General features: G+C 38.1%; 31 protein-coding genes, 11 long non-coding RNA genes and 2 pseudogenes across 85 annotated transcripts in view; 24 read left to right on the top strand and 20 right to left on the bottom strand.

Moving 5' to 3' along the window:
* Nucleotides 1-2,067: 2,067 nt before the first annotated feature.
* Nucleotides 2,068-8,130, bottom strand: LOC136266505 (uncharacterized). Its single transcript, XR_010706139.1, has 5 exons — nucleotides 7,841-8,130; nucleotides 4,953-4,999; nucleotides 2,810-2,848; nucleotides 2,259-2,359; nucleotides 2,068-2,208 (listed from the first exon to the last, which is right to left on the bottom strand). It is a non-coding gene; the product is annotated as an uncharacterized lncRNA (long non-coding RNA).
* Nucleotides 8,131-27,096: 18,966 nt separating this feature from the next.
* Nucleotides 27,097-37,188, top strand: LOC136266276 (uncharacterized). Of its 3 annotated transcripts, none has more exons than XM_066061285.1 (18): nucleotides 32,651-33,360; nucleotides 33,427-33,588; nucleotides 33,654-33,937; nucleotides 34,035-34,407; nucleotides 34,456-34,682; nucleotides 34,744-34,831; nucleotides 34,956-35,066; nucleotides 35,129-35,290; nucleotides 35,342-35,490; nucleotides 35,548-35,643; nucleotides 35,772-35,888; nucleotides 35,942-36,067; nucleotides 36,167-36,235; nucleotides 36,288-36,373; nucleotides 36,460-36,586; nucleotides 36,635-36,743; nucleotides 36,820-36,893; nucleotides 36,943-37,188. In XM_066061285.1, exons 3-18 carry the CDS (start codon nucleotides 33,884-33,886, stop codon nucleotides 37,075-37,077), a joined length of 2,103 nt encoding a protein of 700 aa, XP_065917357.1. In that variant the 5' UTR covers nucleotides 32,651-33,360; nucleotides 33,427-33,588; nucleotides 33,654-33,883; the 3' UTR covers nucleotides 37,078-37,188. The 3 variants fall into 3 exon arrangements, with proteins under 3 accessions (XP_065917356.1, XP_065917357.1, XP_065917355.1); XM_066061283.1 differs by having other exon boundaries at nucleotides 35,766-35,888; XM_066061284.1 differs by lacking the exons at nucleotides 32,651-33,360; nucleotides 33,427-33,588; nucleotides 33,654-33,937 and adding an exon at nucleotides 27,097-27,165 and having other exon boundaries at nucleotides 35,766-35,888.
* On the bottom strand, nucleotides 31,325-31,840 carry LOC136266084 (uncharacterized). Its single transcript, XR_010705904.1, has 3 exons — nucleotides 31,767-31,840; nucleotides 31,507-31,715; nucleotides 31,325-31,438 (listed from the first exon to the last, which is right to left on the bottom strand). It is a non-coding gene; the product is annotated as an uncharacterized lncRNA (long non-coding RNA).
* Nucleotides 37,189-42,153: 4,965 nt separating the features above from the next.
* On the top strand, nucleotides 42,154-55,206 carry LOC136267632 (3'-5' exoribonuclease HELZ2-like; annotated as a pseudogene).
* An 8,359-nt stretch (nucleotides 55,207-63,565) lies between these two features.
* LOC136266807 (3'-5' exoribonuclease HELZ2-like) lies at nucleotides 63,566-80,478 on the top strand. The gene is made up of 23 exons (XM_066061823.1): nucleotides 63,566-63,711; nucleotides 66,985-67,162; nucleotides 69,332-69,487; nucleotides 69,537-69,616; nucleotides 69,667-69,836; nucleotides 69,983-70,931; nucleotides 71,010-71,139; nucleotides 72,191-72,402; nucleotides 72,489-72,578; nucleotides 72,630-72,711; nucleotides 72,765-76,683; nucleotides 76,730-76,824; nucleotides 76,885-77,040; nucleotides 77,803-77,955; nucleotides 78,364-78,464; nucleotides 78,511-78,641; nucleotides 78,698-78,804; nucleotides 78,862-79,025; nucleotides 79,087-79,224; nucleotides 79,276-79,497; nucleotides 79,554-79,716; nucleotides 79,775-79,954; nucleotides 80,150-80,478. The coding sequence occupies exons 2-23, from the start codon at nucleotides 66,997-66,999 to the stop codon at nucleotides 80,251-80,253; spliced, it is 7,668 nt and encodes a 2,555-aa protein (XP_065917895.1). The 5' UTR covers nucleotides 63,566-63,711; nucleotides 66,985-66,996; the 3' UTR covers nucleotides 80,254-80,478.
* A 3,865-nt stretch (nucleotides 80,479-84,343) lies between these two features.
* Nucleotides 84,344-98,743, top strand: LOC136267631 (3'-5' exoribonuclease HELZ2-like; annotated as a pseudogene).
* A 3,691-nt stretch (nucleotides 98,744-102,434) lies between these two features.
* Nucleotides 102,435-103,677, bottom strand: LOC136266804 (ficolin-1-like). 2 transcript variants are annotated; one of them, XR_010706292.1, is made up of 2 exons: nucleotides 103,456-103,677; nucleotides 102,435-103,400 (listed from the first exon to the last, which is right to left on the bottom strand). XR_010706292.1 is itself a non-coding variant. In XM_066061822.1 (2 exons), the coding sequence occupies exons 1-2, from the start codon at nucleotides 103,464-103,466 to the stop codon at nucleotides 102,668-102,670; spliced, it is 741 nt and encodes a 246-aa protein (XP_065917894.1). In that variant the 5' UTR covers nucleotides 103,467-103,648; the 3' UTR covers nucleotides 102,435-102,667. The 2 variants fall into 2 exon arrangements, 1 of the variants encoding a protein (XP_065917894.1); XM_066061822.1 differs by having other exon boundaries at nucleotides 102,435-103,397; nucleotides 103,456-103,648.
* A 4,137-nt stretch (nucleotides 103,678-107,814) lies between these two features.
* Nucleotides 107,815-110,290, bottom strand: LOC136267630 (uncharacterized). The gene is made up of 3 exons (XM_066062789.1): nucleotides 110,046-110,290; nucleotides 108,394-109,631; nucleotides 107,815-107,912 (listed from the first exon to the last, which is right to left on the bottom strand). The coding sequence occupies exons 1-3, from the start codon at nucleotides 110,288-110,290 to the stop codon at nucleotides 107,815-107,817; spliced, it is 1,581 nt and encodes a 526-aa protein (XP_065918861.1).
* A 7,030-nt stretch (nucleotides 110,291-117,320) lies between these two features.
* On the top strand, nucleotides 117,321-119,227 carry LOC136267629 (fibrinogen-like protein 1). Its single transcript, XM_066062788.1, has 3 exons — nucleotides 117,321-117,766; nucleotides 117,811-118,102; nucleotides 119,078-119,227. Exons 1-3 carry the CDS (start codon nucleotides 117,321-117,323, stop codon nucleotides 119,225-119,227), a joined length of 888 nt encoding a protein of 295 aa, XP_065918860.1.
* Nucleotides 119,228-124,571: 5,344 nt separating this feature from the next.
* LOC136266805 (uncharacterized) lies at nucleotides 124,572-141,307 on the bottom strand. Of its 6 annotated transcripts, XR_010706294.1 has the most exons (9): nucleotides 141,151-141,307; nucleotides 139,029-139,458; nucleotides 125,806-126,615; nucleotides 125,607-125,753; nucleotides 125,414-125,553; nucleotides 125,268-125,368; nucleotides 125,126-125,213; nucleotides 124,978-125,073; nucleotides 124,572-124,924 (listed from the first exon to the last, which is right to left on the bottom strand). It is a non-coding gene; the product is annotated as an uncharacterized lncRNA (long non-coding RNA). The 6 variants fall into 6 exon arrangements; XR_010706295.1 differs by lacking the exons at nucleotides 139,029-139,458; nucleotides 141,151-141,307 and adding an exon at nucleotides 126,795-130,406; XR_010706296.1 differs by lacking the exons at nucleotides 139,029-139,458; nucleotides 141,151-141,307 and having other exon boundaries at nucleotides 125,806-126,407; nucleotides 126,465-128,790.
* Nucleotides 138,485-139,323, top strand: LOC136266806 (uncharacterized). Its single transcript, XR_010706299.1, has 3 exons — nucleotides 138,485-138,691; nucleotides 138,744-138,923; nucleotides 139,106-139,323. It is a non-coding gene; the product is annotated as an uncharacterized lncRNA (long non-coding RNA).
* Nucleotides 141,308-145,006: 3,699 nt separating the features above from the next.
* LOC136267628 (3'-5' exoribonuclease HELZ2-like) lies at nucleotides 145,007-200,906 on the top strand. Its single transcript, XM_066062787.1, has 18 exons — nucleotides 145,007-145,098; nucleotides 161,302-161,482; nucleotides 166,708-166,869; nucleotides 166,926-166,969; nucleotides 167,020-167,189; nucleotides 169,407-170,388; nucleotides 170,443-170,569; nucleotides 177,206-177,417; nucleotides 177,517-177,606; nucleotides 177,663-177,744; nucleotides 177,795-180,577; nucleotides 180,705-181,636; nucleotides 181,683-181,768; nucleotides 181,827-181,952; nucleotides 183,303-183,449; nucleotides 200,406-200,485; nucleotides 200,536-200,807; nucleotides 200,864-200,906. The coding sequence occupies exons 2-15, from the start codon at nucleotides 161,314-161,316 to the stop codon at nucleotides 183,416-183,418; spliced, it is 6,081 nt and encodes a 2,026-aa protein (XP_065918859.1). The 5' UTR covers nucleotides 145,007-145,098; nucleotides 161,302-161,313; the 3' UTR covers nucleotides 183,419-183,449; nucleotides 200,406-200,485; nucleotides 200,536-200,807; nucleotides 200,864-200,906.
* On the top strand, nucleotides 200,506-202,199 carry LOC136267627 (uncharacterized). The gene is made up of 8 exons (XM_066062786.1): nucleotides 200,506-200,645; nucleotides 200,701-200,807; nucleotides 200,864-201,027; nucleotides 201,086-201,169; nucleotides 201,248-201,469; nucleotides 201,528-201,696; nucleotides 201,759-201,938; nucleotides 202,087-202,199. The coding sequence occupies exons 1-8, from the start codon at nucleotides 200,506-200,508 to the stop codon at nucleotides 202,197-202,199; spliced, it is 1,179 nt and encodes a 392-aa protein (XP_065918858.1).
* Nucleotides 202,200-211,761: 9,562 nt separating this feature from the next.
* LOC136267005 (uncharacterized) lies at nucleotides 211,762-212,477 on the bottom strand. The gene is made up of 2 exons (XR_010706449.1): nucleotides 212,340-212,477; nucleotides 211,762-212,292 (listed from the first exon to the last, which is right to left on the bottom strand). It is a non-coding gene; the product is annotated as an uncharacterized lncRNA (long non-coding RNA).
* Nucleotides 212,478-212,626: 149 nt separating this feature from the next.
* LOC136266790 (3'-5' exoribonuclease HELZ2-like) lies at nucleotides 212,627-227,476 on the top strand. The gene is made up of 23 exons (XM_066061803.1): nucleotides 212,627-212,679; nucleotides 215,209-215,368; nucleotides 216,613-216,768; nucleotides 216,828-216,913; nucleotides 216,957-217,126; nucleotides 218,017-218,961; nucleotides 219,013-219,137; nucleotides 219,213-219,424; nucleotides 219,480-219,569; nucleotides 219,624-219,711; nucleotides 219,763-223,714; nucleotides 223,761-223,855; nucleotides 223,907-224,062; nucleotides 224,550-224,696; nucleotides 224,949-225,049; nucleotides 225,102-225,232; nucleotides 225,286-225,392; nucleotides 225,445-225,608; nucleotides 225,666-225,812; nucleotides 225,863-226,084; nucleotides 226,142-226,301; nucleotides 226,352-226,531; nucleotides 227,154-227,476. The coding sequence occupies exons 2-23, from the start codon at nucleotides 215,212-215,214 to the stop codon at nucleotides 227,261-227,263; spliced, it is 7,701 nt and encodes a 2,566-aa protein (XP_065917875.1). The 5' UTR covers nucleotides 212,627-212,679; nucleotides 215,209-215,211; the 3' UTR covers nucleotides 227,264-227,476.
* A 1,506-nt stretch (nucleotides 227,477-228,982) lies between these two features.
* On the bottom strand, nucleotides 228,983-229,614 carry LOC136266802 (prefoldin subunit 2-like). Its single transcript, XM_066061820.1, has 3 exons — nucleotides 229,431-229,614; nucleotides 229,258-229,381; nucleotides 228,983-229,211 (listed from the first exon to the last, which is right to left on the bottom strand). The coding sequence occupies exons 1-3, from the start codon at nucleotides 229,562-229,564 to the stop codon at nucleotides 229,047-229,049; spliced, it is 423 nt and encodes a 140-aa protein (XP_065917892.1). The 5' UTR covers nucleotides 229,565-229,614; the 3' UTR covers nucleotides 228,983-229,046.
* LOC136266799 (phenazine biosynthesis-like domain-containing protein 1) lies at nucleotides 229,588-230,517 on the top strand. The gene has a single exon (XM_066061817.1). The coding sequence runs from the start codon at nucleotides 229,625-229,627 to the stop codon at nucleotides 230,483-230,485; it is 861 nt and encodes a 286-aa protein (XP_065917889.1). The 5' UTR covers nucleotides 229,588-229,624; the 3' UTR covers nucleotides 230,486-230,517.
* Nucleotides 230,430-232,832, bottom strand: LOC136266797 (heme A synthase COX15-like). The gene is made up of 6 exons (XM_066061815.1): nucleotides 232,577-232,832; nucleotides 232,196-232,518; nucleotides 231,971-232,144; nucleotides 231,028-231,106; nucleotides 230,824-230,978; nucleotides 230,430-230,769 (listed from the first exon to the last, which is right to left on the bottom strand). Exons 1-6 carry the CDS (start codon nucleotides 232,794-232,796, stop codon nucleotides 230,527-230,529), a joined length of 1,194 nt encoding a protein of 397 aa, XP_065917887.1. The 5' UTR covers nucleotides 232,797-232,832; the 3' UTR covers nucleotides 230,430-230,526.
* LOC136266794 (cilia- and flagella-associated protein 91-like) lies at nucleotides 232,605-235,963 on the top strand. Its single transcript, XM_066061811.1, has 19 exons — nucleotides 232,605-232,928; nucleotides 233,011-233,087; nucleotides 233,142-233,299; nucleotides 233,353-233,505; nucleotides 233,555-233,788; nucleotides 233,841-233,951; nucleotides 233,999-234,094; nucleotides 234,145-234,206; nucleotides 234,257-234,348; nucleotides 234,395-234,534; nucleotides 234,582-234,780; nucleotides 234,830-234,901; nucleotides 234,952-235,017; nucleotides 235,064-235,237; nucleotides 235,287-235,415; nucleotides 235,465-235,548; nucleotides 235,593-235,657; nucleotides 235,703-235,794; nucleotides 235,847-235,963. Exons 1-19 carry the CDS (start codon nucleotides 232,859-232,861, stop codon nucleotides 235,915-235,917), a joined length of 2,145 nt encoding a protein of 714 aa, XP_065917883.1. The 5' UTR covers nucleotides 232,605-232,858; the 3' UTR covers nucleotides 235,918-235,963.
* On the bottom strand, nucleotides 235,919-237,728 carry LOC136266798 (mitochondrial import receptor subunit TOM40 homolog). Its single transcript, XM_066061816.1, has 6 exons — nucleotides 237,501-237,728; nucleotides 237,285-237,448; nucleotides 237,009-237,107; nucleotides 236,530-236,629; nucleotides 236,294-236,473; nucleotides 235,919-236,243 (listed from the first exon to the last, which is right to left on the bottom strand). The coding sequence occupies exons 1-6, from the start codon at nucleotides 237,658-237,660 to the stop codon at nucleotides 235,975-235,977; spliced, it is 972 nt and encodes a 323-aa protein (XP_065917888.1). The 5' UTR covers nucleotides 237,661-237,728; the 3' UTR covers nucleotides 235,919-235,974.
* LOC136266795 (uncharacterized) lies at nucleotides 237,682-254,481 on the top strand. 2 transcript variants are annotated; one of them, XM_066061813.1, is made up of 9 exons: nucleotides 237,682-237,965; nucleotides 238,014-238,331; nucleotides 238,389-238,599; nucleotides 249,041-249,159; nucleotides 250,815-251,022; nucleotides 251,380-251,502; nucleotides 252,237-252,354; nucleotides 253,347-253,459; nucleotides 254,350-254,481. In XM_066061813.1, the coding sequence occupies exons 1-9, from the start codon at nucleotides 237,805-237,807 to the stop codon at nucleotides 254,392-254,394; spliced, it is 1,416 nt and encodes a 471-aa protein (XP_065917885.1). In that variant the 5' UTR covers nucleotides 237,682-237,804; the 3' UTR covers nucleotides 254,395-254,481. The 2 variants fall into 2 exon arrangements, with proteins under 2 accessions (XP_065917885.1, XP_065917884.1); XM_066061812.1 differs by having other exon boundaries at nucleotides 238,011-238,331.
* LOC136266800 (multivesicular body subunit 12B-like) lies at nucleotides 254,419-257,492 on the top strand. The gene is made up of 7 exons (XM_066061818.1): nucleotides 254,419-254,584; nucleotides 254,793-254,906; nucleotides 254,958-255,048; nucleotides 255,099-255,237; nucleotides 256,605-256,824; nucleotides 256,874-256,924; nucleotides 257,344-257,492. The coding sequence occupies exons 1-7, from the start codon at nucleotides 254,483-254,485 to the stop codon at nucleotides 257,389-257,391; spliced, it is 765 nt and encodes a 254-aa protein (XP_065917890.1). The 5' UTR covers nucleotides 254,419-254,482; the 3' UTR covers nucleotides 257,392-257,492.
* LOC136266801 (uncharacterized) lies at nucleotides 257,400-258,789 on the bottom strand. Its single transcript, XM_066061819.1, has 3 exons — nucleotides 258,366-258,789; nucleotides 258,148-258,258; nucleotides 257,400-257,984 (listed from the first exon to the last, which is right to left on the bottom strand). The coding sequence occupies exons 1-3, from the start codon at nucleotides 258,568-258,570 to the stop codon at nucleotides 257,596-257,598; spliced, it is 705 nt and encodes a 234-aa protein (XP_065917891.1). The 5' UTR covers nucleotides 258,571-258,789; the 3' UTR covers nucleotides 257,400-257,595.
* A 52-nt stretch (nucleotides 258,790-258,841) lies between these two features.
* On the bottom strand, nucleotides 258,842-289,348 carry LOC136266791 (ATP-dependent RNA helicase A protein-like). 6 transcript variants are annotated; one of them, XM_066061804.1, is made up of 31 exons: nucleotides 289,211-289,348; nucleotides 289,029-289,157; nucleotides 288,896-288,980; nucleotides 282,875-283,011; nucleotides 282,500-282,630; nucleotides 282,400-282,446; nucleotides 281,868-282,004; nucleotides 279,700-279,789; nucleotides 278,534-278,707; nucleotides 277,839-277,919; nucleotides 276,774-276,893; nucleotides 276,028-276,099; nucleotides 275,836-275,977; nucleotides 275,658-275,740; nucleotides 275,452-275,608; nucleotides 268,710-268,810; nucleotides 268,329-268,430; nucleotides 266,148-266,262; nucleotides 265,996-266,090; nucleotides 264,222-264,295; nucleotides 263,836-263,988; nucleotides 263,236-263,396; nucleotides 262,315-262,426; nucleotides 260,927-261,094; nucleotides 260,797-260,881; nucleotides 260,704-260,746; nucleotides 260,599-260,654; nucleotides 260,067-260,234; nucleotides 259,725-259,840; nucleotides 259,166-259,393; nucleotides 258,842-259,114 (listed from the first exon to the last, which is right to left on the bottom strand). In XM_066061804.1, the coding sequence occupies exons 1-31, from the start codon at nucleotides 289,319-289,321 to the stop codon at nucleotides 258,925-258,927; spliced, it is 3,663 nt and encodes a 1,220-aa protein (XP_065917876.1). In that variant the 5' UTR covers nucleotides 289,322-289,348; the 3' UTR covers nucleotides 258,842-258,924. The 6 variants fall into 6 exon arrangements, with proteins under 6 accessions (XP_065917876.1, XP_065917877.1, XP_065917879.1 ...); XM_066061805.1 differs by having other exon boundaries at nucleotides 266,148-266,259; XM_066061807.1 differs by lacking the exons at nucleotides 265,996-266,090; nucleotides 266,148-266,262.
* Nucleotides 270,309-273,328, top strand: LOC136266792 (uncharacterized). The gene is made up of 6 exons (XM_066061810.1): nucleotides 270,309-270,462; nucleotides 270,511-270,642; nucleotides 271,063-271,739; nucleotides 271,791-271,893; nucleotides 271,947-272,252; nucleotides 272,298-273,328. The coding sequence occupies exons 1-6, from the start codon at nucleotides 270,403-270,405 to the stop codon at nucleotides 273,264-273,266; spliced, it is 2,247 nt and encodes a 748-aa protein (XP_065917882.1). The 5' UTR covers nucleotides 270,309-270,402; the 3' UTR covers nucleotides 273,267-273,328.
* On the bottom strand, nucleotides 273,317-275,034 carry LOC136266796 (ATP-dependent DNA helicase Q1-like). The gene is made up of 3 exons (XM_066061814.1): nucleotides 274,551-275,034; nucleotides 274,219-274,501; nucleotides 273,317-274,170 (listed from the first exon to the last, which is right to left on the bottom strand). The coding sequence occupies exons 1-3, from the start codon at nucleotides 274,759-274,761 to the stop codon at nucleotides 273,342-273,344; spliced, it is 1,323 nt and encodes a 440-aa protein (XP_065917886.1). The 5' UTR covers nucleotides 274,762-275,034; the 3' UTR covers nucleotides 273,317-273,341.
* Nucleotides 289,349-292,000: 2,652 nt separating the features above from the next.
* On the top strand, nucleotides 292,001-297,984 carry LOC136266356 (uncharacterized). Its single transcript, XR_010706071.1, has 5 exons — nucleotides 292,001-294,487; nucleotides 294,541-294,679; nucleotides 294,748-294,918; nucleotides 297,333-297,726; nucleotides 297,780-297,984. It is a non-coding gene; the product is annotated as an uncharacterized lncRNA (long non-coding RNA).
* A 3,781-nt stretch (nucleotides 297,985-301,765) lies between these two features.
* LOC136267174 (uncharacterized) lies at nucleotides 301,766-303,930 on the top strand. 9 transcript variants are annotated; one of them, XR_010706560.1, is made up of 10 exons: nucleotides 301,769-302,393; nucleotides 302,544-302,587; nucleotides 302,642-302,816; nucleotides 302,869-302,912; nucleotides 302,966-303,150; nucleotides 303,201-303,340; nucleotides 303,391-303,483; nucleotides 303,535-303,622; nucleotides 303,676-303,744; nucleotides 303,796-303,930. It is a non-coding gene; the product is annotated as an uncharacterized lncRNA (long non-coding RNA). The 9 variants fall into 9 exon arrangements; XR_010706558.1 differs by having other exon boundaries at nucleotides 302,869-302,916; XR_010706559.1 differs by having other exon boundaries at nucleotides 302,642-302,819.
* Nucleotides 303,931-305,661: 1,731 nt separating this feature from the next.
* Nucleotides 305,662-378,706, bottom strand: LOC136267810 (uncharacterized). The gene is made up of 7 exons (XM_066062990.1): nucleotides 378,272-378,706; nucleotides 344,377-344,705; nucleotides 309,362-311,430; nucleotides 308,171-308,408; nucleotides 306,977-307,021; nucleotides 306,085-306,345; nucleotides 305,662-306,034 (listed from the first exon to the last, which is right to left on the bottom strand). Coding segments are annotated over exons 2-7 (2,913 nt in total). The 5' UTR covers nucleotides 344,378-344,705; nucleotides 378,272-378,706; the 3' UTR covers nucleotides 305,662-305,735.
* LOC136267814 (uncharacterized) lies at nucleotides 336,179-338,474 on the bottom strand. The gene is made up of 3 exons (XR_010706786.1): nucleotides 337,469-338,474; nucleotides 337,147-337,419; nucleotides 336,179-337,091 (listed from the first exon to the last, which is right to left on the bottom strand). It is a non-coding gene; the product is annotated as an uncharacterized lncRNA (long non-coding RNA).
* Nucleotides 364,745-365,774, top strand: LOC136267811 (uncharacterized). The gene is made up of 2 exons (XM_066062991.1): nucleotides 364,745-364,873; nucleotides 364,928-365,774. Exons 1-2 carry the CDS (start codon nucleotides 364,808-364,810, stop codon nucleotides 365,675-365,677), a joined length of 816 nt encoding a protein of 271 aa, XP_065919063.1. The 5' UTR covers nucleotides 364,745-364,807; the 3' UTR covers nucleotides 365,678-365,774.
* Nucleotides 369,037-395,825, top strand: LOC136267812 (uncharacterized). Of its 15 annotated transcripts, none has more exons than XR_010706777.1 (11): nucleotides 381,168-381,418; nucleotides 382,769-382,880; nucleotides 383,260-383,477; nucleotides 383,535-384,362; nucleotides 384,412-386,588; nucleotides 386,641-386,722; nucleotides 386,936-387,047; nucleotides 389,850-393,157; nucleotides 393,798-394,843; nucleotides 394,890-394,976; nucleotides 395,268-395,825. It is a non-coding gene; the product is annotated as an uncharacterized lncRNA (long non-coding RNA). The 15 variants fall into 15 exon arrangements; XR_010706778.1 differs by having other exon boundaries at nucleotides 394,890-394,993; XR_010706772.1 differs by having other exon boundaries at nucleotides 393,798-394,427; nucleotides 394,491-395,825.
* Nucleotides 395,826-397,255: 1,430 nt separating this feature from the next.
* LOC136266339 (TNF receptor-associated factor 2-like) lies at nucleotides 397,256-398,791 on the bottom strand. Its single transcript, XM_066061356.1, has one exon. It carries the CDS (start codon nucleotides 398,784-398,786, stop codon nucleotides 397,311-397,313), a length of 1,476 nt encoding a protein of 491 aa, XP_065917428.1. The 5' UTR covers nucleotides 398,787-398,791; the 3' UTR covers nucleotides 397,256-397,310.
* Nucleotides 398,729-422,261, top strand: LOC136266337 (leucine-rich repeat-containing protein 74B-like). 3 transcript variants are annotated; one of them, XM_066061355.1, is made up of 7 exons: nucleotides 398,729-398,967; nucleotides 414,047-415,084; nucleotides 417,399-417,536; nucleotides 417,591-417,761; nucleotides 421,605-421,999; nucleotides 422,047-422,108; nucleotides 422,161-422,261. In XM_066061355.1, the coding sequence occupies exons 1-7, from the start codon at nucleotides 398,946-398,948 to the stop codon at nucleotides 422,174-422,176; spliced, it is 1,842 nt and encodes a 613-aa protein (XP_065917427.1). In that variant the 5' UTR covers nucleotides 398,729-398,945; the 3' UTR covers nucleotides 422,177-422,261. The 3 variants fall into 3 exon arrangements, with proteins under 3 accessions (XP_065917427.1, XP_065917426.1, XP_065917425.1); XM_066061354.1 differs by lacking the exon at nucleotides 398,729-398,967 and adding an exon at nucleotides 399,043-399,161; XM_066061353.1 differs by lacking the exon at nucleotides 398,729-398,967 and having other exon boundaries at nucleotides 413,930-415,084.
* A 3,328-nt stretch (nucleotides 422,262-425,589) lies between these two features.
* Nucleotides 425,590-428,796, bottom strand: LOC136266411 (uncharacterized). Its single transcript, XM_066061427.1, has 4 exons — nucleotides 427,532-428,796; nucleotides 426,352-426,510; nucleotides 426,148-426,306; nucleotides 425,590-426,090 (listed from the first exon to the last, which is right to left on the bottom strand). Exons 1-4 carry the CDS (start codon nucleotides 427,548-427,550, stop codon nucleotides 426,050-426,052), a joined length of 378 nt encoding a protein of 125 aa, XP_065917499.1. The 5' UTR covers nucleotides 427,551-428,796; the 3' UTR covers nucleotides 425,590-426,049.
* Nucleotides 428,349-428,774, bottom strand: LOC136267626 (zinc finger SWIM domain-containing protein 3-like). The gene has a single exon (XM_066062785.1). It carries the CDS (start codon nucleotides 428,772-428,774, stop codon nucleotides 428,349-428,351), a length of 426 nt encoding a protein of 141 aa, XP_065918857.1.
* A 2,688-nt stretch (nucleotides 428,797-431,484) lies between the features above and the next one.
* Nucleotides 431,485-432,120, bottom strand: LOC136265648 (uncharacterized). Its single transcript, XR_010705645.1, has 3 exons — nucleotides 431,825-432,120; nucleotides 431,667-431,775; nucleotides 431,485-431,606 (listed from the first exon to the last, which is right to left on the bottom strand). It is a non-coding gene; the product is annotated as an uncharacterized lncRNA (long non-coding RNA).
* A 5,636-nt stretch (nucleotides 432,121-437,756) lies between these two features.
* LOC136266278 (ribonuclease inhibitor-like) lies at nucleotides 437,757-448,643 on the top strand. 3 transcript variants are annotated; one of them, XM_066061287.1, is made up of 6 exons: nucleotides 437,757-438,111; nucleotides 441,108-442,163; nucleotides 446,286-446,423; nucleotides 446,532-446,702; nucleotides 448,164-448,543; nucleotides 448,595-448,643. In XM_066061287.1, exons 1-6 carry the CDS (start codon nucleotides 438,087-438,089, stop codon nucleotides 448,607-448,609), a joined length of 1,785 nt encoding a protein of 594 aa, XP_065917359.1. In that variant the 5' UTR covers nucleotides 437,757-438,086; the 3' UTR covers nucleotides 448,610-448,643. The 3 variants fall into 3 exon arrangements, with proteins under 3 accessions (XP_065917359.1, XP_065917360.1, XP_065917361.1); XM_066061288.1 differs by lacking the exon at nucleotides 437,757-438,111 and adding an exon at nucleotides 438,293-438,380; XM_066061289.1 differs by lacking the exon at nucleotides 437,757-438,111 and adding an exon at nucleotides 438,797-439,269.
* Nucleotides 448,644-457,760: 9,117 nt separating this feature from the next.
* Nucleotides 457,761-460,980, top strand: LOC136267139 (uncharacterized). Its single transcript, XR_010706538.1, has 4 exons — nucleotides 457,761-458,351; nucleotides 460,008-460,418; nucleotides 460,611-460,721; nucleotides 460,775-460,980. It is a non-coding gene; the product is annotated as an uncharacterized lncRNA (long non-coding RNA).
* Nucleotides 460,981-467,384: 6,404 nt separating this feature from the next.
* LOC136267134 (receptor-mediated endocytosis protein 6-like) lies at nucleotides 467,385-473,566 on the top strand. The gene is made up of 10 exons (XM_066062205.1): nucleotides 467,385-468,549; nucleotides 469,244-469,372; nucleotides 469,428-469,847; nucleotides 470,404-470,870; nucleotides 471,069-471,203; nucleotides 471,258-471,457; nucleotides 472,247-472,370; nucleotides 472,429-472,489; nucleotides 473,076-473,141; nucleotides 473,188-473,566. The coding sequence occupies exons 1-10, from the start codon at nucleotides 467,458-467,460 to the stop codon at nucleotides 473,458-473,460; spliced, it is 2,967 nt and encodes a 988-aa protein (XP_065918277.1). The 5' UTR covers nucleotides 467,385-467,457; the 3' UTR covers nucleotides 473,461-473,566.
* Nucleotides 473,461-479,197, bottom strand: LOC136267133 (regulator of G-protein signaling 3-like). Its single transcript, XM_066062204.1, has 25 exons — nucleotides 479,054-479,197; nucleotides 478,805-478,855; nucleotides 478,692-478,750; nucleotides 478,545-478,636; nucleotides 478,365-478,491; nucleotides 477,840-477,939; nucleotides 477,743-477,777; nucleotides 477,603-477,684; nucleotides 477,449-477,554; nucleotides 476,677-477,397; nucleotides 476,597-476,629; nucleotides 476,483-476,545; nucleotides 476,355-476,432; nucleotides 476,000-476,287; nucleotides 475,858-475,951; nucleotides 475,701-475,807; nucleotides 475,570-475,650; nucleotides 475,399-475,516; nucleotides 475,319-475,350; nucleotides 475,154-475,267; nucleotides 474,960-475,105; nucleotides 474,798-474,905; nucleotides 474,591-474,652; nucleotides 474,368-474,543; nucleotides 473,461-473,748 (listed from the first exon to the last, which is right to left on the bottom strand). Exons 1-25 carry the CDS (start codon nucleotides 479,109-479,111, stop codon nucleotides 473,578-473,580), a joined length of 3,102 nt encoding a protein of 1,033 aa, XP_065918276.1. The 5' UTR covers nucleotides 479,112-479,197; the 3' UTR covers nucleotides 473,461-473,577.
* Nucleotides 479,158-483,445, top strand: LOC136267135 (uncharacterized). The gene is made up of 8 exons (XM_066062206.1): nucleotides 479,158-479,307; nucleotides 479,471-479,541; nucleotides 479,599-479,769; nucleotides 479,825-479,933; nucleotides 480,305-480,500; nucleotides 480,795-481,087; nucleotides 481,831-482,081; nucleotides 482,276-483,445. The coding sequence occupies exons 2-8, from the start codon at nucleotides 479,473-479,475 to the stop codon at nucleotides 483,362-483,364; spliced, it is 2,178 nt and encodes a 725-aa protein (XP_065918278.1). The 5' UTR covers nucleotides 479,158-479,307; nucleotides 479,471-479,472; the 3' UTR covers nucleotides 483,365-483,445.
* On the bottom strand, nucleotides 483,391-493,171 carry LOC136267137 (thioredoxin-like protein 4B). Of its 3 annotated transcripts, none has more exons than XM_066062210.1 (7): nucleotides 492,822-493,171; nucleotides 490,535-490,714; nucleotides 487,902-488,144; nucleotides 487,779-487,853; nucleotides 486,712-487,097; nucleotides 485,290-485,441; nucleotides 483,391-483,668 (listed from the first exon to the last, which is right to left on the bottom strand). In XM_066062210.1, exons 5-7 carry the CDS (start codon nucleotides 486,841-486,843, stop codon nucleotides 483,503-483,505), a joined length of 450 nt encoding a protein of 149 aa, XP_065918282.1. In that variant the 5' UTR covers nucleotides 486,844-487,097; nucleotides 487,779-487,853; nucleotides 487,902-488,144; nucleotides 490,535-490,714; nucleotides 492,822-493,171; the 3' UTR covers nucleotides 483,391-483,502. The 3 variants fall into 3 exon arrangements, with proteins under 3 accessions (XP_065918282.1, XP_065918283.1, XP_065918281.1); XM_066062211.1 differs by having other exon boundaries at nucleotides 492,940-493,171; XM_066062209.1 differs by lacking the exons at nucleotides 483,391-483,668; nucleotides 485,290-485,441 and having other exon boundaries at nucleotides 486,888-487,097; nucleotides 492,822-492,887; nucleotides 492,940-493,165.
* LOC136267136 (endophilin-B1-like) overlaps nucleotides 492,770-526,708 on the top strand; it is a 43,956-nt gene continuing 10,017 nt past the window's right edge. The window contains exons 1-2 of one of the 2 annotated variants that reach the window (XM_066062208.1): nucleotides 492,770-493,168; nucleotides 493,736-493,783. In XM_066062208.1, the coding sequence (XP_065918280.1) occupies nucleotides 493,165-493,168; nucleotides 493,736-493,783 (52 nt within the window). In that variant the 5' untranslated portion in view covers nucleotides 492,770-493,164. Of the gene's footprint in view, nucleotides 493,169-493,735; nucleotides 493,784-526,119; nucleotides 526,259-526,708 lie in introns of those variants that run through there. The other variant, XM_066062207.1, reaches the window with a different exon arrangement.

Raw genomic sequence — 526,708 nt, 5'->3', positions numbered from 1 at the left:
ACAGTGTGTAACTAGTAGTGTCTTGTAGTGACATCATCAACCTACAGTGTGTAACTAGTAGTGTTATGCTACAGTGTGTAGCTAGTACTGTCTTGTAGTGACATCATCTCCCTACAGTGTGTAACTAGTAGTGTCATGTAGTGACATCATCACCCTACAGTGTGTAACTAGTAGTGTCATGTAGTGACATCATCACCCTACAGTGTGTAACTAGTAGTGTTATGCTACAGTGTGTAGCTAGTACTGTCTTGTAGTGACATCATCTCCCTACAGTGTGTAACTAGTAGTGTCATGTAGTGACATCATCACCCTACAGTGTGTAACTAGTAGTGTCATGTAGTGACATCATCACCCTACAGTGTGTAACTAGTAGTGTCATGCTACAGTGTGTAGCTAGTTGTGTCTTGTAGTGACATCATCACCCTACAATACAGTGTGTAAGTAGTAGTGTCATGTAGTGACACTATCACCCTACATAGTGTAACTAGTAGTGTCATGTAGTGGCATCATCACCCTACAATGTGTAACTAGTAATGTCATGTAGTGGCATCATCACCCTACAGTGTGTAACTAGTAGTGTCATGCTACAGTGTGTAACTAGTAGTGTCTTGTAGTGACATCATCAACCTACAGTGTGTAACTAGTAGTGTTATGCTACAGTGTGTAGCTAGTACTGTCTTGTAGTGATATCATCTCCCTACAGTGTGTAACTAGTAGTGTCATGTAGTGACATCATCACCCTACAGTGTGTAACTAGTAGTGTCATGTAGTGACATCATCACCCTACAGTGTGTAACTAGTAGTGGTATGCTACAGTGTGTAGCTAGTAGTGTCTTGTAGTGACATTATCACCCTACAGTGTGTAACTAGTAGTGTTATGCTACAGTGTGTAGCTAGTAGTGTCTTGTAGTGACATTATCACCCTACAGTGTGTAACTAGTAGTGTCATCGATTATGCTACAGTGTGTAGCTAGTAGTGTCTTGTAGTGACATTATCACCCTACAGTGTGTAAGTAGTAGTGTTATGCTACAGTGTGTAGCTAGTAGTGTCTTGTAGTGACATCATCACCCTTCAGTGTGTAGGTAGTAGTGTCACGTAGTGACATTATCACCCTACAGTGTGTAACTAGTAGTGTTATGCTACAGTGTGTAACTAGTAGTGTTATGCTACAGTGTGTAACTAGTAGTGTTATGCTACAGTGTGTAACTAGTAGTGTCTTGTAGTGACATTATCACCCTACAGTGTGTAAGTAGTAGTGTCATGTAGTGACATTATCACCCTACAGTGTGTAACTAGTAGTGTTATGGTACAGTGTGTAACTAGTATTGTCTTGTAGTGACATTATCACCCTACAGTGTGCGTGTAAGTAGTAGTGTCATGTAGTGACATTATTACCAAACAGTGCATAGCTAGTAGTGTCATGTTAGGTAACTATTGTTATAGTGACATTATCACACTACAGTGTGCAACTATAATAGTGTAACGTTGTCTAACTATATAGTGACATTATCATTCTACAGTGTGTAACTAGTGGTGTCATGTTTGGCAGCAATAGTGACATTACAGTATAACCTCTATATAATTAATATTATAATAATTTAACAGACACTTTGGGACCAACCAATTGCAAGTTTGTTGATATTTTACTGTCACAAGGAGGTTATCCGATCTGAGGTAATAGGGACCTAATACACTGATCAATAAGCACCTTCATAATACAGTTTAAGACTGTTTCCAAGGTAGCTACAGAGACACATAAACAAAGCTAAACACAACAATGATTATTTAGAGGCACTCAATACGGAAAAAGTTAACCTGAATTGCCATTATAAATAAACACCAAGTCGCATGTTTCTACCTTTTGTTTCATCAAGATTGAGTTTGCAATTTGTTTTTGCATAATTCAGCCAAAAGTGGTGTCCCACCTACTCCAACACCCTTATATCACCCTACATGGTGTACAGTAGCTAGTAGTGTCATCTTAGGTAGTAGTGTCATCATTGGGTACATTATCAAGAGTTTGAACGGTGTAGCTCCGTATTATGCAAAACCCCAGTAACAAACCATAAGTATAAATTGGAATTCTTAACAAAGCTCTGAATGAACTATACAACACTATTTCATAGCACACATTACACGTGAAAAGTCAAGTTTGTCACAATATCCTTTAACAGTATTAGGAAACAGTTCTCAAGAGTATTGATGACCTGCAGTACACATGATAATAAGCAGCAACACAGAACAGAATGTAGCTTACATTGAGAAACACTACGCTGTGTCTAGCATGGTTCGAATCGACCATCTTGTTCCTTGGTGTCTTCTCTATAACACATACTTCTCCAGATTCTTATAGCACACCTACAAAGTTAGAGTTGAACATGATATAACAAAACGGAAAATGGAGAAAGCACATGCACACACATACTTTTGGACTACATTATCCAACACGCACACACGCACATGCACACACTAACAAAGCAAAAAAAAAGCAGAGCCATGTGAAGCACAGCTACAATGCTTGCCACCCAGTAAACCAGAGCTGGGATGCCTGTGCACTACTCAGGAGCTTGAGCTTCAATAAACCACAGGAGAACTGTCCGAGTCTCATGGAGAGAGGTTGCAGAACTATACAGTATTATCATACTTTAGGATATACATTTTAAAATGCAATCCGTTACAGTGACTGCATATTGTTTCACTTCCACAGAGTTTCGAATGAGACCAAAAAGCTGCTAAAGACCAAATGGCCTTGCTTCATGTCGAATTTGTCAAACCCAATAAATGTGTATAGCATATAAGTACACTCACCAGCAGTAACATGTAATTCTTGGGTGTCCAGTAGCATGTCTGTAAAAAAGAGATGTAATGAAAATTAGACTCTGGGATGGGTGTGAAACTGCAGTATGCAAACTATAGACACTACTATAGTACATGACACTACACAGAGAAACATGTAGTGAGAGACACGTGTATCCATGTATCACATACACAGAGACACATGTAGCAGCATTACATTATAACTACATGTGTCTACTGTTGCTAAACTACATGACACTACTATAGCGTATGTGGTGTGTGCGTGTGTAGTGTGTGTGTGTAGCATGTATGTGTAGGGTATGTGTGTAATGTGTGTGTGTGTAGTGTGTGGTATGTGTGTAGTGTGCGTGTAGTGTTCGTGTGCATGCCTTAGTGTAGTGTGCGCGTGTGTGTCTCTGTGTAGTATGTAGAAAGTCTGTGTGTAAGGTATGTGTGTAGAGTGTGTGTGTGTGTGTGCAGTGTACGTGTGTGTGTAGTATGTGTGTGGTGAGTGCAGTGTGTGTGTGTGTGTGTGTGTGTGTGTGTGTGTGTAGTGTGTGCACCTGTATGTAGTGCAGTGTGTGTCTGTGTGTCTCTTTGTAGTGCGTAGCATTTGTGTGTAGTGTGTAGAACGTGTGTGGTGTAGTGTGTATTTGTGTAGTACGTGTGTATTTGTGTGTGTGTGTGTTTCTGTGTGTAGTGCAGTATGTGTGTATTAGTGTGTGTGTGTGTGTGTGTGTGTGCGTGTGCGTGTGTGTGTAGTGTGTAGCATGTGTATGTGTGTGTGTAGTGTGCATGAGTGTGTGTAGTTTGTGTGTGTGTGTGTGTGTGTGTGTGTGTGTGTGTGTGTGTGTGTGTGTGTGTGTGTGTGTGAGTGTGTGTGTGTGTGTGTGTGTGTGTGTGTGTGTGTGTGTGTGTGTGTGTGTGTGTGTGTGTGTGTGTAGTGCAGTGTGTGTGTGTGCGTGTGTGTGTAGTGCAGTGTGTGTGTGTGCAGTGTGTGTGTGGGTCACTGTGTGTGTGCGTGTGCGTGTGCATGCCTATCTACTTATCTATGCTGGTCCATACGCACTTACGTGAGCAAAATCGTTAAATGATAAAAGCAGCTTGTACGTAAGAAAAGCAAAATGAAGTTTGTAATAAACAGTTACGAGTAAACTTTGTGATTTCTTTCTGGCAGGCTGAAACATGGGTGACACGACTCTCCTTATACTTTTTGATTTACTTTCTCTTCAAGTTTTACAGGCATTTAATAACTGAAAAACATTGGTACAGGCCTTGTAGACTTCCAGGAATAGCTTATCCCTTTGAGTTGAAAGTGTGTATGTCCCTTACGAACGTGAATGAAAATGAAGAGCAGCTTTGAGGCTTTGTTGAGAGGATTGGCGAGAAAAAACATGATAGTTAAACTATAAAACAGTTTAGAAGATACTTCTGTGCATAACATGCCATCTAGCATTAATTTTACTCTTCCTGTTATACCACGTCATCACTAGCACAGTTAGGTGGGCTACATTTCAAAGGTCCCAAAAGAGTTTCATTCACAATTACAAGTGGGGGTACTTTGTACAGAGCCATTGGAAGGGATAAGCTTTTGAGATGTTTGCCATGAAGACAGCAGGAGAAAATTCTGTTGGGGAATGCATTTTCACACTTTTAGATACTTACCTAGCTCTGGTTTTATTTTTAAAACCAGATCTGGAGTGTTCGAGAAGAGCAACTGTGCATGCTTCTACATAGAAAGATAGTTAACAAACAAGTCTTACCAGAGATTTCTCTCACTTTCTTAACGAGGAAAATCTCAAAAGTTATCCCTTCTAATGGCTATCTGTACAAACAATCCCCACTCTTATTGCCATTTTTGTGCTATGATGTAATTGTGGATAAAGCTCATTAAATAACTGGACGGGACAGACTTGTACTGGAGCACACTGAGAGTGAACTTTAAACTTACAAGCATGCACTAAACATGTCACAATGCATGGCCAATCTTAGGGAAGAATAATTCACTACCATGAAACTTGACAATGATACAATATACAAATAGAATTTGTGACACAAAAGATCTAGAGTAGTAGAGAAGTCAAGGGCATTATGTAGTGTGGAGAACAACTATCAAATGAGTATATTCATACTTTCATTTAACAGTTAAACTTACACTTAGAATTTTCCTCGGGTATGTGATACCAGCGCTCTATCATCTGGCTACAAAAAAATAAATCAAGTGCATTACACTGCATATACCGTATAGCCTAAATATTTTAAGGGGAAACTTTTTTTTGCTGATTGTGCAGTGTTGGGGGGGGGGGGGGGGGGGGGGTATCAGCAAAATTTTATCCTTGAAATATTTAGACCTCCCATAGAGAGTAATACATTTGGGTAGTACAGTGGAACCTGTGTTACGGTCACCTGGATTAAGCGGTCACCTTTGTATAACGGCCATGGTCACGAGGTCCCAAATATTTTCCAATACAAATGTATGCATTGTGGTCTGCATTAAGCGGTCACCTGTCTAACGCGTATAACGGCCAACCAAGAATTTGCCCATGAATCACTGTATACATAACTTTCTTCTTCGTATAGCGGTCGCTACCTTTTATGGTGGCTTGTTAAGCAAATTGCCTGGCACCACGGCATCATTTCAATTAATGCGCCGGGAAATTATCCCACTTCCTACCTTTCAATAAATACTATATAATCTATCAGTCTTCATTGCTTAATCGTATTCAATAGCTATAACCAACATCCATAACAGGCTCACCTTGCTGTTTCTGTACTAAAATATTACTACATTGCGGTTGGCGCGAGCCTCTTTATAATAATTACTCATTTATAACAGTCATAGCCACTAAAATGTTGCTGACCACCTTATGCAGGTTTTCTCTATAACAGCCACCTGTATATAAAGGCCAGATATATCTGGTCCCAAGGTGACCATTATAGACAGGTTCCACTGTATTTGTGAAAATTTTACGTTTAGCAACACTTAACCCTTAAACCTGCATAATCAAGAAAACTGGATTTAAACTTAATAAATACACATGCCTTGCATAGAGCGCTGTAACTTTCGAAGCATCCATTCTATGGCTATGCGATTTGCATTATTCTACTTGTGATGGAACAAGGATTAAAATGATACCTAGAGTTTTACCCTAATGTTACATAGTGAGGCCATGAAAATAACTTTTTGGTAGGGAACATGCAAACTTTTTATTACATACCTCTATAAAATGGTCGATGACTCGATGGTAGTTGCTCCTATCACCTTGCAGTGACTTCCATAGGACTTGTCGTGAATTTTTGTATCAGGCAATATATGATTTACGTGAGTAATCCCACAATCAAAAGTAAGCATGTGGCAAGAATTATGAAACACGGAGACTTGACATGTCGATGTTCATCACTTCATAATAAGTAAGCCACTGTAGTCACAGTGCTCCTCCAAGTAGCCCAGTGGACACACTTTTTAAATCTATGTGTGTTTGTAAGGCTGTAAGAATTAAGTTATCTCACCTAGTGTCACCATGCGAGTCCATATTGTGTAAACATGCATTTTCGAAAAGCAGATTTAAGGGTTAACCTTGAAAAGAAATATTTAGGCTATACCTAGTAGTAATACCCCCACCTTTGATGTTGGCCATGAAAAACAAATTTATAAGGTGTCTGTATAAGGAATAAGGCGTCTGCTCTAGTACATTGCCTGCCTTATGATCTCAGGATGGTTGACGATCCACAAAAGTTGGATTTCTTACCAAGAGTGTACCTTGACCCTTGACTTCTACATACAGCAAAAACTTAAATGAAATTTCAACAATTTGTTTTGATAAAAGCAACTATTAAACTTTCGTGCTGTAAAGTTTCCCACCCAAAGCTTCTTTTTCCTAGGAGCTTCGGTGATTATATCAGACCATGTATGGAATTATTGGTAAACACCACTTGTCACCCTTAATCACTCACAAACCTTAATGCACTAGTTTGTAATGTACCGGACAGTAAACCAGCCACGTCTCAGGATATTAAACTAAAATTTTAACACAAGATAGATAAGCACCCAATACCTCATTTAACCTATTAAACAGAAAATAAACCAAAAAGGTAGGTTTCCAAGATCACGTTACAATTATTGAATGTAAAAGTGCTACTTGAAATGATGCTTGTACTGTCCTATGCCAAAATCCCTTGTTTAAAGGATGAAGATCGTACAATACAGGATACATTAGAGTGACACCTCCTTGACAGTAGGTAGTATAGGCATGCTGTCTACTTCTAATAATGATACAGTCGAGTCCTTTGTGGAGACTTAAACCCATATGCATGCCATACAATGGTGATGGGATAAGGTAGAGGTTTAACCAGTTTGTATACAATGCATTTATTGCTCTTTCTACTCCACAACCCACATTTAAAAAAAAGCTGGTAGCCAATACTACTGGATTAATTTATTTTTTGCGCGATTTTTTTTTTTTGAAATATAACAAGTAAATAAACAAGAAACAGCAATTGAAGTACATGCGATGGAAGCATGCACCTGACCCTCACACATTGCAAGGTCAAGTGCTGCGATAGTAACTGGACTGGCAGGGTTACAGTAAAGAAAAACTGGTGGAGCATCTAATCCAGGACACTACACTACTGGTCTTTCTAAGCAGCAGGCAGAAATGCTAACCTCTTGTAAGCAATACTAGCCGCACCTCCCATTCCCCCAAAAAGTAGGGAATACCAATGGGGTGAAGGAGCCCATTTCAACATCACTCACTATAATATAGCTAAGATCAGACCGACTTTCTTCTTTTGTGTGTGGGTGGGGAATAAGTGATCTAGTACACTTCCCATAGAATTTCTGTGTAACGTTTCACCAGCTCTATGGTGGGTGCTGATTGGCCACTTATTCCGCACTCACACACTAAGAAAAAATTCTGTCTGGTCTATGCAAGATTACCATAGCCACGCCAACTGGTGCATTTTATTTAGAGAAAGTAGTCTGGTACCACACTAGCCTTTCAAAACAATATAATCTCAACGTGTGTATCTACTTATTCTACTTACCTTTAGTCCGTTTGAGCAGTTTTCTCTGTGTGCTGACCACTCCTTGGGGGTAGACTTGAGTTCTGGACAGAGCCTAGTACCACTACACCACGTGCGTACTGAATGAACGCTAAAATTTTAATTATTTGCCATGTCAGGAACAGAGGAAATTAACGCCTCGACGTGTTAACAAACCAGGTCAGCAGTGTTTATAAATTCTTAAACTTTGAGCATTGAAACTTATGCAATTGGAATTTGCGAATTCCAATTGCCTAATGTCCTAGTGACCAAACGGTAAAGTAAATAGGCGCTTCGCGCGCGCAGCGCGCGAAGCGCCTATTTACTTTACCGTTTGTAATATTAGACTTATAATTGGCCCCAAAATACACGCATCCTATAAGACCCCTTTTCGCAGATCCGATAACAGTTATACATTTCTTACTGGAGTTGCATATGTTTTTCTGTTTTCAAATGTGACAAGATTTTACAAAACTGATCCAAATCACACATCAGACAAAATCAATCTAACACTAGCTATGCAGCAAAATCAATACTGAAAATGAATTCTGTCACTTCAGGTCACCTTTTGACCAAATTTACTGACCTTAGTAAGGAGGTGGTTACATTTAACAGATCATTTTGTACACAAGTGAGGCAGACATACATTAGTCTTATTATACAGTGATCTAATAAGACTTGTTTCACTGTATATAGTTGGATAGTAAAAGTATTGTGCAATCATACAGTGAAACACCTACAGTCGCTACATTAACATTATTGTTATTATTATTTAGAAGGCCTGTACACCAACTCATTATACAAAATAATTATACTGTCTGTCCAATGTGTATCCAGCAGTTTGAGGCAAGGCCTTGAAGTTGTAATGGAAGGAATCAAATGAAAGTTGGTGTATGACTTTATCTTGTGATGCAGTCATACAGTGTCAATTTGTGTCAAGTTTGAAGAAATTTTAAGAGAGAGTTAAATTTTGATTTCTCTGATAATTCAACATGAATTTGTCAAGTTAATATCCCAATATACCCAGAAGTTCAGCAGCTGATTTTGAGCAGTTCATTATAATTCCATGTACTGTTATGTCAAATGTAGTATACCACATTGAAAAGTTGCAAAAATAGCCTGGTCACCTGGTCAATTTTGTAGGACCAGCAACATATAGTTAGTTTTGCACTGCCTAAGGTTTAGCTCAAATTAGTCTTATTCTGCCGGGCTAACAACTATTTGAAGCATTTATATGTGCAGCACTAAATAAAATATAGTACTAATCATCCTAGTTATCTGTAGTGTTAATGTTAGTACAACATCTTATCTTACACCTGGAAGCAAGAGTGCATAATATATACTCTTACTGGAAGCCATTGTGGAATTTCTAAGTATTTGTGCAATTACACCAATAGTCTTGCACTTAGAATGTTATAAGGAGCAACGTTGAAACCGGGTCACTACTGCTGACCCGGATGACCCACTGACCCAGATTTGACCCGGATGTGACCCGGATTAAATAAAGCCGAGACGTGTTTCGGCTAGTCTCGAGCGAGCGAACGAGTCTACATTTTGAGCGTTCGATTCGTGTTGAGTAAATATTGCAACTTCAGCCTAGCTGTAGGTTGAAGACCAAAAAAAAAAAAAGGTCTTCACCTACTGACAATAGCTACCCCTCACCATAGATACCCTCAGTTTCGTGCTACATACTACACTTACTAACAAATGGGTGTGGCTGAGCGTATGTTGGTAATGCGATAAGTGGGCGTGGCTCACGAATGAGCTACGCGATAGCGTTTATAAGTTTCCACGTCGTCAAACGAACAATTTCGTTTCTCACGTGATCCAATCCGGGTCAGACCCGGATAAATTGTAAACCGGGTCAGACCCGGATGACCCGGAGAAAATGTGACCCGGATGACCCGACCCGGTTTCAACGCTGATAAGGAGGTTAAGTTCAGCAATGTTCTTGAAGACAAACAATAACAATTGTTGCTATGTAAAAAAATTGAAAGAAAGCTACTGAAAAGCTTTGCTATGCATGGTGTCAAAAAATAATATTTCACACCTAGTAACAGTTGCTTAGCAATGGTTACCAGGTAAAGATTATGTTACTAAGTAACATTGATCTGTTACTGTGATAACACTAGTTGACAAGATGGACATGCAAAACCAAAAATAAATTAGCAAATCAATGTTTATGACAAAACAAATAGGATTTTGTTGGCTAGTTTGCTGGAGTGTATCAAAAACATCATGGAGCTACTATATGAGAATTTGTACAGGAAATTATGACACTGTTGCTTTACTATAAATTATACCAGGCATTTAAGTAACTCCAGCATAATCTGCACCTCCAAATAGCCATGGAATCAGGTAATATGATTGTGTATGTAATTCACTACTACACCAGTCTATGATGAATTTACTGCTGATTCAAGATATATAGTGTGCTAGTATTATGACTATATCATGACTATTTATCATGACTATATCATGACTATTTAACTATGTACAACAATTGGCAGTAGCTCATGACTGTTTAAAGTGAGCTATTGCAATTGCATCATATGTGTAGTTGACTGGTGTCAAATGCTCCATGTGAATCCCACTGTGTTTTATTGAAATGGTGCATTCAACTGCTGCTCTCTTGCACCAAGCAGAGCCTGTATTATATTATGCATTTTAAAAGCAAGTTAAACGTTGTGAAATTATTGCAGATGCAGTATGACTTTATCAATAATTCATATATATGAATATTGTAGTGACCTGTCTGAAGTGTTCATCATGTCACACACAGTATGAAACTCAGAATCACCTTCAGCTAGTTGCAAAAGTACTAATTGTTTAATCAGCTGCTAACTAAAATACATATTACATATTATGTTTGATGCAATGTTAAGTTTTTAACAAATTCATGGTAATAGAAATATAATGTTCCTGATGTTATGCTGTATAAGGTGAACCTATAAACCTAGCTTGAATCAACACATTGAAATCATCACAAAACTTTGCAATAAACAGTATACACACAATTCATAATATAGGGGAGAAACAAATGCAAAACAACGGTAATACAAAATGCAAAGCACAAATAAGACCTACTATATATGATACGTATATGCATACATTCATTCTGATCAACATTATGGAGCAGATGTAGATCTAGAATTTCATAACATGAATGATCAAGAACTTGCCACTGTAGGCTAAAGATGTAGAAGATGCCATCAGACTCACAATGCAGGATGAAGTGACAACAAAGGACAATATGCTACATTGCAATAAGTTGGAGTTGAGTTATTTATAACATAATAATTGTGGTGTTATCATTGGACAGATGCAACACTCGCAGCCCCTGTAAGCTTCAATACAACTTTTCCACATTACCACAAGTATTGAATCTATTGATTCTTAATCTTAAAAGGCATATATTGTATATACTGGTTGTACATTTGGGTTCTATGCATGTGTACTGTTCTTCCAGGTTTACAATAAGTGGCCATCAGCCAAAAAAGGAGCAACAGATCACTCCAGTCAAACTTAACCTAACTCTACTAGAAAAGGTTTGAATAAGAACATGTATGACAGAATTGTATAAAATTAATATGATGTAGCTAAAAGTCACTGTTAAACATATAGGGTGGATGCAAACATTATCAGCTACGAGCAATCATTACCCACACAGGGAGTACAATGCAGAATGGTCACTATATGGCAATTGTTAGGTACAATAGTGACTGGTTTAGAATTGATGACAATCAGGTAGCAAGAGTTGGTACAATCACTGACATGACTATAATAAGTAGGTGCTTAAAGTCAGTGAGCATACTACAAAGACATCTCAAGCATATCTTCTATTTTATGAGGCAACTGGTATCACAGAGGTAAAATAATTAACAGATAATGGATGAATTTCATAATAACAAAAGTTACCCCTAGCAACCATGAAGTGCATGTTTGTAGGGGTGAGTATCTATAAAGTAATGTCTTCACGTTTTAACAGGATAATAGTGTAGATTATGAAGTGTAATTGTCCATGAGAGGGGACAACAACAGTTTCCCCTTTAGGGGCAATCATATATGTGAGGGGGCATAGGAAAAGGGACCTATAGAGAAGTCAGTAATTATTGTTAGGTAAGTATAGTAAATTACATACATTGGGAAATCACACTTGTGTTTAAAGTCTTCATAATTATGTGAAACAATTGAGTATTGAGTTACAATTGAGTATTGAGTTGAAATTTGAAATATAAATAGGTGGTGAGTCAGTTGTAAAATTTTTATATAGGGGTGAATGTCTAAGGTAAAGCATCCAGGTTATAGCTAAAAGTATTGCGTGTATTCATGAGATATGATATTTTAAAATTTGTAATTAAATTGTTTATGAGAAGGGGCATCAGTTGCCCGTTCTGGGCAATCACATTGGTAATGTATGAGTAAACCACAAATTTAAAATGTCACATATCATTATCTACCCCTGTCATGATAAAACTTAGAGAGATTAGTTTTGACATTCACACATACATACAAATAATTGAAGCGATGTGACGTTTTTTATTGATGAGATGTTTTCCCATAAACTTTTCTATATATGTGAGGGGGCATAGGAAAAGAGACCTATAGTGGTTAAACATGGAATTTGAGTTATGCTAATCAAAAAATTCTACAAAATTCAGGTTATTAGTGGCAACAGTTAAAAATTCCTTATTATCAAAAATTCATCTATTCTTTTAGTATAGCACATGCATGTTATATGTAGGTCAGTCCAATTGATTTGACGATCAAAGATGACAGCATCTCTGACAACCAAAATCATCAAACATCAACACTGCATTTAATTTTAAAGGGGCAGATAGATGTGGCTAGCAAACTGGTACAGCAAGCAGAAGTGCACCATTACAGCACAAGAAAAAGCACTGATGTGGATGCAATTTACCCAGAATGGCGGTCTTTTGAAACATTATCAACTGAAGGTTAATTGCAGTTTAGCAGACCATAATTATTATGATGGAACTTTTGTGATTAATGCAGAATTAATAAAAACTGCCATCGGTTGAGATTCTACAACAGTCAAAGCTATATACAAAGATGCTAAAACTAAGTATAAGTATTCAATAGAATGATGCAAAAGGTTAATAGCTAGAAACACTGGGCTGAACTGGAGGACTGAACAACTGGACTCATGCCTTATATAGTATTCAGGCTTGGAGAAACCATTGCATTGTTAGAGTTAATTCTTTCTTGTTTCTGAAGACAATTTTGGCTTTAAACTTTCATGCTTTTGGGATATTGAACTTAGTTATACTGCTATAAAAGAGCTACACATGTGTAGAATATGCAAATGAACCTATGAACTTTTCCCACCTGCATTGTTTGTTCATTTTTCTAGGGTTGTTTATAAATAACAACTTGTGTTAATGTTTTGAGCAGGAATTGTTTGGTAGTCAATCTTGAAGCACATGCAAAATAGCTGTTAAAAAGTAAAGTATTAAATACTCCATTTACAGCTAAACTCTTAGCTCTGTGTGTGTGTGCATCCACCATCCTTCTTGTTCTTAACATTTAATATTATAGTAGTGACATGCATCCTCTAACCCAAGCTATAGGCATTCGAATAAGCAAAATTAAGTAGCTGTAGTTTATCTGTCGATCTTGCTTTTCCATATACAAGCTGTAAGTTGACAGGTCCACCTACATGTATAGTCTAAATTTAGTGTTGCTGTGGAAGAATAATATAGTTACATACAACCAGTTTCCTAAATACTTGCAATAAAAAGAAAGAAACTTGTCCAGTCCATGGTCTATCCACTAGTCCAGTCCATTGCTTGTCCACTGGTCCAGTCCACGATCCAGTCCAGTGATTGTATACACCCAATGCAACACTGAAGTGAAACCAATAATTCTCACTACCTAGGTGTTTCCATCATTCCGAAATGTGTTTATATCTAGTTTAATGTTTGATAATTAACTTCAAATTACCCTATAATCAAAGCCTTGGAGCATCAATGCCTTGCATGTATAGTTAGTTTTGTAGTAGTTGCTCTGCCAAGATACATAACACATTTAAATCAAAACCCATAGTTTAGCGCACACTGTGCATTGTTTTAGAAATGGAGTACTAAATTAACTAAAAACAGAACTGTAATCTTAAAGGATGCAGTTCTAGAACTAGAACTGGAACTGTAATTCTAAAGGTTATGGTTCCACAACTGGAACTGTAATTCTAACAGTTATAGTTTTAAACTGGAACTGGAACTGTAATTCCAAAGGTTTATGATTCTAGAACTGGAACTGAAATAACAAGCTGGTACTGGAACAACACTAGTGCACTACCATAGACCGTATTCCAAATGACGCCATGAAATAAAATGGCTGTGGCTATTTGGGGTATTCTAACAACTTCAAGTGAGGGTTCCAATGTGGCTTAATAAGATTCAAATCACTATTCAATCCTGGAAGAAGATACTGACAACAGGTACAGTTATAAGGGTATAAAACCTATTCTCTAATGCCGGGTTAGAATTTTCAGCTGGTTTTCAAAGTTTAGAAGAAATACTATTATTTCTTTGCTGTAATAACCAAACCTGGTAGTTTCGTCTCAATATTTTGTTTGTTAGCCTTTATATCAAGCTTAGAAATCTCGATCACTATTGGTGATAATACTCGAAATTATAAGAGTCCCCCAAATAGAAAATTCGTGTGACATCCTTTGGAATATGATCTATTAGTATTGCATCATTTGCAGCTTTTATGTGTATATGTGACCGGATTTCACATAACCAGGCTTCCACACACACAAAATCAAACTTACGTTTTTACCAGAAATGGATTGCTGGTCTAATAGTAATACACTATCATATTCCACACTGTGCTTCCTTCAGGACTGGCAAGTCTGGTTTCTGTAGCAGCTTTCTTCCGACCCTGTCAAAGCCACGAGTGGGAGATTGGTGCCATTATATGGCCATGGCTTTGTGATAATGGTGTGTAGAGAGCTGGGACTTCACAGAGAGCTTGCCAATAGTGTTCTTAGTCAATTTGGAGTGATTTGAGGGCCAAGGAGAGCCCAAACTTGGCCTCTGGATTCCATTCGTCTTCTTACTTCATTTTATACTCCTATATTAAGCCCACCCACCCACCACCCACCCACCCTATTACTACCACCTGTGATATTATTACCCGCTTGAAGAAAGCTGCCCAAAACAGGGCAAATTTTGGGTATCAGAAGTTTATACACCCACTCACAGCGATAGCTAGTAAATAGATGAATAATTGGTGAAATTTTGTTTGCACAGCTGTAGGCACTGGGAGGTTATTACACAATGATAACTTAAAATCGCCATATCTCCTAACGAAGCTTTTTGCGTCGAAGCCTGGTTTTGTCAAATTCAGTCACATATACATTTGCAGTGTCAAAGCACACTTTTATACTTAAAATGTGGTTTCAACAAATTTCAGTCTTCTTCCAGAAACATATGCATTTTTTTGAAGTATGTGAAACTAGCAATATTTCAATGAAATCACAAAAATGGCTGTACCTCATTTAAAAAAAAATTTTTTTTAAATGGGCTACTAACTATGAATTGGGAGTTTTCATCTGCCACAAAACTCAAAAGTTATTAATTTTATTTATTTTATTTTTAATTTTTTTTGAAATTATAAGGCTTTACAACACAAGTGCTGAAGGTCTGCAGGACACCTGGTCGTACAGCCTGTTTAAAGTTGTTACATAACGTGTGTTTGAAAAGGTGGAGAAAGGAGAAAAAAATCCATGACTGGACCTAGGCGGCCTCAAACCTGCAGCTATCCGATTAACGCTCAAACACTTACAGGAGTCTGCCAGGTGGTCAGGATGTTTTCTCCTTGTCAATTTCAAGCATATATATATCCATAGGAACTCTAAAGAGTGACTTATTATCTCAAAGTAGCTATTATAAAACTAGATATGAAACCCATAACTTAATATACAAATCATGAGATAATTGTGGTTGTTATCATGGCAACCTGTGTACAAATAAGTACAGATAATGGGAATAATCATGTACAAAAATCAGAATTAAGATATGTGGTATACATATGGGAGTGTATAAACAGTGGAATGGACTACTGGAATGGTGGAATACTGAAATGGTGGAATACTGGAATGGTGGAATACTAGAATGGTGGAATACTGGAATGGGATTTTTTAAAGTTCAATATCAGTTTTTATATCCAAATAAATACAACCCCTCACCTTAAGTAAGCAAATAAATAGGATTCCCCTTGAAGTCAGTTCTTTTAACATAATTCACCTCACAAAGTTTACCAATGTAATGTACTGTAAAGTCAGTTGCATAAGCGGTTTATTGGGAATACTGATTATGACTTAACGCTTGTTCCCAAATGATAAAAAATTAGCTAGCTAGCTGATTACATGTATGTATTGTAAAAAGTACATTCACTGTATAATGAAGTATTCATTTATTTATTATCAACTTTACCAGTTAGGCACTTGAGGGCGAACACAGAAGTGTACAAAGTGTTTACCACTAACCTAGGAGCCTAAGCGTAAATCTTTGGGTAAAGTGAAACAGGACTATCTTGTAAACATTTACAATGAGCCTTTTCCACAATTAGCTATGTCAGAAAACAAAATTTAAGCCAAAATTTGTTGTGGTAGTGCCACATTGTACACTGAACTGAATCTTCATTAAGACAGTTAGTTGCAGACAAGTACTGAGTTATAAGTCATACAAGTGTTGTGGTGGGGAAAAGTATGCTAAAAGAACTGACTTCAAGGGGAATACTATTTATTTGCTTACTTAAAGGGAGGAGTTGCACTTATTTAGATGTAAAAAATGATATTAAACTTTAAAAAATTCCACTCCACCATTCCAGTATTCCACCATTCCAGTAGTCCATTCCACTGTTTATACACTTCCTGTACACATTGAGTTATAATCAGCAACACAAATTTTAAATTTTTGGAGGTTAATGCCTTGTTGCACTTCAAACATCCATAACTTTTTTCCTGAGGATTTTAGAAGATTTTGGATATGTTGTCCTCCAGAAAATTCTGCAACTAATGATATGAAATTTACCTTGGTACCATTATTTTCCAAGTATCACCCTTCAACATCCAGACTAATACCTACACTAATCAAAAAACAAGAAAGGAACCCGGCAGGAGATTACAGAAGAGTGGCTGTTTTGCTACCCCTCATGATCAATTACCTAAAAAAATATGCTCAAATGTGTAAACATATAACCATTTTCTGTTTTACTACTGCTTAGGGTATTGTCAACAAAGTCTCTGAAATTCAAGCAACTGTGAACTGTGATGAACATCAACATCAACTGAACATCAACTGTGATGTGTATAATATTGATGATGAAGTGTACCTCAAGAATTATGTTTTGTAATGGTTGGCCTTTTGGTGTTGAAGGTGGTGTGATATGCAGTTTACATCCACACCTATTTATATTACACTCTTTATACATGATTTCATTTGAAAAAACTTCACACAGCCTGATTACAATGTAACAATAAGCTCCTTATAGGATCCGGAGTCATACATATTGTGCTCCATTCTCAGCTGAACTATGCATGAGTCTGTTGAAATTTCATGTATTTTGGTAAGATGATTAAAAGTTTCCCATAGAGGCAGAAGTACCTGAAGGTCTTTTACTTCCTGAACATCACATTCAATAGCAACATGACATTGATGGCTTTATGCTGTAATTTATTTCAAAATCATACATATTTATTGTGTGGAGTGCTCATCGAAAGCCTTAAAGGACTAATATTTTTGAGATATCATTATTGGATACAGATACAATCAAAGGCCCAAGCCTAGTTAAACTTCAGTTTTGTTCCTGCTGGGGATCCTAACGTGATCATGTACTTCAAGTGAATCACTCAAGACTTTATGGTAATTGGCATCGTTGTAAAGCATTTTACCATGCATCGGTTTACATTTACTGTTAACTAAAGTTAACCACAATCACTTAGTCCCCTTTCTTTGAATAGCCTGTACGTATTTATTGCAAATAATAACTAGCTAATAAACATTTTTCATTTACATAGAGATGTCAACTTTAGAATACCCTAAAGGTGAATTTACATGTTATATCATTTATGTACAGGAGAAACATCAAGGGGCCAAGGACTGTCCCTTGAGGGACCCTAGATACTGAGTCAGAACAAGTACATCTAAAGCTACCCGTTGTGATCATCTGGTGAGCCAATTAAGTATTGACCCACCGACAGATGTGATTGCCGATACCACATAGTGTCGTAATTTAACTAATAATCTTTTATGTGGAACATGATTAAATGCATCTACTGTACCTTGCTGAGTGTAGATGAGTGCTGAATAGAATTACAAAGTTGACAAATGGAGCTGGCCAAAGTTGTAAATTCATTGGAGTCAGAAGAGTGTCAGAGGAGGCCTAGGCTAAGGATGGGTGGATGATAGTTGATGGTAGTTGGCCAGGATGAAGCCCAAGTAACAGCTGGTCTCAGTGTTTGATATTTCAAGGTGAAGCAGCATCTTGATGTACATAGTACACTAAGCTAACACCACTTGACATTTATTCTGCGTATAGTGAATTTTCTGTGAGGCTTACTAATGTACTAAATGAATGTGCTCCCTTTGAATCTGTTATTAAAGACAACATCCAGGAACACTTGCAGGCTAATAATGTAATACCACCCTAACAACACAGCTTCACTTCTGGAAAATCCTGCTCAACTCAACTACTACTGGCTATGAATGATTGGACGAAAGCATTAGACATCGGACACTCAGTTGATATCCTGTATTTTGACTTTGCTAAAGTTTTCGATTCTGCTAACACAAGCATTTAATCTCAAAGTTGCAAGACTGTGGCATATCCGGTAAACTTCTTAGATGGGTTAAGAACTTTCTCATGGGAAGGAAGCAGAAAGTTGTTCTGAACAACCACAAATCAGAATGGTCAGATGTACTTAGTGGAGTGCCTCAAGGCTCAGTCTTAGGCCCTATACTGTTCAATATCTATGTTAGTGACATGCCTTTAATTGTTAACAGCTCTGTTGTTCAATTTGCTGATGATGTTAAAATGCTTAGAACTATTAAGTCGATTTATTTCCATCAACTTATATTTATTTATTTTCCAAAAATGTGCAGCCTCAGTTTGAGGATTAACTGACATGAAACATACATACAAAATGTTTTACAATATGATTGATTATAGGATTACTGATTGGTAGGGGAAAGTAATAATAATTTCAGTTGGTACTTAAAAATTTGTAATGATTGTTGTTGGATTAGGTCAGGTGGGAGTGAATTCCACAGTCTAATTGATCTAGGGAAGAATGAATTACTGTACTGATTGGTCCTTGCATAGATATGATGAAATCTTTGATCATCTCCTCTGGTGTTAGAAGTGACAGGGATTAAATCAACTGGAGATATATCAATGAGATTATGAACAATTTTGTAGAGGAGGGTGATACTAGATACTTGTCTGCGGTGTTCTAAGCTGGGAATGTTAAGGTCAATGAGCATGTTAGTTTCGCTGCTGAAACGCGAGAAGTCAGCCATAATGAATCTGGCAGATTGCCTCTGTACCCGTTCAAGCTTATCAATGTCTCTTCTGATGTGAGGGGACCGGACAGGATTGGCGTATTCTAAGATTGGTCTTATCATGGCATTATAACATTTCAATTTGATTTGAGTTGGGCAGGACTTAAGATTTCTCTGTAGGAATGCTTTGACTGATAGAGCTTTGGATGTGATGTTAGTAATGTGTGTGGACCAAGACAAGTCATTGGTGATTGTAACTCCTAAATATTTAGTAGATGAAACTTCTTGGATAGAGATGTCATTAATGCATGGTGTAGTTGTACGTGATCGGATTGTGTTTACGAGTGATTCTCATGAATACACTTTTATCAGGATTAAAAAACACACCAGATCTATTGCCCCATTGTGATAAGGAGTTGAGATCATTTTGAAGTGATAAACAGTCGGATGTAGAGTGAATAACAGTATAAAATATGGTATCATCGGCATACAGACCAATGTTGGCATTGATTGATAATGGGAGGTCACTAATATAACATAAAAATAATAGAGGGGCTAAGATTGTTCCTTGGGGGACACCCGAGTTAACTGCATGTGACTCACTGGTTCAACCGTCAAGAGTTACTTGTTGATGCCTACCGATGAGAAGTTTTGTAGCCATGTTAGTAATTCCCCTCTAATACCATAGTAGGATAATTTGTTACATAAAACGGTGATGGGGGACTTTATCAAATGCCTTAGATAGATCTAGAAAAATGATATCAATTTGAAAGCCAGAGTCAAGAGATTTAGAAATGTTGTTTACGGTAGTAATAAGTTGTGATTCGCATGATCTTCTAGGTTGGAAACCATGTTGTTGGTCGCAGAGAATATTTATTGATTCTAGATGAGAGAAGAGATGAGTGTGAATTAGGTGCTCCATGATCTTGCAGCTGGTTAGCAATATTGGTCTGTAATTGGATGCAAGTGTTTTGTCTCCTTTTTTGAATACAGGTACAATATTAGCACGTTTCCAGTCCATGGGAAGTTCTCCTTGATGAAGTGATGAATTGATGATCAGAGTTAGTACTGGAGCAATTTCTTGAAAGGCTAACTGTAATAAGTGTGATGGGATTTTGTCTGGTCCTGGTGCTTTATGAACATCCAAAGTTGTTAGGAGCTGGGAGACGTCAGCGTAAGTAATGGAAATAGGTTGTATATCAAGATAAGGGCTTTCATCTGGTGTGAGAGTACACTGGGTGTCTTCGGTGGTAAACACTGAGCTAAAATAATCGTTGAGGATATTAGCTTTGTGGGTGGAATCAGTGATGGTATGACCATTATGTGACAGTGAGGGTATTCCAACGTGATCCAATTTTTGCTTTTTGATATATGACCATAGTTTTTTTGAATTAGCTGTGGAACTGGAGTCAATGAGCTTCGAAAAGTAGTCATTATAGGCTTGACGGCATTCTTTTTGAGCTAAATTTTTTAGAGTTTTATAATATTGCCAGGCAGCAGGTGAGCATGTTCGGCGATACTGAGCATAAGCTCGCTTCTTTCGTCTACAAATTCTTTTAATGTAGGTGGTGATCCATGGTCGGTTTGATGTCTTGTTCGAAGATAACTTGCTAGGAACCAAAGTGTCCAGACAGAAGTGACAAGCAGATTTAAAGTCAGTCCACAACTTGTTGATTGGTGTGTCAGTGGTGTTGGAATGCAGATATTCATTGCTAAAGTCATTAAAGAAGTTTCTTATTAAGCTAGAGTCTGCTCTATTCCACAGGTAAATTTTTCTTCTTGGTTGATTTTGCATAAAGATACTAATGTTGGATTCAGTCAGTACAGCTTCGTGGTCAGAAATGCCAGCTATAGGTGTACAATAATTAATTAAAGAGGGTCTATTGGTTAAAAAGATATCTAGCGTGTTGCTTAATCTGGTTGGAAAGTCAACAGTCTGAGTGAGTCCAAAAGTATTCACAAAATCCAGAAATGTGCTATTTACTGATAGAGGGTAGTTGGAACCAATTATATTAGAATCAGTCCAGTTTATATCAGGGAGGTTGAAGTCGCCGGCAATCCAGATGATATCATTCTGAGAGGATAAGATAATGCTTTCAAGTGTACTGCATATGGCTTCTATATAGTCAATAGATCGATTTGGAGGCCTATAGACACAGCAAGCAATTAGTGATTGTGTGTTAGATAACTTTATTTTACAGGTGATTACTTCCTGGGTGCCAGAGTAAGGAATTTCATGTGAAACTATGGTGTTATGACAGGCTATGAAGACACCACCATAACCATCCTCTCTATCACATCAATATATGTGACTGAATTTGACAAAACAAGGCTTCGACGCACAAAGCTTTGTTAGGAGATATGGCGATTTTAAGGAATCATTGTGTAATAACTTCCCAGTGCCTACAGCTGTGCAAACAAAATTTGCACCAATTGTTCATCTGTTCACTAGCTATCACTGAGTGGGTGTACAGTGGTCTTAATATACGGGTATAAAATGGAGTAAGAAGACGAATGGAGTCCAGAGGCCAAGTTTGGGCTCTCCATGGCCCTCAAATTACTCCAAATTGACTGAGAACACTATTGGCGAGCTCTCTGTGAAGTCCCAGCTCACTACACACCATTATCACAAAGCCATGGCCATTTAATGGTGCCAATCTCACACTCGTGGCTTTGACAGGGTCGGAAGAAAACTGCTACAGAAACCAGACTTGCCAGTGCTGAAGGAAGTACAGTGTGAAATATGATAGTGTATTAGACCAGCAATCCATTTCTGGTAAAATCGTAAGTTTGATTTTGTGTGTGTGGAAGCCTTGTTATATGAAATCCGGTCACATATATTGAAATTGGGAGGGGATACTTCAGCATTGTGTACAGCAGGAGATAGCCATGATTCACAACCAAAGATTAAGTCAGGATGAATTTGATTTACAAGGACAGCAAATAGATCTTTCTTGGGGTAAATACTTTGACAATTAATCGTGAGACACTTCAGGGAATTAGCCTTATGATTACATGATGCTGTTTAATGAGGTAGCCATTGAGAGGAAGACTGGTGCTCCATAGAATCAGGAGCAGTACTATTGGTAGGAGTGCTTGTAGGTAGGTTGCTAGAGGATTGAATGTATTTGAAATCAATAACTTTACCATGTAGGAGTTTGTTGACAAAGATTTGACTGTTGCAAATTTTTATGGCCTTGCGATCTACTCCCTGTTGGATCAGGTTCCAGTGTTCATGCAGCAATATTGCTTCAGTCTTCCTTTCTTCTGGAGTCATATCACTTTTAATTACAATAGGGTGTTTAACTTTGTCTCTGCTAGATAAAACAGTGTTTGTATCAAGCACACGTAAAAATTTAACTAGTAATGGTCTTGGACAGTTATTAGAGCTAGAAAATTTACCCAGTCGGTGAATATCATTGATTGAAGAGTCACGTATGCTGGAGTCAATAGTTGTAAGAACAGGAAGGACTTTTTCTAGTTCAAGTTTGGATCTATTAGCTCTTGGTGTTCTAGGAGGACACTCATCAATGCCGTAAATGACAACATTAAGGTTTCGATCAGTGGGTCTGGCTTTCATATTGGATAAATTTGCAGATTGGACTCTGGCTTCTGGTGGATTGTTTGATGTGTTAATTGTAGTCTGCTCTGAGGCAGTCTGTTGCATTATAGATGTTGTATTAGAAGAAGATTGTAATAAGGTGATTGTTTCCGTCAGTGAAATAATGCTGGCATTTAGATCTTTGATAATATTGGCTAATTTACATATTTCTCTATTTTGACTTGCCAACATACATTGAGAGCATAAATACTGCACATCAGACTCACCTAACTTGTCGAAAGCTGAGCAGGTGATGCCTGCACATTTCCTGTGAATCCACCCTTGGCAGTCACCCTCGCAGAAAACAGCTTCGTCGCCCTCACAGTTCTCACTAGGTTCTAGGATCGGTTCATCGCATACAATACAGTCAGCTTCACTGTTTTTGATGTTTTTCATTTTCCTTTTGGCGGGGAGGTTCCCGGTAGTTTTCTTTTAGGCTGTCGACCTGAAGCCATGTGGTAAATGGGTCACACTAGATAGACAAAGACACAAGAACAAATACAGATACGAAATTGGACTAGCCTGTTGGGGTACTATCATAAGCCACGGTACCACGGTTGTAGAGTTCAGCCAGTCTCGAAGCACCGGGCCTGGTGTGTCGTCCTCGTCGTCCAAGGCAAGACTGGCCTAGGAAACGTGATGATAGTAAGATCTGGTGGTTGCAGTAGTCCAAAACGAGGTGAGAATGCTGCTCCAGAGAAGCACAATTTTACAAAACAATCCCACAATCGAAAAGTCTTGTGTGCTTCAGCAAGACATAAATGTCTTTTCTGAGTGGGCTAAGAAATGGCAGTTGTATTTTAACATTAGTAAAGTAAATGTAACTGGTTACACCTGGGACAACCACATAAATTTTGTGAATATACAATTGACGGCATTACTATCACATCTTGTAATCTTGTTAAAGATTTGGGAGTACAAATAGATAGTCAACTGAAGTTTCATGATCACACCACCACAATTACTAAGAAGACCAATCGTCTTTTAGCAACTATTCAAAAACCTTCCAACATTTCAACAAAAAGTAAGTTGTAAACCTCTATAAATCTTATATTCGGCCTGTGTTGGAATATAGTAATATTGTCCGGGGACCTCAGTATATCCTTGAACAGCAAAATATAGAGAAAGTGCAGAGAAGAGCAACCAAGTTGATCCACAAACTTCAGGATTATGCATATGATGACTGTCATGTTGAATTAAACTTGCCATCACTAAAATACCAGAGGCGTCGTGGGGATATGATAATCTAATCCAAAACAGCCAAGCTGTAAAAAAAGTGTGCAGCCCTCAAAAAGGCTATGGTGAAAAAAGATGTGAAATCCAAGGTGGCGGCCAAGAAATGGCTGTGATGGTAGGTTAATGGTAAAAATTTTAATAATGACAATTCAGGGGAATTTTGTGGCAAAAATTTTAATAATGACAATTCACTTGAATTATCATTATTAAAATTTTTACCATTAACCTACCATCACAGCCATTTCTTGGCCGCCACCTTCGATTTCACATCTTTTTTCACCATAGCCTTTTTGAGGGCAGCACACTTTTTTTACAGCTTGGCTGTTTTGGATTAGATTTCATTTCTTTTTGTATTTGTATACCCCAAAGCCGGTCTATGGCCAGCTTTGGGACCTTTAAGCTTTTTAACCTATCTTTTTTTCTTTACCACATAAAGAAGAAAAGATGAAGTAGATGTACTTTAAATATTTTATCAGTAAATGTATAAATTATATATATATAATACATATTTTTATTACAGAAATCTCTATGGTGGTTTCTTTTTAACTGAACACTCTACAAGGTGACTTCTTCTAGATGCTCTCTCTACAGGGTGAACTGTTTGTAGCTGAACGATTTACAAGGTAACTTCTTCTAGCTGATCTCTCTACAGGGTGATTTGTTTGTAGCTGAATTCTGTACAGGTGATTTGTTTGCAGCTGAGCTCTTTACAGAATGGTTTCTTTGTAGCTGAGCTCTCTACAAGGTAACTTCTTCTAACTGATCTTTCTACAGGGCAATTTGTTTGTGGCTGAATTTTCTACAGGGTGATTTCTTTGCAGCTGAACTCTCTACGTGGTGGTTTCTTTGTAGCTAAACTCTCTACAAGGTAACTTCTTCTAACTGATCTTTCTACAAGGTGATATGTTTGTAGCTGAACTATCTACAAGGTAATGTCTTCTAGCTGATCTCTCTACAGGGTGATTTATTTGTAGCTGAATTCTGTACAGGTGATTTGTTTGCAGCTGAGCTCTTTACAAAATGGTTTCTCTGTAGCTGAACCCTCTACAAGGTAACTTCTCTAACTGATGTCTCTACAAGGTTACTAGTTTGTAGCTGAACTCTCTACATGGTGGTTTCTTTGTAACTGAACTTTCTACTAGACGACTTCTTCTAGCTGATCTTTCTACAGGGTAATTTGTTTGTTGTAGCTGAACTCTCTACAAGATAACTTCTTCTAGCTGATCTCTCTACAGGGTAGTTTGTTTGTAGCTGAACTATCTACAAGATAACTTCTTCTAGCTGATCTCTCTACAGGGTGATTTGTTTGTAGCTGAATTCTGTATAGGTGATTTGTTTGCAGCTGAGCTCTTTACAAAATGGTTTCTCTGTAGCTGAACCCTCTACAAGGTAACTTTTCTAACTGATGTCTCTACAAGGTTACTAGTTTGTAGCTGAACTCTCTACATGGTGGTTTCTTTGTAACTGAACTTTCTACTAGATGACTTCTTCTAGCTGATCTTTCTACAGGGTAATTTGTTTGTTGTAGCTGAACTCTCTACAAGATAACTTCTTCTAGCTGATCTCTCTACAGGGTAGTTAGTTTGTAGCTGAACTCTCTACAAGATAACTTCTTCTAGCTGATCTCTCTACAGGGTGATTTGTTTGTAGCTGAATTCTGTATAGGTGATTTGTTTGCAGCTGAGCTCTTTACAGAATGGTTTCTTTGTAGCTGAATTCTCTACAAGGTATCTTCTTCTAGCTGATGTCTCTACAAGGTCCCTAGTTTGTAGCTGAGTTCTCTACATGGTGGTTTCTTTGTGACTGAACTCTCTACAAGGTGATTTCTTCTAGCTGATCTTTCTACAGGGTGATTTGTTTGAAGCTGAACTCTCTACAAGGAAACTTCTTTTAGCTGATCTCTCTACAAGGAGATTTGATCGTAGCTGAACTCTCTACAGGTGATTTGTTTGCAGCTGAACTCTCTACATGATGGTTTCTTTGTAGCTGAACTCTCTACAAGGTAACTTCTTCTAGCTGATCTCTCTACAGGGAGATTTGTTTGTAGCTGAACTCTCTACATAATGGTTTCTTTGTAGCTGAACTCTCTGCAAGGTAACTTCTTCTGTTGATCTCTCTACAGGGCGACTTGATTGTAGCTGAACTCTCTACATGGTGGTTTCTTTGTAGCTGAACTCTACAAGGTGATTTCTTCTAGCTGAACTATCTCTTTCCATAGTTGCATGAACTCCCTACAAGGTAACTTCTTCTAGCTGATCTCTCTACAGGGAGAATTGTTTGTAGCTGATCTCTCTACAGGGTGAATTGTTTGTAGCTGATCTTTATACAGGTTACTTGTTTCTAACTGATCTCTTGAATTCTCTTCAAGATGACTGCTCTATTAGGATGACTGCTCTATTAGAGTATCTCGATCTCGCACTTGCTGCACCAAGTTGGATTTCGTGTTATAACTGCGTGCCTTTAAGTCTGATTCTTCTACACCATTGATGAGCCTTTCTAAGATGATTACTCCATCTGTACAACGATTTTCAAAGCATTACCCGAAGCGGTTTATCTGGTAGGCGTGGCAAGCATTTGTTTTTTTTATTACCTAATCTCGATTGCGTAATTGTTACACACTGTTGGTTTTTTCATTGTATCTTCCTGGCTTTCAGCTCGATTTCTTTCAAACCACAAAAGGTTTGAGGTTCAATAGTTAACCTATTCACCCACCACTTTTCAGCTTCTTCCCATACGCGGTTTACCCTGTAGGCGTGACAACATATTGGTGTTATTTTTCGTGAATAATCGCTCATAACTCTTTGCCTGTTTATGGTATTCCAGCCACAGTTGGTACAGAGATGCTCCTTTATACCCCCCTTATGTGTGCAAAATTTCAATATATTATTGGTGGCGAGCGTTGACCTATGCCTGGGAGCTTCACAGCTGAAACGCCTACATATCCATTTGCTATGAAAAAGGTAATTACTTTTTCTTGTGTTTGTGTACTTACAATAGGTGTGTAGACACAGGACGCACACAGAAATGAACCGGCCCCCTAAGTCCCAGCCCATTGTCTACCAGCTAGGCGATAGTCTACAACAAAGAACAACAGATCCATTAATGTTGTGCTGCTATTCAGAGTTTATCTGCATGCTTTAGGCCTGATTTGCTTAGTATTAGTATTAGGTGTACAGGTAAGGAGGCTGTAAAGCCTGATCTTTACAAAAATTATTGCCTATTCAAGTAATAATTACATCATAAAAACTATAAGATTATAAAACAAGAATTAAATTTAAGTTATCATACAAAAAAGTAGACCAGCTACAGTCAAGTAATTTAGTCGTTCAATGAGGGTGCGTTAAGTACGTGACGAGTAAGTAGGTTATTCCAATCATTTAATGGCTCTCACAGTAAAAAACATGAAGATCTCACTCTTGTAGATGATTGTGGCTTAAATAGTTTGTAATTATGACCACTAGTTATTGATGAACTCTTGCTGGTTAGTAATTCTGATGGATCTGTGTTAAGATTATTATGCAGGAGTTGATAAATTATCAAGACACGGTAGTGTGTCGTGCGGCCCAAGAAGTCGGCGCGTAACACCCGTGAGTATATTGACAGGAAGTAAGAAAACGCACTTTTCGCACCTCTGTAGCTCTGTGCTGCCTTGATGAAACAAGACGATTTTTGCTGTGGACACTACCTCCAACTTCAGTACTCCACATTCCAAATTTGAGCGAAATCGCTTCAGGTGTTCCCGAGATATGCGACTTCAAAAATTGGCTTAGTTTCTTCGGGTTTTTTTTTCTTATTTTTCTTCCTCTTTTCGCACACTTACAAAAACTGCTATAACACGCGAACGCCTTATCCGATTGCCTTGCACTATATTTATAAATACTTTTCTAATTACAATTACGATGCTTCCTTCCTGTTACTAACCTCCCTGTCATTTAGACAGGTGTAGCTGAAGTGTCTGATATTCATTGTTGAGTGGTGCAGCGCTATAATAGTCTTGGTTAGCTTAATTTATTGGCGAACGAGCGTGTGGTAGATTACCGGGCTCAGCCCAGCAGTTGTACTACTTCCCATTCATTGAGACGAGTGCAGTGTTGTGTGTTTATTCGTTCCAGAGCGATTTACCTCCTTGATGTGTTAGCCTTGCATTGTGACTTCCTGTGTTGCTCTGGTGTTTGGTTTTGTTTGAAGTCTTTGAACTAATTAGTGGCCAGACTGTATGGCCAAAAGGTACTTAGCCATGCTACAATTATTTGTAAACCAGCTTACAACTCATTGATACATCACTGTCATGGCATGGCAATGATACAGTTAACTCAAGGGTCACTGAAAAAAGAGGCATATAATATGGTTTATAGTATGGTGCGTGGGCAGATCAAAGGCTGCCGCCAGTGCTACAAATCAGCTAATGACAGCTGTCTTAAACAGCCCAGAAAGTAAGCTGACCATAAAATTGTTTTGGCATTGCTAACTTTCATTTGATGAATGTAGTAAACAACCACTGGTGAGATCACAGGTTACTAACTATTGAGTAACCCCACCACAGATTTCTATTGGATTGGTAACATCAAAGGAAATATTGTGTAAAATGGTCTAGCTTACAGAAAAACCTCAATAAACAGCCACCTCTTTTTTTTTGTGACTATACCTGATCACTAAGACTAGTTGGTCTCAAACAGGTGTACTTCATGATCTTATTATGCACCTATCAATGTTAAGCCCCACTACCCCCCTCCCGGGCTTACTAGGGGATTTTGATATGATTTGATCTGAAACTCTGCTCCACTAGTGGGGCATTTGACCGCTCGAAATTTTAGGCGTTTGTTTTAACTTGCAAGCTATAAGAATTGACTTGTTTCTTAAAGTACCTTACAGCCATACTACATGGAGATTTGACCACTAGTCGTTCCCCCATGGGTGGAGAATTTGATTTTTCAAAAAGTCTAATCCCCACCATTTCCCCCCACTACGCCTGGGAGGGGTAGGTGGGGGATAATATTAATAGGTGCATTAATAAGACCGCCTCAGGTGTACTTCACAATCTCATTAATAAGACCACCTAATTATAGTGACCAATGTCAAATAAGTCCCAAACATAGTTAAGGTGTACTTCACAACCTCATTAATAAGACCACCTAATTATAGTGACCAATGTCAAGTAATTCCCAAACACAGTTAAGGTGTACTTCATGACCTCATTAATAAGACGACCTCATTAATAAGACGACCTCATTAATAAGACGACCTCATTAATAAGACTACCTCATATATATATATATATATATATATATATATATTTGTTAATGTACAAACTCAATCATGAGTATTTAATATTAAATAAATCAAGAGTTGGAGGTTGGATAATATGATATAGTTGGTTCCATAATTTTATTGTAAAATGAAAGAAGTTCTTATAAGCATCTACCCTTGTTGGCAACTGCAGAAATCTTTGATGGTGGCCTCTAGTTATGGTGTTGCTTGGTCTAAACTGTTGGTGCACATTAATATCTACCATGTCATTAATTATTTTATACATTAGTGAGGCTCTCAAATTATTTCTTCGCTTCTCCAATGTGTGCATTATAAACTGTCCAACATTTCTGGAACACCAGCTGTTCTATTATAGTTATTCATCACAAACCTTGCTGCTCATGATTGGACAAGCCTGTGAGCCCCACTTTAATGACAAGTATGTGCCGCTAATATGTATGTATGTATGTATCCATCAGTATGTAAGATAAAATATGGCATGCTTGCCCCTCAATGCTGTTAGCATCTTACTAGTAGTGACCTCATTAATATGACCACCTCATTATAGTAAACATGTCAAGTAGGTCCCTAGCATAGCTAAGATGTACTTCATGACCTCATTATCTACATGACTGAAAGGTTATAATAAATAACTTCAAGGTCTGGTTGCTAACACTACAGATAGCCTCAGCTGGTAACTATTAAGACCACTATTCTCCATCAATAGTAGATCAGGTATAGTTGTAAGCCCACAATCATCTTGAAACAAGTTAAGTAAGCAAACTATATATCTGTGAAGACTTCTGTTCACAGTATTACAATGCACCCAGGAACAGACAAGTGAAACACGTGCAAGGGCTTAAAATTTGTGTCTGACCAGTTGGATCTGTAGCAAATTCGTTTTGTAAAACATTATCAAACGAGTTCCATAAGTAGCTACCTTTGATAAAGCACTGAGTAGCTAGTTGTGCTGACATTAAAATATGTAATAGCTACATACGTGCAAAATGCATGCATACATATTCAGTGCTATTAGCTACTGAAACAAAACAGTTCTGCTGCCAACTCAATACAGCTACTTACAATACACTGTTATAAGTTTATAGCTAGCTAGCTAGCTACACTTACATTGTTCATTGGATCCGCCCCACCATGTATGTGGTGGATACTGAATGTTCCATGGATATTTAAATCTGTATAAAACTTGGTCCTCGTCTTGCCTTGCTTGCACCACTGTGCTTTCTCCGGAACTATCTCTTGACGGTTTAAATCGAACATACACTTCATGCCCATCGCGTAATACTTTATTTATATTGTCTGCTTTGTGAGACCCACTGCGACAATACTCCATAATTCTATCGGTGAGATTACGACCTTCCCTACAAGTGTTCCCAATGTACACCACAGTTCTCTTTGGATCTGGATCACTTGCTCTCGTTCTCGGTTTTGTAATCATCAACTCGTAAATCCCACAACGCACATCGCCAATGAATTCCTCAAGTGTTGCTCTGCTAATGTGGTAGCCTGTGTTGCCATTATTCCGTTCCTCAGAGGTTGTATTATCACGATTAGGAGACAGAATACATTGATAGGCTGACCAATGGTTGGCCCATTTTGAGAACAAATAACCGTTTGGGACTACTGCATTTCGTAACTGCCTGTTCACGTTGTTGCCCTCGGCCATTTAACGTTTTAACCACATAGCCGCGAACGTGCATGCTCGGTTCCTAAAGACACTCAGATTTAGGACGATTGCGATCACATGGGTTTATTGCCTATGGTCAACCGAGTTCCGGTGTCACAGTGATTATGTGTTTCCCTTTCCCATTCGTATCGAATCATGTTACTGTGTACGCAGAAAATGTCCGACATTCCACTGGCTACAGTATTAGAACACAATTACCTTGGAATCCGTCTCCACCACAAACTATCATGGGATCCTCACATCAATTACATCTGTAACAAGGCAAATTGACTCCTTGGATTCTTAAAAAGAAATCTCCACAATGCGCTATCAGAAATTAAAGAACACATCTACAAATAATTGCTCTTACCATCATTAGAATACTGCTCAGCCATCTGGGACCCCTATCATCACACTAGTATTAGTAAACTAGAAATGATTTAACACCGCGCTGCTCGTTTCGTTTTAAACAAACCCTGGCACAGATCTAACCAAAACCATGATAGCATCACAGACATGTTAACCAGTCTTGAATGGCCTACACTTCAAAACAGAAGAACAATTGCTAGACTCACCTTCCTATTCAAGGTTGTCAGGAACTTACACTAGCAATACCTGATCATTGCTTACCGTCACCAACTCCAGTGTCCTACACCCGTGCTCAACATCCTCTCAAGCTAACTCAATTGCAAACAAGAGTTGATGTGTACAAATACGAGATATGCGACTTCAAAAATTGGCTTAGTTTCTTCGTTTTTTTCTTCCTCTTTTCGCACACTTACAAAAACTGCAATACAACGCGAATGCCATATCCGATTACCTTGAAATTTGGCACACAGAAGGGGGGTATAAAGGCGCATCTCGGTACCAACTTTGGCTGGAATACGATAAACAGGCAAATAGTTCTGAGTGAATATTCACGAAAAATAACACCAATATGTTGTCACGTCTACAGGGTAAACCGTGTATGGGAAGAAGCTGAAAATCGGTGGGTGAATAGGTTACTACATTTTATTGATAAGGACATCAATATCACAAGGTCACTGGTTCGACGGATGCTGGATGATGCCTCGAAGGTTTGTATGACTGCATCCCAGAGGATTTTTATGGCAAGGGACTGCCGAGAGTGGTTGTGATAATGTACTTGTAATTTAATATTTTTGTTTTGTTTTGTAATTGTTGTTTTTGTTTGTAATTGTAATTACTTTTCTCCCTTGCCATGCCCACGTTGGTATCACTTGATCACCAGCCTTGTGGTCGCATGTGACCGAGGGTTACTGAATTTGTAAATGTATATACATGTCTCATTTATCATGATGGTTTCAACAACTATTGAACCTCAAATCTTTTGTGGTTTGAAAGAAATCGAGCTTAAAACCAGGAAGATACAACGAAAAAACCAACGGTGTGTAACAGTTGTAACAAAATATTTGGTCCGGGTGCATAAACGGTCCGGCCGGACCAAATATGTTCGACATAAATGGTCCGGCCGGACCATCTATGACGACATATAAATGGTCCTACCCGAACATAAATGGTCCGGGTTACCAAACTAAACTGCAACGACTATTTGCCACCGTACAGTCGACAAGAATAGCTATATACACCAAATATAGGTTAGCCTCATCTCTTTGAAGCGGTGCCTTCAAAGAAATCTCGCAAAATCTCTCAGCATGCTGACATAAACTAAATCCAATAGATATCTCAGTACTGCTTAGTTAGCTCAAATAGCAGACAGAGTTGGAGTGTATAGACTGTATAACTGGTTGTTGCGGCCGTATCTTGTTGGTATAGGGAGTCTGGTAGTTAGCTTATACAGCATATCCGGCTAAGGAGCAAGATTCGATACGACGCAGTCGCGTGCCGGCGTTCAATTTACTGACTGAGGATCCGCGGCTATACTGCAGCTACAGCAGGACTATATACTAGCTCTAACGAACACGAAAGGCTCAGAGATCAAGTTTAGAGTGAATAATCTGCAACTTGAAGTGGCGCAAGTTGCTTGCTTCCAGTGATGGCTCATAATACTGATAAGGAGGATAACCATTTCGAGGACGAATTGGAAACTGACACACTAGAAGATGTTTATGTTTATGTGACAAGGAAGCAGTATAGAGAAGGCCTTACTCAAAATCAGAAGCGAATTGTAAGAAGAAAGGCAGCAAACTTTTGTGTGGTTGATGGAGAATTGGTGTTTAGAAAAAAACATAAAGGAAAGGATGAGGTGTGGCTATAGTGCACATACATGCATGTATATGTAGCCATATCATTTCTTAATTTGCATGTTCAGGTGCAACAAGTTCGATACATTAGAGAAAGAAAGGAACAGCTTAGGATTGTACAAGCTTGTCATGGAGATCAGACCTCTGGCCATCTTGGATACAGGAAGACACTGGCAAGAATTACTGAGAGGTTTATGTGGAAAGGGGTATCTAAGGATGCTAAAGAAATTGTAAGATGCACTCTGCATGAGCATGTAATACAAATGTGATGCCATATCTTGTACGGAATGCATAGGTGCAACGATGTGATATTTGCCAGCATGTGAACGGAAAGCTAGAAACTATTGCCCCTGCACTGAATCCTGTACCAGTCAAGGCTCCCTGGTATCATCTAGGCGTAGATTTTGTTGGCCCAATTGCATATCAGTCTCCAGCAGGTATGTATACAGTAAAAGCATGCAATGGCTCTGTAAAGATTAATGGTGAGATCTGTGGCAAACATATTATAACCACCTTGATAAACGAATGATGTCATTGCTCCAGATTGATCACAGATTAACAACTGCTTATCATCCGCAGGTATAATTTTCTTGCATTGGTGTCCGTAGCAATTATACAACTACATTGTTATTATATCATATACAGATTGTCGATTAAGTATATATATTTCCCTTAGGCCAATGGCTTGGTTGAACGATTTAACCAGACACTACAGAACATGATTGTGAAATTTATTAATCATAAGAAAGAGCAATGGGAAGACTTTTTGGATACATGTGTTTATAGCTATAATACCTCCAAACAAGAATCTACACAATACTCACCATTTGAACTCATGTTTGCACGAAAGCCAGTGCTACCGGTTGACATTAATACCGAAAAGAAAGATCCTGATGTATTGTTAACGGATTTTTGCAAAGCAGAAGATCCTTCTCTACTTAATGAGCTTCATCATGCTAAGCAAGCAACACTTAATGCTGCAAAGGCTAACATTCTGAAAGCACAACAAAGACAAAAAGAACAGTATGATAAGAGAAACTATAAGCCAGGTATGTAATATATATCTAAAGATACGCCAGTTCAATTTCTTTATGTAGGAGCTTATGCTGTAGGAGCCAAAATGCTTATTAGAGATAATAAAAGGAAGAAAAGGAAGGGAGGAAAACTGGATTACAGATGGCTTGGTCCTTATGAAATTGTAAAATCACTAGGAAAAGGTCTCTACAGTTTAAAAGGAGTTGAAAATCCTGAAAAGGTCATTGAAAGAGTGCATGGCACTCGTCTCAAGCCTTATATGTCTCCAATACAGCCAATACCTCCTAAAGTAAGTTAACTGAATATTTGACATTACTTCTACCTTGGTTACCTCTTCTGTTTATGTTTAGAGTCCAACTGCAGTAGATGCATCTACCAGTTCTGGTACATCATATTCCGATTCATCAAGCAAAAATCAAAAATTTAAGGATTGTGAAGGTATTTATTTATATAATACATTCAGTTAAGGATGTACACCCTGTCTTACTAATACTGTATGCATAATTGTGTGTATCTGCATAAATTATGTGCATAGATAAATTTATAAGTTATTTGTTTGTAGTAAACCGACTGCAAGATCAACAAATGGAATCTGACAGTACTGCAAGAAATTCTAATTCACCTGTGCCACTTCCTTCATTAAGCCAAGGAATAAGCAAGGAGCACTCTGATGGTATATGTGTATATTTATTGAATTATACTTCAAGGTGTGCACATCGTACTTATTTCATTTAGTTGTACAGGATAGCCAGGAAGTTAACAGTATAATTCAAGCTAGCACACCTCTTTGTATGGAAGAGTTTGTTCCTGAACTACTTCCAAGTGGCACTCGAATTTCACCAATTTGTGGGACTAAGAAAGGAGATACACAGCTTAGTGCTACACCTAAATCACCTGGTAGGTGTTTCAACAAATTTCTGTATTATTTTGATTCATCACAAATTACAGAGAATAGAATTGTAGATGCAATTTTTGATTCGCCTAAAGGAGTTACTAAATGTAAAAGATTACTGCAGTTTTCTAGTCCTGATAAGAATTGTCCTGATCTTGTGAAACCACAGAGGAAGCGCAAATTGCTGAAAGATGTTTTTAAAACTGTAAGTTTGGCATATTCATCTGCATAATGGTGCTGCTACATGTGGCACATTGTACAGAATGAGAGTGCTTGCAAGAAGGTAAAGAGTGATCCAGTGAAGGAGATTCATAAGAATGACTGTGAGATGGATACAGGATCCACTAATAATGCAGAGGTATAATAACAATGCTATACAGTAGTTATACAGCTATACATTATGCTACATGGAGCACATGTATAATGAATATATGTTATGTATGTATGCACAAAATATTATCATGTGTTTTATTCCTCAAGAAACAGCTTACTAAGATTTGGAATGGAAAACCATGTCATGTTGTTAAAGCAAGGATAGGTAGAAATGCAGTTCACCACGGAAGTTTCCACAGCCTAAAACCAAATCAAGATGTAAATGATGAAGTTCATTAATGTCTGACATGTATGTGCTTATTTAAATGTATTAAATTCCAAAGATAATCCATACATACCTTGAACTGTTATCAAATATCCAAGGAAATACTTTTGCCATGATTTCTCAGACACTATCTTGCATACTCAGCCATACCTCTGCTGGGAAGCATTCACACCTATTGTCTAAGGTACAGTTACAATGACGGTTAGTAACATTTTGCACACAATAACAAAGTAATTAAGCTATGTATAATTATTGCAATGAGAGTTGTTCCCTTGGTTGCTAGGAATCATTGAGCACGTATAAGTACATTGGAGGATGCTACAACCAAGGTAGTAACCATTGGATTCTCATTGTAAGTCTACTCATCAGTAACATTGTCATCTGTTACGCTATTATGTTTTTAGGCTATGGACTTGGAGCAGAAAAGCTTTTATTATCTTGATCCCTATGGACCTTCACGGTCAAGCCGTGGTGCATTTGCTGCTGTAAAGTTAGTTAGTTACATGGCAAATAAGTTTTTTGGCATACATGTTACTTGAAAATGTGACTTCAATTGCTGAACACCTGTTTATACAGGAATTACTTCAAGAGAAGGGGTGAAATATTAGGAAAGGACCATTTAGACATCACTAAGTTTGAGTTGAAGCAGCTGAAGAGAAAGATTCAGTATGATACCTCCAACTGTGGTGTATACTGCATGAAGGTATAATCATACAATCATTATAAGTATAGCATTATAGTTTTTTGTTAGATGGCTGAGCAGCTGTTTCTATCAGGAAGCATTGAAGAAAATAGCCTGTGCAGAATGAATACTACACAAGCACGGATTGATATAGGTGTTGCATTGCTTTCATACTCAGGTACTATAGTACATAATGACCTCTAGCTACAAACGAATGTGCCTGCATTATGGTATTTGATATACACATTCTATAGTTGATATGACCGAAAGGTGTATAATGTGTGGTGCAGGGGAACAAAGTATAAGTCATCCACAATATGTTGATTGGGTAAGACTAATACACAATAATATATGCACATTTTAATGTATTTTTACAGGTACGATGTGATAAATGTAAGCAATGGTCACACATCATCTGTACCAACCTGAAGCCTGAAGAGGCCAAGAATGTAAAAACTTTTTCATGCCACGAATGCTCCCAGGACATTCACCAGATTAATGACTTTGAATAATTGCAACCATGCCATGTATCTTTATAGCTACAGTGCTTTAGCATTATAATCTTATTTTAATAGCAAAATTCACCTGTGGAAAATTGTAACAGAATTAGCTACGTAGCAAGATATGAGTAACTATGCCTAACATAGCTACAGTTAATTATTATTAGCTGTGCCAGAATATAGCTACACTGCATGTTAATTCGAAAATATGAACTTCATACACTGTAGATAACACCTGTGGCAACTTGTATGAATCTCATACATGTAGCTATGATTTGTATGATCTTCATGCAAGTTGGCACAGGAGTCATCCACTCGAATTAACAGTGTAATTATTCTAATCACGAATTGTTCTGGAATAGAAACTACAGTATAGTACACCATAGTTGTTTATGCTAGCAAAGAGACGTTCTACTATAGGGTCGGCTATATTATGCTCAGTCCAGGTACTGGTATTGATATAGCTTTCTTGTAGCAAAGCCACGGCATCAGGCATGCGTTTGTGGACGCTTAGTTACGGTGGCAGAGGGATCCCTGGTGGCACAGTGGCGGAATACTTGAGGTAGGGAGTGCCGTTATGGCCGGCTAATGAAAGACTGGAGGCGGACCATTTATGTTCAGGCCGGACCATTTTTGCACAGACATGTATGGTCCGGGGGGACCAGTTATGCATGCACAAATGGTCCGGCCGGACCGTTTTTGCCCGGACCATCGGTGCGTTGACAGTAACAATTACGCAACCGAGATTAGCTATTAAAAAACGACTGCTTGCCACGTCTACCAGATAAACCGCTTGGAGTAATGCTTTGAAAATCGTTGTACAGATGGAGTAATCATCTTATAAAGGCTCTTCAATGGTGTAGAAGAATCAGACTTAAAGCCACGGAGTTATAACACGAAATCCAACTTGGTGCAGCAAGTGCGAGATCGAGATACTCTAATAGAGCAGTCATCCTAATAGAGCAGTCACCCTGAAGAGAATTCAAGAGATTAGCTAGAAACAAGTAACCTGTATAGAGAATAGCTACAAACAAGTCACCCTGTAGAGAGATCAGCTACAAACAATTCACCCTGTAGGGAGATCAGCTAGAAGAAGTTACCTTGTAGGGAGTTCATGCAACTATGGAAAGAGATAGTTCAGCTAGAAGAAATCACTTTGTAGAGTTCAGCTACAAAGAAACCACCATGTAGAGAGTTCAGCTACAAACAAATCGCCCTGTAGAGAGATCAGTAGAAGAAGTTGCCTTGCAGAGAGTTCAGCTACAAAGAAACCATCATGTAGAGAGTTCAGCTACAAACAAATCTCCCTGTAGAGAGATCAGCTAGAAGAAGTTACCTTGTAGATAGTTCAGCTACAAAGAAACCATCATGTAGAGAGTTCAGCTACAAACAAATCTCCCTTTAGAGAGATCAGCTAGAAGAAGTTCCTTGTAGAGAGTTCAGCTTCAAACAAATCACCCTGTAGAAAGATCAGCTAGAAGAAGTCACCTTGTAGAGAGTTCAGTTACAAAGAAACCACCATGTAGAGAGCTAAGCTATAAACTAGTGACCTTGTAGAGACATCAGCTAGAAGAAGTTACCTTGTAGAGAGTTCAGCTACAAAGAAACCATTCTGTAAAGAGCTCAGCTGCAAACAAATCACCTATACAGAATTCAGCTACAAACAAATCACCCTGTAGAGAGATCAGCTAGAAGAAGTTACCTTGTAGAGAGTTCAGCTACAAAGAAACCATCATTTAGAGAGTTCATCTTCAAACAAATCACCTGTACAGAGTTCAGCTACAAACAAATCTCCCTGTAGAGAGATCGCAGCTAGAAAAAGTTACCTTGTAGAGAGTTCAGCTACAAACAAATCACCCTGTAGAAAGATTAGCTAGAAGAAGTCACCTTGTAGAAAGTTCAGTTACAAAGAAACCATCATGTAGAGAGTTCAGCTACAAACTAGTGACCTTGTAGAGACATCAGCTAGAAAAATTACCTTGTAGAGAGTTCAGCTACAAAGAAACCATTCTGTAAACAGCTCAGCTGCAAACAAATCACCTGTACAGAATTCAGCTACAAACAAATCACCCTGTAGAGAGATCAGCTAGATGAAATTACCCTGTAGATAGTTCAGCTACAAACAAATCACCCTGTAGAAAGATCAGTTAGAAGAAGTTACCTTGTAGAGAGTTCAGCTACAAAGAAACCATTCTGTAAAGAGCTCAGCAGCAAACAAATCACCTGTACAGAATTCAGCTACAAACAAATCACCCTGTAGAGAGATCAGATAGAAGAAGTTACCTTGTAGATCGTTCAGCTACAAACAATTCACCCTGTAGAGAGAGCATCTAGAAGAAGTCACCTTGTAGAGTGTTCAGTTACAAAGAAACCACCAGGAGATTTCTGTAAGCAATATATGCATTATATATATAATTTGTACATTTACTGATAAAATATTTAAAGTACATCTACTTCATCTTTTCTTCTTCCTGAAGTAAAGAAAAAAAATCATACACAATCACTAGCTGTAACAAAACAGAAATTGAAGAAATTTTATGGAATCATTTCTTAGCTAACTTTGACAATTCACCTTGTTGTTTCCATTACCTTTGTCCCTGTTTCCATTGTTCCAAGAATCCTGCATCTAACAATTTAACCACTTGTAACTAAGTATGTAGATATTATAGTGTATAGTTATTATTTAATGTATGTTAGGCTATCAGTGTAAGTCACTGGTAGACCCTCAGAATTATTATTCTGTAAAGCATTAAAAAAATAAAAATAAATAAAGATAGGTTAAAAAGTCCCATAGGCCGGCTTTGGGGTATACAAATACAAAAAGAAATGAAATCTAATCCAAAACAGCCAAGCTGTAAAAAAAAGTGTGCGGCCCTCAAAAAGGCTATGGTGAAAAAAGATGTGAAATCGAAGGTGGCGGCCAAGAAATGGCTGTGATGGTAGGTTAATGGTAAAAAATTTAATAACGACAATTCAGGTGAATTTTGGTGCCGCTTGGTCTTGGCACAAAATTCACTGACCTGAATTGTCGTTATTAAATTTTTTACCATTAACCTACCATCACAGCCATTTCTTGGCCGCCACCTTCGATTTCACATCTTTTTTCACCATAGCCTTTTTGAGGGCCGCACACTTTTTTTTACAGCTTGGCTGTTTTGGATTAGATAAATTATAATGCCATGATTTTCAACAGAACATATCAAAGTCAAAATCGAATCAATTCAATCATGATCATTATGAATGATTAGCCAGCTTCACCAGCCGGTATCTGCCCCATGGTATGTAATTTTTTGGATTTCTCATTTTTCAATTTCCAAGAATTATGACTTTCTTGCTAAAATGATTAATTAAAGAGGGTGGGTCGGGTGTGATTATGTAACATTTTCCAGGAAACTCCCGGTTTCTCCGTACAATATTTCGGTTACGTCTTCTGCCGGCGCCGTTGGCTATAAAAGTGATTAAGTGAGGAAAATAATTGTATAAGTGTAACTTTTTGGATTTCTCATTTTTTTCTATCTCCAAGAAATGTAACTTTCTTGCTAAAATGATTAATTAAAGAGGGTGGGTCGGGTGTGAAAGGCAGTGGTTACTGAACCGAAAGTTGACTCGCTATTGAACCCACAGTAAAACGTTTTTAAATGTCAAAAATAATGGCTAGCAAACGCAAAAAAGCAAAATTAACTCTACACTACAATTACACACTACTACTACTGACTAAGGGAAATGGGGATTGTTATCATCAGACCCCTGCAAAGCCAATATCTGAGGATCATTCCAGCAATATATGAAAAGCTGGGCTTCAATATTTCAATCACTCTGAAAAGCTGGAATGCTTCAATATTTAGTTGGGTGTGGCTGCATACTATAAAGAGTGCATGTCGAGGTACATGTATATATAGTTGCCGACTGCATTTAATATAAGTGGTAGCTGCAAGTGAGGTTTGTAGAAATTTTCGGCTTGTGTTTAGCTAAATCTTCCAGTTCATGCATGGCAGATATAACTGACCAAGAACTGAACTGCGGCGCGCCGCACTGGGTAGATTTTAAAAACGTTCACACATAACCGGCTATATATGTAGCTGGCTACAAATGATTTGGAAAGTTCAATGTTTTTCTCACGAACAGGACAACTTTTGCACTGTATACCACTCTACTAGTAGACCTACACCTCCTGTGGATTAAACAATCACAGGAGGTTAGCTATTATAGCTATATATCTCAGATTCTCAGTTAAATTTCGTAGCATAAGGCACACGTGCACATACAGGCTCCATCTAAGCACTATAGTGAGACAGTACATTTAGAAGGGAACACATGCATGTATAACCAATTAAAGATACACGATAACTCTTAGAACTCCGGCCATTGCATCACTCTTATCTACAGTTCAGATATGAGTTATCTGATAGCTAAGCCTATATATCTACATAAAAATGTGCAGCTAGTTACTAGCTATATGCTACAATGCTACTGAGTTATACACAAGTGTGATACTCTTGAAAGGTTAATTCTTCTTGTCTTACTCAGAAGTTTGACTCTCTAGTTATAATTTAAGATACGCAAGCAGTGGTGGAGTGAAATTGTTATTGAGAAATAATATCAGTAAATAGGCCATACTCACCTAATGTTGTTAGTGTACATGATTATAGTACAGAAAAGATTTTAATAGGCTATCAAATATTATTGTGATGTTGAACACCCCATCATCCTTATAATGGGACTCACAAGGAACTACCAATGCATGGAGCAAACATGCAACACTATAATTACACAAAAGTTGAAATATTTAAGAAGATCACTTTCTTTATGAGATTTTTGTATATAAATTAACCATTAAATTACTTCATAATCCTAATCTGACTTTGTTACATGCCAAGATGAAAATTTTGACCTCCAATAAAATCAAACTAAAGTTATATACGTAGCTAGGAATGTGGCAATGCATCATTACTATATTGCATGCTGCACACCATTATCAGTGAAAGTCTAAAATGTCAGCATGCTAGCTATGTGTATATTCACAGCAAGACTAATCCAATTGTCATTACATAGGTGGCTGGTTAACAATATTATGCTGTTTTGCAGATCATGTCAGAGTCTGATCCTGAAGAATACAAGGAAGTGTGCTGGCAATGTTATCAGCAGCACAGTGATGATCCCAACTTGGCAAGCATGTTATGGCAGGATGGTTGCATGGATCCACAGTCTCATCAGTGGAACAATGGTGATCTATACGCAACCATTAAAATTCATAAATCAGGTACGCATGTGTATAGTGTGTTGATGGTATATTGACATCATTTCAACATGTGGCTGAATGTTCTCACTAGCCACAAATAGTGTCATAAATGTTTATCAATGTTATCCTACTTACTTACTATCTCAAGTTAGACAACTTTAGTGCAGACAATCACTGTATATATCCCTAGTATTACAGCATGACTTGACGTTGGGCATTGTAAGAATGAGATTGTAGAGTACCAGACAACCTGTGTTAATATTAAGGATGTAGAACCATTGATACTTTACCATCATTGCTCTATAAGTGTCCTACATACTGCCTGCTGCTACTTTTGCATTTTCTCCATGTCATTGGATCATCTTTGCCAATGCCAGCATTACTTTTATTTCTAAAGATCTTTGTGTTTGGTAAAAATATTTCAAGACCACTAAATGTGAAAAGCCTTCCATGCATGCACAAATAATGTTTAGCTTTGTAAATCACTGCTACTGTCTAGTTAGTGCCCTCACATAGAAAATTATTCCAGCAATAACAGGTTTAGGGTTAAGACCACCAACCACCTCCCAAATATGCCATCAACTTTTTTAGCAAATTTGTGCAGTCAAAATTTCCCAAGGACCTATACTGTACAGATGACCATAGTAATTTTGATTCAGAAGTAGAAATGTGGAACAGTGAAAAGCAAGAAATTTAAATGTAGGAATTTTACCAGCTATGTGGTAGAGATTATTACAATAAAACGTGTTTAAATATCACCCGAAGTGCAAATTTAATTCCTAGCAATAAACCAGTATGGCTAAGAGTAGGGATTAAATTTCACTTCAAGTGATCAGATGATACCCCCCTTTGTTTGAGCACTTTTAGTTGCAATAATTTTTCATTACACTAGTCTTGTTTGTTAACATTTTTGTAACGTAATTCAACATTAGTGAGCTTCTAAAACAATACACCAAAGAAAAGAATGATACCAGACATATTGTATACCACAAAATGCATCCATACACTATGTAATAATTAGGCATTGAAACACAGGGTTCCACAGAATCTAGTAACATAAAGGCCCTGTGTTGTAGCACAGAACAAAGCAAAGATATGTAGTACCTACAGTGGAAGTTATACAACAAAGGTAGTGCTACAGTGTCTGAGGGTTTCTAAATTCTGTGGAACCCTGCATTTCGATGCCTAACTTACTTAGACCAAAGCTTGTTGTTGTACCTTCACAGCTGTTAGTGGCATGAGAAATGTATAACGTTAACAAGCCCATTACACCTCCCTCTAATCAGCTGCTGTACAGCACTTGCTATTCTTTTAAACACCCATGCATTGCCAATGTTACAAGTGTACAAGTGCCATGTTTGCATTGTCCCAGAGACAGGAATCTATCGAGATTAAAATAAGGGATTTACAGGATTTAGATACTTGTAAGTAGCCATGAAGTATTGTATATCTAGTTACTAATAAACATTGTAGCTAGTTGTCAATAATGTTCTGCCCAATACACAGCCCTACACTCAGAGAATGGTAGCCTACTACAACTGATCTTCTTACTTTGAATAGTGATGTGATCAGATTTGAGATAACCAGGCTTCCATACGCACAAAAATCAAACTCATGTTTTTTACCACAAATGGATTGCTGGCCTAATACACTATCATATTCCACTCTATCTATCTTCAGAACTGGCAACTCTGGTTCTGCAGCAGCTTCTATCAGACCCTGTGAAAGCCACGAATGTAGGTTTGGTATTCTGTGGCCACAGCTTTGTTGTAATGGTGTGTAATGGTGTGTAGTGAGCTGGGAAGTCTCAGAGAACTCTCCATTTGTGTTCTCCTCCATTTGGAAGTGATTTCAGTGGGAGGAGGGTCCATGGATAGCCAAAATTGGACCTTTGCATTCCACTCATCTTCATGCTCCATTTTATACTCCTATATTAAGCCCACCCACCTCCCCCATCCTCCACCTTTATTGTGATATTATTACTATGACCTGCATGAAAAGCAGGGCATAGCTATAATTTTTGGGCATGAATTCAAAGCTAATAATTCTTTTACTGAGATTATCAATTGCAAGGAAATTTATTGCTGTATGATATACAGATAAACAACTACCTCCATCACAACTAGAACCTCAACATCAACTTTCTGAGCTTGTGAGTGACTTTTCCAGATATTGTTTTTGCACGGTTAGAGACCAATGTAAACTAAAATGTATTCTTAGAAATATGTTCCAATATAGGATGGAAGTCTGACCAAGCTCAAACATAAACCTGGCTATGGGTTACCACCTGAGAGTGAACTGGATGAAGACCTGTTGACCCAGCCACTTACTAGGGAGAACTATGTTGACAAGTTCCACACCTTGTTGTGTTATGAGGAGCATGAACATGAAAGAGTATTGAAGGAAAGGTAAATTGCCACTCAAGGAATGTAGAGCTGAGTGATGGTACAACTATCATAATAGTAACTCAAAGTTTTAAATCACGACAACAACAGTATCACAACAGTGATCAAAACATTCAACCTGTACAACATGTAAACAATTCGATTACACACTACATAATATCTGCTTCTCTAACACTCCATTAGTATCATTATATTGTTGTTATGTCATCACTGTATCACAATTGTCATCTTAGCTGTCCATGCTCTACCGGTCATTCACAGTTTCCTAATTATCAGCACTATCATATTTGCTTCTGTTATCTTTGCTTTTGACTAAGCACAGATATGTATGATTTATCTTGGAAGCATGATTGCACACTGTCATCATCACAACTGTTACTCACTATCATGATAATTGACACTATCACTCAACTCTAAATATATGTAACCTGTTTGTTCTAAGAGCACTAGATTCCTGAAATATATTATTTCCAAATGCAAAAAAACCAACAGTATACTGTGCTAGAAGTTTAAAACACCCCAGACATTTTCCTATAGTTTTAAACTGATTTAACTATGTACACAAGAAGAGTATTTCATATTATAAAAATGTGATTCTTAGAAGTACAACAATGCATGTGTATATTATGAGCTATCTAGTACTATCTATATCAAGTACTTTTATATATATTTGAGATGTATTCACAATTTTCTTCAGCCTGTTTATTACCACTCAAGATTTGGAACAATATACATGGAATTCAGTGAAAATTCTAGACCTGACATATTAGGGGGAGAAGGAGGGAATGACATGAATGTTGTTGTGGGGTGTAGTAGAAAGTACAATTTCAAGGGCTCAGAGATGCAACCCCTAAAAGCTGTTGAATTTTTGCAAATTTAAAGGCATTAATGAGGCTTAAAATTGACACAAAATGTTAATGCTGTAGAATTTTTGCAATTTAAAGACTTTAACAAGGCTTTAAATTGATACAAAAATGTCAATCCTAACAATGCCAAACTACACTGTAACCTTTCCCAAGATTTAAAAAAAATTATTTTTCACCAGGGAATAGGCCTGAGTCACACATAATGCTCAAATTTTTGCCCACAATGCTTTCAGGAATTTCCGAAAATTTTGCTCTTCAGTGTTCCCATTGTGCTTGCACTATGCTCCTAATTTAATAACATTTAACTATTACAATAATCTTGGAATATTTTAATCAGTGAATGCTCTATTAGAATAATCTGTTACAAAGTGACTGCTCTATTAGAGACACCCCATGACTAAACTATAATATGAACAAACAACTCTTTATCTCAGTATTTATTTGGTTTGTATAAAGTATTTTGTCCCTTTTAAATTTGCTTAGCTATAGTGTGATAAAATTATAAATTTCATTACCGTATGTGTTGTGTGTGTGTGTTGTGTGTGTGTGTGTAGTGTGTGTGTGGTGTGTGTGTGTGTGTGTGTGTGTGTGTGTGTATGTGTGTGTGTAGTGTGTGTGTGGTGTGTGTGTGTGTAGTGTGTGTGTGGTGTGTGTGTGTGTGTGGGTGTGTGTGTGTGTGTGTGTGTGTGTGTGTAGTGTAGTGTGTGTGTGTGTGTGTGTGTGGTGTGTGTGTGTAGTGTGCGTGTGTGTAGTGTGTATGTGGTGTGTGTGTGTGTGTGTGTGTGCGCGCGTGTGTGTGTAGTGTGTATGTGGTGTGTGTGTGTGTGTGTGTGTGTGTGTGTGTGTGTGTAGTGTGTGTGTAGTGTGTGTGTGGTGTGTGTGTGTAGTGTGTATGTGGTGTGTGTGTGTGTGTGTAGTGTGTGTGTGTGTGCGTGTGTGTGGTGTGTGTGTGTGTGTAGTGTGCGTGTGTGTAGTGTGTATGTGGTGTGTGTAGTGTGTATGTGGTGTGTGTGTGCGTGTGTGTGTGTAGTGTGTGTGTGAGTGTGCGCGTGTGTGTGTGTAGTGTGTATGTGGTGTGTGTGTGTGTGTGTGTGTGTGTGTGTGTGTGTGTGTGTGTGTAGTGTGTGTGCGGTGTGTGTGTGTGTGTGTGTGTGTGTGTGTGTGTGTGTGTGTGTGTGTGTGTGTGTGTGTGTGTGTGTGTGTGTGTGTGTGTGTGTGTGTGTGTGTGTGTGTGTGTGTGTGTGACACCATGTGCATACATGCATATACATATATAGGTGTGATGGTAAGGTACTCAGACTATCATTATTTAAACAAGATGATGACCCTTGTGGCAGTTTAACTGGTCTACACAGCAGTGACATTGCATATATCCAACAAGCTGCTACTCATGTTCTGATTAAAGTAGGTCAGATCAGTGCATCTGCAGAAATAATGCGCTATGGTGCCAGCAATAAAGGACTAGATGTAGTAAACATTAAGTTTGACAATGTGGAGGTGTTTCATCGTCTGCAGCCAAACTTCAGAGAGAAACATGAGTGTGATTCTGTCCACTTCATTTTGAAACACAAGTATTTTCGAAATCTTCACAGATCTTTGGATAGGGTGACTGCAGGAATCATTAAGCGCCTTATTCCAGAAGCCATTAATCTCTCTGATGAACGAAGAAAGCTTCAAACAAATTCCATGTCATTGCCAGACTATCTGTCTCTAGACAATGAGTATCAGCTGCCTGCATTAAAGAAAATGATGGCCTGTGACTCCAATGTTCCATTCTTAGTAACTGGTCCTTTTGGTACAGGCAAGACAAGACTACTGGCAGCTGCTACAGTCAAATTTCTTGAGGAGTGCAACAGTCGTATCCTGTTATGTACCAGTCACTTAAAATCAGCAGATGCTTATATTGATAACTATTTTGGACCATTGCAATGGGTGGATGGTAATTGTATTCCACAGAAAGTAGAGCCAATTAGACTTGTCAGCCCTTCATACGACAATTATCGAGGCAATTATCATGAGCTTTTTACAAGTATCTCTGATAAACACAAAGGAAATAAAATTAAAAAGTGTCGTTTGATCATTACCACATTCCTGACAGCCCCTCACCTCATCCACCTAAATGTTAAGCCATTTACTCACATCTTGATTGATGAAGGTGGTCAACTACGTGAACCAGAAGCCATAGCACCACTTGGTTTAGCTGATGATGATACTAAGATTGTTATTGCTGGAGATCACTTAGAAGTATAGTACAGGTATCAATGTTACTCTGTGTTAGTATATTTTTGTTCTAGATTGGACCTCAGATGTTGGTCTTGGGGAATGAGGCATGCTCCAATGGATTGGGTACGTCTTTGCTTAAACGACTTCATGGCCTTTACAATGGCATTTCGGGTACTTCAGAAAGTAACCCTTATACTGGTAAGAAATTTATGCTATGTATGGCCTTAAATTGTAGTATAATTGTAAAGTGTAGGAGAGACTAGAAAATGCAGTTTAGTATATTTATTACTTTGTTTAGCTCTGTTGCTGACTAATTATCGCTGTCATGATAGTATCTTGAGGCTACCATCAAACTTATTCTTTAACTCAACACTGCATGTGAGAACGAACAGTGAACTGCATCCTAAGACCTCCTCAGCTCTAATGTTTTTTTGTACATCCATGGACAGTTCAATTACTACTTCATCACAAGATTGCAGTAAAGAGGAGGCTATATCCACATTGGAACTGGTTAGTTGTATCTTTTTGAGTATCACAACATAGTTGTTGTGTATGTAGGCAAAATGTTATGTTGATGCATGGCCAACTATAGAATGGGGGAAAAAAGATGTTTCAACTATTTGTGTAATTGCATCTAGCAGAAGCCAGGTAAAACGAGTGCCAAATTTCTTTCTGTTCTATTATATGTGAATTAGGTACGAACAATGAGAGGACTTTTGAACCGTAACCATGACTTCAAGGCCATAAAGGGTATCGAATCTTTAACCACATATGAATTACAAGGTACTTACTTCATGTGATTGTAACTGACTGAGATATTTATCTTGCTTTTACAATAGGACAAGAGTTTAGAGCCATTTTCATTAGCACTCTGGAGATAACCAAACCAGATGGTTCTACACTGAATCCAGCAAAGTCAATCTGTGATCAGTATGTCTTTAATACTGTCATCTCTAGAGCAAAGTCACTTGTAGTTTGTGTTGGTAATCCTGGTTATAACATTCATTGTTGGAGAGAGTACATAAAAAGATGCCTGGAGACTTCTTCTCTACAGCTAATACCACAGTGCTATGAGGCTGGTGAATCAATTGTACAAAGACATATTGGTCGACTTTACTGTCAGGTGTTTGAAGATCTTCAGGATGTACTGGCTTCTCCTGGTAGTAAAGCTCATGAAGTAAGCGATAGCATTATAGAGGCTTACAAGAGAGCATTTCAGTCCAGCAAAGTTTGTCAGGATACAAGGGTGATCCTGAGAAGCATTGGTCATGGAAATCATGGTTACAGGGTGGTAAGAGTTGATGATATATGTGAATCTCCTGATAAGGCTCCTGAAGATGCTTATATGGATGCCACCCCAGTAGAGTGCTACTTAGAAAGCTTAACCTTCAGGAAATGTGCTGCAATTCCACTGAATGCTAAAGAGCTACCTATAACAATCCAGGGAATAAATAATCGACGTTGTGCTCTAGAAGGAGCACGGGTAATGGTACGTGTGTTCAAGGATAGTGATCGGTGTGGTCGTATATGTGAGGTAGTAGAGCAAGGACCGCAACAACAGTTTGTGTGTGGTGTGGACAATCACAATGCTATATATTTCTCTCCCATTGATAGTAAGAGTCCCAGGTTAGTCAATCTACCTGGCTTGTCCCGAGAAATATTTAAACATGCATCTGAAGAGTTTGTCATAGAAGAGGAGTTGAAATACAAGCAACGTGTAGTGACTATATTTGATCCAAAATCTTTCCACATTCCTAGCAAGGGTGATGGTAAAATAAATATTCCTCAAATAAAAGATGTTATTCCTCTTAGTATTGCACAAAAGTTGTTGTTTGTGGTGTGGTACTTGAGGTGGAGGCCAAAATATCGTTATCCACTTGGTGTAGTGGTTGCTGCTATACCAAAAGGATTAACACTGTATCATGGAGAACGACTGCTGTTAGCTTACCATCACATCAACACTGCTCCTGTGGATGATCTAGATGATGGTGTAGATTTAGTAGTGCCCTCCACCAAATCTTCCCTACCTCATTATGATCATGCCTTCACTATTGATCCTCCAGAAGCACAAGCATTTGATGATGCTCTTACACTGGAACCTGTTGCCAGTGATGATGGTAAGTGTTACCAGTTGGGAGTACACATCACCAATGTTGGAGGAGCTGTGAAGAAGGGTAGTGGAGTTCATGTTGGTGGTCTGGAGAGAGCCACTGCAGTATATGGCTCCAAGTTTAGTCCTAAGTATTATCCTTTGCTGTCTGAAAGAGTAAGAAATAGTCTCAGTCTCAACTGCAATAAAGAAACTGCTACGATATCATTTACCTGTCAAGTGTGTGTTGATGGCAAGAAAGTTATAATTACACCTGACACAATAAGTATCCATGAGAGTTGTGTACAGTCTAGAGCTAATCTGACCTATGATGAAGCACAGTATTTGCTAACTGAAATGAAGGATAGTTCACTGGATAGAAAAGTCACAGGTTACAATAAGGTCTTGTCCACAAATAGTACATTTGGATTAAAGCAAAGGCTTTCACTGCTACTACAGATCAGTGAATCATTTTTCAGGAACAGAATGCAGTTTGATGACATGCATTATTCCATTGAAGATGTTGATGAACTGTCTAGCCCACAAGCTTATTTCCTAGTCAAGCAACTAATGGTATGGGCCAACAGGATTGCAGCAGAACATATACTAACTGCCTTCCCTCAGCTAGCTTTGTTACGTAGACAGAAGTCACCAAACCAAGACCAACTGGAAAAGGCTTTTCAGAAATGTAAAGATATTGTAGCACATTCTCCAGTTCACAAAAGACTTGCTGACACCATGAAGATCACCACTGAACCTGGGCCTGTTGTTATCATGGAGACTATGAGAAGAAAGTTATATGATTCTTTGCAACATGGTGATTTGATACAAGCAAAAAACTTACTGAGGATTATCAATTACCATCCTCAACTTGCAGTTCTCTGCAAAGAAGTGAATACCACCAAATGTCGAGCTGAATATGTCTGTTCTTCAGTGCTTCAGAAACAAAAGCCACTCTCGTTAGGTAACAATAGTTATTTGGTAACACTGCCACAGGATGGAAATGAAGTGTATGGTCACAATGACTTGCATTGTTTGTACACTCATTCCACCTCTCCACTAAGAAGATACATCGATATTGTAGTACAACGACTGATCTTGCAGAGTTTGTCTCCAATTGCTTGTACTGGTTATTCGGCTGAGGAAATCAAAGAAATATGCAGAAACTGCAATACAAAAATGGTGAATGCTAGTAAGTTTGAAAGAGATTATAATTGCTTAAGTATTGCCTTGTCATTGTCAAAGTGCTCTCAAACATGTACAGTACATGTCACTAGCGCAGAGAAGACATTAAATTTTGTCATTCAAGAATTAGATTATCATTGTCTGTTGACAAATCAGTTTACCCTGAATCTCAGTAGCATAGCAAGAAATGCTAAGCCTTGGGATTTTATCTCAGCACGGGGTCCACGAGAGAGTAGTGAGCCTGAAGGTTGCAAGACATTTGTTTGGAAAGTGATGATTACATCATTTAGTGGTGAATTGGGGATAGATCACTCTTTTGCAAATGCTACTTACTGCAAATCTACTGCAGGGTTGACCAAAGATGCAATGCTTACATTTTACATAGATAACACAGAACATGAAAGTGTGACTGCAAATCGAAGTGCGGTTATCAAAGAAAAAGGAACTTTAATACAACACAGCTACATGGTACAATTTGGCAACATGTCTACATCATTAGGCATAGCAGATTGGAGGAAGGTAACAGATTTCATGAAGCTTCCCTCACCAAATACTGCAGCTCCACTGAAAGACATGCTGAGTTACTGCAACACCACTAATCACATGGATGCCTTGTTTCCCCAAATTCTTCCTTCTTCTTGTATGAAGCAAAACGGTTATTTAAGGTTTATGAAAGTTTCAAGGTTTCCTTTACAGCAACCTATAGTGACCACATCTTGTCACCTTGTATCCAGTTGTTTGAGGTAGCCCCAATGTTGAATGTGTGTGTACAACACAGTACTAAACCTGCTGATTGTTTTTCTAGTCCAATATTATCAAATGCTTCTAAAGTGGAATATAATGACATTCACGAGTACTTTGAACTGTGGGAGAGTGTGTTACTGGCTGAGGCTGCAGTACAAAGTGTTGGTGAGGCTGAGATACAACTAATTCAAAATGTGCCACTAAAATGGCCAAAGCTGCAACAACCAGGATCTTCTCTTGATGATGTCCATTATTCTCCTATTAAAGAAGGCACAGCTAAAGAAGAACTTGCTGATATTACACTAACTCTACCTGACAAGTTTGAGGAACGTTGTGGAGAATATTTTGATCTTCAAGTTGGTAACTTGGTGTGTGCTCGCTACAACATACCACTGGGTGAAGAAAAGGAAGTTGATGGAAGAAAAGTGACTACTGCAAGTGCAGTCTACCATTTTATCATTCATCAGATTAAAGATCAAGATGATGATGTTGATGATGACAACCATGATTATGATGATGATGACGATGATGTTGATGATAACAACCATGATATTGATAATGATGATGATTACACCAATAGTGATGATGACGATGATGATGATGATGATGATGATGATGATTATGACAACGGTGACAATAACAACAATGACAATGATGATGATGATGGAGGCCAAACAATGGTTATTACAAATAAAAGACCTCAAAAACAAAAAGTCAATATGTCAGATGACAAAAGCAGTAGAGTGATTTTCATGAAATTTGCCAGTAAAGATACTGCACGGGTGTCACCATTCATGCATGAAACAGTATTTGAAGGATAGTACTTGTGAGATTCAAGTAATCCCATTGGATCTCCCATACAGGTAATATACCATACTACAGACATGATGTAATGTGATGTCACACAGGAGAATGTACAGGTCCCTACTTGCTCTGCGGTACACTGAAAACATTCTGTGTGAAGATATTGCTGTGGGAGATGCATATGCAACTGAAAGATGTTGGTACTTTCACATAAACTTTTGTTTATGTGATATCATTTTAATTATACAGCAACCCATGCTGATTTTACAAGAAACACAGAAAGATGTTACCCACATGTACAGAAATTGTGGGTAGGTGGTCAACAAAGGTCAATTAATGATGATCAAAAGAGATCAATAGAAATTGCTTTAGAAAACAAGTTTCAACTGATACAGGGTCCACCTGGTAATATGCAGTTACAGTTGCACTCGTGTAACTATTATGTTGATACAATAAAAAAAATTTGTTTGAATTTGTCAAATAACTTCATGATGTTGTGCATGGTAGTAATTATATTATGTAGGTACTGGAAAATCAGTGACTGGAGCTTACCTAGCTTATACATCTGTTGCCTCTAATTCTTATGATGGCAATGAAAAGATGAGTTGTGTGATGTATTGTGGACCATCAAACAAATCAGTAGATGTTGTACTGGGTATGTGATGAGCACGGTATACATATACAGTCAATATGTTAGTAGTCTGTATGGTAGTGACATGGTTATTCCTTATGTAGACATGTTGTTGAAACTACCAAACATAAAGGATCTTCGTATATTGAGATTATATAGTAAAAGTATTGAGACCAAATCATATTATGGACCACACAGTAACAAGGTAGTTTCCATGATAGCAGTCGCAACGAGTGTCCGCTATATACACCACATACAGGTGCTCAACAAGCCCAGCTCTGAACAGGAATGTAGCAAGGTTCATGAGCCATATGCCTTGCATAAGAAGATCCGTAGCAGAGATTGCAAGTTTTCTGAGAAAATTTTAGCTATGGAAGAAAAGTTTGAAAGGTTGTTAAGTGTTACTTGTAGATATTGTAGATATACTGTGCTGTAGGTATGCAAAAGAAAATAAACTTCCATCTCCATCTGAAAGGATGGAGTTCTCTAAGATTATCAAAGATGCTGAAGAAATGGTCATACGTGAAGGAAAATACCAGATTGGTAAGCAGAACATTGAAATGTGTTAATATTACTATTCTCTCACCCATACAGTGTTTTGTACCTGTAGTGAGGCTGGTAGCTCCCGTGTGGTTAAGAATATTAAACCTACACATCTGATTATTGATGAGGCTGCCATGGCAACAGAGCCTGAGGCTATGGTCCCCATACAACTAACAGATCATGTGACCCTCATCGGAGATCATCAACAATTACAAGTAATTTAGACAAAAATAGTTTTTTGTTCTTATGTTTAATTCACTGCAGCCAGTTATTAAGTATGGTCCTGCTAGAGAGAATGGATTAGGATGCTCTCTGTTTGAACGTTATGCAACATTGTTAGAAATGAACCGACATCCTCTAATGATGTTAACAATCCAATACAGAATGGTGTGCAATATTTTATGTTGGTATAATGCTAACATCCTCCTTACCATACAGCACAAAGCAATTTGTGAGTTCCCTTCAAAAGAGTTTTACAATGGACGACTCAATACAGACCCGTCTGTGTCACAACAATTCTGTTCTGTCAAAAGATATTGGCCCAGTGGACCAAATTGTCCTATTGCTTTTTGTGATGTGGAAGGGAAGGAGGAAGATGGTAGTAGCCATCACAAAGTCCACCAGGAGTCAAAGAACAACAGAATGGAAGCAGAGAAAATTGTGAGTCGATTTATATACTGTATTCTTGTTGATGTTCAGATATACAAGTTTTACAACTCTTCATGCATACTAGATTGAAATTATTGCGGCTCTGAAAAAAGCTAAACAGGGCATCATAAAAGATTCAGGCATTGCCATCCTAACTCCGTACAAAGCTCAAAAGAAACTCATGGAAGATTTAGTAAAAGAAAACAAATTAAATGTCACTGTACGTACTATTAATGAAAGCCAAGGTGATCCCTGAGCAATACTATAACAGTGTAGTCAATCCAGTTTACTCTATAGGAAGTGAATTTGATTTTGTGATCTTCTCTACTGTACGGTCAATGCCTTGCCAGATGATTAAAAGCAAAGCAGCTGTTCAGGCAGACAGAACATGGATTAGAGAGCATTTGGGCTTCATCACTAACCGCCACCAAATCTGTGTAGGGATTACACGAGCCAAACATGGACTGGTCATTGTTGGTGAGTACACTGCATGGTGCTTGAAAGGTGAACATGTTATACAACAATGCGTCTATAAGTAATCAATTCACTCACTTTATAATTTAATAAGACAGGATCGCTTAATTACTTCAGTTCATTGCAACTGTTATAGATAAGATCTCTTGGACTTGATTATCATGATGCTGTTCCTTACTTTAGGAAATGCCATGCTTCTCAATTATGATGACACCTGGAGTAGATTGTTGGCTCACTACTACAACAGAAGATGTGTATTGAAGGCTTCATCTTTTCCTCCTCATCACTAAGATAGCTATATCCCAGCTTGTGCTGTAACACTTTCATAATATGGAGTGTGTTTGTTATTATAATACGGTGTGTTGCATATTTTTAAAAGTATTGTATCTATGAAAATTGTAGCTGAATTCCATGTAGAGTGCATCAACTGGAATGGAGAATATTAAACAGCAAACTTTATGACAGAATATCATGCAACCAGGAACCACCAACCTTGCAACTTCAGCTGTTAATTAGTATACTAGTATTTTAGAAAATTGTTAATTTAAAAATGAAGTAGGGATCTATGCAATAATAAGTAGTGAAACAAGAGATGAATGATGGTGTTACAGCATTATCAGCATAGCTCAGCTCAGTGGGAAGTCCTTACTTTGGCATTGAACAAAATAATAGTAGTCAATGTGCCAAATTCGGGGCTTTCCCACTAAGCTATGCTGTAACACCATCATTCCTCTCTTGTTTCACTACTTTTTATTGCATAGCTAGATCCCTACTTCATTTTTAAATTAGCAATTTTTAAAATACTAGTTTGTTTAGTGTTTTTTTGTGGCACAGCTAGCTACAATGTAACTTGTATTAGTCCACTTGTATTTAATTTTTCCATATCTGTAGGTATGGGAAAGGCAGATACCATCACTTATAAACATCGTTGCATCTTGCCCATTTGCTCAGTGAGAAGTGGAGCTCTCCATATACGTGGTTATGGGCAGGCTTTACTGTAGTTTGGGGTCCGCGCTCTTCAGTAATGTGTATCAGAGGATCGGGTTCTCGATCCAAGCGTCCCTGTGTGTCTCTCCATCTGTCCACCTTGCTGCTGCTGAGGGACACCTGTCTCCTTTAGAATAATGATGCTATACACTGTAAATACAGAAAGAAGAACATAATGAAGAAGAAACCAAAGCTGAACCCGAGCCGAACCCGAGCCGAACCCGAGCCTAACCCTAACACTAATGCTACTTTTAGCGTCCCCTAAAGTCGAATGTTCGGGGAAACTACTAGACGCAAAAATAAAAAAACCTTTCGGGCCTACCACTTCCTTAAATATAAGGCTGGATATAGAGATTTTTTATATTGCCAAAACTCGAATTTTAGTCTCACTGATTGCCTCTCACTGCCTCACTGCCTGACCGCAGTCGCAAGGCTAGAGGCCAAACGTAGCTGCGCGCGGCTACCATTTTACGCCACAATAACAAACTCACCAGTGGGATGTGCCTTTTGGGGTTCCGACGAGGTAGCTAGGCCCTCTGCGCCTTGTATTTTCTTTTTAAAAATGATTGGATAGTGAGACTACTACGTGTGTAGCATTTATAAGGTAGAAAAGTAGGGGTACACTGTTAAAATGAAGAGTAACCACAACTCTCAAGGAGTTCCCAGTGTAGGGAGGATTTAACACCCCTGGAGAGTAACCATTACTCTAAAGGAGTAACTTGGGAGTAACACATGCTCTGAAGGTGGTGTCACTTACTCTCCAGAGTAATGGTTATTCTCTTCAGAGTGTTGGTTACTCTCCATGGGGTGTTAAATCCTCCCTACACTGGGAACTCTTCAGACTGGTGGTTACTCTTTATTTTTAACAGTGTAGTGGGTAGCACAGTGGTTAGCCCACTGCCTACAGTTCCAGCAGTCCAGGGTTCGAACCCAAGTTGAGTTTTGTGTTTGTTTTTCATTTAGCCGCTAGTGATCCTTCTTTGTCTAAGTTTTACTGTTGGTTCAATAGTGAGTCCGGCTTATTGAACCAACTTTCGGTTCAGTAACCACTGCCTATATTTAATGTTGTATTAGCTATGTATTATATGGACTAGTACTATTCCGTAAAGGTGATTTTCGTCACGTAAAATGTTTCTAGGAGGATGATTTTTGAAGACGAGATTTCAGTGGGCGGCGTGCGAAATTTTCGAGGGGATCCCTACTTAAATACCGTTTGATTTTTTGATTTTTTTTTAAAATACCGTTTGATACAGACATTAATGTGGATTATTATCATGTTGACATGGTAATGCCACAATACCTGCTGTAGCTAGAAGGATATCTAATGTTTAATAGTCACTAACAGTCATGCAGAGGTGCATCTACGTATACATGCAGTACATGTCAAAGTCAATATGTAGGAGACTATTTTATAGGGCAGCTGGATTTTCAGCTTTGCGAAAGATTTTTCTGGCTAGAAGGCAGTAGAAACTGTTTGGAGTGGATGCATGATTAACTCTTTATAGCTAATTGTATTTTTATATGTATATAATTTCCTTGCGACACCCACTTTGACTTTTGCCAGGTTTATTTTATTTCATTTTATTTCATTTTATTTTTCATTTATTTATTAAGGCCGGATGCTCTATACAGTCCGCTTATATGGCTTCCCATGAAATTAAATCTGTTAAAACTGTAACACTTACAAATAATTTTAGCAAATGTTCTGTACCTTTTTATTGAATATAAGCTAACACTAGTACACAGTTTAGTCAAAGCCCAACTGCTAAATTTGCTTTAGAACATGAGTTACAGTTTTTTCCTTTATACTAGAACTAGTCCTACAGTTTACACACAAGAGCCTTGATACTTTTATGATAAACTATGCTAAACAGTACAAACCATTGTACATTTTTATTTTTGTCTTTTAACATCTCAATCATCACATATATTTATCTTTCGGGTTGACACTCCCAGAAATCCTTTTCTTTACTTCCACGTTATTCATCATCTGGACTTGCTATTTCAAAATGGCAAACACTCTTCTTTGGAAAAATTACTAAAGTAGCTTGTGTGAAAATTTCATGTCTGTTGGATTAAAAATGATGGAGTAGTTCTAATTTAAGTGAGAGGGTGTAGAATAGCAAGATGCGTGTGCTTGTTGCTATGGGATACCTAATTTACAGGTACTAAAATGCGTCAACATGTCACAGACTAATTAAGTGACCATAATATTTCTTTTAGTGCAAAACAGACTATGTCTTGGGAAGCCTTGTATGAACTGTACAGAGCACCCTTAAGACTTTACAGCACAAGTGCTGTGGTCATGTGTGCCTGAGGACACACCACATTTGTAAATAATTTTGTTCTTTTGATAAAAATGATGGTTTCTCTCTCAATCTCTTTTGATAATAAAAGTGCTACAAACACATGAATTCATTGGACAAATTAGGGGAATATATACTAGACATTAAACAGTATAATATATCCAGTGCTGATGGCAAGTAATCCTAGGTCAGGTGGAGTTGCAATTGATTGGTATGACCTGAACTACATGACAGTGACAAAGCACAATTGTGAAAAAATGAAGAGGAGAAGGCTGTAATAATATGACTGGAAGAAAGAAGGTTTAGCCTGTGCAATAGCATAGTATATTGATTCATAAAGTGTCACACATCATAACGTCTAGTTGTTGATGCATATAATATGTGATCAAGCATGTTGCACTTGATTCATTTTATAAGTTCATACAAATAACTGGATTTGTCTTCTCAACTATAAAACTTAGTATGTAATCAGTTTCCAGTATAGTGGAGAGTTGGTTCTGTCACTTCTGTGGAAACTCTCTTGTTGAGAAGAGTACTATACTTTTGACTGAAGTATTTTTAAATTGCAAAAGCATTTATTATAACCCCTATAAACCCGCAGAGAATCTTTGGGCAATATGTGTTTACATAATATGGGCAAACATGGTGACATTAGGTGCACGAATATAGCCTGAAACTACACATTGATGGAAAGTCTGCACTATACATGCACTGTAACTACATGCAACGGCTTACTTGTTATGAACCTATGAACTTAAAGTGGTTGTTTATTGCATTAAATTTAGTAAAACACTATACAAAACCACCTGAAGCTTTCTCCAGCCCCCAGCACCATCATACATTTCTATGGTGTTAAAGCCTTTGAATTGCTAGATTCAGCAGGCCTTGCAGAAGTTTTAAAGGCTTTTAAAACTTCTGCAAAGCCTGTTATATTCAACAGTGCAATTTCTTATGCTATTACATATGTCACAACTAGCTGGATGCAGCTGGGTGCTATAATTATTATTCCGAGTATTATTTCTTGGAGTGAAACCTATTTTAAATGTCAGGTCAGATCTGCCACTATAACAGTATACAGTGATTAAAAGCAAAGATCACAGAGTAGCAGTTGCTTTGTTTTTGTATAGATCTGAGCTACACATGTTTTAGTGAAACAGTATCAGCGAGTGGTAGCTAAGATGGAAATTATATAGCTAGCTATAGCAATAGACTATAATTATAGATTAATATGGTGATGTACAATTTTGTGTAAGTATAGCTACGGCTAACCTAATCTGTGAGAAAAAAGAAAGTTAACCTAATCTGTTAATGCATCTTGAGTAAACAACTATAGCTAAACTAGTAACTAGTTTGAAGTAACTATATACCCTAACTCTGATCGGTAAGGACGAATAGCCACTATTATTACTAGCCCGGGAAAAAAATAATAAAAATAAAATAATAAAATAAATAATAAAAATAAAAAATAAAAATAAAATAATTATTATCAGCCTGAGCATATATATTTATTTAGTTACAAAGATTACAGTTTAATTAATATTGAGTTCCACACAATGTTTGCAGTTCGGCCGAAAAAGAGTCAATATTGTTGCTCTCAATTATGGAAGCGGATGGTAAGTTTTTCCAATCCTTAATTGATCTGTAGTAAAAGCTCTGTTGGTGTGAATAGGTGGATGAGTTTGGTAGAATAAAACGTCACTATAGCTATAGTAATATAGTGTTTGTCTGTGGCGCCACAATGCCCACCAGACATTTTTACACCTTTTTGGCCTGGCAGTACCTGGCAGTCCTTTGTGGGAGTTGAACTCTGTTTCATGCTCCCACTCCTTGCAGTTTGGTCAGTAGTCTGCAGAGCTTTCTTCTTAAGGCCCCTAGCTGCATGTCTGGGGGTTGGCTGTGTGTAAGCTGGAGGACCGCCATGCGGTGTTTCGTACAGTAGTTCTGTGTATGCTCTGTAGGTTTAGCTGCCTTTTTCTGCTTTTTGTCTTTTATAACTTAGGTTTAACTTCTAGCTAGAGATCGGGGAGGATGGGAGTGCCATTAGGGCCGGAATATAAAAATAAATTTATAAATTAGCCCCCTAGCTAAGATAAGTATAAGGGGGTTTCCGGACAGCTGGGTATCCCGGACACTTCGTTTTTAACCTGCTACTAAAGGATGGAATTTTTTTTTTTTTTTTTACAAATTAATGACATAAGATAAAACAGTACATAATAAACAAAAACAAATTATCTTACATATGGGCCTCAGCGACCTGCACAGCAATCGGTGCCTCAGCAATGGGACAGCGCAAACTGGACCTGGCACCGCGAATGCACATAATTGCAGACCTCAACAAAGAGAAGCTCAATTTACATCTCAGCCATCCCATCACTATTCCATAGGAAAGACTGTGCTTTGCACTCAAAAGGTTGGCCAATCTCTTATAAAACTGAGTAGCAGCATCACCCATTCCGCCAGTAGTAGTAAAAATTAAGGGAGTAAATGAGGCATTCTCTACTTCATGAACCCGTTGTTGGTATTCACGTCTCTTTTCCTTGTCATGACGTCGGTATGCAGAGTGTAGGGGTTGATTTGAGGGTGCACTAGGGTTAAAAATTCTGACATCAAAGTATGGAATAGAAACCAATCAGGCTATGGTAGGGTCCGCAATGCGAAAAATCGATATCCTCCAATCAACTACCTAACTATTGTCATGTGTTAGGCTAAGTGTAACTTGAATAACACCAGCGTGGCAGCCAAGTTTGTCACTTTCTTCTGGTAGAAAACGATACAAATGTCTTGAAATCACGTGATTTTTCGTTGCAGCAGTTCGTAGGGTTCTTCGTATGCCACAATATTCACTCTCAACATTGTTCAAGTAGTCTATCATCAACTCAAAGTATTGGTGGTTTGATGTTATTGGACAGTTTCCGGTGGCAGCACGATCTGTGCAGCTTTTTGGCGACAGACAAAATGTTTCTTGCTCTGGAGCACAGGACAAGCAGAGCTGCAACTGCGCCGTGGGTCAGCAATGACCAGTACTAAGTAAAGTACCTGCATGCGGAGTATGGTTATAATTGAAGCTTGTTAGCCATCTGGCTGAGCCATCTATATGCTGAAATTCGGCCAAAATGACACGATTTTTGCAAACAAATACCAGAATGGTTGATACATCAGTGAGACAGTCTCCAACAGCAAGGATACGAAGCTTATAAACACCTAACAATACGGCTATCTCGCCCAGTAAACGCAAAGAGCAATCCAATGCATGAAATAGGCACTCACGTGATCGATATTCAAATCTCGGAAATACAACCATAATCTATTCCAATGACATTAAAATCACTTGGAATCAAGTGACAATCAGTTTGTGTGCATTAGGTTCAACATCTCAATTAGCCCAGTAGTCTGAGACTCTCCCTATGATGCCATCGCAGCATAAAACACACCTGCACTGGCCCAGACTACGCCTGAGTGAACAATTAACACAAATATTTACAAAAGGAGCACACTGCATGGTTCCTATTCAGAAATGAAAGTGATTTCATGGGCATTTCCGTGATTTGAATTTCAATCACGTGAGTGCCTACTTTTCATGCATTAGATTGCTCTATGCGTTTACTGGGCGAGATAGTCGTATTGTTAGGTGTTTATAAGCTTCGTATCCTTGCTGTTGGAGACTGTCTCACTGATGTATCAACCATTCTGGTATTTGTTTGCAAAAATCGCACCATTTTGGCCGAATTTCAGCATATAGATGGCTCAGCCAGATGGCTAACAAGCTTCAATTATAACCATACTCCGCATGCAGGTACTTTACCTAGTACTGGTCATTGCTGACCCGCGGCGCAGTTGCTGCTCTGCTTGTCCTGTGCTCCAGAGCAAGAAACATTTTGTCTGTCGCCAAAAAGCTGCACAGATCGTGCTGCCACCAGAAACTGACCAATAAAATCAAACCACCAATACTTTGAGTTGATGATAGACTACTTGAACAATGTTGAGAGTGAATATCGTGGCATACGAAGAACCCTACGAACTGCTGCAACGAAAAATCACGTGATTTTAAGACATTTGTATCGTTTTCTACCAGAAGAAAGTGACAAACTTGGCTGCCACGCTGGTGTTATTCAAGTTACACTTAGCCTAACACATGACAATAGTTAGGTAGTTGATTGGAGGATATCGATTTTTCGCATTGCGGACCCTAGCTATGGTTTAAGTACCTAAGTACCCTACTTGTGTACTATAAAATACTAAAGTTTTGTTTCGATAGCTTTAAGATACATCACAATTTGCTTGCGCGTGTAGAATATTTTTGTGTAAAGAACTTTTACTATACGCATGTTAACAGGAGATTGAGGGCACCGTTCGTAATTCTAAGCGACCATAGGCAGCACAAATGATCAGTCACACTATTCAGTGAACGGATATATGATTTAGAGATAGTCTAGTATACTATGAACAGGAATCCAAGTCCATTATCTACGACGTGCCGTTACTGACTGGCACGCGCAATGACAATCAGCATCCCGGAGAAGTCTCAAGCAATATATCCGCGGGGCTACACTACTTAACTATGCTGTTTCAGTGTTAAGGCAAGGACTGATACAGATTTCCAAGCAGTAGATCAAATGTCGCATCTTCGAAAGCTGTGCAAGACATACGCACGGTCCGAGCAAGGCGGCAGCAGCTCGGGCAGCAGTTATGCTACTTAAAAATCGCTGTCACCAACAAAGTAACCAGACAAACAGAATGCTATCAGTCTCTGCTGGGCCATGACACTCAATAGAATGCAGAATTTCCCATAACAATGGTAGGTACGCCTTTTTTTTAGTGGTGTCTGGAAACCCCAGCTACATAATATATACATTTTGTTTTACTATACGGAACTCAATTAATGACACAAGATAAAACAGTACATAATAAACAAAAATATATATATATATTTTTGACAATTTCTCAAACTGCAAATTTAAACTGCTCTTTCTCCTAGTACCCTATACTTTACCACCCACAATTTATACCACCGATAGCCTAGTTCATTAGCTACAATTCGGCACCAAGCATTTTAAAATTCGTTTTTCTTTCGAGGAGAAATTAACATGCAAATTTCTAATGCATGTGCAAACTTTGTCCGAAACGCCCGCCCCTATCTTATAGTAGTTAGCATCATGCGCCTAGCTCGCACTTCCCCGTTAACGGAAACCTCTTAAAAGCGAGAGTAAATGATTACATGGATTTGTGTTTGCAGGTCTCCGAGAAAACCAAAATTCTTGTTGTCATGACATAATGAAGTCGCGCATGTGCAATTATTGCGCAAACATTTCCAGGAAATCCTCGCTTCTCTGCTAACGGAAACCTCTGCCTACAAAAGCGAGCGATTTGTTTCAGACTGACACTTGCTCAGTGATGATGATGATGATGATGATCGTATGCTAGAGATGCAGACTATATAGTATAGCGACTAATACGATCGTCCCGTCCGAGTAGATCGACCGTTGCGTGGACCGTTTTGCCACAGTAAGTTTTGTAACTTGATCTGCAGATACCAGTTACATACAGTGAAACCTCTCTTCACTTAACAAACTCCCCAAATTAAGGACACAATAGAAAAAACCTCCATAACAAGGACAAAATTTTTGGTCCTAACAAATACTACATGACCTACAGCAAAATATGGACAAAAATTCTGGATCCCAAAATGTCTGTAATAGAGTTTCCACTGTATAACTATTATTATTATTATTATTATTATTGTTTACTGAGCAGTCAGCCCTGCTGGTGTCTCAGGAATCACATAAACAAATACATTAGGTACAATAATATGATTGGAGTCTAGCTGTAAATAGATCAGTATCTGCAATTTCAATTGTGTCAGTTGGTAGTATGTTCCACTCGTTTATTGTTCTTGAGAAATAGCTGTTTTGGTATGCCATGGTGGATGAGGTAGGTAAAATATAGTGAAGATGGTGGTATTGTCTTGTTGGTCGTGTTTTTGGTAAGTAATAATGAGGAATTTGGAGTGATAACTGTTGGTAGTGTATCTTATGCAATATTTGTAACCTAGATAATTTCCGACGAATTTGTAATGTAGGCCATTTCAGCTGATCCAACATTAGAGAAACTGAACTGAATCTGCCATAGTCATTCAACACCCAGCGCGCTGCTCTTCGTTGTACTTTCTCTAACTCTGAAATATCTCCAACGTGGTAGGGATCCCAGACAGCATACCAGAAGCCGCTTAGCTAGATAGCTTAGTAGCTACTAACTATATATCTAGCTAAGCAGAAACTTTTCGGAAGGTATGAAATCAGAAGTGCGCTTTCCTATTGGGTCAACTAGAGGGATCAACGAAAATATATTTTTAATTCCATGGCTATACATATAGTAAAAACAAACTAGCTAGTGCCGGAAGGTCACTACTATAAATGTATAGTGTCACTACTATAATGTCTACCACAAAACTCACTAGCTATTTTTATGTACGAAGTTGTTATTGTTCCGACAGCTGGAAATATTTTGTCAGGGCTATTGTTCTGGCAGTCACTAGATTTCTCTCACTATCAAGCACACTAGTTGTATGCTATGCCCCGAGTATTCAACTTTAATACGTCTAGTAGCTAGGTTTCCCCGGGTATTCGACTTTAGGGGACGCGCCAGTCTATAGTAGGCTGCCCCGAGCATTCAACTTTAGGGGATACGAAAAGTAGTATTAACGTTAGTGTTAGGGTCGGGTTCAGCTTTGGTTTCTTCTTCACCTTTGTCTTCAATAATATATCATGTAGAAGTTACTCCACTTGGAGACATATAAGGGAGTTGGGTAGCTGGGAGCCACGTAGTACAATGGGCATAGGCGGTACAGGGGGGCCATGGACCCCCACTTTTTTGGGACACTGTTTACAAGAAAAGATCGAGATACTCTAATAGAACAGTCAGGATCTGAATACTCTAATAGAGCAGTCACAGTATTCAGAGAAGCAGTGTAGCAAATTACTTAGCTACGTATGTGTAGTTATAAATAAGGAGATATAATTGGAGCAGCTATTGTTAGCAGGCTGTGACCTTTTTTTTCTTTTTTTGGTCTTCAATTCACAGCTGGCCTGGCCCCCTCACACTTTGGCCTGCTCCACCGCCCCTGACAATGGGTAAGACTCTGGGCTCAAGCACTGGAGGTCCCGGGTTCAATTCCGGATCAAGGATTTTTTTTTGTTCAAGGACCCTTTTTGTGTAAGTTTTATTTTTATTCTCGTGACTACCGGAACAATAGCAACATCTTTTTATGTATGGTGACATGGTGGCAGAAATTAGTGATGTTTTTTTTTTGCAGTGTATAGTTTTAGCTATACGTAGTTATCTACCAAGCATGTTGAGCATGCAGTTTGATAGCTATAGGCTATAAGTAAGGGGTAGACAACCGCCCACACAAGTTTCTAAATTGTGTACGAGAGTCCCAATATTTAAGTATTTCAAAACGTATTTCTGTATTATTTCAATAAATATTTCATGGATTTATATTTGGATTTCTCAGATAGAGCTAGTCCTTGGCTATAGTATAGGTTTGCCATGTTAAACTGTCAAACAAACAAATGGGCAATTCTCCTGATATTTCGCATGGCACAAAATCAAAACAATGCATGATGTAGATGAAAGAGTAAAAAGTTTTGCAGATCTCCACCATTTTTGGAGGGAATTTTTGCTTCTTAAGGATCTTTATACATGCACTATACATTATACAATGCCATTTCAAGTGAGTTCTGATTGGAGGGGGGAAAGTTTCAAGGATAACTTTGATATCTAAAAATTGCTAAAATTTCCAAACTATCATTAACTATATGCCATATATGGGTATATATATGTGTGTAGTCAGGACACACAGTAATGAGTCCTGCAGCCAAAGAGAGCCAATGCTTCCAGGCGTGCATGCAACATACAAGTGTGCAAAACGCCTGCCCATTATACGATTGTCTCTTCGTTCAACATGGATTGTATTCCCAGTGAGTGTGAAGCCTTGTAGGCATTGTAGTTTTCTCAAATTATTGTTTCATTATTTTATGATGTAAGCATTTCTTAGTACTTGGTTGTATAATTATTACTAGGACCGGATCACTCGCAACCAAGTACATAGCTACACTAACGTGACAACCCCCTGGTAAGGCTATGCACAACGAGGTGGTGATAGCATAATTAACATGTGGTCCCAAGTCAGTATGGCACAATAGTTAGTGACAGATACAACACAATAGTTCCACCATAACTAGAGGCCACCAGTAGCTAAGTACCAGTACAATGATATTATATTGTCACTTATTTTGTTATTGGCGGTGGTCAAGAAATGACTGCATGCAATGATAATAATTATAGCTATCATGATAGTGTAAGCTGTTGCCTAGCTAGTGACACAAATAGAGTGGTACATATGTGTGCATGCAAGAATTCTTACCATAATTCACTTTATTTTCTTGCAAAAAAATATTCATATAAAAGTATTTTCGTATGTATGATTTACCTGAATGACTGCTCCATTTGAGTATCTTGATCTTTTGCAAAAACATTCATGCTTAATTTCCTATATATATGAAAATTATTTTGCAATGAAGAAAAGTGAATTATGGTAGCTGCATAGCTAATCAGCATGCCACATAGCTACATTTCAGGAAAGTGTTTTATTTATAATGGAGACTCTGAAGACTTCATAAAACATGGCCATTGCAAGACTAGATATAGTCTTAAGACAATGGACTGTGGATGCAGTATACCAATACTTGACTAACTGTTGTTTATATTACTTTGCAGGCTTGATTAACTATGTCTAATCCCGCAAGTTACAAGAGAGTGTGCTGGTTGTGTTTTCAAGAGTGCAGTGACAACTACTCCTCAAGCACAAGATTATGGCAGAATGGTTGTAACCGGCCGCAGCTTCATCATCAACAAAATGGTAGTCAGTACACATGGGCTAGATGTCATGAATCAGGTAGTGTGCATCCAGAAGCAATACATACATATACACTTTATACCCAAGTTCTATACTGTGCAAGCGTGGGGACTTTACCATCAATCCTATACCCATATGCATATGGATAGAGTAAAATCTCTACTGTTTTCCTATTTTCTCATGCAGAAAATTGAAAATAGTTCTGATATGTGCATAATTGTTCCATGTAGCACATTATAACTGTGAAAGATTTAATGATTTTGAAATGCATATAAATTTAATTTGATGCAATTTCATTTTCCATACTGTGATTACAAGATTTACATAAAAGTTATTTTGACCCAGAATTCTAGGTAATCTTACCAGTAACTCAGTCAGCCCATGCAGCTTCAGTGTATGGTGATAGAAATGACAACAGATCACTTTAAATCTACCATACCAATGGACTAACCATTACAGCCTACCACCATTGAAGCAGGGTTGCTTGAGTTTTTACAGCATTTGATTTTGTACAATAATTGGAGAAATCAGGGCATCTCCAATGGAGTTTCTGAGTTTCCATACACTGGTCAAGCAATCTGTGTATAGTTTTGTTTTTGTATCTGCTTGTGCTGTACATATGTGTTTTAGCTCTGGTAAGGAAGAACAGCTCATGCTGCAGCTGATTACTAGGAGCACAGTCCATAAGCTCCACAAGGTGCAAAGGAGCGTTTAACATCTTTTAATAGTCTCTGCACACTGTTGGTGCCTTTTACTGTCACCAGCTTAATGCACAGTGCCTTATAAGGATGGTATTAATGTATTAGCATGGTTTCATTGGTTATAACACTTAGCTGGTGTTCAAGTATCATCTGTAAGTACAACTCCATACCATTGTCCCTAGTGGATTTGTTTTCACAAAATCATGCTCAATCGTTAAAATTAACTCACAGTCACAATTTTATCAAGAAACCATAACATTGGTCATTGAAGCCAATTAAAATACACCACAAATTAGATCCAATTATTGGTTTGCTGAATAAGGTAATGCTGGCTACAAAAAAAAATCACCTAAGGTGTGTTTTACTAGTTGAATGCTCCTTTGCACCATTGCGGCGCTTATGGGCTCCTGCAATTACCAAGAAGATAATAATAAATCAATCGATCAAATCAATCAATCAAGCACGATTGACATAGTCTAAGAGAGCAGTTGCCCTAATACAGTAGTGGTATTTGTTAAACTGCTGAAATTGCTCTTAAATAGAATCCAACATCCTGGAGCATGCTCTAGACTCCCTTGATCAGTGCTTGAATTGAGGGTATACAGGGGTATACAAAGTATGCCTTGTTAAATATTTTTCAGAAATAGTATACCTTGTTATATATCTGCTTGGCAAGTTGCAGCAGTTTAAAAATATCATGCAAAACTGATTTTTCTGCAGTTAATATTACAGGTGGAAAAGTGAGAGCTATCTCAAACCATCCCAACAGAATACTGGATGGTCCCAGATCAATTTACAATAATAGAACAGTCATATATACATTCTAATAGAACAGTCAGGTAAAGTACATGTATACTCTACTGTTATAGAACAGGAATCATTTTCAAGATAGTCTGTTGTCATGTTATCTACTAACCTCTGACATCCAAGAGCTAGAAGTGAGACTGCTAGTTGTGGCCAAAATACTGACTTTGGGCATAGGGAATGTATGATCATCGCTTTTGGTTTGTAAAATGCTGAGACAAACACCATATACATATGTACTTAATATTGCAAACTGATGACTTAAGACTAAAATTACAACCCTTGAAGTGTTAGCTACTCACCACCAAACCCCCACCCCCTTCCTGGTCTTCATACTGAGCAATTATTATACCTTCATGTTATTTTACAATTCAAGCACTGCTCTAGATTGGCATGCCTCACATGCTAGTATGTTTCTCATGTTAAGGTATGCCTTCCTCTTTACATAATTTAGCTATGTAGGTAGGCCCTGTCATTGACAAATAGACTTGATTGGAAACCAGTCACCAAACTTCCTAGAACTGCCCATGGTAGTATATTGCCATATGCAAATATTTGATATATTTCCCACTGTCCTTGTGCTTGGTAGGAGATTAAGGTAAGCTGTTGGAACACAAAATTTATCCACCTTCCTACCTACCTAGTACCTACCCACCCATGGTAGCCATGATAATTAATGTGAACATTTAATTACACCTTGCAGGATTGTTGCTAAGAAGACTTCCTAATAATGCCTTAAGATTCGATGGCAGGTTTATAAAATGTCAGAATGACCCGTGCCCAAGACCCTACTGCACTTTTGCTCACAATGATCTTGAGCTGCAAGTATGGAACAGTGAAAAACAAGCAGTGCTAAATTGTAAGTCACCCTATTGTGGCACAAGCCATATTATTATAAGTGTTTACAGATAAGCAACCACTTCCATCACCTCCAGTACTACAACCTCCTTCACTTGTGAGGGATTTTTCCAGGTCCTATTCTTATAGGGTTAGCAAACCATGATTTATACATAGTCTTAGAAGTATATAACTCTATAGGGTGGAGGTCTGACTAAACTCAAACACAAACCTGACTATGAGCTCCCACCTGAGAGTGAACTGGAGATAGACCTGTTGACCCAGCCACTTACTAGGGAGAACTATGTAGACAAGTTCCACACCTTGTTGTATTATGAAGAGCATGAACACAAAAGAGTGCTGGAAAAAAGGTAAACATGTCTATTTGAATGACTGTTAATTTTTAAGTGATTGATTGGTCACACATTTTAGTAGTAGCCTTAGCCATTTAGACATGTGCTACATGCATATATACATTTATACACACAAATAATGTAATTTACTGGAACACTTGTAGATGTGACCACTCTGCACTAAGAATCACCTTGTTTGAAAGATCTGATGGACTGTATGGATGTCTGTTGGGACTGAATAGTAATGACGTTGCATATGTTCAACAAGCTGCTACTCACGTTGAGATCACAATAAACCGTACCATAGTATCTGCTGAAATCACAAACTATAGTGTCAGCAAAAAAGGATCAGATGTGGTGAACATTCTGTTCCATGATAGGGAAAGGTTTTACCTGTTAAAGTCTAAACTCAGAGAGAAATCTCAAACAACCGTTCCTGTTCACTTCATTTTAAAGCATTCATACTTTCAGAATCTGCACAAATCTTTGGAAAGGGTTAATGCAAGGATTATTGAATGTATTTTTCCTGATGAGCTTGATGCTAGACAAAAACCACTTCCATACACTCCTATGCCTTTGTCAGACCGTATGCAGCTAGACAAGGAATATCAACTGCTAGCACTCAAGAAGATAATGGCCTGTGACTCCAGTGTTCCATTCCTAGTAACTGGTCCTTTTGGTACTGGGAAGACAAGATTGCTAGCAACTGCAGCAATCAACTTTCTCAGAAACCGCAACCACCGTGTTTTGGTTTGTACCAGTCATTTGCAATCAGCTGATGCTTATATTGATAGCTACTTTGGACCTCTAATGAAAGAACGCTGTATCCCATATGGAGTGGAACCAATTAGACTTGTCGGCTCTCCATCGTATAGATATTTTGGTGAATATCGTCATCTTTTTATAAGTGGCTTTGCTAAGCATAAAATTGAAAGAAGTCGTTTGATTATCACTACATTCTTGACAGCACCTCAGCTAATCAGGATGAAAGTCAGACCATTCACTCACATTTTGATTGATGAAGGAGCTCAAACACGTGAACCAGAAGCCATAGCACCGCTTGGTTTAGCTGATGATGATACTAAGATTGTCATTGCTGGAGATCATCTACAAGTATGTACTAATGCCCACTGCTTGTATACTGTAGTATTCTTTTTCATGTATGTATGTTGATTACTGTATTTCTTATAGATTGGGCCTCAGATGTTGGTTCTAGGAGAGAAGGCACAATCCAAGAATGGATTGGGAAAATCATTGCTTCTACGACTTCATGAACATTATCAAGACATCGTAGACAGCTCCAATGATAATCCCTACACAGGTAGTTTATTAGTAACGTCTCATAATTGGCTCAGTTAGTTACACAAGAATACTTTCATTGTTTGAATTGAATAGTGTTGCTGTTCCTAAAATTTCATTACATAGTTATATAATGTTACCAGTGTTCCTGCAAAAGATTACTACATTTATATGTAACTGTCAACTTATTGCTTGGTTGTTATAATAGTCATTACTTTTCAGCACCAAATGAGAGAATGTGATCACTAATAATAAGACTAACATGGACACTAAATGAAGGCAAACAATAAAGTTTAGTTGTGTAAACTCTGTACACTATAGGCAGGTACTGAAAGTTATGCAGTCAATTCCTTTCAAGGGTAGGACTATATAGTTTTCCACAGGGTTGTATGTACAATGCCTGACAAATGATGGTATAGATCTTTCTTCGCAAAAAAGACACACATATTTACTCCATGGAGTTCACTCAGTGCAGGGTGAAGTGGTCACAGCATTGGTCAAGGTACTGCAGACCTTCAATGCTGGACACTGTAAAGTCATAATTATAATAATAAAATACTTAAGTTAAAGGAAGAAAACCTATCCCTCCTGGAGGAAGACTGAATGTGGTGCCTAACTAGACAGTGGGTTGCCTGCAGTTCAAATCCTGGGGTTGGAGGGATTTTTTCCTTTTTGTAAGTTTCACTTTATTAGCTGTGTTAAGTACTGTCAAAGTTTAGAAGTCCTGTATATTCAGCTAAGACTGCAACACACATTACTGCAGACCTTAAGTGCTGGACATTGTAAAGCAATAATAGTAGTACGTTGCAGCATGTTGTTCTCTTGAGGAATAAAATTTACTCACATTACTATAGCTAAATTTAATCTACCTAGCTGTATTAATGTGGACCTTCAGAGACCTACCAACTGTCCATGTCATATGTACATGAATACACCATCTGTGGACTGTATTCTTTCCTTGTTCGTATACCATATTATATGTATCTCATACACTGATATTCTACTGTAGCATTTATCATGAGTTATATAGCATTACACTGTGTGCTTATATTACCTTGTTATCTGTTTATTAGCTCTACTACTCACCAACTATCGTTGTCATGATAGCATCTTGAGGCTACCGTCAAACTTGTTTTTCAAGTCCACGCTACAAGTACGTACTAACAGCAACCTACATCCCAAGACTGTGTCTGCTCTGGAGTTTGTCTGTACTTCAGTAGATAGTACAATTACTACTTCATCACAAGATTATAGTGAAGAAGAAGCCAGAGCTACACTAGAGCAAGTTAGTTTTACCTCACTACATTGTGGGACAACAATACTTATGTGTCAGTGTACAGTGTATTGACTACAATATGCTCTGTTATATAGGCACAACACTATGTTCTTCCCTGGCCAGTTGCACAGTGGGGGAAAAGGGACCTTTCAACTGTCTGTGTTATGGCATCCAGCAGGAACCAGGTATTTACAAGTATATCATCCTATTAATAGACTTCACATAATGATGTGTAGGTGAGACTGATGAGAAAGTTACTACAAAATGATTTCAGGAGTATAAAAGGCATTCAAACACTTACCACGTATGAACTACAAGGTCTGTCATAGATAGTACATAACATTAATATTTAAGATTTTGTCACACCTTAGGACGAGAATTCAGAGCTGTTTTCCTTAGCACTATGGAGATAACCAAATCAGATGGGTCTACATTGAATCCAACAAAGTCAATCTGTGATCAGTATGTTTTCAACACTGTCATCACTAGAGCACAGTCACTTGTAGTTTGCGTTGGTAACCCTTTCTTGCTTTTCTCCACTGAAAAATCCACTCCTAGATATAGCATTTATTGTTGGAGGGAGTATGTAAAAAGATGTTTGGAGACCTCCTCTCTGCAGCTAACACCACAATGCTGTCGAGCTGGTGAATCAGTTGTACAAGAACAAATTTGTCAGCTTTACAGTGAAGTATTTGAAGATCTTAAGAAATCACTTGATTCTCCTTGTACTAAAGCTCATGAAGTAACTGATAGCATTTTAGAGGCTTACAAAAGAGCATTTCAGGCTAGTAAGGCTTGTCAGAATGTGAAAGTGATGTTGGGAAATATTGGTGATGGTGATCGTGGTTATGTGCTGCAAAGGAATGACTGTATTAATGTTGAAAAAGCGCCCGAAGATGCTCAATTGGATGACACTTCAATAGAATGTTATTTGGAGAGTACAACCTTCAGGAAATGTACCGCAATTCCACTGAATCCAAAGGAAAAACCTATACCAATACAGGGAGTTAATAATCGGCGTTGTGCTCTAGAAGGAGCACAGGTGAAAGTACGTATGTACAAGGATATCAATCGGTGTGGTCGTGTGTTTGAGATAGTAGAGCAAGGTCCACAGCGACAGTTTGTGTGCCATGTGGACAGTCACAATTCTGTATTTTTCTTACCCATTGATCATAAGACTCCCAAATTGGTTAATCTGCCTGGCTTGTCCCGTGAGATGCTCATGCAAGCATCAAATGATCTTATCATTAAAGAGGAGTTGAAATACAAGCAACGTGCTGTGACGGTATTTGATCCAAAGTCCTTTTATATTCCTAACAAACCCAATGAGAAAATGGATATTCCTCAGATAAAGGATGTTATTCCTCTTAGCATTGCACAAAAGTTGTTGTTTGTGGTGTGGTACTTGAGGTGGACACCAAAATATTGTTATCCACTTGGTGTAGTGATTGCAGCCATACCAAAAGGATTAACATTTTATCATGGAGAACGACTGCTGTTAGCTCATCATCACATCAACACTGCTCCTGTTGATGAGGTTCCATACAGTGATAACATTTCAACAGTACCTACCACCTCATCTACCCTACCTCGCTATGATCATGCCTTCACAATTGATCCTCCAGAAGCAGAAGCATTTGATGATGCTCTTACACTGGAACCTGTTGCCAGTGGTGATGGTAAGTGTTACCAGTTGGGAGTACACATTACCAATGTTGGAGGTGCTGTAGAGAAGGGGAGTGGAGTTGATGACAATGCTCGACAGAGAGCCACTGTGGTGTATGGCTCCAAACTTAGTCAAAAGTTTTTACCTATACTTCCCAAAAAGGTAAGAGATGCACTTAGCCTTGCTTGTGGCAAGAATGCCTCAGTAATATCTTTTACCAGTCAAGTACATATCGATGGAAAACATGTTAGGGTAGTACCTAATACAATTAAGATTTGTGAAAGTTATGTACAATCCAGAGCTCGACTGACTTATGAAGAAGTGCAGCATTCACTAGCTGGAGTGAAGGATATACAACTAGATGGGAAGGTCACAAGTTACAACAAATCCTTATCTACTAATAAGACATTTGGTTTGGAGCAAAGACTTGCACTGCTACTACAGATCAGTGAGTCATTCTTCAGGGACAGAGTCAAATCTGATGATATGGATTACTTCATTGAAGGAATTGATCAAATACAAAGTCCACAAGCTTATTTTTTGGTCAAGGAACTGATGGTGTGGGCCAACAAGATTGCAGCAAAACATATAGTAAAAACTTTCCCTCAGGAAGCTTTGCTGCGTAGGCAGAAGCCACCAAACCAAGACCAACTAGTAAAAGCTCTTGAGAAATATAAGGAAAGTGTAGCACTTTCTCCCATTCACAAGACACTTGCTGATCACATGGGCATCACTGCTGAACCTGGATGTGTTATTATAATAGAGGCTCTCAGGAAGCAACTTTATGAAGCTTTGAAAAGTGGCAAATTAATGTGCACAAAAAATTTACTAAGGATCACCAATTATCATCCTCAACTTGCAGTCCTCTGTAAGGAAGTGAATAGCACCAATTGTCGAGCCGAATATGTCTGTTCTTCAGTGCTTCAGCAACAAAAGCCACTCTCACTAGATAATTCTAGTTATTTGGCATCACTACCACAGGATGTAAGTGAAGTGTATGGTCACAATGACTTATGTTGCTTATACACTCATTCCACCTCTCCTCTAAGAAGGTACATTGACATTGTAGTACAGAGGTTGATCTTGCAGAGCTTGTCTTCATCAACATCATCCACAGGTCTTGGATATTCAGACAGAGAGTTAAAAAATATTTGTGGAAATTGCAATACACAAACATGGAATATCAAAAATTTTGAAAGGGAATTTGACTGTTTTAACATTGCTTTATCTTTGGCACGATGTTCTCAGCCCTGTACAGTGTACGTCGCTAGTGTAGAGAAGAGTTTAAGCTTTGTAATTCAAGAATTAGAGTATGAATCTCTGTCAAAAGAGCAACGTAGTTTCCGTTTAAGCAGTATAACAAGTAATGCTACACCAATAGCTGCCACTGAACCAAATATTCCAGAAGAAGGTAACGAGCCACAAAGCTGTAAAACATATGTGTGGAAGGCAAAGATTACATCATTTAATGGTAAGCTAGCAGTAAACGAGTGTTTGGTGAATTCTAGAAAATTCCAGTCTGGTGATAAGTTGATCAAAGATGCAATGCTTACTTTCTGTTTAGCAGAAGCAAGTAGTGAGAGCATAAATGAAAGTAATCCTAAACGTCCAGGTTCTAGTGGTGACAATCAGTCAGCTTTGGTACAGCATTGCTACACGGTTGAGTTCCCTTCCAAATCAATATCGGTAGGTAAAGAAGATTGGAAGAAAGCAAAAGATTTTATGAAATTTCAATCACAAGACACCGCTGCTCCACTAAAAGTTCTGCTGGGTAGTCATCAGCGACATCCTGGTAATGATGTGTTTCCACCAAATGCTTCATTTGTTTTGTATGAAGTGAAGCAATCATTTAAAGTTTATGAAAGTTTCAAGGTCTATTTTACGGCAAGTTATAGTGATCACATCTTATCACCTTGTATCCAGTTGTTGGAGGTAGCTCCAATGTTAAATATGTGTGTACAACACAGTACTAAACCTGCTGGTTGCTTTTCTAGTCCAATATTGTCCCATGCCTCTAAAGTGGAATACAACGACACTCACGAGTACATTGAACTGTGGGAGAGTGTGTTACTAGCTGAAGCTGCAGTGCAAAGTGTTGCTAAGGCCGAGATACAACTAATTCAAAATGTTCCACTAAAATGGCCCACCTTGAACCAACCAGGATCTTCCCTTGATGATGTTTACTATTCTCCTTTTAAAGAAGGTGCAGCTAAAGAAGAACTTGCCGATATTACACTGACTATACCAGCCACGTTTGAGGAGTGTTGTGGAGAATATTTTGATCTTCAAGTTGGTAACTTGGTGTGTGCTCGCTACAACATACCACTGGATAAAGAAAAGGAAGTTAATGGCAGGAAGGTGACCACTGCAAGTGCAGTCTACCATTTTGTGATTCACCAGATTGAAGATCCAGATGACAGTGAAACTCAAACAATGGCCACCACAAAGAAAAGATCTAAAAAGCAAAATGCTAAAAAGTCAAAATCAGTCAAACAAGAAAGCGGTAAAGTAATTCACTTGAAATTTGCCAGTAAAGATACTGCACGAGTGTCACCATTCATGAGACAGTATTTGAAGGATAATACTTGTGAGATTCAAGTAATCCCATTGGATCTCCCATACAGGTAATGTACCATACTACAGACATGATGTAATGTGATGTCACTACAGGAGGATGTACAGGTCCCTACTTGCTCTGCGGTATACTGAAAATATTCTTTGTAAGGAGATTGCTGTGGGTAATGCAGCTAAGAGGATTAGATTTTGTAAGTGTCATGTGGGATAAACCAGATAAACAGAGCTATTAGTAGTAATGTGTTTAACAGCTCGTGACATTTATAAAAGGATGATTCAGATTCGACAACACCCTCTGGTATATGAATTGTGGTCAGGCAGACAACCAAAACAACTGAACAGGGAACAAAAAGACGCAGTGGAAACTGCGGTGAAGAGCAAATTTCAGCTGATACAGGGCCCACCTGGTAAAGAAATTTGTGTCTATACACACATTTATGCATTTTAAACCAGGTGCATGCCCACGGCTGCCTTCAGCTGGTTGGGAAAGCTGTGTATCTGTATGTTGGTCTACACATATACATAAGCAAAATAAACTTTTAACTGTGACTGCAAAAAAAACCCTTCTTTCAATGAATGAAAGCTGTTTTCATGCTGTATTGAAGACTGGCTTTCTGTTTTCATTGTGTTTACTTGAAGGGGGAGATGGATAGTCACTGAAACCACTTAACGAGGGGGGGGGGGGGGCATGCATATGCACTGCATGTAACAGTTAACAACTGAAAAACAATGTAGAAAGCCTTGTAAACTACCAGGAATGATGTATCCTTTTGGGTTGAAAGGGTTTCCTATGTACAGCAGCCATGAGGCTTTGCCTAGAGAATTTGCAATTGTGTTTCGTTTCAACATATGATAGCCAGATTATAAATCACTTGAGAATATACTTGATTTAAGTGGCTTGTTTGAGTTACGCTTCCTCAGCGATGCATAGCAATGCAATTGATGAATCATTAATTACATAAGTAATTTGCATGTATCATTACAAAACATAGCTATGTGTGTTATTTAATAAATTCAAGGGATATAGCTATAATAGTATTAACTGGGCACCTGATTTTTACAAGTATCCTGTAAAGAATGATATTCATATTCAGTCATCAACCATTATTATGAGTTTGAACAATGATTAAAGTAATTTTGCTGCACATATTTACTATTTAAACTTGCAGGAACTGGAAAGTCAGTGACTGGAGCTCACCTTGCATATGCATTCATAAAGTCCAGTCCCAGTGTTGAGACTAGTCAACAATCTGCTATTAACCAGAAGATAAGATGTGTAATGTATTGTGGACCATCTAACAAATCAGTAGATGTTGTACTGGGTACGTGCTTTGGTATAATAAGTTGTGAACCATGCATAACATAAAATGGTGAATCTGAGAAAATAAATTATAGTCCAGCTAATAATGCTTCCACTAGCCTTACAGCTTCTGCTAAATGGTGATAATTCTTCTATATAAATCTTCTTATGTTGTAATGTGTGTGTGTGTGTGTTTTGCTATTTCCGGTATCACATTACGTACCTGCTCGCTTTGTTCTGATATTAAAGCTTACACCTGTTTGTAGCTAACTATAATATTATAGCAAGTGTACTCTTAAGTTTACGCATACTGTCCTATTTTACTTAGGACATGGAATATATAGTACTTGTAAATGCTGTCACTACAGATCAGAGAGTACAATGTAATGAATGTATACATTGCTTACTATTATCTCTTTGCTATGTACAGACATGTTTTTGAAACATCCCAATACAAAAGATCTTCGTATATTGAGAATATACAGTAAAAGTATTGAGACTAAATCATATCATGGGCCACACAGCATCAAGGTAGCTTAATAGCAGTCATGATGTGTATCCACTACACAACATACAGGCATTCAACAAGCCCAGTTCTGAACAAGATTGTAGCAAAGCCCATGAACCATATGCCTTGCATAAGAAGATCCGTAGCAAAGAATGTTTGCTATCTGGAAAAATATCAGCAATGGAGAAAAAATTTGAATGGTTGTTAAATGATAATGAACTATTCACATACATGTGTTAGCATATTGCCTTTGCAGGTATTCAACAAAAGAAAAACTTCCATCTCCGTATGAAAGAATGGAATTCTCTAAGACTATCAAAGATGCTGAAGAAATGGTCATACGTGAAGGAAATTACCAGATTGGTAAATAGACATATGTATGTAGAATCTAATAACATCATCTTTTCTCAACCAAATCAGTGTTTTGTACCTGTAATGAGGCCAGTAGTGTTCGTGTGGTTGATAATATTATACCCACACATCTGATTATTGATGAAGCTGCCATGGCAACAGAGCCTGAGGCCATGATCCCCATACAACTAGCAGAACATGTGACACTCATTGGAGATCACCAGCAATTACAAGTATTGAAACATCCCTACACTGTGTTACTGATAACATCATTTTGGTTCATGTGTTCTGTAGCCAGTGATTAACTACACTCCAGCTAAAGAGAAAGGATTGGGATGCTCCCTGTTTGAGCGTTATGCAATTATGTCACAGAAAAATGCAGAGACGAAAGACAAAAGTTCACTATTGATGTTGAAAACCCAATACAGAATGGTAACCAAATAGTATGTAATCTTACCGTTATCATCTTGCGTTTCATTGCAGCATGAAGCAATTTGTGAGTTTCCATCAAAAGAGTTCTATGATGGAAAGCTCAAAACAGACTCATCTGTTTCACAACAGTTTTGTTCATTGGAAAAGTTTTGGCCAAAAGGACCAAATTGTCCTATTGTATTTTGTGATGTGGAAGGAAAGGAGGAAGATGGTAGTAGCCATCACAAAGTCCATCAAGAGTCAAAGAGCAACAGAATCGAGGCAGAGAAAACTGTGAGTGACTAAAAATGAGTCGAATATGTGTTGCAAAGTGTTGTATTACTATACAGGTGGAGATTATTGTGGCACTGAAAGAGAAGGCTAAAAAGAGCATAAAAGAGGATCCAGAAATTGCTGTCCTAACTCCTTACAAGGCTCAAAAGAAGCTCTTGGAGGATTTAGTAAAAGAGACGAACTTAAAGGTCACTGTATCTACTATCAATGAAAGCCAAGGTGATCACTCGGGAACAAATAATGTTATCATGGGCCATGCACTGTCACTATACTCTAGGAAGTGAATTTGATTTTGTGATCTTCTCTACTGTTCGGTCAATGCCTCACCGGATCATTAAGAGCAAAGCAGCTGTCCAGGCAGACAGAGTATGGATCAGAGAGCATTTGGGCTTCATCACTGACCATCACCAAATCTGTGTAGCGATCACACGAGCCAAATATGGACTGGTCATTGTTGGTGAGTAACAACACAAGCACACCAGTATTTGAAGGGTCCAAATAATTATTACAGTGCTTCTGTACTTATACTAGCAACAATAAAACGTGCAATTTCTAACATGAGTTACTTTAAATCAACTTTTAACTACTCATTGCTAAGTGACGGCTTGTTGTTACAGCTTACTTATCATGGTGTGTTCCTTGGTCACTCTAGGAAATACTAAGCTGCTTGACTATGACAAGACCTGGGAAAATCTATTGGCTCACTACTATGAAAGAGGATGTGTAGTAAAGGGCTCAACTTTTCCTTACAAATAACAATAAATATAACTCTGTACGGGTATAACTATAATCATAGTATTGTAAGGCTCTTAGTAAGGTGTTGTGCAGTTTGTTACTGTATACGGTTGTATATTTTCTCCTAGTATGGTGTTGTGCTGTTTGTTACTATATACGGTTGTATATTTTCTCTTAGTATGGTGTTATGCTGTTCAAATACGGTTGCATATTTTTAATGACAGTTTTATGAAAATTGTAAAAATAGTTAGTGTTGTTATTACAATATTATTCTACTTGGTTGTATAACTAGTGCACAGAAGGACCCACAAAATACCAAAAGGAGAACTTTTAAAATGTTCATAATAATTGCATGAATATAAAATTGCACTACAGCAACTAGAAGATGTTAATTTATATACGATGCATGGTTATTATGTTGCTGTGGCATTGTTACAATGTTACTGATAGCTAACTAGCTGTAATAGTGCATGCATTTAGGATGGAACATATCTTGAAAAACACTCTAAACAGCAGTGCATGAGGGAAACTCTATAACTAATTATAAGAGGGCATATAGCTAATATTGATTTGAGGAAAGTGGGTTCATACTTTGCAATAGCATTATAATGTGTATTTGGCTCATATGTGATATGTATAATGCAGCTACATGGTATTTAAGTTCATGTGTATGGTTTGTCTTTCTCTGATATATGCTTATCATACGGATATACAGTGTAGCCAACTAAATGTAAGTACAAACACATTAACAAGACATTAGAATCAGTGACCAACTCGTTGATATTAATTGCTGTTATTAACATTGGCTACTAAATGACTGGACACATACACAGTTCTTGAGGCCTGGACATTCCAATACACACCTTTCAGTCTTCCATTCAATATGAATGACATTATTTTCAAGAAATAGAATGTCCAATTTAAAAAGACATCAATACCAAGCTGAATAGTATGATATCTATTAAAGGTTTGTACTCCTCAGAAGCAATGTGAATAACAATTGCACTGACATAAATTTCACACTGTATATAACAAATGGTATTATAATGTTTGTTGGGGAATACTGAATTGCTGTTGTGAAGCTCACTGAAGCACACGCTTCAGAACGACACTGCAGCTGCCTAGCCTCTCTCACACACCTCTATGTAAAGACACATTGGAATTATTTGCCTAGCCTCTCTTACACACCTCTATGTAAAGACACATTGGAATTATTTGCCTAGCCTCTCTCACACACCTCTATGTAAAGACACATTGGAATTATTTGCCTAGCCTCTCTCACACACCTCTATATAAAGACACATTGGAATTATTTGCCTACACACCTCTATATAAAGACACATTGGAATTATTTGCCTAGCCTCTCTCACACACCTCTATGTAAAGACACATTGGAATTATTTGCCTAGCCTCTCTCACACACCTCTATGTAAAGACACATTGGAATTATTTGCCTAGCCTCTCTCACACAACTCTATATAAAGACACATTGGAATTATTTGCCTAGCCTCTCTCACACACCTCTATGTAAAGACACATTGGAATTATTTGCCTAGCCTCTCTCACACACCTCTATGTAAAGACACATTGGAATTATTTGCCTAGCCTCTCTCACACAACTCTATATAAAGACACATTGGAATTATTTGCCTAGCCTCTCTCACACACCTCTATGTAAAGACACATTGGAATTATTTGCCTAGCCTCTCTCACACACCTCTATGTAAAGACACATTGGAATTATTTGCCTAGCCTCTCTCACACAACTCTATATAAAGACACATTGGAATTATTTTTATTGTTGTCATTATAGGTCTGTGCCATTTTAAAAAAAACTGGTCTTAATGAGTTGTTAAGGGTAGGATACGGTACACTGTCATACCAATGCCTTTAATAATGTATTGAACACTACCTACCTCACTCCTATTTACCACTATGCAGCTGCATTGTTCATAAGGAGTCCACTAGTTATATTTCTGTATACAAGTGGTAACATATATCCCTTATAGGTAACACAACTAAAGCATGATTTAATTGCATGTGTGTACGTATATGTTGATATAAATATAAACGCTAAAGGAGTTTCCAGTAGCACACAGTATAATAGGATACAGCACAAATGTAGGGGTTGAGTATTATTGTGGCGTCTAGGATTTAACAGTAAACCCCTACAATAACAGTCATTGCCCATTGCCTGCAGGGATATACTGATATCTCAAATGTAAAAGGACTACCATTCACATTAAATCCCAGCATTTGGGTTTTCCATTGTAAATGCCAATTGCAGGTGGTTAGTGTTGTTGACTGTGCTTGATTTTGTGGCCTTATCAAATGTAATACAACCTATGCCACACGTGTATGGATCATTATGGGCAAACCAGCTGTCCAGGTAGGAGACATTAGCTACATGGATTAGAGACTTCATCACTGTAGGAATCACATGAGCCAAACATGAACTGGTCAACAAGAGTTGAATTAATGAGCTTGTTTGTTTCATGCCTATTAGTAAGTAATATTCTGGGACCATTTCAGGGATCTAAATGTAGCTAGTTGTGCATGTATTGTAATACAAATGAGACTATAGGCAAACGTACTGATTATCTAATCATCCATTTCAGGGAATCTTCTATGAGGAGTTCCACAATAGCATATTGTTCATACTATACATACATGCTATTTATACACAGTAAAAACAAACTACTGTGAAGGTCACTACTATAAATGTAGTGAAGGTCACTACTATAAATGTAGTGAAGGTCACTACTATAAATGTAGTGAAGGTCACTACTATAAATGTAGTGAAGGTCACTACTATAAATGTAGTGAAGGTCACTACTATAAATGTAGTGAAGGTCACTACTATAAATGTAGTGAAGGTCACTACTATAAATGTAGTGAAGGTCACTACTATAAATGTAGTGAAGGTCACTACTATAAATGTAGTGAAGGTCACTATACTAATGTCTGCTGCCAAACTACTTCACTACTATAATGTTGTAGCAGTGAACAGTCACTGCTATGTAAAGTGTAGGTCAAAAGAGTAGCGTATATAGGTCACTACAAAAGTAGTGAATGTCACTACACCAAAATAGCAAGTATTGTGGCAGATATCAAATTCACTATGATTTTTTTTACAGTGTAGGAACTGTCCTGCTTCTAGATTATGGTGACGCAGATAACCTTAGATGACCTGAGTCTGAGAATTACATGATACTTTAATCAATCAACATTTTATTTAGCTACTTATAATTAGGCACTTTGTAACATCAATTAGCCTAAAATTATATTGCATATTGCACAATACTATACAAGCTTATTATATCATAGATATTATCAACCAACTAGCTAGCTAGTTAGATGCTAGTAGAATTGACAGTTTTAAATTTTCATTTTTTCCAACAATTAAACTGTACAGCAAGAATTCAAAACAGCTGAACTAAGTTTGATTTAGCTGGTCACTCTTAAAATGTGACCAGGCCTGTGAAAATAGGACATATGGGCACAAACTTCACCCTGCCACGTAACATCTCATACCTCCATACTGGGATAGAATATCTGTAAAAGCCAACTAAATGTTTAATAAGTGCTGAAAATTTCATGGCTAAGCAATTATGAAATACAAAGTTATGACGCATCAAAGTTTGAAAAAGCAGGCAATTTTTATGTGTCCACATGCCCTATTTCCGTAGACCTGTCACAAATAATTATGTCCTATCACACATCAGTGGCAGCTTAAAATTTGCTGCATTATCTTAATGTCAGTTTTATAATTATTATTTTTACATGACAGATCACAAATCATGTGATAACTTGGCATTAATGGCTACAAATTAATTTTCTGCTAATCACGAGTAGACACTACCTTCTCACTGCCATCATAGCATTCTGGAACTGCATTAAATGGTCAACTTAATTCTTCTTGATTGCAATTAACTCCAGATTCATACATTAAACCAGGTGAAGCACTGCTTACACTAATGCGCTATGGAAATATAGCAGTCAGGTTTGGTCTCGAGCCAAATATAGCACTCAGCTTTGCTGTCTCTCAACATACTTTTCCATATTGCACTCACAGTATACACATAGTACTTTGTATCTTGTACTATGTACAATGGACCGGGTACAATATGGAGGTATTTATGGAATAGTCTATATATGGACATGGGGTTTTAGTTTGCAACACAATGTACATAGCTACTGATGTACATACTAATGTACAATGTTGAACAAGTATAATGTAACACTTTCACACCTCAGATCAAAGGAGCTGCCTGGGCTACATTTCATATGTAGCCCCTAAATACGAAATGTAGACTGGGCTACAACTTGGCAGTGATTATATAGACGTTGATGCCGAAATCGCACAGCATTTAGGTGCCTTGAGACTAAATAGACGAGGCGCATCTCTAATGGCTATAGACGGCTTGAAGACAAGCTTTAAAGATACAACATGTTTTGAAACCACTCAGTCTATCATTCTGACTAGTAGTGAAGTCTTAACAAGAATGTTTTCAGTGAGTTTTATCACTTTCCCAACCCAAGATTGAGAGGAAATCACCTTCTCTGTCATCCTTAACCTTATGCGCTGGATATGTTTTGACTTGAACCTAATACTATTACATACTTTCAGTTCTAAAAGCTGGCTATATAGTACTAACATGCTAACATTAACCGAAATGTTTGTTTCCCCCATTGGCTGTAATACATTTTTGACTTAGCAAACTCGGAAAGTATGCGGTAAGGTTACGGTAAAACAACCACAACTTTAAAAGGCAACCAGTCTATAGATACCTGTACAAACTGTCCATTACTCTAGTACACCTCCTCACTATCCTCAGTTGTTCTCCTCATCCTCCCATCCCACTATTAAGTGAATTCTGAATCTTAAATTCTGGAAGTGAATTCTGAATTCTGGATCCTACTTGTGATTAATTTTGTAGCCATTAATGCTGAGTTATCACATGATTTGTGAATACCAAATCCAATATCACAAATTATGTGATAACTCAGCACTGATGGCTACAAATTAATCACTAGTAGGCACTGGTTTTCTCACTGCCATCGCAGCATTCTGGGTCATTTTAAATGGTTAACTTCTTCTTGATGGCAACTCTGGCCAGATTCATACATTAAACCAGTTTAAACACTGCTTACACTCATGCACTTCAAATAAGTTACCACATAAAGACAGCTAATGTGCACATCATGTTGCTGCAGCATACAGCTTATGTTACCATATTAATTATATGTTACCATATTAATTAAGTACATAAAAGTCATTGTTGTAGATGGTTTCATGGCATATACATGCAGGTCTGCTGATAAGACCACTTCCCAAAAATGTCTTTACATTTTATGGCAAATTTGTGCGCTGTCAAAGTAACCCTTGCCTAAAACCCCGGTGCACATTTGGACACAGTAATCTTGAGGTTGAAGTATGGAACAGTGAAAAGCAAACATTGAGAATTAGTAAATTACAATTGCTCTTCAATACTATCAAAAGTACATAATATTTATATGTACTCTTGATACTATGGTTCATATATTTTATTTTGTAGACAGGAGACAACCTCCGTCACCACAAGTACCCATACTCCAATCCTCCAGGCCTGTAAAGAACCTTTCCAAGTCTAAAGTTAGCGAATTTACCCAATTCTCCTAGAAAAGATATACTTTGCTATACAGGAGGTATGCCTGACTAAACTCAAACACAAACGTGACTATGTACCACCTGAAAGTGAACTGGATGAAGACTTTTTGACCCAGCCACTTACTAGGGAGAACTATGTAGACAAGTTCCACACCTTGTCGTATTATGAGTAGCATGAACACAAAAGAGCACTGGAGGAAAGGTATAAATAGAATTGAAAAGATGCTTGGTAATGCCCTAAAAACTGTTTTCATTTACTTCAAACCACTTATGTTTGTTCCTTTTAACATTACGTTTATGCTATTGTTTGTTTGGAGTTAATTTTAAAGGAAGCAGCAGGATGATAGGCTAAGAGACACAGCCATGACATTCTTTCATGGATCATCGTTCTGCCTAATGTTACTTTGCTTCTGGCTTTATTTTAGCACATCAAATTGCATTGTTTGTTGTAAACATGGGTTTAAATAAGAACAAGTACATGAAAAAATGGAATTTTCAACTAGAGTAGGGACCATAGCACACCGATAAAAGTACTGAAACAAGTTGGAGTAGTCCATGATATTAAATCACAGTAAAACAATAAAAAGTGCTATATCCCTACTGTGTTCAAGATACCAGAATGGAAATGCACAGTAGAGATATAACACTTCTTATTGTTTTACTGTGATTTTTTATCATGGGTTACTCCAACTTGTTTCAGTACTTTTATCAATGTGCTATGATTCCTACTTTAGATAAAAATTCCAATATTTTACATGTACTTGTTTGTTAACTTTTTTTTTGTAAACAATCATTTTCTGGTAAACCCATGCATACCGCATCTGAAATGGCACCGTGCACCCCAGCTATATCAATTACCACTGAAAAGTGAACTATCCATTACGCTTCGTTGTCAGCTATGTTCAACCTGTTATGCAGCATTTTGAATCAAGAATCGTTTGAAAAGTACCTCTGCAATCCATGTATACCAAAAGAAAGAAATGGTGCCATGCACCCCAATTATATTAATTATCGTCTGAAAAGTGAAGTATCTATTACATTTCGCTGTCAGCTATGTTCAACCCGTTACACAGCAGTATAACTTGATAACTGTTTGAAAAGCACCTCTGCAATCAAAATAGCCACTATGACATTTCGAAGGGAAGCCATCATGTGCTACCACCAAACCGACACCTTTCACTGTCAGCAAAGATGAAAGGGACACAAAGGAGGACACTGGTAAGTCCATGAAGAATGCATTGTATGTATTGCGGTATGCCAAAAGGCACCTCTCAGGCCAAAGTGATGCTGAACAGTGAAAAAATCAAGCCCAAAGCCTTAGCCGTTATTGAGTTATGTTTGTCTGAAGGCATCAGTCAGTCAGGCAGGAAGTAGAAAATTCCGTTGAATAAAAATTATTTTTTTCAAAATTCTGTAGCAATTTGTTGAAAGCATTTCAGGTTGATCTGAAAGCTTTTTCGGGCTTAGTTTTATAAAAGCTACTGCCTCATTGTCATCTGGGAAAATTGAGGCTGGTTTTTGCATGGGTAATGTTATTTCATGGGCCATGCCTACTCCTTTGTGGTCCCTACTATACAATACTATCATACTGTATGATACTTGGATGTTATTGTAAGATTTAGTGTTACTTTTATACATACTTGTATATACATTTCAGTATGTGTATTATAACTTGCATTTACATAGGTATGACAGTAAGTCACTTAGGTTAACATTTGATAGAGATGGTAGTCCATTTGGAAGTTTAGCTGGCCTACTCAGCAGTGACATTGTATATATCCAACAAACTTCCACTCATGTTGAGATCAAAATAGATCAAATCATGGTTTCTGCAGAAATTGTCAATGACAGTGTCAACAATAAAGGATCTGATGTAATACATATCCAGTTTGTTAATGATGTGGCATTTAATCTTCTGAAGCCAAAACTCAGAGAGGAATATAAATGTGACTTTGTCCATTTCATTTTGAAGCATTTGTACTTTCGGAATCTTCACAGACATTTGGATAGGATATCTTCAAGGATGATTGAATGTATTATTCCAGAAATCCATGACCTTAATGCTCTTCCAAGAGAGCTTCAAAGAACCCCCATGCCTGTGTCAGACTGCTTGCTACTAGACAATTGCACGGAATATCAACTGTTGGCACTGAAGAAGTTGATGGCTTGTGATCCCAGTGTTCCATTTCTAGTCACTGGCCCATTTGGCACTGGGAAGACAAGACTCCTGACTGCAGTAGCGGTCAAATTTCTTGATGATCTCCATAACCATGTGCTAATTTGCACTAGTCATTTACAGTCAGCAGATGCTTATATTGATAACCACTTTGGACCAATGTTAGCCAAATGCTCTATAGCATACTCTGTTAAGAGATTCACTACCAAGGGTTACACAAATTATCGTGGTTATTATCATAATCTCTTTACAGATGGTACCGGTTATGATGAATTTAGAAATTGTCGTTTGATTATTACTACATTCCTAACAGCCCCTCATCTAAGCTTTTACAATGTTAAACCATTCACTCACATCTTGATTGATGAAGGAGCTCAAACACATGAACCAGAAGCCATAGCGCCACTTGGTTTAGCTAATGATAATGCTAAGATTGTTATTGCTGGAGATCACTTACAAGTACAATATTGTCAGTAGCAATTACTGTGTGTTAGTGTTTTTCTTGTTATATAGATTGGGCCTCAGATGCTAGTTTTGGGGGACAAAGCACATACTAATGGATTGGGCATATCATTACTCAAACGCCTACACTGTCTTTACAATGGTATTCTGGATGTCTTAGAAGATAACCCTTACACAGGTTAATAAGTATTGCAGTAAACTTTTGGACCACCTTGTAGTGTCCTATATTTAGGCACCATTATATTGCTGTTTTTGTCAAGGATAGCATTGTTAAGCTATTTCAATATTTCATTGTCACCAAAAGTTTTTTCAATGTTGATTCTTCAGATATCACTTATAAATACAAGTGCATGAATGAACAATAAATAATTGTAGTAAAGCATATGGTCTATTCATGATATTGTTGATTTAATAATAATGATAATAATAACTATGAAAGCAGCTAGTCTAGCAATTGGTTATTTTATTTTAATATCACCTAACAACCCCCTCTGATTTGCCCACACATTGGGACTGAAGGTATACACAAGCGGTTCATGTAATAAAGCTTATATTTTATCTGTACCAAGTTACAGCCCTCAATTTATTTTCGCTTTCTCTAAACAGGTTTAGCTTTTATGTAAACCCTCAACTAGAAAAATTATAGCTCTGTCAAAATTGTCATGAACTATACATAGCTACACCTACATTTAATTTTTTGAAAAATACAATACAAAACTACAATTCATGTACTGTACATGTTTTGTATTTGTTTAGTTTTACTGCTCACCAACTATTGTTGTCATGACAGTATCTTGCGGCTCCCATCAAATTTGATTTTTGATTCCACACTACATGTCAGAACAAACAGCAAACTCCATCCTAAGTCTTCCTCAGCTCATTTGTCTGCGCATCTATGAACAGCGAAATTACTAAATTAAATCCAGTACAAGATTGCAGTGAAGAGGAGGCTAGAGCCACATTGGAACAAGTTAGTTTAGCTGCATCAACTATAGCATACAATAATTACATATAACCCAGGTAAAATGCTATGTTGACTCTTGTCAGTGGGATAACAAGGATCTTTCAACCATATGTGTGATAACAAGGATCTTTCAACCATATGTGTGATGACATCTAGCAGACGTCAGGTACAGAATTTTATATCATTTCATAATATTACAGTTATATGTGGATTTACATAGGAGAAATTGATGAGAAGACTTCTTAGCTATGATTACTTTAAAACTATGGAGGATATTAAAACTTTAGTTACTTTTGAATTACAAGGTATGTGGTCTCTATTTCTATGTACAAAATCTGAGATAATTACTTTACTTATGCAACAGGACAAGAATTTAGAGCTATTTTTATCAGTACAGTGGAGGTAACTAAATCAGATGGATGTACAATTGATTCAACAAAGTCAATCTGTGATCAGTACGTATTCAATACTGTCATAACAAGAGCAAAATCACTTGTAGTTTGTGTTGGTAACCTCTTCTTACTTTTCTCCATTTAAAAGTCCACTCCAGGTTATAGTATTCATTGTTGGAGGGAGTACATCAAAAGATGATTGGAGACTTCCTCTGTGCAGCTAACATCACAATGCTATGAGGCTGGTGAGTCAGTTGTACAAGCACAAATTGGTCAACTTTACAATGAAGTGTTTGGTGATCTCCGGGATTCACTTGCTTCTCCTTGTAGCAAAGTTCATGATGCAAGTGATAGCATTTTAGAAGCTTACAGGAGTGCATTCCAGTCTAGTAGAGCTTGTCAGCATGCAAGGGTGATCTTAGGAAGCATTGAGAATGATGATTGTGGTTATAGAGTGCTAAAAGATGATGAGATATATGAATCTTCTGATAAGGCTCCTAAAGATGCTCCCATGGACAACACTCCAATAGAGTGTTACTTGGAAAGCATGACCTTTAGGAAGTCCATAGCAACTCCATTAGATCCGAGAAAGCAACCTATTACAGTGCAGGGAATTAATAATCGACATTGTGCTCTAGAAAGAGCACGGGTTAAAGTACAAGTGTACAAGGATAGTGATCGATGTGGTCGTGTGTGCGAAGTAGTAGAGCAAGGACCACAACGACAATTTGTGTGTCATGTGGACAATTACAATGCTATATTTCTCAGCCCCGTTGATCGTAAGAGTCCCAGATTAGTCAATCTACCTGGCTTATGTCGTGCAATACTTAAACGTGCATCTGAAGAGTACATCATTCAAGAGGAGTTGAGGTACAAACAATGTGCTGTGACAGTAATTGATCCAAAATCTTTACACATTTCTAGTAAAGGTGATAAGAAGATAGACATACCTCAAATAAAAGATGTTATTCCTCTTAGTATTGCACAAAAGTTGTTGTTTGTGGTGTGGTACTTGAGGTGGACACCAAAATATCATTATCCACTTGGTGTAGTGGTTGCTGCTATACCAAAAGGATTAACACTGTATCATGGATAACGACTGCTGTTAGCTCACCATCACATCACCACTGATCCTGTTGATAATCTAGATTATGGTGTAATTTTGTCAATATCCACCACCAAATCTTCCCTACCTCACTACGATCATGCCTTTACCATTGATCCTACTGGAGCACAAGCATTTGATGATGCACTTTCACTGGAACCTGTTGCCAGTACTGATGGTAAGTGTTGCCAGTAATGATGGTAAGTGTTGCCAGTTGGGAGTACACATTACCAATGTTGGAGGAGCTGTGATGAAGGGGAGTGAAGTAGATGTTGGTGCTCAAGAGAGGGGTACAGCAGTGTATGACTCTAAGCTTAGCCAGATATGTTATCCTCTACTTCCAAATAAGGTAAGGGATAGTCTAAGTCTTTGTTGCAGTAAAGAAATATCCACAATATCATACATCTGTCAAGTGTGCATTGACGATAAGAATGTTAGTATAGTACCTAACACAATAAGAATCCATGAGAGTCAAGTGCAATCTAGAGCTTGTTTAACTTATGATGAAGCACAGCATTTGTTAAATGAAGCAAAAGATGAATCAATGGACAAAAAAACAGCAGATTACAACAATCTCTTGTCCAGAAATTCAACATTTGGATTAAAGAAAAGACTTACTCTGTTGCTACAAATCAGTGAGTCATTCTTCAGGAAGAGGATGCAATCTGACAATATGGATTACCCCATTGAAGATGTTGATGAACTGATGAGCCCACAAGCTTACTTCTTAGTCAGGGAACTGATGATGTGGGCTAACAGAATTGCAGCAGAACATTTACTAACTGCTTTCCCTCACTTAGCATTGTTACGTAGACAGAAGCCACCAAACCAAGACCAATTGGAAAAGGCTCTTGAGAAATGTAAAGATATCGTAGCACATTCTCCAGTTCACAAGACGCTTGTTAATATCATGAAGATCACCACTGAACAACCTGGGCCTGTTTATCATGGAAAGTATGAGGAGGAAGCTATGCAATGCTTTGCAACATGGTGATATTATGCAAGCAAAAAATTTACTGAGGATTGCCAATTATCATCCTCAGTTTGCAGTTCTCTGTAAGGAAGTGAACAGCATTAAACGCCGAACTGAATATGTCTGCTCTTCCATGCTGCAGCAACAGAAGTCACTCTCACTAAACAATGGTAGTTATTTGGTATCACTACCACAGGATGGAAATGAAGTGTATGGTCACGACGACTTGTGTTGTTTGTAAACTCATTCCACCTCTCTACTAAGAAGGTACATTGATATTGTAGTACAACGGTTGCTATTGAAAAGCTTGCCTTCATCAACAACAGCTGAGCATTCATCTGAAGAGTTAAATTAAATTTGCAGGAATTGTAACACAAAAATGTCAAATGCCAGTAAGTTTGAGAGAGATTACAGCCGTGTGAGTATTGCGTTGTCACTAGCAAAGTGTTCTCAAGCATGCACAGTGTACATTTCTAGTGTGGAGAAGACCTTAAACCTTGTCATTCAGGAACTGGATTATCAATACCTGTCAATGGACCAATGCAACTTTCATCTAAGTAGCATAATGGGTAATGCTAAACCTTGGACAGCTAGCCCACAAGAGGATGGCAAGCCAGAAGACTGTAAGACATATGTATGGAAGGCAATGGTTACATCATTTAATGAAAAGTGGTTGTAGATAAATCTTTGGTGAACAGCATTAAATGCAAACCTACTACAGAGTTGGTTCAAGATGCAATGCTAACATTTTATGTTGATAATACAAAACGCAATAGTGCAACTGCAGGTGAAAGTTTAGTTACCAAAGAAGAAAAGGGTTTGATACAACATTGTTACATGGCTATGTTTGCCTGCAAAGCTGTCTCTCTTGATGTGGATGATTGGAAGAAGGTAACTGATTTCATGAAGCTTCTTTCAACAGTTACTGCAGCTCAACTTAAAAACTTGTTGGACACTCACAAACCCACTGATCAAAATGATGATATATTTTTTATTTGTATGAAGCAAAATGATCGTTTAAGGTTTATGAAAGTTTCAAGGTCTATTTTACAGCAAGATATAGTGACCACATTTTGTCACCTTGTATCCAGCTATTGGAGGTAGCACCAATGTTGAATATGTGTGTACAACACAGTACTAAACCTGCTGATTGCTTTTCTAGTCCAATTTTATCCCATGCCTCCTAAGAGAAGTACAATAACATTCACGAGCAGTCAATGACTCTATTAAAGCAGTCACACTCGCGACTTTTTTTAAATGTTGAATATGTGTGTACAACACAGTACTAAACCTGCTGATTGCTTTTCTAGTCCAATTTTATCCCATGCCTCCAATGAGAAGTACAATAACATTCACGAGTACATTGAACTGTGGGAGAGTGTGTTACTAGCTGAGGCTGCAGTACAAAGTGTTGGTGAGGCTGAGATACAACTATTTCAAAATGTGCCACTAAAATGGCCTAAACTGCAACAACCAGAATCTTCCCTTGATGATATTCATTATTCCCCATTTGAGGAGGTAGAAACAGCTAAAGAAGAACTTACTGACATTACACTACCCATACCTACCAAGTTTGAAGAGCGTTGTGGAGAATACTTTGATCTTCAAGTTGGTAACTTAGTGTGTTCTCGCTACAACATACCACTGGGTGAAGAAAAGGAAGTTGATGGAAGGAAGGTAACCACTGCAAGTGCAGTCTACCATTTTGTAATTCACCAGATTAAAGATCCAGATGGTACTGAAACAATGGAAACTATAAAGAAAAGATCTAAAAAGCAAAATTCCAAGAAGTTACAATCACACAATAAAGAAAGCAGTAAAGTAATTCATTTGAAATTTGCCGGTAAAAATACTGCACAAGTGTCAGCATTTATGAAACCGTAATTGAAGCATAGTGCTTGTGAGATTCAGGTAATACCATTAGATCTCCCATACAGGTAAAGATAATCTGTGTTGGCATGTTACACTTGAGACATGATGTAATGTGATGTCACTACAGGAGGATGTACCGGTCCTTACTTGCTCTTCGTTACACTGAAAACATCCTTTGTAAGGAGATTGCTGTGGAAGATGCAATTAGTAAAGGATAAATCTGTAAGTTATTAATTGCTGTGTCAGAACATTACACAATGCACTGCCTTTACATGTAGTGACAAGAAACACTCTGAGTAATAGTGACCCACTAGTGGTAAAGCTATGGACAGGTGGTCAACAGCAATCAATCAATAGGGAGCAGTATAGATCTGTAGAAACTGCAATGGGGAAAGAGTTCCAACTAATACAGGGTCCACCTGGTAATATATGACATTAATATTGTGTGTGTGTGTGTGTGTGTGTGTGTGTGTGTGTGTGTGTGTGTGTGTGTGTGTGTGTGTGTGTGTGTGTGTGTGTGTGTGTGTGTGTGTGTGTGTGTGTGTGTGTGTGTGTGTGTGTGTGTGTGTGTGTGTGTGTGTGTGTGAGTGTGTGACCAGATTTGTGAAAAGGGGTCTTCCACACACATCCAATTTACCAACTTCAATGACTCATAACTTCAGATTGGAGTAGGCTATTGACTTCCAAGTTGGTACCAACATAGCTTTTATAGTTGATGGAGAAAAGTTCAGCCCCATGTGGTACCTTTAGGGACCCGCCGATTATGCTGGCATAATTTTGAGCATAATAGGTACCTAAAAGCATTGAGCATAATGCCAGCATAATAGGTTAAATATTTGTACGATAGTGTAAATTCTTGCTGGAAAAATGACAATTGCAAAATAAGATCGATATACTCTAATAGAGCAGTCAGTAACTCTAATAGAACAATCATCAAACTGACTGCTCTATTAGAGTATATCGATCATGTCTCTTACATGCAGCAAGGATTTATTATTTGTGTTCCAGCCACTCATTTTTTCTTTCTATATAGTGTTAAACTAGTAGCAAAGCATATGAACTAAGGCATGAACATTGAGCATAATCGAGCATAATAGGTAAATATTGAGCATTAATTTAAGCATAATAGGTGAATTTTTGAGCAGTGCAGCATAGCATAATAGGTAAAATTATGAGCATAATCGGCGGGTCCCTAGGTACCTTGCACTGCAAAAAAACTTGGATTTACACACTAAATGGCATGTTAAGCACATGTGAAAAATAGGTCAAATTTGCAACATATGTGTTTGCGGAAATGTGTAGAATAGGTCAAATTTGTGACTATGCAAATCATGACCACATACTTATGATGGAAATGATGTTTCAACACATTTCCTCCAGTAGCACATACATGTTTGCAACTTCACTACATATGTGAACAGTGCACAAATGTATAGAAAAAAAGGTGACTATATGTGCTTCACCTGTGATAGGGTAGCTACCACATAAAAGGAAAATATATATTTTTTTGCTGTGCTGAACACTAAGTTATCATCTTTGAAGTGGATGTGTATGGAAGACTCCTTTTTGCATATCTAGTTACACATATCTGTGAAGCTGTTACACAATTTTATAATTTTATACATAAATTCTCTTGCTATATTGTTCAGAAAATGTGCCTGGCTTAATTAATGCACTGTATCTATAAGCACCTTTTTATTTTTTTATTTTTTTTGCAGGAACTGGGAAATCTGTAACTGGAGCTCACCTTGCTTATGCATTTATTATCTCCAATCCTGATAATCGTCTGTCTCCTCCAGATGAGAAGATAAGGTGTGTGATGTACTGTGGACCATCAAACACATCAGTAGATGTTGTACTGGGTAAGCATGTTGCATATAGTAGGCAGTGTATACAATGCAGGGGTGTAGGAAGCATGGATGCCATGGGTGCTTGGGCACCCATAAATATTTCCAGTTGCATAACTAATGGGTGTCAGCACACTGTACTGTATATTACTGAAAAGATCGATATACTTTAATAGAGCAGTCAATGACTCTATTAAAGCAGTCACACTCGCGACTTTTTTTAAATTCTATTTTTGTGTTCAGCTTTATCACTGGGCACCCATAAGTCAAACATCTTCCTATGCCCCTGCAAAGATGTATTTACAGGCACATCATATGAGTGCATGCAACATGCATATGTGTAAAATGATAGCTGTTTTACAATACCATGTAAAATAGTCAAACAGCGACCAACTGCAACACCATGATACCGTGATACTTAGTGCAGCCTAAGCCATTTATTATCAGAATTCAAACATTAGAACTTCTGTGTTAAACTCAGGACTGGTGCCCAGAGACTTTGGGTGGTCAGGCCATTTATGAGCTGCAATGAAGGTCATACTCATGCACACTACTTTCATTGATTTGACATGATATTTAATTAAACAGAGATTATCTGCTTTCATGAGATGTTCAACTGAATGTGATGTGTTAAGTAAATGCAACATGCATCAGCATTCCAAGCTAGGGTGGTCCGGGGTCATGCTCCCCCCATGGAATTAGATGCTCTGAAATGGCATCTGGAGGCTATTTTACTAACAAAATCTCTCCATTTTTTAACACCAATGAATTATATCCTGATAATTTTATGCTACATCACCAATTAATTCAATTTCATATTTAGTATTTAATTTTACTTGCATGATACAAAATTCTAAAAGTGAAAGTTTAGTTCTTTGAGATACAGAACCAATTTAGATTCTAATTGCTAATGGATGATCAATTTGCCCAATACAATGCCATACAGATGACTCACTGGAACTTTTTGAAAAGTAATTTGAAGACAATTAATGTAGATGTAATGACTTAGACCAAGTAGTGTATTTAGAACAGTGGCTATATTCTATACTGAGTGTTCTATTGGAGTATAGCGATGACTGCTTTATTAGAGTATCTCAATCTTAAATTCAAGTAGCTGAAAGGTGATGCCAGTGATCCAGACTGGCAAGACCATGAGCTCTGGCCTTGAAGTTAGACTCTCCAATCAAAAGGACTATCCACTTAGCTGCTTACCTTTTTATCAAGTGACAAGCCAACAATAATAATAATAATAATAATAATACAAATAAAAAAGGGCATTGCAATCCTTAATACAGAAAGCTACAAAGTATCCATTAGAGTTTGTTCATTCTTCACTCTTGTTTAACCACAGAATGGTTTAGATACTTTTTTGTCTGTACATAGGTATCAACTTAGACCAGGGGTGGTGGAGCAGGCCAAAGAGAGGGGGGGGGGGGGGGGGGGGTGTGCGGATGTGCAGGCCAGCTATAAGTTGAAGACAAAAGCTAGGTCATCACCTGCTGGTAATAACTGCTCTCCACCAACTATATCTCCTTATTACACATACATACCTAAGTAGCTTGCTACACTGCTTCTCTGAATACCATGACTGCTGTATTAGAGTATCTAGATCTTGACTGTTCTATTAGAGTGTCTCGATCTTTTCAGTCTTGCAAAGATTGTCTCATAAAAGTAGGGGGAGCATCCCCCCCCCCCACCCCCCCCCCCCCCCCCCCCCCCCGCCCCATCTTTACCACCTATGACCTAGACATCAGTCACTATGTACCTCACTGCCATGTGTACCTTGATGGTTATGTGATCAATTATTAACAGCCAAGTTATGGTGAAGTGGTTGACTGTGATACAGTACATTGTCACTAATCTAATAATAATGTATTTTTCTAGACATGTTTCTGAAGCATCCCATTGTTAAAGATCTTCGTATATTGAGAATATACAGTAAAAGTATTGAGACCAAATCCTATTATTGGACCACACAGCAGCAAGGTAGTGTGATAGTAACTGTTACAACAGTATGTATGTATCTATATTAACACACATATACAGGTGCTTAAGAAGCCCAACTCTGAACAGAATGTAGTAAAGCTCATGAACCATATGCCTTGCATAAGCCTTGCATAAGAAGATCCGCAGCAAAGAGTGTCCACTCTCTGAAAAAATATTGAAAATGGAGGAAAAATTTGAAAGGTAGTTAATTTGAAAGGTAGTTGCTAAAACCTCACTTGCAGATTTACTTCACCACCATTTCACAGGTATGCAAATGAAAATAAGCTTCCTTCTCCTTATGAAAGGATCAGGTTCAACACAACTATAAAAGATGCTGAAGAAATGGCCATACGTGAAGGCAAATTCCAGATTGGTAAATGGACCATCACAATCTACTGACATTACTATTCTCTTACACACAGTCTTTTGTACTTGTAATGAGGCCAGTAGTGTTCATGTGTTAATAATATTACACCTACCCAGTTGATTATTGATGAGGCTGCCATGGCAACAGAGCCTGAAGCCATGATCCCCCCATAAAACTAGCAAATCATGTGATCCTCATTGGAGATCATTTGCAACTACAAGCAATTGTGAAAAACATGTTATTCTGTTGCAAACACTTTTACTGCAGCCAGTGATTAACTACACTCCTGCTAAAGAGAAAGAATTAGGGCACTCCTTGTTCCAGCATTACACTGAAGCTCTAGAGAAAGAAAAAATTCCTGTTGGGTCAAATAAAGAAGATTCCTTGATAATGTTAAAAACCCAATACAGAATGGTATAGTTGGTTAATTTTACTGCAGTTCATTGTAACTTATTTCAACAATAGCATAAAACAATTTGTGAGTTTCCTTCAGAGAAATTCTATAATGAAAAGCTCAATACAGACCCCTCTGTGTCAAAACGGTTTTGTTCATTAGAAGGATGTTGGCCCAACAGACCAAATTGTCCTATTGCATTTTGCAATGTAGAAGGGAAGGAGGAAGATGGTAGTAGCCATGACAAAGTCCATCAGGATTCAAAGAGCAACAGACCTGAAGCAGAGAAGATTGTCAGTTGGACTGCAGCCCATGCTTTGTAAAATTTTACAATTATTCATATAAATTATATACGCAGATTCAAATCATTATAGCTTTGAGTAAACCAAGTGTGGTATCAAACAAGAACCAGGCATTGCTGTCCTGACTCCTTACAAAACTTAAAAGAAACTAATGGAGGTTTTAGTAAAGGAAAAGACACTAAAAGTAACAGTGCGTACTATCAACAAAAGCCAAGGTGAACATTTAATAAATACTGTATCTGTTGAATATCATCATTATTATACTGTAGGAAGTGAATTTGATTTTGTATTCTTCTCTACTGTACAGTCAATGCCTCACCGGATTATTAAGAGCAAAGCAGCTGTTCAAGCAGACAGGGCATGGACGTCATCACTGACCATCATCAAATCTGTGTAGGGATCACACATGCCAAACATGGACTGGTCATTGTTGGTGAGTGTAATTCTAGTGTAATCTGCCACAGTATTTTGGTAAAACCATATTTTCATGGAATCATGAGTGAGCAAAAAATTAAAGAACACTACTGCACTGCTGTAGTGCATGTGAATTTAAATTACCAGTAATGGAATAACCGATGCAAGCCCACTAAACTTCTACCACATTTTTCATACATGCATAATTTGGCAAGATATACATTGTGTTTTATATTTTGAGGGAATATTGAGTGGATCCGATAACAGAGACAGGAATTTTCATAGACCTACCATATTTGAACCCCTCTCAGAAGTTTGTATGCATATGACTGATGATTGTTCCATGCAGGCCTAGACAGAGAAACACTTACTAGTACGTATAAAATGCCAAACCATATACTGACTGTTTTTCTAATGAGTACAAGATAGATCTAGAACTAATCCACTAATTTGTTACAGATAATGCCATGTTGCTTCGATATGATAGCACTTGGAAAGCATTGTTGGATCACTATGACAACAGAAGAAGTGTAGTGGATGCTACATCATTTCCCAACCAGCACTAGTTAGTAATAGCTTGTACCATATGGATGTTAATATGGTGTATATAAGTGTATAGTAGGAGCTACGGTGTTGTATTGCAAGGTGTTATAAGTACAATGGTATACTATTGTTTTGCTATTCAGATTTTTAAACATAAATATAAGCTATCAACTCAACAAACATGCAACAGTAGTTCACATATAACCATAGTTGGTAGTAGTTTGGAGGGAAGCAAAGGATTCCTAGGGGCTCTAGCTAACAACTATAGTGTTATGAAAGAATTAAAATGTTTTGGTAACCTGAAATTGATAAAACCACGACATCTAGTATCAGCATATTACCTTACCAATGCTGTTTCAATGACATCTTTGTAAATGCTAACTAATTCTAAAGACCGATTCTTTATTATTTCACAGTTACTTTTAAAGTGTCTTTCTTTCATAATGGACTGAACTGAAAAAATATGTCATATTTTGCATAGCTGTATACTAGCTTTTTGAAAATATAACAGCTTAGAAATTTACCTCACTTTTGTGTGGGACTGATAATAAAAATACCGCTTAAAAGCATCACACATACCTAGTGCTGTATACATATATACTTAGAGTAAAGGCAGCTATAGTTTCCCTAGAGTTTACAGGGGTGTATCCAGGATTTTTTCAAGAGGGATTCCAGATTTGGTAGTGCATTATTAATGCATACTTGTGGACACTCCTCCATGTTATGTATAACATTGGAATTTCACTGTTGTCGTTACTGGCGTGTGTTGTTTAAAAAGAAACAGTTTTACTGGTTTTTGATGAAGGTTGCAATTTGTCGATGTGTCAAAGGGTAAGCCAACAGGATATATATATATATATAATACACTATCATATACCAGTGCCTTAAATAATGTATTGAACACTGCGTACCTCTTGACTAAATGAGTCCTATTTATCAAAGCAGCTGCATTGTACATAATTATAAGGAATCCACTATTCATCACACTGAGTTAATTTCTAAACACTGGTATATCTAATACGTAGAGGTATAACACAACTAAAGCATGATTTAAATGACACATGCATTGTGTGCACATGTGACTGGATTTTGGAAAATCAGTCTTAATGTCACATGTGAATACATGCACAGAAATCTATACTTTGCTATGTCATCATTAAAGCACCTGTTAAATTATTTCACAGAATTTGTTGTAACACAAGGTACTGATCATGACTAATGATTATAATCATTGTAAAGCTGATTGGTAGTTTGGAATGCTTCATTTTGATTACACAATTAAAATTTAAATTGTAAAATGTGACATTTTCCAAAATCCGGCCACATATGTTGATATAAATTCATAAAAAAACTAAAGGAGCTTTCTTTCTTTGCACACAGTATCATGCAGCAGTAGCAAATCCCAAATGCAGTGGGTGGTTTATTATTGCAGCTAGGGGTTTAACAATAAAACAGTAAACTCCTGAAATAACAGTCATAGCCTCCAGGGGATTACTGTTGTAAATGCCTTATTCATTCTGCTTGATTTTGTGGTCTTCTCTAATGCCATACGTGTACGGATCATTATGAGCAAAACCGAGCTGTCTAGGCAGGAGATAGTAACTACATGGCATTTAAGCTTCATCACTAATTGCCACATAATATCTGTAGGGATCACATGAGCCAAACATGAACTGGTCAACAAGAGTTGAATAAACAAGCTGGTTATATTTGGGGCAATACAATATTCTAGGACTATGCTGGAGAGGTGTCTTATTTCAGGGATCTAAATTTAGTTATGCACATCAGGAGCACATTTAGGGGGGGAGGGGGGGGGGTTTCCTGGGATTCCAGAAACCCCCTTCAAAATTTGAACTTGTGGGTTTGCAGCAAGAACACCAAAGTTTAGCTGCACAAATATTCAGAAAGATGGGAATAGAGCAGCTACAGTGCATGCAATAGGGAACTTGGTTTTAAGGAGAACAAGGATAAATCAATCAATTAATCATCCAAACAAAAGATAAAGATATAGATACCTACTCTAATAGAACTTTTATAGCGGGTAAATGTAAGACTAGCTCGAAACATTAAAATAGTAATTTGAGTTTTTAGCTGGAGAATTTTGATATAGTTATTTGGATCACTATGCGTGTTGATAGATATAGTTAACAAGTAAGAAGCCATACTATAGTCTCTGCATTTTGCTTTCCATTGTTGCAAGAAATAATAAATCCCCACTTACTTTGCAACAAGAGATATAACTGTCTATTTTCCATTTATTATAATTAGCAAACCCATCAAAGGTAAAATCAAGATTTCATAATATTTAAGGGGGGAGAGTGTCTAGCTGCTTGCATATCAAGAACTTCACTGACCTGACCATTCTTCTATCGTCACCAGAAAGTTTTAAAATAATTGCTACAAAGCACAGTGTGTTTAGCTTACAAACTGGAAGATTATCATTGCTAATCAACAATCCTGACATTAATGATCACATGTTAATTGAATCCAAGAATTTACTGGTGATATTGAATGCTATGGATTTGTATGTGGTATATTGAGTGTTAAAACACCCCCCTCACCGAAGTTCCCTTTCAAAGCTCCAGTATTACTTCAAACACTGCTTTTTATCCATATAGCTACCTACAGTCATTGTCTAAAAAAATCAAGTGCCATTCAGAGTTCTGGCCATGGCTGCATGCTATCAGCTTTCAGCACTTTCCGTGACAAGAGAAGTATGACTTACCCCATTTAGTGTATGCTCAATTAATTAGAATGGTGTTTTTGCAGCATTTCATGACAAAAGTAATAGTGTGGGATGCATACAACATATAGTGACTCAGAGTACAATTATAGTGTATGTGTATATGAAGTGTGCAATACAGCTAATAATAGTAACTGTTCCACACTCCAGTATAGCTACTGGTGTATAGCTAACTGATAGTAGAATGTTGTGTATTAAATGTTGCAATTGACCGGCCTGACCTTCATCTCAGCAAACAGAAGAGACTACCATTGGTTATTAAGATGAACTCCCTGTTCATGTTTGTAAAAGGTGTTAGGATTTACACGATGGCACTGGTTATACCACCATCCTCCACGTGGCTGCAGACCATACTGATGTATTGCACAGTTTCCGTTACTCCAATGATCATTGTCAATGTCTTTATTGGTAAAGTACATTGCATTGCTGTACGCCATTGGATCAGTAGTGGTCCCCTGGAATCCCCCAATGGTTAGTTTGTACTTGTCTTCAGCTGATGCAACTAGAAATTGTTTATATTGGAGAAATACTTTAGTACCATCAGCTAATTTGATGTCCATTCTCATTTCCCAACCACCTTTGCCAGTGAGACAATGGAGGGCTCTCAGTCCATACCAAAATTCCCCAGTCAAATTTCCAAATCCATCTTCGTACTCAACCCAGTTCCTGTTAAAGTCAGCAGATCCATCTTCCCTCCTCTGAACCACTAACCATCCTCCTCCTCCATTGATAGTGTCACAATAAACCTTAGCATTCACTTGGTCATCCCCACAAAAATTAGGCATAACATAGAGTCCAGATGGTTTGGGTTTATTGGAGAATGCAAAATAACGATATCCTAGATTGCAGCAGTTATTGATGCGGTGCAAATTATCTCCATTCTGATTACTGGATATGGTGGCATGAGAGAGTGGTAGTATTCCAGCAACCAGTAACAGTAGTGTTACAGTAATAGTAGTAATAGCCATTGTTGAGCTACTGATGAGCGAGTGACCAAATAATATACTCAAATTTTTACAGTTTTAAAACTCACCAGACAATCATGATAGTTATCTTGCTTTGCTTGCCCTTTTCAACAGTTTTTAGCCACAGTTAACGTGTCTGTTGGTATACCGTTTCCTGTGCACTAACTGCACTGTACGTTATGTCTATTTTATATACACACATCAGTACTATCCAATTAACATTTCATGGCTTCTGGGAATACCCACATACATACAGGATGTTTTGTGGTCATTTGTGTAGAAACTACGTATATAGTTTACATTCCAATGACATACATTGGCAGCTGCAATCAAAATTACAAAACACAATACAAAACACATTATGATTACGATTATGATAATTGGAAGGCAGCAAAATGCTGATTACATCCAATGCAAAAAAAAGAGATATAAAAATGGTTTGGGGATATTTACAGATCACATTCATTGGAATGTAAACTATATACGTAGTTTCTACACAAACGACCACAAAAACACCCTGTATGTGATTTGTAAATATCTCTAACCATTTTTATAACATTTTTTAGGCCAGCTGATCTGTTTGACCACTAATTGATAGCTACTAAGTTTAATTTTTTGCAGTATAGGACATAAACATACACTAAAAAAAGGATTACCACAACACCACAAAAATTAATGACAACACAGCATGCAAACACCTCTTTACTGAAGGGTTCTAAGGCTTTCCCTTATATAGCATATCCAATAGCTTTGTAGACACTCCTTCTCAGCTTCCACATGTATCAAGACAAGGGGTAGTCACTTCCATACTGCCAGTTGATTTTTTTTCCTCCGGCCCTAATGGCACTCCCTTCCTCCCACACATCTCTATAGAATGCTAAGAAAATATTAGAAAAAATAATTATAACCTACAGAAAAGAACCTACACAGAACCTATAATATGCCTAGGGTTCAATGGGCAGGCAGGTGCCCCTCAGCAACAGCAAGATCAACTGCTGGAGGCACACATGGACACTTGGATCTTGAGCGTGATCCCCTGATGCACATAACTGAAGAACGGAGCAAGGAAAACCCTACTGAAACTACAACGGAACCAGCCCATCACCACAAAATATGGGGAATTCTACTTCTCGCTCAGCAGGAAGGCAAAATGTTTATAAAGTGGTGGTAGCAGCCCTTCTCATGCCACCTGAAGTGGAAAAAACAAGGGGGGTAAAACTCACATGCTCCACCTCCCGAATCCGTTCCTCATAAGCACGACGTTTCTCTAGTTCATGTTTTCGAAAAGCAGTAGATAGCGTAGAGGAATGATTAGAAGCTGCAAAGTAGTTACAAACCCTCACATCAAAGAAGGTATGATGGTGTAGGCACCTCCAGAAGCCGGAGCCCTGATGTCTACCTTTGCGTCATCATCTTGAATGGAAGACTGATAATGTAAGGTCTCACCAGACAAAGGGTGCAGCTGTGGTTCAATCTGGACATTATGGCAGACTTCAGACATCAAATTAGCTGTCAGATTCCTAATTTCATTATGCCGAATAATCGAAAAGGCACCATGTGGGCAGCTAAGGGCGTGGGATAGGCTAAAATCCTTGCCGCACACACAATGAGATGGTAGTCGTGATGGCATTTAGCCATACCTTAAACAAATGGCACCAATGAACTCAGGAGAATAAACGTCTTAATGATTAAGACAAAATACATTACAAGCATACAGTGGGCCTAGACAAAGGGGTACCATTAGGGACCCGCCGATTATGCTGGCATAATTTTGAGCACAATAGGTACCTAAAAGCATTGAGCATAATGCCAGCATAATAGGTTAATTATTTGTACGATAGTATAAATTCTTGCTGGAAAATGACAATTGCAAAATAAGATCGATATACTCTAATAGAGCAGTCAGTAACTCTAATAGAACAATCATCAAACTGACGAGTATATCGATCTTTTATCTTACATATGCAGCAGGAATTTATTATTTATGCTCCAGCCACTCATTTTTTTTCTATACAGTGTTAAACTAGTAGCAAAGCATATGAACTAAGGTATGAACATTGAGCATAATCGAGCATAATAGGTAAATATCGAGCATTAATTTAAGCATAATAGGTGAATTTTTGAGCAGTGCAGCATAGCATAATAGGTAAAATTATGAGCATAATCGGCGGGTCCCTAGGTACCATGTGCTGATGGATCAGTACAGGAGCCCTGGCAAGACTTACATTAACTAAATGTAAATTAAATTACAATACACCAAAAAAGAGAGAAAAATCTATATCTACATACATGTAATACTTAAAGTTTACCTAAGGTGGTCTAAAAGATCCCAGCCCGGGGAGGCTCTAGAATTAAAAATTCTGTAAGAACAGGACACAGCAATGCGAGCTGCCTGCTCAAACAAGGATCTTACGGTTTTCTTTGGCACTTCACAAGCAGTAGCCATTTGAGCAATTGTTTCTGACAAAAAGTGGCCTAAACAACCAATTTCAATGGGAACAAGATTGACAGTTAACCCAGAAAGCTGGAGGTCATATTGCAAGGAGCTATATCGATCTTCCTTTCTAGCTCTAGCAGCAAGAAGATGTTGCTGGGTATTAGTTGGTACCAGCGTTGAAACCGGGTCACTACTGCTGACCCGGATGACCCACTGACCGGATTTGACCCGGATTAATTAAAGCCATTTCTCTCTTGCGGTCCTCCATACAATGCATCCGCGGAGCCCGCTCATCCATCGGTCACTATGTTAAGACTCCCCCAATTGTGGAGCTGATTCGGGCAGAGTCTCAGTTTGCCGTGGACTAAGAAAGTCCAGGTTTGTCCAGCACAGGCCATTTATGTGCTGGGGGTGGTAGGCAAGGGCAGTCCATCAAGCCCGGGTAAAAAAAAAAAAATTAAAGCCGAGGCGTGCGATAAGAGCTATGTTTCGGCTAGTCTCGAGCGAGACAGCCGAGACTATGTTTTGAGCGTTCGATTCGTGTTGAGTAAATATTGCAACTTCAGCCTAGCTGTAGGTTGAAGACCAAAAAAAAAAAAAAAAGGTCATCACCTACTGACAATAGCTACCCCTCACTATAGAGCGTATTCACGTGACGTCACAAATGCGGCGTTTATTTAAGACACTTGCGGCGTTTATTTGAGACGTGTGGATAAAGCCCCAATGATGCAATAGAAAATAATTGCGTCTTCGTTCTTTCTAACAGACCTTGTACAGGAGCAGCTAATTCGTGATTATTTGGTAACCACCTATGAATGGGTAACAATATACTAGAAGCATGAACTCGTAGCTGGTCTACTTTCTGATGTAGCAATTCAATTCAATTATTAGCTTTATAGTGCAATGTTACAGCTGTACATGGTTGTACAACAATAAAAGTGAGTTTATATACAATTGCACTAAAGGTAATCTGGTAAGTACCAGATCCCATAACTTAAATTAAGTACTTATCATTACTTATATAATTACAATTAGCTGCTGAATGCATTAAAGTTAGGTGGCTTGGGATGTTTGGAGCAGATGCTACAAGGACATGTAAAATGGAAACTATACTGGTTGTCTGGATCAAAGTTTCTTGTAAAATGCTGCCATAGGATTTTAGTTAGTTGAAATTTAATGGTAACAAAGGGTTGAGTTAGGTCAATTACTGGCAAGCTGTTGAAGGTTCGAGGAAGTCTGTTGAAGTAGAAGTTTTTTTGTTGATTAGATGATGTAAAAACATGTTCAAGTTTGTTACTGGAAGAAGACCTAGTAGAATGATGACAGAATTTGATGAAGGTCTGGATGTTGAAATGATCAGATGGATTTTGAATTGATTTTATGAAAAACAGAATGTCACACTGGTCATAAATATACATTAATGGTAGTAGGTTGAGCTTGATAAGGCGAGTTTTATAATCAGAAACATAATCGTTGAGGATGTATTTGGTAGCTCGGCGCTGTATTCTTTCAAGAGCAGAGATATCTTGGATAAGGTAGGGATGCCACAATGGGGAACAATACAGAAGCTGAGACCTTACTAGTGCTATGTACAGAGTTCTTTTAGTTGTAGTGTTAATAGAATGGCTGAATGTACGTCTAAGCAATCCTAGGGTTCGATAAGCTTTGGATGAAATGTGGTGATAGTGGTTTCTCCAGGACAGGTCAGTAGATAGAATGATACCAAGGTCACGATGGGTGTTACTAGATATTATTGAGGAATCGTCAATGTTGTAAGAAGTTGGGAACTTTGTATTAAAGGAGAGGTGAATAAATTTCTTAGTGTTAAAAGATAGGTTTGAGTCTTGAGACCAGTCAAATAAGGAGTTGAGGTCATCCTGGAGTTTGATGGAATCAAGTAGTTCAAAGATGAGTTTATAGCATTTAGTATCATCTGCAAAAGATAAAGCATTGGAGTGATGAATGGATAGATACAAATCGTTGATGAAAACTAAGAACAAAAGTGGGCCAAGGATGCTCCCCTGGGGCACACCTGATAAAACTGGAAGTAGAGTTGAGTAGGAACCATTGAGTCGTACACATTGGTATCTATTATAGAGATATGATTTGAACCACCACCACAAGTTGCCAGTAATGCCAATTTGCCACAATTTTAAGAGTAGTTCATTGTGAGGAACTCGGTCGAAAGCTTTGGAAAAATCTAAATAGATTACGTCTGTTTGGGTTTTGTGCTCATAAATATCTTTGAGGAAGATAAGAAGTTGTTGCAAAGTTGAGCGCCCTTTCATGAATCCAAATTGTGAGGTAGAGATACGACTAGAAATAGATTTTGTAACTTTTTCATGAATAATATGTTCGAGTACCTTGGACACAATGCAGAGTAGGGACATAGGTCTGTAATTAGTAACACAATTTTTGTTGCCAGCTTTGAAAATAGGGGTGATGCAATGTATCTGCCATTCGGAAGGAAGACAACAATGGTAAATGGCATATGAAAATAAATAGTGTAAAGGTTTGGTTAAAACAATGGCACAGTTTTTTAGGACAGCAGGACTAATTCCATCAATACCAGTCACCTTTGAAGAGTCAAGAGATAGTAAAGCAGTGTGGACTTCGTCTTCAGTGATATTGATGGAGTCAATGGTAGAATTTGTAGAAGGCATGTCCTCAAATAGAGGTAAGGAGTAGGTACTCTGAGAGAACACAGAGTAAAAGTACCTGTTGAACAAAGTAGCTTTATCAATGTCATTGGTGGCAGAACTATCATCAAAGAAGACTGTAGCAGGGATAGAAGCAGATTTAGTGATGTTTCTTACATGCTGATATATTTTTGAGTCATTACTGAAGGCAAAATTGTGGACTAGATTTGCTTCAAAGTTGGCCTTGGCTTGTTGGATGCTGTTTTGGAGGTTATCTTCTGCTGTTTTTATACGATTCAAATTGTGATCAGTAGGATGAGATTTGTATTTCTTTCGTAGAGTCCGAAGACACTTAATCTGATGACGTATATTTGAAGTGTACCATTTAGGAAACTGAGAAGAGCTGGCTCTAATTTTGGGAATAAACAGGTCCGTTCCCCTAGTGATATTGCTCTTGATAAAGAGCCAGATAGAGTCTATGTCAGATAGCTGTTCACAGGTAGTATAGTCAATATGAGATAGATAATTGATGAGGCCAGGATAATTGGCTTTAGAGTAATCAAAGATAACTGGTGGAGTGTGTGAGGGTATATGGTCTGCATGTGACTTAATACTTAAAGTGACAATAAAGTGATCAGATGATATCGGTTGGTAATGGGGATGAATAGATATGTTGTACACAATATCTTCATTGTTAGTGATTATTAAGTCCAGAGTATTTCCTTGATTGTGGGTTGGCTCATCAACCAGTTGAAAGAGATTTAGCTGAAACAGTAAGTCACAAAATTTGTTAGATTTTGGTGAGGAACCACTATAAGTGGCCCAGTTGACATCAGGGAGATTGAAGTCTCCCAAGAGAATAATTGGACTTGATTCGTTGACTAGGTCGGTAAGGTAACTATGCAGCAATTCATGGTAAGTATCAGAAGAGTTTGGAGGAATGTAAACAACACTGATTATAAATGGATTTGATGTAGAGATGAGAACAGTTAGAATTTCAACATGAGGTGGGGATGACAATTGACTACTAGTGATGTTATCCTTTACAGCAAGTAAAACACCCCCACCTCTAGAATCTCTATCTTTACGATAAATGGTATAGCCACTGGGTATTATTTCATTGTCAAATATATCTTTAGATAACCAAGTCTCGGTGATACACAAAATGCTAAAATCAGATGAACAAATAAAAGATTGGAAATTGGATAGTTTGTTGACAAGACTTCTGGTATTTATTAAGCAAATGTGCAGATCATTTGGTTGAGTGTCATGTGGGATAGAATGTTGATTGAAATCATGTAAGTTATTAATGCTGTTTCCAGTATTGACGTCACTAGAAATTATGTCAGAGTTATCATTGGTAAAAGCATTTGAATCATTTATTAAGTTAAGAGAAGTGTTGTAGGGTGTACCAGGAACTAGTCAATTGTTGGAGGACTCCATTGCAGTTTCAGTTTGTGGAGATTGGGAAAGGATGAATGAGGAGTTAATGATTTGGCCATGTAGTTTGTTCTGGACAAAGATCTTGTTATAACGAATTCTAATGACTTTACGCTCAATACCACTTTGGATTAGAGACCACCTCTCTTTTAGAAGAAGTGACTCAATTAGTCTTTCTTCTTGTGACATGTCTGGTTTGATTCTGATATCTTTAGAAAGTGATTTAGCTTTAGATAAGAGCAGTGATACATCAATGGTTCGGGTTAGTCTAACTAGTATTGGGCGTGGTTTTGTAGATTGGTCACGATACTTTCCCAGTCTCAGTACATCACGAATAGCAGTGGAACGCTTCATCTTGTGTAGCGACTTTGCGGGCTCCAAGGTCATTTTTTCAGAAACTATACTAATTACACTCATATCCTTGTAGTACTTTATTCTCCACTGATAGGCGACTACCAAACTGCCATTAAGTGACTGTTCAGTGCATTTGTGATGGTGAAAAGACGTGCGGAAAATCAATTGTTTCGTTTTGGCCCGTAGTTTGTTGACACCAGAGGTAGAGAGAAAACCAATTCGTGGCAGTATGGCAACGGTCTGTTAATGGATAATGACATTCTAGAAGCGCAATGGAGTAGCTGGTCTGCTTTTTGAAATATTCACCACAGTACCCGCCATATCGTGACGTGCGTGGGCGAGCAGATGGGGCGTTCTATTGCGATATCAGAAAGTAGACCAGCTACGAGGTTGTACTTTTAGTATGTTATTACCCATCTATTGGTGATTACCAGATAGCCACGAATTGGCTACTGCTGTACCGGGTCTGGTGGAAAGAACGAAAATGTGATATTTTTGTATTGTAGTATTGGGCTTCTTACCACACGTATTTTAAGCGCCTCGTCTGTAATTTCTTCGTAAATACGCTCTATAGATACCCTCAGTTTCGTGCTACATACTGCACTTACTAATAAATGGCCGTAGCTGAGCGTATGTTGGTAGCGCGATAAGTGGCCGTGGCTCACGAAAGAGCTACGCGATAGCGTTTATAAGCTCCACGTCGTCAAACGAACAATTTCGTTTTTCACGCGATCCAATCCGGATCAGACCCGGATAATTTGTAAACCGGGTCGGACCCGGATGACCCGGAGAAAGTGTGACAGGGTTGACCCGGATGACCCGACCCGGTTTCAACGCTGGTTGGTACTGTCAATTCGAACAAACAAATGGAATCATTAAAAACCAATACCAAGTCAGGCCTGCTGAGGGTGGAGGAAAGATTGGTTGGGATGGTACTAGGGGGGTTGGAACTAGCTAGATAACCTGGAAGGTCAGCGTAAAGTTTGAATGTTTCAGGTAAATGCTGTTGGAGCCCATGAACAAGGACCTGTAAAACTGAATCATGTCCCCTTATGAAGTGCAAAGCCATACTATAGAGGAAGAGCAGTAAGCCAAGAAGAGAAACCTTTCTTGGTGCAGCATTCAACAGCCTAATGCAAAGGTGGAGGGCAGCTGGAAAGCGTGGACTGTAATTGGTTAGATAAGGATCGCTCTTTGACAGAAGAAAGATGACGAAAAATCTCATGCTGATGATGAACTACATCTTCAGACAAAGCAGGGTTTTGGTGGCAAATCAAATCTATTAAGCCATGCAGCAGCTCCCTTGAAAAAGTGTACTGCTCATCAGATGTCAAGGTAGGATTACTGATGCCCAGACCTCCAAAACGCACAGGAAGGCCAAACAATTCTCGCTCAACGTCACCAACAGGATACAGTACCAACTTAGGAAGAAGATGGCTGTGAACAGCAGATTCAAGAGGTGAAAGCCGGTTGGAAATATTTGGAGTGGTACGAAAAAAAATAATTCCACTTGGAAAGGTAACCATGGGCAAAAGTGGCATAAGATGCGTGAGGCTGTGTCTTAGCAAAAGAAGATAGGCGAGAGACTCCTTGAATCTATTCATCAACATGCTGTTCAGTATGCAACCGGGATCAAGAATTTTGATCGTCAAAATTTTGTCTTGATCGCTTGATTTCACCTATAAAATAACCTTGATTCTTGATCGTCTACCGTAAAAGCCTAGTAAATCCTCGTGTCGCTAAAGATTAGCTTTCGAAGGTGCTTGATCGTCACTTTTCCGGACGTCTTGATCGCTTGATTCACTGTGCAAAAGACCCTTGATCGCTTGATTCACTGTGCAAAAGACCCTTGATCGCTTGATTCACTGTGCAAAAGACCCTTGATCGCTTGATTTTTTTTTTTTTTTGCTTGATCGCTTGATTGAATCTTAATCCCGGTCGTAAGTGTTTCAACAGACAATATTGAAGTGACTACTCCTTGCAAGACGCACGGTAGTGTGTCGTGCGGCCCAAGAAGCCGGCGCACAACACCCGTGAGTATATATATATAGGCCACACCAAGTCAAACCTTAGTTTCTGGTCACCCGCCCGCATGGTAAACCTGGAACCCTAGTTTATGAGGACTATTATTAATATTACAGGTGCTTAAGTGCATGTGACCCAGCAAGACACTTATTTTTTTTACTGTAAAAGATCGAGATACTCTAATAAAGCAGTCAGGGATTCCAATAGAGCAGTCACACTACTCTTACCTCTAATATTAGGTATATATGCCACACTAATAAAATGTTTCTAACTATAGCTAGTTTTGTCTTTGATTATATAGCTGTTCAGATTATAACTGTTACTAATGCTTAGTAATTTCAGTAACATTAACCACTAGCCCATGCAGATGGGCCATAGTTTTAACTTTATAATTCAAATGTAGTCCTCTAATGATTAGTCTAGTAACTTCAAATTCCTTATCACTGAACACTACAGGGGTATGGAAAGCCGGCAACATTCGGTGAGCTTAAACTTAAACTTTTCCATAACTAAAATTAGATTGGCAAGTAGAAACCCTTATAGTTTAAACATTCCCAGATCATCACTGAAAAACACTAGTCTGGAGCACTCAATGACTCAAAACTTTGACAGTTACTTTTCTCAAGGTTACTGAATAGAAGGCTGGAAACGCATAGCTAGTGGGCTAAGACTTCACATTTGAATGAAGAATTTCTGATGTGAAAATAGAAGTTAAATTTTATTTTGGATCATGATTATTTGAACAACTTAGCTATATAGTAATACTTTCCTGACATAGCTAATGAGACATTTATTTCACTTGGAAAGCATAAGTAGCTACATGAGCAAAACATTTCCTATAGTATATTCTAAATAAATAAATAAATATACTTAAATGCTATGCATCAGTGTACAGCTAGCCATGATCCATCAACAACTTTCCTAGTGCATTTTTTGCCGAAGCACAACTACTTATGTTGTTGGTTAAGTTTGACTAAAAACAAAATCAACATGAATTTGCTAAAGTGAGCAAATAATAATACCATACAGTATATTGTCACAGTAGAGTCTATAGTCCTGAAGTCCTGATCATCCGCCCGCCCGCATCCATTTGTAGGCTTGGGAGTGACCAGAAACTAAGGTATGACTTGGAGTGGCCATATATATATTTTTTTAATTTATTTATTTATTTTTTTTATTGACAGGAAGAAAGAAAACGCATTTTTCGCACCTCCGTAGCTCTGTGCTGCCTTGATGAAACAAGACGATTTTTTCGGTGGACACTCCCTCCAACTTCAGTACTCCAAATACCAAATTTGAGCGAAATCGCTTCAAGCGTTCCCGAGATATGCGACTTCAAAAATTGGCTTAGTTTCTTCGTTGTTTTTTTTTTCTTATTTTTCTTCCTCTTTTCGCACACGTGCAAAAACTGCTATAAAACGCGAACGCCATATCCGATTGCCTTGAAATTTAGCACACAGGGGGGTATAAAGCAGTATTAGGATGACTGTTGTATTAGAGTATATCTCGATCTTGTACTTGCTACACCAAGTTGGACTTCGTGTTATAACTTCGTGGCTTTAAGTCTGATTCTTCTATACCATTAAGGAGCCTTTCTAAGATGATTACTCCATCTGTACAGCGATTTTCAAAGCATTACTCCAAGTGGTTTATCTGGTAGGCGTGGCAAGTAGTCGTTTTCATTCGCTAATCTTGATTGCGTAATTGTTACACACTGTTGGCTTTTTCATTGTATCTTCCTGGTTTTTATCTCGATTTCTTTCAAACCACAAAAGGGTTGAGGTTCAATAGTTAGCCTATTCACCAGGGGCGGATCCAGGAGTTGGCAAGGGGAGGGGCACAAACAGGCTAAGTTGTAAGTGGTTGGGGAGAGCCAGATTCTCTAGTTCAGTGCTGCATTTTTGAAGTAGCAAATAATCACCTCTTAGTAGTGTCTCACTGTTGATTTTTACCATTTTGGCCTTTTCAGATAGTTGTAAAGCCTTACAAGTTGTTTTAAAGGCCCTGAATGTCTTAAACAACTGCGACGCGGTAATTATTTTTAGAGGCGCTTAGTACGTACGAAGGTGCTGAAAGACAATTTCACGGCTAGTTTGATTTCGGTTCGTTTTGGTTTCAGGTGAAATTGTAATAAATGCTAGTAAAATGTGCATATTTTCATGAGTTTCTTGGCCTGACAAAGTTTAGTTGCTATTTTAATCAGAAGTATGGCTGGCTCTTCCACTATAGGTTAGGGAGGGTGGGGGGGGGCATTTGCCCCAAATGCCCCATCCTGGATCCGCCATTGTATTCACCTACCGATTTTCAGCTTCTTCCCGTAAGCGGTTTACCCTGTAGGCGTGATAATATATTGATGTTATTTTCGTGAATAATCGCTAATAACTCTTTTCATATTCCAGCCAAAATTGGCACCAAGATGAGCCTTTAGTAATAGAGCAGTCACTCTGAAGAGAATTCAAGAGATCAGCTAGAAACAAGTAACCTGTATAGACATCAGCTACAAACAATTCACCCTGTAGAGAGATCAGTTAGAAGAAGTTACCTTGTAGGGAGTTCAACTATGGAAAGAGATAGTTCAGCTAAAAGAAGTAACCTTGTAGAAAGTTCAGCTAAAAAGAAACCAACATGTAGAGAGTTCAGCTACAAACAAATCTCCCTGTAGAGAGATCAGCTAGAAGAAGTTTCCTTGTAAAGAGTTCAGCTACAAAGAAACCATCATGTATAGAGTTAAGCTGCAAACAAATCATCTATAGAGAGTTCAGCTACAAACAAATCACCCTGTAGAGAGATCAGCTGGAAGAAGTTACCTTGTAGAGAGTTCAGCTACAAACAATTCATCCTGTACAGAGATCAACTAGAAGAAATTATCTTGTAGAGAGTTCAGCTACAAAGAATTTCCACAAACAGATAACCCTGTAGAGACATCAGTTAGAAGAAGTTACCTTGTAGAGAGTTCAGCTACAAAGAAACCACTATGTAGAGAGAGTTCAGCTACAAACAAATCACCCTGTAGAGAGTTCAGCTCCAAAAAAATCATCCTGTAGAAAGGTCAGCTAGAAGAAGTCACCTTGTAGAGAGTTCAGCTACTAACTAGTGACCCTATAGAGAGATCAGCTAGAAGGACTCACCTTGTAGAGTGTTCAGTTACAAAGAAACCACCATGTAGAGTTCTGTAATAAATATATGTATTATATATATAATTTGTACATTTATTGATAAAATCAGAAATATTTAAAGTATCCATCTGCTTCATCTTTTCTTCTTCCTGTGGAAAAGAATAAAAGATGGGTTTAAAAAGCCCCAAAGCTGGCCATAGGCTGGCTTTGGGGGTATACAAATACAAAAAGAAGTGAAATCTAATCCAAAACAGCCAAGCTGTAAAAAAAAAGAGTGCGGCCCTCAAAAAGGCTATATGGTGAAAAAAGATGCGAAATCCAAGGTGGCGGCCAAGAAATGGCTGTGATGGTAGGTTAATGGTAAAAATTTTAATGACAATTCAGGTGAATTTTGTGCCAAGACCAAGGAGCACCAAATTCACCTGAAGTTTCGTTATTAAAATTTTTACCATTAACCTACCATCACAGCCATTTCTTGGCCGCCACCTTGGATTTCACATCTTTTTTCACCATAGCCTTTTTGAGGGCCACACTCTTTTTTTACAGCTTGGCTGTTTTGGATTAGATTTATATAACACTAGACGAAATGAACAACCAGCCAGTTCACAACACTTCAAAATACTCCCAGGCATGTGTTTGTCACTGTCATTGCCAGGGTTAACCCAAGGCTTTAGGCCAGAGAGGGCAAAGTAAACCAATTAGGATTTGTTTTGGGGGGGGGGGGGAGGGGGGGTGCGTTTCTCTTTAGTGGTTTTATAGGGTTATCAGAGAGGATCATTTGCAGACTTTGAATTACAAAGCATGAGGTTTCTAGAATGTATGAGGGCATGCGACTTCCCAATGATGCTGCAAGAATTTGTCTAGAAACAATACAAGTAATTCATCTCTCCATCCTATAACCACAAGTGGCTTGTATTTTTCTCATGTAGCTCACCAACAACAAAATCTGTTGTAGTAACTTGGCCTGTACACTATAATACTGTAGTTCTCTTATATAGCATTTTGTTATTTTGTGACTGTCCTAATACTGTAGTTCTCTTATATAGCATTTTGTTTTGTGACTGTCGTACTGTCTTAACACTAAAATGTATATAAGTGCTACAAAACATGTGCACCAACTCACTGCTATCAACACGGAAAGCCCCACACTGAGTAATAAATTTGTACATTGTATGAGCATCGTGTTCCCGAAAACTTACCTTACATACATGGAAGGATACACTGGGAGAGATCACATGGTCACTGAATGACTTATTGATGAAGAAAAGAAATGAGAATTGTGCATACCTCAGCCAAGAACATGATATGAACGGCACACATAATTAGTAAATTGGCAAAATTAAGTGAGTGCGACAGAGAATCATAAGATGACAATAATCATTAGCTTATTTAACTAATGAAGAGACAAGCAAGGTTGAGCCGGATGACAATATTAAACTGATGAAGAGAGAATCAACATTGACAGTTGTTTCTGCTCCTGCTTTTGTTTTGTTAATTAGTACAAATGCAAGTTCCAGTGAGTTCCTAGCTATTTACAATTTTACTTGATGATAGGTTAGGTCTGCAATGTGATATCCTGCAATCAACTACCCATGTAGCTATTGTCATGTGTTAGGCTAAGAATAACACCCGTGTGGAAGCCAAGTTTGTCACTATCTTCTGGTAGAAAACAATAGAAATGTCTTAAAATCACGTGGTTTTTAAATGTGCATCAACTTATCTGTAGTACATTCATTACATACCAATATATAGTCATTCAATAGTTTAGGGTATAAATTGGAGCATTTTGCATTGCTAGGGTCTCCAATAGTGAGGTATGTTACTATTTTTAACTCAACTGACATCAGCAATATTGTTAGTATAAATAACATCAACTACTGCTAGTTCACATTAACTGATCAACTATACAGTGTTTAGTAGATATGAAAAGTCAACTAGTCATACTGCTCATACTAGTCAGCTCACTACTGGCTACTAATGCTAATCAACAATGTGATAACCTCCTCCAGCAGTATAACCAGCATTGTACAAAATGTATTGCTGGCATTAGAAGTTGCTGTGATCTTGCTGACCTGCCACATTATAAAGCTCCTTCTGGTGTCTATCAATTATTGTCTAATTGTAGTAGTGGATCATCACCCTTCACACTGGGTCTCCTTGTTGGTGTCTACTGTGACAGGGACTGTGATGAAGAATGGATGGTTGTACAGAGAAATGTTAAAGATGGAGTGAAATACTTTGGAGATAAGAAGTGGAAAGATTATGAAGAAGGATTTGGAAGTCTTAAAAGCAGCAAATTCTGGTATGGTCTTAAAGCGCTGCGCTGTTTTACACAGACAGATCAGTGGGAGTTGAGGATTGACTTGCAGTTTGAAACAAAACCTGGTCCCATCTCCACTACAACACTTGCAGTGTAGGAGCAGAGAATAAAGAATATCCTCTAACCATCGGAGGATTTACTGGCACTACTACTGATCCTTTTGTAACCAAACCTTTGAATGGAAGAAGATTTTCTACGTATGATAATGATAATGATGGAGATAGGGGTAACTGTGCACAGACCTTTAATAGTGGATGGTGGCACAATAACTGCTTCAATATCAACCCAAACTACCAACCACCATATGTACACCTCAACTCCAAAGGCTACTACCTGCTCTCAGTGGAGATGAAGATACGTCCTCGTGATTGTATATATCATTCAGTGACTATACTAACTGTTCATTGTGTCAATGTTTTCTACCTCAATAAGGATAATATGTATATACTATCAGTACAATGTGTGACACATCATGTCTTGTACAATTTGTTATTAATTTTATCAAATTTTATAATGTACACATACAATGAGTCATATGGTTATCACTGCACATAGTGTAGTTATACTGCATGCCCCGTTTGGTCAGAACACATTTGACTGCTTTGTGTTGTGAAGCCATACGCATGGTTACAAGTTCAGAATTAGATGAAAAATTTATTTCTACATTTTCCATAGTTTAGCTAACCTACAGTATATGTATAGTTATACCATGGGCACTCGTGCTTTAGCCATGGTATAACTATTACATATATATCTTTGTGTGTATGATGAAATGCATAAATTGGTACAGAAGAATGGGTTTAGACAAGTTAAGATCAATCACCATAGTGATATTAGTAGTGCTGTGAAGTACATCTATTGGTGAAAAATATATATGCTACTAAAGATAGAACATAAGTTTTAATTGAGCCATTACTCAGGGAAGCCAATTTAAACATACATACCATTGTATTTGCCTGCTCATGAAGAGTTTGAAAACCTTTGTTTCATTTTGGTAACATGTGCTTGTTTATGATGTGGTGTACGTCAACAATTTGTCGTCATTTCTTCAATGACACCACCTTCATAAATGACACCACCTTCATAAATGACACCACCTTCATAAATGACACCACCTTCATAAATGACACCACCTTCATAAATGACACCACCTTCATAAATGACACCACCTTCATAAATGACACCACCTTCATAAATGACATCACCTTCATAAATGACACCACCTACATAAATGACACCACCTTCATAAATAACACCACCTTCACATGTATTATGTGCAAGTAACTACAGGGCTAAACCATACCTTGATTGATTTGTAAATCCATAGTGAATATTTTAAGCTAAATCCCATTGCTGTAGATTAATGCAAATGGAAGATATGTCTGTGAACCTGTTTCAGTACAGTCACTACATGTACAAGTCAATTTCCTTGCTCCTCCTACTACAATTTCAGAACCACTCACTATCATAAGAAGAAACTTTGGTGACCCATTCCTTGGACACTGTTGATAATGTTGAGAAAATAAACACTAATTTGGAAGTTTTGCGAGCTAGGTAGGTTTTTGCTGAGATAGTCACATATAACATCAAGACACACGGTAGTGTGTCGTGCGGCCCAAGAAGCCGGCGCGCCACACCGTGAGTATATTGACAGGAAGAACGAAAACGTCATTTTCACACCTTTGTATCTCGGTGATCACTTATCTGATTGGAACCAAATTTGCTACACAGTTTCCCGCCAGCCAGGGGAGTCTACATTCCAAATTTGAAGGAAATTGCTCCAGCCATTTCCGAGATACGAGCTGCCAAAGTTTCGTTTTTTTTCTTCGTTTTTTTTTCTTCGTCTTTTCGCACACTTGCAAAAATTGCTATAACAAGCAAACCCGTACTCCGATCGCCTTGAAATTTGGCACACAGAAAGGGAGTCCAAAGGCGAATCCTAGCATCAAATTTGGTACAAATCCGATGAATGGTTCAGGAGTTATTACCGATTATTCGCGTAAAACAAGATCAATTTGTTGTCACGCCTACAGGGTAAACCGCTTCATGGAATGAGTTGAAAATTGCTATGTAGATGGAGTAACCATCGTAGGAGTGCCTTTTGGTGGTTTGAAAGGAATCGAGATAAAGACCACGGAGATATGACACAAAACCCAACCTGTGTCACAATTACGCGATCGATTTTTATGAGTAAAAAAGTATTAGTTTTCACGCCTACTAGGCAAACCGCTTAGAGCAATGAGCTGAAAATCGGTGTATAGCTGGAATAATCTTCATACAAAGTCCTTGCAGTAGTACAGAAGAATCGGATTACAAACCACTGAGTTATGATTCGAAAGCCAACTCCGTGTAGCAAATGCGAGATCGAGATACTCTAATAGAACAGTCACCCTAATAGAGCATTCGGCTAATTTATTTACTCCATTATAGAATTTTATTACATCACAAGTTATTCTGTAGGGAGTTCAGCTGCAAACAGTTAATCTTATAGACAGTTCAGCAAGAAGACAGTCACCATGTGGAGAGTTAAGCAAATATATCACTATATAGATTCAGAACATTACAAGTCACACCGAAGAAAGTTCAGCTATAAACAAGTCATGCACTGTGTAGAGAATTCAGCTACAATTAAGTCACTCTCTAGAGAATTCAGCTACACACAAGTCACTGTGGAGAGAGTTCAGCTACAAACAAATTACCCTTTAGAGTGATCAGCTACAAACAAAACACTTTGCAGGGTGTTCAACTGCAACAAATCAATTACCTTTAGAGCGATCAGCAATGAACAAATCAACACAAATCTACCTGCAGAGAGATCAGCTAGAAACAAATCACCCTGAAGAGAGTTCAGCTACAAAAAAATCACCCTGTAGAGACATCAGCTAGAAACTAGACACAATGTAAGGAGTTCAGCTACAAGCAATCACCCTGTAGAGAGTTCAGCTAAAACAAATCAATCTGCAGAGAGATCAGCTACAAACAAATCACCTTATAGAGAGTTCAGCTACAAACAGATTACCTGTAGAGAGATCGGCTACAAACAAATCAACCTGCAGAGAGATCAGCTATATACACACAAATTAACTTGTAGAGAGATCAGCTACAAACAAATCACCCTGTAGAGAGATCAGCTAGAAACTACACACAATGTAAGGAGTTCAGCTACAAACAAATCACCCTGTAGAGAGATCAGCTACAAACTAGACACAAAGTAAGGAGTTCAGCTACAAGCAAATTACCCTGTAGAGAGTTCATCTACAAACAAATCAACCTGTAGAGCAATCAGCTAGAAACAAATCACCCTGAAGAGAGGTCAGCTACAAAAAAATCACCCTGTAGAGAGATCAGGTAGAAACAAATCACCCTGAAGAGAGGTCAGCTACAAAAAATCACCCTGTAGAGAGATCAGCTACAAACAAATTGCCCTGTAGAGAGATTGGCTACAAACAAATCAACCTGCAGAGAGATCAGCTACACACAAATCAACTTGTAGAGAGTTCAGCTACAAACAAATTACCATGTAGCTACAAACAAATCAGCATGTAGAGAGTTCAGCTAAAACAATTCAACCTGCAGAAAGATCAACTACAAACAAATCACCTTATAGAGAGTTCAGCTACAAACAAATTACCCTTTAGAGAGATCGGCTACAAACAAATCAACCTGCAGAGAGATCAGCTACACACAAATCAACTTGTAGAGAGATCAATTACAAACAAATCACCCTGTAGAGAGATCAGCTAGAAACTACACACAATGTAAGGAGTTCAGCTACAAGCAAATCACCCTTTAGTGAGTTCAGCTACAAACAAATCAACCTGCAGTGAGATCACCTACAAAAAAGCACCTTGTACAGAGTTCAGTACAAACAAATTACCCTGTAGAGAGATCGGCTACAAACAAATCAACCAGTAGAAAGATCAGCTACACACAAATCAACTTGTAGAGAGATCAGCTACAAACAAATCACCCTGTAGAGAGATCAGCTAGAAACTAGTCACAATGTAAGGAGTTCAGCTACAAGTAAATCACCCTGTAGAGAGTTCAGCTAAAACAAATCAACCTGCAGAGAGATCAGCTACAAATAAATCACTTTATAGACAGTTCAGCTACAAACAAATTACCTTGTAGAGGGATCGGCTGCAAATTAATCAACCTGCAGAGAGATCAGCTACACACAAATCAACTTGTAGAGAGATCAGCTACAAATAAATCACCCTGTAGAGAGATCAGCTAGAAACTAGATACAATGCAAGGAGTTCAGCTACAAGCAAAATCACCCTTTAGTGAGTTCAGCTACAAACAAATCAACCTGCAGTGAGATCACCCACAAAAACGCACTTGTACAGAGTTCAGTTACAAACAAATCACCCTGTAGAGAGATCAGGTAGAAGAATTCACCTTGTAGAGAGTTCATTTACAAAGAAACCATCATATAGAGAGTTCAGCTACAAAGAAATTACCCCGTAGAGAGTTCAGCTAGAAGAAGTCACCTTGTAAAGAGTTTAGCTACAAAGAAACCATCATGTACAGAGTTCAGCTACAAAGAAACCAACTGTACAGAATTCAACTACAAACAAATCATCCTGTATAGAGATCAGCTAGAAGAAGTTACCTTGTAGATAGTTCAGCTACAACAATTCACCCTGTAGAAAGATCAGCTAGAAGAAGTCACCTTGTAGAGTGTTCAGTTACAAAGAAACCATCATGTAGAGAGTTCAGCTGCAAACAAATCACTCTGTAGAGAGTTCAGCTACAAAGAAACCGCCATGTAGAGAGTTCAGCCTCATACAAACCACCTTGTAGAGAATTCAACTACAACAAATCACCCTGTAGAGAAGAAGTTACCTTGTAGAGAGTTCAGCTACAAAGAAACCACCATGTAGAGAGTTTAGCTGCAAACAATTCACCTGTAGAGAGTTCAGCTAGAAACAAATCACCCCGTAGAGAGATCAACTGGACGAAGTCACCTTGTAGAGAGTTCAGCTACAAAGAAACCATCATGTAGAGAGTTCAGCTGCAAACAAATCACCCTGCAGAGAGTTCAGCTACAAAAAAATCACCCTGTAGAGAGTTCAGCTAGACGAAGTCACCTTATAGAGAGTTCAGCTACAAAGAAACCATCATGTAGAGAGTTCGGCTATAAAGACACCACCATGTAGAGAGTTTAGCTGCAAACAAATCACCTGTTACAGAGAGTTCAGCTACAAAGAAACCATCCTGTATATAGTTCAGCTACATTTCAAGTCACCCAGTAGAGAGATCAGCTGCAAAAAAAATCCTGTGGGGAATAATGAGCATGTAATAAATATATGTATATAATTTGTATAATTACTAATAAAATCAAAAATAATTGAAGTACTAATATTCTTCTTTAAGTTCTTTTCTTCTTCCTGTGGTAAAGAAAAAAAACACATGGGTTAAAAAAGCCCCAAAGCCAGCCATAGGCCGGCTTTGCAGTATACAAATACAAAAAGAAGTGATATCTAATCAAAAACAGCCAAGCTGTAAAAAAAGGTGCGGCCCCCATAAAGGCCATGGTGAAAAAAGATGTGAAATCCAAGGTGGCGGCCAAGAAATGGCTGTGATGGTAGGTTAATGGTTACATTTTAATAACGGCAATTCAGGTGAATTTTGTGCCTCTTGTTCACCATGGCCTTTATGGGGACTGCACCTTTTTTTACAGCTTGGCTGTTTTTGATTAGATTACTATAACTATCAAGACAACAGAAAATACCAAAACTATACTAGTGTGTATTTGTAGTGGTGTTGTGGTGTGTGTGGTCTCCAAGAGGAAGATTGGAGTGGCTAGCCCGTACTCATCTTTCGTGACCACTCCAAAATCCCAACTACGATAAATTACAATGTTTGGGGAAGCCTGAGGTGTCTAATTCAAACACTAAATGTGATGTTTTGATATTTTAACTTCATTTTGACCATGGAGAAAGCATAAGATGAGCATGATCAGCAGAACACATGCAATGAGTCAATCCGTACACTTTAATGAATACACATAATAGGGGGGATAAAATATTTCAGAGGGGTCCAAATATTTCAAGAAAAAGTGGACCCCCGGTCCACTTTTGGGGGGTCCAAATATATCATTACAAGCCATCATACGGTACGATAGTACTGTATAGTAGGGACATCAAAGGTGTGGAGGCGATCCGTAATATAACATAACCCAAAAACCTGCCACAATTTTTCCTCACAATGACATGACAGTATTGGTTGGGTAAAACCAAGCCCAAAAGTGTCTTCAGATCGACCCGAAACGTTTCCATCAAGTCACTACAGAATTTTTAAAAAATTTATTCAATGGAATTTTCTACTGCCTGCCTGCCTACTGTCTGTAGATATATGGTAGCCACGCCCATTCATCAGTGTGTAGGTATGCACGAATCCACTCCCACTTACATAAATTACTATAGTAGACATATGGTATAGACACGCCCTTTCATCAGTCTGTAGGTATGCACGAATCCACGTCCATTATTGTCTGCAGGCTTATGTAGAACCACGCCCACTGATCAGTTGTTATTGTATGAGTCATAATCTAGTATCACCAGAAAAAAACACATTTGGGCATGTCTGCAGTGCATATGTAGTGCATATTAAGCAAATATCACATTAACTTACGTGCTCATGATATTTTATTTAGAGTAAATGTGCAGTTTGCTTCACATGTGTTGTTGAGTGTAGGAGAAGATAAACAAGATTTGCAGCACATATGGACTGTACTTGTGCAATTTCACACGCATGGACAGATGTAGGATAGATGTTATGAATCTGAAGTGCATGTATAAGAAATATGTAGCATACACATGACAAATTTCACTTATAAGCTACATAATTTGATTTGACAATTAATTTGATGTGAAAATAAAACATGAAAACATTTATACAACTCCATCAACAGTTTATTTACTTTTAGTTCAAATGAGTTTGACACTAACTGAAAAGTTTACAAGGCTTTGGTCTTCTGATTCTCCAACATAGCTCTACTTCTTGTGCTACGGCATCTATTTTGTTGTTAAGAGACTTTCCACATCCTATAATTTTCTATAATGCCACTATGGTGCGGTGTGTATTCAGTAAACTTCTTTTTTTTCTGGTGGACGATTAGATGTCTTATCTCTGTCGGTGCACTAACTGCCACCAGAATAGTTGAAGAATAGTGACTATAGTGTTTTACGCACTTTCTTTCTACAAAAAGAATATCTGTAACATATTGTAATACAAGCCACAGTAATTCTTACAATGTGCCTTCTCTGTCTTCTCCTAGAATGGCAGCGCAAGCTGACTGTTGTCATGTTTCTCTCCTAGCATGAATGGCCTTTCTGAAGTCACTGCTCCTATCAGAAAATAGATACCTCTACACACAGAACACACATTTTTGGAACATACATTTAGTAGTAATAGCTTCAGTACTACTTCATTTGTCATTTTATCAATAACTGCTTGTATGTTTTCTTGGTTACCATCCAATGAAGTCCTTTGATTAAATCTGGCAATATTATGGGAGTAAACAATTAACATGTATTTATACTTGAGACTGAAATGCTTGTGTAGTTCTTCTACAATCTTATCATTATCATCATCATCATCATCGTCATCATCACCCAATACGATATGCCATGGACAAACTTCCTATGATCACTGAATGATCACTTTTAAGCAAAAAGTGCAACTTACACTATTAAAGTATCTTGGTATGTGAGCAGTCCTTGTCACATCTTTACCAGAGTTAGAACAAGCTTTTGGTCTATAGTCTGGATACTTTTTGCTGTACTAGATTCAACACAAGTTGGCCTTCTTGAGATGAAATATGAGCACTGAAATGTTATCATGCATTCCAGTAAGTGAATTGGTTACATTGTTAACTTACGACTCCCCTGTATGGCTGAATCCATCAGGTAATGGCTGCCCCAGTGCCAGTGTTGCTCTATCCGCTGGGCGTCTGTGACTTATAGAACATTACGGCTGCCCTAATGATGGGATCCAACCAGCAACAGTTTTTCTCAGCAAAGTTCCTCTGGAAGCATACTGGGAGTGACATCACTTACCTTACCATCCACATCACTTACCTTTCTGGGCATTGTCCTAGACACTGTGAGGATGGAAGCCAGACTCCCTACAGACAAACTATGCCGCATTTGCCACCAAGTGAAAGCCTGGTTAACCAGGAGGAAAGCCACCAGGAGACAGATTCTATCACTAGTGGGTCTCCTCCAGCATGTAACCAAAGTAGTACGTCCAGGGTGCACCTTTCTCTCAAGAATGTACAGTGTAGCTGCCAAGCTAAAACAGCCATCTCACTGGAAGAAACTATTTGCTGCCTTTCGTTCAGACATACACTGGTGGCATGTCTTTGTCCTTCACTGGAATGGGGTCAGCTTTCTCCACTTTACCCCAAGCGGCAGTGAACCAGACTGCTGCATAGAAACTGATACATCTGGCTCATGGGGGGTGTGGTGCATGGTTTGCTGGCCACTGGCTCCAGTACAAGTGGCCTGCTTATTGGGCTGAAATCGGCATTATGGCCAAAGAGCTCATACCCATCTTGTTCAGCTGTGTGGTGTGGGGTACCACACTTTCCAGGCAGAGGATAGAATTTAAATGTGACAATCTTGCCCTTATAGAGGCAATCAACAAAGGCTCATCCAAAGACAAGTTGGTGATGCACCTGCTGAGATGCCTCTGGTTCTTTGTGGCCTACTTCAACATACCCATCACTGCATCTCACCTTCCAGGAGTTCTGAATACTTCGACAGATGTGCTGTGAAGAAACCAGATGTACCAGTTCTTCCAACTACATCCAGAGGCATCCCATGCTCCAACATTTCTTCCTCCACCCCTCCTTCAACTGATCTCCCCACACCAGTTGGACTGGACATCTGCAACATTCATAAAACTTTTAAACAAACTGTTTGTATGTTCTGTACTCGCTAAGACCTTGCATAACCTCCAAAAACAAAATAAATTAATCATTTGCACATCATCTATCAATAAACTTACAAATACACACTTGTAAAATGGTTGTACATAATCTTAATGAAAGTAATACACACAGTACCATTGCCATCTGCTTGCAGGTCCGGGAAGGAGTGGGATGACTCTCAACCACCTCAGTAGCATCACTCATGGATATCTCACTGAGGGACTAGCTCCTACTACCAGACGCACTTACTCTGCTGGAGAGCAAAGCTTCACCTCCTTATGCAGTGCTTTAAGGAACCAAGTACTGCCAGCCAACGAGTCAGCCTTGCTACTATTTATTTCTCACCTGGCTTCAAAGAACATTTCCCATGCTACCATAAAGGTCTATCTTGCAGCTATTTGTCACATACATGTTATCGCTGGCATGCACAGTTCTTTCGAGGAGCAACTCACTCCTAGACCACAGCTGGCACTCAGAGGTATCAAAAGAACCCAGACCATTATGACATCTCAAAAGACCCGCTTACCCATTACCCTTCAGATTATGTGCAGCATTAAAGACTGCCTCTCCCAACATAATCCAGTTTCTTATGTCAAATTTTAGGCAATATTGTGATTTACCAGACCAAAGCTCAAAACTTGGTACAGTTATTCCTTAGGATGTACAAAGTGATTTTAGAAGGGGTACCACCATGAACTCACCTGCACCCCTTTGTACGACAGCTATTTTCAACAATCTGCAAAATTAAAACCCATCATATTTAATAACTTATGTTTTGCTAAACACATCTCTAAGTTTAATAATTCCTATTTGTGAGTGAGCACTCCATGACATCCCAGTATAGTTTCATTGAAATATCATGGCTCTTTATAAAAATAAAAGACTTACACACAAAAATTAAGTTTAGCGAAAATTAAAATCGCTAAAATTTAATTGTAGCTAATTTTGAGAATTTTCGATCAAAAACTATGTCTATAGTTCCACTACTTTGGCCAATCACTGTACATCTGTTTACTGAATATTTTATCTCCTTGGGGGGTCAACCTTATAGAATTAACAAAGTTTCAGAAAGCAATGATTGGGAAAATCTTTGGCTTTAATCTTTTGCCAGCTTATCTGTTTAGGTATGCTGTCTATTAATTATGTACAGTTGCTGATCATAGTTAGCTATTGATAAGCTGAATGTGTATATACAGTTTATTTATTAGCACTCTTATGTTTAGGAAATACAATTCTCTAGATTTAATGTTATGTTTAAAGCACAGATTTCAAATGATCTACAGTGTATACTGTATAAGTTACTACTTGATGAAGAGTGTTAAATGTAAGTATTACAATGCTTTCAATCCTACAACTATGTGTACTGTAACAGCTAGAGACTATAAGAGCAATAATTAATGATCATTAACAATATGGGACAATGAGAAGGTTACACAGCTCTGGATGGATACTTAATCAGAGAATCTGTGTAGGCTTTTAAAAATCATTAGCATTACAATAGACTCACCATAAGCTGATTTTGTGACCTCTTAGAATCTGAGTAATGGTTAGCTGTGTATAAGAGCTCTAAGCCTTAAAAACGCATCTTTGAACTGGTTAAAAACATGAACTTACAAAAAGTTTTGCATATGACAAAGATTATTTTCCGATATGGAGCCACCTCAGATTTGACCTTTGGGCTTCGGTGACCTTTACAGGAATTTAGCATTCAAACACTGTAACTAAATCACATTTACATAATCCAAATTCCACAAAATTGGTTTCAAATTGAAGCTATTGCCCCAAAGGAAAAATAATGGTTCATGATTGAAGTCGCTGTAACTTTAGAACAGAGTATAAGCTACGTACAGACTTTCTGTAAAAACAGATTACTATTCTTTCAATGCACAAGCTTGAAATATGTACAGAACATGTTTACATTTCTAATGGAGTGTACTTAGAAACTTAGCACTTAAATAGGCATTATACTTATTAATGAAAAATAGTATAATGGGGTACATATCTCTTACGATAGCAGCTTTATGTATGAGGTTCAATTTGTGTGAATTTTGGCTAAATTTTATACACATTTTGATTAAACCTTCTGGATTCTATTTTTTATTGAATAGCCAAGACAATTGCTTGAATTTTGTAGCTTGCAATTGTCGAATTTCTGATTTGCAAATGTTTACATGTACTCACAAGCATAGGTTCAGACAATATTATACACATATCACTGGAAAATATGTCACACCACCCTATAGAAATGCAATTATTTAGTGCAACTAAAAATCTTTTTCCTTATGTTACTATCAAAGCTACCACAATGAAATCTCTTGAATCCTACATGTCTAGCTCTAATACAGAATGACGATCTGCAATTTGCTGCACCAAGAAAATTTTGTATATGTGATATTACATTGATAAATTGACATCTTCACACAATTTTCTGCCCACATCAGAATTATGGAGGTTTCACTGCAGTTGTTCAACATAGGCAAACTCTCCGAGCGTCTACAATTTTTATGGTATCACAGCATAGCATGATCTTTTTCTCAATGCCATTTTTAAGTACATGTTTACAGGGTATTGTCTTACTGCTTTGTAATATATGATGGGTGATAACTACGTATATAAGTTATAATCCAGTACGTATGGAAGAAAAAGTATGTATATTCTACAGACCCAACTAGGTGCATGTAAATTGATACATTGCTCATATACCCTATTGCTACCAGTCATGGCGCATGCAGGTTTGAAACCAAAACATGTGCATGATGTGACTTACATATCTTAAAAATAATGCAGAAACTTGTAGTACAAGTTTTCTTATTCGGATTTAATATATGTGACCGGATTTGCAAAAAGGGGTCTTCCACACACATCTAATTTACCAACTTTGACGACTCATAACTTCAGAATAAAAAGGCTATTGACTAGAAATTAGGTCAGTAGAGAGCCCCCACAGCTTATAGTAGATAGAGAAAGTTTTTAAATAATATGTTTCTTTACCACTATGCTATGGTCTTCCAAGTTTATAGAATTTGATGTGTGTGGAACACCCCTTTTCGCAAATCCGCTCACATATAGTTACTTTGTACTATCAATAGGGCTGCATGACAGCTCTTTGTACTACTTAATCATGACACGCCAACATAATCCTTGACATACTATACAGCAACAATTAAGGGTGCACACAGAATGTGGTAATGTTACTGTGACAAGTCAACAGTTGAAGGAGAAGAGTAATAACTAAAATATTGCATGTTTGAGTGTATTGAGTATCCCATAGGCATTATCACCATTTTAGCAATGTGATTTGGACAAGCAGTGTTTTACTATATGATGTGCGTATGCTACTGTACATCTCTTGAAGGTATACAGAAGTGGTCTCCTAGTACAGGTAGCCATAGGTTCCACTGTACAGTTGTGAATAATACCACATATCCAACTCAGGCTCTAATAATAATTTCGGAAATGCAATCTGTACTATATTATGAGCGGGTGGAAATAGGGCTATTTTTGCTCTTATAACTTAGTGCAAACTATGGACTTTCTTTAAATGTTAATGTTCTCTTTAGAGCAAGAGTATTAAGTTGAAACTACAGTAAGTTAGTGTATACTGAATTGTGTATGGGTGAAAATCTGACCAATTTTAGGCATTAAATTGGATGTAAGGTCACCAAAGGTAAAATTAGAGGTGGTGTGGCTCTCTATTTTTTAAAAAAATAGCTTTTAAAGAAACAAACTATGTGGTAAGTTCATATTTTTTCCAAAAGTGCACAAAAAAATATTAGAATCCTAGCTAAAGTGCATTTTACTAGGAAGTAGAAATGAGTATTCTGCATGGAACCCAGCTGCAGGAGGTGAAGTATCCAGTAAACAGGTGGTACTCTGTGTGCAGAACTTAGCCATTGTAGTGGAAAAACGCGTAAATGGCTTTTAATGGAAATAAGTAACAAACTAATATTTGAAAGTTCTTCATGAATAACCGTGTTCAAATTTTAGCGATTTAATTTTCGCTAAATGTATAGTTTTGTTTAAGCTATGCATCTTTATACTGAGCCATAATATTTCAATGAAACTGATTATGAGATGTTATGGACTGCTTACTCACAAAAAGAAATTATTAAATTGGGAATGTGTTAAGGAAAAGACAACTTGTTTAATAGGGTAAATATATAGGTTTTAATTGCAGATTGTCCAACATAGCTGTTGTACAAAGGGGTGCAGGGCAAGTTCATGGTGGCACCCCTTCTGAAATCACTCTGTATACCCTAAGAAGTCACTGTACCAAATTTGGCACTTTAGTCCAATAAATCACGATCAAAACCATAAGAGACTAGACTATTTGGGCTGCATGCTGCTTGGCATTTTTTGGATTCCTTCGGGTCAGCGAGTTCACAGTCCCCTGCCAGAGTACCTATGACCTAGGGACTCACCTTTCACTAGCTGATATCTCCCTTGATAATAGGGACCATCTACGTCTAATTGTAGTAACCATTAAGCAGTCGAAGACCGACCCCTTTCGGAAGGGAATGACACCATACCTTGGGGCAACCAATCACCCAGTCTGCCCAGTCACTGGTATTCTACCATACCTAGCGTTAAGGGGCAACCAGCCAGGACCATTGTTCCTCACCAAAAAAGGACAAGGGCTAACCCGCCAAGCCCTCAGGGCTTCACTGGATGTTGTGCTTACCAAACTCCGACTGCAGACATGCAGCTACAACACGCACAACTTTTGCATTGGTGCAGCTACATTGCCAGCTCAAGCAGACATTCCAGACTGGTGCATTAAGATGCTGGGCCGCTGGAAAAGTGACACCTACGAACGATACATAAGGATGCCACCACATGAGTTAGCCAGGTTCTCCCAGCAACTGGTCACACCATCATGTAAAAATACAAACAAGTAACAGCTATTCTACTTGCTTGTAAACATCATATGTACTCTGTTGCACATATAAGCAATTACATAATTTTTCCAGTGTATAATAATGCTGTGATTAACTCTTTTAAAATATTGTGACTAGTTTTTTTGAAAAGCACGCTATTTAGTGGTCATGAGCTTGCAAAAAAAAATCACAAACAAGTATAAGGAATTTTAAATTAGAATAGGGACAGTGTATAGTGCTGCAATAAAAAGTACTGAAACAAGCTGGATCAGAGTGGTACGTAATGTCCAAATACTGTAAACAATAAGAAGTGAATATCCCTACTGTGACTCCTAATTTTTTCTTATACTTGTAATAACTGATATATAGCTGGGATATGCATTTTTATAGTGATTGGATTGATTGCAGTGTTACTTCTTATACTGTTATTTTTAATGGATGGATATGAAGCAGAATGGCAACATTGCTTTCCAGTAATTGGCACACATTAAGTTGCTCATTGACAATTGATTTTTATAATAGCTAGGTCTGACAGTATTTGTTACAGGTTCTCTAGTCATAAATTACATCACAAAAGAGTGAACAAAAGGTAGCTATAAGGAAAATTTATATATGAGTAGTGATGATAAAAATGAAAGCAATGAAACAAGGTGGGAGGTTACCTACACCTGCAGCTATATAGTGTGCAGTTAATATGTGGCATCTAGGTATGCTCCTGTAAAGAAAGTGTTGATAAGTATTTAATGTAACACCTGTGAGTTTGTTCGTATATAACATGTATGCATATTAATGTTAAAATGAATTAGGTTCCAGTGATAAAAAGTAGTGAAACAAGAGATGATGGTAACTATGAGGGAAATTCCCTACTCAGCATTGTAGCATTGTGTGAAAATTCCTAAATTGGCGTATTTTCATCATCTTTTGAATGGAAAAGTAGAGAGGGATTTTCCCTCATAGCTACCATCATCTTGTTTCACTACTTTTTATCACTGGAATCTACACCATGCTTAAATTGCTTATTGCACTACTTATTCGTTAAAGCATAGGTACAAAATATGGATACAAATGCATGAAAATAGTAAGAAGAAAATGTCCTGACCACCTGGCAGACTCCTGTAAACGTTCAAGCGTTAATCGGATGGCTACAGGTTCGAGGCTGCCCAGGTCCAGTCATGGATTTTTTCTTCTTTCTCCTACTTTTCAAACATACTTAGTGAAGTTAATTTAAACATCTTAGGCCTTTCTAAGGCCTTCTGGTATACAGGCTCTGCCTTTACCAAGTACTTTAATCAAAATATGTACACTGTTGCTGTGACTGCTGTATTAGAGTATCTTGCGTTACAAACAAAAACAGTATGAGAAGCACCTCACAATTGATCCAGTCACTACAGGAATTACCAATGATTCTCGTAACAGTCAGCTACATTGAAGCCACAGTACAGCGCCTGCAACATGTTTTGTTCTCCTTTGTGTCCTATTTCTTTCTCCACTACTGCATAGGTCTTGATACATGCTAGCACATGGTGGCTGCTGTGGTAGGTGAAAAGCCACATCTTTGACTGAAGTGACATTGAACAGTGAAGAAATCAAGCCCATGGCATGCTTGGCTGAAGGCAGGAGTTAGTCAGTCAGTAGAAACTACAGTTAATACTTAAACATTCTATAGAAGCTTGATGATATAGGGCTTGGAATTGCAAAGAAAACATTTATGGTATACCATAAAGCTGTTATGAATATGTGTGAGGCTGGTTTTGGATGAGCAAGAAAGCCCAAACCTATACTACACAGTACTATATCCTATTGTATGATCAACTTTTGTAAAAAATATCATTATAATAACATTTGGTAAAAATAAGAGTTCATAATATTATCAACTTATAATAATGTGGTAAAATTAAGAGTTTATCACTATAAAAATTATAAACTTAATTTTACCAAAGTTGATAATCTTACCAAAGTTGATAATCTTACCAAAGTTGATATAACTTAAGTTTATAATATTATCAACATTTAGAAAAATTAAGTGATAGCCAAAATGATAATATAAACCATATATCAACTTTGGTAAAGTTAACTTTTGTAAAAATATATTATCAACTTTAGTAAATTATAACTTTATCAACTTTGGTAAAATTCAGAGTTTAAAGTTATAAATTATCAACATTTAGTAAAATTAAGAGTTCATTAGCTAGTCAGTGGTAAATAAAAAATAAAGTACTATAGAAACTTGTTGAGAGTCAATCTGAGGATTGTAGCTAAAATATGTCACACACAGTTTTGTATGATCAAAAATCCCACCATGCTTGCCTACTAATCAAGGTATAGAAGCAGTTTTGCTACACTAAAACCTGTTTATTCCAGATGCCAAAATTTGTTACATACATTGAGCAAGTGGCTCATCACTTCGTACACAATCAGCTTAGAGAGATGACCTTGTTATATAGTGACTTAATCTGAACAGGTTTTACTGTTACAGTACTGCTGTTCCAAGATTCCAAGTCCACTGCTTGCCTTGCATCATCATCAGCAACAAAAGCTTTTATGGACCTTAAGCTGCAACACCATGACACATCAATTATATCTGATATCAAGTCCAAACTTAAAAGACTCTATAAATATATTAGACAGAAGCAAAATATCAAGCATACTATTAGCCAACTTGAGAAGCCAGATGGATCACTAACAGCAACAAGTGAGGAATCAGCTGAAGCTCTAGTTTGTTTTTTCAAGTCTGTTTTTTGTGAATGAAGATCTACAGAATTTACCAAGTTTCCTAAGTAGAATTGATGCCTTATTCTGATCTTGTAGTAACTGAAGAGATGGTTTATAACAAACTTCCAAAACTCAATGTCACTAAAGTCCAAGGCCCAGACAAGACACCCATACATACTTACTACTTTTTGCAGTCACCTGTACAAACCTCTCTGCCTAGTTTACAATCAATCATTGCAATGAGAACAACTTCCCCTGGACTGGTCATTAGCAAATGTTACCCCTATTTTTAAAAGTGGTCAAAGAAACCTATTTAGCAACAACCACCCTGTTAGCTTGACATCACAAGCTTGTAAAGTACTAGAATCAATTAATCGTGACCACATGATTACCTTTCTTAACAAACATAATGCTTTTTTCCTCAGCAACATGGCTTTACTTGTCAAAAATCCTGCTTCATCAACTTACTGGAAACTTTTGAAGATTGGACAACTTCAATTGATCAAGGTCATAGAGTTGATGTATTATTTCTTGACTTCACGAAAGGCTTTGACAGTGTACCCCACCAGAGGTTATTGATCAAATTGAAGGGATATGGAATAGGTGGAAGAATTTACAGCTGGATTAGTGAGTTAGTGAGTTTCTATGTGGTCGACATCAAAGAGCATTAGTTAAAGGTGAAACATTTACATGGTTCCCAGTAGACAGTGGGGTCCCCCAAGGCTCGGTACTAGGGCCCTATACTGTTTATTTTGTACATAAATGACATTCCTGACTTGATGGACTCGAAGATTAAAATGTTTGGTGATGGCATCAAAATCTATGCTCAGACAACAAGCTTTAGAGATGCACTCCACCTTCAGATTGATTTGGATAATCTTTGTAGCTGGTCGAAAGAATGGTTACTGCACTTTAATACCAGCAAGTGTAAACATTTGCAATATGGAAATGCTTCAACTTATGAATACTATATGGATGAAGAAGGATCAAGATCTAAGTTACTATTGTATCATCTGAAAAGGATCTAGGCGTGTGGATAACATCAAAACCTGGTTTTAGTCTGCAATGTGATAAAGCCTCTGCAAAAGTAATGCAGTCCCTTGGTCTAATTAAGATACCCTTTAATCATTTGACCAGTGAGTCCTTCCTGTTTCTATACAAAACTTATATTCATCCACATTTAGACTATTGTGTGTCAATTTGGAGTCTGTATCTGGCCAGAGACATCGATAAACTGGACAAAGAGCGACAAAACTAGTCCCAGAAATAGCTTACGAGTTGCAATTACACCATCTTAACTTATATTCATTGTACTGTCGTAGACAGAGAGGTGTACTAATTGATGTTTACAAGCTGGTGAACAATCTTAGCTGAGTCACACCACAACCATTTTTTGTTTTTACAAATAGCGTAACTAGAAGTCACAATCAACAAATTTTCAAACAGCAATGTAGACTCACATCCAGGCTCAACTTCTTTACCAACAGTGTGACTAATCAGTGGAACTCCCTACCTGATAATGCCATTGAGTCAGTTAATCTCAATAACTTTAAGAATAATTTAGACTATTTCTGGTCAACAACAGGATATGGACAGACTAAAAGGTCTCTGGCCTACTAACAATTATTTTTTTTGTCTGTTATATATACATGTCCATAATTTAATACTAATACTAACACAAGTGCCAGGAAGTCTTGCAGTGAACAATGGCAAAAATATATCACCAATTTATTTTATATGATTTTTTGTTTTAAAACACAGTTTCATTACTATCTAGTAGCTAGACTCCACATCATGATCACAGACGATTAAATGTGCTGACTATCCCATTTTTGCTGAAAGGGACTTTTCTGCTGAGAGCAATATCTCTTTTTTTTTTTCATTGGATGTAATCAGTATTTTGCTGCCTTCCAATAATCATAATCATAATCATGATCATAATGTGTGTTTTGTATTGTGTTTTGCATTGTTACCAAAATTAATTTAACTAAAAATTTACAATTGGTTTCTACTTGGCCATCTTTTTGCACTGTATATTAAAATAAAAAGATGGCCAAGTAGAAACCAATTGTAAATTTTTAGTTAAATTAATTTTGGTAATAATGCAGTGTAATATCTTTTATCATCTCAGTAGTATTGTTTATATTGCAAGCACACATGTACAGCTAGCTGGATGTGATAATGTGAAGCATATAGAAAATGAATGCACAAAAGTGCCTATACTGTAAATGCTTTCTTGGCCAGATTTTGATATCATGTCTTTTGGTTGTAGTTACTCCATGAACATGTACTTGTGCATTCTTGGCCTCGCCTTTATTTACAGCTGGGCTGTTTTTGGAACAGGTATCACTATACTTATGCAGTAAAATGAACATGTACTTTGCTCACACCACAACATATCTATGTATGCTTACTTTTTGGCACGCTCAGGTCTAAATACAGTAAGAGAGACATACCATAATTTTGCAAGCTGTGGTATTTCTATTTCACAGTAGATTCCTGCAACTTTCCTTTAATTCATGACTGTTTTGTGGCATTTGCAGGTTCATTGCTAAGACCACTTCCCAAAATACCACTACATTTTCTGGCAATTTTGTGCAATGTCGTAATGATGATTGTCCTAGACACTGGTGCACATTTGCTCATAGTAGACTTGAGCTGAAAATCTGGAACATGCAAAAGCAAGATATTTTAGATCGTAAGTTACTTAATTCTTAACTATACAGCTAAAACTTAGTGTGTTATGTAGATAACCGATTACCTCTATCACCATCTGTACCTGTACCCATACCTCAACCACAACCTCAACCAGTACGGAGTTTTTCCAGGTCCTATTCCTAATAGGTGAAAATGTCTTACATATATATACTAGTAAATTAAAATTTTAAAAGGAAGTAGGGATTGATTATACATGCTATAAAAAGTAAGGAAACAAGCTCGAAAATGTTACAGCTGAAATGAGAAACGATCCAGCAATAAAAAGTAAGGAAACAAGATTAGACGACTACTTGCTAAAATAAGACACACTTTAATGCCTACTTTTGGCTAGCATCTTGAAATAAGACCATCAAATTAGCCAAAAGTAGGGAGTGTTTCTCATTTTAGCAAGTAGTCGTCTAATCTTGTTTCCTTACTTTTTATTGCTGGATCGTTTCTCATTTCAGCTGTAACATTTTTGAGCTTGTTTCCTTACTTTTTGTAGCATGTACAAATCAATCCCTACTTCCTTTAAAAAAAAATTTTAATAGCTAGTTTGTTTACTTTTTATTTCTAGGTAGCTAGCTAGCTATATTATACTCTTTGTTTTCCACATAGCATAAAAAGCAGCTATCTTTTACCTTTGTATGCAATAAACACCTATAAAAATGATTAGGCCCCTATTTGGTGATTATTAGTTTCTCATCCAGCCTTTCTAATTATTATGATGCGGGCGGGAGGGTATTACCATTATGCCATTATTTTATAATATTAACACACTGACGTACAGACCTTGTCCAAATTGTCTTTATTTCTTACTACAAACATTTCCTTCACCAGCCATTTCAGTCTAGATACATCAGATTTGTTTACTACTGCAACTTCATCAACAACTAGGGGTCACAATTACAAGTTATTTAAACCTCAAGCAACGTCAAGAGTGAGATCTACTTTTTTCACTGTACGAGCCATCAATGACTGGAACAGTTTACCCAATCACATAGTTAATGCTCCCACACTTAATGATTTTAAAAATTTTCTTGACAGTGGCTGAGAATGGATTAGGAGAATGGATGGATTAGGATGAGAATGGATTAGGAGAATGGATGGATTAGGAGAGAATGGATTAGGAGAATGGATGGATTAGGAGAGAATGGATTAGGATGCTCTCTGTTTGAACGTTATGCAACATTGTTAGAAATGAACCGACATCCTCTAATGATGTTAACAATCCAATACAGAATGGTGCGCAATATTTTATGTTGGTATAATGCTAACATCCTCCTTACCATACAGCACAAAGCAATTTGTGAGTTCCCTTCAAAAGAGTTTTACAATGGACGACTCAATACAGACCCGTCTGTGTCACAACAGTTCTGTTCTGTCAAAAGATTTTGGCCCAGTGGACCAAATTGTCCTATTGCTTTTTGTGATGTGGAAGGGAAGGAGGAAGATGGTAGTAGCCATCACAAAGTCCACCAGGAGTCAAAGAACAACAGAATGGAAGCAGAGAAAATTTTGAGTCAATTTATATATTCTTGTTGATGTTCAGATATACAAGTTTTACAAGTCTTTATGCATACTAGATTGAAATCATTGCGGCTCTGAAAAAAGCTAAACAGGGCATTATAAAAGATTCAGGCATTGCCATCCTAACTCCTTACAAAGCTCAAAAGAAACTCATGGAAGATTTAGTAAAAGAAAACAAATTAAATGTCACTGTACGTACTATTAATGAAAGCCAAGGTGATCCCTGAGCAATACTATAACAGTGTAGTCAATCCAGTTTACTCTATAGGAAGTGAATTTGATTTTGTGATCTTCTCTACTGTACGGTCAATGCCTTGCCAGATGATTAAAAGCAAAGCAGCTGTTCAGGCAGACAGAACATGGATTAGAGAACATTTGGGCTTCATCACTAACCGCCACCAAATCTGTGTAGGAATCACATGAGCCAAACACATACTGGTTATTGTTGGTGAGTACACTGTACAGTGCTTGAAAGGTGTACATGTTATACGACAATGCTTCAATAAGTAATCAATTCACTCGCTTTATAATTGTACAAGACATGATTGCTCACTTAATTGATTCAGCTCTTCATTGCAACTGTGACAGATAAGATCTCTGATTATCATCATGCTGTTCATATTACTTTAGGAAATGCCATACTTCTTGATTATGATGACACCTGGAGTAGATGGTTGGTTCACTACTACAACAAAAGATGTGTAGTAAAGGCTTCATCTTTTCCTCCTCATCACTAAGATAGCTATATCCCAGCTTGTGTTATAACACTTTCATAATTATGGAGTGTGTTTGTTATTATAATACGGTACATTACATATTTTAAAAGCATCATATCTATGGAAATTGTAGCTATGCTTCAACTGACACAAGTATCAAACAGCAAACTTTCTTCATGTATCCAGGAACCACACATCAAACGCTTCATCCTTGCCATTTTAACTGACATCAATTATTATCATGTTGGCATGGTAATACCACAATACCTAGAAGGATAACTCATTAATGTTCAACTTCAGTTTAATAATACATCAGAGGTGTAACTATACATGCGGCATGTGGAGTCTCTTTTAATCTAGGTCAGGTGGAGTTGGTAAAACTTAATTGGTATGACTTGGACTGTCTGACAGTGACAATCTTTATATGAATCAATGTACAAAGTACAATTGTGAAAAATGAAGAGTAGAAGGCTGTAATTATAATATGGCTGGATCAAAGAGGGTTTAGCCTGTGCAATAGCATAAACCTCAAGTGTATTAATGCTTCACATAGTAATGCCACACATCATAATGATAATGCCTATAGTGGTACACAATCAAGCATGTTGCATCAGTTCAACTGACTTTATAAGTTCACATTAAATGACTGATAACACTTCTTATTGTTTAACTGTGATTTAATATTGTGCACTGCTCCAGCTTGTTTCATTACTTTTTATCGATGTGCTATACAGTCTCTACTCTAGTTGAAAATTCCATTTTGTGCACTTGTTTTTAAACTTTTTTGTAAAATTAAATTATTGTGACTGGTGAACCCATGAATGCATACCGCATCAAAAGAAAGTCAGTCACTAGAAAATTCTGTTAAATAATTGTTAAAAAAGAAATTCATAGCAACTTGTTAAAAGCATTTCGGGTCAATCTGATGACTTGTTTGGGCTTAGTTTTACCTAGTAACCAATACTGCTTAGTCATTGTTAGGGAAAAGTGAGGCTGCATGGTTTTTGGGTGACATTTTTTTTCATGGGCAACACCTACACCTTTGTGGTCCTTACTATATGCAGTACTATCACACTGTATTATGCATGCTTAATTAAAGTTTGAATACTATAGCAACACTCCACATACAGAGTCACTGCATGGTGGTTAATTGCCAAAATCAAGGCAAATAATAATTATAGCAACAAATATATTAGGGATTATACTCAGTGGAGGAAAAATAACATTATTTTGAGAATGTTAGCTACTGGTAACATTAACAAATATATGCTGTCAGTACAGCAAAAGCTATAAGGTTCAAATCCTGGTATTGGAAGGATTTTTTCCCCTTACTTTGGCCCTTTTCTGTTACACCTTATTTGCTATAAGTCATGCCACAAGTCATTTAAGTGTAAGTCCTTGCAATTAGGTTAGGTAATCCTAAGGCTGTAGCACAAGTTGCTGTCAGACCTTCAGTGCTGGTCACTGTGAAGTGTTAATAATAATAATAATAATAATAATGAACATGTTTGACTTTTGCCATGCATGCTTCATACTACAATGGTTTGTGTAAGAGGATCCCGTAAGAAGTGGAGATTATTGGGGATCATGGATGGAGCACCCTTGTTTGAAACTTTAATACTAAGTGAACTGTGTCATGTCATAGTTATTTTGTTGTTGTATAATAATAGTAATAATAATCCTATGAAATCATATCAAACAATTAAGCGACTTTAAAAACTTTTTTTTTCGTTTACAAGATAGCTACACGCGTCTACACTGGAAGCAGGTTTTCAAGGCTCTGTCATGGAGCGTCAGATAACTTTTAAACCTTTCCCCGGTTCTAGCAGGAATGGCCAGCATGACATCTACTTTCACGTAAAACGTAACAGCTTAATACGGCCTTTTTCATGGTACAAAGTAGGGGGTTTAACATTACACATAAAACCATGGCCATTGGCAATGAAAATATTGGCTCACCCCAATAATCCAAGCGCGAACTTTATAACGAATCCCCGTGATACAAGGCTAGATCGCTCCTTGCTTGAATACTTCAGCTAGTTATACCGTTCGTGACGAACGTTTTACATGATACAAAGAATTTTATAAAAATCACCATCTCAATCCAATAGTCGCATACCCCGGCTGAGCACTGATTATTAGTGACGCGCGCGCTATATTGCGTAGGCGAGTTGCAATGGAGAAGCATTCCTTTCGTGAATGTTTAATTCATCAACTTTTCAATGGTCAATAGCCCTTGTACATCATGCTAATAACACGTTAAACTATTTTGATCACATGATCCAACTTTGTAAATGTAATCAAACAAATATTAATTTTAAAAAAAAGGTCATTATAAAACTTTCAAGTTAGCTGTTTGCAGATCTCCAGCATGTAAACCTGTGGAACACACACACACACACACACACACGCACACACACACACACACACACACAAACACACACACACACTACACTACATATTCACATAAAAATAAAACACTACAAGGTATGGTAAGGGTTGTTTACATTAGTTAATTTTGTGGTCAACCACATATAGCAACAAGGGAAATGTGTATCTGTGATCAAGAATTTAATTTAGAGTCTAATATCATAATTAGATGGTCAGACTACCTTTGTCAACTAGAGATGAACTAACTTTTGGTAAAAAGCGAGGGGTAGCCAATGCCTTGGGACTCTTGTACACTATGTGAGAAATCCAATCAGAAATACACAAATATTTTAGAAACCAAATCCTAAATCCAAAATCACGTAAAAATAATGGAGAAAGTGAGTTTAACAAAGTAGACAATGATCGATCACGAATAGCTAAAACAAGATGTAGATCAACAACTGTACAGGTAGTTACTAGTTAGCAATCTCACTAAATTTAATGCTTTTAAAATACATAAAGATTGGGACTCTCGTACACACCATTTGGGTGCTTTGTGTGGGCGTTGGCAACCCCTCTGAATGACATTAAAATAGCTACATTGAATTGTCTGATATGATAATAATAATAATGTGTCACCAGTGTGGAGAATTTGATGAAACCATCCAACACCTTGTAAGTGAGTGCTCTGTGCTCACTGGTGGCTCATACAAGTTGCAACATGACAAAGTGGCATCAAATGTTCATTGGCAACTGTGTGGAAAGTATGATTTGGAGAGAACCATGAATTGGTGGGCCAGGGCTGTACTTGAAAACTAGGTGGTTAAAATTCTTTGGGATTACAACATCTACACAGACCATACTATACATGCCAGGTGTTGTTGACAAGTCTTTGCATAAAGTGTCTTTAATTAATATTTCAATTCCAGCAGATCCAAGAGTTGTCATAAAAGAGGATGAAAAGATAAATAAATACCAAGACCTTTGATTTGAGCTGGAACATCTGTGGAACATGAAAACATTTGTTATTCCAATTGTGATTGGCTCCCTTGGTTGTGTGTCTAAGCGGTTCCAGTCATTCTACAGGTCTGTTGGCGTTATAGTTCTGAACACGTATGTCTTGCAAAAGTCAGTGCTGCATGCTTCAAACTGTAAGAATTCTATGGCTGATCTCGAGTTGTCAATTCATCTTTACCAGCATGCATTGGTTTTGTTTGTATGCTGTGTTTTTCTTCATGATAATAATAAGGACTAAAAATTGCATGTAGCATGGATGCAAAAGTAACAACCCCAATTTTAATTCCTGCCAAAACAGCCAAGCTGTGAAAGGGTGTGGCCTTCAAAAGGTTTTAAATTATCAATTTCAATGATTATGGTGTAGGCATATCATTATTGTCATTACAGCTATGTTTTAGCTACTTCCATTTGAAAAAAAAAATTAATTAATTTTCTTGGCCATAAACCACCTTATAGATTTGTAACTTTTTAACTATCTGCTTTTAAAGGCTGCATGCACCCTTTATCATAGCTCATCTTTGATTCTTTTGTATTTGCAAGTGGCAGGATTTGGACTTGCCGTCTATTCTACACGCAGCATGCATAAAAGCATTCAATATTGCTAGCATCGTAACTAATTATTTAATTTTGGTACTTAAAATAGTGTACAGCGGTCAGAGAACATTCATGAATTGTCTAGAACTTATTCTGCTTTATAGTTTTTGTGCATGGAGAACTGAATGGAATGCAACCCCATGAAGGTATGTAATAGCTAAGTGATGATGGAATGCTTGATATAGCTAAGTGGTTCCATGGTAGCTAACACATGCAGGTATGATTGGCAAAAACCCGTAGCCTTAACCATTAGCTATGTACTCAAGTTATGCATGCATAAGTTAGTCAGTCAGTCAGTCAGGCATGCAACAATCATAATACCATTTGACACTTAATTTTACTGCCGGATATCTTATTGGTAATAGCATAGCGGCACAACCAAAAAATTGTGTACTTTCTCATAAAGCCATGAAAGTTTCCACATAAATAGTAGTCCTCAATACATGTATTTTTAGATATAGTGCCATTGCTGATTTGACCTTTGGTGACCTTTACTGCCATTTTTGTACAGAAAATTGATCATTTTTGTCTTTAACTCCCTGACGCAGTAATTAACTTGTTAAAGTGTGGTACCAAACAAAAGATCTTGCTGATAGAAACAACTTGGTTTGTATTTAAAGCCAATAGGAGATTTCATTCTTAAGTTATGAGTATTTTTATTAGCTGCAAAATTTGATAAATTTATATATAATTATCTGCCCACACCTCGAGGGCAGGTAAATTTATCAAATTTTGCAGCTAGTAAAAATGATCATAACTTTGTAATGAAATCACCTATTGACTTCAAATAAAAACCAAGTTGTTTCTATCAACAAGATATTTTGTTTGGGACCATGTTTTAACAAGTTAATTACTGCCTCAGGGAGTTAAAGACAAAAATGATCAATTTTCTGTACAAAAATGGCCATAAGTCACCAAAGGTCAACTCCGTGATGGCACTATATCTAAAATTACATGTCATGAGGAGTACTATTCAGGGCGGATCCAGACTTATGGAAAGGGGAGGGGGGGTCAAAAATGAACTGAGGCACTACATTGTCTCTGATTTGATAGGTGAGACCAAAAAAAAAAAAGATCACAGCCAGCTGAAAATAGCTGCCCACCTCACCAACCACGCATTTATAGCTGATAAAGCACATAAAATCCTTAAATAGCTCACTAAACACTGTTCTAATACTGTGACTGCTTTATTAGAGTGACTGCTCTATTAGAGTATCTCGATCTTAGTATACTGAAAATTTTTGGAGGGGGGGTCAAGAGCCCCCTTTGACCACCCCCACCCCCCCCCCCCCCCCCCCCTGTATCCGCCCCTGCTATTTATGTGGAAAGTTTCATGGTTTTATGAAAAAGTGCACAATATTGCCAATTTTGGGGGCTATGCCGCTATACTATAAGTACATGGATAGCAGCTCTTGATGTGCAGAAACACTCTAACTTTTCACCTGACTCCTTGACTAGCTAGTAGGCCAGTGCTACTGGGCTCTGTGGTCAAACTTCAGTCAAATTTTGCTTGGTCGGCACGTGCATGTATAGCGGTTTTACCGCTGGCGTTTATTGATACCGCTACATGGCCTGACGGGACGATGGGTGCAAACATTTCCAGGAAATTCTCACTTCTACATCAACGCGGCTGGAAACCTTAAATTAGAGAGCGAGCACGTAAATGTTTGCATGCAGGTTTCAGGGAAAACTAAATTTCTCATGAATCCCCTCATAATAACCCATGGCATCGCACAAACATTTCCAGGAAATCCTCGCCGACTTCTCCGTTAGCGGAAACCTCTAGCTGTACCTATAAAAGCAAGTGATTTGGTTCAAACTGACACTTGCTCAAGAATGATAATCATTTGCCATGCAAGCAGTGATGACGACTACTGTCTACCGATCGTCCCGTCTATAGACTATTAACTTACGCGAACTTAGTCAGTAAGTTTAGCTATATTTAATCTTAGACTTATCAAATCTACGTATATAGCCGCTAATGCCAGCAGCTGCTTACAGTTACTGGTAATTTAGCTAATTATAATACACTTGTCAATTTCATACCCCACCCCCGGAAGGGTGGGGGAATACAGGGGATTTGACAAATCGCGGTGTCAAATTCCCCACTAGTGGGGCAAAATCGGCTGTCAAATCCCCACTATGTCCCCAACCCCATAGTAGGGGATTTGACAATACCTCAAGGATGACTAAGCGCATATTTCATGCATACGACTAGTAATAAACCTGCCCTGTAGCTAGTAAAATTATAGCAAGTGCGATTTTATTGTTTAGAAATGCAGCTACCGAAAATCGGTCAGTGAATTGGACAACTGTCAATTGCCCCAGGGGTGGGGACAAGAAGCAATGTCAAATCCCCACCTGGGGTGTGGGGACGCCCGGGGGTGGGGGGGGGGGGGGGGGTGGGGTATAAAATTGACAAGTGCATAATATCTAGCAATCAAGGCGGAAACTTTCGTGTTAATTAGAAAGTTAGCTATTAGCTATGTAACTTGTGCGTACCAAGGCGTGGTCTGGCAAAAACCGGGAAAAAGTTGCTACGGCTTCAAGTTTCACGATAGTTTGCGAGAAAAGTGAGGGTAAAAGTATCGAGCGTTCTATTGCAAAAACCTTCCCTAGGCTAGGGTCCACAATGAAAAAATCGATAATCATGAAATTACCCCCCTACTATTTCAACCTGTAGGGCATATCAAAGTATTTTTCTATGTACCAATAAAACTTTTTTTTTTACAAATTAATGACATAAGGTAAAACAGTACATAATAAACAAAAACAAATAATCTTAAATATGGGCCTCAGCGACCTGCACAGCAATCGGTTCCTCAGAAATGGGACAGCGCAAACTGGACCTGGCACCGCGAATGCACATAATTGCAGACCTCAACAAAGAGAAGCTCAATTTACACTATGATCTCAGCCATCCCATCACTATTCCATAGGAAAGACTGTGCTTTGCACTCAAAAGGTTGGCCAATCTCTTATAAAACTGAGTAGCAGCATCACCCATTCCACCAGTAGTAGTAAAAAGTAAGAGAGTAAATGAGGCATTCTCTACTTCATGAACCCGTTGTTGGTATTCACGTCTCTTTTCCTTGTCATGACGTCGGTATGCAGAGTGTAGGGGTTGATTTGAGGGTGCACTAGGGTAAAAATTCTGACATCAAAGTATGACCTCTCAAATCGTCCTCCCCAAAAACCATTAGCTGCAATGTCAAGCCTTGCGTTATCATAACGATTAGCTGTTTTGTATTGAAGGGTCTCACCAGAAAGAAGCTGAAGGTGGGGCTTTATCTTTCTCCATACGAGGGGAATCGCGATTGTTTTGTGCTGGAAATCGTGAAAAATTGCGCGCTCTCTGGATGAAACATGGGTTCCTTCCCATACTTGGCATATTTTTGGATTCGGAGCAACCCAGCAATCAACAAAAGGAAAGCCCACAAACTTTCACTATACAGCAATATACTTTGGTTGTCACTTCATGCACAGTGCAGGTTTCATATGGATCTGAGCTTTCCTTCCATCAAACTAAGCGTCATGAAATTTCTTCCTAGCGTGTGTGAGACTAAAATGGGAGGCGTGGCTGCAATAACTCCAATTTCTCCAGCAAGTTATTTAGGCTTCAATATTATGTTGTGACCACCTAATGGTATTAGTTTCCAACCAGAAGTGGATCACGTGATTATGGATTGATTTTTCGTGATATAAGAGCATTTTCAACACGTGATCTTCATTACGTAATTTAAAGTTTCGCCTACGCGTCCACCATATTGGTGAACCACTGTACTGGTGAACCGTGTAATAGTTCGCTCAGTGTATCGTGTTTACAGAATTCTTTTGGCGGTGAAGTGAACTCATACTAGAAGTGGAAGAGAAGTACACCTCTGGTAGGGTCCGCAATCCGAAAAATCAACTTTCACAAATCGATCCCCCTACCATTGTGGGATGTTCATTGTAGTATCCCATTGCTAGATCCACCATGAAACCGGAGGCACGGTTGTTGTCTTCACAGAACTATCGATTTCAGTATTTCGTGAGATGCAAAAATTATTTTTAAAATTTCGGGCTCCACACAAAGAACAGGATAGAACTTGCTGCTTAGCTAGATATCATCTAGAGTTAATGTAGTTAAAAAGTATGCACAGTAATAAGCAAATGATTCACTGGGTTCCCAGCACAGGGTTGCTTTCTCTCAAAAAGCAGAAAACGAAACACGAATTTTCGAATTCAAACTGCCCTACCAGCCAAGACAAGAAAAGCCAACTCTTCCTCATAGTGATGTGTTAAGGTTGGATGCATAGTCTGTCTATGCTGTTAGTTTGGAAAGGATCTGAGACTTCTCACCATCTGGGTGAAGAACGTCAAAATTTTCGTGCGTCACTTCAAGGGATTCTCTCAATGGTACCAAAGTGCTTTCCGGTACTTCTGATGTCACACTGGTCACTTAATTTTGTTTAGAACAATGATAAATGATGGTTCAAAACGTTTGGTAGTAGTAGTAGTTGGTGTTTCTGTGATTTCATATGATGCAGTATACCAGCAGCTCCACCCAGTTTGAATAAAAAATGAAAGATTTTGTGCATTTTTCGGTTTGTTGTGGGATGTTTTGCAGCATAATGGTGATGTAGGGTGATCTAGTGAAGATTTGAAGCTGCTGTGGAGCGTTAGAGGTGAAGTCAAATTTGGACGATTTTGCTGCCTCCCTTGATGCATAGCTTAGAGCGAGGCGTGGAAGCTGTGGATGAAATAATAATTGACAACCGCTGTTACCAAACGTTCAGGGACATCTTTTGCCATAGTTGTAGTCCATAATTGATGACTGTTGTGGCTGCAGAAGCGCTGGAAATGGGTAGAATTCGCAACACAATTCAGTCTTTGATGCTGCAAAAAATTTTGACGCTCGTCACCCAGATGGTGAGAAGTCTCAGATCTTTTCCAAACTAACAGCGTAGACAGACTATATATACACCCAACCGTATTGAAATACTATGAGGAAGAGTTGGCTTCTCTTGCCCTGGGTGGTAGGGCAGTTTGAATTCGAAACTTTGCATTTCTTTGTCTGTTTTTTCAAAGAAAGCAACCCTGTGCCGGGCACCCAGCAAACCATTTACTCATTTCTGTACGTAGTTTTCAACTACAACAACTCTGGATACGATTTGGCTAAGTAGCAAGTTTCATCCGGTCCTTTGTGTTGAGCACGAAATTTTAAAATAAATCTTGCATCTTGTGAGATACTGAAAATGATATTTCTGTGAAGACAACAATCGTGCCTCCGGTTTCATGGTGGATCAAGCAATGAGATACTACAATGAACATCCCACAATGATAAGGGGATTGATTTGTAGAAGTTGATTTTTTCGGATTGTGGACCCTACCTCTGGTAATTCTTTACAAGGTTGATTCAGTAACGGCACGAAGGGGTGGACTAAAAATAGAGCCGTTCAACAAGTCGGAATTTCTCTTAAAGGCTTTTCCGGACAAGTTTCGTTACTCTGTTTGCTGTTGTTACTAAAGGTATTGGCTACTGGCTGGAGTAACGCCCGGGATTTAACTCAGCAGATCCACTGTAGCTGAGTTCGAGCTACTGAGTGTGCATGGTTCAGGCTCAGCCTGATTTTTAGTGAGAAAACTCTTTATGTCTTTGTAAATGTTATACTAATTGTTCTATGATAGAAAATGCTTAGCTATGATGTTCTATGATTCTTTGGTCCATTGTATATGTAGCCAGCTGTCACCTAGAAATACTCAGTGCACATATTGCAAATGGGATTGCTGAAAGGAAGACTCTGGGAGGTGTCTTTCACAGACCTTGCAATCAATGCTATACTTTTAAGTATTACTGCTGAGGTGATGAGACTGGATATGTTAAAGTGTCTTTATGTTTGATGACTTATTAGTGGTCCTACGGCCATACATGAACTGTAGAAATGATTGTTTTGTTAGAATAAGTGAGCATTCTATTAGACTAATTGAACAGTTCTGTACAGAAATCAACGTTGAAACCGGGTCACTACTGCTGACCCGGATGACCCACTGACCCGGATAGCAATCCGGGTCAGACCCGGATGTGACCCGATTGACCCGGATTAATTAAAGCCGAGACGTGTTTCGGGTAGTCTCGGGCGAGCGAACGAGTCTACATTTTGAGCGTTCGATTCGTGTTGAGCAACTTCAGCCTAGCTGTAGGTTGAAGACCAAAAAAAAAAAAAAAAGGTCTTCACCTACTGACAATAGCTACCCCTCACCATAGATACCCTCAGTTCCGTGCTACATACTGCACTTACTAACAAATAGGCGTGGCTGAGCATATGTTGGTAATGCGATAAATGGGCGTGGCTCACGAAAGAGCTACGCGATAGCGTTTATAAGTTCCACGTCGCCAAATGAACAATTTCGTTTCTCACGTGATCCAATCCGGGTCAGACCCGGATAAATTGTAAACCGGGTCAGACCCGGATGACCCGGAGAAAATGTGACCCGGATGACCCGGAGAAAATGTGACCCGGATGACTCGACCCGGTTTCAACGCTGACAGAAATGAATTAACTCCAATTTCAGTTCAATTATTAACTTCAATTTCAGTTCAATTATCTGAACACACTCTTGGTTCGGATAATAGATGGGTCACTATACTAATTGTCTCTGCCCCTCAGACGTATACAAATTCAAAAACTTACAAAACCAAGTATGTACAATAATCATTATACTAAATGCAAGAACTTCATGAAAATTATATAGTTTTGGGTGATCCACTTCACAACTGTAAAGTGGTGAGTCTCAGTGGTAGTTAATACAATAAACCTTTCTAACATGATTGTCATAACTGGCTTATCCAGTGTACGTAGATGTGAGAAGTTAAACTACTGTTGATGGGACACATGGACAGACATGACAACATTTAATCAGAAGTGATCGATTTCCCTGATGTGTGTACTGTTTATGTCATTAATTGCAGCAGATATTGGTTTTCTGGTAAACAGTGCATGGATGGAGTCCAAGAATATGGCTGTTCTTCTATAACAAAACAACAAATCTTACAAACGACACAAATGTGTGGACTGATGTATAAACATTTTCTGGACATCTACAATGGATCATGGAACCTCTCTATTATGGACATTTTGGGACCGAGAATTTTTGGGCACTTTTTGCTGTAATATAGAGGTTTTCCTATTTTAGAGATAAAAATGTATTGACCAGACCTGTTGGGACCAAAATTTTTGTCCTTATTATGGAGGTTTTTTCTATTGTGTCCTTAATTCAGGGAGTTTGTTAAGAGAGGTTCCACTGTACTATCTAGTCTATTGATCATGACACTTGGGTTTACATGCAGGTGTGCAGAAGATCTTCCCGCAACTCTGTTTGTGTGCAGCACTCGCCATGGAGAAACAACTACTATATTATTTGTAAATTGTCCAGTAAGACCAAGTGTCTAGTCATACCACCACAGCACAGCTACCAAGATCAGAACACACGTGGCACTCAGTAAAATCCAGCTTACTGAGATTTGCATTTGCTGGGTATATTTCAGCAGTCATAATTACAGTCGTCTCACTTTCATGTTAATTCTGACAACCCAAGCCTATCCAACACCTAGTAAGCCATACTAAGTGCTGTACCTGGGTGTTGTTATTGCTGGACAACAACCTAAAATGGGCACAGTATACAGGTATCAACATGATCACTGTAAAGGCAAATTCAGTAAGGGGCCTTTTACAATGTAACTGAACATAGCAAAATGTCTGGTTAAAGCAGTTAGCTAAATGCTATTGTTAGGCATTCCAGACCGATTTTAAAATTTTGGAAAAACTGGCTTTTTATATGCTCAATAGATAGAGTATTTATTGTCCATCTCAGAAATATATAGTTTGTTGGGTTGGAATTAGCTACTTTGGCATGCACAGTGCTTAAAAACTGAAAAAAGGTACAGTTTTTCTCCAGGGCTCCCCATACATTTTACAAGGAAAAATGGCACAATTGAATCAGGAAGCCATCTAGCAATCTGGACTATCTTGAAACTGAAGTTGCTCCTAGCTGCAAATTTGTACATGTAATGAGAGTAACTTCAGGTCTTATTGGATCTCAGCACTTTGTGGTGAGCAAACTGTATGTTTCACCTACTGCACACTTCTCAACACAGTGGTGTATACCCATAGGCAAGTGGCTATCTCAAGTTGGTAAAAACATCAAGTTAGCAACTTATAAAGTAAACAACTAAAGTGGAGGTGCCACAGTGATGCAACAATACCTAAGGTGGAATTGTGGTTTCAATTATGGCATTGTTATGCCGACTCTGAAGTGATTTATGCTTTTGAGCTGATGACACAGCCATCAGAAAATTGCTCTGGAGCTGAAAATCGCTAACCCGAGTGAAGTAACTACGCACTTTAAAGTAAGCACCAGTGACTACCTTTAACCCGACAGTACGTTTTTTAAAGTTTCAAAGTATTCTACATATATTACAAGGTTTGAAAAGATTACAAAACAACACAGAACTTACTTATATGTAACGCGCACGATAAAACTAAGATTTTCATGATGATCAGCGTGTGGACAAACTCCACAGCGATTTTCATCCTCATTGGAGCTCGGACGACGGAACAATCCCAAGTTAAACACGAGTTGTCATTTTGTGCCAGGGTTCTATTGGGGAATATACGGATAATTTTTTTATTAAAAAATCTCGGATACTGGAATGCCTACTATTGCTTTAATACATGTGTTCTTCCCATTCTTGAATTATGCCTGTATACAGTCTGGTCTCCATACCATGATCAAAACATTTACAAACTAGAGATGGAACAGAGAAGGCCAACAAGGTTGTTGCGAGTTGTTTCGCTGAACAACTACAATATAACAACTAGCTAGTGCCCTCCCTTACGCGGAAATGTTCAACAGCCTTCAAGTACCATCCCAGTCCTTTGACATTGAGCCACTATACACACTGGAATGATCACTCTTGTCAGGAATACCAAGAAACAGGTGTTTAACACGGAGAAATTTCCTCGAGATTCTTTATAAAGAACGGCTTCTTTCAGTTCAGTCCCGGCACCTTTCATGCTTATTAATCACCCTCCTAGCCTTCTAAAGCACTGCCAAAGATGCGATTCTCTTCCACAGCAACCATGAAATCTCTCCACTGCCAGAAGAATACTGTAAACACGCAATACTGAGCGAACTATTATACGGTTCACCAGTGCTTGGTTCACCAGTATGGCGGACGCGTAGGCGATATTTGAAGTTACGTAATGTAGATCACGTGTTGAAAATGCTCTATACACGGTTAGCCATGTAGTGCCAGGTAAAATTTCACTATTAATATAGTATTTTTATTAGCATTTGACTGAGACACCACTGGTGAAGCATAGAGTAAAACTCGGGTCCTACCAAAAATGGCAGGATTCTTTGTATGCAAGATCAAAATACTCTAATAGAGCATTCATGTAAACAGTCTCTAGTCTCTCTATTATATTCTGTTCTCTTTAAACGGGAAGAATTAAATATCAGGGCAAAAGTGCAATTGGAAAGAAACCTCAGAAGTATCAGATTACTGGTTGGGGGCACACCATAAACGAATCCACATTATGACTGCATGGCTATACACAGAGACAATATTTATAGACAAGATTAGGTAATAAGAATAAATATGCTGCTAGAGTTTCAATTCACTACAATAATGATTCTATATAGCTGCAGGGGCATTTCAAAATGAAATATTGGTATGAATTGGCCACCTTGCACTACTAAATGGCACAACACACACTTTTGATTAATTAGCTATACCCTACACTAACTGTAACTGTTAATTTTGTACATGTAATGATTTGAATAAGGTCCTTCTAGTATACTGCTAAGCAAAAATTCATTACACAAACCGGCTGTCAAATTTTAATGGTAGAAATATCTGCAAAATTGTAATTTTCCTGTGCCTTAATATACTCCCTGGTGGAGGCTCTGCACAGTAATAAATATAATACATTATAATTATAATTTTAATGGTACAAATGCATAACTATATAATTATATTTTAATTAATTTTGCAAGCTTTTAAATTTCTGTTTTGCTTGTAGGATGTGCATGTTGAACTATAGACTGTGTATATATATTTGGTAACATATTGCATGTATTAGATGTAGACATTTACTACAGATATCCTTTTTATTATGAGTCATAAGTTTAAGGACTTGTGATACTCTGTAGTTCCAATGGCCTATGTCTTCCCACTATGGATCTATTACCTTAAATGTGTGATTTCTAAAGTACATGTAAATGACTTATAAACCTCACATAAATTCAGGAATGACTATACAAATGCATAGACAGCTCTACAAAGTGCATGTTATACATATATTATAGAGCACTCAGTACATTGTGGCTGTTGGTATAACAGTTTTCCAACAGGCCTTTGGTGCGGTTTCTCACGATAAAGCCAAAAATAAGTAATACCCTAGAGCTATGGGTGAAAAACCTAAAATTTCTTGTTTGTTATTAAAGGCTCATATATATAATATAGCACAGAGTAACTGCCTGCATGCAGCCTGCTGTAAATAAGATTGAGGACATACGTACCTCCCTTACTTTTAAGAAGAAATGTACAGACTAGCTATTAAACTTATATACCGCTGATGTAAATGATTTTTGTTGGCTCTAAAAATATATATAGTATGCAATACTCTTTGTCAGCTGTCTGCTTCAAATCCGTTAAAATATCACGACTGTTTATATGACTGTTCTATTAGAAACAACCCTGCCATTTTTGGTAGAACCCAAGTTTTACTGTGCCTAGCTCTAGTAGTTTCATCAGTGGTGTTGCAGTCAGATGTTGATAAAAATACTAGTGAAATTTTCCTGGATTATACCACTACATAGCTGACCATGTATAGCTATAATGCACACGGAAAACCAATCCATAATCTCGTGATCCATTTCTGGTTGGAAACTAATACCATTAGGTGCATGGTCACAACATAATATTGAAGCCTAAATAACTTGCTGGAGAAATTGGAGTTATTGCAGCCACGCCTCCCATTTTAGTCTCACATGCACTAGGAAGAAATTTCATGCCGCTTAGTTTGATGGAAGGAAAGCTCAGATCCATATGAAACTTGCACTGTGCATGAAGTGATAACCAAACTATATTGCTGTATAGTGAAGGTTTGTCCTTTTGTTGATTGCTGGGTTGCTCCGAATCCAAAAATACGTGATTTTAGGCCGATTTTCGGCAAAGAGTAGCTCCGTACCAAATCCACAGTAGCAAATCAATTTATTTCTGCTGTGGGTTATAATCAGGTATAAACCTGGACTATATATGCCAAGTATGGGAAGGAACCCATGCTTCATGCGGAGAGCGCACAATTTTTCACAATTTCCAGCACAAAACAATTGCGATTCCTCTCGTATGGAGAAAGATAAATAGGTTTTATTGGTGCGTAGAAAAATACTGATATTCCCTACAGGTTGAAATAGTAGGGGAGTAATTTCATGATTAGGCCACACCAAGTCAAACCTTAGTTTCTGGTCACCCGCCCGCATGGTAAACCTGGAACCCTAGTTTATGAGGACTATTATTAATATTACAGGTGCTTAAGTGCATGTGACCCAGCAAGACACTTATTTTTTACTGCAAAAGATCGAGATACTCTAATAGAGCAGTCAGGGATTCCAATAGAGCAGTCACACTACTCTTAACTCTAATATTAGGTATATATGCCACACTAATAAAATGTTTCTAACTATAGTTAGTTTTGTCCTTGATTATATAGCTGTTCAGATTCTAACTGTTACTAATGTTTCTGTAACCAAAGTAATTTCAGTAGCATTAACTACTAGTCCATGCAGATGGGCCATAGCTTTAACTTTATAATTCAAATGTAGTCCTCTAATAATTAGTCTAGTAACTTCAAATTCTTTATCACTGAACACTGCAGGGGTATGGAAAGCCGGCAACATTCGGTGAGCTTAAACTTAAACTTTTCCATAACTAAAATTAGATTGGCAAGTAGAAACCCTTATAGTTTAAACATTCCCAGATGATCACTAAAAACACTAGTCTGGAGCACTCAATGACTCAAAACTTTGACAGTTACTTTTCTCAAGGTTTGCTGAATAGAAGGCTGGAAACACATAGCTAGTGGGCTAAGACTTCACATTTGAATGAAGAATTTCTGATGTGAAAATAGAAGTTAAATTTCATTTTGGATCATGACCATTTGAACAACTTAGCTATAAGTCATAGTAATACTTTCCTGACATAGCTAATGAGACATTTAATTCACTTGGAAAGCATAAGTACAGATGTAGCTACATGAGCAAAACATTTCCTATAGTATATTCTAAATAAATAAATAAATATACTTAAATGCTATACATCAGTGTATAGCTAGCCATGATCCATCAACAACTTTCCTAGTGCATTGTTTGCCGAAGCACAACTACTTATGTTGTTGGTTAAGTTTGACTAAAAACAAAATCAACATGAATTTGCTAAATTGAGCAAATAATAGTACCATACAGTATATTGTCACAGTAGAGTCTATAGTCCTGAAGTCCTGATCATCCGCCCGCCCGCCCGCATCCATTTGTAGGCTTGGGAGTGACCAGAAACTAAGGTATGACTTGGAGTGGCCTTATCGATTTTTTCATTGCGGACCCTACCTAGGCGGAATAACTCACCATGCAGCAAGTATGTTATATACTTTTACTCAGTAACTTACTTTATACCAGGGCTACTCTATCTTTTAGCACGATTCTTTCATATTAGCATTTAAAAAATTTCATAGGCATAGAATGCGTACATTTTTGCCCTCAAAAAATGGCGGATGCATTATTTTGATGATGTAATAAAGTGCCACGCCTTGGCGTGCACATGGTCTATAGATGTGCATACACTGCATTATTATTATTTTTAATTAGCTAAGGGGAGAATAATGATTATGATTAAATACGGGTAAAGGCATAGCCTGTATACCTGATCAATGCAAAGTAATAAATCTTGAATCTAGTAAATAACTGTCTAACAACGATTTAAAAGAATTAATTGAAGTACTATTTACAACAAAAGTAGGTAAGCTATTCCAATCATTGGTGATCCTATTAATAAAGTAATTTTATTTACACAACAATCTTGACCGTTCCTTAAACAACTTGAACTGATGCCCCCTGGTGCGGGTGGTATTTGAGAAAGTATATAAATTAGTAAAATCTGTGTTGAATAATAATAAAACAAAATCGCAATTGTTCTAATCAATAATGCTATGGCTCTCCACTAAACGCAGCTCAGTGGAGACAGCAGGGAGCTCTGATCCAGGAGCTGGAAAGGGGAGGGGCACAAACAAGCTAAGTTGGTAGGTGGTTGGGGAGAGCCAGATTCCCTTGTTAGTTGCTAGTCTGGAGCGGCCGCCCCTTTGCAAACAGGAAGGGTCTGGAGACTCTAGCATAGTGTACTTGTGCAAATGGAATGTAATTAGTGGGAGAGACGTGGTTTTCCGTAATTAGATTGCACCATTATGGTTAGTCATTGCGATATTCATATCCAGTGGAATGTTTAAAAAACTCACTGCTTCTAACTTTCAAAACTACTTAACGTACTCTTTGTACTTTTTAAAATATGCCTGCATCCTTATTCCTACACTATAAGTCTTTATAACTGGACGCAAGCAAACAGAAGCCATAGTTTTCCACATACCAAGTTAGCCAAAATGGATAATCCACATCACTAAATTAGCAGGCAAGTGTTTTGATTGGACACACCAGTTTTCGGTAAGTTCACACAAGTACTCAATGTTAGAGTCCCCAGACTCTTCCTGTTTGCGAAGGGGCGGCCGAGCCAGACTAGTTAGTTGCTGCATTTTTGAAGCAGCAAATAATCACCTCTTAGTAGTGCCTCACTGCCATTTTGGCCTTTGCAGATGGTTGCAAAATCTTAAAAGCTGTGTAAGAGGCTTTGAATGTCTTAAATAACAGCAACACAACAATTCTTTTTGGAGGCACTTAGTACTCACAAAGGTGCTGGTGACAATTTCACAGCTAGTTTGACTTTGGTTTGCTTTGGATTCAGGTGAATTTGTAATAAATGCACTGGTAAAATATGCATATTTTTAAAACTGATCTTGGCCTTAGTATTTACTAGAAGTATGGCTGGCTCCTCTACAAGGTCAGTGTGTGAGTGTGTGTGTGTGTGTGTGTGGGGGGGGGGGGGGGGGGGGGGGAGGCAATGTCCCATCCTGGATCCACCACTGCTCTGTTGACTACAGCTTTCTGCTCCCACAAATGGCCACTGCATGCATGCACCTTAATTGGGCTAGTAGCTATATATATAAAGGATCAAGATGATGATAACAACATAGCTAATTTGAAAATACCATTACATTACAAGGGGTTAGGAGTCTGTAGACTTATGCAGGATTACCAAGGATAAAAAATGTTGGGAAAGAGTTAAAACAAGGTAGTGGATACTGAACCAAATGTACTCGTTATTGAACCGACAGTAAAACTTGAACACAATTGAAGGGTCACTAAACATAACAAAACAAAAAAAAACCCACAAGACTCATCCAGGGATCGAAACCTGGACTACCGGTACAGTAGGCATGTGTGCTACCACTGTGCTACCACTGCTAGCTACAGACTACCCTTACTTTTCTATCTTATAAATGTTACTCACGTCACACGTAGCTGTAGTAGTCTCAATATAGGCCACTCCAAATAAGACAGTAGTTTGTCCTGATGTTTTCATTATTTGGTGCGGGCGGGAGGCTTATTATCATTATTCATTATTAAAGATGTGACTGCTCTATTAGAGTATCTCAATCTTGAAAGGATTTCAAGGTCATGAAAATGGCTTCTTTGCAAGCTAGCAACCACCAGAACTGTTCATTTTTAGGTTTCATTGTGCTTTTTAGCAATACAAAATAAAAGGCTCCATGAGAAGTTTTCACACAGGAAGTGGTTTTGGAAAAATAATGACAATAATGACATGCAATGTGGGTGCCCATATGTGGTGCAGGCAGAGGACGGAAAACTACACTCTCATTTTGGAGTGGCCATACATATATATTAGTAAGAGAACATAACCTAAAGGTGAAGAAGAAACAAAGGCTGAACTTGACCCAAACCCTAACACTAATGTTACTTTTCGCACCCCCTAAAGTCGAGTGCTTGGGGCAACTATCGGATGCGTCCCCTAAAGTCGAATGCTACTAGGCACGAAAATAAAAACCTTTCAGTTCAGTAACCACTTCCTTAAAATAAACTCTAATTTGTTCCATTGCATGCAGTTTGGCTATCATTATTTCAGGAATGCCATTTAGCAAGTAGTTCAGCACTGAACTGCTGGAAAGTTTTTTCGTGGATCAACACAAAACAGTTGACAGTCATCCATCTACACAAGTGTCAAGCAACTAGTTGTACAGGGATTTGCAGAGTTCTTGCAACATCAAAATTTAAGCACATGTGCACTTAGATCAAGAAAACAATCAATTTAATGTTCAAGTTTGTTTACTTTTTGAGAACTTCAAGTAGCTAATGAGACATCTATTTTGGATAGTGGTCGTCCTTCGGGACATCAGAAGAGACAAAAATTGGCAAGTTGTAGACTATTTAAAGTAGCCATTGTGACAAATGTACGCATGTGCTTAAATTTAAAGATTTCACGAACTCCGCAATTCCCTGTATATAGCTAGTTAGGGTTGGCATAGACCATAGCTATCAACTTTAGGGCATGCACGCACATCAGTTCAAAAGGGACCTACTGGTGGAACAATTTATTGTCTTTTATCTTTAGTTATTATGGCTTTAAGAAGCTATTCTCCACCTTTGACACCATACAAACCAAATTTAAGTAACATCACCCAATGCATTTATGAATACTATTCTTCAAAGTTAGTGTTATTTGTGTGTGTGGGGGGCTACACAAGTTTTCTTCATCTTTCCACATACTGCAATGCAAATGTCTCACTTGACTGCCTTGTAATTTAGTATGTATGTATATTTGTGTGGCAAAGAAAGTCAATGTAACAAGTGTATTAGTATGCATTAAGGACATATTAAGGTTACTTCGCTCACCAAAAGTGCAATCTTTGATATGCCTGCAAGGCAATAGCTTGAAAATTAGCCTGTATATAGGTTAACCATCACAGTTCAAACCTTTTGCAGTTTAAGGCACAGCTACAGAGTTTAAAAGTAGAAACCTAAGTTCATGGGGTCCAATTACTCTAATAAAACAGTCAATGAGGTGTATGGATAGCATTGAAAAAGGTTTCCATGCAGAATTGAATCAGAGGTTACTTCCCAAACCCTTTCACATTGACATCTGTTCAGCTCAATTAATTTCTATCTTATAAATGAAAATTTTAGTCTAAGAAATAGCTTATAATTTATTCAGTGATATTTTTATTTATTATTCATCAGCAAACCCCCAAGTTAATGAATATAGTTAATACCAGCAAGTTTAAACTCTGCAAGGGATAGGTTATTAATGTTATTGATTTGCAGATCTTCCAATTATGGAAAGCTGATTACTCTAGGTCTGTTATATTAGAAGTCCTCAAAATGTACACTCTATACTTGATAGTTACCCTATGTTTTGTGCAATGTATACAAAGCATTAGTCAATTAGTATAGGTAATCACACACATTTGAGTGCAATTAGGGAATAATTGTACGAGTAACAGTCAAAATTGCACGAGGCGAAGCCGAGTGCGATTTTGGCTGTTACGAGTACAATTATTCCATAATTGCACGAAAATGCGTGTGATTGCCTACTAATCACATAGTGGCCACCCTTCGTGGTTTGTAGTACACATCTATCCAGTTCTATGTGGCCATTAACTTCTACTAGGTGATTGCATCATCCTTCTTTGTATTACATCATTTGTTGTTGCACTTAAAAGGCTTCGCGTGTCAGCAATTCTGATTGGCTACTCAAAATGTCTACATATGTTGCACTTAAAAGGCTTCTATTGTCAGCTTATTTGATTGGCTATTCATTATATCACTTTCTTGTTGCACTTAAAAGGCTTCTATTATTCTGCTATTTTATTGGCTACTTTACAGTGCAATTACAGAAACAAGGCCATGCGATTTGGGATTAATTGCACTCCTACTATTGGGACTAATGTATGGCAAATTAAACCACTATGTGATTATGTATAAAAATAATATGTACACTTGTAACTTTGTGACATCTGTTTTCCATAATCATCACTGCATTTGTAGATAGATGAAATGTGGTTAAAATCCCAAAACGCAAGCATAAAGAAGTAAAATCCATGCAAAAAAAGCTAAGGATGCAGTCTTCAAAAGCTTAAAGTAGTATTTATATTGGCAAGTGTGAAGCATATTTGCTTACCACAAAGCATAATATAGGTTGCTGAGATCCAATAAAAAGTTACTCTCGTTACATGTACAAACTTAAATTGTAGCTAGAAGCAACAAGACAGTCCAGGTTACTAGATGGCTTCCTATGCCATTTTTTCCTTTAAATATATGGGAAGTCCCAGAGTAAAATATAACTTTTTTTCAATTCTAAAGCCCTGTGCATACATGCCAAATAGCCAACAAAATTTGTTTCTGAGATCAGCAAGCAATACTCTATCTATTGAGCATATAAGAAGTCAAAATTTTAAAATTGGGCTGGAATGCCTACTTAAAGGTAGTGGCCAAGAAATGATAATGCATGTTTGGCTGTTTCACATGAATATGCGAAAGTGCTTCTATAATTATGTTGATATATGCCTTTTACAAAATATTGGCCATGAACTGTATACACTATACCAATACACTGGAATTTGCAAGAAAAATTAACCGAATAACTGCGCTATACTATTATGTAATAAATTGAGCAATTGCATGTATGCTGCAGCTCATGATGCATTGTAATGTACACCATAAATATAACTGTATTGTTCTGGGTCTAGCTAATGAAAGAAGTAGAGTGGTATGTGCATGCTTATAGCTGTATACCACATAAATTGATTTCAGGAAAGTATTTTGTTTAAATGAAGACCTATATTACTTACATGAATACATTGCATGCAAGTGCAAGATTTGATAAAGTCTCAGGACAATGTACTGTGTATGCAATGCCTATTATTGCACTTGGGTAGCTGATAGTGGTATAATATTGTTTTATAGGCTTGATTAACTATGTCTAATCCTGCAAATTACAAGAGAGTGTGCTGGCAGTGTTATCAAGAGTGCAGTGGCAATTCTCTCTCAGCCAAACAATTATGGGAGAAGCCAGATGGCTGCAAGAACCCAAATCGTCATCCACTACGTAACCGGCAGTACACATCAGCTAGACTTCATGAATCAAGTAGGTGTAAGTCAAATATGTTCAAAATTTTGTCCAAAATGTTTTCAGAGATTTCCCAAATTTTCACCTATTATGCTTTTCAGTGTTCCCATTATATGCTCCTAAGCCAACAATGTTTCTTACAATTATCTTGGAACATTTTAATTAGTGAATGCTCTATTAGAGTATTTCACTACAAAGTGACTATTTTGTAGAGAGTACCAATCTAAGAAGCTATGCATTAAAGTGCTCCATTGCAGTTTTCAATTCTTTATTAGGAAGTATTGATCTGTTTTCATGGAATTAAACTCCATAGTTCAAAATATCTACCTAATATATAATGCTGGCATAGCACTCCAGCCTATTATCCTATTTATTATGCTGACGTATTTGGTGCAGGCGTAGAATCAAGTATTGTGCATAATATATGTAGCTAAATCACGACAAACTGATAAAACTATTACTTATGTATATGTACACTTTTTCCAAGGTCTGTTTTAACTATAGTGAAAGCATTGGGATCTGACTATCAATCTTACCCCTGGTAAAAAAGGTAAAATAGTTTTTACCTATTTTCTTTAAGGTGGAGATTGAAATGATACCGTACAGCAGGGAAGTTTGGTTGGCAAACTTGGTGAATCAAATTCTTCATCCAGTACAAATCTGTATTGGCTAATAACAAATCTGCCAAACTTCTTCTTACCAAAACCCTATTGCTACAAATTCATCAAAGTTTTCTCCCACCAAACTTTCCTGTTATGTGGTAGGTGCATGCATAAGTGTTTCAAGTAGCACATATAGCTGCTATTCAAGAGATTCTGCAGTACTTATTATGAAAGGTGTAAAGAAGAATTAGAATTTTACATTTAGGTAGAATTAAAAAGCAATAAAACAAATGAGGAGTCTGTTACTACCAGCTTATAAGGAGCAGAACTTCCAACCTGTGTTAATTTGTGCTGGTTATATCTGTGATGTATTACTTGTCCAGAGAGCTATAAAATTCTGATCATTGGGTAACTTAATGAGCTACCAATTGATTAAACAATAAGAGTTTCATGGTGTTCTATCACTTCACTGCTGCTTCTCCTACATGATAGGGTGCAGCTTTGGATGTGAGGAAGCTAAGCCTAATAATTTGCATTACAGCAAATCTTAAGTTGTAACCTTTGTTGCTGTTTTTTTCTTATATATAACAAAAATGCTGAACATGTATTATTATTATATCTGTACTAATTTGCATGTGCTCCAGTGTGGAAGAACGGCTAGTCTGAGCACTGGAGTTTAAACTTATAATCAATCAATCAATTATTACTAAGTCCCACAATTGATTGTAACCATCTTTCTGACTAATATCACAGGCCCGTAGCCAGGGGGGGGGGGGGGGTTCGGGGGGTTCGGAAGAACCGCCCTCTTGGAAAAAAGGTCCACAATTTTTGGTATACAAGTCCAAATTTTCAGGAGCAAAAGTCCATTAGCTACAGTTTACTATAGATACCACTAATAAGAAACTAAATTAAGCGCTTCGAGTAACTCATTCATTGCATGGATTAAATGCAATGCAAGATCGAGATACTCTAATAGAGCAGTCAACCACTCTAATAGAACAGTCACAATATTTGGACCTTTACTAAAGGTCCACTTTTGGTCAAAAAGAACCCCCCTTTCAAAATCCCTGGCCACGGGCCTGTATCATAGTAATGGATTACGTTTACAGTATGTAACAGAAGTTGCTTTTGAAAAAGTAGTTCGTTACTAAAGTAGTGAGTTACTGTAATACAAATTATTTTACTATAGTAATAAAGTAATCTAACTTGTCCTCTAGCTACAGTAAAGTGTAAGACTGCTGTAGTCTACTAGTAATACTGGAAATGCACGACAGTGACATGAGTAATAACAGCTACCAACCAGACCAGCACTATCCTTAATAATACACAATGCATGTTACTCCTGTTTTCCTGTAACAAGCCCCGTCAAGTTTGAGAGGTGGCCATTGTGCTGTGGATAATGTAGCGAGCTACATCCAATGTTTGTTTAATATTCCATTGGCAGTTGCAGTTGGTGGGAAACCATTGAGAAACAAAGCTTGTGTGTATGGAACAGATGCAGTTGGATTCGCAGTTGGAAAAAGTTGTAGTAGTATAGTAGGCTGGACTAGCTTGTTTGTAACTTACAGCCCTGGCCTTTTAGGAACGCTTGATATTAAAATCGGATGAGGTAACGAATAATATATTAAGTCTGAGGGTAATATGTAACCACTTTGCATTTAGTAATAAGTACTCTAATCCAAAACAAGCAAGCGGTATAATATCACTGCAGCCATTTTTGACCTCCACCATTGATATCACTTTTTTTGTATGTAAAGGCAAGAGTTCACAATTTTAGAAGAGGGAGAGTATCAAACGCTCAATATACCCTCTACAAACGCATTGCTACAAGTTCACCTTTTGATGAAATCAATGTCTCTCCTAGTATGGAAAGGCATTGATTGATGTTTAATACAACTCCACTGGTAAGAGAGAACTGTTGATAGGTGTTGAATATGGTGAAGCCTCTATTCTACAGAACAGAGTAAGGTGTTGATACTGTACTAGTGGCAGTGTATTTGATAAATGCATCTCAGTTAGATACTCTCTCTTACTACTTTATTATGAACTCTTGGTAAAGGTGTACCCTTTTTCACAGCTTGGATGTTTTATCATTTCTTTTTGTATTTGTATATGCTGGCTTTATCTATCTTTTTTATTTTCCTGCAGGTAAACAGTAGAACATTTTAAGATACATTTGTACAGTGGAACAAAACTCTTGGGACCAGGGGTGGTACATACATCTGAAAAGTCCATATCTCTGAAACTGTGTATAAATAACCATAAAGTAACACAAAGAACATTAAATTAGAACAGTCACTACTCTTATAGAGCAGTCACTTTTGTAGTTCGGTTAGCTGAGAATCTGGATAAGTGGAGTACGGATAACTGAGGTTCCACTGTATTTATTTTACTTCATATTAGTTGCTGAACATCACATGTATAATTTATGACTGCTCTATAAAGAGATCTCAATATGCACTTGGTACATGCATGCATGTATTATTGCATGGTTATCAAATTACAAATCATTGATATCAGGAGTGTACCGAGGGGGATTTCCAGGGCTTCAGGAACCCCTGGGTTTTACACAATACTTAAAACATTAAACTTCAGGGTTCCAGAATCTGGAATGTATCATGGAACAAGACACATTTTAAACTTTTATCTTAGCTAAATAATAGTTTCCCACATGATAGCAACACTTATAGCATTGTTCTGAATTATGATTTTGGTGAAAAGATAGATATAGTCTAATAAAGCAGTCAGGCAATACAAAATACTCTAATATAACAGTCACTTCACTGTAGTGGAAACCCCTTTCAAAATTCCTGTGTACATCCCTGGATATTATTTTGGTTTTCATTACATTACCAAAGGTATGTACCTTAATAGTTACTGACACATGAAAGACTGAAAATTCAATTAGTTTACATAAGTGGTTTAGCTGGTAGACATAACAACAAATTGCAGTGAGGCCAACTGCTCTATTGAGAATATCTTGATTGCGTGACTCTTATGTATGTTTGATGTATATAGCCTATTATTCTTGTCTAATAATATTGTTTGTAGTACTCTAATAGAGTGCACATTTTTTTCTGAGCAATACACATAGAATGTTCTAGAACAATCTAAAGTTTCTATGGATAGATCTATGAAAATATATTCTGGTGTATGTAGTACACTAGAACTGTTTATAAGTTAGAAATTAAGGGAGATGAGCAACTGACAGCAGTGGCAGAGTGGTAAAGGGTTTAAAGATCTAGGTGTGGAGGTCCCTGGTTTGAACTTTGAATAATTTCAAGGAGGTGAAACACAGACACAGATTTAAACTTAAGCCATAGGTCAATTGATTCCTAGTTAACGGTCAAGGGTCAAATTCCCAACTCACAATCGAAAAATACTGAAATATCGTCACTATAAGTCACATGTCAAAGATTGAAAAAGGCTCTTAGTCACAGGTCACAGTGAAATTTTGGTGAGTCAAGATTTTGAATACAGTCATAGATTTACCTACAGCACATAATTATAATTTTACATCTCCTTTCACTTTTTTCCATTGTTTTCACTCACCTTTTCCTCGTACATCTTGGTGACTATTCTATTCAATTGTGCTGTTTCACATGTTTGATTTTTCAGTAGGATAGGGGTGACAAGAATTGCACTTGTAATTTTTGAAAATTGCTCATAATTTTTAACCACTTTTACCACTTTACCAATCTGTAAACAGATTGGAAGATAGATGTACTATAATTAATATAACCTTTACATCTTCAAAATTCCAATAAAACTTGCACAAGCTATGGCAATTTTTGTAAAAAGAAAAAAGAAATATTAACAAGAAAAATATTAAGAAAATAAGAAGGAATGCATCTCAAAGATAACTGGACCAATTTAGTCTAAATTTGACATGGAAGATGTCCCTTCTTGAAGGATGTTGCACATAAATGGGCTGTTTCTGTTCAGCCGTTACTGAGGTATGGATGCATGAAAATTATGTTTTCTTCTTGGCTCCTGTAAAATACATGAGTTCCCAGATGCATTGGCTTTCCGACACACTATTGTGTGTCCTAATAATATGTACTATTGAAGAGTAACAACTTCCATCTCTGTCCATACCCTATTACATGCCAATAATTCTCCAGTATAGACTTAAAAGAGTTTATTGTGGACCGGTGCTAAGGTCACAATAACCGGTAAAATATGGTATGAAATCTGATATAGCTGTATTTCAACAGTGTCAAGCTAGAAGAGGTAGGACATACATTGCACACCGCAGATTTAAATACATATTACACTCCTGTGAGACTCAATAATTGCAGTACAGAAACAGCAAATTTCATGTAAGCTTAAGGAATTGTTTTTGAAATAGTCCCTTGATAAGCATGGGCATCAGCATATTTTGCTATTTTACCAAGAAATCCAAAAGCTCTTGCAAAACAAAGTAAGTACAGTAGTACCATACTGTATGATAACTTTCAGCAGCCAAGGAAGACATGATACTATATGTAGGGTGGCTACTATAATATAGGTAATAATAAGCCACACAATTAACCAGTAGAGTGCAGTGTATTACATAACATTGCTAAAGCTGATATCAATTGCACATAATACAATATGAATCCTTGTGTGGAGTAAATATCATGAATATGACACATACAGGACTGCTACTAAGACCATTTCCTGAGGATGAAAGGGTTACTGGCTACTTTCGACGATGTCATAACAATCCTTGTCCAAGGCCCAAGTGCACATTTGCTCACAATAAAACAGAGCTGAGAGAATGGAACCAATTGCAAGAAGAAAGATTGGCTAGATCAAATGGTAAGTTGCAAAAGTGCTTAATTTTATAATTAAGTTCATTATGAAATTTTACATAGATCACAGGTATGTTCTACAAACTCAACAACAATCCAGTGACAAGGTTAGTAGTATCACTTAAAACACAACAACTCTAGAAGCATGTTCTACCAGGGTGGAAGTCTTACTAAGCTCAAGCACAAGCAAAACTATGAGTTACCACCTGAGAGTGAATTAGATTCAGACTTGTTGACCCAGCAACTTACTAGGGAGAATTATGTAGACAAGTTCCACACCTTGTTGTATTATGAGGAGCATGAACATGAAAGAGTGTTGAAGGAAAGGTAAACATGATTGTCACTGGGTTATATAGCATGAAGTATACATACTAAATGACATTCTGCAATTTAAAGGGTAAACAGTTAAGAATTTATTGCAGAATGCAGTTTGCATGGTGAGGCTGAATAGTAATGCTGTTGCATGTACCCACCCTTTAGCAATTAAGTAAACCAGCCCACAGCTGGTTGCAGGTTGGTTGTGTACATGCGCATGATTTTCTCTCAGTGGTTTGGAGGAAAAGTGTCTGTATGTGTTTCTGTCCATAGATACAATAATGCTTACTGAGATTAGAAATAGAAGGGTGCACAAGCTCTTACTACAAGCAGAGCAGCTCTGCTGGCTAAATTGGACAGTGCTTAGTAGTTGTGGCTAGAATCACATGGTGAACATTACTCACTGTACAAACTCATGATCATGTTTTGTCAAATCCAACCTGTGTTTATGGCAGACAAAGTTTACAATGCACAGAAATGTTTTACCTCAGCCAAGCCACTACATTAGTGTGTAATACAATCTTGTAACAAACTAGTTTAAGTAACCTTTGTAGAGAAAGTGGGCAATGCTGCAAGGCAAAACACAGATAACATCAACAGATATGATTTAACGTCTGGGATTTTCTACACAAACGATGACATAGACCAATTCTATTTCCAATCCTGATAAGCATTATTGTATCTGTGGTCGTTTTGCACTTACATTGCTAAAAGTCATCAGTTTGTGAAAAATGAAGGGGACACTGTATTAAACTTTCATTGAAGCAAGCATTGATTTATTTGTGCTGATTTTAAAAATGAATAATAGGTAGCTATAAACAATTGAGAAGGTACTTAAAGACTTAAAGTTCGGGTGTATTCAGTTAAGCCTAACAACTGATGAATTAATAATGAATTACAAAGTGCATAAAAATTATGATTAATTTTGTTCTCTAAATGATAAAATTGCATGTGTATGTATATGTAGTACTCAATATAATGCCACAAAATTACATAAGCAACAATCCAGGTAAAAAATTGAAATATCAATATTAAAGGCAGTGGCCAAGGATGTAATGATGTGTTAATGTCAATCATTTATTATGGCACCATTGCCATATCATACCATACCATATAGTAGAAATCATGGAGGCTTGGACTTTCTTGCCCTAAAATGTTACACAAAACCAGCCTCACTTTTCTTTTATAACAAGCCCATAAATGTCTCCAAATCCTCCCAAAAGGTTTCTATGAAATTTTATTTAACTGAATTTTCTGCTCAACTAACTGCCTGCCTGCGTGCCTGCCTGCGTGCCTGCATGTGTGCGTGCGTGCGTGCGTGCGTGCGTGCCTGCTTGCCTGCCTAATCATGATACCTTCAGACAAGTGTAACGCAATAACAGTTAGAATATGAGCTTGATTTTTTCACTGTTTGACAGTGCTCAACAGGTGCCTTTTGGCATACTGCAGTACGCACAATGCATGCATCATGGGTTTACCTTTGTCCTCATTTGTGTCCCACTTCTTTTTGCTGACAGCCCAAGGTGTCAATTCACAGTAGTGCAATGGCTTCTCTAACTTTGTAAATGGGAACCATCTGTATTTTCCATGGTGACTGGATTGATTGCAGAGGCACTTCTCCTACTGTTCTTTGTTTGTAACACTGTGAAACAGGCTGAACATAGCTTAAAGCGAAGTGTAATGGCCACTTCACTTTTGAGTCAGTAATTAATATTTGGCGCACCAGTTCAGTTGAAAACATTTATATCTCTGGTGCAATCCTTTCTTTTGATGTGGTACACGCTGGTTCACCAGTGATAATAATGTTACAAAAATGTAAACAAACAAGTATACACTGAAGTAGGGTGTTTTCCTACTTTTTTCTGTGATCTGAACATTAAATTCAATTCATTATACTTGTATCTGTCACGCATGCCCACACTAGCTTCTTTGGCTGCACAGCATACTAAGAATCATGCGTCTTGATCCCATTTGGAGAAGTTGCATTAAGCTCTTATTGCTGTTTAATGTACCTGGACAGTCTGGTGTGACATGCCATCCTCTTGGCAAGCATGACGCTGCATTCTTCCACTGAATGTGGATATTAATAGCAGTTAATTACCTGCTATACAGTGTTTCCAATCTAAACTACATATTTCCCAACATACATGAACAAAGGTGTATATCTCACAGTAATAATAAAATCAGAACATCTGTGTTACTAGACATGTGCAATAATTGAATTAATAGGTGTGACAAACCACTAAATGTAACTTTGAAGCCACTAAATGTAACTTTGAAGCCACTAAATGTAACTTTGAAGGAAAAACATAATCCCTTACGTGGATGTTTGGTTGGGTTGAATAGTAATGATGTTGTATATGCCCAACAAGCTGCTACTGCTGTTGAGATCACAGTAGATAGTACTCTTATTGCAAAGGCTGACATTACAAATTATGGTGTTAACAATAAAGGAAAAGATGAAGTGAATATCACATTTAGAGACAAGCACCAGTTTCATCGTTTAAAGACCAAGAATGATACATCTCCATGTTTCCCTGTTCATTTCATTCTAAAGCATTCGTACTTTCAGAATATGCACAAATCTTTGGATAGCTTATCTCGAAGGACAATTGAATGTCTTATTCCTAATAGTGTGCATGAAGTATATCAAGATCAATTCTCAAGCATTGTAAGCAAGCCTAAATCAAAATATCTACTACTTGACAAGGAGTATCAGCTGCCTGCACTGGAGAAGATAATGGCCTGTGACTCCAGTGTTCCATTTCTTGTCACTGGTCCATTTGGTACTGGGAAGACAAGACTGCTTGCCACTGCAGCATACAACTTACTCAAGAACCCTAGCAATCGTGTTCTGATTTGTACCAGTCACTTGCAGTCAGCAGATGCTTATATTGACAGCTACTTTGGACCAATGAAGGATGATTCTATAACATACTCTGTTAAGAGACTGACCCAAAAAGATTACACTCAATACCATGGTAACTACAAAGATATGTTTACTGATGATATTGAAGATGCTGAACTCAGGAATTGTGATTTAGTTGTCACAACATTCCTGACAGCACCTCAACTTATAAGGATAAAGGGCAGACCATTCACTCACATCTTGATTGATGAAGGAGCTCAAACACGTGAACCAGAAGCCATAGCACCGCTTGGTTTAGCTGATGATAATACAAAGATTGTCATTGCTGGAGATCACTTACAAGTACAGCATTGTCAGTAACTATAACTGTGTGTTAGTGCTTTTCTTGTTATATAGATTGGGCCTCAGATGTTAGTTTTGGGAGAAAAAGCACGTACTAATGGATTGGGTACATCTTTGCTCCAGCGACTTCACAAACTTTATGAGAAAATTCTGGGTGACTCTGTAAATAATCCATATACAGGTTAGAATTTAGCATAAATATATTTAGTGAATATGATTAGTAGTATAATTATATAATGCACAATCCAGCTAGGTACATCCTTCAAAAAAGCTTATTGAAGATCTGAAAATAAAATGCATGCTGCTGCTTAGGAGTCAATTACTACTATACATACTATGACTGGAAATACAATGAGGAAGCCATTTAGCTTCAGTGGTGTGTTTTTATTCCATATTATAATGAGACCTGTGTACTAAGAACACCTTGGGACCGACCAACAGAATCCTGATCATCAAATTTCCCAGAATATTATACTTAAGTATCCATTTTCATGGCTGTAAAGTGCACTTTTCATATTGGTAACACACCTGATTGCACTAGTAGAGCTGTTACCAATGGTCATGTACACATATACAGTTACCATAATTATGACTTTCATTCTAATTATCCAGTGGACTGTCCATTACTGCACAGTCCTAGGTCTAGTATTATATAGTTGCACTTGCCTCACTGCTTTAACTAGTATGTCATTAATGCATTATATACCCTTACAACAGTAGTTATGATGCACTTACGAAGTATATGACTGAAATGGGCTAGCAGCATCCGAAGATTTATTTCAGTCATATCCCCAAAGTAATCATATACTACGGGGGCTTCGATTTCTTTTCGCACACTTTGCAAAAATTGCTATAAAATGCAAATGTGTAACTCGATTGCCTCGATCTATGGCATAAATGAAGAGCGTGTAACGGTGGATTCATGTACCAAGTTTGCTGTGAATCTGAGTAGTCTTCAAGGAGTTATGAGTGTTTATTCACATAAAAAAAGATCAAACTTTTGTCACGGCTACAGAGTAAACCAAGTATAGAAATAACTTGAAAATTGATGTGTAGATAGGCTGATCATCATAGCAGTGCCTTTTGATAGTTTGAATAGCAATAGAGTTACAGCGACAAAGTTATAAAGCAAAAACTAAGCAGTATAAATTGTGGGATCGAGATACTCTAATAGAGCAGTCACCACGGGGTAAAATAGGTGTACAAAAAATGTTGGAAAAAAGCTTACCAGAGTTCGAATCAGGGACCTCCATACCTAACACCTGCATCCTTAACCACTGAACCACTACTGCCTTGGTTGATCACCTCACTTAATTTCTGCTTTATAAATGAAATTTCTAGTTGAAATCTGCTTATAATCAAACGTTTGTAGCTTCATAGATCTACCAATAGAAGTACTAGATTGTTCTAGAACATTCTATGTATATTCTGTTAGAAGTCCTCAAAAAAATGTGCACTGTATTTGTCTAAGAGTATTACAATAATATTATCAAATATGGAATTAAATCATGCAATGAAATACATTTAAGTCTGTCTTCAATAATCATCATTGTATCTATATAGAAAAGAAGAAATATGAGTAAAAACTAGAGATGGACCGATACCACTTTTTACCGATATTTCCGATACGAGTATTTGTACTGAAATTATTTGCCGATACCGATGCCGATACCGATACTATACATTGAAGCCTAGACAAGTTTATTATAGAAATTTCATTGTTGTGATACATAGCTAGCTATTAAAATATCACAGTAATTGATTGATCTCAGTTCAATCAAGTTTTAAAATATTCATTGTATAACAGCTAAACATGATAAACATCATCGTGGATTACTAATTTCTGTAGTTTTCTTGTAAGCTTATTGATAAGGCAATTAATTGCGTGGGCGGCCGATAATTGTACAATGTTTGTTACATCTTTTCAACCAAACTTTTTCATGAAAAAGCAAGCCAAGTAGTCATAAACTTATTTCTTGCGGAACAACTGCACTACCATTTAATTACAAAGGATTCACGTGCTCTAATATATTAGAATACACACGGAGCAATTGCAGCAATACTTGGAAAAGAGTAACAAAGGCTTCGTTTTGCTACTTTGTTAAGTTACTGATTAGCTCAACTAAGTTATTAGCTACTGGAAACTTAGCTAGAGATGGTTTAATAAAAGTGGTGAGTGTCTACTGTGGTATCTGTACCTTGTATTACCGATACCGATCCGATACTGGTATCGGTATCAGTCCACCTTTAATAAAAACAAACCTCAGAGTCAGCCAAAGGCTGGTTTTGGGGCCTTATAAAGTACAAAAAGAAGTGAAATCCACACAAAAACAACCAAGCTGTAAAAAATGGTGCGGCCTTAAAATGCCTGGGTGAAAAAAGTTGTGAAATCAAAGGTGGTGGCCAAGAAATGGCTGCAATGATGTTAATGCTAAAAAAAATTTAATAATGGCTGTGTGCATTGTTAAAATTTATTATAGCATTGACATCATTGCAGCCATTTCTTGACCGCCACCTTTGATTTCACAACTTTTTTCACCCAGGCATTTTAAGGCCGCACCATTTTTTACAGCTTGGCTGTTTTTGTGTGGATTATAACTACTGTATACCAAACTTAACTATGGTAGAACAAGTGATCAGAGATGACATTAGGGAAACAGTACTAGCAGAAGAGCGACATAGTGCAAGAATGGGCATTTCGTGCACTTTGTGATACAAATAAATAAATTTTAAAAATTAAGAAATTTTTTGTACTCCTTATCACAGATATAGTGCCACTACAGGTTTGACCTTTGGTGACCTTTACTCCATTTTACATTGAAAATTCACCATTTCTGTATTTTTTCCATTCCCCTGAGGCATTATTTTACGCTGTTAAAACATGGTTTCAAATTAAAGGTGTTGACCAATGAAACAACTTTTGTTTGAAGTGATAGCCCATTCCACTCCAAAGTTATGACCATTTTATTAGTGACAAAATTCTTAGAATTTATTTGTCCTTGAGGTCTAAATTACCGAATGAACAGGCAACCTCATGACTAATATAAACAGTCATAACTTTAAAAAATGACTTCAAATAAAACCAATTTGTTACCTTAAGCAGATCATTTACAAGTAATATGTGACCCGGTCTGCGAAAAGGGCTCTTATAGCCTTTCCAATTGCATATATATGGTAACCCATAACTTGACTGGTGAATATGGTACAAGCCTACACTTTGGTCACTCAACAACCCTAACCTGGCAGTAGCTGTGGGTGTAATTACATGGTGATAGCTTTAGTAGATTAGGAGTTATGATTAGCCAAACATGGATAATTGGAAAGGCTATAAGAGCCCTTTTCGCAGACCGGGTCACATATACAGTAGGACTTAAGTATGTGATGATATTTTATTTGCTATAGATTGGGCCTCAGATATTGGTTTTCGGGGACAAAGCATGCACCAATGGATTGCGTACATCTTTGCTCCAGTCAATTCATCAGCTTTATGACCATGTGGATGAATATGTAGATCATCCGCATACAGGTTAATAAATACATCATAATTAGTACAGCAGATTTGTGCAAAAATTTTGCTTTTGTTGATAAAAGCATGGAACGTTGTACAGTAGTACATCATACATAGGTTACTTTATATTTTTGGATATAGGGCCATCCAAAATTTGACCTTTGGTGATCTTTACAGCCATTTTTCTACTGAAAATTGGTCTTTTTACCTTCATCTCCCTCAGACATCGGTAAATGGTTGAATCTGTCGTAGAAATAAAGATCTAATTCTAATAAACAACTTGGTTGTTGTTTGAAGTCGATAGCATGTTTTATTCATAAGTTACAATTGTTTTAAGTTGTTGTTATTTCAGCCACCCACGCACTTAATTGAATAAGAGTGTGAGGCTTGTTTTCAATGTTTTAATGCTAATAACATTACTATTTAGAGATGGTTATTGCTATAGGAACTCAGATGTTTATCTGTTGCTATGGAAACCTAATGACCTATTTGAATTTGAAATGCATCTTACAATATTACTTTACACTACATAGAAACTAGTACTGTGTGACAACTTTTTTGGACACGTTTCAACTTTAATACTAATGACCACATTCAACTATCTTTAGTCATGTCTCTGAAGCTGTTGTAATGTTAACTAAAGCCACACATTTTAAGACATAATTCATGTTAGCTACATGACAGCGCAGTGTTAGCTACATGTCAGTGCTGTTGCATGAGTTCAGTTCTAAATTACAACAGTCAAGTTTTGTTAAAACCACTTTAGACCTACAATTCTAAAAAACCTGCTCTGTACCTACTACCTAGTGTTGCAAAAAAAACACAACTATGTATATTGAACAAAACCCTGCCATATTTGTCCATAATATACATAGTTTGGACTGCTTCGGCTGACTGTGCCCGTGTGCTTCCATCATAGTTACTTGCTCACTCTGCTGTTCTAGACTAGGATTTATGATTACCTGTCTGAAAGCTTGCCATGTTTCAGTGACATAAAACTGTGTATCATTGCTTTCACTAAATTCCATGTCTTCTGTGTGCCCTTGTGGTTTCCATCCATCACAACATTTGATTGCTCTTTGTGCTATTAGTGAATATCACCACATAAAACTCTTTATTGCTGTAATAAATATTTTATTAATTAAATGCATAATCTTCTGGTCTTGAGAAGGACTTGTCATCATTTACAATAAGAAAACCTTTCTCAGAAAGTGGTAAGCCATAAGTATCCACTTTTTAGAGGGCTCTGATAATCCTTGTATTAATAGCTAGATAGTCTATTGCTACTTTGTTCTGTTGTTTTCTCACCCACATAAGCAAATCTTTTAATGTTAAAGCAGAGAAATACATACAGGCATGAACAGCAGAGCTTGTAGATATACTGGTAAGCTTGCCTCCTCACTTTTGGCCCAATGCTATCAAGCTGAACTGGATAAGAAGAGAATGTATGATGAGTGAGTATGTGAAGTGAGAGGAGCACCTTCTCTCCTTTGGTGTTTTCCTGCTCTGGTGGGATTGGTCCAGGTGCAACTGTTGTCTACAAAAGCTCGCAACGCTGATACCAGAGAATGTGGTCATCCTCAGTTTTGAATTTGAGTAATTTTATGATGTAATTTTTTGTGTCATGGTTATTAGGTAAGCTTCCCTGGCTTCCAGGCATGCACATTTACACAATAATAATTTGAGGAAATCATGATCAGGCTGACACCCATGCACAGGCAAATGTTATGCTGATCATTGTTGTATGCCCAATGATTAGGTTTCCATGGCAATAGATAAACATAGAAGGTACGTGGTATGTAGTAGACATCTTCCTCAGTGTTACCAGTTCTAAATAGTACCAGTAAGGTGTTGAAACCAACCTTGTATCATATTTCAATTGAGTGCATGGGCGGGTGAATTAAAGGTATTTTATGGTGTACAAAAGTGACTATAACTTAAATAAACTATGCTATTAACTTCAAATAAAACCAAGTTGTTTCTTAGAGTGAGATCTTCAATTTCATGGCAGATTTTAACAATTAAATTGAAGCTTAATGGAGATAAAGATAAAAATGATAATTTTTCAATTAAAAAGTAGCCATGAAGGTCACCAAAGGTCAAATCTGGGATGACCCTATATCCAAAAGTCTTTCTGAGGATATGTCCTAATATTTTGCCAAACTTCATGATTTTATCAAAAAAAAGGCACAATTTTGCCAAAAATTACTTGAAATTTGCTGTACTAAATGCTATTCACACACACACACACACACACACACACACACACACACACACACACACACACACACACACACACACACACACACACACACACACACACACACACACACACACAACGAATGCCTGTATTATAGTCATGCCATCCCATTGAAACTGAGAAACCACACATCCTATCAGTCAGCAGGCATACCCTTCTGGCAGCACTGCCACTACCATAGAAAAGTTGCATCGTATGTATTTTATAACTGGTAGTTATACATACCACATCTCAACAGACTATAATTTGATATCATCAGTTCATTTAAGGCCAACATTTATACTAATTTCTTGTTTCCTATCCACTATTTTTGGCCATTGCATCAGTACTTATTATGGATTTCATATTTATAAAAAACTTGAAATTCTCAATAATTTCATTGGTAAGGAAGGTTGTACAAGAATAATCATGTTTGGAAAATTTATTCTAGCAATTTGAAAAATGTATCAAATCTGAAGTCGGTACAGTTTGTAAATAAAATCTCTAATACTGACAGTCATCCAATATTCCAATAAAGCAGTCATTCTAATTTTACTGCATAAGGTTGATAAGAAAATCACTTATGAACACACATAGCTAACAATTTATGCAACATTGATGTTAAATCATAAGAAGAATAATACATAAGCTACTGCTTTGAAGCATAAGAGCTATTTACTGTGATTATAGAATCTACCAATGTATCAAGAATACAATGATTCTGGTGTAGCTAACATCTATTACATAGCCTACGTATATGTCTGGTCTCCAAGGACAGTAGCTTTATACAGTGTTGCTAACTAACAGATTAACAAACTCTTGCTGTCAACAATATCTCTTGTAATAGTTTTTATATACATTCACAAATATTTGTTATCTACAAAATTTCAAAATAATTAAATAATTTTCGTTCATACCATCAGAGGTGTCTAGGGGACATAACACAAGGTATTGGCCTAACAGACAGTTGTGATTTCATAATATATAATATTTCTGTGTACTATACCCTATGGACTAACTATCGTATCACAGTGTGTGCATTGTTTAATGACTGTTTGTTATCTGTTTAGGTCAACTACTCACCAACTATCGCTGTCATGACAGCCTGTTGAGGCTGCCATCAAACTTGTTCTTTGAGTCCACACTACAAGTACGCAGTGACAGTAAGCTACATCCCAAGACTGTGTCTGCTCTGGAGTTTGTCTGCACATCAGTGAATAGTACAATTACTACTTCAGAGGAGGACTACAGTGAAAATGAGGCTAAATTTATACTAGAACAGGTAGGTTACATATTCATTACTTGGAAGGGTATTATTGTTAATGTGTCAGTGACTCAGTATGCAGTGTTTTGAGCACAATATAATTTATGTAATATGTAGGTACGGCAATATGTTAAACCCTGGCCAGTTGCAGAATGGGAGGAAGAAGACCTTTCAACTATCTGTGTAATGGCATCTAGCAGAAACCAGGTTACCAAATTATGCTGCAAGTAGCATTCTTATAGTATGTTTTGACATAATTATAGGTGAGATTAATGATAAGCTTGTTGGAACATGACTTCTCAGATATAAAGGGTATTCAAATAATTGCCACATATGCGATCCAAGGTTTGCTACCGTGTATTTTTGGAAAATATTTCATTACAATCACTTTTCAGGACGAGAATTTAGAGCTATTTTCCTTAGCACTCTGGAGAAAACCGAACTAGATGGTTCTACATCAAATCCAACAAAGTCAATCTGTGATCAATATGTCTTCAATACTGTCATCACTAGAGCCAAGTCACTAGTAGTGTGTGTTGGTAACCCTTTCCTGCTTTTCTCCATTGAAACGTCCACTAAGGAGTATGAAATTCCTTGTTGGAGAGAATACATCAAAAGATGTTTGGAGACTTCTTCTCTGAGGCTATTACCACATTGTTACAAAGCTGATGAAACAGTTGTAAAACACTATGTTGATCAACTTTATAGTGAGGTATTTGAAGATATTCGGGGTGTAATGGCTCCTCCTTGCTGTGAAGCTCATAAGGTAAGAGATAGCATTTTAAAAGCTTACAAGAGAGCTTTTCAGAATTGTAATAATGAGGAAATTCTCAAATCGCTTGATTATGTGCTACCAAATGATACTGCTGCTGCTGCTGAAGCACCAGGAGATGTTCCTGAAGCACCAGAAGATGTTCCTACTGCACCTGGAGATACTCCAATGGAAGGGCCTCCAATAGAGTGTTATTTGGAGTGCAGGACATATAAAAAGTGTACAGCTGTTCCACTAGATCCAAAGGAACCACCAATAACAATCCAGGGAATTGATAATCGACGCCTTGCTTTAGATGGAGCACGGGTGAAAGTACGTGTGTATAAGGATAATAGTAATAGATTTGGTCGTGTGTGCAGGAGAGAGGAGCAAGGTCCTCAGCGACAGTTTGTGTGTTACGTGGACAATTACAATGCTACATTTCTCTGTCCAATTGACCATAAGAACCCTAAACTAGCCAACCTACCACGTTTATCTAGTAAGATACTTAAAGCATCTGAATTTTTAATCCAAGAGGAGCTGAAACACAAACACCTTGCTGTGACAGTATTTGATCCAAAATCCTTTGAGATTCCTATCAAGGATGATGGGATTCCTAAGATAAAGGATGTTATTCCTCTCAGTATTGCAAAAAGGTTGTTGTTTGTGGTGTGGTACTTGAAGTGGAGGCCAAAATATCGTTATCCACTTGGTGTAGTGGTTGCTGCTATACCAAAAGGATTAACACTGTATCATGGAGAACGACTGCTGTTAGCTCACCATCACATCAACACTGCTCCTGTTGATGATCTAGATGATGATGAGATTGCAACAATAGACACTGCTGGATCTTTCCTGCCTTACTATGATCATGCCTTTACTATTGACCCACCAGAAGCTATGGTGCTGGATGATGCTGTTACACTGGAACCTGTTGCCAGTGATGATGGTAAGTGTTACCAGTTGGGAGTACACATCACCAACGTTGGAGGAGCTGTGAAGATGGGGAAAAAAGTTGATAATGGTGCTCGAGAGAGGGGTACAGCAGTATATGGCTCCAAAGAGTTTCACACCATCCCCATACTTCCAGAGAAGGTAAGAAATACCCTTAGCCTTGAGTGTGACAAAAAGACTACTGCAATATCATATACTTGTGAAGTATGCATTGATGGTGAGGATATTAAGATGGTGCCTAATACAATTAGAATCTGTGAGAGCCATGTGCGCTCTACAGCTCGAATGACTCATGAAGAAGTGCAGCAGTCACTATTTAAAGTGAAGGGTGAATCACTACATAAGAAGATCCAGGATTATGACAAAGCCTTATCCACCAATTCTGCATTTGGATTAGAGCAAAGACTTGTGCTGCTACTAAAGATTAGCAAGTCATTATTCAGAAGCAGGATGCAATATGATAAGATGAATTACTCTACTGAAAATCCAGAAGCTTGTTTCCTAGTTGAGGAATTGATGATATGGGCAAACCGAATCACAGCAGAACATATATTTGCTGCTTTTCCTCAGCTAGCTTTACTACGTAAATTGAAGCCACCAAATCAAGACCAACTAAAAGATCTTCAAAATTATTCAGATATAGTGGCACATTCACCAGTTTACAAGACACTTGCTGATAACTTAAATATTACCACTGAACCTGGTCCTGTTGTTATCACTGAAGATGTGAGAAGGGAACTATATGATGCTTTGAAACATGATAAATTTCTGCAAGCAAAAAATTTACTGAAGGTTACCAATTTTCCACAGCTTGCAGTTCTCTGTAAGGAAGCATACAGCACTAAATGTCGAGCTGAATATGTCTGCTCTTCAATGCTTCAAAAGCCATTCTCAATAGAAAATGGTAACTATATGGTGTCACTGCCACAGGATGTAAGTGAAGTGTATGGTCACAATGACTTGTGTTGTTTGTACACTCACTCCACCTCTCCTTTAAGAAGGTACATGGACATTGTAGTTCAAAGGTTGATATTACAGAGTTTATCCACAGTCAATGGCCAATATTCACCTGAGGAGTTAAAAGAAATTAGCACAAAGTGTAATACGACAACTATGAATGCTAGCAAATTTGAAAAAGAATTCATTTGTTTGAGCATTGCTTTGTCATTAGCTAAATGCTCTCAAACATGCACAGTGCATGTCACTCGTGTAGAGAAGACATTGAACTTTGTCATTCAAGAATTAGATTATCATTGCTTGCCAGTGGACCAGTGCAGCTTTCATCTTAGTAGTATAACAAGTAATGCTAAACCTATTAAACCTCCAACAGAAGATATGCAAAACAACTGTAAGCCAGAAGGCTATGAATGGAAAGCAAAGATTACTTCATTCACAAATGAATCTGCGGTACATAAAGGTTTAGCAAATATTAAAAAATGTGCGCTTGATTCTGAACCAATAAAGATGCAATACTAACTTTTTATTTATTCGAAACAGCTGACAGGGATGTGACCACAACTACTGGTAGTGTAACTACCAATGACGACAGTCATGATTTGGCTTTGGTTAAACATTGCTATATGGCTGATTTTCACAAAAAAAAGCAACACAACTTGGTGTTAAGGATTGGAAGAAGGTAACAGATTTCATGAAACTTCCCTCGCCAGATACCGCTAATCAATTAAAAGATCTGCTACGTAGCCACAACCCCACCAATGAAGATAATGCTGAAATTCCACCTGGTGCTTCGTTTTTCTTGTACAAAGCAAAGCGGTCATTCAAGGTTTATGAAAGTTTCAAAGTTTCCTTTACAGCAAGTTATAGTGACCACATCTTGTCACCTTGTATCCAGTTGTTGGAGGTAGCTCCAATGTTGAATGTGTGTGTACAACACAGTACTAAACCAGCTGACTGCTTTTCTAGTCCAATATTGTCTCATGCCTCCAAAGAGAAGTACAATGACATTCATGAGTACACTGACCTGTGGGAGAGTGTGTTACTGGCTGAGACTGCAGTACAAAGTGTTGGTCAGGCTGAGATACAATTAATTCAAAATGTTCCACTAAAATGGTCAAAGCTGCAACGACCAGGATCTTCTCTTGATGATGTATATTATTCTCCCTTTAAAGAAGGTGCAGCTAAAGAAGAACTTGCTGATATTACACTGACCATACCAGCCAAGTTTGAGGAGCGTTGTGGAGAATATTTTGATCTAAGAGTTGGTAACTTGGTGTGTGCTCGCTACAACATACCACTGGGTGAAGAAAAGGAAGTTGATGGCAGGAAAGTGACCACTGCAAGTGCAGTCTACCATTTTATCATTCACCATATTGAAGATCAATATGGCAGTGGTAAAAGCCAAACAATGGCCGCTGTAATAAAGCAAAATGCCAAGATGTCAGTTGAAGGAAGTGATAAAGTGATTCACTTGAAATTTGCCAGTAAAGATACTGCACGAGTGTCGCCATTCATGAGGCAATATTTGCATAGTACTTGTGAGATTCAAGTAATCCCATTGGGTACCCCATACAGGTAAGTTAGCACACTACAGATAAGATGCAATGTTATATCACTACAGGAGGATGTACAAGTCTTTACATGATCTGCAATGCACTGAAAATAGTCTTTGTAGAGATATTGCTGTAGGAGATGTAACTAAAGAGAGTGAGTCTTGTGGGTATCATACATGTTGAAATACCAGCTTTTGTAATGTGCTTTGCAGCACCTGACATTCCTGGAGCAGTAGATAAATTTTGGTCTGGTGGACAACTCAAGATCAACAGTGAACAATCAAATTCTGTGAAGACTGCAATGCAGAAAAAATTTCAGTTGATACAGGGTCCACCTGGTAATGACGTATCCAACACACGCACACACACACACACACGCACGCACGCACGCACACACACACACACGCACAGGCACACACACACCCACAAAGCAAAGTCTAGCTAGTTTATTGTCGCCCAGTGAACCGGTATTGGGATTCCTGTGCACCAATAAGATGTTTGAGCCTTGCGCAAGCAATCCATTTGTGATAGAGCTAGTAAATTGCAGGAGGACTGTCCAGGTCTCACAGAGAGAGGTCACAGAACCTGAAGTTCCACAATGACCCAATAGCATTGCTAAGCGAGACAAGGCAATTGCTTCCCCAGTAAACACCAAGTACCCGTTGATGTTACAGCTGGGTGGGCTGCTTCCCCAGAGCACCAGGCCACCAGTTCCCCAATATACAGCTGGGTAGACTGGAATAATATGAGTAAAGTTTCTTGCTCAATGAACAACAACACAAAACTGACATAACTGGGAATCAAACCTGGAACCTTTCAATTACCAGGCTGTTGCTCTAGTCACTTGGCTATGCTGCCTCACACATGCATGCACACACACTACACACACTCTATTATCATAACTTAAACAGGATATCAGAGGAAAATATGAACTATATAGTCAATATTTAAAGAACTAAAATGGCTTTTAAATACTCATAACTGAACTTGGTTTTGATACTAACTGAATTACAAATGGCATCGAAAATAAGAAAAAGTGTATACCAACAACTCTGAAGTCATGAACAAATCATTTAATACCTTTGCAGATAATAAAAAATTATTTCACTAGCAAACACAAATAAAACAATCATTTCAACTTACACTTGCCTGACTGGGAAGCTTTATTACTAACCACTTTCTATTGTGTTGGTAAAAAGATGCAATAAATTTTGCTGTTATGGCATGATATGTACCACTGTTTAATTGTCAGTGAATAACTATGCAGCATCTCTTTATATACAAGTTAAGTCATGGATGGATAAAAAATACTATGAGTTAGAATCACTCTGCTGGCCTCAATTATATACTGGCAGGTTTCAAAAACATTAAATGCTTATAGTATCCTAATAACAACAGCACTTTTCATGCTTCTACAAACTTGAATAAACAAAACATTTTATATGTGAATGATTATGCATGAAATTGTAAAGCATTTATTTATTGGACTAGACTAGTATTCACTAGTTAGAAGTAGGGGACAATTATGTGTATTCCAGTACATACGGTGACATCTTGCAATTTGTTCTCTAAATTTTACACTAGAACCCGACACCATTGTTATTATTTACATTTTAGCTATGATATATGAATTTCAATTGTGTTTTTAAAACTATTTAAATGCACATTATGCAACCATTTTCCTGTAGGAACTGGAAAATCAGTGACTGGAGCTCACCTTGCATATGCACTGATCAAATCCAATTCTAATGGCCATCATTCATCTCCTCCAGATGGAAAGATAAGATGTGTGATGTATTGTTGACCATCCAATAAATCATTAGATACTGTATTGGGTAAGTACATACGCGACTTGTGATCTTTTAGTGTAAATTATATAGTAAACTGTTTTGGGCTCTACATTGGTAGTACGTATGCATCTGTTGGGCTATGAATGCATAGCAGGAAAAAGAGAAAATTGTTACAAGCATGTTAGCAGTGATTTTTCAACTTGTTTTTCAAATTTTCTATTATTATTTCTGACAATCCTTTTTTAAAACCAGGTGCGCGCCCACAGCTGGCAGCCGGCTGTGGGCGCGTGCCTGGTTTACTGAAATTGTTTTCATAAAAGTGTGTGTGTGTGTGTGTGTGTGTGTGTGTGTGTGTGTGTGTGTGTGTGTGTGTGTGTGTGTGTGTGTGTGTGTGTGTGTGTGTGTGTGTGTGTGTGTGTGTGTGTGTGTACCTATATCTATCTACCTATGTTTGTCCATACACACCCACATGAGCACAATCATTAAATAATGATAAAAGCAACTTTTACATATGAAGTAAAAGTGAAACAAAGTCTATATTAAACTTCTGCACAGGTGAACTTTGCTCTGAGGTGGTTTCTTTTCAGCGGATTGAAATACGGGTGTGGCAACTTTCCTCAGACTTTGCAAATTACCTTCCCTTTGAGGTTTTCAGGTGTTTAATAACTGAAAAACAATGGTGCAGGCTTCGTACACTACCAGGAATAGCCTATTTCTTTGAGTTGAAAGGGGGCATGTATCCCTTACATACGCAAATGAAAATGAAGAGCAGCTTTGAGGCTTTGTTGAGAGAATTTGTGGGAAAAACACGATAGTCAAACTATAAAACAATTTAGAAGATACTTTGCGTAATATGTTGGTAAAAGCAGTTTGTGTAACAAGTGCTTCCTTAGCAGAGTCGAGACCAGAGTAAATAGCAACATAATTGAACAAATTACAGAAATTTCATGAGTTACAAAATATGAGAGTTAGCTAATGATATTATTGCCCAACCCAAAACTACCCTATTGGTTAAAACAATAAATAATAATACATAGTTGGTTAATTCATAGTAGCATATACTATCTATGGTTAATTCCAGATGAGTTAGCTAGCTTCGTGTCGCCTGGTTTGTAGAGGTAGCACAACATCAACTTGTTTTCACCTACAGCACATCTCCTTAATAAAAATTTATGTAATTAGCTCATATGTCTAATAAAACACCTCATGTGAGTGTTTATGGATTTGCTCTCTTGGGGTGCTGTGATTTGCAATCTACTTGTAAAAATGTTTGGAGTCCAGTTACTATGCAAATATACTTTGTGTGGAGCATCAGTCTCATATTGCAAACAGTCATTTTGCTTGGTTGCACAAACTTCTAGCATTTATTCTCTTACATACTTGCACCTCATGTTGGAGCCTCAAATTTGTGCATGTGATTATGTGCTATATTATTAAGTACAAGAAAGGAGTAGTTAGCTATGTGCATAATAAATAGCAAGTAGAAGGGAAAATTAGACGTTTTAAGTTAGATTAGGGATCAAACAATAAAAATGTAGTTAAGCAAGGGAGGTTCCCTATAGTCTATACCTGCATATATACTAATGGACATTAACACTATACTTTAGTCTATAAACTGTAACTGAATTAGGGCCATTAGTACATCCTGCAGGTAGCTATAGGCAATTAACCTCAATATTTTCACTACTTTTTTTTGCTATTCCCTTGTTTCACCACTTTTTTATTCTTTGATCCCCAATCTCTAATATTATTTTCCTTTTTATAACATAGTTATAATGAACTTGCACATATAAAAACAGAATGGTGCCAGACATTCCATAAAATTATTTTTGTGTCTGAATGGGGACCTAATTACTAAAAAGTGTAGTGATATTATGCTTCATTTTCTGCTCAGTGATACAAATATAGAATAGTACAAGAAGTCACTTGCCAAGGAAGAAAAATGTAAGTATGTGGTGTGTACTGTACGTAATATGTTTGGTAAAAAGACGTGTCTTGGGATGAAGCAATGTCAAACAGTAAAAAAATCAAGTTTTATGCATTGTCAAATTAGCTATATATGCTTGGATGAAGCCATGCACTTTTGGGCTGCTTAAGGCTACGGAATACCAAATAGTAGAAAACATTAATGGTGAAAAACAATGGTAAATTTGGTGAATTAAACTACGATTCGCCAAAGATTTACCCTCCAAATTTTATCAAAGAATGTTTCACTGTCAAGTGACTATTGGTGCACATGATCAGTGCACACAAACAGTATTCATCACATGAAATGGCAGGTACTGTATCAGTATGATTATTTACTTAAGTATAGAGGTGACGTTTCTGCTTCATCTTCAGCAAGTCTGCCAGAGCAACTCGAGACAGCAGGTAAGTTATTCTCCTACAGCAGATGTTTCCCAATAAATTGATACTCATGATGTGTACACCATGTGAGATGCCATGCCATGACATGCTTGGTGACGCACCTACGTGTGGCACTTATAATTAAAGTTTTTTTGCCAATGCAGATTTTTAGCAATTCACCAAAGTTTTATGCTGCCAAAGTTTTGCACTATACAGTAGTCAAGGGCAATGATTCATAATTTTGAATGCCTCAATCTACAGTGCATGGTCCCTTGATTATCCAGCTATTGATTATCTAATCCAAAATAGCCAAGCTGTAAAAAAAGAGTGTGGCCCCAAAAAAGGCTATGGTGAAAAAAGATGTGAAATCCAAGGTGGTGGCCAAGAAATGGCTGTGATGGTAGGTTATAGGTTAATGGTAAAAATTTTAATAACAACAATTCAGGTGAATTTTGGTGCCACTTGGTCTTGGCACAAAATTCACCTGAATTGTCATTATTAAAATTTTCACCATTAACCTACCATCACAGCCATTTCTTGGCCGCCACCTTGGATTTCACATCTTTTTTCACCATAGCCTTTTTGGGGGCCGCACTATTTTTTTACAGCTTGGCTGTTTTGGATTAGATTTCACTTCTTTTTGTATTTGTATACCCCAAAGCCGGCCTATGGCCGGCTTTGAGGTTTTTTTAACCTATCTTTTTTTCTTTACCACAGGAAGAAGAAACAGATGAAACAAATGTTGAATACTTTCAATATTTCTGATTTTATCAGTAAATGTACATTTTATATATGTAATACATATATTTATTACAGAACTATCCATGGTGATTTCTTTGTAACTGAACACTCTACAAGGTAACTTCTTCTAGCTGACACAGGAGATACTAGCACTGTATACGGAATGGACGCTGTCCGCGAATCATTTCACTTGGCAGACCGAGGCGGACTGTATACGGGTGTAAACCCGTGCGGTGCCCGCCTAATGGCTTCCTCCATTACGCGGATACAACGCCTATACCCGCAAAGCAACTTATTCTACAACGCGGACAAGACGGAAGTAACGGGTAGATAATTATAGTAGCTACAGGCTCCCACAATGATGTATCTATAGGGCTAAAACCACAGATTCAGAATTATAGCCCATGCGCGTTATAGCTTGAGGCCTGCACTCACTACTGTCCACTTTACCAGTCAGGTACTGGAAGGTGAACATTGGATGTAAAACCTGTACGAAATGCTTATCACGAGCCTGGACACATAGAGGCCAATGAACGACTGATAAGAAAAATCGGGAGTATCGATGCCGGAGTTTAGGTATTAATGGTGAAACTGGCGCCTGGGCACTTGAAAGCAGGCGACCACTGTGTCTCGGTGCTGGAAACACTTTGCACATGATGCATCAGCTAGCATGAGACCCCTCCTCGCCACAGATTATACCCCAGCACTCGTGTTTAGTGGCAAGTACCGCGGGTGCGGTTACCATTAGCTGCAAGAGTGCCAGACCTGCAGTTCTGTGGCATATTATGGCACAATATACCTACATCAACTTTTTAAGCTAGCCCCACCCCCGGAATCCCGATACACCTACTGGGGATTTGACCATCTACATCCTGGAGCTTTTGATGGTGGCGGTCAAAAATCATTTTGATAAATTAATTCCCCTCAGAAACCCCCTTTTGAGGTGGGAATATAGTGGGGTTTTAGCTTCGGTACTGGGAAATTTGACACTAGACCTTCTCAAATCTGCTGTATTCCCCACCCTACCTGGAGTGGGACATGAATAGTACATTGAAGTTTGGTAGAACTCACCATAAAAGCTGTCATATTAACAAATACTTGAATTGGAGCTATGACATCATGGGAAGTGTGGCTTCATGGACCAAGTAACTAAACTAACTTCGTAACAGTATACTACATCCCCCCTTCTTCAATAAGACACTCAGAACATTGTTTGTCATGCATTAATCAATTATAATACTTCTTTCATTCGTGTTTCCCGTTTATGGTATGTACTGTCCAACTTGACAGCAGCTCATGGTTATAGGCTAGCTTCAATCATATGGCAAAGTTGTTAGCCCAGTTGCATACCTTTACCACGTCCAGTATGTGCATAGACAGGTGACATATATAATTATTATGACGATAACTTCACTGTGACAGTTCATTTAGCCTGCAAACAGAAACAAACAACTCAATATGTAGTAGTTTCAATAGCCGTATGTGTCCAACTCAGCAAAATCCTCGTATGTGTCCAACTCAGCAAAATCCTCGTATGTGTCCAACTCAGCAAAATCCTCGTATGTGTCCAACTCAGCAAAATCCTCGGCATATCACAAAGCACCACTGCTGGACCTGTATAAGTGTTGTATATGTACAATTCATTAATTATCGAACCTGACAAACACATAATGGACAAATCACATGCTGGAAGGAATGATGTGGCGGACACGGCTTTACAATACAATCATTGTTATACAATTGCTTTACTTTCAGCAGGTAGTACATATGAATAATAGTTAGCATATTATATAGTTACTGTGGGCTTGTCCCACCACCCCTGCATACCATCCCACAATTCAGCTCCATTTCACAGTTTTAACTATGCCACTAATACAAGCTTGGAGTTCCACATGCCAGACAAGTGGGCAGTTTAAATCTTGCTACATAGTCACAACATTAAAGAATACTTATAAGCATTTGATCTGATTAATGCACAGTAAAAAGGAAATTGTTCATTTTCAATATCAGTGGATATATAATTAACATCTTGCAGAGGAGGCTGGTCATGCTACATCAAACATCTTATGGTCTCCAAAATTGTTCAAACCATTCAACTGTGATGCTAAAAATTATTGAATTTAATTATTTTAAAAGGACTCTGGGAACCATAGATTATGGTTCCCAGAACCCTACTCAACACTTGTTTGGCTTTCGTAACTAATAAACAAATGCTACGAACATTATGCATACCCACTTAAAAGTGTCAAAGGACTCCATATGGACGATGATATTTTCAGTGCCCCGTTTGGTTCTGCAGGCAATGTCGTAGAGCTATGACACACGGCGAACCATGAGCTCCTCCGGTTTAGGGTAGTAAAGATCAATCACCCTATCTCATACACACTTATGTTAATCCAGTTTGGTAAATCAACTAAGTACTTACACACACACACAGACGCACACCCACACACCAGGAATATGGCAGGAAACACCAACAAAATAGTTATGAGAAATCTTGATAGCTGAGATTTCTGAAAACTTTCATGTTTTCAAAGCTGCAAACAGTGAGCTGCGTACCCACTGATTTTTCCTGTCTAAAGATGGGACATCTTGACAGGACATGCCAACAAAAGATGGGACATCTTGATGGCTGAAAATCATGAGTACAGAGCTAAAGCTTGTACCGTTTTGCAACTGCGAACATCGTAATAACATTGATATTGATAAACAGTTACGTACCCACTGATTTTTCCTGCCTAAAGATGGGACATCTTGACAGGACTTGCCAACAAAAGATGGGACATCTTGATGGCTGAAAATCATGAGTACAGAGCTAAAGCTTGTACGGCTTTGAAACTGCGAACACCGTAATAACATATTGATAAACAGCTACGTGCTCACTGATTTTTCCTGACTAAAGATGGGACATCTTGACAGGACTTTCCAACAAAAGATGGGACATCTTGATGGCTGAAATCATGAGTACAGAGCTATAGCTTGTACCGTTTTGCAACTGCGAACATTGTAATAACATTGACATCGATAAACAGCTACGTACCCACTGATTTTTCCTGCCTAAAGATGGGACATCTTGACAAGACTTGCCAACAAAAGATGGGACATCTTGATGGCTGAAAATCATGAGTACAGAGCTAAAGCTTGTACGGCTTTGAAACTGCGAACACCGTAATAACACTGATATTGATAAACAGCTATGTACCCACTGATTTTACCTGCCTAAAGATGGGACATCTTGACAATACTTGCCAACAAAAGATGGGACATCTTGATGGCTGAAAATCATGAGTACACAGCCAAAGCTTGTACAGCTTTGAAACTGAAAACACCGTAATAACACTGATATTGATAAACAGCTACGTGCTCACTGATTTTTCCTGCCTAAAGATGGGACATCTTGACAAGACTTGCCAACAAAAGATGGGACATCTTGATGGCTGAAAATCATGAGTACACAGCCAAAGCTTGTACGGCTTTGAAACTGAAAACACCGTAATAACACTGATATTGATAAACAGCTACGTGCTCACTGATTTTTCCTGCCTAAAGATGGGACATCTTGACAGGACTTGCCAACAAAAGATGGGACATCTTGATGGCTGAAAATCATGAGTACAGAGCTAAAGCTTGTACGGCTTTGAAACTGCGAACACCGTAATAACACTGATATTGATAAACAGCTATGTACCCACTGATTTTTCCTGACTAAAGATGGGACATCTTGACAGGACTTGCCAACAAAAGATGGGACATCTTGATGGCTGAAAATCATGAGTACACAGCCAAAGCTTGTACAGCTTTGAAACTGAAAACACCGTAATAACACTGATATTGATAAACAGCTACGTGCTCACTGATTTTACCTGCCTAAAGATGGGACATCTTGACAGGACTTGCCAACAAAAGATGGGACATCTTGATGGCTGAAAATCATGAGTACAGAGCTAAAGCTTGCAGTTTATAAAACTGTGAGCATTGTAATAACATAAAATGAGATATCTTGAAAGCTAAAAACCATGAGTACAAAGTTAATTTGTATATTATCAAACATAGAACGTTTTTGAAGTGGCCTATTTTCTTCATTGCTTTACAGATAAATATATGGAATTACGATGTGGGTTAGGTTTACACCTCTTGAGTTCACCAAAGACTTAAATACAGGTCGGCTCACCATTTTTTTGTTCTAGTGAGGGTACGGAGAGTATACTATCTAACAGGATATCTCGTCGGATGTGTCAGTCACTCTGAGGATAGCTACATGTTAGCCGCTAGCTCAGTACGTCGGTAACGAAGAGACGGTTGTTTCTTCCGTTTATCGTCCAATACTTGAACACAATACAGTAGCAGAATGATAGGTACCACACGAGGTCTAAAGATTGTTCTGGAATTATTTTAACAGATGCGCACCTTTTAACTGGTGGAGGCGTGCGCACAACAAACCATCTTTGATCATCAAAATCACGTGCGGTTTCTTTTTGACGGAAGTGATTGGATACTGACGCTAAGCAGTCTAACGCAGCCGGATTGTTGAAGAAAACTAGGGTTAAACATGGCACAACATTGGCGCTACTCAATACCAATGATTGCGACGATACTTTCATGGAATTTGGGGGGTTTTCGGATGCTTGGCAGCTGAGACGTAATGGCGCTTGACTGAGCAGATCTAGATGTGAAGGATACCATCGTGTCAAACACCTCAGATTGTTTTCGCCAATCGATACGGTGAAATACGTATTGTTTTTAATAACTGTTTTATGTATTATAACAGACATTCCAGGTAGAGAGAACTACCGTCCTAGTCTGCTTTCTTCTGTTAGAACACTAAGCTGTGTGATGGTATGTACTCTTTGGTAAGTATAGTTGTGTTTTGGTTGGTAAGCCATGGCTGTTTTGTAGTGTAGTCGCAGTTTATTGCACCGTGCCCTTAGTGGATGATTTCAGCCCAATATCTGCTATGTTGCTGGGATGCAATCGTACCATGGGCTGTTTGGCTGTCGTAAGGATTTTAGTTACCTACTATTCAAATTCATGGTAAGACTTGTTTTAGTGTAGCTTGATATAATTTAATGTGTTTCTCTGTGTACCAGTTGTCTAGCCAGCTTTCCAACAGTAGTTCAGTGCTATCAAATGATTTTGCCTTTATCTTTTAGGATTTCCTACAAGATATTTTACAGCATTAGCATCTCAATGGAATTTCCTTGCCACTACTTGCAATAAGCTGTCAAGTACTCAATAACTGAACACCAGAGACTGTTAACAGAATCCTATGGCATTAAGCCAGTCTTTGGAAGCCAGATTGTTGCAAGCTGATCGTAGCAGTATGATGACCCCTCTGGCACGTGATGGCAGACATCAACCACAAAACAAACTCTTTACCTTACCCAGAAACTTCTAATGGATATTCCACTTTCTGCTAACGTCAAAGTCAACTTGTAAACAGTGGTAGCTGATGGACACGTGACTATGGTACGTGCTGATAGTGTGTAACTATTTTCTTTCCATTATGTATAGGCTTTTTCCAGGTGTTGTCGTGTTTGCAACAAAGAACTATTCACACAAGTAGTGTTCACATCTGGTACTTTGGCATGTGCTAGGTTAGTGTATAGTAATGTGCAGTTTGTGATACACTGTAATGTATGTTTTTCTTCAGGTTGAACTTGCTTTGCTTCGAACAGTTATTCAAGGTACATGTGTAGTGTGTAGCTGCATCATCTTACTTTTGTTATTGACAAAACTGGAACGTTGGAGTGCATGGAGCTAAGAATGTTGTGTAAAAGAATGAACAAGACATTTTTATTTTTATTGTGGAATTTATGCATTTTAAATTATGCTCTCACGTGACAAAAACTGAATTCATTATCGGACACAGCGGCCCGCGCGTAGGATCCTGCGTGACCCTTTAGGCTCATTGGCGGACACCGGATAGGTGCTTACGGAGAACTAGGCGGTTTATTGATGGCACCGTACGGATTTCTTCGCGGGTGAGACGCGTACATCCGCGTACAAGTGGTCCCAAACGGGGTACTAACAGTAGTCCGCGTACGCCTACGCGGATAACCGCATCTCAACCGTCTGCTCCCACTATGCGGTGTCTAATCCCCTTGGTACGTTGTCCGCAATCAAGGTGCGTTATTCCTGTGTGATCTCTCTATAGGGTGATTTCTTTGTAGCTGAACTCTCTACAAGGAAACCTCTTCTAACTGAGCTCTGTACAGGGTGAATTGTTTGTAGCTGAACTATCTACAAGGTAACTTCTTCTAGCTGATCTCTCTACAGGGTGATTTGTTTGTAGCTGAATTCTGTATAGGTGATTTGTTTGCAGCTGAGCTCTTTACAGAATGGTTTCTTTGTAGCTGAACTCTCTACAAGGTAACTTCTTCCAGCTGATGTATCTACAGGGTCACTAGTTTGTAGCTGAATTCTCTACATGGTGGTTTCTTTGTAACTGAACTCCCTACAAGGTGACTTCTTCTAGCTGATCTCTCTACAGGGTGATTTGTTTGTAACTGAACTCTCTACAAGAAAACTTCTTCTAACTGGTCTCTGAACAGGGTGAATTGTTTGTAGCTGAACTCTCTCTACAAGGTAACTTCTTCCAGCTGATGTCTCTACAAGGTCACTAGTTTGTAGCTGAACTCTCTACATGGCGGTTTCTTTGTAACTGAACTCCCTACAAGGTGACTTCTTCTAGCTGATCTCTCTACAGGGAGATTTGTTTGTAGCTGAACTCTCTACAGGTGATTTGTTTCCAGCTGAACTCTCTACATGATGGTTTCTTTGTAGCTGAACTCTCTACAAGGTGATTTCTACTATAGCTGATCTTTCTACAGGGTGATTTGTTTGTAGCTGAACTCTCTACATGATGGTTTCTTTGTAGCTTAACTCGCTAAAAGGTAACTTCTTCTAGCTGATCTCTCTACAGGGCAATTTGTTTGTAGCTGAACTCTCACATGATTGTTTCTTTGAAGCTGAACTCTCTACAAGGTGATTTCTTCTAGCTGATCTTTCTACAGGGAGATTTGATTGTAGCTGAACTCTCTACAGGTGATTTGTTTGCGGCTGAATTCTCTACATGATGGTTTCTTTGTAGCTGAACTCTCTACAAGGTAACTTCTTCTAGCTGATCTCTCTACAGGGTGAATTGTTTGTAGCTGAACTCTTTACAGGGTGATTTGTTTGTAACTGATCTCTATACAGGTTACTTGTTTCTAACTGATCTCTTGAATTCTCTTCAGAGTGACTGCTCTATTAGGATGACTGCTCTATTAGAGTATCTTGATCTCACACTTGCTACACCAAGTTGGATTTCGTGTTATAACTCCGTGGCTTTAAGTCTGATTCTTCTACACCATTGATGAACCTTTCTAAGATGATTACTCCATCTGTACAGTGATTTTCAAAGCATTACCCTAAACGGTTTATCTGGTAGGCATGGCAAGTAGTCATTTTTTATTAGCTAATGTCGATTGCATAATTGTTACACACTGTTGGTTTTTTTGTTGTATCTTCCTGGTTTTTAACTCGATTTCTTTCAAACCACAAAAGGTTTGTGGTTCAATAGTTAACCTATTCACCCACCGATTTTCAGCTTCTTCCCATACGCGGTTTACCCTGTAGGCATGACAACACATTGGTGTTATTTTTGTGAATAATCGCTCATAACTCTTTGCCTGTTTATGGTATTCCAGCCAAAGTAGGTACCGAGATGCATCTTTATACTCCCCTTCTGTGCACCAAATTACAAGGCAATCGGATAAAGCGTTCGCGTTTTATAGCAGTTTTTGTAAGTGTGCGAAAAGAGGAAGAAAAATAAGAAAAAAATGAAGAAACTAAGCCAATTTGTGAAGTCGCATATCTCGGGAACGCCTGAAGCGATTTCACTCAAATTTGGAATGTGGAGTACTGAAGTTGGAGGGAATGTCCACAGCAAAAATCATCTCATTTCATGGAGGCAACACAGAGCTACGGAAGTGCGCAAATTGTGTTTTCTTTCTTCCTGTCAATATACTCATGGGTGTTGCGCGCCGGCTTCTTGGGCCGCATGACACACTACCATGTGTCTTGATCTGAATTTTCAGTTATCCAAACTGTGGAGGTGAGACTGTTCTATTAAAGTATTTTGCCTCAAGTGTGTGTTTTATTAGAGTAATTGAACAGGGCTCTGTATATAAATAAATGAGCCTCTATTATTCTGATTACTGAACACACTCAGAGCCCAATGAGTTCAGATGATGGCAGAATGAAAAATTTAAAGTGAACATGAAGTCCTTCATATTTATTGTTTTTGTGTAACTATAGTGTAGTCTGAGGCAGCTGGAACAGTTTAGCAATACAGGTACCAGTGTGCGAAATAATGTCTGGACACCAAAAAATTTCCAGTCAATTATATCAGGTGTCAGGCCATAATTGAATTTGACCGGAAATACTGTCCTTTCAAAGTTTATAGTGTTAGCATTGGGCCAGGATGGAGACATGATGGTATTGACATGTAATTAAGTTATGTTCTTTTGGTAGGGATGCGGCGATTTGGTATACAAATACAAAAAGAAGTGAAATCTAATCTAAAACAGCCAAGCTGTAAAAAAAGAGTGCGGCCCTGAGAAAGGCTATGGTGAAAAAAGATGTGAAATCCAAGGTGGCGGCCAAGAAATGGCTGTGATGGTAGGTTAATGGTAAAAATTTTAATAACGACAATTCAGGTGAATTTTGTGCCAAGACCAAGCGGCACCAAATTCACCTGAATTGTTGTTATTAAAATTTTTACCATTAACCTACCATCACAGCAAAAAGATGTGAAATCCAAGGTGGCGGCCAAGAAATGGCTGTGATGGTAGGTTAATGGTAAAAATTTTAATAACAACAATTCAGGTGAATTTGGTGCCGCTTGGTTCTTTTTTCACCATAGCCTTTCTCAGGGCCGCACTCTTTTTTTACAGCTTGGCTGTTTTGGATTAGATATTATTTACTCTAATAAAACTGAAATAAAATACTCTAATACAGCAACCAACTAAAGAATTCAAGACTATTAATTTTGAAGCTTAAACATCAATGAAAATTGCCAGATACAGCAGTAAACTGGCATTATTAGCCAACTATGGTGGCATAATTTTGGGAATAATGGGCAATTCTCAAAAGCATAATAGGTGATTTTTTGAGTACTGCTCAAAAGCATAATGCTCAATTTTTGGAGCGTAATAGCCCCATGCTTATCTTTTGGTTTGTACTGACCACAAAGGCATGCCCAAGTTAACCTCTGAGGTTAACAGTTTACTATGTTGTGCCAGCCTACTTGTATCAGTCACCTGTACTGTGGTAGTAAAATGTATTTATAACCCGATTGCAATTGGCAGCTTTTACTTGTGGTATTCATGATCACCTGTGCAACCAGTTTTTAAGAAGACATCAGTGCATCTATTCAAATTAGGGATGGAGCCACTATATATTCTAAGCCATGGTAGCATAAGCAAAGTTTGGCCATATAGCTATATCGGCAGTAGAATGCCTTGACTGAAGTCCTTATGACTCCTTTCCCAATTGATTCCATAGAAGCCCTTTCATGTGGCCAGTAGCTACCCTTTAAAATGCTGCACTATCAGTATCAGTGAGTGGTTGATAAATAATCAGCTCTACAGTACATTGGTGGCCCCAATGTTTGAAACAACATACAAGTGGTAGAAACACAGGAAAAGAGAAACAATAAAAGTTAAAATGCCCTGTCAAATTGCTTGATGCCCACTCAAGTTTCACAATGCCCTGACAGTACGACAGGACATGTCTGAAAAGTTATTTCACACACTGAGGTACACCAACCTGTAGTCCAGCTGCCACTATACCATGATCTTATGCTGCCAAATGCAGCAACATCTGTGAGCTCTATTGGCATTTTTGGGCACTGTGATATCCATTGATGGAGATAGACTCGAAGAAACTACAAAGCATTTAATAAAATGTAGTAACTTATAAAATTGCTTCCAGATATTGTAGTTTTCTTAGTCACTTGTATTGAAATTATAATGCATCTATCAATGTTAAGCCCCACTCCCCCATATGGGAAATGTCAGGCTTTAGGGAAGGATTTGAAGTTGAAAATGTGCCCAAGAGTGGGGAATTAGAACAAGTGGTGAAAAGTTCTATTTATGTAGCACCAAAACTCCCTGTGAAGTCCCATGTCATAGGCGTGAGAATTTGACCTAGCAATTTATCCCCAGGTTGGAGAATTAATTTTGACTTACTACCAGATTAGTAAAATCCTCACTATATCCCCACCCTTCCAATACTGGGGGGAGTGGCAAAGTGGGGCTTAACATTGATAGGTGCATAAGGATTCAGTGATTTGTTAGTCAAGTTTTTTGGTGGTGTGTTATTGCAAAACATTGATGGACCCCATGCATTTTAAAATATTCCATAACCTTTAATCCAACTTGAACACCTCGAACAGGCTCTGCCTTCTGTGTACACCCTCCAGTGCCTAACTGGTAAAGTAGATAATAATAACAATAACAACCACAGCAAGATGAAATGCTCAATTTTATTGTCTACTTACAAGAATCTAAATTCTGTAGATCCCGCTTGTTTTTGTCTAAATAGATCCCCATCTCTGAGGTGATACAAACCACAGCAATTATGCATATTCTGCAGTAAAAACAAACAGTTGTATTGCTACCACAACATAGTTGCTGAAATCATTTATCCATACTTTAGTAAAAGCAGGTTTTGTAATTGCCATGCCCACGCATTTTAAAATATGCACCATAACATTAACCAATACTGCCAAGCTGTTTTGAAGGAAAACTGAGGTTTTTTTGGATGATCTTGAAGGGTAAGAAAGCCCAAAATTCAGTATACTACTGTACTGTATGATATGCACTAGATACATTTTATTACTTTTATTATGGTAAGTGACTGCTCTATTAGAGGATCTCAATCTTCCATTCTGGTTTTATGTTTAATAAGTGTCTTCAAGATAATTAAAATGAGCAAATTAAAATTGCTTGATTATACCTCAATTATTCCAAAATTATTACTATTAATTCTTATTCTATCATTTATTTCCAAAATTGCTTGTTCCAGCAAGACTGCTCTAACAAGGTATCAAGTTTTAAAGGTGCTGGATGGCTGCACTCAGCCACCAGTGGTGCAAAAAATCCTTGATAAGGTAAGAAAAATGGCAATGTGGGTGGGGATGAGAAACTAATAATTAAGTTTATGCGGCCTAAATATATACTAATAACCTGACACGTGTATACTACGATAAATGTAATTTATTGCAACACAATAAATTGAAGTTAACATGCCTTGATGTGGGCGTAGAATGGATACAGGGCAAACCTACGTATTATACCATACTAAATGAAGCCAGCATCCTTTAGTGATAAACTAGCCTTTCAAGTAAAGTAATTTAATTCAGTAACGCAGAATCCATGAGATGACTGTCATGTCCATTAGAGAGGCATTGTATACTAGCAAAGTAGCCCAGTGCTAGCACCACAAACTGAAATCAATGCATTTTTCAGGTAAAACTTGAATCCAATCTTGTAGAATACATGAGATGTAATGACATCATAATGATTCATTGTAATAAACTACTGGCTTGACAGGTTTGAGATAGCGAGATCATGCCATAGTGCATGGCATGTTCGCGGACAGAAAAACTTTCCCTCCCTACCACCCAAAACCATGCATTAAGTATATATGTGCCAGTGCATACTCCAACATTTTCCTCAGTTGCCCTTTCCCCAAAGCACTTTTGTATAGATATCTGTATGAATGTTATTTATGTTTTGTGCTGTTATGTATATTTTATGGCAATTGTGCAAAGTTATGTGGTAGGTATTTGCATGAGTGTTGTTTGTTTGGTTTTGTTACGTACACTTTGTGGCTTTGTGGAAAATGTTATTGTGGTTAGAACTAGGAAAAAGTAGGCAATAGAGCTAGGTGCAGTGAAAGGGTGGTGTGTATAGCTAGGAAAACATTATACAGTCATGTCTATTTTGTATACACATAAATACATGGTAAGTGGTAATTGCACCCCAGGGGTGAGCACTGCTTGAATATGCTGAGTGCACACTGCCCCAGGGTGTTTCCACACCAATCAGCATGCTAACTACATCATTTTCACAATCAGATTTCTACAGTTTCTACCAGGTATCATGTGCACAATTGCTCATGTGATACACCCTATTGAATGGCTTCATTTCATCATTAATAATGATTTGATTTGATTCCCAATGGGCCGTGACAGCATGTGTATACCTACTGGAGAGTTCCAAGGCTGAAAGTTAATGTGTGTATGCATGCCTAGCGATATGCTGGACAGTCAAATTTTTTACATCCGTTTTTTCCTGTACATGCATGTGAGTCAAATATATTGGACTCTACTAAATTGCTAAAAAATAAAGTCTTGCATGGTTTTCTGCTCTGTAAAAAGGATCACTTCCCACCATTTAAATATTAAGTTGTTCATATCCTTCCTTTTCTTAGTTTTTCCTATACTCATTTCTATAATCAAAAGAAAATGGTACTCCAAATTAATGATGGGTGATATTGACATTTTGCTATACAATATTATGGTCATAACAAATATCATGGTTATCATGATTATTGTTCACTTGACTCTTGTAATGAAAAACACGTTAATTAAATGATAAAACTACATCAAAAATTTGCAAATATTTTTGGGACTATCACAATTATTACACAATAATTGCCTATCTCGGTTATCACTAGTCAACCAAAAGCGCACAATAGCCAATAAAATAATCATGATCACCATAAATAATTCCCATCCCTACTTCAAATGTCTGTAGCTGCTATTAAGAATCATCATAGAACTATTTTACATACACTGTAAATAGCACAGTTTTCCCTGGTGTGCAGGACACACCTCATGTTTTACAGTGCATGGCAAAAGTACCTTCATGAAGATTTTATAGTGTGTCTAACATCTAATTTAGCATTTAAAATAAGGAAAGGTCTCACACAAAATCAAAAATATTGTGTATTTTTTTTAAATAGTGTAATGCAAATTTTGGTTTGCTTGTATGCCTGACTACAATTGAAAGGCTGGAGGCTAATGACACATCACACTAATTTAATGTGAAGATAGCAAACTCATGCGCATAGTAATATTAATACCATACCTGTTTCTCTGCCCATACAAAAATCTCAATAGTAGCAGTGAAATTTATCCCGTATTTCACTGGTATCAGTGAAAAAGTTGTAATTTCAATTTCATTGGTTAGAATTTATGTTAACAATGTAGCGCCTGACACGTGTTTAGTACATAGTGACAAATAGTGTACATAGCAATACTAATGCACAGCATGCGTATATGCAGCAAGTATGGTATTAACTGGGAAAAGCATGGGTATAGCAGTGAAATTTGGGATAAATACCACTCTTGTTGCACTGAAAATGGAAATTTCAATGCAACACTCGTGGTATTTATCCCAAATTTCACTGCTACCCATGCTATTACTAGTGCGTATACATAATTAGCTATTAGGCAAATTAATGTCAGTTATATATAAACTGGAGGTGTGCTAGCATTTTGTGCTGCATATAATGAAGTAAATGTGGTGGTTATGGGCTACTTTGATCATACGTAATAGCATGAGCTCAGAGATGAAAGCAGTCTTAGTATATTAATTCCTTGACAAGTATTCTTTTCATGTGAAACTTCAATATGTTAAAATGGTGAGAGATTGATGCTGATGTCTTAACCAACTAATTCCACTCTCCTGTCTTCTGAATTCCTTATACAACTAATTAAAAATCTAGGTAAATTGTGCTGTGTAAGGTTGCAGTGCATGGGGTAACTTATTATCTATATCAACTGTAGGTATAGGAGCACATGCATGCAAGATGTGTTCAATACAGTAACCATTTTTCTTACAAACATTTCTTAACATCCAGACATGTTTTCGAAGCATCCAAACATCGAACATCATTGAATATACAGTAAAAAGATTGAGACTGAATTGAACAGCAACAAGGTAGATTGATGGTAGTTACAATGAGTATTATACCATTACACTGCATTCAGGAACCAGAGTATAAAAAAGCTCATGAACGATATGCCTTGCATAAGAAGATACGTAGCAGCGAGTGTCAACTTTCTGAACAAATAAAGGAAATGGAAGCAAGATTTGAAAAGTTGCTATAAACCACAAAATTATTTGTATGTATTGTATGTTGACTTTGTCTATAGTTATGAAGAGGAGAATAAACTTCCATCTTCACGTGAAAAAAAGCAGTTGCGTGCACTTATCAAAGAGGCTGAAACAACAGTTATACACAAAGGAGGCTACCAGATTGGTAAACAGAACATCATAATCCACTGACTGTCATTATATTTCTTTCCCTCCAAACAGTGTTTTGTACCTGCAGTGAGGCTGGTAGTGCTCGTGTGGTTGATAACATTAAACCCACACATCTAATTATTGATGAGGCTGCCATGATTACAGAGCCTGAGGCTATGATCCCCATACAACTAGCAGATCATGTGACCCTCATTGGAGATCACCAGCAACTGCAAGTAAATGAGACATCCCTACACCGTGTTACTGATAATATGATTAATTTTGCTTTTACAGCCAGTGATTAATTACAAGCATGCTAAAGAGAGAGGGTTAGGATGCTCTTTGTTTGAACGTTATGCACAGAGCAATAAAGATTCAGTATGTTTGTTGAAAATCCAATACAGAATGGTAGATAAGCACTATTTCATGCAATGTCATTGTTATATTTCATTTCAGCACGATGCAATTTGTAAGTTTCCTTCAGAACAATTCTATGATGGACAGCTCATAACAGACCAATCTGTATCTCAACAGTTTTGTTCATTAGAAGGATTTTGGCCCAATGGACCAAATTGTCCTATTGCATTTTGTGATGTGGAAGGTAAGGAGGAAGATGGTAGCATTGACCACAAAGTCTATCGCGAGTCAAAGAGAAACAGAATTGAGGCAGATAAGACTGTGAGTGAATTGTCTAAATACCATTGTGATGCATGGCATGTAATGTGGTGACTTTCAGGCTGAGATTATTGTGGCATTGAGAAAGAAGATTACACAGAACAACATAAATAATCCACTACGCATTGCTGTCTTGACTCCTTACAAAGCTCAAAAGAAACTGATGGAGGAAATTGTAAAAGAGAAGAACTTAAATGTTGACAGTGTATTAACTATCACTGAAAGCCAAGGTAATCACTGAACTATTGTATTATTTTGGTTATTAATTATTGACTATCACTATGCTCAATAGGGTGTGAATTTGAATTTGTAATCCTCTCTACTGTGCGGTCAATTCCTCGCACAAAACTTAAGAATAGAGCAGCTGTTCAGCCAGACAGAACATGGATCGGAGAGCATTTGGGCTCTCTCACTGACCGTCACCAAATCTGTGTAGGGATCACACGTGCCAAATATGGACTGGTCATTGTTGGTGAGTATATCAACAGAAGTATGCCAGTATTCGAAGGGTGTGAATATTACAGTGTTTGAGTCTGTAACTTGTATTATTAATAAATGCAACAGTTAGCACTTATTCTTATGCAGTGTAGTTATCATGATGTGTTTATTGGTAACTCTAGGAAATGCTGAGCTTCTTAAATATAATGAGACCTGGGAAAAACTGTTGAAGCACTATGAAGAAAGAGGATGCAAAGAGGAAGTTAAGGATTTTCTTACAAGGAACAACAATTAAGTCTTTATGGGTATAACATGTAAGGCTCTTAGTATGGTGTTGTACTTTTTGTTACTATATACGGTTGTATGTTTTCTTTTAGTATGGTGTTATGCTGTTTATATTTCAGTTGCATATTTTAATGACATTTTTACGGAAATCACATTATCAAAAATTCATTGTTAATATCAAGGCTATACTATACATATGCGCACACAAAGATTCAACCGGAAAATGTCTAAGAGGGAATTTTAAAATGTTCAAATATTGCATGCACTCATGTATAAACTGTACCACAGCAGATTCATCATCTCCACTAAAAGGCATTGATTGTGATTTATATGGTCACTACATTGTCACAACATAACCAAAGCTAGATATTGTATTTAACAAGTGGTCATGATGCTAATAACTGCATTGCATAAAGCATCCCATAATTGAAAATGCAGTATATACGTGTAATGCAATCTTCATGAACTTACCTGTGTCCTCCTTTGTGTCCCATTTATCTTTGCTGACAGCGTACATAAGGTGTCGATTCATGCATGGTAGTGCCATGCAATGGCTTCCCTACTTTTTTTAATGGGAAATGTCGATTGTAATGTTCAGATGAAAACAATAAGCTTAGAGCCACTTTCTTGTAATGTGGTATGTGCAGGTTCACCAGTCACAATAATAGTGAACAACCAAGTACATACAAGGATGAATTAAGAATCTTCAATTAGGGATCAAAGAAATAGAGAGCAGTGAAACAAGGGAGGTTGTCTATGCACAAGACCAACTACCACTCCTCATTTAAACTGTTTATTGATGCAGATTCAAGCAAAGAAAGTAGTGAAGACAATTAATATATTAACTTTAGCCTTAAATAATGTTGCTGTGTAAATCTTGCTGAATTGCTATTCATGTAAAATCTTATTACGAATTGTGAATTCTTGCTTCCATGTTGTGGCTTTTCTTGCAAATTAAGCTTTTGAATGTATGTGTCCCAAAATCATCCATGGTCTTACAAGTACTTGTAAGACCATGGATGTTTTTTTTGAAAAGTCTTGCAAGAATTTTTACTAGGTAATTGCATGCATGCATGCACCTGAAGATATACCAAAGGACTTTTAATCTCTATTCCTTACACGTATACCTGCATTAATACATATTATGAAGGTGCCATCCACAATGGTGTCTATTGTCATGGCAGGCAATTAAATCATGGTTAAATCATGGTTAGCAACAAGAGCAGATAAATGAGGATAAGTGCTTAATGAAAGGATTTTGGTTTATCAAAATTAAAAGTAATTAGTATAAGCTCTTTCTAAAAGAAGTTTCTATGAAGCCCTTGGAACACCCCCCTGGATCCACCGCTGACTGATTATTGGAGATCATCAACAGCAAGAAATTGGGACATTTTATATGATTCTCAAGTTCATGTGAATGCATACCATACTTGTTTTACTTTGTAGTTTCTACAACCCTCAGACTTTCAAAAAGGGAGGTTCCACTCTGTAATTGTAGCTTCAGCTTAGTTAGCTGTAAGTTGAAGACCAAAAAAAAAGTCATCACCTGCTCACAAATAGCTGCCCCTCACCATAGATGCCCTCACCAACTATATTTCCTATTTATACCTAGATACATAGCTTGCTACACGGGAACACTGCTCCTCAAAAGACTACTATGACTGCTCTATTAGAGTATCTCGATTTGACTGCTCTATTAGAGTATCTTGAGTAAGACAGGCTCTTTCAAAAGGGGGTTCCATGGAACCCTTTGAACCCCCCTGGATCCGCCCCTGGGTTATCTACTGCAAGGTTTTAGAAAAATCATTATCATGTCACAGCAGTAACTACATTAAAGATAAACATTCTGTTGCACGCAAACAATTTTTATTGATTGACTGCATGGTGTCATTATAGTTTTCAGACAATATACAGCAAAAAATTATAGTCTCAGGAGTACACATGCATATGCTTGTAAGATGACTGGAGCCTGGCAATGCACAACATATGTACAATCATATTACAGAGCTAAACAGCCAAGTATAACATATCAATGACAGGCCCGTAGCCAGGGGGGGTTCGGGGGGTTCGGAAGAACCGCCCTCTTAGAAAAAAGGTCCTCAATTTTTGGTATACAAGTCCAAATTTTCAGGAGCAAAAGTCCATTAGCTACAGTTTACTAGATACCACTAATAAGAAACTAAATTAAGCGCTTCGAGTAACTAATTCATTGCATGGATTAAATGCAATGCAAGATCGAGATACTCTAATAGAGCAGTCAACCACTCTAATAGAACAGTCACAATATTTGGACCATTACTAAAGGTCCACTTTTGGTCAAAAAGAACCCCCCTTTCAAAATCCCTGGCTACGGGCCTGAATGATATCCCATTACTCTAGCTGATGATTGAGCATTGAAGCAAGGGACGACAACCTTCAAAATTAACTTTACGATGTGTTTTGGTAGGTGGCATAATTGACTTGAGATATTTTTGTTAGCAAGAAATGGCCTTAGCCTGTGTCAAGTATGCCAGCATAATAGGCTATAGTGCTATGCTCACATAATGCTAGCATTTCAAACTATCATGACAATAGAGCAGTTAGCGGAAAATGCAAACTGCAACAGATGGTGCTCAAATGTATTGTACATAGCTCCTTATATTGATACTCTCTAATAGAACAGCCATGCATTTCATGCTGTAACGGAACATTCACTAATTAAAATCTTCCAAGAAAATATTAACCTAGTAACATAATGGGAACACTGATTAATAATAGGGGAAATTTTGGAAATTCCTGAAAGTAGATTGGGTAAAATTTTGAGCATATATTTGGCTCAGATCTAAATGGCATTTTTTTAACCTCTATAACTTCAACTGTGATGACACATAAGTCAGGAGCATAACCCTCTTCTTTTCTGTGTATAGCTGGTTGCTGAGAAATGATGTTCCGTATAATTATGTAACTACTTACAAATCTACAAGGATGATAGAGCTATTGGAAACCAATACCGAATAAGGTCTGCTCAAGGTGAGAGATTATAGGTGAAGCATGCAGTACTGGAAAGACTATAACACTTGTAAGATATCCAGGGAGACCAACATAAAGTTTGTAGCAAGGCGCATGGAATATCTATGTAGATACCTCCCTTGATCAAGAACAATAGAACATCCAGTTAAAACATGAATAGTGGTAGGCTGGATTGAATGACAAAGACCACAAACGCACTTGATGAACAATTAACTCACGCTAAATTCATGAGATTAGTAAAGTGTCCCGGCAACTCCCAACAGGAAAGATACAATTGTTTTTCCTGCAGCCCATACATACGCCACTTCCACAATGGCCCTTCCTACCCCAAATCATGAAATTTATCTTGTACATTTAATGATTCAAGTCTGAGCTGGAATGACACCTGATACGAACATTGTTCTTGAATGTTACTGTATGATCATAAAGATTTATCAGCAAACAACAACTTCTGATGGCTACACCCTGACAGTCAAGAGTCACAATCATTGGATCAACAGAGTGCTCAATTACCAAAATAATATGACAGTTTAGCAGTTTAAATGACTAATTAAAAATGAAGCAAAAAAGGTAGGTACAAAATATCTAGCTGATGTACACATACAAGTATAGCTATATACACAAAATTGAACATAGATGGTAGGGTTTCCATCAAAATATATATGAAGGTACCCCATTTTGTTGGTCTGCATGGTGATTTTCACATAGGATTACCTTTACAATAAAAATGAACAATTGCTATTTTATTATTGAACTGCTTTTAGAGTTTGATATCAACATAGTTTTAACATGCATAAATATCCAAAAAGTGTCACATGACCACAAAATCCCACAGTATATAGTAGCCATATTCAAAAATTCATTGTATAATATAGTTATTATATTTTTAAACCTTAATTGTAACATAACAGGATGCTTGAGCACATCCAATATATCTATTGTGGGATTTTAATCATGTGCCACTTTTTGGATATTTACAGGTGTTACTTAAAACTATGCTGACAATGAATGCTAAAACAGTTCAATTAGCACTTTCGTTTCTTTTATCTTAAAGGTCAGTCTGTGTGAAAATCATCAGAAGCAACAAAAAGAGGCACCTTTCTATTTCAAGTGGAAACCCTACAGATGGATTGAATGCATTGCAGAGCATTCAATCCATTTACATTGAAATTTGTGCAACAATAGCCACTTCCCTTGTCACTGTACATGTACATCATCAGGATGTTATCATGTCTAGCTTACAAATTTCTTGCTGACCTAACTTCCACAAATATTATAAGGCAGCAACAGGCTTATGGTCTCCTGGTCAGTGGCATAACTACACCAGGGCTGACCAGGGCTAGAGCCCTGGTAATCACAGCCAAAGTCCTGGTAATTTGAGCTTAACTTGTCAGTTTAAAGTGCTGTTAGCCCTGCATGGTAATGGCAGCTGAAATCCCTGGTAGCCCTGGTGATCATGAAAGGGTGGTTATTTTAACCACTGGGAAAGACTATTGTACATGTATATAGGCTGGTGTGAAATGAAGAACAGACCAGATGTTAGCTACAATTCTTAATCCACGTGCTATCACCTCTGATAGAACAGTCGTCAGTATGTTGGTCAACTCACATAGTCAGTGGCCAACCTATACATATAATATGGGTAATAGTATTACATTGAATTAACATAACCAGGAGACCATAAGCACTGCAAGGCCATAACTGATACATGTTTGTAAGTACCGGTATTTTCATTAGTCATCAAAACTTATGACATGCAACTAAAATAAAGAGACACAAATTTGGCAGGTTGGAATTCAAAATGATGTCTCCTCCCTTAGCTGCAAGAATCTGCATGCTGTTGTGAGTGAACATTATATGAAGACTACTTACTGTTGTTGAATGAGAGAGATTGGCACAGCTTACAGCTTCCTAGACAAATAGGATAATAAGCACTATAGCTGCAGTCAGTTGATTTTTTGGCAAACTTGGCAAGCACACGCTGTAAATTCAGAAGTACTTAAAGATGTGAGCACCCCTAAATATGAGCATGAACACCTGACATTTTATGCACTGCATACAACATTCAATTGGCCAACACCATGAAGATAAGAGTTTATATAAGCGGGCTACAAGTGACAATGTGGAAGGAGCTCAAAGACCACAAATTTGAAGTACATAGTGCATTAAAAACATACTTAAGTTTATAATATATTAGGACCATTTAAGGGTGCAGTATAAATTTAGAAGTAAATAATATAAAGCTCCTGAAGGTACATAGCTATATTCCTCCTGCAATCATTTGTAGCACACTTCAGAATACATACTACTCAGTAGTTATACTTTAAGTATGAACTCATACTACTGAATTTTAGCTACAGTTGGTGCTTGTTGTTTAGTAACAATTAAGTTGCCAAAAACATACACACAATTTACTGGAGTATATACACATCATCCTGTTTGTCTAGGAAGTGAAGCTGTGCTAATCCTTGTTTAGGGGAACACTTTAACGAACTAATTAGCAATCAAGGACAGTGTCCATAACAAACCCTAGAACTAACCAGTGCACTGGTGAAAACCCAAAAATCTTGCAGGTTCCTATAATAATCTAAGCCACGGCTAGACTATTTAGGGCAGCTTACCTTTATAACCAAGGACAAGGTAATTCAGTATGCTGAATAGTACTGTTTATCATACTATGTGGAATTACCTTGTCATGGTATTATTGAAATAATGAGACAAAATAAGCTACACAAATAAGTATTTGGCCAGTGGCCACATGCAGCCAGTTAAACAGGTTTAGTGCATGTGGGAATGGCAAGATGTGTTGAGGAGTATACAGTGGTAAGATAAAGGAATAAATATAAGTATGCATGCATGCTACTTACAATAAGTCTGGAGAGTAGGCACCAGCCTATTATGCTTTTAGTTTATTATGCTATACTGCAGTGCCAATTTTTTTTTTGCCTATTATGCTCATAATTATGCTCAAAATTTTTGCCACAGTTCCATGTTTTGTTACTTTCTAATGGATAATGATAAACTTTTGCTTATGAACAACTGGTTAAATGTAAAAAGTACTCTTGTGCATTAAGAATTTGGCTACATTGTAAACTATAATAACAGTTATGTCAATAACTTAATGCCAGGCATCGACTGTTCTATTATTGTAAGTCAACCTTTTTCTGTGGCATGCATTTTTACGTACAGTATGAAAATTATTCTACCTAGTATGCTAGCATTATGCTTGATGCTTTTAGGCACCTATTATGCTCAAAATTATGCCATCATAATAGGCTGGTGCCTACTCTGGGTCAGTGCCCACAAAATAATTTAGAGCACACTGAACTACTCTGATCATGATTGGTAAGTGGAATACTGCATCACAAGTGGAGAGGGAACTATTTGCAGTACATGCACCCTGTAATCCCTGAACCATTGTAAAGGTGTGATACACTGTTGTCAACTGAGGTGTCATCCAAAATTTTCCAAGTGATGCAATATAAAAGGTTTGTAGTTCTTTATACACAGAAACAGTGATAATGGCCCAAAACACTAACTTCAAGAGTTTATAAAAAGTTACCTGGAAATCTCCAAGCAATTTATTTCTGCTATAATTTCTTTGTTTGTTTACATGACCTGGCCAACTGAAGATGGTGGTCTGAATCCAACAGGCAGGTCAACTCATGCAAGCAAAACAATTGAGGTTGTGGCAGTGTTATGAATAACAAGATCTGCTCAATAAGGAGTCACCATCACAGCTGGTGGAATTGTGGATGTAGGTGCTCACTGGCTTATAAGCTTCTCAGGTCAGTATGCATAAACCCAAATAAATGGTAGATTATTAAAAATATTTAATCGGATGCCAAACACTTTAGCCCCAAATTTTGTCAGTCTATTTTTGGACAGAGCCATTCAAATCATGGACAGTTGTGGGGCGTGGGAATCACATATATACATAGAACACAATACAACATATGATGCACTACACTGGAATTTCCGTGTACACAAATTAACCCCAGTTGGTAAAGTGTTAGATGATACCCTTAAAAGAAAGTATAACTGCCCTGGATGGAATCTTGATAACAAACGTTCAAAGTTCTCCACAAGTAACTTCCAGCTTAATTAACCAAATCTTCAAATTTGCTCTGAACTGAAAGTAGATAAATTTAGTGCCACGTGATAACTGATGCTTGGCTTTTAAATAATAAGTTGAGCTAATGATAAATAAGTAGCTAGTTTCTTGACAAGCGATGGAGTCAGTAATCAATTCATGATCTTGCACTTGTAGAAAAACTTCTCTAACTGTAGATGTACACCTAAGTACACTGTCACAAGAAAGTCGGTTGAGTTTCACTTCCCTAGATATAATATTAACCGACTGAGGTGGTCATACACCCTTGGATTGCAGTACATGTACACTTTCAGGATATGGTGTGTAAAGTACATAAGGCAAGCGGTGTGACTGCATATATGTTGGTGTGCATAACACCTGATATAGCCATTGTATATATAGCTAATTCATAAATGAAAACTATTTTGTGCTATTATAGATGATTCTTTGTTATAAATTAGGTATTCTGTGGCATCCTTTATCATTTAGTGGTATAGTGAGATATCAAAGGATCAATTTATGTGCTTATATATAAATATAACAATAACTTTGTGCTAAGCCATCACATGACACTGACAGTGCAGATTGATGAACAAAGCTGGTATGTACATAACAACAAAATTAATATTCATTTATTCACAAGCAATATATGTAGCTACATTCATCAAAATTCAAAATATTGTGCACTGAGGGCAGTACATATTTAGCTTTAGTTGAGTGAACTGAAAACCACAACCAAACTTCATGCTTGGTAAAACACACTTTGATATAAAGTAAAGTAGAGACTTGAAAACAGGCTGAATAAAGTGTTGTGTGTACTGTTTGTAGATTGTTTACATTCCAGGAGTGTCGTTTCAGGAATGTACCACCAATTGCAAAACTAAAGCTAATGCAGACTTTTGTAATGTGATGAGTGGTTGACTTTGACAATATGCTAACCATCCACTCTTGAATGTTGGCCTCATGGGTCATAACTCTATGATGCACCACTACGTATGATTACACAATAAAACAAGGCACCTGAAATTAACATTGTTATTATGAAGTCCTTTGTCACATTCACAAGAAGTATGCATAATGTAGCATTTGTTTCTTAGTTATAAAAGTCACACAAAGTGTTGGGCAGCTGCTCTGGGAAACGTAGTTTATGATATAAATTCGTGCATTAAAATACTTCATATTGATACTGAGGTGTCGGAGTTAAATGGGTTGAACTTTTCTTCGAGATCAGGAGATGTTTGATGACACGTGAGTGATGTAACCAACCTCCTCTGATGTACACGAGTGTGCTTTTTATAATGATCAGTTGCACATGTTACACTATTAGTGTAGCTAATAATTATGCTCTGCATATTACTCTTGTATGCATGTGCCAATTTGGACAATATCACACCTGTGTTATATATGATCACTACTGTATTTACAGTGATATATGACACATTGGAACAGTAAACTCAGTAGAACCAGGAGATGTAGCCACTTTTTCAAGTATAGCGAGTCGCTGGTACAAAAAAGACTTTGTGTAGCTGGAATCAATGAACAAAACCTAGAATGAACTTGGCCTTTTAAAGTACTGCACAACTGAAGGTGACCACACGTGTAGGAAGAACAAAAGTACAATACAACTTGCCCAATAATTCATTAGATAGGGGACACAACAATGTAGCCTATAGACTGCACCATCTGATAAACAAAACATTGGAGTTGTACTATAACAAATTGTGATTGTATTCCCTTGGGCTGGTCCCCTGGACACACCAAACATCATCTGTCTGTCCAGTAAATTAAATAATAAATAAAGCACTTGAAAATTGTTCAGTATACTATATACGTATCCTTTCCCTACTGCATTTCCATCTGACTGTCGATGCAGTTACACAATCTACTATATCAAAAATGGAATCTACGTACTTCAGTGGCTAATGTATGGAAGATTCCATACTGCCATTATAAAACACTTTACTGGCTTATTTGAGAAAAACTTTTAATTACACTACAACTATTACCTCCCAAGTTGGAAGTAACACTAACAGTTATCACCTTTTTTTGTAAAACCACATATGGAAAGAACATCTATAAAGGTCAGTGCACAAATCTGGGACTCACTAAATGCCTCACTTTACGTTCGCAGCAGCTAGCTACTCTTGTAAACAGTAATTTTATATGCATATCAAAAAAGGCTATTGGAAATTGTTTCAATTCTTCAGTCCATTTCACAATCAGTGCTGACAGTAGACAAATTCCATAAGGCTTTATAGCATATAATAACTGTTTCCTCTAGCAACCTGAATTTCCCATTATTTTTAGACAATAATGTCTGAAGGTAACTTCTCCAAATTTTGAAAGGATCGCATATATATGTCATAAGATGACATTTTGAAATTTGTGGTTTTTCCAGTCATATCTATATGTGAGGGGGCAATATAGTTGCCCCTTCTGGGCAATCACATAAATGAGGTATTTCAACGTATATGGAAAAACCAAAAATTCTTAAGAATTTACATATCAATTTTACTTAGCTAATTTGTAGGTGTGAATGTCAACAATAATCTCTCCAAGTTTCAAATGGATAGTGTATATAGATCAAAAGATATGACATTCTTTGAATCCCATGATTTGTGTGATTACCAAGAAGGGGCAACTAGTGTCCCTCTCATAGACAATGTAACAACTTCAAAATGTCATATCTCGTGGCTTATACTCTCCGGCTCCTACGCTATCAGGGTTGCACTCCAAGACGGATGCACCAGTTCACCTGCAATGGGTCTATGCCAACCTGGTCTATACTGAGGCCGACCTCCGGCAACAGATGGGCCAGAAAAGGTCTGCCATACGCGGTTAGAGAACTGCCGGAACCGGCCGGGTGTGGCCACTGAACCGCATCTTGAACAGCCGACTCAGCAGATAGTAAAGCCCATGGGGAGTAAGTAGATAAGCAAATGATGAAGCCGGCCATCATAGACTGAGACTACCATCTCGCACGTCCAACCCAGCACACTACCTGTCGACCACGAAGAATTTGGAATTTCAAGCCCAAATGTGGCTAACCTGGCGACGTATAGAGTGATTGCCGAGTCTGAGTTTGTCACGCTATATTATTCACGGATTCTAGTACCATTCATTACCAAGAACTTGTCACACTCGATAGTACAATCCCTCCAAATTCTAATTTCTAAATCTCCTAGAAATAAGAAATTCTTGTTATAATTTTAAGGCGTGCCGTGAAGATTACGTAATGTCTTCCGGGAACTTCTTGCTTCTCCGTATAACGTCAGTGCTTCCTGTCGACTAGCTATATAAATACTGTAGTTGCTACAAAAAGACCATTTGTCCGGGAGATCGGTGCGGATATGTAACAGTGATGCCACCATATCTCACGACATAACCGGTGAGCTTTGCTGTTGTATACCACTCGGCGTACTATTATGTGCTGAGGCCGGTCTTAGGTCTGATAGCAGTAGCCAGTTCGCGTCCCCCCCTCCCCCTCCAAATACAGAAGTAAACATGGCAGTGGTTTTTTGTACCAAAGCGATTGGAACCATATATTTTCGAGAGAATATCTATGTTGGAACGGCATTCTTTCTCATGTCCAAAGGGGGAATGAAATCCGTGATTTGGCGTGCTCGGTAATCTTACCAGCTGATGTGGGGGCATACGAGCGGGGCCATAAGGTCACGATCTACAAGGAAATCTCATCATCTGATGATGTTAAATTGTTGCAGTTTGATCTCTCAAGTATAGCTCAGTGGGCGAAAAAGTGGCTCTTGCGTCTCAATCCAATTAAATGTGATAGCATAGTGATTTCCAACAAGCGTTCCCCAATTTTACCTTCATACCATCTAGATTCTTCTGTTATTCTACACCATCCTGTAATTCGATACCTAGGCATTATAGTTGACACAAAGCTGAACTGGAATGAACACTGTAAATATGTTTCAGCTAAAGCTACTAAAGCACTCAATTTTCTTCGCCACTGCCTGTTCAATGCTCCTTCATCCATTAAATCTACTGCTTACAAATGCATTGTCCGCCCCGTTATGGAATATGCCAGTCCAGTTTGGCATCCTCATACTGCTAAAAACATCAATGCTCTGGAATCTGTTCAGCGTAGAGCTGCCCGTTGGGCTTCCAATAGTAGGTGGATTCCTTCATCTCACTGTTGGAGTAAGTCTTCTGACGAATGCATCCAAGCATTAAAGTGGCCTACCATTCAACAGCGTCACAACTACTTTACTATTTGTTGCATTCATGATAGTCTCTACCACAGGAATTCCTTACCATTTAGTGAACATTTTCAGTTGTCCCAAGCTCCCACAAGGTGTCACCCTCTATCTCTCCGGCCTGTGACATCGTCTATCAATTCGTTTCGTTACTCTCTTTCTTTGCGAACAGCCCATTTCTGTGGAATACCATACCCCATACCATCCTGCGAATTAAACAGTCACCCTTGTTCCATTTAGCCCTCCGTCGTTTTCTTTTTTGAATCTTCTGTATACTTAATGTTCTTGTTTTGTTAGTATTTATTTTTGTTCTTGTAGTAGTTTTGTTCTACAGGTGTATTTGCTTATGTCATTGTTTTTGTAATTTCTGGTGTGTATGTGCTTTTTGTGGGAAGTACGCCCACAGGCTTGTCCTTTTGTACAACCCGGTCTTTTGACAAAATTGATAATAACATAACATAAGGTACACTGTGGAACCCGTGACCTGCTCTCCAACCTATCACAAGAGAGCAATTTCCTTTGGCCTCACAAATGTTGAAGATGGTGCACGTTTGCCACAGTGGACATTTCTGTTAGCTAATGGTTTCCGGGTCTGCCGGGGGAGGTAGTTGTGTGAGCCGGACTAGAGAACATTTCTGGATTTCAAGAGTTTTAATCCCTATGCCCCTAGCAATCGTTCAACAACTCTTAGCAATCCACAGAAATTTTTACCAACCACCTTGTCATCACACAATAAATAATTTTATGTATGCATGTATATGTTAAATGTTTTTTTTTTGTCTGTAATTACCTGGGTCAATTATCAGCTGTGCTGTCTCGACCCAGTATATAATCATAATCATAATCATAATTTACTGAAAATATGAAGAAGCGTACCTAGGAAGCAAGGGTACGTGCATGACGGGAGGTAGAACATGGCTCTTTCACCCCTTTAATTTTGTCTGCAACAGGTGGGATGGCTGATGAATCTTATGTGTTTTACAAATGCTTGGCTTCCTTGCTGAGTGAGAAATGGTCATGCAGAAAGTTATGCTACTGTGATGGGGTGGCTAATTCGTTGCTGTCTGCTGTCCTTCTCAGCTTGCTGTTGCGTTCTACCATCAGATGTGTGAGAGGCTCTCACTCTTCAGCAGTAAAGTTTGTAGACCAGTCTTAACAAAATTGGTTGAGCTGGTTCAGGTGGAAACTTCTTTAGTTTTGTGACTGATTATTGACTTTCTTTATTATGCTTGTTGTTAATTGCAGAGTTTCCCTAGCAAAATAAAGTAGAGCAGTAAATCTGTTAATTTGTTACCAACATCAAAGTCTTTGTTAATTATATATATGTATGTGACCGAATTTTGGAAAATCACCCTTATGGGTGCATTTCACACTTTAAATATTTAGCTCTAAAACACAGGATTATAAGTTAAATTCCTACCCATTTAAGAGTAGAATAAACTTGAATTACAAGAAAAATTTTAGAAATATTTAAAAAGTGTTTTCTGCTATTAACAGCACCATGCTAGCTTCAAAAATTCTAATTGTTTCAGATATTCATACCAGTCACCGTGCTATGCTGTACATGCATTGTTTTTACCATTCAGCCTTAAACTGATTCTGTAATTAGTTTTGAAGTAGGAATTTACTAATATTATAGCAATGCATGCAGTTTGCATTACAAATGTCAGTCACTACATAGGAACATTGTTTCACAGGACATGTCTGACCTCAAAAAAGTGTGCTGGGCATGCTACCAGCAGTACTGCAGTGTTCATCTCTCAGCCAGTTCATTATGGGAGAATGGATGCATGTATCGCCAGTCTCATGGGTGGAATAATGGTGGTATATACACAAAGGTTTACATTCATCAACCAGGTAAGTATTGCTGAAACACACACAACACACACACACACACACACACACACACACAAATTACACCACAATGAGGTCATCAAGCACATTCACAACATTCCTGGAATTTGGGACTAACTTGACAAGGTCACTATAATGATATTAACGAGGTTATGAAGTATACCTTAGTTATGTTTGAGACCTACTTGACATGGTCACTACAACATACATGGTGGCCTAATTAATGAAGCCATGAATACATTTTAACCATGATTAGGACATTGTGTACTGAGAAAACATATAGCTGAAAAATGAAGGTAATAGATTACTTCATTAACCGCTAAACTGCATTTTCAAGCAGCGAAACATTATTATTGCATCAATTCTTGAACTAAAGTGATAAATACTGTGGCATTTGACTAAGTATATATGGTATATCATAATGAGAAGGTAAAAGCTAGCCAAGTAATCAGAAATCAATTACTCTCTTGTCAGTGTACAGTCAAAGAACTTTCATTTCATAAGTTAGTGGTTGTGAATGGCACAGGCAAGTTAATGGTAATACCCCGTGGTAATATGAAAACTTGACATGTGCATGGTATTTGTAATGAAAGAAATCAGCACATACGGAAGGTAATACAAAAATGTAAAATGCTGCTCACTACAATATAGTACCAGGATGAATGAGAGCAAGGAAGGTGTATACTGAAAGATGTTAGATGCAGACGATGTATGCGCACTGGCCAAAATTGCTGTACCATCAGATTGCTCAACTATATTATGTACACATCTTTTTTCAATGTAGCATTCAAGTGCAGTTACTATTGAAGGTGTGATATTTAACCAAGTTGGACCTACATTCTACAGCCTTACATGATGTAGATTGTAGGTCCAACTTACTGCACAATGAGGTGCGAGGTGCCATTGGATAAGCCTTCACAGTGGGTCTAAGCTTCTTTTCTTCAGCAGCTATATATCAACACTATAACAAAACAGTGTTGGCAACATACAAAGGCACATCACTGTCGATGTCATACAGTGATGCAAAACATTTATAGTAGCGATATCCAAATTACTCACACCATAATACGGATCTCTATACTCTGGCTGGTAGTAGCTAACAGAGACACTTATTTTACCATTATCATTATAATGATTTTACATACAGCTGTGTTTCTATTGAACTATATGTACTCACCCCTATAGTAGATCCCCACAACTTACATATACTTACAACTATTAACAAGACTGTTTTATGGTATATACAGGTTTGCTACTGAGACAACTTCCCAAAAATGCTATTAAATTTTCTGGTGAATTTATACTATGTCATAATGACCCGTGCCCTAGATGCTGGTGCACATTTGCTCACAGTAGACTTGAATTAAAAGTTTGGAATGTTCAAAAGCAAGACATACTAGATCGTAAGTTATATGCTAAATATTTGACTACAGCTAATTTATAGTGTATGTATAATATGCAGATAATCGATTACCTCCATCACCACCAGTGCCCATACCTCAACCCCAACCACCAAGGATAGACTTTTCCAGGTCCCACTCCTACAAGGTGAGTAAATTTATATGTAATCCTAATGGTACAGATTTATTAGGGTGGAGATCTAACTAAGCTCAAACATAAACGTGACTATGAGTTACCACCTGAGAGTGAACTGGATAAAGACTTGTTTACCCAGCCACTTACTAGGGAGAATTATGTTGACAAGTTCCACACTTTGTTGTATTATGAGGAACATGAACATAAAAGAGTGTTGAAGGAAAGGTATAGCTATAATTACAATTTATAGCTGAATCTGTTTAACTAAGAATTGTTCCATCTTTATATGAATCATGTATGAAGATTCATATACTACTTTGAGAAGATCACTTTTCTGATGGCTCTCTTAAACAATAACAATTTGCTCAGTAAGTAACTTTGCTAAAACTTTGCTAAAAGAAATGGTTTGCTTTGCTTATCTAACACAAAATGCAATGACATACTTGTAGTTATCAACAAAGACGTATCCAGGGGGAGGGGGCACGTGCCCAAGAAAATTATACGAGATCAAGATACTCTAATAGAGCAGTCACAACATATAACACTATTGAAAATTGAGCATAGTTGCTGAGTATGAAAACTAGCATCTGCAGTACTATCCCATGTATGAGCACACTTATAGTCTGTTTGTATTCACCTGAGCCCTCGTTTCTTGTTAATAACTCCTGTTACATGGGCCAGCAGCCCAAACAGTTAGTAGCTGGGAGTGAACACATATTCACCTCTTTGATATTACTATATTTGGCAGGGGCTCAGGTGAACACGTACCAACTATAGTCTGCTAAGAATCTTATTTTTGCAAATGAAATGCACATGGCCCTTCGTCTGCCATAGTTAGTTGAACTATACTGACTGTCACTTATCTCTGTACAACTCTTGATCAACGAAAAGTCCACTTTAAAAGTAGTATGATTAGATTTTGAGCATAAACTGCTCTATATCAAAAATTTCAGTCCTAAAACATATGAAATAGCTGCAGCTTCAGGAGGACACAGTCCCCAAACCCCCCTACTCCATCCATAGATATACCTACTACCTTGGTGCATCCCCCTTGCCAAACCCTGGATCCACCCCTGCTATATTGTATTCAAGTACATCTTTTCATATATGCATAGATGTGACAGTAAGGTACTCAGACTATCATTATTTGAACAAGATGATGATCCTTGTGGAAGTTTAACTGGTCTACACAGCAGTAGCATTACATATATCCAGCAAGCTGCCACTCATGTTGAGATCAATGTAGGTCAGATTACTGCATCTGCACAAATTGTTGACTATGGTGTCAGCAATAAAGGATTAGATGTAGTAAATATCAAGTTTGACAATGTGGAGGTGTTTCATCGTTTGAGGCCAAAATTCAGAGACGAACATGAATGCGATTTTGTCCATTTCATTTTAAAGCATTCATATTTTCGAAATCTTCACAGATCTTTGGAAAGGGTGACTTCAAGAATGATTGAACGACTTTTTCCAGAAGCCAATGACTTTGATGGTGAGCAAAGAGTATTTCAAAGAATTGCTATGCCCAAATCAGACTGTCTGCTGCTTGACAAGGAGTATCAGCTGTTAGCACTGAAGAAAATAATGGCCTGTGACTCCAGTGTTCCATTTCTAGTAACTGGTCCTTTTGGTACTGGGAAGACGAGATTGCTTGCTACCACAGCAATCAACTTTCTCAAGAATCGTAACAGTCGTGTTCTGATTTGTACCAGTCACTTGCAGTCAGCAGATGCTTACATTGACAGCTACTTTGGACCAATGAAAGATGGTCCCATAACATACTCTGTTAAGAGACTGACCACAAAAGATTACACTCAATACCGTGGTATCTACCAACATCTGTTTACTGATGGTTATGAAGATGCTGAACTCAGGAACTGTCAATTAGTTGTCACAACATTCCTAACAGCACCTCAGCTTATAAGGATGAAGGGCAGACCATTCACTCACATTTTGATTGATGAAGGAGCTCAAACACGTGAACCAGAAGCCATAGCATCACTTGGTTTAGCTGATGATAATACTAAGATTATCATTGCTGGAGATCACTTACAAATACAATGTTGTCAATCAAACAATTGTGTGTTAGTGTGGTGTATTTTATAGATCGGACCTCAGACACTAGTCTTGGGAAAAGAAGTACGTGCAAATGGTCTAGGTACATCCTTACTCAAGAGACTTCATGGAGTTTACAATGACATTTTGGATACCTCAGAAGATAACCCTTACACAGGTAAGAAAATAATACATACTCAAGGTACCTTACATTGAAATGTATACAGATGAAAGTGTGTCCTATATTGTTTAGCTCTACTGCTCACCAATTATCGTTGCCATGACAGCATCTTAAGACTACCATCAAACTTGTTTTTTGATTCCACACTACATGTGAGAACAAACAGCAAACTCCATCCCAAGACCTCTTCAGCTTTGATATTTGTCTGCACATCCATGGACAGTACAATAACTACCTCATCACAAGATTTTAGCAATCAAGAGGCTAGAACCACATTGGAACAGGTTGGTTGGATTTTATCAGCTGTTACAAACCTCTATATGGTGCCCTGTCTTGTAGGTGCAATGCTACATTGACTCTTGGCCAACTGTAGAGTGGGGGGACAAAGATCTTTCAACAATCTGTGTAATGGCATCTAGTAGAAGCCAGGTATAACTGATGTCAAACATCATATTTGTTTAAAAAATATGATACACTGATTAGGTACGGACAATGAGAAGACTACTGAACTTTGACCGTGACTTTAGAACCATAAAGGGTATTGAAACTTTAACCACTTATGAACTACAAGGTACTGTCTTCATTATAAAAGTCTGAGAAATTAAATTTATTCATACAATAGGACGAGAGTTTAGAGCTGTTTTCATTAGCACCCTTGAGATGACTAATCCCGAAGATGGTTCTACATTTGATCCAACAAAGTCAGTCTGTGACCAGTATGTCTTCAATACTGTTATCACTAGAGCCAAGTCACTGGTAGTGTGTGTCGGTAACCCCTTTTTACTCTTCTCCATTGAAAAGTCCACTTCGGGTTATAGCATTCATTGTTGGAGGGAGTACATTAGAAGATGTCTGGAGACTTCTTCTCTCAAGCTAACACCGCAGTGTTATGAGGCTGATGAATCAGTTGTACAAGAAAATATCAGTCAACTATATAGCGAAGTGTTTGGAGACCTTCAGGGTTCGCTTACTTCTAGTAGTAAAATTGAAGATGCCAGTGACAGCATTTTAGATGCATACAGGAGTGCATTTCAGTCTAGTAAAGCTTGTCAGAGAGCAAGAGTAGTCTTAGGGAACATAGAGCATGGTGATCGTGGCTATAGGTTACTAAAAGATGATGAGACATACGAATCTCCTGATAAGGCTCCTGAAGATGCTCCATTGGTTGACACTCCAATAGAGTGCTATTTAGAAAGCATAACGTTTAGAAAGTGTACAGCAAATCCGCTAGATCCAAAAGAGCCACCTATAATAATTCAAGGAATTAATAATCGACGTTGTGCTCTAGATGGAGCACGGGTGAATGTACGCGTGTACAAAGAAAGCGATCGATTTGGTCGTGTATGTGAGGTAGTTGAGCAAGGTCCTAAGCAACAGTTTGTGTGTCGTGTGGACAATTACAATGCTATATTTCTCTACCCAATTGATCGTAAGAATCCCAAGCTGGTAAATCTACCAGGTTTATCCCGTGAGATACTCAAGCGAGCATCAGAGTTCTTTATCATAGAAGAAGAGTTAAGATACAAGCATCGTGCTGTAACAGTTTTTGATCCAAAGTCCTTTAACATTAATGATGAGAAGGTAGACATTCCTCAGATAAAGGATGTTATTCCTCTTAGTATTGCACAAAAATTGTTGTTTGTGGTGCGGTACTTGAGGTGGATGCCAAAATATTGTTATCCACTTGGTGTAGTGATTGCTGCTATACCAAAAGGGTTAACATTGTATCATGGAGAACGGCTGCTGTTAGCTCATCATCAGATCGACACTGCTCCTGTTGAAGACCTGGATGTTGATGAAGATCTAATGGTAGCCACTGTTGGATCTTCCCTACCTTGCTATGATCATGCCTTCACTATTGATCCTCTAGAAGCACAGGCATTTGATGATGCTCTTACACTGGAACCTGTTGATGGTAAGTGTTACCAGTTGGGAGTACACATTACCAATGTTGGGGGAGCTGTGAAGAAGGGGAGTGGAGATGATGAGGGTGCTCTGGAGCGAGCCACTGCAGTATATGGTTCCAAGCTATGTCCAAAATATTATCCACTACTTTCAGAGAAGATAAGAAAGAATCTAAGCCTCAATTGTGGTATAGAAAATTCTACGATATCATATACCTGTCGAGTGAGTATAGATGGTGATGAAGTTACGGTAGTACCTAACACAATTAAGATCCATGAGAGCCGTGTGCAGTCAAGAGCTCAATTGACCTATGAAGAAGTGCAACATTCTCTAGCTGGAGTGAAGGATATATCAATGGATAGGAAGGTCACAAATTACAACAAGGCATTGTCTACTAATAAGACATTTGAATTAAAGCAAAGACTCGCTACATTGCTGCAGATTAGTGAGTCATTCTTCAGGAACAGGGTGCGATTCGATGATGCAGAGTACCCCATTGACGATGTTGATGAACTGTTGAGCCCCCAAGCTTACTTCCTAGTCAGAGAGCTGATGATGTGGGCCAACAGGATTGCAGCAGAGCATGTACTAATGAATTTCCCTCAGTTAGCCTTGTTGCGCAGACAGAAGCCGCCAAATCAAGAACGACTGGTAAAAGCTCTTGAGAAATATGAAGATATTATAGCACATTCTCCAGTTCACAAGGCACTTGCTGCTACTGTGAGCATTACCACTAAACCAGGGTCTGTTGTTATTATAGAGGCAGTGAGAAGAAAGCTTTATGATGCTTTGCAACATGGTAAGTTGATGCAAGCAAAGAATTTACTAAGGATCACCAATTACCATCCTCAACTTGCAGTTCTCTGTAAAGAAGTGAATGGCACCAAATCTCGAGCTGAATATGTCTGTTCTTCAGTACTTCAGAAACAACAGCCACTCTCACTAGATAACAGTAGTTATTTGGCACCAAGGCCACAGGATGTAAGTGAAGTGTATGGTCACAATGACCTGTGTTGCTTGTACACTCATTCCACCTCTCCTCTGAGAAGATATGCCGATATTGTAGTACAGCGGTTGCTCTTGCAAACTTTGTCTTCATCAACAACAGTCGAATGCACTGAATATTCAGTTAAGGAATTGACAAAAATCTGCAGAAACTGCAATGCAAAAATATCAAATGCTAACAAGTTTCAAACAGAATACAATCGATTAAGTATTGCCTTGTCACTAGCAAAGTGTTCTCAATCCTGCACAGTATTTGTCACCAGTGTAGAGAAGACATTAAACTTTGTTATTCAAGAATTAGATTATCATTGTCTTTCAATGGACCAGCGTAGCTTTCGTCTCAGCAGCATAACAAGTAATGCTAAACCTTGGGCTGCTACTTTACAAAAGGTCCCACAAGTAAATGATGGTCAACCAGAGGATGGTAAGACATATGTGTGGAAGGCAATAGTTACATATTTCACTGGCAACTTAGTGGTCGATAAGTCTTTGGTGAATGCCACTGTTTGTAAATCTACCTCAGAGTTGGTCACTGCTAACTTAGTGGTCGATAAGTCTTTGGTGAATGCCACTGTTTGTAAATCTACCTCAGAGTTGGGTCAAGATGCACTGCTAACATTTTATGTTGATAACACAGAATGTGAGAGTGCAACTGTTGAAGAAAAGGCTTTGACACAACGCTGCTACATGGCTGAGTTTGCCAGCAATAAAACAACGCTGAATGTTGAGGATTGGAAGAAAGTAACAGATTTCATGAAACTTCCCTCACAAGACACTGCTGCTCCACTAAAAAATCTGCTGAACAGCCGTCACCTCAGTAGTCAGGACAATGACAAGTTTCCATCAAATGTTTCATTTTGTGTTTATGAAGTAAAACGATCATTCAAGATATATGAAACTTTTAAAGTTTATCTCACAGCAAATTACAGAGATCACATCTTGTCACCTTGTATCCAGTTGTTGGAGGTAGCACCAATGTTGAATGTGTGTGTACAACACAGTACTAAGCCTGCTGATTGCTTTTCTAGTCCAATATTATCACATGCTTCTAAAGTGGAATACAATGACATTCACGAATACATTGAACTGTGGGAGAGTGTGTTACTGGCTGAGGCTGCAGTACAAAGTGTTGGTGAGGCTGAAATACAATTGATTCAAAATGTTCCACTGAAATGGCCCAAACTGCGGCAACCAGGATCTTCCCTTGATGATGTTTACTATTCTCCCTTTAAAGAAGGTGCAGCTAAAGAAGAACTTGCTGATATTACACTGACCATACCAGCCAAGTTTGAGGAGCGTTGTGGAGAATATTTTGATCTGCAAGTTGGCAACTTGGTGTGTGCTCGCTACAAGATACCACTGGGTGAAGAAAAGGACGTTGATGGCAGAAAGGTGACCACTGCAAGTGCAGTCTACCATTTTGTTATCCATCACATCAAAGAACCAGATGATGATGAAGACAAAACCCAAATAGTTGCAACTAACAAAAAAAGAACTAAAAAGCGGAATGCTAAAAAGTTACGATCAGAAAAAGAAGAAAGCAGTAAAGTGATTCATTTGAAGTTTACCAGTAAAGATACTGCACGAGTGTCACCATTCATGAGACGGTATTTGAACAACAACACGTGCGAGATTCAAGTAATTCCATTGGATCTTCCATACAGGTAATATACAGCAGTACAGACATGATGTAATGTGATGTCATTACAGGAGAATGTACAGATCCTTACGTGCCGTGCGGTATACTGAAAATACATTGTGTCAGAACATTGCTGTGGGAGAAGCAACTATAAAGGGTAAAATATGTAAGTGTGTACAGATACTATACAGAAACATTATTGCAATACTTTTAATAGCAAACCATGACAGTTTAACAAGGAACACTTTAATAAAACATGACCCGTTAGTTGAGAAGTTGTGGACTGGTGGACAACAGCAAATTAATGACGAGCAGAAAAAATCAGTAAAAATTGCAGTGGAGAACAAGTTTCAACTGATACAGGGTCCACCTGGTAATAACTACTACATGCATACTCGTGTAATACGTGTGACCGCTATTTGAAATGACATCACAAATGTAAAATGGCTACCAATAGTGAGGGATTATTTTCTAGTACAGGTGGCTATGGAGAAAAATTTTTGATCAATCGTATTTTAGCAAAGATAGAATTCTAGTTAAAAATATTAAAAAGACAAACTTACACTATAGTCAAAATCTATATACAGTCAAAAAACTTTCCAAAATTATTTATTCAGTGTCTTATAACCATACCTGTTTCACATTTTTCTCAGCTGAGATATAATTTTTTCTCAATGTAGGAGGTGCCTGTACTGTCTGTATTGGAAGCCATTTATGTTTGTGATATCATTTCATATAGAGGTCATTCCAAGGTCATATTTATGGCTTTTGAAGATCAATAGCATCACATGAGCTGTAATCGTATACACTGCAGCAAGAGTAAATAATAAGAGAACTTTATTATTTACTATTGATTGCAGGAACTGGAAAATCAGTGACAGGAGCTCATCTTGCCTATGCATTGATGATTTCCAATCCCAACAGTAGTCACCTGTCTCCTCCAGATGAGCAGATACGATGTGTGATGTACTGCGGACCATCCAACAAATCAGTAGATGTTGTACTGGGTATGTTGATAATACAACATATGTATGAAGGATTTTGCTGAGTATTGTATGGTGTAGTATAGACTTGCACTATTATTATAAAGTTACACAGTGATATATACTGTAACATCATAGCTGTAGTTTAATTGGGTCAGCATGACTATTATACAGACAACAGCTATATACAAGATGTTGAGGCTGTTTGTGTGTATTTATGAACATGTGTTTACAAGTATGCAAACAAAAAAAATGTTATTTTTGATATCCATGTAGACATGTTTTTGAAACATCCAAACATTGAAGATCTTCGTATATTGAGAATATACAGTAAAAGTATTGAAACTAAATATTACTATGGACCACACAGCAACAAGGTAGCTTGATAGCAATAGTGGTCAAAAATGCATGACAGTATGTCCACTACAGGTACTCAACAAGCCCAGCTCTGAACAAAAGTGTAGTGAAGCTCATAAACCATATGCCTTGCATAATAAGATCCGGAACAAAGATTGTAAATTTTCTAAAGAAATATTGGAAATGGAAAACAGATTTGAAAGGTCTTTAAATGATTGCAATATTTGTCTGTAGATGTCATTTTCCATGAATGTAGATATGCAAAGGAGAATAAGCTTGCAACTCCACTTGAGAGAACAGAGTTTAACAATGCTATCAAACATGCTGAAGAAGTAGTTATACGACAAGGCAATTACCAGATTGGTAAACCACAAATCATATTGTACTGACATTATTTTTCTTCTCACCCAAACAGTGTTTTGTACCTGCAGTGAGGCCTGTAGTGTTCGTGTGGTTGATAATATTAAACCCACACATCTGATTATTGATGAAGCTGCCATGGCAACAGAACCTGAGGCCATGATCCCCATACAACTAGCAGATCATGTGATCCTCATTGGAGATCACATGCAACTACAAGTAATTGAGACGAATAGTCAGTAGTTTTATTGCTATACTACTACACTTCCATTGCAGCCAGTGATCAACTATACTCCTGCTAAAGATAAGGGATTAGGACGTTCCCTGTTTCAGCGCTATGCTGAAGTTTTAGAGAAAAGAGAAAAGTCTCTTGGGTTGTGTAAAAGAGATTCCCTAATAATGTTAAAAACGCAGTACAGAATGGTACGGTATATTTAGTGTTACCACAGTTCACTGCACTTTTTCTACAATAGCACACGGCAATTTGCAAGTTTCCGTCAGAAAAGTTTTATGATAATCAACTCATAACAGACCCATCTGTATCAAAACAGTTTTGTTCATTAGAAAGATTTTGGCCTAATGGACCAAACTGTCCCATTGCATTTTGTGATGTAGAAGGGAAGGAGGAAGATGGGAGCAGCCACGATAAAGTTCATCAGGATTCGAAGAACAATCAAGCTGAAGCAGAGAAGATTGTGAGTCTGACTTGAGCTTATACTCAGTTAAAATTTTTTTTGAATAATCAAATATAGATTCAAATCATTGTGGCACTAAAGAAAGCTAAGCGGAACGTCAGAAAAGATCCAGGCATTGCTGTCCTGACTCCTTACAAAGCTCAAAAGAAACTTGTGGAGGGTTTAGTGAAAAAAAATAGACTAGACGTAAACGTTTGCACTATCAATGAAAGCCAAGGTACCAAATATATAACTATAATTATAGGCTGTTATTTACAATTATTGTAGGAAGTGAATTTGATTTCGTTATTTTCTCTACTGTACGGTCAATGCCTCACAGGATTATTAAGAATAAAGCAGCTGTCCAGGCAGACAGAACATGGATCAGAGAGCATTTGGGCTTCATCACTGACCATCACCAAATTTGTGTAGCAATCACACGTGCCAAACATGGATTGGTCATTGTCGGTGAGTGCACTGTAGTGTTTCATGTAGCAGCCAGCGTGCCACACTATCAGAATTACAAAGCAAAACATGTGCAAGATAGCAGGTGGAGATACTCTAATAGAACAATCACCAATATAACGGGACAAAAGTTCATGGATAAATTGCTATCCACATCTAACACCCAAACCCTCAATAATTTGTTCAGATCCCTTCCCAACACTGCCTATACACCATCAACAAAAATACCACAATAACGAGTGCTCGATTGCATTAATAATTACAGGTTAACTTCCTGATCTGAAACATAATTGAATAAAAGTCTCTTGCTTATAATGTTACACAAAACCACTATGAATTAAGAGTATAATCATACAATGCAGGTGGAAAACTATTGTGTTCATCACATACTTTTCATTATTACAATCAGTGAATCATGTGATCACCAAAATAGTGTCTTTGACTGGATAATAGCCATGGCTCGTATAATAGCTGCCCCAGATAGTAGCTAATCCACAGTATAGTAGCTGTGGCTATTAACCAGTCAAATATGGTATTTCCACACTACGCAAACTGTGAGTATTTCACCATTACTATACAAACCAGCTTGGTGAGTTAAAACATATGCAATCTAAAATTGTTACAGGGAATTCCATACTCCTCCGATATGATAGCACCTGGAAAGCATTGCTGGATCACTATGGTGTTAGAGGGTGTGTGGTGCCTGCTACATCCTTTCCTCGCCAGCAAAAGTAGTTATGTAATAGTTTGTACCATACTGATATTAATACGGTGTATTACAGAGTGTATTATAGTAAGGTATATTATTATTAAGTGATATTACTATGGTGTTGTATGGTTTTATTAGTACGGTGTTGTATAGTTTTGTATAATTTTATTATTATTATTGAGCTGTAAGATTTTTAAACATATTAAGGAAGCAATTCATCATTAATACTTAACAAACAATGGTCACATAACACTATTTATAGCGTAAGTTTGTTGAGAGAAAAAGTTCCTAGTGGTTTCATTTGGCAAGAGCTTTACTAATTTTGCGTCACCGGAACCACTTTGCCATTCTTAGCAACATACAATGGAACCTCAGTTATCCAAACTTTCAGTTAACCGGATTCCAATAATGATTGTTCTAGTAGTGATACGAGTGTTCTATTAGAGTAGTCTCATGCAAAAGATAATTTTATACAAAACTAATTTTCAACACAGGTGGCCCCCAGGATAGTCTCATGCCCAGACCCCACCCACTGCTAGGTAGGGTCTGGTGACTTTCACTACATTTTGGGCTCTCTGACGTACTGTTTATGCATGACTTCAGTCAGCCATCTTCATCGTTCTACCATATCAAATTGTGTTGTATCTGAATCAGCATCTGATTGGTCAAAAAAATAGTGTAGGGCCCAAAACTTGCAGCAATATCACCAGGCCCCTAATGCAGTGGGTGGAGTCTAGACACGAAATTACCCCCAGATAACTGAGGTTCCACTGTATAGTGTCAAAATTCTTTTTTCTTCTCAATTTGATCACATCTTTGTTACATGCTAAGTGCTACTAGATATTATCATCACAAAATTAAGCATAGTTGAAAGTGTCTTGTTTGCAACGTATACTGCAGCAGCAATTTACCTTTGTAAGAACTTAGAGTGGAGTTGTTAAATGGCTAGATTTGTCATTACAATTAACATCATACAAACCTCTTGAACCTCATTAGTAAAGCCACTTACAAGACCAAAGTATGGTTACTATAATGAAGTGGTCTTATTAATGAGGTCATGAAGCACACCTTAGCTATGTTTGGGACTTACTTGGCACAGTCACTATAATAAGGCGGTCATATCAATAAGACCATGAAATACACCTTACCTTTTGGGACCAACTTGATGATGGCAGGTGGTCTTATTAATGAGGTATCAAAAGTACGCTTTAGCTATGTTTGGGACCTACTTGGCATGGTCACTATAGTGCGGTGATCTTATTAATGAGGTCATGATGAAGTGCATTTAGGACCAACCAAGATAGCACTATATAATTAGTAAAGTGAGGTGGCTGCTGAGGTTTCAATGTAGCTACACTGTATTATATGTAAGTTAGTATATCTGTCCAGCTAGAAGTTTTCCAAGAATAAATATTTCACTAAACCCACAAAATTCATTCCCACCACTTTATGCACTAAATGCTTCGTGTACCCTTGATGAATATGAAAATTTTGACATACTTACAATTTCACCCCCAAAAAATCATTTAGCCATACATATATTAGATAGAGACAAGATAAGCAGTCTCTTAATAGAGGTATCACACATGTACTATTGTACCTGGCTGAGCAAAAACAAATTATCAGCAGTTTCAAACACCTAAATATACTGGACATTTACAAATAGTGGTGGGCTATTGGCCACTTACTGTCAACCAGCTACAGTAGTACAGCATGGCAAAACTTAACCCTGTGATATGACAACATGTGATTACTTCCTCTATAGAAATTTGACATCAAACACTACATATTACATTGCAGTATTGTACATTACACTAATACTCCCTGTACAGTCTCTTTAGTGTCTTTTTTATTTGACTGCTCTTCTGTCATCCCCTCTCCTTGTATCTTTATATTGTGCTTTTCACGGAATTCGTTAACCTCTTTCCCTTTAACGGTTAACTGTGCCTTCAGTTTTGAAACCAAGCCACTAATCTACACCACACATGATATGATCCACTAACATCTCCACACCACTCACCTGTTCTCTGTTCTTTCTTAGAGCAGGTAAAACCTCTTTTACACTTCTTTCCACTAAAACGCCTCCTATCATGCGGAAACACTTTCTGTCGCCGTCAACATCTTTGATAGTTTCGATGACTGTCCTACGTGGATCAACAGATGGTGAGGGACCTGTACAGCAAAATAGCTTACTCGTGCTCGTTTACTTCTGACTCTAATTCAGAAATTTTAAGCGCAATGGCTCGCTGTTCTTGTCTTAGCTGCTGGAACTGAGCGACCACTTTCTCCTCGTTCTGTCCACTTTTGCCAGTAGAGTTAGTAGCCATATGCACTTTAGATGCGCATTAGATAGAATAATGTTCTAATTAGTGCCATCAACCTAATACATGGAGTTGGACATAACGACTGTCGATTCGTTTTCTAGTAAGCCATTTGGTGGTAATCCCGCAGCTGTGTGTGTGATTCCTGATGGAGTTGCTCTAAGTGACACAGAGATGCAGCAAATCGCTGCTGAAATGAATTTATCTGAGACAGCATTCCTTTCTTGCAGACCAGACTTAACCTTCCAGTCTGGGCAAGAGTTTAACCTCCGCTGGTTTACTCCAACTTGTGAGGTCCCTCTGTGTGGCCATGGCACCTTAGCCTCAGCAGCAGTATTGTTCAAGTGTCGCTCTAATTCCAACAAGGAGTTAGTGTTTCACACTCTGAGTGGAGAACTGAGTGCTGTATTAGATGGAGACTTTATTGGCATCAACCTACCCCTAGCAGTGGATGTGTGTGCTACCAATAGGGAAGAAATAGAAGAGTTGTTACTCTTAAGTGTTGGAGATCTGCCTGTACAAGAGGTCCAGTACTCCAGCAGTACTAAGAAGTTGTTGGTGAGGCTAAATGATAGTGTTACAATGGAACAATTGACATCAATACACCCGGACACTACTGCAATGTTAGCCAGCCATTCAGGGAAGGTTCGTGGTGTTATTGTAACTGTGAAAAGTAAAGATTGTTATGATTTTGTGTCACGCTACTTTGCTCCATGGAATGGTATTCCTGAAGATCCTGTCACAGGATCAGCACACACCGTACTGGCTGCATACTGGGGTAGGGTGTTGAAGAAAGATAAAATGTTTGCATGTCAGTGTTCCAAGAGAAGTGGTGAACTGAAGATTGAAGTTTGCGATAATAGAGTACACATTAGTGGACAAGCTAGTATTGTAATGACTGGTAAGATTTACCCTAGAGGAAAATAACATTCAATTATAAGAAAATTGTTTTCTATTTATACAGTGTGTCAGCGTTTTCTGCGTAATTCATGCATGAGCCATAGAGCAGAGCTCAGCACGGCAAGTGATCCAAACTGGTGGCTAGCAGCTACCGGTATAGGTACAAAGTACAACAGTGTGGTAATCCCTAGTGTGACTTGTGTTACACCAGCTGCTGCAAGACAGCTCGCAGCCAACCGAGCTCGTGGACTCACTGCCACACTTCTAGCCATCAACCATGTTGTTCCGATCAGTGATAGAGTTGTAATACCCTATCATTTAGAAAGGACCTTAAGACTGCAAGTAAATAAAAATCTTTGCATTACCAGGAGGCGATGATCAAATTGTACAGTGGTAGGATTTTCAGTAAAGTTGGTGATCCTTGGAGAGAATGCTAAGAGGTCCTCTGGGATCCATCGACCAGCCATCTTTGGGAAAGAGTTGTATACTAGCCCAGCATCTAACCCAGCCACAAATGCTCCTACATAACAAAATTACAACAGTACCACATATCACAATAACTTTATTACCTGATAGAGCAGTGAAGAAGGCAATCCCCAGAGAGCTATGAGCTAGTATACGAAGAGTCTTCATTCGTGGATGAGCAGGCTAGGGAATAACACAATGCACCTATCAAATGTTTAAGTCCCTATTTCCCTAATACTGGGAGGGTGGGAATGAAACTTCAAATGCTCTGCCGCTACCTGTAAATTGACATGAAATCATTGCCATTAGGTACAAATTGGAAAGATAACATTATTGTAGGTGTATTTTCTAGCATCTGAGCGAAGTAAAAGAGCAGGAAAATAAGATGGGGTGTGGTATTGTGTTACGTCTTCACGTGACGCAAGGGTATATAAGTGTTGTTAGTGTGCAATTATTCAATCTATGCCATGTGTACAACGTAAGTAGGTTGGCTCCCTCCCTCCCTTAATTTCCTTAACAGATTGTTTAGGTAGATGAGATGAACTGGATGGAAGCAAGTATGGACTTTATTATCGGATACAAACTCTTTTTAGATTTGTCACATGTTTTATGCACACATTAGGGTGGTGCTTTTGGGTTTTTCCCTGATGTTAAAAAAAAAAAAAATCATGTTTTTCCTAGAGTGGTCTTGGGCTGGGCTGCTCTGAATTTTTTGTTACTTTATTATTTGTGCTAGCCCCCACCACTAGCCCCCACCACTAGCCCCCACCACTAGCCCCCACCCTGTTTTTTCAAACAATTGTTATTGTATAGTAGGCTTGTCAATTGTGTGTGTGAGGTGTAATTGTTTTGAATCATTGAGGATAATATAATGACAGCCAACCCCAGTGGTGGCCACCACAAACCAAAATGTTATAGGGTAACTGCATGCGTTGGAGTGTAAGGGTATAATAATCGTTGTGGGAGTAGCAAAATGCACACTGGTAAATCCTCCCCTGTTTAATCCATATACTGGGAGTTATGCATGATATCAGGGATTTTACTGACCTGTGGTTGAACTGGCAGCAGTATTCCCAATGCTGTATACAACATGGATGAGTAGAGTAGAATAGCCATACCAAAATGAGCTGCCAGGCGGTATTGGCTAACACGTGGGATATCCGCCTCATGTTTGGCCTCAAATTTTAGCCCACTCTTAACCATCCACCAGCCAAGGAAACCCTGTAGTTTCAATTGACATGCAAACAACAGTACACCAGTACACTACTATACCTGGAAGCCTATTAGACCCCCATAAATTAGGGTACGGATTTTCAGCGGGCGAGATAGTGAACCTCTCATGAAGAAATAAGTTGCAGGTATTGCAAACACCAGCCCAATAGCACGTCCCCACATCCGGTGAAGATACTCCATGTAGTAAATGGTACGGTACTGGTCCAGGGTCATCTCCTTGTGTACATGCTCATACTCAGGGTACTGTTTGTATTTCTCAAATTCTGCCTCCCATTCTTGTTGAGTACGAGGTGGACGCATGTCTTTGAGCAAATGCCAGTTTACCATGGATAACCCAGACTCTGTGAGCCTAGTAAGACCTCCTGTGTGAGTGTTTGCATGCAGCACAGAGTAAAATTTGACGTTTAATCACCCACATACCAATTATTACTGATCCGGATACCATTCCGCAACATGCTAATAACCAGTATCCGACTTTCCGTTCTCCATTCCCGTTTGAGCTACTTGCTTGTCTTCTGATGACTGTGCCAAGCCACTTGGGAAGCTGGCGAGATCGCTGCAATACGTTTACATTACTAAACTGTCTGCAACAAGACTGCCTTAACACTATCCCAATCTTGTAGCTGCGCGTGAGCAACATGATGACGAAACAGCAATATCACGTGTGACCAGTGACTGTTGCTATAGCGACAAGATCAAGCAATGGCGACCAGGACACAAGTGGTTCAAAAGCCTTACTCCAAGCCGCAGCGAACCTATGATTATTTATACGGTATGTTTTTGTCTAGTGCTATATGGGTATTTCCAGCACATTTCTAAATTTCATTATTTCGTATCTTTCCCTCTCTTTCCAGACCCATTGCACACGTTATCCAGTTCCCGTGACCATGCCAAACAAGGATTCAAGGCTCAGTCGTCATTTGATAGACTGGTGAGTGTAAACTGACTGGTCTTCATGCTGACACTATATCCATCCATGTTGCAGCGGAAGATGCCAGATAGTAAGAACATGTTCAGTGAGTTGAGACACTATCCTCGACAGGGTTACCAGTTAGATAGTGCCAACCCTGTACCAGCCCATGTATCACATGCATGGACTGGCTATGCTACCCAGTATCGTGAAGCACTTGTCCGATATAAGACGTATGTGTTAACTAGCTACAAGTAGTTGAATGATTAGGTATTGTTATTGGCAGGTTTAACTATGCCCCTAATATCAAGGTGCCGTCAAAGAGTCACCCTCCTTGTGATGTGGAGGGAGCAGACCGTCATAAATTCTTTAGAAGACCGATTTTACCTTATTTGGAGCAGTTGAAAATAACTGGTTTAGTATTTGAGCCAAGCAAAACGTAAGTTGGGAACATTTTTAATGACTTGATGTACCATTGTATTGTTCAGTGAAGCAGTAGAGGATTCAGAACGTTCTGATGCACCAAAGACAAGATCAGTTCATGTCCAGACTGATTATCGTGATAGTGAAACACAAACTGACCCATACTCACCAGAATATGTGATACAACCTGGCACTGAGCCAGAGTTACTCACCCTAGCCACCTTATCATACAGTAATGGATTACCTGCTGGATTGGCCGAGGTTGAGCTGATTGAGCGAGCAAGAGCTAAACGAAAATGGTCGGTAGTTGTTGGATTACTGTATTGAAAGAGTATACATGTGGCATGACAGGGAAGCAACTCTGCCACCACTCAATGACCCTGAACAACTTGACAAGCGAAGGAGAATGATGGAACACCAGGAGAGGAGTGAGTGGGCATTTAGAGAGAGTGAAATTAAAAAGTAAGGCTACCATAAGATGGTAAAACATCTATTAAAAATAACAACAGGTTACAAGATGAACAGCTGGAATTGGTGAAGAGATTTCTACAGCAACGCGAGACTGACCATGCAGCATTGAACGACAGAAAGAATGAACAATTATGGTGTGTACATGTATTGAGTAGTACTATCTTGTTATATATTGCTACAATAGGAGCAAGAAACAACTGGAGAAGGAGAAACAGATAATGAGAATAAGGAATAATCACATCAGAGGTATATGCACACCAAAAAGATAGTAAATATCATCATGTCCATGTTAACAGCATTACGTAAACTAACTAATCGTCGTAAAGAAGTAGATGGTACTCTACAACGCAGGAACATTATTGATGACTACAACAACTACTCATCACAAGTTAGCTTAGTTGTAGTGTATTCTCACATGATGGTTGGGTGTGTAGGTTTATGCTCCTGAGATGAAAGTGGGTGTGTACTTAGACTATGGCTCAGAGCAGTTTCATGTTAAGAGCGGTTACACTAGTGATTATGAAGGTCTGATGGAGCTAGAGGCATCATTACCACACTATGTACTACACCCTCGGTATGTCATTGTTTGTCTCACCATGTTTGACTAGTTTTTATGTGCAGTATAAAGTTGCCTCAGAAGAAGGTAGTGGGGAGCAAGGCACGCCAGTTACAGCGTAGGGTACAGCAGTTAGACCAAGTGTATGAGGAGCTGAAGGCCCAGCAAAATCAAGATACCACTCCTAAGCCATTACGCCTACTGGAGAAAGTGGAGAAACCAATTCCACGTCCTCCCACACCAACAGTGCCAATCCCTGATGAGGTATACAACACAATACACTTGCAATAGCTAGTAGTAGCATAATGTGTAGGATACTGAGGAACAAGAGTTGATGGTGATTTTACTGCAACAAATGTTACGAGGAAGAACAGTCCAGACTAAGGTACTAGTCATGTTAGCGACAATCACTTCATCATATATGTACCGTCATAGATGTTTGAAGGAAAGAATCATCGTGTTGAATTGATCAGAGAATTGCAGACTACCCATGCCCTACAGGTATAGCTGATACTCCTAGTGGCTTTGTTAGACGTTAAATCTGTAGGGGCCACAAATTACAGCCAAACGTAAGGAGAAAGAAGCTGTGGAATCAAAACAACATCATAAACAGCGCGAAGAACACCAAGCTTCCGTGGTGTCATCTGTAGTGGGTCACGGAGCTTATACCCTAATTGGACAACAGTTAGACTACCTCAGCAAAGAGCTGGTTAGATTACAAGTCAGTAACTAGTTGTGTCCGACTGTTTGTATGTCAGCTCTGTACACAGGAGGAGCGTCGACTTCACGCATTTATGTTGTTAGCTGAACGAGATCGTCGTATGAGAGAAGCAGAGGAGAGTGGGCTACGACAAGTTGAGGAGCGAATACGTAGAACAGAAGACGAACTATTCAAACAAGTAAGACATTTAAAATAAATAGCAACAATTGTGAAATACTGACAATCAGGTTGTTAGTGTACACAATGAGACAGTTGACAGTTACTTAGAAGATGTCATCCTATCTGCAGTAAAGAGCACAGCAGACAAACAAGTAAGCCAGTTAAGGTTATATCCAGTAACATCACCTCGCAATAGGCTAGGGAAGAAATCAGGAAGAAGGCAGCAAGCATCAATAAAGTTGTACATGAGCTGGAAGAAAGGTGAGCTCGAATACAAACAGGATATACTTGACTTTAGTCTTGTAGTCAAACAACACTGGAGAAACATGAGACAATAGCAGAATTAGTCCACACTTTCCTTCTACCAGAAGTACAAAAGCAAACAATGAGAAACAAAGGTACATATATCACCCTCGTGATCTATCATAATACAATTATCACCTCATACAGTAAAACATCAACAAAGGAAGCACCTCCTTGCAGCACACCATGCTGTTCATAAGGATATTGAAAAACAGTGAATACAAGAAATGATTGATAATTATAAATAATCCACAATTCTACTAACTACTATCATTCTATCCTAAGCTAAATCCTATTCCAAACCGAGCTTTGTCACTGACATGATTAATAAGGCCACTAAGTGTAAGGGTAGCTGGTAATGGGTCCAGTCTCTTCTCTACAATACATGATACGTTCCACTGAGTGTCCACAACTCCTTTGAATGAAACGTTAGCTTTGCGTAAGTCATACTTGTAGCCAACTGACAGTATACTCTCTCCCTGCATTGGTACCCCCTCAAATTCAGCAACTAGAGTGAGATCGTCACTGGCATGATGAAGATAGCCTGATAGTACAACATTATTAACAAAGGGGATAATTCAATATTGTTCTTACACAAGCTCCACTGGTGCATGCCAATTTTGCCGATAGCCTCCCAATCAATTCCCCGATAGTTAGCACCAAGAGATAACACACTTAGCTCCATTCCTGGCATCTTCTGGAACAACACTTCAGCACCGAGACTGAGTCTGGCTGTTACGGACTGCAAATACTGCAGTACTAATACCCCAGTATCTGTACAGTGGTACACTACCATTACACACATTACAGGTATACTGATGATGACTCACTCTGGAACAAGTTGGGATTGCCTAGTGTCAATGATGCTGTATAGTCACTGCCTATGTAGTCCAGTGTTGATTGGTATACTACCCACTTGCTCTTATCAGTCTACACAGTAACATCAGTAATATGTGTATATCATCACATCTCCACCTTATACCCCAGCACTACCAATAATGTTCTTAGTGGATTACAGAGTCCCTTCTTGGACCACCCCCATAATGTAAGGCCTTCCTATAACAAGTACCAATAGAACATACAGTGGAAGCGACCTATGTGTCAATATCTTAGCCTCAATAGACAGGAGAATCAGGTGGATTACACTGCATCAAGTTCTCACCCGGGAATTAATTTGACTGGATAGTGACTGATTTTCACAGCAATACCACATATTAAGTTCAGTTGTGTAACAGCATTGTGCAGGGTTATGGCATGACCAGCCTCTCAACATGTACACAAAGACCCAATAGGGGAGGCCAGAGCTCACCTGCACATTACACTTCAGTCTCCAGTTGCCATACTGATGTATCAACATGCCTACCAGACTGCCATTAGATGACATGTCACCCATCATCACTGGACGATACTGGAAAGATACACAAATAGAACAATTTGAGCAGATAATGCAAGGGGAAGGGGATGTCACCACCCTTTTTCAATTTGAAAGTGTACTTGCTATAAATAATGATTTTTCAAAAGCTTCGTGTTTCAAATTGCAGTATACAGAGCTAGCGACAAGATTCCTCACGTCATACTGGCTTACCTCTCTGTCACTGATTTGTGAACTACCAACATAGGTGGCACCAAATTGGTATTGTGCTGGCTGGATATTGCTACCCAACTGAATTGTATGAGAGGTTTGGAAGAACTGGCTCAATCCCTTGTTCAACACTAGCTTGCAACCATCAAATGGTTGTGGTAGCATATCTAAATCCACATTACCCCATTTATAAGCCACTACCAGTTGCTAAATGGGTACCTTTTGCACGCTTAGTGAGCGTCTCCATGTCTCCAGGGTTCTCAATTTTATCCTCCTTCGCAGGCGGTTCGTCATCCTTAGCGGGACTAGAAGGTGCTGGCGGAGCTGTCTGCGGTGGAGGAGGGGGTGAATACAGCCCAGCTGCTTGCATCTGCCCCATGTCTGATTACCACGCGTCTTGCTACTGCTAATTAATGCGCACCGTCTTATTACTCTAATTAATGCTCGTAAAATGTTGTGACGATTACATAGAAAAGACCCTATTATTGGCTCCGTAAAGCTAACAATGGGCTGACAAGCTGGTATGAGTGCTCTTCCTGACCCGGATGCGTTGCTGGATGGAATTATAAGAGCACAAAGAAACAAGAGAAGCCCTAAATCACCCACAGCTCGATTGGTGCTCACTCCATCTCGAGTGGACCTGAGACAAAGACGGTATCCCGTGTTACCCAACATCTCCAACAGGTAACGGGGTATGATGTGAATTAACTGAATAACACACTACAATAGTAGCTCTGATGATGTGGAACCTAATAGTGACAGTGACATCATGCATGAAGAGGTCACCGATCAGCCATCAATGTCACCACCTGTCCAACAGCAACAGCAGAATTTTCAGCCAGTGTCCATGGCAACTGGTACAAACTTTGCATCCATGCCAGGACACATTGCAGTATTACCTGTGATGTTTCCATGGCAACAACCATCACAAGTGCCCTACCACACTCCATTTGAAGCACGCCACAATGCTATGTGGGTCGGACATGATCAAAATGCTCATGCAAAGAAAGCCAAGAAGCGAGAGCCATGGTATAAGAAGTTCAATTACAGGTATTCAAGATGCATACGTATGTAACGGATGTTATTCAATATTACTTGTTGCTTCAGGCCAATGTCAGAGAATAGGGCAGCTGTGGTAATACAAAGATGTTTCCGTGGCTACCTCACCAGAAGGAACCTAGAGTTCCAACAGTTCCTGTCCAACAGATGGTTGGCAGCCACTCTTGTGGACCGTATCATTGATGATGTGTTGCGTAGTGACCTGGTACCTGATATATTGATAGAACTACTGCAGGAAAGGATGAGACATGGAGGATGGGTAAGTGGGTACATGTACTAGTAGTGTGTGTGTGTTGTATGAAGTATACATGCTTTATGTATCCATGGAAGGATCTAAGTGTTGAATGTACTGAGCTCTATATCAAAAAAGGCCCATGGTAATGTACTGTGAAGTCCAAGAAGCCAGTGCACCACACCAGAGTGGATGAACAATTGCAGTTTTCATGTGAATGTAGTTCTTTGTTCCCTTTTCCTCCTTCAGTAGTTGAAATTGCCCCCAGACTTTTACAAGATGCGAGTCTTTAACTTTAGATCTGCACAATTACAAAAACTGTCATAAAATGTTATGCCTTATTTGATTTCCTTAAAATTTGAGGAGCCATCTAATGGCATATTTCAGTGCCAGTTTTGGGGTCTGAATCAATAAAAAATGCTGTTTGTTGTCATATGCATATATGGGAATAAGTCATATGTGAATTACGGGTAAACCATTATAGCTTAAAAATTTGTGATTGATTGGGATAATAACTGCAAAACCCAACGTGTTACAATCGTGAGATAATAGACTCATGTATTGTCACACCTACAGGACAAACTATGAGCACGAGCTGAAAATTGGTCAGTAGAAATTCTCCACCATAGAAAACTTTTGTCGTTGCAAAATGGATTGGGAATATCAGCAGTAAAGTTATAATATATAAGCCAATAGCCTAAACTTGTAAAAAATGTGCAATCTAGGTACTCTAATAGAACAGTCACATTCTAATAGAATGCTCAGTGAATGAGAGTGGTAGAAAGGAAGTTAATGTAAATGTACAAATAATAAAGTATTCCTCAAATCACTTTGTTATACTAGAAATATAAGCAAGCTTCATGTATAACGAGGTTTTGGGGCTTGCAAATAACAGAAGTCAATTACAGTAGATGTGTGCTCTATTAGAGTAACTGAACGCAAGCTTTGAATCCATATGAGTGGCTGTTTGGTTTTCAGTTATACAAATATCCTCCCCACTTCCACCTCCAGGATTTTTGCTGCATTCCACAGAGTTTTAGGTCTAAATCCCTGTATTAACAGGTTTTAGCCTTCTCATATGTACAGGCACAGTGGAGAATCTCCCAGAAATTTCAAGTCAATGGCCAGTCTACAGCTGATTCAAAATAGCCACTGTTGTAATTGAGGCTGTTTACTGCTATTCCAATGGAGATAGCTACTATCTAGCTGGCCAATGATGAGCCACTTGAGACTACCCAGTTTTTGTCCAGTACATAAAGGTTGAGATTATTTCATCAGTAAGTCAGTTTTGGGCAAGCATGCATGCATCCTTGTAATTTCTGACTTAAAATCTGTTTATTTGAAATTCCCCTGGACTTTGAAATATCCATTCTTCAAAACTTGAACAATATTTTGTCCCTCTGCAAAATTGTCTGCTTTGAAAATAGCTGCTATGTATAGTCTGGCGTTCACCTGAGCCCTCCTTTCTTGTTAATAACTCTTGTTACATGGGCCAGCTGCCCAAACATTTAGTAGAGCTGTGAATCCCTTTAAACGCCGGAACTGTAAGCCCTTTAAACTCCAGAACTGTTAATCAACAAAGTGCTTTGATACAAACAAGAGCAAGTGAGTTATGTGGCTTTAAAAATATCCCATACATTTAGTATGGACAGTTCAGGCACACAAACATGTTTATAACATGAAAACTTGCTTGTTCCAGTACAGCAGATTCCTAATAGAACAGTCAATTCTAATAGAACATTCAGTGAATGAGATAGAAGTGTAAATAAATATAATAACAATCTTTCTTCTCTCTTGTACTGTCTATACAAAAGGCAATCTCCAAAGCCAACCGTAAAGGTTGGTTTTGGGGATTGAATACAAAAAGAAGTGATATCTATACCAAAACATGTGGAAGAGTTATGATTTAGAAAGTGTGTGGCAGCCAAGAAATAATCACAATGATGCTAACATACTAATCTGCTGTGTTGATTATCCAACACCAAAATGGCTGCTCAATTAGAGTAGATGTATGCTGTATTAGAGTAACTAAATAATGCTCTGATAGATTTTGTGTACTTTTCAATTCCAAATGGACACTCTTCCCCATATTAGTTCAGGTTATCAACCCTCCACTGTACTGACCGTTGCTCTTTTTGTTTCATGTTTTCTGTTCAATCATCTTTTGCCAAAAATAATGTTATGTGTGAATTATATTGTATGCTAAAATATGTTGGCTGATAGTCGGAATAGTCAACAAAACAAATATTTTGAATAGGTAGTGTATAAACAGTGAATGGAATACTGGAATGGTGGAATGGAATTTTTTAAAGTTCAATATCATTTTTTTAAATCTGAATAAGTACAACTCCTTTCCTTAAGTAAGCAAATAAATAGGATTCCCCTTGAAGTCAGCTCTTTTAGTATACTTATCCTCACCACAATACTTGTATGACTTATAACTCAATACTTTATTATAGAGATGTACTGATCTACCGATCTAGTATCAGATTGGTGCTGATCTTGACAATTTGAGCAAAATCGGTAGAATTGATTTTTGGTTGAAGCCACCAATTCATGATGCCTATCTTTCTTATCACCATTTCTTCAAGCATACTAGACTTCTATCATTTCTCTGTTCCATTTATGAAATAAGCTAAAGTATAGTACCATTCATAGCCTGGTGCAACTACAAGAAACCATATAAATACACGTGAGTTAGCTGTTTTATATACTGAAACTTACCCTTGAACTTACCAGAGGTCCTTGGCAAAAGCAATGAATGGGGGGGTGCAGGCCATGACGCAATCATAATGCACACCCTTAAACAAATAACTTTGTGTTCTGTGCGCACGTGTTTTGAAAGCATGGCCCTGGCGAGCCACGTGGAGTCCAGCCTGGAGCCTGATCCTAATGCACCGTCAGACCCGCTCTATGACAGTGTTTATGCTACCTCAATATCTTGTCGCTATACGAAGGTCAGCATTATGTTGACGGAAGACAAAGAGATAGTCCATGTGTTGTCGACCGGAGCGAAGTTTCTTTATGTGATTCATGACTTCGATTTCCTCGCAGTAGAGTTACAACACATTCGAGTGAAGGGATTCACGAAGTTTGGCGATTTAGAGGAAGTCTTCGATCTGTTTATTAAAAACGATGTCTCCTTGTGTCGAACATATCCTGTGTTTATGATAATCAAAGACGTCACAATAATCAAGGTATGGGTGCTGCCACATCCCAGACTTCAAACAGAGTGTCATCACTGATCAGCTGGCACTCCCTACAGACGTTCAGCATCTACAACTGACTGTTTCCATGAGCCAATTAAGGCTGGATATGTCAGACCAGAACTAGAATCACAAAGTGTCTCTGTAAATTGCTCAAGTTTCAGATTTTCTGGTCCACCAGCTCTAGTATGGCTTGCAATACACTATAATTTGAGAATATGCCATTAACTCAGAACACACATTTCTAAAATACATACTTTTACTAAGTGCTCCTCATCTTCTCTTTCAAAGAATATTTCATTTGTGTCTGGATGATGCTCCAGTACATACATGTGCACGTTAAATGGTATCCCATGGCTTTCAAACTTCCTGATTTCATGTGCATAATGAAACTGTGCCATGACTGATCTTAACTTATCTCCAAAGCCCTCCTGTTTGCCTAAATTTGATCCATATAAATCATGAGTATTAGACATATACTGTTTACCTGTGTTACCTATGCATTTTCATACCAAAAAACATAATTATTGTATGTGTGTTGTTTACAAAATACTACTGTATATTGTACCTGTAATCCATCTATGATATTCATAACAGTCCTGGGACGCAAGCGATCCACAATATCTCTCATGTTGATGCCCTGCCTCATTCAATTCCTGATATCATGAAGGACTTGCTGTGGAACAATATATCTATTGCCCTCCGTTGTTATTGTGCCATCTGGTACAGTAGTTGTTCTGTTTGTAGCAGCAACTTTAGACACAATGTGTCATGAGCAGTGAAACTCACGTTTGGGTGTTATCATCTCCAACATTCTGTGCACAGACATCTTGCTATACTTATTACAGATCATATACCAGATCTGCAAAACTGAGAGTGGATGAGTGTACCCTTTGGCACATAAATATTTGAATTCTCCGTCACTAGCAAAGCCTATAAAAGTGTGCCAATAATGACAGGTTAACTCCACATGTTGATCACTCACCAGAAACTTTCATTCCCAATGAAACCATTTCTTTGCACAAATTGGATACCAACCTGCGAACATCTTTTTCTTTGAGACCAGCATAAGGAAGACATTGAATATGCAAAGCATATGGCTTTCTGTCACGAACATCAAACTGACCATTAAAATGAACACATGTGTTGCTGGCGTTCTTTGAAAGTGTGCCATTCATTTTATCAAGTCACACAGTGCTGACCTAATGTTGGTTGGTTTTCTGGGGATGTTTTGTTCTTGAAATAACTCATCGGTACAAGCACTCAAACAGTAGGTAAGTTCATGATGTATTTTCCTGCACTCTGAACTAGTATTTTTTAGTTCCTCAATATCCCATGAGATTCTGAACATCAATTGTTCAGGTGTATTGCCAGCTGCTAAACTGTCCTCATAAGGTTTGTTTGCTGCTTGTAATTCTATAATGTAAAATTGAATCACAAATTATACTTTGTTGGTACATGGTACAATACACAATGTACAGCACACACTGTTATACCACACATCATGTGTATATACACTATAGCAACACACCAGAAGTTACAAATGCTAAGTCAGCTGAGTTATCATCTAAAGCCTTTGTTAAATCTGTCTTGGAGTAGCATTATCCACGCTTCACCCATGCTATTCAATCTTGATAGTTCTTGTACAGTTCATTGAATTTTCCATTAGTCAGGTCAACATCACCTGACCACTACCCTGAAACCGATCCCTTTACAATTAATGTCGGCTACATCTTTTATAGCATTAGGATTCACTGCTGATAACTTCTTCAGCACTGATACCTTCAGTGGTTAATATATCATTTAAGAACAAAAGAAATAAACAAACCTGTATCTCCGGGCCAGCAGTGAAGTCACTGTTTGCTATATCTCATCTAAGAGTACGGTTTGGTAATGCTGGTACATTCACCAAGGCCTATTAAAGCACAGCATGTACAAACTGTGATGTTAAAAATACATGCTGATAGGAAACACGGGCTTAAGCATAAATAGTCAACATGTAAAAAAATGTTAAGCCGTATAGGTGATATGCAATAGACACAACTAGAGTATTTCACCTTAATGGGATTAGTAGAGTTTGAATGAATAACTCCTGTAGTTGCTTGTTCTACTGAAACATGACTCCACAATGGACCAGCAAATATTTTACACTATTTTGTCCCAAATAGAACGTACATGGTTTGCAGCCATGAACGATATTCAGGAGGGCAGGAGATCTACAGGCAGTAAAAATAGATAAGTATAATTGGCCTTATATATGTGGACAAACCTGATTTATAGAGATAGCACAGAAAAAGTTCACACAATGTCTGATTGATTTTGGTCTCATTGTTCCTAGTGACTTGACTAGTGAAAAATGACATTAGACCTCCCACACTTCTTAAGGTATGTAGTTCATACCACCGATAGCTAGTTGAATAAAGCCATCAGGAACATGTGGTAAGCCCGTGCTCTTCTTCAAGAACACATCAAATACCCCAGACAACAACATGTACTGTTTATCAGGAGGTAGCGTGACTAATAGATCCCAAACAGCTTTCTGTGTGTGTTCTAATGACAACTGATCTTCTCGACCAACACTATGAAAAGCTGATGAACTGAAACAAGCATGGGAAGATTCAGGCACAATGTGAGAGCGATGGAATAGTACTTGCTGGACAAATGACACTGACATAGAAGATGACTTGTGTAGACAATGAGAATACAGCTGGCAATGTGGTAGTTGTCGATGTTGATAATAATGGCAAAGACACAGTTGGCAATGTGGTAGTTGTCGATGTTGATAATAATGGCAAAGACACAGTTTGTAATGTGGTAGTTGTCGATGTTGATAATAATGGCAAAAACACAGTTTGTAATGTGGTAGTTGTTGATGTTGATAATAATGGCAAAGACACAGTTTGTAATGTGGTAGTTGTCGATGTTGATAGACACAGTTGGCAATGTGGTAGTTGTCGATGTTGATAATAATGGCAAAGACACAGTTTGTAATGTGGTAGTTGTCGATGTTGATAATAATGGCAAAGACACAGTTTGTAATGTGGTAGTTGTCGATGTTGATAGGCACAGTTGGCAATGTGGTAGTTGTCGATGTTGATAGTAATGGCAAAGACACGGCTGGCAATGTGGTAGTTGACAATGTTGAAAATAATGGTAAAGGCACAGTTGGGAAGGTAGTAGATGATGGCAATGCAACAGAAGACGTGGCAGCAGTGGAAACAGCAAACATGGATAGATAATACTTTTCTGCAACTGCAGGGGAAACGAACCTTTTTCCTAACACAAGAAGTCTTGGTCTACATGACACACCTGTGGCAACAAAAGGCACATAAATATCAAGTAAAATACAATGAAGTATTACCTGTATGACGATATGAAGTATGTAACCGCTGCTGAATAAATACTCCTGCATCGTTCCAAAATTTCTGGTCCTTGTGTGCTACCCATGTTTTACCATCAGTAAATGACATCATAAATAGAACCAAGGAATATGATTCATCATCAGACCAACTAACATTTTAACTAGCTTCATATGAAAAAGTACTCTCCCTTTTGCTCCTGCATTTAGTCTGGATTAATTTCCATCACCGCATATCATCCTTGATTTAGGGATATCCACTACATGTAGTCTGTTCAAGTTACCGGTTGCTTCTTAAATACTAACTGTAGAAATTAACTTCCCAGGAGTGCGGGTTTCCTTGTGACAAGTTCCCTGATGCTGTTCTTCAATGGCAACTAATCTACTACGCCGCGTACGTTACTCCTTTGGCTACTCCATACCATAGATAATATATCCCCCCTGGATTGGAAACTAGTAATCGCTACTGGTTACAGGCTAGTTTCGCGCCCCCTTCAATAACAAGACAAGTTTCTCTGGGCAAAACAAGACTCACCACTGGTAAAGGGTTCTTTCTCAAGAAGTGGAAGCCAACAGCAAGTTTCGAGGCAATTGCAAATTGGCCCTTTATTGTGTGAATGGTAGAAGCAAAACTGAATGCGAGATCAGATGGTTTGGACACATTCAAGGAAAACACTGAAACCCTGCATGCTACGCCCTTTGCACTCAGACCATACTATGGAGCATTATTTGATGACTTCGTAGTGTAAATTGTGTAGTGATACTGTTTAGAACCACAGAGAGAATGTGCTTCCCATTTTGCCAAAACATACCATCCCAAAAACCTGCCAAAGAAGTTATAGGAAGGCATATTATTTAGCCGAGGCAATTCTTTATAGCATAGTTAACCTTGTGATACTTTCTTTTTCTACCTACAGTACTTAGTTTAGCCAAGAATGTGCTTCCAACAAAGCATCTAATCCGCCATTGTAAGCCTTCCAACCAAAAGTGACGCAAAGTGGTCAAACTAACTAAAACAATTATCATAACAACACCACAAGTCATTCTCGTAAACAAAGTAAAGGTGTTAATGCCACTGTTCTGCTGTAATAGGATTGAATTTTTTGAGGCATGAAACCAGCCTAAGGACACTGGTTCTTGTACAAAGTCTATGGGCGCGGCGCAGTTTCCATTCCAGGGGGTATATTATCTATGTCCATACCTTATTCACTGTAATTATCGCGAACCTTTCAATATCCATGTGGAGACAATGGGATTAGCGGGGATCAATCATCAACTGCGATATTTAGCATCAAAATATACATGAATAAAAGAAACAAAACGTTTACTTCCCTAGAAAAGGTTTTTGTTATTCCATTGAGCAATTCAATGGGCTGCATCAACTGCGTCACGAACTATTGAGCGCACTTGTGCATGTCCTCCCCCCCACCAATGAATGGTGCTACACCATATCAAATAGAGTAAACTATTAGAATCTCTACTGCAACAGCCTACAAACCATTCCAGGCAAGGCATGCACTAAAATATTTGTGGGTGCTGTCACTGCTGATTGTCTGGGTGATGTAATTGAGGCCACACCACCATTGGTATTGACTCCAGTAACAATGTTGTGATCATCATTCAGCTAACAATGGACCAATTAGCTTAGTCTGAGATTATAAAATGCTATAAGAACTACCTGTACAAGATCAGTCATATCAGATACTGATGTCAGATCGGTACAATATCGGTAGGATTGGTAATAAATTTCCTAGATCAGATTGGTATCAGTAAAGCTCAGAAAAGTTGAATCGGTACATCTCTACTTTATTACTAGTCTGAAACTAGCTGTCTTAATGAAGGTTCAGTTCAGTGTGCAACGTGACACAACCACAATGAACTTTGACTTAAATTTTGCTTTCTGACATAATTGTGGAAAAGGCTCATTGTAAAATGTTTACAAGATAGTCCCGTTCACTTTTTCCAAAGATTTTTGCTTAGGCTCCTAGGTTAGTAGTGAACACCTCGTACAGGCTCTGCCCTCTGTGTTCACCCTACAGTGCCTAACTGGTAAAGTTGATAAATACTTCATTATACAGTGCATCTACTTTACATGTAATCAGCTAGCTAGCTAACTTTTAATCATTTGGGAACAAAGGTTAAGTCAGGAGTCTTCTTGGTATTCCTAATAAAATGCTATTGTGTATGTTCATAACTGACTTTACAGTACATTACATTGGTAAATTTTGTCTATGGTGAGGATAAGTATACTAAAAGAGCTGACTTCAAGGGGAATCCTATTTATTTGCTTACTTAAGGAAAGGAGTTGTACTAGGGCTGGGAGATTATATCGATTGTGGGATTAATCGTGATTGTCTCTGAACATCGTGATGTTGATATATTATATATATATATATATATATATATATATATATTAATACCATACCTGTTTCACTGCCCATACAAAAGTCTCAATAGTAGCAGTGAAATTTGTCCCGTATTTCACTGCTAGCAGTGAAAAAGTTGTAATTGCAATTTCATTGGCTAGAATTTATGTTAACAATGTAGCGCTGATTAGTGTTGACATGTGTTTAGTACATAGTGACAAATTGCGTGCATGTGTATATGCAGCGAGTGTGGTATTAACTGGGAATAGCATGGGTAGCAGTGAAATTTGGGATAAATACCACTCTTGTTGTATTGGAAATGGTAAATTTCCAATACAATTAATACTCGTGGTATTTATCCCAAATTTCACTGCTACCCATGCTATTACTAGTACTAATCGTGATGTTGTGACATCACATGCAAATGTGTATTAGTAAATTGTAAAATTCAAAATGGTGGCACATACTGTTGTGGAAGAACACCATCTGGGAAACAAGCTTGATATAGTTCATTTTGTGAATAAATCTTACTGTGTAGTTTAAAGCTTAGCTGTTAGAATTTTAAGGGTACTATTGTTCATTATGCTGTTTTGTATTAAACTGTAACTGTCATGGCCTTAATTGTGTTGAACAGTTGTACACAATTTCAATGTATATTAAATAATTCATACAAAGTTGTGCAGTTATAACATCGTGATAGTTATCACAATCGTGATATGTTGCATCTCACAATCGTGGAAGTAGCAAAATGTCACAATCGCTCAGCTCTAAGTTGTACATACTTATTTGGATGTAAAATCTGATATTGAACTTTTAAAAATTCCATTCCACCATTTCAGTATTCCATTCCACTGTTTATATATTCCCTTTTTGAATAAGGCTAGCCAGAAAAAAGCGTTATAAGAAAAATATGTCACTCATAGTTGAGATATCAGCACTCTGCTTTGGCTCATGTTGTGGTAGCTTACCACTATTGTGTCTGTTATTCCATGGCAGTCTTGAACCTGCAGCCTTGAACCTGTAGCCTTGAACCTGCAGCCATTCACTTTACGCTCGAATGCTTGTCTGTCAGGTGGCCAGGATGTTAATTTCATGTACTTGTATCCATAGAAACTCTAGAGAGTGACTTATGATCTCAAAGTATCCCATGTGGATCTAAATGGGCATTAGTTCATTTAAGGTTTTATAGCACAAGTGCTGAAGGTCTGTAGAACACCTGGTCCTGTGCAGCCTGCATGAGATGCTATATAGCTACTACATCTGTATAGCTATTTAATGTGCAAGTATTCCGTCTTTTATCCAGTGTTGTGGTCGTGTTGTATATTGTGTATCTGTAGGGTGATAAAATACCAGAAGCACATTTTGTATGTGAGTACATTTTGAAGTTTATTCACTAACTCCTTTTACCCCCAAGCCTTTGCTGTACATGTACGCATCATTGCTTTTGTTATAAAATATACTTTCAATTTTTAAGAGTATTTAATTGCCCTCCTAATCCAGCCCCTCATTTTCTTATTAATTTTTTGGTGTTGTTACAGTTTGAAAATGACCCGGAGCATCGGGCACACCAGATAGTGTGTAGCCGATTGATCGATGAAGTTGTACGTGATCTAGTACCAGTGTTTGTGAAGGAAGCCAACCATGAACTTGTGTTAGGGTAAGCAGCTATGAGCAACATCTAGTAATCTTCAGGGTTTTCCCTAGCAAAAGCAATAATGCTTGAGTTTTTTAGCTGCCACCATTAAAATTATTGTGTGATTTTAAATAAAAAGCAGTACTGTGTTACACTGCTGTAGTGAAATTTTGGGAAAATCATTCATATCCTGAAACCTGCTTATACCTGAAAATGTCAGTTCTCCATCCGGCAAGTTAGCAAAAAGTCATATGATAATACATAACATGACATTTGCCTGATGATTCTACTGATGTTCCTCATTCCATCACGGTCTCTAGACCACTTGTACATTGTCTGTTAAGCCATTGTGAACCTGCTGACCGTGTTTTGTGTGGTCACATACTTGTCCTGTCAACCATACAGTGTGTTTGTTGGTGGTATTGTGAAAGATATTATGCTTTTATTTTCTGCTGTGTTGATCCAGTTATAGACCTTAAAGGCTTTATTTATTTCAGTAAACAGAGTAGTGCTATAAATACACAAAGGAACAGCTGAATTGTGGGATAGCCCAAATTATATTACTGATACGTATTTATATCCTCAACAGTGTTCTGTAGTACAAGCTATAATTTCTAGAGGATGGGTACCTCTGATAATAAACTTCTGAGTTAAGTAATTCAGTAGTGTAACCTTCCATAACATGAACAAAGCCAACAGGTCTGAGAAGATTTTAGGACAGTTAAAAACTATCATGGATTTTTAGTACTCAATATTAAATATTGTTAATGGTGAAGTACTCACAAATACTAGTTACTTGTAGCCATACTCATTTGACAAGTTTTGCACCATATTATTAGCAGTTTGCAACCTTTTCAAGTAACAACGATGATACACACACTGTATTACAGTGCTGATGTTAATGTTCCTGACAAGCAAAGTGCATCAAATTCCACCAATTGAACTCCACAGCTCAGCTTTCGTAGTGTCACTTCTTGACGAAAAATGATGTGTCATGTGAGCTGAAAACAATTTGCCACATACATAATCTTAACGAGTACTTGAGTACCAATTTTACTATCCTAATATCAAAATCCTTGACAAGTATCTGAGTAAAAATGGGCTTGTCCTCTAGTGATGGGCGATATTGATATTTTGCTATACAATTATTGTCATGAACAAATATCACGATTATCACGATTATTGTCAACTCAATTCTTGTGATGACAAACACTAAACACATCATGAATTATTAATTGAATGGTTAAATTACATTGAAAATTTACAAATATTTCTCTGATTACCACGATTTTTACACGATAATTGCTGATATCGATTATCACTAGTCAGTGAAAAGTATACGATGTCGGTTATTGCGAATAAAATAATCACGATTATCACGATAATTGAATAAATGCCCATCCCTACTGTCCTCATAGGGAGGGTTCATTGTAGTTTTATGTATGACCTAGTAGTCCAGTCTTTATGAATATGTAGTTATTAAGTCAAGAAATGCATCAGGAAATAGAAGTTGAGTTATGTAGATGTATCCATGAATGGCAATTGTAATGCAGATAATACCACATGTGTACAGCATATCACAAATACTGGGAAAGAAAAGTAGTTTAGTGAACTGTTAAGTCTTTTATGAACTGATTTTTGTTCCAACGTTATTCTCTCTACCAAACTTCCCACTATAGTTACCTGCAGGAACATGGCATCCACCGGGAGCCACTGGTACATGTAGTGAAGAGACTTGTTGATGAAGTGATTGAGGGATTAGTGAAGGAGGAGGTTGAGATGTTCATTACTGACACACTACAAGGACACCTCAACGAGTCAAGAGCAACGTTGCTGACTGACCAACTGCTAGTCGACACCATTGATGAAGAATATCTCACCACTCTGGTAATATTTGTGAATTATATTGTGTACTGTGATACTGTGTGGTAGTGGTGGTGTATCGAGGTCATTCTATTGAGTACATATATTAAATGTTATGGTCTGTGACTTAAATATAATACCAGCATGTACTGGACTTTAATGGCTGATCAAATTACATGCATGCATGTACACACATACAACATATACAACATACGTGCATGCACTGCACACACATACACACACACGCACACACGCACACGCACACACACACACTACACACACCACACACACACATACATACACACACCACACACACACAACACACACATACATATTCTGCTCTCTGCTGTACTACTGGTAACTGCTGTTATTATGTTTCAGGTGTTGGAGGTTGTTGCAGAGCACCATTGTGAGGTGGTGTATAATGAGTGTATTGATGGTGAAGTGTTGATTGTGATAAGAGAGTGTTTACTGGCTGAATGGGCAGATGGTAGCTGGTCTCAGGTGTGTAGTGTAATGTGTTTGTGTTTGTGTGTGTGTGTGTGTGTGTGTGTGTGTGTGTGTGTGTGTGTGTGTGTGTGTGTGTGTGTGTGTGTGTGTGTGTGTGTTGTGTTGTGTTGTCAACTGGAGAAGTGTAAGCAACAAAAAAAAAAAAAAAAAATTCTCACTGGAGGAATGACAGGACACAGCTTACCACTGCTCCAGTCTTTATTAATTTATTGTTTATAATTTTTTTAATAGGGCATTTATATAATTAGTGTTAATCAGAGCAGTATATGCCAACTGTACAGGACTTGTTTTAATAGTAGGTGGCACTTACTGTAAGAGCCCTCCGGTGGGGGTATTACTAGTTATTGTGCAACACCAACAAAAAAAAAACAAATGAAGTCACGTCCACAAGATTTTGACTGCTTTTTTTGAGCTTCAAACTGTAAGTACGTAGTACGTACTGCATATGACTTCTGCTATTTGATGACATGCATTCAAGAACTATTAGAACCTACCTGCAGGAGGAGGTGTCTGTATGGCTTAGATCCTGAGATGTCTTGTCAATGGCATTGCTGTGTAGAAGTGCAAATAAAGGCTTAATAGAAGGCTTTACATGTGTGTTGTGTGTGTGTGTGTTGTGTGTGTGTGTGTATGTGTGTGTGTGTGTGTGTGTGTGTGTGTGTGTGTGTGTGTGTGTGTGTGTGTGTGTGTGTGTCATGTGTGTGTACAACTGACTGTTATCCTCCTAGGGCTCAGCGTTCATCACCCCAGTCATTGATCAACTAACACTAGACCTTCTGTTACGTCATATTGCTAGTCAGGGATCACTACTGGACATACAACACAGCAGTGATAACATTATGAGTGGTAAGGACCCCCCCTCAACATTTTGTTGTAGAGGTTTGGAGGAGTTTGGTTATCACGTGTTTGTGAACATGAAACCGCATTAGCTACACCCACGAGCAACTCACTTTGTTAACATCAATTCCTTCAAAACAAAGCTGCTACTGCACTGAGCATTACTGGTTTATTTGGCTTGAGACAGATGTACGTGTATAGCCCGCTAGGAATTTATTAGTAGCAGAATGTAAGCAGTAATACAATCTCACATACCCAGACCAATACACAGCAGGAGTTTTCCATTTACAGATTACAAGCGTCATCTGTAGTTTGTCTGGTGGCATGGAAAGTTCTTTTGGAATGAAATGCATGTACATTGTAACCAGCTGTGTTTCCATAGATATTGAATATGTTACTGCACCTAACAGCAGTGACACTTGATACACACGCGCATGCACATGTACACACAAAGTCATCCTTAACAACAGTACTGCTGCCACTTTGTCACTAAGATAAAATTAAACTGCGAACATTCACACACATACCCTTAACACATAATTGCTTGCCCACCATTTTATTGTACTATGAATCTCTCAATGGTAATGGAGTAGTGATGCACTGATAAGAGATTTAGTTTGCCGATTAGCCTATATTGAAATTTACATTACAAGTTATTCATAATAGCCAAGTGGGTGCAGCCTTCATAAAAAAATAAAAAATATAAAAATAAAAAAACTCCACTGCTAAAATAGTAACCTGTCAATCGTAAACTTTCCATGTATGTTGTTTGTAGTTGTGTGACAAGCCAAGCAGCCAAGCTGTGGGGAAAAGGGTGTAGCCTTCTGAGCTAATAAATGATTTGTCTATATCCAGTAAATATCATTTTGATACGAAATACTGTGGCTGTAGTAACCAGGCTGACCATTGTGGGTAGCACTGGTTCCACAATCACATCATACCCCCTCTAATGTGATCAGTGCCTCATGTGTACACTTATTAACAAGGTTGTGTTGTCATAGAGATGATGTTGAGGGTGACCATACAACAAATGATGGAAATTCATGAGAGGGTGGAGACCACACGAGGAAGCATCATACTACGTCACACTCACCAACAGTACTTTCAAGAAATGGTGTGTTTTGGGGTTGGGGGAAGGGAAACCAAGGTCATTCTAAATACTTCCTTAATAGTCTCTGCACCAAATCTTTGTCCCTTTATATGGAGGATTTTGCTGTGTCTATAATTTGTAGATCTATTTATGTAATGCTCATCCAGTCCTTGTAGAGTGTAAAATGTTTGCTGTACTTGAAAATTGTTGTAGTATTGGATGTTGTCCAAATGTGAAAATTTCCAGGCAATAAAAATTTTCAGATGTGTTTATTGTATATCTAACAGTGTTATACGTCATCCAGCTGTGTTTTGAACACTTGTTTCTATTGGTCTGAAACACGGCATGAATTAATAATGGTGTAACTGTTTCTTAGACCATCCCTTGTTTCCTGACATCTGTTTGCTGTCAACACTATCATATAGTTCCATCATTCCAGAGCTTTCTTGTGTACTATATGCATGTTCAGTGTCCTTGAAAACATGTCAATGAATAATGGACTACTTTCCTGCCCGCAAACATTCCCAGGGAATAGTAGTACATGCAGAACTAAAGTCTAGTTTGGTGTCTTGTCAGTCTTTTTGTTTTATTAAAAATTTTGTAATGGTAAAAAGTAATTATTTTGTGTTGTGTTATGATAACCAGTTCTCCTTGGGCCACATATCATAATTCAACTTGTGATCTCAAGGAAATGGAAAGATAGGCTATTCCAAATCTAATTTATAAAAATCAATTAGAAAAATTGACACCACTATACCGAATAGTCTATAAGATTTATAACCATGCAATGTGGATGTCATGGCCCTTACAAATCTTCTTACCCAAGGCATTAGTTTCCTAACTGTTATGTCTTGTTTGGGTGTGTCATAAGGTTATAATGTGTGTTGCTCTTAAACAATACTTGTTTGTTGCAGGCTTTTGATGTGCTGTTGGCTGCCTGGCGAGACTTATGGAATTAATAAATATGTTGTGTATTTGATATTTACTACATTATTTCGTGAAATATATTTTCTTCTGTACAAATTATAATTTCCGCCCTAAAAAAACATGTCCGATACAGGCTACGTACTGGTGGACGGAGGACCAGAGCCGATCACGGATGTCAAGATTCTATCGAAGAAGGAAAGCAAACCAACCGACTATGAATTGGTAGGTAAAGGTTTGGGTTTCATGGGGGCGTGGTTTATCGTCACTCAGCGAAATCTAACATGCTCAGTTTTCAATATTTCTACTGATCAGTGACTATTGAGAAACATGCACCCATAAAATACTTACGAGTTAAATACATTGCCCCCAAATGCTGGTGACAATACTATAGTGAGCGGAGTAGTATCCGATGAATAACTTTGTGTTTCAGCTGGAGAATACCTATCTTGACAAGCAGAAGGTGAACTTCTTGGAGTCCAGTGGGTTACTGAGCAAAGGGAAACGATATCTTGTATTCACCAGGAAGTATCCATCTCCTATGCAGGTATAATATCTGTAATGTGGTGTGTCTTATTAGAGGGCGACTTTATATTAGGGACATGCAGTGGTGACGGACTTGAAACTAAAATCAACTGGTGAGAAAGCAACGATTGGGTATTATGAGCTTGCTATAACTGACGATGATCGTAAGTATAAATTCTCCTTGTGATATTGTTTGACATGTTCTTGTCTCCAGACAAGGAGGCATTCAGTGGGGGAAAGAGTTTACTGATTAAGTTCACTCCGAGAGAGCAGGCTGATAAAGCTGTAATAGATCTAATCATTTTGAGCTCCCAGAAACTTCGTAATTTGCCTGAGGGCTACCAAAGACTTCCGTAAGTTGTCTTAATTATATGAAGAAGTATCGATGCAAAAATTTTTTTACAAACCCGCTAACTCCACAACCAGTGCATGTACATTCTTTCCTATGTAAGGAATTGCCATTCTTCTTGTGTCTGTGCCCAGCAGGTTATTACACTAAAGTGTAAATGTTGTCAGTACAAGAAACTACAAGGTGGGATGCGACAGTGATTTATCGTATTAAGTTCTAAAGACTTCTTTTCCTATTCTGTATACGTTCTCGTGTAGTTTGCCTTATCCATTACAGCAAGATACTGATCCTGTCTGTCTATTAATGGTGTCCTTGTAGCTTCAATTGTCTGAACAATTTTCTGTTTTAATAACATTACAATACTTGCTATATTTTAATTAGGTGGGATACTAGTAACTTCTTTGTCACATGGAATTGATCCAAGGGAGTTCAAACTCTGGTTTAGTAGCCCACTATATACCCCCTTTTTGTTCACATGTAATCACCATACTATGGTTTTTATTGGGTGATAATTGTCTCCAAAGCATAGTATGTGGGAGAATTCAGGTATAGCTGGGATGATATGGCTGCTAAATTGAATGTGGCTTCAATATTACGAAATGGGTTTAATTCTATGTATATGATAATTCACTGCTAGGAATAAGCATAAAAAAATCTGTAAAAAATTGTGTGGCTTCTCCCATTGGAAAAAATTGTCTGACTATAGTAGATTTTAATTGACCAAAGTTGACATTGGTTTGAAAAGATGGCCAATAGCTCCACTTGATATTTGTGGGTTTAACAATGAAATGAATCAAATAATGAAGTTGTGTACTGTACGACAGATGATTTAGATGAAAGAAAACAATGAATTCTAACTTCATTAGCTTTGACGAATTAAACATTGACGAAAAGTAATGTAGTTATGTTATACGTGATACAATAATACTAAATAATATTTTTCAGGCAGCACTTATTTGGAGAAAGAAAACAATGAATTCTCGCCTCATTAGTCATTAGCTTTGACGAATTAAACATTGACGAAAGTAATGTAGTTATGTTATACGTGATACAATAATACTTTTCAGGCAGCACTTATTTGGAGAAAGAAAACAATGAATTCTCGCCTCATTAGTCATTAGCTTTGACAAATTAAACATTGACGAAAGTAATGTAGTTATGTTATACGCAATACAATAATACTAAATAATTGTTTTCAGGCAGCACTTATTTGGAGAAAAACAAATTTGTTACCTTTTATTCAAAGTATCCTGTTACATAGACAGTTGTACATTGTTTGGGACCTACTTGACATGGTCACTATAATGAGGTGGTCTTATGAACGAGGTAGCCACAAGCAGTGACATTTACTGCAGGATATTCACTATGTAGGGAGATTAACAATTTCAGCCTTTGTTATAAGGTTGGCAATCTGTCTTCTGTAAAGTCCACCCAACCAACGACAAGTGAAGAGAAGAATAAACCTGCTGAACAAGCCTCACCTGGTGTACCTGCAGGACAGGAATCCACCCAGCCAGTTGAAGTGACCACTCTTGATAGTATACAATTCAAATTGAATGACAAGAATGATCCTCAGAAGTTACTGCAACAAGTAAGTCAAGTCACGTTTGTCTCCGTAGCACATTCCATGTTGTTCATAGTTTACCGTTCCAAGGATATCCACGTTGAGCACACAGGAAATAGAAGACAAGGTGAGGTGGTATGTGTGTGTCTTTTAAGTGTGGGAACTTTAGACAGTGACAGAAGAAGTGTGGCCACTTTGTGTTCTCTATCAGAAGTAAAAATATGTAATTTTGACACTAAACCTTTGTCTGTATATTGAGGGTACTATCAAGTCTTATCTAATTTGTGCCACCTACACTTAATTGTTACTTTTCCATCCATCAGTACTCACAAATGTGGGTGGTGGATTTATTTTTTTATTAACTAAATAAGATAGATCACACAACATACAACACAGCTCAGAATGAAAGCTAGTTGCTAACTTAGGCTGGCTGCATTCCAGCCACCAGCAGGGTACATAACAACAGTGACATGGAAACTAAAAATTTGTTTTGTGATATGAACTGTGTACTATAAACCATTTGTGTATTTTCGTCTTACACTGTAGTTTAAATTTGACTTCAGTCTTGAAGAGGAGATTGTAGCACGAACTTAATTACATAATTAAAATCAAATTTGCATTGTTTTACAACATTTACTGTACGTACACCTGTACAATTAATTATAATGTAACAATTAGAATCATTTATACTTGTACATGTTCAAAGTATCCTTAACATAGTAATAAGTACACGTACATACAACATACATAGTCCACAGGTCCAGTTATAGTTCATAATAAATAAACGTTGGTCAAAATCTACCAATAAACAAATAACATTCTGTACAGTTCCAAGGAGGGTACTAGTTTAAGATTAGGATAGTCTGACTTGTGTGCCACCATGTTATCCAAGATGCTCTCTTTCCATTGAGTAACTAAGCTGTTATGGTTCACTTCCAATAAATATTTTGAGGATTTATTGAATGATTTCTTAGTTAGGAACCCTGTGATCAAATAGGTTTCTTTTACTTCAAAGTTGCGTACACCGGGACAATCGCATTCCCAACCTGATCGTAGCGGTACAGCAACCACCATTCTCCCCGGTGTGAGTATCACACCAGTGCTCTTCATAACCAGCTGTACCATCAGTACCACTAGAACGTGAGTGACACCCATCAATCGAGTACGCAGTACTCTACCTCGAACAACTACATAAAAGAGAAGCAATTATATTGTAATTATCATGTGTGTCATTTCCTGTCATTATACCAACACAAACGCCTGAGGAATGTTGGCAATAATAACAAATACATTCCATGAACGTTTTCTATTATTTAATGTTAATAGCTGACATTCCGATGTACGTCATACCAAAATGTGCTGATGCAAATGCTTCTTTGATGGTTAGCTTCTTCAAGGAGCAGTCAGGACACACCTGGTTATCATCTAGATGATCAAAGGAACCGTGATGCCGCTTAACCACTGTGAGGTTACACACATAATGATAATCACTACATAATTGACCTCAAGCATTTGTTTATGCATGCACGAGATGAAGTGTTGCGTGCTATTATATTAGCTATGCTCACCTGAATTAAGCTGCTTCTCTTGTAAGCTGCTGTTCTTCCTGCATTGACCTTCGTTGCAGCCGTCGCTAGCAGTTGTGATCTCTTTGCAAGCGTAGCTCCCTTTCTTGCCGTCTGCTCCTCTGCACGGTTCAGCTAGCGGGCTAGCTACAGCAACCTCTATTACCAGAATGGCGCACACGAAACAGACTGCACTACTCGATTTCATGTTAATTGCAGCTACTCCAACTGGTGTAAATCTCTAACGTAAAATCCAAAATGATCAGCTGGATTTTATAGCTATAGCAGCCAGGAAATAGCTACTGCTGGAAGCCGTAAGAAGCACTTATGAACACGCTATCAGCGGATTCCGGATCGTGAATAACTTACACAACTAAACTCTTCGTACACTCCTCCTCGTCAGTTTGCACAGATCCCCCAAATGCGTGTTTGTATGTGTGTGTGTGGTGTGTCACCACTATTATACAAATATTCTATCCTTATATAAATCGGTGGTTTATTAGTCAGCAAATCGACAATAAAAACAATAATATACAGAGGTGTTAATACACATAAAAATCGTTCAATAGCGCCACCCCCAAGGCCTGCGGCCGCCAAAGCCGCCGCCACGAGGAAATGGCGCGCCTCTTGGATGGAATGAAGGACGCGGAGGACCTCCACCACGATATGGAGCAGCTCCACGATATGGTGGCCTCATCCTTCCTCTGCTTCTTGGGGGGTAAGCGTGAGGTACTCCTCTAAATGGCGGGGGTCTAAGGGGGGCAATTACACGTATAGTGATATCACCACACTGTCATATCTACCTGCTAGTGGTGCTAACAAATGGGTTAGCAGGAGTAGCACTAGTGGCTATTGCAGGTGTAGAATTACATGATACAAGAGCTTTGACAGCTTGAATAGTGGCTTGGTCTTGCGGTGATGGATCAAGCAGTTGTTCAGGAATAGATGACATCCTAAACATCATATCATCTATAGCTTGTCTCAATCCTCCCACTAAAGCTGCTGACTGATGAGCCATGTTTAATGGCAACCTGAAATGATTATCATAATTTGTTAGTACCTCAACTACAACATGTGTATAATGTGATGTGCAGAGTAAGCTATAACCTGAACTTGCTTGCGGCAATATTGGGAGGATAAAGCAATAATGTGGAGGATAAAGCAATAATGTAGAGAATGCCTTTGTTTTTAAGTATTTGTCACAATAACATGTCAGACGGCAGAAAAGCTTAGTGATGAATTTGGCAGACAAGCAATAACATTTTTGTCAAATTTAAAATGATGCATTAGTAATTAGTTACGAACTAATACAGATTGATCACAAACTTGACAAACTAATTCTTCCAACTACACAACACACACCAGTCATCCATCGTGATTGTGCCATTCTGGGATATCACCGAACTTGATCCAAACAGCAACAGATCAACAGCATTCACCATCGTCAACTGCTTGGCAGATACAGCTCTTGTCTTAATCTGCAGAAATCGTAAACAACACACACACACTGTGTACACGCCATACTGCCAGTGGACTTGTAACATGATAGCCTTTGGGTAAAATTTTGGCTACAATTTGTTTGCCGGTCATAAGACCACTACGTAAACAATACACACATTAATCAAAACATGACAAGCTGCCCACCCACAGAAATATGAACATAGTAAACTTATTGTAATTTATATCATATATTTTTTCTAATACCTTTTCGCCAAACACAAAATACGGTGAAGGAAAGTGTGGATCTTTTGAAACAATATTAATTGAGGACTTGTGGATCAACGCCCCTCGTCCGTCACTCGTCATCAACTGACGTTTATCCTTGTGGTAACACACGTTGGGATATAGTCCAAGACACAATAGGGATATCACCTGTAATATGATAGTGAACAATTTGTAAGTAACTAATACTCAACGTTTTTCTCAGCATGAGGTAACCCATATAGCAGCTCTACAATTATCCCATTAGTAACATTTTAATCTCATTAACAAGACATAATCACAAACATGTGTCATGATCATTTCTTTTTTATTGCTTTATAAAGAAAAAATTACCAAAATTGAGCATTAAATTATCACACAGCCATGGGATTCATAGAATTGTGAATGATACACTACTATTGTCATGCAATGATAAAAAAATTTAGTTAATTTAGCAACACTCTCAAACATTTCCAAATAAGGAAAAGCAGGAGCAATTACTGACAGATTTTGTGATATGTGTGAAAATATTTACCATGTCCATTCTTTCATCTGGACTAGACACACGAAGATTCTGCGCCATCAAACATTCTAGAAATATCATTCTCACAACTATACACTTCAATTAATTATTTAACACCTTCAGGAAACCCTGCTTGGAGTAACAGATCTTTCAGTTGTTGCTGCAATGGCATAATTATATCAATGTTAACATCACAGGTATGACATATACCTTAGCTTCAGCTGCCATTCCTAAGGTTGACAAGGACAACATGTGCTCATCGCAAAACTGTCTTTCTGCGATCTCTCCATTTAACCTAACAAGTTTATATAACAAGTGTATCCACAAAGAGATTGAATACCTGGTAAACTCCCACTGTTGGTATGCCTGCAACATAGCTATGTGATCACTGTGGCGGTGTCCTGCAAAATTGCGATGCTTGTATGAGAGCCGTTTTGCCCCCGGGGGCGAGATAAATGGTTCAGGGAAGCTGGTTGTTGCTGCTACTGCACACATTGCATCACCAACACTATGAGATAACATGTATGACCATATAAAGGCATGTATCTTACACAATGCAACAAGGCTATTCCTAGAAAGTGAACAATGTCAATAGAAAAACTAATAATTGGCCTACTCACTGTACAAAACATCTAATTAATGCAATTTGCTGGCACTATAAATGCTGTATGTTGGCGGCAGATAAAAGATCTGCCATAGAATTGCCGACAAGTTGTTCCTGACGTGTTCAAATCATGCATCAGTGAATAGAAACATCCTGTTGATCTTATAATGACTGGATAGGGAAACAGGTAACTCCCAGACATTATGGTTTCCTAATAGCAATGTGGCAAAGTGATTAACGGGTTCTAATGTACTGTTTGGTGCAAACACGTACATTATGTACAATGATATAAGAATTACATGATTGCCATACCAAAACACGTCAGCTTGTGTTCAATACAAGTTCAAACACTTAACTAGTATCCTGTTGATAGTATAGGATTACTCAACAGCTAAAAATGTAACACGATAACTCTACATGAACCAATGGAGCAGGCATATCTCCTGGATACCAAGCATGCCTAACTCTATTACTACTTCATGCAGGTACAATACACAAATGTGGATGAGTGATAACATGTACTAGAGAAGCCATCAGTAGTCTGTAGCTATTGCTGTCTTCACCATCCAATGGCTGGACCACACCCTATAATACTAGATTACAACATCACTTGAGGCTATTCACAGATTCAGTTGGTGAGCTATTCAGTGGGTGAGCTATTCAGTGTATGATAATGGTAGCTGGTTAGCCCACCATTACATTAACATGGAAGAAAGCCACACACAGTAAAGGTCTCGTACACAAAGGAGATGGCAAATGTATTGGCAAAACAGTACTCCCTTGTCTAAATCAATGACACAGTCATTCTAAAATAGGACAACTTAAGACATTAATGTATAAACTGTATCACTAGCTATAAATGGTGAATCGGATGAGTCTGATTTAAGTAGACTCCATGGCACGATAGTATATTTGTGGATACCATAACTGAAACATTGATAACCACACAATAGAAACTACCACACAACTTGTATTTCCTAAAGAGGCAAAATTATAAAACATTTTGACTACTAATTCCACTTGATTAACCTTACCAGTTTTCCAACAGACATACTCCATCTTTATACAACAGCTCAATGTGATGGTTACATGAAGCATATGATTGCAGTGTCTATAGTGCTTACCCAAAAATACATCCCAAAATGAGGAGACAGCCCATACGAGGCTCGATTGGCAGCCGTGCCAAAGTGGCTCCAAGATTGGTCAAATTGCTGTCAATATCTAATGCATTCATTTCTACAGGATAACAACATGCACACACGTACACACATTCCTGGTCTAATATCACATTACAAAATTACCACAATCAGCTATGATTATGAATAATAAATAAACGATATCTAGTAACAATGTGTGCATATGTTACAAGTACATAAGCACATTCCATTGGGAAGTGACTCAAGTGGTCTACACTGACACGTGCTGAGCAAATCATTGTGTAACACATTAAGTGAAATCACGCAAACACAAAACCCCATTATATAGTTGCTAGATACAGTACAAGGCCTAGCATCAGAATGTACAGCAAACACCATCTGATTATGAGCATGGACATATAGTAAGCTTCCATGCCAGTTCAAATTCTTCACAGAATTACTGTGGACAGATGTACGGCTAATAAGTGTATATACGTCATAAAGAGCAGCTTGTAGTTATAGCAGCAAGGATAAAGCCAAATAAATCAACATACCACAAGTCTGACCTGAAATGGCTAACTTAGTTCAAATTATAGCTGATTTAAAATTTAAACAGTTTTCGTACAGGAGCAAGTTGATTTAGTGAAGGAGCTGACAGCAAAAATGGACATTCCATACAACATTTATATCACCTAACTGAAGGGAGTGCTCGATCATCTCAGCTCCACATGAAGTAATAAAAGTAAGGTTTGATTCAGCTCTACGACACTGATCAAGCACACAGAATGATTGGGGGTACCAGTGAAGAAGGCTAAAAGTCCTTTTAAATTATGGGATTTTAAAACAAAGGTGAAGCTTACAAAACAACTTATTCCCCTTTGGAAAAGGAGTTGTTGCAGCTGTTGCTACCTTGTAAGGTGACAAGTGCTTCTGTGACTGATTCTTTTGAAGGGCACTCCATCGCTTTAGCCACAAATTGCTCCACATCCCCCAGTCTTAGTAGCTTAATGGCAAGGGCTAACTCATGAAGTGGTGTACGTAGTATCTCTGGAGTAATGTGATCGGGCAGCCTGCAACAGAAATAGTAACACGAGGTATTTGTAAATTTCAAATATTATAAGATTCCAATCATGTAGCAAGAAGACAGGAAACAACAAAGGCTAAAGATAGTATAAAATATTTTATTATAGACACTAATAGATTCATACACTTATCATAACAAGCTAAGAGGCTTTTGTAGGAGGCTAAGTGCCCCCCAGGTATGAATGTGACATTACCATGGCAACCACAATGGGTTTATACCACTTGAAAATATTTGCCTAAGGAAAGAAGTCTAACAAGTGCATAACATGATTACATAATTACGTAATGAAAGAGCTCTTACAGATTAACTTGCATATTATTCTTATAGGCAATAATAACAGGATCTGCCAGTACGATACTAGTGGAAGTAGACTTGTGATATAACTAGTCAAACCGGTTTAACAGGTCTCCATATGTACCACCTACCTGCTATAACGAGCTCGGCTACACAAGTGGAAGCACACTCCAGGTCTCACACGGCCAGCACGCCCTCTCCTCTGCTCCAAATTAGTCTTGGACGCCCAGACTGTTGCATAGTTGGTTAAGTTATTGTGTGATGTGAAGAGCTTTACTTTGGCCCTAACAACAAGTTCATAGTTACCATCTTACTAATATACAACAGTGAAATCATAAAGGTGCCCAACCCCCTGACTGATGATGGATAATTACAGCCCATTCACAAATACTTCACCTATTCATACAAAGGCACAAAGGGTGTTCACACGTATCAATTGACACTGTAGAAAACGTCTCTCATATTACAAACATACATATATACACACTTAACACAGTATCCTAGAGGCTAGCCTTACTTTGCTAAGTCAATCACGTAGACAATGTCATTTATTGTGATGCTGCTCTCAGCAATGTTTGTGGCCAGTATCACCTGGAAACATTTGAAGAATATATAAGGACACAAACCATACAACAAAGAGAAGCTAACTAGAAATAGGTAAGTGGTTATCATGCACCCCAGGCATGCACAATAATCTCATTACACCACACGTCGCTATAAAACAAAACATCTAACAGCCCACAACATACCCATATCATTTAGGGGATAATGTGATTGAACACAATAGCATCTAAGAGTCTAACAAGGTGGACTGGGATAGAGTGCAGTTGGCTGGATAAACAGGACGCTGGAATTGCTGTGCGACCCAAATATTTGACTGCCAAACAATAACACTGGCACAAAAACAATCAAATCAAACATAAAAGTGAATAGTTTAAATGTGTTAAGCGTGAGAAATTGCGGAAATGGGGAAGACAAATCTACCAACAATACGAGGAGCTCTCACAATGGTAGACAGTTTAGTGAAATTTGTTCTACCAAGCCATATGGTCTGTGTAGACCCAGTCACAACATGACGCATGCTGGGTGATCCTTATACAACTACCCATAGATGTGACAGCTGGGTAATCCTTTTGACAAAGACAATTGTATGGTCCATAATTGAGACTTAACTATTTCTATGGCATAGAATCTAATGTGGACATTTGAAAAATGAGGGACCTTGCATAATCCACACAATAGTGAAGGTCCCAAAAGTATCTCTTAATACATAAACCTCACAACACCTTGATAATCAGGAGACTGTTTGTTGGTCTCAAGCTGTCCGTATTATACAAGTTCCACACTCCACTGTACTTTCAAATTAGTATAAGCCAAGAATGAATAAATAAGGACTCTGTACTCTTCACAGGGATGTTCCCACAGTGGTCAGACCAGCCACCACTCGGGGACCAGCCAACACTCAAACAAAAAGCCACTACTACCACCACCAAGAGCTCATATACTGAGGAGAGTATCCTACCTTATATACCTCCCTATAGAAGGACGTATCATGAAGTTTCATGATACACCTTTCTAGTAGGATATTCTCCTCAATGTATATATATTATGAACTCTTGATACCACTCACTAACCCCATTTCTTTTAGCCATTGCTACTCTAAACCTGGCCACATTCCTGCCAGCATCATTTAGTTAACTAAAAAAACATTTCCTCACATAAGTAGCAGAAGCCAAGTACATTATAAGCAATTGTGTACATTAGCAAACACTGTAGTACTTTGCCCTACTTCCCTCCCAAACTAATGACTCTATTTAAGGTCACGTAAAACGGTCACTTCATGGTGGGCAGCTGTCTCCCTACATGAGTTAGTAGAGGGTAGCACATCATTTAAGGCCCATTAAAATATTATATAAAAATATTATATGTGAACACATCACAGGTAATGTAGTATGGCATCACCAACGCACACTTATGACAATGGTCACTACACAGAGGGGATTTTCTATACAGTGGAAAGTAAGACTGGTTTCACCGCATAAAAAAAAATTGGTTTAATCTGATATAAAGGCATGCACATGAGGCAAGTTTATCAATGTTTGCCAACAAACCGAATGGCTCTTTTACACACCATAGTATATACAGCCTGTAACTGTACAATTTAAAAGTAATGAAAGACCCCAGTAAATATCATTGTCCATTAAAGCTTACGTGAATTATAAAGCAAATTGCCTACAGCAATTAATTCATGTACTCGTACGTATCCTCTGCACACACAAAATTTCACTTACCTTTGTGACATTCTTAGGAAACACTGCGAAGACTCTCCTCTGTTCTTCTCTTGGAATCTGAGAGTGACATGGAAGAATGACATAGTCTCTGGAGCCTAAGGGGAAGGGAAGGGAAGGGAAGGGGTGAGCATTAATGGCTGCCATTCACTAACCCAGTACAGGATGTGCTTGAAGATGCTTCATCAAAGCAAATATTAAATTCCAGCCCGGCAGGAAGATGAGCACACCACCCTCAACATTGAATGTGCGGAAATACAACAACAGCTCCTGCGGAAGTTAACATACAATGTATACATTAAGATCCAAACATAAATTTCAAATATGAATAGTGTCTAGAGTCAGATAGTAGCAGGTTTGAATGAAAAATCCACTGCTTTTTTTGTAAACCTTTTCTGAAACGCTAATACAGAACTACTAATAGCACTGGGGAATCACTTCTGATATTGAAATTTATATAATGGCTGACACCAATAACAGATCTGATGTTTATGTTTACTAAAATTTCACATTGGAGTCCTGGGGAGCAGTGATGCTTCCTTGGGATTTTGAGAAGTTACTCAAACTGAACTCTTTAGAGGAAGTAAAAGTCATAACAAAGTTTCTATAGGTGAACTTTCAGAAGGATCATTAAAAATTGCCATTTTTAAACTTTATTTTTGTCATATTTTTATGAAAACAATAGCATCAGGGTATAAAAATTAATCGACTAAATAATCTGCTAATAAACCGATACTGATATTGTTGAAATTTGGCCAATCAACCGATTTCTGACTATTTACCAATTAATCGGTGCATCATTATGTGTTACAGTTACACTATCAAGGTGTGTCCAGGTATAGAGTAGTGACGGTTACAACAAACATAGTTAAGTACAGAAGATGTACAATAAAATTTGAGGGTTGTATAAGTTAAAAGTGAGTCTGTAGTGGTTGGTGAATAGTAGTGATGGCTATTTTATTTGAGTGGTGGCTGGTCTTGACCACTGCCGACCACTTGGGCACATCCCTGATGATAAAAGTAACCAGTAATATATTATATTACATACTATACAATGTATAAAGGTAAGTACAGCGCCACCGCTACCACTTCATTATATAACATCGTTATGGTAACGTGTTAATTATGTAATATTTATACTGCATAAAGTAATAATATTACATAATGTATTACATAAGTAATGCATTACGCCCCCAACACTGTCATCTACTACACATAAAACAAGCTTACTAAGCTTTGTAATATGACTAAGTTTATGAAACTGGTTTTACAAACTTGTAGCAACCATACATAATTGTACAAGTGTAAGGACTTTTAGTAGGGATAATGGAAATAAAAGGCAATGAAACAAGGGAGGTCATCTACACCTGCAGCCATACTACTTGACATTTTATTCCTCCGTTAGGCATATACATCCTCAATGGTATAACCATGACTGAAGTAGGGGTTAAATGTCAACTAGTAAAGCTGAGAACAAACTTGTAGCAATCATATTCAAATAATCCAAATATTCAAATAATGAGTCTTCAATTATCTGTCAGCAATTACAAAATCATAAAGTTCTGATGATAGTGGGGGGACTTCGTCATGCAGTAATCGAACTGACTTTTTTTTTGTGATTTAATAATGGTGAGAGACTGAATGCAAGTGTATATGTCTCACCTTCACTCTAGCATAAATGTTATAGTGAAACTCGATCTCTCCCAACGTACAAAGATCGCCCACTACAGCTGCCATTTTTATGCTGTGACATAATTGCAGATACTGCAGGTGCTAATTAAATCTACATACCATGAGGAGTTCTTAGAATATTAACAGGTTAGAACACAAGCCAACAATAAAATGTGTAATGAACCATTAATGTGCTTTCTGGGAAATACTCTAACCTAATAAACAAATTAAATAATGTACTGGTGGTATGAAGGTGTATACAAACTGGACAGGTAGTTAAGTGCATGTAAGTGACATGTACTAACATAAAAAAACAAAAAACCAAAACTATTTGCTAGCATCACGATCAAGCCAAACAGGTATGGCAGCTATATGTTGAAACTATTGGATGTAATTTGTTGCCACTGGAATCATGAATGTCCTACCTGTCCTTAACATTTGTTTTTAATCTAGAACTTGCATACTTCCAGATACTCTTGTTAATACTATTTTAATACTAAAAGTATCTACGAAGTTGTTTTGCTAGCGATCGCAGGCTGTTTCTTGCTTCATACGGAAAGTGAGTTTTACGACACACACACACACACACACACACACACACACACACACACACACACACACACACACACACACACACACACACACACACACACACACAAACATACCACAATCAGTTCAAATGGCATATCTTTCTCACTGAGCTGTGCCATAGCCTGCTGTGTAGTCAAGCTGTAGCTTGTTGTATCACAAACAGTGTTTAAGTTTTCCTAGGGGTTAACAATATCTGGTGAACAGTTGTCCTTAAATAGAAGCCACAAAGATTATCATTTATGGCTACACTTGAAATTCAATAAGTAATTTAGAAGCCTTTACTTATAATATTGAATAATTTTGGGAATCCCCTTTTCCCAAGAAAACAATGAATTTAGTAACAAATATGGCATCCAAATAGAAGCTTGATGGCTTACATTTCACAACACTATAGTAGAAGCAAGGTGGTTTACATTTCAAAGTCCACGAGCATGAAGGATAAGTCACATACGTACCTCTTCCTCCTCTACCACAACATCATATTTGGTCTTCTTCTTTTTGTCATTTGGAATGTACATGAAGTGTGTTAGTTCAATGGCATCCTCCAGGTAGTATTCTAATAAGTGAGCATCACCCAGTTAATGACACTTCTTTTTTTTAAATATATGCATAATTCCCTTGGATGAACACGAGGAAAAGGCAACTATATCTTCTCTATCAAAGGTAAGAACAGTCTATATGGAGCCACAACTGTTCATACCAAAACGTTTTACTTCTTTTAAAATGTGAGGTGAGAAGTTCTGGGACATGGACACAATTCACACATGGCATTAAAGTATTTTGGGATGAACTTTTCTTAAAGATAATGACATGACCAGGGTTGGTCTCAATAAGAAAGGTAGTTGTACTGTGGAGAGTCCATTATCTGGGAAGGGTACGTAAAATCAAACAGCCATTCATTACATAAAGAGCTTTGTTTAATTACTTTAATAGAGCATACACATTTATTGACAAAATACTCTAATAGAAGTCTAGTCTCGCGTTGCCAGACCCTAATTCTCCGCACGGCGCTTATCGATTGGAAATTATAAGCGCCTGCTCCGAAGGGTCTGGTGACTCTACAATAGACTATCCGTGTTCAGACTTCACCAGCGGCATGGTTGGTGTTGATTGGTTGTGGGTCCACACTGAAGAGGCGTTAATGGAGACTATGTGTCGTCATCGAATTGTAAGGGCTGCTTTCAACGTAGATTTGGCGCGCAATCCAGTCCCGGAATCAAAGGATGGAGCGTTGCTGCCTTTGTCTGTCGCTTGTGACGGACAGTACATCCAAAAGCAAGCGAAGAAAGCTTTACAATGTCAGCTGTGCCGAGTACAAGGTTGTACTTGAAAGACTGAGTCTACAATGTGCCAAGCGTCCATTTTCTTCCTACCAAGAAACTAGCAATCGTGATGCGTACCTATGCCATCGCTGCGTTGATGAAGTCAAGTCGATTGATAAGTTAGAGAGGGCTTTGCAAACGAAAACACAGAAGGTTTTGGACAAGCTAAACCGCTTGACTGTACTTCCTCAATCAACACAAGTGACAATAGGACACAAGAGGCCTATTGTAGCTTCTACAAGCAGCAATCCATCAATGCTTGAGCGACAAAAGAGACCAAGTGTAATTCCACCTCAACAAACTTCTAGTGCCACCAATCCTGGTCAGCCTAACCATCAATCAAGTTCACAAATTGATCTCTCTGTAAGTTACAGTTTAGTTCAATAGATTTTGATAAATAGTTTGTTAAATGCATTAATGATACTGATATTATGTACTGCAGGTAGTGATAGATTATCAATCTGGACCACGTCGCTACAAGATAACAGACCCTCTGCGTAAGAGCTATATTAGAAAGCTGACGTTTAAAAGATACAAGAAACTTGCTGGTCTCTTAGTCAATTCAAGCACTACAGCTAAATGCTTCCGTGATTCCTTTGGAAGAAAGGTCTGCAGTGAGCTGGCAGATATTTGCAGTAAGAAGGCCGATTCACTCTTACGAGATGTCAATGAAGCAGTGAAGCAGTTCAGCTGGGAGACAGTGTGGTTAGAGTTTGAGCGAAGACTACCTACATTGGTTGGCTTGCTCCAGTTAATATTGCCATCTTCTAGCAAAGCAGTTTTGTGCTTTATTATTGGAATTATTCTGAAGAATAGATCACCACACATGGCTCTCATCCAACGAGCAGTGTCAGTTATGTTGTATGCCCATGGTGCTGGCAAACAGGTACACAGGTACTTTTAATCAATTTTGTGGTAACGACTTCATACATAGGTTTACAAGAGCTTGCAGCCACTAATGGTATGTCTTTCTCACAAGAGAACAATTGCACTTGTCAATCGGCTATCAGAGGACCACGACGCAGATGTTTTATTTTGGGCAGAAGATTTGAAGAGGTTTATCGAGGTAAGTATGTATTGTTAAGGGCCAGACCATTCTTTTTTTTTATTTGGTTCGGTTTGAGTACCCACACTTGTTCTCAAGATCCCAGTTGTGGCCGGGATATTTTTTATACTCTGTTACTACAATCAATGTAAAAATTACAAAATCATAGCGTTCCTGTTTTTCATTGAAAGTTTGAAATCTGTCTCTTCAATTTAATACTCACGCATAGAATTAATCTCGACCACAACCAGGATCTTGAGAATGAATGTTGGTAATGAACTACTTTCCAAAAGAAGAAAATGGTTAGGTCATGTGAGACTGGTCGGTTTCCTTGATTAAATAACTTAAGTTTACCACATTGCTAATTTTTTTGTGTGAGCTCCTTATAACAACTATGTGTTTAAGGACACATCGTACTCTTTGTTATTCATTATCATTCAGGAGCAGCCAGTACACCATGACATTTTAATAGCTGGTGATGAGATTGACATGGATCAATTCGAATCTCCTGCCCAAGACGAGGATTTTGTGATTGATAGCAACCCAATAAACAGCAGCTCATCAACATCGAGCAGTGACGATGATGTGCCCACAGATGATAGTGAATCATCAGTCATGGGTTCACCAATTGATAGGTCATACACTGTACAAGAGACATCAATGAGTGAGCTGGAGGCTTCCTTTATACCACCACCGCACAGTCCAATCAGGCTTTCAGATGAAGACTGTACCTCTCCTCGACAAACCGAGGAAGTGTATCCTACTGCTGCGGAAAACAGTGTCGATCAACAGATGGTGACAAACTATACTCTTCGAGATGTCCCTGCAAACGATATCACTTGTACTCCCACTCTTAATCCGGGAAACCAGTCTCATTGGTCTGGGTTTAAAATAGTCATTGACAATGTGGATAAAAACTTTCGACCCAGATATCAACGAGTTGACCACCAAACTAAATCTTTGCACTGTGTCCACATGTATGCTTCCAAAGACCGAATTGACTTTTCATCGTTTTCTAACTCTAAGCCGGAACAAGTTAGTGTGACACCAGAGGACATTTTGCCAAATTACAGTGATTTTTCTGGTATAAAGGAGCACTTTAAAGTACTTGTTTCAAGGTTTGCGTCTTTGTATGTTACAAAAAATGTTTATGTTGCTTGAATCACTAGGGTGCTTGTGCAGCGTTTGGAACAATTTTCATCCCAGAAAAGAGATGTTCAGTGGCACTTACCTAGTGCATACAGCAACGAGATGTCAATGAAATCCACCGTAGTACGTTCATCCCAGTTTACTGTTACAGGGTGTTTATTGTCCATATCGTTCAGGTACCACTTGGCATAATTGATCAGAATGAAAACAGAGTTGACGAGATGGCTGAAATATTGGACCAGTTACACAAATACGTCCCTGCTAAGTCGTATGAAGTTACTACACACTTGATTGATGAGGGAGAAGAGTTAGTACACAGAGGATACAACTTTCATCAGATTGCGTGCACAGGTGATCAACTGACAGTAGCCCGTCAGCGTACTGCCAAAGCTGTACGGCACCATTCCGAAGATGAACTAGATCGATTAGAAGGATTGGTTCCATCTGTTGAAGATTGGCATACCAAGCAATTGCTCGTGAAGGTAAAGTTGTGAACACTTTTGTAAGACTTGTATAATTTTATGTAGGTGATATGGAAGTGGCTATATTCGAAGCAGTCATCGACTGAAATAGGAACTCTCTACCAGCTCAAAAACACAATAAACAGAACAAACGTCCCTTTAGATCCCAAAGACAACCTCAATGCTTGTGAAGACTTCTTGGGAGTGGTTTTAGAAGCACACATTGTGGCTGCTGCAAAAACCCTTTTATCATCTACCGAGTATGAGTCTGTCTTTGGTTTAGCCGCATCGATAGTTGATAGCTTTCTTCAGATTGATTTGCCCAATACACAGCCATCTCAAACACAGCAGCCGGGTAGATCAAGACGTCGTGGAACCAGACAACAACCTGTACCAGTTGATGGCGTTCACATTTACGGAACTGATGTCTTAACACTGGGACTCTTGTGGTTGGGATTTAGTGATGCAATTAAGGAAGGTGATGGGGATAAAGTCTTTGTATACTGGAAGTTTCTTCTGTTAGTCTTTAAGAGTGGAGGATGTCGCAACTACTCTATTGAGGCTGTTAAACTGCTTTATCAGACACACACCTTGTCTCCCAGGTTAGCAGCTCAATTGAAGTGGGGAAGGTTTATTAATACGCACGGAAGGAAGGGATGCAATATTTCAGGAGATTTATATTTGGAGCACCTGAATAATAGACTAAAAGGAACTTTGTGTAATCTTGGACCCAACAATAAAACTGATACTATTCAGCGGGCGGCTAAGACTGTTGGTGTGGTGAGCAAGGTGTGCCAACAATTTGAAAAGGAGACGTGTACTGTTAAAGACAGTGATAATCACAAACGCAAGCCATATACACAGGATTTTAACTTGATCTTAGCAATTCTCGAGGAAAAGGATGTGTTCTCAAACAAGCCAAACAGGGCACACAAGAGTTTTGCTCTGACACAAGGACACATGCAAGGTTTTAACGATGATAAGATTCATAAATGGCTACAAGATAAAATTGAAAGTGTCAAGAAATATTATTAAATTATATTGTTTGTAATTTTTTTTTTTACTCAATCAAATTTTACTCAAAGTATATTACTGTATGGCTATAAATTGTTATGATTGATAACGATGCACACAGTCTATACAATCACAATTCTTTGCACAGTTGTCACAGCACTGACATTTTGGTGAGATCTCTCCAACGGTGTCTACGTTGTAAAACAAAAACCTCTTGAACAAAAGATTTCTGCGGCATTGTGAAGCATTAGTGCCGTATGATCTCATCTCTGGTGTTACATCTTTTGGCGGATTCCCATAAAACAAACAAGCTTTGGCTGGTTCTCCATCTCTACCAGCACGGCCAGTCTCTTGAACGCATTCCTCAATAGTGCCTGGAGTACCATAGTGAATTACTTTTCTTATATTAGGACAGTCTATTCCCAAGCTGAAAGCTGTAGTCGCAATAACCACTCTTAATCTACTGGTCATAGAAACGAATGATTCCAGTACTTTCTGCTTCATCTTCCTTTTGGAAGCTCTAGTGAACATGTCAACAAGTCTAAAGCGATGTAATCCCTTTGGATAGCCAATAGGCTCGGTGAAACTTGACCCCATCATTATTTCTAATGTACGATAAATGTCACCACAATCACTGTAACTCCGACAAAAAATAATTGTCTTTGGGTATGACACACGATGTCTCATCAATACAGTGGACAAACGGCGACAGAAATCTTCCAGCTTAGGGAGCTTTGCAGTTGAATACAATATGTTAGGAACATTAGGGGACAATCCAATAACTGCAGGGTCATGAAGAGACAGGCGTTCCTTAACTACCTTCAGGGTATCCAATGTGGCTGTTGCAGTCAAAGCCATAACATTCACCGCAATCAAGCTACGTAACTCTCCAAGTTTAGAAAAATCTGTTCGGAATTTATCACCCCTACAAGGACAGTTATGTAGATGACAGAAAACGAAATGGTAAACTCACCAAGTCTTTACACAATGTGCCTCATCAACGATTAAAGCAACCATTCTTTCTTTGTATGCTTCACTGCGCAGCATATTCCTAAAAGCCTTATTGTGAATAATGCTTTCAGGACTAATAAAAACTATTTCAATATTTCCCTCTAACACTCTCTTGGTCTCCTGCCAATCTATTTGCTGCTCACCAACATATGCAGCATTAATCCCCCTGCTCTGTAGCTTGACTGTTAGGTCCACCTCAAGTGATGTTAAAGGACTTATACAAACAGCCAGGCTGCTATTGCAACCTAGCCAAGATAACCACTTTCACCATTATTTATACACCAAAGATCTTACCTTTTATTCTATTAAAGATTGCAGGAAGCAAAGCAAAGATGATAGATTTACCATATCCAGTTGGCAAAGCTACGAACACATCCCTTCCAGATAAAAACGCTGTAATAGCTTCCATCTGTTTTGGCTTAAGTCTGTTTATCCCCATCTGATGAGCAACATCGTCTATCATACTCTCATTAACAGTGGCGGTAGCTTCTGTACTGGCGGTCATTGCAACGGCGTGTCTCGAAGCGTGTTACTCACTGGATTGCGCGCCAAATCTACGTTGAAAGCAGCCCTTACAATTCGATGATGACACATAGTCTCCATTAACGCCTCTTCAGTGTGGACCCACAACCAATCAACACCAACCATGCCGCTGGTGAAGTCTGAACACGGATAGTCTATTGTAGAGTCACCAGACCCTTCGGAGCAGGCGCTTATAATTTCCAATCGATAAGCGCCGTGCGGAGAATTAGGGTCTGGCAACGCGAGACTAATAGAAGTCATTTTTAGTGACAATGAACTCTCCAACTGTATGAAGTAGCACCCACCCAGAAATATGTAGACCTCATTGAGACATAATACATGCACTAAAAAGGGCAAAAACTTGCAACACACACTGTTTACTACAAATGGAATTTTTATAAGTTCATGTAACAGATAAACACTTACATCTCCTTCGTAAATATGTGTATCTAAATGTATACTAGCTGGACTTACTATTTACTGTCATTGTTATATTGTTATCTAAGAATTGCAAATTTTTATGTTACAAAATAGGTTAAAAATATAGTTTCTACAATCAAATCAGCTCAGAATACACAGAACTCAATTAATCACATAATAATTGTGAATGCTGGACAATAATCACTTGTAATTGTGGTCACAACTATACAGCTCTGGTTATTGCTACACTCACCTTGCACAGGGAACACCTTTCCTTCCACCTCAATTACTGGACAATCATTAAAATACTGAGAGAACAGTGTCGTATCTATTGTAGCTGACATCAGCACAACTCTCAATGAGGGATAGGCTGCCAGCATGTCTCGTAACACGACCAACAAGAAATCTGACTGGTTACAATCATCACTAACTACGTTGCATACACTAGTCCTTCCTTACGTTGATATCTCTCTCATGTATCTCATCAACTATGACATGGGAAATCCCCAGTAATCCTGCCTCCAGTTTCCTTAATAATACCCCTACATGATAATAGGCATCACATGATCTACGTATAACATATCACATGATCCATTAATGAATCACAATATAACAGATTACATGATCCCCTACTCACCAACAGTACAAAACAATATAGAGCCATAGTGTCGAGGAAGGACAGACTCAAACCTGACAGAGTAGCCAGTAGATTCACCGAGATTCTCATTACGTTCCTGAGCTACCCTGTCTGCTACAGATACAGCACTGATACGACGTGGCTGCAATAAAGAGGGTGTGGCTGTATTGTTAGTGGGCGTGGCTTGAATACCTGTGTAACAACAATGTTACAACTTGTCCCTTGACCACTCTCAATGAAACTGTCCAGAATGTACTGGGGTACCTGCAGAACAAGTGGAGAAATACACATAAACCATCTTTGTTATCACATAAATTCTGAGTGAATGCATCATTGCTTGTGGTCTACCATGAGTGTAGAAATGTGGGTTGTGTTGTGTGGAAGATGACAAAACTATTCTACATATAACAACATGATCAAGCAGAAGTAAAGTCTACAAGTATTCCATATACAGACAAAAACACAAAGCATCAACACCACACAACCAGTTTTTAAAGCCCCTTTTATTTGTCACCTGAAGAAAACCATTCCTAAAGTTTGGCTAAAAATAGTCAATTACTCTAATAGAGCACACATACCCATTTTTCAAAATGCAGTTGTTCCACAGTTTGGTTAAATAGACAATTGCTCACAGCTTCATTCACCCACAAAACAACATACATGTACACTGTACACTCAAAAATAATATGATGTCTCATTGACAAAGTAAGTGGACTACTCTTGTCATTGCAGAAGTACTATCAGTTGCGGATGATTTTGCTTTTCCTTTCTTTATAATTTTCCACAAGCAATTTCAAAATTACAGTATGGTTATCTGAACATAGGTGGTCCCCAGGGGTTCACATAATTGAGGTCCAACTGCAGTTAACAATTGATGACATCACTGACTACTTTAGGTGACATCACCAAGGAGACACACCCACAACATGCCCACTCACTTGTGTGGTCTTCCCACATCCTGTGTGACCTCGTATGACGATCACCTGATGTCTGGCCACTGCTGTAACTATGGGAACCGACATGGAGGCTACAGGGAGCTGTCTAGTCTCAGCAAGTCTCTTTTGTTGCCATGGGAACAAAACACAAAATGATGTCAACCATAGCAACATTACAAGTGCCTTCCACATATATCATCAGGAGCTCATCGAGTCCGTAGGACGAGGGAGCATGTAACTCCGTAAACGGCGAAATTCAAACATGGCGTCGCAATTTATTAATAGTAATTTAAATTGTAACCGTATAAGGATAAACACATACCGCGCATGCTCGCTAAACCCGTTACTACTGGCACAATACTGTAGTCTTCTTGCTCCAGCAGTGAGCGATGAAACTCGATTCCTTCAGTATTTACTGCAGATACTCTGTGCTGCCGCCGTGGACTGATAGCCGGCCCACTTACGTTACGCGGTAAGCAAGAATGTTTTCTAGCAATCTCCAATCTTGTCACTATTTCACTCCGTTAGTTAAGCCCTTTCCTTGACATTTCCTTCCTTGCCATCTCTTTCTTTCACGAATTAATCCAGGTGCTGCATATTTGTGGCATGATTATTACGTAATTCTTTACCCTACGATACAACTTCTACTATATAAGGAATATACTATGTTAAGAAATGTCCGCCATGTTTGAATTTTGCTGTTTACGTTGTGAGTATGCGGAGTTACATGCTCCCTCGTCCTACAGACTCGATGAGCTCCTGATATCATACATATTTTGCCTTTGAATAATCAAAGTACACAAATTATGAAAATTGTCACTACTACAAGCACCATCCAAACTGTACAGAAGATTTTATCTATACTCAAGCTCATGCTTGACCATGGTGGCTGTATAGTACCAGACTAAAGAAACAACAGAAAATAACCTCCATAATAAGTACAAAAGATTTTGGTCCCGACAGGTTTGACTCTTAAGGCTTTCAGTTCTTATGGAGGACATGCATACTCAGCTAATAGTAGGCTAATTATAACAATGTCCTTATAAAGAATAATAACTTGTTACTAACCTGTTGCAGTACAGGGTCAGAGGCAACTTTATCACGACGTTGTTGCTGCAACATTGTACTGTATTGGTGCATCCGTGCAGTCTGTAAATGTGTAAGTTACAATAACTATTATATCCATAACAATGAGACCTGGTTGTATTTAAGGGTGACCTTATGTGACCTGCTAAACAGGTGGCTACATTATATATCAAGCAGGATACATAGGTCTAGGGACCCGTTGATCATGCATTTCATTTTACCTACTATGCTATACTATAATACTAAAAAATTTAGCCTATTATGCTCAATATTTATGCCTAAATTCCCAAATAAATTTGCACTAGCTATATGGGTAAATAATATGTGGCTGAAGCACAGATTATGAATTCTTGCTTGTCAAAATGCATTCCACAGAAAAGATTGACATACTCTAATAGAACAGTCAGCTACCTGATTGTTCTATTAGAGTATCATAAGGCACAAGTATTCCACCAATTATGCTAGCATTACATTCAATACTTTCAGGCAACATTGTGCCAGCATATTTGGCGGGTCCTACTCAGGTCATTTTGTATACAAATTATGCATTTGGGGATTTCATGCCTATATTAGACCGGTCACTTTAGTATAAAAATATGTTTGAGCTAAATGGTTTTAAAGGAGGCCTTATTACAGTGACCTTAATAGAACAGGTCTCACTGACAGCTTGTTCTCACCGTGTCCATATGTGCGTACGGATCATCCTCACGGAATGCACTACGACACCTCCACGGGTCCCAATCAACAGAGGGAGATTGCCACTTAACAATTGTCTGTTCTGGAGGATCTGGATCAGGGGCTGGCTTGGGCAGCGGTAGTAACACTGATACAGCTTCCGACGGATCTTCCGGCTACACAAAAGTAACACCAATAAGACACCATTGTACACACAAGAACGCACACACACTAACAAACACACACACACTAACAAACGCACACACACTAACACACGCACACACACACACTACATCAGGGCCAGAAATAGCCATTGTCCGATCAACTAGTGAACATTTAATCACTAATTCAGTCTAAAGGTATTAAACGTCCACTAGTATATCTTCATGTGTAGGTGACCTCCCTTGTTTCACTGCTTTTCTTCTATGACTCCTTAAAATTCCTAGCACTTTTTTGTCTACCTTTTTGTAACATAATTATGACTGGTTAACACGTGCATACTGCATTAAAAGAAAGAATGTCATCTGGCTTATTGTTTTCGTCTGAATACATGCCCCAGCAATCTATTACAAAAAAAAGTGTCAATTGGCCATTACGCTTCGTTTTCAGCTATGTTCAACCGTTACACAATGTTACAAAAGAAGAACAGTAAGAGAAACACCTTTGCAATCAATCCGGTCACTACGGAGAGAAAATACAGACAATTCCTAGCCACTGAGGCCATCATGTGCTACCACCAATCGTATCAGCAAAGAGAAACAGGAAACAAAGGAGAACAGTAAGTCCATGGTGCGTGCATTGTACATACTGTGGTATGTCAAAGGCGCCTGAAGCAACATTAAACAGTGAAAAAAAATCAAGTCTGTAGCCCTAATCACTATTTAGTTACGCTTGTCTGAAGGCATTGGTTCAATCAGTCAGTTGGTCGGTCAGTCAGTCAATCAGCCAGTGTCAGTCAGTCAGTCAGTGAAAATTCCTTTACAACAACTTATCGTAAGCATTTCAGGTCATACTGAAGGCACTTTTGGGCTTGGTTTTTTCCTACATGTAACCAATACTGCCAAGGCACCCATGAAGGCATTGTTAGGCTGGTTTCTGGCCAATACTTTTTTTGTGTGAGAAAGATGATCCCTAATATACGTACAGTTACTACCATACTGTATGATACCTGCATAACAGGAGTGATGCTGAGGTCCTGTAGCACACGCTCAATCATTTGACAAACATCAGCAGGAATCGCCACATCCTTTGGATCAATCTGTATACCAGTCAGTACACATAACGTGCTGCCTGTGTGTATGTGTGTGTGTGTGTAAGGTTGTGGTGCAAGTTCTACAATACTGTGTAGATTAAGACTTGTGCTAGCAGGTACCAACACCACCCAAACACTTAAACATAAGCTGCACACCTTGATACTATACAACAGTGTATATATATTTAAAAAGATTACCCTTGGTTAAACGCCACACCCTCAATAGTAGTTGCACTTGAGACTGACTTAAACATAATTTCTGAGCATTTAATGGTGACCAATGTTAAATAGTCACAGCATCAATCTTTGGAACTAAGGCAATAAACACCGCGGTGTTTAACCAAGTAAATACAATATGTAGGAACAAAAGTTATGCTATTTTTTTTATGTTTGAATCGCATTCATTCAAATGTAGCGTGTATTACACCCACATCCAGTCCTTGAGACCCACTATCTCAGGAATAGACTGTCTTGGTATTCAACAAGTGTGTGATAAATACAGTAGTATATGAGACAAACTGTATAATTACAGTACTAACATCCTTTACATATAGTCACTTTAAACCACCACATTCAACCCAGGCTAACACTTGTATGAACTCCTTTTTGACCCTTGGAGTCATAAAAAGTAAAAACCAGGTCCATTCCTACAAAGCAGTAGGGTTGAACCCGGATTGAACTTGAGTACGCAAAAACAAAAATAATGAGTTTCGGTTTTTGGTAAATACTTAGAATACAATTATCAGAATACTATCATCTGTTGTGAACAGAAGCTGGTATGAAAGTGGGTTTGAATGTGGGTTATTCAACCTGGGTTGGGTAATGATTGGCACTGGTTGGGAATGGAATTTAAAGTGAATTTGGTTTTCAACAAAATTTCCTATTTAGTGTTATAAAATAAAATATGGTTGGGATGATTATTAAAACTCATAAAATCATCATCTGTGAAAACAGGAGACCATAAATGTCACAGGGCCTTGCAGCACTTATTAGCTCCCAGTGAAAATTATGCCCCTCAAAAAATTAGTACATACACAAACAGAAAACGTGAGTCATGTGACCCAGTCCAAAAAAACACCTGTCCTGTAGCTTTCAAAAGCTCGATAGTTTAAACTTTTCCTCACACATTCAACATAACAGCAACTTAAGGATGACCAAGTTTTGAATTGCTATCATGACAAGTAAATTGGAAAGACTTAAGAGAAAATTGTGAAAGTGTATGTTTATTTTATGAAATGTTTCACATCAAACAGCCTACTCATTCAAATTCCACATTCATGGCCAGACAAGGAATAATCTCCTACATGTACTACCAGGACCCCACAAGCACAATAAAGTCCTTATAAGGTACTGATACACACTATACTATGTTCATGTTCAACTGAGCCCTCTCTATTTCTTATTACACAGGTCAACCAGCTAAACATTTAGTCTTGTGTATTTTGAATTCTGAGGCTTTAAAATATCTCATACATTTAGTAGGATATGCTTATACTGTTATGAAGGTTATCCCATTACAAATTCACTGGGAGTGAAAACATGTTCACTTCTTTTATATTGATAGTTGTCATAGCGGCCCAGGTGAACTACCGTATAGCAGAATTTTTATTATTTTTGTGATTTTTGTGGATTGGCAGCTATCCACAAAAAGTCCCCCCATCAAAATTTTTAGCTCGATCAAAATGGCATTGTCTGAGTATTATAAATGCATAAAAATCCTGAAGCAAAAATTTCAAAGTTGGTAGTCCAAAAAAAAAAATTTCCCCTCAAAAAAATTCTGATTACAGTATGACAAAACTACAGTTCAGTACGTACATTATATTCTGAGGAAATGTCTCATGTGACATGGACAAGAGGAGTGGCACAATAATGTAATAATTTTGTGAGATCATGTGATTCACTAGCAGATCATGTGATTCAACAGGTGATACCCTGATAGATCATTCAATCTGTTACTGGATCAGGTGATCCACTAACCGATTATGTAATTAACTGAAGATCATGTGATCTACCAGAAGATCAGGTGATCCACATTACCATAAATAAACAAGTGTGCCACACCCCTTGCCCTAAAATGTTAGTACCTGATTGGCTGATTTCTTATCCCCAGGGGCTTTGCACGCTTCAATGACCCCCAAGTGGTACAGTTGTGTTACCAACTCAAGGGCCAATACATTACCAGCTTGTTTCTTTGTGCCCGCATGTTCCTTAACATGGAGAGCTGCAACCATGGGGGGGGGGGAGTATACAGCACATTGTGTCAAGATATGATCAGAAGCCTGATGAATTTACTGTATGGCAAACTTGTGAGCTTGTACACCAGCAACAAAAGCCTATACGAGCCACAAGACAATTTGCAGCACTTATAGGCTCCTGTTGCTACCAATAATGCACAATTAAAAAAAATTAATGCTGCAGAAGAAATGTTAAGGTCATAGCTGAGCTCAAATTAACTGCACTTATATTTAATAAATCAGCTCCAGGAATCAATACAATACACAAGATGGGATGTGTAATAGTTATAACTTATTTTCAGTGAAATGTTTGCCATTCTCTAAATTCATCAAACCTTCAACTACACATACAACAGATGTTCTGTCACAAGCATTGACATACTTCGACGCAATTTTGGAACATAGATAGTCATCTCAGCAGTGAAGCTCCTACACCAGAGACATTGTAACTAGAAACTGTTAACAGAAGCTAGTGTGCATACCTGTTGTGGTCGGGGCCTACTGCACAGACATTCATAGCCCTAGGCTGTCTAGTCTGCTGGAGGAAGAGATGAAGCCGACTCTTTGCATTCAGTAGAGTCCAGTTTCCAGCGTCGGAGATAGTGGGGGCACCCTACAGTGTGTAGATTGAGCATGCACATACCAAACACACACACACACACACACACACACACACACACACACACACACAAACACACACACACACACACACACACACACACACACACACAAACACACACACACACACACACAAACACACACACACACACACACACACAAACACACACACACAAACAATCCACAGACTGTCAAACCTTCCCATACACACTATATGCTTACAACAGGTGAACGCTTACCTGTGGAGGCCTTGATCGGTCAAAATACTTTGGCCCACCCGGTTGATGTTGATCCACCATTGATACAGCATATCTTTGTCCACGTCCTGCTGTAGGCATAGGAGGTGGCGGGGCTACCACAGCCATGAAGGTTTGAGCTGTTAAGAATATAAATATTTACAGAAATATGTTCAATGACTGTCTAATAAGGTCACTGTGTAATGAGGTCACCAAGAAAATCTCAAAATGTGTCAATTATATAATTGTGTACAAAGTGACCTGCCTAATGTAGCCACCTGCTAATAGATAAGGTGTGGCTATTTTTGGTGACTATAGAGCAGGTGAAGCCCATCAACACACTGTAAATAACCATACAGTACACAAAACATAACACACACACACACACACACACACACACACACACACACACACACACACACACACACACACACACACACACACACACACACACACACACACACACACACACACACACACACACACTATACCCAAAAGATACCAACTGGTCTTTAGTAAAATTATGCATGCTACAAAAAAATGCTAATTTTCATCAAAAGTTCGAAATTTTTTGCTTTGTTTCTGTAGGTCAAATGGTATACATGTCGTGTACGTTTGTTTATGATGTGGTAGACGTAAACAACATTGTTGTCATCTCTTCAATTTAACTGCCTTTATACATGCACAAATCACTACAGGGCTAGCAGTTGATTTGCTAATCTATGATGAACATTTTACACCAAATCCCAATGTTGTAGACAAATGTAAACAGAAGTTATGGCTGCAAATGTAAGTGCCTGTAGTTTATTTTTAGTATAGTTGCTGTATAAATCAATTTCCTTGCTCTTGCTACTGTCTAGTGCTATAATTACAAAACTACTCACCACTATAGGTAGGGTCCGCAGTGCAAAAAATCGATATCCTCCAACCAACTATCTAACTATTGTCATGTGTTAGGCTAAGTGTAACTTGAATAACACCAGCGTGGCAGCCAAGTTTGTCACTCTCTTCTGGTAGAAAACTATACAAATGTCTTAAAATCACGTGATTTTTCGTTGCAGCAGTTCGTAGGGTTCTTCGTATGCCACGATATTCACTCTCAACATTGTTCAAGTAGTCTATCATCAACTCAAAGTATTGGTGGTTTGATTATATTGGTCAGTTTCCGGTGGCAGCATGATATGTGCAGCTTTTTGGCGACAGACAAAATGTTTCTTGCTCTGGAGCACAGGACAAGCAGAGCAGCAACTGCGCCGTGGGTCAGCAATGACCAGTACTAGGTAAAGTACCTGCATGCGGAGTATGGTTATAATTGAAGCTTGTTAGCCATCTGGCTGAGCCATCTATATGCTGAAATTTGGCGAAAACGACATGATTTTTGCAAACTAATACCAGACTCGTTGATACATCAGTGAGACAGTCTCCAACAGCAAGGATGTGAAGTTTATAAACACCTAACAATACAGCTATCTCGTCCAGTAAACGCATAGAGTAATCCATTGCATGAAATAGGCACTCACGTGATCGAAATTCAAATCGCGGAAAATACAACCATAATGATAATCTATTCCAATGACTTTAAAATCACTTGGAATCAAGTGGCAATCAGTTTGTGTGCATTAGGTTCAGCATCTCGATTAGCCAGCAGTCTGAGACTCTCCCTATTATGCCATCACAGCATAAAACACACCTGCACTGGCCCAGACCACGCCCGAGTTGAACAATTAACAAATATTTACAAAAAGGAGCGCACTGCATGGTTCCTATTCAGAAATGAAAGCGATTTCATGGATATTTCCGCGATTTAAATTTCGATCACGTGAGTGCCTATTTCATGCATTGGATTGCTTTATGCGTTTACTGGGCAAGATGGCCGTATTGTTAGGTGTTTATAAGTTTCGTATCCTTGCTGTTGAAGACCGTCTCACTGATGTATCAACGATTCTGGTATTTGTTTGCAAAAATCGTGTCGTTTTGGCCGAATTTCAGCATATAGATGGCTCAGCCAGATGGCTAACAAGCTTCAATTATAACCATACTCCGCATGCAGGTACTTTACCGAGTACTGGTCATTGCTAACCCACGGCGCAGTTGCTGCTCTGCTTGTCCTGTGCTCCAGAGCAAGAAACGTTTTGTCTGTCGCCAAAAAGCTGCACATATCATGCTGCCACCGGAAACTGACCAATATAATCAAACCACCAATACTTTGAGTTGATGATAGACTACTTGAACAATGTTGAGAGTGAATATCGTGGCATACGAAGAACCCTACGAACTGCTGCAACGAAAAATCACGTGATTTTAAGACATTTGTATAGTTTTCTACCAGAAGAGAGTGACAAACTTGGCTGCCACGCTGGTGTTATTCAAGTTACACTTAGCCTAACACATGACAATAGTTAGATAGTTGATTGGAGGATATCGATTTTTCGCGTTGCGGACCCTACTATAGGCTGAAATTTTGTGGTGATCCACTAGAGATAATGCTAAAAAAAACTTTTTTTTTTAAACTGGAAGTTCCACGGGATAACCACATCCACGGGATCAGTGGCTTATCAAGATAGCATACTGTGCCTTTTTTGTTAATGTGAGAACATGATCAGTTAAACTGTAAACCATTATTATTTTTTTGTAGTGAGCAAGCTCGTGTTCCAATGTCACTGTACAGTACGGACAGCAGTGGGTAAGATTATTTTCTTGTGTTCGTACACCACACAAAGTATTTCTATAATGAATGACTACTTTGGGACCGGATGGTTTTGGTGAAATTTACTGTTTAAAAGGTTGTCCTTTTCAGAGCTAAACTGCATTGGCAGAGCTGTGTAAAGATCCTAGTGTGAGATTAAGCGTACAGTGTCTTTTATTTTGAGTGTCCTTTTTAAGAGAGGTTCCACTACCAAGGAACAAGTCTGCCCACAAAGTTGCATTTGTACTTATGCAATTGCCACATTAAATTTCTTGTCAGAAAAATTCTATGCAGCAACCACAGCCTGGTTTGAAGTTGTGCAGTAACCTACCACAGCTAAATCAAAAAGCTGCTCAAATTTTTGTGGAAGCCACAACTTTGCCCAGTGACATAGCCAGACTCAGGCAAGCCCAGGCATTAGACTACTTTTCCCTACCTTCAGCTACCCAGAGAAATTAAAGACGTGGGCTGAATCCACTGATGTACAGTTATTTTGTATGATCGTACAAGAATAACTAGCACAATTTATGCAACACTACTCCATGTCAACTTTGCTAATGCTTTTCTTTCCAGCTAGCCAATGGACAAAAGTTTCCAAGAAACTTTTCCAAGGGGAAGTAACTCGGTTGTGGTACAATTAATAGGAGGCAACAAGATCATGTGATTACTGATTTTAAACCACACGCAGCATCATGACTAGGAGTGAAAGATAGAGGATCTTCCAGTAGCGCAGTGGATAGTTAGTTGTGTTGCACAGTGTGGTCAAAACTTGGTGCTTACATCCTTTCACTCTACTTAAAGGTCAAGTTTCTCAGAATTTCATATGTACTAGTGTATTTAAAAGTAATTTTAAAATGAAGTAGGGATCAAAGCGACAAAAAGTAGCAAAACAAGATATAAGAATGATGGTATTATAACATAGCTCTGCCTGCATTGGAAAGTCATAACAATTATTTCATCAATGCCAAAGAAGGCATTTCTCACAGAGCTATGTTAAAATACCATCATTAATTTCTCCCATTTTACGTACTACTATTTATTGCTTGGATTCCTACTTCATTTTTAAATTAAACACAATAGTTTGTAGTTATAGCTAATTTACGTGACTGTTCTATTAGACTATTGAAGTGACTGCTTTATTAGAGTATCTCTAGTGTGCTTAAGCCAACTGGACTATACGAGATGTTTAAAGGGCGTGATATTTTATGCTTTGTTTTTCACCATGCTACCAACAAGAGGAATGTATTTTACATATAGATCATTAAGGGGCGTGTCTCTTGATCGTTATTGGTCCAGCCAGATTGAAAAGGGGTGTGTCGATCAAATGTTATTGGTCCAGCTTATAGTTCATAAAAAGGTCCTACCATGCAGGTAATGTCGCTGTCTACCAGTAATATCTCTTAAAGCAGATAAACATGGAAAGTGCCAATACGGAAAATTAATGCCTTTTAAAGTATCATACAGTACTTTTCCTCCCCCAAAATGATGCAGCCTTCCAAAATGCCACCTCTAGAAATCACCCTAGAAATACCTCAAGCATACTTTAACAGAATAGTCATAGCATATTAAACGTCAAGCACAGCCTAACCAAACCCCTATACATGTGTCAAAATTGAAATTTTTTTAAAAAAAAAGATGCCAAACCCAATTTTTGATCTGTCTGCCTGTCCAAGGTTGCAAGGCTAGATCTAGGCTAAACGATGCATTGTACTATGACAACCATTTTTTACTGCAATATTAAACTCACCAGTGGCATGTGCCTTCCTTTTAGAGTTCTGACCAGTACTTGCCCTCTTTGCTTTGCCTTTCCTTTTATCTTCAATCATGCTGGTCATCTTCTTCATGCTAGGAAACCATATCAGATGGCATAAGATTAGGATCACATTCTTTAAAACACTTCCAACATGCATGCAGCAATATAGGACACCAATATTAATGCTTGGTTACCAATGTACTAATTATTTTGTCACACTTTGGAATTTGTGAGTCTAAAGCATGTAAGGCAGGTACCGATGCTTTTGTTTGTTCTTTACAACATGTTGACAGCACTGAAGACTCACTGAAAAGTTGAGCTACATTCCCACCAAAAGCGAGCTTTGCACCCACAAAGTTAAAGGTCATACAGAATGTTACATGTACAGCCTTAGTTACTACTAGCACCATACAGTTTGCACTTGTGTACTAGTAAAGATATAGGTACTCACAACACTACAGTTGTCTTAGCTACACACAGCTCTGCTGTATAACTTACGTACCTGCTGCGCTACTGGAATTATAGCACTAGACAGTAGGAAGAGCAAGGAAATTGATTTGTACAGCAACTATACTACAGGTGCTGACGTTTGCAGCCATAAATTCCGTTTGCATTAGTCTACAACATTGATATTTGATGTTCACCATGGATTGGCAAACCAACCAAGGTATAGTTAAAGCATTTGTGCATATACGCATATGTATGAAGGCGGCTTTGTTGAAGTAATGGCGACGATCTTGTTTACGTCCTCCACATCATGAACAAATGCACATGACACGCATACCATTTGGGCTACAGAAATAAAACAACTCTCCGTGATCAGGTGAATAAGATGGTATATAGGTTTAATCCAATTGAGTCTTGATTCTCCATATTTTTTCTTTATAGCATGCATAATTTTTAAAATTATCATTTTTCTCAAAATGCATGCTTGTGCACACTAGGTGGGTTATCGCTGAGGCAGTCACGTATGGGATGGGAGGTGTCTACAATTACAACATAGTCATTTAGATAATCGTCAAGTATATAATATCAATATTAAATGAGTGCTCCACTGGAACCTACTGATGATGCAGGTGCATACAAAGAGCACATTCGACGATTAATAAAAAAAACTACTTTGTCAACCAGGAGGCATGAATTTTCTTAAGTAAATACTCTAGATAGCATTGTCAGTGGCATCATTATTATCCTGGCTACATTACAGTGACCACAGTGTGGTGCCGATGAGAAAACCTCAGTGACAAACTCTTTGCAAGTATAGTGTAGAAGTTCATGAAGTAACTCCACATTTCGCTACAATAGTGTTTGTAAATTCGAAGGTGAGGCATATACAATATAATGCAATACAAATGTGTATTTGTGTACGCATTTAAATTTTTTGGCTACTTTTACTACTTCCTATATTAATAACCTCATCATCCCAAGTGTAAAAAACTATGAACAAGATTTATTTCCAATACTATGAACTGAATCCCCCACACTAACATGGCCATTTTGTCAATTATGATTTTCGTCATTATGGATATCGTCCATAAATACATGGGTGTTCTATTGGAGTTTATATACAACAATCCATACTAACCACCAAACAGACTGGAAGGTCCAGGCTGTGAATCAAACAAGGGCCGGGGTTGTGCAGCAGGGCCTGTGAACCTGGCCGTAGCCTCCTGGAATAATTGTACAACTCACGTGACCACATCAAATACACTACTCACCAGTTGGTGAGGTTGTAGCTGTTTCTCAGCTATCAGGTGGTCACAGAACGCCTTAGCTGCTATCTTCTGTGCCTCTGTTTTGCTCCCCGCTTCACCAACACCGATAAAATCGATACCTTGCACATGAATCTGTTTGGTGCCAACACGAGTACAACGTGTATTAGTTAGCGTTGCGTACCCACCTCGCAGTAACAGTCGCCTTCTTCATCTTCGATAGCGTAAGATGGTGGTGGTAGTTTCTTACTACTACAGAACGAGTGGAGTACTTCCTTGTACTTGTACTGCTCCGCCATCTGCTAAGGTGCACGTGAGTAAAAAGCGGAATGTTTACACTCGTGTCACCCGCGTGTTAATGGGAAATAGTATAAATAAAATTAGTTTTACGAGGGTAAGAGATCGTCAACTGGCCTCGCGCAAGGACCCGCAGGTTGTTTGTGTTCAGTGCGGGGTTCAGTTTGTCTGTGTATGCCGGTGTGTGTATCATGTACGGGTGTCTATTATCTATGGTGTATCTGTGTGTTGGATGAGCGAGACACGTAAGTACCGAAAATGCAAGACTCTGCACAATCAGGCCAATTTAATTCAGTACAGGTGTATAATTAGGCCCAAGGGGGTGATTAGGCCACCCATAGATAGTAGCTATATATCCGGAATATACTATTTATGGGCCACTGCACAAAAGTACTAGTCACCATCGTTGTCCGGCATACTTCGAAGCTATATCAACATTAGTGAATGAAAACAATGTATTTGCAATTGTGTGTTTTGAGCATCTTTTTCTCTTCTTTGGTCAAGCTGCATGCTGGTAATTTTTTGACTTGGCAGCAATGATCAGTGTAGCTATGTGTGTTTTCTTCAACATAATGGGGTACCTTGATTGGTGCACACGTGTGTGTCTAATTAAGTAGTCTTTTAGATACAGCTAATAAACAGTCGAATGCATGTTTGAGAATAATTGACTACCAAACTATATTTACTCAAGTTTTTATTCCTAATAATGATGGTGGTTTCTCTTTAACTACACTTTAATGATTAGATCAAAGCCTCCATAATTATGACCTCCCTAAGCAAAGGAGGTCAATCATGAGTGTCATGGTCTTTCTTTAAAAATATATACAACAGAACCAATCTTATCATCCACCTGTATAGAAATACTTTACAAATAAGGCCAACTTAAAAATACCCATCCCCCCCCCCCCCCCCACACACACACACACACACACTTTTATTGGTTGACACTTGTAACTGAAGACTGAGTTACTCTTAACAAAATGGTCACATTTTGTATCTCCATAGATAATAGACACCCCACATATACCTCACTGTGAAAGTAGCAGTACATGACTTTAATCAATCTTTGGAGCCACTCTGTACAAACTCCCCGAATTAAGGACCAACAGGTACAACTTATGTTTTTATCTCTGAAGAGGATATTACAGCAAATATGGGCCTAAAATTCTGGGTCCCAAAGTGTCCGTTATGGAGAAGTTCCCTTGTTATTAGAAATGGCAGGTGCTATGGCATTAAGGGATCAAATTTTAAGCATGTGCCCTTGGCTATACTATGTATTTGGTTAGTTAATGGACTTGTAGTCTGTCACATGTCAGCATGAACACTTCAAATGTATCATTACAGGTGACGCTTCATATTGTGATGTAACTGGGCCAACATTTTTATCCTCAACTAATAGAGCTATTGCCCATCAATCAATGATGTTATTTTATTGTCAGAATTGTTCCTGTTAGTAGGCCTCACTGAAGATAAAGTGAAGTCGCAGACCACACATAAACAAACACACTTCCAGGACAGTGTAATTAAACCATCAGTGACATTGACAGAGTTGTACCAACTCTTCACTGTGACCACCCTGCAGAAGCAAGTCAAGGATGGTGACAAACCAACACATCCAGTTGATAGTGAAGTAGAGAAAATTTTGTGTGATATGCTGAAAGGTATTCCCAAGCAAGTAGCAAGTAGTGGGAACAGTGTTTTGTTTAAGCAGACTAGATTTCCGTGTTTTTTTTTAACTGGCATAGTAAAGAAAAAATCCAAAACAATTTACACTATAGAAAATCTTATACAGTGTGGTATGCAAGTAACAGATTGTTTTTATGGCCTGTTGAATGTTGCAAACACTGACCAGTTACCCACTGACAATGCCATGCACCTTCTCTTTTGCATACTTTACCATCCAAGACTTCTTGTGTGCACTTAATTTACATAAAAACATTGCCCCAAAATGAGCAGGAACAGTTGCTGAGTGAAACCTTTCATGATTATTGTAATGTGTTTGTATTTTTTATTATTATTATTAGCATAATGGATACACGTACAAGAGTACGATAAAATGTTATTAGGCTGTAAGCCTTTGTTCATATCCATGGCCTGTGCTGTCCCAGTACTTGTCATGCAAGCTTTGCCTTGAAGGATGCAACAGTGTTTGTGGAAACTATTTCTTTAGGTAGATTGTTCCAATGATTGACAACTCGTTGAGTAAAGAAATTATACCGAACATTCAATCTAGAGTGTGGTTTAAACAACTTCATGTGATGGCCTCTAGTATTGGTACTAACAGCTGGTGTAAAAAATGCAGTAGGGTTGACGTTATAAAGACCATTCAGAATTTTAAAGACTTTAATAAGGTCGCCACGTTGTCGACGACAAAACAAGGTGTACATACCCAAGGACTTTAATCTCTGACCATAAGACAAGTTTCCAATGCCTCTAATCAACCTTGTAGCTCGCATCTGCACTTTCTCTAAAACGTCAATATCTTTAGCAAGATAAGGACTCCAAATAGCTGAAAAATATTCCAGAAGAGGCCTTACATATGTTTTATACAAAAGGTGAACAAATCCTTTGAGATATTAACAAACGATCTTCTAATCATGGAAAGAACCTTCATGGCAGAAGCTGCAGCCTTACAACAGTGCAAAGATGGCTTCAAGTTACTAGATATCCATACTCCAAGGTCCTTTTCATGATCAACTTCAGGCAGCTGAACAAATTTTCCAGAATCATTATCCCACAGTACAAATTCACTAGCAATTGATGAATGACCTACACGCATAACTTTACATTTCAGCAAGTTCAGTTTCAGTAACCATATTTGACACCAATCCTGTATACTATTAAGGTCAGCCTGTAGTTGTTGTTGGGAGTCTTCCACTGATTTAGTGATGGCATAAGCTTTAGAATCATCTGCGAAGAAACTCAAATTGGTATGAACAATGTTGGGAATATCATTAATATACAATGTAAATAATAATGGCCCCAGAACAGACCCCTGGGGCACACCACTTGTTACAGGACACCAGCTAGAAAAAGAGCCATTTAAAATGACTCTGATAATGATCCAAGAGAAAGCCTTTAAGCCATGAGCAATACCTTACCACATAAGCCATAACTAGTCAACTTTTGGAGTAGTCTCGGATGTGGTACTGAATCAAATGCTTTACTGAAGTCGAGGTAAGCAATATCAACAGTATAGCCCTGGTCAACTGTAGAAGTCCAATCCTCAAGAGTTGTCAAAAGATTGGTAAAACAAGATTTCTTTTTAATAAAACCATGCTGGCACTTTGTAATGATCTCACTGTCATCCAGAAACTTCATTATTTTAGTTCTAATCGAAGTATCTAAAATCTTTATCGCCTGGGATGTTAAACTAACAGACCTATAGTTTTCTGGATTAACTTTAGAACCCTTTTTAAGAATAGGTGTTATGTTTGCTCTTCTCCAGTCTCCAGGAAGCATACCAGTACTGATAGATTGTGTGAATAATAAGAAAAGTGGTTTGGCCAACACTTCAGCACAGTTTCTTAGTACCTGTGAGTGCAAATTGTCTGGTCCAGGGGCCTTGTTAGCCTTCAAAAATGACAACACCTCAAAAACCTCATTTTCTGTTATACATATGTCAGACAATTGGTTATCATTAACACCAGCAGTGAGATTCTCAGTTGTGTAACACTCACTTGTAAACACTGATTGAAAAAAGATATTTAGAGTTTCAGCTGTTTCTTCATCACTCCTATTAAGGGTATTATCAGATTTCAAAACTTGTCCAATTTTGGGTTTAACCCCAGATTTGTCCCTCACATATCCATACATAGCTTTGGGGTTAGTACGGAACCTTTCAATTAACTGTTGTTCATTATTGGCCTGTGTAGCTCTTACCGTAGTCTTGACTTCATTCTCTTTGAGGTATATGTAACATAATCAGAGGACAAACGAGTATGCCTGAATGTAGAGTACAACTGTTGTTTCTTTTTGATAGCACTCGCAAGTGCGTTTGACCACCATGGGGGTTTATTTGATGGCACTTTTTTAGTAACTTTAGGAATGTGCTTGTCCATAGCAGATGTAACCTTTTCCTTGAATAGGCTCCAGTTCAATTCAATGTTATCACTGCTAAATAGCAGCTCCCAATCAATTTCATTAAATTCTTCACACATTGATAAGTAATTCCCTTTCCAGTAGTTGTAAATCTTTGATTGATGTTCAGTAGTAGGATTATTGTCCAACAAACATTTGTACTGCCAAGTTAAACACTTGTGGTCACTAGAGCACAGTGGGGAGTGGTGTTGTACAAATTGAATGGAATTAGTGTCAAGAGTGAACACTAAGTCAAGAAGAGAGGATCTCTGACCACACCTATGACGAGTGAAACCAGTTACATGTTGAAACAAATAAGCATCATTGATAGCATCCAGTAAACAAGCAGCCAGAGATGTTTCACTTCCAGCATAGTCAAGGTCCTCCCAATTAATTCCTGGAGAATTGAAATCTCCAAAGAGTAGGACTTGAGAAAAGATATTCAAGTCATTGATACCCCTAATGGCCGAAATTAATCTACAATTGTTGTCATCGCTTGAGGATGGAGAACGATAAACTAAACCAATAAGGAGTTGTTCATTGTCCCTGAGTGAGGCACTACACCAAGGTGAATCATCCACGCCAAAATCCATCAAGGCAGCACACGATGTGGCTGATAAAGACTCATGCAAGTAGAGGAGAACACCACCACCAGTTCCAGATCTTCATCAGGCTTTCCTGAGGAAGGCTTTCCACGCTTTCCACAAGTGGCCTTACAGGATTAGTGTCTCATACAGCAGCAATATTCATCAGTGATCAGTTGCAATCTGATTGTGATGTTGCTACAGCAATTCAGTGTGTGAATGAGAGTCGGCAACCCAATTTAGCGTAGCGAAGTGAACCGCTTTGTTTAGACACACTTTGTCATCATATGATTGTCTTGTGATCTCTGCTGTTTTATCGTATTATCCAGTTTCAAACTTGGATATGGGTGACAGCCATATTTGCGATATAGGGGTTGAAATGTTGGGTTAAATATTATCCTGATAAGAACTGTGGTCACTATTTAGAAAACCTTTATTTTAGTGATAATCACTTCAGTCTAGCTGGAGCTGGAGCAAGAGATTTGGCTAAGATTGTGAAGAAAAGTAAGCACATGCTGCTACTATATAAGTGAACCGGTGTTACATCACTGCTACAGGTAGTGTCTCTTTAAAGGTGTTGGATATTAGTTGGAATTCTATTGGTGATGATGGGATATCAGTGATAATAAGAGGAGTTAATGGGTAACAAAGTCTTAGTTGAATTACATGTGCAAGATTGCCTAATGGCAGTAAAAGGTAAGTTGTATCATATATGATCAGTCATTGTACATTGTTTTACCACAATTTATTTGTGAAAATAATAGGTGCTTACTCTATTGGTAAATTTTTAAAGAATGAAAATCAATCATTGGAAGTCCTTTGGCTTTCCAGCAATGATATTGGTGATGATGGTGCATCACTGATAGTGGAGGGACTACAGTATAACAACGGTATAAAGGAATTGATGATGGATGAGTGTAAAATATCAGCAAAAGGTATATTGCATGTGCATGGGTGGCACACATATCTATGATTATGATTACAGTGGGACCTCAATTATCTGAACCCCTTGCGACTAGAGGTGGTCCATAAGTCTGAAAAGTCCGTATCTCTGAAACTGTGTATAGCATAAAGATATCATTTCAAATACCATAATAGCAGGGGCGGATCTAGGATTTATAAAAGGGGAGGCTAACTCAAGGTATTAATCTCTTGGGTAGAGGTGTGTGAAGCACACTTCCCGAACTAGGGGGGTCTGGGGGCATGCTCCCCCAGGAAAATTTTGAAAAATAGATGCTAAAATACTGCAATTTGGAGACATTTCCACATAAAATTCATACCTGTAGATATTTTATATACTGCCTTTAGATTATATAGGTCTCTCTGAAGCATTTTGCTAATGGAAAAGTTTGGGTAGGTACATACAACCAAGTACATGATGCACCCTTCTCACAATTGCACAACACTGAATAGGTGCATGTTATGTTGAAAGTGGAAAATTTTGAAATTTGAACAATGCAAGATTGAATCTGAGAGCATTTTCAATGGAAACTGTGTACCTGAATTAAGTATTTCCATACATATTAACTACACAAGCAGAATGAAGCCCTTTAAACAGACCAATGCACTTCATTGTATGTATAGGTGCAGGCAGATTTGGAAAAATTCCATAACAGAACCAACTACATGTTTCTAGTGAATGTTCTATTAGAGTGGTTAGCTGACTGCTCTATTAGAGTATCTCGATCTTGTACACCTCCAATGCTGATCCGGGTCCTTGTTACATAAACTTTAGCAAAAATCCACTGATAATACCTTGGAAAGATGTTTATAAGGTGGTTTTATGAGTATTTGTATTATTAGTGATCATATAATTATGCTAAGACAAAATTTCATTACAATACTCAGCATATTGATCAAGTAAAGCCTAAATATGAAGGGGTGGCTTCAGCCCCCAAAGCCTCCCCCCTGGATCCGCCCCTGAATAGAACAGTCACTACTCTAATATAAGTCATTTCCATAGTTCAGTTAACCAAGTATCCAGAGAAGTAGGGTCCGGGTTCCACTGTACTTGTGGAGGAGGTTTGGCAGTGTATGGAAACTTCATTAAGTAATGTAGTTTCTGATCTCCTAGCCTAGGGATCCACCTTGAAATGAGTCACAATTTTTTAGTACTGATTTCTTAACAGTCCTAATGGGATAACTGCTCCAGTGAAGTACGTATATAGCCAGGCAGTGGCTAGTTCTAATACATATTTTGCAAGGTTGTAGGCTTTAGATATATATATACAAGCATAAATGTTAAGTTATAGTAGGGGCAGTACCCCAATATAAAGTACCGAAACAAACTGGATCGGAGTGGTACGTAATGTCTAATTGCTAAAAATCAATAAGGGCGAATATCCCTACTGTACTGTGTTGTCTAGAAATGCACAGTAGGGATATTTGCTTTATATAGTAATTGCCACAATCCGCACTATTCCGATCCAGCTTGTTTTAGTACTTATTATTGGGTACTATTGTCCCTACTCTAAAATTCTCAACTTATGTTTGTTATATATTCATGACCATTAATACCCTCACCTATCACATTCATGCAATAAATATACAGTTAGTATTAGTCACAACAGAAATGCATCTAGAAATGTAAGCAGTCAGCAGAACATTTAACAACACATAGCAATCGCTGTACTATACACGTGTTTACTGCATAATTGCTACATCCTAGTTTACCGTACTTTGCGCATGCGTTTTGCGCATACCATTCTATGAGCAGTCCATTTTGTGGTGTCAGACAAATCGTCTACAATGGAGAACAGCTCACTGCACTGTATTAGCAATACATGTATTCCAATATGTTGGTGCAGTAACATTGTGTAACGTGTACCTTGAATGATAAAGAACTGAAGAATAGAAGGTAGGACAATAGTGCACATATTGTATATCTATTGATATGCCAAAGGTTTCTTAAGTAAATTCAAAGCGTGAGGTAGGGCTATAGCTGACAGGAAATTTGGTAGCAACTTTTATTGGGTTAGCATATGCATTGTTTGTCAATTGAAAGTGATCACTCTCTATATGTGCTAAAGTAGCCTTGTACCGTATATGCTCCAGTATAGGTTAAGAATAGTTTAAGAATTTCAAGGAGTCTGGGGGCTGCCTTCAGAATTCAGAAGCTGCAAGGCGTTGATAATTTTAATAGTAGCCAATGATATCAATCTATGTTGCAACTGTATTCAGTGATTTTATGTGAGGATTGATCAAATAATTGTTAGCAGAGTTAATGTGGGCCCATCCCCAGACACTGTATAACCTTGCTAACTTCAAGAGTTTACTACAATTAATGTTATAATAGCCTCCTCTTTTAGCCCCCACCGTATTGTTATCAATTCTCATTGTTGCTGTACAGGTGTCAATTACCTTGTTGATCTAATAAGGACAAAGTGTACTCTACAGGAACTTTCACCGCATAAAAATGATCTTGCATGGTGACAATGGTATCACTGCTATTGCAGGAGCTCTTCATAAGAGTGGGATCAGTAAACTGGACATTAGTGAATGTGGCATTACTGTGACGGGAGCCAAAGCACTAGCTGAATCATTGCTGATCAACAACAGTATTACATGTTTGAATGTTCGAGATAATCTCATGACTGTAGAAGGAATTCGTATGATACTTCAGTGAGCAGTTGGAAATGGAGTGTGTCAAGTAGTGGGAACTAATTGTCTTGCTGATGACGATGAAGCCTTAATGTTAAAGGAAAAAAATACTGCACATGAGGAAGAAAAGGAGGCAATGAAAGGTAGGAATTTATGTGATAATTTTTATAACCAATTGTAATTCAAACATTATTAGAGGTCTCATGAAGACAGTGAAACACCTCTTCCTCATGCAGCTCATCATCATAGATCAACTGAAGCACCAATTAATTTTTGTATCATATACCTGTATATTATCTTAGGAAATTTATGGATTAGCACTGAACTCATGCAACTAGTTCACACACTAATTATTAACCTATAGTCTAGCAAATCAATTATTCTATTTTTGTGTTTGTCAAATCGCCAATATGACTTGTGCATAAAATGGCAATGCAATTGGGTATTAACTATATAGGTAGCTAACTTACATAGCTCACGTGACTCAGAAAGTCGGAATGCAATTAACTTTATTAGTCTGCTCTATAGCTAGTTACTAACTTTATAAAAGTTATTTATATAATGGCTGCATTCAGTCACTGGTTATTATAAACATTATTTAATATGGTAAGGTAAACGTACAGCAATGCAGGTGATGATGAGAAACTAATAATTAAGTTCATGAGGTCTTACCACAAAGATACTCATATCATGCAGTGCTCAGTATAATGTCTCATACAATCTGTCAATAATACTACACACCAAAATGCAACATGTTCAGCCATTGGCAGATAATAGTAAACAGTTTGCATGCATAAAGCTTATATCAAGAGTTAATAATAATTATTAACTCTTGCTTATATTAATAGGTCATAATGTCAAACCATTTTTAATTTGGTCAGTCTTTGTGGCTTTTTGGTCAGAAAATGACAGGCTGTTATTTTGAGCTCTGTTACAAGTTCATATATGTAGTAGATGCGTGTATCTTGTGTTATGTTACTACAATGTATGGCACAATATAATATTGTCAAGCAAGGGTTAGCTCAATCCAATATTGTGAAGCGCACTCATATACTTCAACAAGTTATGCTCACCGTTAGGAAAATATGTCCATGCATAACCTAGCTAAGATGAATTTTTAAAGGGATTTGTATTTGAACTTTGAATTGGGGTGCCTTGAAATTTCTGACCAGTAAAAATTTATTGAAGCAGTGATACTTATTTTTGTGCCATGCTCTGATTGATTTATACCATAATTATGATGCAATTGTTGCTGGGACAAATTTTGACTATTTAACTCTGGGGTGGCAACACTCAGTATTATGCTGCATTCCCCGTGTTAATTAAGTTTGAACAAGCAAACTGTGGCAAATTGAAGAAAGTTTGCCAAATTTTCTATGTACGGTATAGAGGACACTCCAATTTTCTATGTACGTTATAGAGAAGATGAGGATGATGATAACTCTGTCTGCAAACCCTCTCAGATCAAGTATGTCACTATTATTCTGCATATTCTCAGATAAATAAATTTCACTGTTATACATACTTTTCCACAATTCTGTATACTGTACAAACCAAATGAGAACAAAGTTTCAACAAAGTAGCAGTTGGAATTTGAAACTCAAGAATAGAGTGAAAAGGAAATGGTTTTGTGCACAGGAGTCTTTGTTGCATCATACAGGTGTATTATTTGGTAACTGCATGGATTAAGCATGCTTTGTGGGTCAATTCGTTTTAAACCAAAGTGGTCATCATAGTGGTCATCATCAGTCTCTAGCAGCGTTAAAGTATGCAGTCCCTTACAAAGGGTGCATTTAGCATAAATGTGATTGGGCCTGTGAAAACAGGACACGTGAGCAAATCATATCAATTTTTTTCAAAGTTTCATGACTCATAAAATTTATGTCATCATATAATGTACTATTATAGTAATACAATTTACACTCAGTGCTAAATAGTGAAGTGGCTCTGGTTTAACTCTTTCATACTGTGGTTATTCTAGAGCAAGAAGTTTAGAATTTAAAGTGATAATTGTACTTTAGTTGTTTATATATATATATATATATATTGGTTAAAAGGAATGATTCACTTTTTGTTGATAACCTTATAGCTTACATGCATACTACACAGTGTTTATTCTAGGGCTGTGACTACTACACTATACTTTAGCTTGTTTAAAAAAATCTATCACAAGTGCCTTCAGATTTCAACCTCAGAGTGTTTACTATGTAAAACTTTCCCAGGTTAGAAATTACTGACACAGCCTTAAAATGCTCTCAGGTTTAAATCTCTAAAGGTACATATAAACTATCAAAAATTCTCTGTGTATATCTGTGAATGCTATCCCACTCAGGGTCAGGGGCGGATCCAGGGGGGGGGGCTTGGGGGCTGAAGCCTCCCCCTTCATATTTAGGGCTAAAATTTAGGCAACAAGGACCCGAATCAGCATTGGAGGTTTACAAGATCGAGATACTCTAATAGAGCAGTCAGCTAACTACTCTAATAGAACATTTACTGGAAACATGTAGTTGGTTCTGTTATGGAATTTTCCAAATCTGCCTGCACCTATACATGCAATGAAGTGAATTGGTCTGTTTAAAGGGCTTCATTCATCTACTTGTGTAGTTAATATGTATGACAATACTTAATTCAGGTACACAATTTCCATTGAAAATGCTCTCAGATTCAATCTTGCATTGTTCAAATTTCAAAATTTTCCACTTTCAACATGATTACTCTAACATGCACCTATTCAGTGTTGTGCAATTGTGAGAGGGGTGCATCATGTACTTGGTTGTCTGTACCTATACCCAAACTTCTCCATTAGCAAAATGCTTCAGAGAGCCATACCTATAATCTAAAGGCAGTATACAAAATATCTACAGGCAGAAAATATTATGAATTTTATGTGGAAATGTCTCCAAATTGCAGTGTTGTAGCATCCATTTTTCAAAATTTTCCTGGGGGGGCATGCCCAAAGCATGCTGGGAAGTGTGCTTCACTACCTCTACCCAAGAGATTAGTACCTTGAGTTAGCCCCCCCTTTTATAAATCCTAGATCCGCCCCTGCCACTAGGGACCTGTGAGAAGGCTAAAGCCTGTGAATACAGGGAGTCATAAACATGTAACTAAAAATCCCAGACCCATATGCATGCAGTGGTGACTTGATCCCCAGCAACATGCAGTCTAGACATGCACCAAAGGAGCCATAACAACTGGGATCTGAGATTTTCTCTGCATTCAACCTGCAACTTCAGTGGCGGATCCAGGGGGGTTTCATTGGTTTCCACGGAAACCCCCTTTGAAAAATGATTGCGTAACAATTAAATGTTTTAATTATCGCGGCGTGCGTCTCGATCGAGATACTGTAATTAGAGCAGTCACAGTAGCTACTAAAGTAGTGTGTAGGAAGTTTTTAATATATTTTATGTACTATTACTAGGCTGTGACCTTTTTTTTTTTTTTTTTTTTTTTTTTTGGTCTCACCTTACCAAACCAGACGATGTAGTGCAAACGTTTGCGTATCTCATGTCAATATATATCTCCACCTTCTAAACTGGAAACCCCCTTTATAAATTCCTAGATCCGCCACTGAACTTAAACATCAATTTCTTGCCAGCAATGAAAATTCCTATTTAAAGTGATGGCTATTCAATAATTGTTTCTATAAAATTAATAGCATTCTTAGCTATCAAAATCGTCCTTAAATTCGATATCATATTCTAAGCCAGTTTGCTTTCAGAATACAGCCAGTAAAATACCCCCAGATTTAATTTCAGAAAGTCTGATTTTAAATTATCTTGTTTTTACTATAATTGTGGTATCATATAAATACTAATAAATAATTATATAATTCACATGCATCAATTGTTCTAGATATTACATCATCACAACACTCATACATCAGGCCCCACATCCATAGGATCTGAATTACAAAAATCAACACTCGTGATACAGTTAAGTAGTTTGGAACTATTCAACTGCTTTACATAGTTGTGAACTTGTAGCTAGTTATCAATCACAGACTTTCACCCGGCCACCCCCCAAATTCCTGATTCACACTATGAAAAAAGAGAAATATAAGATGGTAGCTATATCTAATGGCTTAAACTATACAAATAATCTCAGTATAGTCTTGCATTATACTAACTATCTTATACTTTAGTATCAACCCCATCTTATATTATGGGAAACAGATGATACTTTAGTTTAATACACATTCTTTGTATGGCTTTGTTTACTTAACTAAATGTGATAACTTTTTAGAATCACCATCAGATCTCATTATTGTCTCATTTTTAGCTTCACCATCTCATGTGACTTAAGATTTTTTCTACTGTACCAAACAAAGTCATGATGATTTTACAATAAGTAGCTACACTTCTGTTAATCACAATAGCTAGCTAACTAGCTTCAGTTTGTTGTGATAATTTCATACACACACATTTTCATACGGTAATGCATATAATACCAGAAAAAATAATTATTCAATCTAAGAGTCATACAAATCTAGATTTTCTTACACAGTTAGCACACCTGCAAAAGTTCGTAGTAATGCCTGTTTAAAATTGAAGGGGTCAGTGGTGTGCGCATGCGTATTAGATGCAATTAAGTCGCCATCTTTGTCGGTATTGTTGTACAGCAGTTGTAAATGTGAGTGATATGACGGTGTATCTCGCGGAAAGAGTGTGCGCGATCGGCGCCATCGTCCAATGAGCCACGATGATAGTTATGGACCACAATTGTACATCCCTGCTGGCTGTAGTGGTGAAGTGGCGCGGCCAAGTGGACAATTCCTTCGATGGCAGCAATCAAAAACAGCTCTAGATGAGTAAGTATTAGACTAAAATGATAGCTTGTACGATAGGTTTAGCCGTATTAAATTGTTTATTGTGTATTGTATGACAATGGCCTGCAAATGCCGGATTCAACTTTGGTGTTGCTGTGTACGTATTACATGTTTTATATCCTGTTATCTCAGCTTATGGCGGATGACGAGTGGACACAGTTCATCAGCCATCAATGGTAAGAGTATGCATGGTCCGCTGTTATGATTTTGTATATTATATAACTCTTCAGAGGTACAGTTTCTTGTCAGACCTCTTAGTTCTACAGGATGTCAGTGTACAACATCTGCAGTGTTAGTTTCCTTCAATGGCAGCTGCTTCCTTTAAAGAATCTGGTAGCGACTATATGTGGACAGTTTTGTTCTTTTTTCATGGAGTTGTTCAACGTCATCTTCTAATTACTTACAGCTGTAAGTGCATTAAGCCTGATTGTGTTTTTATTCATTTTCTTTTCAATAGGGTAGGAATTATAGACTTAGTCTCAGTTCTTATTACTAACATCTGTAAGTAAGTACACTGAGAGTGTCCAGTATACAATTTATATTTACCCGTTTAGGTTTGTGGAAATTGGTCTCATTTCTTCTGGGAACCGGTCTCATTTCTTCATGTTTTTTACTACTTTTTATCAACAGCTGACGGCTGCTACCTTGTCTGGCACTGTTAATGAGTTGAGTGCTTTCAAGAACCTGTTCCGTCTTGTTTGTCCTTATTTCACTGACCATGCTCGTATTGCAAACAAAAGTAAGTTCACTGAGAGTATGCAAATTATATTATATTTAGTCTTGTTTCAGTTGTACTTAGTGATTACAAGATTCTTGGACTTGGTTATCAGTGTATCAGATGCTTCTTGTGAGCTTACGTAACACGTTAGCCCAACAAGTCACATACTAAGTGGCTGTTTTATGTCTGGCTAGACTCACTGATAACACCTGTAAGTACACCAAATAATCCAGAATATGAATTATGTTTGCCTCCATTTAGGGTTGTGAGACCTCGTCTTATCAGACTTGTCTTAGTTGTACATGGATTGTCGGTCTCAGACTCGGTTTCGGTTTTAAAAGATTGTTACAAACTGTAAGTACAATGATTGTTCAGTATACGCATTATATTTACCATCTTTAATAGAGTTGTGGGACCTAGCTGCCGTTCTACGTGGTAATACTAGGTTTCCAGGCAAGGTCTAGGTTTTATGAGATTCATATTGTTACAAACTGTAAGTCCAACGATTGTCCAGAGTACACATTATATTTACCATCTTTGTATTAGAGCTGTGGGACAGTTCTACCAGACGACTAACAGATTGTCACAGAGTTCTACATAGTGATGATAATACAGGTAATTTGTAATGGAACTTGTGAATTGTATTTACTGTCTTACCTGCTGCAGTTGGATAAAGACTGATAAATGACGAAATTGATTTGATACTGTCATGGCCAAGGAGACATTGATTTACTAGCTGTACCTATTGTGGTTTTAACATATTTACAGAATTAAATTCATTACAAATATAATTATAGAAAATATTTAATTAAGGTTATGGAAAGTAAAAAGTACAGTAGTATAGTAGCCAATATATGGTTGAAATAGGTTTAGTATAGTCTGATAATACACCGCACTATACTAGTGATTTAATCTCTAATATATGACTGTCTTAAATGTATTCAATAAGCTTGTTATAGTAAAGTACTAATCTATTAATATATGCTGTACTATTTCATTCCAGTACTAACATAATAAGACTGTTATAGACCTTATTATTCTGGGCTTTTTTCACAGTGTCACACCTAAAGAAGAAATCCTAGAAAGCCACTGATACTACATAAACAGTCAGTAGTCTGTTTATAAGTAGTGTACATGTAAGCTCTATATTAGTCTTCAAAAGTGTAAGGGCTATATTGAATAAGTTGAGAAGCTCTAGCCTCCTGCATTAACTTTATATATATATGTAGCTCTTAACATATTCGACAATTGTGTGGGTGCACGACAGTCAAGTGTGTAGTTTAATTTACAGAACTAAAAAAAACACTATTTCACACGTCCATTAATAATGGTTGACATAGCATCATTGCAGCCATTAATTTCTTGGTCGCCATAATTGTTTTCACATTTAATTATCACACTGGCCTACATATCAAGACACACAGCTAGTCTCACATGGTCAAACCATGCTATCTTGCTTCTTCTTTTTTTATTATTTGTGATGTAATTGGTCGGTGAGATAGGAATTTGAATCTCACTGCATGCCATGTGTCCTTGACTTAAGAATCTCATGTAAATGTCATATATCTGAATACCAGGAAATCTAACAACATGTCAAATGTTTGGCAGAGGAAATTATTTAGGCATGAGGGTATTATGCTCCAAAAATTGAGCATTATGCTTTTGAGCAGTGCTCAAAAAATTACATAATATTATGCATGCTTTTGAGAATTGCCCATTATTCCCAAAATAATATCATGCCACCATAATTGGCTAATAATGCCAGTTTATTGCTGTATCAGACCATTTTCATTGATGTTTAAGCTTCAATAGCCTTGAATTCTTTAGCTGGTTGCTGTATTAGAGTATTTCATTTCAATGTGACTGCTTTATTAGAGTAAAATATTCAGTGACTGTTCTATTAGAGTTTCTCACTGCTCTATTAGAGTATCAATCTTTTTAAACAGAATAGTGCAATCTGTAGATTTTCCTACTGTTAAACTTTATAATCACCTCAAAATGCTAGCATAATTCCTGATTCCCACACATACCTATTATGCCCGAAATTATGCTGGCATAATTGCTGCATCCCTAAAATTATTAAATGTCCAGACACATGAAATTTTCAATGTTTTAGGAAATGTCACACCATTTACGTACGGGATACTGATTTACTCCAGGTTTGATATAGATAATTCAACACTGACATTTCCATGCTGATTTTTGATCTGGAAATGTCACTTTTTCCCCTTGTGTCTGCTCCTACAGCTGATGATAGTTTCAGCGGTCCGAAATACAGGTGTGGTGACTTTCCTCACCTTTTGTGAATTACCTTCCCTTTGGGTTTTACAAGCATTTAACAACTGAAAAACAGTGACAACATGCATTGTCACTTGTGTCAACAGACAGGTGAGAATACAACTTGTAAAGCTCCAAAGCCTTAACCTCATGCATCAATAATTTCCCCATTAATCATCCTATCAGGTACCCAAGATGAGGGAGATACTTCACTGAGTCAATACCCCATCATTCACAATGAGGCCACTCAGTGCATTTCCAATTTCATCAATCACATTAAATTTATGTATAAAGCATATCAAAACAATTAGTGCAGTTTTGTATAATGTTTAAGTTATATTGATCTGCATTTCTACTTTTTCTTTGAACTTTTCAGCAGCAGCTGTCTGATCAGCTGCCTTGAGAGCTTTATATAGCTTATCGTAGATAACTGGTTCAGGATCAGTCTGGTTTCTGAGCCAACTTGACATCATCTCCTCAAACTTGGCTTTTGTGGCATTGTGCTCCTTCTCAATGTTATCTACATTCACTCCCAAATAGATACCAACATCACGCCAGTCACAAGCTATCTGTTCAGCAACAGTTGTTAGTAGGTATCTTTGACTAAATTCTTGTCCTCCTTCTATCTCTGTGTAGAGTAACACAATACACTTGAGTGTAGTGTATACAGGCACTCACCAGTTTTTAGTTGCTCAGCATAGTAGTTATTGTGAGCTTTGTGTATTGCAGCTATTAACTGTTTCGCTGCTTGTGGAGATGGAAGTGTATACTGCCGAGACCATTTCTTCAACATCTCTCTACAACAAGTCCCCACAGCTTTCTCATGATTATTGCTGATGGTGTCCAATTGATCAGCAGTAAAGTCCAACTGAAGGCCCAAATCTTCCCATTTTGACATCACATCATCTGGGAGTAGTTCTCGTTGCTTCATTTTCATAACTAATAATAAAAATCATCAAGTATGTATGAGCACAGAGTAGTGCAGTATACACGGTTTGTAATGGTGAGTAAGAGTGACCCATAGCTATGTGTGTAGTCTGACATGTAGACCTCAGTCAAATATGCTTAAAAATTGCCCAAAATGCTTTTGGGAATTTCCTAAATTTTCACCCATTATGCTTATTCAGTGTTCCTATTATGCTTGCATTATGCTCCTAAGTTTACAACATTTGTGACAATTATCGTGGAACAGTTTAATCAGTGAATGCTCTATTAGATTATTTCACTATAAATGACTGTCCTATTAGAGAGTATCAATCTAAGGAGCTATGTACAATGCATTTGAGTGCTCTATTGCAGTTTCCACTGACTGTTCTATTAGGGAGTATCGATATAGTTTCATGGAATTAAACTCCATAGTTTGAAATATTCGCTTAATATGCCAGCATTATGCTGGCATAGCACTCCAGCCTATTATGCTTTTTATTATGCTGGCATATTTAACGGAGGCCTACTGACATGTCCTATTGACCATCTCTATAACTACTGGTTATATGAAGTATGTAAAGACACTATATGTGTACATACAGTTAAAGGACGTGTACAACTATTAATGTTATAATATGCTCACACAAAGTTCCCTGTTGTACAGCTGCAGTCTGAGTGGTATCCATAGCTACAACATAATCATATTATATACTGTTATATAACACACAATCCTCATGCATGATAATTATGATCCATTGCTCAATGCTAACAGCAAAAACTAAACAAGTCATAAAATGATTACATATATACAACTCATTTACATGGACATTCTAAACTAAAATTAATTACACACAACATTATTTAGACAGTGTAAAAACAGTTTAGAAGATACTTCTGTATGTAACATGTTAGTAAAAGTGGTTTGTTTAACAAGTGCTTTCTTAGCAATGTAATTGAAGAATTACAAAAAGTCATGAATTATGAAATCTGAAATTACAATAACTTTAATTGATGTAAACCATAACATAGTTGTTTAATTCCAGATGAGTTAGCTAGCTACATGGCGCCTGGTTTTTAGTAGCACAACATCAATCTGGGTTGGAAAGTGCATAAAGATTTATGAGCAAAAATTTGATTACCATATTTAATTCACTACAAAAAATTTTCATGATAATGTTTTTCATGAAAAAATATTTTCATATGATTAGCAATGGAGGAATTTTTAATGTGGCTGCTCTGTTATAGTATCTCATTGCTTTACAGCAATGGTCGCTACAGTGGTAATAAATATTGTCAGTCACAACATTCTTTAATCAGTGGCGGATACAGGGAGGTTGTAATGGTTTCAGCTGAAACCCCCTCTGAAAATAGCACGTGCCCCTAATTCATTTACGACTTGTCATGTGGGTGATAAAATCACTATGAGTTATACATAGTGTATTATATTAGGACTTTCTACTGGCGAAACGTCATACTTTTACTCTTGAAATCACTATTATGGTGTTCAACAGCAGGTTGTGACCTTTTTATATTGGTCTTTGACTTACAGCTAGGCTGAAGTTGAGTGGAATCTGAAACCCCCTCTGAAAATTTCTAGATCCGCCACTGTTAATGCTTGATGTGTTTTGGTTGATAGCTGGTCTTACACAAATTTTTTTTTTGCAAGATTGAACTACTCTAATAGAGCAGTCATTCACGTAAATCATTTTTACACAAAAATTTTTATCACAAAAATAAAGCGAATTATGGTACTTGGCAATTGTAAAAAATCAAGTGAACAGTTTCTGTATAACTTTTTGCATATGAAATTTACAATGAAAAAAGCAAATTATGGTACCTGCAAGTTGATCTAGTCTCATTCGCTTAGGTGATATATCCTGCTCCATTCTCATTGGCTGATTCATCGTGGGTTGCTGTGTTCTAACCATATGTGCAGGTGGCATACCATGCCATACTCCCACTGATGGAAAATTGCTAAAATGCACTCTCTCTAGAGGAGCCCCTCCCCATCCAGCTGCTATGGTATTTGTAGGAGGTGGAAGATTAGACGGATGGGGCTGTGTTACTGGATATTGCTGAATGTACAAGTAAAACCATGCAAATAAACTATTCACAAACAATTTCCTACACATTAAATAACTTCAGTAGGAACAAAAGAAAATAATCAAGACACATGGTAGTGTGTGTCATGCAGCCAAAAAATGAGTATATTGACAGGAAGATTGAAAACAGCATTGTCTGATGTGCATAGCTCCATGGCCCCTTCTCCAAATCACACTATTTTTGCATTATGGCTGTCATTTTTCTTCTTAAGCCATTGGGGCTTCAATTTATTTATGCACACTTCGCAAAAATTGTTATAAAACACAAATGTGTAACTCAATTGCTTTGTTCTTTGGCACAAATGAGGAGCATATTAAGGTGAAATTCACATCACTAACTTTTGTCATGGCTACAGGGTAAACCAAGTATGGATATAGCCTTTTGATGGTTTGAAAAACAATAGAGTTACAGCTACAAAGTTATAAAGCAGTGTAAAATTGCAGGGTTGGAGATAAAAAAGTGCACAATAAATGTAAAAATTACCAGAGTTTGAACCAGGGATCTCCATACCTAACACACTCGCATCCTTAACCATATTAGTGAAATTGAGGTTACTTTTTGAATGCTCTATAAGAGTGTTTTAAATCTATTTCTTGGAATTATCTGATCCAACCCTAACTATTGGATTCTACTATCACATGGCCCCAACAATAATGCAATTGGCAGCATATGAAGTGATAAATTCAGTGATGCTATATATCGTGGCATTCGCAATGCAAAAATGATTACAATTCAAGTAGGGAACACAGAGCTACGTATTCATGAAAATCGCATTTCCTTCTTCCTGTAAATATATTCACAATGTGATGTGATGACTTCCTTGGCTGCACAACACACTACAGTGTGCCTTGATCATCATAATTTTGACATAAAAAATTACAGTGTAAAATTATAGATGCCAATAACTAAGGTTTAATATGCTTACCTGAAACCACACTTTGTGAGAAGGTGTCAGTTTCATTTTACCATGATTGCAATATATCCATTCTGTAGAAGTATCAGTGTTTTGTAGAATTGCCAAATGATTTTCACTTGTATGCTTGTCATTTCTGCACAAATAGCCAAACTCTAACCGCTTGTTTTCATACTGAAGGCGGTTGCATACACTATCCAAAGCCCTAAGAAGAATTTCACGGACTTCATTATGAATAGGAAGTGTGTCTTCTTCATGTCTTATCTGAATTTCAAGGTATCCAATTCTGTCAATTAGTGATACAGAATGACCAGTGTCTGATGTGTGAAAACTTATCAGGTTGCTGTAGGTATGATGTCTGCGTTTTGTAGACTGTAGAGGAAGTCTCCAGTTTTCTGGCAAATGTTGAAAAACTTCTACAACCAGACAACAAAAGAATCCTTGTGGTAGAGGACAATGTGAGAATTGAATGCACAACTGCTCAGATTGAAGATGACCATACTCATCAAGAATGCTGCAACCAGATTGTTGAAAATCATAGCTTGGTAATACACACGGCATGAAATATTTCTCTTGGTTAATTGGAACACAGATTTTCAAATAAATCAACAAATAAATAAAACACTCCGTATCAATGTCCTTCTCTAATCGTATTTGATGGATCAATGACTTATTAAATAAACCTTCATGTTTAAATTGACTGATAACTTCTTGATCAAAGCCACTTCTTGGAAAAGACACCTTCACAAGACTAGTCAGTTTATTAAACAACCACTGGTGGTCAACAATCACATACTTGCACATGCCAGGAACATCATGATAGTAAAGCAAAATTCCCATAATGTGGAAGAACAATAAAGCGTATTGCACTTCTCTGATGTCTTGACACAGGTTTGCTTGTGTGCATATGTACTGTACTTCATTATATAATATAAAGCTAACTTTTCTCTCAGCACTGAGTTTCTGTAATTCAAGCAACAATATTAGCCAAGTGATAGGTACATCATAGACATTTCTCTCCCCAACAAGATTTTGAATGCGACTACGAACTGATTTAGCATTGTGATCCTCACTATCTCCACCTGCTGTTGTGTTGTCAACTGTAAATAGTACATTTTCATCTTGTTCCCACAAATATTTCCTGCATTTCAGCTCAAGTGCAACAGAGTCTAATTTGCTCTCGATTTCCTTGATCTCATTTTCACTTACTTTGTCTGCATGAGTACCCACATAACACTGATATGTGTTATCACTTTCTACACCTTTGTATGACGGTTGGATTGGTAGTGAAGTTCTTAAACCAGAATTCTTAGAGGATGCCATGAGCATTTTAACAAGATCCAGGTTTGTAAGGCCTATAGGATGTGGCTCAAATGACTGTTTACCATGCTCACTGTGAACAACCAATACTGGCTTATCTAGAGCTTTTACTCCTCCTTCCATGTTTAGGACAATGAAGGTGAGGGATATTGAACTGCTAACAGTTGGGAGAAGATTAACAAATTCAGGCTGCCCACCTGTGTCCAAAAGGTTGATGATATTCCACACTTTACCTAGTGATGGTTCTTCATAAGTTCTATATACTGATGCAATGTCACCTTCAACTGCACACAGATTATTTTTCTTGATATTTAGATTGCTTGGTGGTGATCGTAAATTTATTAATGACATGGTTTTACTGGATACTTTTGAAGCAGTGACAATTGGAATTATTGATGGGTCCTGCAGATTGGGTAATGACATAGTTTTTTTCATTGTGCTTTCTTTAGTATTCTTTGTTAATGACACATTGCATAAGTGTTTGTAAAGCTGTTTTAGCATGTTCTGATGATTTAATTCTATCCATTTAGAGTCTTCACTTGATCCAACTACCCCAGCTTGCTTTACTGTCACAACATGTTCAGATTCTACCACCCCAGTGCTGTGGTGATGTGGTTTGAATTTTCTTTTATTAAGCAAGTTGAGGAAACTAGTTTTTCCAGCTCTAGCTGATCCAGTAAATGCAATAGATTCAAATGACAGTTTTAAAGTTGAGCCACTAGCCTTTGTTTGTTGAAGTGTGTCAATCATGCTTTGTTTCACTAAAACATAATGAAAAATTGCTTAAGACATATGATTTATAGAACACAACACTGCTAGATATTATCTATTACTTATCTATACATAACTAAACACTTCCAACAGACAGCTGTGGTTGTACACTTATGTTTTTTTAAACTATTTCACTTTTTCTGCAGTGTAACCTTAAAATAAGATTATAATAATAATCAAACAGTACAGTTGTAGGGTTTCCCTAAAGTGACGTGCACCGCTAAAAAGCCGCATCTAAAAACCATCATGGAAATATCATATGCGATGAAAATTAGCTACCTTCACAAAATACTGTATAGTTTTACTCCATTCAATGTCAATTACAACAAGAAAACACTTACAGGTGTACAGATATTAAATTTCAAAAAACTTACCAAAACTGGAATTTTGGTCTATCCAATCACAGTTGCAAGGCTAGAGGCCAAACGAAGCAGCACATGGTCTCCATTTTATGCACAAAAAAACTTACAGATGGAATATGCCTTTTATTGTTCCTACGAATGTCTGCATTCTGCACTTCGCCTTCTGCACATTGCCATTCTTTTATCTTCAATTAAATGGTCATGCCAGGAAACCATACCTACACATTAATTTTCCGTATTGACACTTTCTTTGAAGGAGCTTATTTAGACCACCACGCAACTATTTGAGGTGCTAAACGGACTGTAGTATCCTTGGTAGTATTGGGTAGTATCTAAGCTGTGCTTTTAAAACAATTGCCAGCCCCCTTAAAGAGAACACACCACAACACCTCTAATAATCAGTGCTGAGGTCATGCCCTCAATAATCTAGCTCCATAGAAAACAGGCATTGTGCCAGCTCGATCTACTGTGTACCAATAAATAACAAACATTCTAATACAGAAACCAGTCTCACATTAAATTTCAGAGGGTCTTATGTTTAAAATTTCTTGGGTGGCATGTACTTAGTACCAATATCAAGATACCCTATTAGGTCAGTCATAGCAGTCAAATAGCTAATTATTAATAAGCCTTATCTGCAATTATATTGGAATCATCCAGTTTTTCGTGCCGGATCATTGTTACCAGAAGTAGAAATATCTTTGAATTTATCATACGTTCCACTCTTGTGACTAGTTCCTTAATCATTAATAATTGAGTTGCAGTGTGTTATAAGTTTGATTTCTCCAATAATAATAATGCCTACGTTTCAGCCAGTTGCTTCGAGACACACCAACAAGCCAGGCTCAGCAGTTAATTAATCAACCTTTCATGAGGAAGACTTACCAACAACTAAAATAAACACTCTCACATATCGACATTCTACAGAAATGTATTTCAAAGGAGGTAACTATGATCCAGTGAACTTGTTTGTATTGAAGTCAATAGACTGATGCGAGATGATTCTAATTCTAGGCACTTGCCTGTACGTATATTTATGCAAAAGTGACATTATAACTGGCAATTGTGGGAGTACTTTATCATACAGTTAATGAACTGAATGCATACTGCTGTTTAAACAGTGTAATCTATCTCCAACTAACTACACTAAATGTGTAAAATTATAACGTATAATTATGGTGTGACTCTGACTTACTGTATACTATGCACACATGTTGATGTAACCATACTAATTATAGGTTCAATGCACGTGACTGTACTATTGTTACACATGTCTAATTATCATAACATGGTGGCAGCATAGTGATCAAACTTATGGCTCAAATCAATTTAAAGCCACTCGATCTGCTAAACTTCAAGGCTCCTGAATACCGGCTGAGATGGAAGCAGCATTTCGAGCAATTTCATATTGCTTCTGGACTGTCAGATGCAGCTGCAGCTAAGCAAATCAACATGCTGTATGCAATAGGCAAAAAAGCTGAGACAGCGCTAGTGTCCACTAATATCACCCAAGAGGAACGACTAGAGTACAATACTGTCATAGACAAGTTTGACTCCTACTTCAAAGTTACTAGAAACGTAATTTTCAAGAGAGCAAGATTTAATCATAGAGTCTAAATGGATGGAGAAACAGCAGAGCAATTCATCATTGAACTTTACAACCTGGTTGAATTCTGCAATTACGGAAACCTTACCTCTGAAATGATTCAAGACCGATTCGTCGTCGGAATCCAAGACTACCATCTTTCCAAAAGGCTACAGTTGGATCCCGAACTGACACTGGAAAAAGCTAAAAGGGCGATCCATCAACATGAAGCTGTTCATGGGCAACAAGATTCATTGAAAGGAGGCTCCGACCCCTCATGTAATTTAGACCGATTGCAAGCTTCATGTCGAGGTAATCACCCAAGGAAGGGCACCAAGAAATTCCAACATACCAGTGCCAAACAATGTAAACACTGTGGCAAAGAACCACATAATTGCAACAAATGCCCAGCTAAAGATGTCACCTGTAGCCAATGCCACAAAAAGGGAACTATAGTTCATGCTGCCTATCCAAATCACTAACTGAACTGGTAAAAGCAATGTTGACGAATTCTTCCTGGACACTGTAAATGATCAGAAACATCCTGGATACTCAACCTGGAACTCAATGGTAAGTCAATTCTATTTAAACTGGATACAGGAGCTGAGGTAACAGCAATTTCCCCAGACACTTACAGTCGATCTGCTAACTTACAACTGATGACCTCTCAAAAAGTACTGTCCGGCCCATCCAGTATGAAATTGAATGTACTCGGACAATTTTAAGAAACCTTCACCTACAAAGGTAGACAAACCTCCCAACCAGTGTTCGTTGTCGATGGTTTCAATACTGGGCTTTCCCTCGATTCTCTCACTTAAACATCGTCACAAGATTTCAAATATTCCAGAAAACATCCCAAGCAATTTTCCATCCCTGTTTTCTGGATTGGGAAACCTAGGTGATGAATATAACATTTAACTGAAAACCTGATACCAAGCCATTCGCCACCTTTACTTCAAGACATGTGTCACTACCATTACGAGCAAAAGTTCAAGATGAGCTAAACCAGATGGAATCTCTGGGAGTGATCTCCCCAGTGGACCAGCCCACACCACGGTACATGTGCTGGCATGATGATTGTACTGAAGAAACACGGCTCTGTAAGAATTTGTGTTGATCTTAAGTCCCCTAACACCAATGTGCAAAGTGAAGTCCACCCACTTCTGACAGTGGATGATGCCCTAGCACAATTGACTGGTGCCAAAATGTTCAGCAAGCTAGACGCAAATTCTGGCATTTGGCAAATACCACTTTGATCACCATCTTCCAAACTGCCGACAACCTTTCTTACTAACAATGGCCGATACTGTTTCAACAAGCTGCCATTTGACATTTTAAGTGCCCCAGAGCACTTACAAAAATGCATGAGCAATATTCTAGTGGGTCTCCCAGCGTCCTATGTCATATGGATGACGTTCTTGTATTTGGGAAAAACAAAACTCTCGCCTATTACAAGTGCTTCACCAAACCCAAGTGGCTGGAGCCACACTCAACAAAGACAAATGCCAATTCAGGCAGTCTTCAATCAAGTTTCTGGAACACATCATTGACGATAGTGGAATAAAACCAGATCCTGATAAAACATCAGCCATCATTAAGATGAAACCTCCAAACAATGTTTCTGAACAGAGACGCTTCATGGGCATGATCAATCAGTTCAACAAATTTTCTCCTAATCTTGCTGAACTGACTGAACCGCTTCGTGAATTGCTCAGACAGCACAATTCATGGGCATGGAATCAAGCTCAAGACCAAGCTTTGGCTAACATCAAAGAAGAATTGATCACACCAACAGTGCTAACCCTCTTTGATGTCAACGCCGAGGTGAAAGTCTCTGCAGTTGCATCTTCATTTGGGCTTGAGGCTGTCCTTCTGCAGAACAACAACTCTTCCTGGCAGCCTGTTGCCTTTGCTTCAAGAGTGATGTCCGACACTGAACGCAGATATGCCCAGATTGAAAAAGAAACCCTGAAAATCACCTGGGCCTGTGAACAATTCTCATCATATATTTTGGGTAAAGCTTTTGTGATAGAGACTAACCACAAGCATTTATATACTGTCTAGAGCTCCAGTTTCATCAATAGATTCTACCAACCTGTAGGAAGAAGCAGACCTACTTCTGGCATTGTCAGTTGATCATTTACCAGCAAGTAGTCAACATATTAATGACATCAAGAAAGCACAAGCATCTGATCCAGTGTGCTCCACGCTCATCTTGTTTTGTGATGAAGTTTGGCCTTGCAAGAGCAATCTATGTGTACCACTGATCCCCTATTGGAAATTTAGAGATCAGTTAACAGCTTACAATAATCTGTTACTATATGGCACCTGAATTGTGGTTCCTCTCTCCATGCAGCAAAACATGCTACAGAAACTCCATGGAGGTCATCAGGGCATCCAACGATTCCATACCTATGTGCCAAAATCTCAATATGGTGGCCAGGCATTGTCAAACATATCAATGATGTTATGAACAGTTGCCCAGCATGTGTTTGAGATTCCCTTCCTCAAAAGGAATCACTTTTACCTCTCAACTACCAGGCTACCCTTGGCAGAATATTGGCACTGACTTGTTTTACCTTAACAGCTCTCATTACATTGTAATTGTCGATTTTTACTCAAGATTCATAGAACTGATTAAACTAAAGTCTACAACACCCATACAAGTAATAGAAGCTTTACGCTCAACTCTCTCTTTTTATGGTATACCAGAACTGGTCATGAGTGACAATGGACCCAAAACAATTTTCTGTCTTTGCAAAGCTGTATGGTGTTCAACATTCAACAAGCAGTCCGCTATTTCCTCAAAGTAATGGCCAGGCAGAACGTGTGGTACAGATAGTCAAGAAGCTTTTGAGATCAGATGATCCATACATGGCTCTACTTACTCACCGTAGCACTCCCATTCGGTGGTGCAATTTTTCTCCTGCTGATATGCTTATGGGAAGACGCCTTCACAGTACTCTACCAATGACTACTGAGCAGCTTACACCAACCTGGTCTTACTTAGACAACTTTCGTGCTGTAAACACTGAGTTCAAACAGCAGCAAAAGACAGATTTTGACAGGCGACACTGCTCCCTTCCTTTACCACCCAATGACACCGAAGTATGGGTTACCTCAGGCCTGAATATTACTTCAGGACAAGTTGACACCAGCAAACTCTCCACAATCTTATGTTGTGAATACTCCAAATGGGGAAGTGAGAAGAAATAGAATTCATCTTAATGTTGTTCCCGACCAACAGCCATCTACACTGTCACACCAAAATGTTAGTCCACAGCCTCATCGTCCTATAACCAGATCTGTTACAAAGGCCACTGTTCGACCTCCAGAAAGATAATGCCACTAGTCTAAGAAAGGGAGATGTGGTGTGACTCTGACTTACTGTATATATATACTACACACACACACACATTGATGTAACCATTCTACAGGCTTTTGCAATTGAATTCGGTGACTTTGCAATTGGATTCGTCCCATTTGCAATTGAGTTCGTCGCTTTTGCAATTGAATTCGTCCTGTTTGCAATTGAATTCGTCAGTTTTGCAGCTGAATTCGTCCCGTTTGCAATTGAATTCATCGGTTTTGCAATAGAATTCATCGGTTTTGCAGTTAAATTCGTCCGTAACAAGAATGGCAGCTGGAGCAAACACAAAAACATGATGTAGCAGCTGCTACAAGAACTTTTTCAAGTACAACAGTAGTAAACAACTCTTTATAAGGCAATAATTCTTCCTCTACAGCCTATCCAGCAACATTCCAAACTCTACTACGCCATTTGCGATGGGTGTGGTCACTCGCGAGCAAGCTAATTAACTTGTCAGACAGCTATCAACTTCGCATACTACCAGCTCCAATTACCTTCTAGTGTCTCAAGTGTAACTCTCCATGGCATAAATAATTCATCTCTTAATGAACGGTTGGTTTCTTGGAGCCGTTTTGTTTATGACGAATTGTAATGCAAACGCGACGAATTCTATTGCAAAACCGACTAATTCAACTGCAAAACCGGCGAATTCAATTGCAAAACCGACGAATTCAATTGCAAACAGGACGAATTCTATTGCAAAACCGACGAATTCAATTGGAAATGGGACGAATTCAATCGCAAAGGCGACAAATTCAATTGCAAAAACTTGTAATTATAGGTTCACTGTTCGTGACTCTGTACTATTGCTACATATGTTTAATTATCACAACAATAATTATACAATATTGTACTATTATAATGATCTTTAATTGTTGCAGAGTCTTGCCACTACTTCAAGCAGTTATTAAACCAAACTTGCACACACTGTGACACTGAATAGCGCATCTGGTGATGCCTGATCTCATGATCGCTCCTTCCAGCAGCCTCGACTTACAACATTATAGATATTAAAGGAATTCATCCAACAGATCTCTAACTTTATGTTCTTGGTTCAACATAAAGCCCAATCAAAGTAACCAACATGGTCGTCATAGATCCACTCTAGTACAAAGTATCTGTCATTATTTCAGTGCACGGCTGTGCGCCCCAGAAAATCAGTTCATGCATTCAACTCACATGTGTACAAAGTGACTACTTAATCATCCATTATCACACTTCAATCTCACCACTCGAGACCTGATTACCATTATGCGATTTAAATCAACACTCTTACATGATTTCTTGCCTGATTACCATTGTAGCTAATGATATTTGATGAATTCCTAATGTATACGGCTGCCCTAGTGCACAGTGCAATGAAGAACCACCAATGTATTCCAGTACATTGTTTAATATGTTCATTACTAGAATACCGTATAGCAGAAAATTTTGGCAAATCAATGATTAATTAGATTTGGTGAATAATATATTGGCGAATGAAGCTATTATGTGTCGCCCACACATAATTGAACAGTGCTGCAATATAGCGAAGAAATCAGGCGATTCTGAGTGATTTGAACTCGTTTCAGTCCACGTGGCAGCTGCAGTATGGCAGGCACAAGATCTCTCTCAGTTCAAGCAATGATCTGCGGCTATCATGTTTACAAGGCAATCTGGGAAGCAGCCATCAATGGAGAAGTTCTTTTGTTCGAAAGAGAAGTAAGAAATATTCATGAAACCTTTGCAGTGGCTGTGAAGAAAGACGGAGTTATTGTTGGGCATTGTCCGCAAAAGATTTTTTCATCGTGTTCAATTTTTATTAGGCGAGGAGGTTCAATTGCCTGCCAAGTAAGTGCTAGCAGGCGATATTCTGAAGACTTGCCTCAAGGAGGCTTGGAGGTACCCTGCATTTTAATTTTCCAGACACCGAAAACTCAACCACCAGAGTTGTTAGAAAAAACAGAAAGGCTAATTAGTGCTGCCTTGAGCTTAAAAATTGAATCGCCTCTCCCTCCTATTAGCTCAGAAAGCTCCAGTGCCAGTAGCCCTGCTGCTTCCCAGCCACAAATCAAGATTGAACCACCACAGACTGATGATGAATCACAGCTGTTCAGCATGGCAGATGTTGACCAGCCTCTGACTAAAAGGCTAAGGTTACAATGTAAGCAATTTGAAGATATCATTATGGGTGTTGAACTCTCTGACCTCCAAATCAACATGGCACAAAATTTGTTAAAGGCTCAGTTTCCGAAGCTAAATGGCCTAAAGTCAACATTGCAGCAAACTAAATCCACAGATCTTCTCCCAGTAGATGAGGTGAAGAATAAATTGCAAATAATTCATTGGAAAGCTAGACATCATTGGATTGTAGCAACTACAGTGAAATGTACAAATAACCAAGTGCTCATTGTTGACTCTCTATTCAGTTCAATGGATGATGATTGATGAGACAAAGGCCACCATTTCACAACTGTTTCAATCTAGTACTACAAGCTCTCCAGTTATGAAAGTGATAAGGCCACAAAAGCAAATGGGAGTTAAGGATTGTGGGCTTTTTTCTATAGCTTTTGCAACATCCATTGCTTTTGGTCAGAATCCAGCTAGACAAAAGTTTCAGCAACAGTCAATGCGAGCACACTTAGTTAACTGTTTTGAAAACAAGAAGATGATCCCATTTCCATGCCTTTGATTTCTGTATCTTTGATTTATCCTTTATGACAATCATCAATTGAAATTATGTACATAAGTTTACAATATAATCATTGTATAGTGTCATTTACAAATCACATAATCAAAATTGGTATTACACACAACAAAATTATTTCAATAACCCTGCTGCTGCAAATCCATTACGAATAATGTCAGACTTCCTCTTTAAATAGTCATACATCTCCACCATCTATTGTGCCCCTAATGGTTTCACAACACTGGCTCGAAGGTCTAATGGCTCCTTTTTGCACTTTTGCTGCAACTGAGCACAGACCTGTTTTGCATACCACTGATGAAATTGCTTCCTGAGAAACTCTTTTGCAGCTTTATTGACACTTATATCTAGTGGCTGCAATCAGTCTGTACAATTTGCTGGAATTAAAATCACATTAATATTCTTTGAATCCAGCAACTTAAACAGCTCTGTGGTGCACTGTCCTTTAAAATTGTCAAAATTCAGAACAGCAGGTTGTTCAGCGGAAAAGTTTAAGTTCCTTTCGTTTTTGGTCGAGGTATGGTAAAATAATCCTTTGGATATATTGCCGCATGGTAGATTCGTTGCACCAATGATTGGCCGTACAAGTCACATCCCAGTCTGATGGAAACTGAAATTTTGGAAGGCTTTTGTCAGTATTACCCTGGTAAACTAATTGGATTGGAAGAAAATCGCCAGACATGGAACATGCAAACAAGCCAGTTAGCTGTCACTTGTCATCCTTGCCGATCATTTCCACTCTTTTAGACCCCTCTTCTGCCATCGTCCATGATGCTACAGGGATGTAAGTTATACCAGTCTGGTCCCAAAATATCACTAATTCAGAGGGGATCTCATCTATTTCAACTACGTTGTTGAATTTAAGAAAATACAATTTCTTCAGTTCATCAAAATGCTCCACAGTAATCTTGGCTTTTGTATTAGCTCTCCTCTTTACAAAGCCCATACAAGAAGAAGGTATTTTGCCCAATGTTTAGTAAGATCTATGTGACCACCATTAGCAAGCAACAAATTTGCATCGCTGTTCATCACAATTCCAGTTCCAACAGCTATTACTACGTCGCTATTAATAACAATTCCCTCTCTCCTGAGCTCTCTTACGTACTCTTTAACTTGATCATATAGTTCTTCACCGATTAGCAATGGTCTTCCTCTCTTCTTGGGAACCAACCCTTTAACTGCCAGTGGTGACCCATATGTGGAACTGTGAATTGATTTCTTAAGTTCGTCTTTGTACTTGTCCTTAAACCGCCGTACCGAGGATTCTTTCAGTTTCTTTGAGAGATCCGGGTAATGTTTGGAATAATAATGTATTGCAGGCGTTGTTCCAATTTCAGCAGCTCTCTTGCCTATCTTGTACTTTTGAGCTGGGGTAAACACTGTGTATACGGACCTCGGGTGCCCGTCACACCGCTACACTCTCCATTACTAGTAATGGCGTTGGTCTTATCCAGTAGCTTGCTTATGTACAAATTAGCTGCAGAAATTCCAGAAGACGGGATTTTAAGACTGAGCGGACCATTGGGGTCAGGTAAGTGCTGCCTTTCCTTCTTAAGTTTGAAGTACTGAAGTAACACCATCTTCGCAACGTACACAACCATATGCTTCCTTTTTACAAACAGGAAAATTTTGGCTGAGAAAATTTTGGCAATGCATTCAAATTCGCCAAATTTACCAAAATTTTCTCCTGCCAAAATTTTCCACTATATGGTATCATGTGATTCATACTTATTGGCGATGTGTACCTCAAGCGACAAGTTGTATATTATGATTCTATGTAAGAGTTATCTAGTTTTACATGTATTTTGAGAACTGGGGTCTTAGTTTTAAAGCTTTGAGCCCCAGGGCCTTAGGCAGCTGCCTACCCTTATGGTAGGCCCTGATGGCTGAGCAGATTCCTCTCAAATTTGATAACAGGAGGTGCCCTAGAGTTTCGCAGCAAAAAGGTTAATTTCCATTCAGACACTATTAAGCTATGAATGGCATTTCCTTGGATCCTAATACTGTTGTGTGTCCACACTGGTTGTACTTGGTCACACAACACACTATAATGTGTCTTGATCCCACCAAATTTTTCCCCTTATCAAAGTTTTCCTGTAAAGTAGATCAAAACATATACAAATTAGAAGGAAAATTAGGAATTTTAAATTGGATTATGGATTAAAGAGAAAATGTAGTGAAACAAGACAATAGCTAAAGTAGTCAAACAAGAAAGCTACTTGCAGATATACTAGTAATCCCTTACTTCAGCCTATAAACCACTAGTATATTTGCAGGTAGCTATAGGCAGCTTTCTTGTTTCATTACTTTTCAGCTATTCTCTACTTTTTCCCTTTTGATCACCAACATCAAGTTTAAAACTATTGAAAATGGTGGGAAAATCAACTATTGGCTACTTGTACAGTGGATGCTCTTGAAGGTAAAGAATTGGTGTGATATGTGTGAAAAATTTGGTACATGTAGCCTTAGTCACTGGCAGGCTACAACACACTGAATACTTAAAACAAGCATTTCTCGATACTTTTAAAAAGGTGATAATACTGGTTTTCCCAGTCTGGGTCATACTCCTTAATCAGAAAGTATTTCATCCTTTTCACTTGATAATTCCCAGTAGATTTCAATTTTTCATTTGAGCATCTAAAGTACGTAGCACAAAACTGACAAAACATTAGATCAGCTAGTATATTGACGTCAGCTCTATTTAGTTCTCTTTAAAAATGCAATAGAGCAAGGCATATCTGATAAAGAGTGTCAGGTGGGTATGGCCTTCCATCTTTTCGCCTCACCTCCAGTATAAACTTTGCTAACAAAAAAATCTAGACATTTTACAGAAACATGAAATTAATAGGAGAAAGCATCCTGACTGCTTGGCATACTCCTGTAAGTGTTTGAGCATAAATCGGATGGCTGCAGGATCAAGGCTGCCTGGTCCAGTCATGGGTTTTTTCTCCTTTCTACAACCTTCTCAAACACACTTTATGTACATAACATCTTCAAACAGGCTGTAGGACCAGGTGTCCTACAGACCTTCAGCTGTAAAGCTAAATAAAATTTAAAAAGTAGCTTGTGCTCGTTTCACACTTGGACACTGCAAATGATATTGAACTTACACCATATATTCCCCACCCACTTATTCTGGTCTAATAGAGGTAGTTCATCATATGGGTCACCAAAAACATCCAAGGAAGTTGAGGAAGCAAGGAAGAGTGAAAACACTACTAGTCTCACAAACAGCTTCATTTTTTACTACCTCACTCAAACAATGTTGGTTGAGGTCCACCATGAGTGTTACTGTGATGCAGTGGAGATTGTTTACCTTTGAACTGCTGCGATGCAAGAAGAATATCATCAGTAATTTAATAGGGAAACTCTCGCTTAGCCACCATTTGTGAGTGAGTATAGATGAACTGTTGTCAAACCCTCGGTCAAACTGCCGTGGTACAAGAAGAATGTCATCAGATATGTGGTCAGGAAACTGTTCCTGTGAGTCAATCATAGAACTCTTGTTGACTTCCAACACCTGTGCTGTTAAACGTTTCACAGTACGTATATAACCATGACACTTCGCTCATATATAACAGTTTGCACCAGTTTCGTCATCACTACTAGATTCAGATCCGCTTTCCCTAAATTCTTCCCAACACAAGCTATTGTTTAGGGTATTTCCAACCTGGAGGAGGCTTTGTAGTCTTAAACTTCAACTGTCCTGTAATTTTTAACCCTTAAACCCGCAGCTGTTTTATAAAACACAAGCACTGAAAACGCATAATCCAGTAAACTGGATTGCATGCATGCCTTGTAAAACTAAACTCTATAACATAAAAACAGTTAAAGTTATCTAAATACGACAAATACCATCTTATTCACCATTAAATTTTGGTTTAAATGGTCCCATACTTCGTCACGTTCATCCAACCCAGAGATAATCGCTTCACTTTGAAAGAGTACAAGAACTATCTCTCCGTCTTCCTTCTTCACATAACGATGTACAAAGGACCATAACTCGGCCATACTTTGTCATATGGACTTGTGCTTGGTGTCATGTTACTCCTCACGTGATGGCGATTCAGTGGATATATAGATATCATGTGATAACATCACTGTCGGATGAGCACAGTGGCGATACAAACATGGAAGGACTGAAAATGATTCAGCGCATCATGGGGGGTGAGTTCCTTGCTTGTATGTTGAAAGTTTATATACTGGCAGATAGCTTACTCTTTGCCAATTAATAAAATCTGTTTTTTGAAGCGATCAGATAAACGCTTCATGAGATATGCTTGTTTGTAACCGCCTATGTAGATTGGCAAAAGTATTGTGCGTTTTCAATTCGTTTTTTATCAAATCCAGTTTTCTGGATTATACGGCTTTAAGGGTTAAAATAGCAACAATTTAAAACATTTATCACACCCACAATCATAATTAGATCACTGTCATATAGGTTTTAAATACATTTTGCAACGTTAATAAACCCGAGCCCTGTTCTAAGTCGGTTAGCCATGCATGTACTTGGTTCTTCATGGTTTAAAAATCTTGCTTCCCTCAGTTTCTAAATCCATAAAGAACCTTGGTCTGGGTTCCTAACCTATACATAAACACGAAAGCTCATTAAATAAAGAATTTACTTTACTAGCCATGAATAAACTAAAGTAGTAAATATGGTTACAACTCTAATGGCCAAATCAATTAAATGCAATGTCCTTGCAGGGTATATGTGACATCATGCTAGGTGTCTATAATAAATCAAAACACTAAAATGTGAGACCTTCTTCATACAGTAAAGCAACGAACTATCTTTCTTTCCATCAGCATTACAGAACTATAACCCACAATTGCTTCTGTGAAGTGTCACTATATTAGAACAGCGGAGATACCACAGTCAAAGAAATCTGAGAATCCCTAGTGAGAAATGTGGGTGTAGCATATAAAAAAATGCTCCCTTTCAGAATGGATATAGTTTTAATATACTACCTCCATTTCTCGTTGACACATTCCCGAGCACTGAAGTGTTATATGGCATCTATTCTAAAGTGAGGTGTGAAAGTGGCATGTATATATATATCTAATCAAAAACAGCCAAGCTGTAAAAAAAGGTGCGGCCCCCAAAAAGGCCATGGTGAAAAAAGATGTGAAATCCAAGGTGGCGGCCAAGAAATGGCTGTGATGGTAGGTTAATGGTTAAATTTTAATAACAACAATTCAGGTGAATTTGGTGCCAAGACCAAGCGGCACAAAATTCACCTGAATTGTCGTTATTAAAATGTAACCATTAACCTACCATCACAGCCATTTCTTGGCCGCCACCTTGGATTTCACATCTTTTTTCACTATGGCCTTTATGGGGGCCGCACCTTTTTTTACAGCTTGGCTGTTTTTGATTAGATATCACTTCTTTTTGTATTTGTATACTGCAAAGCCAGCCTATGGCTGGCTTTGGGGCTTTTTTAACCCATGTGTTTTTTTCTTTACTACAGGAAGAAGAAAAGAACTTAAAGAAGAATTTTAGTACTTCAATTATTTTTGATTTTATTAGTAATTATACAAATTATATACATATATTTATTACATGCCCATTATTCCCCACAGGATATTTTTTTGCAGCTGATCTCTCTACTGGGTGACTTGAAATGTAGCTGAACTATATACAGGATGGTTTCTTTGTAGCTGAACGCTCTACAAGGTAACCTCTCCTAGCTGGTCTCTCTACAGGGTATTTGTTTCTAGCTGAACTCTCTACAGGTGATTTGTTTGCAGCTAAACTCTCTACATGGTGGTGTCTTTGTAGCCGAACTCTCTACATGATGGTTTCTTTGTAGCTGAACTCTCTATAAGGTGACTTCGTCTAGCTGAACTCTCTATAGGGTGATTTTTTGTAGCTGAACTCTCTGTAGGGTGATTTGCTTGCAGCTGAACTCTCTACATGATGGTTTCTTTGTAGCTGAACTCTCTACAAGGTGACTTCGTTCAGCTGATCTCCCTACGGGGTGATTTGTTTCTAGCTGAACTCTCTACAGGTGATTTGTTTGCAGCTAAACTCTCTACTAGGTGGTTTCTTTGTAGCTGAACTCTCTACATGATGGTTTCTTTGTAGCTGAACTCTCTACAAGGTAACTTCTTCTCTACAGGGTGATTTGTTGTAGTTGAATTCTCTACAAGGTGGTTTGTATGAGGCTGAACTCTCTACATGGCGGTTTCTTTGTAGCTGAACTCTCTACAGAGTGATTTGTTTGCAGCTGAACTCTCTACATGATGGTTTCTTTGTAACTGAACACTCTACAAGGTGACTTCTTCTAGCTGATCTTTCTACAGGGTGAATTGTTGTAGCTGAACTATCTACAAGGTAACTTCTTCTAGCTGATCTCTATACAGGGTAATTTGTTTGTAGTTGAATTCTGTACAGGTGGTTTCTTTGTAGCTGAACTCTGTACATGATGGTTTCTTTATAGCTGAACTCTTTACAAGGTGACTTCTTCTAGCTGAACTCTCTACGGGGTAATTTCTTTGTAGCTGAACTCTCTATATGATGGTTTCTTTGTAACTGAACTCTCTACAAGGTAACTTCTTCCAGCTGATCTTTCTACTGGGTGATTTGTTTGCAGCTGAACTCTCTACATGGTGGTTTCTTTGTTGCTGAACTCTCTACAAGGTGAATTCTTCTACCTGATCTCTCTACAGGGTGATTTGTTTGTAACTGAACTCTGTACAAGTGCGTTTTTGTGGGTGATCTCACTGCAGGTTGATTTGTTTGTAGCTGAACTCACTAAAGGGTGATTTTGCTTGTGGCTGAACTCCTTGCGTTGTATCTAGTTTCTAGCTGATCTCTCTACAGGGTGATTTATTTGTAGCTGATCTCTCTACAAGTTGATTTGTGTGTAGCTGATCTCTCTGCAGGTTGATTAATTTGCAGTCGATCTCTCTACAAGGTAATTTGTTTGTAGCTGAACTGTCTGTAAAGTGATTTATTTGTAGCTGATCTCTCTGCAGGTTGATTTGTTTTAGCTGAACTCTCTACAGGGTGATTTGTTTCTAGCTGATCTCTCTACAGGTAGATTGTGTTGATTTGTTCATTGCTGATCGCTCTAAAGGCTGATTTGCTGCAGCTGAACACCCTGCAAAGTGTTTTGTTTGTAGCTGATCACTCTAAAGGGTAATTTGTTTGTAGCTGAACTCTCTCCACAGTGACTTGTGTGTAGTTGAATTCTGTGTAACTGAATTCTCTAGAGAGTGACTTAATTGTAGCTGAATTCTCTACACAGTGCATGACTTGTTTATAGCTGAACTTTTTTCAGTGTGACTTGTAATGTTCTGAATCTCTATAGTGAAATATTTGCTTAACTCTCCACATGGTGACTGTTTTCTTGCTGAACTGTCTATAAGATTAACTGTTTGCAGCTGAACTCCCTACACAATAACTTGTGATGTAATAAAATTCTATAATAGAGTAAATAAATTAGCCGAATGCTCTATTAGGGTGACTGTTCTATTAGAGTATCTCGATCTCGCATTTGCTACACGGAGTTGGCTTTCGAATCATAACTCAGTGGTTTGTGATCCGATTCTTCTGTACTACTGCAAGGACTTTCTATGAAGATTATTCCAGCTATACACCGATTTTCAGCTCATTGCTCTAAGCGGTTTGCCTAGTAGGCGTGAAAACTAATACTTTTTTATTCATAAAAATCGATCGCGTAATTGTGACACAGGTTGGGTTTTGTGTCATATCTCCGTGGTCTTTATCTCGATTCCTTTCAAACCACCAAAAGGCACTCCTACGATGGTTACTCCATCTACATAGCAATTTTCAACTCATTCCATGAAGCGGTTTACCCTGTAGGCGTGACAACAAATCGATCTTGTTTTACGCGAATAATCAGTCATAACTCCTGAACCATTAATCGGATTTGTACCAAATTTGATGCTAGGATTCGCCTTTGGACTCCCTTTCTGTGTGCCAAATTTCAAGGCGATCGGAGTACGCGTTTGCTTGTTATAGCAATTTTTGCAAGTGTGCGAAAAGACGAAGAAGAAAAAGAAGAAAAAACGAAGAAAAAAAGCGAAACTTTGGCAGCTCGTATCTCGGAAATGGCTGGAGCGATTTCCTTCAAATTTGGAATGTAGACTCCCTTGGCTGGCGGGCAACTGTGTAGCAAATTTGGTTCCAATCAGATAAGTGATCACCGAGATACAAAGGTGTGAAAATGACGTTTTCGTTCTTCCTGTCAATATACTCACAGTGTGGCGCGCCGGCTTCTTGGGCCGCACGACACACTACCGTGTGTCTTGATATATATATACCACTTTAGCGTGGGCGTTCAAAGGCGCCGCTCGGTGTTTAACTCATTGCCCGGGCAATATCAAGATATTACCCGGGCAATATCATGGGAAAGCGGTTTGCCAATGACTTTGATACCCGGCCAGTTCAAACAATCGATGCGCTTTGACTCGTTATATTGAGCGACATAGAGCTTTGTATTGTGGGACTCGGTTTTGTAGAGGTTCCTAAGCTTAGTACATAGGCTAAGATACAGTAGTTGGTTGTTACTAAAGGATAATGAAGGCACAAAATAATTGTTTGGGCGATTGTGGATGCGTATTTCTACCCACCGCATATCAACCTTTGAACAGACCATGGAACAGCAAAGCTACTACTGCTACGTTGAAATAGGTTAGTAACTTACAGTTCTAAGTACTTAACTTAATGTAATAACTTACTTACTGTCCCAATAGCGAAGTTAGTTGGCTTAACTTAGTACAAAAATGATAACAATATAAACTCCATCCCACAATCGCAAGTTTTCTAACATTGCGTGTTGAAGCATAGTAACGTATTAATGACGTTTTAACGTATGGACAACGTTTTGATGGCTATTAGCCCACGCTATTAAAACCACAATCGATCTTCAGATGCTACTGTATAAAATAAATGGGATGAGTTCTCATTAGTTCTTTCACCTATTAGGTGAGTGCGCCCCAAGTGATATATATCACTTGTACCATGGCTGCTTGGGATTTTGCTGACATATACACCCGCAGCCCTCGGGCCTGCGGCCCTCGTGCTTTGGGTGTATATATCAGCAAAATCCCTCGCAGCCATGGTATAACTATTACATATATATATATAAAATTATAAATCAAGTAGGAATCCAAGCAATCAAAAAGTAGTGAAACAAGAGACGAATGATGTATTACAGCATAACTCGGTGGGAAAATCCCTACTTTGTAATGTTAGCTCAGTAATCACAGAGACCACACCTCTTTTAATAGTCTATTTACTCGAACATGATGACCATACACACCCACTCAAGATACTCTAATAAAGCAGTCACTCTAATAGAACAGTTACACGTAGCTATGTTGTATCAAAAGATAATGATATATTGAAAATCAAACAGGGATCCAAGCGATAGAAAGTGTTGACAGCAGTCAAGACTACTGTTCGGTTCACCAGGAAGGCTTCAGCTTGTGATGGCCTAGGTGCTGACAATGGCAAAGCAGCCCATTGGGTCAGCAACTCTGTCATGATAAAGCCCTATCAACCAGATGACTCCAGTTCCTCTGCTTCAGCCAAGGGATCAGCTCCATCAAGTAGTTTGCATGCAACCACAGTGTCAGAATTTTCGGGGCAGGTACAGGTCTCAGATATGTCAGAAGGTGAGCAACCAGCTCCATTTTGGGGAGTGGAAGAGGGACGGACCCAAATAATTGATGTACAGGGCAGACTTAGGAAAAAAGCCTCAACTTCTGGGAAAATGTCTTAAAACCGGCCCCATAGATTATTACCTGTATAAGGGAAATATATAAACTACCTTTGCAAGCCATCCCTGACTGTTACCATATGTCTAAACATTCATCCCTGGAGCACAAAGATTTTGTGTTAGAGGCCTTGCAAGAGCTTGAGGAGAATCAGTGCATTGTAAAGGTGCAATATCCCCCACACCTTTGCAGCCCATTGTCAGTGGCGGTAAATTCCCAGGAAAAGCGTAGGCTAGTTTTAAACTTGCACTACCTAAACCAGATTTTATGGACTGAAAAATTTAAATATGAGGACGTCTGTGTAGCAATGCTCATGTTTCAAAAAGGTGATTATTTGTTTGCGTTTGAACTCAAGTCGGGCTACCATCATATTGATATTTTTGAGCCCCATAGGCAATACTTACTGAGAGCTTCACGGTGTGACACAGTTTTACTTATTTGCAGTCCTACCTTTTGTGTTATCAACGACTTGTTATGCCTTTATAAAACTGTTGAGACCTTTTGATTAAGTACTGGAGAGCCCAGCACCTTTGGGAATTGCACTATCTAGATGAAGGCATAGTGGCAGTTGAGGGAGAGGTAGCAGCGTTTGAAGCCAGTCAAAGAGTAAGGGCAGATCTGGTTAGGGCAGGGCTGGTGGAACATACTGCTAAATGCTCCTGGGCCCCATCTAAGCAAGCCAAGTGGCTAGGCTTCAATCTTGACCTAGAATAGGGTGTTATTTTGGTTCCAGAAAAGAAAATAACAGCCCTTGGATCACAACTAGTGCATGCTTCTGGTAGGGACATGCTTAAGGTCCGGGAATTAGCTAGTTTATAGGAAAAATAGTTTAGATGTCATTAGTAGTTGGTCCAGTCAGTCGTCTAATGACTAGACGTTTATATGCCCTCCTTAATAGTCGCACTTACTGGTGCCATACCCTCCAGTTCACACCAGAAGTAAAAAAAGATGTGAAATTTTGGCTTGACCAGATAGAGCTTATCAATGGATAGGAGATCTGGCACAGTCCATCGACAATTCGAGTTGTACCAGTGCATGGGATATGGTGGTTTCACAGTAGAACATAGCTGTCATGTGGCTTATGGTGCATGCTCAGCTGGTGAGATGGCTCAGAGCTCTACATGGAGGGAGCCTAAGGCAGTCCAAATGACATAGGAGTCACTGGTCCCAAAGTTGAAGAACGAGCGGGTGAAATGGTTTCAGATAAGCAGAATGTAGTCAGTAGAGCTGGGCGATATACCGGTATTGTTAGTAATCTGTGATATTTAAGTCATACCGGTTTTGATACAGCCTGTTTTTTTTAATACCACCATACCGTCTGGGCGTTATGGCCTCCCTGTGGGCTTGTTTCATCTCATATTTAGAAGGTAACCAGACATGTTACAATGTTTGTAGGCAGGTGCTGATGTAGTCAGCTAACCAAACTATGTAAACAAGTTTGTTTGTGGTAATTTGTACCTGAGGTTTGCTGAGCTACCAGTGAGGTAAATGGCAGTTGCTATAATACCAATGGCTTTTACATTAATACCGTGATATTTAGTAATATTGTGATACTTTTATGGAAGGTATACCATTTGCTATTTTTTGATATCGCCCAGCACTAGTAGTCAGAATCTTAGAGACCAGGAGGAAGAAGCTCAAGATGCAGGAGAAAGCACTAGCAGTGTTTTCATTTGTGCCAGACTTTGTACTGGGGAGAATTGTAAGTGCTAATTGTGTACTGTGAAGTATTGTCAGTGTTAATTGTGTACTGTGCAGTGTTATTTGAGCTAATCCAATTACTGGGGAGTATATATTGTCTGAAATTCAATAATTGTGCCAGTAAGAATGTGTCTTAAGCCACATACCTGTGTTAACTTCACATTTGTCCCCTAGATGTGTTTATAATGGGCCACTGGAATGCACTTAAGGATCTGCAAGACCCGAGGCTGGCAGAGGCCCTGCCAGCAGCAGTTATACATAGCAAGGCAACTTCAACCACAAAGAAGTACCTTGGCAGATTCTAATGATGGAGAATGTGGGCGGCTTCTCATCAGCTAATGGCTTTTCCCATAAATGAGGTTTACCTGGCTTTGTACCTGCAGTATTTAGCCGATACCAAGTCATCAGTGGAAGAGGCTGCTAATAGCATGGTGTGGGTCTACTCTGTTGCTGAATACCATCACCAACTGCCACATCCACACTTGGAGGGCTCAAGCAATTGCTAGCAAAACCCATCAACAAGAAATCTCCCTTTACAGTGGAGTTGCTTCAAGCCATTGTAGAAGATGCCAGGAAGATCAATACCTTGACCAGTATAAGACTGGCTGTTGCTTGCCTGTTGTCCTTTGCAGCATTCCTTAGATGTGATGAGCTGGTGAATATTAGGCTCTGTGACCTGGTAAAAGGAGACAGTTATTTGCCTATTCATATCCCACACAGCAAGAATGATCAGATGCGACAAGGAAGGGAAGTGCTGATAGGCCACAAGGAGACAAGAACCCATATTGGAGGAGTACATTCAGAGAAGCTGGATGCATGGCAGGTTCAGGGAGTTAGTAAAGAAGAAAATGAAGGAGCTTTGCTTTCACTCCATTGAATTTGGCATGCATAGCCTAAAGGCAGGTGGAGCAACCACAGCAACAGCCGCAGGTGTCCTTGACCGAGCGTTCAAGAAGTATGGCCACTGGAAGTCAAAGACAGCCAAGGATGGATATGTTGAAGCTGTCTGTTACACAAAAAAGTAACTGTATCCTTTACAGGGTTGAGATTGCATGCAAGTCTCACATTATTATGGTAAAAGTACAGTAAATAATTAAAAGTATTAATCAAATAGGTACAAATGTATGATGGAGGTTTGTTGTAGGTGTGTGTGTGTGTGCGGTATTGCAAACAGGCTTTGAGTCATAGCACTTCTCCCTCTATGTGACTCTACAAGGCATTAAGTGAACTAGTACCCACGTTTGGCAGCTACAAACCAATATTATTGTGTATAGTACAGGATGTGTGGGTATGGGTATTAGATGAGGATGGAGGTGCATTTTTCTGTTAGAGCTGAGCGATAGTACAACTATCATAATCATGATTTGATAGTAACTTTTATATCACGATAACGAATAGCTACTAGCAGTTACTAAAGAAACTCAATCTCACATATACAAACACTTGAACATTCCAATTATGTACACACCATACATTTTTAACACTCCACTAAAAATTGTTACGTGTCAGTATTAAAGTTGTTATCTTTGTTTTCCATGCTCAAGCTACTGGTCTTTTACAGTTTTCTGAACTTCGGTGTTTAGTTATCATCCATGCTTTTGTTATGTATATTTTTGACCAAGCACAGATATGGATAAGTAATCATGATAGCACGATAGTATACTATCAAGATCACGATTGTTACTAGCTATCACGATAATCGATTAATCACCACTATTACTCAGCTCTATTTTCTGTGGTTGAATGAAGTGAATTAGATGGAAAATAGAATCAGAAGTAGGTTAATTAAATGTGAAGTGTGAGCACGTGTCACTTCTACGCTGCATATTATCAAAGTGTTGGCTACCCCCACCCAACCACCTTACTAATTAGTAATTGTATGCTTATTATTAATTGTTGTGGTCCATGATGGCAGTCAAGATGCTGAATTATTCGACTGGTCGCATATTGCATACAGTACATGTTTCTTGTTTTAGAGGGTGGAATTGCACTCTGGTTTTTTCCAAATGGGCGAAAAAAATTTATAACCCATTGGGTTCTTTCATTAGGCATACTTGGGCACAGTGAGTCTTAAACTTTGCACTGTGCAGGCCCCACCCTCTTCTAGTAGGGGTGGGTGATATGTTCAAAAACAAATATCGATAACTTTTTGGCACGTTATCTCGATAACTACTAATATAGCAATATGTCTCTTGAATAACTCATAACTAGTCCATATCAACTGACCTGCCTGTCCAATTCATTTTCAAATTCCAAGAATGCTAATGTATTACATAGTAGCTGGTTTTTAATCCTATGTAGTGTTGTATGTCTGAGTTGCACCCATCATGTTTTTTGTACAAGATGTTGCATCACACTTACCAAGGTAACAGCATACTATAACACATTGTGCTTGTTACAGTGTATAACAGCAACTATAACACATTGCACTTGTTACAATGTTGAACAGCAACTATAACACATCATCGCCTGTATCACTTGTTAGGTAACGCCTCTCAACCCGCTAAAAATATATTAAAAGCACTTCATTCGAATGTAAGACACTCCAGTTATGACACTGTAAAGTTTCATCATACATTTCAATGGGGAAGCCTCTAAAGCACAGCCGTTTGATGTTCATGTTGACACATGTGTATGTGGTGAAACCAGATGTCACACTCCCACCCTAAACACCTATGATTTCACTATCTGTTGTGTAAGAGGCTGTAATACACTTTTGCAAGATTAATGTTGAATACTTGACTCACCTTTGACCTGTCCGGGGTGTATCGCACTGGAGCTCTTCACCTCCCACCAACTGATGTTAGTGGTGGTGGTGGTGGTGGTGGTTTGGTACCTGCACCTGGTCCCGGTTGCCATGTTGGATTTAAACTATTTTTCAGTCCTAATATTTTGGGGTAAAATGCCCACCAGGTCTTATATTTTCTTTTTTCTAGGTGTGCCGATACTTGGGCAGTGAAGGAATTTGGTGCCTAGAGGCATTCCACATACCAAAGGCCTTCCTTTAAGCCATGACTGGGTATTAATACTGTAAGCAACCTTCCTAGAGACCAGGTACTATCACATTCCCTCTATCAGGAATGGAGATGCTGCATATGCAGCTAGAGCTGTTTTAATACTCTGCTTCAGGGGGGGGGGGGGGGCATGACCAACATTGGCACTGGGCAGCCATGTGTTGATCTACCCTCTGAAATGTGTGGAATTGGCCTATGAGCGAGTCATAGGGGTGGCACTCCACTTGGAGAGGCAGCAGTTGTTTGGATAAACAACATGCTGGGCTCTCTGAAGATCAGAAGCTGAAATGAGCCCATAAAGGAGCAACACCTCCACGCTTCTGCCTGAGAGGCAACACCTGCTGGGAAACAGGTTACACTCCTTGCAACAGGGAGCTGACACTATCCAGCTGTGGCATATAGCTGCGAGTCAACACTCCTGTTGGGGGAGCTGACATTGACCCGTGATGAGGGTCACACCCCAGGCGCTCCCATGCTTGTATCAACACTCCTGTTGGGGGAGGTGACATCGACCCGTGAGGGAGTCACATGCCAGGCACTCCCATGCTTGTGGAGGAGTTGACAGTGGCCCATGATAGCGTCGGCATTTGGTCACCTGCAGTGAGCTAATGAGTACATCAGTGTAATAGTAACATGTAACAACAAAAGCAGTAATACAATCTGCAGCATTGGCTAATAATTGTATCGGCACTGACAAGGCAGAGCTGTGGGGGAGCTGGCATTGACCTGTGACAGAGTCAAGACATGTTAACAAACGGAAAAGATGGTGGTGGTAAACTAAAGAGCAGAAATAGCATTAGGCAGCCACTAATTGGTGATGCCATGGTGAATTGTCATAAGTGCAAAACTTCGTATGAATTTGTGGCTTACTTCAGGTATTTCTACTTTGTACACTTTCTGTGCCTTCAATAAGTTACTTGTAATTTGTTTACTGGATAATATAATTGTTTACAATAATTCAATTTAATTCTTTATTGACACAGCCAATCATAAACCATTTCTAAAGCAAATCATTTATTACTTACAGTATGGAAGGTTTCCATATCCAAAAATGTAACACTTTCACACCTCAGATCAAAGGAGCTGCTGGGGATAAATTTTGTATGTAGCCCAGCTATCCAGGCTACATATGAAATGTAGACCATGCTACATCTGGGCAGTGATTATATAGACGTTAAGACCAATATCGATTGTGAGGATTGATTAATACTCACGTGATTAGTATGCACGACTTGGATTTTGCCATGAAAACCACTCAGACAGAGAGCATTTTGTTATCCTCACTAAGAGTTGAAAAACATTGGGCTAAAGTGAGAACGCTATAGCTTATTCACCTATCATTTTCAAATGTAGACCGTACCTCTATCACGAAGTTACCACATGCCAGGCACTCCCATGTTTTAGAATAGCTGGTACTGGCCCATTATAGGTGTCTGTCTGCACCCCCACTTAGAAGAGTGGAGATATAGGTTCAACTGCAGTGAGCTAATGAGTACATCAGTTAGACAATATCATGTCACCACAATAACATTGTCACAGCATGCAGTATTGGCTAGCAATACATAGTTGTATCGGCAATAAAATGATTGCAATATTTGTGGATTATGTGAAGTTATGTATAAATTATGTGTGTCAACAATGTGTGCCATGCCCCTGTATGTGTATCAACCACATTATTTTGCCAGTGATATGTATCTTTAAGAGCGTATGTTGCTATTTAATCTTGTGGCTGTGAGAATGGGGTGAAGTACAAATACAGGGATGGGAGAGGAGGGTAACACCTGATGGCCACTTGTCAAATGGCTGACACCACGTGCTACTGCACATGTGCTAGTACTCTAATTAAAGCACTGTTATTCCTATTATTGTCTCGCGTCTATAGATGATTATTTGGGGCCGCCGTCATCTTCAACTGTAACTTTGTTTAAAGGTATTTTAAACTACATTTAATGTAGAATACTTGACTCACCTTTGATCTGTCCGGGACGTATCACACTGGAGCTCTTCGCCTCCCACCAACTGATGTTAGTGGTGGTGGTTTGGTATCTGCACCTGGTCCCAGTTACCGTGTTGGATTTAAAATATTTTTCAGTCCTAATATTTTGGGGTAAAATGCCTGCCAGGTCTTATATTTTCTTTTTTCCAGGTGTGCTGATGCTTGGGCAGTGAAGGAATTTGGTGCCTAGAGGCATTCCACGCACCAAAGGCCTTCCTTTAAGCCACGGAAAGGGGCCCCGCAATACGCAAGGGTGGGGAACCTTTCACCCAAGTATCTGGATCTTTGTGTAGGTAGCTAGTCTGTCATGCAGGAACAGCACTTAGCGCATATGCGTAATGTACATGTCTGAAATTTTTTATTCATTTATTTATTTTATTTTATTTTACAAAAAACAAAACAAAGGATTAACAAACTCTGCCATGGTATGCATGTGCTGAAGTGAATATTATGCATCAAGTTGTGTCTAGTGTGTAATTGATAACCTGCTGCAATAATCTAGGACATTTTTGCTACCTTGTTAGGAGGAGGTCTGATATATCGTTGAAAAGCATTGCTTCTCCAGTGACCAAGAGTTTGTATGTGAGCATCAGGCATTTTGGCTAGCGATGTGGAGTTTGCTGCTCCTATGCGGAAGCTATGTGTGTTGTAGCGGCACTTATCTAGCTTGAGGTTGTCCAGCAGAGACTTGAGTCCTGCGCGAAACATAGCTGTGGTCCAGCCTTTGCCATCCTTAGCAGGCCTGGTTGCCTGCTCCTTTTTCCAAGGTATGAGAGGATTGCCTTTATTGGACAGACCAGGCTATCAGTGGCGCCCATGTACACTTTGACACCCTGCTTGAATGGGTTTGTTTTGGACTGCTTTAGGAACAGTTGTAGTAGACGGGTTTTTTTCCTGTTATCAACTGCAATGTCACTAAGCGATAAATGGCAAGATGGGTCATATGAGCCTTCTGTAGAAATCATAAACTCACTTACTCTTAAGAAGCCAAAAAAGGAGCTGGGACCACTATTGCACTGTATTTAGAAGATATGTGGCCTACTTACGTTCAGAACTTCTTCAGCCTTAAAGAGGAAAACCCCAAATTACAACAGCTCAAATCTGTTAGCAGCAAGTGCACACACTTACACTTCATCTGTATTTCATGTACTTCACAGAGTTTAATCCCAGCTACCCGATGACTCCTGGGCAACAACATCAAGTTGTAACACCAATGCTGCAAATATCAAACAATCTTACATTAGATGAAGTAAGCTCAGAAGAAAACTTGGACCCGCTGCTGCTGCTGTTGCTGTTGCTGCTAGTGGAAGAGTCATTAATACCACCATCGCCACCATCACCATCTTCACTATCGCTATCACTGCTGATTTGGATGAGGAATTGCTTTAGAAGTTCTTCATTACCCAAGTCTCATCCAAGTACTTAACTGGTCTTCCTTCAGTTCTGTTGTACTTCATTCGTCTTAAATATTTATGACACTGATGGACTATGCAAGGCTGCTCATAGTATACCCTGCGTATATGTGTAGTGACATAAAAGCACAAACCGTTGCAATGCTAACCTTTTTTCATTAATCGTATTGTACTTAAATCCCATATCACTCAACACTCTTTTAAGCTAAGTTCTCCCCCCAGAGAAAACACCATCATTCTTAAGTTTGGCCTAAGACGGAGTATGTGACAAAGTTCCAGGGTTCAAAATTTAACTTACTAAATGGTTGGGGGAATCTTGAATGCTGACCACTTTAGTTCTTTTTTTATACTCAGGTTTTTGTGTTTCTTTCCCTTGTCACACCTACCCATGGGGCATTATATTGCCTTATCCATGGTTGTGTGTGCCAGAGGACTCACTCATTATTTATTTATTTATTTTTGTAACATAACTTTGTTATTCATCAACATTGATGGTTTCTCTCTCTTTGAGAGTGATAGATTTTCCTTCCTTCCGTACAATGAATGGATCTTTCGTCTTATGGCATCTCAGTCGAAACTGTCTGCATCAACACGGACTTGTGAATGTTTGTACCTGACGATTTAATAAATTTGAGCGGGCTTGTGTAAAGTGCTTTTTGTACCTTTTTCTTGGCGTAGATAAACCGCCTTTCTTGCGGTACTCCATTCTAACTCATACAATGGATGTCTTTGAAATCCTTGTGTGGCGTAATGTATGCTAACCCAGCAAAGAAGGTAATACTGGTGGCCTTCGGGATTCTCTCCTTGATGTTGATGGAAAATTTACACTTTTTGCTTAAAGTACTCCCATAGTTTCATAAGTAGATACTTTGTTTGGCTGTTCAACCTCTTTCCAAGAGGGTTTCGCTCTGCACTCGCTGATGCTGCACTGGACACCATATTCTCATTAATTAAGTGTGCACCCGTAACACGAGCTTACGAATAAATGCATCAACATCATGTTTAAAGCCTCTGATCTTGTATGGCTTCTTAATCAACAACCCAGGATTCAGCTCAACGTGTACATATTATAGTTTTTAAGTCCTACGAGCATCTTCATAAATGTCACTCAAATTCAATTTTCGATAAAGCAAAGTGTATAGATTCTCTGATAGCAATAAATAGTTTGAGTTTAGCCGCCTTTCCTGTATACGGCAGTGCTATGAACAAAGGAAAGGTGGCCAAGCTCAAACTATTTATTGCTATCAGAGAATCTATATGCTTTGTTTTATTGAGAATCAAATTTGAGTGATATTTATGAAGATGCTTGCAAGACTTAAAAACTAGCAGTATCACTTCGTTCTCATTAACACTTTCACTATCTGATTAATACTCACAATGTGCATACCACTACACATGGCTGCACTATGGTATATCACTACTTTTTGTCGCAGTTAACTCTGCTTTACATAGACGTGCACTTTTTTACAGCTATTAGCTGTTTTGGATGAGATTTCAAACCTTTATGTTAGAATAAGCATATTCTCAATGTTGAAATCAGTAGCAGATCTAGGTGAGTTTCCATGGTTTTGACAGAAATCCTTTTTAAATTTAGATTATAGTGACAGGATATTGCTGTAGACTAGGACTGTAGACAATTTATTATTGCAACACTGTTTAAAGTATAACTGTAAATTTAGTGGCATGCAACTGCAGTCACATAACATCCATTTTAGCTTACAAATCCTTAGCAACACTTCACTTTTCATCTCATACTGCATTAAAACATTCAAGATACTCTACTAGAGCAGTCACAAAGCAGCTCTAATAAAGCAATCAAAGTTACAGCTTAGTTACAACTTCTGCCTAGCATTGCATTGTGTTGTTACAGGAAGTTAAGTTGCTAGCTACTTATGGACTTTCCAATATAAAAACACAGCACTGCTAGGGGGCAACAAAATTCAAATTTCAAACTAGCTATTCTCGAACAATAGCATAGTTTTTTGCACACTTCTTTTATGGCTACATACACTGATAACTACACTTACTATTCCCAGCCCATTTCAATAACCAGTGACCACAGTTATGCTCTGCGTCATTCTTTAAATTCTTAAGCCGCGCCCTTGGAAAACAAATTACGTGCGAGTGACTAAATTTAAATTTCAAACTAACCATTCTTGAAAATATATAACAGTCTTAATGAACATTTTGAACAGTTTAAAGTCACATTGCCCTACATGCCAAGCGAGTATTGCAGAAAACAACAATATGGCTTTTGTATTTGGCCTCTAGGTTGACTGAGGACGACTGAAACTTTGTTTGGTGCTGAAATTACGACTGTAGGGTAATGATGGTGCTCTGTACTGAAATTTAATTTGTTCTATAACTTACAAATGGTTTTAGCAAATGTTCTGTACTTTTTTACTGGATATAAGCTAACACTAGTACACAGTTTAGTCCAAACCCAACTGCTAAATTTGCTTTAGAACATGAGTTACAGTTTTCCCTTTATACTAGAACTAGTCCAACAGTTTATGCATAAGAGCCTTGATACTTTTATGATACACCATGCTAAACAGCACAAACCATTGTGCGTTTTTATTTTTGTTTTTTAGCTTCTCAATCATCACATATTTATCTTTTAGGTTGATACTTCCAGGAATCCTTTTCTTTACTTCAGTGTTATTCATCATCTGAACTTGCTATTTCAAAATGGCAAACGCTCTTCTTTGGCAAAATTGCTAAAGTAGTTTGTGTGAAAATTTCATGTCTGTTGGATTAAAAATAACAGAGTAGTTCTAATTTAAGTGAAGGGTATAGAATAGCAAGATGCGTGTGCTTGTTGCTATGGGATACCTAGTTTACAGGTACTAAAATGCATCAACATGTCACAGACTAATTATGTGACCATGATATTTCTTTTAGTGCAAAACAAACTATGTCTTGGGAAAGCTTGTACGAACTGTACAGAGCACTCTTGACCGCATGAGATAAAAAATAATAATAATAAACAAAACCTCCCCTTTGATGTCAGCAATCTCAATCTCAAAACAGTCAACATGGATTTGCTTCACTGTTTTATGTGGTAGTTACTAGTGAAACAATGAGTACTCTAGAGTTTCAGAGGTATATCGTAAACGACGGGTGAGTTACAGGCAGGCCAAATTTGACAATGTTCATTCTTGTAAAATCCTCATGTGTAGTGGTCGTGTCATTTATTGTCTGTGGCGTGTGTTTCTGCTTTACTGGCCACACAACTCACTACCATGAGTCTTGATATACATATGATATACCACGGGCATGAGTACCTTGCCTGATATATACACACAAGGGCATTAGCTCAAGTGTGAGTGCATATATATCAGGCAAAGCACGAGTGCCCATGGTATAACTAATATGTCCCACATGGGTTAATCACCTACATGTGTGAGAAACTGCTGGCATGCTTCATGAGTGTATTTATATTGGGCTTTGTGAATTTTGATAGTGGACACTGGAAACAATGCAAGAATAATGACAAGGCATTGCTGTGCTAAGAGTTCAAACATAATCATGTGTGCAACGACACAAGCATACCAAAAATTCGATTGTGGGTTTATACAGTCAGCAAGGAGACACTGGACATCAAAACGCAACTTGATAATGATGGCTTAACGCTGGTATAATGCTGGTATAAGTGCTCCCAGGTATTCACTATAATAATGATGGCTTAACGCTGGTATAAGTACTCCCGGGTGTTCACTATAATAATCATAAGTAAATTGTAGCCATTACAGTCATGCATGAATACCACTTCACCACCAATGGCTCAATCTATTTAGTGGGTGATGTGTAACATCAAGACACAGGACATCTTGATAATAATGTATGGTTTAACGTTGTTGTAAGTGCTTCCAGGTATATATTTACTATAATAATCGTGAACAAATTGTATGAATAAAATTACAGTCGCACATGAATACCACTTCAACTCTAATGGCTCAATTTACTTAGCACATTGTGTAACATTGAGACAGGTGTCTAGAACTTATCAAAACAATGTTATAGAGCTCACCTGCATTAAAAACAGCTCCATTTCAGTCAAAGGAACTACTAAACATGTTTTAAGAAACTACAAAGAAACCTAATCCCATAATCGATCTTATTTGTGTGACTATATAATGGCACAAAGAGATAACAAAGGATGTCAAAGAAATCTGAGGATTTCTTGGAATGGGTTAACGTGATATATGCACACCTAACTGTGCAATATCTTGAGTTAAAAAGATATACGCACTGCCTTAAAGAGATATATGCACTGGCTACAGTGTGTATATCTTGTACAGTGCTTGAAATAACATTCGACAACCGGACATTATCCGGACAATACACGGATAAGTTCCTATTTATCCGTAAAAATTGTCCAGACACAAGAGAGCCAGTGAAGATACCGCTAGCAATGGCCGCAGAAGTGTGTAGTAGCAAAGAAAATGATGGAAAAGTTGGTGTCTGAAATGATAAGTCTTCAGACGATACGATGTTTGCAGTTTGAACTCGGGTTTGAAACAGCGTCTGGTGATCCGGAACACGTGACCATGCAAAATGTGAAGTTTGTTGTAAGTTAATGATATGTTCTGCTCGATGTGACACTATAGGCTGGCCTTTATTGAAGGCACAACCAATATTCTCGCTTTGACCATCAAGGATCACACAGCAACTGATATGCACAAGCGAGCAATAGAATTGGAGGCCAAGAAAGCAGCCAGTAGATTGATGGAATATGCACCAGTTGTAAGGGATATGGCTCAAGCCAACCTAAGCAAGGCTTCCAAGTTGAAGATTAAAAGAAAAATGGATATTGCTTACACAATCGCTAAAGAAAATCTTCACTATTAAAGATGGGAGTTATTTGTGAGTTTGAATTAGTTATAGCTATGACTGTTTATGACCATATCACTTACTGTAATTATCAGTGTAATAATACATCCAATAATTGTAACATTTTATTGTGATATTATTTTGTTGTAAGATACAAATTGCCATTGTACAATAACACAAACTGATCAACTTTTGTTTCCAGTAAAAAATAAAATTAATCATACATCTGTGTATGGTAAAATGTTTGTAAGTGATTCATACATTAAACTTACACTTTCCAAATGCTTTCAAATGTGATCTCAGACATTGTAATTTTAAAAATTTTCCTGAGGGGCATGCCCCCAGATCCCCTAGAATTAGCCTGCTTCACATGCTGAAGTACATTTTGAATGTGACTGGACAACCATAATCAATGACAGGTCATTGGTAACTTTGTCCAGACATTTTGACAGCGGAATATTTTGATACTATTTCAAGCACTGATATTGTTAACATTTTGAGCCAGTGCAATATGTGATATATGCTTTCCTTTGATCTGATGTGTGAAAGTGGTACATTTACAGATAGATATGACTGTTGTATTAGAGTGACTGCTTTATTTGAGTATCTTGAGCTGCCAATAAGAGGTTGTGCACTAGTGACTACTAACTAGTGTGCATGCTCATATTGTTCAAGTAAACAGATTATTAAGAGAAATGTGGCCTCTGTGATTACTGAGCAAATCAACCTAGATCAAAGTTAGGGTAGATAGTACCAATCTCCACCTTTTCAAACATACTTTCTGTAACAACTTTAAACAGGCTGTAGGACCAGGTGTCCTACAGACCTTCAGCACTTGTGCTGTAAAGCCTTAATAAAAATAAATTAAATAAATAAATAATGTAAACGCTTAAATAATTATTGTGTCATCTATAATATGCTGCTCAAGAAAAGTGTTGGGGCACAAAAGAAGATGAACACCAGCTCGATTGAAGATCAAAGGAAAGAAAAGGGCTTGCATCATCAGAACCCCAAAAGGCACATGCCAATGGTGACATGCAAGAACAACTATTTAGATAAACAAATACACTAACATACAGTATGATAGTAATGTATAGTAGGGACCACAAAGAAGCAGGCGTGGCAAACAAAATAACATCACACAAAAACGAGCCTCAAATTCCTCTGACGACAATGAGGCAGTATTGGCTAGGTAAAACAAAGCCAAATAAGCTTTCAGATCAACCCGAAACTCTTTAGCAAGTTGCTACAGAATTTAAAAAAAATTATTTAACAAAATTTTCTACTGACTGAGTAACTGACTGACTGACTGACTGACTGACTGACTGACTGACTGACTGACTGACTGACTGACTGACTGAAGACAAGCGTAACTCGATAATGGCTAAGGCTATGGGCTTTATTCTTTCACTGTTCGACACTGCTTCGACCAAACAGGAGCCCTTTGGCATACTGCAGTACATACAATACATTCTTCATGGAATTATCAGTGTCCTCCTTTGTGTCCCATTCATCTTTGCTGACAACGAAAAGTGTCGATTCGGCGGTGGCACGTGATGTTCCATTCGTAATGGAAATCATCCGTATTTTCATAGTGGTAATTTTAATTGCAGAGGTACTTTTCAAACAGTTTTTGATTCGTACTGCTGTGTAAAGGGTTGAACATAGCTGACAATGAAGCGCAATGGATGCTTTACTTTTCAGATGATAATTGATATAGCTGGGGCACACGGCGCTATTTCAGATGCGGCATATATGGATTCACCATTCATAATAATTATTTACAAAAAAAAAGTTAACAGACAATTACGCAAAAAAATTGGAAATTTCAACTAGAGTAGGGACCATAGCACATCAATAAAATGTACTGAGACAAATTCTAGTGCACGATATTGAATCACAGTCAAACAATAGTAAGTGTTATATCCCAACTATGCAATTCCATTATGGTATCTTCAGCACAGTAGGGATATAACATTTCTTATTGCTTTACAGTGATTTAATATCGTTCACTACTCGAGCTTGTTTCAGTACTTTTTATCAATGAGCTATGGTTCCTACTCTATTTGAAAATTCAAAATTTCATTTGTGTGCTTGTAGTAACATAATATCAACATAGTTAAATGTATTGGCTATAATCTTACGTTAATGTTAACATGTAACAACGACTACTACTGAGGTAAACAAATACACTACGTATAGTAACATAATATCAACTTACTAACTGAATATCCAAATCACAATCATCATCATGTATGTAGTTATACACAATCACATAAAGTAAAAGAAACATAGTTTAATGTATTGGCTATTAAACCCCAGTGCGTGGGAGTATCAAAGCGTCGCGCTGGGTTATAACTACCATACAGCTAGACAGAGCGGCGCTGCTACTGTACGATATATTAGTTATCACCCAGTGATAACTCTGTTGCGGAGCCACTCAGTCTCTTTCGTGACATCATAATAACCGCGAATGGCATTGTTTACCAATGGAACAAAGAGCCAAATAAGGAAATATTGATACAAAACACACCAATACAGCACTTAAAACTACCTAAATCTTACAAGAAAACTGTTAATCCTTTACACAATAACACTACAAGTAATACCAATACCGTGATAGCTAGTTTAACACTGAAATGTCAAGAATAGTCCGTGACGATTTTCGCTCCAGCAATCACTCCCAACGGTCAGTATGGTGAAGAACTAACTTCCTCTAGCTTCATCGTTCTATCTTGGACATGGTAGCCACTTGTTGGTCTTTATTTTTCTCTTGCACACCACGCGACACCACCATACCAATTTCTGACGAAGGCGAATCGCACCTGGAACCGCTGCTTCATAACACCGTCCTTCACTACAGTTTGTATGCAGTATGTAAGGTCTCTCTTGTAGCTACGAAGTAGAATCTCCACACAATTCGGACGAAATCTTGAGCACAGTGACAGGAGCTCAAACCGGAACTTAATTTACTATCTGTAAACTTCTGCATGCGCACTCCCGCGCACTGGGATATAAAACAGTTAAATCCCGTATACTCGGATGATATCATTGTTATTACACTCGTCCTCGGCTCCGCCTCGGACTCGTGTAATAACAATGATATCACCCTCGTACCGGGGTATAACTATAACTTATCATACGTTAATGTTAACATGTAGCAACAACTACTACTAAGGTAAACAAATACACTACGTATATTAACATAATATCAACTTACGATCTGAATATCCAAATCACAATCATCATCATGTATGTAGTTATCTAATCAAAAACAGCCAAGCTGTAAAAAAGGTGCGGCCCCCAAAAAGGCCATGGTGAAAAAAGATGTGAAATCCAAGGTGGCGGCCAAGAAATGGCTGTGATGGTAGGTTAATGGTAAAAATTTTAATAACGACAATTCAGGTGAATTTGATGCCAAGACCAAGTGGCACAAAATTCACGTTATTAAAATTTTTACCATTAACCTACCATCACAGCCATTTCTTGGCCGCCACCTTGGATTTCACATCTTTTTTCACCATGGCTTTTTTGGGGGCTGCACCTTTTTTTACAACTTGGCTATTTTTGATTAGATATCACTTCTTTTTGTATTTGTATACTGCAAAGCCAGCCAATGGCTGGCTTTGGGTTTTTTTTAACCCATGTGTTTTTTTCTTTACCACAGGAAGAAGAAAAGAACTTAAAGAAGATTTTTTATACTTCAATTATTTTTGATTTTATTAGTAATTATACAAATTATATATGTATATTTATTACATGCCCATTATTCCCAACAGGATATTATTTTGCAGCTGATCTCTCTACTGGGTGACTTGAAATGTAGCTGAACTATCTATAAGGTGACTTCTTCTAGCTGGGTGATTTGTTTCTAGATGAACTCTCTACAGGTGATTTGTTTGCAGCTAAACTCTCTACATGGTGGTTTCGTTGTAGCTGAACTCTCTACACGATGGTTTCTTTGTAGCTGAACTCTCTACAAGGTGACTTCTTCTAGCTGATCTCTCTACAGGGTGATTTGTTTCTAGCTGAACTCTCTACAGGTGATTTGTTTGCAGCTAAACTCTCTACATGGTGGTTTCTTTGTAGCTGAACTCTCTACATGATGGTTTCTTTGTAGCTGAACTCTCTACAAGGTAATATCTTCTAGCTGAACCCTCTACAGGGCGATTTGTTGTAGTTGAATTCTCTACTGGGTGATTTATTTGAGGCTGAACTCTCTACATGGCAGTTTCTTTGTAACTGAACACTCTACAAGGTGACTTCTTCTAACTGATCTTTCTACAGGGTGAATTGTTTGTAGCTGAACTATCTACAAGGTAACTTCTTCTACCTGATCTCTCTACAGGGTGATTTGTTTGCAGCTGAACTCTCTATATGATGGTTTCTTTGTAGCTGAACTCTCTACAAGGTGACTTCTTCTAGCTGATCCCTCTACAGGGCGATTTGTTTGTAGCTGAACTCCCAACAAGTGATTTATTTGCAGCTGACCTCTTTATGTGGTGGTTTCTTTGTAGCTGAACTTACTACAAGATGACCTCTTCTAGCTGATCTCTCTCCAGGGTGATGTGTTTCTAGCTGAATGAACTCTCTACTGGTGATTTGTTGCAGTTAAACTCTCTACGTAGTGGTTTATTTGTAGCTGAACTCTTTACAAGGTGACTTCTTCTAGCTGAACTCTCTACAAGGTGATTTCTTTGTAGCTGAACTCTCTACATGATGGTTTCTTTGTAGCTGAACTCTCTACAAGGTGACCTCTTCTAGCTGATCCTTCTACAGGGCGATTTGTTTGTAGTTGAATTCTCTACACGGTGATTTGTTTGAGGCTGAACTCTCTACATGGCAGTTTCTTTGTAGCTGAACTCTCTACAAGGTAACTTCTTCTAGCTGATCCCTCTACAGGGCAATTTGTTTGTAGTTGAATTCTCTACACGGTGATTTGTTTGAGGCTGAACTCTCTACATGGCGGTTTTTTTGTAGCTGAACTCTCTACAAGGTGATTTGTTTGCAGCTGAACTCTCTACATGATGGTTTCTTTGTAGCTGAACTCTCTACAAGGTGACTTGTTTCTAGCTGATCCCTCTACAAGGTGACTTCCTCGAGCTGATCTCTCTACAGGTTGATTTGTTTGTAGCTGAACTCTCTACAGGGTGATTTGTTTGCAGCTGAACTCTCTACAGGGTGATTGTTTGTAGCTGAACTCTTTACAGGATGGTTTCTTTGTTACTGAACTTTCTACAAGGCAACTTTTTTCTAGCTGATCTCTCTACAAGGTGACTTCCTCTAGCTGATCTCTCTATAGGGTGACTTGTATCTAGCTGAACTATCTACAGGATGATCTGTTCATAGTTGAACTCTCTACAGGTTAATTTGTTTGTAGCTGAAATCTCTTGTTTCAAACTGATCTCACTGTAGCATAACTTCTTTGTAGCTGAACTCTCTACAGAGTGATTTTTTTTTTGTAGCTGAACTGTATATAGGGTGATTTGTTTGTACCTGAACTTTCTACAGGGTGATTTGTTTATAGCTGAATGCTCTGCAGGGTGATTTGTTTGTAGTTGATCTCTCTACAGGGTTTCTTTGCAGCTGAGTTCTCTACAGGGTGACTTCTTCTAGCTGAACTCTCTCTTGTTTCTAGCTGATCTCTCTACAGAGTAACTTGCTTGTATAGCTGAACTCTTTACAGAGTAGTATTTTGGTTGCTGAACTCTCTACACGGTGACTTGTTTGTAGCAAAATTCTTTACAGAGTGACTTGTTGGTAGCTGAATTCTCTACAGAGTGACTTACTTGTAGCTGAATTCTCTACAGAGTGACTTACTTGTAGCTGAACACTGTGTAAACTATAAAGTGACTTGTCTGTAGCTGAACTTTCTTAGGTTTACTTGTTTGCAGGTGATCTCTATAGGGTAACTTGTTTTCATAGATGAACTCTTTACAGGGTAGTTTCTTTGTAGCTGAACTCTCTCCACAGTGACTTGTTTGTAGCTGAATTCTCCAGAGAGTGTAGCCGAACTCTCTACAGGGTGCATAACTTGTTTATAGCTGAACTCACTTCAGTGTGACTTGTAATGTTCTGAATCACTACAGCGATATATTTGTAGCTGAACTCTCTATAGGGTGACTTGATTCTTGCTGAACTGTCTATAAGATTAACTGTTTGAAGCTGAACTCCCTACAGAACAACCCGTAATGTAATAAAATTCTATAATGGAGTAAATAAATTAGCTGAATGCTCTATTAGGGTGACTGTTCTATTAGAGTATCTTGATCTCGCATTTGCTACACAGAGTTGGCTTTCGAATCATAACTCAGTGGTTTGTAATTCAATTTTTCTATACTACTGCAAGGACTTTCAATGAAGATTATTCCAGCAATACACCGATTTTCAGCTCATTGCTCTAAGCGGTTTGCCTAGTAGGCGTGAAAACTAATACTTTTTTTATTCCTAAAAATTGATCGCGTAATTGTGACACAGGTTGGGTTTTGTGTCATACCTCCGTGGTCTTTATCTCGATTCCTTTCAAACCACCAAAAGGCACTCCTACGATGGTTACTCCATCTACATACCAATTTTCAACTCATTCCATGAAGCGGTTTACCTTGTAGGCGTGACAACAAATCGATCTTGTTTTACGCGAATAATCGGTCATAACTCCTGAATCATTCATTGGATTTGCACCAAATTTGATGCTAGGATTTGCCTTTGGACTCCCCTTTTGTGTGCCAAATTTCAAGGCGATCGGAGTACGCGTTTGCGTTTTATAGCAATTTTTGCAAGTGTGTGAAAAGACGAAGAAGAAGGAAAAAAAAAAACGAAGAAAAAAAACGAAACTTTGGCCACTCGTATCTCGGAAATGGCTTGAGCGATTTCCATCAAATTTGGAATGTAGACTCCCCTAGCTGGCGGATAACTCTGCAGCAAATTTGGCTCCAATCGGATAAGGTATCACTGAGATACAAATGTGTGAAAATGACGTTTTCTTTCTTCCTGTCAATATACTCACAGTGTGGCGCGCCAGTTTCTTGGGCCGCATGACACACTATCGTGTGTCTTGATACACAATCACATAAAGTAAAATAAACATAGTTTAATGTATTGGCTATTAATTATCATACGTTAATGTTAACATGTAATAACAACTACTACTAAGGTAAACAAATACACTAATATGTATAGTAACATAATATCAACTTACGTTCTGAATATCCAAATCACAATAATCATCATGTATGTAGTTATACACAATCACATAAAGTAAAATAAACATAGTTTAATGTATTGGCTATTATCATATGTTAATGTTAACATGTAACAACAACTACTACTAAGGTAAACAAATACACTACGTATATTAACATAATATCAACTTACGATCTGAATATCCAAATCACAATCATCATCATGTATGTAGTTATACACAATCACATAAAGTAAAAGAAACATAGTTTAATGTATTGGCTATAATCATACGTTAATGTTAACATGTAACAACAACTACTACTAAGGTAAACAAATACATTACGTATAGTAACATAATATCAACTTACGATCTGAATATCCAAATCACAATCATCATCATGTATGTAGTTATACACAATCACATAAAATAAAAGAAACATAGTTTAATGTATTGGCTATTATCATATGTTAATGTTAACATATAACAACAACTACTACTAAGGTCAACAAATACACTACGTATAGTAACATAATATCAACTTACGATCTGAATATCCAAATCACAATCACCATCATGTATGTAGTTATACACAATCACATAAAGTAAAAGAAACATAGTTTAATGTATTGGCTATAATCTTAAGTTAATGTGAACATGTAACAACAACTACTACTAAGGTCAACAAATACACTACGTACAGTAACATAATATCAACTTACTAACTGAATATCCAAATCACAATCATCATCATGTATGTAGTTATACACAATCACATAAAGTAAAAGAAACATAGTTAATGTATAGGCTATTATCATACATTAATGTTAACATGTAACAACAACTACTACTAAGGTCAACAAATACACTACGTATAGTAACATAATATCAACTTACTAACTGAATATCCAAATCACAATCATCATCATGTATGTAGTTATACACAATCACATAAAGTAAAAGAAACATAGTTTAATGTATTGGCTATTATCAGACGTTAATGTTAACATGTAACAACAACTACTACTAAGGCAAACAAATACACTACGTATATTAACATAATATCAACTTACGATCTGAATATCCAAATCACAATCATCATCATGTATGTAGTTATACACAATCACATAAAGTAAAAGAAACATAGTTTAATGTATTGGCTATAATCATACGTTAATGTTAACATGTAACAACAACTACTACTAAGGTAAACAAATACATTACGTATAGTAACATAATATCAACTTACGTTCTGAATATCCAAATCACAATCATCATCATGTATGTAGTTATACACAATCACATAAAGTAAAAGAAACATAGTTTAATGTATTGGCTATTATCATACGTTAATGTTAACATGTAACAACAACTACTACTAAGGTCAACAAATACACTACGTATAGTAACATAATATCAACTTACCAACTGAATATCCAAATCACAATCATCATCATGTATGTAGTTATACACAATCACATAAAGTAAAATAAACATAGTTTAATGTATTGGCGTTAATGTTAACATGTAACAACAACTACTACTAAGGTAAACAAATACACTACGTATAGTAACATAATATCAACTTACGTTCTGAATATCCAAATCACAATCATCATCATGTATGTAGTTATACACAATCACATAAAGTAAAAGAAACATAGTTTAATGTATTGGCTATAATCATACATTAATGTTAACATGTAACAACAACTACTACTAAGGTAAACAAATACACTACGTATAGTAACATAATATCAACTTACGCCCTGAATATCCAAATCACAATCATCATCATGTATGTAGTTATACACAATCACATAAAGTAAAAGAAACATAGTTTAATGTATTGGCTATAATCTTACATTAATGTTAACATGTAACAACAACTACTACTAAGGTAAACAAATACACTACGTATAGTAACATAATATCAACTTACGATCTGAATATCCAAATCACAATCATCATCATGTATGTAGTTATACACAATCACATAAAGTAAAAGAAACATAGTTTAATGTATTGGCTATAATCTTACATTAATGTTAACATGTAACAACAACTACTACTAAGGTAAACAAATACACTACGTATAGTAACATAATATCAACTTACCAACTGAATATCCAAATCACAATCATCATCATGTATGTAGTTATACACAATCACATAAAGTAAAATAAACATAGTTTAATGTATTGGCGTTAATGTTAACACGTAACAACAACTACTACTAAGGTCAACAAATACACTACGTATAGTAACATAATATCAACTTACGATCTGAATATCCAAATCACAATCATCATCATGTATGTAGTTATACACAATCACATAAAGTAAAAGAAACATAGTTTAATGTATTGGCTATAATCATACGTTAATGTTAACATGTAACAACAACTACTACTAAGGTAAACAAATACATTACGTATAGTAACATAATATCAACTTACGTTCTGAATATCCAAATCACAATCATCATCATGTATGTAGTTATACACAATCACATAAAGTAAAAGAAACATAGTTTAATGTATTGGCTATAATCTTACATTAATGTTAACATGTAACAACAACTACTACTAAGGTAAACAAATACACTACGTATAGTAACATAATATCAACTTACGTTCTGAATATCCAAATCACAATCATCATCATGTATGTAGTTATACACAATCACATAAAGTAAAAGAAACATAGTTTAATGTATTGGCTATAATCTTACATTAATGTTAACATGTAACAACAACTACTACTAAGGTAAACAAATACACTACGTATAGTAACATAATATCAACTTACCAACTGAATATCCAAATCACAATCATCATCATGTATGTAGTTATACACAATCACATAAAGTAAAAGAAACATAGTTTAATGTATTGGCTATAATCTTACATTAATGTTAACATGTAACAACAACTACTACTAAGGTAAACAAATACACTACGTATAGTAACATAATATCAACTTACCAACTGAATATCCAAATCACAATCATCATCATGTATGTAGTTATACACAATCACATAAAGTAAAATAAACATAGTTTAATGTATTGGCGTTAATGTTAACACGTAACAACAACTACTACTAAGGTAAACAAATACACTACGTATAGTAACATAATATCAACTTACGTTCTGAATATCCAAATCACAATCATCATCATGTATGTAGTTATACACAATCACATAAAGTAAAAGAAACATAGTTTAATGTATTGGCTATAATCATACGTTAATGTTAACATGTAACAACAACTACTACTAAGGTAAACAAATACATTACGTATAGTAACATAATATCAACTTACGTTCTGAATATCCAAATCACAATCATCATCATGTATGTAGTTATACACAATCACATAAAGTAAAAGAAACATAGTTTAATGTATTGGCTATTATCATACGTTAATGTTAACATGTAACAACAACTACTACTAAGGTCAACAAATACACTACGTATAGTAACATAATATCAACTTACCAACTGAATATCCAAATCACAATCATCATCATGTATGTAGTTATACACAATCACATAAAGTAAAATAAACATAGTTTAATGTATTGGCGTTAATGTTAACACGTAACAACAACTACTACTAAGGTAAACAAATACACTACGTATAGTAACATAATATCAACTTACTAACTGAATATCCAAATCACAATCATCATCATGTATGTAGTTATACACAATCACATAAAGTAAAAGAAACATAGTTTAATGTATTGGCTATAATCATACGTTAATGTTAACATGTAACAACAACTACTACTAAGGTCAACAAATACACTACGTATAGTAACATAATATCAACTTACGTGCTGAATATCCAAATCACAATCATCATCATGTATGTAGTTATACACAATCACATAAAGTAAAAGAAACATAGTTTAATGTATTGGCTATTATCAGACGTTAATGTTAACATGTAACAACAACTACTACTAAGGTAAACAAATACACTACGTATATTAACATAATATCAACTTACGATCTGAATATCCAAATCACAATCATCATCATGTATGTAGTTATACACAATCACATAAAGTAAAAGAAACATAGTTTAATGTATTGGCTATAATCATACGTTAATGTTAACATGTAACAACAACTACTACTAAGGTCAACAAATACACTACGTATAGTAACATAATATCAACTTACGATCTGAATATCCAAATCACAATCATCATCATGTATGTAGTTATACACAATCACATAAAGTAAAAGAAACATAGTTTAATGTATTGGCTATAATCTTAAGTTAATGTGAACATGTAACAACAACTACTACTAAGGTAAACAAATACACTACGTATAGTAACATAATATCAACTTACCAACTGAATATCCAAATCACAATCATCATCATGTATGTAGTTATACACAATCACATAAAGTAAAAGAAACATAGTTTAATGTATTGGCTATAATCTTACATTAATGTTAACATGTAACAACAACTACTACTAAGGTAAACAAATACACTACGTATAGTAACATAATATCAACTTACCAACTGAATATCCAAATCACAATCATCATCATGTATGTAGTTATACACAATCACATAAAGTAAAATAAACATAGTTTAATGTATTGGCGTTAATGTTAACACGTAACAACAACTACTACTAAGGTAAACAAATACACTACGTATAGTAACATAATATCAACTTACGTGCTGAATATCCAAATCACAATCATCATCATGTATGTAGTTATACACAATCACATAAAGTAAAAGAAACATAGTTTAATGTATTGGCTATAATCATACGTTAATGTTAACATGTAACAACAACTACTACTAAGGTAAACAAATACATTACGTATAGTAACATAATATCAACTTACGTTCTGAATATCCAAATCACAATCATCATCATGTATGTAGTTATACACAATCACATAAAGTAAAAGAAACATAGTTTAATGTATTGGCTATTATCATACGTTAATGTTAACATGTAACAACAACTACTACTAAGGTCAACAAATACACTACGTATAGTAACATAATATCAACTTACCAACTGAATATCCAAATCACAATCATCATCATGTATGTAGTTATACACAATCACATAAAGTAAAATAAACATAGTTTAATGTATTGGCGTTAATGTTAACACGTAACAACAACTACTACTAAGGTAAACAAATACACTACGTATAGTAACATAATATCAACTTACTAACTGAATATCCAAATCACAATCATCATCATGTATGTAGTTATACACAATCACATAAAGTAAAAGAAACATAGTTTAATGTATTGGCTATAATCATACGTTAATGTTAACATGTAACAACAACTACTACTAAGGTCAACAAATACACTACGTATAGTAACATAATATCAACTTACGTGCTGAATATCCAAATCACAATCATCATCATGTATGTAGTTATACACAATCACATAAAGTAAAAGAAACATAGTTTAATGTATTGGCTATTATCAGACGTTAATGTTAACATGTAACAACAACTACTACTAAGGTAAACAAATACACTACGTATATTAACATAATATCAACTTACGATCTGAATATCCAAATCACAATCATCATCATGTATGTAGTTATACACAATCACATAAAGTAAAAGAAACATAGTTTAATGTATTGGCTATAATCATACGTTAATGTTAACATGTAACAACAACTACTACTAAGGTCAACAAATACACTACGTATAGTAACATAATATCAACTTACGATCTGAATATCCAAATCACAATCATCATCATGTATGTAGTTATACACAATCACATAAAGTAAAAGAAACATAGTTTAATGTATTGGCTATAATCTTAAGTTAATGTGAACATGTAACAACAACTACTACTAAGGTCAACAAATACACTACGTATAGTAACATAATATCAACTTACTAACTGAATATCCAAATCACAATCATCATCATGTATGTAGTTATACACAATCACATAAAGTAAAAGAAACATAGTTAATGTATTGGCTATTATCATACATTAATGTTAACATGTAACAACAACTACTACTAAGGTCAACAAATACACTACGTATAGTAACATAATATCAACTTACGATCTGAATATCCAAATCACAATCATCATCATGTATGTAGTTATACACAATCACATAAAGTAAAAGAAACATAGTTTAATGTATTGGCTATTATCAGACGTTAATGTTACCATGTAACAACAACTACTACTAAGGTAAACAAATACACTACGTATATTAACATAATATCAACTTACGATCTGAATATCCAAATCACAATCATCATCATGTATGTAGTTATACACAATCACATAAAGTAAAAGAAACATAGTTTAATGTATTGGCTATAATCTTACATTAATGTTAACATGTAACAACAACTACTACTAAGGTAAACAAATACACTACGTATAGTAACATAATATCAACTTACGATCTGAATATCCAAATCACAATCATCATCATGTATGTAGTTATACACAATCACATAAAGTAAAAGAAACATAGTTTAATGTATTGGCTATAATCATACGTTAATGTTAACATGTAACAACAACTACTACTAAGGTAAACAAATACATTACGTATAGTAACATAATATCAACTTACGTTCTGAATATCCAAATCACAGTCATCATCATGTATGTAGTTATACACAATCACATAAAGTAAAAGAAACATAGTTTAATGTATTGGCTATAATCATACGTTAATGTTAATATGTAACAACAACTACTACTAAGGTAAACAAATACATTACGTATAGTAACATAATATCAACTTACGTTCTGAATATCCAAATCACAATCATCATCATGTATGTAGTTATACACAATCACATAAAGTAAAAGAAACATAGTTTAATGTATTGGCTATTATCATACGTTAATGTTAACATGTAACAACAACTACTACTAAGGTAAACAAATACATTACGTATAGTAACATAATATCAACTTACGTTCTGAATATCCAAATCACAATCATCATCATGTATGTAGTTATACACAATCACATAAAGTAAAAGAAACATAGTTTAATGTATTGGCTATAATCTTACATTAATGTTAACATGTAACAACAACTACTACTGAGGTAAACAAATACATTACGTATAGTAACATAATATCACCAGGACAGTTGACCTTGTAACATGTTGAGATACTATTCTTAATTGAGATATACATATATCTACTACTGGAGCACATCGTCATGGCTGATGACAATAATCTGCGAAACCAACTGGAGGATGACCTTTTGGGTAGCAGCATTACCATAGAAGACCTAACTAATATGAAGACCGATATCCAAGAAATGAAGGCCAATATTGCTTAGTGTCAGCCATAAAAACCATGCATGTGCCATTGCACGAAGCAACAATATGGAAGGTGCTGGTCTCTCCAACACACCCAGGAAGGGTCCTTATTGATGTCGACCCAGGAATGGTTAAGGATAGCCAAGAATCGCTAAAAAGCGGTACTATCAACCAAAGCCAGGAAAACGTGGTAGAGAACCTACCTCATATGACTCGCAGTCCCCAGCACATGTGAGGAAGGCCTGGACAATGACAGAGAGCTTTCACGGCTGCAAAATTTTATGCTGGACCATTAACTGTAGCTCTAGAAGAGCTCTATATCCATGATGAGCCTATTGTGGACTACGTAATGCAGGCATCCAACAGGTGGTGTTGTTTACTGCCAATGCTAGCGCCCACTTTAGCCAGGTGAGACGATCAAAAGTACTGAAGCACTTAAAACCCAGAAGTCTGCACCCTCTCAAAGGACCAAGATTTCTCTCAAGTTGTGTCCTTCCTGTTTGGTAATGGCATCAAAAAGAAGATGCAAGAGAGAGCACAGACAATGAAGTGCCTTAGATAGACATCTAGCTTTTATTCCAGCAGGGGAAGAGAATGTGAAGCTAAATCATTGTTTCACAGGAGCCCCTTCCAGGGAAATGGGCATGAAGGGGCAGCTCTTGTTGTGTCAGCCCGTATTACAAGAAGACATTCCGTCAAAGAAGGCGAGGACAGTAGACTGTCACAAAGACAGCTTAGTTACATTACACCTTAGCACATATGTATAAAAAAAGTTGTACCCTATATACCTCCCAATAAGAGAGCACCATGCACACACCCACTCCACATTACAAGCACTGAAATGGGTCCAGACACAAATGCAAATGCAACCAGACCAACCAATGAGGGTAGCAGCATATGGCTTCAGCCGATTTCCACTTTCAATACAACCAAGAGAAGTACCAACGCCTCAAGAGTTAGTGTACTTATTAGAAGACTTAGAGATTTCTCCAGTGACAGTGGACCAAATCAGATCATGGATTGATTGAGACCCTGTATTATGCAAAGTGCGCAGATTTGTGCAACATGGCTGGCCAAGGAAAGTTGACTCAGTACTTCAACTATACGCAGTTAGAGCTCAGCATCTGAGACAGCTGCTTGCTGTGGGGAAATATAATTGTGGTACATAGCAGGGAAGAAAGAAGTTGCTGGATTTACTGTATGAAGGTTATCCTGAAATTTCTAAGATGAAAGGCTTAGCTTGCAGCTATATGTGGTGGCCGATAACATTGATTCAGACTTGGAAGCAACCAGTGTCAAGTTAATCAGTCTTCTCCTCCAGCTGCACCAATGCATCCATGGGAATGGCCATGCAGCATCCATGGGAGAGAATTCCCTTAGACCCTTTTTGTGGTGGATTTGGCAAATTTTGGAACTATCTAAGTTACTTAAGACCCTTTTCATGTTTACTTAGGCCTTTATCATGTTTATTACGCACAGTAGTGCTGGCAACCCATCAATTCATTTTAAACCTGTGACTGTTGTTATGGGTGGAATAATGGCTTGTTTCTACTAATTAATGCTACATTTCTCTGTTACCAGCAGCTGTCTACAGTGTTAAGGTACAACAACTACATTTAAAGTGCTTTACGTTGGCGAGATCAAAGCAAAAAGAGTGCTTTATTTTCGTAACGCATTTAAGTGTGTTGTTATATTTTCCATTTGTATCACAATGGAAAATAAAGAACAGTTTTGCATTGATTGGAAAATAAATACGATAAGCAAGATCACATGCGTAACATTTCTAATCGCCAAAAGTAGCCAAAAAGATACTATTTGCTTGTATTACTACCACAACTGTACTACATAGACACTTACCAATTGTCTGATTGCTGAAAACTGATGTGGTTCGAATTCACGAAATGAATGCTCCAAGCAAGATGACAAGACAACACTCTAAACCAGTTAAAGCACCGCTACGCTTGTACAATATGAAAATAAAAGCACTCGGACATGGTCTCGAGCCTAACATAGAACTCGGCTTCACCTCATGCTATATTAGTCTTTCGCCCACACCTCGTGCTTGTATTTCCATATTATATGCACAGCGGTGCTTTAACTAGTATACAGGGTCTAAATAAATTAGACTTCAGATCACAGGGGTTTAAGTAATTTAGTAACCCGATAGCTTAGACTATGCTGGACCCTTTTAGGAAAGATTTTTTGGTTGTTGTCAATGCCCATTCTAAATGGATGGAAATAGAGGTTGCCAATACCGCTACCACTCAAGTAACTCTTGAACATTTAAGAGCAATTAATGTTTGCCAGATTTGAGGTGGTTGTGATAAATAATGGCACTTGTTTTACTAGCAGTAAATTTGCTGAATTTACAAGACAAAATCACATCCACCATTTTAAGACAGCACCTTATCACCCCTCCTCTAATGGTTTAACAGAGAGAGCTGTGCAAACATTCAAACAGGGAATAAAGAAGCAGTTGACCAGTACAGTGTACACTAAACTGTCACATTTTCTTTTTCAGTATAGACTAGTACCTCACACAACAACAGGTGTAGCTCCAGCAGAGTTAATGTCGAGAAACTGTAGTTAGTATTAGCAGAGGGAAATCCTACAAAATCAAACTTACAGATGGCAAAATTGTACGAAGACATGCAGATCACATTCGTCCTAGACAATTGGAAGTGCTCCAATTGTACTTCATTGCTCACAGAGGTATTGTAAGCTTTTCCAGACTTAAGGAGGGAGGAATGTACGTAGTAATCAGAAGCCATCATGATAAGATGTTTTTGTAATTTACTTTTGTTATTGTACTTAGCTACTGTAAGTAATCTAGTAATTATCACATGTATTAGAAGATTTTCTTATGGTAGTATAAATTATATGATAGTAGGTGAACACACTTTCTATGGACTTGTTATTTCAGCTTGTATCTTGTAAACATGCTGTTTAGGGTTTCTTTTGTAAGTACAAATATAAAATATAGTGAATTGTACCATGTATTTTATTGTTATGTAGTTTGAGATAAGAGAAATGTTAGAAATGTTATCCATATAAATGTGTGCTATACAACCAGGCAGATACAACAAATACAAATACAATGTTGGTTCAAACTTCAAAATACAAATAATCAAAAACAGTATTTAAAGGTCCACTGAAATGGTAAAATACACTTTGGCTATATGTGTGTGTGTGTGCGTGCGTGCGTGCGTGCGTGCGTGCGTGCGTGCGTGCGTGCGTGCGTGCGTGCGTGCGTGCGTGCGTGTATGTTATACTACAGATGTCATGGTATTCGAAATATATACCAAAAGATATACAAACTTAGAAAAGATGTTATAGTGCGAGGCTTTGTATAGCACCCTTTCCTAAATATGTATATCTTTTGGTATATATTTCAAATACCATGATATCTGTAGTATAACTAGATCAATAAAAAATTGGAAATTTTAAAATGAGAATAGGGATCGCTGAAAAAAGCCACCAAACAAGAAGGGATCGCTGGGGTGGTAATGCAAACCACAAATCTCTATTTTGACTCTCTGTCATAAATATTTAGTTACATGCTCCCCTGAATCATTTTAAAATAAGTCAAAATAGGGATTTGTGGTTTGCAGTACCACCCCAGTGAGTGATCCCTTCTTGTTTGGTGGCTTTTTTCAGCGATCCCTATTCCCATTTTAAAATTTCCAATTTTTTATTGATCTAGTTTGTGTACTTTTTATTAATCCAGTGATGGATTTGTTTTATTGATAATGATAATTGTTGTAGATATGTAGAGCAGTTTACAATTAGTGGCTAGCTGTCAAGTTGGATGTAAGCTTTGTTGTTATCAGACACACTTGACTGCATTATTAGAGTATTTACCTGACTGGGACAAGACTATACATTACACACAACAGTGAGCAGCTGTTGTCTAACTTGTCTTACTATACATGTACATGTGTCAGGACTCTAGTCTCTTAGTCACATTAGCATCCTAATGCAGTGTTCATGAATATACACACACCAAATGGTATGATACTGAGCTAGCCACCTGTCATAAGACTATGGAACGCCAAATGCGACAAAAATCAGGCAAAATTTCTATTTGACATCGATATTTTGACATCGATAAAATCGGTCACATCGATGTTTTTTACATCAATCTGATCGATGTTTTGTAATCGATGTCACAGCATCGATCTAAAAACATCAATGATTTTGCATCGATCTCAAAACATCGATGATTTTGCATCGATCTCAAAACATCGATCGATGTTTTTAGATCGATGCTGTGACATCGATTACAAAACATCGATCAGATCGATGCAAAAACATCGATGTGACCGATTTTATAGATCGATTTTGCATTGATCTCAAAACATCGATCGATGTTTTTAGATCGATGCTTTGACATAGATTACAAAACATTGATCAGATCAATGTAAAAACATTGATGTGACCGATTTTATCGATGTCAAAATATCGATGTCAAATAGAAATTTTGCCTGATTTTTATCGCATTTGGCATTCCATATAAGACATGGAACTCTGACAAGCATATAATTATAAGTTAAAATAGTCAGTGGCCGTGCATTTATTATTTCAGCCAAGACTGTACACAATAAGAAGAATCATATACAGATTTTCCATGGGTGCATGGACTACAACATTGGCTCACTGGTGCACAGTAGTATAAATGCTAAGTACAATATAGTTTGTACAGCTAGAGTTTGTTGTTCATGTGAGTATTGTATTCATTGACTTTATCACAGTGAAGAAATCTATGTTGACATGCGTATATGAATGCATGATTTCCCACAAAGTGTTATTAACACTTTACAGTGATCAGCACTGAAGGTCTGAAGCTAATCTGCATGCACACACATCATTCAAAACAACAAAGTCAGGTACTGTGTATAGCTGCAATGTCTATTGTAAACCATGGGTTATCAACAGCATGAAGCCATGTTGTTTACACAATGTGGTCAGAAAATTATGGCACTCAAAAATAGTTTTAATTTTAATTAACACAACACTGACTCCACCCAAACTTTAGGCTTTATGTGGAAAGGAAATATGATTTATAGAAACTATATTCATAACAATGAATAATCTCTGGTATCAGCGCTATCACTTCTTCATGTCTCTGAGAGAGCGCTTGTATGGTCGCTCGTAGCAAATCACGACCGTGCGCTTACAGGAAGAAGTGGACTATAGCTACTCACCACGCAGAGACGCTGTGCGCGATCTAAGTCTAAGAAGTGCTGTTGAGTACTTGATTAACTCTGCAACAAAACCCAAAGGAGCTCACACGATGGAATCCTGTAATTTTATTGTTATACGGCTTCTATAGTATACGGAGCTGCTACCAATAGTGTAATGGCGAAGAAAACTTAGAAAATTTTCGAGGTGTAGGGTGGTTGGCGATCTGTGGAATACGGGCTTATTAATAGGTCATGGACACGCGGAAGGACTCAGTAAGCATGGCTATATAGTTTTTAGCGTGAAAAAGTGGATAACTTTTGCTGTACATGAGTGAAACAAAATAATATTATGAATAATAAGAATAATATGAACAAAACAGCAAATTTCAGTTTAGTCCCAAATACACATACTGTTTCCTTTTCACTTGATACTTACTAGTGGACCAATACTAATTGCAAATAACCACTAGAGGGTTGTTTTGAGTTAGAGGATGCTTTCCAAGGTAGTTTTAAGGCGTACGTTCTATTATAGTTTTTGCAAAAAACATGGGCGATCCCCACTATCATGGTTCATGATATGTTAATACAACATCTCGTCTCCCACTTGGAAGCAGTAGCAGCAATTTCTACTGTTTTTACATCATTAGTATTGGTAAGTAATTCCTTGTGATTAGTGAGCTCCAGGAGTATGCACATGTGTTACAGCCTGCAATCTTCTTGAAAATTGGTCCAACCATACATAGCAACTGTTGCTAGGTAAACCTGATCTAGTTACTTTTAGTGGTTGCTTAGCAACCATTGCTATGGTGTCAAAATAATTTTTAGATTTAGTATCAGTTGCCTAGCAACGGTTGTTAAGGTTGCTAGGCAACAATGTTGTTGCTAAGTAACACATATTGGTTACTGTGGTACCAGTAGTTGTCAAGTCGGACATGCCTAACTGGTAAAACAACCAAACACTATCAAAAAACTTTAGCCAATCAGATGCGTATATCAAATGCACAAGTGATATACTGATTCTATTGGCTAGTTTGCTGTAGTATATCAAACATATACCACAAGCTGCTATTGGAGTTTTTGTACAGGACACGATATTGATGTTGTATTAATATATATATATATATATATATATATATATATATATATATATATATATATATATATATATATATATATATATATATATATACTAGCATTGGTACCTGCCCTACGTGCAGGATCATTTCTATAGTAACTACAATTCACAGATGAAAGGGAATCAAGCATTACTATTCAATACATGTGAGCTTTATGCTCTAATTGAACACACAGGGACAAAGACACAGAAAAAACATGGCTATAGGGGAATGTATACTTCAGACATAAAGAAACAATAGGTGGATTAATGCTAACTAAGCTATGAAGTATTAATACCAGTACTACAATGCTATCAAGTGTTAACACCAGTACTACAATGCTACACCAGCACTACATTGTTATCAAGTATTAACACCAGCACCAGCACCACAATGCTATACCAGCACTACAATGCTATACCAGCACTACAATGCTATCAAGTATTAACACCAGCACAATGCCATCAAGAATCAACACCAGCACAATGCCATTAAGAATTAATACCAGCACCACAATGCTACACCAGCACAATGCCATCAAGTATTAACACCAGCACTGCAATGTTAAGTATTATACTATATCAATGCTGACTAAGCTATTAAGCACTAACAGATGGTGTGCTGTGGTAGATGGTTTGTGTTGTTGGCATGAAAGAACTTTAAATTGTGTGGTTAAAGCAATAAGTAATATGCAGTGTACAATTGGAAAGTGGATTTGAATTCCTGAAGTCATTTGCATTAGAACTTTTATAGCTAGTATGTACAACTTATCATATAGCATTATATAGAACTTCTGATCTTTGGCATAGCTTAGTAGGCATTAGTGTCAACAAACTGGCAAATGAATAGCAGGGGCGGATCCAGAGTTTCGAAAGAGGGGGGGCACCTTTCTGAAAAACAGTTGAAGACCAAAAAAAACTTGCTGAAAACCAGTTGAAGACCAAAAAAAAAAAAAAGGTCACAACAATAATAGCTAGTTATCCTTACCAACTATATCACATCTGTTATGTAAAATAAAATTCTATTTGTAGCTTCATAGGTAAGCTACACTGCCTCATGAACATTGTGACTGCTTTATTAGAGTAATTGACTGCTCTATTAGAGTATCTCGATCTTGTATGCAATTTCTTGAAGGGGGGGGGGGGGGGGCATTTGCCCCAAATGCCCCATCCTGGATCCGCCACTGAATAGTGTTACTTAAAGACTTTGTAATTATGTGATAGTTATGATCATACCATTACCATAGGCAAAGGAGTTTGAAAACATAGGCTAGAGTATGAATGCAACCCTTTATAGTACGTATGCAGTTGGAGATGTTACATTTACTATCATACAGTACAATTTGTAAGATTGGAAGTTGGAGCAATACCTTAGTACTCTAAATGGATGATAGGCTTTACTTTCTGACACTTCTGGCCACTGGTCATGGGTTGTTTACACACACACATACACACACACTTTAACAATAGGATGTTCCAGTTATCACTATGGGTGGTACTTTCTCATGTAGTACACTTGTCCACAACAATAGGATGTTGTAGAAATTCCACCAGCTCTCCAGCATAGCTAGTTTTGCACTATAAAAGGCAGCGTAGTTGTTGTAGTATGCATTTTTATTGGTCAAGACACAGAGATGGCATCGAAAGAAATTGATGTGAGCAGTATTGTGAATGAATCATTAGATGCTCAAATAACTGGAGTTTTGGGAGATATCTCTCCTATGAAAAAGGGAAGGGGGCATCATATTTTCAAGGAGAGATACTGGATGACAATCGAAGAGTGCGGCTTTATGGTTTTGATGGAGCCATTAGAAAGAGACTTAGTGAAGAGATGGGGAATGCAGTTGTGCTGACTAACTGCCAAGTAAAGAAGGCACGCTATAGCAATGATTATGAGGTAAATATGTAGAGTTAGTATGTATTACAGATAATACTCCTTGTTCTGTGATAGGTGTTAGTTGGCAAAGGAACAACTGTTGAGAAAACTGATAAAACTTTTAATGTTGGCCTGGAGAAAAAAGATGTTACAATAACGCCACTAAGTGAGCTTAACGATGTACCAGAGTACAATAAAATTAACTGTGAAGTCAAAGTCCTGCAAGTGGATGAGCCTGTATGTACATCCAGTGGTAAAATGCTACAGAATGTCATTGTGGCTGACCAAAGTGGTGTTGTCAAAATGAACTTTTGGGAAGATGACATGAAAAAAGTTGCTGCTACCAAGTCCTATCAATTTGAAAAGGTGTCTGTCAAAGAATATCGTGGACAAAAGTACTTGTCAGTCCAGGGCAATACTGTTATCACTGAAATTGAGGATGTAGATGTTGACTCGGATGTTGGTGAAGAAGCTCAAGATCTTTTCCCATGTATCATTGAGAATGCTAAAGTAATTGGAGTGGTGTCACTTGAAGCTTATTTGAAATGCATCAAGTGCAATGTGAAAATTGACAGCAGCGATGATTACGATACTTGTAGGAAATGTAGCACAGCACAATGCATGGAGGAATGTGAGTCTGAAGTGGTTGCTCAGCTGATGGTGAAAAGTGGTGACAAAAGAGTTACACTGAAAGCGTTCACTACTGTTTTGGAAGAAATAGCAGAAGCTGCTGTAAACAGGCCCTTTGTACTTCTTACTGCAAGGCCTTTTACTGCCACTTACTACAGCAGTGATGAAATCACCCAGAGCATTAGCAGACCATAAACTTCACCATAAACAAAACAATCACATACTTTGTTGTAATTTAATTTGCAAATAATAATTGTCAATGATATACTTAATTTAATAAAAAAATAGACATGTAAATAAGAATGAATCTTTAGTGACACCTAAGGTTATACTACTACTTGCCTTATGGCTGCCAGCTTAGCATGGGGCTTCCCTGATCCATGGTTTGAAGACTGCATTTAGACATTCGCGTGTTTCTGGTTTTTTCTTGCATCAAGTTGAAACTCCGTGAAGATATATGTACTGACGATTGGGGTTATACATGTTTTCGAATGTGGAAGCTTACTACTTCCAATGTATTCGAATGATGACGTCAGGTGAATAGCATTGTGCAAATTATATTTAAGAATTACGTAATAAACTCCAATGGCCAATAGTTCAAAAGGTACCCAGAGTGACTGAAAGGTTTACTGAAAAGGTACCTGAATAAAAAAAAAAGTGTACTGAAAAGGTGCCCAAATCGAAAAAAAAAGTTATCACAAACTGGAATTGAACCCACAACTTCTACACGTAAGGCGGCTGTCTAACCCATTCACCTACCTGTCCTACACCCAAAGCTTCACGTTTATTTTTGTCTTATAAAGACCTGTACAAATGGACTGAGATAGGTGTCTACTTGCGGTTTATAGAAAGAATTTAAGCCATTTTTCTTCTACACCTTCGCGTTTAAATAGCTTGCACGAACTTTTCGAAACCGTCATTGTAGAGCTGGATAATGAGCGCTTATTTAGACACAAAGACGCTTCGAAACGTGCAGCGGTTCAAGAGTACATGCCTGACATCAAATGGAATGCAGACAGACGGACGGCTTTTCAGTCTTATAATATAGATATATATATATATATCCTTGCTACTAGTGGAATAGGTTGCTGCATGTGTTTTAGTTAGATTTTGTTTTGTTTAGTAGATATACTACATTTTAGTGTATTGTAGTTAGTCAATTATATTACGTCATAACACATCAGACAAAGAAGCTTTAGTACGCATGAAGAAGTGTCCATGTACAGCTAAATTTGATTTAGTTTCACGTCATATCTACCATAACAACTTGAAACATGGTAAGAACTTGCACTGCAGCCAGCTACAACCCTACAGGAGATATTAGTGAACTTAAGCTGGTGTTGTGGTGAAGAATGCTCGAAAACGCCTGTTAAAGGAACTGTAAATCAACAGTACAATGGGATAATCACTTAGTGGTTGAAAAAGGTATTTGAGCAAAATGTATTAATGCTTTACAGTGACCAGCACTGAAGGTCTGCAGCAACATGTGCTGCAGCCTTAGGATTACCTAACCTAATTTCAAGGACTTAGACTTAGTGACTTATAGCTGAAAAGGTGTAACAGAAAAGGGGCCAAAGTAAGGAAAAAAATCACTCCAACCCCAGGAATCGAACTGCAGGTCACCCAATGTCTAGTCGGGGCCACACTCAGTCTCCTCCAGGAGGGATGGATTTTCTTCCTTAATCCTAAAGTATTTATTGTATTAATAAAATTTATGTGAGTCCAGTAATCCAGTCCAGTGAATGGCAATAGCCACTCATTGTCAATAGGTTTTAAATCTGCCCTTTAGTAGTTGAAATAAAGGGTGTATCCATTCACTGGACTGGACTACTGGACTGGACTACTGGACTGGATTACTGGACTGGATTACTGGACTCACAAAAAGTTTGCTCAAATACCTTTTCCAACCACTATAAGTGATTATACTAGCCATATGATCATTACTTTGTATACCACACACTCAGGATTCTCAGTGTCTTGTCTTTACATTTAGAGGCACATACGGCTAATTATAACTGTAGTCTATAGTTTTAGAATGGTATGATAAATTTGTAATCAATGTATTTTTTAAAATTTTGTACACTACATGTGGTTTGTCTTACCTGCCTGTTAGATGGTGTGTGCACTGGGAAGCATTCTCTGGCTAACTGAACACTGTGCACTTGTTGTTTTTTTACAAGCATTATAAACCAAGAAGCTGGCCAATCTATATGCTGAAACGTTAGGCAGTGCTACATCATTTCAATATAATTGCAGGTGTAAAACTGACTTAAGTTTATGTCACTGTATGCTGTTTTACAAAACACTGACAAGATGCATTTAGCAGTGTTAACAGTGCACGGTGGGTTGCTAGCAGTAGGCAAATTATTTTTGATGAAGAGCCACACTGAGGTTTTAGTGCAGCTTTTGTGAATATTGTGCAAGTTAATATGCCTTGTATACAAGTTGTGATGAATGGTGTGATTTCTAAAATACTTTTGTGGTAAAGTCTAGCTATAAGAGGCAAGAAAACAAAAATAAGTTTAAGTCCAGTAGTCCAGTCCAGTAATCCAGTCCAGTGATTGGATACACAGTTGAAATAAAGTTGAAATAAAGTTTAACATTCCTATTTGGTTCCTCCAATATAAATAGTTAACCACACCTTGTTATATTGGTAATATCACATCGGTATCGGTGTTTAGATTCAGTATATCGGAATATATTGGATCAGTTCAAAATTTCTCTATCGGTACACCTCTAATCCTTTTTAAAATTTTATTTTAATAGAGAGGCAGCATCAGCCGAAGCTGTTACACCCTACACACAACATACACATAAACACACGCACACACACACAATAATTGCTTATGCATAAATTAACACTATTAAAATGCCTACTAGTTTACTTCTTCATTTATGCACCTATCAACGTCACGCCCCACCTACCCCAGGTAGGGCAGCGGTTGGGGATTTGTCACCCAAACTCGTCCCCAGGGTAGGGACATTTGCAGCACAATTAGCCATTCTCGGCCATATTGCTAGTGATTACCGGGATAAATAATATGAATTAGTATGGGATTTGTAATTGGAGGGGTGGGGAATTTGTCATCTAGCATTTGCAAATTCCCACCTCTGGGGTAGGTGTAGTCTCGCATAGCCAGACCGCTTTTTTCTTTTGTGTGGGCGTCGGGCCTACTTTTCCCACCCCCACACAAAGGAAAAGTAGTGGTCTCAGCTACGCAAGAGTAGGGTAGGTGGGGCTTGACATTGATGCTAGGTGCATTATTAAGCGTACGTACGCTTTTTCCTTTTATCTATTTCTGATTGTTCTTTTTTCGGTTCTTGTGTCTCCTTGTCCATCTTCAGCCGGCAAACTCACTGAAGGAAATAAGGGTTCTCTCTCTCTTCTAAAAGAGAAAATGTTATGTTAAAAACGGTGACCTCGACAGTGACACTTCACTCAGTATTTACTTCTCCAATATCTCTACGTACCCGGGTAGCGTTCGCAAACTTCCGAGAACTTTCTAGCAATTTTGTAACTGGGTGGGGGTTTACATGATCGCTTGTACGAAATAATTAGAATAAAGATGACCTCACAAACTTAGACATTCACGTAGATGATTCCTGAGGACGAAAATCCCTGCAGATAAACCAAACAGAGAAGATCCTATCACAATGGGGTAAGGCGTCACAACAGGAAGGATGCTTGGAGTGGTCCAGCTTAGTTTGGAACTTCTTGGAGCAGTTGAAAAGCTAAAGACGATTGGCTAAAGAGGTTTCACCGCCAAAGTAAATGAGTTAACAAAGTAGATTACTCTTACAAGTAAGTACTTATCAAGTCTTGTATAATCCTCAGAACATACGTAGAAGCAGCAGATGTGTAGTTTTTTTTTTTTAAGGCTTTACAGCGCAAGTGCTGAAGGTCTGTAGGACACTTGGTCCTACAGCCTATCCAGAGTTGTTACATAAGGTGCGTTTGAAAAGGTGGAGAAAGGAGAAAAAATCCATGACTGGACCTGGGCAGCCTCGAACCTGCAGCCATCCGATTAACGCTCGAACACTTACAGGGGTCTGCCAGGCGGTCAGGATGTTTTCTCCTTGTCAATTTCAAGTATATATATCCATAGGAACTCTAGAGAGTGACTTATTATCCAAAGTACCCCTTGTGGAACCAAATGGACATTAGTTTATTTATCAAGGAGTAGTCCTGTAGAACCATCTGCGACCAGGATCAAAATGGAATCAAGCGATCAAGAGTTAAATTTGGCTGAATTAAGTGATCAAGATATGCTAGAAAGTGGTGATTAAAAGCTATCTCGAAAACAAAACAAGAATTTATGTTTAATTATCAAGACCCATTTTCAGGAAAAATCAAACGATCAAGGGATAATTTCAAAAACTTTGATCCTGGTCACAGATAGTTCTACAGGTCTATTAATAGTGGCTACCCATGAGTTTCTATAGAGTATAGGTCTGGTCACTCTAGCATTCAAAATTTGCCAAAAACAGGTAACACCAATCAGATTGTGTTGTTCGTAATTACTGAATATTTGCAACATTTGTTTTGGAGTTACCATAGATACTATAGAGGTACATAATGCATGAATGAGCTGTCATGATGTTTTGTGAAGATGTGATATGATTGAGGCTGCTTGTAGTTGTCAAATGGATGCTCTTGAAAAGAACAAAAGATGGAGGTAGTGAAAGGGCCTTGTAGTTTAAGTTGATGTGCTGGTAAAGCTCCCTAATTAATATGAAAAGAATCTAGGTTAGGAGCCGTTCATTAATCTTTCTTGCTAGCCACTTACTTTGAGCGTTGTTGGACATGCCAGTACCATTATTGTGACATCATTGTTCACATTATATTCCATTTCTACAACTCTGTAATGCTAGAGTTACCAGACCCTTCCACTTTATGTGAAGGGGCAGGTACTGCCAGACTAGTTGTGTGAAGACATTGTGAGTGGATTAAAGGGGCAATGCTGTTTACATGCTGTATTATGTTTTGATGTATGGAAGCCACTAAATGCTTGTCCAAGACCAACTGGTTGCATTGTGTATCTTGTCAAGTTCATGTAGCTACAATTCCTTTCACTAGTGATATCACGTGAAAAACAGCCAATCAGTAGGAATGTGAAAAGGTCTGGCTGTCTGTCATTTGTTGGTGAGTCCCATTTAGAATTTTTGTATGACTTGACAACTGACATGCAAAACACTGTGTAATACTGACACCCAAAATACATTAGAAAACTCTCATTCAAGCCGTAGTATTAGTTTTGCGTAGTATTAGTTTTGCTGTAGAAGTCCTCTTTTCTCAATGGTACGTAGAAGATTGGCAAGCAACACACAGATACAACACTTCAAGAGGAATGCAACTACTAATGATTCTAATTCATTTTCACACACACGTGCACATTCGTGCATCTACATTACATACTATGATTACATAATATATTACAATATGCAATACAGTTAGGTCACTGTTACATCTCCTCCATCTACAAAAAGAACTCGACCTTGAGCATCACTGGTATTTCTTTCGGGTGTTAATCTTGTTCTGGAGGTTGTAGGGACACATCTGTGTGATACATCATCGTGTTGCTGGAAGTCCTGTAGATTCCATCTCATCAGATGCTGCATCATCAAAGTCATCCTTCATGGTGGAATCAAAATCATCATCCAAAACAGTGAGATTTATATCCTTGTCATTATGTGTGGTCTGTTCGTCGAAAGCATCAGTTGCTGACTCAAGGTCTTCTAAGTTAGTCCTGTCCGCACTCAGAAGTATTTTTCATGGCTGTGTCTTCTGGTATGCTAGGTTGTGTTGTGCACAGAGTGAGTTACCCGATGGAGGATTTTGCCAGCACTGCATTTCTTCGGTCCATACCAATAATATCCAGCAATCAACTCTGAGGAGCATTTTGTGATGCACTGTTGATGCACTGTTGATGCACGTGAATTTGGACATCATCTGGAAAGTTGTTGTGATGTCATACAGGGTCATTCCTGTGTAACATATGGTACAACCCTTGCCAGTGGTATGAAAACTTCCTATTCCGACTAGGGATGGGCGGTTATGAAAATTACATAGACGATTATTGTGACCTGCAATTATCCTGATTATTGCATACTATAACATATTCATGGCATAAGTGTTACATTGTACAATCACACTACAATGCAAACAGTTACCACAAGCTTGCTTACAAAGTTGAACTCATATATCTTTCATGTTGTTGGCTAAAACCACTAGTTTGCTTACATTTTCTGGCAACAAATGATTTCGTAGACTGTTTGAAAAGTGGCCCACAGTACTGAATATCCTCTCTGATGGTACACTAGTACCACATATACACAAGTATTTTTTAGCCAAGTAAGCTATGTTTGGGAATCGTCCATTCTCTGATCTCCACCATCAGCATCTGCATTAAGTGATGGGTACTCCAGGTAAGAGCTAATTTCTTTTTCTATTTTCTGTAGTGGTGTCAAAGTTGCTGCTGCAGGTGTGTTCTCCTCAAGATCATTAATAACATGCTGTATAACAGCTGCTAAACCTTTCGTTCATTTTGTAGGAGGTACATCAGGATCAATGTGTCTGTTCTCTAGATCCTTCCAAATTGCTGTTTTAACTATGAGTAGATAGTGTAGTATCCTTGGTTTCATCTATTTGTAATTCTTTTTTCACATGTTTCATAGATTGCTGATGCAGTTATTTGCTTTTTACAAGCCAAAGCATCAGTAAGGTAGGAAATGGGTTTTAGAATATCAAACACAGTTTCTAAAACAGATAACTCATCATTAATTGTTCTGTGCAGCACTTAAAGCCTGCTGTTGTTCTAGTATACGGGAAATCATCTCAAAAGTTAATCCCCAACGAGTTACCACATCGCTCACAATTTTGTGTTCTGGAAGACCAAGTAGTTGCTGTTTTTCTCTCAAGTCTCTTGCCTTCTTCCAACTCTGGTGAAACAGCTCGACTAATGAATGGCACCAACCTAGAGCACGCTGCACATGGCTATTATTCAAACTTTTCTTAATAGCTAAGTCAAGATTGTGGCCAAAGCAGCTGATATGTATTGTATCCGACCTGTGAAATACTACAACAATGTTTGAACCATTGTCAGTTGTGGTCACAATGAACTGACTAAAGCTAAGATTCCAGTTGTCTAATGTATCTGTTATGGTATAGGCTATATTTTCACCTGTATGGTCTTCGTATACAACTAAAGTATCAAGAGAAAATGATTTAAAATCCATTCTGAATTGATGAAGTGCACTGTTATTGTTATGTATGGCTGGCTGGTAGAACTTGTGTTGTGGCAGAAAAGGACAAGACATTATTGAGACTAGCTGCCACAACATTTTCTTTGACTTGAGAATATAACTGGGAAATTTCATAGTTGGTGAAATGGCGCCTTGATGGCATCTGGTATTGCGGATTGAGTTTCGACACTAATTGCTTGAATCCAGGTTTTTCTACTGTTGAAATTGGTACAGAATCTTTAGCAATGTGATAAGCAACAGCATGATTTAACTCCTTTGCCTGTGGACTGTCTGATGCAAGCTTTGCTGACCTTGCAATTGTTCCTGTTAGAGTAAGGCTCTGCTTCAACACTCTTGGGTTTGCGTGGAGGTGCCAATTCAGAGTATATGAGAGGGTGGTGCTCGTGCAAGTGCTGAAATAAGTTTGTGGTGTTGCTTCCTTTCGCTTGAACGTCGCTTCCGCACATCCTACATATTGGTTTATCCTTTTCTCTATCAATAATCCTCCCATCTTCTGTTGCTATTATACAAAGTTTTGCCACACCTTGCTCTTTGTGTTAGGCTTCTACACTAAGTAAACACCAAACACTTGTTCCGCCGTATTTATACACAATAAACCGCACATATTTTTTTCATTACATAATTGTTACATAATCGTGATAATTGACTAATCCAATAATCGTCTAATCACAGAATTCTCCGATTGATTGATATATCGCGGTTTAATCGCCAAACCGGTTAACCGCCCATCCCTAATTCCGACTTGACTCAACAGCTTTAAATTTGATAAAAGTCCAATCTCCTGCACAATAATCGCTCTGTACAGCATTGCAATCATAGTAATGTTTGTGTCTATCCTGTGTTTTAGTGATGGACTCAACAGCCAGGGTTTGAGCTGATGGTAGTGACATCATTACTTCCTCCTTGTAATTTTCTGTAGTACCTGGGACTAGGGTGTTAGGATTTTGGTAAGCTGCATCTGTAGGACTATGTAGATCTATTCATAATTTAACAAAACGGATGGTTTCTCTCTGGTGCTTTTATGTGGGGTGTTGTGGTATGCCCACAGGACCGCTGATAAGTAGTTGTCCCATTGATTGATACATGCTTGCGAAGCATTGACTTTAATGTTCTATTGAAGCGCTCTACCATCCCATCACATTGGCGATGATAGGCTGTTGTATTAAATTTTGTGATTCCAAGAATTGAGCACAACTCTTGCATCAAGTGTGACAGAAGATTTGTGCCTATATCCAAAACCAATGACTCGGGCACTCCATAAAAATGGAATTGTTTCTTCCACCAAAATTTTAGCAATTATCAGTGCCTATTGATCAGAAAGAGGATATACAAGTGGCCATTTGGTCAGGTAAATAAACTATGTTGAGTTGCCACCTTACGTGCACATGTTATGTCTGTAGGGAGTTCATCAGTTTCCAGAAAGTGAATGATTTCATAAAGTCTCAAGTCCTTCAGCTGTTCATCACAAAAATTGATTGGGATGTAAGCTAGCTGCTGTAAAGTTCTTAGTTACCGTGACTATTGACAATACCATTGTCAGAGTCTACCGGAATTCTAAGTGTCTTTATAGATCTAGAGTTCCTCTTTAGTCTTCAATTTACTCTCTGTAACAACACAATATATCATGTAGGCATGTTTATTTGCATATAAACTAATTTTTGATAAGTAGATACTATGAGGACTTTTATTCCTCCAGTCTCCTGGATGTGTTTACTGATGTGATTACAGAGACACCATCTAAACTGAAATCTTGAAGGTCATTCTCTGAGGATATTGAATATACCTTGGGTCTGTAACCATTTAATCAGGTAGAGTCGATGCTGCTGAACAATATTATTAAAATAATGTGGTCTTTGTGATCAGCAAAGGTCTCTGATGAAATCAGAATAACGTTAAGATACACAACAACAAAGTTGGCGGAAACATCTTGATGTAAGGTACTTAAAATCTCAACGGTAACACTACTTGACTCCTTGTTCTGCCACAACCATGCTTGCTTTGTTTTGTTGAATTGTACCTGTTTGATCAAGCTATTACTCACTTGTCTCTTGGGACCCTGGCTTTCTTGTTTCTTGGCATCACAATGGTTTGCCAAGTGGTTGGGGCTACCACAGACATAGCACTTCTGCTAAGTAGTGGGTCTAACAGGTAATTTTGGATTCTAATATTCATAGTTACTGACATGCCCCCTAAAATAGTTGCTATTGGCAGACTGCAAACTATTTCTAGCATACTGTTGCTGCTTCAGTAATTCTGTTTGTCACCATTCCTCATTTTTAGAAGCTAGACACAATTCAGGTTTGATTGAGACCCAGATACTGCAGGGGCTTCCATTATTGCAAATCTTAAGCCTTCTTGTAGTTGCTCATGTAATAAGGTTTGACACGTTTCCTCTCCAACTTTCTCACATCCATAAGTTCTTCTAAATGTTTGTTCTAGCCTCAAAGGTCAGTTCAGCACAAATATTAAACCATTTTGTTTAGTGGTTTAGGAGATAAGGCCCATCAAAGTTTAAATTCATGTTTTTCAAGTGAAAATGTGTTAGAAATTAAGTTGCCCCAGTCATGAAGTTACCTCCATTTAACCTTATGTGTGCTTCGACCCATTCGCATTGCTCATGCTAATAACAACACCCCATGCTTCAGGACCAATCCGGGTTAAATTATGGGGTGTTACATTAACATCTAGAAAGTGAGCAGTGTGATGGACTGAAGCACACATATATTATTGACAGGTTTGTAGTGGTGCTGTGGTGCTGTGTAAGGAATCTCCAGGCTGTAGTTATGAAACTACAACTTAAGAACGAATCACAGCATTCCAACCTATTTAGCATACATTCTTATTAACTTTCTTTCGAGATTTATCTATAAGTAGTCAATAACTAATCCCCAACTTTCAATTATTCTTAAAATTTTATGTAAATACCATTTCTAAAATATTATTTACCTGACTGGGACAAGACCATACATTACACACAACAGTGAGCAGCTGTTGTCTAACTTGTCTTACTATACATGTACATATGTCAGGACTCTAGTCTCTTAGTCATATTAGCATCCTAATGCAGTGTTCATGAATATACACACACCAAATGGTATGATACTGAGCTAGCCACCTGTCATAAGATTATGGAATGCCAAATGCGACAAAAATCAGGCAAAATTTCTATTTGACATCGATATTTTGACATCGATAAAATCGGTCACATTGATGTTTTTACATCGATCTGATCGATGTTTTGTAATCGATGTCACAGCATCGATCTAAAAACATCAATGATTTTGCATCGATCTCAAAACATCGATCGATGTTTTTAGATCAATGCTGTGACATCGATTACAAAACATCGATCAGATCGATGTAAAAACATCGATGTGACCGATTTTATAGATCGATTTTGCGTTGATCTCAAAACATCGATCGATGTTTTTAGATCGATGCTGTGACATCGATTATAAAACATCAATCAGATCAATGTAAAAACATTGATGTGACCGATTTTATCGATGTCAAAATATCGATGTCAAATAGAAATTTTGCCTGATTTTTGTCGCATTTGGCATTCCATATAAGACAATTGAAGACATGGAACTCTGACAAGCATATAATTATAAGTTAAAATAGTCAGTAGCTGTACATTTATTATTTCAGCCAAGACTGTACACAATAAGAAGAATCATATACAGATTTTCCATGGGTGCATGGACTACAACATTGGCTCACTGGTGCACAGTAGTATAAATGCTAAGTACAATATAGTTTGTATAACTAGAGTTTGTTGTTCATGTGAGTATTGTATTCATTGACTTTATCACAGTGAAGAAATCTATGTTGACATGCGTATATGAATGCATGATTTCCCACAAAGTGTTATTAACACTTTACAGTGATCAGAACTGAAGGTCTGAAGCTAATCTGCATGCACACACATCATTCACAACAACAAAGTCAGGTACTGTGTATAGCTGCAATGTCTATTGTAAACCATGGGTTATCAACAGCATGAAGCCATGTTGTTTACACAATGTGGTCAGACAATTATGGCACTCAAAAATAGTTTTAATTTTAATTAACACTAACACTGACTCCACCCAACTTTAGGCTTTATGTGGAAAGGAAATATGGTTTATAGAAACTATATTCATAACAATGAATAATCTCTGGTATCAGCGCTATCATTTCTTTATGTCTCTGAGAGAGCGCTTGTATGGTCGCTCGTAGCAAATCGCGACCGTGCGCTTACAGGAAGAAGTGGACTATAGCTACTCACCACGCAGAGACGCTGTGCGCGATCTAAGTCTAAGAAGTGCTGTTGAGTACTTGATTAACTCTGCAACAAAACCCAAAGGAGCTCACACGATGGAATCCTGTAATTTTATTGTTATACGGCTTCTTTAGTATACGGAGCTGCTACCAATAGTGTAATGGCGAAGAGAACTTAGAAAATTTTCGAGGTGTAGGGTGGTTGGCGATCTGTGGAATACGGGCTTATTAATAGGTCATGGACACGCGGAAGGACTCAGTAAGCATGGCTATATAGTTTTTAGTGTGAAAAAGTGGATAACTTTTGCTGTACATGAGTGAAACAAAATAATATTATGAACAATAAGAATAATATGAACAAAACGGCAAATTTCAGTTTTGCCCCAAATACACATACTGTTTCCTTTTCACTTGATACTTACTAGTGGACCAATACTAATTGCAAATAACCACTAGAGGGTTGTTTTGAGTTGGAGGATGCTTTCCAAGGTGGTTTTTAGGCGTGCGTTCTATTAGAGTTTTTGCAAAAAACATGGGCGATCCCCACTATCGTGGTTCATGATATGTTAATACAACATCTCGTCTCCCACTTGGAAGCAGTAGCAGCAATTTCTACTGTTTTTACACCATTAGTATTGGTAAGTAATTCCTTGTGAATAATGAGCTCAAGGAGTATGCACATGTGTTGCCGCCTGCAATCTTCTTGAAAATTGGTCCAATCATACATAGCAACTGTTGCTAGGTAAACCTGATCTAGTTACATGCTTTTTAGTGGTTGCTTAGCAACCATTGCTATGGTGTCAAAATAATTTTAAGATTTAGTATCAGTTGCCTAGCAACGGTTGTTATGGTTGCTAGGCAACAATGTTGTTGCTAAGTAACACATATTGGTTACTGTGGTACCAGTAGTTGTCAAGTCGGACGTGCCTAACTGGTAAAACAACCAAACACTATCAAAAAACTTTAGACTATCAGATGCGTAAATCAAATGCACAAGTGATATACTGATTCTATTGGCTAGTTTGCTGTAGTATATCAAACTTAAACCCCAGTGCGTGGGAGTATCAAAGCGCCGCGCTGGGTTATAACTACCATACAGCTAGACAGAGCGGCGCTGCTACTGTACGATATGTTAGTTATCACCCTGTTGCGGAGCCACTCAGTCTCTTTCGTGACATCATTATAACCGCGAATGGCATTGTTTACCGATGGAACAAAGAGCCAAATAAGGAAATATTGATACAAAACACACCAATACAACACTTAAAACTACCTAAATCTTACAAGAAAACTGTTAATCCTTTACACAATAACACTACAAGTTACCAATACGATAGTTTAACAAATGTCAAGAATAGTACGTGACAATTTTTGCTCCAGCAATCACTCCCAACGGTCACTATGGTGAAGAACTAACTTCCTCTAGCTTCATCGTTCTATCTTGGACTATGGTAGCCACTCGTTGGTCTTTATTTTTCTCTTGCACACCGCGCGACAACACTATACCAATTTCTGACGAAGGCGAATCGTACCTGGAACCGCTGCTTCATAACACCGCCCTTCGCTACAGTTTGTAGGCAGTATGTAAGGTCTCTCTTGTGGCTACGAAGTAGAATCTCCACACAATTCGGACGAAATCTTGAGCACAGTGACAGGAACTCAAACGGGAACTTAATTTACTATCCGTAAACTTCTGCGCACTCCCGCGCACTGGGATATAAAACAGTTATATCCCGTATACTCGGGTGATATCATTATTATTACACTCGTCCTCGGCTCCGCCTCGGACTTGTGTAATAACAATGATATCACCCTCGTACCGGGATATAACTATAACATATACCACAAGCTGCTATTGGAGTTTTTGTACAGGACACGATATTGATGTTGTATTAATATATATATATATATATCCTTGCTACTAGTGGAATAGGTTGCTGCATGTGATTTAGTTAGATTTTGTTTTGTTTAGTAGATATACTACATTTTAGTGTATTGTAGTTAGTCAATTATATTACGTCATAACACATCAGACAAACAAACTTTAGTACGCATGAAGAAGTGTCCATGTACAGCTAAATTTGATTTAGTTTCACGTCATATCTACCATAACAACTTGAAACATGGTAAGAACTTGCACTGCAGCCAGCTACAACCCTACAGGAGATAGTTAGTGGACTTAAGCTGGTATTGCGGTGAAGAATGCTCAAAAACGCCTGTTAAAGGAACTGTAAATCAACAGTACAATGGGATAACCACTTTTAGTGGTTGAAAAAGGTATTTGAGCAAAATTTATGTGAGTCCAGTAATCCAGTCCAGTGAATGGCGATAGCCACCCATTGTCAATAGGTTTTAAATCTGCCCTTTAGTAGTTGAAATAAAGGGTGTATCCATTCACTGGACTGGACTACTGGACTGGACTATTGGACTGGACTATTGGACTGGATTACTGGACTGGATTACTGGACTCACAAAAAGTTTGCTCAAATACCTTTTCAAACCACTATAAGTGATTATACTAGCCATATGATCATTACTTTGTATACCACACACTCAGGATTCTCAGTGTCTTGTCTTTACATTTAGAGGCACATACAGCTAATTATAACTGTAGTCTATTGTTTTAGAATGGTATGATAAATTTGTAATCAATGTATTTTTTTAAATTTTTGTACACCACATGTGGTTTTTCTTACCTGCCTGTTAGATGGTGTGTGCACTGGGAAGCATTCTCTGGCTAACTGAACACTGCGCACTTGTTGTTTTTTTACAAGCATTATAAACCAAGGAGCTGGCCAATCTATATGCTGAAAGGTTAGGCAGTGCTACATCATTTCAATATAATTGCAGGTGTAAAACTGACTTAATTTTATGTCACTGTGTGCTGTTTTACAAAACACTGACAAGATGCATTTAGCAGTGTTAACAGTGCATGGTGCTTGTATTGTTGCTAGCGGTAGGCAAATTATTTTTGATGAAGAGCCACGCTGAGGTTTTAGTGCAGCTTTTGTGAATATTGTGCAAGTTAATATGCCTTGTATACAAGTTGTGGTGAATGGTGTGATTTCTAAAATACTTTTGTGGTAAAGTCTAGCTATAAGAGGCAAGAAAACAATAAAAAGTTTAAGTCCAGTAGTCCAGTCCAGTAATCCAGTCCAGTGATTGGATACACAGTTGAAATAAAGTTGAAATAAAGTTGAACATTCCTATTTGGTTCCTCCAATATAAATAGTTAACCACACCTTGTTATATTGGTAATATCACATCGGTATCGGTGTTTAGATTCAGTATATCGACATATATTGGATCAGTTCAAAATTTCTCTATCGGTACACCTCTAATCCTTTTTAAAATTTTATTTTAATAGAGGGCAGCATCAGCCGAAGCTGTTCTTTAGCTACACCCTACACACAACATACACACACACACAATAATTGCTTATGCACAAATTAACACTATTAAAATGCCTACTAGTCTACTTCTTCATTTATGCACCTATCAACGTCACGCCCCACCTACCCCAGGTAGGGCAGCGGTTGGGGATTCGTCACCCAAACTCGTCCCCAGGGTAGGGACATTTGCAGCACGATTAGCCATTCTCGGCCATATTGCTAGTGATTACTGGGATAAATAATATGAATTAGCAGGGGATTTGTAATTGGAGGGGTGGGGAATTTGTCATCTAGCATTTGCAAATTCCCACCTCTGGGGTAGGTGTAGTCTCGCATAGCCAGACCGCTTTTTTCTTTTGTGTGGGCGGCGGGCCTACTTTTCCCACCCCCACACAAAGGAAAAGTAGTGGTCTCAGCTACGCAAGACTAGGGTAGGTGGGGCTTGACATTGATACTAGGTGCATTATTAAGCGTACGTACGCTTTTTCCTTTCATCTATTTCTGATTGTTCTTTTTTCGGTTCTTGTGTCTCCTTGTCCATCTTCTGCCCCATCTTCAGCCGGCAAACTCACTGAAGGAAATAAGGATTCTCTCTCTCTTCTAAAAGAGAAAATGTTATGTTAAAAACGGTGACCTCGACAGTGACACTTCACTCAGTATTTACTTCTCCAATGTCTCTACGTACCCGGGTAGCGTTCGCAAACTTCCGAGAACTTTCTAGCAATTTTGTAACTGGGTGGGGGTTTACATGATCGCTTGTACGAAATATTAGAATAAAGATGACCTCACAAACTTAGACATTCACGTAGATGATTCCTGAGGACGAAAATCCCTGCAGATAAACCATACAGAGAAGATCCTATCACAATGGGGTAAGGCGTCACTACAGGAAGGATGCTTGGAGTAGTCCAGCTTAGTTTGGAACTTCTTGGAGCAGTTGAAAAGCTAAAGACGATTGGCTAAAGAGGTTTCACCGCCAAAGTAAATGAGTTAACAAAGTAGACTCTTACTCTTACAAGTAAGTACTTATCAAGTCTTGCATAATCCTCAGAACATACGTAGAAGCAGCAGATGTGTAGTTTTTTGTTTAGTTTTTTTTTATTAAGGCTTTACAGCACAAGTGCTGAAGGTCTGTAGGACACTTGGTCCTACAGCCTATCCAGAGTTGTTACATAAAGTGTGTTTGAAAAGCTGGAGAAAAGAGAAAAAATCCATGACTGGACCTGGGCAGCCTTGAACCTGCAGCCATCCGATTAACGCTCGCACGCTTACAGGGGTCTGCCAGGCGGTCAGGATGTTTTCTCCTTGTCAATTTCAAGTATATATATATCCATAGGAACTCTAGAGAGTGACTTATTATCCAAAGTACCCCTTGTGGAACCAAATGGACATTAGTTTATTTATCAAGGGGTAGTCCTGTAGAACCATCTGTGACCAGGAGCAAAATGGAATCAAGCGATCAAGAGTTAAATTTGGCTGAATTAAGTGATCAAGATATGCTAGAAAGTGGTGATTAAAAGCTATCTCGAAAAAAAAACAAGAATTTATGTTTAATTATTAAAACCCATTTTCAGGCAAAATCAAACGATCAAGGGATAATTTCAAAAACTTTGATCCTGGTCACAGATAGTTCTACAGGTCTATTAATAGTGGCTACCCATGAGTTTCTATAGAGTATAGGTCTGGTCACTCTAGCATTCAAAATTTGCCAAAAACAGGTAACACCAATCAGATTGTGTTGTTCGTAATTACTGAATATTTGCAACATTTGTTTTGGAGTTACCATAGATACTATAGAGGTACATAATGCATGAATGAGCTGTCATGATGTTTTGTGAAGATGTGATATGATTGAGGCTGCTTGTAGTTGTCAAATGGATGCTCTTGAAAAGAACAAAAGATGAAGGTAGTGAAAGGGCCTTGTAGTTTAAATTGATGTGCTGGTAAAGCTCCCTAATTAATATGAAAAGAATCTAGGTTAGGAGCCGTTCATTAATCTTTCTTGCTAGCTACTTACTTTGTGTGTTGTTGGACATGCTAGTACCATTATTGTGACATCATTGTTCAAATTATATTCCATTTCTACAACTCTGTAATGCTAGAGTTACCAGACCCTTCCACTTTATGTGAAGGGGCAGGTACTGCCAGACTAGGTGTGTGAAGACATTGTGAGTGGATTAAAGGGGCAATGCTGTTTACATGCTGTATTATGTTTTGATGTATGGAAGCCACTAAATGCTTGTCCAAGACCAGCTGGTTGCATTGTGTATCTTGTCAAGTTCATGTTCCAGGTGGTAAAGTACAAGCATCACATGATTTTATTGGGACCCAAAATAATCAAATGTTCACATTTCCCTTTTAAATGCAGTACAGTTGATCGCAAGACGGTTGTCAGCTACAATTCCTTTCACTGGTGATATCACGTGAAAAACAGCCAATCAGTAGGAATGTGAAAAGGTCTGGCTGTCTGTCATTTGTTGGTGAGTCCCATTTAGAATTTTTGTATGACTTGACAACTGACATGCAAAACACTGTGTAATACTGACACCCAAAATACATTAGAAAACTCTCATCCAAGCCGTAGTATTAGTTTTACGTAGTATTAGTTTTGCTGTAGAAGTCCTCTTTTCTCAATGGTATGTAGAAGATTGGCAAGCAACACACAGATACAACACTTCATGAGGAATGCAACTACTAATGATTCTAATTCATTCTCAAACACACGTGCACATTCATGCATCTACATTACATACTATGATTACATAATATATTACAATATGCAATACAGTTAGGTCACTGTTACATCTCCTCCATCTACAAAAAGAACTCGACCTTGAGCATCACTAGTATTTCTTTCAGGTGTTAATCTTGTTCTGGAGGTTGTAGGGGCACATCTGTGTGATACGTCATCGTGTTGCTGGAAGTCCTGTAGATTCCATCTCATCAGATGCTGCATCATCAAAGTCATCCTTCATGGTGGAATCAAAATCATCATCCAAAACAGTGAGATTTATATCCTTGTCATTATGTGTGGTCTGTTCGTCGAAAGCATCAGTTGCTGACTCAAGGTCTTCTAAGTTAGTCCTGTCCGCACTCAGAAGTATTTTTCATGGCTGTGTCTTCTGGTATGCTAGGTTGTGTTGTGCACAGAGTGAGTTACCCGATGGAGGATTTTGCTAGCACTGCATTTCTTCGGTCCATACCAATAATATCCAGCAATCAACTCTGAGGAGCATTTTGTGATGTACTGTTGATGCACGTGAATTTGGACATCGTCTGGAAAGTTGTTGTGATGTCATGCAGGGTCATTCCTGTGTAACATATGGTACAACCCTTGCCAGTGGTATGAAAGCTTCCTATTCCAACTAGGGATGGGCGGTTATGAAAATTACATAGACGATTATTGTGACCTAGAATTATTACGATTATCCTGATTATTGCATACTATAACATATTCATGACATAAATGTTACATTGTACAATCACACTACAATGCAAACTGTTACCACAAAGCTTGCTTACAAAGTTGAACTCATGTATCTTTCATGTTGTTGGCTAAAACCACTAGTTTGCTTACATTTTCTGGCTACAAACGATTTTGTAAACTGTTTGAAAAGTGGCCCACACTACTGAATATCCTCTCTGATGGTACACTAGTACCACATATACACAAGCATTTTTTAGCCAAGTAAGCTAGGTTTGGGAATCGTCCATTCTCTGATCTCCACCATCAGCATCTGCATTAAGTGATGGGTATTCCAGGTAAGAGCTAATTTCTTTTTCTATTTTCTGTAGTGGTGTCAAAGTTGCTGCTGCAGGTGTGTTCTCCTCAAGATCATTAATAACATGCTGTATAACAGCTGCTAAACATTTCATTCATTTTGTAGGAGGTATATCTGGTTCATCAGAAGAGATAACTACTTCACCAGAGAAGTCTTTTGCTAAGGCTGACCAATAGTATTGTAAGGATTCTTCCTTTATACATTCCATGGTGTTTTCTTTATCAAGCAGGTGTCGATCCTTGAATCTGGGATCAAAAAATGTGGCAATGTTCAAAACTTGGACAACATCAGGATCAGTGTGTCTGTTCTCTAGATCCTTCCAAATTTCTGTTTTAACTATGAGTAGATAGTGTAGTATCCTTGATTTCATCTATTTGTAATTCTTTTTTCACATGTTTCAAAACAAGGTAGATTGCTGATGCAGTTATTTGCTTTTCACAAGCCAAAGCATCGGTAAGGTAGGAAAGGAGTTTTAGAATATCAACCATGGTTTCTAAAACAGATAACTCATTATCATTAATCATTTTGTGCCAATTTTTTCTATCTTCTGCAGGGACAGCACTTGAAGCCTGCTGTTGTTCTAGTGTATGAGTAATCATCTCAAAAGTCGATCCTCGATGAGTTACCACATCGCTCACAATTTTGTGTTATGGAAGACCAAGTAGTTGCTGTTTTTCTCTCAAGTCTCTTGCCTTCTTCCAACTCCGGTGAAACAGCTCGACTAATGAATGGCACCGACCTAGAGCACGCTGCACATGGCTATTATTCAAACCTTTCTTGATAGCTAAGTCAAGATTGTGGCCAAAGCAGCTGATATGTATTGTATCCGACCTGTGAAATGCTGCAACAATGGTTGAACCATTGTCAGTTGTGGTCGCAATGAACTGACTAAAGCTAAGATTCCAGTTGTCTAATGTATCTGTTATGGTACAGGCTATATTTTCACCTGTATGGTCTTCGTATACAACTGAAGTATCAAGAGAAAATGATTTTAAAATCCATTCTGAATTGATGAAGTGCACTGTTATTGTTATGTATGGCTGGCTGGTAGAACTTGTCCAAAAATCTGTTGTGGCAGAAAAGGACAAGACATTATTGAGACTAGCTGTCACAACATTTTCTTTGACTTGAGAATATAACTGGGAAATTTCATAGTTGGTGAAATGGCGCCTTGATGGCATCTGGTATTGCAGATTGAGTTTCGACACTAATTGCTTGAATCCAGGTTTTTCTGCTGTTGAAATTGGTACAGAATCTTTAGTAATGTGATAAGCAACAGCACGATTTAACTCCTTTGCCTGTGGATTGTCTGACGCAAACTTTGCTGACCTTGCAATTGTTCCTGTTAGAGTAAGTTGGTTGCTGTTACATGGCTCTGCTTCAACACTCTTGGGTTTGCGTGGAGGTGCTAATTCAGAGTATATGAGAGGGTGGTGCTCGCGCAAGTGCTGAAATAAGTTTGTGTGTTGCTTCCTTTCGCTTGAATGCCGCTTCCGCACATACTACATATTGGTTTATCCTTTTCTCTATCAATAATCCTCCCGTCTTCTGTTGCTATTATCCCAAACTTTTGCCACACCTTGCTCTTTGTGTTAGGCTTCTACACTAAGTAAACACCAAACACGTGTTCCACTGTATTTATACACAATAAAACGCACATATTATTTTCATTACATAATTGTTACATAATCGTGATAATTGACTAATCCAATAATCGTCTAATCACAGAATTCTCCGATTAATTGATATATCACGGTTTAATCGCCAAACCGGTTAACCGCCCATCCCTAATTCCGACTTGACTCAACAGCTTTAAATTTGATAAAAGCCCAATCTCCTGCACAATAATCGCTCTGTACAGCATTGCAATCATAGTAATGTTTGTGTCTATCCTGTGCTTTAGTGATGGACTCAACAGCCAGGGTTTGAGCTGATGATAGTGACATCATTACTTCCTCCTTGTAATTTTCTGTAGTACCTGGGACTAGGGTGTTAGGATTTTGGTAAGCTACATCTGTAGGACTATGTAGATCTATTCTGAATAACAAAACGGATGGTTTCTCTCCGGTGCTTTTATGTGGGGTGTTGTGGTATGCCCACAGGACCACTGATAAGTAGTTAATTGTCCCATTGATTGATACATGCTTGCGAAGCATTGACTTTAATGTTCTATTGAAGCGCTCTACCATCCCATCACATTGGCGATGATAGGCCGTTGTATTAAATTTTATGATTCCAAGAATTGAGCACAACTCTTGCATCAAGTGTGACAGAAGATTTGTGCCTATATCCAAAACCAATGACTCGGGCACTCCATAAAAAAGGAATTGTTTCTTCCACCAAAATTTTAGCAATTATCAGTGCCTATTGATCAGAAAGAGGATATACAAGTGGCCATTTGGTCAGGTAAATAAACTATGTTGAGTTGCCACCTTACATGCACATGTTATGTCTGTAGGGAGTTCATCAGTTTCCAGAAAGTGAATGATTTCATAAAGCCTCAAGTCCTTCAGCTGTTCATCACAAAAATTGATTGGGATGTAAGCTAGCTGCTATAAAGTTCTTAGTTACCTGACTATTGACAATACCATTGTCAGAGTCTACCGGAATTCTAAGTGTCTTTATAGATCTAGAGTTCCTCTTTAGTCTTCAATATACTCTCTGTAACAACACAATATATCATGTAAGCATGTTTATTTGCATATAAACTAATTTTTGATAAGTAGATACTATGAGGACTTTTATTCCTCCAGTCTCCTGGATGTGTTTACCGACGTGATTACAGAGACACCATCTAAACTGAAATCTTGAAGGTCATTCTCTGAGGATATTGAATATACCTTGGGTCTGTAACCATTTAATCAGGTAGAGTCGATGCCGCTGAACAATATTATTAAAATAATGTGGTCTTTGTGATCAGCAAAGGTCTCTGATGAAATCAGAATAACGTTAAGATACACAACAACAAAGTTGGGGGAAACATCTTGATGTAAGGTACTTAAAATCTCAATGGTAACACTACTTGACTCCTTGTTCTGCCACAACCATGCTTGCTTTGTTTTGTTGAATTGTGCCTGTTTGATCAAGCTATTACTCACTTGTCTCTTGGGACCCTGGCTTTCTTGTTTCTTGGCATCACAACGGTTTGCCAAGTGGTTGGGGCTACCACAGACATAGCACTTCTGCTAAGTAGTGGGTCTAACAGGTAATTTTGGATTCAAATATTCATAGTTACTGACATGCCGCCTAAAATAGTTGCTATTGGCAGACTGCAAACTATTTCTAGCATACTGTTGCTGCTTTAGTAATTCTGTTTGTCACCATTCCTCATTTTTAGCAGCTAGACACAATTCAGGGTTTGATTGAGACCCAGATAATGCAGGGGCTTCCATTATTGCAAATCTTAAGCCTTCTTGTAGTTGCTCATGTAATAAGGCTTGACACGTTTCCTCTCCAACTTTCTCACATCCGTAAGTTCTTCTAAATGTTTGTTCTAGCCTCAAAGGTCAGTTCAGCACAAATATTAAACCATTTTGTTTAGTGGTTTAGGAGATAAGGCCCATCAAAGTTTAAATTCATGTTTTTCAAGTGAAAATGTGTTAGAAATTAAGTTGCCCCAGTCATGAAGTTACCTCCATTTAACCTTATGTGTGCTTCGACCCATTCGCATTGCTCATGCTAATAACAACACCCCATGTTTCAGGACCAATCCGGATTAAATTATGGGGTGTTACATTAACATCTAGAAAGTGAGCAGTGTGATGGACTGAAGCACACATATATTATTGACAGGTTTGTAGTGGTGCTGTGGTGCTGTGTAAGGAATCTCCAGGCTGTAGTTATGAAACTACAACTTAAGAACAAATCACAGCATTCCAACCTATTTAGCATACATTCTTATTAACTTTCTTTCGAGATTTATCTATAAGTAGTCAATAACTAATCCCCAACTTTCAATTATTCTTAAAATTTTATGTAAATACCATTTCTAAAATATTCACAGAAAATTTTTGGATGTTCAGTCTCCTCAAGTGGGAAAGTTTTTAGCATATTTTACAGGTTTGCTATACGTAGTTAGATAAAATACAGAACAAGCCTGATGACTCCAACTAAAACATTATAATAAGTGTTTTATTTGTAATTCTCTGACAGTTCCCTATAAGCATTGAATTAAATTTGATGACATTCATCCATAGCTGAGAACTGCAAAGCCACACCATCCAAGCCAGATATGCAAGCATTTCTCCACAACACTTAGGTCTGAATGACTACAGTGCATCTCAGCATCATAGCATACAAATCCAAAGTGGAGTAACTGACAGAACAAAAGGCAAAGGACTTGAAATAGATCCTTGACACACCAATTGACACTAGGCCTCAATCAGAAGTGAAACAAAACTCTTTGCTGTTGGTCAGAAAGATAGCCATGTAACAAATCATAACTTGGTCCTTGAAATCCGCCTTACCTAGCTAAACCTGTTTACTGTAACTTTGTTTGCTACTGCGCATATCTCTAGTGTTAACTTCAATTTAACTTCCATCCTGCATTGTGTGAGGTAACTTGAATCTTTAGAGCATTTCTGTTATGTTTTGCACAGTACACTGCTGTTGCTTGGGCTTAATGTACTACAAATTGTGTAGGAATAGGGTGTATAGATGTCTGGATTATTGGTAAAAACCAGTTTCCACCTTAGTTGTTAGTCCAGTCTGTGAGTCCAGTCATGAGTCCAGTCCACAAAATACATTGTACCTGTTGCTTGCTGCTTATATAGTACTAACAATGATGTGAATTTCAGGGGAGATACCTTACAAATAATACAGTACAAATTTATTCATCATGCACTTTGTTTCACTACAAGCTTGCCTATTTGTGGTATGATGCAACAAGTTGTTAGGCTATGAACAGGATGTAAAATTAGCACTTGTGTGGCTTGGTGTAATGTCCCTTTAATATGGCTTACAATTATAGACCCTGTGTGTACTAAGGCATGGTCCAGTACGGCTTCAGATTTCACAATGATTTACATGGATTTTCGGGGGAAAGTGAGGACAAAAGTATTGAATGTTCTATTGCAAAAACCTTGAATAAATTGTCATGGAACAAATATTTTATGTAGTTTTATCTAGTAACTTACTTTTTACCAGCACAACTCTGTTTTTCAGTATGATTACTTTGCATTACATTAAAGAGAATTTTCTATCATATAGAGTACATACGTTTTTTGCCCAGCAGATGTGCTAATTTAATGATGTAATAAAGTTCCAAGCCATGGCCTAAAATATCAGAACCTTTTGAAACTAGCAAAACATCATGTGAGACAAATTTAATATTGTTAAGGCAAACTTTTTCAGCTAGACCACTGAATGCTTCATGTGGGTGACTCTCACATTGTTGTCATTCACCCACTGAAATGCAAAAATCGTCTACATAAAATATACTATGTTCACATCTATGTACTAGTATTTTTAAAAAATTGTTAATTTAAAAATGAAGTAGGGATCTATGCAATTGAAAAGTAGTGAAACAAGAGATGAATGATGGTATTACAGCATAGCTCAGTGGGAAAGTCCCTACTTTGGCACATTTAGTTTGTTTAATTTTTTGTTGTGGCACAGCTAGCTACAATGTAACTTTTATTAGTCCACTTGTTTTTTCCATATCTGTAGGTATGGGGAAGGCAGATGCCATCACTTATAAACATCTTGCCCATTTGCTCAGTGAGAAGTGGAGTTCTCCTTGCTGCGCTCTTCAATAATGTGTATCAGGAGATCACGTTCTAGATCCAAGCATTCCTATGTGCTTTCAGCTGTCAACCTTGCTGTTGCTGAGGGGCACCTATCTTCTTTAGAGCAATAATGTTTTTATATTGTGCTTGCTTCATTTTCTTATAAAATATGTCTACCAGAACAATGTAACTTGTAACTGTTCTATCATTCATGACCGTTGCATTAGAGTGACTGTTGTATTAGAGTATATATCGGGTCAGCCAAGGGGTATGACCAATAAGGGGTGAGGTGATCTTGCAATTGTTTACTGTAAGTATAGCTAGATTGTTAAGAGGTGGGGTCTCCGTAATTGATTGCTATTAGTCCACCTACATCTTTATTTGAGGGGCATGGTCCGAACCTATCGCGAACAAGATCCGAATCATGAAGTTGCAGATATCTAGCTAGTGTACCTCTTATGGTAGCACCGGGACTGAAGCGCTTCTGAAATCCAGCTCTGAAAATTCTGTGGCATATAAATAATAAAAAAATATTATGCTGCTGAAAGAAAGTGTTGATATGGAAAATTAACACCTCAATATGGTTTCATTGGATGAAGAGGAAGACAAGTTCTATATCCAGCCACCTGTAAGTGTTTTGTTATATTTAATGCTGTTTTATATATTACATGGGCTAGTGTTATTCCGTAAAGGTGATTTTCGTTGCATAAAATGTCTCAAGGGTGATTTTAAAAGGCAGAATTTTGGGTGGTGCACGAAATTTTCACCACGATCCCTACTTAAACGGTACTACCATACCATTTGATATCATCGGGCAATCACTCCAGCCAGTCTAAACAGAGAGCTCTAGTATGCCTGTGATTAGCAAGATGCACCTGGAATAAAGCACATGTCACACTGCAAAGAAATCTGAGAGCAAGAAACTTTCTGTTAGCAAGATACACTACTATGTTGCCTGCCTACAGGAAGCCACACCTCCTGCCTACACAATTGTAAGCAGAGACAATCCATTAGAGACACACTCTGCCTACACATACCACCTTAAATGTGTGCTCTATTGGAGTGTTGTACATGATAACTACCTGTTATATTAAATCAATATTCCAATGAGGTAACTGGGGATTACTGTGCCAGAAATACAATAAGTACTGTGCATTACAGGTAATGAAAAAAAAACATGCCACACTTTGCAACCAGGGAGGGGCACTTTACATGGACAATTCTCTGAACCAATATGAATAAGAGGGTTGCACTGATGCTATACTAGGAGAATTGGATAAGCAAGGATTCACCAACACCTGGTGATGGGGATTGCTTTTACTATTTGCTAGTATTAGTTCATTCCGATGTTAGACCTGCAATGAGAGAGTTATCACAGTTATCACAGTCAATTCTGATAGGCATGGTGTATGTTATAGTTATATCCCTTTACGAGGGTGATATCATTGTTATTACACGAGTCCGAGGCGGAGCCGAGGACCAGTGTAATAACAATGATATCATCCGAGTATACGGGATATAACTATTTTATATCCCAGTGCGCAGACGTTTACGGATAGCAAATTAAGTTCCGGTTTGAGTTCCTGCCACTGTACCCAAGATTTCGTCCGAATTGTGTGGAGATTCTACTTCGTAGCTACAAGAGAGACCTTACATACTGCCTACAAACAGTAGCGAAGGGCGGCGTTATGAAGCAGCAGTTCCAGATACGATTCGCCTTCGTCAGAAGTTGGTATGGTGGTGTCGCGTGGTGTGCAAGAGAAAAACCATAGTCCGAGATAGAACGATGAAGCTAGAGGAAGTTGGTTCTTCACCATAGTGACCGTTGGGCGTGATTGCTGGAGCGAAAATCGTCACGGACTATTCTTGACATTTGTTAAACTATCGTATTGGTAACTTATAGTGTTATTGTGTAAAGGACAGTTTTCTTGTAAGATTTAGCTAGTTTAAGTGCTGTATTAGTGTGTTATATCAATATTTCCTTATTTGGCTCTTTGTTCCATTGGTAAACAATGCCATTCGTGGTTATTATGATGTCACGAACGAGACTGAGTGGCTCCGCAACAGGGTGATAACTAATATATCGTACAGTAGCAGCGCCGCTCTGTCTAACTGTATGGTAGTTATAACCCAGCGCGGCGCTTTGATACTCCCACGCACTGGGATTTAAGTGTACATACAATGGAGCTACAATGATATTCCAACAGTACCATACCATAAATGAGCTCACACTGAATGATGAACATAACCACGTGTCAATAAGGTGTAGGTTGAGAGTTGACATTTACATTGAGCACCCATGCTTTTCACATGGACAGCTGTTACCTGATGTGACATTGTTTAGGGCCGTCACTTTGATGACATTAAATTTTGTCTACACAGCAGAGGAAACATCATGGTATAACTTGTGTAACAAACACATTGTGTACAACAAGATTCTTTACTGACATTATTCCTATTATTATTATGTTTCATGTATATGTGGCTACACAGGAGAGTTTTAATGCACCTACTGCATTTGTTACTTCCAAACCCCAGGTTGAATTGCAGAGAGATTGTATATGAATAGGGACATTACAAATATAATTTCCCTGCTTTTGGACCTGGTCTTTAGTGGGAGTGCGGGCGATAGCCACAATATACTATACATAAGGTATTAGTAATGTGAATTTTGCATGGGTATACCTTTTGATTCCTGACAAAACAAGCTGATGCGCTACTTCTAAAATCCAGGCACATATATTAATACTATCCCTTTCTAGCTAAATACCTAGGAGGCTAATATAATCCACTCAAAAACAGCCAAGCTGTGAAAAAGTGGTGCATCTTTTTTTAAAAGTCTGGATGAAAAAAGTTGTGAAATCAAAGGTGGCAGCCACGAAACGGTATTACATGCAGTATACACCCTGTAACTGTAAAATTCCTCAAACCTACTCATGTTGGATATGACATAATTCCTTCAAACTGCTGTCTACTGCGAAATCATATTTTGATTATTTCACACTTACAGACTACAGCTGGAGGTCACCAACTATCACATCACGGTGTCAGTCACTAATAATAATGCTACTACATGTACAGTGGTGGAGGCATTAGAGAGTTCTGTATGGCAAGACACTGGTACAAGACAACGAGTCAGCCAGTCACAGTATTGGTACTATTTGGTAGGGTACTAGCTCATCAATGTTTGAGACTGGAGTGTATCGAGTGTTGTGGGAGGAAGACTGGACCATCTAGAACAACCCTAAGGTACATGTGTGTAGGAGTATAGACTGTGGGAAGTGTCTACTGTGAGAGTAAATAGTATCAGTATTGAAAAATTGTAACTTTTGTAGCTACTGATCTAACAACGTGGTAGCAAAGGCGTGCTTCGCTATCTCCTGCGATGTTATCATGTATATCAAAGTCAAATCCATTGTGAGATGATGCCGGTCAGAAATGTTATCCCAATTTAAGGAGTGCTTACAACATTTGAACACTGAAATTCCTAGGAAGATCTCCAAAGTCAGCTCGATCTTTATTGCGTGGTGGTAAGAGCTGACCTTTATCTCAAGTCTAGTTACTCGTGCTGCCGTGTGATAATCTAAAATAATTGGCGAAAAAACTTTGGCAAATTGAACGCTATTCACCAAATTCGTCAAAGTTTTTTACTATACGGTATTAAAAGTGGGCGACTAGCAAACTTGAATTACTTCAAATATATTATATTTATAATTACAACTACAAATCACATAATTGTCATTATCAGTTGTGTTGTATTTCTCTAGGCATCAGCAGTGGTATTAAAAGTGGGCAACTAGCAAACTTGAATTACTTCAAATATATTGTATTTATAATTACAACTACAAATCACATAATTGTCATTATCTGTTGTGTTGTATTTCTCTAGGCATCAGCAGTGTGAGAAGTGAGGGACTTCTACTGAATGAACCAAAGTTTAGTGCAAAAGAAATGTTGTAAACACAACTTCATGAGTATTTATATGAAATACTTACACTTTGTGTGGAAATCACACATAGCAGCACTTTAACAAGACCATCTAGTTATACAGTAGACCCTCGTTTATCTGACCCCTAAATTGGAAATGAGTGTTCTATTAGAGTATTTTGAGTACAGGTGTATATTCTATTTACAGTGCTCTGTATATAAATGTATGGGCTTCAGTTATCCGACCTATTCAGTTATCTGACACTTTTACTATTGCCTAAGAAGATACATTGGGTTTGGATAACCGAGGTTCTACTTCTCCAATTACCATGGTCACTAATTAATGAGATTTCAATGTGCCGTGTACTGGATGCATAGCAAGAAATATTGTATACACAAATAATATTCAATTATCCTATCCATTAGTGATGCACAACTATAAATGCCCGATACTAACCGATACTTTAAATGACATCATTTAATTACTTATCAAGGTGGCGGCGTACATAGCGCATCGAACGGAGTTGAGCAAAAGCTGACATAAGCCATGAAATCCTTGAAAGAAGCCATTATTAGTACAGTGAAAACTGAAGTAAGCCACGAAATAAGATTCATTGAAGCCATAAACTATTATCTTTGCATATTAAATTGATAGCCACAAACTTGTGACCAGCAAACTGCAGTTGATGAGATTAGCAAATGAGTTTAGTAAGCTAAATCACTAGCTGGTTCTTGTGAAAAATGCCTGTGAGGCATAGTATCGGTATCGGCCATTCCAGCCTCAAATGTATCGGTATCGGATCGGTAGTGAAAAAGTGGTATCGGTGCATCACTACTATCCATTATCATTTTCTCTATCCAAACAAAAAGACAACATGGTCACACAATATCCACACTTGATAATTGCTCACATTTTAATATGTCTATCTCATCCACCACTGGCCACTTGTTCCCCATTAGTACTCCAGTCGACACTGACTGAACACCTCATGACATCAACATGACCTGGTAGGTCCATCAGTAACTTCCTGTTCTCAATATCCCACACCTACAGGGTAGGGTGGTGGTGCAGGTCACCTTAAGTGTACTGTTGGAACTACCACTACACAATAACCTGCTGTCTGCTAACCAGGAGATATATGTATGAAAGGGAAATAAGTAACTATTATTTGTGAAATGCATGTACACATGTTTAGTACAGAACTTGGAATGGTATAAATAACAGTATATACTTGCTGCTTTTTTTTATTGGACATAAATGGGAGGGACTTTCCCTAATTGTTTACCAGTGAGGTATTTTCCCCAATTGTTTACCAGTTACTGGGTCCCATAATACACCTGTAGATTGTATGATAATCTGATAACAATTGATTATGTGATCATGGCCAAATGTATAGCAGAAGCACATCACATAAGGATATTCCCCACATAGAGTCACACTGTGGTATGAGGAGATGAGGTGGACAACTTCGCATAATTATTTCATTCACCTTGCCAACTTTATACCCTAATGCAATCTTCTTCCCACCAAGCAATACTGATATCCAGTGAGCTGTGTGAAGAGTGAGAGAGAGGAACAAGATACTGCATCAAATCTTCAGTTGTACATTTATAAATAGCAGCTAAAGAACCACTCTATTAAGTTAGACATGCAAGTACATTTTTACAGCAGTATGAAACCTAAAAATGATACTTTTGATGAGACTGTTCTGAGAATTGCTTGTGAACCACAGAAAGTTCAATGAGGACAGAAAGAGTATTGAGAAGATAGCATGCTACATCAAATAGCTGCTTGATAAGCACAAATCCTAGGGCTCATGCTCATTTCTCAGTTTTCCTCCAATTTATTTAAGCACATGTTTAATAAGTAGCTAATTAACTAGTAATTTTTTTTGTTTGATAGTATAATTATAGCTAGAAAGCATGTATGTATGTATGTATGGTTTTTTGTAACTATATTTGCCAGCTCAGTTTACCTGGCTACCCATGATGATAAGGCCACATAAACTATATATAGTTTCTCTTCCCCGCCCACATCGCCATATTTCTTACCTCATCAAGGATGTTTTGTACCACTGGCCATGGTGGCTAAGGGAGGCCCTTTAATAGTTGCAATTGGCCTGGTACCTTGTTAGAACAGTTTATAAATATTGCATTTTGCATCATTATGACTAGCTAATTCAGCTATCTATTTAGTAAAAATAAAATAAAAATCTTCCCTCTCTCACTGCCATTTATACAAATATGCTCTAAGTCTTACCCAAAATGCTTTCAGAAATTTCCCAAATTTTCCACTTATTATGCTCTTTATTGTTCCCATGCATTATTCCCCTCAAGGCTGGGTTAACAACATTTCTTACAATTATTATAATCAGTGAATGCTCTATTAGAATATTTTACTGCAAAGTGAGACTGTTCTATTATAGAGAGTATCGATCTAAGGAGCTGTAATTGTACAATGCATTTGAGGGCTGTATTGCAGTTTCCATTGACTGATCTATTAGCTAGGGACTATTGATCTATTTTCATGGAATTAAGCTCCATAGTTTGAAATATCCACCTAATATGCTAGCATTACGCTGGCATAGCACTTCAGCCTATTATGCTTTTTCTTATGCTGGCATATTTAATTGATGCAGGCCTAGCCCGTACCCATAGCCATTATTAAGTTATAAATATATTTGTCTGAAGGCATAATAAGGCAGACAGTTACTCAGTAAGTAGAACATCCACTAAACAAAAGTTTATAAAAATTTTGTTGTAACTTTTGCAATGAAGGTATTTTTAGAAGTTAGCCCTGGGGCAATAGTGCAATAACCACAAGACAATTGACAGTAATCAAAATTATGATATTCATCACGATAGTGCTTAAGAGACGATTAGCCTCGTGGCACCCTGCTGTATTAAGTGACAGCATGTACAGTGTATTTGATGCTTTATCAGGTTTGTCTGCAGCTACATAGCTTATAACTATTTCTGCTTCTTTCTGGTAAAGAAATGTGAGTTCATCATTTACAATTAAAGCCATTATGCAGCAATTTACAAGCAGTACATTTGTCACAATAGTGTAGAAGACAACATTATGAATATTATTATACTTTTACTATTGTTCAGAATTACCATCAAAGCATTGTGAAAGTGGTTTATGATGAATATTTTTTCGTAAGAAGGTGCAAACCTTCATGATCCCTACTATCAGAGGAGGAAATCCAGGTGTACTTAAAAAACGAAGCACATAGCCCTTCAGTGTATGTAAAGCACTATCTAAATATTGACTAAGCCCCTTCAACCTCATTGTTGGCTGGTCTTGTATTGCGATTGAGACTCATGTGATAGTAATAATCAATTGAATCAAGCAGCGCACAACAATTCTCTGCCCTACTATATAGTACGACTTTACGATTGCTATATGTACTGTAGTAAATTGACAATAGTATATAATGTACACAAATCAAATGTACATACAACATGTTAATCATGGCTTATCTGAATACATCACTTGAAAATATAAAGTATCACCAACACAGTAGCAATACGCTATACTAGATTTCATCAAATCATGATGTTGGATAAATCCTTTATGATAGCTAATTTGAATGGTTGCTCTGTTTTTGCAAGAATTCATGACAGCATCATTCTCTTTTGGGTTGACTTCCAGGATATGAATATAATGGTTATTATTCTTAACTTGGTTAAGCAACGAAACAGTGAATTTTCCCTTAACTGGCCATCGCAAATTTACATCATTAGGACCATCCAGCACATCTACACTTACATATACATGTGTACCTTTGCAGTCATCAATTCCGAAGGGAATAACACGCAGACAGGCTCTATACCCAAAATGATGAGTGTAGAACTGAGGACTAAAAAATGATTCGCCACTTGCCTTCTTTTCAGAGAATCCTGGTATTCTAACAATTACTGGTGCAACTAATTTTGATTGTGATAACAACATACTGGATACTAACATCCTGGTTTTCCACTCGAGGGAATGCATGATGCCACAAAAAACTGTGCATGTTAATTCCTTCCATTCATCAAATTCTTGTTCCACACGTTGAAGCTTATTGTGAACATTTCTAGACTTTTGTACTTCCTCTTTGATGGTGGTTGCATTGACTTTCGCTGCTGTCAATTGTTCCTTGGTCTTGACAAGGTCACTCCTCATTAACTGAAAATGATCCTTCATACAAGTTTCGTCATGTTCCTCTTGACCACTACTGTTGATCATCGCCTCACATCCGATGTCGTGAAATGCACAACGCACTTTTCGTAGTGGACATTCCTCTAAATGCTCTTTTAGTTCATTCCTTGCAATATTTGTGAGGCCACACTCATTTGGGCAGGCTATTGGCAACTTAGGACATTGGTCTTTGTGCTCTCCTACAATCCATTCAAGTTTTCCGGTTGCAGAACAGTGTTCACAATTTACCTTCCTGTGTGTACAGTCATTCTCCAAGTGATGGGTCAGTTTTTGTTGTGGTACAATCATTCCACAACCATTGGAACACTGCACTTCTTGAAACTTACATGAGAACATCAAGTGCACGTCCATTTTCGCCAGCTCGCCTTGCCAGTCACAACCGCTGTTCGTACACAAGACAGGCAACTTCTTTATTTCGCGATCAGACATTTTGTTAGGGAAGGTAGTTAAAGGATTATCCCACTCACTGCACACTGGACACCCGTGTTTATTGCTTGTTCTCGCCTCCAGGCATGTTTTGCAAAAGTTAGTTCCACAACAAACTGACAACTGAGGATCACGCGACACTAGTTTACAAGTGAAACATATCAACGTACTAGGAGGTGTGATGACAAACTTGTAGTTGTAACCACCTCGTTCCGTTCCTTCACTTGCCGCCATCACGAAAACTTGTTGTGCACGTGCTAAGTCACGTGCTACATTACGGTTATGCCCCTTGCGTAAAATTCTGCTGGACTGGATCATATGTTTTACATTAAACCAAAACACTTGCTAAAGCACTGCTCAGCCACAGTACTGCATTTGCGAGCACATTTTTGGGGCGGGCGGTACTAGACCAGACGAAGCGCGCGAGAAATCTGGGCGAGAAATATACCCTGGATACAGTTACGGATATATGTTCAGATGGGAAACAGTATTACTAAAGGTTAGTTCTTTTAATGTATCTACTTCGTCTGGCATAGCCAAATAACTTACTTTTATGTGTGTGACCAGGGGCAGAGGAAACGGTCCAGCCAGTCCGAGGGCTGGTCAGTAGGGTTGGCAATTGATAAATCGACCCTCCTGTGAATTAACTTGTAACTCAGGGGATGGAACCTACCAATGGTCTAGTTTTAAACGGTGGGTTCGGTAGAGACCAAATGCCTTCCGTTTGGGATATAGCCATGCATGTCGTAAATTTTGACTGATTTTAGCTCATATTCATAAAAGTGGGCAGGAACATTTAGAATGTCGTCCAATGCTTTTTGGGTTATTGGGTGAGGTACCATCGGTACTCTACAAAATACACTTGCTTAAAAGATGATTCACTCTACTTCAACTTTCGCTAAATCAGCACTTGAAGGGTCTGCAATAAAAAAAATCAACTCACATGACGAAGTCCAAGGTTGGTTTACAAACTCCTAGGCACCTTTTTGGACCTTATTAAGTGGAGCTTTATAGTGTTCACGTGCCAACGCAAGCTGATGCTCTCACTCACGCTATGATTTAGAAACTTGCAGCATCCATTTCCCCAAGAATACGCATCTGATTTTAATAGTGAAATTTCCACCATGTGATGTACCATTCATTGAAACATTGAAGCATGCTAAACAGCATCACTGATGCTGCTGCCCATTTTTATCAAAAAACCTGAAAATTTCCAGAAAATTATATATCCAAGTCGCTGGTAGACACTGGCCAATTATACTGGTGTGTTTTTCGGAATAATAGATGCCTAAAGCATCGTGCAAGCATTGTGAAATAATGCCAGTAGAATACTTACAGCATACTTCCCTGTGACAATCAGTCATGGAAAAATTGAAACACTCTATTAGAACAGTCACCCTAATAGAGCACTCAGGTATTTACCAATGTATTAGTCAACCGGATCGCCCTTATGAAGCTAGCAAATACGAAATATATATATATATATATATATATATATATATATAATATAGTTTTGCATGGAAGTTTACATAATTGGATGAATATTTGAGCACTGGATTAGTCTGGATAGCTTAGTGCTTAGCTAGCTACTCACTGCTTCATCACATTAAAATTAGTTACATATATACGGCTATAGCTATCAGTTTCAAATGTTAGACTCATGCTGCATGCGTATAGAAACTATAACAAAACTGCTTTACTTGTGTTACAACTGTATAATGTAAGAAATTAGTGTGAACACATGATGTAGCCACATGCAGTGAATTTAACACACATGTACACTGTAATCAATAATTTGCTAGGGAATTTACAACTGAAGATTTAATCTCAGAGCATGCAATTTTGAAAATTTTCCTGGCAGAGCATGCCCCCAGACCCCGTAGCATTCACACAACAAAGTGCTTAGCATTTCATAGTGCCTACCCCTTGGCCTGACCACTTTAGACTTGCTTCCTCTGGCCTTGGTGTGTGAACGGAATTTTACAGAAAGCCGAGAAGAGTCTAACCCTTGAAAGGCTCGTCTATTTTTTCTGTGGTTTGCTAGTCTGGTAGTTCCCATATTCACACATAGTGAGCTTAGGGCCAAACGCCCTGGGTGGGTGTTACTATTCAGTGGACTGGACTACTGGACCTCATACTGGATTGACGTATTTTTTGGTTTTGCACATTCTATAGTTGGATTTACAGAGTCTTGCTAGTAAGCACTCTTAGGGCACAACACTTGCATCCCACTTCTAAACGTTTGAAGACAAACAGTGGAATGTGGAGAATTTTATTCACTACCATTCATCATGCCACTATACAACACTTATACCTTACCCTGGTGTGTAGTAATGCTGCAGGCAGTCATACTGAATTAATTGGTTAATAATCAATACAAAGGATCTGGGCAAGCCAAAAATACATAAAATGGTGTAAAAACACTGTAATCTTCATGTATTTTTGAAGTGTCCACAACATTATGCAGTGGTACCCACAAAAAAACGGTCTGCTAATTACTCACATACCTCTATGGAATACTCCACCTTATTTTCATGGCTGTAGCTGTAGCAGATACGTTGGCCCAGCACAGTTTCTGACCCCGTTTCATCATTTTTCCCAATGTGTATTGTATTGTGGGATTCACCCATTACCGACACTATTGGAATTCACCTTAAACTAATTAGTCTAAACAAAAAATGGTCTGGAACATTGTGTACATGAATAATACTTCAGTAATTAATTCAAGGGAATTGTACAAAGAGTTGTTTCCCTAGAGTGGGCCATTCAGTTTAAGACAAAAGTTAAGGAGAGCCGCTTTGAGAATAGTGCCTCGTGAGTAGCTTAGTTTAGAATGGCTTTGTTCTAGTTTCTATAGGTCTATATAAACAGACACCATGTTTCCTAAGCCAACTATTAGTGGGTTTCTCGTGCATTTTTGACCTAACCATGTCAGTAGATGTGCGGAATTCTGCTAAAATCATTAGGTTCGCAATCCCAATGGCTATTTTCAATATGGCATGGGATGTGACACCAGCAATCAACTTGCCAGTAGACAATATCCTTTGGGATATCCTTAGAGCAAGCTTGAGGAGCAAACTAGTCTTACTGCCAGACTTTTGTTTCAGTACAGAGACTTTTGGTGTCACCCTGTCTTTTGACAAGTCAGATAAATCATATGAAGAAGTTTGCTACATGGCAGGGACATAATTTGGCTTAATCACAGAACACTGTAATTTTCACAAACTAACCTACAGAACTAGCTTTTGTTTCATTGTAACACTAATGTAGTGAAGGTTAATGGCTGTCAAGACATTGAAATACCTTGTAGCATTCCCTTCCCAATATCCTCCGTTCAATTCGTCATAGAAAAAGTAAGTACTTAAATTTCCTCTGATTTCCTTCTGCTATATAGTTCATCTTAATTGCTATTCGCTGCTCTTTCCAAATCTGATTTGGAATCTGAGGTATCTATCACATGTAACGGGTTATTATGCCTATTATTGCATGCCCCCGAAATGCTCAATACAAAATGTATGGGGAAATTTACTACACCCGATCGGTTTAGGCCATTTTGATGCATGAATTGGACTTCTTTTGGTATCATTGTACTTGCAGAGAATTTCTCTGCGTGTAAATTTGGAAAGTTACTAAACAGACTCAAGGTAGGCGGTACATGATAATTAATTTAATTTGTAATGGTTTTTCAACCGAAATGTATTGGACATGCCTGTTCCAGCTGGAATTTTTGCCATGGACAATAGTATAGCAAATGTCCACAAACTTCTTGATATATATGAATAATAATAATAATAATCAATTAAAGATTATAAGTGCCCGTGCTGAAAAATTTCCAATTGGTAAGCCCCTGCACTGAACTAGAGGTCTGGCCACACTGGAGAGGTTAGCTTGCTCTAAGGATATCTCAAAGGACATATTGTCTACTGGAAAACTGATTGCTGGTTAACTATTTCTGTCACATTTCCTGCAGCATTACTACACACCTGCTGTGTAGTGGCATAGCGAAAATATTAAGAGACAGTTTACGCATATTTCTGTTCGTCTTCAGCATTTAGACATGGGCTACAGGTGCCCTAAGAGTGCTTACTAGCAAGACTCCATAAACCCAACTATAGAAGTGCAAAAACCAAAGCTATGTCAGTCCAGTAGTCCAGTCCACCGAATAGTAACACTCATACTATGTTTATTGCTCAGCCACTTTGGGTCATAAACCTAGCTGCTAACTTACAGTTTGGGGACCATCAATTGGATTACAGAGAATGCAGAATCGTGCTGTAAGGCGGTGTTGTGATTTGCAGGAATATGATTATATGTCCGCTTTCTATCGTGATATGGTTGCCATTACGTACTTCATTCAGTACAGTTCACTATATTCAATCTACCAACAGTCAGTATATATAAATGCATTCCACTTGAGCCACCTGTTGTTTTTGGCAGAACCTTCTCATATTGTACTGAATATTTCGCTAAGATCCATAAATTCTGTTTAAGCTTTACCCAGCAGTTTTTTTGTTTTGTTTTAATCAGTGCTATTGAATTGTTTATGGAAAAGTATGGAGTTCACTAAAGGCCTAGATAAGCTTGCCAGTAGAGTGGTTACTCTGTGCAGAGTGGTAGCTTCGTGATGGGGGCATGTCCGTATTTGAAAACATGTGGAAAAGATTATTGAATAAGTTATAGCACTCGTTCTCACCTTAGCCCAACATTTTTTTAACTGGTAGAGGATAACAAAACCCTCTCCGCCTGAGTGGTTTTCATGGCAAAATCCAAGTCGTCCATCCTAATCACGTGAGTATTAATCGATCCCCACAATCGATTTTGGTCTCAACATCTATATAATCACTGCCCAGGCTAGCTGGGCTACATATGAAATGTAGCCCGGGTGGCTCCTTTGATCTGAGGTGTGAAGTGTCACGTGTAACAGTTAAGTTAACTAGGTTGTTCAGCAAATGAACTGCATTTGCTGAGCAACCTAGCTACAAGGGTATAGGCTGTTCAGTATTTTAGAAAATGCATTTAGCACCAGCACATAAGCAGACTATACGTACCTCATTAGACACACTATTAACACACTATTGCTTGACCGGCATTTCAAGCATTTGCTTTGCATTGGTCTACAAATCTTTCCTGGGTATGCATATCTGCACGCTGTATTATTACTATGTGGCATAATAAGCCACAGAACCACCACAGCTTTAGAATAGATTGTCTTGATGCAATGTCCAGTATGGTAAACTTGTTTTGCATGGAGGATTATAAGCTCTGAAATAACCACATGGACAATTCAGTGTGTTTTCTACTTTGTATTTCAAGTACCTCCATTATAACAAGGTACGTAGATTTGTTTGCTGAGATATACTATATGTTCTGCATGCATCTTTTTGAATCTTGGGTTGCCTTGTAGACTGTCTATCATGTGTGACACTCTATCATGTCATCTAAAATTGTATAGTGGAAAAATTGCATTCTGTGTAGTTATAACAGGGTGGACTAACTCCAGGAGATGGTAATCAATTACCACATTATCTAATAGCTGAATGTACTTTTAAAATCACAAAAATGTTTACAAACTACTCACCCCAGTATAATAGGCTCTAGGTCATCAATGCAATTTTGTCAAATGTAAATGTTAATTGGAAGTACACCAAAGATATAAGCTGTTACTGTGCTACCATGAGATTGGCACGTTTTAAGACGAACAGGTCAAAAATTAAACTTGTTGTACACTTCATAACCAACTTCAAAGAAAACATTGCTTTCCTTACCTCTATACTCTAAACATACAGCAAGCCAGAGAGTGGGGGAAAGGTAACTTTGGAAATGAAATTACACGGTGACGTTTGAATAATACAGCAGATTTGGATACCATTCTGGGGTCTGGGGGTCATACTTCTCATGCAGAATTATATTAGATCATAGAAGGTCTGTTATAGCATTTTAGACTGTTCTTCCTGTGCTTTTACAGATGGATTATTCGCTACAGCTTGTTAAATTACAATATATCTGTTTGTAGTTGACTGTTCTATTAGAGTATTTAGATTTTTTGCTACAAGCGGTGACCAATAATAATGGGGGCATGGCACCCCTTCCAAATGTTTCAACAAACCTTTAGAAAAAAATTGGTACCTTTATCTGCTTTGTACGATTCTCAAAAATTCGATGCTAAACTATCCTACTAAGTTTTTGTTTATTTTTTGTATTGTTATGTTAACGTATTGTATTCCTCTGGGCAAGAAAGTATGGCTATAGCCAATTGCCTAGAGGTTAAATTTGTAAATCAAATCTTGTGTCAATAGAGGGTATCCTCTCAAGTCCTCAGCACTGCAAAGACTGATAGAACAGTCACCTACACTTGAGTCTAAATAGCTATTTAGCTAATTAGCTAATAGAGCAGTCAAGTGCTACCTTCTGGCTATGCCCTTGGGACACTTATGGTATTTAACCAAAAAGATAAACCTCACCTACTTCCACCACAACAAGGGATCACTCCATAATTCATTTACAAGGTGTACTTTTAGGGCTTTCAGGCAAGAATTTCAAAAAATGGTTACACAGCAGCTTCTATTAGAGTAGTTAATATTGCCTAGGTAACTGCCTTATTATATATACAGTATCTCAATCTTTTTTGCTAAAGCTGTAGTACTGATAAACTAATAATTAATGTTGCTATCATGTGAGAAGCAGTAAGATAAAGGTGTCCAACTCCATGGTGAATCTTAAGCCTGAAGTCTCATTTGTTACTGTTGCATAAAACCCAAAGAATTCTTGTTACATGGGCCAATTGCCCAAACATTCAGTTGTGCTGTGAAGTCCTTTAAACATGGGCAAGAATAAGGAGTTATGAGGCTTTAAAAATATCCCATGCATGATACATGTCAATACAGCATTAATAAAGCAAGTTAGACTTCCACTGAGCTAAATTCAAAAGGGGGTTACCCCCTGTCGAAACCTCAGAAACCTACGCCACTGTTCTAGTGTATATGCGTTGAGCTGGATCCTCAAAAACATTTACTAACTCATGGATGCGATTACACACGATCTTGAAATTTGACTCATTTGTAGTACTGCTTGACCCACTAAAAATATTTCAAAATCTTTTTGTTCAAATGTCTGAAACAAAATTTTCACCATACATTTCCTGTGAAGAGTGCAGTGTCCATTACAGCTCTTTCCCAAACTTGTAATGGAGCCAAACCGTTTGTGTCTGTTGTTGACACCTTTGCTGTTACCACTAATTATCTGGTTAGCTGAAAAGTTAGCTCTGTTGAGAAAAAATCCACTTTTAATTTATAGCTGTTTTTCAGGATCCAGCTCAACTTGTACATACTATCTAATCAAAAACAGCCAAGCTGTAAAAAAAGGTGCGGCCCCCAAAAAGGCCATGGTGAAAAAAGATGTGAAATCCAAGGTGGCGGCCAATAAATGGCTGTGATGGTAGGTTAATGGTTACATTTTAATAACAACAATTCAGGTGAATTTGGTGCCAAGACCAAGCGGCACAAAATTCACCTGAATTGTCGTTATTAAAATGTAACCATTAACCTACCATCACAGCCATTTATTGGCCGCCACCTTGGATTTCACATCTTTTTTCACCATGGCCTTTTTGGGGGCCACACCTTTTTTACAGCTTGGCTGTTTTTGATTAGATATCACTTCTTTTTGTATTTGTATACTGCAAAGCCGGCCTATGGCTGGCTTTGGGGCTTTTTTAACCCATGTGTTTTTTTCTTTAACACAGGAAGAAGAAAAGAACTTAAAGAAGAATTTTAGTACTTCAATTATTTTTGATTTTATTAGTAATTATACAAATTATATACGTATATTTATTACATGCCCATTATTCCCCACAGGATTTTTTTTGCAGCTGATCTCTCTACTGGGTGACTTGAAATGTAGCTGAACTATATACAGGATGGTTTCTTTGTAGCTGAACTCTCTACAAGGTAACCTCTTCTAGCTGATCTCTCTACAGAGTATTTTGTTTCTAGCTGAACTCTCTACAGGTGATTTGTTTGCAGCTAAACTCTCTACATGGTGGTTTCTTTGTAGCCGAACTCTCTACATGATGGTTTCTTTGTAGCTGAACTCTCTATAAGGTGACTTCGTCTAGCTGAACTCTCTACAGGGTGATTTTTTTGTAGCTGAACTCTCTGCAGGGTGATTTGTTTGCAGCTGAATTCTCTACATGATGGTTTCTTTGTAACTGAACACTCTACAAGGTGACTTCTTCTAGCTGATCTTTCTACAGGGTGAATTGTTGTAGCTGAACTATCTACAAGGTAACTTCTTCTAGCTGATCTCTATACAGGGTGATTTGTTTGTAGTTGAATTCTGTACAGGTGGTTTCTTTGTAGCTGAACTCTGTACATGATGGTTTCTTTGTAGCTAAACTCTTTACAAGGTGACTTCTTCTAGCTGAACTCTCTACGGGGTAATTTCTCTGTAGCTGAACTCTCTATATGATGGTTTCTTTGTAACTGAACTCTCTACAAGGTAACTTCTTCTAGCTGATCTTTCTACTCGGTGATTTGTTTGCAGCTGAACTCTCTACATGGTGGTTTCTTTGTTGCTGAACTCTCTACAAGATGAATTCTTCTACCTGATCTCTCTACAGGGTGATTTGTTTGTAACTGAACTCTGTACAAGTGCGTTTTTGTGGGTGATCTTACTGCAGGTTGATTTGTTTGTAGCTGAACTCACTAAAGGGTGATTTTGCTTGTAGCTGAACTCCTTGCATTGTATCTAGTTTCTAGCTGATCTCTCTACAGGGTGATTTGTTTGTAGCTGATCTCTCTACAAGTTGATTTGTGTGTAGCTGATCTCTCTGCAGGTTGATTAATTTGCAGCCGATCTCTCTACAAGGTAATTTGTTTGTAGCTGAACTGTCTATAAAGTGATTTATTTGTAGCTGATCTCTCTGCAGGTTGATTTGTTTTAGCTGAACTCTCTACAGGGTGATATACTTGTAGCTGAACTCCTTACATTGTGTCTAGTTTCTAGCTGATCTCTCTACAGGGTGATTTGTTTGTAGCTGATCTCTCTACAAGTTGATTTGTGTGTAGCTGATCTTTCAACTGGTTGATTTGTTTGTAGCCGATCTCTCTACAGGGTAATTTGTTTGTAGCTGAACTCTGTACAAGGTGCTTTTTTGTAGGTGATCTCACTACTGGTTGATTTGTTTGTAGCTGAACTTACTAAAGGGTGATTTGCTTGTAGCTGAACTCCTTACATTGTGTCCAGTTTCTAGCTGATCTCTCTACAGAGTGATTTGTTTGTAGCTGAACTCTCTATAAGGTGATTTGTTTGCAGCTGAACTCTCTACATGGTGGTTTCTTTGTTGCTGAACTCTCTACAGGGTGTTTTGCTTGTAGCTGAACTCTCTGCAGGGTGATTTGTTTCTAGCTTATCTCTCTACAGGTTGATTTGTGTGTAACTGATCTCTCTACAAGCTGATTTGTTTGTAGCTGAATTCTCTGTAAAGTGTTTTGTTTGTAGCTGACCTCTCTTCAGGGTGATTGTTTATAGTTGATCTCTCTACAGGGTGATTTTTTTGTAGCTGACCTCTCTTCAGGGTGATTTGTTTCTAGCTGATCTCTCTACAGGGTGATTTTTTTTGTAGCTGACCTCTCTTCAGGGTGATTTGTTTCTAGCTGATTGCTCTGCAGGTTGATTTGCTTGTAGATGAAATCTCTACAGGGTAACTTGCTTGTAGCTGAACTCCTTACTTTGTGTCTAGTTTGTAGCTGATCTCTCTACAGGGTGATTTGTTTGTAGCTGATCTCTATACAAGTTGATTGTGTGTAGCTGATCTCTCTGCAGGGTGATTTGTTTGTAGCCAATCTCTCTACAAGGTAATTTGTTTGTAGCTGAACTATCTATAAGGTGATTTGTATGTAGCTAATCTCTCTGCAGATTGATTTGTTTTCTGATTTGTTTTTAGCTTATCTCTGTACAGGTTGATTTGTGTGTAACTGATCTCTCTACAAGCTGATTTGTTTGTAGCTGATCACTCTGCAGGTTGATTTGTTTCTAGATGATCTCTCTACAGGTTGATTTGTTTGTTGCTGATTGCTCTAAAGGTTGATTTGTTTGTAGCTGAACTCTCTGCAAAATGTTTTGTTTGTAGTTGATCTCTCTACAAGGTGATTTTTTGTAGCTCATTTGTTTCTAGCTGATATCTCTACAGGGTGATTTTTTGTAGCTGACCTCTCTTCGGGGTGATTTGTTTCTAGCTAATCGCTCTACAGGTTGGTTTGTTTGTAGCTGAACTCCTTACATTGTGTCTAGTTTCTAGCTGATCTCTCTACAGGGTGATTTGTTTGTAGCTGATCTCTCTGCAAGTTGAATTGTGTGTAGCTGATCTCTCTTCAGGTTGATTTGTTTGTAGCCGATCTCTCTACAAGGTAATTTATTTGTAGCTGAACTGTCTAAAAGGTGATTTGTTTGTAGCTGATCTCTCTGCAGGTTGATTTGTTTTAGCTGAACTCTCTACAGGGTGATTTATTTGTAGCTGAACTCCTTACATTGTGTGTAGTTTCTAGCTGATCTCTCTACAGGGTGATTTGTTTGTAATTGATCTCTCTACAAGTTGATTTGTGTGTAGCTGATCTCTCTGCAGGTTGATTTGTTTGTAGCCGATCTCTCTATAGGGTAATTTGTTTGTAGCTGAACTCTCTATAAGGTAATTTGTTTGTAGTTGATCTCTCTGCAGGTTGATTTGTTTTAGCTGAACTCTCTACAGGCTGATTTGTTTGTAGCCGATCTCTCTACAGGGCAATTTGTTTGTAGCTGATCTCTCTACAGGGTGATTTATTTGTAGCTGACCTCTCCTCAGGGTGATTTGTTTCTAGCTGATCTCTCTACAGGGTGATTTTTTGTAGCTGACCTCTCTTCAGGGTGATTTGTTTCTAGCTGATTGCTCTGCAGGTTGATTTGCTTGTCGATGAACTCTCTACAGGGTAACTTGCTTGTAGCTGAACTCCTTACTTTGTGTCTAGTTTGTAGCTGATCTCTCTACAGGGTGATTTGTTTGTAGCTGATCTCTATACAAGTTGATTGTGTGTAGCTGATCTCTCTGCAGGGTGATTTGTTTGTAGCCGATCTCTCTACAAGGTAATTTGTTTATAGCTGAACTATCTATAAGGTGATTTGTATGTAGCTAATCTCTCTGCAGATTGATTTGTTTTAGCTGAACTCTGATTCGTTTTTAGCTTATCTCTGTACAGGTTGATTTGTGTGTAACTGATCTCTCTACAAGCTGATTTGTTTGTAGCTGATCGCTCTAAAGGTTGATTTGTTTGTAGCTGAACTCTCTGCAAAATGTTTTGTTTGTAGTTGATCTCTCTACAAGGTGATTTTTTGTAGCTGACCTCTCTTCAGGGTGATTTGTTTCTAGCTGATATCTCTACAGGGTGATTTTTGTAGCTGACCTCTCTGCAGGTTGATTTGTTTGTAGCCGATCTCTCTACAAGGTAATTTATTTGTAGCTGAACTCTCTACACGGTGATTTGCTTGTAGCTGAACTCCTTACATTGTGTCTAGTTTCTAGCTGGTCTCTCTACAGGGTGATTTGTTTGTTGCTGATCTCTCTACAAGTTGAATTGTGTGTATCGGATCTCTCTGCAGGTTGATTTGTTTGTAGCCGATCTCTCTACAAGGTAATTTATTTGTAGCTGAACTGTCTAAAAGGTGATTTATTTGTAGCTGATCTCGCTGCAGGTTGATTTGTTTTAGCTGAACTCTCTACAGGGTGATTTATTTGTACTGAACTCCTTACATTGTGTGTAGTTTCTAGCTGATCTCTCTACAGGGTGATTTGTTTGTAGCTGATCTCTCTAAAAGTTGATTTGTGTGTAGCTGATCTCTCTGCAGGTTGATTTGTTTGTAGCCGATCTCTCTACAGGTAATCTGTTTGTAGCTGAACTCTCTATAAGGTGATTTGTTTGTAGCTGATCTCTCTGCAGGTTGATTTGTTTTAGCTGAACTCTCTACAGGGTGATTGCTTGTAGCTGAACTCCTTACATTGTGTCTAGTTTCTAGCTGATGTCTCTACAGGGTGATTTTTTGTAGCTGAACTCTCTTCAGGGTGATTTGTTTCTAGCTGATCTCTCTACAGGTAGATTTGTTTTGATTTGTTCATTGCTGATCGCTCTAAAGGTTGATTTGTTGCAGTTGAACACCCTGCAAAGTGTTTTGTTTGTAGCTGATCACTCTAAAGGGTAATTTGTTTGTAGCTGAACTCTCTCCACAGTGACTTGTGTGTAGCTGAATTCTGTGTAACTGAATTCTCTAGAGAGTGACTTAATTGTAGCTGAATTCTCTACACAGTGCATGACTTGTTTATAGCTGAACTTTCTTCAGTGTGACTTGTAATGTTCTGAATCTCTATAGTGATATATTTGCTTAACTCTCCTCATGGTGACTGTCTTCTTGCTGAACTGTCTATAAGATTAACTGTTTGCAGCTGAACTCCCTACAGAATAACTTGTGATGTAATAAAATTCTATAATGGAGTAAATAAATTAGCCGAATGCTCTATTAGGGTGACTGTTCTATTAGAGTATCTCGATCTCGCATTTGGTACACGGAGTTGGCTTTCGAATCATAACTCAGTGGTTTGTAATCCGATTCTTCTGTACTACTGCAAGGACTTTCTATGAAGATTATTCCAGCTATACACCGATTTTCAGCTCATTGCTCTAAGCGGTTTGCCTAGTAGGCGTGAAAACTAATACTTTTTTATTCATAAAAATCGATCGCGTAATTGTGACACAGGTTGGGTTTTGTGTCATATCTCCGTGGTCTTTATCTCGATTCCTTTAAAACCACCAAAAGGCACTCCTACGATGGTTACTCCATCTACATAGCAATTTTCAACTCATTCCATGAAGCGGTTTACCCTGTAGGCGTGACAACAAATCGATCTTGTTTTACGCGAATAATCGGTCATAACTCCTGAACCATTCATCGGATGTGTACCAAATTTGATGCTAGGATTCGCCTTTGGACTCCCTTTCTGTGTGCCAAATTTCAAGGCGATCGGAGTACGCGTTTGCTTGTTATAGCAATTTTTGCAAGTGTGCGAAAAGACGAAGAAGAAAAAAACGAAGGAAAAAAAAAACGAAACTTTGGCAGCTCGTATCTCGGAAATGGCTGGAGCGATTTCCTTCAAATTTGGAATGTAGACTCCCTTGGCTGGCGGGCAACTGTGTAGCAAATTTGGTTCCAATCAGATAAGTGATCACCGAGATACAAAGGTGTGAAAATGACGTTTTCGTTCTTCCTGTCAATGTGGCGCGCCGGCTTCTTGGGCCGCACGACACACTACCGTGTGTCTTGATATAGTCAGTTTGTGACTTGAGTTCCACCAATACAGTGATTATCAAGGAGGTGAACATGTGTGTACTCCCAATTGGTTTTGTATTAGAACAAGCATGCTTTTATGTTGCGAACATGTTGTTTGCATGCCTGAATTGTCTATACTAAATGGCAAAATACTATTATACCACCGTGTTTCAGTGCAAGAACAACTAGCATGCTATTTCACCTTCAGCAACACTCGTATTTCCACCTGCCACTCCATTAAAACCGATCGAGATACTCTAATAGAGCAGTCAAAGCTATGGCTTATAGTCATAATTCCCTACAGTTAGTTTGTTAATTTCATAGTTCAAAAAGCATTGTGTTTACTAAAATTAGCCTAAAATCCAACCTCATGCAGAGCTTCTACATTCTCAGGTGATACCCTTGGATGTCTTATTTTGTGACTATAACTACAAATTTTCAGAAACCCACTTTTCAAAATCCTAGATCCGCCACTGATAGAATGCTAGTGGGCAGACTCTAATTATTTAGTTTGTTTAGTTGAATGCATTTTACTATGTTAATATTTGTATTCTTATAACAGTGAAACCTGTTAACCAAGACACTTCAAAATGGTGGCATCTGCATTATCTGGATGCTAAAGTATTGTGTAGCATATAAACTGACCTGCAAAAATCAGGACACTTTTGGTTGGTTCCAAGGTGTCATTATGCACATGTTTCACTGTAGTCTGTCTTGTACACAATCCTTCTGTTGGAAGGCGCTTAAGCACCCTCTACATATGACCTACAGATTTGGTCGGAAAAGTTCTAGTTCTGTGTGGTTTTCTGATTACTGACATTAATACGTTTGGCATTTGTGATAATTCAGCATTCGTGAACTTCTATTACACGACATCAAAGGAAAGACTGGTGCCATGGTGGCTATAATTGTATGCCATATTGTGTGCCCCCTATATTAATTTTTTATAAAAATCAATGTAACCATTTTGTGTGGTTCCCTGTTATGTTCTGTCCATCCCTCTACGCAGAAGCTAGTCTATAACTAATCCGCTTACATCCCCGTTCACACTACCTTTTAACCTGGGTAGAGCATGGCACGGCTCAAAACAAATTGCAATCGAGCTGTGCCAAACCGGGTCCAGCATGGCACGACAAGGAGAGATGGGCTGGCATGGGTTGGCCTGGTATAGGATACAGTATGAACATATTCCAAGCTGGCCAACAATATAACTTGCTTCTGTTGGCCTCACAGAGAGTATATTCCCCTAAAACCGAAAATGGCTATGACATACCGTAGTTCTGGTAGACTTTGTGACAGTTACACTCGAACAATGTGTTAATATTCCTGGCGAAAGGAGCACCACTTGGCCACTAGTTTAAATGTGGCAGCTATAACGTTGTATGACTTTTCAGCTGGTTCTACGCTTCCTCGCTATGTAACAGCAATTCTAGTGCCTTTTTATTAAGCACTTAAATAATCAAAAGCTCGTGCGCTTGTTTATTATTCGGCGCTTGCACTATCAAGCTTGTGTCAGATGTAGTAGTGTGAACAAGTGCCAACCCAGGTTCAATAACCCGAGTTGAAAACACTGGATAGTGTGAACGGGATGTTAGGTGCCTACTTTAACTGTTAGAGATGCACTGATATAAATACCAGTACCGATATAGGTATTATTAGGTATTGGTAAAATGTTGACTGTACTTATTAATGACCAGCTTTCTGTATGCTTGTAGCACTGTGGGTAGAGCATAAAGCTAATGTTGCAGTGGTTTTACAGTGGCCAAGAATTCGATTCCAGCTTTTTTGTCATAATGGTTTAACATTTATTGTAGTGTTTATACTGAAAACCTGCAACAGTGAAAAAATAGGTATTGGAATCGGTAATTAATATATCGGTTATTGGTATATTGGTAAAATTCCATATCGGTGCAACTGTAGAGAAATTGCAGACAATTTTCAACAAGAAATCATGTGTGTACTACTATGCATTGTACATAGAACAGAATGCCCAAAGGCACCTGTCAGCTGAACCTGTAGCCTTAGCCGTTATTGAGTTGTGCTTGTCTGAAGGCATTAGATCAGTCAGTAAGTAGAAACTTCCACTAAATAAAAAATTTCATTTGCAACTTTTTGGAAGCATTTCAGATCACAGTTAAGGCACTTTCGGGTAGGTTATATACGTAGGTTTCATGAAATGGTAGAAACCTTTATGATCCCTAATATACTGATAATCACATGTATCATTACAGGTGAGGGTTCTTATGTTGACACAACCACTGAAGTATTTCAACACTTCTACCCTCAACTAACTGAGTTTCTGCCAATGAATGATATTATTTTCTTATCAAAGTTGTTCTTGGCAAATCTTCCTGAAGATCACGTAAAGCCAGGGGACATACGTGAACAGACACACTTCCAGAACAGTGTGATTAAACCATCTGTGACATTTACAGAGTTGTACCAGCTCTTTATTGTGACCACCCTGCAGAAGCAAGTCAAGAATGATGACAAACCAACACATTTAGTTGACAGTGAACTAGAGAAAATTTTGTGTGAGACATGGAAAGGTATTCCCAAGCAGGTTGTGGGAATGGTGTTTTGCTTAAGCAAGCTAGCTTTCTGTGGATTTTTTGATTGGCATAGCGAAAAAGATTCTGAGGGGAAAATCCCAAAAGTTGTTTACACAATTGAAGACCTTATCCAGTGTGGACTGAAAGTGACAGATCATTTTTATGGCTTGTTGAAAGTTGCAAACACTGACCAATTACCCACAGACAATGTCACCTTCTCTTTTGCACACTTCACCATTCAAAACTTCATGTGTGCACTTTACATAACAACACTGCCACAAGAAGAGCAGGAGCATTTACTAAATGAAAACTACCATTATTATTCTAATGTGGTTGTCTTCTGGAGTGGCCTGGTGTCTTCTAAAGCAGTACAATTCATCACTGATCAGTTCAAATATGATGTTTGTATCACAGCAGTGCAATGTGTATACGAGAGTAGGCAAGCCAACTTAGTGCAACCAAGTGAACCATTTAGGTTGGATTTTGATTACTGCACTTTGTCACTGTACGAGTGTCTTGCAGCCTCCACTGTTTTGTCGCATCATCCAGTTGAAGATTTATGTATGGTCGAAAGTCACGTTGGTGATGAAGGGATCAGAATGTTATTATCACATCTTAATGAAGACAACAGCGGTCATCCCCTTGAAATGATTGATCTGACTGATAATAACCTCACTGTGGTTGGAGCAAAACTTTTGTTAAAAATTGTGATGAACAGTAAGTTCTAAATGTTGTGGTACAAGTGCATGAGATGTTGTTTGCACTAACCAATAATTTTCTTAAAATGCAATTTTTGTTAAAGTTATAGTGTAAGTCATATGTTTTGTCAGGCTTTAGTAAGCAATGATAAGGTCACTTTGAACAGTCCAGTCTGAGAAGCATACCGTGCCATCATGTGACTCTTTATTCTGAGGTTACACTTGAATACTTCATAAACCTCCTTATCTTTAAATAACTTAATCTTTCACAGTATTTATAGTTTCAAAGAAATAGCTTGACCTATTCTATAGTTCATCCTTTCAATATACAGCCTCCTTGCAGGCCCCCACTAGTGTTTCAATTCTTTTAGTAGAAGGATGTAGCAATGCTATGAAAGAAGCATTTTGATGTAACCTCTATATTGACATGATGATTGTTATCAAGCATTCCACTGGTGGTTCCCATTCCTGCTTCCCTAGAATTCTACTTCACCAATACTTTGTGCCGCTTCCAATTGTGGATGCATCATGGGATGTTTGGCCCATACTTCCACTCCTATACAATCTATAGCTCTGTTAAAGCAAGCATGTGATGATGCTTTTTCATGCATCAGAGGGCACACCTCAATTATAAGGAGAAGAAATTTCACAGATCTGGTATGGTGGTGCTAAAGTAGAAGGAGCATAATTATGGTTTACCTAAAACCAGTCCTTGGCACAGTTGGCAGTGTTATTCAAAATGGCCTAAAAACACTTGACGAAATTTATGAAATACTCATTAGGGGAAATTTGTAGTTTTCTTGCACATTTCATGCAGATCATGCATGCAGTGCAGCACACACATGCCAAACCAGTTGCACATGTCCATAGCCAGCTGTGGGTATGTTCTGAAGATCCTGGTTTTGTGATCCCTATTATTAAGGTTGCGGAATACTTTGAAATGCGTGGACGGAACAAATTACAAAACCTGCTTTAAATCAAGCAGGGATAAATAATTTCAACAACTGTGTTGTGTTAGCAATACAACTAATTGTGCTTGTTTGTTTTTACTACAGAACAAAGGGTGTGTGGTCCACAAGACCCCAAAATCCAGACTAACAGATTACTGAATCCTTATAGTTTCAACACAAGTGACTAAACAACTAAAATATCTAGGTCCTGTGGAAGCGATTTTTTAAGTTACTGGTTGTATAGATGTTTTATTGAACTTTTAGTGGTTTTTTCGAGTGAAACAAGCTCTTTGAAGGCTATTATCTGAGTCACTGGGAAGAAACACACCAAAAACGCTTCCAAAGGACCTAATAAATTTAATATACAGTATCACTATGTCCCAGAAATGCCAATAGAGCCTACAGCTTTGCTGTATTTGACAGTGGAAAAACATGGTAGTGACAGCTGGAGCTGAGAGATGCAAGGGCTGGCTTTTTATTATTATTTTTTTTTATTAATGCTTTACAGCACAAGTGCTGAAGGTCTGTAGGACACCTGGCCCCACAGCCTGCTCAAAGACTTTAGCTACTTAGACTTTAACTACTTACATGTACTTGTGTTACTACAACAAATTGTAGTGTTCCACCTGCCTCAAACTACACTGTAGCTACATATAAACATTAAATATGAAGGGCTTCACCTTCACTTAAAACTTTTCACACTGCTAGACTGGTTTTATGGGCTTCTCAAAAAGTATCGACAAATTTTAAATGATTGCCTGTGACTATACCGTAACCTTAAGTACCATTGTACTCTGTAGATAGACAAGCTTCATAATAATGAAAAAATTAACCGTTGCCCCTAGCAACTTATATTTTACATTATTTGTAAAAGGATAACATATATAAGTCATGAGATATGAAGTTGTAATTTTCCCATACATTGTCAATGAGAGGGGCAACAGTTGCCCCTTCTCGGCAATCACATAAAACATGGATTCAAAAATGTCATATTTTATGACTTAGTTAAACACACTATCCATTTAAAACTTGTGGAGAGATTATTTTTAACATTCACACCTACAAATTATGTAAAAATTGAGGCAAGAATTTTTTTTTTGAATTTTTGGTTTTTGTATACATTGAACTCCCTCAATTAAGCGATTTCCCTGAAGGGGCAACTGTTGCCCCCTCACATGGATATGTATGGGAAAATTACAAACTTCAAGATGTCATATCTTATGACACATATTATGCTATCCTTTTAAAATTTGGAGAGAAGTTACTTTAGATATTGTCACCTACATGTTAAGCAAAATTCAGGTTGCTAGGGGTAACAGTTATTATTATACATTATAAAGCCTTAATATGAAATTTGTCTATTGATGTTAAACATTTGTCCAGGTAGTGTCACTTTAAATTCGATGGATGTTAGCAGTAACCCTATTGGTGATGATGGGATATCACTGTTAATAGAGGGAATGAAGGGTAACAAGGTCTTGGAAAATTTAAGTGCAGATAATTGTGAAATCACAATAAAAGGTAAAATATAGCAGCTATGCACTCTTTTTACCTTATTACTATGGTGATACACAGGTGTTTGCTGTATTGCAGAATTTTTGAAGAGCAGCAATCAGTCTTTGGAAATCCTTTCACTGTGTTCCAACAAAATTGGTGACGATGGTGTATCAATGATAGTAGATGCACTCCAGGGTAACAACACTTTAACTCAACTGATGATGGATCAGTGTGAAATATCAGTAAAAGGTATTTTGTAGCATGGTGTGTAGCTGGATCAAAGGAGCCTCCCAAGCTATATTAGCAATGTGGCCTAGTTTCCCACTTGCCCAGCTACATCTAAATGTAGCTGGGCTATAACTGGCTAGTTGATTACATAAAAGTTGATGTCGAAATATGATTGTGGGAACTGACTTGATTTGGTTGCATGACTTGCATTTTACCACAAAAATCAGAAGCGCTTTGTTATCCTTGCTATTCTACAAGCTAAAAAACACTACATTAAAGTGAGAACTATGATTCATAACTGCTTCCACACGTTTCAAATATAAACCACATCGACATTGCTGATTATCCAAAAAAAAGAAACTACAAACAAGCTACCCATCTAGGCCTTTAGTAACTGTGTATTTGTTCCTTGAACAATTCAATATTTAACTCGTGTAACTGAAATTCTCTGTGCTGCGTATCTCTAGGATTTGTCCATTCGTAATAGCCAAGCATAGCTGAAACCTACCAGCTACTGTCCCATAACTGAAATCTTCAGACATGCATATATAATACATCCAGTGGTTGCACTCCCCAGCGCCGGCTATTAGGCTGCTACAAATTAGAAGTATTACTTATTAGCTGTAACACCGGACACTCAGACTTTTGCCTGGTATGTATGCCTGGGCATACATACCAGGCAAAGCCCTCATGTCCGTGTTACAACTGTTACTTGTACTTTGCATGCATGAGACGATCAAGTTGTTGAAGTGTGCTTTACATGTATATTTCATTCATATAGTAGCAAGGGTTTTGTATGGAATAAAAGTGTTGTTATATACTATAGTTAAAGCATTACTACGAGTATATGAGAAAAATAGCACAAGAGCTTGTGCGAGAGACTAATACAGGAAGCCTCGTGCTGTATTAGTCTCTCGCCCACACCCTAGTGCTATTTTTTCATATTAAACGAACGTGACAGTGCTTTAACTGGTTTAAAGTGCTTTCTGGTCGTCTTTGTTCAGAGCATTCATTTTGTGGAGTCTGTTTTCAGCCATCAGACAATCGGTAAGTGTCTATATAGTACAAGTTTGGTCATAAAACAAACAGATAGTATCGCTTTGGCTACTTCTGGCAATTTAAATGTTACACACATGATCAACAGTGCTGTATTTCCCTTTCAGTGCTGTATGGAAATATTAATACTCTTATTTGTTTGATCTTTGCCCACACAAGTACTTTAAGTGGAAGATGCAGACAGATAACAGCTACCACAAGTATCAACAATTTTGAAAAATGGAGCTGGTTTGTTTGCACATTTTAAACCACTAAAACTAGCTAGTTCAGTGTTTGTTCTAGTACAAGAAACAGATGGTATAGACACTGACCAATAACAGTCTAAATATAATGACCAAACTACTTGAGTATGCAAGATTAACATTCTGAACTGGAAATAAAATATTCTTTACTTGATTGTTCACTGCTGGTTTCTTATAAAAGCTCAGGGTGAATTCGATTATGGGATTGGACCTTATCCGCAATGACGTCAAAACACAAAATGGTGGCCGATAGTGTGGACACTTTGTACAGAGGGTATTGGGAGAGATGGCGGGTCGCTATGTTAACGTTTGCATACTGCAGCAAGGGGCTAAATGAGGCGTACATACTTAATTACAAGACAAATACTCGTGGTTCTGCATCGATACCAAAACTTAAGTCTGGTTTCGTCTGGTGGGACAAGTTTGCATCACCACATCATGCTAACTAGCCTCTTACCTTTATTATCCAATAGTTCCATGTCGTGAAATCCGCAAACAAAGCTCATTTTAGTGATTACATACGAAGTGCCCACACTAAACACGGCCATTTTGTCAATTATGATGTCATTGCGGATAAGGTCCATTACTTAATATGCTTATCAATAATATCCCCCACCTCCCCCTCTCAGGCAACAGAGGGAAAATGGTGGGGAATTGACTTTTTCAAAGTCCCTACCTGTGGGGAAACAACAAACATGAAATCCCCAGCTGGGAAACACCCTTATTCTATCAGGAGCATAGCCTGTAAAGTTGAGAATTAGAGCAAATCCCTCACTATTCCCCCATGTATTTCTGGGAGGGGGTATAGTGGGGCTTAATATTGATAGGTTCATTACCGTACATAATGTTCACATGACTACTGTCACAAGTTTGATTTTTGTCACAAGAAGCACTCAATTAGATGGAGCTGTTTTGTTATTCTTGCCATCCTATCAGTATGAATCGGGAATTAGGCGCTATAGCAGCATATTCACAAGTGTTCTGTCACATTTTCAAATATGGACCACACCTACATTACAGTTAACACAAAATAACCACTCTGCCACGAATCTTACCCCTGTAGTAAACTTCATAAATAGTACTTGAGTGATGTAACAGCCTTAAACTGCTTTCAATCTTGCTTAACTTTCTGTGATTTCCCTTGGACTTGTCCATTCTTATTAACAATCATATAACTACAATGTTACCTGCTGCTGACCCACAATCAAATTTTTCAGGCATGTATATACCAGTGTTTGTATTCATATTGGCTTGCCCACCACACATGTTACAACTATTATATACATGTAAAAAATATAAGTTAACAAGTCATGAGCATGCGTCAAGAGACTAATACAACCCTATAGCGGGTAATTTTTGAAGGGTTTTTATTTTCGAAGAGACCTTCCTATTTGAAAATAAATTCCCACATCTGGTTGTTCTTCAAAAATAAATTCCCACAAGTGAAAGCAACAATCCAACTTTCGGCAATTCACCTCGAGTTATAGCTCAGTGTTACTGATGATAATGGGTAAACTATTAGTACTGTGCCAATAACCAGAAAACAGGTGATCCAGAATGAGAATTGATGTGCCGTCTGCTCTAGAATCTGTGGTAGCTAGATAGCTAGCTACAATCGAGCGCAATCAAGCCAGTGGATTTACTCCTCTTGAGACTCCCCCAGTCTTCTTTCCAGTGCACAAGGATGGGGATAATTCCATCAGTAAGTCAGTTTTTGGCAAACATTCACATATCTTCATACTTCATAATTTGTGGCATAAATTTCTGTTTATTTGAAATCCACCCAGGCTTCAAAATTAAAAACCTTCTAAATGCAGATTTTGCCTTTTTGTATGAAATTTTCTGCTTCAAAAATAACCTGCTGTATGATATGTGAGGCAAAGCCTAATACTCAAGTATTAAGACCTCACCACGAGTAATTACTTTCACTAAAGCAATTTAGATACTCCAGTAATAGAGCAGTCAAGTAACTACTCTAATAGAGCAATCGAAACTACAGCTTATCACAACTGTTGTCCTATATAGATAGTGATAAAATCGGTTTAATTCACAGTTGAAGTATGGGGTTACTTAACTTAAAAGTAGCCTAAAATCCAATCTTAGAGTTTCTCAAATCTCAAAACTTTTTGAAACCGTATCCTTAGATACCTTATTGATTTATTTCTAATCTATATTACTTTTCAGAAACTCTCTTTTAAAAATCTAGATCCACCACTGATTAGAGTATCCTGATTTTTAAACACCTCTTTGTAGTCACCTGGTATAGTTTGATGTGCTACTGTTTTGGATTCTTCTCTACAGCCTATGCATTAGACAACTGATACAGGCTTACGTCTGTTATATTGAAGTTTTGACAAACCTTATATGCCTTTTTGTGATCACCATATACATTGGCATACTAACTGCCATTGCCTGTCCACCACCCTATAGCTACTGGAGTTCTTATGATACAAGCTATCAAAGTGTCAGGAAATTAACTTAATTTGTCACTGATATAGGCAATGTTTTAGTATATAAATTTTTTCAGTTGGAACTAATGCTACGCTAACTGTTATGATCACTGTAGGTGCAACTTACATTGCTGAACTAATAAGGACAAAATCTACTCTGGATGTTCTCGCACTAGATGCAAACAATCTTGGTGATGATGGAATCACTGCTATTGCAGGATCTCTTGGTAAAAGCAAGATTGATAAACTGATGATTGAAGAATGTGGCATTACTCTAACGGGAGCTAAAGCGCTAGCTGAGTCATTGCTGATCAACAAGACTATTACATTGTTGTCTTTGTCGAAAAATGCTATCACTGTTGAGGGGGCTCGTGCAATATTTGAGTCAGCAGTAGGCAATGGCACACTATGCCCTAGAGTAATAATGGATAGTCACTTATATGAGGATGACGATGAAGCACAATTGTTGATGGAAGTACTGCAAATGAGATGGAAAAGACAATATCTTAAGGTGGGCATCGCATGTAACAGGTGTTACTATCATGTATAACCTTGTAGAGATGTCGTGAACATGATGATGAGGATAGTAATGATGATGATAGTTCCATCTGCAAACCCAAGTTTGTGACCATATTACTAGACTGATCTTACTGCATATTCTTGTGATTATAGGAAATTTGCAAACTAGCTACTGGATTGTCTCAACTAGTTCATGTTAATCATCATGTACTTGTCATTCAATATTTTCTTCTACACATGTAACTTCCAAGAGATATATAGACTTCAATGTTGTGCATACCAAGGGTGGCTCCAGGTATTTTGGTGACAGTTTCCAAATTTTTGTTGCATGCACACTTAAATCTAGGCAGGTCTAGGGACATGCTCCTCCAGAAATTGCCCGTACTCTGAGGTTGAATCTGGCAACAATTTTCACCCAAAGATCTTAAACAATTATATGTTCTAAGAGGTGGAGCTACCTGGGGTAGGCCTATATGCCCCCAAGGAAAATTTTCAAGTCTAAACACTCTGAGCAGGGGTGGATGTAGGATTTCAGGGGGTGCTAACAAGGGAATTTATAATGGCTGGTTTGCTAAGAAAAATGACGACTGGTTGATACAACTAGCTCCACAATCATAACATGAAATTATTCAAGCCACATACATATTGCTTAACAAGGTCAACCTCCTTTTCAGTTAGAGTGATTAACAATTGGAATTCTTTACACCAACCAGTGATTTACATCATCCTGCTTATATATAGCCACACTTCTAGTGGTCGATGGTGGGTTTCAATTGTAGTCGTACAACCAACGTTTCTCTGTTACATGCCAAGCGGCTAGTAGCACGTGATTCACCTTACGACAGCGGAGTGAACTCGGATTTATTACAGCTTCTCTGCTGTTTTTAGGGTCGCTAACGTGGAGGATTAATTTACTAGACTGATTAATTTGGTGGCGTGAAGTTACTCAGTTTCCTCGCGGTGTATGGCAAGACTGAAAAGTGACACACAACCCGTTCGCACACAATAGACAAATGAAGAGAGACAGAGAGAGGCACAGTCCAGCACAGAATAATTCATGCTCAAACACTACAGCTGCATATTTTTCCATGGGTGAGGTTTCCAGCTGCAGTGCCATATGATCTTATGAAAAGTGTTATGTGAGAAGAGACATGAAACAATTCGTCACAGTGTTCTCTCCAATGTTGGTATTGTACCCAGCGGCGGAGGAAGTAGTTGATATGAGGGGGGGCTGGGCTGACCCAGACTTATTTCTATAGTTTGGTAAGAGACCAAAAAAAAAAAAAAAAAAAAAAAAAGGTCACAACCAACTGACAAGAGCTTTCCACCTCACCAGCTACCATTTCTAGCTGATAAACTACATAAAAATCCTTACATAGCTCGCTACACACTGACTACTTTATTAAAATGACTGCTCTATTAGAGTATCTCGATCTTTATCACGGTTTTCAGCCCCACTCCAAGAAAGATAATCTCGGTGTGATATCATTCTGAGGGGGGGCTAAGCCCCCCCTCAGCAGACCGAGGGGGGGCTTCAGCCCCCTAGCCCCCCCCCCTCCGCCGCCTATGATTGTACCTGAGTGCATAATAAAGAGGTATAATGATAGGTGATTTGTTGGCAACTCCCAGTCCAATTGTGAAGCTCCCACTGAATTGCTGTACAAGTCGCTAGCTCCCCTGACATTTCAATTTTTAATTGTTAGGCCAGGCAAACTTGATAGATTCTCATCCCCGCCTGCATCCCATTTATCCCACCGCTTCTAATTTCATTGTTGCTGTTGTCAATCACATGCACACATATTCTGATGCTAAGAAGGCTGACTCATTTTATAAATGTCACTTGCATCTCAGAAACGGTGGTGAAACATAAGCACTAGTTTTTAAAGGCTTTATAGTAACAGACAGCTTGATTTGGAGTATTTTCTTCAATAATTGAATAATTAAAAATAACCTCCCGCCTGCATGAAAATCCGAATTTTTGTGGATGAGAAACAAGTCATCAAGTTTGCCTGGCCTTAGTGATGGAATTATTGTGGACTGTCTGGTTGTATCAGCAATGATGTACATTAAGTAGTACTGAAGTGTGCTTCAACAATTGCTATACTACTATAATCCATTCAATTCAATGTCGTGGTGATCAATTATTGAGATTAATGGTAAATGTTATGCACTAACTGTATGCTTATGATCCATGTCAGCCTTGTACAATTTATTGTTACTGCATAATTATTTTTGTACAAACGTGTAGATCGATATTGATTCATAATATCCTGAACTCGCTTACAACATTCAGCACAATGCACATATCAATACCTGGTCTGACAAAATTCATAACTTTCATACTTTCAATGAAACTTGCATTATTGTACCTTACACTAGCAAAGTTTCAAGCCATTAGATAAGCTATTTGTCATTTCGCACCAATTAGAAGTGCTACTATTTGGATTTTGTCAAATTAGGTAGTAACTATTAGGCCAATTGATGATGTCATGTCTCCCCAGCCAGTTGCAGATTACACTTCTGTATTGTGATATGCAATTGAAAGTCTTTCAAGCATCGAATCACCTTTATATTTACTTATGTGTATATCACCTTTTTGTTCTGTTTTGTATTCTTTAGTTTGTAATGGGTATGTTTGTTTTTGTAGGCAGACACCTTGAACAGGCTTTGCCTTTTGTGTATGCCTTCCTGTTTAGTAATAAAATTGATATTAATAGCGATTCTAAAATAATTGTATCCCTCAGTTATGAAAGGAGTCTGTATACAGTGAAATCAGTATTGTTGCATGGTTTTCGAAAAGCCACCTGTCTAAAAGGCCAACATTTACTAAAGTTGTGCCAAACTGTACAGCAATGTACTTACCTAATAAGCCACCTGCAGCTATATATATATATATATATATATATATATGAAGGGGCCAGCAGCAAAAGGGGACAAGTGCCATTTGAAAATTTAGGTGACCACATAGTGAGCATTAAACAGAATTTTGGGACATAATTGAATTAGTGTAATATTTGCTAAAAATCTATTTGACTGCCATGAACTTTAAATTGTCATTTAAGATACTTAGCAACAACATTATTCACATGGTTATAACAAGCCATTCTAAGTTTTAGAGGAGGAAACTCTAAAATGGCACATGTCCCCTTTTTCACTGACCCCTTCATATATACTTACTTAGCCCCATAATGTTTGGCTGGTTCATTTAGACAGCTTCTTCTGTAACATAGATTCCACTGTAACACAAATTTTTTCATTGGGCAATGTTGTTGCTGTTTGGCACACACTGCAGTGCATGCATTTGTCCATCCAAACTGCCTCACCCAATGTATGCACTGTAAGATACTTTACTGGCTGGTATGCAAGTTGCTTGCTTTGGTGGAAATTCAATCGGTGATCAACCTATAGTTTGTACAGGTTGAATGCAGAGAAGTTCCAAATCCCAGCTGTTGTGGCTCTTTTTGGATGTTGCATCGCCACTGTGTCACAGGCCTGGGGTTTGCTTGTTGAATTCTATTGAGTTTTACATAGCTGTATTTTTTCTGTTTCCCTGTATTCACAGGTCCTATAGTGGGGTATAAATATAAAGCATTATTTTACAGATACAGATAGAAGGAAATGACCAAACTGTATTGTATGAATATATAAAACCAAGAAATGATTGTAAACTTACAACTACCGTGAATTAAATAACAACTTAAAACAATTCAAGGGTTATTGACAGTTTCCACAGAACCAAAATTTGGTTTTGGGTGCACTTTTTATCTTTAAGCAAGTAAAGTGGTACCATATTAAACAGCTATCACATTGGATGGTACAATCACAATTATCATCTATTGTACAGTAGCAGCATCCGCAATTATAAGTCGGGTTGGATCTCATCACTGCAACAACACTCTCTACCACCAACCAGCTATCTTCTGTAAAATACATTTTGCATTGGCTCAGACAAACATTTTCATCCAGACATGATGCTGCTATTTTGTTAGGGTCAACTTCTACATCTTCTTCATTGATTAAGTCACCATTATTGATAGCCCCCTTAGCTAGCTATATCACTGTCAACAAACCACTCCAAAATAACTGAAAGACATCAGGGAAGCTATAAGTACTACTAATATCTTAGAAAAATAAACTCACTTCTTTCTTTGTCTTTCCGTTGCTTCTTCAGGAATGGAAGTGGACCTTTCTTCATTGCTTTTTTGGCCACAGGCAGTCCTATCACTGTCTTCTCAGCCCCCTTTGGACGACCTCTCTTTTTCTGCTTTGGTGGAAGTGATATGTTCTCTAACCCTGAAACTTTCACCATGCATAATTACTAATGAATACATGGAGCATTCATACTTGTTTTACTAGCACTGGTTGCTTCAACTAGATTGCTTATTTCCATGTCTTCTTCAGTAATACTGGTCACAGATGCTACATCCTTGTGACCATACTCAACTTGATCATGCACTGAGCTGCACTCACTGCTTTCTTCGGGTCTTGTTATCTGAGCACTCCCTGAAATTTAATAATTATAATATCACTGATACTTTACTGAACGTGGAAGTAAAAATATCACCCAAAACCAACCTTGCTTTTCCTTCACGACAGCTTGGCAATATTGGTTATATAGACATGGCCAAGCCCATAAATGTGTCTGAACCCTTCCATATTTGAAAAAAAAAAAAAACTTTTCTACAAAGTGACAGGTGTACCCATTCACTAGATTGGACTACTGGACTCACATAAATTTTGTTCTAACACATTTTTCAACCACAAACACTTTTTACATAGAGTATTACACTACACATTGAACTAGGGCTCCACCCATGGAGGGCTCTTCATGTCTTGTCTTGCATATTATAACCACATATACAGCAAACTGTAGTCTATTTTAAAATTTATTTATTAACAGAGTTGGGGTTACATGTTACATTTGTAATGTGCTGTGATAAAATTACTTATCTATAACGCATGAATCACATGACCGTAACATATAATGGATATTACATCCGGAAATTACAACATGTTACTTCTTTTTAATGCGCATTGTATCCAGCACGTGATTGGCTGCATTTTGGGCCCTGACAGCACTGATGACAGACTGTAAAGGCAAGAACAAAGAGTGATAGTGTATGGGGAGTGTTCTTAAGACCAAGACATTACAACAAAATATGTTTTCGAGGCTAAATTACACCAGAGAAACACCAATCGTATCACTTGTATTTGTAGGCTGGGAGCCTGTGTTAAAAGTTTGGGCTTAGTTTAAAGCTTGTAATGAACAAATGCAATATGTAACAATATTACTAGTTATAGCCCTCAGAGTAACGTAATAAGTAACTCTTACTGTTTTTCTGGGAGTAATATATGTAACTGTAGTACATTACATTGTACAAGTTAAACTTTTAGAGTAATAACCCCAACTCTGTTTTATTAAGGCTTTACAGCACAAGTGCTAATGACTTTTAAAATACCTGGTCCTACAGCATGTTTAAAGATGCTATATTTTAAGCATTTAAATAAAAACTTTGTTCCTTACCATTGACACAACCGTCCATCCATTCTTACTTCATCTGATTGAGTTTCTCCATTCTTTGTGTGAACTCAGTCATCCCTACTTTTGAAGCTAAAGAAGCAAGTTCTTGACAAATCTTCAATGCTTTTCTGTATTTCTGATGCCCAGAAAGTTTATTTTGTGCTATGTCTGCCACAGTTGAGCTATGATCAAGAACACTGGGGTTATTCCGTGTTGTACAATCTGAATGAGACAAAAAAGCAAAATCTGAAGTCCATCTTTTAGCAACCAGATTCTTATCATATGAGCTAAAACCATTTGTAGCTCGAAATGCAAGAATATGTCTGCAAGGTAGATGGAACATTGTCCAAAAGGAACACTGACAAGAAAGTTCATTTACTACCAATGTACCTTCTGATGAAGCTATTGTGTTATCCTTGATTACAACTTTCTTCTTTAATACAGCTTGTTCAGCAACACGGTCAAATGCATAAGGAGTCAACAAACTAGCATATTGCATTTCATCAATACTCAGCTCAGGATAGGACTGTCTTGTTGGCTTTTTGATCATTGACATGACAATACCATGTGACCTTTCCTCCCTTAAAACAGCTAGTACGACAAAAAATTCATCAAAGAACCTAGAAAATGTTGCAAACGTGGAACACACACTTTTAATTTTACCATTGATTGATTCAAGTCTATTATTAGTTGTTTCTCCAAGGCAAAACGCACCTCCTTTAGCATACGAAACCCATTCATCTCTTATTGGATGCCAATTTTTATTGAAGTATTCAATTGCAGGGCTGATGTTGGTATCTTTGAATGACTTGTATGCATCTTAAGCAGTCTCAGATTTAGCATAAGTCATCTCTTGTAACAGTTCAAGAAGGTGCTCACGCTGTCCAGCAGTAATATTCATTTTATCCCGAGAAAACTCTCTTTTAAAAGTCCGCAAAGTGTAGAATAAGCACAAGTGCATCACAGCATCAGGGAATTCTCTAGAAAATACATTTCGCTCGGTCATGTCTTTATCTGTCATAATAACTTTTGTTGATCTCAAAGATGCATTGTATTTTTTAAATACATCTGCCAATTTTTGAATAGACGGTTCATTTTCTTGTACTGTTAGGTATATTGCGACAATTTCAGAATTTCCGCTGCCATCAACCACTAATAGTACATACAGTGGTGTACGCAATTCTGTAAGTTTGTATGTGGCATCTATCAACAATAGTTCAGGAAATTTGTCAAACATGGTGTTCATTCTAGAATCTTGAAAATACAGACCAACAAATTGCCCATCATTACTAACGATTTCCACAAATGAGCCTGAAATATAAAATCAGAATATAATTTCAAGAGACTATACGTGTGTGTATGCTTGATGCACACACAAAAACAACCAAGCTGTATAAAAAGGGTGCGGCCTTCTATTAACATCATCGCAGTGACCACCTTTGATTACACAACTTTTCACCCAGGCCTGCACCTCTTATACAACTTGGCTGTTTATGCATGGATTTCACTTCTTTTTGTATTTCCAATAATCCAAAGCCAACCATAAACTGGCTTTGAAGCTTGTTTTGTACAAAATTATTATCTACAGATACAGTAATGATCATATGAGACAAAGCACTAGTACTCTACCAATACAGAAAAATGCCTACCAGTCTGATACCAAAGCTAAAGGATCTATGCAATAACCGATTAGCTACTGATAATTGCTCTATAATTTTGTACCAACTTAGCTACGAAAAGTATATCATACAGTATGGCAGTACTGTATATTAGATATCATGAAGAACTGGAGCCAAACATGTCACCCTAAAACCAGCAATGTCTTCAGACCAAATAAACTCTTTCAAAAAATTTATGTTAGAGTTAAAGCACCACCGCGTGTGTGTAAGGAAAATACAGTACGAGGGGGTGTGTCGAGAGGCTAATACAGCACGAGGCGAAGCCGAGTGCTGTATTTGCCTCGAGACACCCTCGAGTACTGTATTTTTCATACACACAGGCAAGGCGGTGCTTTAAGCATTATTATTGTACTTCCTGGTCGCGTTTGGCTAGGAGTAATTTTCTCTAGTACTCAAACCGCTGCAATTTTTGGTGATAAGAATATCAATAAGTGTTTAACGAATCTATTTCTAGTCGTAGAATGAACATATGATTAGTTTGGCTAGTTCTAGCGATTTACAATGTTACGCATGTGATCAATTGTGCTGTCGTGTTTAAAAGCTTCGTGATCAGATGTTTATACAATCTATTCCTAGCCGTAGAACAAACTCATATGATTAGTTTGGCTGGTTTTAGTGATTTACAGTCCGTTGTTTACGTAACATTCCTTAAATAAATTCTCCGAATAACTGTACTGTATTTGTCCAATTAGCTGAATAACTGTACTGTATGACTCATACAGTACAGTTATGCAGCTGATTAGTACTGTATGGAGAATACAATACGCAGCATTGTGTTGATCCTCCCACGCAAAGTACAATATGAAATTTTAAAGTTTTCTATTCAACAGAATTTATGATGACTGATTGACTGACTGACTGACTGACTGACTAACTAAGCCAAGCACAACTTGACAATGGATAAGGCCACAGGTTTGATTTCTTCAGTGTTCGACACTGCTTCATCTAGCAATTGTGCCTTTTCACCAACCGCAGTATATACGTACGATGCACACAACATTAACTTGCCTTTGTTCTCCAGTACTTTTTGTTGTCAATGCAAAGTGTCAATTTGCAATAGCACGGCTGTGGCTGTGTTGGCCAATTGCCCATATTTTTCTGTACTGAATGGATTGACTGCAGAGATGCACCTTTTGTACTGTGCTTCATTAAGTTAATTTGTAATGTTGCATAATAGGCTGAAAGGTGAAAGGAAAGCATAATGGCCACTTCAATTTCAAGTACCAGTAGCCACTCCAGTTCAAGTTAGAGTACCGGTACCGGTACCGGTGACATTTCAGTTAGGTGACATTTGAGTACCGATACTGGTGACATTTCCATTTCAAGTACCAGTGGCCACTCCACTTCAATTTCCTTATCAAATTTCGATATCTGGAAAGCCATCATGTGCTACCACCAAATCAACACTTTTCGCTGTAAGCAAAGATGAATGGGACACAAAGGAGGACAGTGGTAAGTCCATGAAGAATGGATTGTACATACTGCAGTATGCCAAAAGGCACCTCTTGGGCTGAAACGATATTGAACAGTGAAAAATCAAGCCCATAGGTTTAGCCATTATCGAGTTATGCTTGTCTGAATGTACAGTTAGTCAGTCAGTTACTCACATAGTCAGTCACTAGAAAATTCCATTAATTTTTTTTTAAATTCCGTAGCAACTCAAAAAACTCACCACTAGGTAGAATATACAATGCAACAATGGCCTGAACAAACCTCTAAAAATGATCCTGAAGTGTGCTCAAGCTGATATTAAGCCCTCGGCTAGCTAGTCTTTTAAAAGTACCATTATGATTGCCTGTGATAGCGAAGTTGTCTGTTAGTGCTGTAAAGAAGTTACAAAAAGAACAAAATTGAAGATTGGTTTAAGTGCAGAGCTAAATATCAACTTGAGCAGGCAGCCAGGCATACTTTTAAATCATGATTTCAACCCATTGGTGCCTTTTCTTTCCATTCCTACCAGTACATTTGTGAGTCTGTTTTCCACATTTTAGCCATGTTTCAATCCATCATGGGTCAGACTTGGATATTCTATAAAGCAGCTCGAATGTGACTCAGTTAATCTGATACAAGAATTTCAACCGAAAAAAAATGAAAAAAATCAAATAAGTGGATCATTGTCTTAGTTGGTGTTTTAACAGACAGTAGAAATTACAAACCAATAGAAACATTTAGAAGACGACGAACAGTTCTTGCTAAATCGTTGTGATCAACTTCCTTTAATTTTGCTCCAATGTTTGACAGGTCCCTTAAAGTAATATGCTTCCCACTGTTCCCAGTCTTCTTTTCAAGGTGTACTTTTAACACCTTTTTATATTTGCTTTGAGCATTAATGCCTCCTCAACATGGCCCAATGTATCTTCATCAAATCTATGTTGACGAGGTAGATGATCATATATCTCCTATATATATATATATATTAAGTATTGCTTAAGCAAGTTTACAGTTATATTAACCCTTGCCTTGGACACTGGATGATTATGTACATCATTTATAGTGGTTACAACCAAATGTTGTCCATCTTCTGATAAGTTGGAAGTTATGCCAGCTTCACAATCTTGCCTTAATGAACTAAACAAAAGGAATTATCAATACATAAACAGACAGCATTAAATCTAACTTAGTTTTCCTTTTGGTTGCCTTCTGCGATGATTTTCTTCCACCACACGAGCAAGTTAGGGACAAAGAATAATATTTTAGTTCTGGATTGGCATTACCAGCCTTCAGCGGATATCTCCGTTTTGCACCCTTCAAGGTGCGAGAATCTCTAGTCCACAGTTGCACGTAAGTGTTATCCTGTACTTGTAGAAGTGAGTCTGAAAGTACTTTGATACTAGCAAACCTGTCACCAACATTAATGCCAACAAAGTTGACCTGATGACATGGGCCCATCTGCTCAATATCAACCTTGTCCTCAATGCCCTTTTCTCCCACTTCCCCCATATGCATCATATTGTATGCTTTGCGGGTCTCTACTTCGTGCCTTCTTTCCGTCATGGTTCCAAGTCGCTCAACTTCGTCCACGCCCTCTTCTCCCATTTTCTCCATCATATTGTATTGAGCCCTGTTTCCACTATCATTAGATTAGATTAGATTAGATTATCAATTTTTGTCAAAGACATGGGTACACAAAAGGCACAGCCTGCAAACGTGCTCCCCATACAGAACATGCAAGTACAAAAAACAAACACATAACAGTAATACAAAAACAAAACACAAAACAATAACATTAGAATACACGGATTGAAAAACAAAACAGTTACAAGATTATGCAAAAAGAAAACGACGAAGTGCAGTCCGGAACGCAACTGGATTAGTCAATTTTAGAATACGATGGGGAATGGTGTTCCATAGGAAGGGAGAGTTGATGAAAAAGGAAAAACGCCGGGAGTTAATAGTGGAGGATGGAATAAATAACGACATTGGATGAGATCTAGTGACGGTGGTAGAAAATTGAAAATACTTAGAAAATGGGATAGCAACTCTATTATGTAAAATATCATGAGTCAGACTGGTCGAAAAGTAAGATCTTCTGGTATGAAGAGTTGGCCAATGAAGTTCCTGTAGGCAAGAGTCTGAAGACCTAGACCAGTTATGGTTAATAGTATCCCATCTACTACCGCACACCCAACGGGCAGCACGACGTTGGATCGCTTCTAAATTAGTCACATCCTTCTTAGTGTGTAAGCACCAAACTGGGGAAGCATACTCCAGAATAGGTCTCACTACAGCCCGGTATGCAGTTGCTTTGACTGATGCAGAACATGAAAACAGAGTATGGCGCAAGTAATTCAGAGACCGTGATGCTTTGGCTACTAGATGTTTCATGTGATCGCCCCATTTGAGTTGAGAGTTATGATTCCAAATTGCGCCATTTCTTCCACTCGTATCGCGCCTTTTTGTCTCACTCTCGTGAAGTGTACGTGATGGTTAGACTTCGCGCTCTCAGTGACCGGCTAAATAAATTTATGTTCGTTAGCCGGTGACCGGTTAAATATCCACTTCGTTAAAAATATATATTTTGCATCTTGTGAGACACTGAAAACGATATTTCTGTGAAGGCAGCAATCGTGCCTCCGGTTTCATGGTGGATCTAGCAATGGGATACTAAAATGAACATCCCACAATGGTATAGGGGGATTGATTTGTAGAAGTTGATTTTTCGGATTGCGGACCCTAATCCGCAACGTGAAATTTCGACCTCCGAAAATCAACTACCAAACCACCCACAAATGCTAGGCTAGGTACCATTTAGAAAATGCCAGATCGGCGTTATTTTTCATTAACGTCTTGTCGTGCAAATCGGCGAATATGCTTACAAATTACGAGATTTTTTGCTATATCTTCAAGGAAATGTCTTTTAAAGCTACAATACGCACTCTCAACCTTTCTTATTAACTGTACTCTAAACTAAAATCATCAGTACCTGCATCGTCTGGAGTAATTTCCAGCCGCAGCATCGCAAAAATGAAATTTCGGACTCGAAAAAAGTTTCGATGCCACTGGAGCACACAGTAGCGATGCCAAAGTAACCCTCCCAGGTCTAACTGGTCTGGCATGGGTCCAACTACTACCACACCAAATATCATCGAATTCCAAAATTGTTTGCCATCTGGCTGAGCTCGACGGCTGTCAAAAATTCGTAAAAAATGCCGATTTTATTCACTGACGGGAACTTTTACTAGCCAGATGTGCTAGTTTACTTCTCAAAAGCTTGCTAGACCCATGGCCAGTAGCTTTCATTCATATGGTTGGTCTGGCAGCTCTTCTAGTAACCTCAAATTCCGCCAAATGCCGATATCAACGAATTTTGCCGATATCGACCAATTTACAACCCTTTAAAGAAATCTTGCACAGCAAACGTGATGATTTGCCTCTCTAGTCATACTACATCCTTGTTTAGTTATATTCGTCCATAGGGTGGCACTGGCCACTCTCTTATCGAGGCCAAAATCCATCGAAATGCCCATCTCACCATTATTTTGTCATCAGTTTTCGGAAGTTTTACATGTCAAACATGTTGGTTTACCTCTCTACATCCTTGCTGGACCATTCAATCACCTTCGTTTGTGTAGACAGCTTTATTCAATCTCTTGAAAACGTCAGAGCACGCCAACTGGGCGCAACCATCAATACCAGTTAACGCTTATTTTGTTTCATTGGTTCCACGAAAGAATGACAGGAAAACTAGCAGAAATGTAATAGAGCGCAAATGGAGTTAGTCTAGCTCTAAATATTGTACTCTACATGTTTATACAAATGATTACCGAATTGCAAATGCCGATTATCAAAAACCACAATCGAAATTTCCATTCATGTAGAGTTCCGAAGGTGGATATTTAGAACTAGACTAACTCCAGTTGGGTTATGTAATATTTCTGCTGGATTTTCGTGGAATCAATGAAACAAAATAAGCAGTGAGTGGTGTGGATGGTTACGCCCAATTGGCGTGCTCTGACATTTTCAAGAGACTGAAGAATTTTACATGTCCTTGTAGCATCTGCTCCAAACATCCCAAGCCACCTAACTTTGATTCATTTATCAGCTAATTGTAATTATATAAGTAATGATAAGTACTTAATTTAAGTTATGGGATCTTGTACTTACCAGATTACCTTTAGTGCAATTGTATACAAACTCACTTCTATTGTTGTACAACCATGTACACCTGTAACATTGCACTATAAAGCTAATAATTGAATTGAAAAAAAGAAAGGTGCCTACACATACGAAGGTGATTGAAACGTCCAGTAAAGATGTAGAGAGGCAAACCAGCATGTTTGACTTGTAAAACTTCCTAAAACTGATGACAAATGGTGAGATGGGAATTTCGATGGATTTTGGCCTCGATAAGAGAGCCGCCATTGCCACTCTATGGACGAATATAACTAAACAAGGATGCAGCATGACTTTAGAGGGGCAAAACATCACGTTTGCTGTACAAGATTTCTTTAAACGGTTGTAAATTGGTCGATATCGGCAAAATTCGTGGATATCGGCATTTGGCGAATTTTGAGGTCGCTATAGAAGAACTGCTATACCAATCCTATGAATGAAAGCTACTGGCTATGGGTCTAGCAAGCTTTTTAGAAGTAAACTAGTACCTCTGGCTAGTAAAGGTTCCCGTCAGTGAATAAAATCTGCATTTTTGACAGCCGTCGAGCTCAGCCAAATAGCAAACAATTTTGGAATTCGATGATATTTGGTGTGGTAGTAGTTGGACCCATGTCAGACCAGTCTGACCTGGGAGGGTTACTTTGGCATTGCTACTGTGTGCTCCAGTGGCATCGAAACTTTCTTCGAATCCGAAATTTGATTTTCGCGATGCTGCGGCTGGAAATTGCTCAAGACAATGCAGCCACTGATGGTTTTAGTTTAGAGTACAGTTAATAAGAAAGGTTGAGAGTGCGTATTGTAGCTTGAAAATAGATTTCCTTAAAGATATAGCAAAAAATCTCGTAATTTGTAAACATATTCGCCGATTTGCACGACAAGACGTTAATGAAAAATAACGCCAATCTGGCATTTTCTAAGTGGTACCAAACCTAGCACTTGTGGGTAGTTTGGTAGTTGATTCTCGGAGGTCGAGATTTCACGTTGTGGACCCTATATTAGAGTGACTGCTCTATTAGAGTATCTCGATCTAGCTTGTATGCAATGTTTTTGAAAGGGATGCAGGAAGCCCCCCCCCGATCCGCCACTGCATGGGTATCACTGATATGCGTACGGTACAAATTACGAATAAATTATGGTATAGAACATAATTATGGGGACTTCCCCAGGAATTTTCAGTGTAATGGGTCACATGATACACCATCTATCTCAATCCGTTCTTTCGAAGTGATGGTTTAACAAATGACAGGGCAGATCCAAAGTTTGGAAAGAGGGGGGGCACCTTGCTGAAAAACGTTGAAGAAAAAAAAAGGTCGCAACAATAATAGTTAGTTATCCTTACCAAATATATTATATCACGTATGTTATGTAAAATAAAATCCTATTTATAGCTTCAAAGGGGTTCTCGCTCCCCCTCTGGTCATGGGGCCGTTTAAGCCCCTTTGAAGGAGCGAGAACCCCTTTGAAGGAGCGAGAACTCCTTCAAAGGGATTCTCGTTCCTTCAAAGGGGTTCTCGCTCCTCCTCTGGTCATCCCTTTAAGGGTCATGTTCCAGCATTAGTTGACCTTGCACTGGGGGAGGGGCGTCTTGGGGCCGTTTAACCCCCATTTCCTTTTTTTCTATTCTGTGTTCTGTAGGTTCTGTTTCAGTAGCTCTGTAGGTGTAGGAAAAGGCTAAACCCATTTTATAGAACATCTTAGCGTAGAGTAGAGTGTGGTGGATAGGAGTGCCAACTTGGGCCGGTTCTTCTTTCTTTTAAAAAAAATTTATAGCTTCAAAAGTAAGCTGCACTGCCTCATGAACGTTGTGACTGCTTTATTAGAGTAATTGACTGCTCTATTAGAGTGTCTCGATCTTATATGCAATTTCTTGAAGGGAGGGGGCATTTGCCCCAAATGCCCCATCCTGGATCCGCCATTGAATGAGGTACACGTTTACGCTTTACAGTATTAAAGTAGGGTTGTTTTTTTTTTTTGTTTTTTTTTCTTTTTTTTATTCCGGCCCTAATGGCACTCCCATCCTCCCCGATCTCTAGCTAGAAGTTAAACCTAATTTAATTTAAAAAGCAGAAAAAGGAAAAAGCAGCTAAACCTACAGAGCCTACACAGGCCTACAAAAACACCGCATGGACCGCCAGCATGCACACAGCAAAACCCCCGGACAGGGGCCTTAACAAGAAAGCCCTGCAGTCTACTGGCCAAACTGCAGGGGGTGGGAGCATGAAACAGAGTTCAACTCCCACAAAGGACTGCCAGGCAACAGGCTAAATAGGTGTAAAAATGTCCGGGAATTGTGGCGCCACAGACAAACAGAGAGTTGCTCTAGCAGATGGCGGTATGCTAGGCCACGAGAAATGCCACTTCTGGTTGTCCTCAAAGCAATATCCTGCAAGACAGGACGACTAGCAGCAGACCACAAACCCAAGGACTCAACCACCAGGGGGACAAAAACACCTCCAGCAGCCTGTACAAGCTCATCATGGTGAGCATCCTTATCTTCTTCTCCCTTAGCAGCAGCCACACCTGCTGAAACTGCAGACCGACCCAACAGGGAGTAGGGTTGTTTTGTGTAATGCTGTGAATCCTCGCCTGAATCTTAAGCTACTTGTGATGATTGGGCAAAACTGATGGTTGGGCAAGAAACTGTGATGGTTGGGCAAATGCCCGCCCATCCCCACCCTTGCATGGCTACGCCCCTGTTGTTGCTGAATTCCGCCCGCCCGCACCTAAACTGATTTTCGAAGGACCAGAAACATAATCTTACTGCATAGAGAACATAAAGTGTGTTGACTATATTAACAAGTGTAGTCAAGGCTTAAAATGATTGGAAAATAGTTGTATCATACACATCTACATGCTCTCAAGACTCGTCCGGACTACTCACGCAGTCACGTGATTACTTGTAATACCGTTATCCCTCAGAGGCTTTAAACTCAAGCAGCAGCAACAAGGGAAACAATTAAAGCCAATAACAGTAGACTCAAGTAATAGCCCGGGCCTCTATTTGAGACCATGCGTTTATTTTCCTCGATTTTCCAAAGGTGCTGGAAACCCCCCGGCTTCTAATCAAGACAGGCGTTTAATTGAGGAAATACGGTACGCTTTTTGCTATGGTGACTAGAAATTTTACGGATCTGGATAGCACCTGCACCCGAAACCCGAGCCGAAACCTGTGCACCCTGTGCGAGCAGGTGCACGTTTTGAGTTTGTTGAATGAACGTTTAGACTTTAGAGCACAGAATGTGGATTGTATGTAGACTATCTTCGGAATGGGGAACAGGGTTAATAGGAGAGGTTAGTCTTGCACATGGTAAAGTAGATAATAACAACAACATTTCCCTACTTAGGTAAGTTGGCTCCGAGCGTGGCGCTTGGCCGGAATCTGGGTGGCCTGCGGATCAAGTCACGATGGGGTTGCCTTTTTTTTCAGCCCTTCTAGGTATTTGTCCCGTTTCACTTCAGGATATTTAGCTCAAAGATTTTCGCTTAGGTTCCTAGGCTATGGGTAAACACCTCGAACAGGCTCTGCCTTCTGTGTACACCCTCCAGTGCCTAGCTAACTGGTAAAGTAGATAATAATAACATTCGGGGTGTACGTTTGGGAACGGACTGGTGTAACTAATCAGGGTTTTACTCTTTTCACCACCTTTCATAACCCTTACGTAATATTAAGCTCAAAAGCATCCAGACTTCCTACTGTAGTTACTCTCTCTCTTCGACTTTAGGGCACGCATCTAGTAGTTGCCGCGAGTAGTCGACCTTAGGGGATGCGTCCAGTAGTTGCCGCGCCTGAGTAGTAGACCCCAGGGGAAGCGTCCAGTAGTTGCCACGAGTAGTAGACCTTAGGGGAAGCGTCTAGTAGTGTTAGAGCTAGCGTTAGGGTTAGAGTTCAGCTTTGGTTTCTTCTTCACCTTCAGGGTTAGGTTCTTCTTACTATATACAGCTTATTTCGTTAGTCACATTTATAAGATACAAAAGAAGGGAATCAAGGGAGGTAGCATAATCGGTAGCACATTGGACCATCACATTGGGATCCTGGGTTCGATCCCTCTTCAATACTGCACTTTTTTTTCACCTTTTTGGTTCACCGTTATTTTTCTAAGTTCTGTAGGGTTATGAAATAGGGTGAAAAGAGTGATACCCAACTAATCACTGGCGTGGACTGGCATATTTTTTCGTTTCACTACACAGTCTGACTCTAAGGTTGGTAGCTAAAGGCCTTGAGAAAAACTCGAGAGAAAACCTAGCTACTAAAATGATGAATGTGAGGAATAGTCAGAGTAAGCTAACACTGACTTCTAGTGATCTTACTACTATTTAATATACTCTTTATCAATCAATCACTCAATATCTGTATGCAGGGAATGTACTAGTGAAGATTAACCAACAATATAAAGTCTTGGAGACAGTGGCAAGCTTTTACATTGCCAAATTAATTTTGGTCACATGTAGGTAAGCTAGCAGTGCATATCAGGGGCAGATCCAGACTTTTAAAAAGGGGGGTTCCATTCTGGAATTGCAACTTCAGGTTTAGACCAAAACAAAAAAGGTCATCACCTACTTACAATAGCTGCCCCTCACCATAGATGCCCTCACCAACTATATTTCCTTATTTATAACTAGATACATAGCTTCCTACACTGCTCCTCAATAGACTGTGACTGCTCTATTAGAGTATCTCGATTTGACTGCTCTATTAGAGTATCTCAAGTAAGAGAGGCTCTTTCAAAAGGGGGGTTCCATGGAACCCCTCTGGATCCGCCTTTGCATATCATGTAAGAACTATCATGATAGCAGTTATCATGATATATGACTATAGCTACAATAGGATAGCTTACATGTGTCTCCAATGGTTTGCCATTACTTTTCGTTCAAGGATATCATGGTAGGTTAATTTTGGATAATCATCTATATCATATTCCGGCCCCGAAGCACAACAGTAAGAAGTGTACAAGTGCCATAAAGCATGATAAAAAGTTGTGAAAATATATGCATAGTAGTAGCTGGCTGCAGGTTCCCTAAAGACTCTTAGCTAGCACAATTGTCTGTCCAGTCCAGTGATTAGTTACACCCTTTGGGAACGTTTCTCTGTCTCGTGGTCACGGTGTTGGGCTCATGGTAAGCACCTCCTACAAGCAGGTGTATCCATTCACTGGGCTGGACTACTGGACTCGCATTTTTTTACCACAAACACCTTTTTCAACCACTAAAAGTGATTACATACATAGAGTAGTACGCCACACATAGAGCTAGGGCTCTCCTGTCTTGAAAAAAGGCACATACAGCTAGTTGTAGATTTACACTCATGCACTGTGTTGTTTTTTTTGCAAATATGTGTAACCTTACCTTCCTGTTTGAAAGTGTACACATTGGGAAGTAATTCTTTAACACTGTGTACTCATTGCTATTTATAAGCATTACAAAGCAAGGAGCCAGAGTGAATGTGCAGGTTATAGGCAATTTCTATGTTACATAATGTAATTGGATGGTGTAACTGAAATGTATATTATATGGTGTGCTATTTTACAAAAGAAGGCTAGAGAAGACAGACATGCATTAGTTAATGCACAGTGCTTGAAACATTGCTAGCAGCTGCAGTAGGAAATTATTTTTGATTACGAACTTCACTAAGATTTTTACTGCAGTATTTGTAATCAATGTACAAGTTTTATGCCTCATGGTGAATGTTATCGGTTTCTAAGACACTTTTTAATAAATCTGGTGATAAAAGGAAAACAAACTAACAAAAAAACTGGAGTCCAGTTCCAGTCCAGTGAATGGATATACACCCTCGTGCAGGCTTTGCCCCCTCCAGTACCTAACTATAAAGCAACAAAAAAACAAGTGGCGTAAGTTATCTGGGAAGGGAGGAGGAGTGCAGTACTGCAAGTAGTCCAGGGGAACCAAGTATAGTTGCTGTAAGTATAGTTGCTGATACAAAAAAATAGCAGTGACAAACCCTTGCAAAAACCACGGCCTGGAGAGACCGGTTGTAGCATGACAGCGATCAAGTATTAATTAGCAGGTGGTGGGTGAATACTGTAAATCAGGAAAATTTTCATCTATTAAAATTTTGACGCAACATATTTTCGTCACTAGCATAATTGACGGAAAAAAATTTGACAGAATAACTATACGTTAATATTTGTATGCGTGAATTATTTGTATAGTTGGAAATAATTCGTCGTTTTAATTTTCGTTGATACAGCCAGCAACAAAAATTTTTTGATGACGAATTTTTCCTGTTGTACAGTAGACAGTATACGTTACTTTTATAAATGGCTTTACAGGACCAATTACAAATGAGAATGAAGACGATGCTTATTGTGACATAACCAGTCTGATATTCAGACACTTCTACCCTCAACTACTCGAGCTACTAACAGTGAATGATGTTAGTCTCATATCAAAATTGTTCTCAGCAGACCTTCCTGAAGATCAAGTGGAATCACAGGGCATACATAAGCAAACACACGGCGTCCAGGACATGAAGCCATCATGGACGTTAACTGAATTATATCAGTTCTTCATTGTGACCATCCTGTCCAAACAAGTCAAGAATGGTGTCAAGCCAACGCATCCAGTTGACGATGAAGTAGAGAAAAGTATGTGTGAGATGTTGAAAGGTATTCCTAAGCAGGTAATAGGAACAGTGTTTTGTTTAGGTAGGCTAGCATACATTGGCTTTGACTGGAGATTTATGAAGGAGGAACCAAAAGACATTTACACAGTGGGAGACATTATGCAATGTGGCATGGAAGTTACAGATTGTTTTTATGGTCTATTGAAGATTGCAAACACTGGCCAGTTACCCACAGACAACGTCACCTTCTCTTTTGCACACTTCACCATCCAAGACTTCTTGTGTGCACTTTACATAACAACACTACCACAAAATGAGCAAGAGGATTTGTTTACTGAGACCTTTCATGAATATTGTAATGTATCTGTCTTCTGGAGTGGCTTGACTGGATTAGTATCTTATAGAGCAGCACAATTCGTCTGTGATGAGTTACATCAAGAGGACGCTATCACAGCAGTGCAGTGTGTGTATGAGAGCAAACAAACTAAGCCAATGTTGCCAGATGCACCATTTCGTTTAGACATCAATTATGAAATTTTGGCACCCTATGAGTGTCTTGCGACCTCTACTGTTTTATCACATTATCCAATTTCGCAGTTGCTTCTGAATGAATGTTACTTTGGAGATGACGGGGCCAGAATGTTAGTACAACATTATCCTAACGAGAATGACACTGCATTTTGCCATCTTGAAAGACTTGATTTCAGTCATAATTATTTCAGTCTAGCTGGAGCAAGCCATCTGACAAAGATTATGACGAAAAGTAAGATCTACATATTATCATAATTATTATGATAAAAAGTTTGAGACGTTTTAGTATGCTTGCTTTTGTTATCACTGTTATAGCCTTTAAAATTTGTATTTCATATAGTAGGGATCATGGGGATTTGGGCTTCTTGCCCTTTAATATCACTTAAAAGCAACCTCACTTTCCTTCAAACCAACTTTGCAATAATGGTCAAGCTGATAAATGCCTTTAGAGTATCTAGATTTTCCATTGGTAGATCTATGAACTTTTACTGTTACTGTAAGTAGAATTTTCATTTATAAAGTAGAAATTAAGTGAGGTGATCAGCTGTGGTAGCAGCAGCTCAGTGGTTAAGGATTTTGGTGTTCAGTATCCATGGTTCGAATGCCAGTAAGTTTTTGGCCATTTTTCATGCACCTTTTTACCCCATGGTGACTGTTCGACTCCGCGATTTACAATTGTTTGGTTTTTAGCTTGTAACTCTATAGCTGTCAATGCAATTTCTTTTAAACCACAAATGGTTTGAGCTATGATGGTTAACCTAAGTGCTTACTGATTCTTAAGTTGTTCCCATAAATGTTTTGCCCTGTGTTTGCCTTTTTAATGCAAGTAGTTGTCCATAGCTGAGCTCTATGACTATTAGTCAATTTTGCACCAAACTTGGTTTGTGATTGTGCTGCAATATATTCTTAAGTGTACCAAAGCTCAAGAAAATCTAAGTAGCATTTACATTTTATAGTGATTTTTATAAAGTGTGCTCTAAGGCCCCCAAGCTGCCTAAATGAAGAAAGGAAAAAAGCAACGAAATTAAGCCAAATTTCAAAGCGCAATTGCAATAGGCAATCTTGATATGTGGGGTACTGAAGGTGGAGGGTGTTTGCCGTACAAAATAATTCCAATTTGAGAAGGGAGCACAGGTATGTATGTGTGAAAATCACATTTTGTTTCTTCCTGTAAATATATTCATGGTGTGGCATGCCGGCTTTCTTGGCTGCACAACACACTACCGTGTGTCTTGATTTCAGGGGGCTGGATTAAAACAATTGCATTGCGATCACACCCTTAAATGATCAGCGCATGGCAACTGTATCCCTTAATGATCTAGCTGCAATCAGCTGCAGTTTTGCTGTACAAAACTTTAATCTATTGTGTAGCTCATTGGGATAAGCAGCGAAACTTGAGATACTTTAATAAAGCAGTCACAACCGCTGGTGTATAATACTATTTTGTTAAAAATTATTGATTTAAAAATGAAGTAGGGATCCAAGCAATAAAAATTTGTGAAACAAGAGATGAATGACGGTATTACAGCATAGCTCAGTGAGAAAATCCCTACAATGGCATGTTATAACAATTATTTTCTTCAATGGCAAAGTAGGAATTTTCCCACAGAGCTATGCTGTAATACAATCATTCATCACTTGTTCCACTTTTTATTGCTTGGATCTCTACTTCATTTTTTTTTTTTTTGGGGGGGGTTTTATAGCGTACACATGTAACTGTTCTATTAGGGTGAATGCTGTATTAGAGTATCTCGAGTCAGCCTTTTACTTACCAGTGGGTCTGGCATATTTTTTATTGTGCTAGCATTATCAATATAGCTAGACCAATAATAGTGTAGTGTGTCATCATAGTTGAATAAATAGTTTGTCAAGAGATGTGGTTCTCGATCGTTATTAATCAACCAAGATCACTTTAATAGACGTGGTCGAGTGGGTGTGGTATTGAACCTATCATGAAGTACTGGTATCTACCGAGCATAAGTGCTTAAATAAGTTTGCAACATCTAAAATATGTCAAAGAAAGTGTTGATAGGGATAACTAATGCCTCAAAAATTGTATCATTGCATGAAGAGAGATGAAGGCAGTCAGATTCAATGGTAAATAATTTGGGGCAAATGTCCCTTCCCTCTTCCCTTTGTGGAGGAGCCATACTCTTTTGATTGAAATACTAAACCTTGTCAAGCCCATAACTCATGATAACAATATGTATATTACTACCATTTATTGCAAACTGATTCACCTAACAATGGCTAACATCAAACCAGCTGTCAAGCAATTTGTCACTCAAAATTATTCAGGTGTACTAAGTGCCTCTAAAAAAATAATTATCGTTTCTGGTGTTAAAGATATTCATAGGCTATCATAGCCTTGTAGCTAAATAATTCAAAGACTTCACAACTACCTGTAAAGCCCAAACTGATAAAAAATAAATAAAGCAACTAACAAGAGGATTTGTTCTTCCCACCTACCTACAACTTAGCCTGTTTGTGCCCCAACTCCTGGATCCACCCCTGTGATTGAAGATAAAAGGAAAATCAAAGTGCATAGGGCGTCAGAACCCCAAAAGGCACATCCCACTGGTGAATTTGTTATTGTGATGTAAAATGGTGGCCATGTGCTGCTTCGTTTGGTGTCCAGCCTTGCGACTGTAGTCTGGCAGGCAGGCTGGTAGGCAGTCAAAGAATTTGAGTTTTGGTGAAGTTTTTAAAATTCTATATCTGGCTGCCTATAGCGACTAACTATTGAGTATCTTGATCATTGACACAGAGATATATGCAATTTATTAATCTTAATTATAACAAGTGTAAATAAATTAGAAATTTTAAATGAAACAAGAAATGTCATGCATCTACACCTGCAGCTATATTACTAGACCATTACTACAAATAAAGGACAGTACAAGAGGTAACTCTGCAATCAATCCAGTGGTGATTGCTAATAAATGCACATCCCAAATATCAAGTACTGAGAAGTGAAGTGAACATTCTGCTTCATTTAAGGTATGTTCTACCCATTATAAAACAAAAAAATGAAGGACAGCATGAGAAGTGCCTCTGCAACCAATCCAGCTAGTCACTATGGACAATTCTCATGACATCCAGCTGAGCTAAAGCCAGGCCCGTAGCCGGGGGGGGGGGGGGGGGGGGGTTTGGGGGGTTCTGAAGAACCGTCCTCTTGGGAAAAGGGTCCACAATTTCAGTAAAAAGGTCCACGATTTTGACAAATTTTAGTATACAAGTCCAAATTTTCAGTAGCAAAGCCCATTGGCTACAGTTTACTAAATACCACTGCTAAATTAAGTGCACTGAGTAATTTATTCAGTACTTGAAACACAAGATTGAGCAGTCAACCACTCTAATAGAACAGTCACATTTACATTTTCTCTAAAAGTTGTTTGTATCCATAGTGCATGAGATTGTCTAAAATATGAATAAATGGGGAACTGAATAACACCCATGCTTCAATTACATGCAATGTCACTGTACATGTCTTAAAGCACTCTATGACTTCCTACTGAGAGAGTGCCCAGGCTTTCCCATCCATCCTCACTTGATATTCCAATACATTTAAACACAGATGGTATCCTGTCCATTACACAGCTGGCATGCAAATGAAAACAGTAAGTGAAGCATGCCTACTGTTTACATCAACTGTCTAAACCATGGTTCAAAAATTACAGACAGTTTTTAATTTACTCTTTTGTGATACCTTGTGATTGGTAGACTTATCACAAGCAAATTATATGCTTTCTGCAAATCAGCACCTTTGTGCTACAGATGAAAAATAAAGGAACACAAGAAGGCCAGAAATATAAGTCTTATGATGCATGCATTGTACTTACCTTCCATTTAGCAAACCTAACCTTCAAATAAAATGTAGCCCACAGTGTTGTGGTACGAATGTCTGAAGGCATTTTTAGTTAGTTGGTCAGTCAGTCAGTTGATACGAACTTCTGTTTACTAATTACTCATAGCAAGGTGCTGTAAGGGTAAGGTTTCTGTTCAATGTTTTGTTTGTGAGTAAAATCAAACCTCTTTACTCTGACTCCAGTACTACCATAGTAAATGATAGCAAAAATTTCAAGTAGGATTCCACTGCACTATTGTGGTAGGAAATACTGATCTCTACTGCAGGGTTCTGTCCACACTACGGGTCGGCAGTGGTTCAAAGTCCAATCAGTACCCTTTTAAATCTGTCCAGTACCCTCTTAACTCTGACCAGTACAATTCATACATATATCACTGATGCATATGTAATATGCTCTAGTAAAACACACAGTATATCAGTTCAGGTTAGCTTTATGCCACCACTCAGGAATTCCTGGGCTGTACTACATGTTGTGTACTACCCCAGATGGTGCCTCATTAGTGGTGTTGGAAATTGGCTGGAATCCTATTGGTGATGATGGGATATCACTGTTAATAGAGGGACTGAAAGAAAATAAAGTCTTGGTCAATTTAAGTGCGCCAAGCTGTGAAATTACAGTAAAAGGTGAGATTAGTTTATATAGCTACTTTACATTGTTTTACAAGATAGTCTAACATATGTGATCAGCGTGCACTGTTGTTTTACCACAAATTTATTTGTGATGATTAATAGGTGCTAGCTGTATTAGCAAATTTTTGAAGAACATGGATCACACATTGGAAATCCTTCAGCTGTCTTACAACAAAATTGGCGATGATGGTATATCAATGATAGCAGAGGGACTTCAGGGTAACAATGCCATAACTTCACTGATGATAGGTGGTTGTGGAATAACAATGAAAGGTATTGCACACTATATTTGGGCATATAGTGTGACCAGTAGCAATTCCAAGGGGATTTCCAGGGAGCACAACTTTTAAATTCCTCAGTAGATCCAACTTTGATTGTAGCACATTTGAAAATCTAGTTCTTAGTTGTATATCATGGCTTCCTGTTGACTTGCATATCTTATTAGTCTGTAATACCAAGAGTTAATGATAGTGGGGAAGGCCCACTATTATTAACTCTTAATAAAACATTTTATATTAATTTTCATGTACTCACTTTTAAATATTGTAGACCTTCCACTGCACATATTTAGATGTGAATTTGTTTATGACATGTTAGTATGTGCAAGTACGCCCAAAGGCGGCTCCAGGAATTTTGTGAGAGGTTTCCAATTTACTGTTGCATGCACACTTAAATTATAGGGCATGCTCCCTCATTGAAAATTGAGATTGAATCTGGTAACCAAAAGATCTATTAGCTGACATCGTCAGCATATATGCTTGCTTTTGCTGGCACATAGCTATCAGGAGCAAGCCAAAGAATAAAGGGTGAAGTGTGAAAGATATAGATGCCATTCTGAGGGTCTGGGGGCATGGATTCCAGTATTGAACACTTTGATAATATGCAAACTAAGAAATACATAATGCGACTGTTCTATTAGGGTAGTTGACTGTTATTCTGATACTTCGCAAATCAATGCAAAATATAATTTTGAATATGCTTTACCAGTTTCTGGAAACTTCAAAAACACCCCCTACCTGGATCTGCACCTGTACACCAGCCATTATTATGGGTATCATATATAATGAACCAAGAGAGCTTACCCTATACCTGAAGCTAAGTTGTGTATAGCTGTTGTGGTTGGTGAATCTTGGAACTGAAACATTGAACAGTAAGGCCTTAGCCTTAGCCATAGACCCCATAGTTGAGTTATGTTTGGCTGAAGGCATCAGTCAGCTAGTTAGTAGAAAATTCAGTTAATTATTTTAATTTCATAGAAACTTGTTGGAATCACTTGGGGCTGTCATTTTGGTTTGATTAAATACTACCAAGCTGTAATGAAGGGAAAAGTAAGGCTGGATTTTCAGTGATATTCTTGGGTAGAAAAGACCATTCCTTCGAATAAACAGTACTACCGTACTGTATGATAACTGTTATTTTTAGTCTGAATGCACAATAAAAATATACAGTAGTTAACTGTATGTGTGTAAACATCGCTCATGAGGCCACTCTCCTTTTATAAGCTAAGCTTTTTAATGATAGAGCCACCTCATTAATTATTTTAAGACCCATATAAGTGGGCTTATAACAAGGTTCACTATATCAAATCAATAAGTAGCATGTAGATGAAAAGTATATTATAATAAAATAAAATAAATTGCCAGCTGCTTTTAGATGAGTTATACTTACTGGACAATTACAGTGTGTCACAGATATACCTCTGTTTTAATGCAAGTTGTGTTACAATCACTGTAGGTGCTACTGCCATTGCTGAACTAGTAAGGAACAGGTCTACTCTACTGTATCTTTCACTGTCAGAGAATAAAGTTGGTGATGATGGTATCAGTGTTATTGCAGGAGCGCTTGTTAAGATTGGAATCCGTAATTTGGAGGCTGAACAATGTGAAATTACTTTAACAGGAGCTAAAGCACTTGCTGAATTATTGTCAATCAACAAGAATATTACACAATTGAATTTGTGTAAAAATCTAATCACTTCAGTAGGGGCTCGTCTAATATTGCAGTCAGCAGTGGGGAACGGAGTTTGCCATGATGTGGCTATGGATAGTCAGATATATAAAGATGATAAAGAAGCAAAACTGTTGAAGAAAATATTGAAAATGAGAGAAAACGAGGTATACAATGTTGTATGTAATGTCTGTTACTGTATGGAACACACATAATAGAGATACCATCATTAAGATATATGTATGACCTCACAAGTAAAGTAAGTCACCAAAATACTGTTAAGTTGTACTGCATATTCATTTCATCTACAGGAAAGTCAATTGTTCATCATTCCAGCTATTCTGCACACAAGACTTACTGTAACAATGACAATACATGAGTTATGCTTTAAATCATTAACTATATTCCTTTTAACTAATAGAAAGTGAAAAGCAACAATTGGAAGGTTAACATCACAGAAAAAGAATTCAGTATATTTTTCCTGTTTGTGTGGACCAAGATTACATGTGCACTGCTTTGAAGCATCACAACTGGTTGTATATATAGCCATTGGGTGCTGCTATATCTACAAGGTCTCAATTTTCTACCACATGCACAATACTCAAGTATGCCTACAAAATATAGTTAAAAATAAAAACTTATATCTTAAGCTTCATGCAGTTATTTAGTTTATTGCATGGAATGCCATACAGTGTGGAAATCTGTTGAGACAAAGTATGGAGGGCCGACAGCAGCACCAGTATACTGCTTGTTGCATTTTGATGAGGTACAGCTATCACATGAATCGAGCATTGAAATTCATGACAAAAAAAAGTAATATAGCTCTAGGATTTCTAGTAAACAGTAATACTCTAACTAGTATAATTCTCAACTTAAAAAGAAATGGTTGGATAGCTAAGTCAGTTACCTTCACAATTACCACGCTGTAAAAAGAATTTTGTCAACTGGCCCAGGTTTTGTCAAAAGTAAAAACATGTTGATGCAACATTTGTAGTAGTAGCTATGAAAATGACACAGCAAAAACTGTTTTCTATATAATTATTTCTTGACTTAATTCTATAGTAAATTTATACAATATATTTAAAAAGTGCCACAATACCTTTTTATGTAGGATGGGTTCCCCTTCATTCGCCAGTGATGAACCTGCAACTAATCACTTGATTTCATCAAAGGGTAAATGTATTATTATTACTTGTTATGTATATATACTTGCATGTATTTCTAGTTTTAAGGTACACAATGCTATTTGCAATAAAGATCATTGCATAGCAAGGGATTAAAATGCATGCTAGTTGAGCTTGTCCTTACGAAATAATATGATATGCACCATGCATGGTTAAACTTTCTTTAATTTTGTATCCAAAGCACATACATCTTCTGAAAGCCTGAAAGCATTGCAAAAGGCTTTAAAACTGTAAACATTAAAAACTACAATGGGGATAAAGGCAAATCCACAATGCGTGTGTTGCAGGGTGTGGTATGCCAAAAATGTGAGGCTGAAGTGCATGATATGTCTACCAGAGAATAAGCTCAAGCCCATTGCCTTAACCATTATCTATGGTTATGCTTATCTGTGCAGCATTAGTAAGAAAGTCAGTCAATCATGATCAGTTGGTCAATAGAATTACACTAAAACAAATTGAAAGCTTAAGTTCAGTTTCTGGTCAATGTTTTTTTCGTGGGACAAACCCACACAATGTCCACATATATACGTAATGCACTTCACAAATTATGGATTTCTAGTTCATTGTTCTATGTTGTAATTGTCTAAAACTCTGTGATGGATATCAAAGTTGAATAGCTATCAATTAAAAATGTTATTTTCTTAAACTTAGGTGATCAACACTACAATGAAATACCCATTGTCAAGTTATGAGTTTTATATACCAGGGAGTACGATGGTTAAAATGAAACAAGATGGCAACTGCTTTTACTCAATCTGCATTGTCTTTTCAGCTATTACTATTTAGCAGCAGTTTGGGTTACTAAAGTTCAAGTTGTAGCTGCAGCCACAAATAATATTTTACGTCCCAATATATATACTTTATATCTGAAGAGATAAAGTGGAACGTCATTTATCCACTGAATAATACATCCCATAATCTATTCGCTACTCAGATTTTCCTGTTGTGGACATCAGTTTTCTATGGCCATTACACTTTGAGTTGCTGTACCACCAGAATTATCATTTTGACGTAGTGATAGTAGTGAATACTAGGAGGGTGTTCCAACTTTAACTGGTGCAACAAGTAGTGAACTCATTAAGTGATTAACTTTTATATAAGCACACATTGTGTCTGTAAAGATAGATGTTTAAATATTAGTCAGGCATAAGCTTTGTAACCAGGGCAGACAGACTTAGTAGTCTGTAATTAGAGAGTTGTAAAAGTTGTACATAGTGTGGTTCAATTAGAACAACAGGGGTATTTTGCCCTGGGCCCCAAGTGGCTGCCTCACCACACACACACAATAAAACTAACAGCAGTGCAAAATCTTCTTGTAGACTTGAAGACACAGGAAGCCATCCATTAGCCAGCAAGCTCAATAAGATCCATAGTAGTGATTATATTTCTGAGGGCAGCAAATTATTATATCTTACATAAGAGCACTGTGACTTTTACATCATGATCAAGATACAGTCACTCTAATACAGCAGTCAGGAAAATAATATAGTTATAGTAATTATATAAAATCAGTCCAGCCTGCAGTATAGTGTAGTTTAAAATTTTTGGTGTGCACTTGGTAGGAAGCGTACTACAAAATTCAAGCATGAGACACCCTAATAGAGCAGTCACCCTAATACAACAGTCATTAATAATTGTGACCGGGCCTGCAATAACAGGGCATGTGGGCACATGAATTTTGCCTACTTTTTCACACTTTCATCACTCATAACTTTTTATACCATTATACTATGACATTGCAATTTTCAGCTATTAGTAGGCATTTAGTTGGCATCATGATGCAAGTTACAGAATGGAAATATACTTTTCGGGTACTGAGATATGACCTGTAGAGTGATGGGGTGTAGTTTGTGCCCACATGCCCTGTTTTCGCAGGCCCGGTCACAATTATACTATTGATATCACTTCGATATTCAATCTCAGAAAGTCTAGTTTAAAAAAAATTCTGGGGAATGCCAGCTAGCTCCCCTAGGCTGGCATGCTTTGCTGTATGCTAAAGGTGTTACTCCGCTATATCAGTTATAGGGGCCCTACATTCTAAATTTGCTCTGGTCCCCCCTATAGGAGCAGAAATAATTAGCAAGGCTCTGTAAGGGTAACACACTAATGTACAAATATACAATTTTAATAGTAAAGTACATAGGGATTCCAAAGAGTCAAGCCAGTAATGTTACTAGTAGGGGAGATTGTTCCTTTGAGGGATAGTTCTGGAATATTGATATATTATGTCAGTGGACACTTGATAGTGGTGATACTTAAGAGAGTGTTGAGATCGAGTGCTAGAGCATGCTTGGCAGGGTAAGTAATTTAGCGGGACTTTGAGGTGATCAGTTTGTTACAACTTTGTAAAATAAAAGAAGGCAAGAATGTTTTTTTTGATCTTGGCCATTTCCAGTTCATTAACATCATACAAATCTTGCAGCACAGTGTTGAATCATTTCCAGTTGGTGGATAGCATTCTGATGGTGGGGATCCCAAATAGCTGAACAGTATTACTACAGGTAAAATGTAGCTAAATGGTGCATCATTTGACTGCATAATCATAATGTTCCATAGTTTTCCACACAATAGATGCTAATGATACAGGATGGTAGTTTTCTGATCAGTTTTGCTTCCTTTTTTGAAACTGGTACTCACATAAGCTTGCTATGGCAAAATTCCATCTGAAAATAGGTGAGTTAAAACAGGTGCAATTTCAGTTGCTGTAGCCTTTAAAAATGTGCATGCATGTACATCATCTGTTCCAAGGGATTTTGCAACTATACAAGTTGTATACACCTTGTGTAGTTATTTCTATGTCAGGAATTGGTGTGTATGGGGATGGAGCTTTGTCTGGAATGTGACCTGAGTAATGAGTTGTAAAGACAGACTGAAAAAGCCTGTTAAGAAGTTCTACTTTATCATGAGGATCAGTAACAGTATTGCCATCTTGGGTTTTCAATGTTCCACTACCTATACTGTCGTGCTTTCTTGACTTAAGGTATCTCCAAAAAGGTTTTCTGTTAGGCCACCAATTGTAGATTCCTTGTTTCCTGTCACCTGCCCGCATGGTAATTTTAGAGCCACATGTAAATTTATTATTGCATTTGATAGTCATGTGATCTAATTATTTTTGTTTATAAGCACTAGTGTGAGTGCATGGTATATTATTGGAAAGGTAGTGAGTTTTTTTAAATTTTATTTTAATTTACTGGACAGACATACAGTGTCTGATGCATCCGGAGGACCAGCCCAAAAGAATACATTACAATCATATACGTCATATTTATACAATGATATTTGCTATAAAAATTCAATCAAGTTTCTGGTGTTGCTTAGTGCCAAAAAGCATGGATAACTACGAAGTTTGAATTCATTCTAACCTCGGGTCGGGATTAAAAGTAGTGGATCTCTTCAAGTAACCATTTGGTGAATGAGATACATTAATGAATGGAGTCCCACTCATCTGACAATCTGTTATTAATGTGTGTGGAACATATGGAAAATTCATACTGTTGCAGTTGATAGCTAAATTAGTGTTATGACCACAAACATGATACACCCAGCCAGCAAGCTATATAAAAGCCTTCAAGATTTGGTGGCTGCATGCTCAGAGAAAATGAGAATGAGGGGTCTGCAACACTTCAAATCTAACTTTCTATGAGATTTGAATTTTGACGAATCCCAGTGAAATCACAACAAATCTTACATCTCTGCTAAATCTGAGAGAAAAGGCAATTAGGAATTAATAGGTTCCCTTTAATATCCTTGATATTAAATAATAGATTTTAAAAATAATAACCACCCACCCACATGGTATTTTACTTGACTACACTGTTAAAAAAATAAAGAGTAACCACCACTCTGAGAGTTCCCAGTGTAGGGAGGATTTAACACCCCATGGAGAGTAACCAACACTCTGAAGAGAATAACCATTACTCTGAAGAGTAAGTGACACCACCTTCAGAGCATGTGTTACTCCCCAGTTACTCCTTTGGAGTAATGGTTACTCTCCAGGGGTGTTAAATCCTCCCTACACTGGGAACTCCTTGAGAGTTGTGGTTACTCTTCATTTTAACAGTGTAGGATGGGAAACAAACAATTTACAATTGTTGGCCTAATCAGAATTTGAAAAGATATTTGAAAGGTAATTGTTATGTTGATTACATGTTTCTAACTTGTGCATGTTCTTATGTTTCTATACTCCTGCCAGTCTGAAACATGTTGAAAACGTTTTGCTTTGTTATAAATACATTGTTTTCTTTTAATTAAGCTCTTTAGGGGAGCTGATGTCCAATTGAGGTGTGTCCAACACCTAACAAATTACATGGAACATGGTATATGTAATCAACAATTTTATTATAAATAGATTTCCAGTTTTCTTCAACAGATCTTTGTTAGGGTCCGCAATCCGAAAAATCAACTTCTACAAATCAATCCCCCTACCATTGTGGGATGTTCATTGTAGTATCCGGCCATTGCTTGATCCACCATGAAACCGGAGGTACGATTGTTGTCTTAACAGAAATATCATTTTCAGTATCTCACAAGATACAAGATTTATTTTTAAAATTTCGTGCTCCACACAAAGGACCGGATGAAACTTGCTACTTAGCCAAATCGTATCCAGAGTTGTTGTAGTTGAAAACTACGCACAGAAATAAGTAAATGATTTGCTGGGTGCCCGGCACAGGGTTGCTTTCTTTGAAAAAACAGACAAAGAAATGCGAAGTTTCGAATTCAAACTGCCCTACCACCCAGGGCAAGAGAAGCCAACTATTCCTCATAGTGTTTTGATACGGTTGGGTGCATAGTCTGTCCACGCTGTTAGTTTGGAAAAGATCTGAGACTACTCACCATCTGGGTGACAAGCGTCAGAATTTTTTGCGCCATCAAAGAATTGTGTCACGCTTTCTAGCCATTTCCATCGCTTCTGCAGCCACAACAATCATCAATTATAGACTAAAACTATGGCAAAAGATGTCCCTGAACGTTTGGTAATAGCGGTTGTCAATTATTGTTTCATCCACAGCTTCCACGCCTCGCTCTAAGCTATGCATCAAGGGAGGCAGCAAAATTGTCCAAATCTGACTTCACCTCTCACGCTCCACAGCAGCTTCAAATCTTGACTAGATCACCCTACATCACCATTATGCTTCAAAACATCCCAAAACAAACCGAAAAATGCACAAAATCTTTCATTTTTGATTCGAGCTGGGTGGAGCTCCTGGTGAGCTGCTGGTATACTGCATCATATGAAATCACAGAAACTGAGAAACACCAACTGCTACTACAACCAAACGTTTTGATCCATCATTTATCATCATTCTAAACAAAATTAAGTGACCAGTGTGGCATCAGAAGTACTGGAAAGCACTTTGGTACCATTGAGAGAATCCCTTGAAATGACGCACGAAAATTTTGACGTTCTTCACCCAGATGGTGAGAAGTCTCAGATCCTTTCCAGACTAACAGCATAGACAGACTATGCATCCAACCTTATCACATCACTATGAGGAAGAGTTAGCTTTTCTTATCTTGGCTGGTAGGGCAGTTTGAATTTGAAAATTCGTGTTTTGTTTTCTGCTTTTTGAGAGAAAGCAACCCTGTGCTGGTAACCCAGTGAATCATTTGCTTATTACTGTGCGTACTTTTTAACTACATTAACTCTAGATAATACCTAGCTAAGCAGCAAGTTCTATCCTGTTCTTTGTGTGGAGCACGAAATTTAAAAAAATATTTTTGCATCTCACGAAATACTAAAATCGATAGTTCTGTGAAGACAACAATCGTGCCTCCGGTTTCATGGTGGATCTAGCAATGGGATACCACAATGAACATCCCACAATGGTAGGGGGATTGATTTGTGAAAGTGGATTTTTCGGATTGCGGACCCTATCTTTGTGCACCTTAATTGGTTTAAGGAAAAGTATTTCTCGATAAACTTACATTATTATTTCCCGATTTGCTTTATTTTATAGGTGAATTTTGCTTGGTACCTGCTTACTGTGACAAATCAAGGTTGAAATTTCCACTAAACTGTTTCATGTTCACTCAAGCCTGCATGAAAAGGTGTGCAATTAAGAATCAAGTCTGGGCATGTGGTAATGCATAAATCCAATACATTAGCTCTATGTGTTGGAAATATAGCAACTTGTTGACATTGAAAATCTGGATTAGTCTTTCTCTAAGAGAGGTGGATACATAAGAGTCAGTTAAGCAACAGCTTGACCAATCAATGCCAGGACAATTGAAATCTCCACCTAGTAGTATGCCTGTGTCAAATATGCCAGCATAATAAAAAGCATAATAGGCTGGAGTGCTATGCCAGTAGCATACATATATTTCAAACTATGGAGCTTAATTCCATGAAAATAGATAGATACTCCCTAATATAGCAGTCAGTAGAAACTGAAGACTGCAATAGAGCACTCAAATACATTGTAATCAGCTTCTTAGATCAATACTCTCTAATAGAACAGTCATCGCTTTGTGGTGAAATGCTCTAATAGAGAATTCACTGACTAAAATATTCCAAGATAATTGTAAGAAATGTTGCTAACCTAGGAATATAATGCAAATATAATGGGATCACTGAAGAGCATGATAGGCAAATTTTTGGGAAATTCCTGAAAGCATTGCATATTGTAGACAAAAATTTGAGCATATTTCCTACAGCTAGTAGCTATTACTCTAGAAGAATGACTTGATATACAATAAACTTGCTGATAAATCATCCAACACTGCAGCTGAAACTGCAGAATTATAAGGGGACAATGAAAAGGCTAATAATGATGGGTGGACCACTAGACAAGTGCAAGCACACCTAAAATTCTTCAATGGTTGAGTATGATGGGATTGATTTGTCAACAATGATGATTGATGAATACGCCACCACCCAAAGAGTTTCTGTCCTTCACTGTTATCCCCATTAAAATGCTTTGCAAAAACTTCTGCATCAAAAACATCTGTTTGTAAGTGTGGCTCAGTTCCAAGAACTATTGTGATGAAATCAAAGTTTCAAGTTCTAAAACTTTATTGGTAACTCCACAAAATTTAACAATCCCTATTAGATTGAGCTCTACCCCAGAACAGCTGAAACATACATTTATCACACTTGACATGAGTAACATCACTCCAAGAGAATGAGATGCAAACAACAAAGTACTGAGCTCTGAATTAGCTCAGTGCAACCATGCAATCAAGAAACCAGTGCAAAATAAATTTTAAAATGGCCAAATTGTGCATGTAAACAGAACCCCTCGAATTAACACGTGTGCGAGCACGTGCATTGTCTCACCACAAATGTGACCTGCAGTTCGATTCCTGGGGTTGGAGGGATTTTTTCCTTACTTTGGCCCCTTTTCTGTTACACCTTTTCAGCTATAAGTCACTAAGTCTAAGTCCTTGAAATTAGGTTAGGTAATCCTAAGGCTGCAGCACATGTTGCTGTCAGACCTTCAGTGCTGGTCACTGTAAAGCACTAATACAATACAATACAATACAATTTTTTGTTGAGACCAGCTTAGCAGCAGCATAGATAGACTAGTATATTCTACATAGAATATACTATCTATGGCAGCAGGGACTCAGTTAGAGTGGATTTATTCAGAATGGGGAACAGTGTTTGGAGAGGTTAGTCTTGTGCGCTGGGAAACGTACGCTTCTCTGTTGACTCGCCTTGTTCACAATAAAGGGGCAGGCGGCAGCCGGTTGGTGAATACTCAGCCAGCTACCCAATTTTTATTTTTTTTACAGAACCAATTACGGATGAGAATGAGAGTTATGAGTTTTCATATGTTGACACAACCAGTGAGATATTCCGCCACCTCTACCCTCAACCACTCGAGCTGCTGCCGGCGCCAATGGATGATGTTATCCTCTTATCAAAGTTGTTACGAGCAAACCTTCCTGACAATGAAGTTAAGTCAGTAGACACATACAAACAACCACATTTCAAGGACAGTATAATCAAAACATCAGTGACATTGACAGAGTTGTACCAACTTTTCATTGTGACCACCCTGCAGAAGCAAGTCAAGAATGATGACAAGCCAATACATCCAGTTGACAGTGCAGAGAAGATTTTGTGTGAGATGTTGAAAGGTATTCCCAAACAAGTTGTGGGAACAGTGCATTATGTAAGCAGGCTAGGTTACCTTGGCTTTGACTGGAATAGTAAAAGATTTATGAAGAAAGAACCAAAAGTTATTTACACAGTGGAAGACATAATGAAATGTGGCATGGAAGTTACAGATTGCTTTTATGGTTTGTTGAAGATTACAAACACTGACCAGTTACCCACAGACAATGTCATTTTGCACACTTCACCATTCAAGACTTCATGTGTGCTCTTTACATAACAACACTGCCACAAAATGAGCAAGAGGATTTGTTTATTGATGCTATTCATGAATATTCTAACATCTTCGTCTTTTGGTGTGGCTTAACTCGATTAGTATCTTGTGCAGCAGCACAACAATTCATCTGTTTACAGTTACACCATGAAGGTTCTGTCACTGCAGCGCAGTGTGTGATGAGAGTTGACAAACCACAAAATGTTTACAGAGACACAGTTTTGTTTAGATATCGAATACCAAGCTTTGGCACCATATGAGTGTCTTGCAGTCTCCACTGTTTTGTCACGTTATCAAATTTCACTATTGCTTATGAATGAGAGCCACATTGGAGATGATGGAGTTAGTGAAATGTTTTTATGAGAGTGGCAGTACGGATCTTGAGAGACTTGATTTAAGTAATAATGACCTCACTGCAACTGGAGCAAGCTATCTGGCAAAGATTGTGATGAAAAGTAAGCTCTACTACGTTATAATAAAAGTTTTTAGATTACCGTTGTATGACACCAATCCCATAATTATACCGATGCAACTAAGTGAACCAAACATAGTGATGTGTTCAACTTTATTTTGACTACTGAAGATGAACTTAAAAGCTACTTATAATCACTGGCTATACTTGGTTACTAGTGGTGGTGCAACCTCTATTAATAACTCAGACAAAAAGGATAGCCAGCAACAAAATTTAAACTGAGGGGGCTAAGCAAGGTGGTGATACAATTTGTAGAATGTGTAGGCTCACTCAGTATGCAGAACACGCACTTTCTAGGGGGTATGGGCATGCCTCCACTGGAAAATTAGCTTTTTGAGATTGAATTTTGTAAAAATTTGGCTAAACTTAGTACATGACTGCTCTATTAGAGTATTTGACTGTTCTATTAGAATATCTGACTGCTGTATATCAATCTTTAAAATGAAGGCCCTCTAAGAGTCTGTTGCTACACCTATGGCAGCCACAAATATTTTAATAAATGTCTTGCCAAGCCACATTTTAATGACTTCAAAGATGGATGGTTGTTTATTTTTTGGCTCATCTTATTTCTACTTCTCAGGGCTCAACACTGCATGTGATTATCTGTCACATGATTGTAACAATAAAACAGTAGCCATGCATACACTTAGTTGGTGTTGCAGAGAGCATGCCCCAGAGTCCTCACCAATGGTTCCATGTTTGTTTTTGTATGGTTCAAACTCTACCATGTAACTTTCATTATCCAGGATAGCCCCCTCACTCTTTAGCCACTCCACTTCCCCTAGTTAAAACAAAATTATTGGAAATAATCGGGATGATTATTAAAGATTTTGGCATGTGGTTAGTATAGGTGTATTGATATAGCTATTGGTAGTAAATTTTGACAATACCGGTCAGAATTGATATCGCTGTTAAAACCAATATGATATACTGATATATAACCTTGAAGACATGCTGCATGGAATCACATTATCTCCCCCTCCCCTTATACAGCAAACAAGGTTGGGAAACAGTGTTATCTTCTTGTTTTAAATGCTACGCCTAAGGAGAGTTTTTATATTTTAGAAGCTCTGTGATAGTATTTTAGATGATTTTCACTCTGTTATTGCAAATTAAATAGCTACTAAAATAAAATAAATTGACTATATTTTATTAGAGTGGTTGACTATTCTATTAGATTATCTAGATCTTTTGCTCCAAGCATTGTCCAATAAAAGTGAGGGAGGGGGGCTTTTCACCGCTTATGGTTTCAGCCCTAATGTATATTCGTATAAACTATGGCTATTGTACTTACAAATATACATCCCAAGTCTGAAGTTTACTGTTGGTAAACTCCGAGCTGACAGTAAATATAAGTGCAATACACCAAAGTAGCCATGGTTCCTATGATATACACTGTGACACATATATAATTAACACAATGTACACAAATTACTAGCACATCGTTCACAAATTACTAACACATCATACATGGGGAATGTTTTCATTGCTTCCAAGGTTTTGAGAAACAGTAAAGAAAATATCCATAACCAACATACGTGCATGGGTTTGTTTACTTATCGCAAACATGACTCAACCTTAAAAATATTTTCTTTCAAATATTTAAGTGATATGGTACATGCTGTATACACTACTCCAGGTTATGCCTCATTATTGGTGCTGGAAGTTGGTTGGAATCCTATTGGTGATAATGGGATATCATTGTTAGTAGAGGGACTGAAAGATAATGATGTCTTGGTTGATTTAAGTGCACCAAGCTGTGAAATTACAGCAAAAGATGAGATTACTTGCACTGTTTTACAAGATATAAGTAGCATATAATAGCCATATATGATAAGCATGCACTGTTTACCACAAATTTATTCATGATGATTAATAGGTGCTAGCTGTATTAGCAAATTTTTGAAGAACGTGGATCACACATTGGAAGACCTTCAGTTGTCTTGCAACAAAATTGGTGATGATGGTGTATCAATGATAGCAGAGGGACTTCAGGGTAACAATTCCATAGCTTCACTGATGATAGGTGGTTGTGGAATAACAGTAAAAGGTATTGCACCATATCAAGCTAGTGTGTATTTTATTTGTATAGTATGGTAAGTGGATCTTACACAACTTTAAACTCCCTAATTCAAAGAGATCCTTGAAATACAATTTAAAATCTATTTCGTGGTTGTAATATCTTCTAAACATAGTGCAAGTGCAAATGATAATATAATTGTGTTACGTACAATCACTGTAGGTGCCACTACTGTTGCTGAGCTGATAAAGACCAAATCTACACTAAAATATCTGTCACTATCAAATAATTATATTGGTGATGATGGCATCAGTGCTACTGCAAGAGCTCTTGGTAAGATTGGAATCAACAAACTGGAGGTTGATGGATGTGGCATTGCTCTAAAGGGAGCAAGGGCACTTGCTGAACTATTGTCGCTTAACAAGAATGTTACACTGTTGAATTTGTGGAGAAATCCAATCACTACAGAGGGGGCTCGTCTAATATTCCAGTCCGCGGTGGGCAATGGAGTATGCAATTGTGTGCCGATGGATAGTCAAATATATGAAGATGACAGAGAAGCAAAAATGTTGCAGGAAATACTGACAATGAGAAAAAACAAGGTAGACATTTTTGTGTCATATGTAATGTTTACCACTATATCAAACATACTCAACAGAAATATCTACCATGAATAAGATATGTGTACACCCTCTCAAGTCAAGTAAGTCACTAAATTACTGTTTTTGCGGTGTATTCTTTTGTTATCTATAGCTACATGCAGGAAATTTATGGATTAGCATCTTGATGGTAGTGACAATTTCATAATTCTGCACTCAATTACAACTGCACATAGTATTATTTTCCACTATATAGCTATTATTATATTTTTATTTTTGTGCTCCACCATGCGTGAGGATTTAGGCTTATGAGGGTCAGTATAGCTACTGCAGCTATTGGGGATTTTAATGTAATTAACTGACAATTTTTGTAATAGTATATAGTTACTACCTTATTTTGTTTAGTACACTTTACCATTAAACTGGTTTTATCTAACCAACTTGCAAAGAATGCATTTTGTTTGCTAAATAGCTATCAAAAATTCTCTCAAATTCAACCTAGCTAGGAGGTCTAATTTTAAAAATTTTCTCAGAAAATATCCAACTAGCTAGAGTCTTAGAAAGTGTATTCCCTTCATTCATCCAGCTAGCTATACCTTATGCAAATGAATAATATTATAACTTGTGTAGCATTATACACTAGAGCCATGCAGTAGTGTTACTTATTCCTTATTAGTATGGTGTCCTGGGTCTAGATGTGTACACTAATACAAATTGGAGGTGTCCTGTTTAAGAGGTTTGTTGTAATGTTAAGTCACTTCAAATGAATTAGTGATCACACTGCACCAGACAATCAAATAATTAATCCTAAAACTCATCTTTGTGATTCAAACCAATTATATTGTATCATACAGTTGGGTGCATGGTCTTGGGTGAGCAATAAAGGACATCTGAGTCTACTATTGATATGATGTGTACATATTTACCTATGTGATTCTGGATGTCAGCTTTGTACATATATCAGTAGAGCTGTGCGATGACTAATTTAGACATACGTATCTTGATATTTCCTTTGAACTTATCTTGATTATCTAACATATCTCGATAATTGAAAACAATTATTTATTTTAGTAAACTGCTGTAAAGTGAGCAAATTACAATTTGAAGACTATAATAAAGTGAAAAATGTTAGTCTTAACACTGTTCCCAAATGGTAGGAGAGTTGGAGCCCCCAGGAGGTGCCTACACCATCAGGTATACAAACAATTTACAGAAGTTTACCATTATCGAGATTAATAAACCTGTCATCCTTATCTTGATAAGTCTTATGATATCTCGATAATCGAATATGTCTAGATAATCGCACACCTCTACATATCAGTATAACACTTAATCAGAAAGATTCACAATCATGGGGTTTAGTGTAGGGGAGAAACGATTTGAAAGGATTTGTTGTAGATTAAGGAATTGAGAAGTTTGGAGTCAATTAACATACTATAACAGCAACCACGTCCCTTAGACAAGATGTTTCAAAATTGATAATGAAATTGTAGTTTCTGTAACACAACATTATGTTTGCCGTTGTCACAATGTGTCATTATAAATATGAAGATGTACTAGAACCAGTTGCTGAGAAGCCTAAGAGAGATAAAAATTACATTGCACCAGAATGATAATGTACTGCCACACTTATGAGAACTGTACAGATGCCTATATTTACTTTAAATATAAATGTGACTGGATCTGCAAAAAGTGGGCCTGCCTTTCCAATTGCATGTACTTGGCAATCCATAACTTGACTTGTGCGTATGGTACCAGCCTGAAATTTGGTCACCATACACTCCTAACATAGCAATATTCCTGGATATGTAATTATTATAAGACAATGGGTTAAACTTATGACTCGTCAAACTTGGAAATTTGGAAAGGCTGTAAGACCCCTTTTCGCAGATCTGGTCACAAAATAATTAAGACCAAGTTTTACACAGCCAACCAGTGCACCAGATGTAATCAGAATCAGGCTAGTGGATATGTTTGTGATCCAGAAGTGAAGGAAGATACTTAGGAATCAACCATTGTATTTGGAATGGACATCAACTGCTCAGGTCACAGTCAGATGTCTACCAACTTATACGCATTGGTGCCCATCTAATTTAGAATCATATACACACACAAGACTGGAAGAGTATGGCATGATGGAATGCGTAAATGTAGCAGGTGTAAGGACATTCTCATAAAGTTTGAAATGTTAAATATATATAATATAACTGTGTACAGCACTAGAATTATGGTTGCATTAAATAAAATCAAGAGAAAATAATAGAAGGAGAGTATCCAACTGCCATATACTACATCAAAAATGAGCACATCAAGTAGAGAAGCCATCATGTAGTGCTGTCAAAGTAAGTGTTGAATGAAGTACTAAACACCTTCTAGCTCAGCACCGTTTGATTTTAAATCATGCCTGGGCACTCTCTTCCATTATTTACTCATGATAAAATCAAGAGTTCATAATACTCTATTATGAACTCTAGATAAAATTAATATACTATTATTACCTCCATGCGTTAATGTTGTCAATCATCCATTTTCATCATTATCGTTGTGCATCAGGTCTTTTGGTTTTCTAAATGATGCGTGAGAGCGATCACTATTTATAGCGTTAAAGACTCTGTGGTCCTTTAAAGATTGCAACAAGTTTCTATATCCTTGTCTGGGGGGCACCAGAAGAGCTTTCAACTGCAGTTATTTCATCGCATTGATTCAGAATAAGAGATAGAGTTCTTAGTGTTTGAACTCTGACTATACCATTGCTGGTTTTATTTGGCCCCAGATTCTGTACTGCTGTTTTACACGGTCTGTTTAAGTAAGTGCTCTTGACATAAGTCCGCTGGAATGTTCTTCCCCACATAACCATTAACATTCACAAATCTGTTCTTCTTTTGGTGTCAACACATGGTGGTGTTGGTAAAGAAGTCTCAGTGCTTCAATCGAATAGTTTTTATGTTGAGTGTTTTAAAATAATGGCAGCAAGTATTTCCAACATCTCAGAACTCTATCACCTTTGATTGCATCAGAATATTCTAAGTAAAAAAGCCCAACACTGAGTAACTGTCTGCTGTAGTCATATACCTGAAACAGATTCAAGATAGCACACAGTAAGTATGTATTAATAATTACCTTGTCATTAGTTGCAACTGGCTTGTTAAATTCAAAGCACAAAATTTATCAAGAAATGTATCGCATATAATACTTAAAATATCTTTTCTTTCTTCGTTAGTCATTGCCCATAATACATCCACATCTGTGATGTCTGCCATAATAGTACTGATGTGCTATTTTAAAGAATCCAATTTAAATATTTCCATGGAAGTGGCTAGAACATAGCTAGTGACAATTAATTTGAAAAAGTCATCACAAGCATTGAAATACTTTTCAGGGGATTTGCAGTGTATTACAAGATTCCGCAGTTGGTATATTGTCTGCTTGAATCCTAAAATAAAATTGCTTCCATATTATCAGCTGTTAAACTGTATAGCTTAGCTTTACCAAAATTTAGCATATATACGCATACCTCAAGTAATAGCATTTGCACATGCCAGTCTTCAATACAAGCACTGAAGCAAGCAGCTACATGTGGATTTAGAATTTGTCCTGCTCTTTATCACTGTCCTAGCTGCAGTAAATATTATTGGTCTCCTCCTAGGAACAATGGATGAATCAACTCATCACATCAGCTGTATGAACTTCTGTAGTGTATTCAATGCTTGGGACAGTTGTGACATAATCTCAACCATTTCATCATGCATGTTTTCATTTTTTTAATATTACACCCAATGGCACCTACATCATTGTGCAAAGTATATCTATCCAAGTAAATATAATTATGTAAAACTTCAATCATTGCCTATTATTCAACAATATAATGAATTCCATAAAGTCATTCCTACATTCATAATCAAGCGGAGTATTATAACTGTGCTGTAGGCATGAACATGTAGTGTATGAAAACATACACATTCTAATTTTGAAGACATCTCCTTGTAATATTTGTGTTTAATATATGCCAGCTTACAACACCGTCAAATGTCCGGTTAAAAAATGACACGTTGTAGAGACAATAGTGTTTTGAATTTTTGCTGTAAAAGCTGGCTATCTGATATTGACAGTAATAGCTGTAAAGCAATGTTTTCTACACTTTTCATTTGGCAGGTCACTGAGGTTATCTCTTGATTTAAGTGCATATGCACACACAAAATGTAGTGATTTGTTTAGGTTGGTGGTTTCTTCTCCTTGACATCAAGATCGACAGCCATCACAAGTTTATATCTAAAGTCATCAGTTTGTGAGCCTGTAGCATCCATGAACATGTATTAATTGCTTCATGCATGCACCTTGTAGCTATACCTGATGCAACCATTTGATTTGTTGACTCTAATTGACTGTCAGCAATATCCAGGACACATGAAATTGACTGCTGTGCTGTTGACAGACTGCAGCAATATTAGATTAGTCTCGTCCTCGCAGACCCATTCTCTGGGGTGGTGCTTATCAATTAGACATTATATTCAAAAGGGGCGCTTATAATTTCTAATTGATAAACACCTTGGAGAATGGGCCTGCGAGGACGAGAATAAAATTAGATATAGGGGACCAGTACATGCTGTAGATTTCATTGTACCTGATGCACTATTAAGCAAGGACTGATGCACTGCAGAAGTATCAACACCTTTATTCTTGCCTTTATGCACCTATCACCACCCCACCTACCCCCAGGATCCCCATACACCTAATGGAGATTTGACATCTAGATCTTGGGGCTTTTGACAACAGCAGTATGCTGAACCAAAAATTAATAGGTAAATCAATTCCCCCCTAGCTATAGAAATACTTCGAGGTAGGGACATAGTGGGGCTTTGACAAGCTTCTTAGCCCTAGCACTGGGGAATTAGACACTAGACTTTGTCAAATCCCCTGTATTTCCCGGGTGGGGCATGACATTGATAGGTGCATTTATTAACAAAACAATGCAATTTTAATAGCTAACCTACATCACGTACATGAAGATGTTCTGTGCATCATATGAACATTGTCCTAGTATTTCTCATGTCTCCAGGGAGGCAAAACTAAGTTTGCTAGCCTGTGTCAGTGCCTCCTCTGACTTGCGGCTCCAGGAACTTAACCTCCATTTGCGTCTTGGGAATGTTGCTCTACAAATCCAAGACAATGACTATTCCATCCTGTCGATTGCTCAAAAACAATTATCTGCCTTCCCATCAGCTTGGTCGTTATATATTAAGGCTAAGCACCAGTTGTCAGATTCCATCAAAGCTCAATGCAAAGATCATTTACAGTCACTAACTGTTCAGTCAAAGTTTGAGAGTTCCGCTGAACTAGAGAGCTCCTGTAAAACTTGGAACAGGCTACTGAAGGGATTCCACCCCGGTCAATTGTCATTCCTCCTTCGTGCAGCATCTGACACTCTACCCACCGCTGTGAATTTACAGAGATGGTCCATCCTATGTGAAGCGAAGTGTTTGCTTTGCGATTCACGGCGCCCAACAACTGCTCATGTTTTAAGTAGCTGCCCTGCAGCATTAAATCAACAGCGGTATACCTACCATCATGATCAGGTTCTTCGTGTTTTGGCCACTAAACTTTCTGAAGCATTTGCTGACATCCCATTTGTTAAAGTGTTTGCTGATATACCTAATTTCCATGCTGATAATTCTCCACAGTCTACAATTCCAATGAGTCTCCTTATTACATCCTACCGTCCAGACATTGTAATATATAATTCCCAGAGTTCTTCCATCACTCTGTTGGAACTAACATGCCCTCTGGACTCCATCCATCACATCCAGTCTGCTCGCAATAGGAAGCAGAGCAAAACTGAGTATCTGCAGCTGTTGGCTGAGTTTGATCGTCTAAATATTGCTAACTATTATGACACCATTGAAATCACGGTACTTGGTCATTTTCAAGTGTCTTCCATCAAGAATTTATCTAGTTTGTTAAACTTTGTTCAAGCTGATATAAGGATTTCGAAGCACATTATTAAGGAATGGTTAGATGCTGCTGCCTCTGCCAGTATCTCTGCCTCTCAGAGAATTTTTCTAGCACGAAACTGTACCGCAGAGTGGTGCACAAATTAGACAGTTTTATTTTTGTAATTACAGTAATTAGTCTTTTTTGTTGTTGTTGTTTTTGCCTTGCCATGCCCAGTGTAGTCCTCTACTTTTTGTGTTCGCATGCTGTCCGAGGTTTCACATGCCTATTTGTTTTGTTGTACATCTTTTCATCACAATTGTTAATGATGGTTATCTCTCTGCTTACCAAGGACACCGTTCCAGAGGGTGCTTATAATCTCTAATCGATAAGCCCCAGCGGATAGGGTCTGCAATGTACCCGATAGAATGTACCAGACTCTCGGATCGCCCTTCAAGTTTCGCAATGATCCAACTTGCACGTGACCAGTATGAGGGGCATTATATAGAATACAACACTTCCATGAGTCACTTAAGTGAGGAATGTCGCGACTAATTCGAATTGTGGAGGAGGTCCAACGTGTGGACACGGACGTGAAGCGTCTACAGCGATCAATACGAGCTCACGAGGAATTGGCCGATGATAAATCGCGAAAATTACTCCAAGAGGCATGGCGGTACGCCATCCTAGCCTGTAGGAGCAAAGATGTGTTCTTATGCAAAGCTGTACCGAAGGAATGGAATGATTTAAAGATTTTGCTACAACGACCAAAGCGTGTGAGTTGTTCCAGCGAATGTCGCAACCTACTGTTGATGTTAAGGGCAACGCCCAAACTAGCTGTGAATGTTTTGTTACACGCGGAGTTGTCCGCTAACAATAAACTGACGCATGATTTAATCAGAGACTTGTTAGGGTGCGTGTGTGGAGGGCTACTGTTTGCAGACGACCAAAGAGTTGGTCTCCAGTTACTACTGGACCTGCTACACAGAAGGATAGCAGAGTGTGACAGTGTGTCAAAAGTGTTTGATAGTCACACTTCCTTGTTTCTCAAGAGTTACATGGAGTATCTACAGTTGTCTGTAGATGTGTATAGCTTTGTCACTGGTGTGTTATACACACCACTAGTAAACCTTGTCACTGAACATCCGGATTATTTGGATTATGACGCAGCTAAAGCTTCCACCAGGCTTAGTGAAAAAACGAAATATGCAGTGCTAATAACTGAAACAGACCAGGAACACATTAAGAAAAGGGTTGGTCAGTCTCAACAGAAACTTTTGCACTGTTGTGGTGAGTTATTGTCCAGTTTTGAGAATAACTTGACTGCTATGCCACCTGGTATACTGTGGCTGCTCACAGCTGCTAAACAAGCTCTTCTTAAGAAGTGGCCACATTTGACAGAGTCCTCACTTTGCGGGTCTCTGCTAGACCTCCTAATTGGGACCATCATTTGTCCAGCTATGATCAATCCCAATCATCACGGTTTGCTGGATGGCTGCCTGTTGAACCGTCCTGTACGGCACAACATCAACCAGATTGCACTGATGTTACAAGCCCTCCCTCGACTGTCCTTCACTCAACTGGAGAACAGTTCTTCAGACAGCTTCTATTCCATGATGGCATCTTTTGACATGGTAAGTCTCTTGTCCACACTGCTGTTTATCTAATTTTGTTTAGTTAAACACCAGGCAAAGGTAATTTACAATTAGTTTTGTTATTGTCCAAGGATGGATGAGGGCAGGAGGGCATTTCCTTTTTTCATTACACAGATTAAAAAGGAATGATGAAAATGTTGAAATGCCATGCATGCAATGGATACACTGTGAACTAATTTTCCTGACCTACTTTTCCTGGCCTAATTTTGTGTTGTTGAAACTGGCTAACGAAATCCATAATGTGATTGTGCCAGTTGTCACTAGTTACACATTAGATCATGCAAAGGTTCTCCTAACTTTTCTTCATGCCTATAGGAAGTAGGTAATATTCTGGGATAACAGCTGATACCATTTTTCAGATGTATCCTGTGATAACCACATATATGTACATCTGATGCAAGTAGCAGCAGGTCCTGTCCCCAGTTACAATGTGGTAGACTGGTACAATAATGTGAGGGCATTTTCTTTCTTTTTGGGAAACAAAACAAAGGGAATATGCGTTCTACACATTGTGTACTTGGTAGCTGCATTGTGGTAAAGTTTTTCTATGGTAAGTTTTACACTTCTACAAATGTCTGTGGTACGCACCTTCACTGATAATGCAGAATCCAGGCAGTTCAATGCACTTAAGTATATCGCTTGTATTGTGTAGGGAATTGTGTTGTTTTTACAGACAAAGTATCACCAGTTGTCCAGGCGGCTAATGCAGTTACTCAGCATTAACAGTTTTCCATGTACTGTCCTATTGCCACTGGCCAAGAGACCTTTTTTGTACATGACACGAGAACAGCTGGACAGAATAGTAAGTTAATATTGTGATTGTTGCTCGATTATTATAACGTGTTGTGTTTATTTAGTTGTCAAGTATTGTATTAATGAGGGACCACCCTTCACTAAATGCCAACAGTGATGCTCAACTTTCTGAGCTGATCCGATTAGCTATTCAGTGCAGTGAAGAGAGCCACGCCTCCAGTCTCAACATCACGCCCGAGATGACTCCCACTCATACACCCAGTTCTTCACCTCCCTCGAGGCGCAAGAAGAAACAAAACCGTCCATCCAGTGGTACAAAATCTCCCAGTAAGGACAAAAATCTCAGTATTTCATCAATAAGCAGTGGGGGTATTCCAAGTGCAAGGAACTCCTATAACAAGTTGCCCGTGTTTGAAGAGCAGTCTGAGGTGGTGCCAGCAGATTTGGAAGTGTTGTCCGTACCTCTAGCTGACACGTGGAATACAGAGAGAGTTTATATGGTAGAGATGTCATCAGAAAGAGAGGTTTGTGTGTGTGTGTGTGTGTGTGTGTGTGTGTGTGTGTGTGTGTGTGTGTTTGTAGTGTAATGTGCATGTATGTGTGCGTGTGTGAGTGCATACATGCATGCATCCTGCTGTACATAGCCATTGTCTCTGTGTGTGTTGCTTATACATCTAAAGTAATAAAATGAAAAACCTATTGAACCTAACAGTTGTCTTGTTAAACAAGAAGAAGAAAACGATCATAAGGCAGCACACTGCCATGTATGTTGGTATAAAGAATGACATAACTTGCATAGTGTGTAACCAGTAGTACAGGAAATGTGTGTGTGTATAAAATACGTTGAACTAACAAAATCTGAAGTGATACCATTGAGGACACAGCTTAAACCTTCAGATATTTAGCCCAGAAACTAGCTGATAAGTTATAAGGTCTTTTATATACTGGAATTACTAATTCAGGCAAGTCTGTAAGTCATTATATTTTTTTGCTGAAGCATGGTGCTGTGTGATACTGTGTGATACTGTGTGCCTATGTGTTAGGTGACTGTGTATCACATTGGTGTACTATTGTGTATAGTTTTTCAGGTCACTTGATAGTCACCAATCAAAGAGTAACGTTGAACAATTATTACTTGATCTTAGTGTTGGTGAGGCTGCAAATAAAGAGGCAGGGCTGGCATCACATGCACCTGAGACTGCACGAGCCCCGCCCACAATCAATGACATTTCAGAACTACCCAGTTCTCATGACAACAGTGATGTCATATCTAAGGACCTTCTGTCACACACTCAGTTTTGTTTGTTACGAGCTCTAGAAGGAATCTCATTGGATAATATGAGTCAAGTGTTTGGTGTGTTGAATCACCATGTCACGGACTCAAATTCTCTCGTTTCATTGGACCAATCTGACAAGACATCATCAAGAGATGAACTCATAGCTGTACTACACCATCAGCTCCACTGGTACCAGTGCTCTGGCATGGTTGGGGATACTCTGCTATTTCAAGACCTTCTACAGAAATTGGATAAAATCCCTTCAGACAGGTAATGCCTTTGCCATACGGTATGTGTAAAGTCCATTTAGACTCCAGCAGTTATTTATATCACTGTAAAAGTAAGACACAAGTGATCCACAGCCTTTTAACAGAAAGATTTGCAAACTTAGCTTCAGTTCAAGTTTACAAAGGACCTCATACATACAACTTGCATTATGAATTATTGTGTTATATTCTATAATTTTAGGACACCTGAACTAATCACCATGGTGGTGCAGCAGTGTAGCCAGCGAGAGCAATACGTGAATTACTTGCGAAAACTTGACCAGCAACTCTGTCACCATGACAGCCAGATGGATCGCACCCAAAACCTGTTCAACAGGTACGTAGCCTGTTTTTACCGGTTTGTCAAGTGCTTAAAATATGTGTTGTTTAGATTACTAGAGCTCCTTGCAACCAGTGTGGCCACATTCACTGTCAAGCATTTCTTACTAGACCAAGAAGCAGGGATCAAACAGTTCACAGTAGAAGTGAAGAAAGGAGATATGATGGTCGATGATAAGTGTGCAGTGGTACACAAGTACATTAAACACTACAGTCAGAAACTGCTGGAAGGAGCAACATGGAGTTCTTTCTGTAAGTGAACTCTAACTTGTTCTTGTCCCATATACTCTATGGGAAGACTTAGAATTTACTTTGTACCAATAACAGGGACATTTGTGCATTGTGTGTATGGAAGTTATTTTAGCAGGACTTTTTATTGTGATGTGTTATTCTTTTCAAATACACTGTATGGTCCTTACATAATGTCACTGTGGGCAATAATCATTACTCATGTTGGTTTTGGATCCAGTATTGGACAGTTTTGGTCTCAATTTACAAAACAATGTCTTCGTAGCAGTTGAGGCCTGATAAAGTCCCTCAAAGTAGTAAATAGCCCCACAAAAATTTATCCAGACAACTGTTGCACAATAAATTGGGGGGGTTCTTTGATAACACTCACTCGGTACCATGGTAATACATTGTAGAGTTGGCCACTGTTATGTAGTTCTTACCTGGGCTGGAACAAAAGTTCAGAAGCTTCAAAACCTTTGGAGGTTTTGTATAACCATGGATACTGCCATATGTAACAAAAGCCATGTGCTTAAGCATGTAAATATAGTTGATAAAATGGTATATTTGTGTAGTCTAACTAGAGCCTGTACTACAGCTGCAACAAAATGTGAGACCATATTGTACACCCATCAGTTATTTACATTGATTACTAACATGACATAATCAACAAAGCTTCAAAGCTTTGGTGGCTTTCTTACAAGAAAACTTCGGAGGGTAAAATTTGGACTTTTTTTCCAGCCCTAGTTCTTACATATGACATCACTATTGTGAATTTCTGTATTATCCATGACTATATATAATTATTCATAGCTGCTGAAGAAAATGATGAGCATATGGCGATGGAGGCTTGCCAGTTTATGCAACACATTTTCTACTCAAATGTCTACCGAAATGTCTTCTATCCTAATGGAGTATCCGATCAGTCCAGGGACCAGTAAGATCATCGTCTATTTTAGTGACAGTTGTGTACTACTCACATGTTAACGTTACAGGATATTCTCACAACACTTAGCTCTTCTCTCCTCTACCTTGGACCTGCAGCAAGTCTCCAAGGTAATCTAATTGTGCAGTACAGTACTTGTGGGACTGTGGGATGACTAAATCTGATAGTTGAATGCTCAGTGCGATGTGTACTGTGTTATTGAAACTCTTGTTTGAGGTCATTTGATAGTGGCAAAATGTACCTGAGTCCAAGGAATTTGTTCCCATGCCATCAAACAATTAAACATCCAGGAATACTATAGGGTATCTGTACCATATATCTAACTATGTATTCTAATTGGTTGTACATTTTTCCCAGTATCTTCTTTCAGCCACCCCTCAATCCACACTGTACATGGTTAAACTACAAGTGCTGCCGGTACTTGTGAGTAAGACAAAATGAAATATTCATACCATATTTGGTTATGTAATCACCTGAAGCCTCTTCTAAACCCAGGCATTTACTTGTTGCATTTTAAAGGGAGAGCTCATGTTTGCACACAGTTACGATACATACATACAAAATATGTGTATGAGTTTTCATCCTGTGATTGTGATTTACTAAAAACCAGCTTATGTAGAAGTCGTCAAAATTAGATCTATAAAATTCACAAAATTCGTACCTTGAAACTATGTAGGTCATCATGCTTCATTTCAGGTTTACCATATCACCTGTCCATGGGCCACTGCTCAGCAACACTTAAAGATGATGAGATTCCATAATGTAAGTGTTGCCATAATGAACTCATTTTGGTACATATACTTTGTAGACTCCTTATGGCAAAGCACTTTGTGTGTTACGTTGCTGCAAGACCATCAATCATCTACTAAGATTCTGTCTAAAGGGACAACCCCCTGGGGCAGACGACATATTCCCTGTATTACTCTACGTACTGATCAAAGCCAATCCAACATCATTACTGTCTACCATACAATTTGTAGACACATTTAATTTCAACGAACTAGAAGGAGAAATGTCATACTGGTGGCACCAATTCACATCTGCTGTGCAATATACTAAAACACAAAATGCCAACACTTAATACAAATTGATCTGTTTACTTTTTAAAAAATGATAGACACACCCATACAATGATATTGTGCAATGAGCTGTTTTTACATTGAATAACTTATGTATATACATCTTCATTTGGTATTCCTTATTTGGGTAAATGTAATGCTTGCTGAAAAGCGCTTGACTGCACAAAACGTTTATAGCTGTCAATACTCATTAAGCTGTACACACTCTTCTGTGCCTTCTCAAACAGCATGTGGTCGGCCCGATCAATGTTTCTGCTGACCTCAGCTAATGTCTCATGATCAAGGTTGACCTATAATAATCAAAATGAGGTTTAGTATGTTGCAGTTTGCTGACAGGAATTTTTACAAAATGGCCTGCCAAGTGTTGTAAGTCAAAATGCTTGGTATGGATACTAATCAAGGGTGGTGTTTGTATCAAGATGTATAACTACACAATTCGCTAAGCAAACAATGCTACCTTTTGCTTTGGTATATATTTGTATGCACTATAGCAATGAGCATACAAGGGAACGGTATACATCTCCACAAAAGTTGCTATAAAGTCTACATGGAACAAACTTCCAGTTGTGTATGATGACCTCTTACTATTATCCCTGTCGCATTGTTAAGTGGGAATTTTTAATTAATAAATTTTATTTTAGAGAATGGCAAGGAAATCCTAAATAAATTCATGACCAGCTGAACAAGCTAGGCTTGTACTGTACTAGGGAAAAGTACTACCAAACATGTTAAAATAAAAGCTGCCACCAATCAATAGCAGGGACTGTTAAAACGTCTACTGCAGCTTTAAACTACATGCATGGATATCCTATCAGAATGCACCACCGGGACCCTGATATAATATATTATAGTTAAATGTGATGTAGTCAACCATACACAGTCATCTTGGTTGTTTTTATGTTAACATACTTGTTTGGGTGCCCCTTGTACGAGGAACTCGTTATAGATGGCACGTGCCTCCACGTGTACAGACAGGCTACTGTTGTTTACTGAACTGCTTTGGTAACGTTTACATGCCTGCCAGAACTGTAGATTTTCTTCACTAAACTCAGAGACCAGAAACTGTTCAAACAGAGCAACCCCATCTGTAGTGAATGACCAGTGTGTAACCAGTTATTACATAACAACTCACCAGGATTCTGTAGCAATGCATCAAATGAACTGCTCCACACCTTCAGTACTTCTGGTGAGATGCTGTAACAAAAAGTACAAAGAACAGTATGGGAAGACTTGAGTGACATAATATTATTATGTTTATAATGGTTGGTAAGTTACGTTTCTATAACCCTTTGAAATGCAGTAGAATAAATCAGGAGCAACCTTTGACAATAGACAATACCTTTCAAATGTATGTTGTCTCTGATCAGTGGTGTTCTGTATTGACTCAGAGACAGTTCTTCGTGCTGGAGTCTTCTGTCTCGTCATGTTTGACTTGCTAATGTTAAACCTGCCAAGCAGTGGTCGTGACAATTGTTAATAACATTACAACAAATATATTTACAATGTTCGTCGCCTTGATCCCTTTGGTATTTTTCCATCAGAAATATCATCTTTTTGTGTGTCAGCAATTCTTGTCATTTTGGCTAGCTGAGATGTCCGTTCATCTTCCTTACCCATCACCTTATTAATGGAGTTAACATGTGCCTCCTAAACCATCTGACATGAAATAGTGACTTGTTGTAACAGCTAGCTTACATGACCAATGTTGCCTTGAGGTGCACCAACCGGTCTTAATGCTACAAGTAATTCTAACAACTTATTCTGCCATTGTGCTTGTACAGCTGGTGATATTGCCCTTAACGAAATCTCCTACGGACAAGTGTACACCACTACACGTCATGACATGGTCTTGTTACATACCTTCTCCTTCACGTACAAGTGTAGATCACTACCTATAACAGATACATTAATACTAATACTACACCAAACTGTGTTCTTACCTCCTGTGATGCTTGTTAGCCTGACATCATCCAGTTGTATTGCTTCTTCTTGTACAGTAAATATTTTGCCATCTTTACGAGTTATTAATAGTAGGTCGTTGAATAGCAGTAGCCAAACCTGTACAGACAGCATCGTTAAACACAGTTTTCAGTAGAGTTAACAATGTTTACTTTTCGTTTCTTCTTTTTCTCTAATAAAGTCATCTCTCCTTCTTGTATGAATACTCTACCTGGTGTGACCACTACTGTGGGCTAAAAGGGGAGGGGCTTGGGTGCAATTGTATATTAGCCACACCCCGTACCTGCACACTGCTATTAAATCCAATTCTCAGCTTCAAATTCCCCATAACATCTAGCTGACGACGATATTTGCTGACTAGTTGTTTATCTGGACACAATTCCAGTAGGTCTAATTTAATGATGATATCACTACAGCGTGAAATAGTTAGAATACCCTACCAGTGATTAACTGAGTAATTGGTCGATGGTCTTTAGACTGAAGTCGAGTATGACTATCAATATTGATTAGATGTTTTAATAGCTCCATCAAATACTATTATATATACAAGTGTAATATGACCATTGGGGAGTGGTGGCTCACTTGTCTGGGTTGATCAAGGATGTGATGTATAGATGGCAAGTTTTGATCTTTGGTGGTGATTTGTTGTAGGAAACGACTCATTTCTGGTTTGATCAGAGACAGCGACAACTCCTGTGAAGCCGCTGAAAAGCACTTCAGATAAATCTCATAGCTATTTTTCATGTGAAGCCATTTCAGTTTATACACATCAGCAAAAGTGTCAATGTGATATGACAGTGGAGCAGTGTCAGCATATGGCTTCTGTTTCTGCTTCAGCATCGCACAAATTCCATTAGAGATTTCATATAACTATAAAAGAAGGAAAATACGAATTACAGCTGTGCAACCTTTCCAGTGCCACTGTAAGGATAAATACCTCATCAATGTTTATGAAGATATTTTGTATCTGTGGAGACGGTATAACTTTAGATGAAGTGATTGGCTCTTTGTAACTCTGTGATTACAAATGTTATAAGATATTTCTCACATGTTGAAACTGTTCACCTTTACACCGGCCTTTAGTACACTACAGCATTGTATCTCGTACTTCACTAAATCATCAATAGCCTATATACACACATCCAATACAATACATATTATGTTATAACAACTTTAAACCTTCTGCTGACGTTTCTCTTTCGGAGTCAAATCCTATTCAGGAATACAATATATCTATTATATTGCCTGATCTAACTTACCTCCCATCGTATATCCAATTGATCATCTGATTTCAACTTTTTAGCTGATAGCAGTTGTACATTGTGAGTGGACACGACATTACCATGACTTGAAAATTTATGTACGCCTTTTTTGATGAAAGACACATGACCACCATCCAGGCTGTCCCCACTACTACTCAGTTGAGTATGATAAGACAAGTTAACATGTTGTGGACTGTTCTGGTAGCCAGTTGTGGCTAGAGAACTCATACTAAGATATTTCTGGTGTTGTGGGGGAGGAAGGAGACTCTCTTGGGATGAAGGGGCACTGGTTTTAGCACTCAGTTTGGATAATGAACCATGATGGGTTCCCTCCACTGTTAAATGGACTGGTCGTCCTACTGCGTGTCCTGTGTGAGAATCAGCTATCAACTCATACTCTTCCTCAATACTAGAGTTACTACTAGGTTGCTTCAAATGTATCAATGGTTCTGGGGAAAGTGAGTTTCTTCTAGGAACATGTGCACGGTGCATAGCATTAAGAGAAGACGTGGATCCATATCCCATATCACTTATTTGTTCTACGTTAGACAAGCGACGGTTTGCTTCCAGCCTGGGAATGTCAGACTGACTGGAGAAAAGAGTTGGAGAGAGAGAAATAGATGCAACTGTTAAACCATCTCCAATGCTCTGGGATCGGTTCAAACTAAAGTTTGATCCGCAACGTAACAAGATCATAGCTAAGGTGTCCCGACAACGCCTTTAATGGTGACAACATGACACCAGTCACACCAACAAAGGATTGTTGTACCTGATAATGTTTACAACTTGTTTGCCTGTAGCATTTCTGACATCAATACCCTCCAGTTCAATTAATACATCATTAGCTTTAACACCAGCAACATGAGCTGGTAGACCTTTACAGCATAATATTGTAACATTAACACCATCACAAATAGCATTACCTTCGTCTACTGCAGTGATATAGACTGGGTGAGAGCTGTGAACACTGAACCCATAGCCTGATGGGCCTCTAGCTAGTGTCACCTGTGTAGAGGGGGGGGGGGGGGGGTGATTACATAGACAATGAGACATAATACTTAACTGCAAAAGTTCTTCCATTAAGTTGAAGTGCCGGAACTAAATTAAAAAAAAAAAAACTCGATTGTAAACTTCTAAACACATAGCTATCTTCATCTCACCTGATTGTCCTTGCTTAGTTGGCACCCGTAAACTCTGCACCTTAGCATTTTCTGTTAGTCCCTTATCTCTATCTAACAACTGGTACCACCCATAGATCCTCTATACACACAAACAGCAGTGTTATCATCACAATACTACACAACATTCTACACACTACACATCATGTTGAGTCTAATAGTAACAATAGATTAGTAACAATGTGTTAACCAATAGCTGTGTTGTCACTTATTAACACTAACAGACCATAAAATAGGAACAGAAGTGCATGTATATATATATACACCTGCATGATTCCAAGTCAGTGCTGACTTGCTTGATTGATCACATGGTAAAATATTAGCTTGTGAATATGTGAAGGAGCAGATGTGGTTAACATGCTCTAATCACCAAGTCTTACAGAGCAATAAAAAATACAAATACCTAGCACATGTCTTGTGTATACTGTAATGAAACATCACATTTTAATAACACTCACTGCTTGGATTTACAGTGTCATTTCTGCATGATGCTTTGATTTTTCTCACCGTCTCTGATTGTAGGATATCTGCTACATGAAACGACATGCAGCCAATCAGTTCGTTCCTTGATCCTCTTTCATGCACCCACACCGAGATGAACAGTTGTTTGGCTTCATCACCGCTTTCTAGTAAACTATACGAACCACATAACGTTTCTACAAATATGCAAGTCGTTACTTAACTTACAAATTAAATTTCTCATTGTAGATCGGATCTTTTCCTTTGCACATTTTCGTCTTCTGTTTGGTTGATTTGTTGGGGTCAGGCAGCATGTAGAGCTACATGCCATGACACACACAGTTACACTAGCTGTTACACAGCTGGGGGGCACACCTTGACATAGGTCTCTGCTGAGTTGCTCTCCTTCTTGGCCAAACATCGTGCCTCGTACACTGTAACAAAAATTAAATTACAAGCCAATAAACAAGCCATACAAATGTCTCGACCTTCAATGACCAGGCAGCTCGACTCTTCGTACACTGACAATTTCAAGTGGCCTACAAAAAAATATTAGAAAAACGCAAAGCTACCTTCATGTCATCAATACCGTCTCATTTTACTATACAAGTAAACCACTCATATCGTATTTCATAGCACCCATATAACGATAGATTTAGCCTATCAACTAACGATCAATACGCTATGCGTTATGATCGCCACTGCTGCGAGAATGTGTGTGGTGCAGCGACTCTTACCTAGTGTGGATTTACTGCTGGAGCGCGTCTTGTGACGTCCCGAGCTGTACAAAGACATTACTTCATTCCATTAAGGGCGAAATTAAGGGGGAGTGTCCAGCTTGGTAATATCCTGGGTCTAATCCTGGTGGAGCAATAAACCGTATCACTATTCCGTATACTACATTTGGTAAAGTCATATTAGCTGGGTGCAGGCGCCGTTTGGCAGTAGTATAGCGTAGAACAAGATAGTAGAGGGTTGAACTGTTGATTTGGTGAGTGTATTGTGTCGCTAGTTGTATAGCAAAGGCTTATCCATACCTGTAATATTGTCATTCAACGGGCGTGTTAGTTGATAATAATATCGTGTCAATTGTGTGTAATTGCGATATAGTGCCATTAGTGATAACGTGATAATTATTTTGCTACTTATTACAGTAATGACTTCTTCACATGTTACACTGCATGGCAGTTACCTTGATGTCAAGATCAAAGGCAGACTGGGGGATGTGAGTTGGCACTTGTTTCTTCCAACACCATGGATTGATGTTGTCTTCACTACACAGAAATATCGTAGACGTTACATATCACTACAAAGCAACGCAATGCTTGGCAGACGATGGCTGGAGGTGAGGGAACACAATGGCTCGGTCACAGCCAGTGAGCGTATCGAACTGCAAGACAATTGGATGGTCGCTGAACGCATGTCTAAAGGGAACAAACGTTGCGTAACAGATGTGAGTTTACCCATGACTTGTAACACCAGAGATGTACCATGTGTTTTATTCAAAGATTGTGATCAACGGAATCATTGTTATTACATTCACATCTCCACTGCCCCAAGAGAGAACTGAATGGATGAGAGTATTGGAAAATTTAAAAAAGACAAAAGATGATATCAGTGAGTTAACAAAACCAAAAATGTTAATTCATTTTGTTTTGTCAACTGAATAATTATGGTCCCTGACAGTGCTAGTGCTTGTGTAGGTATATACACCACCATCTTCCCACCCTTCATGCTATGTGTGTGTGTGTGTGTGTACCTGATATGTACATGTCCCTTTCTGTACTACAGTGTTTGTCACATCTGTTCCCTTTTTTGTGTTAAAATGGTTATCCTTTTTGTGTTATAGTACGTGTCCCTTTTTGTCATATTGTGTCTTGTTTTGTGTTACAATGTATTGTGCTACAGTGTATGTTCCTATCTGTGCTTGCTACCATGTCTGCCACCTGCAGTGGTTGTCCTTATGACATATGTCTCTCTCCGTGTAGCATGCAGCGTCACAGTGTGTCAGAGCTCAGGAGCCACAACAATGGGGTTATCAGGAGATTACCTACTCAAAATACTGGACAACAGTCTAGTGTTACACACCCCATCTGGTGTAGGGGTGTGTCAATGGATGATGGAGGATGTACACCTGTTTACTATGAGCACAGACAACTCATTGTTGCTTCATGCTTCCCACAAGTGAGATTGCTATAGGAAGACTTGAGCATGAAACATGATAATGAAGGGACTTCAATAAAATTTATTATCTGGTTATTTTAGTAATAAAAATAATTACAATTGCAATACAGGAAGTGATGTGCACGTCACTTCCTTAAGTAGTAGTTCATCTTTTTCTTCCCAGCAGTTGTTATGTAGATTAAATTATGGCACATCATTTTGTCTGTGGTTGTTGTTAAGGCTTCCCATAGGATCCATATTTGTACAAGTCTTTGTTGATGTGGTATGTCACCAGATGTTGTTACCAATTTTCAGGCTTGGTGAAGGGGATAACAACTCCAGTGTTGTTCAACTGGAGTTTACAACAGACACTGGTGTGGCAGCTCTACAGCTTGTAAAAGATTGGAGTTGCCGTCTAGTTCAGTCTTGTGATACTCATGAGAAACTGTTCCAGCTATTGAGGAACAACAAAGGAGAGCAGTACACTAGTAGTACGTTACCAAGGCAACACAACCCAGATGAGCCAGTCCGTAGAAACAGTCATTTTTCACGTGCCAGTCGTCTACTATCTTCATTAAGACAGAAGTCTACTCGTGCTAAAAGAAGACGTAAGTTTTAGTTGCTACTGTGGTATAGTTCTATGTTCTTAGACAAAATACATGTAATCTCAAGGTTGCTATTGACTAGAATTGCTTTTAGTCCTAGCAAAACACTCTTAAGTTATTACACTGCAACTTGTTAAAGTGGACACTTGAGGACACCTAGACACTTAGTTAAGGTCCCAAATTATATTAGCACATAAATGGAAAGTCAGGACACCTTGATAATCAGGACACGATCAGTTGGCCCCACATTATGCAATGTTTGTTTTTTCTGGCTCTTGTTTCAGTTTACAATTACCTGTTGAAATTAAACATTGAGTTAGTGTTAGGTAGAGCCAAAGTGAAAAGTATATTATTAACCTTGCGAAAACATTGACTGATCCATACAATCTCAATAATATAGCCTCCAATGATACCAGGGCTCGTACTATATTTGTATGTCCCCATTGAATTGGTGATGAGAGTGACCAGATGTCGTGAAATATACCTAATATTTGGCACCTACTTGGCATGGTCACTATGTTAAGGTGGTCTTATTAATGAGATTATGGAATACACCTTAGCTATACTTGGGACCTACTTGACATGGTCACTAGTGGTCTTCTTAATGAGGTACGTAATGAAGTACACTCCAGCTATTATATTTGAGACCTACTGGTGGTGGCTGCTACGTAAGATTGTACTGTACAAAATGTGATGCATGTATTATGTATTGGAAGGTCTTGATTGTTGTTTATTTGTTCATTTAGCTCTTTCGAGAGTTGCTGCTCCTCCCACTTTCACACCATCCCCACCCACAAGGAGGCCATACTCCATTGCAGGATTACCAGTGAACTTTTCTGATCATAACAATGATCGCTCCACACCTCCAGTGGTACCGCCCCCCATCCTACCACGTCCACTAACCCAGCAATTTACCGGAGAATATGTTGATGATGAGATCACGGGGTATCAATCAGAATCAGACTGTTCATCAGTGGATCAAGGTGTAGTCAATAAGGTAAGTGTGTTTGGGTGTAATTGTGGTGATGTAGGGTGTTTGTAGTTTTATACTGGAAGTTTTGGGATTAAGTTTAGCAACTTTTTCCTGCAATGGAGAAAGTTTCCTCTTTCAGCTTGGTAAAGATATGTCCTTGTTTCTTGTAGTCCTTAATTTGGGGAATTTGTTACGATTTATTGGTATTCTCTCAACAGCCCAAACCATATCTTGAATTGCTACCTGATGAAGAAGATAGTAAAGTTGGTGCAGTCTCATCAAGGGATGAAGCAACATCAACCTCACAGGCTACCATCAACACCACACCACCTACTAGACGTCATTCACTAGTACACAGGCACTCCTCAGCAGCATACGCCATGGAACATGCTCCAATCTTAACTCACCCAGCTTTAGACAGTATAGAAAAACCCCCCTTACCCCCACGTACTTACAAAAGCAGTAGCACCGACTCACTAAGCTCAGACAGCTCCCCTCACTTACCCGTACAAAATCAGCAATCCAATCGTACAATTACTAGTGACAGTGAACCTGAGGAAACATTTGCTCCATTGAAGCCTAAACCCAACATGAGATTTAAAGTGGATGTTTCTCAGAGAAAGCCACCTTACAGTGGATCAAATACTCTACCATCCAGTTCTTCTGATGGCCTACAGCAAACTAGTATACCTGAAGAGCGTGAGATCGTGTCGCAATCTTCTTCCCCGCCTCCCCCTCTCCCTCCTAAACCAGCCGCTGCCAGTTGTACCTGTACATGTCATCATCACCATCATGACCACCACAAGATAGATGGTAAACGTAGACGCAGTCATAACAGGCGACATTCCAAGCTCAACATGATAGAGGCAGGCAGAAAAGGTGACCGGAGGTCCCAATCTAGTTTAACACCGCAATCCAGTATCACTTCCCACTCCAGCGTCAACTCTCAACCTTCATTTGGTAGTGACACTAGTGGCATACAAGAGGATCATGAGTTTGACAGTGCTATAGCAATGCTGCACAATGCATTCCAGTCATTGTCGGATGCAGCTAGTAATATGGGAACCAAACCATCAAGACAGCAAGGAAGTTTCCAAATTGATCTAGATTCCATTCCTCTACAACCAGAACCACTGGCCTACCTTGAACCAGTTAGTATGTCAACTAGTCCACCGCATGTCCCACGGCATCGTGATCAGTCTGTACCCAGCAAGACATCACAAAAACTTTGCCGACTGTATCCACCGTCTCTGATCACTTCATCGAATTCCTCAACCGTCTTCGCCAGTCATGTACGACACCACTAACATCCACGCAAATGTGTTCACTTAATTTTTCTATTTAATTTTGTACATAAAATGATTATTATTATAATATGATACACAAGATGCGATTAATAAAATAGAATTATGTACAAGTGTGGTTGTGTAGCAGGAATGTGGTGGTCAGATGTCCTTATAAAGTAATGAGTATTGAGTTACACTGCCATGCTCCAGTGGGCTGGTCACCATCAGTTTACCCTTCATAGCTCCTCTATATACTACCTCCACCACGTCAATGAGATCTTGAGAGGACCGGAAACTGCCAATGAACTTGGTGTGGTCTGCAGTACTGCATGGCAGGATATATAATACACTACATCACAATGTATGTGTTAGAGTGACACTATATTCATACAGGATATTACCTGTTCATCAAGGTCTGCACTATAGGATGCAGTGAACCATTAATATAATCATATTGTAGCACAACATTTTTAATCTGGCTGCCACCAATCAAGATGTTTAGATCAAAAATGGTATAAGCATGAGAGTAGACCCTTACTGAGGGGCCCCTTATAACATTAAACTGATACACATCACCCCCAGAGGAATAACGTACGATTCATAAGACAACGCTGAGGTTAGATTACAATACATACCAACAATTGAAGTCTGGAATAGTAAAATAACGTTTTGTAATGGCAAAAATGCTCAATAATAGTTGGTGCTTGACTTTGTGACGTAGGAAAGTGCATAGTGTAGTGGTATGAAATAGGACACCTATTAATACAACACTATGAGTTCCTCAATAGAATTCACCTACCAAATTCTCATATGATTCTGTTACATTATTATTCACAGCCCTCTGATTCAGTGATGTGGGTACTGGAATTGTGTTTTTCCTTCTCCAGGATGCCTTATGGTGCATATGGTGGAAGTTATGTTCAGTTACAAAACTTACTAATTTACATCATTCAATAGTTTGTACACAAACAATGTTTGTTTACTAAACCATGAAAGTAATTTTAGTGTGTTACCCATAACAACCAGATACTGGGTGGTCACATTTTGCCACAGACCAAATAGGCTCACTGACAGGAAGAAACCTCATTGTAAACCATTACAAAAGAAAATAAATATTTAGCCAGACTACATAGAAACCTAAATTGTACAGCTGTGCAATTTCAGGCTAATTAGAGGGACAATTAGGAGTAATAGCTGTCACACATGCTATACAAGACAAAAGCAAGGCCTTCGGCTGGTCATGCATACCCAATGAAACACTGGGCCACCTATTAGAGATGTATGAATGACATTTTCTGTAATTTTCATGCTGCTCAACATGTAGAAGCTGTACATATCCTTAAAGTTTGTAGTATAGTCGTCCATACAGTGGTCGAAGTAATAGGCAGCAAGCGATTACATATATCAGCATCCTACTACAAGTATGATATCAGTGTTGTAGCACAAGAAAAGTGCATTTTTGAGTGAATATTTAAGAGATCAGTTATTTGGTTATGCAAAAAAATAACTGATAACCAGAATAATTGGCCGATTTTACTCGGTAAGGTTTCACAGCACTAACCACCTCTGTATGCATTACTCTGTGTCAGTGTAGGTAAATCCTCAGGACTAGTACCTGCAGGAGATGTACCATGTCTCATGGTGAAGGTGTGCAAGTCCCACACCCATCATGTGAGACATGGACAGTTGACATTTGCTTTCCCTATTATGCACCTATCAATGTCACACTCCCCACCTATCCCAGGTTGGGGAATTGCAAAACCTAGAGATAACAAGCTCATCACCCTCAGGACAACTTCGAGTTACAAACTCCCTACTCTCTAACAGTATGGCTGTTCGAGTTACAAATGACACTAACCATTATTTACAACTTGGTTGGCTGGAGCAAGTTCTCGCTCAGGGAAATAACAACCGATCACAACCAAAACCCAAACAAGTATACTCACCCCCAATCCACTTTAATGTGCTGTCCATTAAAGAAGAAGATAGTAGCTGGTGTTATAGTGATGTCAAAGTATTGTGTATAAACTGGAACATCATCAGTATCAACACTGTACATGTCCGCCATCTTGGACAACAGGTGTTCGTTTTTTGTCAGCTAGACAAACAGACAAGTAGCCATATAACAGACATTTCTGAATGACTGGTATAAATAATTTGCTGTATCTGCTGCTTGCCACTGTTACTGAAAAAAGTTTCCTTTTTCTTCTAGAAATATTGATGTTGTGTCTTAATCACACCAGATAAGTGAATGCCAGCATGTAGGATTGATTTATTATTATTATCAAGTCTACCAGTTGGGCACTGGAGGGTTTGCACAGAAGGCAGAGCCTGTACGAGGTGCTTCACCACTAGCCCAGGGAACCTAAGCGAAAATCGATGAGTTTAGTATCCTAAAGTAAAGTGGGACAAATGCTGAAAAAAAGCCAACCCCAGTGTGACTTCGATCTGCAGGCCACCCGGATACCAGCCGATTTGTCATTTATAAATTTGTCCTGGGGCAAAGCCATTTAGATAAGTAATATAAGAGTGTTGAAGTGTAAACACTATTGTCAGATGGTGAATAAATACCTCAGGTAGGTGGGACATACCTGTAACTTATTCTGTGCAACACTAAAACTGCTACCCATACTCTAACATGCAAGGGGATGGCACTCCAATATACCCAGTACTCCGACAAGGGGTAGTCACTACCAATAGTCCTGTAAAACCATCTGTGACTGGGATCAAAATCAGATCAAGCAATCAAGAGGTAAATTAGCACTGAGTCAAGCAATCAAGACGTCCTAGAAAGTGGTGACTAAGCTTGTTCGCAAACAAAACCGAGAATTTACGAAAATATGTGCTAAACTATCAAGCAATCAAGACTGTTTTTAGGTGAAATCAAGTGATCAAGATATATTTTCGTCAATCAAAAACAGTTGCAGATGGTTCTACAGGACTGTTGTAGTGATCACCTCCCATCTTTGTCCTTGGTCAAAGTGGTCAAGCAAGCTTTGACCCTTGTCATACGCTAAAATCCGCGCTTGACTCTTGACCGAATTTTCGTAAAATTACGGTTATGTTCTAGCATCAATTGTGGTATGTACTTCTGCACTTTACAAACGAACTTGTCTTTTGACCTACTGCAAATTTCTTGCTTGACTTTTGACTTTCGTTTTGACCAAGGATGAATATCAGAGTACAGGATATATTGGAGTGCCACCGAGTGTGCACGGTTTATAACATAAAGTAAGCTAATCGTTTCTTCTTACACAACAAACTTGTTTAATTAAGCCCTGGTAATCTCGCGTAACCCCCACACAAAAGAAAAGGTAGTGGTCTGAGATACCCCTCTCAGGCTCTGTTGGACATTTAGTACGCCTTACAGTGTTGTCTAGCTGCATGGTAACGGGATCATTCTCCTTGCCAAACCTCAGTAACAACACTTTGTCTTCTGTGTCCCTGATGGCCGAGTCAACCTGTTTCTTTGTAGTCAGTTTTCGTAATTGATAGCTCATCTCTTGACATATTTTCTCAAACCCATAATTAAAACCTCTACGTATTTCAAAATATCAAAATTATAATAATAAAATTGAAATATGTGAAAAATTGACTATATTACGGTATGATAAAATAAAATACACATCCTTTCTATATATATGTAGTGCGAGTGTCCCAATATACAATATACAGACATCCTTCAGCTGGTATTGAAGACAACTCCAACAAGGACAACCACCAGTACAGCTAGCAATGATGATGATGGCATAGCCTACAAGAAGACACTAGCACTCATACAATTGACACAACTACAGTGAAACAAACTCCCAAATAAAAAAGACAAGGATGGTTCCAACTAGTCTGGCGGCACCTGCCCCTTCACATAGAGTAAGTAAGGGTCTAGCATACAAAATTTGTAGTGTGTTACCAAAAACAGGTAACACCACCCTGCATTGTAGGTAATTACTAAATACTTGTGACGTCTGTTTTGGAGTTACCATAGATACCGTAATGCATGAAAGAGTTTTTGTGAAGATGCAATATGATTTAGGTTGCTTGTAGCTGCCAATAGGATGTTCTTTACAAGAACAAAAGATGGAGGTAGTAAAAGAGCCTTGTAGTTAGAATTGATATACTCGTAAAGCTGCCTAATCAATATGGAAATAATCTCGGTTATGTTAGCAGCCTTTCATTAATCTATCTCGCGAACTGCTTACTTAGTGTGGCTGGTAGACGTGCCATTATTGTGACATCATTGTTTAATTACATTCCATTGTTACAACTCCGTAATGCTAGAGTGACCAGACCCTTCCTCTTTATGCGAAGGGGTAGACTAGGTTCCAACAGGTCTGGATCCATACAATAGTTTCCATCTCTTAAAAAAAGGAAACCTCTGCATTCCAGCAAAAAGCTCTTAACTACTGAGAGGTTCCACTATAATCCAGCCACTTACAGATCCTGAGCAAGGAGACACAAAGTTCAGGCAGTTGTTACATGAAGAGTTAACATGTTCAATAATCTCTCCACCCTATACAAAACAATTTTATCATATACAGTAAAAGCGGTTGTGACGTACCGTGTGGTTAAGCTGTGTCATTGCTAAGCACTCACAAGAGATGGTCTTTAATAGCTTCCTACAGCTTCCATGACAAAGTGTGGGACAGGAGAGATCAGATGAGGCATTCTTGCAACGCAAGTCTTCATTAAAGCTATTGACAGCTTTTGTACAATTGTCCGCCTGTACTGTCACCCTCATTGGGCAGGTTATGATGGAGCCACAGTGACAGGTAGACTCTATGTCACTAAAAATGCTGTTGTTCTGTAAATAAAAAATACACCTATAGTTATACCGCAGACACACACACACACACACGCACGCACGCACGCACACACAACACAACACACACAACACAACACACAAACACCACGTACAACAACACACACACACACACGTATGCATGCACACACACTACACACCGACACAAAGAAAAGGAATCCTTTACTTGCTCTTGTAAAATGCTGGGTCACTGTTTACTATTCAGGTTCTATGAGTGGTCTATTGTGCTGCAGATCACATACATATTGAAGTGTGGGAACTGAAATTCCATCAGGACCTTACCCACTGAACAATATAGACAAATAGTATCTGTCTCTCCTGTTACCATATAATGAAAGAAATCTTATATAATACAAAAGCTTATATATTACTGTCAACATGACTACAACAGGACTTTTGATTATCTAAACCTCAGTCTGACTTTTTGGTTATCTGAATAGCACAAGTGACTGTTTTATTTGGTATTTTGTTAACTAGTGTACGGTATAGCACAAATATTTGATGGGTAAATTTTTGACAAAATACTTCAATGCTGTATTGAAGAATACACTAAGCACAAAATTTTGAGGGGAAATTTTGACGAAATGAATTGCAATGCAAATCGTCAAAATTTTCTCCTGTTAAACTTTGGGGCAATATGGTATGCTCTACAAGAGTAAGTGTATGCTCTGCCGTATTAGAAAAGTAACAGAGCTGATGACAGTATCATTTATAAGGAGATGGGACTGCTATGGCAGTTGGAAAATACATCACACAAATTCTTCAGCTGACTGTGGTTTTCATATTATTTTTTTAAACCAGGCATGCACCCACAGGTGCACGCCTGGTTTACTGAATTTGTTTTCGTAAAAACGTGTGTGCGTGTGCATGTGCGTACATGCGTGTGTGTACCTACCTACTACCTATGTTTGTTTGTCCGTATGCAGTGCACCCACATGAGCAAAAATGTTAACAATGGTAAAAAGCAGCCAGGATGTAAGAAAGCTAAATTAAGTTATATTCACATGCTCTGAGGTGGTTTCTTCTTGGCAGTCTGAAATACTGTAATGGTTACTCTTCATATAGTTCATGAATGGTCTTCCATTTTTGTTATAGACATTTAACAACTTTAAAACAACGTTGAAGACCTCTTAGGCTAATAGAGATAGCGTATCCTTCAAGTTGAAGGGGGACATTACCCATACTTACACGAACAAAAATGAAGGGCAGCCTCGAGGTTTACTGTAAATAATTTGTGTGAGAAAACATGATAGACACACTACAAAACAGTTGAGAATATATTTCTGTGCATAATTTGTGGTTTAAAGTGGATTGTTATAGTTACACTTCCTTAGAAATGTATAGCAAAGTAATTACCAAATTACAAAATAATTACGAAATATGCTAAATTACAGTATTTACAAATCTAATAATACGAGGATTGGAAATGGCATCACATGTCTAAAATAGCTGTGTTTTGAATCGGCATGCGGTTCCCATAATTTGCACCACATACTATTGGGCATTGATGGAGTTTTGCAGATTGTGCGAGAGGGGTTAGAACCCGTTAGTGGAGTGTGTCGCCATACTACTAGCTTTGTTCAACTGCTTGGACATTAGATTAATGCTTGAAAGACAAACAGTTTCGCTAGACAAATGTACAGAGTTACAAGAACAGAAACATGAGAGTATTACAGCACCAAGCAAAGTTGTAACTAAGGAAATATGCAGAATTTAAACCAGAAGTGTGACTTACAAACCAATTGTAATGACCAAAAGTGTACTAAAAAGCCACATATCGTTGATACCAGGAAGTGTGTGCAGGGGCTACAGGAACAGAAACATACCTTGGTGTAGAAGCGATACTGAAACGGCACAATATAAGTTTCTTCTGTGGGAAAGGCCACTCAGTGGCTTCCACCAAAGCAGCTTGTGTCACTCAACCTTACAGAACCTTCATATTATACAAAACCTACAGAAATAGTCTACAGTAAGAAGAAATGTTAGTCTTTTCATACTCTTCAAAGTGGTAGCAAGCGCAATGCACCTTGTATCTAACCAGTGAGCCAAATGTACAGGTAGTATACTGGGCGTGTTACACCATTTCCAATCCCTACTAAGAGTCGTATATCTATGATAATAGCAATAGCATGAATAGAATTTAAATTATATACATGGTTGATTGATCACCTAGTTAGTTAGAATGGGATATATAGTACTAACTGCATTAGTGCCTGCTTTTTAGAAGCAGCATAACATCAACTTGTTAAGCATAGAAATCATTCTCTTTAAAACATTAAAAATAACCCGCATCAGGTCCAATGATAAGACTAACTTCTTGACCAAGGATACAATAACAGTAGTATTCAAACACACACACATAAATCACTCACTGTTCCACAGTAACAACCAATTTCTTTTACCAGCTGTGCACAACTTCCCTGGCACAATGTATCATTGGAGAACTCACAAGTAGGGTCCCTCAGTGATAGATCAGCATATGTTCTATTACAGTCTTCTGTGCTATTAGTAAATCTGTCCAGTGCTATCTGACACTCTCCGGTAACATTGGACTACAGGAAAGAGTACTCTAACAAGTTAGCTATATGCACACAATAGAATACCAACAACTGTGAAACTTGATAAGGACACAAGGCTACCATGCAGGCGAGTGATGATCACATACTGTATAACTGGTTTGTCGCAAGCTTTAAATGCTGTGAGTACAAAATAATTACGTCACAAATTTTCATGAACACTTTGTCGTCGCACAAATAAAATCTTGCAGCTACATGTTAACTTTTTAGACGCTCACCACTAAAGACACACAAAGAGGACACTGGGAAACTTGCTGAAAAATGACCTTGGTGTTCTACAAAAGCTCTTGCATTCGTGGCTATCATGTTTATAACAAAAGATGGACTGTAGTGTTTGGGGAACTGATAGGGAATTACACAACATTTGTAGATCGATATGTGGTGGAAGTTACGAAGAAATAAAATGAAACTGTGGGACACCTGCCAAGAAAAAAATATCAAGATTATGTAGCATGTTTATAGAGCAAGGTGGTGATATATAGCTACAGATAAGGTGTTTTTATTGTAGTGGATTAAATCTTCACAAATACATACTTGATGCGGAAAAAAATCCTCACAACAAAAACCAGCTACATGGTACCTAGTTGAACAGAAAATGCTTAGTCCTACCTATGAACATGCGTATGACATGAGCAATTGTGTCATGGACTCAGAAGTTAACACATCCTTGAAAAATTGTAGTGGGGTCACAATCATTAACAAATATTCATTCATCTGTTTGGGAAACTTTAGAATCCAACTTAATCCCCTGTTTGATCAAGCATGCATAATTACACTTAACACTAGTGAGGTATTGTTCACCTACTTGCTGATTCAGCTAGCCATTCTACAATGGCTTCTACACAATCATGACACAAAATGCTGACAAGGTACTACACCCTACACCTGCTAGTCTGTTTCTGGTGACACTCCAGATTATTGTGCAACATGTGAAGGGAACGTTTTAGCTAACTAGAGTCTTGATTCAACAAAATCACACTGATTGAATTCACTGCTACACATCAAACTTTCCCACCATAGCATCATATTACAGCAGTGTCAGCACTAGAGCAGGAAGCTTTGCATTCCTTTACTATAATCTATGACCAGAGACAGTTTCCAAGCAATACTGAACAAGATACGCAGCTAGCTATTTTGTTACCATAGTTATCAAGCATCAATTCATACAATAATTATACAGTTGCACCATTAGTTGGAGGGATTTCAGTAATTCTAAATTTCGAATGAAATGTAGTGTGGTTGTGTACACATGTGTATTTCTATCAGCGATTGCAGGTTGGAAACATGCAATGGCTTTGTATTGAAAAGTGTAATGGGCCTCCCTGGGTGTTGAGATGACCATTGATTGATGAAATAAAACAAGTACATGGCGATGGAACAATTTGCCCCACTGAATAGCTATTTTAACTTGGGCTTTGTATAAATCACGCAACATCTCACACCAGGCCACTAATGCACTAACTGTGTTTTTTGACAAGCTAGAAAGACACACACACACACACACAGAGGAGTCTCTCTCGAGAAAATAGCATGAATAAATACCCAAAGTTATCTTATGTGACGTACTTCACAAAGACTGTAGTGGCATGACACTAGAAAGATGAAGCTTCCAGACAAACAACAGCAACAATTGGCCACCACGGGGAAGACCTTAGTATCACGACCACCATTCAATGTTGCTGCCTTCTTTCAACGCTATACTCCACCTTACAATCTCAAAAATGCAACACGAAAAAATTTATAGCACTTGTTACACTTCCAACCCCTGTGATATGATACTACAATGATGGTGACAACTCATGCCTGGTCAGGGCCTCAGACTGCTGTACAGATGATGTTTTGGGCACGTTACTACACTATGTCTACACAGAGTAGCACTATGCATATTGTGAACAATGAACCCATGTACAAGACACCAAATCTTTTTAACAGACCTGTTCGTTGATTTAGCTCACTAAAAATACTGAAAGTGAAAATTAATTACACTTCTCACCCACGTGCTCACACGGTTAATACACCAAGTTGAATACACGCAGCATGTGCACTACGACAGGCCGCGTGGCATTACTAAAGGGTCACTCACTTGGCCACATGCTTCATGTAGTGCCAACAAGACGACGATCGCTACCAAGGACGACATCACGTGTAGCTGTAACACTCCAACTTATGACAGTTACGCGATAAAATGAGACAGCACTCACTTGAAATGCTTATGCTCACCGAGTCACATCCTGTTTACAATTGTGGAATCGCGCCGGGAAAGTCAGAGGGAAAATCCTTGAAAATTTCCCATGCTGTGGTCGGTGACACCATAAATCTGCACTATATTAGACCAGTTTTAGTGTACTTCTCTGGTCAGAGACACTTTCATAGACGAACGGTAGAGCATCAGTGCATTTTTTTTTGTGCCCACCACTGTGGTGCGCATGCGTAAGTTATACCTATTGTAAACAATTATTTTAGCTCAGACTTTGATGCCTGCTTTACGACACAAACACGTCCCACTACAAGGGGACATGAATTTAAAATTTAAATATATATAAGCCGATATATATATATATTTTTAAGATACTAAGACAATGATAAACACTTAAACAGTGGGCAGAGAGGCAAACTCCGCCCAGTCCGATTATTTCTTCAACAGAATTTACCTGACTACATTGTGAATGCAGATTTATTATTATTTAACACTTTACAGTGACCAGCACTGAAGGTCTGACAGCAACATGTGCTGAAGCCTTAGGATTACTTAGTGAACAGCTGGTTTGAAATCTTTGTTGGATTCTCACTTAGATTTACTTTTGTTTACCTAATTAATGTTGCAATTGTACTATTTTGTGTTGACCCAGTATATACAGGCATTGGCTTTACCAGTAATTACTAATACTAATAGCTACATCACCAAAATCATTAGCAATAGTTCACAATGTTGAGGCCCCCTTCAAATATTATGAACTCGATTATCTATGGCTTTATTATTAAATGTTATCCCACTAGGGACCTGTGAGAAGGCTAAAGCCTGTGAATACAGGGAGTCTGAAACATGTAAGTGAAATGTTGAAGAATGCAGAAAAAAATCCCAGACTTGTAGCTAGATCCTTTCCCATGGTTAAACTCAAATATGTAAACAGATGAGGGTGTGGATGGTGAATGGCTCTGTCATGAAAGCTAGAAACTCCACCTCGAGGTCCAAGTGAATATCCACGAATACTTACTATTCTCAATGTTGTCACTGCTATATCTTGTGTAATTATAAACAAGGAGCATATAAATGCCACAGGAACGAAGCATAATACTATTGGCTTAAATTAAGTATCTTAGCTATCAGTCCTTGTCACTTATGTCTTCAGTATGGCAACATCAGCATCAATTTGCTACCCATTGACAAAGACATACAGCTGACTACAATATACACACACAAATGTGACTGGATTTTGGAAAATCAGTCTTAACGTCACGCACGAAACAATTAGAATTTTATAACTCACTCTGTTACCATTTAGAAAGTTATAGCTACACCTGTTGCAGATTTTATTGCAAGGCATAATGATTTTAATTGTACAGCTGATTAAAAGTTTTAAGCACCTTAGTTAGGTCAAGTCATAAATATTTAGTTGTCAAATGTGATATTAGGACTGGTTTTCCAAAATCAGGTCACATATACTAGTATACAATGCAAGTCACCAAAGAACACCAGTAGCTGTAGCTACTATGGAATGAATTGCCTGCGTGCAATGAACAGAATTTGTAATATTCTGCAACTGGAAGTTGGTTTATTTTAGATTGTAATCCTGAATAAATACAATAAATATATGTTTAATACATTGAAATCATTGCACTGTTGATAAATTTAAAGCATGTGTGTCACTCAGAGATATGTGCTGCCGGTATGTATGCAATAACTACAATTTTGAATTAGACAGTTCAATTAAAATATTAGCTATTACAAATAGCAGTTAGTCAAGGACTACACACTACACTGTTAATAGATAAATATTTTGAATTTAACAACTAATTTTGTTTGGCTGCTTCGTTTGTTGTTAATTGTTTCTACAAGCTGTAAAAGTCTATGCTGGATCTCCTCCGGATATTTTGGTAATGCTAGAATTTCTAAGGTGGTATTGTCTTCAAATGCAGCTAGTAAGTTTTCAGCACTGGTTGCACTGATTGACAGTCCTAGCAATTTTAGTAACCTATTACCTCTCAGTGTTGAAATGATAACATCACAAGTTTCATCATCAATGTCATTGTAGGCAAGGTCTAGCTGAAATTTATCATCATCATTTGCTGTCTTGGCGTTTGATAATTTATTATTCATGAACTGAAGGTTATTAAATATTCGTTTGATTGAGGTAGACGATAATTCATTGCTTTTCATCGCTAGCAGGTTTAGCTTCGAGGATGGGTCAGACAGCATTTTGCAAAAGTCCTCAGTTTCCCCAGCACTAGGATTAAAGCCAATCCACAACTCTTTCACTGCACATCTGATAACAATTTCACTGATTTCACTGTCTACCAAAGATGTTAGAAAATTTTTCTGTAAATCAAGAACTTCAATTGTAGCAGTGTGTAACATGCGATGCAACACTTTGATGCCAATGTCCTGAATGTGGCTCCCAAAGAAGTTAACCTTTTTCCACTCACTACAAGATGATTTACTGATTAAAACTGAAAGGGACTCTACATCACTAGGAGACAGAGTTGTAGCACAAAAGTTTACTTGACTGCTAAATGCTTCCTCAATAGTAGTGCACATTTGATTTTCTCCAATTTTCTTAAAACATCTAAAAAGATGAAGATATTTCAAGAGTTTAGTAGAGGTCTTGACATCTCTATCTTTAAGGAGATTTATGAAGGAAGAACGTTGTTCTTTTCTCATTGTTTTTGTCATCTCGATGTACATTGTAAACAAGTTAGAGAAGGTGTCATTCCAAAAGTTTTCTTTCAGAAAAGATAACTCCTCATCTGGTTGCATGTGAAGTGAGTAAGCAGCTAAATATTCTTGAATGGAATTGTGTACAAAACTGACTTGTATAGATCTACCAATTTTTTCAGCTTTCAAAAGTCCAAAGCCTGTGTTGGTTGTACCAGGTGTAATTGGAGGACATTTAGGACAGATCTCCTTAATATGTGCATAGGTGAAGGTAGACTTATTTCTTTGTACTGCATTCAGTGATAGCTTTGAAAGCTGTTGAATAATAACTTTACTGGGTTCAGGAAGGTCATTCAGCTCCGCATAACATACCAGGTCATCGGGGTCACCACCCAACTTGGCAAGATAACGAGACACGTTAGAGCAAATAATAAACTCATACAATTCAGCAGAATCAGTAGGTAGACTATCATCTTCATTGCATAGATAAACCAGAACTGCCAAGTGGAAGGGATTGAAACTTAAACTATTAATAGTGCTATGGTATTGCAGGTAGTCAAGAAGTTTTTTAACTTTGTCATCATTCTGTAGTGCTATTTTAATATATTGGTCTCGTTTGTCAACTGTAAAGCCTAATACTTCAACGATGTGCGGATTTAAATTATATCTGCGGAGTGATACTGTAGTGTGTGGACGAGATGAAATGATCAAGCTGCAGTGACGCAGGACCTTACGATTCAATATGTCAACAATTAACCCTTCTTTTTTCATCTCTGGACAAAGCTCATCATACCCATCAAGCAGAAGAGCAACATACTTACTATGATCGTCACTGAAATATTTGCTAGCTGCAACGGTAATTTGTGTAGCTGTGTCATCATCAGACTCTCCTTCAGTACAGAAACACTTAATAAGATCACTTAATGATTTTATTTCCACATTCACATTTCGTAAACAAACTAGTATCACCAGTGCAAACTTTTTTAGTAAATTTCTAGCACCCCATTGGTAAGCTACTTCCTTTAAAAACATAGACTTGCCTACACCAGAGAGACCTACAAGCAAGATCGTAGAGGAGTCATTCTGTTCTAAATGGTTTAGCAGTTCAGTAATGGTCACTCCTTTCTCTTTATGAGTTAGAACTAGTGGTATGAAATCCTTTGGTTGGTCTGGAGGCCAGTTGTCCTCGACTTTCAACCTTCCTTTTAGGTACATTTCTCTCACCTGACCTGATAACTCTTCATGTGGCTCTGAAATAAAATATTATTTTAAAATTGCCATACAATATACCTTATAAGTACATGCAGCTAGATACATGCACTGCCTCCTTACCTTTATGATAAACAGGATCTTGTTTGAGATAACTAATGACATCATCAAGCTTACCCCATGATGGTGACTTAGCATTTTCCAACCACTTCACTAGCATGGCTCGGCAACAAGTTTCTGCACGATTAAGGTCATTTTTATGGTCGTGTGAAATAATTTCATTTTCATAGTACTTTAGTCCAAGTTTCAATCCAATGTCCTCCCAGTGGACTGCATATGGTTTCATAGCAATAGTGAGATCAGTCAGTACTGGTTTGTCATCTCCTGTTATGGAAATCAATAGCATAACAAACTACCAGCATTTAACTGTTGCAAAATATCATTACAAGTAATGCCACTCAAATTGTTGCTAGAAAGTGAATTGTAATTCACAGAAAATTTGTGCTACTGTTCATGATAAATCTGTCTCACTAGTGTAAACAGCTTAGTAATAACCACTATGGCTTAACATACTTCTGTATCAGTGGCGTGGCCAGGCCTTCGGGGATTGATGGGCACACTCACCTACACATTTCACCCCATACAACTAACTAGCATACAATGTGAGTCCATCCTTAGTGGACCCTACATACATTTGGTTTAAAAACTGTTTCAAAGTACGTAAATGTATCTAGTTAGCTAATAATATGCTATGCTGCTATTCCTGCAGCTTATTTCACTAGTCTATAATTCTGATCTAAAGTGATAGATGAAAATAAAATTCTTAAGTAAGTTAGAGGTGAAAAATTGCAATTGGTGGCTGAATCAAGCCACACAATTATTACACAAGTTAGGCTGGAGTACAAAGAGTTGTGTACAAGTACAGACAAGGAGGTGTACTAAGTTAGTTTTCATTCTATTTTATATATCGTTCATGCAGTACCAGCTTCAAAGTTATTGCATAAAGTGGCCTTGTGGCCTTAAATCTTGGTGATCATGAGAACGTTAGTAGTGTGTGATACAGCTACTGTGTATTATTATTGCCTCACGTAGGCTTGTGTTAGACTCCACACCAGCATAGAACCATAACCAGATCGATACTCTCTAATACGACATCACCTAAATATTTTTATAATAAAATACTCTAATAGAGCATTCACAAATTAAGCTGATGTAAAAATGACATACAGACTATGTGATATTTCTAATGTAGAATCCAAGCTATGCATGCTGTAGAATTGTGAAAGTACTAGTAATGTCAACCTTATTCTATGGTTGGCCTACCCAGGTTGGCCTGCTGCTACCGGTATTGCAGCCTGCCTGTTTCAAGGATCATCTGGTAGCTAGCTAGAGAGCATGGTATGTAGATTGTAGGGTTTTTCTGAGGTTCAATACAGTAAGGTAGTCACAGTAGCAGTCTATTAGAGTATTTTATTATAAAAACATGTAGGTACTGTCATATTAGAGAGTATCAATCTGTTTATGGTTCTATGCTGGCATGGAGTCTAACACAAGCCTACGCGAGGCAACAATAATGCACAGTAGCTGTATCACACTCTACTAACGTTCTTGTGATCACCAAGATCTAAAGCCACAAGGCCGCTTTATGCAATAACCCCTGGCTTCACCCCGCCAACAAAAGAATTTGTCACAACTCAGTATTAAAAAATAGACTGGATCCCAGTTTCCTCATGTTGCTCTCTTCCCCACCTAAATTTTATATCACATGATGCTGTGCAATAGATAGAAACTACTGAATTACTTAGATCATGTGATGTAATTATTGAACGTATCTCAATATCAGCTGCTAATTTACAACAAAAAATTTGCACTGCCAAGGTAATGTACTACTTATCTCTTCAAATGGCAATAGCAAGCAGGTGCCACTCTCCTAGGGAAATTTGGGTGCACCGTGCCCACCCAGGCCCATGCACCCTTGGCTACACCACTGTGCCATCATTCTATATACACAATTGCAAATCCCTTTGGAACAAATGACACTCCTCCCGACACTGGTATAACTCTTTTAAGGCTTATCCATACATGATACTGTACAAAAGCATGTACTGTATTAGTATGTTTGCTTCAGATGTAGAAGGGGGCACAGACATCCACCCAACAGCCCTCTCAGCCTACCAAGTAATGACAAATGGAATTTCATAAACAATCAATATACTCTAATAGAGCAGTCAATAACTCTAATAGCATCGTCATACAATGCCAGTTTGGTCAGTTTCTACTCAAACATCAACATTGGTACTGATCTGTGTAGATCACTCAGATGTAATGAAGATCCCATTGAGTATGCACTTAACAGGTCTTTTCTCCCTGACCACACCTAAGTGTGTCCTTCCTTTACCAGCTCCTTAGCCTGCCCATGATATATATATACATACTGTAACAGCAGAAGGGGACAAAACAGTTAAAATTTATCTAAACTATGAAGGCAGATTGGTTGTGCTACACTGACACTGCTGGACAGAGTAAAGCACAACCTGACAGTTTACCAGTTTATACGAGATTGAGATACACTAATGGAGCAGTCATGGCATCAATTATGATTAAATCTTCACAACTATACGCATGTATCTATTCTGACGAAATAATTCCAGGAATAATAGGTAGTTAAAAGAATTAGAGAATACTCCAGAATAATCAGATGAATTCTATTATAAGTTTTACTTGCAGAGTAATGTAAAATCTTTTGGATAAATCACTGGAACAGTGCAAGCATAAAAATGGTTGATACTCTAAGAGAGCAGTCACATACTGTAATAAAGCAGTCAATTTCGAGTCCATAATTCTAATACTGCAGTCACTTATATGAAAAACCTAACTAATATATTTATGCTACAAATTTTGGGGGAATAATTTTGAGAATAATAGGTGACTAAAAAGAGTAGTAGACTTAAGCCTACTCACAACTTATATAGCCATCCAGTCAGCAAAAAGAAATGAGATTTTGCAGTGATTGAAGGAGCAGGGTGGATCCATGTAGCCAGTTAAGCCAGAGGCTGGTACAAACATTTTTTTTTTGGGGGGGGGGGGGGGGGGGGGGGATATGAGTATTCCCAGTGATGTTACATAACTCAGAATGAGAAATGAACTCAGCTCATTCATATGTTGTTAATACCCTCTTTGTGTTACATTTAGCATGTCACTTACAAGTACACAAAATGGGCATACACAGTGCACTCACTTGTTCTCCCATAGGGTATTATGGTGGATACCGGCTACAACAACAGAAAGAGACAAGTATATATACAGTTATGTGATTCACCATACGTATATATAACTGTGGATGTGAGGACTATACAATGCATACAAAAAATACCATAATAGATCTTTCCATTGCACTCCATGATACCGTAGGAACCACACTGGGTTCACTGTAAATTTCCTACCATCTTTGATTAAGGTGTATTGTATACCAAAACAAGGGATATGTACTATAATGGCTGAATGTATGCTTGTACCATATATATGTGATAGATAAAGCACTGCCATGAGTGCTGTATGGGAAATATAGCACAAAAAGAGTGGGAGAGAGACAAATATATTTGCCTCGTGCTATATTTCATCTCGAGACTACTCTTTTAGTGCTATATTTCGCATACAGCATGAGCGAAGGCAGTGCTTTTTCTGGTATAGAGAACTGTCAACTTGAGATACACACAAGACACACGAAACAATTAGAAACTCAAGGAGTAGTGTTATCATTGGTAGAATAGGCATTGCACCTGTGCTTTGCCTGTGTGTGCTGCACCTGCATTAGTCATTTTGTGAGTCTAGTCTGTCTTCTTAACAACTAGAAGTTTTCAATTGTGGTACTGTAATAAACATATTTCCGTGATATTCCTAGGATTCAAATCCAGTGGTTCTCCTCTTATTGGTTGGGCTGAATGGTCAGCCAGCACAGTACAGGTTATCACCCTAGACTGGCTTGGTTGTACTGGCCAAGAGTAAGTGATCACTTGCTCAAAGCAGGCTATTAGCCTGCAAATAAGCCTGGCAGTTCTATAACTACCTGATATAGAACTGTGGGTATATGAAGTGTTCTATAACTGCCCAATATAGAACACTTGTGCTTGTATGGTTAATATAGAACTTTGTTTTGTTTTGATCCTTCCACGCAAAGTTCTTTATATCAAACGGTACGGTAGTACTGTTTAAGTAGGGATTGCCCAGAAAATTTCGCACACTGCCTGCCTTTAAAAATTACCCTAGAGACATTTTATGCAATGAAAATCACCTTTACGGAATAGTACTAGTGTCCATATAATATATAAAACAGCATTAAATATAACAAAACTGGACATAGAATTTTTAAAAATCACCAAAACTCAAAATTTAGTCTCACTGCCTCAATCACTGACCACAGCCACAAGGCTAGAGGCCAAATGAAGCAGTGCATGCCCACCATTTTACACCACAATAACAAACTCACCAGTGGGATGTGTCTTTTAGGGTTCCAACATGTGTAGGCCCTCTGCGTCTTGTCTTTTCTTTTATCTTCAATCAGGCTGCTTGTCTTCTTCTTCATCCAACGAAACCATATCGAGGCAGTAATTTTCCATATTAACACTTTCTTTCAGCAACATAATATATACGCCACAGAATTATTTCAGAGCTGGATTTCAGAAGCGCTTCAGTCCTGGCACTACTATACTAGCTATATATCTGCAAGTTTGTGATTGGGATCCCATTCGCGATAGGTTTGTAACCACATCCATCAATTAAATATCTAGGTGGACTAATAGCTATAGAGTATGGAGACCATGCCTCTTAACAATTTAGCTGTTTGCTTAACAGTGACTTAACAGTAAACAAGATGACTTCATCCCTTATTGGTCTAGCTAGCTGCACACTTCTTGGCTGACTCAAGATATACTCTAATACAACAGTCATGTATGGTATTCTAATAGTGCAGTCACAAGTTACATTGTAGCTAGCTGTGCTACAACAAAAAACTAAAAAAACTAACATTTTTTAAAAATTTGTTAATTTAAAAATGAAGTAGGGATCTATGCAATAAAAAGTAGTGAAACAAGAGATGAATGATGGTATTACAGCATAGACTTGTCCCAATGTTAAATAAGACAGCCTGAGTGAAAAACTGGTGATCCACAAAAATAAAACCACAAAATTCGGAAATTTGTTGATTCATGAAAATTACATACCTTGAAAATTGTACATATACAGTACCTGATGAAGACGGATCATCTTTCCACTGCTGTTGTCTACCATCTTGTCCTCCCTGTAGTGTGCAATGAGGTCTTCAATGTGATCGAATCTTTTGTTTTCTCCAATGCCAAATCTTCCTTCTTTACCACATATGTTTATTTGTACAACATCATCATCATCCACCCTAAAAAAAATAGTTTGTAATATTACCATGCTTTAAGAGGAGGATACTCACATGGTGGAACTTACAAGAATGCAACAGTTATATATGTACAAGTTGAGCTGGATCCTGAAAAACAGCTAAAAATTTAAAAGTGGATTTTTTCTCAAGAGAGTTAACATTTCAGCCAACCAGATGAATAGTGGTGACAGCAAAGATGTCAACAATGTGGTTTGGCTTCATTAAAAGTTTGGGAAAAGGCCACATTGGACACTACACTTTCATGGCTTCTCTATAGGAAATAAAGTTTGATTGGCTGTAAATAATTATTATATCAGACATGTGAATGAAAAAAATTGAAACATTTTTAGTGGGTCAAGCAGTACTACAAATGAGCCAAATTTCAAGATTGTGTGTAATTGCATCCATGAGTTATTAAATGTTTTTGAGGATTCAGCTCAACATGTACATACTATAGCACAATATCAGTGCAATCACATTATCCAGAATGGTCACTCAAGAAAATCAATCAAGCTTAACAGTCAACGCAGCTGCATTTATCTCAACAACCAACTGTATGGGAAAGTTATCAACTCCCAATTCCAACGTTCTACACAGACAATTCCAACTCCACAAAACACAACTTCCCATCCTCAACAGATGGACCAGTCTCCACTAATCAATCTCAGTTCACCAAATCCAGTTACCTCTGATCCCTCCCAGTCAACCACCACCACCCAAGTCAGTAGTGACAAGTGACTAGATCATGTCTGTCTAATCAACATACGTAGTATAGTAAATAAGTTTAAAATTTTCCAGGACTATGTTTATTCAAGATCCCCTGATGTTATAGGAGTAACTGAGACCTGGCTGTCTAGCAAAATTTATGATAATGAAATTCTACCCTCAAACTATTCACTGATTCGCAAAGATCGTGGCTCTCGTGGTGGTGGAGTCATGCTAGCTGTCCTTAATTCCAAATCATATAAAGTTTTACCTTCTCCTCCTTGTTTAGAAGTGCTTTCAGTCAGTATTGGATCAAGCTCTCCAATTATCTACTGCTTAGTATATATTCCCCCAAACTCCCCTGAAGGGTACTTAATAGCATTTTTTAATTATCTACAGTCACTCAACAGTGCTACTGAAAACTTACTACTTCTTGGTGATTTCAATTTTAGCGATGTTAATTGGGACTCCTTGTGTGGCCTTTCTCCTGCCTCAGCCAAGTTCTGTGATATTATTTTTAATTTGAATCTTTCTCAGCTAATCTGTGAACCAACTCATATTGCTGGAAACATGCTTGATCTTATTTTAACAAACATTCCCGATCACATATTCAATGTAAATGTTCATTCTGTACCACCTCTGTCTATTCCCTCAGATCATTACATAATAACTTTTGGTGTGCAAACTCTCCATCATGATGTACATAACCAAGCAACAACATCATTTGACTTTACCAAAGGTGATTACGACAGTCTCTGCTACTTTTTAAGCAATTCTGACTTCTCCCCTTGCCTTGAGTCTGACAATATTGAACATGTGTGGTGCTACATTAGTGAACTTATCAAGGATGGGATAAAACAGTTTATACCCACTGTTAGAGTCAATCGCTACAATCAGCCTAAATGGTTCAACTCTTCTATTAGACACAATATTAATCGTGTTCGAACTCTTAGACGTAAATACAATAAGCATCCCTCCGAACAGAATAAACTCAAACTTGAAAATAACGAAACACTACTCCAAGCTGAAATAAGCAATGCTAAGGCTGACTATGAATCCACTTTAATCTCTAACGTTTCCTACAGCAACTCTAAAATCTATAAGTACATTCGAAGTTTAACAAATTCCAATTGTATTCCATGTTCTGTTTATTATGACTCCATCTCTGCCAACTCTGACTTAGCTAAAGCCTCCCTTTTCAACAAGTACTTTTATTCTGTGTTCACCAAAGCATCAAGCCATCCTGTATCCCCTGATGACATTGATCATCATAATATGTTATCTGAGTTCAATATATCTGATAGTGAAGTGCTTAACGCTCTTCTTAATTTAGATACCACCAAAGCCATGGGACCTGATGGAATACCACCAATTGTTTTACAAAGGTGTGCCACAGCCCTTTATCAACCTCTCTGCTATTTATTTAATTTAACTCTTCAGTTTTCATACTTGCCTAGAGACTGGAAAGTCCATAAGATTGTTCCAATTTTTAAATCAGGTGGTCCCACCTCAGTGAAAAATTATCGTCCAATTTCTCTGCTCAGTAATACATCTAAAGTTCTAGAACGTATCATCTACAACAAAATGGTTGATCACATTTCGGCCTACATCAACCCTGCTCAGTTTGGATTTACGCGCAATCGGTCTACTACTCAACAGCTACTTCTATTTCTAAACAATGCATTTTCTTCTCGTGACCAATTTGATGCCATCTACTTAGATATCAGTAAGGCTTTTGATTCGGTTTCCCATTCTTATCTATTGTCCAAACTTCATAACTTTAACATTTCAGGTAGCTTGTAGCTTTGGCTTCAAGCCTACCTTAGTACCAGATTCCAGTTTGTTTCTATTAATAACTGTCATTCTGATCTTTTATCTGTTGAATCTGGGGTACCCCAGAGCAGTATTCTCGGTCCACTTCTTTTTATCATGTTTATGAATGATCTACCTAATTCTATCACTGACAGTGAGGCTTTACTCTTTGCAGATGACACCAAATGTTTCAGGCACATTAAGACACCTCCTGGCGAACAACTGTTACAACGTGACGTTGACAACCTTTTTAGCTGGAGTACATCCTCTAATTTACATTTTAACTCATCTAAAAGCTGCCATTTATCTTTTAACCAGAAGTTTCCTACATCATATACTATTAGTGGTAACATAATCATTACTAAACAATCACATAAAGATCTCGGAGTTACATTAAGTGATAATCTTGAATGGAAAACTCATCATGACATTATTTTGAGTAAAGCTTATAAGACATTGGGTCTTGTACGAAGAACCTTCAGTTCATCTATACCACCACTGACTAAAGTTAAGCTATACGTATCTCTAATCAGGTCTCAGCTCATGTACTGCTCCCCTATCTGGTGTCCATATTTAGTGAAAGACATCAGTAACCTAGAACATCTTCAGAGACGAGCCACAAAGTATATTTTGAACGATTACATTTCCGACTATAAAACTAGACTTCTCAAACTAGAGCTTCTCCCATTAATGTACACCTTTGAACTTTCAGACATCATGTTTTTCATCAAATCTATCAAAAATCCAACCAGTAGTTTCAATATTTACCATTTCATTTCCTTCTCTACCAGTGCCAGATCAGGAGGCTTCAAATTACATCACAATCCCTCCACCACTAACAAGCAACGACACTTTTACTTTGTAAGGATCTGTCGCTTATGGAATGCGCTTCCATTAATTGACATTAATCTGTCTATTGACACTATCAGGAACAGAGTCAAGTCCCACTTCTGGAATCATTTCATTCATAACTTTGACCCCCTCAATCCCCATACACTGCATTACCACTGTCCCTGTAGTCGGTGTGTTACTGATCATTTCTCGATTAACTACACACTGTTTTAGACAATTTATCATGTGATCTTTTATTATTATTTTATAGTTACTACTTTTGGCTGTAGGCACAAGCCTACAGACCTTTAGTACACCATGTGTATTGTCAATTCTTGTATCTGTGTGTGTACCTAAGCTCATGCTTGTATGTGTGTACTATAAAGCATTAATAAATAAATAAATAAAATTACTCCAGTATACAATTTTGGATGCATGATAAAATGTCAGAAAATTTTAAAGGCAGATGCTTAATGTTGAGGGGATGAGCCTTAGTGAGCACAATAGGTAATTACATATGGTTTATATGGAATAATGTATGTTAGACACAAGCAACTAGACATATTTATGGCATAGAATTTACTCACACTGTGTGGAGAGATAAATATGCAAGCCTATATAGACAGGTAGCTGACCATTGTACATCAGCAAATCCATTATGCAGGAGTCATAATTACCGAACAGCCACAATTATAGCTTTAAACCTTCTTACAGGTCACTAGTGGGATAGCATTCACAGAATGTAATTAACTAATTGACCACTTGATGGACTGGGTACTACAAGGTTGCATTTATTACAAAAACACAGCCATGACAAAAGAATTATTGCTCTTAGCTGGAATCAAAATCACAACCACCAACTTCAGTCCAGTGCAGTATCCATTATACCACCACTTCTGTGCTGGTACTACAAACTCTTAAAGTTAGTGGGTAACCACAGAGTAACTGGTATATGTACTAACTACTTACTAGTGCTTAGATTGAAGTGCCACATGCCGTATACCATACGCTGTACATCTTATGTCATATGTTGTGTGTCATGCACCTTATTCCATACCAATGGAATGCAGTACAAGTACAAATGGCTGTAAGGTTTAACTGGAGCTCACTCAGACTTGCCCCAATAAGATATATACTACTATAGTTGCTCTATTAGAAAGTATCTCAATCGTTTTCAATGCAATGGAAGGTGGGCCATAATGGATGTTAGTTTGCAATTGTATGCGTGCTACTGAAATACATAGCTTTGATAAATTATCAACAATAAATCCACTGAAAAAGGTTTCTGTCGTAACCACAGAAACCAAGCTAGATACACCACTGCAGAAAACCACATGTGTTCCTTCCTCTGAATAAAGTAATTTTATTTTGTAGATTTTGAAATTCACACACTAAACTTAAGTGAAGTTGCTCTGGCATACTCATGCTTGCTGTGTACATTATCCTAGTACATTGTAATGACAAAAACTTCACCTAACCTCACAATCAAGGAAAAACCATCGGAAGATGCTCTCTTCACTAGGAAGCTTCCATTTCTACCTCTCTTGTGTAAAACAACTTTAGCATCTTCATCAGAAATGGGACCATGGTACCACCTGTTTGGTGACATAATCTGACATCACATGATGATGGTACACTCACCCAGCTTTGTATATCTTCTTCATCTGATCACTATTAGATGCAATACAGTTGATTACACACATATATGGTGTTACTATGGTTTACAATTTATTGTATACAATTGTTACCATAGCCGGAAAGTTTGGTGGGAGGAAAGTTTGGTGAATTTGTTAGCAGAGCTTATACAAATATGTATTGGACAAATGATTTGGTGGATTTTAGTTTGGTGAAACACCACTTACTCACCAAACTTTCATCCTGCCAAATGTTCCAGCTACAGTGTAGCTATATGGTAGAGATTCTAATTATGAATGTTCACAAATAGCTAGATTAACAACAATGTGCTAAGTTGACTCAGTGTAAACTCTATATGTAACCCTGTCTGTGAAAAGGGGTCTTATAGCCTTTCCAAATTGTCAAGTTTGACTAATCATAACTCCTCATGTTTTCATCCTATCACCTTCATATTACACCAAGCCATAGTGCTATGTTAGGGTATAAGGGGACCCAATTTCAGAGTGATACCACATTCACAAGTCAAGTTACAGGTTGCCAAGTACATGCAACTGAAAAGGCTATAAGACCCCTTTTTGCAGGCCGGGTCACATATATAACTAGTACAAGTGCAAGAGAAATTTAGGAATCTTACAAGCTAGTATGTGTATAGAGCAATCATTACAACAAAAAGTATCAAAAACAAGGGGGTTATCAGGTGAAGTGCAATAATGATAATTACAGCAATACGAATTAAATTGTGGTTCAGATGATGACCCCTCCTTGTTTATGCAATTTTCATTGTAATGATCCCTAGCACTTAACTTGTAAAATTCCTATTATTTTTACAATTCCTTTTATAATAAATTACAAAAATGTTAACATGCAAGTGTAAACTACTGAACTTCTATAACATCGCATCAAAGGAAAGGATGGCACCAGACGTATGAGGGTATAATTGTGTGACTAATGCATGCCCCTACACTAATTACTAATAAGCAATTTAGCTGTTCCATGTAGTTTTCAACTATGGTCAGCTCATTACACAGTCCTACACACAGAGAGCAATGTATGTGGTACTATTCTATAGTAATAATAATTTGACTGTTGGAGGCATAGTGCACAATGATGAGCAGTTTTCTTACATGAGACATAGGCAACATGAAGCCATGGTGAGCTAGCACAAATCAACACCTCGTGCTGCCAGTGAAAAGAAATGGGACACAAAGGAGGACAGAGGTAAGATGCATGTATTGTACATTGTACATAATAGTGGAGCACCCATTGGGATAAAGCGACAGTAAAAGTTTCATTTTGTACCATACAAGTATTGTACATACCATACATGTGTGATATGTAATAGTTGTAACATGGGGCATTCAGGCTGTATGCCCTCAACTCTCAGGCCACTTTTCATGGCAAAATCCAAGTTGTGCATACTGATCATGTGAGTATTAATCAATCCCAACAATCGATTTCAGCCATAATGTCTATAATATACTGTTTCCCAGATGTAGCCCAGTCTACATTTCTTATGTAGACCAGGCTACAATGGTCCCTCAACAATGAATAAAGAAATAACCATTAAATACAAGTGTAATACCAATATGCAACTATAAACCTCACCATTTTTTCTTTAAAGCACCATGCAACTCATTGCATTGTTGCTTAAGGCGCTCTGTCTCTTGCACAACTATACATATGTCTCTCTGTTCTTCTGAGTGTCTCTTACTAACACATGAGTTGTCAGTGGAGTTATCCTCTAGTGTGGCTGGTTTTAGTCTGTACTGATTCAGAATTTGTTCATATTCCTAGAAAATGATATCACCAACGTTTAAAACTGCATGCTTTTATCAAGTTTCAACTGAAAGGATTGGGTCAATGGTGGTTATTTATGCTTTTAGGAGCAGCGGAGAAGGGGGCTGCAACCCCTGTCAAACTGTATACGGAAGAACGTATCCCCCTAAAACTACTTCAAGCTGTCACTGGACACAATAATTGTGCTGATCACATATTTCTATATAACATCTAATAGCTAACTATAAAAATGTTTAGCTACTTATACAATCCCACTGCACAGCAAACTGCTAAAGCCACTCACAGGTTCAAGTTATAGAGGGTTTAATTTTCAAAATTTCCTGGGAAGCATGTCCCAGGGTTAACTAGATATATATATGTAAACGAATCGAAATAATACAACACTTAAACAACATTAATAGTATTCCAATTCCAGAGCATGATCAAAAAATTCCTGGGCCCCAACCACTCCCCCCAGGTTGGCATGCTCTACATGCTAGTGATCTTTGCAAACTAATGTACTCCCTCACTCTTTTTAGCCAAATATAGTGTTGCCCTAGCTGGTATCACAAGAAGCTTGGGCTATATCTCTGTATGTAACCAAAAAAAGCCTCCTCCACCCCTGCAGCCTCCTCCACCCCTGCATGCCTTGGACATAAATTATGTAACCAAGCATAGTTAAGGCTTGTTTATTAGCTGGAAGAACAACACTACTATTGAGAAGGTTTGTAAGGTCCTGGAATACATATGCAAATTGTCCTTGCATTTATTTGTGATGTCAACATTGAATTAGTCAGGGGCAGGCCTAATGAGTGTGTGTATGTGTGTGTGTGTGTGTGTGTGTGTGTGGGGGGGGGGTAAAAACTTTGACAATGATGTTTTCTAAATAGAGTTTAGAGCATACAACAGATATGGCTACTTACAGCTTTTGAAAGAAATGTACAAATGACTGTTATATTAGAGTGACTGACTGTTCTATTAGGGTATCCTTGCAATGGAAGTATTTGTGTGCACGTATGTGTGTGTGGGGGAGGCCATTACCTGCGAAAATACTTCAACATTCCAGTGATCACAATATTATTATTAATACACTAGTCTGAAACCAAGGTGGGAAGTCATGACGTGTTGAAGCCCACATGCATTATGAAGCGCTAATGTTTTTGTTTTTTAAATTTTTTTATTGTACAATACTATTTCGAATTCATGTGGGCCCCGTGGTCTGAGACTGAAACAATTTACCATTGTCGCCTTAACAAATTGATCTTTAGCTTCTTCCAATGATGAATCTTTCATCTTCTCTTCAACTTCACAAATTGACCTCTAAACAATACTATACATAATGACACTACAGTCATATAGGCATTTGAACACTGACCTTCATATCTTTCTTTAGTTTGCGCAACCTTTCATCACTGATGTTTATTGAGTCTAACTTTTGCTGAGCACTTTTCAACCGGGACTGCAGTTCCTGTACTTCATCCCTGAATCGTCTAAGCGCAGTTGCTGCCACCTCAGCTTTTTGCCTCCTTTTACTAATCTGGTAACAAGAACATTGTGAAAAAAGTCATTCAAACCAGAGAGATTATTTTCCATACAAATATGAAACCCTTCACAAGTCTTTCATTGAGTTTTGGACTTGTCTTGCTTAAACTGGACCACATGATCTAGAAATGATGTAGATTAGAGTCACACAAAACCAGAGACCAGCTTTAAAATGACAATAGGGTAGAAAATGTTTGACTGCAACATGTAGGCACACATACACTTAAAATCAAAACCACGTAAATTTTAGTTCACTGCAAAGCTCAGTACAGATATTAAGCTGACAGACTGACTGTTGCTTCCAGATAATGATACAGGATAAGTGACTGAAGCTGCTCAATTGAAAACTTGTATATGAAAGATGTGTTTTGCCTTTTAGCACGATGCAGTGCACAATGTCACCTTTCGTCTTCCATAAAACCTCTCCCTTGTCAGCATTGCTCTATGTTGTGTTAATTCATTTCCAATCCTGAACAGTCAATGGTTTTGCCTTATTATACCATTCACATCATACTAACCATTAGAATATTTTGAAGTTATTAACTAAAAAGTAGTGCATAGTGGTATAATGTAGTTATATAGAAATATCCTGAGGGATAATTTGTTTAACGGCAAAGTAGCAATGATAAGTTATACCATCATGTCTATTGTTTCAGTGCATGGATCCCTTGCTTGATGATAGATAAGCATGACTGGTTTATTAAAATATCACCACAATTTACCTGGCTGTTTTATTAGGGTGACTGATGTATTAGGATCCTAAATCTTGCTGCTTGTGAAACATCTCTAGCAAGGTTCCACATGCAAAGAATATGGTCATGGTGCTTTATTTTGTAGTAAAGCTGACTGCTATAGATTCAGCTATCCATTCATAGAGTATCAAAAGTGCTCGGAACAGTTTTGTGGCATCTATATGTAAGCTAAGAGTATCTATACGCAACACTTCTATGACATGAAGATGATGAGAACAAGCAGACATTATAGAATACTCACTACAAGGCATGGACATTTATTGGAATTCCTGTTGTGGCATAAAATGAATGTGTTGTGTGCTGTACCATTTATTGTACAGCTTTTTGACTATACAGGAATACAATTTTTTTTTATATTGCCTTGCACTTGTAGCCAATATAGCTAAAACTTACATGACTACATACCTGCTCTTCTATGGTGCACCAAGTATTGTTCAACACTTTATTAGCATCGATCAGATCATCGGGTATTACTGTAGCCTTGAATGATGCAATACGTCTGGTTTGTTCTGTGAGTTTTTCTTTATCGTCTAAGCATTCATTAAAGCCTTCCTCCAATTCCTACAATAATACATAATCAATATTGTATTATGACATACTGTGTACCTTGAGAGTATCCAGTTGTTCCTGGATAGTCTGATGAGTTAATGGCTTGGACTCCAATAAAATTTTACTGGTGTGATTAATCCATTGTGAAACTGAGTTGTAGGATTTCTCATAGTCTTCAATATCTGGTTGGATTTTCTCAAGATCTGATTTCTGTTGCTTAGCCATCTCATAATAATTTTGATACCTTGATGTCAGGCTTGCAGCTTCTTTGTTTTTCAGCAGTTCCTTGTTAGTTTCCAACTGATCCAACCTCAAATTTTCCAGTGGAGTCCAGACCTTCTTCATGAATGTGCTCTATACACAACAATAATAAATGATTTGACTATAATATTCACACATTACCTGATGTTGTTCAATTTGTCTTAGTCTAGTAGCTGTAAGTTTAGCTGGAAAAGGATTGTCAATATCAATTGAATCTAGTGCTACTATTAACTGCCTGATTATGATTTTATTATTAGAAACTGCATGTACTGGAGTATCCTTAAACACTTCCGTCTCATTTTTGAACATCTCCAAACCATTGTTGGCTACTTTTTTGTCATCCATGGCCTCCCTTTTATGGTCCTTGGTTGCTTTCATATCAATCTTAGTTGCAGCATCTATGTCATCATTGGGTACCTCCATATTATCCTTGTGCAGTTCTGTACCATCCTTGCACAACTCCATATCACCATTGGGCACATCCATACCATCCTTTGGCACCTCCATATCATCCTTGGTTACTTCTGTATCATTCTTAGGCAACTCCATACCATCCTTGGGTGCCTCTGTGTAATCCTTGGACGACTCCATACCATCCTTGGGAACCTCCATATCATCCTTGGGCAACTCCATACCAAACCTGGAAACCTCCATACCATTCTTGGGCACCTCCATACCACCCTTTGTCACTTCCATAACTATCTCCATATCACCCTTGGGCACCTCCATACCACCCTTTGTCACTTCCATAACTATCTCCATATCACCCTTGGGAGCCTCCATACCTTCTTTGGGCACTTCCATGCCGTCATTTGGCACCTCTATATCATCTTTAGGTACCTCCATATTATCCTTGGGCAATTTGGTACCATCCTTGGGCAACTCCATATCATCATTGGGAAATTCCATATCATCCTTGGGAATCTCCATGGCATCCTTGGGCACATCCATACCATCCTTGGTTACTTCCATATCATCCTTGGGCAACTCCATACTATCCTTGGAAACCTCCATACCGTTCTTGGGCACCTCCATACCACCCTTTATCACTTCCATAACTACCTCCATATCACCCTTGGGAGCCTCCATACCTTCTTTGGGCACTTCCATGCCGTCATTTGGCACCTCTATATCATCCTTGGGTATACCCATATTATCCTTGGGCAGTTTGGTACCATCCTTGGGCATCTCCATATTATCACCATTGGAAAACTCCGTATCATCCTTGGGAATCTCTATGGCATCCTTGGGCACCTCCATACCATCCTTGGTTACTTCCATATTTACCTCCACATCATCCTTGGGAGCCTCCATACCTTCCTTGGACACTTCCATGCTGTCATTTTGCACCTCTATATCATCCTTGGGTACCTCCATATTATCCTTGGGTACATCCATATTATCCTTGGGCAACTCCATATGATCACCATTGGGAAACTCCGTATCATCCTTGGGAATCTCTATGGCATCCTTGGGCACCTCCATATCACCCTTTGTCTCTTCCATATCTACCTCCATATCATCCTTGGGGGCCTCCATACCATCTTTGGGCACTTCGCCGTCATTTGGCACCTCTATATCATTCTTGGGTACATCCATATTATCCTTGGGTACATCCATATTATCCTTGGGCAATTTGGTACCATCCTTGGGAAACTCCATATCACCATTGGGAAACTCTGTATCATCCTTGGGAATCTCCATGGCATCCTTGGTCACATCCATACCATCCTTGGTTATTTCCATATCATCCATTGGAACTTCCATACCATTCTTGGGCACCTCCATACCATTCTTGGGCACCTCCATACCACCCTCTGTCACTTCCATAACTACCTCCATATCATCCTTGGGAGCCTCCATACCTTCCTTGGACACTTCCATGCCATCTTTTGGCACCTCTATATCATCCTTGGGTACATCTATATTATCCTTGGGCAGTTTGGTACCATCCTTGGGAATCTCCATATTATCACCAATGGGAAACTCCGTATCATCCTTGGGAATCTCCATGGCATCCTTGGGCACCTCCATACCATCCTTGGTTACTTCCATATCATCCTTGGGAGCCTCCATACCTTCCTTGGGCACTTCCATGCTGTCATTTGGCACCTCTATATCATCCTTGGGTACCTCCATATTATCCTTGGGTACATCCATATTATCCTTGGGCAACTCCATATGATCACCATTGGGAAACTCCGTATCATCCTTGGGAATCTCTATGGCATCCTTGGGCACCTCCATACCATCCTTGGTTACTTCCATATTTACCTCCACATCATCCTTGGGAGCCTCCATACCTTCCTTGGGCACTTCCATGCTGTCATTTTGCACCTCTATATCATCCTTGGGTACCTCCATATTATCCTTGGGTACATCCATATTATCCTTGGGTAATTTGGTACCATCCTTGGGCAACTCGATATCACCAATGGGAAACTCCGTATCATCCTTGGGAATCTCCATGGCATCCTTGAGCACATCCATACCATCCTTGGTTACTTCCAATTCATCCTTGGGCAACTCCATACTATCCTTGGGAACCTCCATACCATTCTTGGGCATCTCCATACCACCCTTTGTCACTTCCATATTCACCCCCATATCATCCTTGGGAGCCTCCACAGCTTCCTTGGCCACTTCCATGTCATTCTTGGGCATCTCCATATCATCCTTGGGTACCTCCGTATCATCCCTGGACAACTCCGCCATACCATCCTGGGGAACCTCCATATCATCCTTGGCTACCTCCATATTATTATTGTACAACTCCGTATTATCATTGGGAATCTCCATACCATCCTTGGGAATTACAATATCTTCTTTGGGAACCTCCATATCATTCTTGGGCAACTCCATGCCATCCTTGGGAACCTCCATACCACGCTTTGGCACCTTCATACCATCTTTGAGTACCTCCATATCATCCTCAAGAGCCTCCATGTCATCACTGGGAACCTCCATATCAACCTTGGCCACTACTTCAGTGACTACAGCATCCTTTGTTACCTCCATACTCCTATGTTCTTCTATGGCTAGTTTATTGTACTACTTTCTTGCAGCCAGATCTGGTGGGGTGGGGTATTGGAGTGTTTACCAAATAAATACTATTAATCCTGCAACCAAACTCCCCTAAAGGCTGCAAAAATGAAAGGAGATAATTAGCTATTAAAGTGTAATTGCGCATGTGCATGCTTGTATGGGGTACACAAGTAGAATCCTAGGAAAACGGGAACGGGATGGGAATGGAAAGTGGAAACAGAAAAAAACCTGTGGAAGATATGCCTGATAAAGGTCATCATGCCATTATAAAGGTTGGATTTTACAGCACAATTCTTCTTTGCAGCATTGTTGGATTCTTCCACTAAACCATAAAAAACTCTAATAGAGCAGTCACTTGTAGTCTATATACCTAATCTATGACAGCTATAGTCCATCAATTCACAGGCCGTCAATGTGGGTCTCTGGTAGGATAGTTACCAAAACATTTTTGACTGCTCTATTAGAGTATTTTAATGCAGGTGACTGTTCTATTAGAGTGTTTCAATCCTTTAGTGAAAGGATCCAAACAATGATGCAAAGAAACATTCTGCTGTAAAATTCAACCTGTTCAAACTGTATAATGACCTTTATCAGGCATTTTTTGTGAGTCATTCCCATTCCCATTCCCACTTTTCATTCCCATCCTGTTCCTGTTTTCCTCGAATTCTACTTACCCAATTGTATGCATGTATAGTGCACAAAAATGTCTGCCAATAAAGATCATGGAATGTACCCAGTAATTCCCTCCAACTTGCTTGTGGAAGGAATGTCACAAAAGTTGTAGCAGAAGTAAGAGATGTAGATCTTTTATCATGAATAAACTGGGGAATATATATATCCACACAAAAACAGCCAAGCTGTGAAAAATGGTGCGGTCTTTAAAAGCCTGGGTGAAAAAAGTTGTGAAATCAAAGGTGGCGGCCAAGAAATCAACTAGATATTTCAGTAGAAATTAAGTGAGGTGATCAGCCAAGGTAGCAGTGGTTCAGTGGCTAAGGATGCAGGTGTTAGGTATGGAGGTCCCGGTTCGAACTTTGGTAAGGTCTTTCTCGACATTTTTGTACACCTTTTTTACCCCGTGGTGACTGCTCTATTAGAGTATCTCAATCCCACTATTTTACATTTGTTAGGTTTTTTGCTTCATAACTTTGTCGCTATAGCTCTATTGTTATTCAAACTATGAAAAGGTATTGCTACAATGATCAGCCTATCTACACACCAATTTTCAAGTTATTCCTATACTGAGTTTACCCTGTAGCCGTGACAGAAGTTTGATTTTTTTAATGTGAATAAACGCTCATAACTCCTTGGATATTCCTCAGATTCACAGCAAACTTGGTGGGTGAATCCACCATTACACGCTCTTCATTTGTGCCACAGATTGCAGCAATTGAGTTACATGTTTGTGTTTTATAGATTTTTTTTGCAAAGTGTGTGAAAAGAAATTGAAGCCCCTGTAGCCCCCATCCCCCGTATGGCATAAGAAGAAAAAATCAAAGAAATTAAAATGAAACTTTGAATGACCATATCTTATATATGTAAGGTCTAGCTAAACCTTCTTTTGAAATTAAAGTGAAGGTCTTTTTGTCTTAATAACTCTCTTGTCTAGCCTATACATGGACACACTGCAATAGTTAGCTAAGATCGTTTCCAGTGTAATTAGCATATATCAACAAGTTTCCAGTCCAGTTAAGGTTCTACATTGCAAATCCTGTTTCAAAGTTGTACCATTTCATGTATTGGGAACGCACCACATTTTTAATATGTACTTCACAGTAACTACTGTGAGAAAATAGTTCATAGTGTCCCATGCCACAACTTGTTGTCATCACATAGCTAAAACCCACAGAAATAAAGGATAAGACTAAGAGGAATGCTACATCAAAAACAGGTTGATGATTTCTTTACATGGACACTACTATTTTAGTGACTCTCCCCTGACAATGAAGATATGTTCAGTATGCCACACTTCCAGATTGTCAATTAGATACCATATACATGACAAACCTTAATGTAATCATTTGCAGACTACCAACAAGGATATGACAACTGATACGACATACTTTACTCGAGATATGGTATTATAGTATGCAAAAAGAAGAAAGGCATCACTACTTCTGACTCTAAATAAAGTCCACTATATGTGCTGATGAAATCTATTATGTAGGATGGCAATGTATGTGATACTAGCCAATGCAACATCATATCACAATTAATTACAGTTTTGTTTGGCAAATAGCTTCACAACATAGAGTGTGCCAAGTGAAAGTAATAGAACTTAACAATGATCTATTGTTAGGAAGTGAAAGCAGTGGGCAGACCTGTCATTGATGCCATTATAAGGTTGGGCAAGAGTTGATAAACAGTAAAATCAATTTCCTAGATAGATGCTAGTGGAAGATAGCTCATATGCTGGGTTGTTCACAGTACTAGTCCTGCATGGACCTGAGCCCTCTTTATCATGCACTGAAGATTGAGACTAAATTGGCACACAAGGATATATAAGCCAGTCTCCAAACCAAAGCTAAAATATTTGCTCCAACTCACAGGTAGATTGCTGATCACAGTACAATACAATACATATATACACAAGAAATACAAAAGACCAGTAAAAAGAATCTGGTCAAAAGGCAATTACAAGTACATGAATACAATAAGTTAAGAGTATAAGGTTAACTACTAAAAATAGATACATGATAATTAAAGTGTGTGCATGATGAAATCACTTGTTTGTGCAATAGAGTTCACAGTCTCACAGTCAGATGGCTTCAGTGCAACTGCTACAACCCCCCCAGTGAACTGCTATGTGTGGTATTCATGAGACTAATTCATTATATTACCAGGTGAATGCATAGTATTGAAGGGGCAAGCCTATATTGCTACTTTGTAGTAGCAGCCTCACAAAGTAATCTTGTTCAATGCAAGCATCAATAATAGACATTTGTAATGAAACAGAACGTGCTAATAATACACACAATAAATAGCATGCCGGCATGCCAGCATTTAGGTCACTTAGGTGGCTCAGTGGTTCTAGCATACCGGTCAGTACTCACACAATAAAGGTGTAGGGATGCCATGCCAGGTAGAGTTTACAGTAGACAGGTAATAGCTAGCTAGCTAGCAGTCAGCTACACAGTTAGAATATCGATCATCATTGTGGTAGCTGCAATGATGATATCATCAGCCATTATGTGTACACCTTCAATTACTTCAAAGGCAGACTCATTCTTCTTTTGAAATACTTTGCTTGCAGAAGTATGGCCAAATGGCATACAAGTGAAACAGTACCAGCCACCTTTGAGGTCAAGAGTGGAGCCGGAACACTTTCTTGCCAGCAAGTTCTTGCCAGCAAGGTGGCTTGAAATTTCTTGAGCTGTAGATATTTTGTAATGTTTGTGTTTCACAACCTTGTTAAGATCTCTTGGATCTAAACATAAGCAGAGAGTGCCATTCTTCTTCTTCTCAATTATCACTAGACCGTGTACCCAGTCAGTGGGTTGGTCAACTTTCCACACTGGAGATTGATATCCAAATACTGCTTTAGTTTGTCAAGTAATGAGTGAGGCACACGTCTAGCAGGATTTATCACAGATACAACATCTTCCTTCAAGGTAATATAGTACTTTCCAAAGGATCACATCCCAAGTTTTGAACTTCTAATTAATGCCTATCATTTAATCAGTATATAGTTAGTGCATTACATGCAGAATTTGAACAATGATGGTAGTAGTGATAACAAAGGACAAATGCCAAGATCTAGAAACAAAGAGTTGAATAGCTCTAGATCGATACTCTCTAATAGAACAGTCACTTTGTAGTGAAATACTCTAATAGAACATTCACTGATTAAAATGTCAAAATAATTGTTGCTAGCCTATAATTGTTGCTAGCCTAGTGAGCTATTGCTAGCTAAATAAACTATTCATGTATAGTAAGAATTTAGTTGATAGATTGACCTATCCATAATCCATTAACTATTGGTCAGCTAGCACTAGCTAAAGCAACCTGACTGCAATGGTTCAGTGAGTAGTCACAAGGGCAGCAAACAACTTTCATCAGTAATTTAATTGGAAGGAGGCTTTACCTCAGATGAAAAGAAGTTTTAAGTACTAAATTAAGATTGTATTTTACCTAGTACTTTTAAGTTTGCTACAAGATTAGCTATATAGAATATTAGTAGAGGACATTGGTCTTTTAATTGAACATAGTTTAATGAGTATGAATGGACTGCATACTTACCTAACATAGCTAGATAGAGTGTACATATTGTACTCTTTCTAAGATTCTAGTAAAATTGATAAGCTATAGTCAAGACACCATTGCAATTCTGCCATGCATGCAGAAGTTCCAAGAAGCAATCAGAAAGTGATGGCATGAGATAATAGTTTGAGGATCAGAAGACCAAGTGTGTATGGTAGTTTTAAACCATCAAGTTTTATTATATTTCAAGCATTAAAAAATCACAATCTTGCCAGGACCCCTGCATCTGAGTCCTACTACGACTGGATACCCCATGTTAGAAATCCTAGAACCACCCCTGGGTACAGTCTGGTAAGTGTGAGTCTTGCAGGTCAGATTCACTGGGTTGAGCTTTTGCCATCACAGTAGAGTCTGTAATGGGTGTGATAGCATTCATCTGGGCTGAATCTTCTCCAAGATGTGATAGAGCATCGGCAACTGGGTTCCTTTTTCCTGCGATGTGACAAATGTCAGTGGTGAATTGGGAAATGAAGTACAGTTGTCAAACTTGGCATGGTGTGTGACGGTCTGGCTTTGAGTTGAGACTATGGGTAATGGTTTAAGGTTTGTTAACATGTAAAACTCACAGTCTTCTAAGAAGTATCTGAAATGGCAGATGGAACAGTAGACTACTAAGAGTTCTCTGTCAAAGGTACTGTACCGTTGCTCCGCTGGTGATAGTTTTTGAGCGAAGTAAGAGAGGGGGCACCACTTTCCATCAAGATGTTGTTGAAGGACTGCCCCAATGTCAATGTCAGATGCATCAGTCATGATGTTGATAGGGGCATCAGGCTTAGGGTGCACAAGAAGTGTTACGTTAGCTAGTGCCTCCTTAATGTCCTCATATGCAGTGGTGGCTTTAGTAGTCCATAAAAGGGTCCAGCTGTTTCTAGGTGTAGCTTTCAACAGAGCATTGAGTAGAGTCAGGATATCAGTACATCGAGATATGAATCAATGATAGAAATTGAGGAACTCCCTCAGCTGATGCAGAGAAGTAGGTTGAGGAAAATCTCTGATGATTTGTACTTGCTCAGGGAGTGGCACATCCTTGTTGTTGACGTGATAAGCCACGAAGCGTATTTGATTGACACCTAACACACACTTAGCAGGATTGATTAATATGCCATAAGGCACAAAACATTCAAAAACAAGATGCAAGTGTATCTTGTGGTCTGCTGGGGTTTTAGACACATCATCAATGTAAGTGTAGCAAAAGTCCAGTCCACGTAGTACTTGGTCCATGAAATATTGAAATGTCTGTGCAGCATTCCTCAGTCCAAAAAGCATTCATGTAAATTCAAAAAGTCCTTGTTATAGCTGTCTTTGGTATGTCTGCTGGCTCCACAGGAATCTGATAGTAAGCATGTACCAGGTCTAGCTTGGAGAATATGGTGCTACTATGAAGGGTTGCAATAAAAGTCCTGTATTTGAGGAATAGGGTATTGGTCTGGCACAGTCACATGGTTGAGAGCTCTATAGTCGCCACAGGGTTGCCAATCACCAGGAGTTTTCTTAGGAACCATATAAAGAGGAGAGGACCATTGACTCTTAGAAGGTTGGATGATTTCTTGATCTAGCATATGTTAAAACTCCTGACAGGTGATACATAGATGGTCAGGTAGAAGTTTCTGGAGGGCTGGTTGTGTTGATATGGTGAGTAACATTGTGTTTCACTGGTTGGGGAGGTAGACAGGGTTTTGTGACAGAAGGAAAGTTGGCCAGTAAGGCATCATATTCTGTACTGTCCTGCTGCAGGTGAAAAGAGGGGCATAAAGATTCAACATGATTATGGTACCTTGTGTTTGAAGATTTTCCATCATGTCAACAAGTCTTCCCTTTTTCATGCTGACTAGAAAAACCCATAATCTCTGAGTAAATCAGCTCCAATTATCAGAGTGCAGACAGATGTCCGCAATCACAAATATCCATCGAAACACACATCATAGTCCTAAATTCAAAGCCAAGATCTGGTGCCAAAAGTCGCAATGGAGGATCCATTGATTGCCTGAAGACTAGAGCAGTCCTGCTTGTTCTTACACTCCAGTTGTTTGAGGAGGGATGACATTGACTTCAGCATCTGTGTCAATCAGAAAACGATGGCAGGATTTAGAGTCAGTGGGTGACTAAGAGTTTGGCCAGTGGGTCTTGTTGCTGCTAGCGGCTAGCATAGAAAGTTTCCCGGCTTCTTGCAAGGAGCTTGGAATTTCTTGGCTTGATCACCGAACATCAAGTGGTACCAGCAGAGATTGCAGTTGTCATTGAAAGGAGTAGAAGATTGTTGGCATCCCCTCCATGGACTGGGTGAATACAAGCATTGTGAGAGTTTGCTGATGGTGTATGTCAATGTAGAAGTTAGGCATTTAGTGAGATCACTGACTTGGCAAGCGTTGTGATGCTATCTGTTGCTGCAACAATTGGTATGGGCTAAGCTTCAAGAATATGATCTGCAAGGTGTGCTGGCTAATCCAGATTGAGCTCTCGGCAGACAGTGTGAGTACCATATGGACGTTGGCTGGGAGACATTGAAAGAACAACGTGCACATAATTGTAGCATCCACACAATTGGCTTTGTCTCCAAGGAACTGTTGAATCTGTCGAAGTACTTATGAAGGCTTGCGGTCACCCAACTTCTCTGCCATCAAAAGTTGTTGCAGACATCTATGCGCAGAGGCTGAAATTCTCTTGGTTAGTTCTTGGTTCAGTGTATACCTTGTATGGTATTTCATCGGGAGAGTTAAGTAGCAGATCCCAGAACTTTTACTGCAAATTCTGGAGTGAGCGAAGTAACCACATAATCTAACTTGGTTCTGCAGACAGTGACGTGTCATGTCGTAAACGTGGCTTCAATTTGGACAAACCAGAGCTGCATATCCTGCAGCCAAAACAGAGATAACTTGATCTGGATGCTGCTTGTGTAGGTGGTGGAAGTAAGACTTGAGCCAGTGGAGGTTGGACTTGATTTTGAAGTTGAGCATCAGGATTGGTGGAGTCAACTGGTTGAGACATCATGATAGCGGAAAATAGCTACAGCAGTGTTCTGTTAGGGTCACCAATTGTAAGGTTGCCAAACTAAAGCTAAAATATTTGCTCCAACTTGCAGGTAGATTGATACAAAAGGACAAAAGACCAGTAAAAAGAATATGGTTACTAGGCAATTACAAGTATATGAATACAATAAGTTAAATGAATTACAAAACATATAAGGTTAACTACTCAAAATAGATACATGATGTGTGCATGATGAAGTCGCTTGTTTGCACATTAGAGTTCACAGTCAGATGGCTTCAGTGGGAGGGTATGACAAAAGCAGAAAGCAAGTTTATATGATTAAAACAAATGCCCAGGTCCAGTCAAGGATTTTTTCTCTCTTTTCTCTACCTTTTCAAACATATTTTCTGCAACAACTTTAAACAGGCTGTAGGACCAGATAAATAAATAAACGTTGCTCATGACAAGCAGAAGCAATCATCAAATAGAGAGGTATGAAGTAGCTGTTCAGTGCACTTCAGTATGTACATTAATGCTATACAAACAAAGATCCAGTGTTCCAAATGTGATAACGACAGTGAATCATCTGGTAATGCATTGATTTCTCCTGTTGAGTTATTGCATTGTCCTTCCACTCTTTCAGGTACAAGATACAACGTTGTAAGTGATAGGACTTCTGATCTTTCTCCTGATAACCAGTGTGTTTATGGACTTCTGCGACATAAGAGACCACTTCCTCTGAGTTTTAAAATGCATGTATTCATTCTTAAATAATTTTGCTATGTTTTTTTCAATGATTAGCTAATGGGTGTGATTAGTAAAACTTTTAGTTGTGAGGAATGCATGCAGGGGTAGTAAACAAGCACTTTGTTGTGAAACTGATGATGACTGAAGCATTATATAATGGTAATAGAGTGCCAATAATACGGTATGTTTGCCGATAATTCAGAATCGAGTGTCAGTACCTGCATATACCTGTAACTGCCTGTAACATTAACACATGCACTTGTAATTAGAGTATTTTCAGAGGATCCCTATTTGTATCAACGAAAATTAAAATGACGAATTATTTTCACCTACACAAATAATTTGTGCATACAAATATTAGACTAATGTATAGTTATTCTGTCAAAAAATTGCCTGTGACAAAAATATGCTGCTTCAAAATTTTAATACACAAAAATTTTCTATGCCAAACTTTTCCTGATTTACAGAAATTACAGTAGCTAGCTACTAGTAACTAGATCATAACATAAATATATGATGGCTTAGGGATACCTATTTGCAAATATAGGATGCTGGCTATTCCATCTTGCCTAAAGCCTGTTCACAATAATATTAATACCCCTCCAATGGCTTGCCACCTTTACTTGCAGGCAAAGAAATTAGTTGCAGCTGATGAACACTCATACTATGATAACCACCTGAATACACTATCTGTCCAAGGTAAACTGAAGGATTTTGTGACACTAGAAGGACTTGGGATAGATTATTGCTTGGATGCAACCCAGGCCAATTCTTGTTTATTCCCTGTGCCGCCTCTCACTCCCTACCCACATCACTCAATTTGAAAAATTGGGACGAAGTGCACGTTATGTGGCTGCACTCAGCCTACCACTGCTCATGTTTTGGGTGGCTGTCTCAGTGCCTTGACACAGGGTCGCCTTACATAATTATCGTCATAACAAAGAGTGTGACTACTAAACTTGTTAAAATTATTTTCTGGACCAAGCACAGTCTCAGTTTATGCTGGTTTACCTGGTATGCGTGCAAGTGGTTCTCCTCAAGCAATGATTCCTCCTTCTCTCCTTACTACACCTAATCATCCAGATATTGTTCTTTACAATGAAAGAAGCAACTCAGAGGCCTTGTTAGAACTGACATATCCCATAAAATATCTCCAGTCTACCAGAGATCAAAACAAGAGAAGAGAGAGTACCAAGAGCTATAGTCAGAATTCAATTGTCTACAGTTCCTTGTTTTTATGACACAATCTAACTATACAACCATTTCAGACCATTGCACCTGCCATCATCTTTGTCATCTTTTCAGAACTGTGTTCACTATATTCAAAGTGAGATCAGGTCACTAAACCAACCTGCAGATAGATTTTTGACTTAACTGCTGGTGTTTCAATTTCTTCTTCAAGAAGAATTTTCATGGCAAGAGATTGTCCAGAACAGTTGGGGAAAGTTTGAACGTTGACCTACAATATGATAATACTGTATAGTAGGGATGCAAAGTTGGCAGTAGATACTGTATAGTAAAAACTTTGGTGATAAAATAGTTTGGAGAAAACCCACTATTGCAAAATTAGCAAAAAAAAAAACTTTGGCAGATGGCGCTTCACCTGAAACATAATCTATGATAGAACGTAGCTACCACGTACTGTATACACGCAAATGCAAATGATTTTAAAAACTTGCCAATTAAGGGGCGTGACAGCCATTTCAATCGTGATTCTTTATCCCTCACAGTAAAGGATGATGACTCGTGATGGAAACAGCTGCCGCACCTCTTAATTGGCAAGTCTTAATTGCTTGCATGTAGCAATGTTGCATTAGAGTGGTAGCTATCGTACAACTGGCAAAGTTGCTTGTGTTTCTAAACGCCAAGCTAAATGCATTTCTTTGCCATGACCAACACTATGTTTAGTTATGTGAATCCAACTTACTACAGTTTAGCAATTTATAGCTATAGTGGTACACATGTGTTATGCTAGTTGATTGCTTACATTATATATAGTGCTGTGATTAACTCTATAATATATTGTGACTGGTTTCCAGGGTATTTAGTAGTCATGAGCTTGCAAAAAAAAAGTTCACAAACAAGTATAAGAAAAAATTAGGAATTTTAAATTATAGTAGGGACAGTGTATAGTAGTGTAATAAAAAGCACTGAAACAAGCTGGATCAGAATAGTACGTAATGTCCAAATAAAACAATAAAAAGTGAATATCCCTACTGTGCTACACTCAAAATGCACAGTAGGGATATTCACTTTTTATTGTTTTATTTGGACATTACGTACTAATCTGATCCAGCTTGTTTCGGTGCTTTTTATTGCAGTACCATACACTGTCTCTACTATAATTTAAAATTCCTATTTTTTTCTTATTGTAGTATAGTGGGGGGGGGGGGGGGGGGGGTTGTTTGTTTGTTTGTTTGTTTTTTTTTGCTGTATTTTTCCTTACCACGCCCACTTGTGTGGCATTTTGCTGCCTTATCCGTAGCTGTGTGTGTCCGAGGACCAACTCACTTACTAGTTTTGTATCTTCAGTGACTATGTTATTCATCAATGAGAATGGTTTTCTATCTATATTGAAACTCAGTACCTCGTATTACACTTGAACACTGGCCTATACGTACGTACTGAATGCAGAAGGCTCACCTACTTCAAATATTGAAAGTGTTCACTTGTCTTGGGCCTTCCTCAAGTTCTGCATGCTGGCTGCACAGTAGTTATGGGAGGTCGGTTGGTTTAATAACTATAGCTACTCAATCAACTGCAACAAAACGACCAACAATAGTTACAAAACTGTGAACACAACTACAATAGCTACAGCTACTGTAGTTAGTTCTTAACGAGGTTCTTAATACACCTACTTGGCCACAGATGATGTTCTTCAAGAGCCGGCCTATGATATTATGTTTCAGAATAGCAGTCCAAATTAATACTGAAAGTGTGATTGAACTTGCATACTTGTGCTATTAATTGCATACCAGCTGTCATATATGTAGCTACGTAGCTAAGCTCTCGGCTAAGCTGCAGAAATTTGCGCGATTTTCCTGAGCTACGTAATCTCGAGCTAAATGGCAACGAAGTCTGAAGGTACGACTGCCTCAGAGACCGCTACCTCGGGCTGGACATTGGGAAGCGTAGTGACCCGGGTTAAGCAGGTCAGTCCTTCATGCAATGAACTAATAGTCTATGTCGTAACCCAGTGGCTAAAAAATTTTTTTTTAGTACAGCTAGTTAGCCCTCGAGAGCCCTAGGCTGAGACAGGGGGATTGGGGGGAGGGATACACATATAGTGCCCAACTGGTAGACTTGATAATAATAAAATAATAAATAAATAGTGTTTGAAGTACGAAAGTATCCAGTTGTGCTGTGTATTGCCATGATTGCGGTCCAAATATACCTAATATAAAATAATTTGAAAGAGGGCTTGTGTGCCTGTAAAGTGGAAAACTGTAGGATTTTTAGAATGATCACTGTCGTACTCTATGGAGGTGTCTGTACAGTGAAAAATACAATACTGACATTTTATAACTAACTAGCATGGTTAGTGTGGGACATATATACTCCCCCAGGAAAAGTTTTTGAATCATAATTGTACCAAGATGTTG

Source organism: Dysidea avara, chromosome 9 (assembly GCF_963678975.1).
Source record: "Dysidea avara chromosome 9, odDysAvar1.4, whole genome shotgun sequence".
NCBI classification, from domain to species: Eukaryota; Metazoa; Porifera; class Demospongiae; order Dictyoceratida; family Dysideidae; genus Dysidea; species Dysidea avara.
Note: the sequence above shows the minus strand (reverse complement) of the source record. Positions and strands in the feature narration are given on the sequence as shown.

Excerpts from the sequence above, each read along its gene's own strand:
- LOC136266276 (XM_066061284.1), top strand. The coding sequence starts at position 27,112 with ATGCCTGGGAGCTTCACAGCTGAAACGCCTACATATCCATTTGCTATG. Across the intron at positions 35,491-35,547 it reads TGAAAGATGTTTTTAAAACT|AATGAGAGTGCTTGCAAGAA; the intron begins GTAAGTTTGGCA and ends CACATTGTACAG. Across the intron at positions 36,374-36,459 it reads GGTGCATTTGCTGCTGTAAA|GAATTACTTCAAGAGAAGGG; the intron begins GTTAGTTAGTTA and ends CTGTTTATACAG.
- LOC136266807 (XM_066061823.1), top strand. The coding sequence starts at position 66,997 with ATGTCTAATCCCGCAAGTTACAAGAGAGTGTGCTGGTTGTGTTTTCAA. Across the intron at positions 72,712-72,764 it reads TACCACGTATGAACTACAAG|GACGAGAATTCAGAGCTGTT; the intron begins GTCTGTCATAGA and ends GTCACACCTTAG. Across the intron at positions 77,041-77,802 it reads GCTGATACAGGGCCCACCTG|GAACTGGAAAGTCAGTGACT; the intron begins GTAAAGAAATTT and ends TTAAACTTGCAG.
- LOC136267630 (XM_066062789.1), bottom strand. The coding sequence starts at position 110,290 with ATGACCTTGGAGCCCGCAAAGTCGCTACACAAGATGAAGCGTTCCACT. Across the intron at positions 109,632-110,045 it reads TCACTTCTTCTAAAAGAGAG|CATTTTGTGTATCACCGAGA; the intron begins GTGGTCTCTAAT and ends ATCTGATTTTAG. Across the intron at positions 107,913-108,393 it reads TGACTCTTCAAAGGTGACTG|ATACCAATGTGTACGACTCA; the intron begins GTATTGATGGAA and ends TCTCTATAATAG.
- LOC136267629 (XM_066062788.1), top strand. The coding sequence starts at position 117,321 with ATGAAAAGTCAACTAGTCATACTGCTCATACTAGTCAGCTCACTACTG. Across the intron at positions 117,767-117,810 it reads GAGTTGAGGATTGACTTGCA|TGTAGGAGCAGAGAATAAAG; the intron begins GTTTGAAACAAA and ends CAACACTTGCAG. Across the intron at positions 118,103-119,077 it reads GTGATTGTATATATCATTCA|ATTAATGCAAATGGAAGATA; the intron begins GTGACTATACTA and ends CCATTGCTGTAG.
- LOC136267628 (XM_066062787.1), top strand. The coding sequence starts at position 161,314 with ATGTCTAATCCTGCAAATTACAAGAGAGTGTGCTGGCAGTGTTATCAA. Across the intron at positions 177,745-177,794 it reads TGCCACATATGCGATCCAAG|GACGAGAATTTAGAGCTATT; the intron begins GTTTGCTACCGT and ends ATCACTTTTCAG. Across the intron at positions 181,769-181,826 it reads AGGAGATGTAACTAAAGAGA|CACCTGACATTCCTGGAGCA; the intron begins GTGAGTCTTGTG and ends TGTGCTTTGCAG.
- LOC136267627 (XM_066062786.1), top strand. The coding sequence starts at position 200,506 with ATGAGTATTATACCATTACACTGCATTCAGGAACCAGAGTATAAAAAA. Across the intron at positions 201,170-201,247 it reads CACAGAGCAATAAAGATTCA|CACGATGCAATTTGTAAGTT; the intron begins GTATGTTTGTTG and ends ATTTCATTTCAG. Across the intron at positions 201,939-202,086 it reads ATATGGACTGGTCATTGTTG|GAAATGCTGAGCTTCTTAAA; the intron begins GTGAGTATATCA and ends TGGTAACTCTAG.
- LOC136266790 (XM_066061803.1), top strand. The coding sequence starts at position 215,212 with ATGTCTGACCTCAAAAAAGTGTGCTGGGCATGCTACCAGCAGTACTGC. Across the intron at positions 216,769-216,827 it reads AAAGCAAGACATACTAGATC|ATAATCGATTACCTCCATCA; the intron begins GTAAGTTATATG and ends TATAATATGCAG. Across the intron at positions 225,813-225,862 it reads TAAAAACGCAGTACAGAATG|CACACGGCAATTTGCAAGTT; the intron begins GTACGGTATATT and ends TTTCTACAATAG.
- LOC136266802 (XM_066061820.1), bottom strand. The coding sequence starts at position 229,564 with ATGGCTACTAACTCTACTGGCAAAAGTGGACAGAACGAGGAGAAAGTG. Across the intron at positions 229,382-229,430 it reads TCAGAAGTAAACGAGCACGA|GACAGTCATCGAAACTATCA; the intron begins GTAAGCTATTTT and ends TGATCCACGTAG. Across the intron at positions 229,212-229,257 it reads TAAGAAAGAACAGAGAACAG|ATTAGTGGCTTGGTTTCAAA; the intron begins GTGAGTGGTGTG and ends TGTGTGGTGTAG.
- LOC136266799 (XM_066061817.1), top strand. The coding sequence starts at position 229,625 with ATGGAGTTGGACATAACGACTGTCGATTCGTTTTCTAGTAAGCCATTT.
- LOC136266797 (XM_066061815.1), bottom strand. The coding sequence starts at position 232,796 with ATGTTGCTCACGCGCAGCTACAAGATTGGGATAGTGTTAAGGCAGTCT. Across the intron at positions 232,519-232,576 it reads ATCCGGATCAGTAATAATTG|GAGGTCTTACTAGGCTCACA; the intron begins GTATGTGGGTGA and ends ACACTCACACAG. Across the intron at positions 232,145-232,195 it reads GGGGTCTAATAGGCTTCCAG|GGTTTCCTTGGCTGGTGGAT; the intron begins GTATAGTAGTGT and ends TTGAAACTACAG.
- LOC136266794 (XM_066061811.1), top strand. The coding sequence starts at position 232,859 with ATGGCGACCAGGACACAAGTGGTTCAAAAGCCTTACTCCAAGCCGCAG. Across the intron at positions 234,781-234,829 it reads CAGTGCCAATCCCTGATGAG|GATACTGAGGAACAAGAGTT; the intron begins GTATACAACACA and ends CATAATGTGTAG. Across the intron at positions 235,018-235,063 it reads AGACTACCCATGCCCTACAG|GGGCCACAAATTACAGCCAA; the intron begins GTATAGCTGATA and ends TTAAATCTGTAG.
- LOC136266798 (XM_066061816.1), bottom strand. The coding sequence starts at position 237,660 with ATGGGGCAGATGCAAGCAGCTGGGCTGTATTCACCCCCTCCTCCACCG. Across the intron at positions 237,449-237,500 it reads GCTCACTAAGCGTGCAAAAG|ATATGCTACCACAACCATTT; the intron begins GTACCCATTTAG and ends ATGTGGATTTAG. Across the intron at positions 236,244-236,293 it reads CATGCACCAGTGGAGCTTGT|GCTATCTTCATCATGCCAGT; the intron begins GTAAGAACAATA and ends TTGTACTATCAG.
- LOC136266795 (XM_066061812.1), top strand. The coding sequence starts at position 237,805 with ATGAGTGCTCTTCCTGACCCGGATGCGTTGCTGGATGGAATTATAAGA. Across the intron at positions 237,966-238,010 it reads TTACCCAACATCTCCAACAG|TAGCTCTGATGATGTGGAAC; the intron begins GTAACGGGGTAT and ends ACACTACAATAG. Across the intron at positions 251,503-252,236 it reads CAGATGGTAGCTGGTCTCAG|GGCTCAGCGTTCATCACCCC; the intron begins GTGTGTAGTGTA and ends TTATCCTCCTAG.
- LOC136266800 (XM_066061818.1), top strand. The coding sequence starts at position 254,483 with ATGTCCGATACAGGCTACGTACTGGTGGACGGAGGACCAGAGCCGATC. Across the intron at positions 255,049-255,098 it reads TGCTATAACTGACGATGATC|ACAAGGAGGCATTCAGTGGG; the intron begins GTAAGTATAAAT and ends TCTTGTCTCCAG. Across the intron at positions 256,825-256,873 it reads CTCAGAAGTTACTGCAACAA|TTTACCGTTCCAAGGATATC; the intron begins GTAAGTCAAGTC and ends TGTTGTTCATAG.
- LOC136266801 (XM_066061819.1), bottom strand. The coding sequence starts at position 258,570 with ATGAAATCGAGTAGTGCAGTCTGTTTCGTGTGCGCCATTCTGGTAATA. Across the intron at positions 258,259-258,365 it reads AGAGAAGCAGCTTAATTCAG|TGGTTAAGCGGCATCACGGT; the intron begins GTGAGCATAGCT and ends GTAACCTCACAG. Across the intron at positions 257,985-258,147 it reads ATTTGCATCAGCACATTTTG|TTGTTCGAGGTAGAGTACTG; the intron begins GTATGACGTACA and ends TCTTTTATGTAG.
- LOC136266792 (XM_066061810.1), top strand. The coding sequence starts at position 270,403 with ATGGCTCTCATCCAACGAGCAGTGTCAGTTATGTTGTATGCCCATGGT. Across the intron at positions 270,463-270,510 it reads CCCATGGTGCTGGCAAACAG|GTTTACAAGAGCTTGCAGCC; the intron begins GTACACAGGTAC and ends CTTCATACATAG. Across the intron at positions 271,894-271,946 it reads TGTCAATGAAATCCACCGTA|GTACCACTTGGCATAATTGA; the intron begins GTACGTTCATCC and ends CATATCGTTCAG.
- LOC136266796 (XM_066061814.1), bottom strand. The coding sequence starts at position 274,761 with ATGACCGCCAGTACAGAAGCTACCGCCACTGTTAATGAGAGTATGATA. Across the intron at positions 274,502-274,550 it reads AATCTTTAATAGAATAAAAG|GTTGCAATAGCAGCCTGGCT; the intron begins GTAAGATCTTTG and ends TATCTTGGCTAG. Across the intron at positions 274,171-274,218 it reads GCACATTGTGTAAAGACTTG|GGGTGATAAATTCCGAACAG; the intron begins GTGAGTTTACCA and ends CTGTCCTTGTAG.
- LOC136266791 (XM_066061804.1), bottom strand. The coding sequence starts at position 289,321 with ATGGCGGAGCAGTACAAGTACAAGGAAGTACTCCACTCGTTCTGTAGT. Across the intron at positions 276,100-276,773 it reads GATGTGGGAAGACCACACAA|GTACCCCAGTACATTCTGGA; the intron begins GTGAGTGGGCAT and ends CTTGTTCTGCAG. Across the intron at positions 261,095-262,314 it reads ATTTTGGGATGTATTTTTGG|TGTTGGTGATGCAATGTGTG; the intron begins GTAAGCACTATA and ends GTTATCTCATAG.
- LOC136267810 (XM_066062990.1), bottom strand. Across the intron at positions 308,409-309,361 it reads CTCACAAAGTGTGGTTTCAG|CAATATCCAGTAACACAGCC; the intron begins GTAAGCATATTA and ends TTGTACATTCAG. Across the intron at positions 307,022-308,170 it reads GAGACTAGATCAACTTGCAG|CTATGGATACCACTCAGACT; the intron begins GTACCATAATTT and ends ATTATGTTGTAG.
- LOC136267811 (XM_066062991.1), top strand. The coding sequence starts at position 364,808 with ATGGGGAATGCAGTTGTGCTGACTAACTGCCAAGTAAAGAAGGCACGC. Across the intron at positions 364,874-364,927 it reads GCTATAGCAATGATTATGAG|GTGTTAGTTGGCAAAGGAAC; the intron begins GTAAATATGTAG and ends GTTCTGTGATAG.
- LOC136266339 (XM_066061356.1), bottom strand. The coding sequence starts at position 398,786 with ATGATCCAGTCCAGCAGAATTTTACGCAAGGGGCATAACCGTAATGTA.
- LOC136266337 (XM_066061353.1), top strand. The coding sequence starts at position 413,992 with ATGGTAGAAACCTTTATGATCCCTAATATACTGATAATCACATGTATC. Across the intron at positions 417,537-417,590 it reads TTGTGAAATCACAATAAAAG|GTGTTTGCTGTATTGCAGAA; the intron begins GTAAAATATAGC and ends GGTGATACACAG. Across the intron at positions 422,000-422,046 it reads GGAAAAGACAATATCTTAAG|AGATGTCGTGAACATGATGA; the intron begins GTGGGCATCGCA and ends ATAACCTTGTAG.
- LOC136266411 (XM_066061427.1), bottom strand. Across the intron at positions 426,307-426,351 it reads AACCAGTGCTAGTAAAACAA|TTTCAGGGTTAGAGAACATA; the intron begins GTATGAATGCTC and ends GCATGGTGAAAG. Across the intron at positions 426,091-426,147 it reads ACGGAAAGACAAAGAAAGAA|TTATTTTGGAGTGGTTTGTT; the intron begins GTGAGTTTATTT and ends GATGTCTTTCAG.
- LOC136267626 (XM_066062785.1), bottom strand. The coding sequence starts at position 428,774 with ATGAACACCATGTTTGACAAATTTCCTGAACTATTGTTGATAGATGCC.
- LOC136266278 (XM_066061287.1), top strand. The coding sequence starts at position 438,087 with ATGGGGAACAGGGTTAATAGGAGAG. Across the intron at positions 442,164-446,285 it reads GACAAAGATTATGACGAAAA|ATGGTGCCTCATTAGTGGTG; the intron begins GTAAGATCTACA and ends GTACTACCCCAG. Across the intron at positions 446,703-448,163 it reads TTGTGGAATAACAATGAAAG|GTGCTACTGCCATTGCTGAA; the intron begins GTATTGCACACT and ends CAATCACTGTAG.
- LOC136267134 (XM_066062205.1), top strand. The coding sequence starts at position 467,458 with ATGTCGCGACTAATTCGAATTGTGGAGGAGGTCCAACGTGTGGACACG. Across the intron at positions 469,373-469,427 it reads GAGAACAGCTGGACAGAATA|TTGTCAAGTATTGTATTAAT; the intron begins GTAAGTTAATAT and ends GTGTTTATTTAG. Across the intron at positions 472,490-473,075 it reads ACCTGCAGCAAGTCTCCAAG|GTTTACCATATCACCTGTCC; the intron begins GTAATCTAATTG and ends GCTTCATTTCAG.
- LOC136267133 (XM_066062204.1), bottom strand. The coding sequence starts at position 479,111 with ATGTCTTTGTACAGCTCGGGACGTCACAAGACGCGCTCCAGCAGTAAA. Across the intron at positions 478,856-479,053 it reads CAGCAGTAAATCCACACTAG|GCCACTTGAAATTGTCAGTG; the intron begins GTAAGAGTCGCT and ends ATTTTTTTGTAG. Across the intron at positions 475,351-475,398 it reads GCTAACAAGCATCACAGGAG|GTAGTGATCTACACTTGTAC; the intron begins GTAAGAACACAG and ends TATCTGTTATAG.
- LOC136267135 (XM_066062206.1), top strand. The coding sequence starts at position 479,473 with ATGACTTCTTCACATGTTACACTGCATGGCAGTTACCTTGATGTCAAG. Across the intron at positions 480,501-480,794 it reads TTGCTTCATGCTTCCCACAA|GCTTGGTGAAGGGGATAACA; the intron begins GTGAGATTGCTA and ends ACCAATTTTCAG. Across the intron at positions 482,082-482,275 it reads ATCAAGGTGTAGTCAATAAG|CCCAAACCATATCTTGAATT; the intron begins GTAAGTGTGTTT and ends TTCTCTCAACAG.
- LOC136267137 (XM_066062209.1), bottom strand. The coding sequence starts at position 492,878 with ATGTCGTCCTTGGTAGCGATCGTCGTCTTGTTGGCACTACATGAAGCA. Across the intron at positions 490,715-492,821 it reads TACATGAAGCATGTGGCCAA|TCCAATGTTACCGGAGAGTG; the intron begins GTGAGTGACCCT and ends TCTTTCCTGTAG. Across the intron at positions 487,098-487,778 it reads TGTCTCCTTGCTCAGGATCT|GCTATGCCATCATCATCATT; the intron begins GTAAGTGGCTGG and ends GTCTTCTTGTAG.